General features: G+C 39.4%; 2 long non-coding RNA genes and 1 other non-coding gene across 3 annotated transcripts; 2 read left to right on the plus strand and 1 right to left on the minus strand.

The window, feature by feature from the left end:
* Positions 1 to 27,650: 27,650 nt before the first annotated feature.
* On the minus strand, positions 27,651 to 411,497 carry LOC145519091 (uncharacterized). Its single transcript, XR_014063529.1, has 15 exons — positions 411,367 to 411,497; positions 408,646 to 408,676; positions 225,044 to 225,275; positions 193,146 to 193,271; positions 80,525 to 80,608; positions 79,624 to 79,737; positions 78,084 to 78,755; positions 76,843 to 77,069; positions 76,488 to 76,609; positions 75,601 to 75,709; positions 45,760 to 45,935; positions 41,109 to 41,256; positions 40,336 to 41,026; positions 28,669 to 28,756; positions 27,651 to 27,709 (listed from the first exon to the last, which is right to left on the minus strand). It is a non-coding gene; the product is annotated as an uncharacterized LOC145519091 (long non-coding RNA).
* Positions 294,616 to 294,687, plus strand: TRNAW-CCA (transfer RNA tryptophan (anticodon CCA)). Its single transcript has one exon. It is a non-coding gene; the product is annotated as a tRNA-Trp (tRNA).
* A 104-nt stretch (positions 411,498 to 411,601) lies between the features above and the next one.
* Positions 411,602 to 418,845, plus strand: LOC145519092 (uncharacterized). The gene is made up of 3 exons (XR_014063530.1): positions 411,602 to 411,885; positions 416,878 to 416,998; positions 418,518 to 418,845. It is a non-coding gene; the product is annotated as an uncharacterized LOC145519092 (long non-coding RNA).
* Positions 418,846 to 532,577: the final 113,732 nt, after the last annotated feature.

Consider the following 532,577-nt stretch of genomic DNA (forward strand, 5'->3'; position numbering starts at 1 on the left):
GGAAAAAAGCCTTTCAATCTCTATTATCTCAGGCATACTATTTAGTAGTACTTGATTATAAGATATTTTCCATAAAAACTATTCACTGGGAACAGACACCATACATTTCAGGTGTAATAAATAGTTACTATGGATTGGTATTTATCTCAAAAGCAACAGCAAAAACAGAAGTCTCAAGGGACTTGCAGGGGGTGGGGGGGAATGTAAGGGAAAAAAAAACTGAGGAGAGGAAGGTAAGAAACATAAAAATCTGTGTCCCTGTATTTTCGGATCTGTCTGGTGAAAGGAAGAGTGATATAATTACATGCTGCTCACGTAGGCATAAATAAGACCACACATGGAGAAGTTATAGGAATGGAGACTTGGGTTCAGTATATACAGATACAAACTTTTCCTCCTATGGGAATCATACAGCTCTGGAATAGGATGCTAAATGATATTCAAAGAGAAATCATTGTCTTTCTTTCAAGGATCTCGAAGAAAGAAGTTCTGTGTTAGGTAAGGAATTCATCCTTGAGACTGCACGAGTACAAAAACATTTTCTGGCTATGATAAATAAGTTGAAAGCTACAAGGATATACTGCCCAGGGAAGGGAATATAGTCAATATTTATAAGAACTTTAAATGGGCTATAATCTATAAAGTAGCACTATGCTGTACACCTGAAACTAATATAATATTTAAACCAACTATATCTCAATTAAAAAAAAAAACTTATGATTTACAAAGTCTAAATTATAGGCACTGGGAAGTCAGGAGTTTTATGTTGTCTTCTTAATGACTTTATCTCCTGAATTTTTCTTCCTAATGTCTGAAACAAAACGAACTCACATGAATGTTTGCATTGAATGAGTGAAAGTACTGACACCTATTTTGGGAGAATAGTTTTATAAGTATTGGGTGGTTCAGCTGTCATTTTTTACAAATTGAAAATAATTTGCTATGTTAATTTGGTATTAACATATACACAGCAGTGTATATAAAACAGACAATTAACAAGGACCTTTCGTGTAGCATTTTCTAAAACCCTTTAAGGAAAAAGTATCTGCTAAAGAATAGATATATGTGTATAACTGAATCACACTGCTACATACTTGAAATTAACACAACATTGTAAACTAATACTATACCAATTTTCAAAAAATCATTAGATTTTCTGTGGAATTTGATTCTATTATTTCATAAGTTTCATCCTTTTAAGGATATCACAAAGTAGGAAAACAGCACATAAAATCTAAAATGATTCAAAATTCTTGGGCAATCAATAGAAGCTCAGACTGTATTATGTTTATTAAATGTAATAGTATATTGAGAAGCATGGACCCTTTTTGAAGATCCAATATCTTGTGGCATGTTTCATAATTTTGTAGTGTCTTTTTTTTTTTTTGAGTAATCTGATCACATTATTGAAGAAAGTCAACTTTACTGGAATGTACAATGCTTTAGAGCAAGGACTTCATTTCATTTACATTGGATCCATGGCAACTAGCACAGGATTTGTCTTGCAGGGGGTGCTCAATAAAGTTAGTTGAATAAATATTTGCAACAATGTCAATAACATAAGTGAAAGTTACTCGCACTGAAAATAAGATCTGCTTGTACTGAAGCACTACTTTTCCCAGTGTGGCCTCCAGAACTCCTTTAGCACTTAAATGATATATGTAACTTTACAAACCAACATAAAAACATAGAAACATTGTTGACTTTCACTGAAACCTGCAGAGTTTATTCCTGTTCAGTGTAGTGAGAAAACAAACAGTCTCTGTGATCAAATGTAAGACTGATACTTGCCAAGTGTTGTCTTTTTGGTAATATCTGTCCTGACAGATTTGAGGTGATACCTCACTGTAGTTTTGATTTCTGATGAGTAGCGATGTTGAGCATCTTTTCTGTGCCTACGGCCCATCTCGACGTTTTCTTTGGAAAAATGCATATTTATGTCTTCTGCTCATTTTTCTTTCTTTTTTTTAAATTAGTTTATTTATCTATTTTTTAACTTTACAATATCGTATTCGTTTTGCCATACATTGACATGAATCCACCATGGGTGTACATGTTTTCCCCTTCCAGAACCCTCCTCCCACCTCCCTCCCCGTCCCATCCCTCCAGGTCATCCAGGTGCACCAGCCCCGAGTACCCTGTATCATGCATTGAACCTGGACTGGCAATTCCTTTCACATATGATAATTTCCATGCTTCAATGCCATTCTGCCATATCCTCCTGCCCTCACACTCTCCCATAGAGTCCATAATACTGTCTTATTTATCTGTGTCTCTTTTGATGTCTCGCATACATGGTTATCTTTACCAATTAACTAAGTACAATATATATGTGTTAGTATGCTGTATTGGTGTTTTTCTTTCTGGCTTACTTCACTCTGTATAATAGGCTCCAGTTTCATCCACCTCATTAGAACTGATTTGAATGTATTTTTTTAATGGCTGAGTAATATTCCATTCTGTATATGTACCACAGCTTCCTTATCCATTCATCTGCTGATGGACATCTAGGTTGCTTCCATGTCCTGCCTATTATAAACAGTGCTGCAATGAACATTGGGGTACACATGTCTCTTTCAATTCTGGTTTCCTCGGTGTGTATGCCCAGCAGTGGGATTGCTGGTCAAATGGCAGTTCTATGTCCCGTTTTTTGAAGAATCTCCACACTGTTCTCCATAGAGGCTGTACTAGTTTGCATTCCCACCAACAGTGTAAGAGGGTTCCCTTTTCTCCACACCCTCTCCAGCATTTATTGCTTGTACTCTTTTGGATAGCCGCCATTCTGATGGGCGTGAAATGGTACCTCATTGTGGTTTTGATGTGCATCTCTCTGATAATGAGTGATGTTGAGCATCTTTTCATGTGTTTGTTAGCCATCTGTATATCTTCTTTGGAGAACTGTCTGTTTAGTTCTTTGGCCCACTTTTTGATTGGGTCATTTATTTTTCTGGAATTGAGCTGCAGGAGTTGCTTGTATATTTTTGAGATTAACTGTTTGTCCGTTGCTTCATTTGCTATTATTTTCTCCCATTCTGAAGGCTGTCTTTTCACCTTGCTTCTGCTCATTTTTCAATTGGGTCATTTGTGTTGTTTGTTTTTTTTAATATTGAGTTTTATGAGCTGTTTATATATTTTAAATATTAATCACTCATCTAGCATACCATTTGCAAATATTTTCTTCCATTCAGTAGATTATCTTTTTATTTTGCAGATGGTTCCCTATACTGTGCACAAGCTTTTAAATTTAATTATGTCCCCTTTGTTTATTTGTGCTTCTGTTTCTTTTTCCTTAGAGGAATTAATGCAAGCACTATTGAAAACAGTATGAGGGTTTCTCAAAAGTACTAAAAATAGAATTCCATACCATAAAATCCAGCAATTCCACTCCTGCATATATAGGAATAAATCTAAAACACTAATTTTAAAAATAAATATGGATTCCAATATTCACTTGTAAAAAATGCAGTATTATTTACAAGAGCCAAGATATGGAAGCAATACATATGTCCATCTGCCAATGAATGAATAAAGACAGTTTGGTACATGTATACAATGGAATATTACTCAGCTGTAAAAAAGTGAAAATTTTGCCATTTGCAACAATGTGGATGGACCTAGAGGATATTATGGTTAGTGAAACAAATCAGACAAAGACAAATACTGTATACTTTCACTTCTATGTGGAATCTACAGAATGAATGAATATAAGAATGAATATAACAAAATAGAAACAGACTCACAGGCACAGAGAACAAAGCAGTGGTACCAGTGGGGAGTGGGCAGTGTGGAGAGGTAGGGCAGGGGTAGAACATTGAGGGGCACAAACTACCAAGCATAAAATAATAAGCTCCAGGATATATTGTACATGGAGTAGAGTCAATATTTTATAATAACTTTTTTTTAAATAAATTTATTTATTTTAGTTGGGGGCTAATTACTTTACAATATTGTAATAGTTTTTGCCATACATTGACATGAATCAGCCATGGGTTTACATGTGTTCCCCTTCCTGGACCCCCCTCCCACCTCCCTCCCCATCCCATCCCTCTGGGTCATCCCATTGCCCCAGTCCTGAGCATTTGTCTCATGCATCGAACCTGGAATGGTGTTCTGTTTCACATATGATAATATACATGTTTCAATGCTATTCTCCCAGAACGTCCCACCCTCACCTTCTCCCTCAGAGTCCATAAGACTGTTCTATGCATCTGTGTCTCTTATTCTGTCTCACATATAGGGTTATCGTTACCATCTTTCAAATTCTATATATATGCATTAGTATACTTTAAATGGACTATCATCTATAAAAATATTGAACCTATGCTGTACATGTGAAACTAATATAGCATTGTAAATCAACTACACTTCAGTAAGAAAAAAACTTAAGGTTGATAAAGTCTAATTTTGTATCTCCACAGATCTTCAAAATCCATTAAGTCCACCCTACCCAAGAATAACATCACGGCCGTACCTGCCCCATAATTGCTCCTTTCATATAAGAAATCCAACACAATCCAGCCAGCTGAAAACCCTTTCCTCCAAAGTCCGCCTGTTTCCAAAAATAAAAGAAAAAGTAGATTCTCAAAAGGAAAGTGATTTAAAATAAAGTAATATGCTACCAGGAGAAATTTCAGATCGTCTTGTCTGGACAGTGGAGCCTCAGCGATCAGCAATTAACATGTGGCTGAGTACAAAAAGGGGTCCCTTGATTATTGCCAATCTGCATACTTGGATTCTGGACACATTTAAAATGTCTGACCGAACTTCAGCAGAATCTTACAAATACAGGGTCTTCACGATTAGGTGCTGAAGGAGAATGATGACCACACGAAAATGATTTCAAGGAAAATCAGTAGAGAGGCAATCTACTATGTATGATTCTTCAGGAAAACACCCTAGTCAATATTTTAGAGTTTCGTGGTGCCACAAACGGCAACACAGATTTTTCTTTCACTCTTTATATGGTAGCAGGATGGGGCTGTTGGAAGGTAAGGAGAAACAATTATCAGACTGAGAGACCTACAATTAGGACAAAGGTTGGAGGGAAAATGCCTGGGAGCAGGTGACATTTTAAGCCTCAGACGCCTCGTCAGGAAAATGGGAGGTGACCAAGGACAGTACTGTGTCTCCCACAGATGCTGTGAGCTATTAAGCATTATAAGAAGCTTGCAACTACAGAAGCATCCACATAAATAATAGCTGATCATTAATGCTGATACACGGGTTAGAAAAACAGAAAGTTATTAGACAGTATTAATAGATTCCACTCCGAAACTGACAAAGGGCAAACACTTTGGGAAAATGGATGTGCTTTCCTTCAGCTCTACTGGAAGGCATTCATATTTGGTGATAAATCTGGGAAAGGATGCTTCTACCCCAAAGCTGCAATAAACAGTTTCTTCCCAGAAGGGTGAGATCCACGTGATAAAGATAAGCAGCGGACCTAGTGCTCCCAGTGCATTAAAATGATACCAAGAATCCAGTGCTTTTAATACACCAAGGTGACTTCTGTTTTTCAAAGGGGTTCTGAATATACCAGGAGGAATAGGCTCAAAGAGTAATTAACTTCATCTTATACTAATTAAAGGAAATATCTGCTTTATGTCATTTGAGGAAACCACAGATGACCCAGGTCAATGCATTAGACATAAGAAAGGAAAAGGAAAAATTAGACACACACACAGACACACACCATGAATTCCTTCTACCTCCTGGCAGCAAGTGGTCTTACTGAATGTAGTAGGCTCTGCTCTTGCCCTCTAATTATGTATTGATTAGCTGATTATTACTATACTTGGAATAGAAGTCAAGCATGTCAGGGCACAAGGGAAAGGACCAGCCCATGTGTTTTTTGGAGGAAGAAACCGAAGCCCAGGAGGCCCCCAAGCTAGAATGAAGAGGACGTGGACTAGAGACCCCATTCTGCAGGTGCCAGCTACAGACACAGCCTCTGAAGACAAGTCAGAGGCTTCTCATCTGCCCACCATGAGCTCCTCGGGGCCTCCATGAAGTCCTGTGTACACAGACCACACCCAAGTGTTGGGAAAGCAAAGGCCACAACAACAAAGGACAGCTCCCAACAGTGTATACACTCTTGGCAATAATAATAAAGGAAGAAAAAGAATGGACACTGCTACCATAGCCCAGAAGGGTGTGTGATAAGCTGATCGGGAAGGATCAATACTGTTCCCTAGGTGGCTACCTCCAAATAAACCAATTTTATTTACTCTGAGACAATCTGATTGAAAAAAGAAGCCTTGTACAGTGGACAGGTAGCCCTTGCTGGATTGGAATGGAGCTTCTGTTCATCTGCAGGTAATGGCATTCTAGAAACAAAGGTCAACAATTGGTTTATAATTATTGTGGGGCTATTGCAAATCGTGTTTTTTCTCTAACAATCTGTATACAAGTATATGGGGTAACAACTTTGAAAGTTGGTTATTCTTTGTCTTATTAATACTTTCAAGTGTCTTAAAATAAGTATTCTTCTAGTTACCTACTGCACTACATTAGTGAAGGCATCTTAACAAAATGAAAACAGCAATTTGTTCTTGAAAGTAATTTTATTGAAAATACACAGACTGATTTTATGTTGCCCCTCTAGTATGGCATATTGTTTTTAGCTTTGCCTATATAAAGTTCAATATGTATAAACTTCTTTGAACAGATACTTTTACCTTGTCCAAAAGAATCCAATAATCTAAAAATAGCTTTACACAGAAAACTATTCATTATCCTATGATAAATCATAATGGAAAGGAATATTAAAATATATACATATATATACACACACACACACATATATAAAACTGAATCTGTGCCTTGTAAATTTCACAGCAGAAATTAACACAACATTGCAAGTCAACTGTACTTCAAACAAAAATGGCTTTAAAATAAATGCATCATGTGCTGACACTGCTCTACAACTGGCTGCCTCCATCCTACACAAGCTAAGACAGTATTTTGTCTCAGAACTATCTGTTGACTAGCCCCACCCCCAAGCCCAGCCCAGCACAGACTTGTTGGAAATGTGTGATTTTAGAGATAAACTGGATACGGTAGGTATATTACACATCTAATCCTTCCACGGGCCTCCTTCTTTATCAAATATTTATTAAAGTCAAGTGCCACTTGAGAGCAACGGTGTTAAAGAAATGCCGAAATGCAGCGCTTGTCAGCCATTAGCAAAGAAAACCCAGAGGGGAATGAAGTGTTTTCTGAAGCGGAGGAGTCGCGGCTTCCGCTGTTGCCTTTGCTCCAGGTACTGACACCTGTCAGGTGTGTCCCAAATGCACGAGAACTGGCCATGCTGAGCGCCTGCGAAGGGCTCGTTTTCACATGACCTTTACCAACAGCACTCAGGTCGGTGCTCTTCTCTAGATGGACTATGGGTTCATCACCACTGGGTCTTAATCTTTCTATATAATGGTGATCATTAGTTTTATACTTTTGCTAACTGCTTCTGTCTCTAAAAAAGCTAATTGATGACATAACCCCTTCATGCACGTGTGCTCAGTCGCGTCCTTTCTGGGACCTTATGGACTGGAGCCTGCCAGGGATTTTCCAGGCAAGAATCCTGGAGCAGGTTGCCACGCCCTCCCCTCCAGGGGATCTTCCTGACCCAGGAACCAAAGCCACGTTGCCTGCGTTGCTGGCGGATTCTTTACCCATGGAGCGCCTGGGAAGCTCCTTCAGGAATAGCCAAATGGAATATGAGTTATTCTGTAAAAGTCAAAATGAGTACTTAGACTTCCACTCTGAAACGAGGCAAGAAGCTTCACCACAGCATCACACAGCACAAACTAATCTGGCAGCTAATCCTGTGGCCGAGGCCAAAGGATTTCAAGCAAGAGGAGACTGGTGTGTGTGAGCAGTGAGTACATAACCTTGGTCTCCTACACACTGGGGAACAGTGACTTCCCTTTTCTGGGCCATTAAAGTGGCATAAAAGCTGAAATTCCCAGAGCTCCCGAGAAGACCCCCCAGACAGCGAGCACCTCAGTCAAGACCATGTCCAGTGGATCTCACTGAGCCCACTCTGCTGGCAGACATCCTCAAAAAGCTACCGTCCCGTGCGATGGCCAGACCTGGGTCTGGGGTCACACTCGATGAGAGTCTCTGAACCAGACCTGAGTGTAAACTACGTGACAGAACCACCGATTCTCTTGCTGCCGGGTCAGCTTTCACTGCGGAAGATGCAGGGGGCGTGGAAGCGGGGGCCCTGAGGCGAGAGCCTGGCTGAGGTCGCAGGGCTGGCCTACGGGCCGAGCTGAGCAGCACCCAGAAGCTAATCTTCCCAGCCGTTCCCACGTTCACCGGCTCCCCGGCTCCAAGGTCTCCCTCCTCGTCTGCAGGCCCTGCTGAGTGGCTGAGTTGGCAGTGCTGACCACACGTGGCCGCGATGGAGAGAGAGAGACTTTCCTTTGGAAGACCGACTAGGCTCACCGGACTTCGAAGAGTGTGTGTTTGGCTGATGGCCACGAGGGTCCTGGGCCCTCTGATCACGTGACCCTGGCCCAAGTCTGATCGCCCATGTCTGACCCTGGACAGACCGCCATTCAGGATGCGTCTGTGTCTCACCAACTGGGGCTTTCACACATGTGGCTTCACAAGGGAAGTGATCAGATGTTTGGGTCTGGGGAAATCATTCTGGCTTACAGATGGGCCACTTTGAATTTCATGCTAACTAGGACAGCCTGTTTGTGGCCTACTGGCTATACATTGTACACCTGCTTTAATTATGAAAGAAATGGCCACACTGACCAAAAGCAAAGAATGTCTATGTTAAAAATAAAGATTAAATGCCTCCCTTCCTGGGACACCAATGCTGAGACTCCCTTGATGATAAGACTCTCTTCCAGGCGCCAAGGCCACACTGACTTGGTGTGTTCATCCTTGTCTTTTTTTTTCTTTGAAACCTCGAAGGAATGTATCCTTGACTAATTTCATGGTCTTTGTTCTGTTTCACGAAATTGTGCTGAACACCCTGCTTCTCCAGGGCAGTTTCTCAGAGTCCTCTGGGAAGTTGACTTCTAAGCTATAGTTCTCAGTTTGGCTCCAATAAAACTCTTTTCTATTCTTGCTTCCCTGATGGCTCAGACAGTAAAGAATCTGCCTGCAATGCAGGAAACCTGGGTTCAAATCCTGTCTTGAGAAGATACCCTGGAGGAGGGCATGGCAATCCACTCCAGTATTCTGGCCTGGAGAATTCCATGGACAGAGGAGCCTGGCAGGCTACATACAGTCCATGAGGTCGCAAAGAGTTGGACACAACCGAGTGACTTTCACTTTTACTCCTATTATTGATTATTTTTGTCGACAGACTCTGCCCTTGAACATCCAGCACAAGTATTCAGACCTAGAGCTGAACTAGGAGGTCTGAGCAGCCTTTCAATCTGATGGTCAATTGTACTTGAGTGATGAGACCCTAAACTGGGAAGTCTTAACCACAAGGAAAGGGCTAGGGCATCCTGACCCTCCTGGCACTATCGATGGCCTGGCTCCATCTCTAGAGAGGGCTTCCAAGTCTAAGTCAGTGAATAGGGCCCTAGCTGTCTTACAGGCTCTAATCACCCAGAGGGTCCAATCTCACTGACAGCTTTTCACGTCCAGAAAGGTAAGGTTCATGACACTGCCTGGCAAAGACTTCGTGTGCCTGGCTCTGCACGAGGCTCACTTAGCAAGGCACACCATTTCAAATGTTCTCTGTAAAATGAGCCTCAGATTGTTTACCTGGGAATAAAAAGCTAAGCAGTTAGAAAAATGCAGAAACTCTTTCAGAACACAAAAGAATGGCGTGGTGTCAAGAATACTCACAGCCCATGGCCCTTCGGACAACCCTGTTTGGGAAGATTTTCTACTCTTCTCTTTCACTGGGTCTCTAATGGTCACTTCTTATGCTTCAGGCTTCCTGACCATAAATGACCATAAAACACATCTCATCAGAGTGAGTGTACTGAGCATTTAATGCTATTAAACACAAATATAACGCATGAGGTCAAACCAGGACAGGGATCCAGTTATCACCTGACCTCACTTAGAAATTTATATATTTTTTTCTTAAATCTGCCAGTGAATTAGGAAATGTAAAAGCATTTTGAACATCCCAAAGAACTAAAGAAACTAGTATCAGGACTGTTCTTATAAAATACAAGACATTCATTTGCATCCAAATACAATTATTAAATTATTCATCTCCACTTACAAATAATTTCTCTCCAGAAAAACAAGTCTTTCCCCAATGTTACTTCTGTGGCCATAACTAGAATCGACAGTCTAATATTTTAGTTGTCATAATAAAAGAGTTGTAACATTTACTTAACATAAGTAACTGCCAGGCACCTTTCTAAGCCTTTTTACCTGTGTTCATTTATGAAATTCATGGAATATTGAGTCCAGTTAATATTCTTTTGGGCTTCCTTGATAGTTCAGTTGGTAAAGAATCTGCCTGTAATGCAGGAGACCCTGGTCCAATCCCTGGGTCAGGAAGATCCACTGGAGGAGGGACAGGCTACCCACTCCAGTATTCTTGGGCTTCCCTTGTGGCTCAGCTGGTGAAGAATCCGCCCACAATGATGGAGACCTGGGTTGGGAAGATTCCTTGGAGAAGGGATAGGCTACCCACTCCAGTATTCTGGCCTGGAGAATGCCATGAACTGTATAGTCCATGGGGTCGCAAAGAGTCGGACACGACTGAGTGACTTTCACTTCAATATCCTTTTGGAAAAATGAGGAAACAATGTATGATAGAGCTTTATGTCCTTTAAGGCACACACTACTGGAGGCAGATATGGAAACCGGACCTGACTGTTTTGCAGCCTGGAGGATGGTGTCAGACACATAAAACACAGCATTTCCATGTGTCCTCTCCAAAATAGTCCCTGAGGACACTAAAACTCAAGGAAAGTATCTCCATTCTTTGACATTCATGGTCAGTTGAAAAAATAAACTGGTTTTCACTTTTATGGAGTGATTTCATAATTCAAGTGCTTTTGATCACTAAGAAATGCAAAAAGGCAACTGTCTCACTATACTAATTGGAGCAGTCCCAACAAGAAAAACATTTCACAGGGCAGAATTTCAAGTGTTGAGTTCTTCAGAATTAAATATCCTGCAATGACAAAGATGTCCTTCAAATGGTCATTGATAGAAAATACATTAGCTATTAACACAAAGGAGCACAAGCTAGGTAACATTGCAGCACTGTTTTTATTAACCTAAAAAAATCATCAGCAGTTAAGTGTTTAACAAAGTAGCAAAATCTTTTAACACATTTCCATCCCACTGAGGGTTCTACAGCGCCCCCAGTGGTTCTGAACCATCTCACAAGTATGAAACCAATGTGCTTCTCTAGCTGCCAGGATAATAGCAAGTTTTTAATTTAAGCCTAGAATATTCCTAGCCATACTGTCTTCCTAGATGATCATGTGAGGAGATTACACTCAGTGCTTCACCGTTCTCACCCCAGGGGACAGGGAGGTAAGTGGGTGCAGATGGTCAGTTAGACCTCCTCTGGGTTGAGATGGAAAGTGTGGTCAGCAAGGAGCATGTGGGCTCCCATGGGAAGAATGTGTACTTAGGCTGAATTCTGACTTAGTTTTCACTGTGAATTTTGCAAGATACAAGTCATCTGGACACAAGGAAAAGAGAGTGGACTTATGAACCCGAAGGTCATTTCAAGTTAAAAAATCATATAATCTATCTCTGCTCATCAGCATGATCTGATAAAAGCTACTTAATTTTTCCCAGGTATTTTTTTTTCAATTCAAGAACTCTTATTTTATTTAGAGAAGTTTGACACATTTACCAAAAAAGTCAAAGGACACTTAAATGTCAATGCTATAATGTGTGCATCTTTTCAAATATTTTTACATGTGTATAGAAGTAACTTGACTTTTCCTTTACATGAAAATGGGGATAGAATGCATATTATTTTGAATTTTCAACTGAATCTTTTATCATGGACACACTTTCATAAAGGCAACAGTGTGCTATACAACAATTTATTTAGGTATTTTAAGATGATGGACATTTAAGTTCTAATTTTTCACTATTAGAAGGCTAAAATGAATAAGCATCTATTGCTTCATGATGTATCACATTTCTGGGCTGAAATATCTGACAATTTAGCATTGTGACTGGTAGAGCCAAAGTATCTCCTCCCTGAATTTTTCTAGATATTCAACGAAAACGTAAGGAAATGATTTCTCTATGCATTTGCTAACACATGATATATCAGTTGTAGTGTTACAAATGCATTGGGGAAAAGAATTGATCAATAGTACGTGTAGGGATCTTCTTCCTACATTATTATTTGTGCTTGTTCTTTCTGTAAAATATTTGTAGCTGTTGCCGATTTTTAATCAAGTCCTGGGCCACTTACTTATTGACTGCACGTTGCTCTTTCTATGTTGGTGTATTTCTAGGACACCACGGTGGGCAGACTCTCAGGGTGGTCTCCACAACCCCTGCCTCCTGATGTTCATGTCCTTGTAAAGTTCTCTGCCCCTTGAGGTGGGCAGGGCCTGGGTCTCCCTTCTAACCCATGGAATAATGTAGAAGTGATGTGCTACATATGTTTGTGTGCCCATGATCATACAACAACATATAACACCATGACAACCTACTTGCTGGGACCTCTCTCTCCTTTCCTGGCTTTGAGCCATGTTGGGAAGCCCCAGGTGGCAAGGAGCCATGGATGGCCTCTCAAGGAACTGAGAGTATGGTCTGGCCAATGGCTAGCAGTAAAATTAAACTCTCAGTCCTACAATCCCAAGGAACAGAATTCTCCCAGCCGCCTGAGTTGTCTCAGGATGGGGTCCTTCCCCAGCCAAACTTCAGATGAGACTACAGCCCAGGTAACGCCTTGATTCAGTCTTGTCAGACCACGTGCAGAGGGCATGTGACCCAGCTAAATTGTGCACAGACCCTAAACCACAGAAACTGTAATCCTGTGTGCTGTTCAAGCTGCTGAGTTTATGGTAATGACGTTAAACAGCAATAGCTAGGTGATACAGGGTTGAGAAGGAAGACGTCCCTCCAGTTGACTGGAGACACAGTTTTCCGGCTCTTAACTGCTCCCTGTGGTGTGCAGAACTGCAGGGTGGATAAACGCGGGTATCTGAGGACAACATGACATGATCTTGCTATGAACATCTTCAACTTTGACTTCAATCTTTCCTAAATTGGGACAAAGAATGAACTCTCACTAAAAGGCATAAGAATGCAGCCCAAATATATTTTTCTGATTTTAAGGCTTCAATAAATGACACAAGACCTCTCATTTTTGAAACTTTTTCCCTTCTCACAGATTTTTGGTTTTACATACAAAAGTAAGAAAACCCACCATCACTTCACACAGTCGTAACACTTCATAGTTTTATATCCACTCTTTTTTAAAAGGTCGCTTATTCATGTCAGTGTATGGCAAAAACCACCACAATATTGTTAAGTAACTAGCCTCCAATTAAAATAAATCAATTTTTTTAAAAAAGGTCGCTTATTGTCCATCCATCATAAAACTGAAAGAAAAACATTTGCTAGGAGCTATAAATCATACCTCCCAGTTTGGCATGGCTACAGTTTTGGTACTTTTGGGTCAGAAGACCTCTTATTTTCTAAACACCCGGATGCCTTGTCGAGTCTACGTGTTTTGTTGCCACTAGAGAACAATGGGAAGGTAACTGTGTAATTGCAGTGGTTAAAGAAAGAGATTGATTACTTCCTTTTTGTTCTGTAATCCTCTTATAAAGTTCTTTTAAATTAAAAAGCAGAGAGAAAATAGCCTTGAAGATCAAAATGACAATTGTAGGTTGACATATCTAACCATGCTCTAAAATCATTAAATTATTATCACTAGAAGAGGAAAAAATTACAAACACCCCAGATACCTTACTTTGTATACAAAGAGAAACAATCATGAGGAAGAAACACGGACGAATCAAATAAGCTTAGCAAAGTAATAACCTGGGTATAGGATTTCAAAGCTAATTATTCTGACATGTTCTAGCTTAGATGTGTGAATAAATAAATCATGCATCAGTTCAGTCGCTTGGTCATGTCGGACTCTTTGCGACCCCATGGACTGCAGCACGCCAGGCCTCCCTGTCCATCGCCAACTCCTAGAGTTTACTCAAAGTCGCCTGAAAAAAATTGTGACTGATAGGTCATCTCTATTGATCGTGACCACAGGTCATCTCTCCCCTATGAGTCTTTTCATAAAACAGTTCCGACACATTAGGTGACTCATACGCACCCAAAACAGATCAGGTATAGGAGAACAGGGGTTATTTATGGATGAAATTGTGAATGTGCAAGGAAGCAGGACCGTTTGATGGGTGTAAGATTCCCAGCCCAAGTGGGCTAAGGTCTGACCCACTGGCCATGTGAGGAAAAGAAGAGGGAGGCCTGAAAAAGACATGCATCTTCGTATTTCAGGGAACAGTCTCAGAGCAGTAGTGTATATGCCCTGTTTAGCTTTCAGGACCCACAGAAGAACTTCTGAGGAGGTGTCCACTCAGCATCAGTACTTACGGGTTTATCTTCACCTCATCCTCGGCACCCTGCTGCCTGGCCTCAGGCCAGTCCTCATCACCGTTCTTGCTCATTCCGTCCCTGTTCCCTCCCCTCCATTCCTTGCGAGGCTGTATCAAGACCCCGGCTCTTACAGGAACCCCCCTCCCACATCTGCACGACCCTCAGTGTCTCTGACACAGTTTGTATAATCACTCATCAAAGTCAAGTTGCTTCAGTTTTCTTTTTGTTTTGAAGAGCGTAAGTTTCATGAGGGGCATCACTCATTCAAAGTCTTCTTTGTTAAAGAGTGTAGAGGTGCTTGTCAACTCCAGTGATACTGAACCGAGTGATTCGAGTGGGCACCTGCCCTAACACTTCAAATGAGCTGAAGGATGACCATGATCCTACTGACAGTCTAGACATCCCGAGTCTCTTCTCTAGCCCCCAGGGCTTTATTGCTAAGCATGGTAACTGACTAGAAACATACACTCACCTGGGCTTCCCAGGGGCTGCTAGTGGTAAAGAACCTACCTGCCAATGCAGGAGATGTAAGAGATGTGGGTTTGATCCCTGGGTCGGGAAGACCCCCTGGAGGAGGACATGACAACCCCCTCCAGTATTCTTGTCTGGAGCATCCCAAGCACAGAGGAGTCTGGCGGGCTCCGGGGAAGGAGTTCATAGGGTTGCAAAGAGACATGACTGAAGTGACTGAGCGCATGCATACATTTCCTTCCAATGATGGCAGCTCCTCCCAGATGCTTAAATATATAAATAAACATAATTATAATAAACATAACAAATAAACATAATTCCACCTAATACTGAGATGATTTTCTCTCTTGGCTTTCCCTTGATATTATCTACAATTTTTTTTTTAAGTATAAGGATTTACATTTTGAAAATGTCATACTGTTTCCATATAAAACAGTGCATGCATATTGAGCAGGTAGCCCGCAGATGCCCTGCAACCTCATTTCTAGAGCCATAAACAAAGGAAAAGGCTGATGGCTGGGTTTAAGTTGTTCACAATATTTTGTAAAGAAAGGAGAACAAGAATGAGACAGAACAAGGAAGGCAAGATTGATGCTGGAAAAATTTACATTTCCAGCGCAGGAAGGGAAGTATCTGCTCCATTTTGTTAATTTCTTGTAAAAATGTGACCCTTCTTATGTTGTCAGGGTTCCTCCTCTGTTATGTATGAAGTGTCAATCACGCCCTGCAAGTCTTAACTATCCACAGCTGTATTACACATCAAAGTACATCACTTTCCTAACCACACACAAAAAGTCTGAAATAGGAGACAGAAGCTATTGACAGCCTTTGAACACACTCTGTGGTTCATTCTTTGAAAGAAAAGTGAATGTTCCTAAGCCCAGGAGAACCCATGTTCCTAAGAAGGAGCTGTGTTTAACTTTCTGTATCTCTGAACATCATCCATCTGCATAAAAGTCAAAGGTCTCTAGTGTTGATTTTCTATTTACTGATAGAAAAAGGAAGTGAAAATTCACTCAGAGAGTTCTGGGGTTTTAAGAACCAGAAGCAGGTCAAGGGTGCAGAATTTTACAGGAACAGGAATAGCGAGAGTTCACCCCATATTTTGCATGATATAAACTCCATGTTGACAATTATTCACTTTTAAAAGATTAATAAAGGCATTTTCTCTTAACAACAAGAGGAAACATAAGTAAGTTTCTGTGAAGAAAGGCATAGAGATTCACCAGGCATCTGGAGAACTGCTTAAAATTCACAATTAATTTCAAAGGTTTTTAATTCATTAGAGATCGCTTCCTGAATAATTCCAATTTTAATCTAACACTTAGCTCCTTCTTCTACAACACTAATCTTATCAGAGTATACTAAACAGTAAAAGGAAAAAATGTAAAAAAATTCATTCTTACAGTATTTTTATATGAAAGACTATATGAAAGATCCCTTGAAGTCATCCCATAATATAAACACTACAGACAAGGAACTTGAATCTCAGCTAAGTTGTAAAATCATTAAAAAAAGGATTAAACAGCATAGAATGATGAACTCTGATAAGGAAGACACTAAAGATAAAGAAGAAATCTTCTGAAATAATTGCACAGTTTCATTATGTAGCATATTATGTAGTTTCATTATGATATCAGGGTGGGCTAATTAGCCTGTGAACACTCTGTGAAGAGGTTATTAGGTTTTGAGGCCTCTAACTGAAAGGAAAGTTGAGATAGATATGTAGATAGATAGATACACAGACAGATAGATATCTGACACCACTCAGAACTACTATTGGGAATCACTTGAGGGGAGAAGCCTTGAAAGTTGCATTTAAAGAAGACCTCAAGTGATCATTATGCACACACATTTTGCAAAAGATTATTCAAAAACTCAACATCAAGACCACAATGCCAACATCTTCAATAACAATGGGAACCCAAAACATACACTGGAGAAATGCTTGATGTCCTCAAAAGCTGCTCTGCTTCCTTTGAGATTCACATGGCTTAAAGTTATCTGGATAATTCCATAATTATCCATTATGATGATACATCCCAGATAATACATCCATTACCTTGGATTTGCATTTACAATATCAACATGTTATATGAGGTTTTCTTGGGTCTTACCAAGGTGCAGGGCCTCCAAAAACACACAGAACCCCAAAAATAACTGAATAAAGGTGCTTAGAATCAGGCTAATGTTTTATGCCATTTCAGTCTCAGGTTGTAACAATATCCTAAAAGTGACTCACTGTTGAAAAACTGGGAAGTAAGACCAGCTTGATTCTTTCATGCCTCTGTTTCCCTTGATCTCATGGTAGTAACAAGGATAACTTTTAAATCACAAAGCATTATTCATCACTTCTGGCTTTACAGACAATGGGGGCAAAATCACGTTAAGATTATAAGTATTAAGATGGAAGCATCTCTTTTATTCTACTTATATTTGGAGAGAATGACAACAGTGAAATATCCCTTTTATAGCTTTCCCAAAGCTAAAACTAGTGCAGGATAAAGCAGGAGGATTTCAACCAATAAATTGCAAAATGCATGAGAAGCATTAAAGATAAAGTAGTTATTTTTAATACTTGTCCATGCCTGCATGTTTTTTTCATTCATCAAAGAAGTTTTAGCAAGAGACACATGTGGTAAGAGATACATAAAGTGGGTAAAAGTCACAGTAATTCTAAATCAAGTTAATCTGTTGAAGTGTTATTCCTAAGTAGAATGTTTCCCACATATGCAGAAGGAGGTTTTGTTCAATGGGATGGGTGACATCTCCTCCGTCTGGAACAAAGGTGTCCAAGACTAAAGACAAGCCTGAAGCCTCCCTACAGCGCCGAGGGCCCTTTCTTTCTCCCAAACTAGGGCATGGTAGAAATGGTTTAAGGAAATTGCAGCTAAATTCAAAAATGTTTTAAAAAAAAGGAAAAGAAAAAATGTGTTTCAAAGAGGTTGATGTGGGGTGAGGGGGAGTGGAGAGTATACACTGTACATTATTTCCATAAAGCTGTCACGATCAGTTGTAACCAGTTCTCATATGAATTTTCTCATATTCTTTTTTTCTACAATGGGAATTTTAATTCTGGTATTTATCCACTGGAGTACTAGGGTCTAAATTCCACCCTACATACAGACAGATTAATCTTGTCAAAGAACATTTAAGGTCATCTTAACATCACCGTAGAAGAGACTTATTTCCTTGCACTTAGGCAAATACCTAAATACGATTATCTGATTTTCATACTCATAGGTTGTTCTCTAAACCCAGTGGCTGTGCAAGCTGAAGGCAACTCAAGCGGTTGATTTCTTTCAGGACCAATGATTTCAGGACCAAGAGGTTTTTTTTTTTTTTTTCTGTGCCCCAGATGGCAAATCCAAGCCAATTCTCTTGTTTCAAACATTAGCTTTTTCTGGTTTCCATAGTGGCCTGACTGCACAATGGGACTGGTTTGATTCTATCAGTTACCACCACTGGCCCAGAAACCCAGCTTCCTACTCCAGTGGCACAGGGGCCCAGGCAACCCATGGATGCAAACACTATAAGCTGCCGAGTCCCTATCCCTTTAACTCAGATGTCTTCTTCTGATGTGTTAGCTAAACAAATAAAACTAAAAGACAATATAGCTTTGTCATCTACTCTGTGCAAGAAGTACTGAAGCAACTTCTTAATTCTAGAGACAGATGAACCTCACCAGAGACATAGAAAAGGCTAAAGGGAATGTGCAGTTTAAATTACACATACGTAAGTTCTGGTGGCTTTTTTTCACTATGAGCTCAGCAGAAAACTTACCAGGGGCCCATTTAGAATCCAGTGGAGCACAGAGTATTTAATATGCCATTTGCATTTTGACAGCTTAGAAATGTCTACACTGGATTTGCTGTTTCGCCTGCAATGAGTGCTAACTGGACACCAGAGCCTTTGTTTATCTATTTCTTAAAGGAAGCAGAACCGTTTTCTTGACATTTTCAAAGCCCTATAGGTATTTGCTTCAGACAGTCAACCGGAGACTGAGGAAGCATTGCCCCCAGGAGGAGCTGTTTGTGCCTGTAGGAACTTCCACTGCATTCCTGGCTCTCTGCCCATCAAGCAGGACTGCCCAGCTGAAAGCCAGTATCAAAACAGTGACCCCTGTCCTCTCCAGGCCTGTGCTGGTGCAGATTCTGACACCTGAGGGAATTCTACCACCAGTTACTACCTGCTACTGCTCCTTGGAACTTGTTCAATGAGACCTCCCTGTTCTACCAGTTCAAGTTTATAAAATGTGTCATTTAGGAAGAACGCTTCCCCTCTGCTTACCTTTTTAAGGACTTAAAATCCCTAGAGAAGAATTACATAGGTGCTCCAGAAGCACTAGAGCTATGGGCTGAAGAGTTATAAATTGGAAAAAAAAAATCCCCTTGACAACTCAATAAAAAATAAATGTGATTTGCTAAGCAAATCATGGGTGTAGAAATACTAACTTCCTCTTAGATGGCCTGCCTTTTTAGTGTGTGATGGATCAGGGTTTGTCCCTGGAAGCCTCTTATTCACAGAATTTCCTGTGTTCCCCAGGAGACAGTGCATATAGACATCCCTGCAGTTGCCTAGCCATGAGGATCCCAGCCAGCAAACGAAAGGTCTTAGCTTCTATCCTAGCTTCAACTCATAGAAGTATGAAGGTCTGGGAAACCTTGTCTGTCTGTCTCTCTCTCTCTCCTACCCTCCCTCTCCTTGTAGAGGTTTTTGTGGAAATTTGGCAAGGATCGCTTAAATCTTTGCTGGGAGTGTTAGTGAATTTCAGAATCATAGATTTTGAGAAACATCACCTTTCTCTCCCAGGCTTCCTATGGTGAGACCCACAGAGCTACTACTGTATGTACCTCTTTTTAGGACCTTTCTGAATAATGCCTGCAAATAGCTGCATTCTCCTTGCTGCACAAACTGGCAAGACACAACTGAGAAGCAAACTTTCTCCAAACAGCCCGTAGATCAGCCCCGGATAAAGAGCGCAATCTGTGTTCACGGAATGAATTATTCTACCTACTTACTAGATGAAAATGGGAGAGGCTTTCAAGCTTTCTTCCCTTTCCTGGGGTCCCTGCAATTGCGGGGCTTTTAAGGAGGTATGCACACATGAGACCCAACCTTCACAATCGCGTTAATAATCCAAAGGGGTGGTGGGGGAAGCATCACAGGGGAATCCCGGTCCCTTCAGCCTCCACAATCAACTACAGCCGTTGACCGCGGTACAGAAGGCACCGCGTTCTGAAGACCGCAACTGCGGCCGCCTCCAGCCTCTCACGACTCGCAAACAGGTCACGAATCCCGCCCCACACATCAGAACTGCCCGCCCGCCTTCGCCACCGCGGGAGCAGCCCCTCTGGGCGCGCGCGGCGCGGCCCCCGCATCCCTGGCGACTCCTCGGGGAAGCCCTCCTGCGCGCCCGGGCCCGAGCGCCCCCTGCAGAGGTCCGACCTGGGCCCCCCGGGCGCCCTCTCCGAGGGGCCTGCGCCCCCGCCCCAGCTACCCGGGCACACAGGGCTGCGCCAGCGCTGGCGTCACAGCCTCCCGCCCGCATCGCGCTCCCACGCAACCTCTGGCGCTTCCACTCGACCCGGCGGCACAGAGGGGACGCGGCCCCGGCCCCCGCGGGGGCGATGGGGAGCCGCGCGCACCCACTGCTGCCTCCACCAGGAAGTAGCGCAGTGAGAGCGGCCGCCCGGCCCCCCCACGCGCAATCACACACACACACACACGCACACACACACTCGCACCGCGCACGCCAGGGGCCTGGGACCCTGTATTTCACTTCTTGGCTTCTACAGGCGGGACTTGGGACCCCCAGGACACAAGAGGCGCTGTGCTCCCTGCGGCGGCCCCTCCAGGGCGCCCAGGACTTCGCGCCCCGAGCCGGGTGGACCAGGACCCGCCGGAGCAGCCCGGGCTCCCGCCCGCGCCCGAGCCCAGCAGCTCGGCCCACCCGCGCGGGGGCGGCATCCGCCCGGCGCACACGTGTGCGGATTATTAAGCAGCCGGGGCAGGGCGGCCGGCGTCTCCGCGTAGCAACCCCTGCTAATTGCGGGGGAAGGGCGCCCGGAGCGCGCGGAACCGCGGGGAAGCGAGAGTGCGCTCGGAGGCTGAGCTGCCTGGCGAGGCCCCGTTGCGCTCGGAGCGCGGGGGTGAGGGGCGGGAAGTTGTGCAGAGTTGCGTAGCAGGTGTTTCCTCTTCGCGCAGGGGCTTAGTGGGCAAAGCCGGGTCCTGCCCCGACCCTGTACCCATAGGTGCACACCTTCCAGGGACAGCCCTGTTTGCCCTCGACTCTTCTTGCTTCACACTCGGTCCCCAGCCAGCCCAGCGCGCCCGGAGGCCGCAGCTCGCCCGGCTCGGCCCGGCGTCCTCCCTGGAGGCTCCACCTGCGGCTCCCTAGGTGGGTCGGCTGGACCCAGCCGGGCAGAGGGGCAGGTCGGTGTCTTTAGGAAGCTCCCCAATCCCCAACAAGCCTGACTCCAGCAACTCAACCAAGCGTTTGCGCTCCCTGGGACCCTGGGGCGCATTCCCACGGACACCCTTCTGAAGCACCCCGGTGCTTGCACCGAGGAACTGGTGCTGAGCGGTGGGCTCTCTCTAGCAGCCCGGGATGCGGGCGGAGGGGAGACACCGCGCGGGAACGCTAATCTGCCGTCTCTCCCCAGGCCGGGCCCATCTGGAGTTCCCTGCGGAACCAGAGACAGTCCTCCTTCGCCTTGTCAATCACCCCTGAATCTGGAACGCTGAAGGAATAGAAAATGGGCGGAAAAGAAGATGGAAGAATCCAGAGGAAAGGGGACTTTTATATGGGGAAAGAGCAAACAGCCAACAAAAAAAATACCCACATGATTTGACTTCATCCTTTTCAAAGGAAAAGAAAGAAAAATAGAGAGAGACGTTTTTCAGGAGTGGGACGATGCGTGTTGATTGATGTGGAGGGTATACAAGGAGGCTAAAATGAGGAAATGGGGGCAGATAGTTTGCAACGTGACAATCAACACCCCCCCCACCTCTGAATCAAGAGGGATCTTGTTTTCTTCCCCAGAGAATAGACAAGTGCAGGAGCTGGTGCCAGCCCCGAGGTGCCAGCCTGTAGGCTAGTTCGGGGAAAACATCCCCTAACTCGCTTCAAGGAGAACACCAAGTTCACGAGCTCCAAGCCGAGGAGCGAACCGGGGGCACTCCTTCCCCTGACCAGGGGGCGGCAGGGCTGGAGAGCCCTGTGACCTGGCGACCATCTCTGAGGCTGAACCCGGTCCCGGTCTCCCTGCTCTCTCCACGCACCTCGCCAGCTCCTTCCAACTTGCAGGGAACAAAGTCCGGGGAGAGGCAGGTGGGGGCGGCCTGGCCAAGTAGCTCCCCATCACTCCCCGAGGTCGAGGTGGGGAGGGGGGGTGCGCGGCCCAGCGGCAGGCAGGTTCGCCCGTGGCACCCAAACCCCGAGAGAACCAGAACTTGCCGGGCCACCTTGGCCCGGCCCACTTTCCCAGACGCTCTGGGTCCGGGGAGAAAGTCCCGGAACCACCCGGGCCACCAGGACCCGCTGCTCCGGCATCTCGGAGGAGGCATCGCCGCCCGGCACCACGCAGTTTCACCAACTCGGGGTGGCTCCTTTCTCCCCAACAGCCCCCGGCGGGCGCCGAGAAAAGAGAGGCATTTCATTTCAGCCCGAGTGAGGGGGAAGGAGGGCGGGGGTGGGACGCGGGAGATGAGGGTGGGCAGAGGGCGATGCAAGCTGCCTGCCGGCATCGCGATCGCGGGGCGTCCGCGGTGGAGAGCCACCGGCGGAGGCCGGCCCCTCGGTACGCTGCCCGCCTCCGAACCGACCCCGAGCTCGCAAGCCGGGCCTCGGAGGGTTCGCGCATCGCTCGGGCAGCGGGCGAGCCCTCCTTACCTTGGGCTGCAGTGAGGAGCCCCGCGCACAGCACCAGCAGCGCCAGAAGCAGCGACTCGAATTTCCCCCACGCAGTCATGTCTGCAGATATTCCACACGCGCACGACAGCGATGGCTCTTCTCGGACGCGCCCGGCTCCTCCGATGCACAGCAGGGCTACGGACGGAGCCAGAGAATCACCCGAGGGCGAGGCGAGCTGGGGAGAGATCCCGGTCCCCGAACCGGCCGCGCATCCGACGCCTCCCGCAGGTCTGGGCGCCCGGCTCGCTTCGCTCTCATAGCATCGGGTCCCGAACCCACTGCAGGCAGGGCTGAGCTGCTCCGAGCGCCCACACCGGGCTGCCGGGCCGGGGCCGGGGACGAGCGCCCGCCCAGCCGGGCAGGAAGGCACCGAGGCTGCGAGGCTGCGGGAGGGGGCGAGGCGGAGAGAAGAGCGCGCGCCGCCGGAGAGACCCGGAGCGGAGGCAGCTGGAAAGGCAGCCAGCGAGTGGGAGCCGCGGGAGGGGGGGCAGGAGGCAGGGAGGGGGCGCGAGGGGAGGGAGGAGAGGCAGGCTCGGGAGGGAAGGCGGGGAGCGCGGAAGACAGGCTGCTCGCGGCACAAGGAGCCGCCGCCGTGGTGGCTGGACTCAACCATCCCTTCCCACCGAGAGGGGATGGAGCTGGGACGGCGCCATCCCAGACCCGGCCCGGCCTCGGGCGCCCGGCTCCCCGCGCCGCGCCGCGCCGCGCTCTCCCGCGCTCTCCCCGCGCGCCGCCGCGCACTGGCTGGGGAAGGAGACTTGTTGGGCGTCGGGCGGGGGACGCCCGCGCCCCCTACCCGGGCGAGGCCAAGCTACCGGGCAACTCGGCGACCTGGAGGGGTCCTGCGCGGGCAGAGGCTGGCCGCCATCCGCCGGTCTCTCTTCGTGCCTGGCCGGGGAGAAGCCCCCCCCCCCCCCCGCCGGCGTAACTTGGGAAAGAAACGCAGTGGCAAAGAGAACCGCCGAGGCTCTAGCTCCAAGGGAGGAGATCAGCCTCGGTTTATTTGGTTTCGAGATGGTGTTTGGCGAGATGACGAAACGGCAAGGAGCTATTCTGATGTCCTGACTTAGGTCAACCACGCACAAACTGAGGTTGGGCATAAAGTCAAAATGAGGAAGGGTGTTTGTCGAGGACTGATAGGGGGGTCTGATGATGAGAGGCGGCGCCTTGGGCACACCTACAGGTGAAACCCTGTATGAAATGGAATGGGTTGGGTAAGGACTTGCGGAGAAAAGAGAGCTTCTCTTCTGAATCTGCAGAGGGATGAACGGAGCGGGCAGAGCGCAGAGCTCTGGGACCCGGTGGTTGACAGAATGAACCCGTTTTCACCCAGCTCCCCAGAGAGGAGGTGTGTCCATGCAATCTGGAAGGACAAGACAAGGCATTTTAGGGGAAGGTTCATGGAAAATAGAAGCCCTGGGTGAATGCTAGTACTCCTACAAAGGGGCATTTCAAGGATTCCCCATTCTCCACCAAAATGGGTTAAATAATTCCTTTATGGGATTGGAGAAACCAGAACATGGAAACCCCACACCTGGTAAGAGAGGATTATATCCTGTGCCCAGAAGGGTCTGAACACCAGCAGTGCTAAACGCTGTATTGCCCACATTTCTGGGTGATTTGAAGAGCCCACAGTTGGCAATAGGTCATGAGCTTCAGTCCACCTGCATTGTATCGGTTCTTCTTCAAGATTAAATAGGTTGACAAGTTCATAATGCTGTAGACCCCTGTCTGCTTTTCTTAGTGGTCCCTTGTTCCAGTGGTCACTGGGCTACATAAGAACACCATGGTGATTCTGGAAAGGAAGGGCTAAATCTTGACATTTCAGCCTCCAAGTATGGTAGGCTTGGTCTCCCCACAGCACCAGGAACAGCTGGACCCTCTCATACAGAGATGAGCATCTCAAGAGGACAAGCACGTTTGCTTCTCTGAAAGCTGCAGTCCCAGATATGACTTGGGGTTTGCTACTTCCTGAGTCCTATTCTGCCCGTCACCCATAGGTGGGGATGGGGGGAAACAGAAGACTGAATGCCTCAGTCTTTGGGGAATTCAGTGCAGTTCAAATTCTTCAGGCTGAAACGGGCATGTCACCCCTTCTGAGATCTTAAATCAGACCGCAGATGGTACCTATAACTCAGCAAGTGAACAAAAACACTTTTTAAAGACCCATTAGGTGCTCCAAATAGTTCATTTCAAGCTCCTCATCAGGAAAAGAAAAAAAAAGATCTCTTTGGGGAACTAAAGAGCTGACTTCTTGAGAAACGGTGTCTTGTCTTTGCGCTGTTCTTCCTAATGACTTGTGTCACCAAGAAGGATTTCTGCCCTTAAAAACCGTTTCCAAATTCTAACCATCCTGATCTAGGACTCGGGATGATTCTGACTTTATTAGTAACGTTCAATGTCACCTGTGTAACTGAACACCCTCACACTTACTGTGACCGGCTGCAGGCTGAACACCACCTCCCTTGGGCTCTGCCTGAAGGCTGTAATGCCATGCCCTTTCTCTGGAGTGGGAAACATCTATCCAATTCCCATTCTTTAAGAAACAGTGGTCCCCATAACCAGTAACTTTACCCACTTCTGCTGTAATTTGCCCCCCGGTATTTGGCCAGATCACATATCAGAAAGTCGCAATGATCCATGCTGAATTTCTGGTCTTACGTATGAAGAAAGATGTCAAATAAGATAGGCTGGTTTTGCAATATGGTTGTCTCTGAGTTAATGTGTATTTCCCCCCAAGATCTCCGGCTGGGTTGATCTGGAACGCAATCGTGGGGCGCTGCTGCCACCTAGTGTCGACCTTCTCCTGTTGGGTTTTTGCAGAGAAAGCCGCCGTCCCTTGGTCTCTTATCTCATCTGAGGTTCCCTGCCTGGGTTCTGAAAGCCCCTCCAGAACATTCTCGCATCCATCAAGTAATCAGGCTAGAGATGAAGCCTATTCTTAGGTTCCTAGAGGCTTTTTCCCCTTGTGATTTTTAAATGACTGTGAAAGCCTTGATTTATATCTAACTCAAATGCCAGGTATTTAGAGCAGTATTAACCAAATGGGATTAGAGGGAGGGAGTTACCCTAGGGAATTCACACCACGAAGCTTTGTGACCATGTGTCTGTGTTGGCCTGCGGTGCCAGGAGCACTTGGGCACTGAGGTTTTACAATTTTCTTATTTTCTTCCTTCATTTTCCGTCCTATGCATACTGCTCTCCATGGTCTTGGGATTCAGGCTGAGCAGCACGAGAAACATCAGTGGCACCAGGGATGAAAGCTGAGTAGTGGCATCAATAAAGGCAGAGAGGGTCTGACATACTGGGATCGATAAAGACACCCCTCATCTCGTGTAATGACTCAGGTGAAGAGTGGACAACACAGACATCGGAAAAGTGCTGTAACAGAACAGGGAGGGGGTTTTCTTTTCTTTTTTTCCCTTCAGGTGAACCATGCCTGAGAAGGGGACAGAATATATGAATAGGGTACTTGAGACAAAATTATAAATGAAAAACTTTGTTCACATGAGAATTCTAATTAGCCAGAAATGCATGCATTGCATGGATGGATGTCTCTGAGAATGCAGTGCATTGCCGTGATTGCTAAATGGGACATCTTTTAACTCTGTTAACGGCATGTACCAAAACCTGATGATGACCAGGAGACTGGGGAACTCTCTCCTTCATCAAGGGGTAGGGATGGCATCACACGATTCGGGCTTCCCTAAAGGCAATGCTGATCCAAGAAGGTTGGAAGGGAGACCAGCGAAGGGTCAGAACGGAGGAGAATGATCACTTACTGTTTGCACAACTCTTTACGCTGAATCTTATTTCTATCATGATATTATCCCTCCCCCCCCACACACACACGCAATGATGAGGAAACAAAGCTTTAAGAAATGAAATACTCTGTAGGAGGTCACGTCTCACTAAGGACCAGATGGTAATGCACACTCCGTTACTGTCAAGGCTATTGCTGTTTTGCTTTGCTGTATCAACATGTAAAACCCTCCTTGCTCCCCCTGCCCCACGAAGGAGCTTACGCTTCCCTACTCTGGTCTCCACACTCCTGATACCTCTGTATCGGTTTATAAAGAAAGTGAGCCAGGCATGTAGACAGCATTCCTCCCAGAAACACCAGAACAGTCTTGCTGGGAGCATCCTCCAGGACAGACCATTTGCCCTAAAAAAAGGTCCTGTGACCCTGTGAGACTATTTATTTGTGTAAATTTTAATTTTTAAAACTATTCTCATTGAGTGGCTTAAAATAAATAAGCTGAGTACTTTCCCCTGTTTTTCTAATAAAGTAAAACCTTCAACTGTGTGTGTGTGTGTGTGTGTGTGTGTGTGTACACCGACATACATATACACACATACACATACTCACATGGGGACTACTTCCCCTTTTGTTACTGACTTAGAGGAGGCGCATTAGGATGTAGGAAATTAAGAAGTGTCAAGTAAGTCTGAGTCTAGAGATGAACCATGCTATAAATGATCCATTGGGAAAGGAGAGAATTAAACACTGTCTCCTTTCACAAACGGGAAGCTGAGTAAAAGGGTGCAGACTGTGGGCTTTGTGCATGGGAATGAAGTGGAAGACTTCTTGGGGTGCAGACCCCCAGCCCAAGACTTTCTGATTCAGCCTGTGTAGGATGGGGCCCAAGAATTACCTTTCCACCAGGTCTCTATGTGACGCATGCATGCTAGGACTGTTCTCTGAGAACCACTGATATGGCGAGCAGGGTGGACTTTGGGTTAAAATATTGGCTTTGTATCCTGTATCTGACTTTCTGAGCAAGGGGTCTTTAAAAAAAGAAAAAAAAACACCTTAATTTGCATATGTTTGCTTCTCAGAAAATATGTAAAATGCTATTTACCCAATAGACTTGGAAAAAGCAACAATATAAGTACAGTGGCTAATGTATACAAAATTCTTAAAAATATCATTTCCTCTTCTCGAGGAGAGAAGGCAACCAGATGGAGAAAGGCTCTCCATCTGTTCAGATCCGTATTTTAGGAGTGGCAAACTGGATTCGGGTGGGAGAAAAGAAATACATTCGTCAAACTCCCCCACATTGTCGCAAGGTGAATACAGCAGGAACCCATGTGGGGGAGACCGCGGGTTGTATTGACTTTGATGTTTAAGATCCACTCCTCACTTAAAGGAAACGCTGCCTCACTTCTGGCTTGTACAACTCCAGAGGGCTGGAGATGCTTGGTCCAGCAGCGGGAGAAGGGACATTCTTTTTTTTTTTTTTTAAATATATATAAATTTATTTATTTTAGTTGGGGGCTAATTACTTTACAATATTGTAATAGTTTTTGCCATACATTGACATGAATCAGCCGGGACATTCTTAAAGGTCATTAACATTGCTTCCATCCTGCACTGAGGCAAACTTGGGGTAGAGGAACTTTCAATCACCATCAGCTCCGTCTAATACTGAGGCCACTAAATCCTTAAGGACAGACTCAAAGGTGCCTCCAAGGCTAAATATTATCATGAAAAGACAAATAAACGCTTATCTAGCTTCAGTGACCACAAGAACATAAGACTGATGGACAGCTTTTCTGCAGGACTTCTACTGATAACCATTCTCCAATGAAACTAAATTTCAGAAGGGCCAACTTAGATCAAATGTGTCTCGAGCTTTATGCTTTTGGAAAAGCCATGTCACTTCTGAGACCACTTTCTTATCTGTGAAACACAGAGTTGGGGCTAATGTGTATGCTATTTCTAAAGTTCTTTGGTTCTTTCTTACCTTCATTACGCTCAGTATTTCCTGTTCTTCAGCTGACTGTAAGATGACATGTGTTTATATGTTTCTATTTAGGCTCAGTGAGTTGTTTCTGGGGAAAGCATTCAAAATTGTAATATTAAAAAAAATGTCAACCAGAATGATCTGCAAAGAAGTGGACACAGTAAATGCCCCCACTATACACAGGCCTCTCACCCCCTGACACACAGGCATACACCATCTCGACAGCGGCTGTAGATACAAATCATTGCATTTGTCTTCATCCTGTTACAGAGTCCAGGCTCTCCTCATTGCTTTTAGCTTTGCCTCTAAGTTTAAAAACACTTTGATAGCCCTTTCCCTGAAGGACTGTCCTTTCTTTCATATTGATTGAAAGAAGATCCTGGAAAATACTTGCTGAAACTGTATATACAAAAATCTTTCCTGTTGGGAAAGTTCCTTTAGAAACCAATAATCATCATCCTTGGAATGACTGCAAAACCATCAATTCTTGGTTTGTTTCCTTTAAACCTGGATCCATGCTGCAGTCAGATCCCAAAGAGGAAGTGACTGCTCACAATATTAACAGAAATAGCAGTAACCAAAAAAAGCAAAGAAAAGAAATAGCAGTAACATAACTTGCGTGGAGCTTCTGACATGTGTAGGACTTTGCAGTTAGTGCCATGATACAAAGGTATGAGACATGGCTCCTTTCTGCACAGTTAGAAGAGAGAGACACCCTACTAACACGACTATTAAGTGCAAAGTGTGTGATCACACGCAAACACAGGTTCTGAAAGATGAATTAACATGCCCTGGGTCACATAAGTAATTATAAGAAATAGAGTGGAACTGAAGTCAAAGGTGTCGGCTTTCCTCATGACATCTCGTCTCTGGGGCTGCTGCTGAAGATTGTCTGCTATGTCAAGATCTTCAGTTGACCCTGAAGGACAGATGAGAATCACATACAGGCTGAAAGGATGAAAACCATCGTAGGTGAGGATGAGAAATACATGAACACGTTTGGACGGATATATACATAAAGAATTCTCAAACACATTTATGTTTTGTTGGAAGACTTGTTAATTTTTTTTTTTTTGATCATGGACCCAGGTTTGCTTATCCTAACATGAGTTTGTATTTGCTGAATATGCACCATATGATTATAGGGAGGGTCAGCTAGTTCGTGCTGGGTCAGATGGGGCAGTGTCTGTGCGTGCCCAGTCTCTCAGTTGTGTCCGACTCTTTGCAACCCCATGGACTGTAGCCCATGGATTCTCCAGGCAAGAATACTGGAGTGGGTTGCCATTTCCTTCTCCAGGAGATCTTCCCGACCCAGAGATTGAACCCGAATCTCCTGGAACGGCAGGTGGGTTCCTCACCACAGAGCCACGTGGGAAGCCCAAAATGTGACATGAGATATGGTCAATGACTTGGGGATCAGAGGGGCCTGCCCATGACATCTCCACCAGCACCCCTCCCCTGATGCCACCGTGACCCACCTTAATAGACCCCAGACCTTGTCGATGATACACTCAGTGAAAGCAGAACACTCCGACACTGGGGATGTAAACTGGTGCAGGCACTGTGGGAAACAGCACGGAGGTTTCTCAAAAGCCTACAAATAGAACCACCTCATGATCCAGCAACTCTGGATATATATGCAAAAACAATACCAAAAATACTAACCCGACAAAACATAGACACTGCAATGTTCATAGCTGCATTCTTTACAGTACCTAAGACACGGGAGCAACCTAAGACAATGTACATCAACAGACAAAGTAATGTTACACAGTCATAAAAAAGAACAAAAATGTGTCATTTCCAGCAACTGGGATGGCATTATACTGTTATATATAAGTCAGACAGAGAAAGATAAATACTGTATGATACCACTTAAATGTGGAATCTAAAAAATACAACAAGCTAGTGAATATAACATAAAAGCAGAAGACTCGCAGATTCAGAGAACAAACTAGTGGTTACTAGTGAGGAGAGGGAAGGGGGAAATACAAGGGTAATACGGGCAGTCTAAATTGTTAGATATAAGATGGATTCAAGAATGTACTGTACAGCATGAGAAATATAGTCAATATTTTGAAATAAGTCATCTTTAAAACTGCATAAAATTTTTTCGAAGGTAACAAAAACCTAAATTCACTCACTGTGCTCCCGTCACAAACGTTAAGCCCTTGCACACTCAGTGGAAAGATGACCAGTGAGGACTGTGGTTTTCTCTCTCTCTAGAGAAAATAAGGCCCTGGTTTGTGAGTGGGACTGATCATACCTCACCCATCCAAGGCAGCAGACGGCCACTGTACCGGCTGCAAGTATTAACATCTTCTACCTCTAAATGGGCGCTGTGTGTGTGCTCAGTCACTTCATTCATGCCCAACTCTGTGTGGACTTACGGACTGCAGCCCTCCAGGCTCCTCTGTCCATGGAATTCTCCAGGCAAGAATACTGAAGTGCGTTGCCATGCCCTCCTCAAGGGGATCTTCCCAACTCTGGAATCAAACATCTCTTACATCTCCTTCATTGGCAGGCAATTTCTTTACCACTAGAGCCACGTGTAAAGCCCAACTATCTAGATACCAGGGCCTAATTCTTATGGGGTAGATTCAGGGAGAAAATATAAATGGACCCACAAACACACACACAGGGACACATGTACAGTCACACACACACGTTCAGACACACACACGTACAGATACACACACACACATCCCCATTCAATCCCCCAGGATGCTGAGTTACAAATCCTCAACCGCTCCTTTTGTTAGTGGGGGAGAAAGTCCGTTGCAGACTGCATCTATTAGGAGAACGCTCTTTTGAATTTCGAGGTGTGGAGATTCACGTGGGAAGGAGGGTAGATTCTGGCTGAGGAAACACTGCAGCAGCTGCCTGGCCCTCCTCCCTCTGGGCAGAGACTCTGGGGGAAGAAACCTCTGGGCTCAGCCTGGTTGGGAAGAGCTGGTGTCGGAGGAGGGGAGGGTGAGAGCAAGCAGCGCAGAGCAAGAAGCCTGCGGCCAGGTCCCGGGTCCACACGGGCTGGCTGTGAGGACCCAGGACACTTGGCCTCATTCGGTCTGAATTCTTTTAGTCTGAAAATAACTACGCCACTCACCCTTGTCTGACCCATGTCATTTTGAGGCTGCCATAAACATTATACGGGAAAACCCTGTTGAAACTTAAAAGATCCGTATCAACATGTGTTATTATTATGAATTAGACCCAGTTGTATTGAGAAAGAGACTTGGCAGTTGTTCACGTTCCTTTGTCACTGGAAACACTGAGGTGTGAATGAACATGACCCTGATCCTGAGGGCCTGAGGAGGTAATAGGTCTAAAACTGTCCACAAACAGTCGAGTGCTACAAGCTGTCACTATCTTAAATGAGAAAAAGCCCAATTAGGAGGGATCACTAGACATCAAACGGTATAATCCCCTTCATTCTACAGAGGAGAAAATTCTGAGAGATACTCCCGAATTTATTCAATAAACCTCTTCTGAGGTCTTAGAACACAGCAAGCATTTTGCCCCGCGCTGTGCACGCAACAGCTCACAGCGCACAGCCCTGCCTCTGAGTTCTGCATTTGCACAGGCACCTCACTGCCCTCGCAGTAGCCCTGGTTACAGGGACGACAGCTGCCACATAAGGAAGTGGGGTTTGGAAGGTGGAATCACCCTGCCCAAAGCCACAGTCCAGGTCAGGCTGTTGGCGATTTTTCTTAAAGGCAGCTCTGAACTTTCACAGATGTCAAATGGTTCTGCAGAAATGCCTCACTGAAAGGAACACTGATAAATACCATCATCAAGTATGTTCCTTCAAAATACTAAAACTCTTAATAATTTAAGGGAATCTTCCAGATGAGCAAGCAAACTCTAGATTTTAAATATTGCACAGAAAAGGACGTCAGCCTGAGTCCATGCACTATGCTTTCAGGTGACTGAATGATCATTCAAAGGGCAAGTTTGTGTTATGTGCGTGTGTTCATTTTTCTGAAGAGACAGTCCATTCTCCCCAAAATATCCAACCCTGATATAAATAATTCCTTAGTTTAGAAATAAAGCTGTAATGAAGTATATTACATCATCCTAAAAAATGCTCAACTTGTGCTGAAAAAATGAAACAACCAGAACTTTCACAAATAACATAGGTTCTGTTGGTAAGGGAACAGTGTCAGAAAACATCAAGGAGAATTACTGCTTCTCTCTTGGACCGTTAGAGTGTGTTGATTTAATCCCTCGTGCCTGCCAGGACAAGAATTTTCTTTATCACAGTTCTAGAGCTTGGTACAGTCTAGCTTTAAGTGTCAGAGTGACTGAGTTTCCATCACTTTTATTAGGAAATGGTTTTCCCGCCTGGAATATCACATGGTCAAAGCACAGACCATGTAGCCTGAGGTCTGCTTTCCTGGGTTTTACCAGGGGCATGAAGACACCCTGGGTTAACTGTCACTCATTCCACTCTGGCCTTCTGCCCTTGATCTGTGTTGGATGTCTGCACCACTGGGACAGAGGTGTGTGTGTGTGTTGGGCGGTACCCCATGGCTGTTACACAGAAATAGCACCACTGTCTCAGTCTGCTTGGGCTGTGATAACAAAAATACCATATGCTGGCTGGCTTGGAAACAACAGAAAGGTACTCCTCACAGCCGTGGAGGCTGGAAGTCCAAGATCAAGGTGTTGGCAGATTCGGGGTCTGGTGAGGCCCCCCTCTGCTGACTGTGCCCTTCTCTGGTGGAGGGGGCAAGGCCCTACCCTCATGACACAATCACCTCCCAGAGACCACACCTTCTAATCCCCTCACATTAGGGGAATGTGCTTCAACATCAGAATTTGAGGAGGGGATACTCAAACATCCGGTCTATAGAAACCACGATAAAAACATCAGGCCCAGGGAAGAACAAGAGGCTCATCGTGGAGAAAGCAAAGCAGCAAAACCGTCAACAGCAGCATCTTTGGTCCCAAAGCTCACTTAAAAAAATCATATTCTTTTGCTCTTTCCATGTAATCCTTGCTCCGCTCCCCGCAACGTGTACCAGGCTTCGGTGTCCGTCCCAAGCTCAGTGTCTCTCAGTCATCAGTCCTTGCTGTCTCCACTCCCTCCATGAGACAAAGCCCATCGCTGAACGCAGGATGCTGTGTTTGGAGGCAGCCCCCGAGCAGAACCTGAGGACCAGGTGAGGAGACATGAGGCGGACCTTTCCTGAGCCCTGTGCCCCAGTGAAGAAGCCCCGGCCCTTTTGCCTTTCTGGACATGACTCACCGCAGAGAACTTCCTTCCCCAGGTGATGCAGATAGACACAGCCTATGACAAGGTCTGGTGTCTCTGCCCGCAATGAAGGAGACCCAGGTTTGATCCCTGGTTGAGGGAAATCCCCTGGAGAAGGAAATGGCAACCCACTCCAGTATTCTGGCCTGGAGAATCCCATGGATGGAGGAGCCTGGTGGGCTACAGTCCACGGGGTCACAATGAGTCAGACACGACTGAGCAACATCACTTTCACTTTCTTTCATGACAAGGCCAGGCAAGGACCTTCCAAACTCCCACTGTTGGTCTCATAAATGATTAGCAGAACTGTTTGTCCCCTGAACAACACAGACGAAATGCCTGCTAACTTGAATTGACAACCTGTAGCCAGGAGTCTTTCATTTACCCTTGGACATGGGCTCTAGCACTTTGGCCACCTGATGTGAAGAGCTGACTCATTGGAAAAGATCCCGATTTTGGAAAAGATTAAGGGCAGAAGGAGAAGGGGGCGACCAAGGATGAGATGGTTGGATGGCGTCACTGGCTCAATGGACATGAGTTTGAGCACACTCTGGGAGACAGAGAATGACAGGGAAGCCTGGCGGGCTGCAGTCTAGGGGGTTGCAAAGAATCGGACACAAGTGAGTGACTGAATAACGACAACATGGGCTCACCCCGAGCTTCAGAAGACGGAGCAGTGCCTCCCACACTGCACCAAAGGCACCTCTCCGGAAGTGCTGTCCTTGGGGGGAAAACATCCCCTGTGTACGAACCATCTCATATTCCACAAGCCCTGCCACCCTCCCCCTCCCAGAATGTCTAGCCTGTTCACTCCTCCATACGAAAGGGCAGCCCATCTCTACCTGATCCTCGAGACCTTGGCAGATTGCGTGGTCTGAGAGTTCTCCCTGCTGCAAACACTTCTTCAATGAGGCGTCTCTACACTAAGCCTGGATTTGCTTGTGGGTGGCAGGACTCACCTGGGGTTGATTCCTTGCTCACAAGCGCTGTGATGTCAAGTTCCATCTGAGGAAGATACTGAATAGCTCTCTTTGGAGAACTGCTGCTCTTTCCCCAGATTTACTTTATTTTTGGAAATGTGAGCTTCCATCACCTGTTCTCTGCAGGGTGCTCCTCTAACTCCTGTTCAGATTCCCTCTTCCCTGTCAATAGAGAAGTGGGCTGCGCCCTTCTACGCTTGCAGGAAGGTGTGCTTGCCCCTTGGCTTGTCCACCTCTTGCCCAGATAATAAGTATTGTGCCAGATGTTCTCCAATAGGCTGCTCCTTCACGGGAAACTCATGATGAGAGACAGTCAACAAATGATACAACTTCTAGACAGCTCCCTAAGCAAAATACTGCTAGACTTAACTGCCATCTCTGAATGTTTTTATGATTGTTTCAGGGAATTTTCAAGTCATGAAGCTACATTTGGACAAAATAATTTAAACAAGGCATACACTTTTAGGGGCTCCCCTGGTGGCTCAGTGGTAAAGAATCTGCCTACAATGTAGGAACCACAGGAGAGGTGAATTCGATCTCTGGGTCGGGAAGACCTCATGGAGAAGGGCAGGGCAACCCACTCCAGTATTCATGCCTGGAGAATCCCATGGACAGAGGAGTCTGCAGCGTTACACTCCATGGGGTCGCAGAGAGTAGGACTCGACTGAGTGACTAAGTAGAAGGGGTGTAGGATCTGGACTGATTGTTCTTCACATGAAGGGTGTGCACCAAGGGGTTTGCAACCTCTAGGAATTAGCAGCCCTGGAACGGGCAATCTCCCCAAGATGAGTAAGACCCCCAGATATCAAAACATCAGAAAGTAGAGGAAATACAAAAGGCATAGTTGACACACCTCCTTTCCTCATCTCCAACACTTGCAACCACTACGCTATCATGCTTTTCTAAAATTTTGTCTTTCAAAAATGTTACATAAATGGAACCACACAGTGTGTCATCTTTGGGACTGGTTTTTCTCATTCAGCATTTCTCTGTAGATTCATCCAGGTCGTTATGTGCATCAACAGTGCATTTATCGTTATTGCTAAGTAGCAGTCCACGTTACCACTACTTCTCAGTTTGCTGACCCATTCACCTGTTAAAGGACATGTGGGCTGATTCCAGGTTTTGGTTACCACAAAGAAAGTTGCTACGGATATTCATGCACAGGTGTGAACATAGCTCTCATTGGCCTGGTTCATGTATCCCAGGTGAATTCTCCCGAGATTTATCCATAGGTTTAATAAAATTCTCATCAAAATCTCAGCAAAGGTTGGTCTTGAGGATCAGATGGAGCAATAACTGTTTGAATGATCAAATATGTTTTATAAAAGCCATGAGAAGAATGTTCTTTTGCACACACCTGTATTTCTGCTCTATCTTCGCCCTTCCTGATGCTCCAAGGGGCCTACTCTCGTCCGTTTATTTCTGTCTAAAGGACTTCCTTTAGCCAAACTCTGTAAGGCTGCCTGCCAATGACAATTTCTTTTAGTTTTCCCTTATCTGAGTATAATTGCAGTCCCCTTTCCTTTCTGTGGGATAGTTTCACCAGATATTGAAGTTGCAAGAGACAGTTGTTTTCTTTCAGCACTTGAAAAACACTGTGCTACTTGCTTCTGGGTTCCGTGGTTCCAAATAAGAAATCTTTTGCCATTTCTTGCACTGTCTTCGGGAATTTTTCTAAATATTTGCTTTCAAAAGTTTTATTATGATGTATCTTTCTGCATTTTTGTGGGGGCGTGAATGCTGTCTGAAGTTTATTCAGCTTCTTGACTCTGCTGTAGGCTCATATCTTTTGCCAAATTTGGGAAGTTTCATCCATTACTTCTTCCAATAACTTATAGCCCTACTTGCTTTATCTCCTTCTGAGACTTTAAGAAGACAAATGTTGAATGTTTTGTCCCAAAAGCCCCCAAAGCTCTGCTTATTTTTTTCCCAGTCTAATTCCTTATTGTTCAGATTGGGTGATTTCTACTGATTTCATATTTATGGATTTCATTCTCTGCCCTTTCTTCTTTACTACTGGATCCATCTCTTAGGTGTATTTTGTTTGTTTAATATTATTGTGTTTCTTGTGTTTATATTTTTATTTGATTTTAAAAAATAAATCCTATGTTTTTGCTGATATCTTCTGTCTTTTTTTCCCATTCATTTCAGGAGCTGAAAATTGAAGGCAAATTAGCAAGAAAAGGAATTAATCCAGGGCTTGTAGAGTCTCTGAAAGGAGCAGCAGCAAAAGAAAAGTAATAATAAAGACATAAGTAAGTGAGGGGAACTGCCGGAGAAAAGTAGAATCCAATAAAGATGAGGAGACGGATGCAGAGAAAGCAGTGACCACAGATCAACTGCCTCAATGGAAATAGCAAGGTCTCCTTCTCACATGTTTCCAGAAATTTCTTATATAACAAATGCCATTTCCTAGAAACCAACATGCTTGAGCATCAGCCCCTCCTGAGATGTGGTGCTGGAGTTGTCCTCTACAGACAGCTCAGAAGTGACAGATAGTGCAGCTCATCACGGAGATGTGGTCCTGTCCTAGCAACGATGTGCTTAGCAACCCCTGGGCCCTGGGTTTCCCCTCTTGATAACTGAATAATACCTTGTCCACAGGTTTGCAATGAAAATCAAAAGATATGGTGAGTGTAACAAGTTGTCTTTTTCCTTTTAAGTATCAAGTTATTTTTAAAACTACTCAATGCATGTGAGACTTGGGAGCAGGTTTCTGCTTCTTTGACTTGGGTCAGTTGATCTCCCAGCCTGTGGCAGAGGGTTGGGCTGCCACTTCCAGCATCACCTCTATACATTCATGTGGGTACAGCTTCCTCTATCTGTCTCCTGATTTTCCTGGCAGAGTGAACATTTATTTGCCCCAATTCACCTTTCCCAAATAGAAGCTGGAGTTCTTTCTTTGACTCGCAATAGACTTAGCTACAGTTGTTCATGTCAAGTTGGTCCTTAGGTTTAGTAGGATGAGTAATTGCTTTCCTGATGCTAATTAGGGCTTTATTTTAGGTAGTTGCAATGCCAATCATTTCTCAAGTGCTTACTGAGTGCCAGGAGTTATCTACACTCATTGTTTCTCTTAATCCTCATAATAATCCTATGAAGTAAATATTTTTATTGTATGGAAATATGCTTGCTGTATCCTTAATCTTATATATAAATCTGAGAAAACTAAAGATTAAGCAGAAAAAGGTCTTACAGTCAGTATACAGTAAAGATGGGCTTTGAATTTCGTCATTCTAATTCCAAACCTTAAACTCTCACTTAGCTCTTTTTCTAATGGAAACATACGAAGTCTCTTTTAATTCAGAAGAATGAGTGGGAGGAAATACATCCAGAGAAAACATAACTGAGGTCTTTAAAGATTTGAAATTATAAAATGAAAACTTTCTCAGTGTGGTAAAAAAAAAAAAAAATCTAAATGATGCAACTATTTTGTTCTTTACGATGGTCTCATCAATTTGCAACTGAAATTGAGGTTTGTTTCAAAGGAGAAGTTGTCATTGTTTGTTATCTCAGGAGTTTCCCTGTCTCTCACAAAATGATAGGATGTACGGTACCCTTTGAGGAGACATCAACCAGTTCCATTAATCTTCCTACAGGTTTGGGCAAGAAAAGCCCAATGTCCAATATCCACTACATGAACTCAAATCCCCAAAAGCTTCAGGGTTGTTTCCAGGCATTAATATCATAACATCACATTTAAGGTTCAAAAGTCATTAGAAGATTGATTTAAATGGCCCTAAATCTCCTGTCCCTTCTTATCCTACTACTTACATTAAACCATATTTTATTTTCAACTGCCCTTATGCAGAGTGTTGGTTATATAAAAGCAGGGTTATCTACACAAAGGGATTTAGTTTCTGGGTTTTTCCAGTAATGAGTCAATGTTTAATGCTAATAATTCCACAACAAATTATTTATTTATATTGTGTGCTTCAACTATTCATTTGCTGATCTTTTATTTATGGGTTATTTACTATGTACATCCATTGGACTAAGTATTTTGTGAAATAAATATTTTAAAATGGAGGACTTAAACACCACACATGACCTTTCTGGAGTCCACGAGAGCCCACAATTAGGAAGGGTGGTGGTGAGGAAGGGTGGATGGAACATGCCCCGTACTGTGAAAATAAGGAAGGAAGAAAGGAAGGAAGGAAGATAATGTGGAATTTCCTTTCTGTTCTGCTCCTGTGGGGGTGAAAGTCTGCGAGTGGACTGAAGTGGCAGTGATGTTAAGGGGGTGCAGGCAAAGTGAAGAATAAAGAAAAGAATTAAGTGTGTTCAGGTTGAGGACTTAACAGATGAGGGCTCCTCCTCTCCCACTGTGAACAATCATAACAAGAAAACAATAACAAGAAATGGGGCCTACAGGAAGTGATCAGGGTCTTAAAACCTAACCTTGAAAGCAGGTCTGTCATCTAAAATAAGGACTCTATGATTCTTATTTACAAAGGAAAGCAGTAAATCCTACACATGAGGGAGGAGGAAGAATAAGGAACTAAAGATAAAGAGACTTATGCTAACTTAAGGTAAACTGGAGGACCAGGGAGGAACAATTGTGGGGAATATCACCACAAGACAGGTATTGAAAAGCTGGTCTGAAATGCAGGGAAATGGGAGTGTAAGCATAGCTTCATCTTCTGTGATGAGAACTAAATAAAAGTGAGGTCCTATGCCATTGCCCTTCATCTCAGGGTCCTCAGAGGGCAGACAGGGCAAGGATCCCCAGGGGTCTCTGCTATAGGGCACTAATCCCACCCATGAGGGCTCCACCCTCATGACCTAAGCCCCTCCTGGGAGACACAGACCTTCAGACCACAGCAGGCTCCCCTCAGCCTCCCCTCTTGATGTCCACCCTCTTCTGTTTGTGCGATTCTCCGGGCAGGAATACTGGATTGGGTTGCCATGCCCTCCTCCAGGGGATCTTCCCTACCCAGGGGTTGAACCCAAGTCTCTTGTGTCTCCTGCATTGCAGGCAGATTTTTTCACTGCTGAGCCATCAGAGAAGCCGCTCAGTTTTTTCTTACCCTCCTTCTATTGACAGAGACCCTCACGGACCCTTTCACATGTTTGCTTGCAGCCTGAATTAAAAGGAATTGTTCTTATTTCTGGAAATCCTTCCCTAAGCACTTCAAAAGGTTTAAGTATTTCTTGCCACTTCAACTGTTTGAAAGTGAAAATCGATCAGTCATGTCAGACTCTTTGCTACCCCATGGCCAATAAAATCCATGGAAATCTCCAGGCCAGAATACTGGAGTGGGTAGCTTTTCCCTTCTCCAGTGGACCATCCCAACCCAGGGATCGAACTGGGGTCTCCAGCATTGCAGGCAGATTCTTTACCAACTGAGCTATCAGGGAAGCCCCAACTGTATAAGAACTCCTTAATCGAGAACCCACTGCCTTCCTTCAGACTTGCACACCCACCTTCCAATCCCGTAAACTCCATGATCCAATCACAAACTCCTCCCCAGGAGAAGCTCTGTCCGGAGGTCTGAAGTCCATTCCTCGGGGAAGCTGGTGCAGAGCGGGAACACAGCGATGCCTGGTCTTTCCATGAGATGGTGCCTTTGGCCTTTGTTAACCCTTCTTTTTTTCTTTCTTATAACACGTCCAAACACAGTCTATTCTGATACACAATGTTCTTCTCTTTGACTCAAGTTAGCTCACACAAACAGGAAAATAAGGTATCTCTCTGGTGGCTCAAAGGTAAAGAAACCACCTGCATTGCAGGAGCAGCAGAGACCCGGGTTTCATCCCTGGGTGGGGAAGATCCCCTGGAGGAGGCCATGGCAACCCACTCCAGTATTCTTGCCTGGAGAATCTCCATGGACAGAGGAGCCTGGCGGGCTACAGCCATGTCTTACTTCGGGACAAGAGATTGGCGACTTGGTAGTTGTCTTGTAGTGTGTTAAGCTATCTGGGAAAGCCACGAGGGTAGACAGAGGAACCACAAAGGAGTTTCTTCCCGTATGAAAACACCAGCTGATGGAGAAGGTTGTCTCTGATTTGTGTTTCTCGTTTTGATGGAAGGGTCTCCATTAGAAGCAGAGGTCTTCAAAGCTGTGTGACTCTGAGCGGCTGCAGACACGCGGGTGGGGATTGGAGGTGGCAGAGCCTGTGGAGAGGGCCAGGGTTCACGTTACCATCGGTACTGTAATCACCGAGCTGCCCCGGCTTATGAAGAGCCTGCTGCTGACCTTAACTTCCTCAGAAGCCCTGTGAGTTTCAGTCTGTGGTTCCACAGAATAGGACATTTCTCGGAATGCCTGTGTGATGTTACAACAGGAAGACTTTGCATTATTTTATGTTACCGCAGATAGACATTTTTCCAACTCACAAGTGTCTCTGTTTACAAAAATACGTTTAAATAGTTTTAGCAATCTAGATTCCGAGTTAAGTGTTGACCCCCCTGGGATGCTGTGAGATTATGTTACGAGTGTCTGTTTTCTCACTTTTTTTTTGCCTCTAAAATATGGTCAGGCCTGGCGCCAGTTCACCTGATCTCCCAGACTGATGAAGGTGAGAGCAGGTGAGAAGGAGACAGCTGGGGAGAGGGGGGGCAGTCAAAGTGAGGCTGGAGTTCTGAGTCTGCAGACTACTTCATGGCCAGGTCCCAGGCACGTGACAGTTTGACACATGTAACACATAAAACATCCGCTTTCTTACCTTTGCTCCAGACATTACAGAGGAGGGCTTTTTGTTGTTGTTGATGATGATGTTTAAATTACAAGTTACTTTTTTTTAACCAACATTCATCTTCAGTTCATTACTACTCTGCTGAAGTTAAAAAGGGTCTTGATCCCACTAAATGATCTCGCTTGAGTCCAACTGCCCAGCGATCCAGACATCCCACCTGATCTCAGTGGGACTAATTCTCTCCTCTGTTAGAGTCGAAGTGCCAGGGCCCAGGGGAGATGAACACGAGGTCTGGGGCTGCGGATCGAATGCCTTTGCCCAACCTCGAACTCACACGCTGGAGTGTAACGCCCAGTGTGCCTGTACTTGGACACGAGGCCTCTAAGTAAACAATCAAGGTTACTTAAGTTCAAACGAGTTTCCAAGAGTGGGTCCCTGATCTCATAGGGTTAGTGTCCTTATCGAAGGGACCAGAGCATATGGGCTTACTCTCTCTCTCTGCATGCGCTGAAATGCTGAGTCTGCAAGCCGAGAAGAGAGTCCTCACCCACAACTGAAACCAGATCTTGACCCGGGACCTCCAGCCTTCAGAAATGTGAGAAAGTAAGTTGTTGCTTAAACCTCTCACCGTGTCAGTTGCTCAGTCATGTCTGACTCTTGTGACCCCATGGACTGTAGCCCACCAGGCTCCTCTGTCCATGGAATTCTCCAGGCAAGAATACTGGAGTGAGTTGCCATGCCCTCCTCCAGGGGATCTTCCCAACCCAGGAACCAAACCCTGGTCTCCCGCATTGCAGACAGATTCTTTACCATCTGAGCCACTGAGGAAGCCTCTTGTTCTATGTTATTTTGTTCTGGCAGCTCGAGCAGACCAACGCCCCTGGAGACAGGTAGCAATATGACCAGCAGGTGGTGGCTAGCTGTCAGAGCTAGATTTCTGTATTCTATTGCTACTAACTTCCTTGTAAATATTCTAACCATGAGGCATTTGAATGACAAATGCCCTCTTTCAAATTCAGAACTAGAAATGTATAATCATTAAAAATATGAATACCACTCTAATTTATAATCTTGCCCCTTGCAAAATTTTCAACCTAAGGATTTCTTTTGAAATTAGCCTTTTTTAACGTATGTAATTCAGGAGTCCATCTTTGACCACCTACAAATCAAAGTGCTGTGCTATTTCCAGATGCATCTGCTGCCATGGAAACGTGTGAGGTCACCAGGAGAGCTCCATTGCTATGCAGTGTATGGGGTGTGGGCTTGCACTTCTTGAATTATAGGTAATAATGTCAAGCTTTGGAGGGAAAGAGGTAATGCTGTATACATAAAATCCAAGTGGCAGGTATTCAGTGTTAATTATCTCATTTTTATTTACCAAGTCCTGACTTTCTGAATGGAGAAAATATCTGGGCATATGGCTATTGAGCTAATGACACTAAAACACTAATGTAATATTGATTTAATGCAGGTTTCCCAAAGGTTAAAGATCCTCTGGCTTCTGCATAAACAGCATGGAACAAAACAAAATGCAAAATGCCACTTGGTAAGAATCTTAATGTCTAATTACCTAAATTCAGAGACTTTGGAAGAAGTCTATGCAAATTTATTAACTATTTGGGTATGGTAAAAATGTCTATAAACCAGTTCCACAAATGCGGCAATTCCACATCTTGTATCTGTCAGCACACCCCCTGTACATCAGATTTCCATTTCTCAGTTGCAAATGTGGCAGGTTTTTCCTCCCTTTGTTCCAATGAATTCTGAACTTTGATAGTCTGCATCTTGACATTTGCCCCACTGAGAAATTGTACAAAACCTCAAGACATCCGCAGTCATTGCATCAGGAGCTATTTGTATGGGCAGATGCCTAAAAATGTTGTACTAGTCTCTGTCTTAATTATCACACAGAATAACCATGAGGTACAAAAGGGAACATTATACCCAGCTCCTGAGAGCCCTGGGTGGTACAGAGAAGGACTGAATCACCTTAAAAAGCTTTGAGTCACAGCCTGCCTCTGTTGCTCTGGGGCTTGGAGCAAGGATCTTTGCTCAAAAGGAGTTTATTTCCTGACACTAGCTGGATGAGAGTTTAGACACAAGACAAGCACATCACCACGATTTATCTCACCCAGGATCACTCAGGAGCCAACAGAAAGCTGAAGAACACTTATGTCATGCATCTGCCCTTTCAAGTCACATTTTTGAAATATTCTCAAGATAGTAATTTCATTTCCTTAAAAAGCAATCCCTTGCTTCTTTCTACCTTTTACTTGTGATTGCATCTGACAGATGGAAGCTCAGATATCAGATTATTATGTTGCAGCTTAGTTACTTGTCAAAGTATATTCTTTCTTACTCTCCCTATTATCTTTAAATTGTACTATACTTATACATCAACATTAAAATGCTGCATATGAGGGAAAGTTATAAAGACAAACATCCTTCATGACACAAAAGTCACTCCCATAGGTTACAAAAATAATTCAATAAACATTTGGGTATATGTATATGGGAGCATGTGTCCTCCATGTGTATCTGTAGATTTATTTATGAACATAATGATAACACACTCTCTTGTGGAAAGCTTGGGCAGAAGGACACAGTGAGACCATTTATTTTCCTTCCACGCTAAAGTGAAGCGAGTTAATATAAATGTTGACTAGACTTCCTGTGCTTATAATTTCATAATATATACAAATATTGAGTGCTTCCCAGGTGGCACTAGTGGTAAAGAACCCACTTGTCAAAGCAGGTAGACATAAGAGACGTGGGCAGGTTTGATCCTCCGGGGCCAAAGATCCCCTGGAGGAGGGCACAGCAACCCACTCCAGTACTCTTGCCTGGAGAATCCCAGGGACAGAGGAGTCTGGCAGGCTACAGTCCACCAGGCAGCACAGAGTTGAACACAACTGAAGCTACTTAGCACGGACAAATATCAAACCATTAGGTTGTGCATGTGACTAATATCATAAGAAATGATACCTCAATAAAAAAGCGAGCAAACAAGAATGAAAAAAAAATTCAGATTTTTCTACCCTGGAAACCATGTTAGATTTGTAAAGACACACTCAAATATGTATTTACAACTAAATAGCTGATCTATATTTCAATAATGCCTGAAGACTTCCACTAAATTTGAAGATGAATGATGCTTAGGTACGACAATTCAATGACTATTCTGTCATTTTGAAACAATGTTCACCATGTTAATTTGTGTTAGTGAGAGTATAAGATCAATCTGACAATATATAATTATGTACGTGGGACAGGAGACAAAATTCATTTCATTTAGTAGAAACCCTGTGATATTTGGGGTTTGACAGTAAAAGCAAAGGGAGTGACTTGATTAAAACAGTGAAGTGGGCAGCTCCAAACTCTCCCCGCCTCCAGGAAAACAAACAAGCAAGCAGAAACTCTAAGAATCAACTGTCATGAGTCCAGAAAACAAAGCTTTACAGCAACCATGCGAATGCTGAATCAAGAAGAGAGCAACTTGGAAATAGGAGGAAAGTTCTGTGCCATTTTTACTTGCCCTGCCCACCACCTCCCTGGCTCACAGAAAGTCTCCACGCATAGCCTGTATTCCTGGCATGGGGCCCTGGTCTCTGGTTTTGGAGGGAGCAGGGTAGAATGCCTCCACAGATGACTGTGTTTGCCTGTCCTGATCTGTCTGACGGCTACCTGAGGACTGATACAAGCCTTCCATTTGTTTTACCTCACCCACAGCCCACCTGGGGTAGTGGCTTGATGGCATTGCTTAAAATTATTGTGTGGAAGAGGAGAACTGACAGCCATCAGCTGAGACATCCAATAGATCACAGGTGCCTGGGGGAAAAGTCAGGAGAGAGTTCCCTTCAGAAAGGAGGGCATTCACAAGCATTTAGGTATCCTGGGGTAATTTAGAAAGCCACAGAACTCCCAGGACAGGATGCCTGCTCAGAAAAGGCCTGCGGAGACCCCAAGCTGCACTCCAGGTTCAGTACAAATAAGGTTGTAAATGGCCAGGCTAAGTGTCAAAGTGTTAGTGGCTCAGTCATATCTGATTCTTTGCGACCCCATGGACTGTAGCCCACCAGGCTCTTCTGTCCATGAAATTCTCCAGGCAAGAATACTGGAATGTGTTGCCATGCCTTCCTCCAGGGGATCTTCCCTACCCAGAGATTGAACCCAAGTCTCTTGTGTCTCCTGCATTGCAGGCAGATTCTTTACCATCTGAGCCACCAATTCCCAGGACAGTCAATCCATACAGCGTGAGTGGGGCAGTATTTCTGTTCATTTGCTTTGTTTTGCTTTGTTTTCTGCTCTTGGTATTGAAGGAAGTTTTTGTCTTAACACCATACCAGTTGAACAAAAGGTCAGCTTTCAGCCATCAAGGAGAGTAAAACCTAAGGCAGGGAGAGAATTTGATTGACAGAGATACCACAGTATAATATTCTAATGTCCAATTTTCAATAACAACACAAAACCACAAGCATAAAATGAAACAAGAAGATATGAAAAGTGCAAAAAAAAAAAAAAAGAAAAAATGACTGAAATGAAATAGCCCTTGAGGAAGCCCAGACATTAGAATACAATAAGTCCCCTACATATGAATGAGTTCCTTTCTGAAAGCTTGTTTGTAAGTCTAATTTGTTAGCAAGTCCAACAGTCAGCCGAGGTACCCAACCAACCAATGGACTATATAGTATTGTAATGTAATAGGTTTATAATGCTTTTCACACAAGCAATACAGAAAAAAAAAAAAACACAAAAATAAACATTTTAAATCCTATAGTACAGTTCAGTTCAGTCACTCAATTACTTCCGACTCTTTGCAACCCCATGCACTGCAGCATGCCAGGCCTCCCTGTCCATCACCAACTCCCAGAGCTTGCTCAAATTCATGTTCATCAAATCAGTGATGTCATCCAACTATCTCATCTTCTGTCATTCCCTTCTCCTCCCACCTTCAATCTTTCCCAGCATTAGGATCTTTTCCAATGAGTCAGTTCTTTACATCAGGTGGCCAAAGTATTGGAGTTTCAAAGTGTTGAAGTTTCAACTTCAACATCTGTCCTTCCAGTGAATATTCAGGACTGATCTCCTTTAGGATGGACTGGTTGGATCTCCTTGCTGTCCAAGGGACTCTCAAGAGTCTTCTCCAACACCACAGCTCAAAAGCATCAATTCTTCGGTGCTCAGCTTTCTTTATAGTCCAACTCTCACATCCATACATGACTACTGGAAAAACCATAGCTTTGACTAGATGGACCATTGTTGGCAAAGTAATGTCTCTGCTTTTTAATATGCTGTCTAGGTTGGTCATAGCTTTTCTTCCAAGGAGCAAGCGTCTTTTAATTTAATGCCTGCAGTCACCATCTGCAGTGATTTTGGAGCCCAAGAAAATAAAGGCTGTCACTGTTTCCACTGTTTCCTCATCGTATAGTACAGTACCTTGAAAAGCACAGTCGTGCACACAGTACAACAGCTGGTATACAGGAGCTGTGTCCAGTGAACAGGCAAGAACAGTTACTGACTGGAGAGGGAGGGGAGGTAGGAGAAGATAGAGTGAGGGACTGTCAGCAATAGGAGATGGAGGGCCTGACATTGATGGAATGCATGTCTGCATCTTTGAAAGTTGGCAACTTGAAATTTCACATATAGGGGACTTCCTGTGCTAGATGAAGACTTTAAATCAACTCTTTGAAATACTTTCAAAAAACTAAATCAAGCCATAAGCAAAGAAGTATAGGAAACAAGAAAAAAAGATGAGTGAGCAAAATGGAATATCAATAAAGAGGTAAAAGCTATAAAAACAGAAAACCAAGTAGAAATTCTAGAACTGCCAAGTAAGTGGAAAATTCATTAGAAAGTTTCAACAGCAGATTTGATTGGGCAGAAGAGAATCAGTGACCATGAAGATAAGGCAACTGAAATTATCACGTGTGAAGAGCAGAAGGAAGAAAGAATGAAGAAAGGCGAACACAGCCTAAGGGGCCTGTGGGTGGCTGTCAAGCAGACCAGCATATATGAGTCCCAGCAGGACAGTGATCTTCAATTATACAAAGAGATTATTTCTCATAATAAACCATGAGGCAAGAAGGCAGGGAATGATGTAATTAAAGTGCTAGAAAAACACAAACACACCTGTCAACCAAGAATTTCAAATAAAATCTACCTTTCCAAAATAGGAGGGAGAGATGCCCTGGTTGCCCAGTGGTTAGGGATCCGTGCTTCCACTATAGGGAGCAGGGGTTCAATCCCTGATCAAGGGACTGAGATCCTGTGTGCCACACACAGCCCCCCAAATATATATATATATATATATATATATATATATATATATATATATAGAGAGAGAGAGAGAGAGAGAGAGAGAGAGAGGAAACTATGACATTCACAAACAAGCAAAAGCTTGAGGGAGTTTAGAGCAACCCTCCAAAAAGTGCTGATGGGAGTCTCTCCGGTGGAAATGAAAGAACTCCAGATGGTGAACACAAGCAGTATGAGAAAACAACACCATTAAAGGTAACTAGAGTTAAATGTAAAAGGTAATATTATAGAACTCTTGGTTTATAATTCTTATTTTCCATATGATTTAAAAGGCAAATGTGGAAAACGGTATTTATATTGTTCATATCTATGTTAATGGGTCCACAATGCAGACAGATGCAATCCGTGAAAATAACAATATAAAAGGTGAGGGATAGAGATGTATAGAAACAATGTCTATATAATTTTGACCTTTGGCATTATTCACACTGGAATGCCAAAATGTGACATTAACTGCAATCCCCAACCACTAGTAAAATAACAACAACAAAAGACAGAAAAGGAAAGAAAAAGAGAATCAAAATGGTATAACACACACACACCAACTGTGGACAAGGAAATGCAATAATGGAAGATTGAAGAATAATAACAAGAACAGAATATATATATATATAGACATATAAGATATACAGAAAAAATGTTGTTAAATCACAGAAATAAACTTTCCCTATCAATTATTACTTTAAATGTAAATAGACTCCCCAACTAGTGAAAGTTGCTCAGTAGTGTCCAAGTCTTCGCCACCCCATGGATTAAACAGTCCATGGAATTCTCCAGGCCAGAATACTGGAGTGGGTAGCCTTTCCCTTCTTCAGAGGATCTTCCCAACCCAGGGATCAAACCCAGATCTCCTGCATTGCAAGCAGATTCTTTACCAGCTGAGCCACAAAGGAAGCCCAAGAATACTGTCCCTTCTCTGGGGATCTTCCCGACCCAGGAATCGAACCAGGGTCTCCTGCATTGCAGGCGGATTCTTTATCAACTGAGCTATCAGGGAAGGCCCAACTAAGGGAGAGATTGGCAGAATTAAAAAACAACAACAACAAAAAAAACACCATTTATCTATATGCTGTCTACAAGAGACTGCCTTTAGATACAAGGACATAACAAGGTTAAAAATTAAAGGATAGTGAAAGATATTTCAAATACTAACCCAGAGAGAGCTCTTGCTGCTGCTGCTAAGTCGCTTCAGTCATGTCCGACTCTGTGGGAGCCCGTAGATGGCAGCCCACCAGGCTCCCCCCGTCCATGGGATTCTCCAGGCAAGAACACTGGAGTGGGTTGCCATTTCCTTCTCCAGTGCATGAAAGTGAAAAGTGAAAGTGAAGCCGCTCAGTTGTGTCCGACTCGTAGCGACCCCATGGACTGCAGCCTACCAGGCTCCTCCGTCCATGGGATTTTCCAGGCAAGAGTACTGGAGTGGGGTGCCATTGCCTTCTCCTCAGAGAGAGCTCGAATGATCATATTATCAGAAAAAATAGGTTGCCTAAAAAGACAAGCAAACAGAGTTTCAAGCGATTAAGAAATACATTATATAAAAGTTTGTTACATCGTGAAGATGCAACGGTTATAAAACCACATGCCTAACAAGAGTCCCAGCATATATGAAGCAAAAGTCTGACAGAACTGAAGGGAGAAAAAGACAGTTCTACACTTTCAGTGTAGATGGAACCACCAAACAGAAAATCAGTGGGGAAACAGGACTGGAACCATGCACACTGCTAGCCAATCAGACTTGATAGTCAGAGCTATTCAATGAACACATTCTTCTTAGCTCAGCATTTGCCAGAAGAGGCCATGGGTTAGATCACAAAACATGACTTACTGAATTAAAAAAAAAAAGAAGAAGAAGAAAATTGAGATGATACAAAGTACCTTTTCCAATCACTTTGAGTGAAACTAGAAGTCAGTACATGCTAAGTCCCCGCAGTTGTGTCTGACTCTGCAACTCCATGGACTGTAGCCCGTCAGGCTCCTCTCTCCATGGGATTTCCCAGGCAAGAATACTGGAGTGGGTTGCCATTTTCTCCTCCAGGGGATCTTTCTGACCCAGGGATTGAACCTGCATCTCTTATGTCTCCTCTATCAGGCAGGTAGAAGAAACACTGGGAAATCCATAAATATTTGGAAATTCACACACAAACAAAAAATGGGTCAAACAAGAAAAAAAAAAGTGAAATCAGAAAATACAAGGGAAATTAGAAAATATCTTGAGGTGAAAAAAGCAAAAATACAAACGTTGTGATTCAGTGTAAACAGTGCTCAGATATGTAAATAGTTAATAAGCACATGAAAGACAGTCAGCATTATTCCTCCCCAGGGAAATAATCAAAGGGAGGATAAGATACCTCTTGATACTTATTAAGGTGGCAATAGCCAAAAACATTGAAAAATGACTAGCTGTTTATGAGGTTCTGGAGAAATTGGAATCTCATACACTGCTGGTGGGGATGTAAAATGTGCTGTAGCAGTGGGGACAGTTCAGTTGTTCCTCAAAAACTTAAGCAGACAAGAGGAGAAAAAACTTAAGCAGACAAGAGGGAGATAGAGGATGAGATGTTTTGATGGCCTCATCAACTCAATGGAGGAGTTTGAGCAAACTCCTGGAGATAGTGAAGGACAGAGGAGCCTGGCATGCTGCAATCCCTGGGATCGCAAAGAGTCAGACAAGACTGAGCGACTGAACGACAATGACATGAATGGGATTTCACTACTAGATATATTCTCAAAGGAATCGAAAGCAGGACTGATTTTTTTCAGATGCTGCTGCTGCTGCTGCTGCTAAGATGCTTCAGTCGTGTCCACCTCTGTGCGACCCCAGAGATGGCAGCCCACAAGGCTCCCCCATCCCTGGGATTTTCCAGGCAAGAATACTGGAGTGGGTTGCCATTGCCTTCTTCTTTTTTAGATGAAGAAAATTAATTTGAAACAGGTATCTTTGTTAGAAGACAGTGAATTTATATATATATATATATATATATACATATGTATAAACACACACACACACACACCCAACACAGAAAAGACAGAGGACTATATTCCTGAAACCTTGATTATATAAAAGTAGGTAAGATTATATAACGGATACATTTCCTTAGTAATGGCAAATAACTGACAAGACAAATCAATCTGATTTTAGATGAATGGAGATTAATTTTTCTGTAACAGCATTGCCAACTATTTACTGGGTCATAAACATCCACCAGGCTGTCCTTGCCAAAGAAAATATACAATAAACAAGATATATGCCCTTAAAACAAACAAAGCATCAGTGACAACAAATTGCTTCCCTTATCTCATGGTTCATTTGAGATGATCACTCCCTAATTATCAACCAATTCTTAGGTTTATAATTCTTTTTACTCACATGCAAAAAAAGAAGAAAAAAGAATTGAAAGCAGGGACCTGAAGAGATGTCTGTACAGCATGTTCACGGCACCATTATTCACGACAGCCAAGAGGTGGAAGCGAGCCAAGTGTCCACAGACGGATGAATAGGCAAGCAAAGGGTGCTCTACACGTAGAATGGGGTGTTAGTCAGCCATCAAAAGACGGAGGTCTGAAAAATGCTACCACATGGATGGATCTTTGAAACATTACACTAAGTGAAAGAAACTGGGCACAAAAAGACAAATAGTGTATGATTCCACATCAGTGCACTACCTAGACTAGGCAAATGCATAGAGACAGAAAGCAGAATGAAGGAAAGCCCACACTGACCTGGGGAATAACGGACAACATGCACAGCTGGAAAAGAAACGTCCTGAGCAGCCCCATGTGGCAGACATCACTCTCCACCCCATTTCTCATGTGCACACTTGACTAAAAGCAAAGAGGAGAAGGTCCTGCCCCATTCAGTCAGCAAAATTTCCAGACGCTCCGAAAGTACAGACCGCCAGAAAGTACAGCTGCTTTTAGCTTATTACTTACAGAGAGTCTAATCACATCAAATAATGTCCTGGGTTTACTCTACTGATCATAAAGTGCACAGTTTACCATTTAAACTTCTATATATAAATAAGATGCATTGCCACAGCATTTTGTTACACATACTTACACAAGTACTTACGACTTTTTGTGGTTTTAAATGAACTTATTCCTGCCCTGACTCCTTAAGCATGTGGCTGAACTTCCCAAATACCTACTGAGGAACTTGCTTTGAGCTTAATCCATAAATCCTAGGAAATTTGTCCAATACACATACACATATTCAGCTGTACCAATTATGCGGTAAAATGTAATCAAAACTGTGAACAGATAATTAGTCATCAAAAGTGACGATATTAGTAATGGATTTCAGATTGATATCGGAATATATTAAATCCTTTCTGAATATGACTCAGTCATATGTGATGTAAAAGAGTTTTACACCCATTTAATCAGTTTTCTGAGTAAGTTGACTGCTGAAAGCAAACTACACTCGTAGGAAGGGCAAGTCGACTGATTAAGTGCTGGATGTGTGCAGTGGTCACTGTGTGAGGGGCTTGGGGATCCCTGAAGGCACACATTCTGCTCCTGAAATCGCTCTTCCAGCATCACTGGCCCCCAGGTTACTGCCCTCTCAGCTTTCTTTCTTCTGTGCAACTTCAGTATTTATTGAGAGCAGTTAAACGTCCAACCTTCTCATTTGACCTGCCATGTGTTTCCAACCACTTCATAAGTCTGGTTGGGAATATGCAGCAGGAAACAGAGAAATGTTTGTGTTTAGCCACTTCCTAAAAGTACCCTCCTCCAGTAACGTTTCTGCTTAATCATGACACTGAACATCCTCCAGTCTCCCCGAAAATTCTTTTAGGCTAATCTCCCTGGTCCTGCTAACTCCACTTTGAATAATGATTTTCAGTTGCTTTCACTGAAAATAAAGTGTTGACAGTAAACAAACAAACAAACAAAACCCTACCTTGAGATTCTCTGCTAGACAGACCTGCAGAGCAAGTGGTTTGGAAAACCAGTGGAGACAACCAAAGTCTATGGCAAAAAAAAAGGCCATTAATCTTCAGAGACACACCCACACACAAAAGGTGAATCCTGTGTATTTAGGTTTCCTCCCAGTGCAAATGCGGGACAGCTGGTTCATCTTTGAATATATCATAAAGGAAATGTTCATGGCTCCAAATAAGGTGAAGGATGGAGTTTTAAAACGCATTCAAGTGTTTGTCAATTTTATAAAACAGTCTTCAGAGCCCAGGGCTAAATTCCTCTGAGGGATAGTTAATACCATGCAATCATCTGAGTGGTGCTCAATGCATATTAGTGTCCTGGATGCTTCAGGAGGCTGGTCAGTAAAGAGACCTTTGTTTAACCCAGCCTTGGACAAATTCACTAACCAGACATCCCTTTTCTGAATTAATAATTATTGATATGTTTTGTCCAATATCACAGAGAGGATGGAGGCATGCTTTTTATTGTATTGAGCAGAGAATAAGGTAAAAATGGAGTTCACTGCCAAAGTCTAGATGTTTTGACAAAGACAAACCTGAATGGAAAGTGGGTAAAAAGTGAAACTCAGCAGTCAAAGCAATTTGAAAACCTACTATTTCATTTTCATTAGCCTTTAGTATAATATGGGCTTCCTTAAAGTCCGTCTAGTCAAGGCTATGGTTTTTCCAGTGATCATGTATGGATATGAGAGTTGGATGGTGAAGAAAGCTGAGCACCGAAGAATTGATGCTTTTGAACTGTGGTGTTGGAGAAGATTCCTGAGAGTCCCTTGGACTGCAAGGAGATCCAGTCAATCCTTCCTAAAGGAGATCAATCCTGGGTTTCATTGGAAGGACTGATGTTGAAGCTAAAACTCCAATACTTTGGCCACTTCATGCAAAGAGTTGACTCATTGGAAAAGACCCTGATGCTGGGAAGGACTGGGGGCAGGAGAAGGGGACAACAGAGGATGATATGGCTGGATGGCATCACCAACTTGATGGACATGGGTTTGGGTGGACTCCAGGAGTTGGTGATGGACAGAGAGGCCTGGCGTGCTACAATTCATGGGGTCGCAAAGAGTCGGACATGACTGAGCGACTGAACTGAACTGAACTGAACTAATGGCTGAGACAGTAAAAGAATCCCTGCCTGCAACACAGGAGACGTGGGTTTGATCAAGCAGATCCCCTGGAGAAGGGAATGGCAACCCACCCCAGTATTCTTGCCTGGGAAATCCCATGGACAAAGGAACCTGATGGGCTAGAGTCCAAGGGGTCACAAAGAGTCAGACATGACTAAATAACACTTTCCTCCCCTTTCATATAATATAGAACAGCAAGGATATTTAGGTCAGATCTCACATCATGAGAACTCTGGGAGTCCTAATGTCCATTATGACTTATTTACAGAAGTCAGAAGGACTAGTATACTCTTGAAATAGTAGTTGATTAAATATTATAAAGAAATAAAGGGAAATAGAGTTCACAGCTGTGGTTTCGTTCACAGAGGAGGTGTGCGGTCTGGTGGGGCACAATTGCTAGATGACATGACCCTTGTTTCCTCAGACCATTCGCTCCTTAGTCTCTGCCCTCACAAGCACCTAAGGGGCACTCACCTCCCTACTGGGCACAGTCCATGCTGAGCGTTTCCACTGCCAGGCACTGCCTGATGGAGGGGGCAACTATGGTTTACATGGATGACAATTCAATCTCCTGGCTTTTTTAAAAACCTGCTCAGGCTCAGTTCCCAAACTGCCATGTGCTTCCCGCAAATTCCAACCAGTTGAAATCAATCTTATTATCACAGTAGTAATTGTTCACAGCTCTGTGTGTGTGTCTGTATGTGTGTGTGTGTGTGTGTATAACTGAATCAGTTTGCTGAACAGCAGAAATTAACACAATATTGTAAATCAGGTATACTTTAATAAAATAGGTTTTTAAAATATTGGTCCTTATTATAAAATAAGTATGTTTCACTTTCCCTAAGGTTTGAGGATTTAGCTATTTAGTCTCAGCACCTTCTTTTCTTTCAGTCCACAATTCATCAGTTCAGTTCAGTCACTCAGTTGTGATGGACTCGTTGCAACCCCACGGACTGCAGCATGCCAGGCCTCCCTGTCCATCACCAACTCCCAGAGTTACTCAAACTCATGTCCCTTGAGTTGGTGATGCCATCCTACCATCTCATCCTCTGTCATCCCCTTCTCCTCCCGCCTTCAATCTTTCCCAGCATCAGGGTCTTTTCAGATGAGTCAGTTCTTCGAATGAGGTGGTCAAAATATTGGAGTTTCAGCTTCAGCATCAGTCCTTCCAATGAATATTCAGGACTGATTTCCTTTAGGATTGGGATTCCCTGGTTGCTCAGATGGAAAGCGTCTGCCTGTAATGTGGGAGACCCAGGTTCTATCCCAGGGTTGGGAAGATCCCTTGGAGAAGGAAACGGCAACCCACTCCAGTACCCTTGCCTGGAAAATCCCATGGACAGAGGAGCCTGGTAGGCTACAGTCCATGGGGTCGCAGAGTGTTGGACATGACTGAAAACTTCACTAACTTCACTCCTTTAGGATTGACTGGTTTGATCTCCTTGCAGTCCAAGGGACTCGCAAGAGTCTTCTCCAACACCACAGTTTAAAAGTATCAGTTCTTTGGCACGCAGCTTTCTTTATAGTCAACTTTCACATCCATACATGACTACTGGAAAAACCATAGCTTTGACTAGATGAACCTTTGTTGGCAAAGTAATGAATCTGTTTTTAATATGCTGTCTAGGTTGGTCATAGCTTTTCTTCCAAGGAGCAAAGGTCTTTTAATTTTATGGCTGCAGTCACCATCTGCAGTAATTTTGGAGCTCCCCCAAAATAAAGTCTCTCACTGTTTCCATTGTTTCCCCATTTATTTGCCATGAAGTGATGGGACCAGATGCCATGATCTTAGTTTTCTGAATGTTGAGTTTTAAGCCAACTTTCTCACTCTCTTCTTTTACTTTCAGTCAAGAGGCTCTTTAGTTCTTCTTCACTTTCTGCCATAAGGGAGGTGTCATCTGTATATCTGAGATTATTGATATTTCTCCTGGCAATCTTGATTCCAGCTTGTGCTTCATCCAGCCTGGCATTTCACATGATGTAATCTTCGTATAAGTTAAATAAGCAGGGTGACAATATATACCCTTGATGTACTCCTTTTCCGATTTGGAACCAGTCTGTTGTTCCACGTCCAGTTCTAACTGTTGCTTCCTGACCTGCATACAGATTTCTCAAGAGGCAGGTCAGGTGGTCTGGTATTCCCATCTCTTTAAGAATTTTCCACAGTTTGTTGTGATCCACACAGTCAAAGGCTTTGGCATAGTCAATAAAACAGAAATAAATGCTTTTCTGGAACTCCCTTGCTTTTTCAATGATCCAACAGATATTGGCAATTTGATCTATGGTTCCTTTGCCTTTTCTAAACCCAGCTTGAACATCCAGAAGTTCATGGGTCATATACGGTTGAAGCCTGGCTTGGAGAATTTTGAGCATTACTTTGCTAGTGTGTGAGTTCAGTGCAATTATACAGTAGTTTGAGCATTCTTTCACATTGCCTTTCTTTGGGATTGGAATGAAAGCTGACCTTTTCCAGTCCTGTGGCCACTGCTGAGTTTTCCAAATTTGCTGGCATACTGAGTGCAGCACTTTCACAGCATCATCTTTTAGGATTTGAAATAGCTCAAATGGAATTCCATCACCTCCACTAGTTTTATTCGTAGTGATGCTTTCTAAGGCCCACTTGACTTCACATTCCAGGATGTCTGGCTCTAGGTGAGTGATCACACCATCATGATTATCTGGGTCATGAAGATCTTTTTTGTATTGTTCTTCTGTGTATTCTCACCACCTCTTCTTAATATCTTCTGCTTCTGTTAGGTCCATACCATTTCTGTCCTTTATTGTGCCCATCTTTGCATGAAATATTCCCTTGGTATCTCTAATTTTCTTGAAGTGATCTCTAGTCTTTCCCATTGTATTATTTTTCTCTATTTCTTTGTATTGATCACTGAGGAAGGCTTTCTTATCTCTCCTTGATATTCTTTGGAACTCTGCATTCAAATGGGAATGTCTTTCCTTTTCTCCTTTGCCTTTAGCTTCTTTTCTTTTCTCAGCTAATTGTAAGGTCTCCTCAGACAACCATTTCATAGTGAGTTTTATTGAAATATATTATAGTGTTTGGGAGTTGTGACTTACTCCAGTTTTCACTAAAGACAGAGGTTTTATTTTTATTTCTTTCCTTTTTTTTCAATATAGTTTTTCTTAGTTTGGAGAAATGAGAATGAAGAACAAAAGCTAAAACAAAACTAATAAAAATATTTGTTAACCATTTTTCTTTTTAATCCTGTCCCTCCTTTGACATTATTACATTCTTCTTTAACAATTACATTATTTTGGTTGAAATCAAGGTACTGGTAAGTTACTACAGTATTTAGGTACTGGTAAGTTACTACAGTATTTCTCTAACTGGACCATTTGTTTATATTCTCTACTCCCTTCTGTACTGTACACATTGCCAGTTTAATTTTTATGAATATAGCATAGTATAAAGGTCAGGGGCTATAATATTTATTTATCCACTGAACAAATATTTATTGAGAAGCTATTGAAATTACTTCAGAAAATAGCTGAGGATAAAAAGAAAAGACTTTATGGAACAATATAAAAATAGAGAGAGACAATAAAAAGTAAACAGATACGTAAGTTACAGGGGCAAAAAAATGCAATGAAGAAAAATTTTCTTGAAAAAATGACAGAAGTTTTTTTTCTAGGTAGGGTTATCAAAGATTTATCTAGGAAGCTGATATTTGAACAGAAAGAAGAAAGTACTGAAGAATGGAGTGATATTAATATCTAGGGAGGAGCATCCTGGGCAGAGGGCAGGGAGAGTCCAACAGGTCTGGTGGGAGCAGAACTGATACCTGGGAAGAACAGCAAGGAAGCCCTCATGGCTGGAAGGATGGGGCTGGGGTGAGAGTGACCAGGGCAAGGTCAGAGGGACTGTTGGGGCAGGGTCATGTAGGGCTCTGGGGTCTCAGCAAGGATAGGGTACACGTCCGTCAGCAAGAGTACAAGGGGTTCTACAACAGCGAGACCCGGAGTTGGCAAGAGGGCTTAGAAGGGCAGAGAGGACCCTCATGTGTCCATCCCACTCCCTCCTACTGTTGGGTACACTGAAGCCCAAAGAGGACAGCGTCTTTCCTGAGGTCACCGTGCCACTCTCCAGGGCTCACGGCTCCACCTAAGGGTTTCATCTGTTGAGGCAGTGAATCCTTATTACAAAGGATGAGAATTAGAAACTCTGGCTGCTGTGTGACAAGGTCAAGGGTCCTGGTGAGCTGACCTTCTGATCTAGGATCACAAAGTCTCTACAGTGTGATGCTCGGTCTTTCCAGAGAAGTACCTGGGCTGTGGAGAGGGGGGACCTGGGCCTGGGGGCATCAGATCTGAGGCCATGTCCTCCTCCCGCCCTCTCACTAATGGGTTGCTCGATGCAGACAGGCACGGGGAGTACTCTAGTTTCAGTCATCCTGTCGGCAGAATGGGAATGACCTTGCTTGGGAACAACAACAGCCTGGAGGGTTGTTGGGATGGTAACATTAAGCAATAATGAAGGAAACGTCACGAAAGAGGCAGGGTAGAGACGGGGAGACTGGGCAGAGAACAGTGGTCTTCTGGAGTGATGAAGAGTTGCCAAACCTCAGCATTTGGTTACTTCCTGGGCTTTGGTTCATGAAGGGCCCCCAAGCAGACCTTGGCCGATTCTGAATCCCATCAATACCACTGATGGTTCCCTGTATCTATCCCTTGCCCTGGGCTTTCCAGGTGGTGCGGTGGTAAAGAATCCATCTGCCAGGACAGGAGACGTGGGTTCAATGCCCAGGTCAGGAAGATCCCCTGGAAAAGGAAATGGCAACCTGCTCCAGTATTCTTGCCTGGAGAATCCCATGGAGAGAGGAGCCTGGTGGGCTACTTTCCGTGGGGTCGCAAAGAGTCAGACACGCCTGAGCACGTACACATCCCATGTCCTTGGCTTCTAACAAGTTGCCATTAAGATCCCTATTAGATATCCAAGTAGAAATGTCTGGGAGGCAATTGGAGTTCCTAGTATGGAATTTAGGAGAGAGGTCTGGTTGTGAAACGTCAAGCTTAAGAGTCATCATAATGTTTTTCTATTTTCTCAGTTAAATGAAAAGAAGGTCATTAGATGGAAAAGAAAAGAGGGGTGTTGTTAGTTAGGAGGCAATGTGTGAATAGTTATTTCAAAGAGAACTTGATGAGAAAAACACAGACCCACAGTAGGACTGACACACAGAAGGGGTCTGTGGAACTTGGTCATCATGAATGTAAAGTGACAGCAGTCAGCAGAGTCGGGGATTCTTTCCCACCAGTTTTCAGGTATCTGGATGCTGCCTGAATTTGAAAAAAAAATCAGATTTAATTGAGGGATTATGGAATAAAGATTAGAAAAGTTGAACTGCTGCTAAAAGGGAAAGGTTCATACTAGTGATAGATCATGGTATCCCAGCTGGATATGAAGGGAGACAGGAGCTGAGTGGCAAATAAAGAAAGCAAGATGCTTCAGTGGATGGACGTCTCCGTGGTATGAAGTGACAAGTCTGGATATTTGAAGAAAGGATGTGAGAGCTACGAGGTGATGGTCAGAGAAGGTCATCCTTTCAGGTGGGCTCCGGAAGGTTGCAGAGCTGCAATACAGTCACCGAGGCGTCCCTATGGGCAGTGGCGCCCGCGAGTGTAACGGGAGACAAAATCAATAGGAGTGAGAACGTCAAGGAACTAAAAGGCCTGGGGTGAGACAGGCTGTCTGCACCACTACTGACCTTGCCAAGAATGCTGAGAGTTGAAGTGACAGAAGACACTGAGCCAGATTTTAATTCATTCCATGAACAAGGGGGAGGGAAAGTGGGTGGTAAGTGACTCTGGAAAACATGGGTACCCATAGTATGTTCCCACTTGTACTTCGAAGGGAAGATCTGTTTACAGGGAGGAGTGGGGGCCAGTCTTCTGGAAGTGGGAGTGAAGTTTAAGGAGGAAACCTATCATGTTTCCAAGATCCAAGGTACAAGGGGAGGTGCTGGAGAGGATAAAATAGACGCCACTGGGTAGGATGAAGGGTCAGCGGTGTCCTCCTGGGAAATGAATTTTAGAGCAAAGCAAGAGAGGCGCATGGGGTGTGACAGATAATGGACTTGGACTCTCAGGAGGGGCCTCAACTACAGGACTTGTGTCATCTCGGAAGGTGAGATTGCATCCTGCACGCTCTGGTGAACCGTGGAAGATGGGGGCTAGTGGAATAGTAGATTTTGATATGAGCATCCCTGCGTAAGGATGGCAGAGAAGGCAATGGCACCCCACTCCAGTACTCTTGCCTGGAAAATCCCATGGACGGAGGAGCCTGGTAGGCTACAGTCCACGGGGTCACTAAGAGTTGGACGACTGAGCAACTTCACTTTCACTTTTCCCTTTAATGCACTGGAGAAGGAAACGGCAACCCACTCCAGTATTCTTGCCTGGAGAATCCCAGGGACGGCGGAGCCTAGTGGGCTGCCGTCTATGGGGTCGCACAGAGTTGGACACGACTGAAGTGACTTAGCAGCAGCAGCAGCAGCATAAGGATGGAGCCAGCAAGCTGGGGCTGGAGTGAGGAAAGACTTGAAACAGGGCTGGAGTATTAGTTCCAGAGACGATGAAGCCATGGGCCAGGACTGTGGAGACAGAGGCAGGGCAAAGGGCAGAAGAGAAGATAAGGGGGCAGAGAGGGAGGAAAGGGAAGATGAGAAGTGGATGGGATTTAAAGGAATGGGGTTCACTCTTAGGATTTAAAGAGATGGGATTAATTCTGGGCCCTGAGTAGGCAAGACCAGACCCAGAGGGCCCAAGAAGCTGCTACCTAGGGACAGCCTATAAAGTATTGGCCTACAGATCAGAGTTGAAAAGTGAGTGACTTGATAGATGCATTCATTTCCTCTACACCATCCATGAAAGCATGAGCCTGAGCACTGCACTTGCCGGCATCCACCAGGAAGGGCAGACAGAAAGACTTGTTCTAATATGAAGGCAAAGCGATGTTTAGACCACAGTTGCAAGTGTGTAACTGAAGGCCTTGCTTTGAATTGCAACTTTTAAATCCCCATTTTCTAATCCCCCAATTATTTTTTCATATGTAAGGGGAAGGGGACGAGTAAGGAAATGTGAAGTGAAAGGGAAGAGAAGTACAGGCAAATCGTTTTCATTTTTTAAGACATGTGGGTAGAGAGGAAAATACACTTTTCATGCTCAGTCAGATAGCTTTTTCTGTTCAAATGTCTGGAAATCAAGTGAATCAGGTAACTGTAAACCTCTCTTCAGGGACCCAAACAGGGAAGCAAAAACCCAAGCTCAGTCAGAACAATTGGAACTAAAATGAGCTAAAATATTTACATTCACAAATAAGGTTCCAAACTCCAAGTTTTAAGTGTTATCTTTCAAATGCATTTTGTGCACTTATGCAATGCTGAAAAGGACAAAGTTACTGTAAATTTAATCCAAACTCTTTTTCTTTGCAAATGCCTAGAAAAATGCAATGCTCTCCTATAAAGCCTACAAAAGAGAAAATATGAATTTATGCTCAAAAATGAAACAGCAATGTAATCAAGTGCAATTTATTTTAACAAGAATAACTCTTCTTGCAAAATGTTATATCAGTGGACTATTAGTTAACAACCCAGTTAAGAGTGAGGTCAGAGATAACAAAAATTATTCTTTGTTATTTGCATAACTTTAGATTTGTGGGTAGTTTTTCTGGCTCTTAACTTTTAACATAACTAAAATCAGAAACAACTTTACTGTCACCTCATCTTTCCTTAAGTAGCCATAATTCTCGTAATTTGGTCCTGTCAATAAAACAAATTTTATTCTCATAAAACCTCACGTATAACAACAGGGAAACACGGAAGACGTTGAAATTGAAGTGATTTTCTGAACGACAGAGCTATTTTTAATAACACCTTTGGCATCACGCATGCTGCTGAGTGAACAGTAGATATTGGGCAATGGATTCTTTCAATTAAGCACATCGCCTCAACAGAGCATTCAAGATAAGTGAAGTAAGCGATTCTGTGAAATAACAGAAATTATGTATGATTACAGCGGGTTCTGAAGGCTTCAGGCAAACGCTCCAGGAAGCATTCTACATCTGAAACGCCCAGTCCTTACTCTTGGGTGAGTCTCAAAACTGTGATACAGTTTTGATGCAAGGTTGATTCCAACTCAGCGTTAAATAATTAGGATCTGATCAATCAAGAGTAGAGAAATGGATGAAAGAAAGCAGCACTACCACTTAGGGCAAACTAAAACTTAGAGCAGATTATATCTGGGCCGAGCGAAGGTGTTATATCCTCCACTAGACTGTAAAATTCTCTATGGAGGATAATAACCCCTGCTCTCCATTTCTGCACGGTATTGGTGTGAATATAAAAAGCAGTGGTGCATGTGAATGTACTTGGTAAACTAGACGGGATTCCAGAAATGTAAGTTTTATTTTTCCTTTCTTCTTATTATTATGTTAATGGTTTGCACACAGCTGGGGTTCTTGTGTTTGGCTTTACTTATAGTAGAGGGGAAATCAAATTACAGTAGGCCTCCAGGACTGTGTGAGTAAGACTTCATAAGAAAAAGGAGCCTTCCTGGTGGAAATGTAAGTTGGTAGAGCTGCTATGGAAAACAGTATGAAGGCTCTTCAAAAAGCTAAAACTAGAGCTACCATATCATCTAGGAATCTCACTCCTGGGCATATATCCAGACAAAACGGTAATTCAAAAATATACATGCATCCCTGTGTTCAAAGCAGCACTATTCACAATAGCCAAGACATGGAAGCAACCTAAATGTCCATTGATAGATATAAAGAAGTTGTCTTACATAGATACAATAGAATACTACTCAGTCATCAAAAGAACAAAATAATGCCATTTGCAGCAACATGGATGGACTTAGAGATTATCAGACTAGGTGAAGTACATCAGAAAGAGAAAGACAAATGCCATATGATATCACATACATGTGAAATCTAAAATATGACCCAAAGGAACTTATTTTACAAAACAGAAACAGACTCACAGATGTAGAGAACAGATTTGTGGTTGCCAAGGGAGAAGGGCTGGAGGGCGGAGGGACTAGGAGTTTAGGATTAGCAGGTGCAAGCTATTATATATAGAATGGATCGCAAAAAGGTCCTACTATGGAGCACAGGGAATAATAATCAATATCCTGTGATAAAACATAATGGAAAAGAATGTGAAAAAAATAGTATATTTATATGCATAACTGAATCATTTTGCTGTACAATAAAAATTAACACAACATTGCAAATCAGCTATACTTCAAAATAAAATATAGCCAAAGAAAGAATAAAACTCCATACAAGGCCACACTCACAAGATTTTTGAAACCAGGGCTTTTTATAATTGACCCTCAAATCATACCCAAGGATCTTTGTTGACTATACACGGTGGCAGGAAGTGGGTATTGTGGAAACAGTGGGCATTTGATTAAAAAGAGGGACCTTGATTTCCAGCAGAATTTCTGTGGTTCCCCTTGGGCTAGGTCCTTAGGGGATTAGGGGACTAGGCTAGCCAAGCCTGGTTTCCTCAAGTAAAATAAAGACAATAATGTGACAACAACTTAGGCTGTGTGGGATCATCTCAGATAGAACAGAAATGAAACTGAATTGTGACTTGAAAAGTGCTAAATATAATTAATGTCCTAAACTCTCAGAAAGTTAATCCTAGTTGAAGTTTTATAAAATAACCACAGTATTCTAGAGTCCTACTAAATATACTTTAATAAAGTTATTAAAGGTCTTTTAATAATTATAATGGATTCTTAGCTGTCAAAATTTAGTGAACTAAAAAAAAAAAACCTGTGAATTGCTTTTCTTTTGTCTTACGTGTTTTATGTGAGAATTAAAGAAAATGCTCTAGGATTAAAATCGAGATCAAAACAAATTTACATGCTAATGTTGATCATCACATGCAAATCAGCTGCATGGCCAAGGACTCCTAGATTTCTAAGTCTTGCTGTAATTCAGTATCATTTATCATCACTTTTGAGATCAATCTCTCACTGAGCTTTCATCTCACAAGTTGATGAATCAGTATACGAAGTAATCTGAAATAAAGGGCTTCCCTGGTGGCTCAGACAGTAAGGAATCTGCCTGCAATGCAAGAGACTTAGGTTTGATCCCTGAGTGGGGAAGACTCTCTGGAGGAGGGCATGGCAACCCACTCCAGTATTCTTGTCTGGAGAATCCCTATGGACAGCGGAGCCTGGCGGTCTGCAGTCCATGGGGTTATAAAGAGTAGGACATGACTGAGTGACCAAGAATGCATGCACTGGTGACTCAGTGGTAAAGAATCTGGCAGCCAATGCAGGAGACACAGGTTTGATCCCTGGATCCAGAAAATCCCCTGGAGAAGGAAATGGCAACCCACTCCAGTATTGTTACCTGGACAGTTCCATGGACAGAGGAATCTGGCGGGCTACAGTCCCTGGGGTCGCCAAGAATTTGACACGACAGAACGCTGAGTACAGCCTATAATCTGAATCAATGTAGAAAAACATGAGAGGTGTCCATTTCTCAGGTCTGAGTGGTTTCCCAACTTAGCCACATCTGTTTCACGCCTTTTCCTCTGTAACCGCGTTAACTGGTAAAGCCTTCAGGGGCTTGGCACATTTGGTTTTTCTCCAGATGTTTGCAAATAATCACTGACGTATTTACAGCTGAATGTGTTGGCAGGATTCGCTGATTTCCCAGTTTGTGGGGACTTCTTTCCACCTTTCTGTCCTTTGATCCCATCTTTCCCATGACTAACTGTTTCCAGCAGTTCCACTATGGAGCAGGTCAGGATGGAGAGAATCAAATCGCTGTGTCACCTCTGATCTTCTTTGCAAACACCTGAAAATTTTGGCTAATGTGGCCTTTTGTATTGCTTATTGATTTGAACGATGACTGATTTCTCAGGCACAAATTGGAAAGATAAGTTAGATGGAGGTGGAAATACATGAACAAGAATTCAAGTAGAATTTCCATATTATGCATGGGAGAACACAGTGTTACACCCAATACCTTGCATGCTTGGCTAAGTGTGAGCTAAGAATAAAAGCACACTCCCAGTCTATATAGTCAGTCATAGACTTGAGGTTATGCACACTCATGGGGATGAATGGCAGACGTCTCCAGAATATTTGAAAATACAAATTTCTAGGTTAATGCAATTTTTCTGAAAACATATTTTTATATTCTTAATATGAGGATTTTTTTTTTAATTTTTAGAATCTTTTTAGGACATAAAGCTCTACTGACACCCTTGCTTACATGTCTTCCAATTCTTTACAACTGTGTTTATAATTTAAATGCCTAATCTTGGAATTGCTCATCAAAATTCAATGTGTATTTTAAATGTAGTATTTATTGGCAACTGCCCTATGAAATATTTGTGCCAATTTTCCTTCTTGCCTGAAGGGTGTGTGGATTTTGCCACAATTCACAAGGACTGTCAATCGATGGATAAGAGATTAGTATCAACTTATTGTCTAGAGATACATGTTTCCCCAAAGGTTAGCACCTTTTTATGTCGTTACTGGGTGTTTGGGTCTTCCTTGTGAAATTCCAGTCCATATAAATTTCTCCTTTTTCTGTTTGGGTGTTCAGTTCCACTTCTTGTTGTTTCTTTTAATTAATTAATTATTTTTTATAGATTTTCATGAATTTTTTGTCATTAATAGAAATTAACCATAAAATATATCACACAATTCAAATTGTTTATGAGTTTTTTTCCCCAGCACATGTCTTAGCAATATTATCAATCTGGAAAAAAAATGGGGTATTTTTAAATGATTAAGTCCTTAGAATAATGTATGAGTGACAATATGTACTAAATATAATTTAGGTATTGTTATTATTAATATTGATAAAAATAAATTTTATCCCAATAATATATATTTATACTTTCTTCTATATTTTACTTGCTTTCCTTTTTATATTTAGTTTTGACCAGTTAGGATCATAATGTTGGGGTTTTAATTGTGAGCAAATAATCACAATAGCATTTCTTGACAAATTCTCATGCCCTCATTGATGCAAACTTTTGAGTAATCTAAATCCTCATATATGTTTGGTTTTGTTTCTGATAATGATACTATTGATGTATGTGAAATAATAATATTAATTCTTTGAAGTTTCATGACACATTTTTAATTGTGAAAGGACTAGTTTCCACCGCAACCTATACTTTACACTTTAAATTCATTTTGTTTTCTTTTTTTGAACCTATTCATTTTTTTTAATGGGTTATGATGTTAATTTGTAAGATTACACAAAATTCTCTTCAGAGAATGTAAATCACATTCTTTGGGTAAATAAAATTTTATTACATTCAATTTAAAAGCTAACTTGGGAAAATTTCCAACTTTATAATATTATCTCTAGCAATATTCCCAGGTGGTGCTACTTGTAAAGAACTCTCCTCCAAAGCAGGAGACACAAAAGACATGGGTTAGATCCCTGGGTTGGGAAGATCCCCTGGAGGAGGGCATGGCAACCCACTCCAGTATTCTTGCCTGGAGAATCCCCATGGACAGAGGAGCTTGGTAGACTATGGTCTATCTATAGGGTGGAAGAGTCAGACACAATTGAAGTGACTTAGCAAGCACGAACATATATATATATGTATATATATATATATAAAGTTCAGTTCAGTCGCTCAGTCATGTCTGACTCTTTGTGACCCCATGGACTGCAGCACACCAGGCCTCCTTGTCTATCACCAACTCTTGGAGTTTACTCAAACTCATGTCCATTGAGTCACTGATGCCATCCAACCATCTCATCCTCTGTCATCCCCTTCTCCTTCCACTTTCAATCTTTCCCAGCATCAGGGTCTTTTCAAATGAGTCAGCTCTTTGCATCAGGTGGCCAAAGTATTGGAATTTCAGCTTCAACATCAGTCTTTCCAATAAATATTCAGGACTGATCTCCTTTAGGATGGACTGGTTGGATCTCCTTGCAGTCCAAGAGACTCTCAAGAGTCTTCTCCAACACCACAGTTCAAAAGGATCAGTTCTTCAGTGCTCAGCTTTCTTTATGATCCAACTCTCACACCCATACATGACTACTGGAAAAACCATAGCCTTGACTAGATGGACCTTTGTTGGTAAAGTAATGTCTCTGCTTTTTAACATGCTATCTAGGTTGGTCATAAGTTTTCTCCCAAGGAGTAAGTGTCTTTTAATTTCACGGCTGCAGTCACCATCTGCAGTGATTTTGGAGCCCAAAAAACAAAGTCTGCCACTGTTTCCACTGTTTCTCCATCTATTTGACATGAAGTAATGGGACCGGATGACATGATCTTAGTTTTCTGATTGTTGAACTTTAAGCCAGCTTTTTCACTGTCCTCTTCCACTCCAGTGTTCTTGCCTAGAGAATCTTGTGGACAGAGGAGCCTGGTGGGCTGTCATCTATGTGGTCGCACAGAGTCGGACATGACTGAAGCGACTTAGCAGCAGCAGCTTCCACTTTCATCAAGAGGCTCTTTATTTCTTCTTCACTTTCTGCCACAAAGGTGGTATCATCTGCATATCTGAGGTTATTGATTGTGTATATATATATATATATATATATACACACACACACACAAATAAATGTGCCATTTTGCCACTTTTCTCAATGCTTATCTGTTGTTGTTTGGTCACTAATTCATGCCTGACTCTTTGTAGTCTGACCAGCTCCTCTCTCCATGGCATTTTCTAGGCAAGTATACTGAAGCAGATTGCCATTTCTTTAACAGGGGATCTTTATGACCCAGGGATTAAACCTGCATCTCCTGTGTCTCCTGCATTGGCAGGCAAGTTCTTTACCACTGAGCCACTGGGGAAGCTCTTGGTGTTTATATCCCCCAGATATTAATTCATAATAGTGACAATGGGGACCACTTCCTACTCCCAATAGACACCTTAAAGTATTATTCTGATTTTTAAATGTATTTTTTCATTATGTTTACCAGACTTTGATGCATTCTTTCTTACTTTATTTTAATTTTGTTACTTTTATAATTTGAATATTTATTTTGTCAAGTTTCCTAGAAAGATATTTTCTGTTGTTTTAATTCATATTTTTAGGGGCACAAGGTTTCCTACTGGCAATTTGAAGAGTTTCTGGTCTAATTTTCACAATAAGGAGCTTTATAGATTTGTATATTTTACCCAGCATCTTAGAACTTCAGAAAATATGCATGATTTCACTCCATGGAGGAGGAGAGTTCTTGTTACTAATATATCTTTGCAAGACTCCTTTCCCTCCATATCTGATGTATTTTAAAATTATAATTATTTTCAGTTATTCAAAATGCTGTATGTATCTTATATTCCTTGATATTCAAACTTGGATGATATCATTTAATTCCCAGAAATATTAAGAATACAAATAGCCACATTTTCTCCTATCTTTTTTCTAACCAAAAATGGAATAAATGCAGAAACTAATAACAAAACTTTTTTGAAATGTACATCAATTTAAAAATTACAAAACTTACTGCTTATGCAGTAGTCAAATATAGGTTAAAGTAGAAACCATATAAGAAAATGGAAAAAAAAATTGAAGTGAATTAAAAAATACTAAAACTTACAAAATGTAGTTGAAACTATGCTTAGAGGGAGAATGATCTAAAATCAATAACTAAATATTCCACCTCAAGAAGTTAGCAGAAGAATGAAAATTAAAGCAAAGAAAAGGTAGAAGAATCTAAAATGAATAACTAAACACTCCACCTCAAGAAGTGAGAGAAATAAAGAAAATTAAAATTAAAAAAAAGAACAGAAAGGAAATAATAAATACTGGAATAAAAATAATGAAATAGGGAGTATAAAAAGAATAAGAAAAGTTTAAAAATCCAAAAGGTAATATTTTGAAATGATTAAGAAAACCAATACATCTTTACATATACTAAGAAACTAAACAAAAAAGATTTATATTACACAAATCACAAATGAAGGAGTGATATTACCAGTCTTTCAGAAAGAAAAAGAAAATAAACAATTGTATATGAACAAATATGACATTCCTGATCAAATGTACAGCTTCCTAGAAAGACACAAACTACTTTTTACTGTGATTGAATGTGTGTGTCCTCCTGACATTCACAGGTTAAAACCCTAACCTCCTGTGTGATGCCATTAAAAGCAGGGTGCTTTGGGAAGCAATTAGGTCATCAGGGTGGAGTCCTCATGAATGAGATTAGTGTCCCTATAAAGAGAACAGAAAGGCTTCTTCCTCTCTGCTCTGTCATGGGAATATACACTAGAAGACAGTCCACCCACAAGCCAGGAAACAGGCCCACAGCAGTGGATCTGCCAGTGACTTGATTTTGGACCTCCCATATTCCAGCAGTATGAGGAATAAGTGTTTCTTATTTAAGTCACACAATCTATGGTAATTTCTTATAGCAGTCTGAGCACACTAAACTTCTGAAACTGACTTAACGAAAAGGTAAAGTAGAAAATCTGAATGGACCTTCAATACAAAATAAGAGTTCATCATTCATCAAAAAATTTCCTAGAAAGAAAAGCTCAGGACTGGATAACTCTGCTGGTAAATTCCACAAATTGATTCAAATTCAAGAAGGATTCTCACAAATTCTTCAAAAATATTTCCATAAAATAGAAGATAGAAAATTACTAACTTACTCTATGAGCATACTAGTATCCTGATTAAAAAAAAAGAAAGAAAGAAAAAAAAGAAACAGACAAAGGCATCACAAGAAAACTACAGATCAACATCTCTTATGGATATAAGTTCAAAAGGATTCAACAAAATACCAGCAAACTGAATCTAACAGCGTATATAAGGAAATATACACCACAACCAGGGAGATTTTTGCAAGAATACAATGTTGATTAACAAGGGAATCAATCAATGTAATGCACCATATTAAGAGAACAATAGACCCAGAGTGAATTATCACCTCACTCATTTCAGTTCAGTCTCTCAGTTGTGTCCCACTCTTTGCGACCACGAGCTTCCCTGATAGCTCAGTTGGTAAAGATACCACCTGCAATTCAGGAGAGCCTGGTTCAATTCCTGGGTCAGGAAGATCCACTGGAGATGGGATAGGCTACCTACTCCAGGATCATTGGGCTTCCCTTGTGGCTCAGCTGGTAAAGAATCCTCCTGCAATGTGGGAGACCTGGGTAGGGAAGATCCCTTGGAGAAGGGAAAGGCTACCCACTCCAGTATTCTGGCCTGGAGAAGCCCATGGACTGTATAGTCCATAGGGTCTCAAAGAGTCCTACACAACTGAACGACTTTTGCTTTCACTTGACTCAGAAGAGGAGAAGGTGACGACAGAGGACGAGATGGTTGGATGGCATCACAGACTCAATGGACATGAGTTTGAGTAAACTCTGGGAGCTGGTGATAGACAGGGAGGTCTGGCGCGCTGCAGTCCATGGGGTCACAAAGAGTCGGACAAGACTGAGAGACTGAATTGAACTGAGACTCAGAAGAAAAGCATTGGAGGGACTTCCCTGGCAGTCCAGTGGTTAAGACTTCATGCTTCCAGTGCAAGGGGCACAGTTTTGATACCCTGGGCAGGAAACGAAGATCCTGCATGCTGCCCTGAGAGGCCAAAAAGTAAACATAAATAAATAAACTAAATTTTTAAAAAAGAAAAAAAGCATTTGTCAAAGTCTAACACCCTTCCATGATAAAATAACTTGACAGAGTAGGATTAGAAGGTAATCGCCGCAATGTGATAAAGGGCGTTTATAAAATATGTACAGATAACTCGACTTTAAGTAGAGAAGACTCTGTTTGCCCCTAAGATCAGAAAAAAAAAAAAAAAGCAAAGAATTCCATTCTTGCCCCTTCTGTTGCACATTTTATAAGGTTTCTAGTCAGGACAATCAGGCATAAAAAAGAAATAAAACACTCAGCTTGGGAAGGAAGGAGCAATATTACTGTCTCACATGGAAAGACATGATCTTGGGTTCAGAAAATCCTCAAGTTTAAAAAATCCTATTAGAAATACTAAACAAGTTCAGGAAGGTGTCTGGATAGAAGATAAATTTAAAAAGTTACATTTCTATTCCATAGCAATGAAATTAATCTGAAAATGAAATTAAGAAAAATTGAATTCAAAATGTCATAAAATAAGACTAAATATGCTTACCAATACATTTAACAAGAAAGGGAGAGACTTGTATATTAAATACTATAAAATGTGGTTGAAATAAAATAAAGAAGACTTAAATAAATGGAAAGATATCCCATGTTCATCGTATGGAGAACATAACATTGTTAAATGGCAAAACACCTCACATTTAACTGAAAGTTTAATGCACTCTCCATAAAAACCCCAGCATCTGTCTTTTGGCAGAACATGACTAGCTGATCCTAAAGTTCATGTGGAAACACAAAGACCCAGAAGAGCCAAACAGCCTTGTAAATAAATAACAAAGTTGGAGGAAAACTAATTCCTTATTATGAAAATTACTAAAAGACTATATATTAATAAAAATGGTGTGGTACTAACATAAAAGATACATCAATGGAATATAATTGAGAGTTCATAAGTAAAATATTTATGGTCATTTACTTTTGACAGGAATACCAGGACATTTCTATAGAATAACAGTTTTTTTTTCAGTAAATGATATTAACACAATTGTATACTCAAATACAAAAAATGAAGTTGGACCTCTACCTCACTCTTCATATAAAAATTAATTCAAAATAAATTAAATGCCTAAGTGCAAGAGAGGAAAATTTTTAAGTAAACTCAGAAAGGGGAATATAGGACATAATTTTCTTAAATTTGAGTTAGGCAATCTTTTCCTATTTATGAAAACACAGGGATGGCAAAAAGAAAATAAACTAGAGTTTGTTGTTATTATTATCATTTTTTTCTGTTTCAAAAGACGACCACAGATCTGGAGAATATAATTGTATGGCCTATATTTGATAAGGCACTTCTCTCCAGAATGGATCAGCATAGCTCGCAGCTCAACAATGAATAGACAAATAACTCAATTGAAAAATTAGCAAACTAGGTGTCTATCTATTTCCTCAAAGAAGACATATATATATATATATTTATATATATATACATGTATGTATGTGTATATATATGTATATGTATATATATATAGCCAGTATTCACACTCAAAGATGCTCAAAATTTTAAGTTGTTGGCCAAAATCAAATAGAAGCCCAATGATACCATTTATCACTCACTGGGATGACTATAATAATAAAAACAAATAAATAAAAGCTGTTGAAATGCACTGACACTCCAGGTAAGAAGGTAAAATGCAGCAGCCACCACATAACACATTTTAGCAACTCAGAAAATTACAAATACAGTCACCAACCCCAATTCTACACTCAGGTATATACATAAAAGCAATGCAAAAAAATTTTCCAGTGGTAGTGTATTGATGTGAGAGTCGGATCATAAAGAAAGCTGAACGCCAAAGAATTGATGCTTTTGAACTGTGGTGTTGGAGAAGACTCTTCAGAGTCCCTTGGACTGCAAGGAGATCCAACCAGTCCATCCTACAGGAGATCAGTCCTGGGTGCTCATTGGAAGGACTGATGCTGAAGCTGAAACTCCAATACTTTGGCCACCTGTTGCGAAGAGCTGACTCATTGGAAAAGACCCTGATACTGGGAAAGATTGAAGGTAGGAGGAGAAGGGGACAACAGAGGATGAGATGGTTCGATGTCATCACTGACTTGATGGACATGAGTTTGAGCAAACTCTGGGAGATAGTGAAAGACAGGGAAGCCTGGCGTGCTGCAGTCCATGGGGTCACAAAGAGTCAGACATAATTTGGTCCTGGAAAACAACAAGAATGATCATCTCAAAATTATTCATGGTAGTCAATATGAAGAAACAATTCAAATGTCCATCAAGTGACGAATGGATAAACGTATGTAGCATACCCATACAACAGTATAGTATTCAGACAATAGAAAAGGAATGAAGTGCTATATCAGTTACTATGTGGATGAAGGCTAAAAACATTATGCTAAATGAATGAAGCCAGGTAAAATGGCTATATTTAGATATCCGTATCTAAAATATAGTCTTGTATTTTATGTTTTAAAATGTACACAGACTCGGTAATGGGTTGCCCAGGTGGCTCAGTAGTAAAGCAACCACCTGCCAATGCAGTAGACTCAGAAGACACGGTTCGATTCCTGGGTCAGGAAGATACCCTGGAGGAGGAAATGGCAACCCACTCCAGTATTCTAGCCTGGAAAATCCCATGGACAGAGGAGTCTGGTGCGCTACAGTATAAAAGGTCACAAAGAGTAGGACACAACTTAGCGACTAAACAGCAACAATAAATGTTTATTGTAAGCTTCACATATCTATATTAACATACCAAACTTTATTAATTGCTGGGCTGATGGACATACAGTTGTGTTTCTTTTTTTCTTTTCTTTTATAAAAAAACGTTGCAATAAGCATGTTTGGATTTTCTGGGAACGTATGACCAAAACACTATGGGACTGACTCCTTAACTTGTAGGATTTGATGTGAACTCCAGTAATTAGTGTCCAAACTGAAGTAAACTGTAGGGCATCCAGTTGATGTCTGTGGGGTTGGAGAACTATTAGTCGGTGTGAGGAAAATCCCATGCATTTTATATCGGGAGTGTGCTGTGTAACAAACAAACAAAGCAGGTAAGGGTAAAGTGTTGTATAGAAATAGATCACAATAGTAAAGGGACAAGCAGGTCATGCTTCCGAGTGAGGGATCCTGGCTTCATTCATGAGATGTGTTGTGACTTAGATTCTGCTTTGCATGCGTGCTTCGTCTTGACTCTTTGCAACCCCAAGGACTGTAGCCCACCAGGCTCTTCTCTCCATGGGATTTCCCAGGAAAGAATACTGGAGGTGGTTGCCAGTCCCTTATCCAGAGGACCTTCCTGACCCAGGGATCGAATCAGAGTCTACTGCATTGGCAGGTGGATTCTTAAACGGCGAGTCACGTGGGAAGCCCAAGTTGATTTAGCTTGGGAGGTAAATTGCTTCTGTTGTAGCTATCTCTGATAGCTCCTTGGAGATCTTTGGTTTGCTCATACAATTCATGCTCCTACCAAAAGGCAGAGGGATGGATACATGAACTCAAGTTTTCCAGGGTCTTGAATCTTATTACTTTAAAATTTTAATCTACACATATGATTAACTGACAATTTAGAAAATAAAATTCTTTCTCTCCTCAGCAGGATTCAAACCTTCGTGTAGATGGATCTGCTTCTCTATTCTCAATGGGGGGAGGGGTGTGCATTTGCTCCATATGAAAAATCCTTACTTCTGAATGAATTTTCTAAACATATTTCTTCAAGTTTTCTGAATATATGTCCACAGCCAAAATAATTTTTATATTTCTTAAAGAATTTGTAAAATGCTAACAATTTCCCAAAACTTAACACTTGCAAATCTTTAGCTTATTGGGTCACTTTTAGATGTAATAAATTTATCTTGAGGTTGATTAAAATGTCATCTTCCTTATCAAATTCAACATATGTGCTCACTGAGGCTTCTGGGGGTTGGCCACAAAGAATATTTTTGCTTTTTTTCTTTTCTCCCCATGAACCCATCCTCAAGTAAAATAAACTTAGAGATACATTTGTTCTGTTTATGGGGGACAAATGGAGCACGAGCCAACTCCTTGCCCAGGGGAGCAATGTCAGCACGGTGTAGCCATTCATTTGGACAGGCTAATTTCATTGCTTTCAGGACTGGCCTTTGTGATAATCCCTGGCTAGGTGACAAAGAAGGTACTTGGGTGGGGAGTTTGGTATATTGTTGCCTGAATATAAGAAATAAAGGGAAGGTAGGAGAAAATGGGTAAGATGCTCTCAGATGATGCTTAAAAGTAACACCCTCTTTAGATTCATAACAAATTGTTCAAAACCTAACCAGCCCAAAGAATCATTCTTTCATACAACACCATCCATTTAACAAGGGTTTATTGAATGTCTGCCATGGTCCTGGTCATGCATAAGCAAAATGAACAAACATTTATGATGTTAAGTACCTTAACTTCAAATAAAATTTATTGAATATTAAATGACTAATATGGGGAGGGGGGAGACAAGAAAAGGTTCAACAGGTTTTCACTAGCATGTGGGACAGAGCTGAGAATCTCCTGATTTTCCACATAAGCCTTATGCCGAAAAGTAGAAAAAATACAGACTTTCTGTAAATGAACAGCCAGGGCAATAAGCAACTGAAAAATGCATTTAGGACAGAGAAGGTCTAAACTCTCAACATTTGCAAACCCTATCAGCAGATAACTTAGTACCAGTTGTTGGAAATGCATCATTAAAAAAGAAAATGTTACAATTACTGAGTACTTCTTATGCCGCAGACCATTTGCTAAGTATGTTCCAAATAGTAATTTGTTGAATGCTTACAAAACCCAGAAGTCTAGGCACTACCGCTGCCCTCTTTTTATAGTGGAGAACAGGGAAGAATGAAGAAGAGAAATGATTTGTCCAAGACAGCTGCAGAGGTGTAAAAATTCTCTTAATCAGGAAATCCACTCCCAAGCAAACTTATAACCAGCTTTTTGATTTTGATTTTTCTACGCATTTTCTCCTAGCATTCTTATAACTGAAAAGCTGTCCTTCTTAGCTGATCCACTGTCAAAAAAGAGGCCATTAAGTAAATTCATCAGCTGCTTCTTTAGTGTTTTAGTTATCACAAAATCATTCCAATTACTTACCTATGCAATATCTCCATCCTCAAAGGATTGTGAGTTTGTGATTTAACACTACAAGCTTCTCCATCCTCAAAGTCGCCTTCCTGTGTCGATTAGACAAATCTTGATCTTCCTGACATTAAAAGATTAAGTAAGTATAAGTATTTAATTAGGAAACATCAAAAGGAAAGTTTCTGAAGACTTTTATTGTTCTCTCAACACCAGACTGACTTGAGTTGGGTGAACTCGTTTTACTATTTTTTTCTTAAGGGAAAAAAACATATATATACCTCTTGGAATAAACAAAGTGTTTTCTTTTTGTTTGTTTTGTTAGTTTTTTTTTTTTTCAAGTACTTTTAAAATAGGGGCCAGGATTAAACTAGTCTGTACCTTAGAAATAGAAATAAAGCTGTTGTCAACAAGGACTTCTGATTTTATCTCCTTTCTGAGAAATTGCCTTGCATTCAGAATCTTTTCATTGAATATTCAGTCTGCTAGTCAGAAAGAGTTATTCTATCATTTGTTTCTCTGACCCAGACACAAAGCACATGTGTACACATACACCAAACATGCACAGAACTTTATCTGAAAACTGTTTCAGTTATCTGGAAGTAATGTCAGTTGCTTTCATCATGAATACTGTTGACTTCTAATGGGAGCTGGTTTAGGCATGCTACATTTTTTCAGTTACTTAAGCTTTTTATTTTAGTCATTTGTTTTATTTTTGTTATTTATTGTTTTATTTTTCAGCTATTTTTACAGTTAAGTAAAATTGAAATATTCACTGACTCAACCTGATCTGAATCTCTTTATCTCCACATTTATGATATTTTAAAATAGAAACTGATTTTAAATTTCAAAAAAAAAATTTGAATTCATTATAAACTCAGAGGAAATTTCAAAAATATTACCCTGAGGTTTGAGTTTTCTTCACCCAGCCTCTGTTAATGGTAACAAAGGAAGCAGAATTCAGCATTTCATAGGCTCCATCATTTTACTGTTCTAGAAATGTCCTCCTCCTTTTCTGAGTTTGCTGCAAATTATAAATACAGTACCTGAGGACTTATGTGTGAATACAACATTGCAATAAGAAACATTTTTAAAGCTATCTAATTAAAATATATCCTCCAGTTCTTCCAAATATAACCCTAATTAAGCTTTCTGGGTTGTAGACATCCAAGGCTTTTACATTGCACAGGACACTTTAAAAAGTAGAGCTTTATTTCCTCCCCCACTGGAAAGTAGTTTCCACATTAATGTACTTACTTTTTACTGAAGTGGAGAAGCTGTTTGTGTTTGGCTGTAGACTGAGAAAGGTCTTTTGTGAGGTTGATTCTATTCAATACAGAATAGTTGAGGGTGATGCCATGAGACAGATAAATAAGGTAGATCAAAATAAGATGGAGAGTAATTATGCACAGTTGCAACCAAAGAGATAACAAGCAGTTACCACAGAAAATGTAATTCAGCAATGTGGTTAATTGGGAGATTTGCTTTAAAAAAAAAAAAAAAAAAGGAAAAGAAAAGAAACAAGAACTGTAATTAGTGATGGCTAGTGAGATGGGCAAGTCAGTTCTCATCATTGGTCCAGGGATGTTCTCCTGGTTCAGAAGAGTTAAATCTGGACACTGACCGTGGGCAGGTGTGGCTTGACCTCACTTTCTCTGTTTATTAGTGATGAGAATTTGGGACAGTCATTTAACTTCTCTACATTTTCTTAATTTTCTACATTTTCTTAATTTTCTCATCTGGAAAATGGGAACTGGTATTTATTATCACTTGGTTTCATGGGTGTAAACTTATCTCCAAATTCAATCATATTATATAGACTAAATATGGACTAAATATGGACAACTTTTCATCAATCATCCTCCAGAAAACAATTCTTAAAAGATGTACACCCATGGTGGATTCATGTCAGTGTATGGCAAACAAAAAAAAAAAAGAACCTCTGTGGTAGGTCTTCTGTGACCACCAAGTGGCGCAGTGAAAAAAAGTCCTCAGTATAACTCCTGATGTAGAAGAAGCCTCTCATAACCAAGGCTGTTGTCATCGCAGCCTGAACATCTTTTAAAGCAAGTGCTACTTCTAACCTGGATTCTGGTCTCAAAATCCTCTTTTTTTTTTTTTTTTTCTTTTCTTTTTCTTTCTTTTTTTTTTTTTTCTTTTCTTTTTCTTTTTTTTTTTTCTTTTCTTTTTCTTTTTTTTTTTTCTTTTCTTTTTCTTTTTTTTTTTTTTAATAAATTTATTTATTTTAGTTGGGGGCTAATTACTTTACAATATTGTAATAGTTTTTGCCATAAATTGACATGAATCAGCCATGGGTTTACATGTGTTCCCCTTCCTGGACCCCCCACCCTCCTCCCTCCCCATCCCATCCCTCTGGGTCATCCCACTGCCCCGGCCCCGAGCCCTTGTCTCATGCATCGAACATGGAATGGTGTTCTGTTTCACATATGATAATATACATGTTTCAATGCTATTCTCCCAGAATGTCCCACCCTCACCTTCTCCCTCAGAGTCCATAAAATTGTTCTATGCATCTGTGTCTCTTATTCTGTCTCGCATATAGGGTTATCGTTGCCATCTTTCAAATTCCATATATATGCATTAGTATACTGTATTGTTGTTTTTCTTTCTGGCTTACTTCACTCTGTATAATGGGCTCCAGTTTCATCCATCTCAGTAGAACCGATTCAAATGTATTTTTTTTAATGGCTGAGTAATATTCCATTGTGTATATGTACCACAGCTTCCTTATCCATTCGTCTGCTGATGGACATCTAGGTTGCTTCCATGTCCTGGCTATTGTAAACAGTGCTGCGATGAACACTGGGGTACACGCGTCTCTTTCAATTCTGGTTTCCTCGGTGTATATGCCCAGCAGTGGGATTGCTGGGTCATATGGCAGTTCTATTCCCAGTTTTTTAAGGAATCTCCACACTGTTCTCCATAGTGGCTGTACTAGTTTGCATTCCCACCAACAGTGTAAGAGGGTTCCCTTTTCTCCACACCCTCTCCAGCATTTATTGCTTGTAGACTTTTGGGTAGCAGCCATTCTGACTGGTGTGAAATGATACCTCATTGTGGTTTTGATTTGCATTTCTCTAATAATGAGTGATGTTGAGCATCTTTTCATGTGTTTGTTAGCCATCTGTATGTCTTCTTTGGAGAAATGTCTGTATGGAAATATAAGAAACCTCGAATAGCCAAAGCAATCTTGAGGAAGAAGAATGGAACTGGAGGAATCAACCTGCCTGACTTCAGGCTCTACTACAAAGCCACAGTCATCAAGACAGTATGGTACTGGCACAAAGATAGAAATATAGATCAATGGAACAAAATAGAAATCCCAGAGATAAACCCATGCACATATGGACACCTTATCTTTGACAAAGGAGGCAAGAATATACAATGGAGAAAAGACAATCTCTTTAACAAGTGGTGCTGGGAAAACTGGTCAACCACTTGTAAAAGAATGAAACTAGAACACTTCCTAACACCATACACAAAAATAAACTCAAAATGGATTAAAGATCTAAACGTAAGACCAGAAACTATAAAACTCCTAGAGGAAAACATAGGCAAAACACTCTCCGACATAAATCACAGCAGGATCCTCCATGACCCACCTCCCAGAATATTGGAAATAAAAGCAAAAATAAACAAATGGGACCTAATTAAAATTAAAAGCTTTTGTACAACAAAGGAAACTATAAGCAAGGTGAAAGGACAGCCTTCAGAATGGGAGAAAATAATAGCAAACGAAGCAACAAACAATTAATCTCAAAAATATACAAGCAACTCCTGCAGCTGAATTCCAGAAAAATAAACGACCCAATCAAAAACTGGGTCAAAATCCTCTTGAAAGTTACTCTAAGAGGATTTTGGTTGCTGTGAGTTATTTAAATGAATGCTATGAAACAATGTATCTGTTTAAATTTCATCATGTCTAACAGGAAAATGAATTACGCATTCAAAGCCGGTGAGAGGAACAGGAAGCAGACACATTGGCTGAAAACCCTGGGTTTTGGTAGCATCGCTTACCCCAGGCTTCACATGCTCCCGTGTACCACGCGGCTCCTTTTCTCAGATATCCATTTCTTCTCTCACAAGCAAGGGTTGTTTCACTCTGATTGGGCTTTACAATGGAGCTGTGAACTGATATTAAGGAAATGCTTGGTTCCCTGGGTATTTAATATCTATCTGAATGGTTAAAATTACCCTCACATCTCAGACACAATTTCTGTAGTTTTTATTTTTTTACATTCCCACTTTTGGTACTAGTAAATTCCTTTCTCTAGTCCCAAATGTGCATGAATTTTATATCTACTTGGGGATAACTGTCAAAGTTTTCTAATGATCACACTTAAATACATGTTTTAAACTTCAATTTGAAAAAGAAATTAGGCCCCAAATTAGAGTGAACAGTATAATGAATCCCATATGCCTATTACTGTGAATCAATTTCTTTCAAAATTTGGTTACAGTTGATTCAAGTATCTAATTTTTCTTTTACTGATTTGTCAATAATGTAATTTTAAAGCAAATCGAAGATATCACGTTCTTCTACCCCTATACATGCCAACTTGCATTTCTAAAGACTAAACATTTTCTTGAAAAACCATAATGTAATCATTAAACTAATAAAGTTAAAAATAATTCTTTGGTGTCCATTCCATAATCAAATTTTTTGAGATTTATAATATTAGGCTATTTTAATGTGGGCTTATTTGAATTTGTATGCAAATGAATACACTATAATAATAGAGCATTTTTTTAAATAAAAGATGAACTTCAAGATGAACAAGGTACCAGTAGAAAGTTGAGGATACACATATGGACTGGAAACTTTCTGTAAATTATGTGCATTTACAATAGAAACTCCTCAGACTGTAACATGAAACTCAGCTGGGAGGGAGAGTAAGCACCAAGGAGCTTTACTCACCATTTCTACTTGGGTTCCATTGGGCTCAGTCCTGTCCAACTCTTTGTGGCCCCCTGCCAGGCTCCTCTGTCCATGTGGCATTCACTAAATTTGGGAGGGAGACAAAATATCCATTGGCGATAAGGCTTTTCAGGACTTTTAATGCCATAGTTCCTGTTGGTTAAAACTTAAAAAAAAAAAAAAAAATCAATGAACGAAAACAGAAAATAAGCAGAAATAAATACTGACCATCAAGAAAATTGTTCATATTTGGGCTTAGTAAATTCGTTAGGCATTATGCAAAGACTGTAGAAGTGAAGATAGAACAAAATTGAAAACAGAAAGTCCAAATGACCACAACCATGTTGTGATTTAGCAACTGTGTTTAAAATTATAAAGTAACATGCATGGCCCTCTTGTCATTCACGATGGTGTTCTATGAATTTAACAAAATAAAAGAAAGTCATGTGAAAGTGTAAATAATTCTCGGAAACAATTAATTTAGCCTGAGGTGTTTTCCTTTATTCAACAGACAATTATGAAGGTCTGAATACCTGTGAGGCCTTAGGTGAGGCATTCTAAGGAAACTAATGATAAATAAGATCACTTCCCAATAGTAAGAACACTAAGCATTTGAAATAAGGGGAGGAATTCTGGTTTCCTTTTTGATATTTAAATGCGAGGCTTTGGGGCTTTCCTCAGGGCTAAATGGTAAAGAATCCGCTTGCAATGCCAGAGATCACCTGAAATGCAGAAAAGGAGGGTTCAAGGCCTGTGTCATGGAGATGGAAATGGAACCCAGCCAGGATTCTTGCCTGGGAATCCCATGGACAGCGGAGTCTGGCGGGCTATATATAGTCCATGGGATCAAAAGAGTCAGACACGATTTAGGAACTAAATCACCACCACCACCACTATGCTAGGTCATGGGTTGCTGAATTTCTGCTACATTTTCTCTTTCATAAAACTGGGGAAGTTTCATTTTCATGGAAATTAATGTGGTCAGAATGTACACATTTTATAAAAATAGCAAGTCACCCTGAAACAATACCTTATAAAGTTTAACAATTTGGTCTATGCAAGCATTAACATATGAAGAACTTTTTTAAAATAAATATTCAAATAAAATGAAAAATAAATATTATCTGAAGAGCTTTAATGATCATATTCATGTGACTGTCCTGTATAATTTGGGAAATATAATCTTTATTAGGATCTTGCAAACATAATGTTATTTATTAATTAAAATTATACTCCAATAGAGATGTATAGTAAAACATTAAATTTTTGATAATTTATTTCAAAATTAACATTTACTCAGATTTTAAAATTTGCTTTGATCATCTATTAAGGATTAATTTATTTCTTGATCCATAATTTCCAGAACTAACCAAAGTAATTTAAAGATTAGTAGAAAAAAATTTAGAGAATATAATTTTAAATGCAAATATTGTTTTTTGCCTTATCACATTACTAGCTTCTGTGCTTCTTGTGAAAAAGGAAAACTGTCATGTTTATCAAAATCCTAATGGTTGTTAAATCCCACTGGTGCCTAATAAAAAAGAAACATTTCTGCTAAGATACTTGTCTAAGTTTCTTAGATTTTTTTTTTTACAAAAGTTGATCTAATTTTTTATTGTTCTTCTGATCTCAAACAGTGGAACTCAACGTGTTTTCTAGGTTGACTGACATTCAAAATCATAAATCTTTTTGTTAACAAGATATTTTGAGAATAAGCAACAATGCAAATAGTTTTGAAACAATCACGTTGCAACGAATAGAGGAAAGAGTGTTATAACAAGACAGTTCTCATAAATGACATATAATTTAAATAATCACGTGGATCAAGTGCTATTATTATTCATGGTTAAGTTCTATAAATCCTTAAAGAACAGTTTAAATGCTGTGAACATCTGTGTTTTGGGTTATGATTCACTTGGTAATAATTCATTACAACCTGTGTGAAACCTAGAAGTTCAATGACTGGACAGGACTTTGATTCTACCTTGTTATGTTCAAAGACATGGGAATAATCAGTAGTTGAATTTACACAGAGAACAAAGTACACTGTAATATACTCTTTCTCCCAAGAGAGTTACTGCTATGCATTATGCAAATAGAAGAGGTCAATAAGGGGCTTCCCTGGTGGCTCCATGGGTAAAGCGTCTGCGTGCAATGTGGGAGAGTTGGGTTCGATCCCTGTGTCAGGAAGATCCCCTGGAGAAGGAAATGGCAACCCACTCCAGTACTCTTGCCTGGAGAATCCCATGGACAGAGGAGCCTGGTGGGCTACAGTCCATGGCGTCACAAAGGGTCGAACATGACTGAGTGACTTCACTTTCACTTCCCTGGTGGCTCAGGGGTAAAGAATCCTCCTGTCAATGCAGGAAATAGAAGAGACTCGGGTTCAATCCCTGGGTCAGAAAGATACCCTGGGGAAGGAACTGGCAACCCATTCCAGTATTCTTGCTTGGGAGACCCCATGGACAGAGGAACCTGGTGGGCTACAGTCCATGGGGTAGAAAGGAGTCAGACACAACTTAGCAACTAAACAACAGTAACAATAAACGTTTATTGTAAACTCTGTGAGAGTCTAGGTTTGCTTTTGTTCAGTGCCCTTTGTGGGTAGAACGGTATCTGGTATCTACTGAGTATTAATAGCTGTTGTAGATATCTCTTGAAAAGAATGAATTTGGTCATCCATGAATAGGTGGCCAATCATTGAGATGGAGAGAATTCAAGTCTGTTGAGATATTTTTGGTGCAGAATTGCCAGGATTTTTGGTGGATATTTGGAGGAGAAAGCCAAGTGAAAAGGAATTAAAGAAGATTCCTAACACATGACTTTTCTGACCAGGTTGATAGTCACATCTGCTGAAAGGGAGTACAGTTTGGGGTAGAAGTTAATATGCTTGGTTAAAGGAAAAAAGTATTAATAGCATATCAAGCAAAAGATAATTATGAAGTAACATATGTGCATCTGGGGCCAAAGGCAAGGTTCTGATTGACATTATAAGTTTGAGAATGCGAGGCCTGGAAGTAGAAAGCTGAGTCCAAAAAGACTGATGGAATCTCCTAAGAGTGAGGGTCAATAAAGGGACAAAAGAGGGACCTCTCCCTACTCGGAGCTTGATGGATTTGAACAAAGAAAAGAAAACTAGAGGCACTGCCGGGAGAAATGCCAGACCTACCTTCAACATTCAGGGGCACCTCAACTGTTCACTACATATAGCTCATCTAGCAGACAAAACAGATTAACACGTCAGAAGAGGGAGTTGCCACCAAGACCTTCAGCTAAGTAAAAATAAATGTAAATGCATCATCAACAAAGGAGAACAGCTGTAGAGAACTCTTGATGTTTCATGTGAAAAGTGAAGTGAAATTCGCTCAGTCATGTCCAACTCTTTGTGACCCCATGGACTATACAGTCCATGGAATTCTCCAGGCCACAGTACTGGAGGGGGTAACCATTCCCTTCTCCAGGGGATCTTCCCAACCCAGGGACCGAACCCAGGTTTCCCACATTGCAGGCAGCTTCTTTACCAGCTAAGCCACCAGGGAAGCCCAAGAATACTGGAGTGTGTAGCCTATCCCTTCTCCAGCAGATCTTCCCAACCCAGGAATCGAACCAGGGTCTCCTGCATTGTAGGTGGATTCTTTACCAGCTGAGCTCACACTTGATATTAATTGTAGGGACCTGATATGGGTCTCCCCCAAGAGGTCTTTCTTTGTTACAAAATAACTCCAATAGAAGAAGGAGTTTTCGGTGTCCGGCCATATGCTATTGCCTTCTTAGTTCTTTTCTATAATAGCACTAACCCCAAGCCCTGAGATATGGCCTCCATTAAATGCTTTCACATTAAGAGTCAAAATCACCCCACTGGAGTCACAAAACCTTAGCCTCCACATCTATATGGAGAAAGAAATGGCAACCCACTCCAGTATTCTCACCTGGAGAATTCACGGAGAGAGGAGCCTGGTGGGCTACAGTCCACTGGGTTGCAAAGAGTTGGACACGACTGAGGGACTATCACTCACTCCACATCTGTAAAATCAGGCTCCTTCATTTGAACCTGCAGAATTCTGTGAGGTTTAAAATAGTTAGCATATTACACAGCACTCCATAAGATCTCAATAAACACTATTTGAAGAATGAATATCTTCAAGTTTTTAAGTTTGCATGTCCCACAGTTAAAAGAACAACTGTCTTTGAGATTAAGACATGATTTGCCTTAAAGAGGACTTTATGTTTTATACTGTTTTTTAAGTTTACGGTACTTTTTTCAATTGGTTGCACCTTCTTTGAAATAAAATATGATCTGGAAGTTTCTCCTACAATTTAATAACCCTGGAAACTAAGTTTCTAGAAATTGTCTAGGGAAATAAAGTGTCCTATGTAGGATTTTCAATGGCATGGAGTGTTGGAACTCTACAGTTGATACTGTTCATCTGAGTATAAAGATAAACATGAATAAAAGTACTAAGAATATGCCAGAGCTATGTATGTGATAACCATCTAGAGACTGAATCAGATTGTGGATGTTCTTTATTTGGGTAAGCTAAACCAAGAAAGGACCATTACATTCTCTCCATCAATATTACCTAACTCAGTTCTTCATGAATAGAATTCACTAGGTCAGTGAACTCAAAGCCGGGATATAATCACATATTTATTTTCACTAATCCTTAACTAAAATTTTGCATCTCTTTTAATTATGTAGACAGCAAACCACAAGAAGTATTAACAGTAACTTTGTGTATTACCCATAAACATCACAATGATTTTCATATCATTGCATAGATTTTTCTGAATGTTTGCATTCAACATTGCTCTGAAATTATGGTATTATTCTCAGGCTATTTAATTAAATTGAGATTTCATAACCTGAGTTTTTATGGGTAAGTTGGGTCATGATTTCTGTTTTGAAAATTAAAGAACAAAAATACAAACTGTAGTTACATATTTTATACACAGGCAAAGTTCAGCTACTTTGCTCTCAGGTCAAAGTTTGCAAACCAGGAAATACTTCTCAGATGGGATGCTGAAGCCAGGACCACACCAACAAGCACTTCCAGGTCAAGTTTGTCCTTTGCTCTCAGAGAAAAACAACTCCTTCTCCCATTGTATTTGTCTCAGCTTGAAACCGCAGGTCCATTACTGTGGCTGTCTATCCCTCACCCCTACAGAATTATCTAAGTTCTACTGGGTAGAACCAACATGGAACTGTGCTCTGAACTTTATGTCAGACTATAATGGAGCCCCAGAATAAACAACAGATATGCAATTTAAAATGTTTACTACAGTTGATAACTTCGGGAATAATTCATTAACTAGCATTCCCCTCACCCAAGGGATAAAAAGCAAATGAAAGGACAGCATTCACATTTTCAAAATGGACCAAAACATATTCAGGAGAATTTGTTAAGGAAAAAAAATACACACACACACACACAATACCACTAGTAGCAATGAAGAAAAAGTGTTGAGAGTGAGTGATCTTTTCACACCGAACATCATATTTAAGTGTCATTATCTTGGCTTCTGAGCACAGACCAGCCTAACCACTGTTTCTCCATCATCTATAACCCAGATCAGTTTTTACGAACATAAAGTTGAACCCTTTCCCCTCCCAGTTGAATGCCATCAACTCGCACAAGGACACCTACTAGCCAAGAAGATTTTAATACTGGTATTTTTGTATGTAAACAATTTAATTTCTCACCTTCCAAATCCACATTATAAAATCAAACAAGAGTAGGAACTTTTTTGTTACATTCCCTGCCCTCCACTAACTCCAACAATGCCCTCGTCAAGAAGCACTGCTCTGAAAAGACATAGACACAGTGCCAGCGATGGTGAGGCTGGAGGGACCCCAACAGCATATACAAGACAGGTTGTGATAAAGGACTGGCACATACAGACACATCTTCTCCAGGGAATTTTCTTCATAGCTATAAGTCAAGGACATAGACAAGGCATCTCAAAGCTATTGGTTACCAAATGGTATCATTAGGTGAAACTGTAGCTTGTCGTATTGTGGAGAAAGAAGGGACAAGACTGAAACTTACTACTGGTTTACAGGAGATAAAAGGGTATTGTTTATCTCCAAATAAAAGTTATTGTATATGTATATATCTATATGATTATGTACAATTAAATATATACAGTTATTTTGTGTCTATGTGTTAAGTCACTTCAGGCATGTCCCACTCTTTGCAACCCAGTGGACCATAGCCCACCAGTCTCCTCTGCCCGTGGGATTCTCCAGGCAAGAATACTGGAGTGGGTTGCCATGCCCTCCTCCAAGAGATTTTCTTAACCCAGGGATAGAACCTGTGTCTCTTATGTCTTCTGCATTAGCAGGCAGATTCTTTACCACTAGAGACACCTGGAAAGCCCCAATATATAGTTAGTAGCAATCTATAATTATTTATAATTAGAAATCACATAACACAAACATTTCACAATGCTGAAAAGAATTACCCAGACATTGTTTAGATCTTTCTATGCTTGGCTCTCCTGAAAAATAAAAAAACTATTTAGTCATTCTGACTAAAAACTGATATGTAGCATACTGTCTCAAAATCCATCAAGTGCTGTAGAATTTAAGAAGTATAGAGCTTTATATACAACATTTCTGGCTTGCTATAAAACTAAAAAAAATCAAAGGAAATAGAACTTTTCTTATTAATAAGAGTGAAGATAGATGTTAACATTGAACTAAAGAATTATGGGCTAGAAAGGAAATTAGTCCTCAAGTTTTCAATCCATGCACTTAGATTTTAAATCTTTGTCAAACCCCATCAGTGTTTACAATTTATTACTAGGAGAAGTTAATCTTAAATAGTAATTATGGAACACTTCTGTAGTTGAGAGGTGCCCACATTTCTCTTGTGACTTAAAAACAAACAAACAAAAAATATGTCCTTTGTCTTCCATTTTCCTTACAATTGTTTTTTTCAATAAAAATACTCCATCCAGTTGTTATCTTCCAATAGCTTTAGTCTTCCTTCAGGTCCAGCATTTGCTTTTGTGAGGAATTTAATCTAAAACTTTCAACATTTTAACTAATCAGTTCTGTTGATTCAGTTTTAGTAAGTGTTCCATTATGTTGAAAGTGTTGAAAATTATGCTAATATCATTTTAGGTTGTATTTTGGACTCAAGCTAAGAATTCTAGGAAAAGGTTTCTTTTATTCTATCTTCAGTATCAATTCTCTATCCTATGTATGTAAGTTACAAAAACATACTCCTTTGAATTCTCCATGGTTTGATCCAAGTACCAGTGTGATGTAATTATCTTAAATTTTAAGAGACTTATATTCAAGGGAGTCATTAAACACTATAAACAATTTGTTTTTCTACCTTCTTTTGGGAGGTGGTGTTTCTGAAAAACATGTTTTATTATTATTTAACAACTATAAAATAAAAATGAAACAAATGCTGTAAGAATTCTTCTAATCTTTAAGTATAAAATGGCTTTGACTCATATTTTTTCAGTTTTCTTGGATTCATTTTCTTATGTTAGAGGGCCCTTTTCCTGAGGAATGTTAGCTTCACAAGGCAGGACGCTATCTAATTCACTCAGCGTGGGTCTAAAGCACTCAGACCAGTGCCTGGAACATAGAAAACGCTCTGTTTATTGGTTGCCTGTCTGATGTTCTGAATGAACAGAATTGAACACAAAGTGAGACTGAAGGATGGAGCACATCCACTTCGTAACTGACTAATCTTACGTAGGCCTGCCAGTATTTAATATTTAGTAACGTCTCCACTAAGCTCTGAGCCACTCTGAGTCTTGCTAGCCAAGACCATTCTAGGAAAGGTGAGAGTATGTATCTTTTCATGAAATGAGACATGCTCACTTAAAATGGAATTGCAGTGATGTCTAGACTGGGAATCAATTCCATATTTCAAGCCAGGTAAAGAATGGCTCATTTAAAAGTGATCAAAGTATGTTTAGTCAGATGACTCTCTTCTGAGATCTGTTTTCCTCCAAATTTGCAGGAAACAATGAATAACTTAGTATGTCTTTACACTGATGGTTGAGACTGGCTATGGCTTTGACTGTATGCTCTTTAAAGAGAGAAGGTTTACCACGTTTAAAAGGATAACGGTTACATCATCACAACATGTTACCCTCCCGAATTAGCAAGCACACAAAGCTTTCTCCTATACTAAGGAACAAAACAAAATCAACACAACTTGAATTATTAAATATACATTCTATAAACATTTTCAAAAGCTCTCTCTTTTTTTTTTATTTCTAGCAAATCTACTTCACTTTCTGTGCATTTCACTTTGCCCCTTCGTGCTGAAGTCCTCAGCTGTGCTCATTCATTTCTAAGCAACAGTCACCTCACTGATGATGAAAATATTTCTTAACTCCATTTTAATTTCTTAAAACTTGCTTTTCCTACCAACAGACTGTGGCCACAATTTGTTTTGGTTATTTTACCAACCTGAATTTTACTTTTGAACTTAAACATCCCCTTGGTTCCTGTGCATTTTGCCTTTTCTTTTCCTTTCTTCCTATCTTTAAATTCACTTGCATTAATATTTAAATGCTTTGAATGGATATTTATTGATTAAAATGGCTACTCTTGCACAAAAAAAAGAGGAAAAAGCTTTATCCCAAACCATGACTGACTGTAAGCAATTTATCAAACGCTGCCAATTGACTTAATTTTCCTCTCTTTTTACAGAAGAAGTAGGGTGGTGGGCATCTATTCAGCTTCCCTGGAAATCCTCTGGGTGGATGCCATTTCAATACCTTTTTTCTTTATAAATCAAGCACCATGAATGATATTAGGCAATATCATAATATTGTCACTGAGGTGTTTAAATCTCTTTTCAAGTATTGGTAGGTTATCTATTTTTAAAAGTGTTTAAAATGTTTCAGTCAGAGAAAGGGAAAAAGGAATTTTAGAAACATTGACACAAGAAACTTTTGAATATATATAGCATACTATGTAAAATACTCTATATATATCATACACCATAGTTGATGTATGCCAGAGATATATAGTATATAATTCTTAAATCCACTATATATATATATGTGCATTATATGCTACATTATGTATATACTAGCATAATGTGTATGTGAAAGAAAGATGGATTCCAACAAAACTCAATATGTATCACTGCTTAAATCATTTCCAAGGCTCATGCAAATTAAAATAAAATTCTTAATATACATCTAAAATGCCTTTATATTACTCAACCATAAAAAAGAATGAAGTAATGCAATTTCTAGCAACATGAATGGACGTAGAGATTATCACCTTAAATGAAGTGTCAGGTGGTGACTTACTTACCCTTTGGTGACTCACATGGTAAAGAACCTGCCTGCAATGCAGGAGACCTAGGTTCAATCCCTGGGCCAGGAAGGTCCCCTGGAGAAGGGAATGGCAACTCACTCCAGTATTCTTGCCTGGATAATTCCATGGACAAAGGAGTCTGCCAGGTTATAGTTCATGGGCTTGCAAAGAGTTGAACACGACTGAGCTACTAACATTTTCACTTTTCACTTTTGCATCACTTAATATGGATGATACAAAATGATGCAAACGAATTCACTTAGAAAACAAACTTTTGGTTACCAAAGGACTTCCCTTTGGGGTTGAAAGATAAGTTAGATGTTTGGGATTAAGAAATACAGACTACTGGAATGAGACAGAGAACCCAGAGACAAACCCGTGCCCTTATGGGTATCTTATTTTTGACAAAGGAGACAAGAATATACAATGGGGCAAAGAAAGCCTCTTCAATAAGTGGCACTGGGAAAACTGGACAGATATGTGCAAAAGATTGAAATCAGATCACTACCTAATGCCATACACAAAGATAAACTCAAAATGGATTAAAGACCTAAATGTAAGACCAGAAACAATTAAACTCTTAGAGGAGAACATAGGCAAAACACTTGATGACATAAATCAAAGCAAGATCTTCTATGACCCACCTCCTAGAGTAATGGAAATAGAAACAAAAATAAACAAGTGGGACCTAATTAAACATAAAAGTTTTTGCACAGCAGAGGAAACTACGAGCAAGGTGAAAAGACAACACTCAGAATGGGAGAAAATAATAGCAAAGGAAACAACGGATAAAGGATTAATTTCCAAAATACACAAACAGTTCATACAACTCAATCGCAGAAAACTAAACAACCCAATCAAAAAGTGAGGAAGGGACCTGAAGAGACATTTCTCCAAAGAAGACATACAGATGGCTAACAAGCACATGAAAAGCACATCAACATCACTCATTACTAGAGAAATGCAAAACAAAACTACAATGAGATACCACCTCATATCAATCAGAATGGTCATCATCAAAAAGTCTACAAACAATAAATTGTAGAGAGGGTGTGGAGAAAAGGGAACCATCTTGCACTGTTGGTAGGAATGTAAACTGATACAGCCACTATGGGAGATGGTATGGAGAAACCTTAAAAAGCAAGGAATAAAACCACCATATGACCCAGCAATCCCATTCCTAGGCACATACCCTGAGGAAATCAAAACTGAAAAAGACATATGTACCCCAATGTTCATTGCAACACTGTTTACAATAGAACATGGAAGCCACCTAGATGCCCACCAACAGATGAATGGATAAAGAAGTTGTGGTATATATATACAATGGAATACTACTCAGCCATAAAAAGGAACACATTTGAATCTGTTCTAATGAGGTGGACAAAACTAGAGCCTATTATACAGAGTGAAGTAAGTCAGAAAGAGAAATACAAATATCGTATACTGACACATATATATGGAATCTTAAGAGATGGCACTGATGAATTTATTCTAACGGCAGCAATGGAGAAAAGACATAGCAAAGGAGGAGAGGAGGGAGAAGGGGAGATGCATGGAGAGATAACATAGAAATTTTCAATTCAGTTCAGTTCAGTTCAGTCGCTCAGTCGTGTCCGACTCTGCAACCCCATGAACTGTAGCACGCCAGGCTTCCCTGACCATCACCAACTCCGGCAGTTTACCCAAACTCATGTTCGGTGTCGGTGATGCCATCCAACCAACTCATCCTCTGTCGTCCCCTCCTCCTCCTGCCTTCAATCTTTCCCAACATCAGGGTCTTTTCAAATGAGTCAGCTCTTCACATCAGGTGGCCAAAGTATTGGAGTTTCAGCTTCAATATCAGTCCTTCCAATGAATACCCAGGATTGATCTCCTTAAGATGGACTGGTTGGATCTCCTTGCAGTCCAAGGGACTCTCAACAGTCTTCTCCAACATCACAGTTCAAAAGCATTAATTCTTCAGCGCTCAGCTTTATTTATTGCCCAACTCTCACATCCATACATGACTACTGGAAAAACCATAGCCTTGACTAGATGGACCTTTGTTGATAAAGTAATGTCTCTGCTTTTTAATATGCTGTCTAGGTTGGTCATAACTTTTCTTCCAAGGAGTAAGCGTCTTTTAATTGCATGGCTGCAATCACAATCAACAGTGATTTTGGAGCCCCCCCAAAATAAAGTCAGCCACTGTTTCCACTGATACCCCATCTATTTGTCATAAAGTGATGGGACCAGATGCCATGATCTTAGTTCTCTGAATGTTGAGCTTTAAGTCAACTTTTCACTCTCCTCTTTCACTTTTATCAAGAGGCTCTTCTTCACTTTCTTCACTTTCTGCCATAAGGGTGGTGTCATCTGCATATCTGAGGTTATTGATATTTCTCCTGGCAATCTTGATTCCAGCTTGTGCTTCTTCCAGCCCAGCGTTTCTCATGATGTACTCTGCATATAAGTTAAATAAGCAGGGTGACAATATACAGCTTTGATGTACTCCTTTTCCTATTTGGAACCAGTCTGCTGTTCTGTGTCCAGTTCTAACTGTTACCATATGTAAAATAGATATCCAATGGGAATTTGCTGTATGACTCAAGGAGCTCAAACAAGGTCTCTGAGACAGGTTGAAGGGTGGAATGGGGAGGGAGATGGGAGGGAGGTCTTGGAGGGAAGGAATATGGGTGTACCTATGGCTGATTATTGTTGATGTATGACAGACAAACCACAAAAATTCTGTAAAGCAATTATCTTTCAATTAAAAATTAACAGCAAAGAAAATGAAATACAGACTACAAAATAAATAACCAGGGCCCATTGCATAGCACAAGTAGTTATATTCAATATCTTGCAATAAGCTTTAAAGGAAAAGAATCTGGAATATAATATATATGTGTATTATATATATATATATATATAATACACATATATACATATATACATGCATATATATATATAAAATACACATATATACATATATACATGCATATATATATATATATATATATATATATATATAATATATATATATACCTGGATCATTTTGCTGTACACTTGAAAGTACCACAACAGTATGAATAGACTCTACTTCAATTAAAAGATAAAAAATAAATAAATGCCTTTATAACCAAGAACTTTTAGAGTAAGTTCTCAAGCTTGAAGAAACTGCATTATTTCTAGTTAGTTTCTGTTTACAAGTCTTTTCCATGTTTACATTCACAAAGGATGTAAGAATTCGATGAAGCTAAGACCAGAGGACAATATTATTTTTTTTCGCTTGAGATAGAATAAACATGTTATTTCCCTCAGTAAGAAGAAAGCACATACCTCCTTGTCATCCAATTCTGAATGTAAGTTCCCAGAAAATGAGAAAATTTCTCATTAAGACACTCAGAGCACTTTTCCAAGTACCAGCTGCCACCTGGGCTCTGGGTACACTGCATTACTGGTAGTGGCGATGAATACTGGGGATATAGGTTATTCTAAACACAAGTGAAAGTCCAGTTCTGGACAGGCCTGAAATGTAAATTGTAAACGTCCAGTGAGAGTAACTTAGGGAGCTCTGTGGTGAGTTTACTCTCAAACTGTCTGCTGTCAAAGTGAAACTTTAACCTCCACAATTAATTAATTCACATCTGTCAGGCGATACAATGATTGGATTTTCAAAACAGTTGTCTAAGGAATGCATATTCCTCTAGAATGTTTAAACTAAATCAAATTAAATGATCAGAAAACCATGTATTAAAGATTATAGCATCCTTTCATAGATACGCACCACATACACATCATACTTTGTTTCCTGTGTTCTTTTATCCATATAGTAAAATCTGCTGCTGCTAAGTCACTTCAGTCGGGTCCAACTCTGTGCAACCCCATAGACGGCAGCCCACCAGGCCCCGCCGTCCCCGGGATTCTCCAGGCAAGAATACTGGAGTGGGTTGCCATTTCCTTCTCCAGTGCATGAGAGGGAAAAGTGAAAGTGAAGTCACTCAGTTGTGTCCAACTCTTAGCGACCCCATGGACTGTAGCCTACCAGGCTCCTCCGTCCATGGGATTTTCCAGGCAAGAGTACTGGAGTGGGGTGCCATTGCCTTCTCCGATAGTAAAATCTACTGTGCCCCAAATTTCTGAGGTTAGGTCATTTTTAGATTACACATAATGGCAAAATATGTAACGCTTTAGGTAAGTAGTCCTTTTTCATCAAGATGGTTCAAAATCTAACTTAACATAAAGCTGACATTTAGAAATATTAAAGTATTTAAAATAATATCTTTGATAAATAGTGGTAAAGAATCTGCCTGCCAATGCAGGAGACACGAGTCATGGGTTCGATCTCTGGGTCAGGAAGATCCCCTGGAGGAGGAAATGGCTACCCACTCCAGTATTCCTGCCTGGAGAATTCCATGGACAGAGGAACCTAGCAGGTTACAGTCTATAGGATTGCAAAAACTGTGACATGACTGAGTCCATAAGCATTAGGCATGTACTAACCAGTAACGGGCTGACCTTCTCAATTTATACACATTCAGCAGTTTGGGATAATTGAGTTGTATACAATATGACCTGTCAAGTTCCCACTGGCAATAGTTTTTTTAATGTACATTATTCTTAAAATGTACTTAGATGAGTGCTAGGAACTGCCACCCTTGTTTCACAAGGTTAAACATGAAACAAAGGTATTACCTCCTGGGTGGGATGTGGGATCCGAGTGAAGGAGGAAAGCCTGGGGTGATTTCAGCTTCCTGGCCTGAGCCAAGTGTAGGCCACAGTTGCTACTACCTGAGGCTGGACGGTGAGGGGGCACCGACTGAGGCACGCATCTGAGGCAGAGCGACAGGAGTGGTTCGCTTAATGCACATTGAATCCGGATGCTTAGTATATATCCAAGCAGAAGTGTCAAGCAAGCAGTCTGGATACAGGCTTCTGGGGCTCATCAGAGACAGCCGGAGGGGAGGAGCTGCCGCTGTTTTTCAGTCGCTCAGTTGCGTCAGACTCTTTGCGATCCCATGGACTGTAGCATACCAGGCGTCCTGGTCCTTCACCATCTCCTGGAGTTTGCTCAAACTCACATCCATCGAGGGAGGAACAGACATGCAGGCATTTAAAGCCAAGAAACTGGACTGTGTCAGCCAGAGTGAGGATAAACAGAAAAGGGATAGGGCCAAACTGAGAGTTAACTGGCCCGTTGTTGGGGAAGGAGGCCGAGGAGTGGATCCGGTTAGACTTGAGCCTGCAGAGGAGAGCTTCTCTTGGAAGGTGAAAGACGCAAGAGGGCCAGTCAAGAGTGATGAAAAAGATGCACCAGGAAAGGATCTTCAGCACCCAGGGCTGTCTGTGGAAGGGGCTCAGCCCCACAACCTATACTCTTCCCACATGCTCTCCCGTCTGAGCTTAATTCCCCTCCGACGTATGTGAATTTGGTAATGCCCTTGCACCTTTTGTTACTGCTCCTTCTGCTCACCATGTGACAGGTCAATAATCGTAGCTGACTTGTTGGAACAAGGAATAATGACTGACTGGAACACTAGCGGACCCAGAGGGTGGCACTCGAGCCTCTCAAAAACCGTTCTTCGCTGGGTCCTAGTTGGGGCTCCTTTTTTATACAAGCTTCCCTAGTGGCTCAGATGATAGAGTCTGCCTCTAATCCTGGAGACCTGGGTTTCATCCCTTGAGTTGGGAAGATCCCCCCTGGAGAAGGGAATGCCAAGCCACTGCAGTGTTCTTGCCTGGAGAACCCGATGGACAGAGGAGTCTGGTAGCCTGGCGAGCCCCGGCCCATGGGGTCACAAAAAGTTGGAGAGGACTAAGCAACTCAGACTTTATATACAGGAGCGGAAGGGGCAGGGCCACTGTGGCGCTGACCAATGGCTGAACGGCGCTATAGCTCAGGCCGGCCTTGTGCTTCCCACAGAAAGACAGGGGCCCAAACCTGGCGCAGTCTGAAGAAGCAGCCAGCTGCTCCAGGAAGGCTGTCCTCCAGCCCTCAGTGAAGCAGGAGGGGCACGCAGGCGGCGGACACTACTGGTGGCCACGAAGAGGTTGTTGCTGCGACTCTGGGATCGCCATCTGCCGGGGCGGGCACCGTGGGCTCAGCCTGCCTCTCACCTCACTGGTCAGCTCCTGGAGGGAGGACTTGGTCCGGGAGCCGGTGTCCCCGGAGCTCTCGCAGGGTGGGCAGCGGGTGGGCCCTGCCTTAGCTGAGGAGAGCCGGGGCCTGAGTCAGGGTGCATCACGCTTCGGTTGGGGAGGCCACTACTACCCTTTCACCACACGCAATTTCTCTTCAAATTTCGAAACTTTTTTTTTTTTAATTTTTACAATGTTTTGCTGGTTCCTGCCATACAGCAACCAGGCATAATTATACATCTATCCCTTCCCTCCTCGGCCGCCCTCCCCTCCCCCGCCCCACCCCTCTAGGCCACCACACAGCTCCAGACTGGACTCCCTGTGTGATAGAGCAACTTCTCACCGGTTATCTATTTTACACATGATAGCGTATGTATGGTGAAGCTACTTTCTCCATTCATCCCATTCCCTCAAGTCTTTAGTGTTTCTCTTTCTTAGAAACATCCACCCTGTCCCTGTTAATATCCTTCAGCCAAGTGGTAGGTCACACCTACAAGCCACATCCTTTCCCTACAAGCCACATCCTTTCACTAGGACACAAGCATCAAGTCTTCCATTTCTTGAGGACTCTGAGCCATCACTGATTGTCAGTATAAAGTCTCACACACACACACTCCTTAGGTTTTGAGATGCACACATACAGAGCATACAGGCGTTTCACAGCAACCCTTTACTCCAACAACTTGTTTTTATATACAACCAACAATCAAGTCTTAGGAGCCATTTTAGAAACTACCTGTCCCTTTACAAAACTCTGAATTTTGAATAATTTCTCAGAGATATTTGAGTTTATAGTGCTACTTATTACCTACTTAAACACCACAAAAAATATTATTAGGAAGCAAATATATCACATAATGATTCCACATGGTACTGAGAAACTGGATAAATTATATCACATCATGAAAAACTTACAGTAAAACTCGAAATCTCAGAAATAGTAGTAGTGAAGTTGCTCAGTCGTGTCCGACTCTTTGCGACCCCATGGACTGTAGCCTACCAGGCTCTATTCATGGGATTTTCCAGGCAAGAACACTGGAGTGGGTTGCCATTTCCTTCTCCAGGGGATCGTCTCGACCCAGGGATCGAACCCAGGTCTCCCGCATTGTAGGCAGACGCTTTTACCATCTGAGCCACCAGAAAATTTAAAATCTCAGGAATAAAATAACACAACAAAATGAAGACATAGTCTCTAGGTTAGTATGTGTTATTCTTCATTAAAATTTCCTGTTCACATCTGTATCTCCTTCCTCCTGTCGAAATATTATTCAAAATCATTTTCCAATCATATTATTGCTTCAGAGGTTTTTATATAAAAACAAGCATGTGCACACACACACACACACATATGTATTCATGTACTTGTAATACACACAACTTTATTTTGCACAGCCATGTGTGTGCTCAGTTGCTTCAGTCATGTCCGATTCTTTTTGACACTTTCTACCACAGCCAGCCAGGCTCCTCTGTCCATGAGATTCTCCCTATGAGAATACTGGAGTGGACTGCTATTTTCTCCTCCAGAGGATCCCCCCCCCCCGCCCAGGGACTGAACCCACATCTCCTATATTTTCTGCATTGCAGGAAGATTCTATACTGCTGATCCACCAGGGAAGCCAAAATAGCAATGTATGGATTCTCAATTTTGTATTCTAGGCAATTGTACAACCACCAAAAGGATAACATAAGAGTGACCTTTTTTACAACTTACAAACTCAGAGAGAAAAACAAAATACAGTAATATGTTTTCCCAATTTCAACTCAGCCCATAAATTCCTGTGTGTAGAAATGGAATCATCAGTGATTTCTTCATTGGACTTCACTATATATGACCAATTAAACCTACCTGGGCTGTTGCACTTTTATATGAGGTTGACACATGAAAAAGCCAACTCAGAAATTCAACTTGCAGTTGAACAAAATAAATCAGTAAGGCTTATTAACCAGACCTTAGCATCCCTAACCCCAAATTATGTCTCTCTACTACTTTTTGCAAACTACAAGTCATTTTACTATTGACCACATCTAGAAAAGCACATCTTTGGTTAATGATTTTTCACAATAAAGATCCAATCTATAAAAGGAAATAAATCCTGGCAAAAACAATATTAACACTTTCACCCTTACTTTGGCCTCCAGAAATAACTCAGAGAACAACCAATGTTTAGGACACTTCTTGAAAATGATGACTTGCTACATGTTTTAACAACTTTCCTCCCCAAAAGTGCTGGACTGCTGTCTCCATCTTTATCTCCCTCACACCAAGTTAATCTAGTCTTTTTTCTGAAACTAGACAGTGAGAAGCATGGTCCTACCTTCACACAAAACACAGAGCTAGACCTAAAGGCATTTCAAGTAAGTTTTCTTAATGATGTCCTAAAGCTGGCTTTTCTATATTCAATCACACACTGTTCTAAACCACATTCTCATGTCCCACTCGCCTCAAACACTGTAAAAGTAGTTTCAAAGAATGTACAGTTGACTTAATTATTCTAACAAACATCTCATACATGATAATGAATTATCCAGCATTGACTAAAACTTTATGAATTATTCTCTGATATTTGAAATAATAAGAATTGTTTCTCACATTCAAGCAAATACTTTTTTCAGTCATGTGTTCAAACTTGCATGTATTCAAGTTATTACAGATAGGCAAAGCTTTTTTTTTTTTTCTTCCCCAAATGAGCCATATATTCCTTAATGAAGAATTCCCCATTAAATATGGCCAGTTTAAAAGCCTGTGAGATTCTGTTCTTTTGTTCCAATCGTATCCATTCCAGGGGGACACAGTTAGCTTTCTAGAAAACTCTGGAGCAGCAGTTCCTGCTTAATATAACAGAAATATTAGCTCATATCAACTCCAGTTTCCCTACTGTTGTTTTTTTTTTTTTTTCCTATGTACCATTTTTAAAGTTTTTATTGATTTGTTACAATATTGCTTCCATTTTATGTTTTGGGTTTTTGGCCACAAGGCATGTGGGATCTGATCTCCCTGACGAGGAATCAAACCCACACCCCCTGCATTGGAAGGTGAAATCTTAACTACTGGACTGCCAGGGAAGTCCTTTGTTTCCCAATTATCTTGAGTTCAGAGGCTGTCCCAACCTCATAAGCTCAGAGGGTTGCCTCTTCTTTTCTTGTAAAAAAATAATCCTGGCGGTAACACTAAGAACACGGACTTCCCAGGTGCTTCAGTGGTAAAGAACCTGCCTGAAATGCAAAAGACACAGGTCCTAGACGCAGTCCTAGAGTGGGGAAGATCCCCTGGAGAAGGAAAGGGCAATCCACTGCTGTATTCTTGCCTAGGAAATCCCATGGACAGAGGAGCCTGGCAGGCTGTAGTCCATGGGGTCACAAAGAGTTGAATAGTACTTATCATTGACTAAACGAGAGGGACAACAATACTAAGAACAGGAGACCCTGAGGCAAGGATTGGCCTTTGCAGCTATTCCAAAGTTGTTTAGCATTGAAATCAGCCTTCTGAGTGTTTATTATCACTCTCCCGATCTGATGATGTTTTCCGATATCTTTGACTATTTGAGAAATCTGCAAGGCAAAGTAAGGTTCTTGGAAAGCATTACAGGGCAGTGAGGAAGAATCCCACACACCTTGTAATAGGACCAGTTGTTTGTTTGCTTCTGCTGCTGCTAAGTCGCTAAATTCTTCCCAGATCTTCAGTGAGGACTTTCTACCTGTAAGTTTTGCTTTTCTAAAAATCTGAAGGTATCACTAGAGCACACATAGTTTATCATTATCCAGAAACCCCTGCTTCTGGCATTAAATATTAGACATTTTTAACCTTAATGACAGACATTTGATTTTTGAATTTGGGAAAAATAAAATTAAAATTTTATAGCTCTTAAAAAAATTGCCTAAATAAACCTTGGGTTTGAGGATTTTTCAATCTCTCTTTACTCTCAGGGTTAATTTCCAAACATGAAATTAAATGGATCAGCAGAGACATAGAAAAAGCTTCTAAGGAGATTGGTTATGAAACTCATGTAAGGTCTAATCATTCTTTCTGATACTCATTTCTTTCCACCCACTACATCATTACCTTCATTAACAGTGATTAAAACTAAACTCAAAGCTGGCAGAGTTGGATGGATGTTCATGTCCTTCTAATGACTATGGTCCAAAGCCCCCTGTTGGGAGAAGAGCTCCCCTCAGAGTCAGTAGACACAGCAGAAAGAGCTGAAGAGGAGTTACAGTGTCTGTGGATGTGAAGCAGAGAAAAGGCTCAATTTCAGAAAGGAAGGGGGCTTTCCAAATTTTTAAACATGCAAAACTTAAAGCATATTTACTTGTAGAACTGAATTTTGCAGGTGAAAATCAATTGATACATTCAGGATAATCAGGGAACACAACAAAGTAGATGAAAATGTCAATAATCACTCATTTCTTTGGACTGAAATCAGATCTTATAAGTAGCACAGAAATGAATCACTTTTTTTTTTTTTCCCAAAAGATCATTGACAAGTCTTAAGTGCAGGGGCAAAAGTGGCTGCTAATTTTTTAAATAAATTGAGATTTGTCTACCTGTCCTGTAATGTAATGTTAAATGTGATTCTTATAAAATGCAGAAGCTAATATGTACTCACTACAAGAAAGGTAAATGAGGGAGTGATTCTATTCAGAAACTCTATGACTAATGATAAAACACAGCTTTAGTAGAACCTGTCAACTGCTTGCTCACAACGTTTACTTTGGAATACTAATAATCATAAATTTGACTTTTCAACCTTTAAAATTGTGCATATACCCTAAAAGACATGATGGAGAATTGCTTCCTAAGAAGTATTTTCTGACAGAGATCTGAATTATTGAATTACCTTTTTTTCACAAAACAGCTGATCTAACAAAGCAGTCATTCAATAGTGACGAGAAAAAGGGGTCTAAAAAATAAGCACATCAAAGGGGCTGAAGACACAATATTAAGGAGTAGGAATAAAGTAACTATAAGGAGATTTCAGAGATGTTGCCTAATTGGATATATGCCTATTTTACCTTCAATGTCTGTTTGAGTACTTACAAAGAATTGAAAATAGCACTGCTATTGAAAAAAAGGTGACATGCCATTTACAACAGAACTCTTTTTTTTTTATTTTTAATCATTTGTATCTTGCACCTAAAACTAATTTCTAGATGTTACAGCTCAGAAATAGCAGTTTCCCTGATCTCTTCTCGTGTGATCGTCCCTCATCATAACCCCAGTATGCTGAGTGGATCAGACTGTGGAAGCAGATGTGAGAGAAAATCCTAGCATGTGTTTTCTCTTTTAAATGAAATGCTAATTTGGAAATATTACTGCTTGACCCGATTGATGCCATAGCTGTAGGGATTAAACAGAAATTTGTCAAGGGCTACAGAATTTACTACCCAGTCTGCTCACTTACCAATTCCATTATACTAATTTAAAGAAGGAAAACAATCTGTAACATCCTGAGATTTGTATTCAAAAGAATTGCAAACAAAATAGTTTCTTATGTTCACCAGTCAGAATGTTTGCTTAGTTTTTAAATTGATCAAATAACAAAATGAAATGCAGTGTTGCCTGGTTTCTGCTTCTTTAAAATGGTATAAGGAGATCAAACCTGTCAATACTAAAAGAAATCAACCCTGAATATTCATTGGAAGGACTGATGCTGAATCTGAAGCTCCAATACTTTGGTCACCTGATGTGAAGAGCCGACTCATTGGAAAAGACCCTGATCCTGGGAAAGACTGAGGGCAGGAGGAGAAGGGGGTGACAGAGGATGAGATGGTTTGATGGCATCATCAACTCAATGGACATGAGTTTGAGCAAATCCTAAGAGGTAGGGGAGGACAGAGCAGCTTGATATGCTGCAGTCCATGGAGTCGCAAAGGATAGGACACGACTTAGTAAATGAACCGCAACAGTAAACATCCAGCCAGATCCAGGTTAAAGGATGAGTGTTAGGGCCTGCGAATCTGAGCTGAACATCTGAGGAAGAGAATTATGAGTGGTGATGGTCAGAAGAGTGGGGACGTTTGTAACCAAATATTGAAAAGCAAATTGGACAAAAAAGGTGATGACAGCAAGGAAACCCCTGGAGGGGCTTGATTGTATCAAGTCAAGAATTTTTTCTCCAAGCTTTGGTTTTTGCTGGAAAATGGGAGTCTGGGAAAACAGAAAGAAATAGGGCAAACTGAAGAGACATGAAGACAGAAAAAGAGGATTGGAGCTAAGACGGCAACAATTAAAGAGAAGATACTGATGATAATCAGTCTTGCTCTTCAATCAAGCTAGAGAGTGAGGCTTCAGAGAAAAAGGAAAGCATGCAGATCTCAGACTGGGGGACAGATAACCGGAGAACTGCACCGAAGCAGTGGGTTTGGTGACCACCTGATGGCCAAGAGGCGGAGAAGCTGCACAGCAGGCACGGTGGAGGGAAGGAACAGTGGTGGGGAGCAGAGGGCGAGAGCGGGTGCCACGTGGTGGGGGCCACAGGGCACTCGGATGAGGCTCCAGGGCGGGAGAGCTTCCTTGGAGGACAGAGGAGGGGAAACCATGAGGTCATCTGAGAGAGCAGACAAGTGAGGACACAGAGCTGATGAAATTAACTGAATTTCAGGCAATATAATTCAATTTAGAGCAGAGGGTTTTATTTTAAGTATAAGCATGTTTTTGAAGAGACAATTGATATATACTTATAAAACAGTTTCAGGTCAAAGATTTGGCTTACGTGATAAATTCGCATCACGAAGAAAGAAAACACCTAAATCCTTATTGATGGTGCCTTTCTGACAGAGTAAGTGTTGACAGTTTTCTTTTCTTCAGAGGGGAAAATTTTTGGTTTAAGTGAGTGGGATGACGACAATAAAGCCTGTTCTTTGTAATGAGTCAAAAGTCATAGTTTTAGGGGATGTTATTTCATTTAAAAACAGACGGAGCAAGACAGACTTATGAAACATAGAAGGACAAACCATGCCACTATGTGACTGGAAAAGCAGTTCTCAACTAGTTCAGTTCAGTTGCTCAATGGTGTCCGACTCTTTGCGACCCCATGGACTACAACACGCCAGGCTTCTCTGTCCATCAGCAACTCACGGAGCTTGCTCAAACTCATGTCCATTGAGTCGGCAATGCCATCCAACCATCTCATCCTCTGTCATCCCCTTCTCCTTCCACCTTCAATCTTTCCCAGAATCAGGGTCTTTTCCAATGAGTCCGTTCTTCGAATTAGGTGGCCAAAGTATTGGAGCTTCAGCTTCAGCATCAGTCCTTCTAATGTATATTCAGGACTGATTTCCTTTAGGATGGACTGGTTGGATCTCCTTGCTGTCCAAGGGACTTACAAGAGTATTCGTCAACACCACAGTTCAAAAGCATCAATTCTTCAGTGCTCAGCTTTCTTTTTAGACCATCTCTCACATCCATACATGACTACTGGAAAAAACATATCTTTGACTAGATGGACCTTTGTTGGTAAAATAATGTCTCGGCTTTTTAATATGCTATCTAGGTTGGTCATAAATTTTCTTCCAAAGAGCAAGAGTCTTTTAATTTCATGGCTGCAGTCACCATCTGCAGTGATTTTGGAGCCCAGTCTGTCACTGTTTCCACTGTTTCTCCATCTATTTGCCATGAACTGATGGGATTGGATGCCATGATCTTAGTTTTCTGAATGTTGAACTTTAAGCCAACTTTTTCACTCTCCTCTTTCACTTTCATCTAGAGGCTCTTCTGTTCTTCTTTGCTTTCTGCCATAAGGGTAGTGTCATCTGTATCTCTGAGGTTATTGATATTTCTCCCGACAGTTTTGATTCCAGCTTGTGCTTCATCCAGCCCAACATTTAGGAGAATGGATTCTGCATATAATTTAAATAAGCAGGGTGACAATATATAGCCTTGACATACTCCTTTCCTGATTTGGAACCAGTCTGTTGTTCCATGTCCAGTTCTAACTGTTGCTTCTTGATCTTCAGCTAAGAGCTCTGTTAAAATGGGAAACATGGAAAACAGCTAAGAGCTGTTTCTCAGCTAAGAGCTCGGTTCTCAGCTAAGAGCACTGTTAAAATGGGAAACATGGAAAACATAATTTATTAGAAAATGTAGGGAAGCCATCAGAGTTTAAGGAAAATTAAAAATACAAGGGAGATGACTGGAGGAAAGATAGCTCTATCCACAAGATGTAAAAAGAAGCACACACAATATAATTTCAAAGCAACTTCCAAAAAGCCCAAGAATGCTAACTGGTTGGAATGACTTTGGAATGGAAAGTAAAGACTTTCATTCTATTATAAATGTTTTGATTGGGTGAAATACCTTGGTTTAATAATATGACTATGGGTCACATTCTGAAGTTGTGGAATAAATCCACTAATTCCAGAAAGCAAACTACCTGTTACCGATTACAGGATCAGATTATGAAGACCATAGAATAAATACAAGAGAATAAGGAGTGAAATAAGATTTCCTCTTCTTGTCTCTAAAATCACTGCAGATGGTGACTGCAGCCATGAAATCAGATGACGTTTGCTTCTTGGAAGAAAACTATGACAAACCTAGACAGTGTGTTAAAAAGCAGAGACATTACTCTGCCGACAATAGTCCATAGAGTCAAGGCAGCGGTCTTCTGTCACGTACGGCTGTGAGAGCTTGGCCATAAAGAAGGTGGAGCCCTGCAGAATTGATGCATTTGAATTGTGGTGCTGGAGAAGACTCCTGAGGGTCCCTTGGACAGCAAGGAGATCAAACCAGTCAATCTTAAGGGAAATCAACCCCTAATACTCCTTGGAAGGACAAATGCTGAAGCCGAAACTCCAGCATTTTGGTCATCTGATGCAAACAGCTGACTCATTGGAAAAGTCATTTTCCAATGTTGAAAAAACTGCTGAGAAAGATTGAGGGCAGAAAGAGAGGAGGGCATCAGAGGATGAGATGGCTGGATGGCATCATTGATGCAATGGACATGAACTTGGGCAAACTTCAGGAGATGGTGATGGACAGAAAGGTTGGCATGCTGCAGTCCATGGGGTTGAAAAGAGCTGGACATGACTGGGCAACTGAACAACAACAAAAGGAGAGTAAAACCAAACATTGAGAAAATCTCATTATGATCATGCAAGGAAAAAGAGAATGCCAAGGAAAAGTAAGGTTTAAGACCTCCATAAATTCACTGGAGAAGGAAGAAAGGTAGCACACGGAGCAGTGCACGTGGGGTCACCAGGCACTGCAAGGAGGTGCCTTTGATAACTTTCAGGACTGAGAGACAGAGGGAGTGAAAACAGGCGTTAATGATGAAAGACTAAGCAAAAGATAAAGAAGACTTGTTTAATGCCGGATGTCACAACTAAAGGAGTGTGAATAGCATGATAAACAGCTGAGAAAGGAAAGAACTCTTTGAACATAACAGTGAGGCTCTGGGGAGGGTCGGCTCCTAACACAATTCAAAGAGCATAGGTTTTCCAGGCAGATTTCGGCTTTGCTTCTAAACGTTAGCTTATCTCCTGCTTGAGATAGGGCAAGGGGCTTCCCATTAATCCACCTTAGTTTCATTATCGGTCAAATGGAGATTACTGTGTTTACACTAAAAGATTCTCCTTAATTCTCATCTTCTAGATGTTGTGCTAATTTAGTTCATGAGCATATCTGTAATAATCACTTGCTATGTAGCTGTTGCTATCCCATATGCTCTGAACATGACAAATTCAGTGCTTTCCCAGAACTTAAAACCTCAGGAGGGACAGACAGACAAATGTTTACTACAGAAGTTGTAGTAAGTGTTGTTAAGACAAAAGAATAAAAGCAAAAGAATGAGGGATGAAGGTGCTGTTTTAGTTAACGTGGTTAGGAATCTGCTATCAAAGTCTGGTAAAATATGTGCAGTTGTGTGAATGGCTGTGTCATATTACTAGATATACAGTAAAGGAGAGGGTTTTATTTGCAACATGTAATCTTACACCAGATGGTGCTAGAAAATGAGAGTCTAAACTAAGAAGTTTCAGAACAAGTTGAAGGGATTAGAGTGACATATTTTTAGAATAAGAAAAAAAATAATTTCATCAGATACATCATTATTATTATTTTAAAGGTAATTCCAGATGAATGGTTGGTGAAATACATCGATACACTCTTCAGGTCATGGCACAGGACTGAGACCAAGTAATTGAAGGAAACTGGACTCAGAGTTCTCCAGCGTGGGGACTGGGTGATAAGACTGGCACAGGAGAGAGGTCCTCTGGTTTATCTGAGCATCTCTGAGCTCACTCATAAAGACAAGCACGTTGTATTTAAGGGGAGGGCGGTAGTGGTGAAAGTGAGGATGAGATGGCTATGCTATTCCAAGCCAAATGGTGAAGTCACATGCAACAGATTGTAATAGAATATGATCAAATGAGGTACATACTTCAAATATTTGAACTTGAAGTTTAGGCTTCTGAGTCAGACCTAAGTTGCAGCTACGATTCTACCATCTCAAGACCCTACTGAGCAGGGAGTAGTTTGTCAGAACTATTCGAAGGAGTTGCAACAAAAATGTAGATTACTCAACACAAATTTTTACACAGGAAGCAAAAATATCAGCAAGCATCAGAGAAAGCCACACACACGGGAACATTTTTGATTAAGGATTCTGTCTGACTATCATTATCAGATACCGGTCACAGTGGCCTAAATACATATTTACTTGTCTTCTGGTACAGAATGGACAGTTCAGGACTCACATAATGTTCTTTGAAGTCCATAGAGATGCAGACTGTCACCTTTGTTCTGCCATTTTTACTGTCTAATTTTCATCCTTAAGCAGCCTTCACGTGTATTTTCTAGACAGCAAACTGGAGGAAGGATGGAACACAGGCTAGATCCATCTCGGTCTGGTGTCTCAAGGAACTTTCCCAGCCTCTCTGTTCATTACTTCAATTACACCTCGCTGGTCACCCCTCCTAACAAGGGAGCTTAGAAATGTGGTCTGTAAAGGGACCCGTGACGAGCAGGAGTGAAGCCAGGGCTCTGCTCCTGAGGAAGAATGGACGAAGGGCTGAGGTGGACCCAGAGGGCCTGGAACAGGGTTTAACTGGACTACTGACAATGGAATGACAGGGTAGCAAGGGAAGAGAATACCAAAATGTGGGACAGTAACAGAAAAATCAGTCAAATGCTTTGGGCTTGGAATGGTTTGCGTATCACAGGGCTGGACACGTACGTGCTGCTGACAGTTCCCTCAGACTCTCTCAAGAGAACTCTGACTCAGTGTCATGGGCTATTTCATCACAACTCAATGAGGAAGCCAGGAAGCCTTAGGGCCATCCAGTGATAGATGTCAGATACGGTCGACAAGGGCTTCCCAGGTGGCTCAGTGGCAAAACAGATGCCTGTAAAGCAGGACATGCAGTAGACACAGGCTCTATCTCTGGGTCGGGAAGATCCCTTGGAGGAAATGGCAACCTGTTCCAGTATTGTTACCAGGAAATCCCATGAACAGAGGAGCCGGGTGGGCAGAGGTAGGCTTCAGTCCATGGGGTCACGAAGAGTCAGACATAGCTGAGCGACTGAGCATGCGCACGCGCACACACACACACACACACACACACACACACACACACACAGAGTCAACAGAGTCCTTTCCATTGTGCCACTGTGTTTTATATTAGAAAACAGGGAATAGAAGCAATGGATCAGGAAGCTTCCAATATTTTTTCCTGAGTCTGGTAAAAAGAAAAGGTGAACTTCTGAGGAGATAATACGTTCAAAATAGACAGAAGGTAGCACACGAAAAAACAAGATCCTAAATAAAGAAACTAAATCACACATTATTCAAGGGAGGCTTATAAACATACAGTGAAACGGAACTGATAAGAAGATTTAAAGTATTTTTAGAGGCAGCAGGAAATAATGAGGATCAAGTAAATATCATAGAAAATGTTTTATACAAACTATCAGTTAAAGCCATTTTGGAGTTTCAAGAAAAGAAAGCATTTCAATATAAATCGTGTGGAAGAGAGAAAATGCATTAAACAGATAATATACACTCTTGGTGTGAACTATTCTGAAGACAATTAGTAATGAACCTGAAAGAAAATGACATTCTAAAATTATGAAGAACACTGTCAGCTTAAAAGAATAAAGGATCATGATTTCAGAGATAGGTGAGATTCCGAAATGCATGCCTTCAGATTAGTATGTGAAAGAAGGGAAGGCATTGATATCTTTATCTCACAGTTTTCAGGTACCATTGTGTTGCTATGTATACAGCAGTGAGCATATGTACAAGGGAAACAGCAGGGAGAAATAGAATATGTGTGATTTAAACTGCTAAACAGAAAATAATTTTGTATGGAAATCACAGACGTATGAGCAAACCTAAAAACTGTTGCCAAAGCGCTTAGGTCTTCATTGAGAAGTCTAACAACAATATGAAAGTTAGGCAAATGAAGTTGTTCCTATATGTTAAAATGACATTGACATAGAAGATTAAAGAATATGCAAATTATTTAAGGAGAACAAGGCTAATAGGACCTGAAGGCAACTGGAAAAATAATTGTTGTTGTTGTTCAGTCATTATGCCCTGTTGGACTGTTTGTGACCCCATGGACTGTAGCATGCCAGGCTCCTCTGTCCTCCACTATCTCCTGGAGGTTGCTCAAATTCATGTCCATTAAATCGGTGGTGCTGTCTAACCATCTCATCCTTTGCTGCCCCCTTATCCTTTTACCTTCAATCTTTCCCAGCATCAGGATCTTTTCCAGTGAGTCAGCCCTTTGAATCAAGTGGCCAAAGTTTTGGAGCTTCAGCTTCAGCATCAGTCCTTCCAATGAATATTTAGGCTTGATTTTCTTTAGGATTGCCTGGTTTGATCTTCTTGCTGTCAAAGGGACTCTCAAGAGTCTTCTCCAACACCACAGTTCGAAAGCATCAATTCTTTGGTGCTCAGCCCTCTTTATGGTCCAACTCTCACATCCATACATGACTACTGGAAGAACCATGAAATTGAAAGTATTAGTCCTTCAGTCACGTCCAACTCTTGCAACCCCATGGACTGTAGCCCACCAGGCTCCTCTGTCCATGGAATCCTCCAGGCAAGAATACTGGAGTGGATTGCCATTCCCTTTTCCAGAGGATCTTTCTGACTCAGGGATCGAAACCGGGTCTATGGCATTGTAGGCAGATTTTTTTACTCTCTGAGCCATAGCTGTGACTTATATAGACCTTTGTCAGCATAGTTTACACAAACAGCAAAACAGGAAACAACTGTATAACAAGTGTTTATCAGGGGTCTTTATTAGCCAAAGAGGCATATATAAAGGAGAGTCTCATAAAGGAATGTGATCAGTCTCCATCTAAACACTGCCCAGAGGCAAGCACACATGCTGGTTTTGACCCCTACGCCTGTTGATGGGTGGTGGATGCTCTCCATGGCAAGTAGGTGCATCAGTTTGTCCTCGGATAATAATACTAGCTAGTGGTTTTCAAACTGGTGTTTCTTCTGAATCTGTGATCAACAAACAGCCTTTTGAATTTTGCAATATTACTTAAATATAAGGAGATATTTGAGGGCATCTTTCTACTGTCAAAAGAAGCTTTTATCATGAATTAACATTATCTTCCTATTAATAGGTATGAGTTTAGTTAATTTTATTCTGCCCTGAGACATTTTTATAACCTCCCACCTATAAGAATGAAAAATGCAGACAAAGTATATGAAATGACAGTTTTTATAACACTGTTATGCAGGCAACAAAGGAGCATAGTCCGTGAGAGGACAAGAAATTAGCTATTTGAGCCTTAGATTTGCTCTGGTTTTTTGCCTTCAGAGTCTGCAGTCCACAAAGCAGAGAAAAGATACCCCAGTGGTGCCAGACTGACTCTGAGCTGAAATAGAAGCAGGCTAAGTCTCGGGACACAGGGCCAGTGAAGAAGGAGATGTATGGGAAGAGAACTTCAGACACAGGCCAGGGGTCCCCTTGAGTATGCGTCTGGCTCCTGAGGAACATTCTGGGGGCTTGGGAAAGAGCCACGCAAGAGGACTACAGGGAGCACTGCCTGGCACTGAGATGGTGCCAGGAACAGGGATTATTCCCACCAGTTAACCTGGAAAACCTCAGGGTTCTACATTGAGAAGAGTACTCCAAGGGTTTGGCCTCAGTAATAAAATATAATTATTTCTAGACTAATCACTGTCCAATAAATCTCAAAAGCAAGCCTCAGAAAGATTAAACTGTTTCCCAGCGACATAGCATCACACCACAGCAAAGCACAAGAATATTTATAGGAAAACAAAGGCATTTGACAACACATAATTTAAAATTCACATCATCCATCAGTCTCAAACTCTATTCCAGAAAAAAACAAACAAACAACACAGTACTTTCAAATGAAGGTAAAATAAAGACTTATTAGATAAAGAAGGGCTTCCCTGGTGGCTCTATGGTAAAGAATTTGCCTGCAATGCAAGAGAACTGGGTTGGATCCCTGGGTCAGGAAGATTCCCTGGAGAAGGTATGGTAACCCTTTCCGATATTCTTGCCTGTAGAATCCCAGGGACAAAGGAGCCTGGTCGGCTACAGTCCATGGGATTATAAGAAGTCAGACAGGATAGAGTGAGTAACACTTTCACTTTTTTTTTTATACAAAGAAATGATGAAAGAGTTCATCTGGAGTAGAATTCTATTAATGGACACATTGAAGAATACTATACAAACAGCAGAAAAGTGATACCAAATGGAGATATGGATCTATACACAGAAATAAACAGCCTGGAAGGATGATTCTGTGATTAAATATGTAATATATTGTGGTGCTATTTAAATCTCTTTAAAAAAATAATCAACTGTTTTAAGGGAAAAATGCAATGAAGGGTAGAGTTTATAATAATTGTAAACATGAAAAAATGGGCCAAAGAACTAAACAGACATTTCTCCAAAGAAGACATACAGATGGCTAACAAACACATGAAAAGATGCTCAACATCACTCATTATTAGAGAAATGCAAATCAAAACCACAATGAGGTATCATTTCACACCGGTCAGAATGGCTGCTATCCAAAAGTCTACAAGCAATAAATGCTGGAGAGGGTGTGGAGAAAAGGGAACCCTCTTACACTGTTGGTGGGAATGCAAACTAGTACAGCCACTATGGAGAACAGTGTGGAGATTCCTTAAAAAACTGGGAATAGAACTGCCATATGACCCAGCAATCCCACTGCTGGGCATATACACCGAGGAAACCAGAATTGAAAGAGACGCGTGTACCCCAATGTTCATCGCAGCACTGTTTACAATAGCCAGGACATGGAAGCAACCTAGATGTCCATCAGCAGATGAATGGATAAGGAAGCTGTGGTACATATACACAATGGAATATTACTCAGCCATTAAAAAAAATACATTTGAATCGGTTCTACTGAGATGGATGAAACTGGAGCCCATTATACAGAGTGAAGTAAGCCAGAAAGAAAAACACCAATACAGTATACTAATGCATATATATGGAATTTGAAAGATGGTAACGATAACCCTATATGCGAGACAGAATAAGAGACACAGATGCATGGAACAATTTTATGGACTCTGAGGGAGAAGGTGAGGGTGGGACGTTCTGGGAGAATAGCATTGAAACATGTATATTATCGTATGTGAAACAGAACACCATTCCATGTTCGATGCATGAGACAAGGGCTCGGGGCCGGGGCAGTGGGATGACCCAGAGGGATGGGATGGGGAGGGAGGTGGGTGGGGGGTCCAGGAAGGGGAACACATGTAAACCCATGGCTGATTCATGTCAATGTATGGCAAAATCTATTACAATATTGTAAAGTAATTAGCCCCCAACTAAAATAAATAAATTTATTAAAAAAAAAAAAATTGTAAACATGAATTGCATGGCAACAAGAACAAATATATCAGAAGTACAGAAATGGAATTATATTGTCATGAAGTCCTTATTCTAACTGGCATGGCATAATATAAGTTGAAATTAACCTGTGGTATTCTAGAGATGTACTCTTTAAACCCCCAAAACCCACAACAATATAAAATGAGAGCTTATGCCTAATAAGCTAACAAAGGTGGTAAAATATAAAAAAAAATTAAAAAAACACGTGAATGATCTCAAAGAAGGTAGACAAGGAGGAAAAGTGGAACAAGGAAAAAGGAATAAATATAGAACAAATAAAATGACGATTTCAAATTAAACCATATCAGCAATCTCATTAAATTTAAGTGGTCTGAATACTATATTTAAAAGCCAGAGATTGTCAGTTTGGATAAAAGTTACAAGGCCCAGCTATATATTTCCTACAATAAAATTTAACTTTGTAAAAAACACAAGTATGTTCAAAGTGAAAGAACTTAAAAATATATTTTGAAAATATGAGTTTATTCAAAGCTGGAGTAACTATATTAAAATATAGTTACAAACAAAAATATTTTTCAAAGCAAAAAATTTTGGCACGGACACACATGATAAAGAGGTCACATCATCAAGAAGAGAAACCAACCTTAAGTAACGCATGGCATGGCCTCAGTATTTGTGTCACCCAAGATTCATATACTGAAATCCTAATCTTCAAAGGTGATGGTTTGGGGGAGGGTCTTAAGTCAGTTGAGTTAATATTTCAATTCTCCCTTAATTGATCTATACATTAATTCAATCCTAATCTAAGATTTTGATTAAGTAGGAAAATTAAAAATTTTGTAAAACATAACAAAATTATTCCAAAATTATTACGAAAATTCAAAGGACTCCAAACACGAACTATCTTGAAAAAATAAATTTAGAGTCATAATTCTATCTGATTTCAATACTTATTTTAAAGTCTCAGTAATCATAACAGTGAGGTATCAGTTTAATAACAGTAGGTAAGCAAAATATAACATTGAATCCAGAGACTGACCCACACATATATAGACAACTAGTTTTTGACAAAGTTTAAAAGCGGTGGATTCATGTCAATGTATGGCAAAACAAATACAATATTGTAAAGTTAAAAAATAGATAAATAAACTAATTAAAAAAAAAGCAATTGAGTAGATGAAGGATAGTTTCTACCATAAACATTGCTGGCACGATTGAATATATATATGAATAAAGTATTATTTGATCCATACCATGCCTCACTTACAACTCTTAACACATCACAAACCTAAATATAGACCATAAAACTGTAAAAACTCTACAGAAAAAAAAAGCCACATGTTTTATGATCTTGAGTTAGATAAAGGTGTCTTAAGTTGTTGTTTTTTTCAGTCGCTCAGTCGTGTCCAACTCTGAGACCCCATGGACTGCAGCATGCCAGTCTTCCCTGTCCTCCACTATCTCCCAGGGTTTGCTTAAACTCATGTCCATGGAGTTGGTAATGATATAGTACACATAATAGCACTATTCATATGGCAACACATACATTAAAATACATTTCATTAAAAGTGCATAATTCTACACTTCAAAAGTAAGGGACTTGTACCCAATATATACAAAGTGCTCTTGCAAATTAATAACATAAAATCAAACCACCTGATAAAAGATGGCCAATTTTAAAAGATACCTCATCAAAGATATATAGATGGCAAACACATAGTAAGAAAAAATTCAGAATCATTAACCAGCTTAGAATGACTAAAACAAAAAAGGGAAAAATTAAAAAGCTGATCACGAAAATGTTTGCACTTGAGCAGGAACTGAAACTCGAATACAACGCTAGTGAAAATACAAAATGGTATGACCACTTTGAAAACTACTGTTCATTATTTTTCAGGAGATATTAAGAAGAGATGGCAAGAAAACACAGACGAGCTATACAAAATAAGATTTTAATGACACAGGTAACCACCATGGTATGATCACTCACCTAGAGCCAGACATCTTGGATTGTAAAGTCAAGTGGGCCTTAGGAGACATCATTATGAACAAAGCTAGTGGAGGTGATGGAATTCCAGTTGAGCTATTTCAAATCCTAAAAGATGATGCTGTAAAAGTATTGCACTCAACATGCCAGTAAATTTGGAAAACTCAGCAGTGGCCACAGGACTGGAAATGGTCAGTTTTCATTCCAATCCCAAAGAATGTTCAAACTACTGCACATTGCACTCATTTCACATGTGAGCACGGTCATGCTCAAAATCCTTCAAGCTAGGCTTCAACAGTATGTGAACCACGAACTTTCAGAAGTACAAGCTGGATCTAGAAAAGGCAGAGGAACCAGAGATCAAATTGCCAACATCCGTTGGATTACAGAAAAACCAAGAGAGTTCCAGAAAAACATCTATTTCTGCTTTATTGACTATGCCAAAGCCTTTGACTGTGTGGATCACAATAAACTGTGGAAAATTCTTCAAGAGATGGGAATACCAGACCACTTACCTGCCTTCTGAGAAACCTGTATGTGGGTCAAGACGCAACAGTGAGAACCAGACATGGAAAAAGGACTTGTTCAAATTTGGGAAAGGAGTACATCAAGGCTGTGTATTGTCATCCTGCTTATTTCATTTATATGCAGAGTACATCATGAGAAAAGCTGGGGTGGAAGAGGCACAGCTGGAATCAAGATTGCTGGGAAAAATATCAATAGCCTCAGATATGCAGATGATACCACCCTTATGGCAGAAAGAGAAGAACTAAAGAGCCTCTTAATGAAAGTGAAAGAGGAGAGTGAAAAAGTTGGCTTAAAGCTCAACATTCAGAAAACTAAGATCATGGCATCCAGTCCCATCACTTCATGGCAAATAGATGGGAAAACAGTGGAAACAGTGATAGACTTTATTTTGGAGGGCTCCAAAATCCTGCAGATGGTGACTGCAGCCATGAAATTAAAAGACGCTTACTCCTTGGAAAGAAAGTTATGCCAACCTAAACAACATATTAAAAAACAGAGACATTACTTTGCCAACAAAGGTCCATCTAGTCAAAGCTATGGTTTTTCCAATGGTCATGCATGGATGTGAGAGTTGAACTGTAAAGAAAGCTGAGTACCGAAGAATTGATGCTTTGCACTGTGGTGTTGGAGAAGACTCTTGAGAGTCCCTTGGACTGCAAGGAGATCCAACCAGTCCATTCTGAAGGAAATCAGTCCTGAATATTCATTGAAAGGACTGATGCTAAAGTTGAAGTTCCAATACTTTGGTCACCTGTTGTGAAGAGCCAATTCATTGGAAAAGACCCTGATGCTGGGAAAGATTAGGGCAGGAGGAGAAGAGAGTGGCAGAGGGTGAGATTATTGAAGGGCATCATCAAATCAATGGCCGTGAGTTTGAGCAAGCTCCTGCTGATGGTGTAGGACAGGAAGGCCTGGCATGCTGCAGTCCACGGGAGTCACAAAGAGTTGGACACAACTGAGCAACTGAACAACAATAACATTGAAAAATAGTTTTACACTATCATCTTAAAACTGTATCATCTGGCTATTCTATGCTTCTGTAATTATCCAGGGGAATTTAAATTATGTGTCCATGAAATAACGTCTACATTTATAGTCATATCAGCTTCTTTTGTAGTTGCCAAAAATTAGAAGGAACTCAGGCTTTCAACAAGAGCATGGATGCACAGGCTGGTATATGCATGGAATGAAGTAAAATTCAAACAATAAAACAAATGAATAATGAATACAGACATCAATAAATCTCAAAGGAGTTGTTTAGTGAGAGAAGGATCACAGATAAAGAGCACATACTGGGTGGTTTCATTTTTAAAACGTGTGGTAAAGCTGAAACTCACACAACACTGTAGATCAACTACACACCAATAAAAATTTGTCTTTAAATTCTAGAGAATGTAAACCAATTTTAAGTTACAGAAAACAGGTCTGTGGCTGGGGAGGAGGTGGGAGAAGGATTGGAGGCAGAGATTATAGAGGGTTTTGAGGAAAGCTTTTGAAGAAATGGATGGGCTCCTTGTCTTCATTGAGATAATGGTATCAAGAGTACATACATATCTCAAAACTTATGAAACTGGACAGGTTAAATATGTGCAGTTTATTGCATAGCAATTATACCTGAATAAATACGACAAATAATTTAAATATTCACCAACAAGTAGACCCACTCTTGGTAACCCGAAACAAAAATTTCCTTTCCTGAGCCTAGAAACTAAAGTTTGCACATTGGGTTATGATAAATTTTTCAGTCCATCAAGAGGCATGGATTTCATCAGACTCACTGTCATCTTACTTGTGCGACTCGCTCCAATTGAAATCCTGAGGTTTGTGTGTATGATCTATTTTGCCATTTAATTCAAACTTATATGAACTCTAGGAAGAAACTTTCAAGTGCTGCATAGTGTAGAGGTGGTGTTAATTAGACAAAACCTGGTGTTATTTATGGTTTGGAAGACTGTCACTTCTGATCAGGTTCTTAAAGGGAAGCTGTTAATTGACTCAAATGGGTCATATTTTTCCTCCATTATTGTTTTCTTATAAGCTTTACCTGCACTGTGTACAAACCATGATTAGAGTGATGTTTTAGTTAAACAATGGTTCCATCTTTCACCACTTCATATGATGCCAACCTGATATATTTAGAATACCCCAACAGAAGTCACTGGAATCTCATTTTATAGTTTATTCATAGAACTGCGTCAGGGAGTCTGAAAAAACCACAGCAACTACAACAAAAACAGAACACGGGCAAATCAAATGACACCTCACAGATTTCTACACAGCTTGACTTCTGATTCTCTGGGTACATAAGTTGAAAAATTTTGCTCTTAACAGAAACGTGAGACCTTCACACCCAGAATGAAGATACTAAACTGGATTTTGTCCACCAGGATAATTTTGATATTTTGATGTTGTTTCTGATACAAATTACAGGCTTCCATGATGATTCAGTGGGTAAAGTATGGCAATCTGCCTGCAATGCAGGAGAGCTGGGTTTGATCCCTGGGTCGGGAAGATCCCCTGGAGAAGGAAATGGCAACCTACTCCAGTATTCTTGCCTGGGGAATACCCATGGACTGAGGAGCCTTGTGGGCTACAGTCCATGGGGTTGCAAAGAGTCGGTCACAGCTGAAGCGATGTATCACACACTGATACAAATTCCTAACAGTTTGTAAGAATTTTAAAGTACAGACTCTTAGTTGAGTGACAAAGATTAGACAGAGGGTCACCCAAAATTTCCCATCTCCCTGGGTCCCCGAGAGATACATATTTCTCAGACTCTTTTGCAGTTAAATTGGGACAAAGTTTTGGGGAAACTGAGCAGAGGCAACCTACAGCATTTCCAGGAACCAATAACTGGCTCCTCTTCCCTAGAAATGCTGAAACAACAAAACAGAAGCCATCAAAAGACCTAAGTTACAGCTTAGAGGTGACCCATATCCTCTTCCTTGGACTGACTTGTGAGATGGAAATAAACTCTCACTGTCATAGACCATTACAAGTTGAGTTGTTACCAAAGAGGAGGCCAGCTTATCTTGAGAAATAACCTTTTTTTGCACAAATGTCAGCAGTGGAACTACTATTGAAATTGAAGATGAGATTCAAGAATCAAAACCAATAAGAAGTGAAGGGATATGTGGTCAACTTTCTAATATCTTTATATTCCTCTCAATTGCACCCTCACGCTCAAAATCCCCACACTCTATGGTCTTTGTCGCTTAGACACTTTTATGAAACATTAGGATTTCACAAAAAGTAGGTTAAAATTTATGAGGATGGATACCAGTTTTCTAGTCGTATGTGCTATGAATTTTGCCTTTCCCTCTTGAGTTTTGTTTTGTTTTATTAATAGACTTTATTTTTCAGGACAGTTTTAGGTCTGCAGTAAAAGCAGAAAGTACCAAGAATTCCCAAATATTTACTCAGTTCATCACCTCATCTGCTCTATTACTAATATATTGCCTTAGTATCATACATCTGTTATAATTAATAAGCCATATTGATAGGTTATCATTAACCAAATTCTATAGTTTACATTATGATTCACTTTGTGTTGTACATTTTATGGGTTCCAACAAATGTATAATGAAATGTACTCACCATTATAAATATTTCACTGTTCTAAGATTCTTCAGATTCTCCTGTGTTCCTCTTACACATCTCTACCTCCCCCAAGCTCCTGACAACCTTCAGTCTTTTTACTATTTCTATAGTTCTTCTTTTCCCACAGTTTGCACAGTTAGAATAATACAATGCATGTCAATTTGTAGTGTCCATTAACTGATTAAGGGGTGTTGGAGTGTCCAGCTGTAATAGTGGTGTCACCTATTTTCCTCCCAATTCTATTGGTTATTTATTTTTTACTGTGATAAAATATCCATATCATAAAATTCACCATATTACCTCTCCTTAAGGCACAATTCACTGCAGACTGTGACTGCAGCCACAAAATTAAAAGACACTTGCTCCTTGGAAGAAAAGCTATGACAAACCTAGGCAGCATATTAAAAAGCAGAGATATCATTTTGCTGACAAAGGTCGGTGTAGTCAAAGCTATGGTTTTTCCAGTAGTTCTGTATGCATGTGAGAGCTGAACCATAAAGAAGGCTGAGCGCCGAAGAATTGATACTTTTGAATTGTGGTACTGGAGAAGATGGACAGCAAGGAGATCAAACCAGTCAATCCTAAAGGAAATACTACCCCCTGAATACTCATCGCAAGGACTGAGACTAAAGCCAAAGCTCCAATACTGTGGCCACTTGATGTGAAGAGCCGATTCACTGGAAAAGACCCTGATGCTGGGAAAGATTGAGGGCAAGAGGAGAAGAGGGTGACAGAGGATGAGATGGTTGGATGGCATCACTGATTCAATGGACTGAGTTTGAGCAAACTCGGGGAGATGGTGAAGGACTGGGAAGCCTGGTGTCCTGTCGCTCATGGGGTCACAAAGAGTCAGATACAACTGAGTGACTGAACAACAACGGTTGTGTATTAATTATCTTGGGCTCCATGTCAAAATAGTGTATATCAGGATAGGAATTTATTTCTCAATGTTTTGAAGGTTGAAAGTTTCAGATCAAGGTGCCAGCTTATTAGATGTCCTGGTGAGGACTCTCTGTATGGGATTAACTTGAGTCAGGAGACTGAGTAAAGCTGATGACATTTTCCAGGGTGAGTGGGCCTCATCCAATCAGTTGAAGGCTTGAACAGAATAAGAATCTGACTGAGAAAGAATTCTTTCTCTTTGCCTGACTAACTTTGACCTGAGACATCAGGACACTTTGGACTCAGAGTGGACCTACATCATTGGCTCCCCTGAGTCTCCAGCTTGTTAACTATAGATCTTGGAATTCTCAGCCTCTACCTTCATGGGATAAAATTCCTAGTGTGTGTGTGTGTGTGTGTGTGTGTGCGCGCGTGTGTGTGTGTGTGCGTGTGTGTGTGTGTATGTTGTTAGTTTTGTTTTTCTGGATATACCAAACTAATATAGATTTTGGTAACAAAAATTGTGGTGCTGCTGTAACAAATATAACAAACACCTAATACGTGGAAGTGGCTTTGGAACTAGACAATGGGGAGAAGGTGGAAGATTCGTGAGGTACATGGTAGAAGAAGACCGTATTGTCATGAATGTACTCTCAGTGGTGATTCTAGTGAGGGCGTGGTGATTCTAGTGAGGGCTCAAAAGAGAGAGGAGGGCTGGGGAGAAACCCCCCATTTTTATCTTCTCAGGGGATACCTAAGTAATCATGAACGGAATGTTGGTAGAATCATGGATGGTCGAGGCCATTCTGATGAGTCTGATGGTCTCATCGGCCATTCTGATGGTCTCACGTGAACATGAGGAAGTCATCAGACAATGGAGAAGACATGATTAATAATATTACAACCTGGCAAAAAACTTGCTGAACTGTGCGTGTGTGTTCTAGGATTTTGTTAAGTTAGAAATAGTCATTGATGAAAATGGATATTTAGCTGAGGAGATTTCTAAGTAAACTGCTGAAGGACCAACTTCATTCCTTCTGATTGTTTAAAGTAAAATGTGAAGAGAGCAATGTGAAGAAGGAATTGTTAGGTAAAAAGAATCGGAATCATTAGGTAACTTAAAAAATGACAGGTAGAGAATGTACACATAATAAAATTAGAAGTAATAAAGACTAACAGAGGGCTTTCCAGGTGTCTCGTTGGTAAAGAATTCACTCGCCAATGCAGGAGAGGCAGGTTCGATCGGGAAGATCCCTTGGAGGAGGCAATGACAACCCACTTCAGTATTCTTGCCTGGGAAATCTCAAAAACAGAGGAGCCTGGTGGGCTACAGCCCACAGGGTTGCAGAAGAGCTGGACATGACTTAGCAACTGAGCATGCATGGCATCCAGTCCCAGCACTTCATGGCAAATAGATGGGGAAACAGTGGAAACAGTGGCTGACTTTATTTTTCTGGGCTCCAAACTCACTGCAGATGATGATTGCAGCCATGAAATTAAAAGACACTTACTCCTTGCAAGGAAAGTTATGACCAACCTAGACAGCATATTAAAAAGCAGAGACATTACTTTGTCAACAAATGTCTGTCTAGTCAAGGCTATGGTTTTTCCAGTGGTCATGTATGGATGTGAGAGTTGGACTATAAAGAAAGCTGAGCGCCAAAGAATTGATGCTTTTGAACTATGGTGTTGGAAAAGACTCTTGAAAGTCCCTTGGACTGCAAGGAGATCCAACCAGTCCATCCTAAAGGAAATCAGTCCTGAATATTCATTGGAAGGACTGATGCTGAAGCTGAAACTCCAATACTTTGGCCACCTGATGCGAAGAGCTGACTCATTTGAAAAGACCCTGATGCTGGGAAAGATTGAGGGCAGGAGGAGAAGGGGACAACAGAGGATGAGATGGTTGGATGGCATCACCAACTCGATGGACATGGGTTTGGGTAGACTCCGGGAGTTGGTTATGGACAGGGAGGCCTGGCGTGCTGCAATTCATGGGGTCGCAAAGAGTCGGACATGACTGAGCGACTGAACTGAACTGAACTGAACTGATGCATGAGTGCAGGCTAACAGGCTCAAATGTAAAAAAAGAAAAGCTTATGATTTTTTAAAATCCATATTTATAAATTTAAAAACCAAGATGAAATTGATTATTTTTCAAGATACATAAATTAATATTTTACATTATTGAGGAGTTCAGTTCAGTTCAGTCGCTCAGTTTTGTCTGACTCTTTGTGACTTCATGGTCTGCAGCACACCAGGCCTCCCTGTCCATCACCAACTCCTGGAGCTTGCTCAAAGATGCTGAAGCCTAAAGTAATATTACTGTAGAAAAAAATTGAGATAGTTTTTTAAAAATCTACATTCCCCCTCACAGTAAATAAATTCTAGAGAGTTTCATAGATGATTTTAGCAGACTTTTAAACAAGAGATAATCTGTCTTAGAGCACAGATTAAAAAAGGAAAACAATAAATTTTTTGTATGCAGTGCCATTACTTTGACACAAAATCAGACAGACCATACATATACCAAATTCTTAGACTGATAGCACCATGAATAATAATGCAAACATTTCAAATGAGATATGAATACTTACAGTAGAGTAAAATCAATATAAAAATACTTGAAATCCATTAAAATATTTCATAAGATATTAAAGGATAAAGATATCTATGCAAGAGCTAAAATGGATTTGATAAAATCCATCATTTGATAAAATACCTTCAAATGAATACTTGGCTGTTGTTGTGACATGAATGTGTGTGTGTGTGTGTGTGTGCGCGCGCGTGCGTGTGTTCCACACGACAGTTAATATGTTTGCTAGGTAGACATTAGAAGCACAACCGATGAAAGTCATGAGTAAGATAAGGATGGGCACAGTTACCTTAATTATTTATTATTATTCTTCCTGAGATACTATTACTAGAATAAGAAAAAACGGTTCACAAACTGTGGTTTCATAAAGACTCTAAAAAGACATTTTATAGTTAACTCTTATGTGCTGTTTGATTGTATAGCATGTGCTGAAACATTTATTTTAAAAAATTATGAAAATATCCTCTTTTTAAAATGTAAAATATATATACTTTTGGGAGTTAACTTTGGTTTTTTGCTTTTTTAACCTATGTTAAAAAAACACTAGGCTTGACAACTGAAAGAAAACTTAGTTTGAATCTTAATTTCTACATAAATGGACAATACATACTATTTAATGACAAAAAAGTAGAGTTTGCATTCCAAAGGATAAGATATTACTTAGAATTAAACTGCTTTGGGTAAAAAGAGCATCGGTCATTCCTACTCTAATCTTATTTTCCTGTCTACAGAGACATAACATGATATCATGTTTGTATAATATATAATCAGCTAAACCTTGCGTATCAAACCACAGTTACTGTGCCACTTTATTTTGAAGTTATAGATCGTCTAATGGCATTATTCCATTTTAGGAAAACAGTTTTACATGTTTTTGGAGTTAATCACCCAACAAACTGTTCCATATGCATGTCAAGGGATTACCCAAATGCTGGCATACTGATATTAGAAGCAACTTAAATTATTTATCACCCTCTTATTTGGTACAACATGTTGGCCCTTCAGCAGGACTTATACATATGTTCAGCTATAAAATGCAAAACTCTGGAATTAGCCAGGAAGTGGTGACAGTTAAGCTTGCTGTCACAGAAGACATCAGTTGGGGGGTTGGAGGGAGGCAAAAAACCTTCTGGAAATGAAGTTTTCAGCACCCAAGATGTTGCTATAAATACTTTACAATAAGCATTTTCTTCTCCACTTTATAGCTTTAGAAACTGGCAGTAGATGAGCCAATAAAATTTTTACACTTTCTGGAGGATCCCCAACCCTCAAAATCACCCATAAAGAGTTACAAATTCTGACACAGATATTTTGTGACAAAGGATCTTTACAAAGAAATTATAAAACCAGAGAAAAACAAAAACAAAAACTATTATTCTGGGCCAGAGACACCTGTGTTCTTCAATTATTTTCTTTGCTGTCCCAATTTTCCACATGTCCTTATAGGCAGGCACATGACTAGCCATGTGACATGTCCATAGTTCCAAAAGGACTTTGTTTCCTGTCCATCCTGAAGAATAAGGGAACTGGCATGATGCCCTGAGACTTATTTGTTATTTTCCCCCAGATATTCAGAAGCCACTTATATCAGAAAGTCACTCTGGAGTCTAGGCCACAGAGAGGGACAGAGCACATAAGGCATGAAGAGGAAAAAGATGTGAGTCGCCCACCATGTTCGCCCACTACGTGTGAAGCTGTCTCCGTGATGTACCCTCTTGAACTCCTGCACTCTTTCCTGTTCAGTGAAGCCTGTGCCATTGGAACTTCCTCTTTGTCTCCTCATGACACAGTAGTTTAAATGTAATTAGTATGATTTATTTTATAATAACACGATAGTTCTGCAATGCTATGTCCAACATTAAACACATAAAAAATAATTCAAAATGACAGATATAAGAGGGATACAGCACACGAATGGTTACTGTGACAGCCACACTCTACTCCCTGCTGTTCAGAATATCACACTGTGAAATCTTGTGTCATGTTCTAGGAACATCCTGATAACACAGATACAGAAAAATCACATCAGTGATTAGACAAGGGAATTATTTAGAGGGGAATGAGGCAAGAAGTCTCAATCTCTTAAATGAAAGAAACTGGAATAAGGGCTCGATAAAGAAGAAAAAAGTCTCGAATGTTCTCTAGACTAGTTTAGGTCTCCCTGGTTTACTCTCTCACAATTCTCTGTATCTCTTTATAATTTGTAACAAATTCAATGACTATTTGCATAGTTATCTGCTTAATATTTGCCCTTTTTAGTAGAAGATTAGTGAAGGAAGAGACATCATGTCTTCACCATTGTGTTGTCTATTTTACCTACACATTGCGGGACAGAGTAAGTGCCCAGTACAATTGTGACTTCAGAATTTATCAGGAATATAGGGAGACACTACAACCATAAATAGAAAGTTCAAAAGAAAATTGAGTTCTGGCAGCAAAGAAGTGAAAGCACCTCAGATGTAGGTCTTCACCCCAGCTTCACAGTGCAGAAAGGCTCAGGATTAGGACAACTAAGCAGATATCACAAAGAACCCTTTACATTCATAACAAAGGAGAACTTTGTAACTGAGTTATCTGCAGGTGGAACACAACACATCTTCATCATGGGATTTGATAAAGAAGAGACTGGCTCATGGAAAACTGGAAACAAGTAGGCTGAATTAAGGCAAATCATCAGAAACTAGCTAATGCTACCTAATCATGGGTTAGAAAACAAGACTTCCCTAGTGGCTCAGACGGTAAAGCATCTGCCTACAATGTGGGAGATCCGGGTTCGATCCCTGTCTGGGGAAGATCCTCTGGAGAAGGAAATGGCAACCCACTTCAGTACTCTTGCCTGGAAAATCCTATGGGAGAAGCCCGGTAGGCTACAGTCCATGGGGGTCACAAAGAGTCGGACACGACTGAGCGACTTCACTTCACTTCACAGATATTGAAGCCTGAGGAAATTTGTGAATAGGCATAGAAACAAAGAATTGAACATGGTGATGACTGAGCTCAGTGTAGCTTTTGAGAGTATCAGATTTCCACTTAATTATCAGAGAATGTTGTGAGGAAGAAAGTGAATACCTGGGGACTGATGCCATTAACGCATAGGAACATTCCAGAAAGTGTCTAAAGATGAGGACCCTTGGGTTCCATTCTTCCTCTGTCACCTATTTGGTACATGGCTTGAGGTCAGTGATTTTACCTTGCTGAGTCCATATTTCCTCACCTTTAAAATTAAGGAATAAATTGAGATGATCTGTCTCTTTATGATTTATTAATAACAGCTTATGAAAGACAGTATAGTCAACAGTAGAGACAGCATTTAATCCTATGCAACCAGAGCTGTACTAGTATTAGAGAGAATTATGGGAGGACGAGTTAGTGGCGAGAAGAGAAAGCTGGGAAGAAGAGATAAATGCTTCCTATAATCCCAGATACTGTAGCGTTATCAGGAAAATCGTTCATTTATTACCTGCTTTCATGTAGGAAATGTGCACTGTGGTAGCACTCCTTCAATGTTTAAGTGAAACTAATAAGCCAAAGTCTGATTTTTCACTTCATGACATTTCCTCAGATTGGAACCTGTAGCTTAGATGCCTCACTGTTGATCAGTACTTACAAAGTAGGAAGTAATCAAGGACACAGGAAAACACATACCATAAAGGTTTTCAGAGTTCTTCTGAAAATGTCCATATTCCTAATTAGTATAGCTATCTCCACTTGCCAATGTACTTATTTAACGTAGGAATAACGCAAGGACATCTACCCTCAGTGAACTTTCAAGTGCACAATATAGGACTGTGAACTAACTATAGGCACAGAGTTGTACAGCAGATCTCTACAAGTTATTTTTCTCTCAGAACTGAAACTTTGTAAACATTGAATTGTAACTCTCCCTCCTTCCTCTTCCCAACCCCTGTCAACCACCAGTATAGTCTCTGCATCTATGAGTTCGAATATTTTTCATGTAAGTGGAATCCTGTGTCTGGCTTATTTCACTTAGAATAATGTCCTTTAGGTTCTTTGATGTTGTTGCATATGACAGGATTTCCTGCTTTTTAAAAGATGAATAATAATCATATTTATAAGACATTTTTCTTACCTATTCTTAAGTTGATGGACATTTAGATTGTTTTCATTTGTTGCATATTGTGAATAATGTTGCAATGAACATGGGAGCTCAGGTATTCTCCTCCAAATCCTGATTTAAATTATTTTAGATACATACTCAGGATCGGACTTGCTGGGGAATTGTATATTCATATTCAGAATAATAAAAGCAGACCCTTGTCTTACATCATTAACAAACCTCAAATCAAAGGGCTTAAATGTAAGACCTGAAACTAAAACTCCTAGGAAAAAAATATAAGGGAAAAGTTTCATGGCATTGATCATGGTTATTATTTATTGGATATGATACCATAAGCACAAGCCATAAGGCAAAAATAGACAAGTGTACTGTACCAAACTGAATAACATCTCCCCAGCAAGGGAAAAAATCAAAAGAGTGAAAATACATCCGTAAGAGCAGGAGAAAATACATACAAAACATATATCTGATAAAGCATTAATTTCCAAAATACAGAAGGAATATTTTTCTTTACAAGAGTGAAAAATCAAAAACCTGATTATAATTTGGGCAAAGTTCTGAATAGATATTTCTCCAAAGACACACAAATGGCCAACAGATACATGAAAAAATATACTCAATGTCACTAATCATCAGGAGGATGTAAATCAGTATCACAATAAGATATCATCTCATGCCTGTCAGGATGGCTATTGTTAAAACACACACACACACACACACAAGATAAGAAGTGATGAGGAGGATGTGGAGAACTTAGAACATGTGTACACTTGGAAGGAATGTAAACTGAAACAGCAATTATGGAAAAGAGTATGGAGGTACTTCAAAAAATTAAAAATAGAACACCCTTATGATTGTCAATATATTTTCAGTTCAGTTCAGTTCAGTCGCTCATTCGTGTCCAACTCTTTGCAACCCCATGAACCATAGCACGTCAGGCCTCCCTGTCCATCACCAACTCCCAGAGTCCACCCAAACCCATGTCTATCGAGTCAGTGATGCCATCCAGCCATTTCATCTTCTGTCGACCCCTTCTCCTCCTGCCCTCAATCATTACCAGCATCAGGGTCTTTTCAAATGAGTCAGCTCTTTGCATCAGGTAGACAAAGTATTGGAGTTTCAGCTTCAACATCAGTCCTTTCAATGAACACCCAGGACTGATCTCCTTTAGGATGGGCTGATTGGATCTCCTTGCAGTCCAAGGGACTCTCAAGAGTCTTCTCCAACACCACAGTTCAAAAGCATCAATTCTTTAGCACTCAGCTTTCTTTATAGTCCTGCTCTCACATCTATACATGACCACTGGAAAAATCATAGCCTTGACTAGATGGACCTTTGTTGGCAAAGTAATGTCTCTGCTTTTTAATATGCTGTCTAGGTTGGTCATAACTTGCCTTGCAAGGAGTAAGTGTCTTTTAATTTCATGGCTGCAATCATCATCTGCAGTGAGTTTGGAGCCCAGAAAAATAAAGTCAGCCACTGTTTCCACTGTTTCTCCATCTGTTTGCCGTGAAGTGATGGGACCGGATGCCATGATCTTAGTTTTCTGAACGTTGAGCTTTAAGCCAACTTTTTCACTCTCCTCTTTCACTTTCATCAAGAGGCTCTTTAGTTCCTCTTCACTTTCTGCCTGAAGGGTGGTGTCATCTGCATATCTGAGGTTATTGATATTTCTCCCGGCAATCTTGATTCCAGCTTGTGCTTCCTCCAGCCCAGCATTTCTCATGATGTACTCTGCATAGGAGTTAAATAAGCAGGGTGACAATATACAGCCTTGACGTACTCCTTTTCCTATTTGGAACCAGTCTGTTGTTCCACGTCCAGTTCTAACGGTTGCTTCCTGACCTGCATACAGGTTTCTCAAGAGGCAGGTCAGGTGGTCTGGTATGCCCATCTCTTTCAGAATTTTCCACAGTTTATTGTGATCCACACAATATATTTTAGATCTTGCCAAAAGACTGACTCTTCTTCCCATACCAGGTACAGTCAGTGTATGCATCTGTGAGTGTGTTTATTCACCAATCTAGAACATATCACTGACACGTAAACATCACATGGAAGTCAGTTTGTCTCTTGCTGTCCCTGTTTCTCTCCAATACATATATGGCTTTCCCCCATATAAGATGTAGGGAGAAAAACAGAGCAATAAACTAAGAATTAGTTGAGCTGGTTTCTCACAGACTCATTACTAGTTGTCTCAAGGATGTATGCCAGGACCATCCCTGCTGAACTGCCTTTATTAACTTTCCCTTTGATATTACGTGGTTGGTTTATATTAAGAAATTTAATAAATATAACCCTGTGACACCCATTGTTGCATTCATTATTATAAGGATGTTCCTGAAGATAATATTTGCCATATTACACATGGTTTATTCTGTGAATACGCAGGGGATATATTTCTCTATTATAATTACAGAGAATAGTTGTGCTTATTTTGAACATTTCTTTTTTTTTATAAGAGCAATGTAATTTATTCTATTTCCTCTTTCTCTTTTATTCCATAAGATCCCTTTGTATCCAACCTGTAACAACAATGTAAGCTTCGTAATATAAAGACTGAATATGGCTTTAGTTAGTAATGTTTGCCAGACAACAAATTAGAGTCTTCAATCCAGCTTCAGAAGAATTTATTATAGGGAATCTAAGTACTTGAAGAAAATTAAGGGCAGAAATGTCTGGTTACAATTGGTCTTTGGGAGCCATTCGGAAACAAGTCAATCATTCTTGCCAATCATCTCTGGGACTGAAAGGTTTTTCATTTCTGTGTATGCATTTTATTATACTTTCTAGATTCTCTCGTGTTTTTTTTTTTTTAAGTAAGATAGAAATCAGTAAATCAAATATGTGAATTAGTTTAGGTCACCTCTTTAATGGCTTCTCAGGTGGCTCATTGGTAAAAACACACCTGCCAATGCACGAGACCTGGGTTCAATCCCTGGGTCAGGAAGATCCCCTGGAGAAGGGAATGGCAACCCACTCCAGTATTCATGCCTGGAGAATCCCATGGACAGAGGAGCCTGCTGGGCTACAGTCCATGGGGTTTCAAAGAGTCAGACATGACTGAGCATGCACTTCTTTTACACATGTACTTCTTTTACATCAGTTTTATAATGCCCTAAATACTTATATTTTGATAGTTTTTTGTTTAACAATCATGTAGCTCTTTTTTAAAAAGAAAATCTTACCTAAAATCCAATATACAAAAGAAATAAAAGATAACACTAAGTCCTCCCCCCCAAGTTATATCCATAGTCCCATAATCTTATAATCCCACTCCTGAAACTAAGTGGAATAAGTCTCAGTTCTCAGGAGGGAAAGCATGGACTGCCTCTGGTCCATTCCTCTGTGGTCTCGATCACATTTACATGGTGGGAGCTGTGGGGTCACACTCTGGAAAAGAGAGCCTGAGAACAGAGAATTCCTAGCTTCTAAAATATCTATTAAACACACCTTGGTTTTCTTACCCCATCACCGTTTCTATCCTACATTCCATTCTGTCTCACAGGTATTTCTGTGACCAGCCTTGAATCCTCTTTTTTGAACAGAGACATAATAAATCAATTGCATGACCTAGGTTAAGTTGCCTCTTTATACTTCAACTCTATAAAGCACAAAATGAAGTTGCTTAGATAAAGCACTTAAAAAATATCCTTATATCCCATACATAGAAACCCAATATAGAAAGAAAACAAAAGGTTTAATAAAGCAGATGAGTGGGAAGTCGAGAGACCCGTCTAACTCTTCCATATCTCTCTTGGTAGCTCATGCATCACTACTCCTCAAGATAATCAATAAAGCTAATTCTAGGCATAGGGATCTAGTTTTCAGACTTGAGAGAGACTGATAAAGATTAAAAGGAAAATATAAGAGGAATGCTATGGCATCATGGCTATATTTATAGGCATAGATTTGACAGTATGAACTCATTCATTTTCAAGAAACTCATTATCTGATATTATCTACATGACAAGCCTTGGATGAAACCAGAATCTTTCACTTATTTTAGTAACCCAACATCTTTTGCATTCACTGGTACTGAGTCTAAAATGTCTCTCAGGTTTTTTTTTTTTTTTTTCTGCAATGCAAAGACACATGATCTAGTGAAAATATCAATGATGTGAAAAACAGTCAACTAAATTCTCATGTCACCTCTAAAGGAACATTCTTTCAGGTGTCAGACACCTCACTGAACCTCCACAAAGAAGAAGGGACAGCTTTCAGTTACGGATCATGTCTTGCAATCTGCTTCAAAGTTGTTGACTAATCAACCCAATGCACACAAGAATGATACCAACCAGAATTAATGGTTTATGCTCTAAACTCTGGGCTATAGTTTCAAACAGGAAAGTATTATTCTCAGAATGAAAAAGCAAAAATCAAATTCAGAATCCAGAATGTTTCTGATAGGAAGTTGAAAGAATTTTAAATATGCACATTTTTATTATTCTCTGAGTTACAGCAGCTCTTGAGATGGGTGGGAAGGTATGGGGTTCAGAGTTTCCAGGGAGCAGAGTGTTTTCAATGGCCACCACAGAGAATCAAGGGAGAGTTGGCTAACAAAGCACAGTAACTCTTCAGTGCTTGGTGGAGGCTGAGGACTTTAAGGGTTAGATGGAGAAGAGGTGGAAAGTTAAATTCAACTGCAGTGTCCCTGGGAGGCGAGGACGGTGAGTAGAGAAGTTAGAGATGTTGGCAGGTGAGATGCCAGCAGAAGCACCACAGAACCTGACAGCTGAGTGTGGAGGGAACTGCAGGCAGGAGAAACTGGCATGGGGAATCTTGTTCCCCAACCTCGAAGTTCTCTGAACCCCCTCCTTTTATTGCTTTTTATGGAGACTTCATCACACAGACATGACTGATTAACTCATCACAATTGGCAGTTGAATGAACCTCTAGACACTCTCCCCTCCCTGGAAATCAGAGGTTGGGCTGGAAGTTCCAACTCTCTATTCAAGGTTGGTTCCCATTCAGAAAGTCACCTCATTAGCACAAACCCAGTTTTAGTGGAAAGTTATGACTAACAAGACATCCCCATTTATGGTAGGGCCATCTGAAATTTACATGACTCTTGGATACTGTAACATGGTTTTCATCTTAGTGAGCTCCAGGTTGGCAGATTGGTTCCAAGTTTTTCCTTTTTTATAGAGATGATGGGCATCTAGGCAGAAGCGGTAAATCTGGTTACCTACACCAGCTGAGAATTAACTGAGACTCCATTGGACACTGTCTCCCAGGATACCTGGGCTCCAGTTCTACACAAGCCAAGGAAAGAGTGTGTTCCCTGTGGTGAGTCCATCACTTACAGAAGTTTCGTAGACCAATCTCAGCCCTGCCCTTTGGACTAATTCCACATTTAACATTCATGATTTAAAGGCAGCTGCTAGGTCCCTTGTAAGACATCTATTTCCAAAAATCAACATTTATGGCTCATTTTCCCATCTGGACATACATCATCACCTCGGTGTGTGCAATCTTCAGCTTCTTTATGGTTCTCTATGCATTGATTTTAACATTTAGACCCAGTGACAATTAATACCATCTAAGATGGGGTGGCATTTAGTTCAAGCAGTTGACTCATGAACACAGTTAGTTAAAACCTCTGAGGCTTTTTTTTAATACCCTGTCCAGAAGCCAGATTTATCCCCTCACTAAATATCTCTACACAGTCACAGTGAGATGGGGCAGTGTGGAAAAAAATCAGACCTGGCAGTCAATGTGTCTCCATAAAAATGTTACCCAAACAAATAGAGATCCAACAAATCAGAGCTCAAAGCATTTATAATCAAATGAAACAAATTAAAAAAGAAAAGAAGCCATTAATCTATACACAAGAGAACTACAACACCTCAATGAACAGCCTGTGTATGTTTGCGGCTTCAAAAAAGCATTTCTTCTCTTACTATAGTACCTAAATGAATCAATCAACATTACTGTAATTATAAAACTGAGAAATATTAGAATATTTTTATACTAGGATAGAATGTAATAGGAATTCTATCTTTTGTAATTAAGTTTTGCAATGTATTGAATTTTGGAAATCCATGAAATTATTTAATATCCTTAACTAAGTAGTATATACACTATTTAGAAACTCAGGGAATAGATTTTAGTGAAATTTTGCATTACTAAGTTTAAATTTAAATAATCACACAAATGTTGCTTATACCACATATGTAATTTTTTTTAAAGAGAGCATTAATTCCTAATTACATTCTATCCTAGTCTCTGGTGGCTCAGATGGTAAAGAATCTGCTGGCAATGCAGGAGACCTGGATTCCATCTTGGGTTGGGAAGATCCCCTGGAGAAGGAAATGGCAACCCAGTCTAGTATTCTTGCCTGGAGAATCCCCATGGACAGAGGAACCTGGTAGGCTGCAGTCCATGGGTTTGCAAAGAGTCAGACATGACTAAGCAACTAACACACATAGGTTTTTTTTTCTTTCTTTTTTTTTTTTTTTTACTATTTTGTTGTCTCTTTATTTTTAAGGTTGAGGTATAATTGATGCATAACATTTTACTAGTTTGTATATTTCAGTTTAATATTTCAAAAAGAAACCCTCTGTCAATAACTTTGTATGCAAACACAGCTCCAAATAATGTAATATAATTTACTTACTGCTAGAAAACCTTTGGCAGAGATAATCCAAAATTCCAGCACATAAGACAGTGAAAACTAAAAAGATGATCCTGACTTCATAATAAAAGAGAGATACTATGCCTCCAACTCACATTACTGAGAAGTAGACATTTTCTCTTTATTAAAGTTCAGTTCAAAGAAAAGTCTCAAAGTCCTGCATCTTTCAGTTTTATAAAATAATTATGATATGTTTGAAAACCAGTGATTGCAAACTTTCTTATGTTTCTTCTTAGAAACAAAGTTTTGATTTCACTGTTGAAAAACAGTGCATATTTTATGGCTGCTAATTTGAGAACAGGGCTTCCCTGGTGGCACAGTCTTTATCTGTCCGTCAATGAAGGAGAGGCATAGTACACAGGTTTGATCCCTGGGTCGGGAAGATCCCCTAGAGTTGGGATTGGCAACTCACTCCAGTATTCTTGTCTGGAGAATCTCATGGGCAGAGGAGCCTGGTGGACTACAGTCCATGGGGTTGCAAAGAGTTGGGCACAACTGAGCATGTACGAATGTTATGTCATGTCAATTTGAGGAGCACAGGACAGAAAAAACAATAAAGGGAAGAAGTCATCCCTTATCCCCATCCCCAAATTATTGTTGGTTTTTTGGTCTATTCCGTGTTCTATGAGTGCAATCATGCTAGGCTCTGCACTGGGAATTTGTGTACATTCTTGGGAGTTAACAGAACATGTGCATCATTCCTCAACTCCTGTCACCTTCTGAAGTTCCTAGTACTGAGGAGAGGGCAGTGTGTATCATGCCCTGGGTATAGATATGCTGCTTTATTGGAACTGGCATGATGGTAACATTCTAGCTGACAACGAGAGAAGTAAAATGCCTTCACCTCCAAGTAAAGGGTAATAATGAGGAGAAACAATGTGGGAGTGCACAGATCAAAGGATATTTTGAGCCAGTGAGGCTGGCACTCATTTTTAAAGGAGGGTGTTGGTGGGGCAGTGGTAAAAGAATCCACCTGCCAATGCAGGAGACACAGGTTTGATCCCTGGGTCAATTAGATCACCTGGAGAAGGGAAAGGCAACGTACTCCAGTATTCTTGCCTGGAAAATTCCATGGACAGAGGAGCCTGGTGGCTACAGTCCATGGGGTCCCAAAGGGCTGAACATGACTGAGTGACTGAGTACACCAACTAGCCTCTTATTGGGTAGCGTGACCAGAGACCATTCTTAATCTGAAAAAGCATGCCCTGGTGTTTATGAGCCTCTGGCTTGTAATCTTGGATGAATCCTAAATGTATTATGTGCTCAAAAATAATGTACCTGTTTTTGTATTAAGGGTAGATTTATCTCAAATAAATGCCTTATTTGCAGATGTCAAGGCTGTTTATTCAGGATATCATAAGCAATCTACAGATATCTACTAGAACTAGCAAGTGAATTTAGTAAGGTTATAAGGTTAATACAAAAATGTGTGTTCTAGCAGCAAACAACTGAAAAATAATGAATAATACTCTTGAAACTGGAATCAAAAAACATACATTTTGGAATAAAGTTGACAAATGAAGTACAAGACCTCTGCATTGACATCAATGCAGGGTATTTATAAATAGAGATGTAGGCATAGTTGGGAAGCCTCAGTATTTGTTATTTGTCATTGGTCTATAAATTGATTGATATACAGGTTCAAGGCAATCACAATAAAAATTTAAACAGACATTTGTGGAAACTGTCAAACTTATTCTAATGTTTATATGTATCCAAATGACCTAGAATAGTGAAAGCAAATTTTAAAAAGAACAAATTTGGGGTATTTAAATGGGCTCATTTTAAGACTTGTGAAGATTCGATAAACCAGAAAGTGGTACACTGACCAAAGTAGAGACACGCAGACTCATAAAGCAGATCACTTAGAGGAGAAATAAATCCACAGACTTGGACAACTGACTGGTGAGGTGCCAAGAAAAGTCACTGGGGGAAGACAAGCATTTTCAACAAGAAAATGGTGGGAGAACAAATTCATGCAAAATGGATCCTGGGCTGAAATATAAAAATCTAAACCTACAAATTTTCTAGAAGGAAATGCAAGGAAAAACTTTGGAACTCTCTTTAGCAAGGATTTTGGAAGATGGGTAAAATATGCAGTAAGTATGGATGAACCTGATAAGCTGAACTATATCAATAAATTGATTCTATGAAGGCACTATAAAGAAAAAGTCAAACCACAGTATGGGATCCCTTTTCAACATATGCATATGTGATAAAGGATTTTTATATGGAACTCTTATAACTCAACATTTTGAAGACAGTAAAATAAATGGGCAAACATTTGAACAGATGCTCTTCAAAAGAAGATACAAGAATGGCTAATAAGCATATCAAGTGTATTTACTACGTTTGCTATCAGGAAAATACAAATTGAAACCTCAAATAAATGCCACTCTACATCCATTAGAATGTATCAAATTAAAAACACCAACAATGCCAAGTGTTAACACGGACATGGAGCAACTGGAACTCTCATACACACTGATGAGAATTTAAACAACTACAGCAACTGTGGAAAATACTTTGACACTTGCTTAAGAAGTTAAATATGCTCTTAGTATTCACCTCAGCAATTCACATTTTTGTATTTTCCCAAGAGAAATAAAAGCATATACCTAAAAAATACTGTGCACACATTTATTTATGACAACTCTTAACTGTAAACAAATGTGTATCAACCAGTGAATGCATATAAAAATGTAGCAGAACACTATATAATAGAACACTACCCAGTAATAAAGAGAATGAACCACTGATACATATAACCCGTCTGCTTATTAAGAGAAGCCAATGGAAACAGTGTACACCATATGATTTGTGCTGTGCTGTGCCCAGTCACTAAATCATGTTTGACTCTTTGTGACCTCATGGACTGTAGCCCACCAGGCTCCTCTGTCCATGGGATTTTTCAGGCAAGAATACTGGAGTGGCTTGCCGTTACCTCCTCCAGGAGATCTTCCTACCCCAGGGACTGAATTTGCTTCTCCTGTTTCCCTGCATTGACAGGCAGGTTCTTCACCACTGAGCCACCTGGGAAGCCCACACCATATGCTTCTTCTTATGTAAATTAGAAAATTTAAATTAATTGATGGTGACATCAAGCAGGTTGCTGGTGACCTGGGGCTAGGTGGAGAGAAGGCTGGACCACCTAAGTTCTTTTGAGGGAAACACTTCATACCTGGTCTATGATCCTAATACCCTGAGTATGCATGTATCTCAAAGTCATCCTTTTAAATGATGCAATTTACTGCACATAAATTATTTCAATAAAGCTGAATTTTTAAAAACAAAGCTAAAAGAAAATCAAGATACAAAATTGAATATAACCTAAAATAGCACCAATGTAAAAGCCAAGTGACCCTGGTGAGTGAGTGGGTAGGTGGAGAGTTATAATGAAGACAGTACTCTTGTAACATTACAAGGGTTGCTTTGTTTTCTGTGTTCCAACACTTAAAAAATCATTTTACAATTTTAATCACTATTAATAATGATGACTTTGAGAACACCACGGCAGAACACTAAGTCCTCTGTGCTCTCAAGGGAAGACTGCTCCTGCATTGAGAGAGAGGGAGCAATTTGACTGAGTGAAATATTTGGATTGATTCTTAGACTGGTATGAGAAGGTTCTGCCACTATTCCTTCGTGGATGATAAAGTGCTCACATTGGAAAACCAAACAGATAAACAAAAACCACTGTTGACAGGATGGGTTGCTGGGGAAAAGAAGGCTTGGAATATTGCTCCCTGAGAAAAAGAAAAGTGTCAGTTGCTCAGTCTTGTCCAACTTTTTGTGACCCCTTGGACTATAGCCAAGCAGGCTCCTCTGTCCATGGGTTCTCCAGGCAAGAATACTGGAGTGGGTAGCCATTCCCTTCTCCAAGGGATCTTCCTGACCCAAAGATTTAACTTCATTGCACATAGATTCTTTACCATCTGAGCTACCAGGGACCTGAGGTTGCACTAAACATCAAAGTGGGCTCTGGGAAAGAAGCAGTAAGGGAAGACCAGAGATTGCTGGAAACAGTGAGATGGGAAAGGTAGTGAAGCACTGAAGTGGTGAAGACAGCGCCCCTCTAAACGATTCTGCAAAATGCAGGGGTTTACGGTGTTTGAAGTGCCAGCGAGCCACTTTCAGAGGCAGAAGAGGCAAAGGCACCATAAGCTCCTTTGGTGGTGACAAAGTTAATATTGCGATAAATGATGTATCTCAGTGTTGGAGTAAAGTGACTCAATTGCTATATTAGAAGTATTAAGACACTGAAGAAAATGCCTTAAATAGTTAAATAAAAAAGTTGTAATGCCTGGGAATATTAATGAAAACTCTCTGGTGTTGGCTTTCGTGGACACTGGTTAGGGAGGAAGACGAGAGAGAAAATACAGCTGCTGTAATGATCTCATGTTGGTGTAGGCAACGGATGAACATGAAGTCTAGTTCTTATTAGAATGCACACATGTAATTCACTAATATTTATGACAGTTTTATTTACCAGTGGCAATGGAGTATTATTGTGTAAGCCATTGAGGAACAGTATTTTCTGTTTTAAAAATACCTGACTTTAGGAAAGCACAAGGAAAAATTTACAATCGCCTTTCTCCTTTTAAGAGACAACTTGAGGAAATTAACTCAACTGAAATGATTTCCTTTAGCAATCTTAAAATTTAAAAGGTCCTGTCAGGAAGTTTACAAACCAGGCAGATTTAGCAGACTAATCTGTCGGCTTTGAGGTAAAGCAGAGCATTATTTCGAAAACCGATTTTGCCAATTAGTGGCTCTGATACCCGGTGTATTGTTTAAGGTCTTGGAGGCGCAGCTTTCTCCTCATGAATATGTGGGCATTGCCTAGCATCATTTTAATAATTTAATGAGTAAACTGGGGTAAAACACCTGATGGAATGTGGCTTATTGAACAGCAGTCATTTCTGTTTGCTAAGTGAATTATATCAACATGATTTTCAGTCTCTTCCTAATGTATTAAATAATTCTATATTAGCTAAAATCTGATCGAATAGGCATCTCTTATAGTTTGTATGTATGTCTTTTTTAAAAATGTGGCTTTTAAATATGTATAAAATAAATATGTGAATGAGAAAGTCCTAACTCTTCTGTGGAGAAGGTAGAGATAAAACATGTGGACTGAGTCTCCAATGTTTAGACTATACTGCTTTTCACCCACTCCTACCGGATCCTACATGTACCAAGGGAACTTAAAAGTTAATAAAGAAATACAGGAAACACATGTTTGTTTCTAGTTACTACCCAAAATCTGATTATGGGACTATCCATTAACTTACATGCTTCCTCACTATATTTCCAAGTACTTTTCATGAGAGTGAATATGTAAACCACTGGTCAATCAGATATAAGTTATATAGGGAGCAAACTGTTGCTCACAGAAATACTCATCAAAAATCCCTCTTTCCCCCTGATTTTATACAGAAATAAAAATTATAAAAAATGTTGAATATACTGTAATAAACTCACTTAACATACTTTCTGAAATCTACTAAAGCTACTTACTTTGGAAGGAATGGACATTTTTGAGTCATTTACACAATATAATACAATCAAAATAAACATGTAACCTCATGTTTGCTATTTTTGGAATTTTATATCAGAATGTTAAGAGTATTTATCTTTAGGCATGTAGCTTTTCTTTCTTCACATCTAGGTTTTCCCATCAATAGATATTTTTCTTTAATTAAGGATCTATATTATGGTTAGTAAGAATAAAATGAAAGATATATTCATCTATTACACATATGAAGTTTCTCCTGTTTTCAACACATGGAGAGTAAAAAGTTTCTCTCTTAGGAAAATTTTTTCCCAGTAAAATATTTATAAGGTTTCTTCTCTTTGCAGAATCCCCAATGACTCTATATAAATTTGTTCATAAAGACAAAAACATTAAAGTAATCCTTAAAATGATTACCATCAATCAATGGCATTTTCCTCTGGCATGAGTGCTTTGAACTTGAGGGTATGATTGCAAACCAAACTTTAAAAAATTATAGTTGATTTACAATTTTGCGCTCGTTTATGCTGTACAGCAGAGATTCAGTTATACCATATATATTATTTTTCATAATCTTTCCCATTATGATTTATTACAGGATATTGAATACAGTTCCTTGTGCTATACAGTAGGATCCTGTTTTTATCCATTCTCTATATGCTAATTTGCATCTGTTAACCCCAAACGCCCAATTCATCTCTCTCCCACCCCTCCATCTTGACAACCACACAAGTCTGATTTCTTTGTCTGTGAGTCAGTTTCTGTTTCACAAATAAGTTTGTGTTATATTTTAGATTTCATATAAAGTGATATCATATACCATTTCTCTTTCTCTGTCTGACTTACTGCACTTAATATGGTAATCTCTAGATCCACCCATGTTGCTGCAAATGGCATAATTTCACTCTTTTTTACAGCTGAGTAATATTGCATTGTGTATATACACTACATCTTCTTTATCCATTTATCTTTCCATGGGTGCTTAGGTAGCTCCAATGTCTTGGCTATTGTGAACAGTGCTGCTGTGAACACAGAGGTGCATTTATCTTTCTGTGTCATAGTTGTGTTGCAAATATAACCCTAGTGGCTCAGTCAGTAAAGAATCTGCCTGCAACGCAGGAGACTTGAGTTCAATCCCTGGATCAGAAAGATGCCCTGAAGAAGGAAATGGCAACCCACTCCAACATCCTTGCCTGGGAAATCCCATGGACAGAAGAGCCTGGCAGGTTACAGTCCATGGGGTCACAAGAGTCGGATATGACTGAGCGACTAAACCAGCACCACCATCACATTTTTAAGGTTTTTCTCCTCCATAGGATCTTGGGTTGCTATCAAATTCTAATCTTTACATATGCTTTTCTCCTTATGAAGCACTTAGAGAACATGTTCCTCAAGATTCTTCTCGTTCCTTCAAGGATGGCACGTTCCCCTCTTTCCACTACGAGTTGTACTGCAGCCCCAGGATTCCCAGCGTCTCGGTCCTGTCGTGAACCTCAGCCGCCCATTACGAGGAATGTGCTAGCTGAGCTGGCAGGGTGAAGCCTTCCCTCCAAGTGACAGGAAACGGCTGATGTGAGACTGTTTCTGTGCCCTTCTTCTCTCAAATGTGTTCTAGTTAACAAAGCGGCATCTGGTTATTAAACTCCCCATGAGAAGTCATCATTCCCAGGGACTTATGAAGCATAAATACTCGAGCTTTTCAATTCTGTCAGTTCCTTCTGTGGAGACATATTCTCTTCCTCCAGTTTCTGGAAAGCTGAGGAGATAACTGTCTCACCCAGAGAGCCAGGACTGTCTCATGCTATTGCCTCTTGGCAGGTCCTTGGGGAATCGTTAAAATATGGCTCTTGGCTCTCCTCTGTCTTTGGCTGTAACATGCCTAGGTGGCCATTCTTAGGCAGTCTTAAACATAACACAGATCAACACACCCCAAAAAGCTAAATCTGAGTCCCAGAAGATTTGACTTCCAGTGGATTTCCCCTCAGTTTTGCAAAGACCGATTGTGGTCTTTGTCTTGCTTCCTGACGAAGTGACCTGCTCTCCCCACGTCCTGAGAATTCTAAATCTTTCCATTCCTCACCAGGAAAAGGCTGGCTGGCTCACACTGTAAATTTCACTGATATGTGAGTGAAAGCCACAGTTCACAAGAGTTTATACTCTTGTGGAGAAAAGAGCAAAAAAAAAAAAAAAAACAATAAGCATTCTTTTTTACAAAGCCCTCTGACAGCAGAGTCCCCAGAAATTGGAAATATTCAAAAGCTAAGGCAAAACAAAACAGTGTTCCTACTCTGATTTATTCTAAGGTGTATTCACTATATCCTACTGAAAATCTTTATAATTAGACTCCACAATGATAATGTAAGGTAAACTAAGTATCTGTTGGTATTTTTAGGACATGTTTTGCTGTTGCTGCTGCTAAGTCGCTTCAGGTGTGTCCGACTCTGTGCGACCCCATAGACGGCAGCCCACCAGGCTCCATCATCCCTGGGTATCTCCAGGCAAGAACAATGGAGTGGGTTGCCATTTCCTTCTCCAATGCATGAAAGTGAAAAGTGAAAGTGAAGTCGCTCATTCGTGTCCGACTCTTAGCGACCCCATGGACTGCAGCCTACCAGGCTCCTCCGTCCATGGGATTTTCCAGGCAAGAGTACTGGAGTGGGGTGCCATTGCCTTCTCCAAGGACATGTTTTATAGAGCTGTAAATAGAAATAAAAATGTGGCTCAAAAGTTCCACATAGCTTGCACCTAATCATAATGAAGTGTATTATACACAGTCCAAAAAATGTATTCTAAAGATATTTAGTTCTTAAGCCGTTTTAGACTATCATTTACAAGGAAATTCCAATAAAATTTCATAATGTGTCAATACGTCTTTCATAAGGGTAGTGTTAATTCACCTAAACGGAGAGGAAAGATGAGAAGAAACTCAGAGTGTACGTGTGAATAAACCTTGTATAACATTCTGGTATTTTCCAAATTTATGTTGTCATACTCAGTTAAGCAACATAGGATTGGTAAAGTTTTCAACTAGGTGATTTATAACATACTGACTTATATGATGTTGTTGTTCAGTCGCTAAGTCATGTTCAACTCTTTGTGACCCCATGGACTGCAGCACCCCAGGCTTCCCTGTCCTTTACTATCTCCCGAAGTTTGCTCAAACTCAAGTCTATTGCACCGGTGATGCTATCTAAGCACCTCATTGTCCTCTGCTGTCCTCTTCTCCTTTTGCCTTTAATCTTTCCCAGCATCAGAGTCTTTTCCAATGAGTCAGTTCTTCACATCAGGTGGCCAAAGTATTGGAGCTTCAGCTTCAGCATCAGTCCTTCCAATGAATATTGAAGATTGATTTCCTTTAGGATTTATTGGTTTCATCTCTTTGCAGTCCAGGGGACTCTAAAGTGTCTTCTCCAGCACCAAAGTAGCAATTCTTCAAAACTCAGCCTTCTTTACAGCCCAACTCACATCCATACACGACTACTGGAAAAACCATAATTTTGACTATATGGACATTTGTCAGCAATGTGATGTCTCTGCTTTTTAATACGCTGTCTAGGTTTGTCAAGGCTTTTATTCCAAGGAGAAAGCATTATTAATATTGATTTAGTATCTTTTTTTTTCATAGGTACATTTAAAGGTAAATTTCATCTCCATTTGAAAAAGGTCAGTCCAATCCCTATAAAGTTGGCTAGCACTTTCTTTCTGAAGAGTTGGTTGTAAGTTCAAGATGATATAAAGGGTTCCGATTTTATTGTGGATAAAGCATAATCGTGAGGCTAGTGTTCAAGCTCAGTTTTAGAAGTTCCTGAGATTTGACCCTGATTTACCTGGAGTCACTTACTAGGCACCTATCTTCTTCAGACATGATGAACCTCTTGGAAAGGGAAAGACAATGATCTAACATTTTTTGTGCCTATCGAATAAAATAATGCAACCTGTAGTCTAAAACACCAGAAGCTTCCACAGAGACCTTGATAACAAGAACTTTCTTGTGATCACTTCCTAATAATCTCTCTTTAAATGAAGAATATCTTGCTCCAGAATTAGCAAATGATGCTTGTTCACATTGTGATGTCTATCCTATTGTGTGAGGGTCTCCTCCCGGAATTCCAAACAGAAAGTCGAGAGCAACATTCTCCTGACTTTCAACCCCTAACACTTATCTGGGGTTCATAGTCCTCCTGAAACCCACTGGGGCCTTTCACCAAGAGTGACCGTGGGACCCTCTGGACCCCTAACCCACTGTTTTCCAGATGGTTTCATATCTCCTCATCCCAGCCCAAGATCAAGAGAGGGTTTTACACAAACCTCTTGATTCAGCATTGTTGAATTAATGCTGTTATTGAGAGAATCAACTGAGACTGCAAAGAGATCCAACCAGTCCATCCTAAAGGAAATCAGTCCTGAATATTCATTGGAAGGACTGATGCTGAAGCTGAAACTTTAATACTTTGGCCACCTGATGTAAAGAACTGACTCATTGGAAAAGACCCTGATTCTGGGAAAGATTGAAGGCAGGAGCAGAAGGGGATGACAGAGGATGAGATGGTTGGATGGCATCACCAACTCAATGGACATGAGTTTGAGTAAACTCTGGGAGTTGGTGATGGACAGGGAGGCCTGGCGTGCTGCAGTCCATGGGGTCACAAAGAGCTGGACATGACTGAGTGCCTGAACTGAATTGAACTGATTAAGAGAAGCAGATGAGAATTTGTGAAACAAAGATTTTCTGGAAAATGTATGATATATGGATAAAATTCACAAAGTATTACTGTTCTCCATTGGTTTGAGGGAAAGACAGAACCCCTTGCCAAGAGCAGAGAAGTCACTTTGCAGCTTTAACTTTTAAAATGGAATTTTAAAAGCTTGGTAGACAGACCATCACCATATTAAATGTCAGAGAAATGAACTCTCAAACCCAGAATCTAAATAACAAGAGAGAAATTTGGAGAACTGATCTTAGGTTTTACTACAAGCCAGAGCATTGATAAAATGGAAACTGCAGGGAAATGACCAGTTTTCTCACACTTATCACGAGGTTCGTGTAAAACCCTCTCTTGATCTTGGGTGGGATGAGGAGATACGAAACCATCTGGGAAACAGTGGGTTAGGGGTCCAGAGGGTCCCATGGTCACTCTTGGTGAAAGGCCCCAGTGGGTTTCAGGAGGACTATGAGCCCCAGATAAGTGTTAGGGGTTAAAAGTAAGGGGAATATTGCTCCCCACTTTCTGCTTGGAATTCTGGGAGGAGACCCTCACACAATAGGATAGAAATCACAATGTGAACAGGCATCATTTGCTAATTCTGGAGCAAGATATTCTTTATTTAAAGAGAGATTATTAGGAAGTGATCACGAGAAAGTTCTTGTTATCAAGGTCTCTGTGGAAGCTTCTGGTGTTTTAGACTACAGGTTGCATTATTTTATTCTATAGTCAGCAAATAATTACTGAGTAATGATTATGTGTTAGGCATTTCTAGATCCCAGGGTATGATAGAGAATAAAATATACGAAATATAAAACATTAAAAAAATTAACCAAGCAATAAAAACCTATGTAAAACCAAAAAGTCCTAAAGACTTTAAACATGTAAGGGTCCCCCTGTTAAAACAAATATTTGCCTTGTGGTCACCAACAATTAGAACTCTAGACTATTAAATCCCATGATTTCACAGTGTCATATTGCTAGAATCAAGAAGAGATTTCATATTTACATATTAGGCTAATTGTTGCCAAAATTACTCTGCTTTCTCCAGCCATTTGCATTCCCCAGGCTTTTATAGAAGGTTTGTGCATAATCCATGTTAACCAATACTTGCCTCATTTCCACCACCAAAATATATAACAGTAGAGTTTCCTTTTATATCTATGGTATTTCCTAGTTACACTGAATCCATATAAAAGCTTCATGGGACGACCAAAGAGGATCATTCTCTTCACATGTTTTGTGTATATTGCTAATATAATTTAGGAAATTCTATTTAGGAAATAGATATATTTAGGAAATTCATTTTGTTTGTAATCTCTTTACCAGCTGTGAAAAAGAACAATCACTTATTCATGAAGAATACTCATATTTGATCATTAAGTGCTCTCCCAAAATCTATTACTGTGAATTATTTCTTAACTTATAACAGGACTTCCATATTTTAAAGTTAACCAGTATACTCATAAAACATGGAAAAGAGCAATATAACACAGCCAAAGAACAGAAAATTATTTTCTGGACAAGGTAGATCATATGATCCCTGAATTTAATATTTCAGATCTAATTGAGGATAGTACATTCATTTTGAAAGTAGTGAAAATTAAGTGAATGTTTATGCATGCAATGTTGAGACTCCCAAACTTCTTCCTCTAATTTAATTCTACAAAGTAAGCCTCATATTTTCATATTGTTAGTTTAAAATTAGGGGAGGCTTTTATTCTCATTAAAGTGATGGCAAACTGATTCACAGCCCCATTCAGGGGCAGACAGCAAAGTGGAGGTCTGGACACTTATATTCTTATTTAATTCAAGATACAAGACAGTTATCATTTTGTACAACTAAATATACCAAATATATTCATATTCATGATTGCATGAAATGACTTCAGAACTCAGATACAATAACTTCTTTGCAGCTATTGGAATCTGGAAGTAGTTCTCAAAGATCCAAAGAAGCCCTTGGGTTTTGAATCTCTTAGTGATCTCTGTGAGTGCTTGTAAGTGACCTTGGTAGGCGTCCACGAAATACCTCATGTAATCAAGCATGAAGAAACCTTCAGCATTGTCTAGAATTCTTTTATGCTCACGGCAATTCCACAACCAAGCTTTTCTTATAAAGCTTCTCAACAGGGACAGCCAATGACATCCCATATCCCCTGTATTTTCAGATGCAGATGGAATAATGAAGATCATTATTTTATTATTATTCCTCATGTAATTGATGGTCAAGAGGAAACTCTGGTGGAGACCTTGTACACAATTGTCCTTCTGGGGAGAAAATGGCCTAACATTTAAGAAATACACAGAATGAATGGATCCTTTAGCTTTTAATGATCAATTCTAATACACAGCTTATTAATGATGGCAACCTTCTATCCAGTTTGGAAAGTTTGAGTTCAAAACAGTAGAGCAGCAGCCAAATGATCCAGTCCAATCCTACATTTTCAGTATAATTTTTTTTCAGAAAATTATCTTAAGACAAAAGAGAAAAGAATAAATATTGTGCATCATCAGACAGCAACACAATGGAAATCCATATTGATAAACCTTATCCTTCACTTGTGATTAATAACAGGAAAGCCCCACATTGACTCTTCCACTTCAGTTTCCTTCCTATTTCTTTTTTTTCACCTGCCAATGCAGGGGGCATGGGATTTGGGCTCAATCTCTTGGTCAAGAAGACCCCCTGGTGGAGGGCATGGCAGCTCACTCCAGTATTCTTGCCTGGAGACCCCCCCCCCACCATGGACAGAGGAGCCTGGAGGGTCTCAGTCCATAGGAAACATGGGTGCAGTAATTGCAGTTCCCTATCTCTAGAGCACAGGCTCGGTAGTTGTGGCACATGGACCTAGACACTCCATGGCATGTGGGATTCTCCTAGGACCAGGGATTGAGCCTGTGTCCCCTGAATTGGCAGGCAGACTTTTCACCACTAAGCCACCGGAGAAGCCCCTCTTTCTTATTTCTATCACAGTGAGCAACCTCAAATCTGGCTAGATGTGGGTAGATAATAAGTAGGTGGTAAAGATTATTAGCCTAGTATTTGAAGCAAACAATGGAACACATTTGATTGAATGCCAGGATGCATGTGTGTGTGTGTGTGTGTGTGTGTGTGTGTAAGATGGATGCTTATTTTTTGAGTTATTTGCAGAAATGCTTCCTCTGTTCCCTTTCAAGTCACATTCTGGCAGCCTGTATATTCCACACATGGTCACCACCACGAACCCTGATCTATAAGCTCTTCTGCTATTACTCTGCCTTTTGAACCTATGAAGTGGCCCTGCACCAAATACAGATGAGACAGGAGGGAAGGAGGCAGGGCACAGCCTTTAAAAGAATGACATTCTATGGTCAATCTTTAGGGCCAAAGTCTGGCTCAGATGTCCCCTTCTGGAATTGAAGAGAAAGGGTCAAACACAAGCCAGCTATGTAGACTGAGAGTGGGAGAAGGTGAGGTTCAAAGGAAAGCCTACGATTAACAGACAAGGAGGGAATGACTGATGAGGAGGGAGAAATGGCAGCTGTCCAGGGTGCTGTGAATTACAACTCCTGCCTGGACTGATAAATAAATAATGGCCAGCGCCATTATGAACGACAGCATTCTTGTTCTGCAGACACTATAAATCTGAATAGAATAAGCAATTCTTTGGTGCGATGATCGAAGAATCCATCTTCTGTCACTTTACCTACTCAAGGAAGACGGCAGCCTCTGAATTCTTGTTTTGTGTGGCTGTGATCTGAACAGTGTCCACTGCAGCCATCGGTGATGGTGTATGACAAAGTAAGAAAAAGGCACGATGTCAAAAGCAGCTTAAGTAATAGTCATGCCATTTTGGTTAACCTTTAGAATATGTTCTTTTTAATCTTATAGATAATTGATATTCATTTTTTTAACCCACACAAAAAGTAAGTGAATGCAATCTCTGGAGGAGAAAGAATTGGTCAAGTACTAAGATCTGGAGCTCATTTCTTTGAGACCTGATCATGAACGACACTTCAAATTATGATGAGATTAAACAACATAATTTAAATAGAAAGTAGAAGGAACTTGAACATTAGTCTCTTTGTGTCCTGGACTACTTTTGATGATAAAGTTATACAGGGAAGTGGAGAGTCCTTATGACTTCACCTTCATTTTCTATAGGGCTTCCTTTGTGGCTCAGACAGTAGAGAATCTGCCTGCAATGCAGGAGACCCAGGTTTGATCCCTGGGTCAGGAAGATCCTCTGGAGAAAGGAATGTCTACCCATTCCAGTGTTCTTGCTTGACAAATCCCAAGGACAGAGGAGCCTGGTGGGCTACAGTCCATGGAGTCACAAAGAGTTGGACACTACTGAGCAACTAACACTTTAGCTTCCTCCATGACTCAGCAGGTAAAGAAGCTCTCTGCAGTGCCAGAGATGCAGGTTCGATCCCTGGGCTGGGAAGATCCCTAGAGGAGTAAATGGCAATCCACTCCAGTATTCTTGCCAGAAAAATCCCATGGAAAGAGGGGCCTAGTGGGCTACAGTTCATGCGGTCGCAGAAGAGTCAGACATGACTGAACGACTGAACACACAGCCAGTGTTCATAAGATGGCATACAACAAAGAGCTATTTTTTGGTATTTGTTTTAATTTCCAGATTAACAGTAAACTATCCCTACCTGTTAATAATGTAAAAAATGAGTTAAACATCAGCTGATGGTCTTATCAGGAGCAGCAGAATTTCATTAGAACACCACACTTCAACTGTGCTCCAGTCAAGACGCTTCTTTAATCTCTCACACTGCATGATTCCTGAGCCCTCATCTCTCAAATCTCAGTGCCACTTAGATCCATGTCCCGCTGGCTGGCGGCAGAGTGGGGAGCAGACACTAGGAGAGTCTCTCCCCTGGATAATCAGGTGGCTCATTTTCGGCAGCGAAGAATGATGCATGTTTTATAGAAAGATCCTCTTCCCTACTTCTCCCCCAGTATGAGTAATGATTAACCTTGCTTTTTGTGTAAATGCTGCCTGCCATACACACCCACCTCCACTTACTTACTAATGGGTTAACATCTTCACCTGGCTTGCCCAAACTCGCCAAAACATCTATGAAAATATGATAGTCATTAACTGCATATGTTTGACTTCAAAGAAGTGCCTGGACAGGAAGCCAGGATGATATCAGAGCTAGAACCACCAGAGCCACCACCTTGTAGGAACTCAAATGTATGAAGAATGAGTTAGATTCGAGTTGGAATATTACTGTGTTCTGTCCTCTTAGACCAGTATAGAAAGACTACTCTTGGATTCCCTTCAGCTTGGGAAGTCTCTTGCCATTTAGGCAAGCAAATAGAAGTGGTAGTGATTGTGGAAGCAAAGAAAAGGTGAAATAACAATCCTCGTTGATCCTCTTTAGGCTTTGAAGGAGGAGAAGGAAGAGATGCCTGCTGAATTGGGCAGGTAGGCAGCAAAGTAGAGCTACGGGAAGGGATCTGAGGCAGAAATTTAAGTGAGATAACAAAAGAACTCACCAGACTTACATCACATACATCTTTACAGACAGCAATATGTGTTCTGTATAGGAAAGGAAGTCTCAGACCCTGGATTCAGAATGAGTTATTACAAATCACATAGTGCTTTACACTTCTGCAGAATCTTCACAAAAGTGTTTTAAGTTGTAACTAAGAAAAATAAATATGTTTCTCACTTTCATGGACATGTCTTGGAATGATCTACATGGCACATGAAGATATTTGGTAGGAGAAGGAGATGGGAAATATTTCTGAAATGGGAAGAGACCTTGTCAGTATTCCAAGATACCCATTTTTTCATGTGAAAATCAAGCATGTATTAGTAAACTTAATTGCTTACTAAAACTTTCACTTGTTATTTGTAGGAAATATGTAGGAAATGAGTTATTCTCAAAGGCTAATTAAGTCAATCTTCCTCTATATTTGCATCACAAAATGCAATTTTAAGTCATCTTATATATATGGTCTTATTTCAAAACATAATTTGTATAAAACATTTGTGACTGGGCAGAACACATGCAGTTATGTTAATTTTTAAAATACAGAAATACGTCATAATTAAATAAGTTTTTCATGGAAATTCAGATACTAAGTAGAAATGTTCTACATCCAAGACTTTCTGACTCCTAATCTAAATTGTAATCTTGGTAGAGATTTAAACACATTTTTAGAAGTATGTTTATAATATATAAAAATACTAAGAGAAGCACATATGAAGAATGACATAAAATCAGTGAAGGTAAACAGACACAGAGAACATCCTCATTTGCCCACACTCCCAAGTCAGTACCTGAGACAGGGAGCTGGATGCATTTAATTAGTTTTTGATGTGATTGCAAGATGCGAAAGTAAGAGAATGGGGTCAGGAGATATGAAAAAAGGTATATGTGTTAATAATCCAGTAGGATATTGTTGTAGAAATTAAACCATTACACACAGAGAGAGACTTAGAAAAACCAAAGCAGGCTTGGCAAATGAATGGGGAATTTTACACTGTCTGATTTCAAGATTTACTCTGGAGCCACAGAGGGGCCAGATTGGCCAAGTCAGTCATGTCTGACTCTTTGCAACCCCATGGACTATACAGTCCATGGAATTATCCAGGCCAGAATACTGGAGTGGGTACCCATTTCCTTCTCCAGGGGATCTTCCCAACCCAGGGATTGAACCACGGTCTCCCACATTGCAGGTGGATTCTTTACCAGCTGAGCCACAAGGGAAGCCTAAGAATACTAGAGTGGGTAGCCAAGCCCTTCTCCAGGGTATCTTCCTGACCCAGGAATCGAATCAGGGTCTCCTGCATTGCAGGCAGATTCTTTACCAACTGAGCTATCAGGGAAGCCAAGACAGACTGGAGCTGACATAAAAAATAACAACCAGATCAACTAAGCAGGACAGAGAGTTCAGAGATAGACCCACACATGGAATTTTTGAAAAAGGTGCTAAGATAACCCAACAGAGAAAGAAAAGTCTCTTTTCTATTTCTGATACCTGAAGATCCATTAAAATGATAAATAAATATAAAAGAAACCTAACCCCCAAGTCACACCTTACACACAGATTTAGTCAAGGTAGATAAAAGATCTAACATAAAGTATAAAATCATAAAGCTTTAGAGAAAAAGATAGAAGAAAATCCTCATGACTTGAGTGTAGGCTAAGTTTTCTTAGACAAATTACAGCAATTAATAACAATTAAAATGTTAAATTAGACTTGGTATCTGTGCTCAGTCCCTTCAGTCCTGTCTGACTCTTTGAGACCCCAAGGACTGTAGCCCATGAGGCTCCTCTGTTCACGGAATTCTCCAGGCAAGAAGACTGGAGTCTTTATAAGAAGCAACTTTTCACATGTTGCTCCCCAGCTTTAGAAATCCGAGAAATCCACTTTAAAACTGTTGTGGAATGTACATCATTAGAATATCCAAAAAGAAAAAAAGAATGTAACACAAAATCTTAGCAAGAATACAGGGCAAATGGAATGCTGTTGGTGTGAGTTTATAATGATACATATGCCACTTAGAAAAAGGCCTGGCAGCCTCTTGTAAGTCAAACTGACACCTGACCTACGGCCCACAGAATCAAGTCCCTGGGATTTACACAATAGAAAGGAAATATAGCAACACGGGCACACACAGACACACACAAACAACGTGTTCCTCAACATCTACAGTGAAACAAACCAGGTCTTCCTCAATGAAGAAATAAGCACCCTGATTATGTTCACCCAGCATAACAAAAATCAGCAAAAGAAAACAATAAACTGCTGACACCCATGACATCACAACATGAGTGGAGAGCAATGGATTGTGGATCCTTTCATTCTTTTTCATGGTAATGTTTTAACAGACTGGATTTCAAATTTACAGATCTATCGATCTTATCCTTAGAAGTCCTTCCTCATCCCTCTGGTCGATAAATATTCCCTTAATTGCTTCTAGTTCTTATGGCTTCATTTTGTACATTTCCAAACATGTTTGCAATAAGTGTGGTGGACAGTCTGTTCCAAAAACAGTTCCAATTTCCTGTTTTGGTAAATAATTAATTATGACTCAGCATCGTTAGAGTTTCTCTTTCTCTACTTATTTGTCTTAACATTTTTAGCATTTACAAAATTCTCATCGATACTAGGTCTATTGTTGGCCTGTCTTTTCTGTTCTAGCCATCAGCATTTTTGTGTGACAATAACAGGTTTTAGTTATGATGAGTTTATAGTTCACTTAGCTTCAAAATGATCTCATATTTCCTCAAACTCAATACTACTTTTTGTACTTTTAGATGAATCAATCAGTCTTTTCCTTCATACAGTTTCTTAAGTACCTGCGTTTTCTTGTCACAGCCATCTAAAAGATGCTTGTCTTGTTAAAACTGCTGATATAGAAAAGATGGCTAAACTATAGTAGTTTGATTCTAGGGAGATTTTAACCTTACTGAAATGCAGAATGTTATAGATTTGGTCTTAGAGCTAGCCAATTCTGCAGAAGTGTCATAGACTATAATTTAAAATTCTTCACAGGAGGGAAAGCTTTATAGTTGGGGTTGAGAATGCACAGATTCTAATTCTCTAATGACTTTGCTATAAAAAAAAAAAATAAGTGACTCTGATTTTAGAGCTAAATAGGATCTCAGAACCACCCAATTAAAAATCTTGATTTTGCTGATAGGAAATAAAGGATCAGATGCAAAGAAATTTGTATTATGCTAAGCCTCATCCAAGCGGCTGAATCAGAGGGAGAGCACAGATCTTCTTCCCTTACAGTCTCCTTCTTATCCATCGAGCTGCCTCCAAGAAATAATTCCATCTCAATACAGATTTTGTACTGGGATCTCACATGCCTGGCAAGTTTGCAATCTTGGTAGAAGAAAGGCAACAGGAGGAAGTCTCAGCCACCAAGGAGAGCAATTAAAATGCAAACAGGTTTGATCGATCCAAAGGCAGGCACTTTAAAGGAGGCATGTGCTCATTACCCACATCATCTGGTGACCACGCCGACAGAGCAGCTCTTCTGCACTGGGCCAGCCCCAAGTTCGCTGCCAACAGCAGCGACTCTGATGAAAGCAGCTGAGCCCCTGGTAACCCCTCGGCTGTCTCACTGTCTACTATCTGCAGATGGAAGGAAGAGACAGACATTCCATCTTCTTAAAATGCATTTTGAATATTTTTGGAGAAACAATCGTTCAGGAGTTGAACTGCTCAAACTCTGAGGCTGTGCCGCAGAGGGGAACTTTTCCATCAAAGAAAAGTGCACACGAAGGGGATGGGAAATGGCAAACTGGGAGAAAATTATAGCATTTGCCAAGATGAGTCTTCAAGAAAGTCATTTCCACGGAGAGGGCTTTGCCACACAGGAAGAGTTGTCATTTCACAATGCAAGATATAACCTGCAGTTTAAAAACTTCTGAATGTGTACTGGAAGTCTGTGATGCTACCTGCAGAATCCCTGTTACCTTTGGGGAAGAAAAATTTTTTCTTCCTGTTATTGTAAATGAAAATATATAGCTTAGCTATTAAAATCACAGATATTTTCAAATATATATACTTTTCATTTTATTATGTTATCTACAATTAGATTTGCATGCAGATGGATATATAAACCTCTTCCCTTGTTTTTCTTAAAAATGTTTTCACTGTTACAATCTAACTTAATCTACATTCTTTAGAGTAATTGTCACAGGTGTATTTTTACAGATGAGAGAGCTGAGGCCAGTCAGATTCTGTTTGTCTTAGAAAACTCAGTGCATGGTTTATCTTTGATCTGTTTAATGTACAGGAGAAAATTTGAGTTCTAAAGAATAAATGTCAAAATCTTCAGTACTGCAGGAGTAGATACATGGATGCATCTGTGTAATTTTAAATAATTATATACCTGAGTAAATCTGATGAGTCCTTTTATTAACATAAACTGTTTAGAACTGGCAGGCATTTTACAGGGGAAATGCCTTCTAATTTTATATTCTACTTTACTCTCTTGCCTTCAGGCTGATTGTAAGTAATTGTCTTTAGTAGTTTAAAAATAAAAAGAAATAGAAACTGAATTCAAAATTCCAGGATTGCCTTTACAACCTCAACAGAGATTTTCCTTCCCCCTAAAATATTCTAGAGTAATCCAGTATACATACATTATCTTTAGGATGGTATATATGCAAAGAAACAAAGCCAGGTCACCAGGTTTCATGATCACTTGACTATACGTTACGGGTGAAAGAAATGCATAGTAGAGCAGGGTATTAGTCAATTTAAAGTCCTATGTTTATGTATATGATGTATATATGTGTATGTATATATTGGGTTGGCCAAAAAGTGCCATCAAGTTTTTTTCCATTACATATTATTAAAAAATCCAAATGAATTTATTGGCCAACTTATATAAATATTCATAGTTTGAAAAATATATTGCTAATTCACTACAGCTGTGGTGAAATATAGTAGGAGATGAGGTGATGTTTTGGGAGCCTTTACTGCTAATAGAGTCATAGCTTCTAAGGACAAACTTTCTGAAGGCATGATTTTGATCCCCAGACCTTACAAGCATCAGTCAGCAGAAATGACCAAGTGTAGCTTGTGAATTGGGCTTGTCCGGTGGCTCAGTGGTAAAGAATCCGTCTGCAATGCAGGAGATCCAAGTTTGATTCCCGGGTCGGGAAGATCCCTTGGAGAATGGAATGGCAACCCATTTCAGTATTCTTGCCTGAAGACTTCCATGGGTAGAGGAGCCTGGCAAGCTATAGTTCATGTGATTGCAAAGTGTCAAACATGGCTGAGCAAATAACAGATACACATACAACTTGTGAAGCATCTTTGCCTATTCTAATTGATAGCATATGGCCATTTTGGGGACTAAACACCTCGCAAAACCATTTGGAGGCCATCACAAACAGAGTCTTAGTCTTATTGATGACTGATCCGTGATTAAAGAATCTGGAGAATAGCTGTCCAGAATGGAGAGTAAAAAAGCTGGCTTAAAATTCAATGTTCAAAAAACTAAGATAATGGCACGTGGTCCCATCACTTCATGGCAAATGGAAGAGGGCAAAGTGGAAGCGGTGACTGATTTTTTCTTCTTAGGCTCCAAGATCACTGCAAATGGTAACTGCAGCCACGAAATTAGAAGATGATAGCTCCTTGGAAGGAAAATTTTGATAAATCTAGATAGCATATTAAAAAGCAGAGACATCACTTTACCGACAAAGGACATATAGTCAAAGCTACGGTCTTTCCAATAATCAGTATGGATGTGCGAGTTGGACCATAAAGAAGGCTGAGCACCAAAGAATTGATGCTTTTGAACTGTGGCTGGAGAAGACTCTTGAGAGTCCCTTGGACAGCAAGGAGATCAAATCAGTCAATCCAGAAGAAAATTAAACCTGATTATTCATTGGAAGGACTTATGCTGAAGCTGAAGCTTCAATACTTTGGCCACCTGATGCAAAGAGCCAGCTCACTGGAAAAGACCTTGATGCTGGGAAAGATTGAGGGCAGGAGAAGAAGGGGGTGGCAGAGGATGAGATGGTTGGATGGTATCACTGACTCAATGGACATGAGTTTGAGCAAGCTCCAGGAGATAGTGAAGGACAGGGCAGCCCGGCGTGTGCAATACATGAGGTCGCAAAGAGTTGGACATGACTTAGTGACTGAACAATAACAATGTGGAGTAATCTATTGGTTCTGGTCATTAATTTTAACACTTGATGGTGGATATTAATCTGATATATGACCAAACCAGCTTTAAAAAAATGTTTACACTGTTTTATAATCACTTGCATAAATATAAGTTAATGATGACACCAAAGAAACAAACAAAATAAATAAATATATGAAAAATTCTCCTTATTTATAAAGAAATTCAGGGAGACTAATGAAGAATGAGGAGGTAGAAGATTCTTTATAAGCCTTACTAATACCAAACAACTATCTTAGAACCAAAATATTAGTACAATATAATGACAGGACATGCTTCACCAAGTTATTATAATTTGAGTTCACAGGTTCTGTAGTTTTTATAACAACACAATTTGTGTATGTTTTAAAAGTCTATTGAAGTAATGATCACATGACTATAAAACGGACCACAAAGTAATAATATTTTGGCACTATATATATGTGCATACACTCACACACACACACACACACACACACACACACACGCACACACACATACATATATAGTTAAAACTATGTGAGTTAGAGCATAGGCACTAATCTCTACATATCTTCACTACTGGTACATGACAAAGACATATATTCATTTCCAGTTTCTCATTAATACAAAAATAAGGTTGAAATGGGATGACAGTTTAAGACGCCATGGTTGGAAAGTTTCAAAGCCAAGGATGAATGCAGGTCTCTTTGCCCCTCTAGTGTGTGTGTGTGTGTGTGTGTGTGTGTGTGTGTGTGTGTACGTGTGTGTGTGTGTGAGAGAGAGAGAGACAGGGCTCTTTAGATATTTCCACTTTCAAGAAAACCTAACACAAATGGAGGTCTGTTGAGCTTCCAACTAATACAGTCTGTCAGAATAATATTACTGAGCTTCAGCTTCTATCTTCAGATGCCATCTAAAATAATCATGTACAATGTATAATCTTTTCCAAATCATAAGTCACCAAGAACTAGCAATTCACAAACAATGAAGCATCATCCCATATCACTGTATTGATCAACTTAAGATTCTTGGGGGAAATGGAACTTAGCTATACAAGAGAAACACTAGCAAATTTAAATTTGTTTTAATTTAAAAACAAAAACACAGGACTTCCTTGGTTGTCCAGTGATTAAGATTTTCCCTTCCAATGCAGGGGGAGTTGGTTTGATCCCTGGTGAGGGAGCTAAGATCCCATCTCTCTGGGCCAGAAAACCAAAACATAAAACAGAAGCAATGTTGTAACAAATTCTATAATGACTTAAAAACATCCACATAAAAATATTTAAAAAAATAAACTAAAAACCTAAAACCAAAATTTTCCTATTATTTTATCCAGTTTTACTGAGATATAATTGACATAAAGCATTGTGTCGGTTTAAAGTGTACAGCATACTGACTTGACTTTCACATACTTCAAAATGATTATTTCAATAAGATTAGTTAACATCTATCACTGCATACCGGGAGTAGGAAATGACAACCCACTCCAGTATTCTTGCCTGGAAAATGCCATGCACAGGGGAGCATGGCAGGCTACAGTCCATGGGGTCACAAAGAGTCACATGACTGAGTGACTGAGCAGTAGCATCTCGGATAGATACAGAAAAAGAAAAAAGAAATGATTTTGTTTCCAGTGATGAAAACTCTTAGGATCTAATCTCTTAGCAGCTTTCAAATTCACCACACAGCAGTGTCAATTACAGTTATTATGTTGTATATTACATCCCCAGGATTTATTTGTCTAATAACTGGAAGTTTGTTTCATCTCATAACTTGGAAGTTGGTTTGAAACTTATTTTTTAGTCAAGTAATGGTGCAACATCAATATCCTAAAGACTCCGTGTAGACATAAGTGTCTTTCATCCTAGCGTTTTGGGTCTTTCCGTTTTGACTCCCACCCGCATGTCCATGGTCCTTGCTGTCATCTATTTGCTGACTCTGGGAGAAGATGGGAAAGATCAGAAGAGAAGAAAAAGGCTTTCTTATAAGCTCTGACGCAGAGGAGAAACAGATTGTGGCCTCTCTCACCTTCTTATAGTGAGAATTAGTCACATAACTACAACTGGACACAAGGGGCCTGAGAAATAAATTCCCAAATATTTTCTGGCAATAATGCCAGAATAATGCTATGAAAGGGGGGCATATACTTGTTGGAACACCTGAGCTCATCTGCTGTGTTAATGTTTCATCACATTTGATCAGATAAACCAATCATCCCCAAATTCCCAAAATCCTATTTCATGGGGAGAAATAAAAACCATGTTCTTCTTGGCACAGGTAAGACTATTCTTTGCTTGTTGATGAGAAGGGTAGAACACAACAAAAGTTTCAGAGGATCAGGGTTCAAAATCTAGTCTAAGAGTTGTGTCACCATGGACACATCATTAATATTTGAACTTCCGTTTCCATCCAAGTAAAGAATTGTTTAGCATGGAAGTTAACAGGAGGCAGGGGATGGACACAGTGTTTGGTAATCAAGCACACAGCAGTCTCCATAACCATCTTACATGTTCCACTCAACATCAGCAGGAATGGTTAATGAGAAAGTGTTTTATAAAAAAACTAGTGATCAGCCCAAGCCTGCCTGAGATTTTGTTACTTAGAAAAATACTATGTAATACAGCCACTTTTGGATGGAAATTTGGGGGATTGTGAAAAGTGATGATTCTTATTAAAAACACTGTGCAACAATAGGCTTGTTGCTTGGCACTTGGTGTGTTATAACTTAATTATCCCAGTCGTTTGGTGGAATAGGAATACTAGGCCCATGTTACCAACAGAGAATTTAAAACTCCACAGAATCAGGTATAACCAAGATTCTAATTTAGGCTTCTCTGAATAAAAGCCTTATTGTCTCTCTAGTAGGCCACAGATCTCTGCTCCATAGGCTCCATGGGTAGATGGTGATGTATTGCTTGACCAGACTTTAAGAATTATGTCAGCTGCCACGGGTGGATATCAGGCTATTTGTCACCCTCTCGCCCACTCTACCTGCTTCTAAAGCTTACACGTCTACACTACAGACAGAAAAACTCAACTCTTGCTCAGTCTGTCCCATTGAAAGGATTTGTCCTATTCCAAGGGGTGGGTAGAATCTTCTTGAGTTATAATTCCTGTGATTCCTTGAGTCTCCTTGTCCACTACTTTGGGTGGGAGAAAGGGTAAACACAAGCAAGGATATATCAGTTCAGTCAGTTCAGTTCAGTCACTCAGTCGTGTCCGACTCTTTGAGACCCCATGAATCGCAGCACGCCAGGCCTCCCTGTCCATCACCAACTCCCCGAGTTTACCCAAACCCATGTGCATTGAGTCAGTGATGCCATCCAACCATCTCATCCTCTGTCGTCCCCTTCTCCTCCTGCCCTCAATCCTTCCCAGCATCAGGGTCTTTTCAAATGAGGCAGCTCTTTGCATCAGGTGGCCAAAGTATTGGAGTTTCAGCTTCAACATCAGTCCTTCCAATGAACACCCAGGACTGATCTCCTTTAGGATGGACTGGTTGGATCTCCTTGCAGTCCAAGGGACTCTCAAGAGTCTTCTCCAACACCACAGTTCAAAAGCATCAATTCTTCGGCGCTCGGATTTTTTTATAGTCCAAATCTCACATCCATACATGACCACTGGAAAAACCATATCCTTGACTAGACGGACCCTTGTTGACAAAGTATGGTATTTATTTAATCAGGAAATGAAAAGGATGTGTTTGGGCATAAAACACATTACAGTGACCTAAATTACTTATGCTATCTCCTGTTTTTATAAGATACCTAATTTGCCATTATAATTCAAAGTAACTTCATTTTCCCAGGTGGAGGATGGAACATTACTGTAACTTATAATTTGATAGTAATTAGAGTGAGAACTCACATAATTAGTGTAGCAGGATCCCTGTTCTATTTATTTCTCAAATGAATCACGTCCTTTGTAGGGGAAACTCTTGAAGGGTAGGTTTAAAGTTATAACTGTTATCAATAGATTAGATGGCATCTAAATAAATAGAACATGATCCACTCTCTATGGCCAGAGAATATTCTGAAATAGTCTCCCAGGTCAAACTGAGGGGAGATCTAAGTGCATGAATGAATTCTAGAAGTGGGGACGTGCCCAGGACACTTCATGATATAACTTTCATGAAGGATGAAAAGAAACCCATAGCACCTAAGACACTTACACACGCCTGATATCAAGACTTCCATGCATAACATTCATTTATTCTACAAACAACTTCCATACTGAGCACAGGACATCCCGCCACTATTCCTCTCCTCCATGCAAACTGGTGACCCCACACTCCTGGTCACATGATTTGATGACCACCCCTTATATCTTCACCCTTTAAACGTCACTACATTTTTATTCTTTCAGTTTTTAGCAGCAACTTGTGGTTCAGATGAATGCAAAGAAACAGAGGAAAACAAGAGAATGGGAAAGACTAGAGATCTCTTCAAGAAAATTAGAGATACCAAGGGAACATTTCATGGAAAGATGGGTACAAGAAAGGACAGAAATGGTATGGACCTAATAGAAGCAGAAGATATTAAGAAAAGGTGGCAAGACTATACAGAAGAACTATGCAAGAAAGATCTTCATGACCCAGATAATCACGATAGTGTGATCCTGGAGTGTGAGCCAGACATCCTGGAATGTGAAGGCAAGTGGTCCTTAGGAAGCATCACTATGAACAAAGCTAGTGGAAGTGATGTAATTCTAGTCAAGCTATTTCAAATCCTAAAAGATGATGCTGTGAAAGTGCTGCACTCAATATGCCAGCAATTTGGAAAACTCAGTAGTAGCCACAGAACTGGAAAAGGTCAGTTTTCATTCCAATCCCAAAGAAAGACAATGCCAAAGAATATTCAAACTACTGCACAATTGGACTCATCTCACACGCTAGCAAAGTAATGCTCAAAATTCTCCAAGCCAGGCTTCAACAGTACGTGAACTATGAACTTCCAGATGTTCAAGCTGGGTTGAGAACAGGCAGAGGAACCAGAAATCAAATTGCCAATATCCACTGGATCATAGAAAAAGTAAGACAGTTCCAGAAAAATATTTACTTCTGCCTTATTGACTAGGTCAAAGCCTTTGACTGTGTGGATCACAATAAACTGTAGAAAATTCTGAAAGAGATGGGAATGCCAGACCATCTGACCTGCCTCATGAGAAATCTGTATGCAGGTCAAAAAGCAACAGTTAGAACCAAATGTGGAACAACAGACTGGTTCCAAATCAGGAACTGAGTAGGACAAGGCTGTATACTGTCACCCTGCTTATTTAACTTCTATGCAGAGTACATCATGAGAAACGCTGGACTGGATGAAGCACAAGCTGGAATCAAGATTGTCAGGAGAAATATCAATAACCTCAGATATGCAGATGACACCACCCTTACGGCAGAAAGGGAAAAAGAGCCTCTTGATGAAAGTGAAAGAGGAGAGTGAAAAAGTTGGCTTAAAGCTCAACATTCAGAAAACTAAGATCATGGCATCTGGTCCCATCACTTCATGGCAAATAGATGGGGAAACAATGTAAACAGTGTCAGACTTTTTTGGGGGGGGGGAGCTCCAAAGATCACTGTATATGGTGACTGCAGTCACGAAATTAAAAGAACCTTGCTTCTTGGAAGAAAAGTTATGACCAACCTAGAGAGCATATTAAAAAGCAGAGGCATTATTTTGCCAACAAAGGTCTGGTTAATCAAAGCTATGTTTTTTTCCAGTAGTCATGTATGGATGCGAGAGTTGGACTATAAAGAAAGCTGAGCACTGATGAATCGATGCTTTTGAACTGTGGTGTTGGAGAAGACTCTTGAGAGTCCCTTGGACTGTAAGGAGATCCAACCAGTCCATCCTAAAGGAAATCAGTCCTGAATATTCATTAGAAGGACTGATGTTGAAGCTGAAACTCCAGTACTTTGGCCACCTGATGCGAAGAGCTGACTCATTGGAAAAGACCCTGATGCTGGAGAAATTGAAGGCAGGAGGAGAAGGGGGTGGCAGTGGATGAGATGGTTGGATGGCATCATTGACTCAATAGATATGAATTTGAGCAAGCTCCAGGAGTTGGTGAAGGGAAGCCTGGTGTGCTGTAGTCCACTTGGTTGCAAAGAGTCAGACAAAACTTAGCAACTGAACAACAACAACAAAAAATATCCTGAACACTGGCTGAGCATTATGTGCCCAGCTTGTTCTAAGCACTTTGCTCCTAGGAAAGTTAAGCATGGCATTTGTGAGACCGTCTCTCTGTGGTGAGGGGCTTGTGGTAGGTAGGATGGAAAATATGTGCAGGAAAGCTTCCTGGGCTTCATGTCTAACGCACAGTGTTTAATGTGCATTTCCTACAGCAGGAGGGGGATTTTCCAAACGTTGTCCTCTTTGCTACATTTTTCTCTTGTTGTTTTTTCAGCCTCACAAGTCATAATCATGCCGTTGTTTTCTGAGAAAACCTTTGTCGATTAATCTTCTCTTAGTTTAATTATGTTCTCTGTGTAAAGATGCTACTTGTAATAGGATGCTCAAATCTAAATAATCTTAAGCTTGTAGAACCAAGAATTGGGAATGAAGATGTGACACTATTATGCTTCTTTTTAATTCAATGGGCACCAAACTGCAAAAACACATAAAAATGCAGATAAATTATTGCCCATGAGTGACATTTTAGAACAACTTTAGTACATAAATAACACACGAAATGTCCAGTAATATCTTTACTTCCATTAAAAAAAAAAAATTTCTCTTGAGAAGTCAAGCCAGCATGGGAAAAAGTACTTGCCAAAGACATATCTGATAAAGGGCTGTTATCCAGAATATACAAAGAACTCTTAAAACTCAGCAATAAGGAAATACATTGATTAAAAATGGGCTGGTAGCCTTATAGACACCTCACCAAAGACAATATACAGATTGGAAATAAGCACAAGCGAAGATGTTCCACATCACATATCATTAGGAAATTAAAAATGGAAACAACAAAGAGACACCACTACACACCTACTACAACTGTCAAAATCCAGAGCACTGACCACACAAAATGCCAGGGAAGACATGGGGCAGCAGGAACTCTTGTTCACTGCTGGGGTGGGAGGTGGAATGCAAAATCTACAGCCACCTTGGATCACAGTTTGGCAGCTTCTTTCAAAACTAAATATACTCTTATCATATTGTATCATATAATATATCATATAGTACATTATGCTCCTTAGTATTCACTCAAAGGTGTTGAAAACTTATGACCACAGACGAAACCTGCACATAGCTGTTTATAGCAGCTTCATTCATACTTGCCAAAACTTGGAGGCAACTGAGACGTGCTTCAGTAAGTGAAAAGATAAATAAACTGTGAATGGATAAATAAACATACTCAGCACTAAAAATAAATGAACTATCAAACCAGGAAAAAAATGGAGAAAGCTTAAATTCATGTCACTAAACTGAAAGGCTGTGTACTGTATGATTCCAACTGTATGACATTCTGCAATAGGTAAAATTATGAACACAATAAAAAAATAAAAGAAGAAGTTACCAGGACATGGGGCCAGGAGGATGAACAGTTTGAGCACAGAGGATTTTCAGGGCAGTAAAACTATTATGTAAGACACTGTAATGGTGGACACATGTGTGTGTGCTAAGTCGCTTCAGCCATGTCCACTCTGCAACCCTATGGACTATAGCCCACCAGGCTCCTATGTCCATGGGATTCTCCAGGCAAGAATACTGGAGTGGGTTGCCATATCCATCTCCAGGGGATCTTCCCAACCCAGGGACCGAACCAACATTTCTTATGTCTTCTGCATTGGCAGGTGGGTTCTTTCCCATTGGAGCTACTTGGGAAGTCCCACATGTCATTTATACATTTGTTCAAACTCATAGAATGTACACCACCAAGATGTTGTAAACTAGTGTAAACTATGGACTTTGGGCGATGTTGTGTCAAAACAGGTTCATTGATTGTAAAAGTAAAATGTACCATCTGGTCGGGAGTTGCTGACAATGGTGAGACTATGCATGAGTAGAGTCAAAGGGTGGACGGGAAACCTCTGTACCTTCTACTCAGTTTTGCTGTGACCCTAAAACTACTCTAAAAAAATAAAGCCTACTGAAGTATATACATTTCTCAATTTTGTCAATTACTTTAAAAAATACAGTTTCTAAAAATGCCATCTAAACTCTAAGTAATTGCATGTTCAATTACATAACCATAACATCTAATTGGGGCTTACAATATATGTCAAGTCAAAGTATATAATCATAGCCTTCTCCTTTCATGAAAAATCATCGTGGTAGAAATTGCTACCTTAGAGTAACAACTAGTAAGGTACATAGGATACATTAAATTGATTTTTTCCCATAGTTTGGGCAAGAAAAAAGACAGGGTTCTGGTTCTTGAGAAAAAGGAAACTGATGAGGTAAGTGCTATGCCAGCCCCTTAAGGTTCTGAGGAAACTTCCAAGTCTGAGGACGTGAGGGAAACAAACAAACGATGAAACAGGGAGTTCCTTGCGATCCAGTGGTTAGGACTCCACACCTCCACTGCAGGCGACATGGGTTCGATCCCTGGTCAGGGAACTATGATCCTGCATACTGCAAAGTGTGGTCAAAAAGAAACCTAAACTAGTAGAGCCCAGAGTTCTCTGAGTTTAAGAGACTGAGATCAGAATTCAGGCTGAGATTATCAGATTTTAGGGTTGAGAACATCAGAGGGGAGTGAGGTGGACCAAAAGAGAACTTTAGAGATATGCAAAAAAAGCTTTTATTTTTTGTCTCGCTTCTTAACTCAGTATGTATTAGGTGAATATCAAAGATACCAGAGAAAAAACACAGAGAAAAAATAGGCTGGAAAACTCCCAGAGCTCATAAAAAGCTGGAAAAAACCTGTATCCAACTAGCAGAAGGTAGAGACCCTGAAATGCACGTAGCATCTGGTGGAATCCTTCCAAAGACAGTAGTGGGCAACATTAGCTCCAGGCTGAAGTGCACGCTGGCGTGGCCCTGAGGAAGCTTGAAATGCACATTGCGTGGGTAAAGCTGACTCTGAGTAAGTTACCGGGATTCCTAAACAAAGCTCAACACCATTGACGGAACAGAAGAAAACTCAGCATCCAACAATGCAAAAGCATAATGTCCATCATCCAATAAAATTTTACCAGGATATGAAGAGACAGAAATGTATGCTCCATCACCAGGAGATAAATCATCAGTAAAAATAGACACAAATATGACAGAGATGATATAATGAGAGACAAGGTACTTAGTATAGCTACTATAAATATAACCCATATGATCAAAAATGTAGAAAAAAACATAAGCATGTTGAGGAGAAATATTGGAAAATAAACTTTAAAACTCTAAGTAAAAGTTATTGAGATGAAAATTTTTTTTTTAATTTGCATTTTTAAAAATTTTTTTTTATTTTTTTTATAAATTTATTTATTTTAGTTGGGTGAGATGAAAATTTAACATTGAAAATAAAAACTGCACTGGGTATGATGAACAAAGGATTAGAAACCCTAAAATAAAACATTAGTGAACCTGAGGAAATAGCAGTAGGAAATCTCAAAAATAAAACACACACAGAGAAAGAAAAGAGTGGATTAAAATGAACAGAGCTAATTAAAACTAACACATGGGAAATATATATATATATATATATATATATATTGATACATTTTCTCTTCTAGTCATTCATCAGTGGACACTTAGGCTTTTTCCATGTCTCGACTGCTGTATTTAGATTGGTACAAAAGTAATAGCAATTTTGCATTGTTGAACTTCACTATTTGATATAGGAGTACATTTTTAAATGAATGAGGTTATGCTATACATCACTTTAAAGGACAGTTCTTGCTTCGTTTATTTTTTTTTTTGCTAATGACTTCTTACTTGCTGTATATTTTATATTTATTTAAATTAAGGAAATGACGTTAGACAAAGAAACAATTGGAGCGATTTTCTGATTTGAGTTCAAAATGGGTCATAAAGTAGCAGAGACAACTCACAACATCAACAGCGCATTTGGCCCATAGCTAACGAACGTACAGTGCAGTGGTGATTCAAGAAGCTTTGCAAAGGGGAAGAGAGCCTTGAAGACGACGAGCATAGTGGTGGCCGTCAGAAGCTGACAATGACCAACCGAGAGCCAGAATCAAAGCTGGCCCACTTACAACTGCATGAGAGGTTGCCCATGGACTCAACATCGACCATTCTCTGGTTAGGCAGCGTTTGGAGCAAACTGGAAGGGTGAAAAAGCTCAATAAGTAGGTGCCTCATGACACAAATCCGAGACCTACGCTCAGCAAACCGATGAGATGCACTGAAAATTGCACTGCCTGCAGCCGGCATAGGTCAACAGAAAGGGTCCAATTCTGCTTCATGACAATGCCCGGTGGCACAACACCAATGGTACAACCAATGCATCAAAAGTGGAATGAACTGGGCTACAAAGTTTTGCCTCATCTGCTATATTCACCTGACCTCTCTCCAACTGACTACCATTTCTTCAAGCATTTCAGCTTTTTGTAGGGAAAATACTTCTACAACCAGCAGGACGCAGAACACACTTTCCAAGAGTTTGCTGAATCCCAAAGCATGGATTTTTATGCTACAGGAATAAACAAATTATTTCTCATTGACAAAAATGTGTTGATTGCAATGGTTCCTATTTTGATTAATAAAGATGTGTTTGAGCCTAGTTATAATGATTTAAAATTCATGGTCCAAAACTGCAATTACTTGCTTTCCTGGTGGCTCAGACAGTAAAGAATCAGCCTGCAATGTAGGAGACTTGAGTTCGATCCCTAGGTCAGGAAGACACCCTGGAGAAGGGCACAGCAACCCACTCCAATATTCTTGCCTGGAGAATTCCGTGGACAGAGGAGTCAGGTGGGCTATAGTCCACGGGATCGCAAAGAGTTGGACACAACTGAGTGACTAACACTTCATTTCACTGGGTAACAATAATAATAAACTATGCTGCAATGAACATGGACATGCAGATATCATTTCAAAATAGTGATTTTATTTTCTTTGGATATATAACCAGAAATGGAATTTCTAGATCAGCTGATGGTTCAATTTTTAATTTTTGATGAACCTGCTTGGTTTTCCATAGTGGATGAACCAATTTACATTCCCACCAACAGTAAATCAAGATAAATTTCCATTTTTTCCACATATTTATCAGTAGTTTATATATATTTTTTAATGATAATCACTCTAATGGGTATGATTTTTAATCAGTAATTTAACCTTCAATGTAAAATAACAACAAAAACAAAAAGAGAAAATTAAACAAAGGGTGGGCAGGATGGTGGAAATATAAAGAGAAATAATTAATGAAATATAAAGCATAATATCAATGGAGTAACAATTGAAACAAAAAGTGACAGAGATCAGAATACTGGCTTATGGCAGTGAATACATTCTTAAGAAGAGCATAAATAAGCTTTCTTAACTGAGTTAGAATGTTCTAGGTCTTGATAAGGTGGTGATTACATGACTGTATAAATTAGTAAAACCTCATCCATGTTTAACAGCTGTGCATTTCACTGCATATAATTTTTTCCCAGAATAAAACCAATTAAACTCATGTAGAAAAATACTGTATGAATTGTTGCTGACTCCCATCCAAAACAATGGAAACAGCCTATTTAAACAGTTCAAAGAAAGAGAATGTCAACTCGGATTTATTTATGCAGCAAAAACAGCCTTAAAGAATTAAAATAATACATTGCCAAGCAATGGAAGACAGACAGAATCCATCGCAGTAGTATTGGCCAGTCCACTGCATTTTTGAATGTAAAAGAAGACTTTAAGCAGAAAGAAATGAAAACAGATGGCAAGTGGAACCTTCTAGAAGGAGGGAAGAGAACTAGAAATAAAATAATGAAGAAAAGAATATTTCTTAGTAAAGTAAAGATAGTATTAATTAATAACAGAAAGCTTGGCAACTTCTACTCTCCACATTTTATGTGATCTGGAGGATTTGTGTGTACATATATGTGTGCATACATCCCTTTGATTCTAATAAAGAATTTATCGTGATACCTACTTAAGTATTCCATTAGTTTGTCAGTGCTATCTGACACTGGAATTTTTCTGAGGATTTTTAAAAATATGTGGTTTTTTAATAAAATTGTCTTCACTCTTCTTTAAAAGTTGTATTTTATAGTTAACAAATTTGAAATTTTTAACATCTTCAATTGATCTTTTGGTATTTTAAATGAGAAAATACTGGTAGGTTCACGTTCAGCTTAAGCAAATTATTCTAAATGGAGTATTCCTAGCTCTGCTGTGGTAAGTAGAGAAATTTGTAAATATTTAAGAAACAATTAGTTTGCCAGTGTTTCCTCTTTTACATGTATTCATGACACCTCCCACTGACAGATAATTTTTTATGAGATAAAACATGTCTGGTAGGTTTTCTCTGTTTATAATTCTTTCAAATGTTGGACCAAATTTAGATACTTCATAATCATAGACTTTTGCATCTTCATTCTATTGCAGTACAGGATACAAATGTATACAACAAAATTAGAATCATTTTCAACAAATCAAGATATCCCATAGAGTAATTATATGATCTGAAAATCAAATATTTGAGGTAGCTTGGGGCCTCATGCTGTTTCCTAGCTTTGTTTTGAATACATGCAATTTTTTGAAAGTATGAAGCTGAAGTTTGAATGTTTCCCTTGTTTATATACTTTCAACTGATTTTTAATGAACTGCAACCAAAATTCAGAAGAACTTATTATAGAAATGCTTAATATTCTTCTAGGATACAGACTTGATTTATTTAAGGTATGTTTTAAAAGCTCAGTTATTTCTAAAATATAGCTGATCATGAACAGCAAAGAAGAAAATACATATAAATAAGCTGATTTTGTATCCAAAACGGAATCAAGCATATATGTTTTTCTTTAGCTACCCAGAAAAATATATATAAGCACTATTTATGATGTTTGAAAACTATGGTTTCTTTTAGTCACTTTTAGATGCTTTTTAGATGACATTATGAACTATTTTAACCATGATTTAGCTCAAAGATGTTCATGTTATATAACTTTCCTAATTTAATAAGACAACTCTTTTACTACAATGTCTTCCTCCCAAAAAAGCCTTGTACATTTGGTGTGTTTCAAAAACAACCAATGTTCTTTTTCAAGGTTAAACTGCAGAATTCATGGTAGTCTTCACAACAATCTTTGCTCTCTCACTTTTAACCAAATGAATTTTCAAAAGCTCTGCTTTACTTCCATAAATTTGTATTAAAAAATAAACTATTTGAATTAGCCTGAATTTTTTATTTGATGAACACTGCTGTTAAAGTGGCACCATTTTAAACATCTGAGAAGTTCTGCTACTGAAGCAAATCCATTAACATCTATTTCCTGACCTTTCATGTAGGCACCGCCCCAAACACTTTAAATTGGAAACGAGATGAATCAATTGACAAGAAGAGTCATTTGATCTAAATGAAAACTGATGATGCACAGAGAGGTCCTTACATATCTCTTCTGCTCAACAGGATAAAACATCACTTTGGACACAGACTTTTAAAAATAACCACACACTTTCGAAGTACATCCTGTGGCTTCTGACTTGTGTCTTCTGGATTTTAGGTGAACCATCAGTAGCAATCAAAAGCCTCACAGTTCAGTTCAGTTCAGTCGCTCAGTCATGTCTGACTCTTTGTGACCTCATGGACTGCAGCATACCAGGCCTCCCTGTCCATCACCAATTCCCAGAGTTTACTCAAACTCATGTCTATCGAGTCGGTGATGCCATCCAACCATCTCATCCTCTGTCGTCTCCTTCTCCTCCCACCTTCAATCCTTACCAGCATCAGAAGCCCCACAATAGATGATAAATGTTGACCAATCTTTTCTGCAAGTTTCACGCTTGTCAGGAATCTTCTTCAATAAAAAAATCATTACTTTATTTTTTCAGTTTAACCCTGGTTCAGTTTGTGGTTTTCTTATCGATGCTGAAAGGGTTCATTGGAAACAGGGGCAGCACATAAAGGTCAAGGAGTCATTGCAGAATGGATGGTGAGGACATGGTAAGAGGTGAGGATGTCTGCTGAGCCCCACCATACACGGTGAGGGCCAGGTGGTCACAACTAAGTAAAATAGGTTTTGAAAAAAGGAAAAAAAAAAAAGGTCAAAATTAGTGAATGAAAGTAAAAACCTTCAAAGGATCAGTTGCAGATAAAAATGTTAAACCAGAATTGAATCACAGCCCCACTCCATCAAAAGTTCCTCTCCTGCAAGGCTTTCCATGAGAATGCTGAAAAAACACCTCAGTTAGGGGAAACCCTTTGACTAGTACAAGGTTCATTTCCTCATAATAAACTGAAATCATTTATCCAACTGATTTTGTAGGTTTTATACAAACTTGATTATAAAGCCAGATAAAGAATGAAAGTTCAGAGCATAGTTCTGAAAATTCAAAGTATAATATTATCCAACCACATCCATCAGTGCATTCAGTTCAGTTCAATCACGCACTCGTGTCTGACTATTTGCGACCCCATGAATCGCAGCACGCCGGGCCTCCCTGTCCATCACCAACTCCCGGAGTTTACCCAAACTCATGTCCATCGAGTCAGTGATGGCATCCAACCATCTCCTTCTCTGTCATCCCCTTCTCCTCCAGCCCCCAATCCGTGCCAACATCAGGGTCTTTTCCAATGACTCAACTCTTTGCATGAGGTGGCATAAGTATTGGAGTTTCAGCTTCAACATCAGTCCTTCCAATGAACACCCAGGACTGATCTCCTTTAAGATGGCCTGGTTGGATCTCCTTGCATTCCAAGGGATTCTCAAGAGTCTTCTCCAACACCACAGTTCAAAAGCATCAATTCTGCGGCGCTCAGCTTTCTTCAGCGTCCAACTCTCACATCCATACATGACTACTGGAAAAACCATAGCCTTGACTAGACAGACCTTTGTTGGCAAAGCAATGTCTCTGCTTTTTAATATGCTATCTAGGTTGGTCATAACTTTCCTTCCAAGAAGTAAGCGTCTTTTAATCTCATGGCTGAAATCACCATCTGCAGTGATTTTGGAGCCCAGAAAAATAAAGCCTGCCACTGTTTCCACCGTTTCCCCATCTATTTGCCATGAAGTGATGGGACCAGATGCCATGATCTTAGTTTTCTGAATGTTGAGCTTTAAGCCAACTTTTTCACTCTCCTCTTTCACTTTCATCAAGAGGCTCTTTAGTTCTTCTTCACTTTCTGCCACAAGGGTGGTGTCATCTGCATATCTGAGATTATTGATATTTCTCCCGGCAATCTTTATTCCAGCTTGTGTTTCTTCCAGCCCAGAGTTTCTCATAATGTACCCTGCATATAAGCTAAATAAGCAAGGTGACAATATACAGCCTTGACATACTCCTTTTCCTATTTGGAACCAGTCTATTGTTCCATGTCCAGTTCTAACTGTTGTTTCTTGACCTGCATACAGGTTTCACAAGAGGCAGGTCACGTGGTCTGGTATTCCCATCTCTTGAAGAATTTTCCACAGTTTATTGTGATCCACATAGTCAAAGGCTTTGGCATAGTCAATAAAGCAGAAATAGATGTTTTTCTGGAACTCTCTTGCTTGTTCGATGATCCAGTGGATGTTGGCAGTTTGGTCTCTGGTTCCTCTGCCTTTTGTAAAATCAGTTTGAACATCTGGAAGTTCACAGTTCACGTATTGTTGAAGCCTGGCTTGGAGCATTTTGAGCATTACTTTAGTAGTGTGTGAGATGAGTGCAATTGTGAGGTAGTTTGAACATTCTTTTGCATTACCTTTCTTTGGGATTGAGATGAAAACTGACTTTTTTCAGTCCTGTGGCCACTGCTGAGTTTTCCAGATTTGCTGGCATATTTAGTGCAACACTTTCATAGCATCATCTTTTAGGATTTTAAATAGTTCAACTGGAATTCCATCACCTCCATTAGCTTTGTTCACAGTGATGCTTCCTAAGGCACACTTGACTTCACATTCCAGGATGTCTGGCTCTAGGTGAGTGATCACATCATTGTGATTATCTGGGTCGTGAATATCTTTTTTGTACAGTTCTTCTGTGTATTCTTGCCACCTCTTCTTAATATCTTCTGCTTCTGTTAGGTCCACACCATTTCTGTCCTTTATCGAGCCCATCTTTGCATGAAATATTCCTGTGGCATCTCTAATTTTCTTGAAGAGATCTCTAGTCTTTCCCATTCTGTTTTTTTCCTCTATTTTTTTGCATTGATCACTGAGGCAGGCTTTCTTATCTCTCCTTGCTATTCTTTGGAACTCTGCATTCAAATGGGAATATCTTTCCTTTTCTCCTTTGATTTTCACTTCTCTTCTTTTCCCAGCTATTTGTAATGCCTCCTCAGACAGCCATTTTGCTTTTTTGCATTTCTTTTCCATGTGGGTGTTCTTGATCCCTGTCTCCTGTACGGTGTCACAAACCTCCGTCCATAGTTCATCAGGCACTCTGTCTATCAGATCTAGTCCCTTAAATCTATTTCTCACTTCCACTGTATAATCATAAAGGATTTGATTTAGGTCATACCTAAATGGTCTAGTGGTTTTCCCTACTTTCTTCAATTTAAGTCTGAATTTGGCAATAAGGAGTTCATGATCTGAGCCACAGTCAGCTCCACATCCACAGTTACCCTACATCCAAGGTAGGTGTTGCGAGAGGGCATCAGAGGGCAGACACACTGAAACCATAATCACAGAAAACTAGCCAAACTGATCACATGGACCACAGCCTTGTGAAACTCAGTGAAACTCATCCATGCCATGTGGGGCCACCCAAGACGGACGGGTCCTGGTGGAGAGGTCTGAAAGAATGTGGTCCACTGGAGAAAGGAATGACAAACCACTTCAGTATTCTTGCCTTGAGAACCCCATGAACAGTATGAAAAGGCAAAATGACAGGATACTGAAGGAGGAACTCCCCAGGTCAGTAGGTGCCCAATATGCTACTGGAGATCAGTGGAGAAATAACTCCAGAAAGAATGAAGGGATGGAGCCAACGCAAAAACAATACCCAGTTGTGGTTGTGACTGGTGATAGAAGCAAGGTCCATTGCTGTAAACAGCAATATTGCATATCAACCTGAAATGTTAGGTCCATGAATCAAGGCAAATTGGAAGTGATCAAACAGGAGATGGCAAGAGTGAACATCGACATTCTAGGAATCAGCGAACTAAGATGGACTAGAATGGGTGAATTTAACTCAGGTGGCCATTGCATCTACTACTGTGGGCAAGAATCCCTTAGAAGAAATGGAGTAGCCATCATGGTCAACAAGAGTCTGAAATGCAGTACTTGGATGTAATCTCAAAAACGACAGAATGATCTCTTTTCGTTTCCAAGGCAAACCATTCAACATCACAGTAATCCAAGTCTATGCCCTGACCAGTAATGCTGAAGAAGCTGAAGTTGAATGATTCTATGAAGACTTACAAGACCTTCTAGAACTAACATCCAAAAAAGATGTCCTTTTCATTATAGGGGACTGGAAGGCAAAAGTAGGAAGTCAAGAAACACCTGGAGTAACAGGAAAATTTGGCCTTGAAGTACAGAAGGAAGCAGGGCAAAGGCTAATAGAGTTTTGCCTAGAGAATGCACTGGACATAGCAAACATCCTCTTCCAACAACACAAGAGAAGACTCTACACACGGACATCACCAGATGGTCAACACCAAAACCAGATTGATTATATTCTTTGCAGCCCAAGATGGAGAAGCTCTATACAGCAGTGCATTAAAAAGTAATAAACCATCACAATCAGCATGAGTATGTTCTAGAAATGCAAGACTTTTACAACTTCTGAGAAAAATCCAAAAATTGAACTCATCACTTCAATCAACTATATAAAATCATATAATTATCTGAATAGATGCATACAATTGTTGGTAAATTTTAAAATTGATATTAATATACAAAATATATGAAAACTGAAAAAACAAAACAAAACAGGAACTGCTTTCCTTGGGAAAAAAAGCATGTCCAAAAATCTGACTGTGATCCCACTCCTTGGCATATATCCAGAGAAAATAATAATTTAAAAAGACCCATGCACCTCAATATTCACTGCAGCACTATTAACAATAGCCACAACTTGGAAGCACCCTAAATGTCCACCAGCAGAGGAACAGATAAAGAGGCAGTATATATAAAATGGAATACTACTCAGCTATAAAAATAATAAATTAATGCCATTTGCAGCAACATGGGTGGACCTAGAGATCATCATACTAAGTGAAGTAACTCAGAAAGAGAAACATAAATATCATGTGATACTATTTATATGTGGAATCTAAAAGAATGATTAGAAAAGGTCAGTTTTCATTCCAATCCCAAAATAAGGCCAAAGAATGCTCTAACTACTGCACAACTGCACCTATCTCACACACTAGCAAAGTAATGCTCAAAAGTCTCCACTCCAGGCTTCAACAGTATGTGCACTGTAACTTCCAGATGCTCAAGCTGGATTCAGAAAAGGCAGAGGAAACAAAGATCAAATTGCCAACATTCTACATATGGTAATGTAAGTTTTCATGTTACTCTTTCCATACATCTCACCCTCTCCTCCCCTCTCCCCAAGTCCATAAGTCTATTCTCTATGTCTGTTTCTCCACTGTTGCCCTGTAAATAAATTCTTCAGTAGCATTTTTCTAGATTGTGTATATATGTGTTAGAATACAGTATTTATCTTTCTCTTTCTGACTCACTTCACTCTGTATACTACGTTCTAGGTTCATCCACCTCATTAGAACTGACTCAAATGTGTTCCTTTTTATGGAATATTATGAGTAATATTCCATTGTGTATATATATCACAACTTCTTTATCCATTCATCTGTTGACGAACATATAGGTTGCTTCCATGTTCTAGCTATTGCAAACAGTGCTGCAATGAACAACGGGATATATGCGTCTCTTTCAGTTTTGGTTTCCTCAGGGTATATGCCTAGGAGTGGGATTGCTGGGTCATAGGGTGGTTTTATTTCTAGTTTTTTAAAGAATCTTCATACCGTCTTCCATAGTGGCTGTATCAATTTACATTCCCACCAACAATGCAAGAGTGTTCCCTGTATGGCTCAGGAAACTCAAACAGGGGCTCTGTATCAACCTAGAGGGGTGGGATGGGGAGGGAGATGGGAGGGAGGTTCAAAAGGGAGGGGATATATGTATACCTATGGCTTATTCATGTTGAGGTTTGACAGAAAACAGCAAAATTCTGCAAAGCAATTATTCATCAATAAAAATAAATTAATTTTTAAAAATTGCCAATATTTGTTGGATCATTGAAAAAGCAAGAGAGTTCTAGAAAAACATCTACTTCTGCTTTATTGACTATACCAAAGCTTCTGACTATGTGGATCACAACAAACTGGAAAATTCAAGAGATTGGAATACCAGACAACCATATCTGCCTCCTGAGAAATCTGTATACAGGTCAAGAAGTAACAGAACCAGACATGGAACAAGACTGGTTCCATTTTGGTAAGGAGTATGCCAAGGCTGTTTATTGTCATCCTGCTTATTTAACTTTTATGCAGAGTACATCATGCAAAATGTCAGGCTGGATGAAGTAAATGCTGGAATCAAGATTGCTGGGAGAAATATCAATAACCTCAGATATGCAGATGATACCACCCTTATGGTAGAAAGTGAAGAGGGACTGAAAAGTCTCTTGATGAAACTGAAAGAGGAGAGTGAAAAAGCTGGCTTAAAGCTCAACAGTGAAAGAACTAAGATCATGGCATCTGGTCCCATCACTTCATGGCAAATATATGGGGAGACAATGGAAATAATGACAGACTTTATTTTGGGGAGCTCCAAAATCACTGCAGATGGTGACTGCAGCCATGTAATTAAAAGACATTTGCTTCTTGGAGGAAAAGCTATGATCAACCTAGACAGCATACTAAAAAGCAAAGACATTACTGACAAAGGTCCATCTATTCAAAGCTATGATTTTTCCAGTAGTTATGTATGGATGTGAGAGTTGGACTATAGAGAAGGCTGAGCACCAAAGAATTGATGCTTTTGAACTGTGGTGTTGGGGAAGACTCTTGAGAGTCCCTTGGACTGCAAGGAGATCCAACCAGTCAATCCTGAAGGAAATCAGTCCTGAATATCCATTGGAAAGACTGATGCTGAAGCTGAAACTCCAATACTTTGGCTGCCTGATGCGAAGTACTGATTCACTGGAAAAGACCCTGATGCTGGGCAAGACTGAAGGCAGCAGGAGAAGGGGATGACAGAGGATGAAATGGTTGGATGGCATCACTGACCCAATGGACATGAGTTTGAGCAAACTTCAGGAGTTGGTGGTGGACAGGGAACCCTGGCCTGGTCCATGGGGTCACAAAGAGTGTGACATGACTGAGTGATTGATCTGAACTGAACTGAAAAGAATGATACAAATAAACTTATTTAGAACACAGAAACAGACTCACAGACAGAGAAAATAACCTTATAGTTAGGGGTGGGGTGAGAGATAAACTAGGAGTGTGAGACTTACAGAGATACACACTACTGCATGTGAAATAAACAAGAAGGTCCTACTGTAGAGCACAGGGAACTATACTCGGTATGTTGTATAACGGAAAAGAATCTGAAAAAAAAACGAAAACAGCTATATATGTATATATATGCATGCATGATGGAATCGCTTTTCTCTACATGTAAAATTAACACAACATTGTAATTACAATATATATATATATATATATATATATATATATATATCTCAACTATACTTCAATTTAAAAAATCATAGAAACAAAATCCTACAGAAAACCTCACATACAATAGAAACAATTTGGTTTTACTTCCTCTAATACTCGGAAAAAGCACATATACTTACTATGATCATCCAATAGAATACTAAAGGCTAGACCAGAAAAGCAGTGCAAGAAAACAAATGAGTGTAAAACAGGTAGGTATAGCCAACACCCAGTGCACACTCTTTTTTTTTTTTTTTTTTTTAATAAATTTATTTATTTTAGTTGGGGGCTAATTACTTTACAATATTGTAATAGTTTTTGCCATACATTGACATGAATCAGCCATGGGTTTACATGTGTTCCCCTTCCTGGACCCCCCACCCACCTCCCTCCCCATCCCATCCCTCTGGGTCATCCCATTGCCCCGGCCCTGAGCCCTTGTCTCATGCATCGAACATGGAATGGTGTTCTGTTTCACATACGATAATATACATGTTTCAATGCTATTCTCCCAGAACGTCCCACCCTCACCTTCTCCCTCAGAGTCCATAAAATTGTACCATGCATCTGTGTCTCTTATTCTGACTCGCATATAGGGTTATCGTTACCATCTTTCAAATTCCATATATATGCATTAGTATACTGTATTGTTGTTTTTCTTTCTGGCTTACTTCACTCTGTATAATGGGCTCCAGTTTCATCCATCTCAGTAGAACTGATTCAAATGTATTTTTTTCCAGTGCACACTCTTAATATCTCCCCAGCCTCTTCTGTCTCAAGTTCCACCGCTGTCAGTGACCAATTTTGTGTGAACACCAATCCATTTCTCTCGGAGGCAACCTCATCCTTGCCCATTGGTATCCATTGGCCAGTTTCCTCAATTTCTTTGGCTGTGCAGCCATTTCCTCCCAAATCAGAAAGTACACGTCCACTCTCTGAACGAGTTGTGACCTGCCTCTGGACACAGAGGCCAGGAAGCAGTGAGAAGTCAGGGAGCAAGTCCTGAGGAGAGGCTGTGACTTTGGGGCACAACTCACTGCCTTCTCTTTGGGAGAGAAGGCCTCTACCAATCAGAAGTTTCAAGAGAATCTCAGGACTCAAGGCCCCCAGGCTCCTCCACCCAGATACCCATTCCACAGCATTCAGGACCCAGGCTTCAACTCAGGGCTCCATTTCTCATTTGGGGAGTGTAGGCATGATGTCTGAGTCCCCCTTGAAGCCTCAGCATCATATTTACAGTGAGATTCTGGGCATGAAGCTCATCATCACGGTCTGCCCTGCTTTACAGAGATCAATGTCCCTTTGAATCAGTTATGTAAAGTCCCTTGGGTGGATTTCAAGGTGTACCTTCAGTTAGAAGTCGACTGCCCTAAACTTACGATTTTCTTTTGTCTAAGATTCCAAATGGAGTTAATATAAATAAACCAACTTGCTCTATGAGCCCCACTCTTAATGTCTCTCCATGCTGTGTAAATGCTGTGGCTACCATTGTACACCAATGTTTCAGCTCCCACCTGGTTCTCACCATGCTAACCACAGATAAAAGCCTTCATAATTGCAACACCACTGCATCCAGTAGTCATCACTGCCACATTTGCAACAGGGTTTAGTTTGTGTGTAACACTGAGACTACCACACAACTCAGTTACAAAACCCTGACGTGCTAGACTGTGTTCTAGGATCAAACACTAACTTCTGTTTTAGCTTTAGTTTCTCAGAAAGACTCTCAGGAAAGGCTTCCATACTGGTCCTTCACTCAGGAATATAATCGCAAGGAGAAGGAGTAATCAACAAGGATAACGTCGAGGAAAAATACAGAGAAGCAATGAGTTAGCTCATGCTAATTGCAACTGTTTGCTTGATTTAATGCAACATTCTCCAAGAAGTGGAATAAACTGCAGCTCTGGAGAGACTGTCTGGAGGAGAAAAGGGGAGAATTTATCTTCCGGCTCTTACATCTCATTAGTCAAGTGTTAGTCCATGGGACATGAAATAACCCACAGTTCTGAGTTTTACAACCATGGTGCCAAGTAGGGTCTCATCACGCCCAAGGTTTGGCATCAACAGGGAACTGTGGGGCAAGACACACAGCAGAGAGACAGAGCGGCAGGAATTATAGTTTCTGCTCAGGGAGGAAGCAGGTACACGGCCAAAGAAATGGAAGCAACTGGCTAACTGATACCAGTGCCAATAGAAGACCGTATATGGATCATAAGGCCAAGTGTCAAGGGAATTGAACTAAAGGTAAAAGACATATAAATGAGGGCATTTCTTCATACGGGATACATGTTCAGGAGTCTGGCATTCTGGCAAATACACCAAAATGTGATCCTAATAGTTTATTGAGCTGGCTCCTTGAACCACTTCCATCATTCAAAGACCTGACCAGTCAGTAAGGTAAATATGCAGGGAATTTCTTGGCATGGTTTTCAAGGAATTGTCAGCTGTCTCAGACAGGTGAGAATGTTAAACCAGTTCTAACTATGTAGGAACTGAGAAACTACAACCAACCATGTTCCTCAAGATGGTCCAAGGACACTCCCTTTACTAAGGAAATAAGGAAAATAATTTTGAGAGAAGTAATACTATATTTGAGGAAATGGAGGCTATTTTCTGGAGGCCAAGGTGACTGTCTAAGATGTGCTGCCATAGACCGAGTTCCCTAATAGCAACAAAGGTGTCAGGATTCCAGAATGTTACCGCAGTGTACAACAGACTCTGAGACAAGGCAGGCGTAGTCACTGTAATAGGGAATAAGGCCAGTGGGGCTGGCAATGGATATTTGATCCTAGTGTTTTCATGGTTAAAAGAGATGGATAACCAGTCAGGGTAAGATGGAAAATACACAGATAGATAGGGAGACAGAGAGAGAGGGAGATGAAATAGATCGATAGATAGATACAACTTTTCTATGCTGATATGTCCTGCATAGGCCGGTAGAATGAAGACTAGTATCAGCTAATAAGTGGAAAATCCTGATTCTTCACCAAGTTTTCAGATCAAAAATCAGTCCACAGTTTAAACCCTGTCTGTAATGTCACAAGTGTATGCTCAAATACTTCTTTAGCTTTTCTCAAAGAGATCTATGGCTATTTTCCACGGTAATTGTGTTCTGGAGATGGAGATGAGGATCCACAGATATTCTCAGGATTAACAGAAATGAAGCCTGAGCTGGCACTGGAACCAGGAGATGCACAACCATCATCATCCTCTGGATAGAGTGGGGGCATCGGGAGGTTATGTGATCAATGAAACTTTAGCTAAGGGCTGCCTCATAGCAGGACTAAGGGATCTGAAGACCCACCATGAGGTTATTCTGTGTTCTTTTCCCAGTGTGTAATAGGAATGTGTGCTAAATCGCTTCACTTGTGTCTGACTCTTTGCAACCCTATGGATTAAAGCCTGCCAGGCTCCTCTGGCCATGGAATATATGTGCACAACTATCAGTTCAGTTTAGTCACTCAGTCATGTCCGACTCTTTGGGACCCCATGAATCGCAGCACGCCAGGCCTCCCTGTCCATCACCAACTCCCAGAGTCCACCCAAACCTATGCCCATCGAGTCGGTGATGCCATCCAGCCATCTCATCCTCTGTTGTCCCCTTCTCCTCCTGCCCCTAATCCTTCCCTGCATCAGGATATTTTCCAATGAGTCAGCTCTTCGCATGAGGTGGCCAAAGTATTGGAGTTTCAGCTTCAACATCAGTCCTTCCAACGAACACCCAGGACTGATCTCCTTTAGGATGGACTTGTTATAGCCACACACTCCGGGAAACAAGCTCACTCAGAAGGACGATGCAGATAGTGAAGTGCAGTTGATTACACCGGCGGGCCCAAGGCAGAGTCTCCTCTTAGCCAAGGACCCCCACCAGCATTTGTGAAAATCTTTTATACCCCATGTGTACGTGTCTGAACCCACCACCCCAATTTCCTTGTGACTTACATAAACAAAGGAAAGGTAAACACAATCACAATAACCCCATATTCAAACAATCAATTATCAATAAGCCCCAGGTGACAGAAAAAAATCTATGACCTGTCCAGAGGCAGGGGGATTAGTGTATGTTTTCCCTTAGGTGATGAGTAACCTGAATACAATCTTCGATTCCCCTGTCTGGAGGGGGTCTTGTCCTTCTATTGTCGTTTCCACAGGCACTAAGCACAGAGTTCATAGTCCATTAGAGAGGTGGCCGAACATGATCAGCACAAACAGGCCTAAGATGGAGTCCAGGCCCCATGAATTCCTTCTTCAGACTGGTTGGATCTCCTTGCAGTCCAAGGGACTCTCAAGAGTCTTCTCCAACACCACAGTTCAAAAGCATCAATTCTTCGGCGCTCAGCTTTCTTCACCGTCCAACTCTCACATCCATACATGACTACTGGAAAAACCATAGCCTTGACTAGATGGACCTTTGTCAGCAAAGTCCACTGTTTCCCCATCCATTTCCCATGAAGTGATGGGACCGGATGCCATGATCTTAGTTTTCTGAATGTTGAGCTTTAAGCCAACTTTTTCACTCTCCTCTCTCACTTTTATCAAGAGGGTTTTTAGTTCCTCTTCACTTTCTGCCATAAGGGTGGTGTCATCTGCATATCTGAGGTTATTGATATTTCTCCTGGCAATCTCGATTCCAGCTTGTCCTCCAGCCCAGCGTTTCTCATGATGTACACTGCATATTTGCCAAAAAAAAAAAAAGAGAAAGAAACAGAAAACAAAGAACCCAGTTCTCTTGGATGTGAAGGTTGAACTACTCTACCATGTAAGTAACTCAGATCTGAAAAAATACTGGCCAGTGGTGAGAGAAAACTGAACTGAATGTGAAAGAGTTAGAGGTCGAACGTCAGGCACAGCCTGTAGCTTGTTCCTCTCTCCACTGGGCCTGAAATCTCTGTAGAGTTCATGTCCAGCTGCCACTATAGAGGAGACTCCACGACACACTGGACTTCTCACTGTCTTCTCAGAGAACCAGTGACAGCGCCCATTCTCACCCCTGTGGAGATTCCATGCTGGAACAGGAGGCCAGCTCTGATGGAGAGCATGTGGATCTGAGTGGAGCCCGGAGGGGGCTCTCTCGTGCACATCCCATGAGCCGCATGGAATGTTCTTGGCCTTCCTTACGCTCCAGCCACTCCTAGAGACGGACTTGCCTGTAATCTAACCGATTTCCACTCAAACAAACTGGGACAGGCCCTCCTGAATGCCCCTGCAGTCCTTTCCTTCCCTTTACAGTTTGTGATGGTGTAGGAGGCTTGGTTGGCGCCCAAGGAGGTGAAATTTATAAGTCCAAGGGAGTGAAAGCACACTGCTGTAAGTCTTTGGCCATGCAAAGATGCGGGCCAATGGACTCCTTTTCCCCCTTCTTCCTTTGGATGCATTGCCCTAAAGTGCAATCAAATGCCTTCTTGGTAGACAAGATGAAGGTCAGCACGGGGTGCACTGGAGAGGCAGCTACTTGACTGTTCTCGGCTTCCCTCTCCCCAGTCCTCAGTGTTGTTCCTGGAATTGCCCTAACGTGTGATTAGCACCTAAGCTGCTGCATCGGCGGCTGCTTTCTGGGGATCCCAGGCCAGCATAGCAGTCAACAACTGGCATTATGTGTACACAATGTGCTCATTGTTAAAGAAAACACAATAGAAGCATCAGATTAACAGGTAAAACAAGGTAGATTTAGGCAAATTCGTAGGAGATGATAACCAAGAACAATTAAAAAAAGAACCTGAAAAGAATGTATCATTCATAGGAATAATATGAAAACAGTAACAAATTAGCACAGACAAAAGGAAAACTTAACTGATGATACACAGAGTTCTCAGTCATGATTACAAAGGAAGCTTAGATATGATAGCGACAGCCTCAAGACAGTGTGAAATGTTTAATAATAAAGTCTGAAAAATTATCTTTTAAATATTTCATATGTGGATTCCAAATGCATGCTTTCTGAACTAACATTTTTATTTGATCATGACCTATGAATAAATGTAAATTTCATTTCCCCGCAGCCGCAGATTTCAGGATTTTATTTTATTTTTTAAGGGGAATCTACCATAGCTTTATTTATTTATATTTTCCCCTGCAGGATGGGAGGCAAATGTGTTTCCTTGCAGTTTGGAGGAGCGCAAGTGAGGAAACCAGAGCTCTGAATCTGGGTCACTGTGTCAGCCTCAAGAAAATCCTGCTGGCCTGTCTGTAGCCACAAGAACAGTGGAGTGCGGACACGGGCTCGGGCATTTCAGGTGATGCCACTGTGCCTTGCAGTAGTCATCCGCAGTTTAAAAAAGAGTCTAGAAGTCTAAAAGGAGGAGACAAAATCAAATTCTCTGCGGTCTCAATTTTCAGAATGATGGCAGTCGGAGCAGTTTTCCCACCTTTTTTGTGTGCAGGTCTGCTAGGGGAGTGAAGTGCCATGGCACTTTCTGTGATGAGTTTCACACGCTTGTCATATTTGGTCTAACGCCTAATCATAGGCTCCCGGAAAGGGGACCGGCGCGAGTCTTTCCCTTGGCAGGCATTCCTGGGAAAGAACTTACAAGGCGTCTTCTGGAAATGACTTTGCAATACCTGTGTCTCCACGGTGAACCCCACAGTGGCCCATTGCTGGAATCAGCAGCTCAGCTGCTGTGTGTCCACCCTCCCTGGGAGGCTCCCCACTGGACGGGGACTCCTTCCCCCAGCCCACCAGTGCTTGTAGCCTTTACTGGTCACTAGCCAACCCCTTGGACCTTCCTGGTGGCTCAGTGGTAAAGAACCTGCCGGCAATGCAGGAGACGCGGTTCCATCCCTAAGTCAGAAAGATCCCCTGGAGGAGGAAATGGCAGCTCACTCTAGCATTCTAGCCTGGGAAATCCCATGGACAGAGGAGCCTCGTAGCTACAGTATATGGGGTGGCAAAGTGTTGGACTCGACTGAGCAACTAAACAGCAAGATGTGTACCATCTTCTCTCTGATGCTTGTCTGCCTTTTATCCATGTCATAAGACGTTTAACAGAATCCCAAGAACATCAGTAGGAGAACTACAGGAATTCACACTTAGGTGTTACACCGACTTATCTCCAAGAAAACTGCAAGTCTTTACCACTTTTTGGCAGTGTCCTAATACTAAGGGCAAACATAGGCATTTGAAAAAGAGCCCTGAATTAAGACCAATAAAGACCTTACAGTTGACTGAAAATGTTTTTCTTTTAAATGAAGATACACTGAGAAAATGTAAAAGCAAGACCTGAAGTTTCAAAACAGCTCTTGTGCTTAAAGGAACGCAAGTTGTTCGCTCAGCGAGTGGCTGTATTTGCATTTTCCTCTTCTTCCTCACTTTCATGGCTTATGGAGGGAAGCATCTCTTATAATTAGTGTCAACTTAGAGGCAGACTAACCTTCAGGTCTCCAAATATTTTCCCACAGTTTCTGTAAATGGTAAGATGTCATGCCAGTGTTTGAAGTTCATGGTTCAGAAAGTAGGATTTAGTTCTCCATTCACGGTTTCTGCTCATAAACTTAATTACTCGCAGGAACATTTTTTCCAGGAGTGACTGATAGGACTTTTCAGTTGTACAAGAGCAGCGCCTAACATCCAGCTAAAACGCCAGGGTGAAGATCGGACTGTCTAGGAAGCCCTATTCATCTCATTTTAGACAAAATTCCATGAAGTTTCGGGCTGTAAAGTTTGGACTCGGGGGCCGGCAGGGGGCAGGCCAGCTGGCGTGCTGACATGGAGGACTCAGGCCAGCTTTCTCTTTTGTCTCTGAAATGGGCTCAGAGGCAACTCTGCTGTTTGACAAAATTCCCGAGTTCCTCAAGGCTGTTGTGTTGGTGAATACTTTGACCAATTCTTTCACCAAAGAGTTGGTGAATACCGCTCTTTCCGTGTGACAGATTCGCAAGCCAAAGCCTTCAATGATTAAACTAGGAGAATGACGACAGTGCTTGTCCATTTATTTACAAAGTATGGTTGAACATAATGCGTTGTTATGTTCTGGAAAGGTGATCTGTCATTTGTGTATCTTCAAACTGTATGTCTCTCTATGAAGATATTTTTTTAGAAAAGTTTTTTTGCCTTTTTTCCAAGTTTGGACAGCCTGTTCCTGCTTCCAGTGTCAAATCAGACTGCTTAATTTGGCAAGCAACCCTCCATGAAGCTACAAATAAAAGAAAATCAACATGGTATGTTTCTTTTAGGGTAACTTGATGGAAAACAAACTGCATGGCCACTGAAAGACCATGAATGAGAGCCCCAGGCCCAGCTGGCCCTGCGGGCTGTATGCATCAGCCGAAAGGAACAGGGGCATTGCAGTCAGACAGATCTGGGTTCAAATCCTTCCAAAACTCCAACATTTACTAAATGGATGACTCCAGATATGTAACTGAACTTTTCCACACCTGTGTTCTCTCATTTGTTAAGTCCCACAAAATCATCATTCTCATATGCCAATGTGAGGATTAAATGAATATTCAAATTCTCTGGACGTATTATATGCTCAATAAATAACTTCTATCCTGCCACTAAGCCCTTATCATTTCCATACTATGTAAAAAATACTGTGATAACTGGATGGAAAGCAAAGGGAACTGGGACTGCTTGGATACCAGCTCTCACACAAGATTCCAGCTGATGCTGCACAGAATATTAGGGTCGCTGGAACAACACATTCTGGAAAGTAAATGGTTTGGGCTGAAGGACAGCAAGGGGGTTCATTCTTTCAAAAAACTTTTGAGTGCATACTATGGGCAGGCTCCTTTTTTTCAACAAACCCTTAAAAATCCTTTGAGCCAGGTACTGTCTTCAGAATGCTAAATATTTTACTTGAATTGGTGTAACAACCCAAGAGGTATACAGTATTTATTGTGTCCTTTCACAGGAAAAATGGCATAGAGGCCAGGTGGAAAATATATCAGATTCCCAAGCTACAGGGCAGAAGAACACGATTCATTTGTGCGGCATGTAGCATCTTAGTTCCCTGACCAGGGATTGAACCTGGGCCCTTGTCAGTGAGAGCACAGAGATCTAAACACCAGATGGCCAGGGAAGTCCCGATGACCGTGTTTTTCACGTCTACACTCTCTGCCCTTTCAGTTTCCAGGAGTGGCTTACTACACTCATGTTCTGTCTCTGGTGAGATCAGTTTGTAATTTTCTTCTCTGCTATGACTTTTTTTTTTTTTACCCTTCATATCTGTCTCAACTGTATCAGTTTGTCCTAATTCCTTGCTTCTTGCTAAATTTTTGTGAAGGTTGCCTAACTGTTGTATCTCTGACATTTTCGAATCTGGAGGTTTTCTTGTCACATCTTGTCAGAAGTCTCTCTTCTACCAGGTAAATTCAAGTTGAAATTCTGGCAAAATTCTGCATTGTTTTATCAGTACCCGGAGTATCAAATCCATACTGTTATACTGGTGCATGAGACCCCCTGTAGTCCTGCTCTGAAGCAATTTTACTTATTTTACTCCATAATCTCACCCTTCCAAAACTGTCTGATTCTTGAAGTCTGGACTCCTTTTCTCTCTTGAAAGACATGCTATGATCCCTTACCTCCACTCATAAAGAATTCTCTCCTCTCATCCCTCCCTCTTAAAATCATCTATTTATTCTTTCAGGTTCCACTTGAATCCATCTTCTCAAAATCACCTCCCAAATTTCCCAGGTAGAAGTATTTTATTCTTTTTAATGGTTTGGGATAGTTTGGCCTGGGCTGGATTCTAGGTCTGTCACCTGCACCCAGTATGACTTTGGGTGAGTTACCTGGTCTCCAGAATAGTTGTGTCTTTATGTAAAAATCAGGAAGTCCCTAGGAAACTCTGGACAAGATACCTGAAGACCCCTGGCCTCATCTTGCTACAACTCACTTTTCACTGTGAGCAGGTGAGACCAATGTATTATGACTGTAGAGTGTCCCTAAGTGACTTACACTGAGAACCCTCCGCCCTGTCTCTGTCTCCCTGGTTACAGACATGATAAGGAAGAAAGACAGGCAACATTTCCAGATCTTCTGCTCAAACAACTTTCTCAGCTATGACTTTTGCTTTATTAGTTTTGTAAAAATTAGATAAAAGTATGTCTTCCAGTGTACTAAGTTAAAACAGGACTGCAACCTCGAAACAGAAAAGTGAAATGAGTAGGAAGTGACCTCTTCTGTTTTTCTCTGAGCCCAAGGGTCACACCAAACCAGCTCTAGAGCAGATTATCACATGGTTGACAAAACCCACCCTCGGACTAATGACAGGGAACACCTGACATTTCATTCAATAGGGGATCATGTAACTGACACCTTTCTACTTGTAACCGACTCATTGTTGTAAAGCTTCTAATGATTGTGGAAGAGTTCATGTAGACTTTTTACTGACCTGCTGAATGAGCTCAACATGCATGTAGCTTAAACAGGCAAGATAGGAATTAACACAAAGACTGATTTGTTGCTAATCTAACCAGGCGTGAGTTTAAGAGGCTCTGATTTGCTCAGCCATTTCTAAAGACCTGAGATGAATGCATTACATTTCTCACACAATTATATATTTTTCTAAAATCCGCAAAATCATAGTTGATGAAAAAGACTTTCTACTTCCTCTCCAGTTTGCTCTTGCACTGGATGACACTGCAGTGGTTGCAGATACTTTCAATATCCAGTAAAAGGGAAATTGAGCCAAGACCACATTTAACCCAATTACGTGGTTTGCAGCCACTTCCATGAACAACGATTTCAGTACATACATAAATGGTTTTCAGTAACACTACTTTAGCCCATGGTGCCAACCTACACAGAATTCTGACAAATTTTCAGGACCAGGAGCTGAGTCACAGTATGGACATAACCTGGCATTGTAAATATGCGAGCAGTAGAGAAAAAAAAAAAGAAATTTGAAGCATGTGCTTCCAACAGTTAGACTGGCACATCATCAGATGCATAAAAGACACAGAAGATTCAGTTCTAGTCAAAAGAGAAGGTACCTCCTAGAAGGAGTATACTTAGTAATCCAGTACATAATTTCTCCCATAGTCTTGTACAGATGTGAGAGTTGGACCATAAAGAAGGCTGAGTGCTGAAGAATAGATGCTTTCAAACTTTGATGCTGTGGAAGACTCTTGAGAGTCCCTTGGAATGCAAGAAGATCAAACCAGTTCATCCTAAAGGAAATCAACCCTGAATACTCATTAGAAGGACTGATGTTGAAGCTGAAGCTCCAATACTTCGGCCACTTGTGCAAAGAGCTAACTCACTGGAAAAGACCCTGATGCTGGGAAAGATTGAGGGCAGGAGGAGAAGGCAGTGAGAGAGGATGAGATGCTATCACCAACTCAATGGATGTGAGTTTGAGCAAACTCTGGAAGACAGTGAGTTAAGGACAGGGAAGCCTGGAGTGCAGCAGTCCATGGGGTCACAAAGAGTTGGATACGACTGAGCAACTGAATGACAACAAAATATAAATTATTAACACAGATGGTGGATTGAACCACTAGCCCTATTTCTTCATGTCTCTATTCAACCACATTTTGCTAAGTTTTCATTAGGGGGAAATCACTCTTGCTTGGTCATCAACTCCTACATCTCCCATGCAACCCACTGCTGCTGCTGCTGCTAAGTCGCTTCAGTCGTGTCCGACTCTGTGCGACCCCATAGACGGCAGCCCACCAGGCACCCCTGTCCCTGGGATTCTCCAGGCAAGAACACTGGAGTGGGTTGCCATTTCCTTCTCCAATGCATGAAAGTGGAAAGTGAAAGTGAAGTCACTCAGTCGTGTCTGACTCGTAGCGACCCCATGGACTGCAGCCTACCAGGCTCCTCCATCCATGGGGTTTTCCAGGCAAGAGTACTGGAGTGGGGTGCCTTCTCCAATGCAACCCACTAGGGCCAAAGAAATGAAGTAGAAATAGCAATGTGCCAATTCTGGGCCTTCATGGACCAGACATAGTTCTGCTGGCCTGCCTTTTTTTCTGCAATTGCTGTGACCAAAATACACCCTGGCTAGACCCATTCTAGGAGAATAATAAAAAAGGTAGAGCCTCTTGGCTGACCAGCTACTGTCTACCTGTACCTGATATCTTTTACAACAACAGTTAAAATAAAACAAATATCATGAAAATGTAATAAATAAAATATAAAGAACAAGAGATCACTCAGTGAGACTCATAGGTCTTTTCTCATGATTTTCTGCTGTGCTAATATTTGAGCTTTTGTGCTTGGTCGCTCAGTCGTGTCCAACTCTTTGCAACCCCATGGACTGTAGCCCTCCAGGCTCCTCTGTCCACGGGGATTTTCCAGGCAAGAATATTTGCCTGGAGTGAGTTGCCATGCTGTCCTCTAGGGGATCTTCCCAACCCAAGGATCGAACCTTGGTCTCCCACATTGCAGGCGGATTCTTTGCCATCTGAGCCACCAGGAAAGCCCATTTGAGCTTTTGGCTCCTTTCTATTTCTTTCAAACTATATTACTGAACATTATTTATTTTATTTAAAAGGAATTGTAATGCTTTCCCAATTCCATGGATTCTCTATCCATACCATGCTCTTTGAACAATCTCTCCACCTGCTCACCCATACACGACAGAGGGGACCACTTTCTCCACTGATTCTCAGAGACAGATCATTCAAAATTGTCCATAACCATTTAATACAACCCCAAATGAATTTTGGGCACATTTTCACCCAATTAAACATCTAACCATGCGTGTCATACTGGCCAACTTGGTACATTACCATTTACTACTCCATATTCAAAAGTTCCTCTGTCTATAGAAATGAATACCTAACAGTCTTCTGGAATTCTTTCATTTCAAAATTTTCAGAGACATTAATAAAATGTGTTATCCATAACATTCCTTTTCAAATCTTTGTATGTGTCAAGTTTTATTGTACTTGCCCAAAAATTGATGACTATAAAAGGTACAGGATTTAATATGTCACACCAATTTCAGTGTCCTACAAGATTCCTTACATCCACATCACACCAGGGAGACCCTAAAACAGACCAGGTGAGGACTTTTCATAGAATAAATTAAGGAATCAATATTTTGAGAATGGCGCCAGCTCCCAAGTGACATGCATTCACAGTATCAGAGAAAATAAAATGACAGCATATCCAGGAGGAAAGGGAAGATAGAAAGTCAGCAAAAAGTGGAACCTTGTGATTGATATAAAAGTACCAAAATTATGAATGAGCATCCATTTCAGTTCAGGTACGCAGTTGTATCCAGCTTTTTGTGACCCCGTTGACTGAAGCACATCAGACCTCCCTGACCATCACCAACCCCCAGAGCTTACTCAAATTCACATCCATTGAGTCGGTGATGCCATCCAACCATCTCATCCTCTGTTGTCCCCTTCTCCTCCTGCCTTCAATCTTTCCCAGCATCAGGGTTTTTTCAAATGAGTCAGTTCTTTGCATCAGGTGGCCAAAGTATTGGAGTTTCAGTTGCAGCATGAGTCCTTCCAGTGAATATTCAGGACTGATTTCCTTTAGGATTGACTGGTTTGATCTCCTTACAGTCCAAGGGACTCTCAAGAGTCTTCTCCAACACCACAGTTCAAAAGCATCAACTCTTTGGCGCTCAGCTTTCTTTATGGTCCAACTCTCACATCCATACATGACTCCTAGAAAAACCATAGCTTTGACTAGATGGACCTTTGTCAGCAAAGTAATGTCTCTGCTTTTTAATATGCTGTCTAGGTTTGTCATAGCTTTTCTTTCAAGAAACAAGTGTCTTTTAATCTCATGGCTGCAGTCACCATCTTCAATGATTTTGGAGCCCAAGAAAATAAAATCTGTCACTGTTTCCATTGGATGAGCATAGGGGCGAGTAAGAAAGTTTGGGAGAAATGCTCAAGGACTGAGCTCACAGCAAGCTTTAGCTCCTCCACAGAAATGGATTATTGAGTACTGGAGTCACAAGGACTGATGTCATCATAACAGAACCTCAGGGGCATATTCAGTGTAGCTCAGTGGTTACCTGAAGACTCTTGTACCACACAGATTCAAACCAAAATGCTGATTACCTTTCTCCATGCCCTTGGGAGATATATTTTAATCTCTCTAAGTATAAGTCCCTCAATCTACATAATAATGGAACTTACCTAATAGTTTATTAAGTCATGAGAAATGCTGTACTGGATAAAGCACAAGCTGGAATCATAATTGCCAGGAGAAATATCAATAACCTCAGATATGCAGATAATACCACCCTTATGGCAGAAAGCAAAGAAGAACTAAAGAGCCTCTTGATGAAAGTGAAAGAGGAGAGTGAAAAAGCTGGCTTAAAACCCAACATTCAGAAAACTAATATCATGGTATCCGGTCCCATCACTTCATGGCAAATAGATGGGGAAACAATGGAAACAGTGACAGACTTTATTTGGGGGGGCTCTAAGTCACTGTAGATGGTGACTGCAGCCATGAAATTAAAAGACGCTTGCTCCTTGGAAGAAAGTTATGATTAACCTAGACAGCATATTAAAAAGCAGAGACATTACTTGGCCAACAAAGATCCATCTAGTCAAAGCTATGGTTTTTCCAGTGGTCACGTATGGATGTGAGAGTTGGACCATAAAGAAAGCTGAGCACCGAAGAATTGATGCTTTTGAACTGTGGTATTGGAGAAGACGCTTGAGAGTCCCTTGGACTGCAAGACAATCCAAACAGTCAATCCTGAAGGAAATCAGTTCTGAATATTCATTGGAAGGACTGATGCTGAAGCTGAAACTCCAATACTTTGGCCACCTGATGCAAAGAACTGACTCATTTGAAAAAACCTTGATGCTGGGAAAGATTGAGTGCAGGAGGAGAAGGGACGGCAGAGGATGAGATGGTTGGATGGCATCACCAATTCAATGGCCATGAGTTTGAGTAACTCCAGGAGTTGGTTATGGACAAGGAGGCCTGGTGTGCTGCAGTCCATGGGGTCACAAAGAGTCGGACATGACTGAGTGACTGAACTGAATTGAATATGCTTATGGATGTGAGAATTGGGCCATAAAGAAGCCTGAGCACTGAAGAACTGATGTATTTGAACTGTTGTGCCCAAAAAGATCCTCGAGAATCCCTAGGACTGCAAGGAGAAAAACCAATCCATCCAAAGGGAAATCAAGCCTGAATATTCATTGGAAGGACTGATGCTGAAGCTGAAACTCCAATACTTGGGCCACCTGATGGGAAGAACTGACTAATTTGAAAAGACCCTGATGCTGGGAAAGATTGAGGGCAGGAAGAGAAGGGGGTAACAGAAGATGAGATGGTTGGATGGATCACTGACTCAGTGGACATGCATTTGAGCAAACTCCGGGAGATAGTGAAGGACAGGGAAGGCTGGTGTGCTGCTGTTCATGGGGTCTCAAAGAGTCTCAAAACTAAACTCAAAACTAAACATGACTTAGTGACTGAACAACAACAACAAATATGCTTGCAGCAATAAATAAATAAGGAACCATGAAAAAAGTCAGAGGACAAAAATGTTAGTGCCAAAAACTGAATATCTGTGTCCTCCCAAAATTTATACCTTGAAACTTAATCCTTAATGTGATGTTCTGAGGAGGCAAGGTCTTTGAGAGGCGAATGGATCTTTGGAGCAGGAAAACTGTGAATGGGGTTAGTGCCCTGAGAAAAGGGATCCCACAGAACTTCAGTGTTCACTCTGCCATCTGCGGAGAGAGTGAGAAGATGACGCTCATGAAGGGGAAGCAGGTTCTCATCAGACACAGAAGCGGTGGCATGTGGATCCTGGACACCTCAGTCCCCAGAGCTATAAGCAGTGATTTCTGGTATTTATAAGCCAGAAAGTCTCTAGAACTCAGTGACAGCAGCCCAGATGGACTAATAGAGCTGGCCTGTATTATCTTAGCCTCTGTGAGAAACAGAGGCAATGAGAGTTCAGAACAGCCCGGCTTCAAGTCCACTCCAGGTAAATTCAAATCTGGTTCCATCATCCCAACACTGTGAGAAGGACCCTCATTCTGTTACTTTCTTACTCCATCTTCACTCTTGCTGACGCCTATCACTTGTGACTGCACTCTTGCCGTAGACATCCCAACATCAATACTTAAGTTACCTGCGTGAATGCATGGACCACAGAGATGACATGAACCTGCCTATGTCTGGAAGCCCACAGCATCGCTCCATCTCAGTGATGTTCAGCAGAACAATGAGAGATGTACAATCACATGAGAGAATGCAACGTTGTACAGACCACAGCAAACATAGACAAGGAGAGTGGAAGGACTCAACCCTTACAGACTGAGAGAGCTAAGGAGACAAGAGGAAAGACACTGAGTAAAGATGCTCACAAACATTCAAGAGGGAGTTGAATTCAATTCAATACAATTCAAGGTATTGTCCACCCGGAAACAGGAAATGTGACTGAATAAATAAAGATGGAATTGTGTGAAAAGTGGTACAGTGAGAGACTGTTGTTTTGATGATAATCAGTCCTACATATTAAGAGTTTTTACTGCTAAGGTATAGAATAAAAATTACAAGTGTACAGCTTGAGTTATTATCTCAAAATCGATACACCTAGGCTAAGAAATAGCCACAACCAGAGAAGAATTATATATGTGTGTGTATACACATTGTTACATGCATTTATCACTTGGATTGAAAAGGTTATATCCATTTAGTGATGATCAGCCTGATTATAGTTATAAGCATATTCATTTATTTTACTAATAGGATGTGCTTTCCTGGAAATATATTAAAAAAAAACAATTCAGGATTATGAACTAAGAAAATGATAACCCAAATTATTCCTGGATTCAAACTAAGAAAATTATAAACCAAAGGCATATTTCACAGAATAATATAGAAAGTCAATCTCACACTTATAGTAGATTCTAGCGAAAATAACCCTGCACTAAACAAAATGGACAGCAAAGAAAAGATCACATCTTTGCATCTTTTTAGACCAGAAGAGAAAACACAATTACAAACCACAAGGTGTTTTTTTTTTTTTTCATTTTTTCTTTTGCTTGCTTGTATTTTTTCCCTCAGGATTACCATTTGGACCTCAGGAAGAGCTACTTGGGAAGCTCTTGAGCCTAACCAATAAGAGCCATGAGGCCACACTATCTTCTAAAAGACACACACTCATGAGCAGATAGGTGCGTAGGCAGACTTGTGGCATTCAGCGTTAACACAGGAGGCACGGGAAACTGCACTGTAACACTAGATAGTAACACTTACTAGTCACACTCACTCCAGGCATGTTCTGCACCTGGAGACAGAGAAGCAAGGCTACTGACTTCTCTCTTGTGAGCTCCCACGCTGTGGCTGCTAGAAATTATATCTGTAAAATGTTCTGCCTCTACCTAGAAACTTTACCTCCCAGAGCTGACCACTGGTCCACCATACATATTTGTTAAAACACCGCAAAGGGCAGAAAATACCGCGTGATGTCAACTTAAGTAGACTAGCATTTCTGGGTATTTGGTCAGACGCCAGTCAAGATTTTGTGGTGAAGGCATTTCGTTAGATGTGATTAACATTTAAGTCCAGAGACACTGAGAATACACATCATCCTTTAAAATGCGGGTGAGCCTTAAGAGCGACTAAACTTCAAAAAACTGAACCCCTCCCGAGGAAAAGGAAATTCTGCCTCCAGATTTGGATTCAACATCCACCCCTCCCTCTGTCTCCAGCCTACTGGCCTGCCCTGCAGAATTTGGATGTGAATCCACTCCTCCAACCCCCACACCAACCACAGGAAACAATTCATTAAAAGAAAGATCTCTGTCTTAAGCATTTGCTCTAACTGCATTTCCATCTATGATCACCATGATTGCGTTAGGTACTCCTTGCATGTGATTTATACGTAACCTGAGTTTACTGATCATGACAGGCGAGGTCTTGCTGACCTTCACTCACCCTGCACAGCTAATGTAGGGTGATGGCAAACTGTCTTCCTCCTGGTTCTCAGGGCTCAGGTTGACAGGGGATCCATCTCATTCAGTGCATTCACTTATTAAGGTGAATTGTGCACTGCCTATTAAAGTTTCTGCCCAGGAAAGACCCAGTTACTTTTGTTCATATTTCACTAGCTTACATATGATATTACCTTGTTTAATTTCACAAAAGGTTGAGAGGTACAATTCTATCATCTACTCAGAAGAAAGAGAGATGGGCTTTGTGTGAGCAATAGTAATAAGGAGTGTGTGGCTTCTGAACCCAATGACAGTTCAGAACACTTCCTTTATGTAAGACACGCTCATCCTTGTCCCAGGGGCCATCACCACTCCCTTCAGGCTGGCGTGCCAAGGTCATCGTCTGGGACCTGAACCACGTACTCTGTTGTCATATGATATTCCACGGGTAGAGAGACATCAAGTCAAAATGAAAAGAAACCTCCCTTGCACTCACTCAAGCCATAGTAACAGAATATTATAAGATCACCCCAGTAAACACTTGCTTTCAGAAAAAGGAGAGATGTGAGGCACACAATTACTAACCATCCAGGGCAGTTCTAAACACCATGGGGGAGACATCGCATGGGTGGAGAATGATCCCCAGTTACCCCGGATGCTTACCTTCAGGGGATCAGGCCGCACCCTCGAGAGAGTCCTCATCCTTCCAGCTTCCTCCTTGGCTGCACCTGCAGAAGATGGCAGACAAAATGCCGTACTCGGTTGTGAGCCGGTGATCCAGGCTGCCTCCTGCCAATAGAAGAGGGCAAACCTCAGCTTTAATTTAAACATTGAAGAGTCACAACCATGTCCTAAGACTAACATTTTGGTTTCTTTAGTAAGAAAACTCTCTGAAGTCATGTCTTATTTATTTGATGACCATCGGTCTTTACTAAAGTTTTTTTTTTCTTTTTTCTTAAATCGAAGACTTTCTGCTTCCATTGTGTTTGTCTGTTCATGGAGATGTCTCAGGATGTAAATACCATTGTATATGGGCAGCTACCCTTAAATGGGAAGAAATTTACTTCCCTGCCTCTGTTTCAGAGAAAAGCTGATATAAATAAGAGATAAACCAGAGCAATTTTAGTAAAAGGAAATAAAGAAGCTAAATGCAGGCCAATTAACTCCTTGAACAATAAAACCAAATAACAAACCAACTTCAATCACAAGATTCAAAAGTAGCTGATTTCAGAGAAAGTACAGCTAAAAATGTTCAAGGGCCTAAACTTTTATGATTTGAAAAGTAATTTGCTCTCACATTATTTGAATTTTAACCGACGACAAACAAATGTGGCCATGTTGAAGTGACAAAAATGTGTTTGTTTGCAGAACTGCTCAGGAGGGAATATAATACTTTTCTGTGAAAATGGGTATGAAATTATAAATTTGTTGCCCTGGGAATGTAGATTATGCAACATCAATTCAATAGGGGCTAAGCTTTCAGAGTTCCATTTTCTGAAATTATACAATTAATGAAGTAAATATTACATTATAATATTAGGAGAATAAGAAACTAATGTTTTTCATACCAATATTTTTCTATTAGTAAAGAAGCTACTTTCTTGGAAAAGGGAGACCAAAGTGGCATAACTGCCCCCATTTTTATTATTTTTGAACACATTTTCCATTGAAATTTAAAGAATAAATACATATTTGTCCATTTGTTTTCAGTATTATTCAACTATTAAGTGTGAAATTAAAGACATTTATTAAATTTTATTTCAGAAACATGAGATTTTTAGTAGAAATTTAAATTGTTTATAGCTGTCAGGTGAAAAGCACGTACAGCAGTGTTTCTGAAACATAATTTTAAAGATGGAAACCTAGCCCCTGTCTAATTTAAAGCTAAAAAGATTAAAAAAAAAACAACACAGTGGAAAAATCTAAATGGTTGGCAATTAATCTTAATCAAATATTGACTCTAAAGATGAGTGATGCTAAAATACAAGCACATTAAAAAAGCCTTTATATTATTATATGTGAGAAGTTGCTCTAGAGGAACAGACTGGTGGTTGCCAGGGAGGGGAACTTGGGATTGAATGAAGTGGGAGTTTGGGGTTAGCAAATGCAAGCTATTGTATATAGGATGGATAAATAACAGGGTCCTACTCTATACCACAGAGCTATATTCAATATCCTGTGATAAACCATAATGGAAAAGAATATATAAATACAATGTATGGAAATATGTGTTTGTGTGTGTGTGTGTGTGTGTGTGTGTGTGTGTCTAACTGAATCACTTTGCTGTAGAGGAGAAATTAACACAACTTTGTAAACCAACTATTCTTCAATAAAAAGAAAAAAAAAATTCTCTAGTAAAGCAAGGTAAACTTTCATTAAACTTTTTATGTGAGCTAATTACACTTGGTGATCTAAGGTAGGAATTATATTTACATGTCTTTCTATCAGACAGTGTTTACCAAACCAGAGTCCTATATAATAATTTGAATATTTGTATTTTTTTTAAGTAAAACCCTTCAACCATAGTTACAGTTTACCTAGAGGATTATCCTTATGGACAGAATGTTGCATCCCCTCGCCAAATTCCTATATCAAATCCCTAATCCTCAGAGTGAGGATGTGTGGAGACAGGGCATTTGAGAGACCTTAGGTCAGAAGGGTGGAGCCTCATAATGGGATATGCATGTTCAGTTGCTCATTCGCATCTGACTCTTGGCCACCCCAGGAACTATAGCTCACAAGGCTCCTCTGTCCATCCAATTCTCCAGGCAAGAATACTGGAGTGGGTTGCCATTTCCTTCTCCAGGGGATCCTCCCATCCCAGGGACTGAACTCATGTCTCCTGTGTTGGTAGGCAGGTTCTTTACTGCTGAGCCACCTGAGAAGCCCCACAAAGGCATTAGTGCCCTTATAATGAGAGACAGGAGAGAACTTGCTTTTCTCTCTCTCTTTCTCTTCCATGCAAAGAAACCAGGAATGGGGCTCTTACCAGAACCTGATCATGCTGGTACCCTGATCTCTGACTTCCAGACTTCAGAAGTGTGAAACATAAATGTTTATTGTTTAAGCCCTGCAGTCTGTGGCATTTGCTTTGGCAGCCCAAATTGACAAAGCAATTACAGTGTAACTAAGCACTGTCACGTGATTTCCACCTCAGGTTTGCTCACAGGTGATGGTTTTATGGGGCCAAAGGATTACTTACAGATGGTTCAACTTGTAAAGTATTGGGCAGTGCATGAACTGCCAGTGAGGTGTCCCACTGGGATGTCAAGATGACAGCCATGTGGCATATTTATAAAATATTCTACGGAATGGAAGAGCATTAGGTGAGCTAAATTAAATGTAATTGATTAGATTAAGAGTCCCCAGTATTTGGAGATCCCCTTCCTGGACAGCGCAGACCCAACAGGCCAGCTGAGGTCTCTGAAGGCACATGGGTGACAAGTACCCCTGCGCAACCTTGTCTTCTACCTACTATCCCCCTGTTTGTTTGTTTCCAGGATGGAGTAAACTTGAAGCTCATTGGAAAGTGGATCTCTTTAAATTGCATTAAAGATCACTGAAGATATTCTGGGGTCCCGATAACTTTATTGTAATAAAATGCTACCTGTGTAATCTGTACGCTCTGCGATATTTGAGCCATTCTTTTCTCAGGCTTGAAATTTTAGCATTCAGCAACTATGAACTAAGAATAAACAGATTAGATAACTGACAGGTTTAAATATAAACACACATATGAGCCCAAGTGGAACAGAGAGCATGATTTCCGTACTATATAGTATCTAGATTTAATTTAATCGGCAAATGTCATATCTTCTTGAGTGTTTGCTTTGTAAACTGTACTGAAATTTCAAACCTGGAAAGGCCCTGGTTCATCACTGAGTGGGTATCTCCCACTTCATGCAAGTAAAATGTTAGGCTGAGTAAAGTTAAAGGAAGTGTTTAAAATTACCTAGGATTGCTTATGACAGAGTCAAGATCAGAATTTAAATCTCTTGGCTATCAATCTAAAGATGTTAAAAAACAAAGCCATTATGAAGTATTATGTTTAAGAGTATTAAACAACTTTTTTTATATTGTTCAATAACAATAACAGTTATATCAGCAGTACCAATCTGACATGCTTGCTGAGTGGACTAAATTCTGTTGAGCTCAGTACTCAGTACTATCGCAGTACTCAATGTAATGATAATGATGATGGTGATAGAAATAGCAATAATAGCACTGAAGGCATACTTGATAGTCCTTTGGACAGCAAGATCAAACCAGTCAGTCCTAAAGAAAATCAACTCTGAATATGCATTGGAAGGACCAATGTTAAAGTTGAAGCTTCAATACTCTGGCCACCTGATGCAATGAGCCAACTCACTGGAAAAAGAACTTGATGCTGGGCAAGATTAAGACCAGGAGGACAAAAGGGTGACGGAGCATGAGATGGTTGAGTGGCATCACCAACTCAGTGGACATGAGTTTGAGCATGCTCCGGGAGATACTGAAGAACAGAGAAGGACTGCATGTTGCAGTCCATGGGATCGCAGAGTCAGACATGACTGAGCAATAAGATTTTGATATATTCAATATTCACTATAACATCCTCAGTTTGGTACTATAGTATCATCAAGATAAGCATTCAATAAATGGTAAAGGTTAGTGACTGAATAAGGTGCCATATATAATCATACATATCTATATATGACTATATGTATTTTCTAGTCTTATTTAGTCTTACCTGGTCATAGCAAACACCCTCTCCCAACAACACAAGAGAAGACTCTACATATGGACATCACCAGATGGTCAACAACAAAATCAGATTGATTATATTCTTTGCAGCCAAGGATGGAGAAGCTCTATACAGTCAGCAAAAACAAGACTGGGAGCTGACTGTGGCTCAGATCATAAACACCTTATTGCCAAATTCAGACTTAAAATTAAGAAAGTAGGGAAAACCACTAGACCCTTCAGGTACAACCTAAATCAAATCCCTTATGATTATGCAGTGGAAGTGAGAAATAGATTTAAAGGACTAGATTTGATCGAGTGCCTGATGAACTATGGACAGAGCTTTGTGACACTATACAGGAGACAAGGATCAAGACCATTTCCAAGAAAAAGAAATGCAAAAAAGTTACATGGCTGTCTGAGGACTCCTTACAAATAGCTGTGAAAAGAAGAGAAGTGAAAGGCAAAGGAGAAAAGGAAAGGTATATCCATTTGAATGCAAAGTTCCAAAGAATAGCAAGGAGAGATAAGAAACCCTTCCTCAGTGATCAGTGCAAAGAATTAGAGGAAAACAATAAAATGGGAAAGATTAGAGATCTCTTCAAGAAAAATTAGAAATACCAAGGGAACATTTCATGCAAAGATGGGCTCGATAAGGGACAGAAATGGTACAGACCTAACCAAAGCAGAAGATATTAAGAAGAGGTGGCAAGAATACACAGAAGAACTATACAAAAAAGATCTTCATGACCCAGATAACTATGCTGATGTGATCACTCACCTAGTGCCTGAATCTTGGAATGTGACATCAACTGTTCCTTAGGAAGCACCACTATGAACAAAGCTAGTGGAGGTGATGGAATTCCAGTTGAGCTATTTCAAATCCTAAAAGATGATGCTGTGAAAGTGCTGCACACAATATGCCAGCAAATTTGGAAAACTCAGCAGTGGCCACAGAACTGGAAAATGTCAGATTTCATTCCAATCCCTGAGAAAGGTAATGCCAAAGAATGCTCAAACTACTGCACAATTGCACTCATCTCACACACTAGCAAAGTAACGCTCAAAATTCTCCAAGCCAGGCTTCAGCAATACGTGAACTGTGAACTTCAGATGCCCAAGCCGGTTTTAGAAAAGGCAGAGGAACCAGAGATCAAATTGCCAACATCTGATGGATCATCGAAAAAGTAAGAGAGTTCCAGAAAAACATCTATTTCTGCTTTATTGACTATGCCAAAGCCTTTGACTGTATGGATCACAATAAACTATGGAAAATTCTTCAAGAGATGGGAATACCAGACCGCCTGACCTGCCTCTTGAGAAATCTGTATGCAAGTCACGAAGCACCAGTTAGAACTGGACATGGAACAGCAGACTGGTTCCAACCAGGAAAAGGAGAACGTCAAGGCTGTATATTGTCACCCTGCTTATTTAACTTATATGCAGATTTTAGTTCAGTTCAGTTACTCAGTCGTGTCCGACTCTCTGCAACCCCATGAATTGCAGCACACCAAGCCTCCCTATCCATCACCAACTTGGTTAGTTTACCCAAACTCATGTACATTGAGTCAGTGATGCCATCCAACCATCTCATCCTCTGTCATCCCCTTCTCCTCCTGCCCCAAATCCTTCCCAGCATCAAGGTCTTTTCCAATGAGTCAATTCTTCGCATGAGGTGGCGAAAGTATTGGAGTTATATGCAGAGTACATCATGAGAAATGCTTGACTGGATGAAGCACAAACTGGAATCAAGATTGCTGGGAGAAATATCAATAACCTCAGATATGCAGATGACACCACCCTTATGGCAGAAAGTGAAGAGGAACTAAAGAGCCTCATGATGAAAGTGAAAAAGGAGAGTGAAAAAGTTGGCTTAACGGCCAACATTCAGAAAACTAAGATCATGGCATCCAGTCCCATCACTTCATGGCAAATAGATCGGAAAACAGTGGAAACAGTGGATGACTTTATTTTTGGGGGCTCCAAAATCACTGCTGATCGTGACTGCAGCCATGAAATTAAAAGATGCTTATTCCTTGGAAGGACGGTTATGACCAAACTAGATAGCATATTGAAAAGCAGAGACATTACTTTGCTAACAAAGGTCCATCTAGTCCAGGCTATGGTTTGTCCAGTAGTCATGGATGGATGTGAGAGTTGGGCTATAAGGAAAGCTGAGCACCAAAGAATTGATGCTTTTTAACTGTGGTGTTGGAGAAGACTCTTGAGAGTCCCTTGAACTGCAAGGAGATCCAACCAGTCAATCCTAAAGGAGATCAGTCCTGGGTGTTCATTGGAAGGACTGATGTTGAAGCTGAAACTCCAATAGTTTGGCCACCTGATGCAAAGAATGGACGCATTGGAAAAGACTCTGATGCTGGGAAACACTGAAGGCAGGAGGAGAAGGGGACGACAGGATGAGATGGTTATATGGCATCACCGATTCAATGGACATGAGTTTGAGTAAACTCTGGGAGTTGATGATGGACAGGGAGGCCTGACATGCTGCAATGGGGTTGCAAATAGTCAGACATGACTGAGCGACTGAACTAAACTGAACTGTGTCTTATCCAAAAAAAAAATACATTTGAATTGGTTCTACTGAGATGGATGAAACTGGAGCCCATTATACGGAGTGAAGTAAGCCAGAAAGAAAAACAACAATACAGTATACTAATGCATATATATGGAATTTTAAAGATGGCAACGATAACCCTATATGCGAGACAGAATAAGAGACACAGATGCATAGAACAATTTTATGGACTCTGAGGGAGAAGGTGAGGGTGGGACGTTCTGGGAGAATAGCATTTAAACATGTATATTATCATATGTGAAACAGAACACCATTCCACGTTCGATGCATGAGAGAAGGGCTCAGGGCCGGGGCAATGGGAAGACCCAGAGGGATGGGATGGGGAGGGAGGTGGGTGGGGGGTCCAGGAAGGGGAACACATGTAAACCCGTGGCTGATTCATGTCAATGTATGGCAAAAACTGTTACAATATTGTAAAGTAATTAGCCCCCAACTAAAATAAATAAATTTATTAAAAAAAAATACAAAAAAAAACAAAAACAAAAACAAAAATCATAAGGTAGTAATATGAAATGATGTAAACTTTAAAATCTATATTCTTGAAAGTAATTCAGGAAAGGGGATCTATGTAATTAATCTACTCTGAAGGACAATCTTAAAACTACAAAAGAGATCCAGAAGACAACATATTTGATAGAAAACAAGGGAATTTTCTGTAACATGTTGAATGGTATCCCTTGAAAAAGATATGTACATTTTGAAAATGGTGAATGCGACCTTACTTAGCAGAAAGCCCTTTGCAGATGTGACTGAGTTAGGGATCTTGAGATCATTCTGGACCACCCAGGTGGGCCTTAAGTCCAATGACAGATGTCCTTATAAGAGACAGAAGAGAAGGCCATGTATAGACAGAAGGAAGTTTGGGTAGACGCAGTCACAGAGAAGAAAGATAACCGCAGAATGTGGAAAAGGCACAGAAGAATTTCCCCCAATCGTCTTCTGAGAGGTGCAGTCCTGCTGACTCTATGATTGTGGACTTTTGTAAAGAACAAATGTCTGCTGTCTACAGCTATTCAGTTTACAATAATTTATTATGGCAGTCACAGGAAACTAACACAACCTCCAAGACTGAAAAACCAACACAACTGAAAATAATAGGAAGCTGTAAACATGTAGTAAAAAATTAGAGAGCCAATGTATGTGTGTGTTTGTGTGAGTCGCTCAGCCGTGTCCAACTCTTTGTGACCCCATGGACTGTAGCCTGCCAGGCTCCTCCACCCATGGGATTCTCCAGGCAAGAATACTGGAGTGGGCTGCCATTCCCTTCTCCAATCAGTTCAGTTCTGTCACTCAGTCGTGTCTGACTCTTTGCGACCCCATGAATCGCAGCACACCAGGCCTCCTTGTCCAGCACCAACTCCACAGTTTACACAAACCCATGTCCATCAAGTCAGTGATGCCATCCAACCATCTCACCCTTTGTCGTCCCCTTCTCCTCCTGCCTCTAATCCTTCCCAGCATTAGAGTCTTTTCCAATGAGTCAACTCTTTGCATGAGGTGGCCAAAGTATTGGAGTTTCAGCTTCAACATCAGTCCTTTCAATGAACACCCAGGACTGATCTCCTTTAGGATGGACTGGTTGGATCTCCTTGCAGTCCAAGGGACTCTCAAGAGTCTTCTCCAACACCACAGTTCAAAAGCATCAATTCTTTGTGCTCAGCTTTCTTCACCATCCAACTCTCACATTCATACATGACCACTGGAAAAACCATAGCCTTGACTAGACGGACCTTTGTTGGCAAAGTAATGTCTCTGCTTTTCAATATGCTATCTAGTTTGATCATAAACTTCCTTCCAAGGAGTAAGCATCTTTTAATTTCATGGCTGCAGTCACCATCAGCAGTGATTTTGGAGCCCCCAAAAATAAAGTCTGACACTGTTTCCCCATCTACTTCTCATGAAGTGATGGGACCAGATGCCATGATCTTAGTTTTCTGAATGTTGAGCTTTAAGCCAACATTTTCACTCTCCTCTTTCACTTTCATTAAGAGGCTCTTTAGTTCTTCTTCGCTTTCTGCCATAAGGGTAGTGTCATCTGCATATCTGAGGTTATTGATATTTCTCCTGGCAATTTTGATTCCAGCTTGTTTTTCTTCCAGCCCAGCGTTTCTCATGATATACTCTACATAGAAATGAAATAAGCAGGGTGACAATATACAGCCTTGACGTACTCCTTTTCCTATTTGGAACCAGTCTGTTTTTCCATGTCCAGTTCTAACTGTTGCTTCCTGACCTGTGTACAGGTTTCTCAAGAGGCAGGTCAGGTGGTCTGGTATGCCCATCTCTTTTAGAATTTTCCACAGTTTATTGTGATCCACACAGTCAAAGGCTTTGGCATAGTCAATAAAGCAGAAATAGATGTTTTTCTGGAACTTTCTTGCTTTTTCGATGATCCATTGGATGTTGGCCATTTGATCTCTGGTTCCTCTGCCTTTTCTAAAACCAGCTTGAACATCTGGAATTTCACGGTTCATGTATTGCTGAAGCCTGGCTTGGAGAATTTTGAGCATTACTTCTCCAATAAGTGGTCAGTAAAATGGTGGGGAGCCTGAGCAGACTGGGGGATGTCTGAGGATGAGGACCAAATCCAGTTGTTTGACTGACCAGAGATGGTATTCAGAGCCCATGACAGGTTTGCAGAACTGGACTTGAAATTACTGAGCTAAGATCTGACTTTTGAAAGGAACTAGGTCACCTGGATTCCTGAGGATAAAAATCGAGCAACTACAATTTCACAGTCCAAAATTACTAACACACAATGAAAAAGTCTCCATGAATTTGAGTCAGGACAACAAACTCCAAAGATATTATCTTAATGTATACTATTTACAGTAATAAAATAAAAATGAAGACAATGCTTAAAGAAATTAAAAAAGAACTAAAAATAACGAGCAACAGGGGTTGCTCAAGTGACCATAAAATATGAAAAGAAACAAATATTTATATGGTAATAGTGTACTATTTTTAATTTAAAACTCAATGGATGAGTTAAATAAATTAGATACAGCTGAATGGAAATAGCAAACTCAAAGGTGTATCTGGAAAAAATTACCCAGAAATTGGCATAAAGAAAAATCAAGAAAGAAACGTGAAATCTGAGAAACATGAGTGACAAAATTAGGATTACTGAATGGCTGATTAAGGTCCATACAGTGCTGAGTAAATGAAGGAAAAATATTTAAGATGTTATGGAACAATGGTTACAACTTAAGGCATGGATCCAAAGATACAGGAAAGGTAATTAATATATCAGGAGAAACAAAAGCAAATTCACTTATAGGCATGATTTAATGAATTTGTAAAACAACAACGAAGATGGAAGAGAGGAGGCACTATAGAAGCAGATCCACAGATATACGAAAAAATAAAAGTCCCAGCATAATGGATCAGTGGCAAAACAACTGAGTACTTAACAATGATCCTGGAATAACTGGTTTTGGAATATCAATATCTTGGAAAACAAATCAAACTAGATTTTTACATTAGACCATGGCTTAATATTGACTTAGGTATATTAACGACTTAAATATAAAAAGCAAAAATGTAAAGGTTTTTAAAGAAAATATAGGATTTTTTTTCCAGAACTTAGGGAAGTGAAAAATTTCGTATCACCTCATTTTAAACAAAATTCAATTACATTACAATGAAAACCTCTGCTCTTCAAAAGGCACCATTAGGTAATGAACAGCCAATTCTCCAAGTAGATGTTTGCAAAAAATTTTACTAAAATATCCTATTCACTTGTAAATGTGCCACAATTACATTAGTCCATGTTCAACAGAAAAGTGTACACACTGCTATATTTAAAATAGATAACCAACAAGGACCTATTGTATAGCACAGGGAACTCTACTGAAGATTATATCATAACATAAATGGGAAAAGAATTTGAAAAAGAATAGATGCATGTACATGTATAACTGAATCACTTTGCTGTATGCCTGAAAATAACATACTATTGTTAATCAACTATAATCAAGTATAAAATAAAAATTGAAAAAATAAATTGCATCATTCACAAATGAATAGTATTGTTGCCTGAGAAATACTGAATATCAAATACAGAATGTTGAATGAAAATATTGCAAAGTCTATACAGAATATATAGCTTATATTACAATTATAAAGTGAATTAAACAAAATCATATGTTGTTTACATGTCACAAAAATGAGAAACCCAAAGTCTGCTCTAAGTTGGGAGCAGGTTGGGCACTGGGTTTTCAGAAGAATGCATTGATTTATTTTTTATTAATGTTTACTGGAGTATAGTCACTTAATAATGTTGTAAGAGTTTCTGCTGTACAGCAAAGTGAATCTTTGTAAATGTTTACATATAACCTCTCTTTTTTGGATTTCCTTCCAATTTAGGTCACCACAGAACATGGAATACTTTTATTGAATCATGAAAAATTAAGTTAAGTGAATTCTCTTCTGAACCATACATTTCAAAATACATTGTCTTATTTAAAGGTAACTCAAAACATACTTCGGAGAAGGCAATGGCACCCCACTCCAGTACTCTTGCCTGGAAAATCCCATGGACGGAGGAGCCTGGTAGGCTGTAGTCCATGGCGTCACGAAGAGTCGGACACGACTGAAGTGACTTAGCAGCAGCAGCAGCAGCAGCAAAACATACTTCGGAGAAGGCAATGGCACCCCACTCCAGTACTCTTGCCTGGAAAATCCCATGGAAGGAGGAGCCTGGTAGGCTGCAGTCCATGGGGTCGCTAGGAGTGGGACATGACTGGGCGACTTCACTTTCACTTTTCACTTTCATGCATTGGAGAAGGAAATGGCAACCCACTCCAGTGTTCTTGCCTGGAGAATCCTACGGTCGGCGGAGCCTGGTGGGCTGCCCTCTGTGGGGTCGCACAGAGTCTGACACGACTGAAGGGACTTTAGCAGCAGCAGCAGCAGCAGCAGCAAAACATACTTTAATAAAGTTAATTCATTTGAACTCTTTTGACAGCCCTAAATCCCTGGATAAAGTTCACAACAAACTATGTTGTATCATCTGCCTTCAGAAAAGAATTCAGTATTCTCCATAGAAAGCAGAGTTTCAATAAACAGTTTTTGTAAAAATGTTTTTAATCTATTTAGTGAATTTAAGGCTAAAACCCCTAAATGCAGTACATTACCAGAATTTGGGGGCAAAAACAGTCACTACATTGATGAGATGAAAGTTTTCTAAATTTGAGCTAAATATTTTAAAGTTAATATTATAATTAATTGTAAATTAATATGATAAATAAAATTTCAATAGAAGGAAAATACTGGTGGAAAATACAGTTGAATCCTTGGGCCAGTGTCTAAGGGTGAAGGGCAGAAGTTAATTTAGAAAAGTTTCTCCAAGGTTACTGGAAGAAAAGACCCAGTTTCATCAAAAACTACTGTTTTGACTAGGCACTGATTCATTCACCAAATAAGAATTTATTTCCCACCTACTTAAAGGACACTGCTAGGTAATGTGAGAGACACAAAAATCATCTCTTTCCTCTAGTAGTTATAGACTGATGTGTTGTTATGAAACTGCACTGTTAGACCTTAACCAAGGTGGTGATATCCTGCCTACATACAAATTACTCACATTTGAATAGGTAATCTCTATCTTTCTTTACGACTATGGCAAAACCTATTAAATCATGCAAGCTCATGATTTTCTCGCCTAAAAATTGCTGTGTCACAAAGAAAATAATTAATTTGGTTTGATTGTGTGAAAAATTACATTCTCTAAATAAAAGCTTATGTAAATGGACAAAATTCAATTTTAGACCCATTTTGGAATTCTGAAGCACTCCACATGATTTTAAAGTATCATAATATAGAGATTAGAGGAGAAGGCAAATGTTCTTTTATTCTTGGCTGCCAGGAGAGTTCCAGGTCAGCAAAGAATACCCTACCAATAGCCTAAGGTCAACTTTTCAACATTCAATGAGAGAGGGAAAAAAAAAAAGCCAGTCTATCCATTTTAAAGTTTCCTTTAACTCTAAAAAGTCCTGAGTCTCTGTTCTAGATTCACTAGAACTCACACCCACTATTTCACACAGTCTTCAAATGCAACATCTTTGGTACTTGTTGTACCAAATTAAGTTTTTCTGATTATAATACAGAATTTCAAAGTGAAGGATTGAACCAAGATAGCCATACTATTTCGGTAGTTTAAAAACTATGTGAATAAGACAGTTTGATATCCCACAATAACTTCTGGGGAAACATTTTCTGAAATATACAGCTGTGTCCCTAAAATCTATTAAAGCATCAATAATGAAAATTAATCCTTGAGTGTGTCTAAAGTACGGTCCTGAGCATTATATACGTTGACTTATGTAATCATTAAGACAACTTAATAACTGTTATTAAGTTGTTATTATCTCTATTTTGTAGATTAAGAAACCAAGACGGAAAGAATTTAAGTTGCTTGTCCAAACTCACAGAGTTAATTAGGCAAATGGAGAGCTGAGCTTAAAATTCTGTCACTTAGATTTAAATTCCATGCTTAAAGCTGTGCGTGCATGCTCCGTTGTGTCTAACTCTTTGTGGCCCCACAGACTGTAGCCCACCAGGCTCCTCTGTCCATGGGATTTCCCAGGCAAGAACACTCCTTCCCCAGGTTTGAACCAGTCTGTTTTTCCATGTCCTGTTCTGTTGCTTCTTGACCTGCATACAGGTTTCTCAGGAGACAGGAAAGGTGATCTGGTATTCCCATTTCTTAAGGAATTTTCAACAGATTGTTGTGATACACACAATCAAAGGCTTTAGTGTAGTCCACGAAGGGGAAGCAGATGTTTCTCTGGAATGCCATTGTCTGTTCTATTGCTATCCACTGCCATTGCCAGTGGATAGCGGCAATTTGATCCCTGGTTCCTCTGCCTTTGCTAAATCCAGCTTTATACCTGGAGCATCTTGGTTCACATACTGTTGAAGCCTAGTTTGAAGGACTTTGACCATTACCTTGCTAGCACCCGAGAGGAGCACAACTGTACTCAACTCTAGCTTGAACAGTCTTTGAAATTTTCCTTCTTTTGCGTTGGATTGAAAACTGACCACTTCCAGTCCTATGGCCACTGCTGAGTTTTCCAAATCTGCTGGCAGGTTGAATGCAACATTTTAACAGCATCATATTTGAGGATTTTAAATAACTCAACGGGAATTTCATCACCCGCACTAGCTTTGTTTGTAGTAATGCTTCCTAAGGCCCACTTGACTATACACTCCAGGATGTCTGGCTCTAGGTGAGTGACCACACCATCGTGGTTATCCAGCTCATTAAGACCTTTTTTGTATAGTTCCTCTCTGTATTCTTGCCACCTCTTCTTAATCTCTTCTGCTTCTGTTAGGTCCATACTGTTTCTATCCTTTATTGTACCCATCTTTGTATGCAATGTTCTCTTGGTATCGCCAAGTGACCTTCTGGATATCCAAGAGAGATTTTCTTGAAGAGATCTCTAGTCTTTCCCATTCTCTTGTTTTCCTCTATTTCTTTGCCTTGTTCACTTAGGAAGCCTTTCTCATCTCTCCCAGGTATTCTCCGGAACTCTGCATTCAGTTGGGTGTATTTTTCCCTGTCTCCTTTGCTTTTCACTTCTCTTCTTTTCTAAGCTATTTGGAAGGCCTCCTTAGACAACAATTTGCTTTCTTGCATTTATTTTTTTCTTTCAGATGATTTTGGTCACCACCTCCTGTACAATGTTATGAACCTTCATTCATAGTTCTTCAGGCACTCTCTCTGCCAGATCTAATCCCTTGAGTCTATTTGTTGCCTCTACTATATAATCATAAGGGATTTGTTCTAGGTCATACCTGAATGGTATGTGGTTCTCACTACTTTCTTCAATTTAAGCTTGAATTTTGCAATAAGGAGTTCATGATCTGAGCCAGAGTCAGCTACAGATCTTCTTTTTGTTAACCGCATATAGCTTCTCCATCTTCACCTTCAAATCATATAATCAATCTGATTTTGGTATTGACCATCTGGTGATGTCCATGTGTAGAGTCATTTCATGTGTTGTTGGAAGAGGATGTTTGCTATGACCAGTGTGTTCTCTTGGCAAAACTCTGTTAACCTTTGCCCTGCTTCATTTTGTACTGCAAGGCTAAACTTACCTATTACTTCGGCCATCTCTCAACTTCCTACTTTTGCATTACAATCCCCTATGATGAAAGGACTTGTTTTTATTATTTTTTTGGTATTAGTTCTAGAAGGTCTTGTAATGTTGTCATAGGACCATTCAATTTCAGCTTCTTTAGCATTAGTAGTGATTCTTTCATAAAGGGTTCATTTCTCTACTTACTTAAATGCATCTGTTCTTTCAGGTAGTCTGCCTGTTTCCCTATTAAATCCCATAACATATGAATCGCAGTTATTTAAATATCCGGTCTTATATTCCCAACACGTGTGTAGTCTGAGTCTGCTTCTGATGCTGCTTTGCCTCTTTGTTTCTTTTTTCTGTTAACCTTATTATGCCTTGTGATGCACTCTGGAAACCTGGACACAATGTATCAGGCGATAGGAACTAAAGCGAGCAGGCCTACAGCATGTGGTTTTATGCCTTGATGGTATTTGTTCAACATTTGCTACCGCTGTGGATACCAGTGACATCAGCCAACTTCCTCCAACTCCCTTTCATCCACACTGTTGACCTTGGGGTCTCCTCTTTCTTGAAGAATCTCTGTTTTACATCTCTTTCATCTCTAACCCACCATCTTACACTGGGTCTTTATTGGAGGTCGGTGAAACGGGTGGAGGAGAAGGGCTCTAGAATCTTAGGATTAAACTTAAAGTCTTTTAATGGGTTCACAGCCTGTGAGCTGTGAACTCTGAGTGTTTCTCCACTTCACAAGTGTCCTCCCTTTTCCCTCAGCCTTCTACAGAGAATGAAGAAAGCTTGAGATAAGTGGGTCTGAATCAATGCCCTCCTTCCAGCTAGGATAATGCTCCGTTAGGTCTCTTTCCTTAGAGACAGAGTCTTTTATGGAGAACACACTTGGTGTGTTTCACAGTTGTAACCGTTTCTCTCCTCCTTCCAGAGCCAGTTGGAGATTTCTCATGGCTCTTAGTCTTGAAAACCCAGGATAGTGCCCAGAGGTAAAATCTACAGCAGTATGAACCACCTCCTGAGAACATGGCCCCAGGAGTTTCTCCCACACTCAGCCTCCAGCAACTCATCAGATGCCCTCTTTCTGGGTTCATACGGTTCCTGGATCCCAAAACTCTTGCTCCAGGGGGGCAGATGTCAGCACTAACTCTGTGGATTTCCCCTTTGACTCCAGAATGGTGGTTTACTTGCTCCTACGGTTCTCTGATATGTTCAGGAAGGTCATCTACTTTCAGTTTGCTTGGTATTCCTGTTCTAAGGATCGACTGTCGGTGTCCAAGCTTTTTACATGCTAGGAGCTGAAACCAGATGAATAAGGAAATTCTGCGGGTGGCACATACCTTAAAAAGATACCCAGAAAGCGAGCATTTCAATCTAGCAGTGGCTTCCAACACTGGAGTAGAAGAATAATTTCAGCCAAATTTCAGTGCCTGATTAGCATTAATTTACACATGATTTGAAGAAACAGCCATTCGCTTAGGAGTATCTTACTTTGGTGACAGCAGACCAAGTAGCACTTGTTGCCAACTAGGTCCACAGCCAAGATTTAGAAAGCCTGCCTGAAGGCTGTACTGCACGACGGCCGGCCATTGTTCTGGCCACTGTCATCTGTCTCACTTCCCATGTAAATTCTCTCCCTTGCTGACTGATATATACGACTCTGTAAAAGGCCAGTGTGAGAGTTTCTGAAAGGCATTCCCGAGCAAGGGCTTTCTCTGTCACTCACGTCTGCCTGGGCTTCTGACATGACTTGCTCATGCCCTCATTTGTAAGGCAAATCCCAGTGTAGCTCCTTGTGAAACATTTGGGGGACTGGATTATTTACCACTTCCTGCTGCAGCCAAGGCTCATTTACCCCTTGATTCCATGCAGTGTGATTCAAAAGTGGGTTCAATAGAGCATGCATGATATGTCGGTATCACTGCCCATGTGAAACTGTGGGAAAAGTAACCCCAGATATATCACATGCATAAGCACAATACCATGATTGTGTCTGTCAGTGTTGGTCTAATCTCCCCTCCTCTTTGGAAATTTGTGAGGAACTACAGTTTCAAAAATAGCAATATAGATGTATCAGCCTTTGGTGGAAGTAGGTTTCCTGGGAACAGAGGAGATGGGTGCTCATGGTGACCGGCCATTGTTGCCAAAGATTCAGTTGGAAATGAGCCCAGAACTTCCTATTTATTTATATTCTATTCAACACGGTGCTGCATCACAGTTAAATGAATAAAAAACTCTGTAACTAACTTTACCCATGATTCAGTTATCTTTTAGAGAATCAAAGATTCACTCTCCAGGTGTCAATAAAGGGCTGATAAATTAATTGAATGCTGGTTTTAATTCATGGACGAATGCAACATAAAATATCTTTGAGAAAGTGTGTCTCAGTGACACTTCCATCCTCCTTATGTTAGTGACAAAAATTCATTAAAATTCACCCTGAGAAGTCTGTGGAAGGAAGATCTTACTGGATTTCTAGGATATGAATTTATTTAGCTCTTAGTCATCCTATTCTTCTCATTAATTTAGACTCTTAGAATAGAGAAACAAAATGAAATGAAAAAGAAAAAGACAGAGGGAGTTATGATGTGTATTTAGTCTTAATGAAGGGTCTTGACAGTAATCTATCATGTTAAAAAATAAAACTTTATATCCACTCTAACCTGATCTTCTATTCTTTTCTCAAAATAATTTTCATTATGGTATTATCTACTTTAACTAGAAAAGATTAAAAAAAAAAAGGAAACATATTAGGGAGAACTGTGGGCTAGATCTGGTTCAAATCAAGTCTTAAAATTAACTTGATTTAAACAAATGATGCTTTTTTTTTTAATTTGGAAAACTATACAGCCCGAATTTAAAAACTAATTCAACCTTGAACAACACAGTGATAATGACTAAAAACTTGACTGCACATAAGTCATGAAAACGGGGATCCTGACATTAAAACAGCACCCTCATTTCATTCATTTACTTACAGACAATCTTTAAAATATCAGCGATTTGGAATATGGCCCTAAATTTTCAAGGATTTTTTTTTTTTTTGTCAACAATATGAGAAGAATTTTAAAACGGTAGTTATTCAGGAGGAAGGTAAGAGTTTTAGAACCTGACAGCCTGATTGCACATTTAGCCCTGTTTACTGCTTATCTGAGACCTCAGATAAACTGAGGCCTAGATTGTTCATCTGCAAAATGGAAATACTAAAAGTATATTCTTCTCACAGTCCTTGTAAGGATGTAGTCTTTGTCAGGATTTATTCCTTGTCAGGATTTAGTCCACCTGAGTCAGTGACTACATCTGACCAGCAAAAGATGCAGAGGAAATGCTTGTCAAGAGAAATCCAGGCGTATCCTCAGAGAGGTATGAAACGGGGCCTCACTGAAAAACCACCCCGTCTGTAGCTTTTCATGAGAAGAAAAGAGGCATTTTTGGAAAGTGAGTTTAGACTTCGGATGTGTTGAATCCAATGTGGACAATTAACTTTGAACTTTTGTGGTGTCATATTGGATCAGGACTCAGCCACATTTTGATTTAAAATCCTGACTTAATTATCCAGCCACAGTTAACTTCTCACAGTAAACAACTACAAAAACTCGACAACTTATATAAAGCAGCTGGCTTTAGAAAACCAACTGGATAGGATACATCCCAGGACACAAAAATGAGTATCATAGCCATTGCAGTTCACATTAGGGTGATTTCCAAGGGAAGGAAGAGAGTCGCAAAGAAGGAGCCCCTAAAATAGGTGAAAAGTGTACTCAGGTTTCTGGCTGACCCTTAAGCCAGACATGACCAGAGAGAGTCGAGCAGAGACTTCAGCAGCTGCACAGTGAATGGGAGATGCTGGCGTTCAGTTGTGAGCAGAATGGATTCCCATAGTGGAGACCACAGGTTTTCACTTAAGACCCCAGAAAGATCCTATCCTGGGCATAAGTGTCTTGCTCTGAACATCAGAATCATTTTTGAGAGATTCGTGTGTTACTACAGAAAAGAGAAAAGTTAAATGACAGTTCAGCACATCAAAAAAAATTCTAATATTGTGAACATATGTTCGACTGAAAAGATAATACTGGTGTAATAAAGTGTATGACTCTGTTTTTACTGTTTGATGATAACTTTCAAGTGTCACTACTCATGTTTCTGCTTCTTGCCACCCGCCCATATCTCAGAGAGCTAATAAGAAAACGCTAGCGGCTCTTCCTTTGGCATGGGCAGGACACTCAAGGATGCAAGCCCCAGCCCCCACGTGGAAACCCTCATCGCAGCCCCACCTTCTGACCACCATCAAAGCCCCAGCCAGTCCCTTGGCCCTGCTTTCTCAAGCCATTTCAGACCAGGTTAGGAGCTCACTGTGTTCTCACAAGAAAAGGTTGAATGTGCAAATAATAAATATCTTGGCATACAAGTGACATTATTGGTCCCGATATCCAAATCAAACTTGGGGAGTGGGGTTTATTCGGTTATGTGGAGCAACCACAACTGGACAAATGGATTTTATAATAATAATAACATTAGTAATAACAATCAATATTTCACTAATCAAAAATAAGGAGATGAAAGGAAAAATTAGCCAGTAAAGGTTGTTGTTAATCTGTTTTCCACTACTATTTTGTTCAGTCGCTCGGTCGTGTCTGATTCTTTGAGACCCCATGGACACCAGGGTGTCCATTCAGACACCATGAACACCAGGCTTCCCTGTCCTTCACCATCCCCTGGAGCTTGCTCAAACTCATGTCCATTGAGTCAGTGATGCCAACCAACCATTTCGTCCTCTGTCATCCCCTTCCTCTCCTGCCTTCAATCTTTCTCAGAATCAGGGTCTTTTCTAATGAGTCAGGTCTTCATATCAGGTGGCCAAAGTATTGGACCTTCAACATCAGTCCTTCCAATGAATATCCAGGACTGATTTCCTTTAGGATTGACTGGTTTGATCTCCTTGCAGTCCAGGAGACTCTCAAGAGTCTTCTCCAACACCACAGTTCAAAAGCATCAATTCTTCGCACTCAGCTCTCTTTATGGTTCAACTCTCACATCCTTACATGACTGATTAGAAAAACCACAGCTTTGACCAGACAGACCTTGTTGGCAAAGTAATGTCTCTGCTTTTTAGTACACTGTCTAGGTTTGTCATAGCTTTTCTTCCAAAGAGCAAGCATCTTTTAATTTCATGGCTGCAGTCACCATCTGCAGTAATTTGGAGCCCAAGAAAATAAAGTCTGTCACTGTTTCCATTGTTGCCCCATCTATCTGCCATGAAGTGATGGGACCAGATGCCATGATCTCAGTTTTTTGAATGCTGAATTTTAAGCCAGGTTTTTCATTCTCCTCTTTCACCTTCATCAAGAGGTTCTTGAGTTTCTCTTCACTTTCTGCCATAAGAGTGATGCCATCTGCATATCTGAGGTGGTATATCTGCATATCCACCACTATAAATTATGGTAAAACTTACCAACTGCAGAGCTTAAGTATGTGTAGCTTAATATATGTGAATTATACATCAGCAAAACTATTAAAAAGATTATCAGACTACATAATCAACAAAATCCAGTTGTATAATATTTATTAGGTATAATTTAAAAAAAAGATAAAAGCATTTTAAATAGGAAAGAGTGTGCTCTTGCGATGTCTAACCAGACAGAGATAATGATGTGGACCTATTAGTGCTGTGCTGTGCTTGGCTGGCCAGTCATGTCTGACTTCTTGTGACCCCATAGCCCGCCAGGCTCCTCTCTCCAGGGGGATTCTCCAGGCAAGAATACTGGACTGGGCTGCTGTACCTTCCTTCAGGGGATCTTACCGACCCAGGGGTAGGACCCAGGTCTCCTGCATTGCCAGTGGATTCTTAACCATCTGAGCCACCAGGAAAGCCCAAGAATACTGGAGTGAATAGTTTACCCCTTCTCCAGGGGATCTTCCCGATCCAGGAATCAAACCAGGGTCTCCTGCATTGCAGGCAGAGCTACCAGAGAAGCCCAAGCCTACTAGTATCAGACAGAAAAAATATATAATGTAGAAAGCATTAACATAGACAATAAAAACTTTTTATAATGATAAATGGCTCAAATAAACATATACATGTCTCAATTATAAATATAAACTACTAATAACATAACTTAAAAATATAGAAAACTGAAAGAAATTAAAGAGGAAATATACAATCCCAGGATCACATTTGGAATTTTTAACATGTATTTCTTAGTCACTGATAGAAGAGTAGACAAAGAGATCATTTATAATACAGAAGATTTAAACATAAAGATTAACTAACTTGAATTGTCATGTATGAAAGGCCATAACCAACAACTGCAGGATACAAATTCTTTTAATACTGTAAGTAAAATATTTACCAGAATAGACTAGGTATCTGACAACAGAGCTGAGGCCTATATAAATGATTTAAATTGATCAATATTTTTTTGAAACTCCAAAGAATTAAAATCAAGAATAAGAAGTTAAATAGAAAACCAGAGTTGATTATAATTCAGCCATGTGATAATGAGTAGATGACACAGCCAAGCAATAGCTTAGAAGAAAATGCATAGCTTAAAATACATATGTTAGTAAAGAAAATCTGTAAATGCTTATAATATGGAATCTTGTCTTCCAGCTAAGGGGTGAGAAAAATAACAGGAAATTGAATAAACAGAAACTATATAGATAAAAATAACCCAAATAAAGGAAGAAAAAAGAAAATAGAAAACAAACATAAATAGAAGCAAATCTCAATGCAGAAGCTTATTCTTCTAAATGAAAATATTAATGAATTTAATAAACTACTAGCATAAGTAATCAGAAAAAAGTGTATGTATGTCACTGTATGTTGTACACCTTAAATTTATGCAGTGCTGTCCATCCAATGATGCCTTAATAAAACTGGAAGAGACAAAAATCAAACATGTAGAAATAAATCAGCATGTGTAAAACTCCTGCTCTGTAATTTGCAAAGTGTACTTGAGAGAGACTAAGGAACGCCTAAACCAGTGGATAGAATCATGTTCTCTTCATAGATCAGAAAATCTAATATACATCAATTCTTCCAAACATACCAACAGACTCAGCGCAATGTCATTCAAATCACAAGTGTTTGAGTAAATTAACTTTCTTATGTAAACTTCATATAGGGTAGCCATGGAAATCCTGAAGTTGAAAGCTAGAGGTCTTACTCTACCAAACATGCTACCAAATATGATAAGATAGTGAGGTTTTCTGTAAAGACCCAGAGTGGGAGAGCATTTGCTATTGACAAACAGACCAGGGAAAAGAACAGAGTCTGAAAAGAGATTCACTCACGTAAGTCAACATGATTTCAAAAAGGTGTAACGTCACTTTAGTTAAGAAAGCACAGTCTTCTCAATTAATGGCATTGAATCACTTGCATAATTATTTAGCAAATTAACAAAATTTACCTTGAGATGGAATCATGTATGTAAAAGTGAGAGCTCGAATTTTAAAGCTTCTAGAAGAAAACCTAAGAGAATTGCTTTATGATTAAGATAGATTTATTAAATGGAATTCAGAAAGCACTTTGCCTAAAAGAAAAATTGGGTAATTTGACTTTAGTAATTTGACTTTAAAAATAAAAACTTTCACTCATAAAAATGTCATATAGTAAGGAAAAGTCAGACCTTAGATGGGATAATTTATCTGTAGTATATTTATTTAATAGATCCACATCTATCAAAATATAGAACGATTTCAAATCAATTATAAGAAGAGAAACTAATTAAAATTGGGCAAAATGCTTTACAAAGGAGAATATCAAAATATCCATTCACTGTTAAACATCATTATTCATCAAGCAAATGGAAATTTAAAATAGCAGTGAATCCTACCATAAGCGCTGCAGTTTAGAGACTGGAAAAATCAAAAATGTAGAGCAATTAGCAAGTAAAATATGAGGTTATCACACATATTTAGGATTAAATGAGTTAATGCACAATAATAATAATATGCAATCCAGTATGTAGGGAACATGGTTTGCACTCCCACAGGAAGCCAGCTTTCGATTTTTTTCCACTCCATTTAATTCATTTGCTGTCTGTCACACTGATATTTTAACTCTGTTGAAATGCTCATGGAACACAAATTTCAAAACATCATATGTAACACAGAGCATGTATTTCTTCATTCAAAAAAAATGAGACATTTCAATTTGAGGGTATGATTGCTTTCATATCAGAAAAGGAACACAAAAATTCCAAGTAATAGAAAACCATTTTCAAAAAAAGGAACAGCAGGAATTTTAAAATTAAGCATGATTTTCTGTCTTGTTTGCCACCAGGGGCAGTTTTTCCTCTTCTCCCCCCACAGGGGGAATGGCAGTGTCTGGAGGTATTCTCATTAGTCACAAGGCAGGTGTGCAACTGACATCTGGAGACAAGAGATGCCGCTAAGTATCTCATGATGCAAAGGACAGACCCCAACAACAAAGGCACATCAGGCCTAAAGGTCCACAGTTCCCAGTTGAGAACATATTGAACCCTAGCTTAGGACAATGTTCTGGCAGAAGTAAAAGTCATCTTTCTCCCAGACAGTGAAAATCCACATAAGTTCAGCCAAATTTCTTGTTCAAAATTATAAAATCCATAACATTCTGAAAACAGAAATCATTTCATTATCAATTGACTGGGCCTGGTTTACTCTGAGGATATTAATTGCCTTTGTTTATACAGTGTGATGTGAGCACGTTTGCCTTTCATTCTGGAAGTAACAATACATATGATACAAGAGTACTGCCTCAGACATTGAGGATTTGAGCATGCTCAGTCAAGTCTGACCTTTGTGACCCCATGGACTGTAGCCAACCAGGCTCCTCTGTCCACGGGATTTCCCAAACAAGAATACTGGAGTGGGCTGCCATTACCTTCTCCAGGGGGACATTCTTGACTCAGAGAGTGAATCCACGTCTCCTGCATTGCAGGTGGATTTTTTACCTCTGAGTCACTCAGACATTTTTGGGGAGTTATTAGAGTTTTATATGATGTATACACTGAAAGTGTTAGTTGCTCAGTCATGTCTGACTCTTTGTGACCCCATGGACTGTGTAGCCCGGCAGGCTCCTCTGTATATGGAATTCTCCAAGCAAGAATACCATAGTGGGTTGCCATTCCACTCTCCAGGGGATCTTCCTGACCCAGGGATTGAACCCAGGTCTCCTGCATTGCTGGTGGATCTTTTACTGTAGCCTGGCAGGCTACAGCCCAGTAAAGGATCCATAGGGTTTCAAGGAGTTGAACACAACTGAGCAACTAACACTAAAAGGTCAGAGTCAACTGCTAAAGGCATAGCAGCAGAAACTCAAATCTGAAACCAGGATCTGCAGAGGTGCCTTTAAACAACAGAAGCTGACTGTGTATGAGGCAATAATGCCTGCACTATGTCCACAGTACACACTGTACCCAACACTGATCACCTTCAATGCTTTTATGTAGCAATTAATACATATCTTCACATGTAAATAAATGGGGGATTGCAAATAAAGTCGTTGAAAAGTCAATCAGTCAACCTGGATAAGAATCCTGTACTCTCACCCCTGTAGCTGTGTGTTCTGGAAGGTATGTCTGGAATATCTCATTATTCTGTACTCCTTTGCTCCAATTCCCATGTGTTCTAGCAAAGAAGAATCATTTCTGCTTTGGAAACACTAGCACTCTTAAGTGAATAAGGGCAGCTATTTAGGATTAAAAAAACAGTATAGTCAAAGCTATGGTTTTTCCAGTAGTCATGTATGGATATGAGATTGGACCATGAAGAAGGCTGAGTGCCCAAGAATTGATGCTTTTGAACTGTGGTGTTGGAGAAGACTCTTGAGAGTCCCTTGGACTGCAAGATCAAACCAGTCCATCCTAAAGGAAATCAACCCTGAATATTCATTGAAAGGACTGATGCTGAAGCCGAAGCTCCAATACTTTGGTCACCTGATGTGAAGAGCCAACTCATGGGAAAAGACACTGATGCTGGGAAAGATTGAGGGCAGGAGGAGAAGGGGGTGACAGAGGATGAGATGGTTGGATGGCATCATTGACTCAATGGACATGAGTTTGAGCAGACTCTGTGAATGGTGAAGAACAGTGGAGCCTGGCATCCTGCAGTCCATGGATTGCAAAGAATTGGACTTGACTGAGTGACTGAACAACAACAAAAGAACAGATGTCATGGGTGTAGTTTGTTTTGTGTTTAGTAAAAAGCTCCCAAGCATGGAAGAAACCAAGTTAAATAAGAATGCATACTGTGCAAAATAGATTCACAGAAATAGAAAATGAACTTATGGTTACCAAAGTGGAGAGTGGGTCTGGAGTGTGGAGGTAAATTAGAAGTTTGGGATTAACAGATACACACATTATATATAAAATATATAAACAAAAAGGATCTACTGCATAGTACAGGGAGCTCTATTCAATATCTTGTAATAACTTTTAATGGAAAGGAATCTGAAAAAGAATATATCTATATATGTTTGGGCATAATTGAATCACTTTGCTGTACACTTGAAGCTAACACAACATTGGAAATTAGCTATAATTCAGTTAAAAAGTAGAGCTTGGTGATAAGAAGAAAGAACCCATGCTGTGGGACTGCTCCCAGATTCTCTGTCCAGGGATGGCTGGCTCACACTCGCAGACGCTGAGAGTACTAGCTGCTGATGGCTCGCAGCTCCCTCTCCCCGGAAACTGCTTCAGTAACTTCCCCCATGGCCAACCAGTGCTCTCCCCACACTCCTACCTTCCTCTCAACCTTCCAGGTGTTTCTTCAAAGAATATTCCCCAATAGGCCTTTCACTCACAGTTTGTTGCTGTTGTTCAGTCGTTAAGTCATGTCTGACTCTTCGCGACTCCGTGGACTGCAGCACACCAGGCTTCTCTGTCCTTCATTATCTCCTGGAGTTTACTCAAACTCATGTCCGTTAAGTCATTGATGCTATCTATTCACCTCATCCTCTATCATCTCCTTCTCCTTTGCCTTCAATCTTTCCCAACATCACGGTCTTTTCCAGTGAGTCAGCTCTTCACATCAGGTGGCCAAAGTATTGGAGCTTCCGCATCAGTCCTTCTAACTCAGAGTCTATTTCCAGGGAACTCGAGCTGATATAAACAATTATTTAATTTATTCAACAAATATTTAATAAGTATTTATTGCACAATGCAGTGTGTCAGATTCTAGAAATATAATGGCAAAAGATATTAAACAATTTTTCATGTGAGGAAAGTGTATTAATGGTTTCTACTTTTTTTTTTTGGAGTAGCCCAACTACACTTTATTTTTAAAATTTAGCATTTTTTCTTTTTTTAATTTTTTAATTAATTAATTTTTTATTGAAGGATAATTGATTTACAGAATTTTTCTATTTTCTGTCAAACCTCAACATGAATCAGCCATAGGTATACATATGTTCTTTTAACTAAGGGAAGGCTCAACCAATATTTGCACTTTATTCCAAATACAAAATCTATTTTCAAATGCCTTCTAAACTAAACATTAGGTATAAGTACTCAAATTTAGATATATCTTAAAGTTGGTGATGTTAGGGGAGCAGAGAGGAGTATGTCAGGATTTTAAGTTTGTTTGTTTGTTTGTTTTTCCCTGAATGGTAGAAAGATACAAAACAGTAGAATTCTAATATCTGTTCTCCTCTTAATTTTCTGCATGAATTAGTAAGTCACTTGCCTTCTTAAGGGTCACTTTTCTACCTCAGAATGAGACTATGAATTTATCTTTGAGATAAATATTATTATGCAATTTCTATTCAATCAGCCACTGAGGTTTTCAGGGAGCAATAATGTATGGGGAGACCAAAGGGATACCCTCTGAGTGATTGGTGTGGGGAAAGAACTAACACCAAGACCTGAGAGAGATACAGAAGAGTCAAAGAATTTAAGGAATAATGAGAAATATGAGCTAAGTTTTAGGCACTTCAGTAATTAGGCATAATGGTTCAGATTCTCTGTTTTTTTTCCTTTTATTTCCTAAGTGAGAATACATATTAAAATGAAAGACAAAAATAGAGAATTAAAAATGGGAATGAAGCTAGACTTATTAAACTGCACATGAATTTATATGCTAGAAATAGCACTTAAATGAGGAACAAAGACCATATAAGGCCCTGTAATGTAAGAAAATGTTAGATCCAATGTTTTAATTCTGGTTTATATGCGTCACACTTAGAGTAGGTGACAATGTTAGAATGTCAACTACCAACTTTCCTGAATTCCAGTTTGTTTGTTTGTTTCTTTGTTTTTCCTAACACATGCCATGGGAAATAAAGGAGTGAGCTCTAACTTGAATAAAAGAAAGAAATATTTTCTACACAGCTAATTATAATCTTGCAGCATCTCTCTTGTCAAAGGCATTAATTTGTTTACAATATCCTTCTTTCATTTCCTCTCTAGATGAGTGAACCACATTTCCTGCATTTTTACTTCATAAGTCAGTAAATCTTAGTATGAGGTTTGTGGTTTGTTCTTACCAAAGAGTATATGAATCTAAGACTTTGCCCAAACATCAAGGGTGTAACCTACCCATCCACTGTCAACTTTTAGAAGTGGGCCTTCTTCAGGTATTTGATTTGGTATTAAATGACCCTTAAGATAATGTAGGAGACTTGTACATCTGATGCAGAAGACTCCATAAATCTATTTTCCCTGTTGTCGTTCTTGTTGTTCAGTCACTAAATTGTGTCCAACTCTTTGTCACCCTGTGGACTGCAGCATGCCAGGCTCCTCTGTCCTTCACTATCTTCCAGAGTTTACTCAAATTCACGTCCACTGGTAGACTCCGGGAGGTGGTGATGGACAGGGAGGCCTGGCGTGCTGCGATTCATGGGGTCGCAAAGAGTCGGACACAACTGAGCGACTGAACTGAACTGAACTGAGTTGGTACTGACCAACCATCTCATCCTCTGTGCCCCCTCCTTTTCCTTTTGCCCTCAATCTTTCCCAGCATCAGGGCATTTCCAGTAAGTTGACTCTTTGCATCAGGTGGCCAAACTATTGGAGCTTCAGCTTCAGCATCAGTCTTTCCAATGAATATTCAAGGTTGATTTCCTTTAGCATTGATAGGTTTGATCTCCTTGCTATCCAAATGACTCTCAAAAGTCTTCTCCAGCATAATTCAAACGTATCAACTTTGTGACACTCAGTCTTCTTTATGGTCCAACTCTCATATCCATACAGGACTACTGGAAAACCACAGCTTTGACTCGATGGACCTTTGTTGGCAAAGTAATGTCTCTGCTTTTTAATATGCTGTCTAGGGTTGTCATAGCTCTCCTTCCAAGGAGCAATCATCTTTTAACTTCATGGCTGCAGTCACTGTCTGCAGTAATTTTGGAGCCCAAGAAAATAAAATTTGTCACTGCTTCTACTTCCCCCCTTCTATTTACCATGAAGGGATGGGACCAGACGCCAAGACCTTTGTTCTTTTTTAATGTTGAGTCTCATGCCAGCTTTTTCACTCGCCTGTTTTACCTACTTCCCCACTTTCTAGGAAACAGCTTTGGAATAGATGGCTTGCCTTTTCAATAGCTAGGCTTCCTGTGGAACAATGGAACCCAGAGCAGCTGATTCCTAGGAGAAAATCAATACAGCTGGTATATTTAGTAAATGAGTTAAAAATAGGGAAAAGTGAAGCAAAGCAGAAATTCAAAGTGGAAGGGGTACCCTGGGGATGAAGGCTTCCCAGATGGCACTAATGATAAAGAACCTGTTGGCCAATTCAGGACATGTAAGAGACACGAGGTCAATCCCGGGTTGGGGAGATCCCTGGAGGAGGAAATGGCAACCCACTCCAGTATTCTTGCCTGGAGAATCCCATGGACAGAGGAGCCTGGTGGGCTACAGTCCATAGTGTCACAAAGAGCCAGACATGAGTGAAGCAACTTAGCGCGCACGCACACACACACACACACACACACACACACACACACACACACACACACACACTCTCTCTCTCTCTCTGGGGATGCAGGGTCTCAGAGAGAAGTTCAGGAGCTGAGTGGCCGGGCCAGCATCGTGGTTTAGATGAAGAGGCCGCCAGGAGGGAGCTAGGACTCCGGAAGGAGAAGCTCTCTGACGGGAAAGAAAACCAGTGAGGAGAATCGTCAGCTCCAGAGATAGTATGAGAGAGAGAGACAGGGAGGGACAGAGGGAGACACAGAGTAAGGGGGTGGAGGGTGTGCAGATTCCAATTCATTCTAGAAAAAATTACCAGGCTTTGGCTCTCTTAACTGAATTATGTTGGGAGTCAGGAATGCTGGGAGCTGTCTTGCAGGCTTTCTCTCAGTTTTGAGCTCTCCCTGCTCTAGGCCGCCTACCTGTGACAGCAGGGCTTCCTGTGTTTTGGGGAGAATGGCCTCCATCTTTGTTTGCTTGGTCCTTATAGCTTAAGACCTCAGAAGCAAAGGCTGCAACCCCCTAGTGTCTCCAGGGACGATCCTGACCCTTGATCATGTGAGCATCCCAGGACAAATGATTGGGTTCAAGTGGATGGCGGCCCTCTGTCCAGTTTGGGTTATGTATTTACCATGACGGAGAAGGGGGACACCTCACGTATGAGTAGGGTAAACAAACATATACACAAACTGGAATCAAGAGAGGTGACAACACGGTGTTCATTGCACTTGGTACAATTGTATTTTCATCATGTTCTCTGCACTTATCAGCACATGGCTAGCCATGAGCTGGTTAAATTGGACAAGGCAATTCAGAAAGATTACCCATCAGGAAGTAAATTCCTTATTGAAAGTGCAAAGATAGGAGAATGGGTATATATGGCTTTAGACAATAGATATGATCCAGTTTGCAGAAATATAGGCAAATAAGGTCAGGAATAACTTAAGTACACAGCTAGAGACTGGACATCTGGTCTCAGATACACAATAGAGACTAATGATCAGACTAAGGTCTTTAGCAGAAAAGATGAGTTTCATACTTTTATACTAGACTTGCTTAAATCCCCCTTCCTAATTTGAAATAGTTCAAGACAGTGGGGGAAAGGTTCTCTCCTGTTATGTGCGGCAGAAAAGATCAGAGACTGACAAAATTAGGCAAGACTTGAGAATCTCTGTGCTTTTGAGAGGAACACCGACACTTCTGGTTTTCAGAAACAATTTTCTTTCTGATTTTCTCTCCTATATCATCGAGCTCCTAGCTATTGTAGAATTTTCAGCTGAGAAAATACTATTTAGTTCTCCTTAATTCATTTTCCTCTTCTCTTACTGATTGATTGAATAATGTAATTAAAGCAACACAGTCTGCTATATTGCCTGCAGTCATGATATTATCCACCAATATTTTTTGGAGTTCTATATAATTATATTAATCTGAAGCTTTTCAAACTAATTCAATCGCTCTTCAATAGAATATTGGATTAAGTTATTGATGTGAGGAAAGTTTTGCTGTTGTTGTTATATCTTATTCACTTTGAACTGAATGGCTCCATTTTTTTTTTTTATATTTGAATGAGTCCATTCTTAGTGACTACCTATTACATACAATTTAACTTTGATTCAAACCTCATTTATTTTCATTTATCCTTCTATATATTTCTGCAAACATTGCATGTAAGTTGCCAGGACCTTTAGAGTTGTTATAATCTTCTAAAAATGGACCAACGTTTCAATGTTCCATACTGTAATTTAAGGCATAGCATCTATTATAATCATTCATTCATGAAAACTTAATACTGAAGAAAACTAAATAGCAACACTCAAATTATCTTTTCATCATTAAAAAAAACAGTGGTGAATTATTCATAAATGTAACAGTATAAATTCTTAAGTGCATCTGACGACTGCTAAATATTGATGTCAAGAATAGGCCTCATTAATATCTGTCAAGTCTTACTGGAACACCTTGATATAAAAGCCATGATGATATTTACAGTGATAGAATTAATGTATTGACAGCAAGATCTACATTTTTCAGTGGGCAAAAATACTTTGGTGTCTACATAAACTTTAAGATAGGAGTTTTCAGTGAATAATAATTACGGTAAATCAAAGCTCTACAGAAACCTCTTATAAACATGCATACATGAGGTACTCTGTGAGTCCAGACTCCTTTAGAAACAGGTATAGTCTGATAGTGAAAACAAGAATAAAGAGCAATTTAAAAATAGAAATCTGAGTCAGCAGCAGAGTCTAGCTCCATGATCCTTAGAGCGATGCATTACTGTCCTTTTCCTTCAGAGCTAAAAGCATCAATATGTCTGAGGCAGGGGGGCCTACTCTACTGTTTAATTTACAGGAAGGACTTGACCATGGCACACAGGACTGCAGCTGTGGCGTGGAGAAAGGGGACAGGGGAGAGACGACACTATGAGTGGCTCTTTCTAGTACTGATTTCTACTGCCCGTTTTTATGATTCTTTCCTTCCAATATCAAAAACTTTTCGCCGTACAATCTTACAGCATCACACGGTTACATAATTTACATTAAAGGCAAGAAAAGTCCTCACAATCAAGATTATTAACTGAGGAGTCCCAGATCCATATGTGGGCTTCAGACAGCCTTTGAACACTGTTTTTTTTTGTGTGTGTATTGACATCTGCAATTTGTTTCTGGAAAGGGTATTCGTGGGATCACCAATGATTTTTTTACATGGGCCATAAAACAAAATTTAAGAAGTCCTGATGTAGAAACTAGATTCAAAGAAAGTTACTTTGGGGGGAGTGATTATGTTCTGGAGAGACAGTACCCGGTGGATCTTGTGTTTTTATATTATTTTTTTTAATTGAGGTCTGCAATGTTTATGTTAGTTTCTGCTGTACAATGGAGCAAATCAACCATAAGTCCCCTCCCCCACCCCTTCAGGTCATCACAGAGCACAGAACTGTGCTCCCTGTGCTATGCAGCAGCTTCCTGCTAGCTATCTATTTTATGCATGGAAGTGTGAATAAGCAGAAGTGCTGACTGTTTATTCAGGACTATCTTTACAAGGATGATCCTACAGCAAATTCTCTCAGACGAAAAAGCTCTCCCTTTGGCACAAAGGGAAGGTTTGCATATAGACTCTGAGGATAAAGAGTGGAGTGTCTCCCTCTGGAGCCAAGGGCCGATTTGCCTACTGCAATTACAGTAAATGCCTTGGGCTCCCGAACCTCAGGGTCCCTTTCTTGTAACGGAGGTCACTGTATGTTGCAAGTGTCACCTGAATCTCGAGTGTCATCCTGTGGGGATTAGGACACAGAGAAGCAGGACAAGGAAATGCTGATCCTCTGTCTTCTGTGTTGCTCTCGGCAATCAAATCCTTTGTCTTGACTCAGGAAATATGATGTCTTCAGCCCAGCCAGCATCATGAACTGACCGCAGGCTGACCACACAATATCATATCTTCACAGTTTTGGCCATAAGCGTGGACATGTTGACAAAGGCATGCCTTTCTGGAAGAGAAAGAAATGAAAGCCCTCTTGGATAGTTTGTAACTGAGCAAAAACCTACAAGGCCTTCCTAGAATAGACCCCTACTCATGTCCTCTGCCTGCCTTTAGTTTGTAGAAAATTTTAGTCAAAGAATAATCAGAGAAGAGAGAAAATGCAGAACGAAATCAAAACAGTCAAGCAAGACAAAGTAATAATACTTTAGCCATTAAACAGAGTCAAGGACCTTTAATTCTTCTTCAAGGACTCTATGTAACTTTCTGAGCCATGTCATTTGAACTGTTTTGAACATAATGAAACAAGCATGGAGACCCCAGTCGAAACCAGAAGGTCGATGATGCCAACTCCTAATTACCTCAGCACCAACCAATTACAAGCATGTCCACTAGCTGACCACACCTTGTTCCTACAAAACTCCTCACTACCCCCTGCAGAGGGGACACACAGTCTTGCGGGTATTAGTCCATTGTGACCCTGTTTCCTGGCAAAGCTATTCTTTTCTACTTCACCCAAAACTTTCTCTGCAATTTCTACTCAGCATCAGTGAACAGAGGCCAGGTTTCACTGAGGCAAGAAGATTAACAGGATTTGAGGGAAGTCCACAGTCACCCATAGCAACCATATTGACCACAATGCACAGTCAACTGGGCAATAAATGGTTCTTTCTGCCATGGCGATGGGTTGGTAGGAGCTGGGGAGGTGGCTGCAGCCTGAGGACCATCGGGTAAGTTCAAGGACTTGTGTCCACACAGTGCTCTAGTCATGGCTGTGTCTCCTAAGGAAGGGGCACTTCCTGGCCTGTCTGATGCCAGCCTTAGGTTTGCCCGATTATAAAAACTAGTACTAAGATTCCTCCTAGGGTGCAGAATGTTCCACCCCTTTTCAGACAAGAGTTGCAGAAACGCATGCTCACACTGTACATGAGAGGAGAGACATGGCAACCACTGTGGACAGGTACCAGGTGTAGTGCAAGAAAAAATTTGGGAGAGGAGAGCCTGGAGGCGAATGACATTTTGTCAAAGAATGATAACAACTGTCCCTATGTCTCAACCGCCTCTGACTTAGATCATTCACAAGCAAGAGTAAAAGTTGCTAGAGACTTCTGCAATGGGTCTTCTAAGCTATCAAGGAGGTTCAACTTCCTAGGGAAGATTTCCCTGACTCAAACTCCCGTGAGAACCCACAGAAGAGAGTGACACTTACATGCGGCTTTCACCATCTTGGGCTAGGTTTACAGTGAAGAACATGACCCAGTAGACAGTTTGACTGAACAAAGGAATTTTATTAAAGATATATTACCTTAGTCATTTGTGCAGCCCTAGAAGATTCTCCTAGCCATTTGTTGACAACGGGAAAGACCTTAAATAGATGTCGTGATAATGGAACACTGAGTTGGTGGACTCCTTTAAAAAGATGTCACTGTGTGAGTCCCTCCCAGGTCAGCCAAACGGTGCAAACCCCGTAGTAGGGCAGCAATACGGGGAGAACTGCTGAGTCAAGAGATGATGTCAATAATGACGACCTTGTATGTGTGTGTGCCTTTGTGTGCACATCCACACTCAGTGGTGTCTGACTCTTTTGTGACCCCATGGACTGTAACCAGGCTCCCTTGCCCATGGAACTTTCCAAGCAAGAATAACAGAATGGGTTTCCATTTCCTTCTCCAGGGGATCTTCCCAACCCAGGGATCAAACTTGCTTCTCTTGTGTCCCCTGTATTGGCAGGTGGATTCTTTACAACTAGCACAACCTGGGAAGTGGAAGAGCAAAACTTTCAATTTTTTTGGTTGAGTTGCAAGCACTCAGTGCCCCCCGACCCTGCAGCAGGCCACCACCAACCCATGCCTCTGCTAGAGACTCCTGGACACTCACAGACAAGTCTGGGTCAGTCTCTTGTGGGTTCACTGCTCCTTTCTCCTGGGTCCTTGTGAGCACAAGGTTTTGTTTATGCCCTCCGAGCATCTCTGGTGAGTATAGGGTTTGATTCTAAATGTGATTTCACACCTCCTACCATCTTGATGGGGCTTCTCCTTTGCCCTTGGAGGTGGGGTATTTTTTCTTTGGTGGGATTCAACAGTCTCCTGTTGATGGTTGTTCAGCAGTGAGTTGTAAACTTGGACTTCTCGCAGAAGAAGATGAGGGCATGTCCTTCTACTCCGCCATCGTGGCTCTTTGTTGCATCAGTGTACAAAATAGCAAACACCTTGGGTTTTCAGAAAAATCCACAGAAAAATATTTATGCATAAGTTTCACCTTAGGCAGACACCTGAGGGGCTCACATGCCACCGTGATGACGACCTTCGCTGACTGTCCCGTACCCTTCCCGGCAACTGCCAGCACCAGCACTGAGCAACTGACACTGACTAACAACAACTAACTACTCGCCACCGCTGAGTCCACAGGGTCCGGGGGCATGAGTGTAGTGGTGCCTGCATGGGGCCCTTTGAAGGAGGTTACCATTATCTTCATTACCTCCACCATAGTTTGGTCCCAGGTCAAACCACAGGGAAGGAACACAGCCCTGCCCATAACAGAAAACTGGGTTAAAGGTTTACTGAGCATGGTCCCACCCATCAGAACAAGACCCAGCTTACCCCTCAGTAAGTCCCTCCCATCAGGAAGCTTCCATAAGCGTCTTATACTTATCCATCAGAGGGAGACAGAATGAAAATCACAATCACAGAAAACTAACCCAACTGATCACATGGACCACAGATGAGTCTAACTCAATGAAACTATGAACCATGCCATGCAGGGCCACCCAAGATGGAAGGGGTCATAGTGGAGAGTTCTGACAAAACATGGCCCATTGGAGAAGGGAAGGGCAAATCACTTCAGTATTCTTGCCTTGAGAACCCCATGAACAGTATGAAAAGGCAAAAAGATATGATACTGAAAGATGAACTCCCCAGGTTGGTAGGTGCCCAATATGCTACTGGAGAAGAGTGGAGAAATAGCTCAAGAAAGAAAGAAGAGACAGAGTCAAAGCAAAAACAATGTCCAGTTGTAGATGTGACTGGTGATGGAAGTAAAGTCTTATGCAGTAAAGAACAATATGGCATAGGAATCTGGAATGTTAGGTCAACGAATCAAGGCAAATTGGAAGTAGTCCAACAGGAACCAAGAGTGAATGTCGACATTTTAGGAATCAGTTAACTAAAATGGACTGGAATTGGGTGAATTTAATTCAGATGACCATTGTATCTACTACTGTGGGCAAGAATCCCTTAGAATAAATAAAGTAGCCCTTATACTCAACAAAAGAGACTGAAATTCAGTACTTGGGTACAATCTCAAAAATGACAGAATGATCTCTGTTCATTTCCAAGGCAAACCATTCAATATCACAGTAATCCAAGTCTATGCCCCAACCAGTAATGCTGCAGAAGCTGCAGTTGAACAGTTCTATGAAGACATACAAGACATTCTAGAACTAACATCCAAACAAGATGTCCTTTTCATCATAGGGGACTGGTATGCAAAAGAAGGAAGTCAAGAGATACCTGGAGTATCTGCTGAGTCAAGAGATGATGTCAAGTTTGGCCTTAGAGTACAGAATGAAGCAGGGCAAAGGCTAACAGAGTTTTCCTAACAGAACACACTGGTCATAGCAAACACCCTCTTCCAACAACCCAGGAGACTCTACACGTGGACATCACCAGATGGTCAATACCAAAATAAGATTGATTATATTATTTGCAGCCAAAGATGGAGAAGCTCTATACAGTCAGCAAAAACAAGACTGGGAACTGACTGTGTCTCAGATCATGAACTCCGTATTGTCAAATACACATCTGAATTGAAGAAAGCAGGGAAAACCAATAGACCATTCAGGTATGACCTAAGTCAAATCTCTTATGATTATACAGTAGAAGTGACAAATAGATTCAAGGAATTAGATCTGATAGACAGAGTGCCTGAAGAGCTATGGAGGTTCATGACATTGTACAGGAGGCAGTGATCAAGACCATCCCCAAGAAAAAGAGACACAAAAAGGCAAAATGGTTGTCTGAGGAGCCTTAGAAATAGCTGGAAAAGAAGAGACGTGAAAGGCAAAGGAGGAAAGGAAAGATATACCCATTTGAATGCAGAGTTCCAAAGAATAGCAAGGAGAGATAAGAAAGCCTTCCTCAGAGATCAACGAAAAGAAAGAGGAAAACAATACAATGGGAAAGACTAAAGAACTCTTCAAGAAAATTAGAGCTACCAAGGGAACATTTTATGCAAAGCTAGGCACAATATTAAGGACAGAAATGGTGTGGACCTAACAGAAGCAGAAGATATTGAAAAGAGGTGCCAGGAAAACACAGAAGAACTATACAGAAAAGATCTTCATGACCGAGATAGCCACGGTGGTGTGATCACTCACATAGAGCCAGACATCCTGGAATACGAAGTCAAGTGGGCCTTAGAACGCATCACTATGAACAAAGCTAGTGGAGGTGATGGAATTCCAGCTGAGCCATTTCAAATCCTAAAAGTTGATGCTGTGAAAGTGCTGCACTCATTATGCCAGCAAATTTGGAAAACTCAGCAGTGACCACAGGACTGGAAAAGGTCAACTGTCATTCCAATCCCAAAGAAAGGCAATGCCAAAGAATGTTCAAACTCCTGCACAATTGCAGCCATCTCACACACTAGCAAATCAATGCTCAAAATTCTCCAAGTCAGGCTTCTATGGTACGTGAACAGGAACTTCCAGATGTTCATGCTGGATTTAGAAAAGGCAGAGGAACCAGAGATCAAATTGCCAACATCCATTGCATCATCAAAAAATCAAGAGAGTTCCAGAAAAAAACATCTACATGTGCTTTACTGACTGCCCCAATGCTTTTGACTGTGTGGATTACAACAAACTGTGGAAAATTCTTCAAGAGACAGGAATACCAGACCACCTTACCTGTCTCCTGAGAAATCTATATGCAGGTCAAGAAGCAACAGTTAGAAACAGACATGGAACAACAGACTGGTTCCAAATAGGAAGAGGAGTATGTCAAGGCTGTATATTGTCACCCTGCTTATTTAACTTATATGCAGAGTACAGCATGTGAAATGCTGGGCTGGAGGAAGCACAGGCTAGAATCAAGATTGCTGGGAGAAATATCAATAACCTCAGATATGCAGACGACACCACCCTTATGGCAGAAAGTGACAAACTAAAGAGTCTCTTCATGAAAGTGAAACAGGAGAGTGAAAAGTTGGCTTAAAACTCAACATTCAGAAAACTAAGATGCCATGATCTTAGTCCCATCACATCATAGCATATAGATGGGGAAACAATGGAAACAGTGAGAGACTTTATTTTCTTTGGCTCCAAAATCACTGCAGATGGTGACTGCAGCCATGAAATTAAAAGACACTTGCTCCTTGTAAGAAAAGACAAATGCTCAGGGCTGGGGCAATGGGATGACTCAGAGGGATGGGATGGGGAGGGAGGTGGGAGGGGAGTTCAGGATGGGGAACACATGCAAACCCATGGCTGATTCATGTCAATGTATGGCAAAAACCACTACAATATTGTAAAGTAATTAGCCCCCAACTAAAATAAATAAATTTAGTTTTAAAAAAGAAAAGCTATGATCAACCTAGACAGCATATTAAAAAGCAGAGATATTACTTTGCCGACAGAGGTCTGCCTAGTCAAAGCTACGTTTTTTTCAGTAGTCATGTATGGATGTGATAGTTGAACCATAAAGGAAGCTGAGTGCCAAAGAATTGATGCTTTTGAACTTTGGTGTTGGAGAAAACTCTTGAGAGTTCCTTGGACTGCAAGGAGATTAAACCAGTCAATCCTAAAGGGAATCAGTCCTGAATATTCATTGGAAGGACTGATGCTGACGCTGAAGTTCCAATACTTTGGCCACCTGATACAAAGAATGGACTCATTGGAAAAGACCCTGATGCTGCAAAAGATTGAAGGCAGGAGGAGAAGGGGACAACAGAGGATGAGATGGTTGGATGGCATCACCCTCTCGATGGACGTGAGTTTGAGCAACTCTGGGAGTTGGTGATGGACAGGGAAGCCTGGTGTGCTGCAGTCTGTGGGGTGTCAAAGAGTCGGACACCGCAGAGCAGTGGATCTGAACTGAACTGAACTGAGTTGCAAGCATGAGCCATGCCACTCAGATACAGAAGTCAGCGTGCCTTGTGTAGTGGTGTGCAGTCAGACTCTCCATTCCCGGCCCCAGTACCTCCCTCCTCAGTGCTCAGACCTCAGATGATGAAAGGAAAAGATGATTAGGGGTGTGGTCAGGATCTCAAACTTCAGGGAGAGGAGGAGCTCCAACCTGTCTGATATTTTTAGGGCAGTCACTGTGTGACCAACCTATCTGATACTGTCGGGAAAAGGGGCATCTCCATTCCCCTAAATGTGTTTTAGTGCTGTTCCCATTGGGACGGGACATGAAACTGACCTTGTCCTTGGGGGCAGGCAAGATGGACCAAATCAATGTGCTTTTCTTGTTTCTATGTAAGTAAGTATGTGAAGTCGTTCAGTCGTGTCCGACTCTTTGCAACCCCATGGACTGTAATCTGGCAGGCTCCTCCGTTCACGGGATTCTCCAGGTAAGAATACTGGAGTGTATATAGTAGGCACTGAGGTGCTTTGTACCTGTAAATCTCTGTCACATAAACTCTAGAAGGATTCTTTCAATTGGGGGTTCCTCATGCAGAGAAGCGCTAGTACCCTTAGGACCCTGGAACCCTGATGAGCACTTTGAGTTGAAAGTTTCTCTGCCTGACGCTGCTGCCAATGGAGCTAGTGGCACAGGGAGGCACTCTCGCGCACACACAGCCCTCCAGGGCTTCAGACTCGTCGCCCATTTGGCACCGCTACCAGACACACCCTCTTCAAGAACAACCAGTAGCTTCCTAATGCGGCGATGGGTGTTTGTTCAGACCAAACACCTGACCCACGAGCCCTATGACTGAAGAGATCATGATGGGTGTGTCAACTCAGACTCCAGGACTCACAATGTGATGATGACCCCAGGGCACTCACTTTTCAGATGGAAATGGTATAGGCAAGAAATTGCAAGGCTAGCAAACACCTCTGAGCCCTCTGCTTGACCTGGCCTTAGGCTTGACCTCCAAGAACCAGTCTCACATCACAGATTTCTTTCTTTTCCCTCCACACTAAGAGACTTGCACAAACACATCTTAGTCAGTTCAAGCTCCTATAACAAAATACCTCAGATCGGGTGGTTTGAACAACAGATAGTTATTTCTCTCAGCTCTGGAGGCTAGAAGTTCAAGATCAAGGTCCCAGCTAGTCGGGCTCCTGATGAGAGCTTTCTTCTTGGCTCAGAGAGAGTGGGTTTCTTCCTCTTCTTATAACAACACCAACCCCGTCACGGGGCTCCACACTTTTAACCCCATCTGAACCTGATTGCTGCTGTACGGCCCTAGCTCCTACTATCAGCACACTGGGGATTAGGATTTCAATGTGAGAATTTTAAAAGGACAAACGTTCAATCCATAACAAAGTCCTAGCGTAGCTTCTAACAGCTCAAGGTTTCGTTCTAGAATGACCCCAGCCTCCCTTGAAGTTCAGTTCAGTCTCTCAGTCATGTCCGACTCTTTGCGACCCCATGGACTGCAGCATGCCAGGCTTCCCTGTCCATCACTTACTCCCAGAGCTTGCTCAAACTCATATCCATCGAGTCTGTGATGCTATCCAACCATCTCATCTTCTGTCATCTCCTTCTCCTCCTGCCTTCAGTCTTTCCCAGCATCAGGGTCTTTTCCAAGGAGTTCGTTCTTCACATCAGGTGGCAAAAGTATTGAAGCTTCAGCTTCAGCATCACGTGGCCAACATATTGGAGTTTCAGCTTCAGCTGAAGCTGAAACTCCCTTGAAGTGCATACCTGCAAAACTCAGAGCTACCAGGAGAACTGACTGTTTCAGCCAAAACTCAATGATAGGCAGATAGACACCTTAAACCCTCTTGGAGCAGTTATTTTAGAAAGCTTGGGATGAGAAATCCTTTCTCTGGCCCTTTGAGGTATAAATCGTCTGAGACCCACAGCTGTCTTCTCTAGGACCTGAAAACATCTCTCTGAAATGCAAGCATCAAGTTGCTCTGGATTCCCAAATCTCAGGCATTCTTTCTTGTGATGATGGTGGTAACCTTAATGAGATGCTGTCTCAGACCAACTGAATGGATTTCATCCCAGCCTCTAGGTCATATGAATCAGGGAAGAGAACAGAGTGCCTTACTCTTAGGAAATTTTGCCGAAAATCGAGACAGCATAGAAATGAGTGATGTTTATTATCAGAAGACAATCCCTTATGGGTTTCTCACATTTCTGCTTATCTTGCAATAAAGCAGGGGTGTCAGCTGGCTTTATTCCACAACATCTTTGTTGGAAATGTCAAGGGTGTCTTCAGAGCGATCAGTCTTGGAAGACAGAGATAGCATCTCTGTCCAGAGTAAAGGGCGAGTTTATTTACTAGCTGTCATAGAAGAGCTATATTCCCAAAGCTCAGACTCCTTCCGATAACACAGCCCACTGCACATGCAGGTGTCACCAGGCAAGTACTGTTCTCTGAGGGAATTAGGGCTGGTGGAAGCAGTTGTAAGCAAATGCTGATATTTTGACTTATCACTACTTTGGAGAGTAACTGTGCCCTTTATTTCTGACTCAGGAATCTCATTTCCCAGCCAGCATTTATGAAAGTAGGCACCTAGAATTTTAATTGCAAGTAGGGTAAATTAGCAGACCCCTCACAATTCTTTTTTTTCTTTTTTGATTTAAATTAGTTTATTTTCTATTTTTTAACTTTACAATATTGTATTTGTTTTGCCATACATTGACACGAATCCACCATGGGTATACATGTTTTCGTCTTCCAGAACCCCCCTTCCACCTCCCTCCCCATCCCATCCCTCTGAGTCATCTTGGTGCACCAGCCCCGAGCACATTAACAAGAATACATTCGAATCAGTTCTAATGAGGTGGATGAAACTGGAGCCTATTATACAGAGTGAAGTAAGCCAGAAAGAAAAACACCAATACAGTATACTAATGCATATATATGGTATTTAGTCAATCGGTAAAGATAACCCTGTATGTGAGACATCAAAAGAGACACAGATAAATAGGACAGTATTATGGACTCTATGGGAGAGGGTGAGGGTGGGACGATATGGGAGAATGGCATGGAAGCATGTAAATTATCATATGTGAAATGAATTGCCAGTCCAGGATCAACACAATTCTTAACATATGTTTAATTTGTTTCCTGGAATTTTTTTCTATCAACTCATTTCTATAATTTTTATGTATTAGCTCAGTTAGCATAAAAGAGTAACGCACTGGGGCTTGCAGGGAGATATACATTATTTTCAAAAATTCTATTTATTAGCAACTAACCACATTTTATGAACATTTATGAATCTATTTATTAAACAAATACGGTTTGTCAACAATGCTCTAAAAGTTATAGGAATACATATAACAGATCCTAATGGACTTAGACACGCACTGTTATCACTTATGTCATTACATCAGAGCTAAACTGAGAAAAAATTAACATGCAGTGCTTTTCATGTTTATAATAGACAGAAGGGGGCTTACTTCTGCCTGGTTGGGCAGCCAAGAGGTTCAGGGCTGAGGAGACACCAACTGTCTCATAAGCCCACTTTAGGTCCTATTGGCCTTGGTTGCCTCTGTTTTATTCCAGCCACTACTCTGTAGGACATCTACCTGATTTTACCCAATTGAAACATGACTGCACCTTCCACATGCCTCTCACCTCCTGCCTTAGAGCTTTCCACTGGACACAGAGGCACACAAGGCCTTGGGAAGGTACCCGAGAGTCATGCATGAACAACTAGGGGTATAGATGAGATCATGCCCTGGGTGGGGCAAAGCTCTGACAAGCAGAACCAGGAAGCAGAGGGTATGTTTGTTTCCCTTTCTCATCAACCCAACCCAACCCATGGAACATCCTGAGACACTCTATGCCACGCTGGAGAATGGTTCCATCAGGTTGAACAATAGCATCGCTTGAGAGATGACAGGTGGTAGACAGCTGAGAAAGGTGCCTCCATTTTGACTCATGCTTTCCTCAGTCTCACTTCTTTTTCATCACTCCTGCTTCCCTGAGGTTACAAGCGAATAAAGTGCAGCATGTAAGGTTAAAAGACACATGGTTGGGGTTATGCTTTGCAGAGATATCGGACAAAGAGAAGTGGATCATGAAAGAGGTAGAAATTAAGTTGAATGCAAGAAAATGCTGAGGCTTGTAGAGAGGCAGGTAAGCCACAGAGAAATGGTCACCTAGCTGAAATCAAGAGTAAAAACAACTACAATGGGGGAATAATGAAGATGAGGAATGGCAAGTAAATTTGACAGCAGAGTTGGGAGATTTTGCCCAGAGAGCCTAACAATTCAGACTGAATGGACTGGTGGTCCCATGACAGAACCTACATGGCAGAGGTCCTTGTAAGCAGGGTGTTAAGAACATCAAGTCAAAATTCAAGCAAATGAAATACCTTAAAATGAAGACAGATGACCAGGCAAGGATTAGTGCTGATGAGAGTATGTCTCTGCAAAGTCCAACACGTTTTCTCTCATTTTAGGATCAGCCCTGGAATTTTCAAATAAATAAGATTCTAGGCATGATTCTGATGTAGTTCTCCGTAGCCTCACTGGCTTCTTCGCTTGTCTTCTGTGGAGGTTATGTTTGCTTTGACCAGTCCTAGTAACACAAGGGCATCCACCGAAATGGAGGTGGTGCAGGCAGACAGTGTGGGAGGGGGCAGTCTTCTCAGTGCTCTTAGTAAAAAGGGCTCTACACGAACTTGCTTGGATGGTGTTTACTCAGTCATGTGAGGATGAAGAGGTGAATGGAAGTTTAAAACACTCAAGAGAGATCATGAGCAGGAAAGATCAAAATCAGGCGTTTAAGAGACTGCAAGGAAGACAGGAGAGTCATCAGAGATACTTTCAGATTTAAAACCAAAATTAGTGACGTAGGACCACTGATAAGGAAGGGAAAGCACAGGGAAGCATATCGTAGCAGAGGAAGATCACTGTGCCACTGGAAAAATATGCTAAGAAAATATATTCAACCTCATTAGTGACCAAAGAAAAGGGAAGCAAATGTGACCTTAAAAACAGCAAAGTTTTAATGATAGTTTTGGTAAGGTCGGGCTATGACCAAAGGCTCTCTTGCACTGAGTTTTGGAACGTAATTTGCTAAAATGTACTTGGAAATCTTGCAAATATTTAACTCAACTTAGATTATTCAACTCTTTGGACTATATACCTAGAACACATTTGTTGCGTGCATAATATATTTTAAATGCTAATTTGAATGTTTTCTGAATCTTTCCATTCTCTTGTACCTTAGAAGGTAGGTATTTGCTGCCCTCCTAAAGTCTGACAATAAAGATCTACCAAAAAAATATTACTAAAGAGATAAATTGATCTTAGTACATACAACTACTCTTGTAGCTACTATTCTAGCATCCAGGTGAAAAAGTGAAAGTGTTAAGTCATTCAGCTGTGCTCGACTCTTTACTATTCCATGGGCTGTGGCCTGCCAGGCTCCTCTGTCCATGGAATTCTCCAGGCAAAATAATGCTGGACTAGGTAGCCATTGCCTTCTCCAGGGGCATTTCCTGACCCAGGGATCTAACCTGGGTCTCCCGTATTGGCAGGCAGATTCTTTATTGTCTGAGCCACCATGGAAGCCCAGCATCCAACTATACACTTTTATTCTGAACACACTGTGTGATACAGAACTCTCAGTGTTTGACTTTGAATAGGTTTAAAACTTCAGAGAGAAAACCTAAGAGAATGGAAGGTGAATGTGAGCATGGCTGAGCCACTGGCTGTGCTGAACACAAGCCCCTGTTGTGTTAATTACATGCAATGATCAATTTCCCACACCTATGATCCCCTTTATTGCACTAGAAAATCGAAATTTCAATACTTTACTCAGATCACATACAAATCAGGTTGATCTTAGAGTAATAACATCCTTGAATATGAAGGACAAAAAATAACCCTTTAATTACCATGTTTATGTCTCCCTTTTTAGTTACCCACAGAACATAAACATGCTCAAGAGCATCATGGCAATTACAATCTGCTTTTCAGACTGTTTAATTATGAGTGACTCAATCAATACAGTTCTATTCACTGACTCATTCTAATGCTTTAAACCAGTTTTAAAAGTGAACATTTCCTGTAGACTTGGGCTTTATTATTTCCCTCTTACGTAGTTATCCTAACCCTTAAAAAATGATTAAATATAAAAGCACGTCATTCTCTTGTATCTTGCAGGGTACTAGCTTTTCTCAAGCTGTTTAATGACTATCCTTTTGTTTATACCCATCATGCAGCCATCCTTGCATGAAGATGGCACCATTTCACCCTTCATCCCACAGGAAGTCTCTGCCACGTGCCTTAAAGTCCACAATTTCTCTTAAAAGAGGCACACACTTTCATTTGCTCCTTAAAGGTAGAATAAGAAAAAAAAGTAAATAATTCAGTGTATAATAAGATCTGCTGTGCCTCAGGGAAGCTGTTGATGACCTTGTACTCATCTTTTCTGGGATTTAACATATAGTATAGGCTTGCTTCAATTTTCCCACACAGCAATTAATTTCTCCATTATGTTTAGAGTCATCACTCTCCTCTCAAGAAATAAAACAGGGTTATATACCAAAAAAAAGAAAGAAAGAAAGAACAAGTGCTAGTGAGGATGTAGAGCAAAGGGAATCCTTGCACACTGTTGGTGTAAACAGGTACAGCCACTATGGAAAACAGTAATGAGGTTTCTTAAAGACAGAACTACCGTACAATCCAGCAATCTCACTTCTGATTATATATCCAAAGGAAACGAAATCACTATCTCGAAAAGATATCTGCACTTCCAAGGTCACTTGGAAGCATTAATTACAACAGCCGAGACATGGAAACAACACAGTATCTGATAACAGATGAATATATTTTTAAAATGTTCTATGTACATACAATTATTCGGTTATAAAAAGGAAAGAAATCCTGTCATTTACAACAGCAGCAGCAGATGAGCCTGGAGGACATTGTGCTAAGTAAGATAAGCCTGACACAGAAAGACAAGCACCACATGATTGCATTTATAAGTGGAATTTTAAGAAATCAAACTCATCGAACAGAAAGCAGAATGGTGGTTGCCAGGGGCTGGGGGAGGGGGGAATAGGGAGATACTGGTCAAAAGGTGCAAGCTTTCAGTTGTAAGATGTGGGGATCTAATGTAAGGCATGGTGACTACAGTTAATCATACTGCATTATATACTGGAAACTTGCTATTTCAAGTATTAATATGAAACTTGCTATTTCAAGTATATAATATGAAACATGCTATTAAACATTCTCCCCATAAATAAAAGGTTTACAATCATTGTGAGGTGATGTGTATGTTAATATACTTCATTTCAGAATGTGTCTGTGCACGAAATCATCACATTATACACCCTAAACAGAGATTTTAAAGCTACTACGCTATTACAAGGGATTCCCTGGTAGCTAAGTGGTAAAGAATTCTCCTGTCAATTCAGGAGGCGCGGGTTCAATCCCAGGGTCTGGAAGATTCCGTGGAGGAGGAAATGGCAACCCACTCCAATCTTCTTGCCTGAAGAATCCCATGGACAGAGGAGCCTGGTGGGCTACCGTCCACAGGGTTGCAAAGAATCGGACATGAGTGAGCAGCTAAACAACAACAAACAATGCTGTTACAAAACAAATAAGCCAGGGTTAACAATGTTTCCTTGGGCACCAAGTTTGTGCTGTTTTCTCACTGGAGGCAGATTCTCCTGATGAGTTAGTGTTTATAAGTCTTTGAATTCCAGTTTCATTCTTAAAATTTCCAGAGTGGTACTCCTGTCAGGCTCTGTCTATAATTACGGCCTCAAAGTGCAAAGGGTGGATATTAAGAAAATATAAATATTTGGTTAAATAAAGACATTTGCTTACTGAAACAATATAGCCAAGAAGTGCTTTTCCCACCGTATCCAGTGACTGTACAAATATTTTTAGGTGTATTTTTGAATTCCAATCAATAATAATAGTGCTTCCACAGTTCATGACAACTGACTGATACTTGACTAAATACTTTTGCTGTTGTTCATTTTTATGCCCTTTTGTTTTGTCAAGAATCTTCTTTATTAATTTTCTGCCAGATACTAGAAGAAACGCAAAGAGAAGTAACTATCTTGTCCCGTTCTCTTATTTTCAGTGGAGATGGGAAGCCTCAGATACAGTGAGTACGTTGCCAGAGACTCCTGGCTAGCAATTCTCTGAAACGGAGTATAACCCCAAGACAAGTGCTTTCTCCATTACTGTCTTGCTACTTTGAACTTTTTGCACCATATATGGGTGACAATGACCATTATTTTATTAAAATAATACTTTAGACATTGTTTTCTGCAATCATTCAATCATTCCAAACTCAAAAATACACAAATGTGCACACACACATTCTATTATCATCTTCTTTGTTTATGCGCCTTTTTACTTACCAAAGTTTAGGGTATTCTAGAAGTAAGAATCCTTAGTCTTAAAATTACAGAAGTTTGGACTACATTTTTCTTGGAAGAGTTAGTTGTAACAATGTAGACATGTATCATTAGAACAGGTTTTCTTTTTTTGAATGATGACTGAATGAGTATGTAAACGATAACCTATCCTGTATGTGCATACATGTCCACAAGGGGTCACAAAAAGATGTAATTAAATCTGCCTTTATCTTTGGCAAGTCTTATGGTATAATGAAGAAACAGAGAAAACAGATTCATTAATTATGAAAAAAAGTCACAAAATAAATGAAATGTGTCACTCTTTCAAAAATAAACAAATGAAAAAGAATAATACTGCTCTGAATTAATAAAAATGATAAACATACCTTTGAGAAAGAAAATGAGAAAGATAATATAGCATTTATGACTACATTTTTGTTATATAACTTTAAAAGGTAATGAAATTTTGTTTTTTTTAAAATCTAGAACCATTCTGAATTGACATTGTAGCAATTACACACACACACACACACACACACACACACACACACACACACACACATTGATAATGCTCAGATAAACAAATCCCTCAGGCCTGTGAAAAGAGAGAAAGTCTAATAGAAAATGTCAGAGAAAAATAAATACAAAAGAGAGAGTGAGAGAATGCAAAGTGTAGGAAACAAGAAGGCACTAAAATACAATAATCATATGGCTGTTGGCAGCCATTTTTCAAACACACAGTTTCAATTTTAACCGTGCAAAATTAAAAGCAAAAAAAACACACCAAACTATTGCAAAATGTAGTATAGAAATAATACATGTATCAAATCCTGGTTTCTTATTTGACTGGTTTCATCCATTTCAAAGAAGTAGCTCACAATCATGAGGAGAAATTGGGCAATAAGAAACTTGTAACTTTGCTCTAAAATTGCTTGTAGCTTTTTAAAACCACTACTTGGTGTCTATTGCTAATAAACATAATCATATTGCTACAGTTTTGAAAAGTGTAACATAAGATGATGCAATCCTTGGAGATGCTAAGAAATAATACTGATTTGAAACACTGCTGTGTTTTCTCTTCTTACACTTGCCTGTTGCCTGTTGGCTGCCAGGAAAACATAAGGATGAAGTCACCTGTGTGGTGAGGGTCATGTAACAGAGACATGGGTGCTGTGCGAGACCTTGAAGTTGTAATTCCAGTTCTCAGAGAAGAGGGATTAGTTGAGCAGAAACCAAAAAGCTTCCTACTCCACTGTATGGACAAATGTTTCTATCACATTGCCTCGATGAGCAGAAAATAATCTTCCCATCTCTGCCTCCACCTCTATCCCCTTAGAAAAGCATTTGCTGTTGTTCACCCACTCTGTCATGTCCGATTCTTTACAACCCCATGGATTGCAGCATGCAAGGCTTCCCTATCCTTCACCATCTACCAGAGTTTACTCAAACTCATGTGTATCGAGTTGGTGATGCCATCCAACGATCTCATCCTCTGTCGTCCCCTTCTCCTCCCGTCTTCACTCTTTCCAGGCATCAGGGTCTTTTCCAACGAGTGGACTCTTCACATCAGGGGGCCAAAGTACTGGAGTTTCAGCTACAGCGTCAGTGCTTCGAATGAATATTCAGGATTGATTTACTTTAGGATTGACTGGTTTGATCTCCTTGCAGTCCAGGGGACTCTCAAGAGTCTTCTCCAACAATACAGTTCAAAAGCATCAATTCTTTGGCATTCAGCTTTCTTCACAGTCCAACTCTCACATCTATACATGACTACTGGAAAAACCATAGCCTTGACTAGACGGACCTTTGTTGGCAAAGTAATGTCTCTGCTTTTTAGTATGCAATCTATGTTTGTCATAGCTTTTCTTCCAAGGACCAAGTGCCTTTTAATTTCATGGGTGCAGTCACCATCCATAGTGATTTTAAAGCCCAAGAAAATAAAGTCTCTCATTGTTTCCATTGTTTTCCCATTTATTTGCCATGAAGTGATGGGACCAGATGCCATGATCTTAGTTTTCTGAATGTTGAGTTTTAAGCCAGCTTTTTCACTCTCCTCTTTCACTTTCATCAAGAGGCTCTTTATTTCCTCTTCACTTTCTGCCATAAGGGAAAAGAAAACTACATTCTTTCTTTAATCAACCAATTTTCCTTTCTGATTTCAAAGAAATAATTGCTTGAAATAACAATTGTAGGATTGAATTACAGAGGCTCTGGATCAGAAATGTGTACCCCAGACCTAATGGCACAGCACACTGAAACTATTTTCTTGGGCTCTAAAATCACTGCAGATGGTGACTGCAGGCATGAAATTAAAAGGCACTTGCTCCTTGGAAGAAAAGCTGTGACCAAACTAGGCAGCATATTAAACTGCAGAGACATTACTTTGCCAACAAAGGTCCATCTCATCAAATGTATGGTTTTTCCAGTAGTCATATATGCATGTGAATGTTGGACCATAAAAAAACCAAGCACCAAAAAATTGATGCTTTTGAACTGTGGCGTTGGAGAAGACTCTTGAGAGTCCCTTGAACTGCAAGGAGGTCAAATCAGTCCCTTAAAGGAAATCAGTCCTGAATATTCATTGGAAGAACTGATGCTGAAGCTGAAATTCCAATATTTTGGCCACCTGATGTGAAGAACTGACTCCTTGGAAAAGACCCTGATGCTGGGAAAGATTGAAGGCAGGAGCAGAAGGGGATGACAGAGGATGAGATGGTTGGATGGCATCACGTACTCGATAGACATGAGTTTGAGCAAGCTCCGGAAGTTGGTGATGGACAGGGAAGCCTGGCATGCTGCAGTCCATGGTGTTCCAAAGAGTCAGACACGACTGAATGACTGAACTGAAATAATCTGAACTGATATATATTGAGTCCATAATTAGTTCTATCTCAAGGATTAATCAAAACATGATTTGCAGTCAGTCAAAATAACATAACTATTTTTAAATGCATTCACATACCTTAATAACAATATATCTCCCATGTTATCACCATAGAATAAAGTTTGTTTTTGACAGATTTTCCCATGTGAGCCCAAGTCTGTGTCAAATGTCTCATCAAACCAACTTACTCATAAATCATCAGTCACTGCTAAGAGGGAGGAATGGGTTTAGTTTAGCCTTTGTAAATCTTTCAGAGGAAATAAACATACTGCGCACATTTAAAAAGTGAACTTCAGTTTTGTATCTGCACTTTCTATTATGCCATTCTATTTTAAAAGATATTCAGAATTATTCTAATATGACAACAGCAAAAATATAATTCTGTAAGTATGAAAAATCTGAACTAACTAACTAGCATTATAGCTAACATTTTTAAGATTTATTTTAAAGGTAGTGCTCGCCTTCTAAGTTTACTTAAATGCACTCATGTTTTGGTTGGGGAGAAGCATACTAAAACTTTACGTCCCACACATTTTTCTCAAAGGGGTCTTAAAAGATTCCTCAACAGTCCTAGAAAATGAAGTACTCAAAAGATCCAGCAGAAAGAAAGAAGTCTGTTTAATTGGTGGAAACACCACTCTCACATAAAATCTATAGCATGTCATATTGTGTACTACTGGAAGGAGTCCAGGTTTGGTCTAGAAGTAATTTTAGAGAAAGAGTATGAAAAATGTGGATATTTTATCACCATTTCATGAGAAGTTCTGGTAACAATGGAGTATAGTCTCAGTTGATTGCCCTGAATGATCCAGTTTGTGAACTGGTCAGGAAGAACTTGAACACCAGGAAAATCAGGTCTGTGAGAAAGGATGTGCTGTTCAAAACACAGTGCTGTTCTCTGAACCATTCACTGCGTGCAAGAACACATGCAGTGTGTTCATTTTCAGCACACTATCTTACTGCAATATAAGGTCTTCAATTCAATCAAGAAATACCAACTGGACCAAGATGACATTTTTTGGGGGTCTACAGTTTATGTATTTTCCCCACTTTTCATAATTCTTGGAATAGTTCAACAAAGTCACTGCTCCCACAAAATGCCTGGGGTTGCCAAACCCATGGAGGCTTGCTGAGTGGGCATGGTTGCATTTCTTTGACTCTGATTTGTTTAATCTGTATGTAGTAATTGCTGCAAAGCCTGTCATTTCTATTAGTACTAACCTCTGATATTCATCATTTAAACAAATAGAGAAGAACCAGTTCATTGGAAAAGACCCTGATACTGGGAAAGATTGAAAGCAGGAGGAGAATGGGGACAACAGAGGATGAGATAGTTGGGTGGCATCATGACTCAATGGACATGAGTTTGAGCAAACTCTGGGAGACAGTGAAGGACTGGGAAGCCTGGTGTGCTGATGTTCATGGGGTCGCAAAAAGTCAGGCACAACTTAGTGACTGAACAAAAACAATAACAAAGAAGGTGGTTTAGTGAAAAGTCTTTCTCTAGATAGCAGAATACTTCACTGGCTTTACTTTTCTCCTAGTGGCTTCACAAGCTCAGGAAAAATCATTCTCATCTAGTTCCCCTCCCCTCTTTCTGATTCACAATATCCTTCAAGAGAAAATATTATGATATATGACCCAGAGTTCACCAGTGCCTCTATAATACAATTCTAAGAGTGTAAAACATTGCTTTACATAATTGTTACTGGTTTCAGATATCACAGAAAGAGACAACACAAAGAACCCTGCAGCCCATGGAGTAAAAAGGGGCAAGACTCATTCATTACACCAAGTAGCTTCTATAGCACCTTGATTTCACAGTAAAATGAGTAAAACTCAAACTTTTGAATTTGAATTTGAAAACTAGTTCTACAGAAGAGAAAGCATTTCTTTTCAAATAACCAATGTATAGTTTTCACAATGCACAAGGTTTCTTAGATGTTTATAGAAGAACTCAAGATTTTAGTCTTTGTGTGTGTGTGTGTGTGTGTGTGTGTGTGATAGTGCATCCTTTGCTTAATAATCAAGCTCTAACACATGATCTTCCTGCAATGCAGGAGACCTGGGTTTGATTTCTGGGTTGGGAAGATCCCCTGGAGAAGGAAATGACAACCCACTCCAGCATGCTTGCCTGGAGAATTCCATGGACAGAGGAGCCTGGCGGGCTACAATCCATGGGATCGCAAGAGTCGGACACTTTAGTGACTAAGCTTCTACTACAACACATGATCAGCACTCAAAGGTGTCATATGTTTTCAAGTACTGTACACAGTAAAAAATATTGGTGTGTTCCACCCAAGAAATATAGCTTGTAGAAATAACAAAGAAATGGTATATACATGTCCATTCACATGTCCAAAAATTCTTGATGGAAATGACATCTTGGACTTGGCGAAAACAATGCCTTAAAAACATCTGATGATAGAAAATAAACTAATTAAAATAAAGAATCTGATGAGCAGATCATGTGAACTGAAAGCTTCTTCTGGGCACAAATATTCTCAGCTTCCTCTTACCGTCACCTGGAAGACCTGTTTCCATACCTTTCCTTCTGTGCCTGATAAACTCCCAAGAGATCCTTAAAGTTTACTTAAAATAACTCCTTGAAAAGTTTCACCTCTCTGCTTCACTCCTCCAGGCAAAATTAAACCTACTCTTCTCTTTCACAGCCACTGCTATGCCTCTGGGCAGTCATGGGGAAGAGCTGAAACTATCTGCTTGTGTGTCTAAATCTTCTTCTTAGACCAGATGAGAATCTTTGAGGAGTAGGACCTGCTTCTAGCTTTCTTTAAATACGATCTTACTGAACATCCCAATAGCTATGGTTGTACAGGGCACAGCAGCAAGAAAAATAATAACATGTGGCAGAGAGCATGCCAAGAGTTTACCCACATGTAATTCTCAGAAATACAATCCTCTGTGAGGTCACCCCAGTGCAAAAAGGAAAAAGCCAAACATTAGGAATCACAGAGCTGGGAATCAATCCACATCTGTCTGAGCTCAAATTCTCAATCATAGCGCCATATCGTTGCACAGCTTTTTAGAATATGTATCAAATACATGCCGATAGAAAGAACTTGCTACATTGACATCTGACTCAAATGTTGAGGTCCCATTCCAATACCCTTTCCTCTGTCAAGTCCCCTTTCCACCAGCACTTTTCCCACAGCCGATCCTAACTGCACTTCCGACCTTGTTTACAGGATGGTATAACATCTAGCACACACCCTTATATTCACTGTCCTAGACTGTGAGATTCTTGAGGACTGGGGCAATGTTTTTCTTCTTCTCTGAGTCACCAGAGAATAAATAATTGCTGAAATAATTGGAAAAATTAAGTTACTTAGTCATTAAAGTGCTTGAAAATGAAACTTTAGTTGTCACGCTTGGTCTTATTTATCTTCTCAGCTGGTAGCTGTGCTTTAGGACTATCTAGAGAGATTTGTAAAGCACAAATCCTCAGACCCCATTTATGGGCATTCTGATCACATGGGCTGGGCCCTGAAATATGCAATTAAAAAAAAACCTCAGTGTGAAATCAGGTGCTATGTCTGCCTGAATTCCCTCCATTGGTCTCAGTTACTTTCTCTATCCCTGTATGTTTGCTTTAACCCTGAAAGCAGGGGTCGGGACTAAGTGTTTCCTTTTTCACAGTTTGCAATTATCTAGTTTTGTGTTGACTTCCAGTACCTGTGGCCTGTGAAGCACCAGGTGAATATGTGTACTTAATGAGTATCTAATGATTTGCTGAGGATAATTTAGTGTACTGGACAGGAGCTAAAATGAGTAATAGCTGAAAGTTTTGACTTCAGCACTTTCACTGAAGTTTAACTTCAGCACTGGCCAACTTCCACCTAGGTAACTTTAATTATCTGTCAGAATGTGTCATGGTATTTACAAAAATAAACTCGGTTGTGTTATTTCATTTCACTTTCTGACATGGTCCATTTTCTCAGTGTTATATATTGGTTTATTGCTGCTCCATAACAAATTAACACAAATTTATCAGCTTAAAACAGCACAACTTTATGATGTCAGAGTTTCCTGGGAACGGGGATTTGGGAATGACCTGGTCTCAGAGGTAGAAGTCAAGTTGTCAGGCTGTGCATCTAATCTGGGGGTCAGGAGCTTCTCCAAGTTCATTTATTAATAAGATGATGGAACAGTGAAATCCGCTGAGGTAGAGAGATGGAGGTCCCTGTCTACTCACTAGCTAGAGGTCACTCTCAGCTCTTCTAGGCCATGCAAAGATCCTTCCTGTGAGCCCCATCCCCACCTGCACCAGGAGTTCCTTATCCAAGTCAGGTGTGTGTCCATCAAGGTGACCTCCCATTCCCCTTCCAGTAGGCTCTCTATGCAACATAACTTAATCATGAGAGTGAGCATCCACCACCATTCACTGTAAGAAGTAACTGAGTCAAGGGACCTAACTTCCAGATAGTGCAAATTCAGAAACGGTGCCCACCCTCAAGAAGAGGGAATGAAAAGGCTCGCATGCTCTGGGTCAGGAATCACGGTGGCCATCGGAGAATTGTTCTAGAATTGTGCAATTCTGGAAGTTCAAATTCTATCTTTTAGAGCTATTCCCCACTGAAGGTCACAAGCTTGAGTTTTACATCACCAAATTTTCTTCACTTTATAATTTTACAAGTAAAACATAATTAAATATTCTAGTTCTTCCAGGCTTTGGTTGTTGTTTATATTTAGAGTCTAATAATAGGCTTTGTCGGCAGGCTTGGAAGTATTGCGTTCTAAATTAGAGATCCATGACCTTGAGGCAAACTTGGCTGTGATTTTATTTGAAATCAGAGAGAACAAAAAGGGGAGCAGCTGTTTCAAGGTTTCTGTGTAAGCCCATTTGCCAACATGAAAAGATATTAATCCTCACGGTTATAAAGTCCATAAACGATTTTGATTTCTTTTTCTTGCAGAGAGTATGCATACATTAAGAGTTTATATGATGATTCTCTATCATCATTATATTTTACTAACCTCAAGGGATGTTCTCACCTTCAGCATTTGGTTCTCAGCTTTTTTTTCTTTCCTTTACAAGTTGCCCTGTTATCATCCTTCCAATTTCAATGCTGAAGATGGTTCAGACTAAAGTTAGATCAGCTCTGTGGCCTCATAGTCAAGAGTATAGGATACTATGGACAGGTGCTTGAATTAGAATCCCAGTTCTGACACCTATAAATCTCTGCGCTCTCTGCATAAAAGTAATGGAAACTCTTTTTTGGTGATCATGAAAGATAAATGAGTATTTGCAAGACCTGTAAAGTATTCAGGACAGTTCCCAACCAACACGTTACAAGCATCATATAAGTGTTAACAGTTATTTTGAGCTTACGTTCACAGCCACTTCACTTTTATCTGAATTCCACCATGGCTGACTGCTAAACTGGCCAAGCATTATACCCTCTATTTCTGAGACCAGACTTTAGAATTCTTAAATTCAAGAAGACCAGTCTCATTTCAATATATACTTGTGCTCTTTTGCCCTCTTCCAACAACACAAGAGAAGACCCTACACATGGACATCACCAGACGGTCGACACCGAAATCAGATTGATTATATTCTTTGTAGCCAAAGATGAAGAAACTCTATAGTCAGCAAAAACAAGACTGGGAGCTGACTGTGGCTCAGATCATGAACTCCTTATTGCCAAATTCAGAGTGAAACTGAAGAAAGTGGAGAAAACGACTAGACAATTCAGGTATGACCTAAATCAACTTCCTTATGACAATACAGTGGAAATGAGAAATAGATTTAAGGGACTAGATCGGATAGACAGAGTGCCTGATGAACTATGGACAGAGGTTTGTGACATTGTACAGGAGACAGGAATCAAAACTATCCCCAAGAAAAAGATGTGCAAAAGGAAAATGGTTGTCTGAGGAGGCCTTACAAATAGCTGTGAAAAGAAGGGAAACAAAGGAGAAAAGGAAAGATATTACCATTTGAATGCAGAATTCCAAAGAATAGCAAGGAGAGATAAGAAAGCCTTCCTCAGTGAACAGTGCAAAGAAATAAAGGGAAACAATAGACTGAGAAAGACTAGAGATCTCTTCAAGAAAATTAGAGACACCAAGGGAACATTTCATGCAAAGATAGGCTCAATAAAGAACAGAAATTGTAGAGACCTAATAGAAGCAGAAGATATTAAGAAGAGATGGCGAGAGTATACAGAAAAAGTGCACAAAAAAGATCTCCATGACCCAGATAATCATGATGGTGTGATCACTCACCTAGAGCCAGACATCCTGGAATGTGAAGTCAAATGGGCCTTAGGAAGCATCACTATGAATAAAGCTAGTGGAGGTGAAGGAATTCCAGTTGAACTATTTCAAATCCTGAAAGATGATGCTGTGAAAATGCTGCACTCGATATGCCAGCAAATATGGAAAACTCACTAGTGTCCATAGGACTGGAAAAGGTCAGTTTTCATTCCAATCCCAAAGAAAGGCAATGCCAAAGAATGCTCAAACTACTGCACAATTACACTCATCTCACACACTAGTAAAGTAATGCTCAAAATTCTCCAAGCCAGGTTACAGCAACACATGAACTGTGAACTTCCAGATGTTCATGCTGGTTTTAGAAAAGGCAGAGGAACCAGAGATCAAATGGTCAATATCTGATGAGTCATCAAAAAAGCTAGAGAGTTCCAGAAAAACATCTGTTTCTGCTTTATTGACTATGCTAAAGCCTTTGACTGTGTGGATCACAATAAACTGTGGAAAATTCTGAAAGAGATGGGAATACCAGACCATCTGACCTGCCTCTTGAGAAATCTGTATGCAGGTCAGGAAGCAACAGTTAGAACTGGACATGGAACAACAGACTGGTTCCAAATAGGAAAAGGAGTACATCAAGGCTGTATGTTGTCACCCTGCTTATTTAACTTATATGCAGAGTACATCGTGAGAAACGCTGGGCTGGAGGAAGCAAAAGCTGGAATCAAGATTGCCGGGAGAAATATCAATAACCTCAGATATGCAGATGACACCACCTTTATGGCAGAAAGTGAAGAAGTAAAGAGCTTCTTGATGAAAATGAAAGAGGAGAATGAAAAAGTTGGCTTAAAGCTCAACATTCAGAAAACTAAGATCATGGCATCTGGTCCCATCACTTCATGGCAAATAGATGGGGAAACAGTGGAAACAGTGGCTTAGTTTATTTTGGGGGGGCTCCAAAATCACTGCAGATGGTGATTGCAGCCATGAAATTAAAAGATGCTTACTCCTTGAAAGGAAAGTTATGACCAACCTAGACAGCATATTAAAAAGCAGAGACATTACTTTGTCAACAAAGGTCCGTCTAGTCAAGGCTATGGTTTTTCCAGCAGTTATGTATGGATGTGAGAGTTGGATTGTGAAGAAAGTTGAGTGCCGAAAACTGATGCTTTTGAACTGTGGTGTTGGAAAAGACTCTTGAGAGTCCCTTGGGCTTCAAGGAGATCCAACCAGTCCATTCTAAAGCAGATCAGTCCTGAATATTCACTGGAAGGACTGATGATGAAACTGAAACTCCAATATTTTGGCTACCTGATGTGAAGAGCTGACTCAATTTGAAAAGACCCTGATGCTGGGAAAGATTGAGGGCAGGAGGAGAAGGGGACAACAGAGGATGAGATGGTTGGATGGCATCACTTACTCAATGGACATGGGTTTGGGTGGACTCTGGAGTTGGTGATGGACAGGGAGGCCTGGCGTGCTGTGGTCCATGGGGTCACAAAGAGTCAGACACGTCTGAGTGACTGCACTTAACTGTGCTCTTTTGAACACTGAATTGACTCTTCATCGTCTTCTATTATCAACTTTATATTGTGGTGTTTTCTTAGTTAATTCCTGGAAGTAGGTTTCATTTTATTCTCTTCTCAGCCCTCCATCTCCAAATTTAAGCCTTTCTCATCTCTATAGTACCAATTCTAAAAATCCAAATTTTGTGTTTGTCAAAGAATATTTTTCAATATCGAACTCATTATGATTAAAAAAATAAACAAGCTATAGGCAAAATGTAAGAGCAGAAAGAAGAAAAATCTTCTTCTTAGTGAAAACCACTGTTTGCTTTTAGTCTAGTGCCTCAACATGACTGTTATGTATTTATATTTATAAACAAGTCATCATATGATTTGTTTCTGTCAAGGCTGCTTTTTTCACTTAATTTGATGTCAGTATCCTTTTATGTGAAATATAAAACTATATCATTATTTTAATTGTGGAACGGTATTCGGTTGTTAAGCGAACTACAATTTATTTAATAATCATCTATCCTTTCAATTTTTTGTTTTGTATTGAAGTATAGCCAATTAACAATGATGTGATAGTTTCAGTGTTGCAAAGGGATTTAGCCATATAGACACATGTATCCATTCTCCGCAAAACTCCCCTCCCATCCAGGCTGCCACATGATATTTAGCAGAGATATTGTGCTACATAGTAAGGTCCTTGTTGGTTATCTGTTTTAAACATAGCTTTGTGCACATGTCCATTAAGTGGTTTACAACTTATAACACACACATACATGCACACACATTCACACACATTCACAAATCCAGATTGATCATTTATGGATTACATGTGCTATATTTTATATTTTTCTTCATCTTACATTATTTCCTGAAAATCAATACTTAGAAGTGAGTTTAAAACAACAAGGTCCTACGGTGTGGCACAGAGAACTATAATTAATATTGTGTGATAAACTATAATGGAAGAGAATATTAAAAAAGAATGTCTATATATGTATAACTGTATCACTTTTCTATATAGCAGAAATTAACACAACATTGTAAACCAACTATACTTCAATAAAATTCTTTTTCAAAAAAGAAGCCAGATTGCTGTAAAATATCTCACTAAGATTTTCTGTGTGCTACCCCATTTTACTAAAACGTGATACCAATTCACAATTTTATGGCAAGGTATGTGAGGGAGGCTGTGTCGTCTGGCCACTGCCAACACTGAAAACGGTCATTCAAATTAGGCTGTGCTGTTCTTCCTTCTCAACTAAACCCTGTACTTTATCACCTGCTTTATTTCCCACCCAACAATAGCAAAACACACATTCTTCTCAAATGCAGAGAGAATATTCTCCGTTGTCTTAATGTACCCACTACTGGCTATTGGACCAGACATAAGATCTGGTTCCTGAAATTCAACATCATCATTAAGACTTTGGAATAAGGTTTAAAGTGAGAATATGTTCTGTCTTGATTCTACCATGTCTTTGAAGTTCTACTCATCAAAGTGTACAGGAAATAATTAAGTGATTATAGGCTTAATTCTACTATCTTATACGATAAATTATTTGATATAAAACAGCAATGATAATGCTACTTATTTAATCAACTCCATCACATTTAGATCTACAAGTCTCCTAAAATGACATTTATTATAATATTTACTAGACATTTCCAAGTCTCCAGGCAGACTTAAAATTTAGAAATGATATACAGGTATCTCGATAACCAAATCCTACACTTACACATGCAATAAGAAATTTTCCCATGAGAAAAAATGCAGGCTAGTTGTCACCTATCACAAGTTGGCTCTATGCTAAAAGGAAGTAACATGTCACATTTTCTCATGAACAGAGTCCACCTGCCTTATATTGGTCAGAATTCAGCAGCAGAGGGCAGATTACACTTCAGGTTTAAACAGAAAGAGATTCATTACAAAATATTCAATGGCATCCAGAAGTCCTGGAAGTGCTCAAGGGGTGAATACTGGGCTGAGTTTCCAGGAACAACTGCATGAGAATCTGCTCTTCCACAGTCCAGGGCCACCCCACTCCACTGGGAAGCCACCTGCAGCATCCAGCTCCAGAACACACTACTTCCCTTCCAAATCATCGCATCACATAATCCACCTCTAAATTCAGAGCCCAAGTAACATATGCTGTCTGCAAAGGGGTCTAGGAACCATGAGGAAATAAGTGTTTCCTCTATAAGTCACCCATTCTCTGGCATTTTTGTTACAGCAACCTAAACTAAAACAATACACAAACATGCCATATGCAAATAAGCAAAGTAAGTAGTTATTTTTTTCTTCCTTTCCAATCTGTATGTCTTTAATTTCCCTTTCTTGCCTTATTGCACTGGCTAAAACTTCCAACACAACTCCAAAAGAGTGGCGAGAGCAGGCACCCTTGCCTTATTCCATCAGAGGGGAAAAAGATGCAGTTTTTCAAAACTTGTTTTTCTTCTCTAAATTCAGAATGAAATATGATATTTGCTGTATTTTTTGTGGTTGTTCCTTATCAAGTTGAGAAAGTTCCCTTCTATCCCCACTTTTCTTAGAATTTTTATCATGAATGAATGTTGAATTTTGTTAAATACAATTTCCACACTGAATATATAAAAATTTGATTTTTTTCTTCCTAAGTCTATAAATAGAGTTTATTATATGTATTGATTTCTGAATACTGAACCAGTCTTGAATCCCTAAAATGAAGTCTCCTTTATCATGGCACATAAATCATTTTATGTAATGCTGATTTCTAATTGTTAATATTATGTTAATGATTTGTACAAATACATTCATATAGGTTTTGGTCTACAGTTGTTTCTGTGTATGTCTGCCTTTGTACTTTTTGTCTGGTTTGAGTATTTGAATGAAATCAGCTTCATAAAACAATCTGTGAATGGTTCACTCTTCTAATTTCTGGAAGAGATTATGTTGAATTGGACTCAATTACTCTTTAAAGTTCTTGCAGAATTCTCCAGTGAAAACCATCCTAGTGAAGGATTTCTTTCTTGAGGTTTTCATTTGTTTATTGTTTGGTTTTAAGTTAGGAATTCTATCCTTAATACATGTAATAGGATCATTCAAATGATTTACTTTATATTGAGTAGGTCGTGGTCATTTGAGGGTTTTTGTTTGTTTGTTTGTTTGTTTTTTTAAGAATCAGTTCAATTTACCCATGTTTTCAGATCTGGATGTTCAGAACTGTAGTATCTTTTACTTTCCTATTAGTGTATACAAGTTTGTTTCACTCCTGATACAGGCAATCTTCTATTAAAGAAAACACTTTTGCTAAACCGTTTGCTAAACATTTGTTAATTTTATTGATTAAAAAAAAAAACAGCTCGTTGTTCATTCTTTTTCTAAAGGTTTTATTTTTTAATTTTATTCTTTTCTGATTGTCTTTATTTTTTCCCTTCCCTCATTTTTCTTTTTTAGTATAATTTTATTTATTTATTTTTGTCTGTGCTGGGCCTTCAGTGCTGTGTGCAGGCTCTCTCTAGGTGGGGCAAGCAAGGGCTACTCTCTACTTGTGTGCACGTGGTTCTCACTGGGTGGCTTCTCGTGTTGTGGAGGACAGGCTCAGTGGTCGTGGCACATGGACATTAGTTACTCCCACCCAGGTGGGATCTTGCAGCACCAGAGATTGAACCCAGGTCTCCTGCATAGGCAGGTGGATTCTTTACCAATGAGCCACCAGGAAGCCACCAGGAAAGTCCCCTGTTTGTTTTATTTTGCTCTTCTTCTTCAATCAGCTTAGATTGCTGATTTGAAACTTGTTCTTTTTTTCTAATGTATACATTTATTGCTATAAAATTTTCCCTTATACTGCCTTAGCATGATGATATTTTTTAATACATTTTAGTTTCATTTACATCTATCTATTCTATTTTCCTGCAGTTTTTCCATCTTTGGGTTATTTTGAAGCAGCCTGTTTAGTTTATAATTGCTTGGAAAATTTTCTGTCATCTCTCTGTTATTGATTCCTAGTTTTATTTCATTGTGGTAAGGGAACATACGCTATAAAATTTTAACTCTTTTAAATTCATTTAGCCATGTTATATAGTCTAGGATTTCTCAGAAGGCAAGTAAGGTGGTCTGGTACTCCCATCTGTTTAAGAATTTTCCAGTTTGTTGTGATCCACAGTGTCAAAGGCTTTGGCGTAGTCAATAAAGCAGAAGGAGATGTTTTTTCTGGAACTCTCTTGCTTTTTTGATGATGCAGTGGATGTTGGCAATTTGATCTATGGGTCCTCTACCTTTTCTAAATTCAGCATGAACATCTGGAAACTCATGGCTCATGTACTGTTAAAGCTGGCTTGCAGAATTTTGAGCATTACTTTACTAATGTGTGAGATGAGCGAAATTGTGCAGTAGTTTGAGCATTCTTTGACATTGCCCTTGTTTGGGACTGGAATGAAAACTGACCTTTTCTAGTCCTGTGGTCATTGCTGAGTTTTCCAAATTTGCTGGCATGTTGAGTGTAGCACTTTCACAGCATCATCTTTTAGGATTTGAAATAGCTCAACTGGAATTCGATCACCTCCACTAGCTTTGTTCATAGTGGTGCTTCCTAAGGAACACTTGACTTCACATTCCAAGATTCAGGCACTAGGTGAGTGATCACATCATCATAGTTATCTGGGTCATGAAGATCTTTTTTGTATAGTTCTGTGTATTCTTGCCACCTCTTCTTAATATCTTCTGCTTTTGTTAGGTCTGTGCCATTTCTGTCTTTTATCGAGCCCATCTTTGCATGAAATGTTCCCTTGGTATCTCTAATTTTCTTGAAGAGACCTATAGTCTTTCTCATTCCATTGTTTTCCTCTATTTCTTTGCATTGATCACTGAGGAAGTCTTTCTTACCTCTCCTTGCTATTCTTTGGAACTCTGCATTCAAATGGCATATTTCCTTTTCTCCTTTGCCTTTAGCTTCTCTTTGTTTCTCAGCTATTTGTAAGGCTTCCTCAGACAACCATTTTGCCTTTTGGAATTTCTTTCTCTTGGGAGTGCGCTTGATCAATGCTTCCTGTACAATGTCAGGAACCTCTGTCCATAATTCTTCAGGCACTCTGTCTAACAGGTCTAATTCCTTGAATCTATTTGTCACTTCCACTTTATACTGATAAGAGATTTGACTTAGGTCATACTTGAATGGCCTAGTGGTTTTCCCTACTTTCTTCAATTTAAGTCTGAATTTTGCAGTAAGGAGTTCATGATCTGAGCCACAGTCAGATCCCAGTATTGTTTTAGCTGACTGTATAGAGCTTCTCCATCTTTGGCTACAAAGAGTATAATCAATCTGATTTCAGTGTTGACTATCTGGTGATGTCCATGTGTAGAGTCATCTCTTGTGTTGTTGGAAGAGGGTGTTTGCTATGCCCAGTGCATTGTCTTGGAAATCTGTTAGCCTTTTCCCTGCCTCATTTTGTACTCCAAGGCCAAACTTGCCTGTTACTCCAGGTTCTCTTGACTTTCTACTTTTGCATTCCAGTCCCCTATGATGAAGAAGACATCTTTTTTTGGTGTTGGTTCTAGAAGGTCTTGTAGGTCTTCATAGAACCATTCATCTTCTGCTTATTCAGCATTACTGGTTGGGGCATAGACTTGGATTACTGTGATATTGAATGGTTTGCCTTGGAAATGAATAGAGATCATTCTATCATTTTTGAGATTGCACCTAAGTACTGCATTCAGAGTCTTTTGTTGACTATGAGGGCTACTCCATTTCTTCTAAGGGATTCTTGCCTATAGTAGTAGATATAATGGTAATCTGAGTTAAATTTGACATTCCAGTCCATTTTAGTTCACTGATTCCTATAATGTCACCAAACCACCTTACTTGCCTCCTGAGAATCTGTATGCAGGTCAAGAAACAACAGTTAGAACCGGACATGGAAAAACAGACTGGTAACAATTTGGGAAAGGAGTTCATCAAGGCTGTATATCATCACTCCGATTATTTAACTTATATGCAGAGTACATCATGCAAAATGTCAGGCTGGCTGAAGCACAAGCTGGAATCAAGATTGCCAGGAGAAATACCAATAACCTCAAATACACAGATGACACCACCCTTATGGCAGAAAGCAAAAAAAAAAAAAAAAAGAAAGGGCCTCTTGATGAAAGTGAAAAGGAGAGTGAAAAAACTGGATTAAAACTCAACATTCAAAAAACAAAGATCATGGCATCCAGTCCCATCACTTCATGGCAAATAGACAGGGAAACAGTGGCTGACTTTATTTTTGGGGGCTCCAAAATCACTGCAGATGGTGACTCCAGCCATGAAATTAGAAGGTGTTTGCTTCTTGAAAGAAAAGCTATGACCAACCTAGAAAGCATATTAAAAAGCAGAGACGTTACTTTGCCAACAAAGGCCAGTCTAGTCAAAGCTATGGTTTTTCCAATAGTCATGTATGAATGTAAGAGTTGGACTGTAAAGAAAGCTGAGAGCAGAAGAATTGATGCTTTTGAACTGTGGTGTTGGAGAACATGCTTGAGAGTCTCTTGGACAGCAAGGAGATCAAACCAGTCAATCTTAAAGGAGATCAGTCCTGAACATTCATTGGAAGGACTGATGTTGAAGTTGAAACTCCAATATTTTGGCCACCTGAAGGAACAACCGATTCATTGGAAAAGACCCTGATTCTCAGAAAGATTGAAGGCAGGAGGATAAGGGGATGACAGAGGATGAGATGGTTAGACGGCATCACCGACTTGATGGACGTGACTTTGAGCAAGCCCCAGGAGTTGGTGAAAGACAGGGAAGCCTGTATTTCTGCAATCCATGGGGTCACAGTGTCAGACATGACTGAGCAACCTAACTGATATATAGCCTAGGATATATTATATATCAGTATTTATTCAATGGGAATTTTAAAAGAACATGCTATTCATGCAGTCGTGGTATATTCTATTAATGCGCATTCAATCCTTTGATCAATGATGTTGAATTCTTATACACCCTTGCTTATTTTCTGTCTAGTTTCATCCACTGTTTATAGAGAATGTTTAATGATCATCAATAATAAATTTATGTATTTCTCCTTTCATTTTTATTAATTTTTGCTTTACATATTTTGAAGATTTATTGTTTGATGAATACTCATTTAGGATTGCCATATCTTCTTGGTGGACTTACTCTTTCATCATTATATAATATTTCTTTGTGTATCTGGTAGTTTTCTTTGCTCTGATGTCAGCTTTATTTGGTCTTAATATATCCATTTTGCTTTCTTTTCATTAATGTTTTTACAGCATATCTTTTTCAGTCCTTTTACTTTCAAACTGCCAGTATGACAACTGAGTTTCTTCTGGATAGTGTGATCGTGATTTTTGATCCACATTACCATCTTTATCTTTTAATTGATGCATTTAGACCACTTACAAATTTGGAAAATGACAGAAACCTACAGATTAAAGAAGCTGAGCAAACTCTAAGCAAGATGAGCTCAAAGAAATCCACATCATGACAAACCATGGACAAGTTTTAGAAACTAAAGAGAACTGCTATCTACTTTTTTTTCTCCCAAAAGTAATACATTTGTTTATTAGTTATCTATTTTAGGAGAAGGCAGTGGCAACCCACTCCAGTACTCTTGCCTGGAAAAGCCCATGGATGGAGGAGCCTGGTGGGCTGTAGTCCATGGGGTTGCTAAGAGTCGGACATGACTGAGAGACTTCACTTTCACTTTTCACTTTCATGCATTGGAGAAGAAAATGGCAACCCACTCAAGTGTTCTTGCCTGGAGAATCCCAGGGACGAGGGAGCCTGTTGGGCTGTCATCTATGGGGTCGCACCGAGTTGGACACAACTGAAGCGACTTAGCAGCAGCAGCAGCAGTATCTATTTTAAATATAGCAGTGTGTACATGTCAATACCAAACTTCCAGGCTATTCAGTCTGCTATTTACTTTTAAAATTATAGTTTTCATGTCATCTTCTCAAGGAGTAACACCAAGGCACTGTTCCCATACAGACTAAAATACTAGACATGGTTCCTGTAGGCTGCCTTCTAACCCTGACCATTCGTTAATATGACTCTTTCAACAATTAGAATGATTGAAGTCATAAAAACTAGAATATCTGACTGACATTTCCTTAAGTAATAATGACCTTTTTCTCATGAATAAAAATATAGAGTTTAGCAGATTCAGTGTTGATGCATATCTCAATTATGCCAGAGATCCTGGTCAGCATTTTGGCAATGATCTTGGCTGTTGTCCTAGCTACAAAAAGGATGCTGCAGTTGTGGTTTTTATATCTGTAGATTATCATTTCAAACTTATAGAAAGTAATGGTCAGGAAAAGAGGAATTCTGTTTTATCAGGGGGAAAATGTTTTATAAAACAGGCTTTCATTAAGTATTGACCAATAATTGGGAAAAGAAGAGATGTGAAAAGCAAAGGAGAAAAGGAAAGATATTCCCATCTGAAGGCAGAGTTCCAAAGAATAGCAAGCAGAGATAAGAAAGCCTTCCTCAGTGATCAATGAAAAGAAATAGAGGAAAACAACAGAATGGGAAAGACTAGAGATCTCTTCAAGCAAATTAGAGATACCAAGAGAACATTTCATGCAAAGATGGGCTCGATAAAGGACAGAAATGTTATGGACCTAACAGAAGCAGAAGATATTAAGAAGAGATGGCAAGAATACACAGAAGAACTGTACAAAAAAGATCTTCATGACCCTTATAATCATGATGGTGTGATCACGCACCTAGAGCCAGACATCCTGGAATGTGAAGTCAAGTGGGCCTTAGAAAGCATCACTATGAACAAAGCTAGGGGAGGTGATGGAATTCCAGTTGAGCTATTTCAAATCTTCAAAGATGATCCTGTGAAAGTGCTACACTCGATATGCCAGCAAATCTGGAAAACAGCAGTGGCCACAGGACTGGAAAAGCTAAGTTTTCATTCCAATCCCAAAGAAAGACAATGCCAAAGAATGCTCAAACTACTGCACAATTGCACTCACCTCACACGCTAGTAAAGTAATGCTCAAAATTCTCCAAGCCAGGCTTCAGCAATACGTGAACCATGAACTTCCAGATGTTCAAGCTGGTTTTAGAAAGGGCAGAGGAACCAGAGATCAAATTGCCAACATCTGCTGGATCATCGAAAAAGCAAGAGAGTTCCAGAAAAACATCTATTTCTGCTTTATTGACTATGCCAAAGCCTTTGACTGTGTGGATCACAATAAACTGTGGAAAATTCTGAAAGAGATGGGAATACCAGACCACCTGACCTGCCTCTTGAGAAACCTGTATGCAGGTCAGGAAGCAACAGTTAGAACTGGACATGGAACAACAGACTGGTTCCAAATAGGAAAAGGAGTACGTCAAGGCTGTATATTGTCACCCTGCTTATTTAACTTCTATGCAGAGTACATCATGAGAAATGCTGGGCTGGAAGAAACACAAGCTGGAATCAAGATTGCCAGGAGAAATATCAATAACCTCAGATATGCAGATGACAGCACCCTTATGGCAGAAAGTGAAGGGAACTAAAAACCTTCTTGTTGAAAGTGAAAGAGGAGAGTGAAAAAGTTGGCTTAAAGCTCAACATTCAGAAAACTAAGATCATGGCATCTGGTCCCATCACTTCATGGGAAGTAGATGGGGAAACAGTGGAAACAGTGTCAGACTTTATTTTTGGGGGTTCCAAAATCACTGCTGTTGATGATTACAGCCATGAAATTAATAGACACTTACTCCTTGGAAGGAAGGTTATGGCCAACCTAGACAGCATATTAAAAAGCAGAGACATCACTTTGCCAACAAAGGTCCATCTAGCCAAGGCTATCATTTTTCCAGTGGTCATGTATGGCTGTGAGAGTTGGACGCTGAAGAAAGCTGAGCGCCGAAGAATTGATGCTTTTGAACTGTGGTGTTGGAGAAGACTCTTGAGAGTCCCTTGGAATGCAAGGAGATCCAACAAGTCCATCCTAAAGGAGATCAGTCCTGGGTGTTCATTGGAAGGACTGATGTTGAAGCTGAAACTCCAATACTTTGGTCACCTCATGCGAAGATTTGACTCATTGGAAAAGACCCTAATGCTGCGTAGGATTCGGGACAGGAGAAGAAGGGGACGACAGAGGATAAAATGGTTGGATGGCATCACCGACTCGATGAACATGGGTTTGGGCAAACTCCGGGAGCTGGTGATGTACAGGGAGGCCTGGCGTGCTGCGATTCATGGGGTCGCAAAGAGTCGGACATGACTGAGTGACTGAACTGAACTGAATAATTCATCTAGCTTCCAGGGAGGTTGTCAAACAAGTATTTATTTTTTTCCTAGCCTTATTGTGGGAGGTGATAAAAGAGACAGGTTTAAGAATGGCTTTTGGAAAGCCAGGGAAGAGTCAGTCAGAGTGCTAATGATATGACCTTTATTTTACTTAGTTATTTTCTTGTACAACCAACTTTCTTGATGATGTGTATTAAATACTTGACATGTGTTTTTTGAATAAATTTATAACAAATATCTGAGAAATAAATTTCTATCATTTATGGAATGATTATAAGCTAGATAATGTTAAACCTAAAAAGTTAAATATATTATTTCACTTTGTCTTAAGAGGTATGAATTACCATTTTCATTTTTGTAACTGAGGCTGGATGAAGTTCAATAACTTCTCCAAGGATAAAGACACAGTAATGTAGAAGTCTTTGTTGAACACAGATACATGTGTTTTCAAAGGCATTTTTACTCTAGACCATTCATTTTGCCTCCAGAGCCCAGCACAGCACCTGCAGCATAGGAAACCTTGACATAATTAATGAATAAGTGAAAGTAGAGTAACAGTCAGGCATGGATTTGGATGAAAATCAAAGGACAGAATGAATATAGAACATTTGTTTTTGCCTGATTACACTCTGTCCTCCTGTTTACTATTTCATTTCCCATCATCAGAATCATATCTTATTTATTCTAAAATAATTTTATCATGCTTTCCAGTCAATTCAAAATGTTCCTTACTTTTTTTTTTTCTCCCTAGTCCATATAGTTAATAAGTGCAAGGATAATTTGAAGAGTATTCTTGTTGGGTGAACGTTTAGCTAGAGATAAAGGAGATTATATTTTTAGAATGTTTGCAGCCTCAGTCCAATTTTATCTTCTATCCCAACTGCTCTCCTAATAAACTGTATGGTTTTTAGTTTCAAATTTGGAAAATACAGTCAGTCAACTGATTTTCATTTTAAAACAGTCAGCCTAACAATATGTCCTCATAAGAGAAATGAGATCTCTCTCTCTCATTGATTGGTAGTTTTGAAATCATGCAGTATATTTATAAATAATCAAACTTCTAAGCTAATTAATATTTAATTTCAATTTGCTTACAATAGGGGATATGCATTTACAACATGACCATCCAAAGTAGGAAAATTACAAAACATCCTTTAATATCCATCCACAGTCAAAATTATTTAAGGGTTACCTTTCTTCAATGTATTCTGAAATAGTCTACTTTGTCTGAGAAACATAATGTACTCTCCCTTGTGATCAGTGATCCTCATTACAGTTCCATCTTACATGTGTTTAACACTTTCCAAGAAGAATTCAGAAGTGCTAAACAGGGTCACTATCTCCATGAATAACCTTTTAATAACATTTTTGTAAGCCCAAACTCCTTTAAATTGACAAAGGCAAAATTACAGTCTTCCCTCTCTAGAGCATCACTGAACTAGTGGCTCTATTTTCCATGTTCTCTCTACTTAAAAAAAAAAAAAGGATGTTAGCTGTATTGTTCTATATGTCAGCAATATTTACCAGGAAAACCTTTGCAAGGTCTCACTTCATGCCAAGTATAAATGTGTTAATATTTTACACGTTAGATGGCATCCAGGACACAGCCTCCCAGAGTGTCTTAGGCTGTGATTCATCACCCTCATTCCTCAGAGCATCCAAACTGTCTTGTTATGAGACATCATCTGATTGATGGGGGTGTCCTCCCCACCTGCTTTCGTTCAGAGAAGCACTGCTTCTTACAAACCCTACGACTCCATAAGTCCTGGTCAGTGTGCCACTGCCTTCCAGAGGCATGCATCCATTCTCCTGAAAATCTTTCTCTTCCCTCATCTTTTGACATTTTGCCATTTCCTTTTTTTGTTTCCTTTTTTTTTTTTTTTTTGGGTATAGGGTCCTTTTGTTTTTTTTTCTCTTTCATTTGTTCTGTTAGCAAGTGAAATCAAAACATCTCTAAACCTTGCTAATTGATAAAGATTTCCTTAATAAAAAGATCTCATCATGTAAAAAGTGAAGGTAAAATTAATGAAATACAATATCACACACTACAAAACTAACCATATCAACTTCTGACTTTATAAACCAAAATCTTCAAAAATAACTGCTTTTATTTATTAAGAGGAAGGTTCATAGCAATACGAGCTTACCTCAAGAAACAAGAGAAACATCAAATAAATAACTTACCTTTACACCTTAAACAACTAGAAAAAGAAGAAATGAAGAACCGCAGATTTATTAGAAGGAAAGAAATCATAAAAATCAAAGCAGAAATAAATGAAAGGAAACAAAGGAGACAATGGTGAAAACCAACAAAACTAAAATCTGGTTCTTTGAGAAGATAAATGAAGTAGACGAACCATCAGCCTGTCTCATCAAGGAAAAAGGGAGAAGAATCAAATCAATAAAATTAGAAATGAAAATGGAGAAATCTCAACAGACAACACAGAAATACAAAGGATAATAAGAGACTACTATCAGCAACTATAGGCCAATAAAATGGACAACTTGGAAGAAATGGGCGAATTCTTAGAAAAGTATAAACTTCAAAAACTGAACCAGGAGGAAATAGAAACTCTTAACAGACACATTGCAAGCACAGAAATTGAAACTGTAATAAAAAAACTTCCAACAAACAAAAGCCCAGGACCAGATGGATTCACAGGTGAATTCTACCAAAAATTTAGAGAAGAGCTAACACCTATCCTTCTCCAACTCTTCCAGAAAATTGCAGAGTAAGGTAAATTCCCAAACTCATTTTATTAGGCCACCATCACCCTAATACCAAAACCTGACAAAGATGCCACAAAAAAAGAAAACTACAGGTCACTATCACTGACGAACATAGATGCAAAAATCCTCAGCAATATTCTAGCAAACAGAATCCAACAACATTTTAATATGTTATTAAAAGGATCATACATCATGACCAAGTGGGCTTTATCTCAGGGATGCAAGATTCTTCAATATTCACAAATCAATCAATGTGATACACCATATTAACAAATTGAAAGATAAAGACCATATGATTATCTCAATAGATGCAGAGAAAACCTTTGACAAAATTCAACACCCATTTATAATAAAAACTCTCCAGAAAGCAGGCACAGAAGGAACATACCTCAGAATAATAAAAGTCATCTACGATAAACCCACAACAAACATTATCCTCAATGGCGAAAAATTGAAAGCATTTCCTCTAAAGTCAGGAACAAGTGTGCCCCCTCTCACCACTACTATGCAACATAGTTTTGGAAGTCTTAGCCACAGCAATCAGAGCAGAAAAAGAAATAAAAGGAATCCAGATTGGAAAAGAAGTAAAATTCTCACTGTTTGTAGACGACATGATCCTCTACATAGAAAACCCTAAAGACACCACAAGAAAATTACTAGAGAGCTAATCAATGAATATAGTAAAGTTGCAGGATATAAAGTTAATACACAGAAATCCCTTGCATTCTATACATTAACATTGATAAAGCAGAAAGAGAAATTAAGAAAAAAATCCCATTGCAGCAAAATAAATAAAATACTTAGGAATAAACTTACCTAAAGAAACAAAAGATCTATATATAGGAAAATATAAAACACTGATGAAAGAAATCAAAGATGACACAAATTGATGGAGAAATATACCATGTTCATGGATCGGAAGAATCAATATAGTGAAAATGAGTATACTACCCAAAGCAATCTATAGATTCAATGTAATACCTATCAAGCTACCAATGATTATTTTTCACGGAACTAGAACAAATAATTTCACAATTTGTATAGAAACACGAAAAACCTAGAGTAGCCAAAGCAATCTTGAGAAAGAAGAATGGAACTGGAGGAATCAATCTGCCTGATTTCAGACTATATTACAAAGCTACAGTTATCAAGGAAGTATGGTACTGGCACGAAAACAGAAATATTGACCAATGGAACAAAATAGAAAGCCCAGAGATTAATCCACACACCTATGAACAGCTTATCTTTGACAAAGGAGGCAAGAATATACAATGGAGAAAAGACAATCTCTTTAACAAGTGGTGCTGCGAAAACTGGTCAACCACCTGTAAAAGAATGAAACTAGAACAATTTCTAACACCATACACAAAAATAAACTCAAAATGGATTAAAGATCTAAATATAAGACCAGAAACTATAAAACTCCTAGGGGAAAACATAGGCAGAACTTTCTCTGACATCAATTATAGCAGGATCCTCTATGACCCACCTCCCAGAGTAATGGAAATAAAAGCAAAAATAAACAAATGGGACCTAATTAAACTTAAAAGCTTTTGCACAACGAAGGAAACTATAAGCAAGGTGAAAAGACAGCCTTCAGGATGGGAGAAAATAATAGCAAATGAAGCAATGGACAAAGAATTAATCTCAAAAATTTACAAGCAGCTCCTACAGCTCAATTCCAGAAAAATAAACGACCCAATCAAAAAATGGGCCAAAGAACTAAACAGACATTTCTCCAAAGAAGACATACAGATGGCTTACAAACACATGAAAAGATGCTCAACATCACTTATTATCAGATAAATGCAAATCAAAATCACAATGAGGTACCATTTCATGCCAGTCAGAATGGCTGCTATGAAAAAGTCTACAAAGAGTAAATGCTGGAGAGGGTGTGAAGAAAAGGGAACCCTCTTACACTGTTTTTGGGAATGCAAACTAGTATAACCACTCTGGAGAATAGTGTGGAGATTCCTTAAAATACTGGAAATAAAACTGCCCTTCAACCCAGCAATCCCACTGCTGGGCATACACACTGAGGAAACCAGAATTAGAAGAGACACGTGTACCCCAGTGTTCATTGCAGAACTGTTTACAATAGCTAGGACATGGAAACAACCTAGATGTCCATCAGCAGACGAATGGATAAGAAAACTGTGGTACATATTCACAATGGACATATTGGACACAATGGTACATATTCACAATTATTCAGTTATAAAAAAGAACACATTTGAGTCAGTTCTAATGAGGTGGATGAAACTGGAGCCTATTATACACAGTGAAGAAAATCAGAAAGAAAAACATTGATACTGTATATTAATGCATATATATGGAATTTAGAAAGATGGTAATGACAACAGTATATGCAAGATAGCAAAAGAGACACATATGTAAAGAATAGACTTATGGACTCTGTGGGAGAAGGTGAGGGTGGGATGATCTGAGAGAATAGCACTGAATCATGTATATTATCATATGTGAAACAGATGACCAGTCCAAGTTTGATGCATGAAAAAGGGCACTCAAAGCCAGTGCACTGGGACAACCCAGAGAGATGGGATAGGGGGGAAGGTGGGAGGGGTTTCAAGATGGGGACACATGTACACCTGTGGTTGATTCATGTCAATGTATGGCAAAAACCACCACAATATTGTACATTAATTAGCTTCCAATTAAAATAAATAAATGAAAATAAAGTAGTTTAATAAAATTTTAGTTTTAGGACTGTGGTAGCTTTGAAATAAGCTCTGGAATATCATTGGCTTTTCACCAGGAAATAAAGCATTTGTAACAACATTGGAATTTAGTCAGTGAAATTAGGCATTTGTTAAAGATGGTAAAACTTGGACAATTCATTTAACCTGAGAATCTTAACCTATAAAAAGACGAGGCTGTAAGATCTAATCTCCCTTGTCCTTTTAAATTACCAGAAATTAAATCTTTTGCAATTTTAAAATGATACTCCTAAACAACAAAACTATTTCATTGCAAAGATATATGTGTTCATGTGTATATATATGCAATAAATATACATATAGTTGCTTTAATAATTTGAGATTACTGTTCTGCCTACATTCAGAAATTATTTAAGCTTGCATCAACACAATTTAAAAGAAGACTGTTAAAATATGCATTCCAACAGAGTCCATTCCATTATATTCTTGGAATATGTAAACATTCACCTTGAGTCTAAAAGGTTGAAATAAATGGCAATGATTTTCCTCTTGGGATAGGGGCTACATTGTCCTCTTTAGTCTAAGTGGCTCTGACTGCTCACCAAAGGCATCTATGAAACTGCAAGTTTGCATCCACTCATTTTGACCACAGCAAATGACAGATTTCAGATTGAAATGAACAGTATAATGAGGAAAAATTAAGCAAATGGAAAGAAGAAAAAAATTATAAGCAAGCAGAATGTGGCTGATAGTAAGCTGATAATTTATTCACAAAATCTTGCCTCATATGTTTGCATATTAAACATGCTAAACACAGCTACTGGGAGAGACACCTTCTTATTTCCCTTAGACAACCTGTTTTTAATGAGATACCTAGGAAATGGTTGCTTATTGCTTTGCTTATTCACCACCACTTGCATCTGTATATGACTTTCTCTGCTTTCCAGTACCTCCTAGCTTATTGAGAAGATAGAGTTCACAGAGGGTAAGGATTTATCCTGATGAGGATATGTAGATGTCAAGCACAGAAAATGTCTGTTTAGTGTAAATTAGAGGGATCATGTCTAATCTATATGTTTCATCTCAAAGAGCAAGTAGGATTTATCTTTAAAAATGTTTTTAGTAATATTCCACCTTAAAATTTTAAAATAGTTCACATCTTATTTATTTTTAATATCCTGATTTTTTTTTAATTGAGAGAAATGGACCTTTCCATTGATAAATACAAATTCAACATAAATTAGATGACAAGTACGTCAGAATTCAATTTGGTTCAGAATAGAAAACATTGTGAGAAATATTTATTGCCTAAAGTTATGTGTCCATTACTGAAAAAATAAATGAATGCTCATTTTTATATCATGGTACGGAAACAGTCTATTAACAGGCATCTGCCTCCTTCAAAAATTTGTGTGGTTGCATTTAGAAGAGGCTCTGTGGTCGTAATTTGAAAATTGATCTTCAGTCATTATGACTTTGTCACCTACTGTGATTGGTAGGTTAATATGCTACCAAATATAGACTTTTTTCAGTGCAAATTCTGCTCCTGATTAATTTTCAATGGTGGAGTAAGGTAAAAATGACTCAAAGCTCATTTAAAGATGTCAAGGATATAAAAGTAAAGAAGAAAAACACTAACATAAATGCCAAATTTCAAAAGTTTCAGCCTTTAAAAAATCATTTCTTAGAGTTTTGTGTTATTCAATTAATCTTATAAAATCACAATTTCTTCATCTTTAAATAAAGGGCTTTTTATTATCTTAAAATTAAGTTAGCTGACTTATGTGGAAGAACCAGCCATGAGTAATACTACAGTACTGTCAGAAAGATCAACAGCTTCATCCATAAACAATTTACAACAGTATCAAGAGGTAATATTTAACCCAAATATGGTCATAATGGAGGCCTCCAGTGTATCTCCATTATTAAGCCACTCTGTGTAAGATTTGATACTGTCTAGATTGTGCTCATTCAGTCGTGGTTGACTCTTGAGACCCTGTGGACTGTATCCCAACAGGCTCCTTTGTCCACAGGATTTCCCAGGCAAGAATACTGGAGTGGGTTGCCATTTCCTCCTCCAGGGGATCTTTACGACCAAAGAGTTGAACCTGGGTCTCCTGCATTGCAGGCGGATTCTTTACTGCCTGTCACCACCTGGGAAGTCCATTGTCTAGGTTAGCAACTTGCAACTTGCGAGATCAGAAATTATAGATGGGCCAGAAACGGTTCAATAAGGATTCTCAGTATCATCAAGGACTCATTAGTTACATTATTTCATTCATTAGTTACAGATTACCTATTTTATACTTAGAGTCCACTTCAACTATGTATGAAGACATGGACAAGCAAAATAGCCAGATAAACATTAATTATCATACTAACAACACCTAAGAAATATGTCAATCTCATGAAAACCGATATAACACTTTTTAAAAAGATTTTTTCTCTTCTCCTTTTTCCTGTATCCAAATGGCATGTGATTATTTAAATCATTCAAAAAGTGTCCACGTATAAACATATAAACTTGCTCAGAGTCATAAGAAAAAGTATACAATTAGGAAGTCTGTTTATAATAGTAACTTTAAAAATTTTCCAAGTGTTTTCTCCAGGCTTTCTCACTATGTTCTCACAAAGCTCTGAGATGGGTGGGGTGAGATTTTACCAATCATGGTTTTGCCTGAGCAAAATAAACTTATGATCATGTAGTCAGAATAAAACCAGACTGTAACCCTGCTGACACCATGAGGGGTCTTCCCCAAACACGTGAAGAATGATGAGCTAGTCTACTTTTACTCTATCTTTGCCAATTCTTGCCTTTGCGTTTATAAATTATTCAGTACAAGGTGGTACAGGCCAAGTGGTTTTCTATTGATCTCCTCAGCAATGTTATTTCCTCTTACCAGGCTCTATTCCTTTATTTTGAGCATTTATCACAAGTTGTAATGCATGGGCCAAATAGCTACTCTTGGAAGGAGCACTTATCAATATTTCAGAATCATAATTACCTTACAGAGAAGAGAGCCCATGGAAGGGTTCTTCCACTAATTCTCTCTTTATATGACAATAGATTAATATTAAGTGTTGAAGTACCCATTCAGAATTCTTATTTGCAGTTAGATAACCATGTATTTAATATACAGGGAAGAGATGAAGTTTTTAGGGGTAGAGATGGGGCTGCGTATTGCTCATTATGGTTCTATTGCCATTATCCATTGATGTTTTCATCTGTTCACTCATCAGGCTCTATTTTAAATGTTTAGAAGCAATTGTTTACTTGGACCTTAAGATGATTTGGGAATCTTTGCCATTTGTGCTAGCTGTTCCTCTCTATTTACTAAGTATATTAGGTTACCTGTTCAGTTCAGTTCAGTTCATTTCAGTCACTCAGTCGTGTCTGACTCTTTGTGACCCCATGGACCACAGCACACCAGGCCTTCTTATCCATCACCAAATCCCGGAGTATACACAAACTTATGTCCATTGAGTCCGTGATGCCATCCAACGATCTCATCCCCTATCGTCCCCTTCTCCTCCTGCCCTCAATCTTTCCCAGCATCAGGGTCTTTTCAAATGAGTCAGCTCTTCACATCAGATGGCTAAAGTGTTGGAGTTTCAGCTTCAGTATCAGTCCTTCCAATGAATATTCAAGGCTCATTTCCTTTAGGATGGACTGGTTGGATCTCCTTGCAGTCCAAGGGACTCTCAAGAGTCTTCTCCAACACCACAGTTCAAAAGCACCAATTTTTTGACACTCAGCTTTCTTTATAGTCCAACTCTCACATCCATACATGACTACTGGAAAAACCATAGCCTTCACTAGACGGACCTTGTTGACAAAGTAACGTCTCTGCTTTTTAATATGCTGTCTAGGTTGGTCATAACTTTCCTTCCAAGTAGTAAGCATCTTTTAATTTCATGGCTGCAATCACCATCTGCAGTGATTTTGGAGCCCACTGTTTTCCCTTCTATTCGACATGAAGTGATGGGACCAGATGCCATGATCTTAGTTTTCTGAATGTTGAATTTTAAGTCAACTTTTTCACTCTCCTCTTTCACTTTCATCAAGAGGCTTTTTAGGTCTTCTTCGCTTTGTGCCATAAGGGTGGTGTCATCTGCATATCTGAGGTTATTGATATTTCTCCAGGTAATCGTGATTCCAGGTAGTGCTTCTTCCAGCCCAGCGTTTCTCATGATATACTCTGCACAGAAGCTTAAACAAGGAGGATGACAATACACAGCCTTGATGTACTCCTTTCCCAATTTGGAACGAGTCTGTTGTTTCATGTCCAATTCTGTTTCTTCTTGACCTGCATACAGATTTCTTAAGAGGCTGGTCCGGTGCTCTGGTATTCCCATCTCTTGAAGAATTTTCCACAGTTTGTTGTGATCCACACAGTGAAAGGCTTTGGCATAGTAAATAAAACAGAAATAAATGTTTTTCTGGAACTCTCTTGCTTTTTCAATGATCCAATGGATGTTGGCAATTTTATCTATGGTTCCTCTGCCTTTTCTAAATCCAGCTTGAACATCTTGAAGTTCATGGTTCATGTACTGTTAAAGCCTGACTTGGAGAATTTTGAACATCACTTTGCTAGCATGTGAGATGACTGCAGTTGTGCAATAGTTTGAGCATTCTTTGACATTGTCTTTCTTTGGGATTGGAATGAAAACTGACCTTTTCCAGTCCTATGGCCACTAGTGAGTTTTCCAAATTTGCTGGCATACTGAGTGCAGTGCTTTCACAGCATCATCTTTCAGGATTTGAAATACCTCAACTGGAATTCCATCACCTCCACTAGCTTTATCCTTAGTGATGCTTCCTAAGGCCCGCTTGACTTCACATTCCAGGATGTCTGGCTCTAGGTGAGTGATCACACCATCGTGGTTATCTGGGTCATGAAGATCTTTTTTGTATAGCTCTTCTGTGTATTCTTGCCACCTCTTCTTAATATCTTCTGCTTCTGTTAGGTATGTACAATTTCTTTCCTTTATTGAGCACATCTTTGAATGAAATGTTCTCTTGGTATCTCTGATTTTCTTGAGGAGATCTCTAGTCTTTCCCATTGTTTTCATCTGTTTCTCTGCATTGACCACTAAGGAAGGCTTTCTTATCTCTCTTTGCTATTCTTTGGAACTCTGCATTCAAATGGGTACATCTTTTCTTTTCTCCTTTGCCTTTCGCTTCTTTTCTAGCTATATGTAAGGTCTCCTCAGACAACCATTTTGCCTTTTTGCATTTTTTTTTCTTAGGGATATCCTTGATCCCTTCCTCCTGTATAATGTCATGAACCTCTGCCCATAGTTCTTCAGGCACTCTGTCTACCAGATCTAATCCCTTGAATCTATTTGTCACTTCTACTGTATAATTGAAAGGGATTTGATTTAGGTCATACCTGAATGGTCTAGTGGTTTTCCTGACTTTCTTCAATTTATATCTGAATTTGGCAACAAGGAGTTCATGATTTGAGCCACTGTCAGCTCCTAGTCTTGTTTTTGCTGACTGTACAGAGTTTCTGCATCTTTGGCTGCAAAGAATATAATCATTCTGATTTCGGTATTGACCATCTGGTGATGTCCATGTATAGAGTCTTAATTCAATATCACAGTAATCCAAGTCTACGCCCTAACCAGTAATGCTGAAGAAGCTGAAGTTGAACGGTTCTGTGAAGGCCTACAAGACCTTCTAGAATTAACATCCCCAAAAGATGTCCTTTTCATTATAGGGGACTGGAATGCAAAAGTAGGAAGTCAAGAAATACCTAGAGTAAAAGGCAAATTTGGCCTTGGAGTACAGAATGAATCATGGCAAAAGTTAATAGAGTTTTGCCACGAGAATGCACTGGTCATAGCAAACACATCCTTCCAACAAATCAAGAGAAGACTCTACACATAATACATGTCAACGTTAATTATATTCTTCATGTTGTATATTACATCTCTAGGACTTATTTATTACTGGACATTTGTACCTCTTCCCTTTCCCTGTTGTCTCTGACAAGCAAAAAGTCTAATTTATTTTTCTATGAGCTTGTTTTTTTTTTTAAATATAGTTGACCAACAACATTATGTTAGTTCCTTTTACTGAACTGAATCTACAGTGATTACATATGCCTACACATTTCACACTATATTACATACTATACTAGATTTTTCTATACTAGGACAAAATATCTAGTTTCAATATTACAGCCTTCAAAGATATTGCGTGGTCACTGACTATGTTTCCCACACTGTATATATCACACTCAAGACTCATTTACTCAGCAGCTGAAAGTTTGTACCTCTTTCTCTCCCGCACCTATTTCTTCCTTCCTCTCACTCCCCTCCCTACTGGTAACCTTCTGTTGTTCTCTGAATTTATAACTCTGTTTCTATTTCGTTAAGTTTGTTCATTTGTTTTTTTATTCCACATATAAGTGAAGTCATACAATATATGGCTGACATTTCACTTAGTGTAACACGGTCTAGGTCTATGCACGTTGTCACCAAAGATAAGTAACAGATTACTGAGGAGAGACAGATTCTAACACCAGAGGTGGAGTCTGGGATTCAACAAACTCACTGAACTATGATTTTAGAAGAGAAATTTGACTTCCTTGTTTTTCATACATAAGACAGTAGGGAAAAAAATCCTTGCTTTCTATTTTTGTTTGCTATTTTTTGGTTAATTAAATTAGATAATTATCATCATTAGTTTGAATTTATAAAATGTTATTTTTCATTACTTATACAAATAATATGCATAAAAGTTTTCTTGTTGTTGTTTACAGCTGGCAATAGAAGTATAAGACAAAGAATGTTCTTTCCCTCCCTTGGAACTAAAATAAAATAGTTATTTTAAAGATAGATGATCTTTTCAAGTACTTATTATATTCCAGACATTATACTGGATTTCTTCAAGTGAATTACATCAGTTTGGAGACGATTATTCTTTCACCTGGAAATAATTAGCTTTGCAATGTGTTTTCAATCTCTTACACATTCACTATTGTCTAAAATATCATTTGCCTTTATAAAATGAGGTCTCTATTTACAAAATAGATGTCTCTCAAACAGTGTTAGGATATTGATATGTTAAGTACAAGAATGTGATTCAGACGGACCAGTTTCTTCAATAGATAGAGATTTCTTTAGAGAGTCATGATGTTTTAGCTATTCTAAGAACCTAAGAATTTAAGAATGAAGTCTCGTAATACCAAGGATGTTGGATTTCACATAGTTGCTTTTTTTTTCCACAATAAATGAACCAAAAAAATATATGCTTTCCAGGGATATTTCAGTTCTCCTCGTGTCATTAAAGGTAATATTATGACAGAATATCATGATTGTTAATGAGAGGTCCCTTTAAACTCATTTAAATCAGCATGGGTAGGGATCTTCCCTTGTAGCTTAGTGGGTCAAGAATCTTCCCAAAAAGCAGGAGACCTGGGTTTGATTCCTGGATCAGTAAGATCCCTTGGAGAAGGAAATGGCAACCCACTCCAGTGTTCTTGCCTGGAGAATTCCACAGACAGAGGAACCTGGCAGGCTACAGTCCATGGGGTCACAAGAGTCAGACACTTAGTCGGACACAGGAACCTATCTATGAAACAGAATTATTAACATAGATAACAGACTAGGAGTTGCCAGTGGAAAGGGGACTGGGCTTTAGATTTAATGACTACACCACAAATCAACATGGGTACACATCTAACTCAATCAATTCTGTTTGCTTTACTAAATGCTTACATTTTTAGGCAGACAAAATCTGTTGGATTATAATTTCAGATTCTTCCAGTAGGTAAATAAGAGACTATTGATGTATAGAAAAATATTTGCTGATTATTTTTTGAAACAAATAAGCAAAAATTGAATAATCCTTGTTTGAGTTGCATTGCCTTTCAAAAATCAGCATTTAAAAGTTTCTTGATTAGAAAATGTGCTTAATCTTCAGAAGTTTTACCATTTTATGTATGAAAATCCTGCATATATTTGTAAGAGCATGAAATTCTTCTATATGATTTCATAAATCTCAGATGGAATATTTTAAAATATCAGGTACTTTACAAATTTATACATATATATGAGATTATTTTACAACGTGGAATGAAAGTAAATGAATCTTCAATCAAAGCAATAAAGCCTAAATTCTGCATTTTTGAAGTTTACAATCATTAGTGATTTGGGCTCATTTCAGCTACTCAATAAATGCAGCTAATTTTAGGAATAGTTGAATGAATTAAAGAAATCTGATGCAACTAGCGATTATCATACTAAGTGAAATAAGTCTAAAAGAGAAAACCAAATACTACATGATATCACTCATATGTGAAATCTCAAATATGGTAGACATGAACCTATCTACGAAACAGAACCAGAATTATGAACATAGAGAACAGACTGGTGGTTCCCAATGGGAAGGGGATTAGGGGATGGATGAAGTGGGAGTTAGGGATTAGCAGATGTAAGATTTACATATAGAATGCAGAGTGTATATATATAACTGAATCACTTTGCTGTACAGCAGTAATTAACACAGCATTGTAAATCAACTATACTTAAAAAAAATAAAGTTCTAGACCTTTAAAAAAAGAAATCTGGAGGTCTTTCCATCGTATGTGTTGGGATATGAGAAAGTCTGAAGCAAAATTTATTTCATCTGCTTGGAGATGACTGAGAGAGAGGATTTATTGAGTATTCCGACTCCAGAAATCATATTTATGGAAGACAAAGTGTCCTGGGGCTAAAGATTTTTATAAACACACAGTGGAAGTGTGTAAATTTGGTCTTGAAAATGTAAGGGTTCAGGCTTTTCCTTATTAAGCACTGGGGCTGAGGATTCCCCACTGTGCTATTTGCAATTCGAGAGGAAGTCCTGCACAGAAGCACAGTGCTATGTTCATTATTCATTTAACAAAATCACTGTGTGTCTCTTAAATCAGATTTTCCTATTACTCTCTTTCCTTCGGGGAGGTAATTCAGCCTGAATTTGATTAGACGAAAATGTGACCCACAGTAAGCTCTGCTAACCTGTGAGTTAATGGAAGCATGTTCAGAGCCAGGTAACACACACAGCCGTCATCTGACATTCAGTGTATCTACAGCGTAAACACCATGCTCTGTTTACCAGATGACAATGCAGCTAACGACAGTGACAGGGAAGAAATATTTTGATTCCTTACAAAATGTACTGTTATTTTTAGAAAAACAAACCCATTACAATAGAGGGTTAGGCCGATTGACACACTACATAAACACAGATTACAGGAGAAAATTTGATTTGCAAAACAAATGCTACATGGTTGTATATAGCATGTGGGGCATTTAAGCCCACCATTTATAAAATCCCAAAGAGCAGTGGCTCTTTTTTCACATGATTCTTGGCATATAACCTACATTTTTATTCTGTTTCTGCCAATATTATGGCATGGCCTCAGGTTGTGGTCCAAAGGGCATTCTAATGATCTTTAGACGACAAGATGAAAGATGAGAAAAATCAATTTCTATGCCCTGCAGACATAACTACTACCACTGAATTTCACCAGACCTCAGTTGCTTCATAGGAACTTAAATAAGAACCCAAAACTATTGAGACTGTAGGATTTAGTGTAGAGGTATCCAGTATTCTATATCTTGAAAATAGCAAAAATAAAATGAATCACAAAAATGTATATAAAGAAAGAATTGAAAAGAACTCAAAAAAGCAACAATACTTTGCTTATCTTATTGGGGACTATTTTCTAATCTCTTCCAGTCCAGGGCATAGAGAACATCTAGACAGATATTGTAAAGCAACATCTTGGATTTTAGACATCTATAATTACATGTTGTGTATTTTTCTGGATTGTGTGTCAGATACCTTCAACTTCTTAGGTAGTTGTTGAGAATCTGGGATCACTGCTTAATGTTAAAGGAGGAGGAGGCTAATATTTATTAAGGATTTATAACATGTCACCAATTTGGAAAACTTTGTTGTGATTAATGTTCCCAACACCCTTATGAGGAAGATATTATCTCTCAAGTTTGAGAAGACTGATCCTCGCCCAAGTTCCCAGAGCTGAAAATCATGGCCCCTGACTTCACTTTACATCTCTAGGACCAATCACACTGCTCCATTTTTAATATCTTCTCAGAAGCTATGTATGATGCAACATTTCCTCTTTGCATTCTCTTCTCAATCTTTCTTACGTATACACATGGATCATATCTGGACCTGCAGCAGCATCCAGCTCATGGTACATATATACTCAACCCTTACTTTTGGAATAGATTTGCACATATGAGCACACAAGCACACCATGAATACATATATCCACATAGAAACTACCAGTATCTACTCTCACTGCATAGCTTCTCAGAGATGAAGATATTGTTGATTGATGTGACTGCAAAACTATAATTTTAAAGAAAGAGGTGGATAAATTATAGAGCTGGAGCTTTTCACACTGGAAAAGTGCTAATGGATCATGTAAAATATGCAACATATCACCATCTTTTTAGAACTCAGAGGATTCACCGTAAGTAGATGTAAGCATATATATATATATACAGTTCTGACGAGCAACAAGCACTAACCGTAAAAGCACTTTATCCCTTTTAGCACTTTCCACTTTCAAAATCCTTCTTAATCACTTTATTATTTATATCATATTGGGCCACAGCATATTAAGAAATAGTGGTCTGGAGAATTTGTGTTTTTAATCCATTAATGCCTCTGCCCATAAAACAGAATGCTGTTAGACAGTGTTTACTGAAATGAAAAATTAACCCTCTCAGCAGCATACAGCTGATCCAAAGGCCCGTCTGACAGTAGACTATCTATCCGTCGATCCGTGTGGGGCACATGCACCCTCTCTGAGGCCCAGACGCCAATCTGTGATTCGGTGGATTCTGTTTTCTGTCCACCTAACAAGATACAGAATGAGCCCTGGGGCTGGGGGCAGGGAATCTGATGACTTGCGCACTCACATGGATGGAGCAAGCACTCTATTAAACTTTCCCCTTTGAAGTTGAATAGTTTGAAGTTAGAAAAACTATCATTGGAAAAATAAAAATCATTCAAAGTAGCACAACTTCATAGGTATGACCAACATTCAGTTCTGAGTGTAATAATTTCAACCTTGGGTAATTTTACAGGAAATTTTCTAGACTCTTTTCATTCCTGAAGATTAGAGATTCCTAAGAAGCTTTTATTCATTTTGAATTTTATTTAGAGACATTTGAAGGTTTTTTTTTTTAATGTCTCATTATTTCATGAGTTTTCTCTAGGCAACACTTAGGGCAAACAGTTTGAAACAAAAACTATTTCTACTCTACCTATCAACACAGGTGTGTTTCTCACTATTCATATTTCAACTAGCAGTTGAACAATACTTTTTAAAAGTATAAGAGAACATCTAAATCTGGAAAAGTACAGAACACATCAGGAAGATCAAAATTTTATTTAAAATTTACAGACAAAAACGTAAATATTTATGACATTGTTTCCATAATTTGGTGTTGATAGTTAATTTTATGTCAACTTAGCTATTGGCTGTTTTGGGCTCAAACACTACTTGAGATGTTGCTCTAGATGTTTTTAAGATATGATTAACATTTAAATCAGTAGACTTTGAGTAAGGCAGATAACCCTTTATAATGTGGATGCATCTTGTCCAACCAGTTGACGGCCTTAAGAGAAAAGACTAAACTCCTCCAAAGGGAGAAGGGATTCTCTCTTCGGTCTGCCTTTGGTCTCAAGACTAAAACATCAACTCTTGCTGGAATTCCCAGCTTGCCAGCCCACCACACAGATTTCTGACTTGCTAGCCCCCACAACAAGAGCCACTTTCTTGAAATCGGTATCTCTCTCTTGCACAGTGGCACTGTTTGTCTACAGATCTGTAAGACAAGTGAGATATAAACCTTGAAATAAAAATCACATTCTTAGATTAATGGACATGTCTTCACTCCTTAATATCCAAGCTACTTAAATTCATACAAGCCTCTCAGGTCTTTCAGTGAGTAAACAATTTATCATTTGGTTGCAAAATAATGACTTGAGATGATAACTTCTCAACTTTAAAGTGAAAGTGTTAGTTGCTCAGTCATGCCTGACTGTTTGCCAACTCATGGACTGTAGCCTGCCACACTCCTCTGTCTATGGGATTCTTCAGGAAAGAATACTGGAGTTGATTGCCATTTTCTTCTCCAGGAGATCTTCCCAACTCAGGGATCAAATCTGCAAGTAGATTCTTTACCATCTGAGCCACCAAGGAACTTTAATTCCAAATCAAAACAAAAGATGCGACAAGAAAATAGAGAATAAAGTGCACCCATGTCCATACTTCAATATGTTCAATATGTCTCAAATTGGGGGAAAAAATCTTTTAAATATAATACAAATTGATCACTTTGAATAAATACATATACCTAACCTACACCATACTAAATGTTTTCTTTCTAAGAACTCATCCCAGGCAATGGCAAACCAATAGTGTGTTTACTGGAAGATTCTTACTAGCATTCCCTACTTTGTAGGAAGACTAATCAACTACAGTAGAAGGAAATCATTTATTCTTGAAATGCATTTGCACTAGAGACCCAAAGCCTTCTTAAGTGAGTCTCTCTCAGGCTATGTGTACATACAACTGGAAAAGAACCAAAGTTCCAAAGTTATCTGAATTCTGCTAAATTCAGTAGGCATCAACTTTAGGACAAAGACCAAAGATTGACGACATACCCCACTGCAGTTAGACTAGACTGAAAAACAGGAAATAAGAGTGTAGGGAACAAAAATAATGATACATTTAAAAAAGCAGAGAAATACAAAAGCTCATCCAGGGATTTACCATATTCAGATTCCCTGAATGTTTTCTTTATACTGCTGTCTGGTGGCACGTCCAGTAAAGAGATACTCATTGAGCACTCACTATATGCTCACTCTGGAGCTGCTGGCAGGGACGAAAACCATGAGCAGAAGTAGCACTGGACACATTTGCTTTTCCCCACATAAACCATGTGTGTTAATTTGCAACTATGCCAAGTGCTGGGAGGGAGGAAGTTCAGTGCTATGTAGTGTGTGAGGAAGGGGTCTGACCTGAACAGGCAGTAATGTTCCTTTTAAGTTCTGTGTATGTGTTTGTGTGTGTGTGTGTGTGTTCAGTCATGTTCAACTCTTTGTGATCCCATGGACTAGCCCCAAAGGCTCCTCTGTCCATGGGAATTCCTAGGCAAGAATATTAGAGTGGATTGCTATTTCCTTCTCCAGGGGATCTTCCTGATCCAGGGGACGAACCTCCATCTCTTGCATCTCCTGCATTGGCAGGTAGATTCTTTAGCACTGTGCCACCTGTGAAGACTCCTTTTGATTTACGATGAAAAATCAATTGAGAACTGCAGATGACTAAACTTAGACTTGTTGGTGACTGAACTTAGACTAGCTAACTGCACTTAGACTTGTATCTAAGTGCACAGAAGGAAATGATGCTCCAGAACAGGACTGCAGTGCACACATGCTGTAGCAGAACAGGGCACCAATCAGAGACTTTCCAAAGTAAATAAGCTAATGTGTTGGGAGGTCGAGCAGGACTGTGAGGCGGGAGAGAAGGCCTGAGTGATGGGTGGGTCCATGATGTGTGGGACCTTATGGGTCGTGCCATAGAGTCTGATTCATTGCAGAAGTGCTCTGAAGATGCCCACACATTTTAAATAGGGGTTAAAAATGTTCGGCTTGTGTTTTAAGAAGATAATCTGAGCCGCATTGTGGGGATGACTTGGCAGAAAGGACAGAAGAAGCTGGAAGCTTGGAGAGTATTTCTGGGGATCACCCCAGAGAAGCTACTGTCTCAGAGCTCAGGGGGCAGAGGGGACGCAGGGAATTGTAGCTGGGGGGCTGCTGAGGGGGCCAGGTCACTGGACTTCACAGTGAGCGAGGCACAGGGCAAGGGGCTGTTCAAGGAGAAGGGGAAAAAGATGACAAGAATGACATTCTGGATTCCAGTTCGAACAACTGGATAGATCCTGCTGTCTTTCAATGACATCAATAAAAGATGAAGAGGGCAAGGAGGAAGGTGAGTTCATTTGTGTTTTGTCGAACCCTAGATGTACCAAAGAGAAGACATCAATTAAGCTGTTGGATATAATAGTGTAGAGCACTGAGAAAAACTGAGGGCTTGAATACACATTCTGGAGTCATTTACACCATGAAGCAAAGGATCTGGCTGGTGTTTCCTAGTATGAGTGTACAGCATGAGAACAGAAATGACCTTGGGTCGACCTCTGATAAAATACAGTGTCCAAAAATTCATACTGTAATGAAGGAATAATCCCAAAATGCAAAGAAGACAAGGGCCATGCTATATGATAGAAACCAAGAAAAAAAAAATAATAGCAATGTTGAAAAATGTGGGAAGAGTTCAAGTACAGCAGTAATGTTTATACATGCATTATATTTTGCACAGTGACAATTGCAAATGACCTTAGCCAAGGGTGTTTGGTTGAAATAGCACAGATGGGATCCACAATTGGAATGGGTAGAAGCAGCAGATGAGAAGTGTGTTGTTGTTACTTGTTAGTCACTAAATTGTGTCTGACTCTTTGCAATCCCATGGACTGTAGCCTGCCAAGCTCCTCTATCCTTGAGATTTTCCAGGCAAGAATACTGGGGTGGGTTGCCATTTCCTTCGCCAGGGGATCTTCCTGACCTAGGGATTGAACCTGCATCTCCTGCATTGGCAGGCAGATTCTTTACCACTCAGCCACCAGGGAAGCCCTGGGAAGTGTGTAGACAACCTTATTACGAGGTTTGTGAGGTTGAGGTAATAAAGAGTGTGTGTGTGTATGTTTGTAGACATGAACTGGATACACATTGTGGCAGAATTTAGGATGGTCAAATACTAAACTCAAAGTTCAAGGACTTCCCTGATAGTCCAGTGGTTAAGACTAGATGCTCCCAATGCAAAGGAAGCAATCCCTGGTCAGGAAACTGAGATTATACATACTGCGTGGCCAAAAAAAATAAGTTAAAAACAAAAAGAATAAAATCCATATTCAATTAGAGCCAACAATTACTATCACTAGAGGAACTGCTGAAATACACAAGTTAATATAAGTAATATAAATACATTAATTCATTTTACTATTTAAATTATTCATTCAAATGAGAATTATTTTACAACAAAGAGGTAAGGTATCTCTACACTATAAACTAGAATGTTGTAAGTAATCAGAGTGCACACTTTTGTTTTTAAATACACATTATATTAACATAATTTGAATTAAAATATTATACACGCTTGTATACATACAACTAGAGAAAGTGATAGAGAAAGGAAAATGCAACTATCGTAAATGAAAAACTTGATTATGTTTTACAATCTGAACATGACTGTGAAAGCAGCACATGACATGACTCTAAAACACTAGAAGCCCTTGAACAACCTTCAGTCAATATATGTAAGGAACATGCTAATATTGGGGGAATCTGATGCCTCAATCTGGTGTTTGAGGTCATACAAAAATTGTACTGTTTTTACAATGTTTTTGGTAATGGAATCTATTTCAAAATTTAAAAAGATAAGTAAATGAAAGCAGTCAAAGCATCTGACAACTGGTTGATTTCCTGACATTTTTGGACTTATCTGTTGTTGTTTACTCAGTCATGTCTGACTCTTTGTGACCCCAAGGACTGAAGCACGCCAGGCTTTCCTGTCCTTCACAATCTCCTGGAGTTTGCTCAAACTTAGTCCATTGAATCAGTGATGCCATCCAACCATCTCATCCTCTGTCATCCCCTTCTCCTCCTGCCTTCAATCTTTCCCAGCATCGGAGTCTTTTCAAATGAGTCACTTCTTCCCATCAGGTGGCCAAAATATTGGAGTTTCAACATCAGTCCTTCCAATGAATATTCAGAACTTATTTCCTTTAGGATTGACTGGTTTGATCTCCTTGCAGTCCTAGGGACTCTCAAGAGACTTCTCCAGCACCACAGTTCAAAAGCATCAAGTCTTTGGCATTCAGCCTTCTTTATAGTCCAGCTCTCACATCCATACATGACTAATGGAAAGCCATAGCTTTGACTATATGGACTTTTGTCGGCAAAACGATGTCTCTGCTTTTTAATATGCTATCTAGGTTTGTCCTAACTTTTCTTCCAAGGACTAAGCGTCTTAATTTCATGGCTGCAGTCACCATTTGCAGTGATTTTGGAGTCTACAAAAGTAAAGTCAGTCACCGTTTCCACTTTTTCCCCATCTATTCACCATGAAGTGATGAGGTGAGATGCCATGATCTTAGTTTTTTGAATGTTGAGTTTTAAGCCAGGTTTTTCACTCTCCTCTTTTACTTTCATCAAGAGGCTCTTTAGTCCCTGTTCACTTTCTGCCATAAGAGTGGTGTCATTTGCATATCTGAGCTTATTGATATTTCTCCAGGCAATCTCAATTCCAACTGTGTTTCATCCAGCTTGGCATTTCACATGATGTACTCTGCATATAAGTTAAGTAAGCAGGGTGACAATATACAGCCTTGATGTACTCCTTTCCCGATTTTGAACCAGTCCTTTCCATGGTCGGTTCTATATTTTTTTGTTTTGTTTTGTTAAATTAATTTATTTTAATTGGAGGATAATTTCTTTATAGTATTGTGGTGGGTTTTGTCATACATTGACTTGAGTCACCCATGGGTACACATGTGCCTCCCCATCCCAAATCCCTCTCCCACCTCCCTCCCCATCCCATCCCTCTGCGTCATCCCAGTGCACCAGCCCCGAGCACCCTGTCTCATGCATTGAACCTGGACTGGTGATTCGTTTCACATATGATAATTTACATGCTTCAGTGCCATTCTCCCATATCATCCCACCCTCGCCCTCTCCCATAAAGCCCAAAAGACTGTTCTATACATCTGTGTCTCTTTTGCTGTCTTGCATATAGGGTTATCGTTACCATCTTTCTAAATTCCATATATATGCGTTAGTATACTGTATTGGTGTTTTTCTTTCTGGCTTACCTCACTCTGTATAATGGGCTCCAGTTTCATCCACTTCATTAGAACTGATTCGAATGTATTCTTTTTAATGCCTGAGTAATATTCTATTGTGTATATGTACCACAGCTTTCTTATCCATTCATCTGCTGATGGACATTTAGGTTGCTTCCATGTCCTGGCTATTATAAACAGTGCTGCCATGAACATTGGGGTACACGTGTCTCTTTCAATTCTGGTTTCCTCAGCGTGTATGCCCAGCAGAGGGATTGCTGGGTTGGTTCTAACTGTTGTTTCTTGACCTGCATACAGGTTTCTCAGAGGCAGGCAAGGTACTCTGATATTCCCATATTTTTAAGAATTTAAAGAGATTTATCTGGTTGTCATGAACCCTTTAATATGCTGTCTAGGTAGGAAAGATAGAAGGCAGGAGGATAAAGGGATGACAGAGGATGAGATGGTTGGATAGCATCACTGACTCAATGCATACAAGCTTGAACAAACTCCAGGAGATGGTAAAGGACAGGGAAGTCCTGATGTGCTGCAGTCCTAGGGCTCACAGAGAGTTGGATATGGCTTAGCAACTGAACAACATAAACCCTTTGCGTCTGAAAGCATTTAACAAAAAACACTATCACCACATATAATACAGGAAAAATTTTCTTACAGGTATAAAAAGGTATTTCCAGATCTAAAGATTGTGCTGTGTAACTCTCTACATTTTTATGAAAATATACCAGAAGTTACCATTTTATGAATGAAGGTTTCCTGCTATGCACAGTTCATAAGTATGACCAGAAAACGCAATTTAATTAGGATTATATATGGAACAGAGAGAAATATTATGAGTTGCATCTTTCAAGATTTTATATGCATATTTTGACACTTTCATAAAATATCCTATATTGCATGTATTTAAAATCATCTTTAAAATTTAAATCACTCTAAATGGTAGTGAGAGGGAACTGCATCCTCCACAATAATTTGGGTATGATTGAGTGAAATATGATGTACTGAGGATGAAAATTAGGGCCAATGGCATGTGCAGAGGAATTTTTAATAAAACCATAGAGTCTTTTTTGATGTTAACATGTAAATTGTGTACAGCATGATGATTCTCTAGTTAATTCATGAAGAAAAGATGATTCAGTTCAGTTCAGTTCAGTTCAGTCGCTCAGTCGTGTCCGACTCTCTGCGACCCCATGAATTGCAGCACGCCAGGCCTCTCTGTCCATCACCAACTCCCGGAGTCTACCCAAACCCATGTTCATCGAGTCGGTGATGCCATCCAACCATCTCATCCTCTGCCGTCCCCTTCTCCTCCCGCCCCCAATCCTACCCAGCATTAGGGTCTTTTCCAATGAGTCAACCCTTCGCATGAGGTGGCCAAAGTATTGGAGCTTGAGCTTCAACATCAGACCTTCCAGTGAACACCCAGGATTGATCTCTTTTAGGATGGATTGATTGGATCTCCTTGCAGTCCAAGAAACTCTCAAGAGTCTTCTCCAACACCACAGTTCAAAAGCATCAATTCTGCGGCGCTCAGCTTTCTTCACCGTCCAACTCTCACATCCATACATGACCACTGGAAAAACCATAGTCTTGACTAGACGGACTTTTGTTGGCAAAGTAATGTCTCTGCTTTTAAACATGCTATCTAGGTTGGCCATAACCTTCCTTCCAAGGAGTAAGCGTCTTTTAATTTCATGGCTGCAGTCACCATCAGCAGTGATTCTGGAGCCCAAAAAAGTAAAGTCTGACCCTGTTTCCACTGTTTCCCCATCTATTTCCCATGGAGTGATGGGACCAGATGCCATGATCTTAGTTTTCTGAACATTGAGCTTTAAGCCAACTTTTTCACTCTCCTCCTTCACCTTCATCAAGAGGCTCTTTAGTTCTTCTTCACTTTCTGCCATAAGGGTGGTGTCATCCGCATATCTGAGGTTATTGATATTTCTCCCGGCAATCTTGATTCTAGCTTGTGTTTCTTCCAGCCCAGCATTTCTCATGATGTACTCTGCATATAAGTTAAATAAGCAGGGTGACAATATACAGCCTTGACGTACTCCTTTTCCTATTTGGAACCAGTCTGTTGTTCCATGTCCAGTTCTGACTGTTGCTTCCTGACCTGCATACAGGTTTCTCAAGAGACAGGTCAGATGGTCTGGTATTCCCATCTCTTTCAGAATTTTCCACAGTTTATTGTGATCCACACAGTCAAAGGCTTTGGCATAGTCAATAAAGCAGAAATAGATGTTTTTCTGGAACTCTCTTGCTTTTTCGATGATCCAGCGGATATTGGCAATTTGATCTCTGGTTCCTCTGCCTTTTCTAAAACCAGCTTGAACATCTGGAAGTTCACGGTTCATGTATTGCTGAAGCCTGGCTTGGAGAATTTTGAGCATTACTTTACTAGCATGTGAGATGAGTGCAATTGTGCGGTAGTTTGAGCATTCTTTGGCATTGCCTTTCTTTGGGATTGGAACGAAGACTGACCTCTTCCAGTCCTGTGGCCACTGCTGAGTTTTCCAAATTTGCTGGCATATCGAGTGCAGCACTTTCACAGCTTCACCTTTGAGGATTTGAAATAGCTCAACTGGAATTCCATCACCTCCACTAGCTTTGTTCGTACACATGGACCACAGCCTTGTCTATCTCAGTGAAACTAAGCCATGCCGTGTGGGGCCACCCAAGACGGATGGGTCATGGTGGAGAGGTCTGACAGATTGTGGTCCACTGGAGAAGGGCATGGCAAACCACTTCAGTATTCTTGCCTTGAGAACCCCATGAACAGTATGAAAAGGCAAAAGGATAGGACACTGAAAGATGAACTCCCCAGGTCAGTAGGTGCCCAATATGCTAATGGAGATCAGTGGAGAAATAACTGCAGAAAGAATGATGGGATGGAGCCAAAGCAAAAACGATACCCAACTGTGGATGTGATTGGTGATAGATGCAAAGTCCGATGCTGTAAAGAAAAGATGATTAAAGGACAAAAATATGTGTGTCTACCACTTGACAGTGCATTAACCTAATGTCCTCAAACATACAATTAATTTAGATTTCATCAAATAATAATTGTCAATTCTTAGTTTCAAACTCTTGCTCCTTGGCAAATGCATATCCATTAAAGAAAGTTAAAAATGCCTGAAGCAAAATAGCTCATGGATTAAAAAGCAATGTTAGAGGTTATAAGGTATTCATTTATTTTTCTAAATCAATAATAGCACTGCATTTGCATACCAGAGTTTTAAAGCTCATTCAAATATGTTATCTCATCTGAAACATCCATGAAAGTGCTTTGAAAGTTCAATAAAATCCTGTGATTTTGGCAGGAGAGATTGTTATCCCAGTATGATTGATGAGACAACAGATGAAGACTGAGAGAAAAGAGAAGGCTTTCTCAATTTAACACAATTGATAGAATGGCAAAGACAAATCTCAAAAGATGAGAAGCATCAATGTTGTTTGTGGTATTCATGTAATCTCAAGGTCTTTAAAATATCTAATATAAACTAATGGTCAGGTAGACAAAATAGACAGGTAGATAGATAAAGACAGAAGCATAGTTACTGACATAGATATAGATAGGGATTTTGACACAGACATAAATTAATGGCAACCTGTTTATCTAGAGAATCAGTCTCCTTGAGGTCTTAGCAACCCTGTCAAAAATCATCTGACCATATGTATACATGGGCTTATCTCTGGGCTGTCTATTCTGTTCCACTGGTCTATGAATCTGTCATTATTCTACTGGTATCGCAGTGTTTTAATTACAGCAGCTGTGCAGTATGTCTTGAAATAAGAACTGTGAGACCTTCAATTTTGTTCTTTTTTCCAGATTGTTTTGACAATGTGAAGCCCCTAGGGGCGTGTGAATTTTAAAAACATTTTCAATTTCTCAAAAAATACCATTGGGATTTTGATAAGGATTAACGTGAATTTGTAAATGGCTTTCAGTAGTATATACATTTTATATATATAAAGTATCCTTATCTATAAAAATGAGATAAATTTCAATTTTTTCAGGCTTAACTAATAAAGACATTGCATCAGTAATCAAAATCCTCCCATCAAACAAAGGCCCAAGACTTGATGACTTTACTAGAGAAATCTATGAAATATTCAAATAATAATTAACACTAATTCTTTTGCAATTCTGCCCCAAAAAAAGGAAGTGGAAGAACACTTTCAAATTTGTTTTATGATGCCAGCATTATCCTGATACCAAAGCCAGACAAAGATACTAATATGAAACAAAATTAAACAAAACAACAAAAGCTTTACAGAGCACTATCGCTGATGAATTCTGATACAAAGATCCTCACAAAATGCTAGAGAGCTGAATTCCACAGCACAGTACAGGACTTCTCACCACGGCCAAGTGAGATTTACGCATAAAGTTACGCTCAGACCTGTCCCATTCTTTGAGACCCAGGGACTGTAGCCTGCCAGGCTCCTCTGTCCATGGGACTGTCCTAACAAGAATACTGGGGTGGGTTGTGATTTTCTCTTCCAGGGGATCTTCCTGACCCTGAGATCGAACCCGTGTCTCCTGCATCTCTTGCACTGCAGGCAGATTCTTGCTGGTTAAATATATGCAAATAAACCCATGTAAACACCACAGTAACAGAATGAAGGACAAAACTCACATGATCATATCAATTGATACAGAAGAGACATCAGACAAAATCCAACATCTTTTCATAGTAAAACCACTCCACAAACTAGGAAAAGATAGACAGTATCTCAACATACTAAAGGTCACATATGAAAAGCCCACAGGTACCAGAATACTCAATAGTGAAAAGTGGAAATTTTTCATATAGGATCAGGAATGAGGTAAGAATGTGTCACTCTTCCCACTTCTATTCAACATGATACTTGAAGACCTAACCTGAGCAATGAGGCAAGAAAAATAAAAGAAATCCAAACTGGAAAAGAAGAAGTAACATTATCTCTTTTTGTGTACAACATGATCTTACATGCATATGTATAAAAAAACTAAAGATTCAAATTAAAGCAAAAGCAAAACTAATAAGTCTAGTGGGCATTATTAAATAATGCTTCTGATTGAACAATAGGAATCCTTGCCTCATATTTGATTACTATGGATTAATTTACACTAATTCCTTACTAATACAATATTTTTCTTTACATTTTTATTTTTCTTGTTCATTTTTTATATTTTATGGGGTCCTTTAACAAATAAGCATATTCTTTTCCATCCCTAGTATTTTTTAATGAGTCTGCATCACAAGTGGAAGTTATTATTGTATTGCATTATTATATTCAATTTGCCAATTGTTTTCAGTTTTCTAAAGATAGGTTCATGACAGACATTGATTTGTTATTTTCTTATGCTGTACTATCCTTGTGTTTTGGTTTCTAGCTACTGTAACTAGAATGGCAAACTTAGAAGTTTAAAATAGCACTCATTATTATATCAGTATTGACAGGTCATGAGTGCAGTTGCAGGTCAGCAAGATGCTCTGCTCAGGTCTCACAGGCTGAAACCAAAGCATCATCTACTGTTAATTGTTCATTTAAGGCTCAGGGTCTGTCGAAAACACATTGATTGTTGGTCAAGTTTGTTTCCTTGTGATTGGAGCCCTGATGTCTGTGTTGCTTTTTTTGTTTTCTGGTGGTTACACATGATGCACTTTCCCCTTTCTCCAACAGCAATTCAGAACATAGCTGTTTACTTCCTTCCCCAAGGCCAGTGAGAGCCCATCTCTCTGAGTTCTTCTGACACCAGCTGGAGAAAATTATCTCTTTAGAGGATCGGGTAGCTACTAAATCTAGACATGCCAATAATTTCCATATCTTACTGTCAACAGACTTCAGACTATAATTACTTCTGAAAAATTTCCTTTACAGGTGTACCTATATTAAAATTTTATTGGACAGCTTAAAGACAAGAATATTGGAGGGGGCATATTTTAGAAACCTGCCTGCCACAGTACATTCTATACCCCCAAAGAGTCGTTTCAATCTTAAGTAAAAAGTACATCCGGCTCCTTTCAAGGTTCTAAAAATCTCAGCTCATCATAGCATCAGTTCTATGTTCAAAATCCCACCACTAATATCAGACATAAATGAAGCTTTTGGATATTAAATTTCCTGAGATCTAATCTTCTTCCATCTGTGAACCTTTAATACTAAGCAATAAGGTATTTACTTCTAATACTCCTAACATACAATGATGAGACAGGCATGGGGTTATAATTACAGAAAGTGTGGCTCCAAAGGCATGGGAATTGAAGGTACAAAATAGTTTCTGGTCCAAAACAGTTTTGAAATCCAGCTAAGTGAACTCCATTAGATTTCAAGACCTGGAAATACTCCTCCTTGGCTCTGATCTCTTGATCTCTGGGGTCTCAGTTTTGCTTTTTGAGTCATTCTGCCTTTTCATAACTTATTTTAAACTACCAGATATATGTCTAACAATCATGAGTACAGATGTGTACCACAGACATGTACCAAAATGTTATTGGCAACACTATTTGAATAGATCCAAATTAACAGCCAATGTCCATTAGCAGAGGTCTGGATAAATTTTGGTATATTTTCATAGTGATCTATACATTGGTGGTAAGAATTAATGAGCTGCAACAATATATATGAATATCACAAATATTGGGTGCAAAATGACAAAAGAGACAAAACATAAGTAGAACTGTATTTACATAATCTACAAAACTGAGCGAAATTACCTGATGCAGACAGAATTCAGAAAGCAACAATTTGAAGTGCTACTGACTGGAATGAGGCAGAAGGGTTTTTGTGGATTCTGGTAAATCTATGTTTTAGATCTGATTCTTAATTACAAGGATAAGCTTGCATTTAATGAAAATCCACTATCGGCGTTGATTTGCACTATGCACCCCTTTTAATGTATATTATATTTTAATAACAATATCTTAAATACTGAAATATAGTTAAAACAGAAGATTAACATTGCATCTATGTCAAGAAAATTATGGTGGATGTTAAAGCATTCTAGGTTTTTGCATTATGTGAGAGGTATCTAAAGACAAGAGTTAAATTTAAATTTTAAATGTAGATTTCAGAATTTTAAGGATAATTGGGAAAATAATGACTATCTTTCATGCACCTGAACTCAAGTAACTTCTTTGTTTCTGTTAGGTAAGGCATCTCTACATAGGTATTTCACAGATTCATTTTCATTTCAACAAAGTGATCATTTTTGCTTTTATGTGTGCAGATCTCATTGTGTCATACTGCAACTAAAGATTAAATCTACAACCATCAACACAGCTTACAAATACCTATATTCTATACCCCTTAGTTACTTCCCAGCATCATTTCTGGCCCCTGTGAACTTGCTCTCTTTGTTCATGGATATAAATAGTCTTCTTTCAACTCTGAGAGGTCCCATCATCTCTGGAGCTGAAAACTTGATGTTCCCTTTCTGTAGGCTATTCTTTACCCAGACCCCTGGATAGATAGAAAGACTAACTGATTCTTCGAATTTGAAGTGTAATAGCGTGTCCTTTTGGATGCCTTTGCTGACACTTCAGACTTTATGAATCCCTTTCATTCATGCTTTGATGATACTCTGTATTTTTCCCTGATATAACACACATCACATTTATGTACAATATTTCCTCCCAGTTAGACCAAAGCTCCATGAGAAAACAGATTAAAACCTCATATTCATTACTGTATTTCAATCATATGAAGAAATATAATAAACTTCTGAAAGTGAGTCTAAAAGTTTTAAAATTATGAAAATACTTCTCCTTTTGTAAAGAAAAACAAGTGTTTGAATTCAAATAAGAAATTCTGAAGTTTTCAGGTATTAAAACTTGTGTGTATTAATAGAGAGGAAAGGTGTATTAACACATGGTAAGATGGGATAATATTAATATCAAAGTGAAACATGGTGACTACATTGAAATATTATTGCATAAAAAATACAAGTAATCAGAAAGGATGTGGATATATAGATATTTCCTACTTAGTGTATTTAAAATGTTTTAACTGCTGAGAGGTTAATTTTGAATCAATAACTTCTAAAGAATTTAACACTGGAACAAAAAAACTTTCTTAATATCTTTTGCACAATTTAACTGGAAAGCATTTTCTTTTTCTTGCATATTTTAATAGTTTTAGAGTAGCTTCATTGCTGCAAAATGCATATTCATTGATCTGTTCTCTCAAAAATTCCATCTGAAATACAAATTGCATCTGAAACTTTTCTTAAAATAACATTTATCTAATTATCTCCATTAGCCTTGCTTTGGTTGTTTTTCAATTGTGTCCCTTAGAAAAGTGAAAGTGAAAGAGTCGTGTCTGACTCTCTACAAACCCATAGCCCATATAGTCCGTGGAATTCTCCAGGCCAGAATACTGGAGTGGGTAGCCATTCCCTTCTCCAGGGGATCTTCCCAACCCAGGGATGGAACCCGGGTCTCCTACATTGCAGGTGGATTCTTTACTAGCTCAACTACAAAGTATACATTAAAAGCATTTTTTTTTTTTTTGGTTCAATTGCTTGCTTCCTTTTAATTGCTCAGTGTCTAAGTAGCTTTGTTAACTTGAACACATTCCACAGCATTTGTCTTTAAATATTTCATGTTACTTTATACTTGAGTAAGCATTATATAAAATTTTAGCAAAGAATTTCCCTGAAACTAAGAAAAAAATCATGGTTTTATTTTGAGATAGAAGATGATGTGTTTTATATTAGTAAAATATTTATTTCTATTGCAACACATATATACTACATATAGAATGTAGAGTATTTAAATATTATTCTAGTGGCATCAGTGTATTTGAAGTAGGAAAAAAATCTCATTATGTTTGTGAATTTAAACAAGTAAGTAATGTTTGGTTTGATGACATCAGTAGTGTGAATTAAGAAACATTTAAAGGCAAATATAAGCACATCATAATTTTAAAATGCCTCATCTAAATAAGCAATGGATATTATTTAAATATTATTTGACTGCTATTAAGATCTAACATTTATGAAAAATGCTTCTGAAATATACAGTTTCAGCTGAAATTAGAAATATAAATTCATTGGTAACTAATGCATGTTTTAAAATTTTTTATAAAGATAAAGACTTGCCATTAAAATATGTATATATATATTTTTAATATTGGTGAACTGGAATGTTATATTTCCATATTCAGTGTGTCATTTGATATTATTTTTATAACTTTTTACATAAAAAAATTCTGCACAATGCTGAAAGTAATAATTAGGGGGAAAAGGATCCTTATAAAAGGTGCTATATATCATTTCTAACACAATGAATTATCATGTGTGCATTAAGTTTCAAAGGATTTTGCACAGTCTATAGTATATTTGGACTTGAACATAGATCATATATTCTGAAAGAGACTTTCCCGATTTACTTCAGTAAGTTCCAATTAGGCTAAACAAGACGAAGCAAGAGTAAAATGATCACTGAGAACTATGTGAAGGAGGAGAAATAAAGTTTTTAAAAGTATCCATATTTCTGAATGTGAAGTGATGCTTCAAAGAATTCTATTATGTACCTAATTTATGTGTTGGATCATAGAAAAATCAATAGAATTCCAGAAAAACATCTACTTCTGCTTTATTGATTATGCCAAAGCCTTTGACTGTGTAGATCACAACAAACTGTGGAAAATTCTTCAAGAGATGGGAATTCCAGACCACCTGACCTGCCTCTTGAGAAACTCGTATGCAGGTCAAGAAGCAACAGTCAGAACCAGACACGGAACAACAGACTGGCTCCAAATCGGGAAAAGCTTCTATGCAGAGTACATCAAGCGAAATGCCGGGCTGGATGAAGCACAAGCTAGAATCAAGACTGCCAGGAGAAATATCAATAACCTCGGATATGCAGATGACACCATCCTTATGGCAGAAAGTGAAGAGGAACTAAACAGCCTTTTGGTGCAAGTGAAAGAGGAGAGGGAAAAAGCTGACTTAAAACTCAACATTCAAAAGACTAAGATCATGGCATCAGGTCCCATCACTTCATGACAAATAGACAGGGAAAAAATGGAAACAGTGACAGACTTTATTTTCTTGGGCTCCAAAATCACTGCAGATGGTGACTGCAGCCATGAAATTAAAAGACACTTGCTCCTTGGAAAAAGCTATGACCAACCTAGATAGCATATTAAAAAGCAGAGACATTACTTTGCTAACAAAAGTCTGTGTAGTCAAAGCTATGGTTTTTCCAGTGGTCATGTATGAATGTGAGAGTTGGACTATAAAGAAAGCGGAGTGCCAAAGAATTGATGGTTTTGAACTGTGGTGTTGGAGAAGACTCTTGAGAGTCCCTTGGACTTCAAGGAGATCAAACCAGTCAATCCTAAAGGAAATTAATCCTGAATATTCGTTGGAAGTACTGATGCTGAAGCTGAAACTCCAGCACTTTGGCCACCTGATGTGAAGAAATGACTCATTGCAAAAGACCCCAATTCTGGGAAAGATTGAAGGCAGTAGGAGAAGGGGACAACAGAGTTTGAGATGGTTGGATGGCAGCATCGATTTGATGGACATGAGTTTGAGCACGCTACAGGTGTTGGTGATGGACAGGGAAGCCTGGCATGCTGCAGTTCATCTGGTTGCAAAGAGTCAGACATGACTGAGCAACTGAACTGAACCGAATTTATGCCCATCAGAGGGTAGACAGAAGTGGTGAAACCTATAAGAAGACCCAGGATTTCGCTCACTCTTACACATAAAGGGTAAGATGGGGCTCCTGAAGCACACAGAATGGGGAAACACGCAGGAAATGTGTGCAAGACTTCAGAGCAGGAGCAATACTCCTCAGGCAGGACCTGCCATAGTGTCTAGAAGGACGGAGGACTGCTTCTCCTGCCCACACCTCTGCTATCTGCCCCAACACATAACAGTCTTGGACGTCATCCTTCTATCTCTGTTCCTCAAAAAAAGAAAAAAAAGAAAAAGGAGGGGGGCTAAAAAGCCAATACCATTCCTTAGATCCTTCAGGCAAGTGAGGTCACAGCGAAAACAGCCACAACAATCTACATGTATGTATGCTAAGTCCCTTCAGTTGTGTCCAACTCTGTGTGACCCTATGGACTGTAGCCCTCCAGGCTCCTCTGTCCATAGGATTGGAGAATGGACGAGAATACTGGAGTGGGTTGCCATGCTCTCCTTCAGGGGATCTTCTCCATCCAGGGATCGAACCAGCATCTCCTGAATCTCCTGCATTGCAGGCGGGTTCTTCTCCACTAAAGACAGATAAATCCAGAGTCACAGTTAGGATCTGCTTCCCTGGAACAGAAGCTCCTAGACCCTGGTGGGAGCTGGGGACCCTGAAGGGGCCATGTGATGAACCGTCGGCCATTTATCTGGACTGTACAGAGAAGAATTCTTGGGGAGGGGCTTAGTTTTAGGGTGACCGCATACTTGGTGAAGAATTTGCCTGCAATGCAGGAGACTCTGGTTCAGTTCCTAGGTTGGGAAGATCCCCTGGAGAAGGGAAAGGCTACCCACTCCAGTATTCTGGCGTGGAGAATTCCATGGACTGTATAGTCCATGGGGTTGCAAAAGAGTCAGACAGGATTAGTGCCTTTCACTTTCACTTTGGGCTTCCTAGGTGGCTCAGATGGTAAAGTGTCTGCCTCCAATGCAGGAGACCCAGGTTTGATCCCTGGGTTGGGAAAATTCCTTGGAGAAGGAAATGGCAACCCACTCCAGTACTCTTGCCTGGAAAATTCCATGGACGGAGGAGCCTGGTAGGTTCCAGTCCATGCAGTCGCAAAGAGTCGGACATGACTGAGCAGATTCATTTTCACTTTCACACTTCCAGGGCTTTTACCTGCAGGAACCCCACCAGGTTCCCAACCAGGAATCCCAGCCTAGAATGACCTCTGCTGGCATTGGCAGGGATCCCAAGAAAATCAACCACCTTCAAATACACTCAGAGCACTTCCATGACAAAGCCTCAGAATTCAGAGAAAGAGGACAAACAAGTGAAAATTATGAGACCATTAATGTAGTAGAAAGACACTAGAGAATGCACATAATTTTTTTCTTACAGTAAATTAGAAAACTCAATTTTTAAATGGTAAAATATATGAAAAAAGTAAATTTTTTGACATTATAAACAAGACCTAATCTCAAGAATCTCTCATACTTGCTTTGGTTCAGGTCCCATAAAATAATGCAATAGAAAACATCAATTAATTTGGATGAAAATAAACATTTGATTTGAACCAACAAGTGAAAGAAACAATGTATCTATAAAGGGAAAAGAAAACCAACTCTCACTCTACTCACCACCGGGAAAGCCTTTGCTCTCATTTCACCAACCACACTCAACACTAAATGAGCTTAAAAATTAACAAGTTTACTAGGTTTTGTTTGTAAGAAAGAATTTAGATCAAGTAATCCAGCAGGAGCATCAATGGCACAGCAGACACATCACAGCCCCCTGGAGAGGTCTCTGCATCCCCCAGTCCATCCACAGGGTGGGATGAGTTGCCCATCACAGGCATGACTAGGAGATGTAGACCACTGTTATTTAATGAAACTGGGATTCCCTCAGGTTTCACATTTTCTAGCCACAGAGCAGTCCCCTCTGTAAACAAAGAGTGTTCAGCTCTCAGTATGGATGTATGTCATCAATATTATTGATTCATCAACTGCAATTGCTTATTACTCAATAATCATTCCTTACAATGAGCTACAGGTATTTGATTCTGTACAGTGGAAGTTTCATTGGATTCTCATATTTTAAAACCTGAATGGATTTTTTTTTTTTTTAAGTAGGGAAGGGGGATTGAACCACTATTCAAATCCTCATGTGTCCCTGATTACAGAGAGGAAGCATTTACTTCTTACTTTAAAATTCTGAAAGAAAATAATTAGACAAAGAATTTCCAACCAAATGCCAACAAAACTAAAGCAAGGACTGCAATATTTTTTTAATTAGTTTATTTTCTATTTTTTAACTTTACAATATTGTATTTGTTTTGCCATAAATTGACATGAATCTGCCATGGGTGTACATGTTTTCCCCTTCCAGAACTCCCGTTCCACCTCCTTCCCCATCCCATCCCTCCAGCAATATTAACATGAGAAAAACAGACTTGAATTTAAAAAGTATTTGTGCAAAAAGGTCACATTTTAAAGAATGATTAAACATTCACTCTTCAGCAACTGAAGCGATGTCATGATTTAATATATGCCAAATAGAATAATGGGCTTCCTTGGTGGCTCTGTCATAAAAAATCCACCTTCCAATGCGGGAGGTGCAGATCCAAACCCTGGGTCAAGAAGATTCCCTGGGGAAGCAAATGGCAACCCACTCCAGTGTTCTTGCCTGGAGAATTCCATGGACAGAGACTACAGTCCATGGGGTTGCAAAAGAACTAGACAGCTTAGTGACTAAATAACAAAAGAGTAATACTAAAAGAGACATTGTTCATGATAAGAAATGAATGATATATTTTTGTTGATAGATATGATTAATGGGACACTTGAGTTTATGCTCATGCATGAATATGTCAAGCCAATAATATAGAGGTTTTGAATAATATAACTGCTAAAGTATGCATTACATACCCATATACCCACTCTCAAAATTTTTCTTACACATAAAAGTTCATCTTCCTCTCATGTACCTTGAAAAATTTACAAAATTTCTGGCTGTTAGATTTGCAAAGTGCAGAGCACAGAGATGACCATGAAAACAATTGTTCCCACTATCTCTCTGTTGTTTAGTCGCTAAGTCATGTCCGACTCTTTTAGGACCCCATAGACTGTAGCCCACCAGGCTCCTCTGTACTGGGATTTCCCAGGCAAGAATAGTGGAGTGGGTTGCCATTTCCTTCTTCACACTCTCTATGAGAGTATCTACAAATCAGATACTCAGAACTGAGCAGGTGATTAAAAATAACACGCAAAACAGAAGAGACTAGCACAGTAGGTTCGGAAGGCTAACATACAGGAATATGAGTTCTGGAAAGAAAAGAATGGGAAGGAAGAATTTCAATTATTAATACTATTATTCTAGAAACAGTAGAAGAGAACTTTCCCAAGTTGTACTAAAAATAATGTAGAATATTAGAAATCATTACTGGTATTAGAATAGTGCTACCAAAGATAACAACTTTCAAGTATGCTGAGTAATATGCAATAACAACAGTTTGACAGTATCAGGACTCAACACTTGAGGAGCCAAGTTCCCAGAGAAAAGAAATGTATAGCTAAATGTAGTCTTCAGTTTCAAAAATGTTGCTCCCCTCAGAAATGTGCTGATTTTCATGGGGCATGAACACAGGAAAGAAAGTGAGGGAGGCCTAGAACTTGCTTGTGGCAACCTCACTGGGCTAAAGAGATAATGCACTGGATTTCATGGATACCAACACAAAGCTTAGAGAACAAATATTCTGGGGGGAAAAAAGGTAAAATCTTATATTCTGTGTTCAATTTTCCCTCCCATCACTTGCCAACACATTATTTACATAAGAGGAGGACAGTCTATGAATAACCAAGAAATAGGCTAAGGCTCACACTCCAAAAGCAAGTTCTGCCAACCTTCATGGACTGGGGAAAGAAAGTGTGGATCTTTGACAGGGCTGTGTCAAAGGACTTGGTCATACTGGAGATGGGTAAGACTGGATCAAGGAAGCTAACGTGTACACCAACCACTTTTCTAAAAAAAAAATACTCTCTGGAGAAAGATAACCATTATCCAAATATTCTAATTTTTCATATGCAATATCTTATACTCAATTAAAAATTACTGGATATAAAAAGATATAGGACAACATACCTGAAAAACCAAACAATGAACAGAGAGTGGAAACAGACACACATACTATCCAGGTGTTGGAAATAATAGACAAATAACTAAAACAAATATGATTAATCCATTCAGTAAATAGGTGAAAAGATTAGAAAACTTTGCCAGATGATTTCGACATTTTTTTTAAAGGATATTCTAGAACCGAATATTTAGTCCACGTTTTAAAAAAAAAGGACTCCAAGTGCTTTTAACACTAACAATTACAGTTTTTGTTTTATGAACTTCTGATACCATAGCAACCATCAAGAGACAGCTGAAAGAGGACTCATGTGACCCTCCAACATTATTCAAAATTTCAGTCAAAATTCTAGAAGAATGATATTAAATAGAGTTCAGTATGTTTAATAGTAATTAACTGTCTCCATGAATTCAAGAAAGCTCAACATTTAACATGATGTTAGGCTAATTTCACGTTTATTTTTTTATCTTACTCTCTCCAGTGTTATTTCTAACTTTCTGGGGTCACACTTAATCCTCCCAAGCATTTGCTTTTACTATTTTGATGTGTAAAACCTTTGCAATTTTCTCTAAAATGTTTCAAAACTTCTCCAAATTGGAAAATCAAAGTCTCCCAATTGACAAATAGTTTAGATGGAAAAATGACTAGTCTCAAGACAGCAGAAAATAATACAAAAAGCATGTCAGCTGCATTTTAAGGGAGAGAAACCTCTTCAAAGTACTGCACCCAGGGCTCTTCATTCTCAGGATCACTAGAAATTTTCACTGTGTTAGAAACTGAAGAAACTATGAGATATCAGAAACACTGCCATTTTATCTCAGATCCCATAGCTTCACTTCAGTCTTGTAAAATAATTTTAATGAAAAAAAATCAGTAGAAAGTGCTGAGAAGGGAGAGACTGAGAACCCATCAAAAGTGTGAAATTTTCTATTTCCCCAAATATACTTTGGGGAACACAAGCCATCAGCCATCTGAAATGTGGCATCACCTTGTTTTGAGAACAAACCACTGTAAAGTAATCAAAGTTCAACTTCTTGATACTGATTACAGGAATTAAAGTTGATCTCCTTATTTGCAAATAAATTATCTATTAAGAGCTCTGGAACTCTATGCACATAACCTGGAAGCCTTAAAATCAAAAGAAATAAGTCTGCTGAACAGAATAAAGGCAGATGAAGTTGGTTTCCCAGGTGGCACTAGGATTCGCCCAGCAATGCAGGAGACATAAGAGACACGGGTTTCCTTCCTGGGTTGGGCAGATCCCCTGGAGGAGGGCATGGCACCTCACTCCAGTTTTCTTGTCCAGAGAATCTCATGGACAGAGGAGCCTGGAGGACTATGGTCCATTGGGTCACAAAGAGTTGGACATGACTAAGCGACTTAACATCCACACACACAGAGCAGTGCTCTCGTATGAAAAATAATTTGCTACTTCTTGGAGAGTAAACTACTTAAACTCCCAGGAGATGTATGACTTATTTTGATCTCTAGATCTGATTTTCCTAATTAATTAAGCAGCCCTCAAGGGATTTTGAAATAAGATATATATATATATATATGCATATATATAACAAATTGGACAAATTGGGTCCCTAATTCTTTGTGAAACTCTTCAACATGTTTACTAAAATTAAAAAAAAACAAAAACAATTCAACAGACAGTTATTAATGAGACTGAGAATTTCATTATTTTACCCTCAATTAGTGTCATTATTAAATAATAAATCTGGTAATCCAAGCTGTTTTTAAGATTAAAGTAAATGGGGGAAAAAATCATTATTTTATCTATTTGTAGACCATCAGTAAATACTTAAGACTAATCCAAGATTTTTGACTGTTTTTGTCAACTCTATTTTGAAGGGATTAACTGATTAATATTTCTAACATAATGTTTTATGTTAAGAATCCTCAACCTAGATGAAAATAAAATCCAGAAGTGGTTACTGTGAACTAATTTCCATAAGGGGAACCTTGCTAATAAACTGACATAAATTATCTGAGATTAACACAAATGATGTTTTTAAAAAATTATGTCAAATGATTTCTCACCTAACTGCTAAACAAATTTGTTTCTATATGAAAATTAAAAGATTCTGTGGATTTCTTGAAAAATATTGGGAAGCATGTATCTCAAGGAGAAGTAACATGGTAGGTACTGAAGATAAGATGGTAATTTTGGTTTTCAAAGATAAATCCATTAGACACAAAGAGAAGAGGTTCTCAGAAAGCATGCCTGACTTGGTATAGCCCCCCAAATCAAGCACGAAGCCAATACCTTTTGGCACATTTGGATTTTGGCAAAACCATATCACACATAAAAGACCATTTTGGGTCTTATTTATCAAATCACAATGTGACTTTGCTTAATTTCTCCGTGGTGACTGTGTTATTACCACTAAATACAGAAGTGAAGACACACATAGTACGTTTTGATCCATAATATTATGTATCATTGCTGTAAAATTTTTATGGCTAAACCTTGATGATTTCTCTTTCTTATTTTGGGGCTTCCCTGGTAGCTCAGCTGGTAAAGAATCCACCTGCAATGCAGGAGACCCCGGTTCGATTCCTGGGTCAGGAAAATCCCCTGGAGAAGGGATAGGCTACCCATTCCAGTATTCTTGGCGTTCTGGAAAAGAATCTGCCTGCAAGGTGGGAGACCTGTGTTCAATCCTTGGGTGGGAAAATCCCCTGGAGGAGAGCATGGAAACCCAGTCTAGAATTCTTGATTGGAACATCCCCATGGACAAAGGAGCCTGTTAGGCTACAGTCCATGGAGTCGCAATGGGAATAAACATCTTGTGAGGGTTGAGCTAACTGTAACTGGAATTTACTTGCAGATATGTCAAACAATACCTAAAGGAAATAAGAATAAAGAACAGCAAGTGCAATGTTTTAAATGAAACATGCTTCTGATTTTTATAAGTATAAAACTATAGAATTTTTTCACTTAAAACTTTTGAGAAAAGTTGCAAAATTTTTGGATCTGTCTTACTGACACAGAATTGTCTTCTGAAAATCTGAAGTAGAGCATGATAATTGGCATCCATATTTATTCTTTAAAACACACACACACACACTGAACTTTAGCAGTAAAGTTGCCTCTTGTGAAAGATAAAGACCAATCCCCAGTGGGTAGTGGCCTTGGGTCTTTAACTTAAGCAATCTGGCTTCAAACTTCTCATCTAAATTATTATACTTTTTAAATGGAATTGTTTTCTTTATTTCTTCTTTGGATTGCTCATTGGTGGGGTTCAGAAACACAACTGAGTTTTGTACATTGATCTTGTATCCTGAAACTTTGCAGAATTTATTAGCTCTTTAGCTTGTTTTGTGTTGTGGATTCCTGTGTACTGCAGATTTGGAGTTTTGCTTTATTTTTTTCCAAATAGGTTGCTATTGATTTAATTTGGAATACCCAAGGCCTTAAAATGTCTTCTGTATTTTTAAATGCTAACTACAATTTACTATTCTATTTCTTGGGTTGCCTGGCTTAGCGTATTTGTATATTAAAAAAGAAATGACCTAAAAACTAAAATCCTTAGTAACACTTTCCAGTATCAAAGAAATGTGTTAAAGGGAAAAATACTATCATCAAGACCAGAAATTAAAAAAATAAAAATGATGAGAATTACAGTGTATGTGAAAATGAGAAGCTAATGAGAAAATTTAGACAGAAACCTCACAGCGTTGTATTTATTCAGTGACTTTCTTTTCTTTGCAATTCTCTCTTAATTATATGCAACTTCAGTGAAATATTAGATGTATTATGGTCCTGTACAGGTCCTAGGAAGAAAACTGGCTTTTCCTTTTTTTTACCTTACTTGCAGCTGGTGTTGGGTGGTGATAAAAAAAAGAAAGAAATCTGCTGGAAGTACATGCTTGAAGGTAAACCCAGGATGTCAAGGGTTAAAAAGAAAAGAAAAAAGCAGGATGGGGCAGGGGAGGAAACAGATGACAAAATGTAAACAACAGAGTAACTGAACAGTATCAAAGGACACTATAGAAAATAGTGCAGTAAAATACATTTCACCCTGGAACAACACAGGTTTGAGCTGGCTGGTTCACTTACATGCAATTTTTTCAATAGTAAACACAACAATGCTATACAATCCATACTTGGTTGAATTCACTGATGCAGAGGAATTGTAAATGCAAACAAACTATGGGTAGGAAGAGCCAAGTAAAATTATATAGCGATTTTCAACTGCACAGAGGGTCAGCCTCTCTAACCCCCATGTTGCTCAAGGGTCAACTGTAGCCTAAAAATGGAACAGTTCAACAAATACGTTCTCATAGTAGATGAAATAAAATACTTGAAGTGGCAATGTCAGCATGAACATAGAAATTTTAAGTACTGATAATTTTCATCTTTATCTCCTTCCCTTTTCTTTATTATGTATTTTCTTCACTGGAATTTCCAGGCAAATATTAATAAATCACATATAGAAAAAAATGAGTCTGCCTCTGGAACAACAATAAGTTGATGTCATTATTATCTTGTTAACTTTATGTCCCTTGTACTGCTGTCCCAATTTCTTGTATGAAAATGATATCTCTTTAGTTTTATCAGCAGCACATAGAGATTTCACTTTAAACAAGAAAACTAAATATTCTTAACAGCAATGGTTTGTTGACTTTACTATTAGTATTAGTATTTTTATATCCCCAAAAGATGACGTGGAGAATATCACTTTTTCCAGACCAGCTTTTTCAATAGATCCGTGGTATCTATTCCTGCCTTAATGGAAAAGTTCTATATCTGTAAAGCTAAAAGTTGTAGTGATGATGTTCATCTGCTGACATTTATTTTTCTTGCATGAAGCATTCATTGTAAAATCTTTGAGGCCATCTCTTTTAAATACCCCTTTATCCTCAGCACCCAACACTAGCTTGGTATACAGTAGGTGCTCAACACAATACAGCAGGTGCTAACCAGGGGGCTTCCCTGGTGGCTCAGGTGGTGAAGAGTCTGCCTGCAGTGAGGGAGACCCAGGTTTGATCCCTGGGTCGGGAAGATCCCCTGGAAAAGGAAATGGAGACTCACTCCAGTATTCTTGCCTGAAAAAATCCCATGGATGGAGGAGCCCGGTAGGCTACAAAGAGTCAAACAAGACTGAGCCACTTCACTTTCTTTCTGTTCTTATCCTCAGCACCCAACATTAGCTTGGTATACAGTAGGTGTTCAAAACACAAGAATGGCGAAAAAAGTGAGAATTAGTGCTTCATCAAACTTGGCTATTTTAAATAGATAAAATAGGTGGATAGATGGACAGACAGACAGATGGATGGACAGATGGATGCATTGATAGATAAATTAGGTGGCTAGATAGACTGGCAGATAGATGGATGGATAGATAGAATCACAACATTATGTTCACTTTCTACTACTGTGGAAATCACAACTATTTCTCCCTCAAAAATAATTTTCATTATAATATTTAGTAGAACCTATGGAATATTATTGGAGAAGAAAATGGCAGCCCAATCCAGTATTCTTGCCTGGAAAATCCCATGGACTGTGGAGCCTGGTAGGCTATCGTCCATGGGGTCACAGAGTCGGACACGACTGAGCAACTTTACTTCATGTGGAATATTATTCCAGTCCAGAAATCTCTGTGATTTTTGTATCAAGAGATATGATATGTGGGAAAGTCACATCCTCCATAAGTATCCAGTGTAATGCTTTTCTAAAGTCCATATCAATATCTCAAACTCTGCATCTGGAGTTACGCCCTGGGACATGTTCCACGAGGTCCACCCTGTTGTCCAAAGTCACATCCTCTGAAGAGAGGAAGAGAGTCCCCGTAGCAGGAACAAGTTCTTATTGTCTGGTCATTTTTCATGCACTGAGAGTGGTTTGAACTGTGTTGTTGGAGAAGACGCTTTAGAGTCCCTTGGACTGCAAGGAGATCAAACCAGTCAATCCTAAAGGAAATTAATCCTGAATATTCACTGGAAAGACTGATGCTAGAGCTGAAGCTCCAATACTTTGGCCACCTGATGCAAAGAGCTGACTCATTAAGACCTTTAAGCTGGGAAAGATTGGAGGCAGGAGGAGAAGGGGATAACAGAGGATGAGATGGTTGGATGGCATCACCGACTAAATGGATATGAGTTGGAGCAGACTCCAGGCAATGGTGAAGGACAGGGCAGCCTGGCATGCTGCAGTCCATGGGGTTGCAAACAGTCAGACATAACTGAGCAACTGAATAACAATAACATAGTTTGGGCCATTTTGAAATAACAAAAGAAAGCAAGATAAATGGAACAGGTGGGGATAAGGAAGATATTGTGGTCTTGTTAGTCCAAATGCAGCACAGTTCAGTTCAGTTCAGTTGCTTAGTCATGTCCAGATCTTTGTGACATCATGGACTGCAGCACACCAGGCTTCCCTGTCCATCATCAACACATAGAGCCTGCTCAAACTCATGTCCATCGAGTCAGTGAGGCCATCCATCCATCTCATCCTCTGTTGTCCCCTTCTCCTACTGCCTTCAATCTTTCCTAGCATCAGGGTCTTTTCCAATGAGTCAGTTCTTTGCATCAGGTGGCCAAAGGATTAGAGTCAGCTTCAGCGTCAGTCCTTCCAATGAACATTCAGGACTGATTTCCTTTAGGATGGACTGGTTGGATCTCCTTGCAGTCCAAGGGACTCTCAAGAGCCTTCTCCAGCACCACAGTTCAAAAGCATCAATTCTTCAGCGCTCAGTTTTCTTTATGGTCCAACTCTCACATCCATACATGACTACTGGAAAACCCATAACTTGGACTAGATGGATCTTTGTCAGCAAAGTAATGTCTCTGCTTTTTAATACGTTGTCTTGGTTTGTCATAGCTTTTCTTCCAAGGAGCAAGTGTGTTTTAAGTTCATGGCATCAGTCTCCATCTGCAGTGATTTTGGAGCCCAAGAAAATAAAGTCTGCCACTGTTTCCAATGTCCCCCCATCTATTTGCCATGAGCTGATGGGACCAGATGCATGATTTTAGTTCTCTGAATGTTGAGTTTTAAGCCAGTTTTTTCACTCTCCTCTTTCACTTTCATCAAGAGGCTTCTCAGTTCCTCATCACTTTCTGCCACAAGTGTGGTGTCATCTGCATATCTGAGGTTATTGATATTTCTCCCAGCAATCTTGATTCCAGCTTGTGCTTCATCCAGCCTGGTATTTCATATGATGTACTCTGCAAAGTATATAACTTAAGTGTAAGTTATATAAACAGGGTGAAAATATACAGCCTTGGGAAAGGGGTACCCCTTTCCCAATTTGGAAACAGTGTGTTTTTCCATGTACATTTCTAACTGTTGCTTCTTGATCTGTATACAGATTTCTCAGGAGACAGGTAAGGTGGTCTGGTATCCCCATCTCTTGAAGAATTTTTCACAGTTTGTTTCAATCTGCACAGTAAAAGGCTTTGTCATAGTGAACTAAGCAGAAGCAGATGTTTTTCTGGAACTCTCTTGCTTTTTCAATGATCCAACAGATGTTGGCAATTTGATTTCTGGTTCCTCTGCCTTTTCTAAATCCAGTTTGGACATCTGGAAGTTCACGATTCACATACTGTTGAAGCCTGGTTTGGAAAATTTTGAGTATTACTTTGCTAGCGTGTGAGATGAGTGCTATTGTGTCGTAGTTTGAACATTCTTTAGCATTGCCTTTCTTTGAGATTGGAATGAAAACTGACCTTTTCCAGTCCTGCGGCCACTGCTGAGTTTTCCAGATTTTCTGGCATATTGAGTGCAGCACTTTGACAGCATCATCTTTTAGGATTTGAAATAGCTCAACTGGAATTCCATCACCTCCACTAGCTTTGTTCATACTGATGCTTTCTAAGGCCTACTTGACTTTGGACTCCAGGATATCTGGCCCTAGGTGAGTGTTCACCCCATCATGGTTATCCGGGTCATTAAGATCATTTTTGTATAGTTCTTCTGTGTATTTTTGCCACTTTTTCTTAATATCTTCTGCTTCTGTTAGCTTCTGTTCCATATCATTTCTGTCCTTTACTGCGCCCATATATACCAGGACCCAGAGGTCCCACAGAGACTAAGCCAGACTTGTCTTGAGTGTTTAAGTGTCTCCTGCAGAGAAATGGGTCAGCAGTGGCCTCCCGCGGGGACAGGGGCTCTGACTGCAGCATACCTGGGTTTCACAGCATGTGGCATAAGCCCTCTTGGAGGAGGTCACCAGCAGCCCCAGCATGGAGCTGCTGAGCAGATGAGAACTCCCAGGGAATTGGACTTTGGAGGCCAGTGGAACTTTAGATTAGAGAACTTCCACAGGACTGGGGAAACAGACTCTTGGAGGGCAGAAACAAAACCTTGGGCACACCAGGAGTTATGAGAAAGGAGCAGTGTCCCCACAAGAGACTGAGTCAGACTTGACTATGACTGTCCAGGAGTCTCAGGTGGAGGCATGGGTCGACAGTTTAACCTCAGGCCAAACAACAAGGAGGGAACACAGTCCCACCCATCAATAGAAAATGCAGCACAAGTCAGAGCAAATAGACAATCATTCCTACTTATTAGACGTTCTAAAGCTTGCCCAGGTCTTACTTTCTTCTCCACTGAGCACATGGGAGGGATAACAGTCTCCCATCTTGTTCCAAATGAGCAGTGTCAGGAGACCAGTTCTGTACGATGGGTTTGGGATAGAAATAATACAGTCACATTTGTGCTACAAACTCTCCTGTCCCCTTGAGTGAAAGACCTTGCATCCTAGTGTTGAAATAGGAGAGACCCTACAATTCTACATCCAACAAGAAAACCTTATCTCAATTTGTGCACCTCTGATATGAATTAGAAAGGAAAAAAGAAGTGAGAAATAAACCTTTGTTTTATAAGCCCCTCAGATTTCAGGGTTATTCTTTTATTTATTTATTTTTTTCTTTATTTATCTTATTGCACCGGGTCTTAGTTGCAGCATACAGGATCTTTAGTTGTGGCAAGCAGAATCTTCCATCTTAGTTGTGGCATGTGGGATCTAGTTCCCTGACCAGGGGTGGAATTTGCACCTCCTGCATTGGGAGTGCAGAGTATTAGCCACTGGACCACCAGGGAAGTCCTTGGGGTTATTATTTTTTCCATAGCAAAATTAAGGCTACATAAGCTCATCTTGAACCACTACAAAATTGTAAAGTAATTAGCCTCCAATTAAAATAAATTAATTAATTAAAAAAAATCCACTTACTTACTTTTGACAAGAGATAAACAAATTGATAATAATAATAATAATAAACAAAACATGAGAAAGGAAAGGACATTATGGTGAGTTTTAGAGAAATCACAGCTATCTAAATTCCAGTGAAAGCAGTGATGCTGTGACCTGGGGCAGCCCTGAGAAATCCTTAAGAGCTGACATAGCCATCGCTGTTGACAAGTTTCTTGGGTGGTGTTTTTCCCTCTTCTGATGTGGAGACAGGCAGGCTAGGGCAAATGTTTTCTATCCTGACTGTCACACATTGACTTTTGCTTCCTTCGGAGTCATTCAATCTGACATCTATAAACATGAACATAGTAGTTTCAGATTTACTCATTTTTGCCTCTTGGCTTTCACTGTGACAAAATATGGGCAACGGTGAGGGAAAATCAAGGACAAAGACCTGTGAGTATGCTTCTTTCAATCAACACCAACAAGACACAAGGAAGGGATTTAGAAAGGCAAAATGTGTACTAAAAATAGAAAAGAGCTGGACAATATTTATGTAAAGGCTTACAAAATGACTCTCTGCCAACTATGATGACTGCAGACATCAATATTTACATGTACAATTTAAGGAGACTGTAGAAAATTGTGTTTACTTCTAGAAATTGAACTCTTACATAATTTCATTTAAATTATTTTTCATGTGTATTTACATATTGAAATATTTAAAAATAATCCTATGGGATTTAATCAAAACTATTAACATACCAGAGATTATTTAGGGTTGATTTCTTACATATTATTTTAAATTTATTTTCTGTAACTATTTTAGAATTTGAAGAGCAAGTTGAATTGCATTTATTAAACTAATAAACAATTTAAGAACTCTCCACTTCTAGAAAATGCTATAACATTAATTAATTTATATGCAGACAGGTTTGTTAGAAATGAAAATATAAAATTGGGAAAAGTCTAAAAATAGCAAATATATTGTGACTCATTTCAGAGATGTCAGTTTTTATCAAGCAGAGATGGTCATAGAGAAAAAAAATTAAAAATGGAAACTCATGCCTGGCAAGAGAAGGAAAACATAAAATTCCACCAACACTAAAAATAGTAATAAACTTATTTATTTGAAAATGTCAGTTTTTATCTAGCTGAATTGTTCATGAAAAGAAAATTACAATTTCTTGAGTAGATTCTCCTTCAAAAACAACTCTGTGCTTGTTGAATCTATACCAAGTTAAATAATGCAAACAGAAGGCTTCCTCTTTAGCACAATTTCCCATCACTGTTTCTATTATATAACTAGATCTTTTGAAAATTAAAATTTGATCAAGTCGTCCTAAGTTGTGCAATATAAAATAAAATAGCAGGAAAAAAAAAAAAGCCCTCACATTTTCTGGTTACTATTAAACAGTAAAAACACTAATGAAACCAGACTGTGAACATATTTTTTAAACAGAGCGACAATAAAATAACTGTGTTTATGTCTAAAAGTTCTATGTTGGACTTGTGGCACCATCTTCTGATATTCAAGGTTGGTTCTGAAATTGTATTGAGTTCTATGTTGGACTTGTGGCACCATCTCCTGATATTCAAGGTTGGTTCTGAAACTGTATTGAAATAAACTTTTTTAAAAATCCTACTTTTCCCATATTTGCGGTCAAAACTGAAGAACTTCCTGGTATTGGAGTCAAGAGAAAGGCATTCTGTGCCTAACCTATCTGTCCTTTCCTGGAGACAGTTCAGAGTTCAAAAAGAAATTCTGACAGGAAAAATGGTAGGGTGCATACTACATTTTTCGGGGCTTCCCAACTGGCGCTAGTGGTAAAGAACCTGCCTGCCAATGAAGGAGACATAAGAGATGCAGTTTCGATCCCTGAGTTGGGAAGATCCCCAGAGGAGGGCATGGCAACCTACCGCAGGATTCTTGCCTGGAGAATCCCATGGACAGAGGAGCCTGGTGGGCTACAGTCCACGGGGCCACAAAGAGTCAGACATGGCTGAAGCTACTTAGCATACTATATTCTTTAAAGTCAAGGGTGAAAGCAAGCCTGGACTTACTATATTTGTGATATATTCAGATATTTGCCATATACATGTAACTAATGAAGTCAGAAAGCACAATAACTAGGAAGTGGTCATAATATTTCCAATTATTAACATAATATTTTCCAACACTGTTAATTTTCTACTTTAAAGAAATTATAAGGATATCTCTTTTTAGCAGTATAAAAGTATATAATGGTCAAAAAGTTTAACTCTTGAAACATGAGTTAAGTCAACAAATGTGCTTTTAAATAAATAATTAAGCTCAAAAGAAATTTTAAATAAACGGAAACAGAGATGGGATATCAGTGTGCTGGACCAAGCTGCTGTTAAAGGGGCCACGAGGAAGGGCTTTGCTGATGCTGCTGGCTGAGACTCAGGACAGAATGCTCAGGCCATGGATCAGGGGCAAGACCTGAGCCCATCCATGTTCCAGATCTTGAATTCCACAGAAATCCGGACCTGAAGGAACCCTACTCCAGGAGAAGACTTGGAAGACAGAGAAGGATACCCACTAACCAAAGGGTGTGAGAGATATGCCGTCTTGGTTGGGAAACATTAGAAAAAAAATTTTAAATATTTTTAAAAATCTTGCTCTCACATGGGTCTTTGGGTTTAGTGTGTACTGGAGTGTGGTCTGGAAACATCTTTTTCTGAGAAAATGACACAGAATATAACTGCTCATGCTGGGTAGCTTTTCATACCTGTGTGTGCTCAGTCACTCTTTGTGACCCCATGGACTGTAGCCCACCAGGCTCCTCTGTCCATGGGATTTCCCAGGCAAGAATACTGGAGTGGGTTGCCATTTCCTCCTTCAGAGGATCTTCCTGACCCAGGGATAGAACTCAAGTCTCCCACATCTCCTGCGTTGGCAGGCAGATCCTTTACCACTGTGCCACCTGGGAAGTCCCCTAGAAGTTTTTCATAGGGAATCTCATCCATAGGGAAAACTCCTCAGGATTCACAGATGAATGATACCAAATATTAGTTAACAACAAAAGCTGATAAAGCACAACAGGAAACAAATTACCATATGTGAGAATTAACAGAAATTGTTTACAAAAAAGTAAAATGAGATATTCATAAAAATCCATATATTAGCATTAGAGGGAATCAGAATCTAAGAAGAGAATGATGCCTCAGTTTTCTCAGTTCTAAAAGTTCTAATGAGCCTCTGTCTTCAACATATCTTTAGTCAGGTTTTGAAAGGACCTTGTTCCTTTCTCAAATATTATTTTTCTCAATTTTTTTTCTTATCTACCACTTAGTCATTAAAATTAAAAACCTAAGGAATGTGTGAAGGAAAGTTTAGGGAAATGCTAAACAGCAAAAGTAATTTACCAAAGATAATTTTGAAGAATGTATTCAGGATGCAGCACACAAAGTAGAGATGAAATTTTAAAAAAAAGTTATTGCAGGATGTGGATTAAAGAATAAAAGGATCTAAGACACAATTTATTAGAGTGGCAGTACAATGTGCTGAGAAAATCTTAGGAGTGATGGAAACATAAATTTAAAAGGATAATACAACATAAGCAGGGTAATTTTTTAAAGCATAGTTACAGTTATAATAAAATACATTAAACCGAGCAAGAGTTTAAAATCTACTAAAGGATTAAAAACATAATCTATGCAAGAATTGACAGGGTTTCCACTTCTGCATTTAAGGAGCTTAGAAGTCACTATTCCAACCTAATAAGTAAAAAGCTGAACAGACTGAAAAATCGACAGCTCTACTTGTATCTAAAAAAGGGAGGAAGGTACAGGACAAACCACTGCTCCCAAAATTGGAGAGACAGACAAGTAAACACAGTCATGACTTTAAATGTAAACAGTCTTAGTTGAATATACCTACAATCCTTGGTTCAGAGAACTGCCAATAAATAAAGTTCTTACAAACTTCACCTGCCAATGAAAACACACACACACAGAAACAAGTGATCAGGATTAGAAATCGAGTCAGTCTGGACTGGGCTGCCCTCAGATGGTAAAGAATCTGCCTGCAATGCAAGAGACCCAAGTTTCATCCCTGGGTCAGGAAGATCCCCTGAAGAAGGGAATGGCTACGCACTCCAGTATTCTTGCCTGGAGAATTCCAGGGACAGAGTGACATCCACATCCCTCAAATTCCAATCAAAGGATGATGTACATAAATTCTAAAGCAACTCTTCTGAGCATGTTTTATGTACATCATCCATTGTTTGGAATCTGGGACATCTGGATATAGTCTATGTACAGGTGGGAAGCTATCCAGTGGCAGTCAGGCAGACAGGTCAGCATTACCAAGTCGTCTCCAACACTTGACATGATCCAGCTTTGTGGTTTCTGCCAGGTCAGTGGATAGAGAGTGAGAGTACTTCTGTTGTTTAATTTTGCTCTAGAAAGTGAAAGTGAAGTTACTCAGTCGTGTCTGACCCTTTGCAACCCCATGGATTGTAGCCTACCAGGCTCCTCGGTCCACGGGATTTTCCAGGCAATAGTACTGGAGGGGGTTGCTATTTCCTTCTCCAGGAGATCTTCCCGACCCAGGGATCGAACTTGGGTCTCCCACATTATAGGCAGACGCTTTTACTGTCTGAACCAGCAGGGAATTTTGCTCTAACCTCATAACAAATAATTTTGAGTTTCATTACTATGCTTTTCTCTATTTGGGTAAATTACTTGTTGACATCCTTTTCTCACTCTTTTTTTCCTGTTGTGCTATTTTCTTCTTCATGTTCATTTGCAGATCATTTTAATGTGTATTACTTTTTACATATATTAGTCACTTGTCAGTTTTAGATATTAAAAGTATCATTCATGAATACATCTCCACTATGGAATATTGTAGGTACACAGTAAGTTTTGCTAATAGAATAACAAATGAATGATTTGTACATGCTAGGTACTCAATATGTTTGCTGAACTCAACGGAACCCAAAGGATGAATAGGCACAGATATTCTGGGCTGTTTTCCATCTGAATCTAATTTAAATGCAGAGTTGATGATCTACTCCTCTGTTCATAAGTCTGAGACAGATCTTTTTCTCATCCAGGTATATAACATTGAGAATTATGAATTTCAAAGATGAGATTAAAATATTTTCTTAGTTTTCATAAATAATGTCCAATTTATCACAGGAACATTTACAAAATGTCATAATATTCATGTCTAGCAGTCTAATATTAGACAGTTTGGTGATTTTCAGGTCTCTAATCTGCAAAGTGAAAATAACATTAATAGACACCTCAACAGATTTACAGATCATGAAATAAAACCATAATATGTGAACTGCCTATCAGTGTGCTTGACATAAAATAACTACCGAAAAATGTCACACCCGGTTTCCCCTTCCATGTAACAGGCAAACACTTCTGTCCTTAGCTAGTGTATAGGTCTCTGAATTTAACTGTGTAGTAACAGTCATGACTTCTTAACATTCCAACTCTGTAAATGGGAATTGAATGTGTTAATAGAGTTTTTTGGGGGAGGTATGATGCAAAAGGATCTGTACTCCAATCTATGGAGGTTCCTTTTTTCAATTACCAAAGCTGTGCTTGGTTTCTTGGAGTCTTGAAACCAAGAATCTTGGAAAAGTTCTTATCTCATCCAATTACCTCTTTTTTATCATCACATAAATCTCAGTGACAATGGAAATTCACGGCAAGCACAGCGCAGAAATTCATCCAAAATATTTTCCATGAAAGACATGGGCCTCAAATCCTCCATCAGGTTGACAGAGTACACAATAATGCACACATGCACACATAAATAAACACAGCCATCATTTTCGATTATTAGTAAGAGACTCTATGCAGAGCACAGCTCCATTTTTATTAGCTGACTTTTGTACTTTTTTGTTCCTGGTGATTAATTGCCCCTTCCTGTGGGACTCAGCTATAGAGAATAATTGAAGATTATATTTGGGTTCAGATCCCAACTCTGTTTTTGCTAAGTTTGTGACTTAGGTGAATTATTTTGCTCCTCTAATAATTCCTAGAGTCTGGTTAATTGGGTAAAATAATGCAACCTGCTTTGCTCAGAACAAACAATATTTGGCAATACAATTGTGTAGCTCTAGATTCAAGTTAACTGAAAAAATAAAATACCAGTACTCTTAAGAAACGCATGACATTATTAAAAATCTCTTAATGTATGATTCACAATGTGAAGAATATAAACAAAATTAAACCACATAGGAAGAGGAAAATCTAATCAATATTCATAGATGATACCAAAAGTTCAGGCTTCCCACGTGGTGCTAGTGGTAACGAACCTGCCTGCCAATCCAGGAGACACAAGAGACACGGGCTCAATCCCTGGGTCAGGAAGATCCTCTGGGGGAGGGTATGACAACCTCTGCAGTATTCTTGCCTGGAGAATCCCCATGGACAGAGGAGCCTGGAGGCCTGCAGTCCATAGGGTCACAAAGAGTCGGACACGACTGAAACAACTTACCCTGCATGCACGCGTGCTTTACATAAAGTACATTAGCCATTTTCCTCTAACTTGACTATAAATTCATTAAGAACAGAGGCTATAAATTTGAAACGGCTTATCTTCCATAAATGAAATAAACCTGGACTGTGATTAGAGGCTCACACAATTATTTCATGATGCAAAACGATTTGACTGCGTATTTTCATCAGATATCTATCTGGTCGTTCCATTTTCCATGCGTTGTGCCAGGCACTGTGTTGTATAAATGAGATGGAGATGGTATCTGCCTATTGGCCCCTAGGTTATGTATTTCTTCAAACCAGGATAAGACACCTTGGCTCGAAAACCTGCTTGCACCAAGCTTAAATTTTCTGCATACTTTGAAAAACTGTGCCAGCATCTGCTAGACATAGATAAGATAAACACTGCTGTCATTCAGAGCTCTGAACGGAGGGTTTGCCATGATGCTGGACACCTAAGGCCCTGCCCAGGCCCTCTTCTCCAGGAGTTCCCAATCCCTCCTCCTCTCTGGATGGTAGCCTCCGGACAGTCTCATGCAGTGAGGGACACCCGGCTCCGGTGAACCAAAGCAGCCTTCAGCAAAGCTCCTGTGTGCCACTGCCCCCTGCTGGGCTCACTGTCCTCCCTGACTGGCCCACAAATCCCTGAACCCCTTACACACCAGTGGCAGAAGGACAGATGTTATAGGACCTGTGCCTCAAGGATCACACAGTCTGGTGAGAGAGGCTGAGTGATGGGTGTTTCGGTGTTACTCACAAACAGTCAAGAAAAGGAAAACACATCACTTATATAACCTATTACATTTTTTTTTTTATAAACAGCTCTTTCTAATTCACTTATTTTCATGTGAGGAGAACATTAGAGCCTGTTTCGAATCATGGAAGTAGCGCACAGAAAACCATCATTTCATATAAGATCACATTAACTGTGGCTCCCAGGCAGACTGGATTAGTATTATCAGCATAATTCCAAAGAGGAGATTCAGAGGTTAAGATTGTAGACACTTAGTGAAGTGCAAGTCACTCAGTGTTGTCTGACTGTTGGTGACCCCTGGACTATACAGTCCGTGGAATTCTCCAGGCCAGAATATTGGAGTGGGTAGCCTTTTCCTTCTCCTGGGGATCTTCCCAACCCAGGGATCAAACCCAGGTCTCCCACATTGCAGGCTGATTCTTTACAAGCTGAACCACAAGCAAAGCCCAGTAATACTTAGAATAGTCTCTATTTTGCTTCTTTTTAACAAAATAGATCCCTAATTTCATGACAGGTTGAGAAAATTTAACGAACTGCATAGATTATATTTTTTTGGTACAGATTATTAGATTTAATTTCATTATCAAAGTCCCCTATTTAAAAATATGTTTGGATTTAACTTTTACCTGTTACTATCTTTAAACACTCACACATAAGATAGACAATAATCTTAATACTTCTGTTTACAAAGAATACATATTGATTTAATGTTCACTTTAACACTCATATATAAGATGGACTAAAAATAGTCTTAATACTTTTGTTTACAAGGAATATATATTGATTTAATGCTCACTTTATTGTATTCATTTGTAGTGAAAATAAAATTCTGACATATTTTTCTTCAGGGAGAAATGAGTGTAATTCTAAGTAGCTAGTTTAGCTAATGGCATATTATTTAATTGCATTTATGGCCTTTTTTCAACATATATATCCAAGAAGCACTTTCCTAATATATTAAAATAAAACATCCTTTACTACCATGTGAAATGTTATTATATTTGTACATTTGTTAAGAATCCCATAACTAACATCAACTTTCATAAATGCTAATTTCACTATTTGTTCAAGTAAGTGTATTAAATTACACTGACAGCCATATGCATACTCTTTCTGTCCCATATTTTTCACCTGAAGCTTTAAGTAGAGGCTCATTATGTCAAGGTCTTGCAGACAAATACCAGCTCTCCACCGTTTTCTGTAGCTTGGGTATAATAGCCCCAGGAATTATAGTAAGTAGTTCTTCTAAATCATTATGTACCCCAAAGACTCACAGCTTTTGTGTTTTCTATAGAATGCCATTGTGTACTGTTAACACTCAGGCAAATTTCACTAGATAGAATGTGCCCACACCACTCATTATTAATTAGAAGCTCACAATAAACCATGGAGAGTACTAAGATCTCCTTATTATCCAATAAGTACACCAAGATTCAGATATAGATTCACCAGAAGTAAGATATAAAGGAAAAAGAAAATACATATGACATAAATACTTGGGAGTTAATTGATGAAAGAGCTTTTTGATAAAGTAGGGCGTTTTCAAATGAAAAGTTTAATTTTTGAGTTCACTGTGTAAAAACCTGAACTATTTTGTTATCTTTGAATATAATGAAATACAGACAATTTAAGAAGGGAGAAACATAAATATACTATCACTTAAATAAAGACTATGCCACTAGCAAAGGAAAGTGAGCATCATCGTTAAAATTAGCACAGTGTTCAAAGAAAAATGACAGCTAATAATTCCACATCCATGTCTTAATTTGGATTTTGATCCAAACAAAATTACATTTCTCTAGTCAAAATCTAGGCATCTTGAAAATTTATGAGATGCCTACTAACAACTACAATTCAAAAGAGCACATCAGATCATAACCAAGGAAGAGCATAGACTTACGAAACACTAGAGATTGCAAGACACCTTCTAGGAAAGGACTAGGGGGAAAGGTGGTGGAATAGTAGGTATTACGGCTCCATCTGGACAAATAGATGAGATCTGGTTATTTGGATTTGAGAGAATAGATTAACAAAGGATGTGACTGAGTAAAAGGCAGATAACAAAGTGAGACCATCCTTGGATGAAATAGAAAGATGTAGAACCAGCCCTACAGGAGGACCTGAAAGGAACTAGTTAGGAACTTGGAACTTCCGGAATATAAAATGAAGGGTTTGTTTGTTTGTTTATAGATAGCATTGGTCACTCAGTTGTGTCCAACTCTTTGTGACCCCAGGGACTGTGGCCTGCCATGCTCCTCTGTCCATGGGCTTCTCCAGGCAAGAATACTGGAGTGGGTTGCCATTCCCTTCTCCAGGGGATCTTTTATTGTTTATATATTTTGTTGTTTATATTTCAGTTTTGAGACTGACGCATCTACCTAATGCTTTGAATGATTAAAGAAGCAGGGGTGGTGGTAACAGATTTTTAAATGGAAAGAAAATAGAGGCTGGGAACTTAGCCGGTAGTGTTCGGTCACAGTCCAGGTGACCAAAAATTTATCTGGAAATGGGGTGGAGACAGTGGAAGTGGACTAAAAGCAGGGAGTGTTTGTGTAAAAGCAGGCCAGGAGTAACTGTGCTATTTGGAACAGGAAGCAGGACTTCTCAGGGGACTGATGAGAACTTGGAGTGCACGCACCAAGGCGTGATTCAGAGGAGGCAGTTCTGCTTATGTGTTTGAAGATGGCTGTTCTATAACGGCTAAACAACCTTTTGGCTTTTTTTTTTTTTTAATGGGAAACTTTAAGACATTGAAAACCATAGTCAGCTGTAAAAAATGGACAGTCTAACCTTTGGAGAAAGAAAACAGAATGCAGAAGTGAAACATCCACTCCCCACCCTCCCTCCCTCACCTGACCTTTTTAATGCAAATCTGTACTTTCCATGTAGACAACCAGACTCTAAGTGGAACACATGAGATAGGGCTTCACATGTAACATGCTGCAGGTATATGTCCTGTCACCTGCGACTGGAAAAGCACCCTGTCTGGGGATAGTTTCCATTATTTGGGAGAAAAGACTTCAGGGATAGTTCAGAGATAAGAAAACTTGTCAGTAGGAGACTCTTTTCAAGTGAGTCAGCTCTTCGCATCACATGGCCAAAGTATTGGAGTTTCAGCTTCAACATCAGTCCTTCCAATGAACACCCAAGACTGATCTCCTTTAGGATGGACTGGATCTCCTTGCAGTCCAAGGGACTCTCAAGAGTCTTGTCCAACACCACAGTTCAAAAGCATCAATGAGCTGACTCATTTGAAAAGACCCTGATGCTGGGAAAGATTGAAGACAGGAGAAGGGGACAACAGAGGATGAGATGGTCAGATGGCATCACTGACTCATTGGACATGACTTTGAGTAAACCCCAGGTGATGGTGATGGACAGGGAGGCCTGGTGTGCTGTAGTCCATGGGGCTGCAAAGAGTCAGACATGACTGAGTGACTGAACTGAACTGAGGAGAAAGCAGAAGAAAGCTTCTTTCTCCAGAAGAAAGCAGCTGAGAGAACAAAGGGATTTGAAGATCAGATCAAGTACCTTCCCCTGGGAAGTTTTCTAGCTCAAAAGACCAAAGTTACTCATAAAGATGCCTCCAAACTTCAGGGAAAATAAGAGTTAGGAGCTAGATAATCATTTTAGACACAATATAATCTACTTCAGCATTTTTTCCATAGGACATTCAATTAAAGTAGAACCCCAGATTCTTTTTTTTCCTAAAAACTTGTGTTTATTTGTCCCATTCAACCTTTGGGACACCCTTGTACTAAAAATGTGTCTGTGAAACATATGGAAAACATGGTGACATTCTTACCAAATAAAAAAGAAAAGAACTTAGCCTTTGTCATCAACCGTGTCACGCAAAATAAACTCAAGCAAACAGTAGTAAAATACAATGGAAAGAAGTTCACCAAATTCAATTACTCCGACTCAATTCGATTATAAGGAGCTAGAAATTCCTTTTTCTTTTTAATATGTTTCTACATTTTAATATACTTCATTCTTAATAATAAGCATTTATTACTTTGATGGTGTAAAAGTTGTTCAATAAACAATTTTTTAAAATAGCTTTACTGAAATTATAGATGATGAACTAAAGATCACAGCCCTTTCTTAGTTGTGTTACCGAAAAATAAGCACTAAGACACAGTTTTTCTGCTTTATCTGGTATTCTAGTTCAGCCGGCGGCCCTCTGTCCCGTCTGGCTCCCTCCCAGGCTGACCCACAGTGGTCGCCCCCGGCGGAGACTCAGCCCCCGCACGGCCTTCCCTGCTGGGAAGACTGTCTCCATTTCCGCCCCTGGTTCTCTCCCTCCCCTTCGCCCTTTAGCAATGGCGTCTTCCGTGCCTGTTCCACCACTTGCCCTCTTCTATTTCCTACTTCAGGCTCCACAGAGAGCGCTTCCATTCTCAGGTTATACCGACACGGAGATGCAGAGAATCCTGAGTGCCAGACACCCAGTTCACCCTTCCCGGGTGAGGACTAAGTTCCTGTGCACGGTTAACGCGGCCCTGGTGGGTCTGCAGCTCTCCTGAGCCTCGTCCCCCAACACCGACCACGGAAACCCCAGATACGCTGTGTCCCTTCTCCGCTCGGCTTGGAGCAGGGGCTGTGACACAGGAATCACAGCATAAGAACATACGATAGACATTTTTGAATCTAAGAGGAGATACTTACTGAACAATTATCTATTCTATATTCAATTAACTGAAAAGCGACTAGAAGAAAATATAACTTTGCTTTCTTTGAGATGTCACAATTTTTTTTTCCATTCATATAATTGGTACATTTATAGATTTCTTTCTGAGCTAATTAAAGTATTGTTCTCATGTCAGTGAATCATATTTTAATCTAAATGACCTTGGATCTACCCTTAATTGCATCTCTATGTTCAGGAAATTCATTTGCTGAATATTTAACACGTCATGTTCATACACCCAAGATAATACCGTGAATAAGACAAAATTGGCCTCAGATTGTATAATTTGGGGGGTTTGTTTTTATGTGAAAAACCTCTGGGCTTAGTCTTAAAACTCAAGTTGACCAAGCTTCACATGTTTTGACAGTTTGTATTCTGGTCTATAATGAAATAACAAAGAATCTGACTCTTGAAAAGAGAAGACTGGTATGAATGTTACCATTACTTGAAGCTAGAAATTGTTTAGAGTTGAATGCATTTAAAATAAAAGCTAGTTTTATCCTAGTCCCAAATGTTAATGCATAGAGCCCTTTACAGGGCTTCCCAGATGGCGCTAGCAGTAAAGAACCCACCTACCAATGATGGAGATGTAAAAGATGAGGGTTTGATCCCTGGGTTGGGAAGATTCCCTGGAGGAGGGCATGGCAACCCACTCCAGTATTCTTGCCTGGAGAATCCCATGGCCAGAAGAGCCTGGCGGGCTACAGTCCATGGGGTCGCAAAGTTGGAAACAACTGAAGCGACTTAGCACGCAGGCAGAGTCCTTTATAAGCAGGTCTTAAGAAGACCTCCCTTCTACTATCTCATCAAACCTGCTCTAGAATACTCCTTGTGAGAGGCCAGATCACACAGCTTTATAGAGGGAGCAATTGAAGAGAGTCAAGGCTTCTATTCCTGGCCCTAAACCTGACTCAGGGTGTCCACAGAGACTTGACTTCTCCTGGAAGCGTCTCTCCCAGGAACAGCTGTTACCCATGAGAGGCCTGCTGTTCTCGGTTCCTTGAGACAGCAGTGCTATCTTTAGAAGTTGAGAGGGTCCTTCTGGGGCTAGTTCATCCAGAGGAAGCATTTGGAAAGTTGTTCAAACAGTTCAAATGACCTGTTTCATTACTACTCCTTATTATAATTAGACTCACAAAAGACAATTTCAAAAAAACAGAGAGCTGTTGATTTGAGTGAGGGATTAAAAATATACTTATTCTGTATAACAACATGAATCAGTCATAATTATTAGTCCCTCTTGGGGGACTTCCCTGGTGGCTCAGACAGTAAAGAATCTGCCTGCAATGCAGGAGACCCAGATTTAACCCCTGGGTTGGGAAGATCCCCTGGAGGAGGGCATGGCTGCTCAGTCCAGTATTCCAGCCTGGAGAATCACCATGGACAGAGGAGCCTGGCTGGCTATAGTCCACGGGGTCACACAGAGTCAGCCACCACTGAGCAATCAACACTTTCATTTTCTTTCCTCTTGAGTCTCCCTCCCTGGCCCCATCCCACCCTTCTGGGTCAGCACAGAGTGCCAGGCTGGGCTCCCTGTGTTATATAGCAACTTCTCACCAGCTATCCATTTTACACCAACACAACATTGCAAAGCAATTTTCCTCCAGTAAAAAAGAAAAAAAAATGTATTTATGGCAAAGTGGTCTAAATATAGACACAAATGTGAGAAAAGTGGAAAGGTGACTGTCTTATTTCACAGACCCAGCACTCAAAGCTTATAACAGCGAACTCTCTAAATCAAGGAAATTAAACCAATAACATAAAGAAGGGAAATCATATTAGAAGGAAGATAATATTTAGTAAGGAACTGTACAATTTGTTTTACATATTTTTACATGTTTTTCATTGGAAAACTTCCTTTAAAACATAATAGAAATCTTTTTTTTTTTTTTCCAATTTAAAAGCTAGTTAAACTGAGACTCAGGAAAACAACACACACACACATTAAATCACAAAACTGGAAAATGATGGAGCATGCTTTTCAACCAAATCTTTATGATATCAGAAAGAGTTCTTCTCACTATATCATATGCATCATTCTATAGACAAGGAATCATTAAAACTTAGGATTTTGAAAGTTTTAAAACTTCTTTGCAGCTTTAATGATATCCTTAATAATCCAAAAGCTGTGGAAACAGTAAATTATCAAGAAAACAAGAAATGGTGCATTTATTGAAATTTGCAGCACTTCACCCTTGGACTAGAGATGTCAGTTCATTCACCCCTACTGTGCCAAGCCTAGATTACTACACTTGATTTTCAAATCTCTCATTTACTGCTAATACATGTCTACATGGCAGCGCTGACTCAGTCCATGTCTTCAGAAATAAGATGATCGTGAGACTCATAGAGAAAAAGCATGAGAGGCTGATTTCTGAAACTTGTGTTTTCTAAGAAGAGCTATAAAGGCTTCCCTGGTGGCTCAGATGGTAAAGAATCTGCCTTGTAATGCAGAAGACCCAGGTTTGTTCCTTGGGTCAGGAAGATGTCCTGGAGTAAGAAATGGCAAACCACTCCAGTATTCTTGCCTGGAAAAGCCCGTGGACAGAGGAGCCTGGCAGGCTAACAGTCCATGGGGCCGCAAAGAGTTAAACATGACTGAGCGACTAATCCATCACCAGCAAGAGATATCAATGCCTGGTGGCCCGAAGAGTAGGTCTGTTCTGATGGAGAGATAAGAAGAGAAGAGATGAGGGGGCACATAAACAGCTACCTTAAATTTATACTTTTATCTTATCACTTTTCCTGTGATTGTAATCAAAATTCCATCACAGAAGGAAGTTCCATGCAGTGCAGCCTAATCTATGACCTATGACAGAATGAGACAATGCCTGAAAAGAATTGCAAAATAAAAACATTAGGGCAGTGAGGCTGGCTTTAGGCAAAAATCAATGTAAAGGATCTGTGCAAGAGTTTTCATTTCAGTGAGAAAAGATTGTTCAAATCAAGTATTTTGCAGACATTTTAGAGAAAATAGTGATTGAATTATCAAATCATACCACGTGCTACTGTGTATGGGGCATAGCCCCTAGAACCTAGGTCACTGCCTGGTTTTTTGACTTTGGTTAAGGTACTTCCAGGTGTTAATTTCTTCTTTGATAAGTGAGATTAATTTGGATGACTGGGAAAGCCTCTCGTAACATTGGACTTTCTTCATTTTTAATATGAAGGCCAAAGTGTCAGAAAATCAAGGTAGACTGTGCCATGGCCACACACACATTAGACTTTGAATGGCTGAAACATAATTTGTAAATGACAATTTATGTTGCCAACAGCTTGGAAATTTTAGTTGGAAAAATCAAGACCGAGGGAGGGGGTCAGGGAGAAGGAGATTACAATAAAGGCACAGTTTGCTTCACTCCATATGGAGATCAGAGAAGAGACAGGATGAATTTAGTGTGGCACCATGAAGGGACTGTAATTTAAATGATATTAACCAAAGAAATTCATTTGTCAGTGACAGAATATGATCAGAAGAGCCACTCATGTAATCTTACTAGAAGTGAGAGTAGAGACTTCTCAACTCTAAAACAACTAGATATATTTCAAGATCAAAAAGCCCTCACAACAATGTATAAACATCATGGAGCTCACTTGTTTCTTGTTTTTTTTAGATTCCGCAAATAAACAATGTCATATAATATTTGTCTTTCTCTGTCTGACTTACTTCACTTAGTATGATCATCCCCAGGTCCATCCATGTTGCTGCAAATGGCATTATTTCTTATTTACAAAACAGAAATAGACCCACATACATAGAAAATAAACTTACGGTTACCAGAGGGGAAGGAGAGGGTGAGTAAATTAGAAAGTGGGATTAACATATACATATTACTATAGGATCTACAGTATAGCACAAGGAACTATACTCAGTATTTTGCAATAACTTATAAGGGAAAAGAATCTGGAAAAGAAAAAAAAAATATATATATACATATATATGTATATATATGTATATATATATGTGTATATATATATTATGTATATGTATATATATATATATATATATATGATCACTGTGCTGTACACCTGAAACTAACACAACACTGTAAATCAACTGAACTTCAATTTAAAAAAAAGAAAGTTATGCAGCAACTAGACAAGGCTTGCATGCACCCATCTAGATCGGTGGATTTATTGCTCAATCTATTCAAATATCTGAGCAACTAAGACAAGAATTATACTAAGGTACACAGATCAAGCCAGTTAATCCTAAAGGAAATCAACCCTGAATATTCATTGATGCTAAAGCTGAAGCTCCAATACTTTGGCCACCTGACGTGAAGAACCAACTCATTGGAAAAGACCCTGATGCTGGGAAGGAGTTAAGCAAAAGGAGAAGGAGGTGGCACAGGATGAGATGGTTGGATGGCATCACTGACTCAGTGGACATGAATCTAAGCAAACTCTGGAAGACAGTGAAGGACAGAGGAGTCTGGTGTGCTGCAGTCCATGGGGTTGCTGAGTCAGACATGACTTAGTCACTGAACAATAACACCATGTATATGGTGCCAGAACACACTGAAATTTATACAGAATCACCAGCCATCAAGGGAGCCAGCTCTAATTGGAGAGGTAAGATATGCATGTTAATTAAAGTAATAAAAGCAACCAGTAGAATAATAAAGATGTCATGGGACCTATTGGTATTGAGGAGGTGGTCCAAGTCCCCCAGGGCATCGATGGAAGCCTCAGGAAGTGGATAATCAGCGCTCTGTCCTGATCCCTTCATTGACTCCAGTTGGGTTCCAGGCTCAATAGCCAGTAGTTCAGCCTGGCCCCTGAAGTCAGACTGCTGAAGCCCACCTTCCTGTACACAAGGAGGTTTGGAGATGCCTGAGAACCTCGACCCCCTTGTAGCGTTTCCCAACAACTTCCCATCAGGTGACCAGAGTATTGGAGTTTCAGTTTCAGCATCAGTCCTCCCAGTGAATACTCAAAGTTGATTTCCTTTAGGATCAACTGGTTGGATCTCCTTGCAGTCCAAGGGACTTTCAAGAGTCTTCAACACCACAGTTCGAAGGCATTGATTCTTTTGTGCTCAGCCTTCTTTATGGTCCAATTCTCATATCCGTACATCTTCTCTTAGGACTGAGTGTAATACTGAATCCTTGCTGGGTTGTCATACTTCCTGGCCCACTTCTTCATGCCCCTACTTGTTTTTCCTACGAATTCTAGTAATTTCCTTTCACAAGAAACTCTAAGTTTTTCTTTTGGGGACCCAAACCTATGATACCTTCCTAAGATCCATTTTTGGGGGGAAGGGTAGGAACATGCACCATTGAAAACCCCTATTTCATGGCTTTTATTAGCTGGACACGCCCACAAGACAGGATTCCAGCAAATGATACACAGGCAGAAGCCCATTGTGTGTTTGAGGGGAAGGTCTGCTTTCCTGATATGGTGGTTGGCCCTTTGCCCACAGAGCATCCCTCTCTTGCTTGAGGTACCCATAGGGAGGTAGAGGCAGAAAAGCCTAAAGGGAACCATGGAGACCAAAGGAACCCACTGAAGACCACAGAGCAGGACAAAAGGAACTCTGGCAAGTATTCGAGGACCTTGATGGCACCACAGAGCCACTGGCTGAGATCTAGACCGCACCCCCCCAGACACGTGATAAGGCTTCACAAGCAAAACTTTGCTACTGCTTTTTTTAAGTGTGAACAATTCTATTTTTCTGTAACTAAGTGCAATCTCTAATTAATACACTGCTGATATGGATATGGAGTATCTCCGAACATCATTTTTTAGGAATGAAAATTAAACTTTCATTTTTTTTCAAGGGAGTCTGAAAGGCTTCACTCCCAAGGCTTGCACTGAGATGGAGACACCACAATGTATCCTCAGTAGTTTGTCTGATGGTGTAGCCTCACCTGACTTCTTGCCCCTCTTTAATAACACCTCCTGAATTAGGAAACAGAGCTTTTTCATCACCTCCCAAAGCCCTCTAATCCAGTCAAAATTATAACGCCTGGAAATGAACCTCAGCCCATGCCCTCACTAGCTGATCCACTTGAAGCAACTGGACTTTGTTTGATCGACTGCAAAATGGGTATAAAATATCACTTATCACAGAAGTTGGCTATAGAGGTCAAATGTAAAGTGCTTAGAACCATCCCTGGGTAAAGAGTAAGTAATTTCACAAGAAATTAAGTTCATTAATTTGAACTTATTTCAATGCAGGCTTCTGGTTAGAACAGAAAGAGTAGTTCTGGGGATATTTAAAAAATACTATTTCAAGGGAAATTTTTGAACCTGTAAGATGTTAGAAAATTCAACGTGTGATAATGTTTATATATTGATCAATCGGGGTTTTCCAAATTCCTTAACCATATTTAACTATCCCAATGAGATGCATTGTTTTAGAAGACATGTGCTGACCGTCAGCTGACAGGGAGTATGCTGGCGTCCAGAGAGAAACCTCGTGAGGAGCACTAGGACACCGCCCTGCTGCCAGGAGGGTGGCACAGCCACAGAGCTCCATGGAGCCAGGCACCCTGGTCGTAAATCACTCACCTTTGCAGAGTGACACTTGGAGTATATTTAGAACCTTCACACATGCAACCCTTTGCTGTTTCTTATGGTAATCCTTTTGTTTATCTTGGTCCAAATATGGCATTTCTTGGCCAGTGCTTCTTTCCTATTACCCCATCACTACAGTGACATGGAATATGTCTGCCATAAACATACTACTGAGGACCCCATTTACTGATTTTTCCCTAAATGCAACTCTTTTGTTTGCTCTTCATTTTTTGGGTTTCTAACTATTCAATGGCTCATAAAGCAAATGGGCTGCATGGTCAGTATTTGAGTCTGAAATCTCACCCTGAAGGATTTACATAAATGTGTTAGCTCTACTATGAAAACAAGATGACTCTTTATTTACACTGTGCAGTGGCCAACCCCAAGGGGAGGGTGGAACTTTTAGAGGCACTTGAAATGGAAGCAGACTCACCTCCAGGGAGAAGGTTTAAACATTCTGATCTATGGAGCTATGAAAGAGGTTGCAAGGGATCACATATAAGGCATTTAAGAAGATCTAAGCTAATCTTGTCCCATTTACCCAGGGGTGAGGTTCTTAAAGGCACATCTTCATCCTGAAATAGGGACATAGTGATAAAAAAAAAAGTGGGGAGGGGCAGGTGGGAGCCTCTATTCCTTATGCGAGCCTCATTATCCAAACTTGCAGATTGGGAGTCATTATATAAACAGGTGATTTACAGAAATTGAATGGGTATGGCTAAAATGATACACAGTACAGAAAAAGACCAGTCAGAGTAAACAAATTTATGCTTACCAAAGGGGAAAGGGTGGGATAAATTTGGAGGTTGGGATTCACATGTACACAGTATATGTTATATATTTATATAAAATAGACAACCAACAGGGATCTACTGTATAACACAGGGAACTATACTCAGTATTTTCTAATAACCTGTAAGCATATGTTAAAGTACACACACACACACACACACACACACACAAGCAGGAGACAGCTACTAACAGCTCCAGAAAGAACAAAGCAGCCGGGCCAAAGCGGAAACGATGCTCACTTGTGGATGTTTCCAGTGGTGAAAGTCAAGTCTGATGCTGTAAAGAACAATACTGCACAGGAACCTGGAATATTAGACCCATGAATCAAGGTAAGTTGGAAGTGGTCAAACAGGAGATGGCAAGAGTGAACATCGACATCTTAGGAATCAGTGAACTAAAATGGACGGGAATGAAAATATTAGTTGCTCAGTTGTGTCCAACTCTTGCAACCCCATGGACTGTAGTCCACCAGACTCATCCATGGGATTTCCCAGGCAAGAATACTGGAGTGGGTTGCCACTTCCTTCTCTAGGGGATCTTCCTGACCCAAAGATCGAACCCGGGTATCTTGCATTGCAGACAGATTCTTTACCATCTGAGCCTGCAGGGAATGGGTGAAGTTAATTCAGATGACCATTATATCTATTACTGTGGGCAAGAATCCCTTAGAAGAAATGGAGTAGCCCTCATAATCAACAAAGAAGTCTAAACTGCCGTCCTTGGGTGCAATCTCAAAAACAACAGAATGATCTCAGTTCATGTCCAGGGCAAAACATTCAATATCACAGTAATCCAAGCCTATTCCCCAACCACTGATGTCAAAGAAGCTGAAATTGACCAGTTCTATGAAGACTTACGAGACCCTCTAGAACTAACACCAAAAAAAGACGTCCTTTTCATCATAGGAGATTAGAATGCAAAAGTAGGAAGTCAAGAGATACCTGGAGTAACAGGCAAGTTTGGCCTTGGAGTACAAAATGAAACAGGGCAAAAGTTAACAGAGCTTTGTCAAGAGGACACACTAGTCATAGCAAACACCCTTTTCCAAAAATACAAGAGATGTCTCTACACATGGACATCACCAAATGGTCAACACCAAAATCAGATTGATTATATTTTTGCAGTGAAAGATGGAGAAGCTCTATGCAGTCAGCAAAAACAAGACCAAGAGCTGACTGTGGCTCAGATCATGAGCTCCTGATTGCAAAATTCAGGCTTAAATTAAAGAAAGTAGGGCAAACCACTAGGCCATTCAGGTATGACCTAAATCAAATCCTTTGTGATTATACAGTGGAGGTGATGAATAGATTCAAGGGATTAGACTGGTAGACAGAGTGCCTAAAGAACTATGGGCAGAGGTTCATAACACTGTATAGGAGGTGGTGACCAAAACCATCCCAAAGCAAATGAAATGCAAGAAAGTAAAATAGTTTTCTGAGGAGGCTTTACAAATAGCTGAGGAAAGAAGAGAAGTGAAAGGCAAAGGAGAAAGGGAAAGATATATGTAACTGAATGCAGAGTTCCAGAAAATAGTAAGGAGAGATAAGAAAGCCTTCTTAGATGAACAATGCAAAGAACTAGAGGAAAACAAAAGAACTGCACAGACTAGAGATCTCTTCAAGAAAATTGGACACATCAAGGGAGAATTTCATGCAAGGATGGGCACAATAAATCACAGAAACAGTAAGGACCTGATAGAAGTAGAAGAATTAAGATGAGATTGCAAGACTATACATAAGAACTATGCAAAAAAGTTCTTCATGACCCATGATGGTGTGGTCACTCACCTAGAGCCAGATATTCCGGAGTGTGAAGTCAAGTGGGCCTTAGGAAGCGTTGCTATGAACCAGCTAGTGAAGGTGATGGAATTTCAGCTGAGCTATTTAAAATTCTAAAAGATGATGCTGTTAAAGCACTGCACTCAGTATGTCTGTAAATTTGGAAAACTCAGCAGTGACCACAGGACTGGAAAAGGTCAGTTTTCATTCCAATCCCAAAGAAGGGCAATGCCAAAGAACGTGACAGGTGGGTTGTTTACCATTAGTGTCACCTAGGAAGCCCAAATCAACTACACTTCAATTTCAAAAATGATAATGCAACTACACTTCAATTTCAAAAACAGTAATGCACATGAAGTTCCTATTTAGATAAGTGCCTTTATAACATGAGCTTGATAAAAGTTAAGCAAATAATCATTATTTTCAAAATCCTAATATAGTATTATTATTAAAGAGTCAAAGGAGTAAAACAGTGAAAAAAATGTAAGTTAAATGAAGGGGGATCTAGAAAAGATTTGACAAAGAAAAGTTGTGACTGCAAACTCCTAATATAGGAATGAGAGTTATGACGACAGAGGGTCTTAGGACAGTTTAATTTCCCATATAGACAGGCACTCCCACAAGTCTAAGCCTTCTTTCCTTCGTTTGAGAAGCTGGAGGAAGGGTCCTTGGAGATTTTGCATCCAAGAACTCTTTTTTTCTGGACACTTAGGCTTTCCAGCAACACCCCTGGCTCCAAAAGCTCCAGATGATGACTAAGTCCATCAGTATTACAGCATCTCTCTCAGCAACCATTACCTCGGTTTGGAGTCCAGGTAGCAGTTGGCAGGTCCTGGACTCAGTTCTGGGGAAACAAAGCTGAAGCAACTAGGAGACACACCACACTTAATATACAAGCTCTGGAGTCTACTGCTGCTTAGCTGAGAAATTAGTAAGATGCCTTACACAATTCAGATAAACTGATAAGGAAAAGGAAAAAGAGACACATCTTACACATGAGATAATCCGGTAATTGAACTGACAAATCCCAGCTGTTGACTGGACTCAAACTGCCTGTGACATCTGCTGGAAGTGGGGTCTCAACAGGCCATTTTACCCCTTACTCCCCATTTCTGCTTTCTTAGAGATGAAGGTAATCACAATGCCTCTCTCAGAGGGCACAATGAGTATTAAGTAAGTGTGAAATGGAGAATTTTCTGCCAAATCAGTAAACAAAGATGTGAGAGTCATTAGTGATTACAGCCCTCTGGGGTGAGCCCATGAGCCCTAATGGAATCCAGGGAGGAGAAGAATACCTGGTACCTAACAGCCATCGGACTGCAACCACTCCCTATGGTGAGGCCTGAGAAAAGGGAGCTCAGCATGTGAAAACAAGGCAGTGGCCCCAGATAGGTGAGTTCAGTTCAGTTCAGTTCAGTCGCTCAGGTGTGTCTGATACATTGTGAGCCCATGGACTGCAGCACGTCAGGCTTCCCTGTCCATCACCAACTCCCAGAGCTTCCTTAAACTCATGTCCATCAAGTTGGTGATGTCATCCAACCATCTCATCCACTGTTGTCCCCTTCTCCTCCTGCCTTCAATCTTTCCCAGCATCAGGGTCTTGTCCAATGAGTCAGTTCTTCATATATGGTAGCCAAAGTATTATAGCTTTAGCTTCAGCATCAGTCCTTTCAATGAGTATTCAAGATTGATTTTCTTTAGGATTAACTGGTTTGATCTCCTTGCAGTATAAGGGACTCTCAAGAGTCTTCTCCAACACCACAGTTCAAAAGCATCAACTCTTCTCAGATCCATACATGACTACTGGAAAAACCATAGCTTTGACTAGACAGACCTTTGTTGGCAAAGCAATATCTCTGCTTTTTAATATGCTGCCTATGTTGGTCATAGCTTTTCTTCCAAGGAGCAAGTGTCTTTTTATTTTATGACTGCAATCACCATCTGCAGTGATTTTGGAGCCCAAGAAAATAAAGTCTGTCACTGTTTCCATTGTTTCCCCATCTATTTGCCATGAAGTGATGGGACTGGATGTCATGATCTTCGCTTTTTGAATGTTGAGCATGAAGCCAGCTTTTTCACTCTCCTCTTTCACATTCATCAAGAGGCTCTTTAGTTCCTCTTCTCTTTCTGCCATAAGGGTGGTGTCATCTGCATTTCTGAGGTTATTGATATTTCTTCCTGCAATCTTGATTCCAGCTTGTGCTTCATTCAGCCCAGCATTTTGCATGATGTACTCTGCATATAAGTTAAATTATTTCAACTACAAATTGACACTTACCAAGAGCATTGCCAATGAGTGAACAACAAAGGCCTTTGACATCTGCCTCTATGGAGTTTGAACCCAGTGCTGCTATAGCTGTTGACCTTCAACAACCCCGAGGGAGCTCAGGGTGGAGGGAGGCACTCTGTGCTCCAGGGAATCTGGTGGGACAGGTCTTTAGATAGTTGGATATTTTTAGTAACAGATTTTATTATCTCAATCCTTGCATCTCCTCATATCTAGAGAAGCACAAAATATCTTCATAGTGACATCAGATCCTCATGACTAACAAAAAATAACCATTTGTAAAATGAGTGCCTAATAGTACTGAACTCCTCCTTCACCAAAACCTTATATATTGACCTCCCCCCACTGCTGCTTGAGAGCAGTGTCTCCGAGCTATCTGAGATGTTGCCTCCCAGGCTCCAGTCCTCATTTTGCCCCAAATAAAATTTAACTCACACCTCTCAAGTTGTGCATCTTGTTCAGTCAACAATAAGCAGGGTGAAAATATACAGCCTTGACATACTACATTCCCATGTTTGATCAAGTCTGTTTTTCCATGTACTGTTCTAAGAGGTGCTTCTTGACCTGCATACAGGTTTCTCAGGATGCAGGTTAGGTGGTCTGGTATTCCCATCAACTGAAGAATTTTCCACAGTTTGTTGTGATCCACACAGGTTTCCTTAGTAGCTCAGATGGTAAAGAATCCATCTGCAATGCAGGATATCCCAGTTCAATTCCTAGGTTGAGAAGATCTGCTGGAGAAGGGATAGGCTACCCACTCCTGTATTCTTGGGCTTCCCTGATGGCTCAGCTGGTAAAGAATCCGCCTGCAATGCAGGAGACCTGGGTTCGATCCCTGGGTTGGGAAGATCTGCTGGAGAAGGGAAAGGTTACCTACTGCAGTATTCTGGCCCAGAGAATTCCATGGACCATACAGTTCACAGGGTCCCAAAGAGTCGGACACAACTTAACAACTTTAGTTTTCACACAGTCAAAGAGTTTAGCGTAGTCAATGAAGCAGAAGTAGATGTTTTTTCTGGAATTCTCTTGCTTTTTCGATGATGCAATGGATATTGGTGACTTGATCCCTGGTTCTTCTGCTTTTTCTAAATGCGACTTGAACATCTGGAAGTTCTTGGTTCAGGTACTGTTGAAGCCTAGCTTGGAGAATTTTGTGCATTACTTTGCTTGTGTGTGAGATGAGTGCAATTATGCGGTAGTTTGAACATTCTTTGGCATTGCCTTTCCTTGGGATTGGAATGAAAACTGACCTTTTCCAGTCCTGTGGCCACTGCTGAGTTTTCCAAACTTGCTGCCATATTGAGTGCAGCACTTTCACAGCATCGTCTTTAAGGATCTGAAGTAGCTCAGCTGGAATTTCATCACCTCCACTAGCTTTGTTTGTAGTGATGCTTTCTAAGGCCCACTTGACCTTGTAATCCAGAACATCTGGCTTTAGGTGAGTGATCACACCATTGTGATTATCTGGGTCATGAAGATCTTTTTTGTACAGTTCTGTGTATTCTTGCCACCTGTCCTTAATATCTCATGTTTCTGTTAGGTCCATATCATTTCTGTCCGTTGTTGTGCCCATCCTTACATGAAATGTTCCTTTGGTATCTCGAATTTTCTTGAAGAGAACTCTAGTCTTGCCCATTCTATTGTTTTCCTCTATTCCTTTGGACTGATCACCTAGGATGGATTTCTAATCTCTCCTTGCTATTCTTTGGAACTCTGCATTCAGATGGATATAGCTTTCCCTTTCTCCCTTGCTTTCAATTCTTTTCTCAGCTGTTTGCAAGGCCTCATCACACAACCATTCTGCCTTTTTGCATTTCTTTTTCTTAGGGATGGTTTTAACCGCCACATTTTCTACAATGTCATGAACTATGGACGAATGTCCGTCCATAGTTCCACACGCACTCTGTCTATTACATCTAGTCCATTGAATCTATTTGTCTCTGCATAGGAACCTGGAATGTTAGGTCCATGAATCAAGGCAAATTGGAAGTGGTCAAACAGGAGATGGCAAGAGTGAACATCGACATTCTAGGAATCAGCGAATTAAGATGGACCGGAACGAGTAAATTTAACTCAGATTACCATTATATCTACTACTGTGGGCAGGAATCCCTTAGAAGAAATGGCATAGCCATCATGGTCAACAAGAGTCCAAAATGCAGTACTTGGATGCAATCTCAAAAACGACAGAATGATCTCTGTTCGTTTCCAAGGCAAACTATTCAATATTATGGTAATCCAAGCCTATGCCCCAACCAGTAATGCTGAAGAAGCTGAAATTGAACAGTTCTATGAAGACCTACAAGACCTTCTAGAACTAACACCCAAAAAAGATGTCCTTTTCACTACAGGGACTGGAATGCAAAAGTAGGAAGTCAAGAAACACCTGGCATAACAGGCAAATTTGGCCTTGGAGTACAGAATGAAGCAGGGCAAAGGCCAATAGAGTTTTCCCAAGAGAACACACTGGTCATAGCAAACACCCTCTTCCCACAACACAAGAGAAGACTCTACACATGGACATCACCAGATGGTCAACACCGAAATCAGATTGATTATATTCTTTGCAGCCAAAGATGGAGAAGCTCTATACACTCAGCAAAAACAAGACAGGGAGCTGACTGTGGCTCAGATTATGAACTCCTTATTGTCAAATTCAGACTTAAATTGAAGAAAGTAGGGAAAAATTACTAGGCCATTCAGGTATGCCCTAAATCAAGTCCCTTATGATTATACTGTGGATGTGAGAAATAGATTTAAGGGACTAGATCTGATAGACAGAGGGCTTGATGAACTATGGATGGAGGTTCATAACACTGTACAGGAGACAGGGATCAAGACCATCCCCATGGAAAAGAAATGCAAAAAAACAAAATGTCTGTCTGAGGAGGCCTTACAAATAGCTGTGAAAGAAGAGAAGTGAAAAGCAAAGGAGGAAAGGAAATATATTCCCATTTGAATGCAGAGTTCCAAAGAATAGCAAGGAGAGATAAGAAAGGCTTCCTCGGTGATCAATGCAAAGAAACAGAGGAAAACATCAGAATGGGAAAGACTAGTGATCTCTTCAAGAAAATTAGAGATACCAAGGGAACATTTCATGCAAAGAAAGGCTTGATAAAGGACAGAAATGGTATGGACCTAACAGAAGCAGAAGATATTAAGAAGAGGTGGCAAGAATACACAGAAGAACTGTACAAAATAGATCTTCATGACTCAGATAATCACAATGGTGTGATCACTCACCTAGATCCAGACATCCTGGAATGTGAAGTCAAGTGAGCCTTAGAAAGCATCACTACAAACAAAGCTAGTGGAGGTGATGGAATTCCAGTTGAGCTATTTCAAATCCTAAAAGATGATGCTGTGAAAGTGCTGCACTCAATATGCCAGCTGCTACTGCTGTTGCTAAGTTGCTTCAGTCATGTCCGACTCTGTGCGACCCCATAGACGGCAGCCACCAGGCTCCGCCTTCCCTGGGATTCTCCAGGCAAGAACACTGGAGTGGGTTGCCATTTCCTTCTCCAGTGCACGAAAGGGAAAAGTGAAAGTGAAGTCGTTCAGTCGTGTCTGACTCTTAGCGACCCCATGGGCTGCAGCCTACCAGGCTCCTCCATCCATGGGATTTTCCAGGCAAGAGTACAGCAAATTTGGAAAACTCAGCAGTGGCCACAGGATGGGAAAATGTCAGTTTTTATCCCAATCTCAAAGAAAGACATTGCCAAAGAATGCTCAAACTACCGCACAATTGCACTCTTTTCACACGCTAGTGAAGTAATGCTCAAAATTCTCCAAGCCTGGCTTCAGCAATACGTGAATCATGAACTTCCACATGTTCAAGCTGGTTTTAGAAAAGGCAGAAGAACCATAGATCAAGTTGCCAACATCTGCTGGATCATCGAAAAAGCAAGAGAGTTCCAGAAAAACATCTGTTTCTGCTTTATTGACTACACCAAAGCCTTTGACTGTGTGGATCACAATAAACTGTGGAAAATTCTGAAAGAGATGGGAATACCAGACCACCTGACCTGTCTCTTGAAAAACCTGTATGCAGGTCAGGAAGCAACAGTTAGAACTGGACATGGAACAACAGACTGGTTCCAAATAGGAAAAGGCGTAGGTCAAGGCTGTATATCGTCACCCTGCTTATTTAACTTATATGCAAAGTATATCATGAGAAACGCTGGGCTGGATGAAGCACAAGCTGGAATCAAGATTGCTGGGAGAAATATCAATAACCTCAGATATGCAGATGACACCACCCTTATGGCAGAAAGTGAAGAGGAACTAAAAAGCCACGTGATGAAAGTGAGAGAGTAGAGCGAAAAAGTTGGCTTAAAGCTCAACATTCAGGAACCTAAGAACATGGCATCTGGTCCCATCACTTCATGGGAAATAGATGGGGAAACAGTGGAAACAGTGTCAGACTTTATTTTTTGGGGGCTCCAAAATCACTGCAGATGGTGATTGCAGCCATGAAATTAAAAGATGCTTACTCCTTGGAAGGAAACTTATGATCAACATAGATAGCATATTTAAAAGCAGAGACATTACTTTGCCAACAAAGGTCCAACTAGTCAAGGCTATGTTTTTTCCAGTAGTCATGTATGGATGTGAGATTTGGATGGTGAAGAAAGCTGAGCACTGAAGAATTGATGCTTTTGAACTGTGGTGTTGGAGAAGACTCTTGAGAGTCCCTTGGACTACAAGGAGATCCAACCAGTCCATCCTAAAGGAGATCAGTCCTGGGTGTTCATTGGAAGGACTGATGTTGAAGCTGAAAATCCAATACTTTGGCCACCTCATGCGAAGAGTTGACTCATTAGAAAAGACCCTAATGCTGGGAAGGATTGCGGGCAGGAGAGAAGGTGATGACAGAGGATGAGATGGCTGGATGGCATCACCGACTCGATGGACATGAGTTTGGGTAAACTCCAGGAGCATGTGATGGACAGGGAGGCCTGGCATGCTGCGATTCATGGGGTCGCAAAAAGTCGGACATGACTGAGTGACTGAACTGAACTGCATCATCCTACAGGATTTGATTTAGGTTGTATCTGAATGTTCTAGTGGTATTCTCTACTTTCTTCAGTTTAAGTCTCAATTTGGCAGTAAGGTGTTCAGAATAGGTGAGGTGCATATGGAAACAATGATTTCAGGGATCCCTGACTCTTGCATCTTTCCTTACATAGAAAAGTGCTATATTCCTTAATTTGAGATATCTGGTTTTCCTTAATTAACAAAAATCTTTTGAAGTTCAGACTACCTGTCCCTTGCTGTGAATTTCTATATAACCTTCCTCCTCCCCTGCCTCATCGGAACAGTTCTCTCAGGGTCAGTTGAGATACTGTCTCCTGAGCTTGAAATCCTAAAAAGTCCCACCAAGTAAAACATAACTCTCAACTTCTAGGTTGTGATGTTTTTGTTTTAAGTTGACATTAGGAAACTCAGTTAAAGTACCTGAAACAGTGATTGTCCCAGGGAAGCATTCAACTCATATTAGGCAGATTCAATCCACTTTTGAGAGAAAGGGTATGCAGGTGAGGAAAACGTGACAAAACAGAGAATGTAGAGTCTAAGATGTTGAATTGTAGAAGGAAGAGGCATTGCACTCAGTTATGTTCCATTTTCAAGGAAACTACCAAGTCAGGGAAAGAAAACTGAAGTAAACTATGATGTATGTATAAAAGGTGCATGGAAGGGAGTTCAAGGTGCTGAAATTTACGGGTAGAATCTTATCCACTGAGACTGTGATTAGCATTGTTGCAAACTTAGGAAATCTGGAAAGCTTAAAATTGCAAACATTCACTTCAGATTTTAAGAACATCCATCCCCTTTCAGGACACAGTGCGGATGTAACATGTCTGTACGTGTCTTTTTCAGGTATGTAATCATTTCCACTTGTAACTTGCTTTTAAACACTCAAGTTAAAATGGATTCAAGGACACTACATAGTGCCAATAACAGTCCTGTTGAACTGTTTTATGGGACAATAATCTGGCATCCTGCTGGTGAAAACCAGCCATCAACCTCACAGTTAATTCACTGGGGAGGCACATTATTGCCTCATAAAATACCACTGCTATATTATTATGAGTAAGAGCTAGGTAAAGATTTTTGGTATTTCAATTGTGATTTACCAAATACATTTAGTTAAAGGGTATCTGGCACCATACCAAACACATATATTTTATTTTCTCTAGTAGGTTTAAAATAATGAAACCCCAAAAGGAGCTGAGGTTTATGCCTCCAGTAAAGGTAGTTAAGTTGTAAATGCTGATCTTGCTAATGCTAACGAGTGGTTTACTAGAAATAAATTGCACTTAACTGCATTTCGAATGCAATCCACGTAATCAGAAATGACTGGTTAATTAGTACCAGTCAAAGTCAGCAGTGTACAGTAAGGATGGCAAGTGAAAAGCAAATGTTCTTGTGTGCACATATGAAAAAATGAAATCTTAAAATCTCAATTGCTACAATGAGTCTAAGAAATGATTTACTCTGTGACCTTGTGTTCACAGGAACATGCAATTTTATTAGCTCTCTTGACAATGCATTATGGTGGGCTTAGGGCCTCCACAGGAGAATGTTCTAATTTAAATTCCCTCTGCTCTAATTTAGGCTTTGCAGACTCTTAGCAGAAATGCTTCAGCTCTTCACACCCTCTCTGAAAACCACTCCCACTATCTCTAACCACAACCAACCCTTCCCAGCTTCACTTGGTACCACATTTAAATGACACAGATGATGGGGCCATAGTGTGTATATTCCACTCTATATAAACGATAAATTATACAAATGCCAATAAACAGCTATTTTATTTCACTATCCAATCCCTTTGAATTTCAAAAAAATACATTACTTAATTTTAAAAATAATTTGCTTCCATTGTGATGTATGAAATGTCACAGAAATGGTTTTACTTTATGTTGTTGCTTATTAAAAGCTAAATTTTTCTTAGTTTTTGCTTTTTTTTTTAATTCTGCAGATCCTACACATAAAGTGCATGGCTGAAAAATGTGCAAATACAAAAGTAAATAGAAAGCAAATAAGAGATAAAGCAAAAAAAAAGAAAAAAGAGCAATAAAAATTTCCATTCTTCCCAGGAAATAGTGGGTGATATTTTCAGATTTTCAATTTTTTCAGTTAATTAATTACAGTGGATTGATATACTTTTGCAAGACTTTCCTGGTGTTTCAGTGGTAAAGAATCTGCCTGCTAATGCAGCAGACATAAGAGACACAAGTTTGATTCCTGGGTCAGGAAGATCCCCTGGAGGAGGAAATAGCAACTCACTCCAATATTCTTGGCTGAGAAATTCTATGGACAGAAGAGCCTAATGGGCTACAGTCCATGGGGTCACAAATAGTCAGACGTGACTGAGCACGCACATAGCATACACTTCCACAGCATTGACTCTCATATTTACGACTCAAAAATTTAAATCACCTTTGTTTCTTATTAAAGTTGAGATAATGGTGAAGTTAAACTTACCAACAATCAATTTGTCTCTCAAGATTCACACGCAGTAAAGTACAGAATGTCTCTTACACACCACGTGATTCTCAACAGCTTTTGTTTCAATAGAATCACCCTCCCATTCTCAGGATTAAATGAATTCCAAAGTTTTGCTATTTCTTGTATACAAGTTAAGTGTCTATGTATAACAGTTTTTTTTTATGGTGTAATTCATGTGCCATAAAATTTACCTGCTTTCAGTGTACAATCCAATTATTTTAGTACATAAGATATTTTCATCTCTCCAAAGATATCTGCTGTATAAAAGTCTAGAGTCTATTTTGTATTCCCTGTTTTGTACAACTAGTTCTTTTAAACTCTTATCTTTCAGGGGAAATTCTGGAGCTATCCAACATATTAATTCAGCATGTGTGATACTGAATGAATTTTCTTATAAAAACAAAACAAATTTCACATCTATTAACATGTTATGTAGGTATAAGTGTCTTTGCTCATCCAGGCTGCTGTAACAAATTTCTACAGACTGGGAGGCTGATAACCAGCAGAAATGTACATCTTGGAGGCTCAAAACCTGAGCTCAGTGTGTCAGCATGATAGCACTCTCTCCAGGGTCTACGTCTGTGTCCTGACACAGCACAGGGGGCTGGGACCTCTGTGTGTTTCTTTCCTAAGGGCACTAACCCCAGTTACCAGGGCTCCACCCTCATGGCCTCATCAGTCCTCCAACATGTTACCTTGGTAGTTAAGGTTTCAACCTAGGAACTGGGGGGTGGGGCACAGTGTTCAACCATAGCAATTTACTGCAATCACAAAAACAAAAACCAAATGATCATTATTTCTAACACAGCACACTTCATATAAAAAGACTGGATATATATTCTGACCAAGGACAGACCAATGACTTGGATGGATTCACTTAGACTTTTGTTCTCAAACTTTAGGCTAAAAAATGGGATGCAGTCTACCTGGCTCTCAGGCCCCCAACTCCACTTTCTCATCGACACAAAGGCCAAACTCACATACCCGCTTCATGTTGAAGTTTCCAATGTTAACATCCATGTGAAAGTGAAACTGAACGTGTTAGCTGCTCAGTCCTGTGAGCCCACGGACTGTAGCCCATGGAATTTTCCAGGCAAGAGTACTGGAGTGGGTAACTATTTCCTTCTCCAGGGGATCTTTCTGACCCAGGGATCGAACTCAGGTCTTCGGCATTGCAGGAAGATTCTTTACTGTCTGAGCCTCCAAGGATGCCCACTAAACTCCATGGCGACAGACAAAAGGTAACATGACTAAGGCACTTGAGGATATCACACAGTTTTCGGCATTTACTATATTCTTAGATTCATGCTACATACTTTTTAGCCCAGGACTCTCTCTTGTTCACGTAAAACCTTGTACTTAAAACTAAAGAAAGCAATATTACTATAGTGAAAATGAAATTGTCTCTCTGAATGACATTAGAAAAAGTCAAATATAAAAGATTAGATTAGGAATCTGAAAATTACCGCAGGTGTTTTTTTTTTGTATATATATGAGTGTGTGTATATATATATATATATATACACACACACATACATACATATACTTAAATCCAATCTAAGAAACTGGATTGTGATTTCTACCAGAAAAGCTCATATATATTTGCAGTAATGCTCAAACTACCACACAATTGCACTCATCTCACATGCTAGTAAAGTAATGCTCAAAATTCTCTAAGCCAGGCTTCAGCAATACTTGAACCATGAAATTCCAGATGTTCAAGCTGGTTTTAGAAAAGGCAGAGGAACCAGAGATCAAATGGCCAACATCCGCTGGATCATCAAAAAAGCAAGAGAGTTCCAGAAAAATATCTATTTCTGCTTTATTGACTATGCCAAAGCCTTTGACTATGTGGATCACAATAAACTGTGGAAAATTCTGAAAGAGATGGGAATACCAGACCACCTGACCTGTCTCTTGAGAAACATGTATGCAGGTCAGGAAGCAACAGTTAGAACTGGACAAGGGACAACAAACTGGTTCCAAATAGGAAAAGGAGTACATCAAGGCTGTATATTGTCACCCTGCTTGTTTAACTTCTATGCAAAGTACATTACGCAAAACACTGGGCTGGAAGAAGCACAAGCTAGAATCAAGATTGCTGGGAGAAATATCAATAACCTCAGATATGCAGATGACACCACCCTTATGGCAGAAAGTGAAGAAGAACTAAAGAGCCTCTTGATGAAAGTGAAAGAAGAGAGTGAAAGACTTGGCTTAAAGCTCAACATTCAGAATACTAAGATGATGGCATGTGGTCCCATCACTTCATGGCAAATAGATGGGGAAACAGTGGAAACAGTGTCAGACTTTATTTTTTTGGGCTCCAAAATCACTGCAGATGGTGATTGCAGCCATGAAATTAAAAGACGCTTGCTCCTTGGAAGGAAAGTTATGACCAACCTAGACAGCATATTAAAAAGCAGAGACATTACTTTGTCAACAAAGGTCCATCTAGTCAAGTCTATGGTTTTTCCAATAGTCATGTATGGATCTGAGAGTTGGACAGTGAAGAAAGCTGAGCAATGAAGAATTGATGCTTTTGAACTGTGGTGTTGGAGAAGACTCTTGCAAGTCCCTTGGACTGCAAGGAGATCCAACCAGTCCATCCTAAAGGAAATCAGTCCTGAATATTCATTGGAAGGACTAAGGTTGAAGCTGAAACTCCAATGCTTTGGCCACCTGATTTGAAGAGCTGACTCATTGGCAAAGACCCTGATATTGGGAAAGATTGAAGGCGGGAAAAGAAGGGGACAACAGAGGATGAGATGGTTGGATGGCATCACCAACTCAATGGACGTGAGTTCGAGTAAACTCCATGAGTTGGTGATGAACAGGGCAGCCTGGCGTGCCACAGTCCATGGGATCGCAAAGGCTCGGACACGACTGAGCCTCTGAGCTGAACTGCATTAGGAAATAATGCATTAGTGAGAGAGTCAGTCTCAGTCCAGTTCAGGTGCTCAGTCGTGTCCGACTGTTTGAGATCCCATGGACTGCAGCCCGCCAGGCCTCCCTGTCCATCACCAACTCCAAGAGTTTATTCAAATTCACGTCCATTGAGTTGGTGATGCCATCCAACCATCTCATCCTCTGTTGTCCCCTTCTCAAGGAATCTACAAAAAGGAAGTGAGAGATGCAAGTGTGGTACATCTGAACTATTCAGAGGTGAAAGTGCCAGCAATTCTGTGTACCAGGTACACAGATACTGTATTAAAGACGGCTGTGTTCACATCTATGGTTTCATGATATCAGCCAATGAAATCATCTCACTAGCACTCTGATACCCTGTGTGGTCACCCACCAATCCCTTTTATAATTTGCATTATTTAGTAGGCTTCTACAGACAGAATATGTCCACTAGTGAATGGAAGTTCACATTTGATGGTTATTATTGTCAGTATCAATTAAGGAACAACTTTCACATATTAGCACCCAGGTTTTTAATTTGGTTATGTCCAATCGAGCTCTAGAACTAGACAATTTGAATTATCTCAAATAATTCAATTCCCAAACCTAAAAGCTAACAAGCAATCCTTAGAAAAATCCCTAAATGGTGAAGACAATTCCTGGGAATACAGTTTACTACATTAAGATAACGCTACCTGAGGGGCTGGTTGGGGTTACATTGCTCTGCCCCCACCAATTTCAATGTGGTTTCATTCCAGAACTCAATCATGGAAGGGGCACTCGTCCACACAGAGGAGACGCATTCTCCTGCGTGAGCCTGGGCATGCAGAGCTTGAGGCGACCAGTCCCCAAGCCTGCCCTTTGCAGGCTCTCTCCCCTAGCTCTGTCTGTCTGAGACTCTGCCTTCAGTCTGCAGTTCTTCCTTGCAACCTCCCCTGTCACACTTCCACTTTCAAAAGGAAGACAGACCTCTCACCCACTGGAAAATCTTATGATGGTTCATCGCCTGGAGCAGAAAAATTGCACAGGGAAACCAAAAAAGCACACCTTACTGAAATCATTGTTCCTGAGGGACAGCCATTGAAAGGAAGACAAAGAGAGCTTCAGGTAAAAAGTACAAAACTGGGAGTGGTTTATTTTATGTAAGGCCCAGGGCCCACACAGCCAATCATACATTCATTCAATATCCTGTATTGACTATTAGCCCGTCTACTCTTAAAAGGATGTTTTACGTGTAAACCCATGGCTGATTCATGTCAATGTATGGCAAAAACCACTACAATATTGTAAAGTAATTAGCCCCCAACTAAAATAAATTAAAAAAAAAAAAGGATGTTTTGGGGTATGTTTAGCCCCAAGGTTTTCCATCTCTCAGTAAATATACTTCAAGTATTTGGAGGCAAGTATGAAATGTACATGCCTCACAATCAATTCAAACACATTTCTTTTTCATAAGCATCTTATTTTAGAAAGAACAGAGTTTCTACCACGAGGTTATGTTCCATTAAAATGTATATTTTTATTATCAATGAGCAAACAAATACTCTCATTTTCATTGCTAAACTTTTTAACTTGATTTATCACAGCACATAGGATGTTTTTACATTCAACAGAATGAACTTCAGAAACATTATTTTTCTCAGTAAATTGAATAAAAAAAGAGGAAAATGATAGGAATTAACTGATACAAAGAGGGAAGGTTTAACTGTTTGTCAAGTTCTGCTGGTGTCAACCTATTGGTAGCTGTGACTTTACTTTTCTGTGTACACACTGGCTAATGCCAATTCCAAGATAAATAACATTAATTTAGGACAATCTTTTGATCTAAATGAAATAAATGGTTTCCAAAGTTCTGGGTAAACACATTTGATGCAGTTGAATGGGCCATATAGCCTCGGGCCCAGCTTTAAACAGCGACCAACCTCTGAGAGTAGAAATAGAAAATGGAAACTTATTATAGTCACCCAAAATTATTCTTATGCAATTATGAATAACACACTTCATTAAAAATTAAGAAGTCCTGATAAAACTCTAAGCTTGGTTGGGTACTAGGACAATGGTTGTAAACCAGGCCATATAGTCACTCTGTCTTTTTGTTTGTTTCAGTAGCTCAGTCATGTTAGACTCTTGAGACCCTATGGACTGTAGCCCACCAGGATCCTCTGTCCATGGAATTCTTCAGACAAGAATACTGGAGTGGGTTGCCTTTCCTTTCTCCAGGGGATCTTCCCGACCCAGGGATCGAATCCATGTCTCCTGTATTGCAGGCAGATTCTTGACCCCTGAGCCACTGGGGAAGCCCCCTAGTCAATCTAGGTAAAGACTGTATAATATTGTCTTTGTAAGGACCATTTAAGTCTTTGATGATTCTTTTTTTAAGTCAGATTGTATTAATGTCAGAAAATAAGTCTGATTTTTCTGGCAATTTTTACAATTAGACTGGATTTGTCGATTCCGTTACCAAATTAACTTGTGCAAGACGTGATTTTTATCCAGTTTTCTTTATCAGTTTCTCTGAATTGTGTAAGGCATGTTAGTAGAGACACAGCTGTCAGTGTCTGTACATGCTTGAAACTGCTTGCTATTCCCATATTATGACCAGAAAACTATGTGCTGTGATCCAGGATTTAATACCAGTTTAGGGAGGGATATCAAACTGGATGCTTAGACATGTTCCACTGACATTGTATGGGAAAAAAGCAAATCAAAGCAGATATCAACTACTAACAAGGAATCTTAGTGTTAATAATAGAGCATTCTAGGAAATGCTACAGCTTCCCTGGTATGTTCAGTTGGTAAAGAATCTGCCTGCAATGCATAGGACCTGAGTTCGACCCTTAAGTACAGAATATCCACTGGAAAAGAAATGGGAATCCACTCCAGTATTCTTGCCTGGAAAATCCCATGGACAGAGGAACCTGGCAGGCTACACAGTCCATCGGATCACAAAGAGTTGGAAACGTCTTAGTGACTAAACAACAATAGGAAATGCTACATCATCACAGATGCTCTGAATATAGCAAAGGATGGCAGAGTGTGGAAAAAAAAATGAGTTAAATCCTCAGTTGAAGATTCTCAGCTCAAGGATAACTGGAGTCTGACTATGAATATAAAAAAAAAAAATGTGTTAAACATGTTTATGCCACGTTTCGTTTTTGATAAAACACATTAGATATAATATTTTATACAATAAATATGTGATAATCCTGTAAGATATCTTTCAAAAGGCAGAACATATAAGTTGAGATAGATAGAAGTTCTTGCACAATCACCTAATTAGCATCATCAGTTTTCTTTCTTATTGGTATAAAGACTTTTTCATTTTTCTCTACTTTAGTTCAGAGTTAAATGCCATTTTAAATTTTAAATCCTTTCTAACAAGTGTAAACTCAATGCAGTATTTGTAATGATAGGAACTTACAGAATTTTTTATGGGATTTGCTGGTGACTCAGACGGTAAGGAGTCTGCCTGCAATGTAGGAGACCCAAGTTTGATCCCTGGCTCGGGAAGATCCCCTGGAGAAGGAAATAGCTACCCACTCCAGTATTCTTGCCTGGAAACTCCCATGCATGGAGGAGCCTGGTCAGCTATAGTCCATAGGGTCTCGAAGAGTTGGACATGACTGAGCAACTTCACTTCACTTTACAGAATTTATATTAACTGCACTTAGCACTGTCCTAGAAAAATAGCTGTCATTTAATAAAATGTTTCTTGAGCCAAAATGAAGATGCAATTGGAATTCAGCAAGAAATGTATTAATAAGCTAGAGTTTGCTTGAATCCTCATTTCTTTTTATAGCACCAATTTTTTTCATGTATTTGTATTTTTCTTCTACATTTATCCTCCCATCTTGCTTCCCTTCCTCTTCCTTACTTCATCTGTAATTTTCCATAAGCTTTCAGTTTACAGGAAGTTTGTAAGAAGCTGGCAATTGAAAATTCTGGAGAATCTACTGAACTGATGACCCTACAGTGTGCCCTACCTCGCACCAGCCTCTCAGACCTTTCTGCCTCAGGCTTTCCTTGAAGTGACACCGGAAACTTCCATGTATATCTACATCAGCCGATGAAGTAGCAACAGCAGCTCACACTCCCTTGCCCACTATTTTACATTGGAAGCAGCGATCAGAGTTAACTACTGAATGGAAGACAACTTAAAATCATACAACTTTATACACGTGCAAGCAAAACAGCTGCACTAATTTATATTAGAATGTCACATCACAAATGATACATTTTCAGCATTAATTAATTTTAGCCTCATAAGTCTACCAATCTGGATAGACTTGAAATTAAAAATAAAGAAGACTCTTTCCTCCCCTCCTCCTTCTAATAAAATATGAAATAATTATGGACATGTTAAATACAGGTGGATACTCTAAACCCAGAAGGCTGAGCACTGAAGAACTGATGCCTTAGAATTGTTGTGCTGGACAAGACTCTTTAGAACCCTTTGGACTGCAAGGAGATCAAACCAGTCAATCCTAAAGGAAATCAACCCTGGATATTCATTGGAAGGACTGATGCTGAAGCTGAAGCTACAATACTTTGGCCACCTGATGTGAAGAGCCCACTCACTGGAAAAGACCCTGATGCCAGGTCAAAGATTGAGGGCAGGAGGAGAAGGGGATGACAGAGGATGAGATGGTTGGATGGCATCACCGACTCAATGGACATGAGTTTGAGCTAGCTCCTGGAGAAGGTGAAGGACAGAGAAGTCTGGGGTGCTGCAGTCCATGGGGTCGCAGAGAGTCGGACACAACTGAACAACAGCAGTCTAAACCTGGAAGTATTGTCAAGGAATCCAACTTCAGGACCTGCTGGTGTGTTAAGAGGGTAAACCTGGAATACATCCAAGACGTCTATAAAACTGGCTCTTCAGCTGTTCAGAGTAAAATTATCATGGGCTGCTGCTATGAAAAAATAGAACACTAACCTCATTTCTGATATCATTCATGGAGCAAGAAGATATAAAAGGATTGGTATGTCAACATCCACATGGTATATTTCTAGGAGGAATTAATCTGTTCAGAGAAAATTGTTTGACAGGAAAATTACCACAAGAGAAAGAGAGTTCTTAAAAAGCAAGAGCCCTTAATGGAAAGGACGAAGGGAAAGCAGAGCTGACCTGTTGTATCAAGACACCCTCTGTGTTCATCGTCGTCTTTGGTGACCTGACCCCTGTTCTCCGCATTTCTCCTGGCTCTCTATTCTCTGGGTCCAACTTCTTAATATTCAAATGCTCGCCCAGCCCTTCACCCTCCTTCTCTTCACAGCGGAGTGAAGTACCTTTAGAAAATCCGAATGTGTTCTAAATACAGACAAATGGACGCTGACCGCTGTGTCCACCGCTCTCACTGGCCCGGCGTGTGTTCCTGTCCCCTCGCTCCACTTTCTGCCCCAGGAAACGGCTCTGGTGGAATCGGTGGGCAGGTCCCCTGCCCTCCTGGCTTCTCTCTGTGACCCACCAAGTGGAAGCCCGCTGAAGGGATCAGAGAGAGGACATTCGGGGCAGGTCGTTCAGGCTGCCGGCTCCTCCCGACAGAAAGCAAGCCACCTCTCAGGGCGGCCTCCTTTCTGCGCCCCTCCATCCAGACTCTAGCGGCTGCGCTGTGCCTTCTCCTTCTTCCTGTCCACCCCAGGATTAGTCACTCCGTCCTGTCCCACTCTTAGCGAACCCATGGGCTGGAGCCCGCCAGGCTCCTCTATCCATGGGATTCTCCAGGCAAGAACACTGGAGTGGGTTGCCATTTTCTCCTCCAGGGGATCATCCCAACCCCAGGATCGAACCTGGGTCTCCTATATTGCAGGCAGATTCTTTACTATCTGAGCCCCCAGGGAAGCCCAAGGATGGTCACAGCTTATCTATTCATGGACCCGCCATCTGCACCATCTCATGGCTTCTTTATGCCCATGATACTCCAAACATCATTCAGGCATAAACGCTCTGAGTTTTCCCAGCTGCCAAGACATGTGTGGGCTTCCCAGGTGGCACTAGTGGTAAAGAACTCACCTTCCAATGCAGGAGACATAAGAGAAGAGGGCTCAATCCCTGGGTTGGGAAGATCCTCTGGAGGAAGAAATGGCAACCCACTCCAGTATCCTTGCCCGGGAAATCCCATGGACAGCAGAGCTTGGTTGGCTACAGTCAATGGGGTCACAAAGCATGGGACACGACTAAAGTGACTAAGCACAGGAAACAGGTTCATATAGTCAATCTTCTCCTAAGGACACAGAACACACTTTTAAAACAAATAATCCTAGTCCATCTTCCTTTCTTGCCCACCAGAGAAAAATCTCTATTTTCAGTTCCTCATTTCCTCATTTCTTACTTTTTAGTCTAATGTTCATATTATGATATTTCTATGTTTATTTTGTCATGTGTTTTAAACTTTTCATAAAGACATTCATACTACATGTATTCTTCTCTCAATCTTGCCTTTTCTTCACTCAGTTTTATATTCCAGACTTTTCTCCATGTTGTTACCTATAGGACATTTTTGCTACTGCATTCTTTTCAGTTACATCATATATACTATACTTTATGAATCCTTGATTTTTCAGAAGAACATTTGTACCATTTGCACAATTTCACTGTTACACCATCTACAGCCACAGATTCACTTCACAGGTCTTCTGGATCATGTCTTTTAAAGGTACACTGCTAGGACAATGAGTTATTATAACATCTTCAATTTTGTTACACAATGACAGATCATTTTCCATAGGAACTATACCATCTTTTTAAAACATCAAAAGTACTTAACAATTCCACAAACCCTACCTCTTTGTCAAGAAAGAAATACCCTACTTGATATTGTCCAACTTTTAAATTTTTACAGGTTAGTGTGTGTGAAACTAATTTTATTGCAGCTTTAATTTGCAGTTACCTAGAGAAAAATTTGGGCTTCCCTGGTGACTCAGATGGTAAAGAATCTGTCTGCAATGTAGGAGAGCCAGGTTTGATCCCTGGGTCAGGAAGATCCCCTGGTGAAGGGAATGGCAACCCACTCCAGTATTCTTGTCTGAGAATCCCATGGACAGAGGAGCCTGGTGGACTACAGCCCAAAAAGAGTCGGACATCACTTAGTGACTATACAGCAACATGCTTTCCTCACATATGCGGGTCAGACACACGTCACTCGTCCCAGGTCAGACACACAAGTGAGCAGAGCGGGGATTAAGATCCAGACATGAATCAAAGCCAGTTCACTTCCTGAAGCCCCATGAACCCCAAGTAGCTGGCAGAGCCGGGCCTGTGCCTGAGGTCACTTGCATTGCCCAAGATGGAAAAGCCAGAATAGTGTAGTCACAGGGAGGCATCTCAGATAAGGAGGGCCATCGAGCAGAACTAGCTTTTCTCACACACACACACACACACACACACACACACAACTTACTGCTGTTCTGTCACGAGTTTGACTCCCTGAGTAGACTTCATAGCTAGTGAGTGCTTGTGCTACAACTTTCAAGAAGAGAGTAGAATCATGAATGGCAAATCATAGAATATCATGCACTTTATAAGTCCCTAGTATTTGTTGAAGCAAAGGAACAATTTAGCAATCATGCACTCTTTCAAATTGGAAATCAATATTTCATTTTGGATAGTATTATTTATTGTAATATCCATCTCAGGTACTTAATAGGTTAATTTAGCAAAATACACTAAAAATGTGCAAGCATATGATCTGAAGGCAATTTAACAGATGAAAAAAGTTTAAAAAATATAAAGAGATCCTCAAGACATTCATATCTTCCACAAGCTCCAATTTCCTCACCTGTTGATTAGTTTCCTGCTTTAACTGTCATGTAACTCAAAGAGCCGGTTGCTATTTGCACCAAGTGTGACAGTTACTACCAATAGAAAGAAAAAAAAAAAATATCTCTCCTAAACAACATGAGCACTATTCCAGCCTCCTCACATAAAGAAAAGGGGCATTCAGCCTTCAAAAGCTGCCACTTTCCTATCGACACTGACATCCAAGTGCATTCCACAAAATCCCAAACAATTCTTAACTAGATTCTCTGATTAAGATAAGACCTTTTGAGCATGGTAATATTAGAAGTTACACCATAATTTTCAAATGTGATTAAATTATTCTAGACTTTTATAATCTACTAGTCAAAATATGACTTTTAACATAAAAATATATTTACAATAGATAAACCTGACCATATTAATTATCAGCCAGAAGTTAACCAAAGCCACCCTGCAAAAAAATGGGACTGACACAAGAGAGAAGAAAATGCTACTAAGTTTTACGTCACCAAATGCTATTCTTTAAAATTTTTTTTTGTTATGTTATTTAAACTTCATATCAATCTCAGCAACTCTGTTGTGCTATTTTGGTTTTGTTCTCATGCTGTAGAAGAGAAGGTTGAATGTAAAAGAATTATAATAAAATCTTGGGTATAATAAAATGCCTCCCCAATAATCAGAGATATAAATAGTAGAAAGGAGCTTGGGAATCTTCTTGAGTCTATTACTCATGTTCTTTCCAGCACTCGCCTATTAATACATGTCATAATACAATGTAAACATAGTATCATGCACGCATTTTCAAAAGCAGGAAAATATTAATTAGCCTACATTTCATAATGATTCATACTTAAGAAAACTTGAAACGTTCACAGTGACCTACTTGTTTTTGTAATGCTGAAGGAAGCTAACATAAATCCCTGGGATTCAAATCTGTTTTCCATTGTAACATGCTGAATTCTGCCTGGACAGACTACTGCTACTTTTTAAAAAAATGTATTAATTTGCATTCCCACCAACAGTTGTAAGAGGGTTCCCTTTTCTCCACACCCTCTCCAGCATTTCTTGCTTGTAGTCTTTTGGATAGCAGCCATTCCGATGGGTGTGAATGGCACCTCATTGTGGTTTTGATTTGCATTTCTCTGATAATGAGTGATGTTGAGCATCTTTTCATGTGTTTGTTAGCCATTTGTATGTCTGGCATGGAAACATGTAAATTATCATATGTGAAACGAATCGCCAGTCCAGGTTCAATGCATGATACAGGGTGCTCGGGGCTGGTGCACCGGGATGACCTGGAGGGATGGGATGGGGAGGGAGGTGGGAGGGGGGTTCTGGAGGGGAAAACATGTACACCCATGGTGGATTCATGTCAATGTATGGCAAAACAAATACAATATTGTAAAGTTAAAAAATAGAAAATAAACTAATAAAAAAAAGAAAAAAGTATTAATTTATTTAAAAGGACCACAAAGAGCCACTGGCACAGTAAGCAAGGTATGTAACATCCTTGGCTAATCATGGAGTTTGGAGAGATGAGATCTTGGTCTCAGTGCTTCCCACAACTCTGTGGAAGCTTCAGAATAGAAAATCAGTACTAAGAGTGAAGTGGAACTATCTGACCCCTGCACCCCAACACACACACACACACACACACACACACACACACACACACACACACACACACGCTGGTCCTGTTCCCTTTCCACTGGGGCTGTTACTCTCAGCACCTCGGACAGCTCCTCCCCTTCCCTTCTCCCCCCTCCTCTCTGAGGCCGGCTGCCTGAACGCCTCTGACTCCCTCCCCAACTTGCCAGCATCGCCACTGCTGCTCAGGCTATTCTGTGTCTCCCTACTTGCTGTCCCCGCGTCCCCACCACTGTGACATGGCCCCCAGCTGGTGCGCCTCCGTGGGTCAATTCATGCTTCACTCCATCTAGGAAACTGTTGGCAAGTCCATGACTTACAATATCTACTATGACAGTTATCATCTTCTATTTTATTTTATGTGATGTATTATAGAGACTTAAGAATGTGCTCATATTTTCCAAGATAAATTTCAGGATTTAAGTATCTTAACCACATTTTTTCCTCAAGCTGTATTTTCAATTGTATGAGTTTATAAAGGTATTAAACTCAAACCACATTCTCCTATATGCACAATATATCCCCTACATTGAAGCATTTATATTGCTGTATTTTCAGCTTATATAACCTTATCTAGCTTAGAATATAAAGAGACCAGAATTAGGTATGATAAAACAACCGTTGGGGAATGAGTCATTAAATTTGCTTTTATTTACTTAATAATGTTTTAATATTTTCAAATATGTATTCTTTCTAAGCCTCAGTACTCTTGGTGGTATAATAATAAGCCCACAATATACAATTATTTTAAAATTAAATTGAGATCACACATGTGAAATTATAAGCATATTATAAGAACTCAAGAAATGCTAGGTTTTATCAATATCACATGACTCCTTAGTAAATACAGTTTTAAATCTCATATGAGAGCATGCGTTATGACAGTGAAGCATATAGATACACCATGAGCCATATATAGAAATTTCAAAGTGTACTTTAATAAAGCTGTATGTCAAATATATGTACTTCAAACTCATTCAAATGCTCTGAAATGTACTTAGTTTAAAAAAAAAAAAGTCTCTTTATCAGTGAGCTACACAATAATGGAACAGGCTGGTCCACTCTTATTTCAAAGATCTGTTAATTTAGGTTCCTTAGAAGTGAAATATTTTGTTCAAGGTCACTCGGCTGGTTAATAATAGCATTTTGATTATAGTCTAATTTTCCCAGTTCTAAAATCCATGGTATATTTTGGTCCCAACATTTATATTTATTTTAATATATGTAGGCTATATCAAGTATAACTGAGTTTTGGTCATAGAAAGTTCTTTAAAGATCAAGTACTTCAGGAGTACTTATAAAGTCCTTTAAAAAGGTCTCCTAAATACTGGATAACCAACAACTCACAGCATACTCTGCTGTCCTATTCATCTTGGGTTTCTTTGTAATCCATCATAATATTTAAAACCTGATAAATTATGCTTCAGAGTGATTCATTTTACTTTTGTGTATTATTTTCTGTATAGAGAAGGAAAATCTGTGTCAACCAAGCTTCAAAGAAAAATAAGCACTCAATTCACAAAAGTCCAAAATGCTGGAAAGGTTTTCCAAAATATTCAGCTAATATTCTCCATCCTTGAAAAGACTGGGCTAATTATCTTTTCTTTTCCTACTTTTTTAATTTAATTACTGGCATACATAATTTATACACTCAAACCATTCACAACTACTTCTTCGTACAGTTTTATACACTCAAACCGTTCACAACTACTTCTTCGTACAGTTTTATACACTCAAACCGTTCACAACTACTTCTTCGTACAGTTTTATACACTCAAACCGTTCACAACTACTTCTTCGTACAGTTTTATACACTCAAACCGTTCACAACTACTTCTTCGTACAGTTTTATACACTCAAACCGTTCACAACTACTTCTTCGTACAGTTTTATAGCCTCTAACAGAATGCTTTCCTCCCAGTCTGACAGTCACACTACCTTGTGGGAGGATTAAAAGGACAGCTTGATAAAATATGCCCAGGTGCTAGGGAATCCAGAGAATTGCAGTGTGCCAACAGCGCGTCTCCTGGGACGGCTGCCCCAGGGTTCTCGCGGCGCGCTCTGAGCAGCAGGGCCGCGTGTTCTCAGTGCACTGGCTGACCTCCCGCACAGTGGCGGCAAATCTTGCTCTGAAGCCGCTGAAAGGCTGCAAAACTTGTTCTGAGAGTTAGGTCTTGGAAACACAGTCCCTGAAGTATTGTCTTGGGAGTCCAAGAAAGACCGCGTCTACTAGCAGATCGGCCAGAGGCGGCTCTGTGGTTTCCCCCACCCCTTCATATTAACGTCCCGGTCTGGCCCGGGCTTCAGACAGGTGGAGTGAGATGCTCACACAAGACACGTCCGGAGTGTTAAAGAAGAAATGGACTCCAGTCTCTTAGGCTGGAAAAGCCAAGGATCTTCTAGCTCGTGCTTGGTGAGCAAAACATTCTAGAATCAGTATCTTATAAAAACAGGCTTCGATTTTTCCAAGGAGATTACCATTTATATTTACTGTGAAACAATAAATACTCCCCCCATTGGCAGAGAACATGCCATTAGATTCAATGTCTCTCCATCGTTTTGTGAAGAAGTATCTGATTAAATACTGTCCTTCTCCAATGCATGAAAGTGAAAAGGGAAAGTGAACTCGCTCAGTCGTGTCCGACTCTACGCGACCCCATGGACTGCAGCCTACCAGGCTCTTCCGTCCATGGGATTTTCCACGCAAGAGTACTGGAGTGGGGTGCCATTGTCTTCTCCAGAAATTACAGGCATTATACCGCATTAGCCTTCAATGACTCGTAGATTTGTTGTTCAGTTCAGTTCTGTCGCTCAGTGGTGTCCAACTCCCTGCGACCCCATGAGCTGCAGCACATCAGGCCTCCCTGTCCATCACCAACTCCCGGAGTTTACTCAAACTCATGTCCATTGAGTCGGTGATGCCATCCAAACATCTCATTCTCTGTCGTCCCCTTCTCCTCCTGCCCTCGATCTTTCCCAGCATCAGGATCTTTTCAAATGAATCAGCTCTTCACATCAGATGGCCAAAGTATTGGAGTTTCAGCTTCAACATCAGTCCTTCCAATGAACACCCAGGACTGATCTCCTTTAGGATGGACTGGTTGGAGCTCCTTGCAGTCCAAAAACCTCCAAACAGGTTACATTCTTTACATTTGATAGTTAACCCCTGAAGGGAGGAGAAAGGGCAATCATATCTTCCCAATAAAGCTCTAAATTAAATATGATTAATTAATTCAATGTTGTTGTTGTTATGGTTTAGTTGCTAAGTTGCATCCGACTTTTGTGACCCCATAGACTGTAGCCTGCCAGACTCCTCTTTCTGTGGGATTTTCCAGGCAAGAATATTGGAACAAGTTGCCATTTCTTCCTCCAGGGGATCTTCCCGACCCAGGGATTAAACCCCAGTCTCTTGCATTGCAGGCAGATTATCGCTGAGCCATCAACCATCAGGGAAGCCCCATACTTATGATAATTAAATAAGTGTAAAACAGAATGAAAGGAAGGAAGAGAAAGCAGCAAGGAAAAATAGTCAGCCATAGGCTAAAAGATAATATGAATATTAAGAATAAAAAAACAGAGAGGGCAAACCTGTAAAAGTAATATACATCTTACTTAGATGGGTAAGCCTTTAACTCCATTTACTGCCTTGTTCTTGTACCTGTAAAGTTCATCTTGTCTGTACCTGTGCACACAGCACATTTTCATATTTTGGCTTCAGGTGCTCCTGGTATGTGACAACACTGATAGTCTACAGCAGTACAGGCTTGCCAATGGTCCTCACATCTCACAAGAAAGGCTGTGTCCTCTGTGAGGTTCTGTCCACTACACACACCCCGACTGTCGGCAGGCATCAACTGGAGTCTTGCAAGTGGGGTTCCTGTGATCTCTGTCCAATGTGTGCACGTCCAATGAAGAGCTTCTTCAGAGCTGCAGTGAAATTAAAATGTCTCGGATTTGATGAATTGAGGTGAATTGCTTTGAGGTGCCAGGTCTCCCTCGTTTAAATGCAAATCCTGAAGTTAATTTTAGAAATAAAAAGGATCACAGAGATCATATAATCAAATGCTCTTATTTTCCAGGAGAAGATACTCAAGGTCAGAGAAGGTAAGCATCTTGCCTAAAATAACACCAGTAAAATATTAACTGTAAGTACATATAATGAGCCTCCAACAGGCATCTGACTGTGTGTCAGGTTAGCTGTGTTTTCTGATCGATTTCTTCTTCCATTTTCCACAACTCTTACCAACTATGTATTTCTCTGGTCAAAAAGATATAATGTTTCTCTGCTCATTTATCACTGATGATCTTATCCACTACTACAGTGAAAAAATGAAAGCCAACTTTTTTTCTCAACTTATCAATAATGTCCATTTGTCTACATATCTATCAATCTTCTATCTGTTCAACTTTGGCAGCATTCATTCTTTTTTTTCTCCCGACACCAAAAGCAGGTTTTATCTGTTATTTAGAGCTCTCTATTCACTCTTTACTATTACTTACTATTTCCTTCTGCTTTCTGGAAAAAAAAAATCTTACATTAGTAATTATGCCTTCTATAGTTACATGTATACTTACAGGTCATCATAAAGCCATGATCCATGTCTTTTCAAACGCACATCCATACACACAAAAGTTCTTTTGGGCCAAAGTCCCCTTCTAGGTACCATAATATATATATCACCTTCTTTTTATATCCAAATTTCTTTAAAGTTTTATTTTGCTTTATATTCCTAATAACCTACTCTTCAACCCACTCCCATAGTCCTCTGATCCCATGGCTGCAAGAGTTTCTGAGAAACAATGTGAACTCCACAATTCTGATCCCACTGAATGGTCCAAGTCCTCATCCTTCTTGAGTCCGCAGCAGCATGCTGAACATCGTCAATGCACAAAACATCCTCCAAAATTCCCGAAGCCTCATCTGACTCAAACCCATCTCCCTGTGTGTCTACCATCTAATTTCAGTACTCCCTTTCTGAGCTAATAAGTTCTAGAAATGCTGCCTATGCTCACTGACCATTTTTTACCTCCAGTACCTTGCCTGCACTCAGTATAACCTACAATCTGCCTCCACCATCCCATGAAACAGGGCTGTCTGTACTGCAGCCCTTACTATACACAGAGATGGGCACAGACACTAGAGTGGACTTTTCAGATTTGTGTTTTCCAAAAAAAAAAATTACTTTGGATAAGGTGTGTCATGAGACTGCTTGATGATAGGGCTTTACATCAGCTTGACCGTGATTATTTAGCTGGTTATTATAGTTGGTCAGTAGAGAAGTGATGGCATCTTCCACTACAGCGCTGATGGGAATGACCATGAGGGTGTAGATGCGAGAGACATATGGGAGAGACAATGAACAGGACATGATGAGATGCAGCCAGAGAGAGGATTGGGTCAAGTTTTTCTACCAGAGTTCTACACTGAACATCAGGGCAGAAGGCAGTGGTGTGTACTAAGATAAAGCACAGAGGAAGAGAAGTAGGTTGTATAGGCTTGGAACACAGACATGCAGTGTTTCATCACTAGAATAGTAATAGCCAGTAGGCAGTTGGGTATGTAGGACTAGATATCAGAAGAAAAGGCTGAGATGGAACTGTAAGTCCTTTGGTATCCATCTACTCATTCAAATTTATTTATTAAGTACTTACCTATTGTATGTGAAACCTAGACAGCATATTAAAAAACAGAGACCTCACTTTGCCCACAAAGGTTCGTCTAGTTAAAGCTAGAGTTTTACCAGTAGTCATGTACAGAGTTGGGCCATAAAGAAGGCTGAGCACTGAAGAACTGATGCTTTCAAATTGTAGTGTTGGAGAAGACTCTTAAGAGTCCCTTGGATAGCAAGGAGATTAAACTGGTACATCCTAAAGGAAATCAACCCTGAATATTCATTGGACGGACTGATGCTGAAGCTGAAGCTCCAATACTTTGGCCACCTAATGTGAAGAACTGACTCATTGGAAAAGACCCTGATGCTAAGAAAGATTGAGGGCAGGAGGAGAAGGGGATGACAGAGGATGAGATGGTTGGATGGAATCATCAACTCAATGGACATGAGTTTGAGCAGACTCCAGGAGATAGAGAAGGACAGGGAAACTTGGCGTGCTGCAGTCCATGAGGTCACAAAGAATCAGACATGACTTAGTGACTAAACAACAGCCACTGTACACAGGCATGGTTGAATCCTCTGGAAGTATACAGTAATGGAGGGGGACACAATTATCTGTCTTTATGGAGTTTACATTTGATTTGCTGAAGTAAAAAGAAGACATATTAAACAATACACTGTGCCAGAAGATGCTATGTATCATAAAACAGAAGTAGGCTGGTATAAGGAAAACAGATTGTACTGGACTTGGGTGATGCCTTTCAACACAGAGGCATGTAGATGGAAAGTGCAGCCATGAAAATTCACGAGTTGAAATATTTCCAGTGCGCTGTGGGGAGGAGGAACTCAAGGGACACTCATGAAATTTCTTATAGAGGAGGGAGTGGCCCTGAGGGTATGACAGCCACGATAAAAGTGCAGCAAAAGAGGAAGAAAGTTTCCACTCTATGAAGTCTGGAGATGATGCAGTTAAACTAAAGATTCAAGAAGAGTAGCAGGCTTCCCAATATTATCTTATAATGCAGTCCTATTCTGTTAGTGCACAAGTTCTTAATTGGCAACATTGAGCCATGGACCCTCTCCAGCCTCACTCCAGGCTGCCCTCTCCATCACTCTATCTGGCTACACTATATTTCCCTCAATATTTTAAGTGTGCTCTTTACTGTGCTCCAGCCTCAGAGCCCTTGCACTTTTATTTCTTATGTTATTCAACCACTGTCTGACCGTCACATCTTTACCTATTAGCCTAAAACCCACTTCTGCAGAGAAGCCTTCCAGCCTCTCCCAGGCTGAGTTAAGTTGCTTTAGATACACCTCCATAACAACATGAGTGGGCTTCCCTGGTGGCTCATTGGTAAAGAATTCACCTGTAATGTAGGACACTCAGGAGACTAGGGTTCGATCCCTGGGTCAGGAAGATCCCCTGGAGGAGGGCATGGAAACCCACTCCAGTGTTCTTGCCTGGAGAATCCCATGGACAGAGGAGCCTGGTGGGCTACAGTCCATGGGGTCGCAAAAAGTCGAACACGGCTGAAATGACTTAGCACACACCCACGCATAGCAATGTGAGTATGCCCACCATGACACTCATCGTTTGTATGAATTTAGTTTCTACATTTTCCTTAATATTAAGGCTCTTTTTATGTTCAGAGGATTCAGCCACTTCTTTTCGTTTGAGCTACATACTCATATACTTATTTTCCTTATTGAAGTTGCAGACTCGGCTCCATCAGCCCCTAAGGTCTCAATGTTACTCTCCTTTCGGATGGACACTTGCCTCGCTCTGTCCCACCTAATGGTTTCTGACTGAACTGTTTAGAAGAGAATAGAGAAAGAGAGGGTAAAAAAGGAGAGGAAAGGAAAGAAGAGATAAGAAGAAGGAAGGGAGGGAAAAGTAGAGGGAGAGGAAGAAGAAGACAAAGATGGAATAAGAGTAAAAGGTTATTCTTTACAGTTAATTAAAGTGTCTCTACTTTCTAAAGTATAGATTAAATATGAATTGTACAAGCCCACTTTTCATTATTTTCTCTTTTCTTTGAGTGTAAGAATCAAGCATATTCATAGAAGAAAATTGAATGAAGCCTGAGAGCATCACATATGTCCAATTCACAACAAGACAAAGGAGAACTACTGCCCAGTACCTCCTACAACTCTCGTAGAACTCAGAGAAGAGGGCCTATTTCTAAAGTGGAGTGAATTTCCTTCCTACTTCTACTGGGTCTTCTAACAGCCTGTAGCCTTTGCAGACATGACCTGTACCTGCTGGGTACCTTGTCCACTGGATACAAGTGGTTGGGAAAGGCAGGCTTGTCAAAGATATGTGGTCCTCAGATGCAGAATTCACTCTAAACTATAAACAGGCTACATGGAGGCTTCCAAAAGGCGATATTTTATAATTGAGCCATGATTCCTATTTTTAATCCCTCAGCATGGAGTCCAAGCCCAGGGATCACCTCTAACATTAGGGAAAACAGCAGTGTTAGCATTGCCCAGAGCGACACTTGACTCACACAGCAAAAGAGGTGGTGTACACACTTTCACTGAAATGTACAGTGGAAATTTGGAAAACAATGTACCTCCTGGGAAATTGCAGGGCTGTTCTTTTCTAGGAGGTCAACATTTCTGGAGAAGCAGGATTCTTCCTTCTTAGGTGGAGGTGGGAGGAAGGTGAGGTTGCGGATCAGCCCAGGGTCCAGAATTTAGCCTCAGCGCACAGGTGCCCTGAGGCTCAGGGGGCAGACCTTTCTCTGGTTGTTATGCAACTTTCCCGAAGCTGTGGACACAAATGTGCATGTCCCTACCATTTGCATAGAAACGCTTGAATGGCCCCACTAGGAGTCTATAATTTCTTCCACTGTACTGAAATTCTGGCTCAAAGGCAAACATCATAGCATAATAGGGATTCGTTTATGTCACAAAGGGCTAACAACTGCAAAAAAAAACACCTGAAAAATCACAAATTAACCCTGTGTGTGCTCCATTAGGGTGTTTCACGCCTTTCGGACTGAACATAAACGTTCTGCAAGACTGATAAAGGGTAGAGCGGCAGGCAGGAGACCTGCTGGCTCTCTTTCTTTACTCCAGAACGTGCAGACCTGGGATTCCACTTAAATGAGGACACGCTGATGAGACAGAAAATGCCAAGTACCAAGAGTCCAGGGCAGGATGACTTGACAAGACAGTGAAAGCCTCAGTGGCCAGAACGGATTCTCCTGCATCCTGAGCTGAGTCTCCTAGACGCCCTTCACGTCTCAGAATTTCAGATGAGCCTGGAGAAGGCTACTTCTTTTTCCCTAGATCTGCAGGATATAACAGGTGCCAGAGGAAACTCCGTGTCTCTACGGTCGGATATTTACACTCTCCATCTCCAATTGCAGTGCCTCATCCCTTCAGGCTCAATGCTTGCTGTCACTTAAATGAAACTCCTTTTAATTAGAGGAAATATTTGGGGTTATTGCCAATTGCAAGTGAATGCCGATGATATAGTTGCTGTTTGTATAGCACTTTCACATTGTCTATTTCAATTAATCCTTACAGGAATTAAGGAGAGGAAAGGGTTAGTTGCTCAATCATGTTTGACTCTTTACAACCCCATGGACTGTAGCCCACCAGGCTCCCCTGTCCATGGGATTCTCTGGACAAGAATACTGGAGCAGGTAGCCATTCCCTCCTCCAGGAGATCTTCCCAACCCAGGGATCAAACCTGACTATCTCATGTTGCAGGTAGATTCTTTACTGTCCGAAACACAGGGAAGGTGAGGATGGTTTACTTATTTACAGGAACCATTCGGAACAATGGTAATTCTCCAAAGTGGCTAAAAGCCTACAATTGGCAGAGACGGTGTGAGAATACGTGTGCTCAGGCAACTCAGCCCTCCGTCACGTTTCCAGGAGACAGTATGCCTTCCTCTTTGGTCCGAAAACGGTCCCAGAAAAGTCTTGACAAGAAGAAGGGTTGCCTTTGGGAGTTAATGAAGGAAGAGAAGTAGAAGGAGAAGTTGGAAATTATTCAATATTATCTCCAGAACTAACTCTGTGTCTTTAATTACAGTAAAGAATGGATGTTGATGCCTCTGAAAAGTATAAGCAAAAAGAAAAAGCCTCAGTGGACTCAGAGCATTTAAAAAATCGCATTTGGAAATAAGTTGAAGGGTTAGTTGCCACCGCAGGATGTCTTTGTATTTTAAAATTAACCCTTCCCTTGTGGCCGATGGGTGATGGAATTATGAAAACCTGAACCAGACAGCAACAGCCAGATTAGCCAAGGGTCAGGCAGCTTTCTAGGCTGTCCGTCAGATGTCTTCTTCCAGAAAGTATGCACAGCCATGAACACACCGAAGCTGTCAGTGATGGCCACCTGCTGGGCTTACTGGAACATGCAAACGTTGACACATTAAAGACTTTGCTTGCCTGCATTTTGCTCCTGTAACAGCACAAAAGGTGTGTCAACTGTGGCTAAGAAACGGGGCTTTCCATTTGCTTTGCACCCAAGAAAATGAACACAGGAGGGACAATCATTATATCAGCTGTTGACAATTCTCACTGCTCAGAATGCAAAACTGACTCTTCCATAAGCAGAAAATTCTGTTGCTAACGTGATTCATTTAATGGTATTGGAAAACTGTTTTAAACAGGACTATGTCAAACACATAGTAAGCCAGAAAATGTCAATATGAAAACGAAATCTATGGGACTGAGAGCCTTGCTAACTCTCTTATTAAAATGCCAAGGTACATGATAGTTTACACGAAGTTCTGAAGATTCTGAGTAGATTAGTTTAAAATCAACATGTATGACATCTACACTGATCTTAAAGTGCTACTCATACTATAGCTGATGGTCACACTGTCCACACTCACTGGTGTGAGTAGGCACCATTTTGACCACTTGTTATCCATCAGCTCACATAGCTCCCATAACAAGCTTCTTTTGAGAGGAATTCAGAATGAGAGTTTATGTGTCCCATCCAATGCTGCACTCGAAGCAAATGGCTCTGAGTGGATGGATACAATGTCACCTGAACAATTTTATCCTCATTACATCTCTGTATAACAGACTCTGACCCAATCTTTTTTTAAGGTGAAGAACTGGGATGCTGAGATGGTTGATAAACAGCAGAACTACAGTTCAGACACAGATACTACAATTTCAACCTCAGGTTCTCCTACCACATTACTGTGGCATCTCTTAGATTTCATGATTCCATTATGAACAAGCAAAAGCAATAAGAACTAAGAACTGCCAGCAAAGCCAAAGGACTTCAACTGAAATCATAACTTGTAACACATAAAAATTCAAAGGCATGTCTGCTCTCAGCCCTTATTTTCATTCTGCTCAATAGCAATTTTCATTTTTATATGATTTTTCCAAACATTGATTTCTTTGAAACTCTTCCCAACATAGATTCTTGAAATCTAGATATAATTAAAATTAAATGCATTTACCTTCCAAGGGAATAATAAAATTGGTGAACATTCAAAGAATTGCTGGGTAGGTGAAAGTCACAGCTCTTTTGGATTTGAGTTTCTCTAGGCATGAACAAAGGGGTGTCCTGGTGGGGACTAGGGGTAAAGAACTCACCTGACAATGCAGGGATATGAGAGATGTGAGTTTAGTCCCTGGGTTGGGAAGATCCCCTGGAGGAGGACACAGAAACCCAGTCCAATATTCTTGCCTGGAGAATTCCATGGACAGAGGAGCCTGGAGGGCTACAGCTCATAGGGTCGCAAAGACTTGGAAATGACTGAAGCAACTTAGCACACACACGCAGATATGAGTAAAACAAGGATGTGAGGAGAGGTACAGTGAAGGGAGAGGATAGTTAGGAATTAAGCTGCAAGTCTTCTCTTAATCTCATCCTTTCACTCCATTTGAAACATGCATCTCACAATTATAGTTATTTTCTAATTAGAATTAGAGCTCTTGAATACACATTCACATTTCTATTACATGGGGCATGTTAACAGAGTATTGCTTTGTTACATTCCTTCATGTGATTTGGCAACACTTTGATTTAGTGATGCTGGCTAAAAATGATCATCCCCACTTTGTAGGTGATGAAACTGAGCTAGCGGATGTTCGATAACTTATCCCTTGTAAAGTACAGTGGTGAGGCTGAGAACTGGGTTACAGCACAAGTCTCTGGTCCTTGTGCCAGTGGCCTTTCTGCTTCCCCAGTCCACCTGCCTCTTTGATCAATGAGAAGAAGGTAAACTCTTATTTACTTATTTAATTTCGGAAATCCTTTTATTAACAGAATATCTTTTTGTTTGTTAGATCAGCCCATGACATGAAGCCACCAATGTGTACTGAGCACCTCAGCATGGGCAAAGATGATAAAGAGCTTGGAAAATGATCATTTGTTTAATTCAATGTATTTAAGTAGCACCCATCTCCCTTCAGGGTAAAAATAAGTTCACTGACCCATTCAACAATGTGCAAGAGATATACAAATAAATAAAAGAGACCAGGATTCAGTTCTCATGGTGCTAACGTTCTAACGGGAGAGGTAGACTGCAAGCAAAAACCTACATAAAAAGTACTGCTGAGTTAGATAAAAACAAAGCAGAGAGGCTGCAATTGAAAATCAGAAGGGTCAGGGAAGGTCCCACTGAAACTGTGAGGTCTGAGCAAAGACAGACAGAGTGGAACAACCTTGGCAGCTACCTTGGTGGAAGGATTCCAGGCAGAGAAGCAAGCAGGGAAGACCCTGCCGTGGGGATTCAGGGACACATCCGGGACAGCAAGGTGCCTGGCATGGCTGGAGAAGAGCCCTCAGAGATGTGGTGCAGGGCCTCAGGCCACTGCAAAGAATGTCCCCTTATGCTGATTGGGGAAGAGGCCATCAAGGGGATTTCAGCGTAGGAGTGGTGTCATCAGACATGTCACGGAGACAACATCGTGGTGGCTCTTTGGGTCACAGTCTGATGGGACTAAGAATGGAGGAAAGGGTTCTGTTGGGAAATTGGGGGGTGGAAGGCAAGCGCTGACTGTGGCTTAGACTAGGGTTGCAGCAGGGTATGTAGTAAGAACATAAGAAAGGAAATAAGCCCACTGGATTCCCCAACAGACTTCAAGCTGGTATGAGAGAAACAGAAGTCCAAGATGACCCTAATGCCTTTCCCCTGCATTACCAGTTGATTCATGAGAATGGACACAAGAAGGGTCAGTTAGGGGTGGGGGTAAGCAGCACAATTCTGAAAGTGAGAAGTTTGAGACTTTTTTATTGGACTTCAAAGTAGAGATATCACTTACGCAAATCTGGAAAATTATGGCTGATGTTCAACAAGATGGTGGTGACAGAAAGTGCTCAGATGATGTTTCAAATCCTCAGAGGGAGGCCTAGGAGTGAAGAGAGGAGAGGAGATGCCAGGGACCGCCCTGGGGCCCTGGAACTGCTTGATGTGCCAGCCACCATGCAGGCGTCTCCTTAATACATCACACAAAATTGGATAAAATTAGAAACTCAATTCCTCAGTCACTTGGCAAAATCTCAGTTGCTCACTTAGTTGATCATATGCGGTTAGGAGCTAAAATCCAGGGGAGCACAGAGTATAAACTCTTTTATCACTGAAGAAATTTTTTGTGGTCAGTGTCATTTTAGAATTGGGCTTCCCTGGTGACTCAGTGGTAAAAAAAAAAAAAAAAAAAAAAATCTCCTGCAATGCAGGAGACACAGGTCCAATCCCTGAGTCTGGAAGATTCCTTGGAGAAGGAAATGGCAACCCACTCCAGTATTCTTGCCTGGGATAAGGAGAAATAGCAAAGGAGACCCAGGAAGATAGATCTCTCTACAGAAGAAGGATTGAGTCCCAGACAAAAATTGAACAGAAACCTGTTTCAAGAAAAATTGAAAAAAAAAAAAAAAGGGTTGAACTCTATTAGGTCAATCAGGTGGGAATGATTTTTAGGGTCACCATATATACAAATTTGATGAAATAGATCTGGTTTTTAGAAAGCATATTTTATGAATATTAAAATTTCAATAGAATCTTTTGGGGTTACCAGTGGAGAAAATTAATCAGAGTTGAAAATTTTTAAGAATACAGGAAAATGGTTGTTCAAGTTTTGAATAAACATAGGTTATTTTAAGGGATACAAGTAAACATATTAAAGCAGCCTCCTCCCTGTTATCACTTGATTTTTTTGCAAAGATTCAGAAAATCGACCACCATCACACTCACTGTTGCTTGTTTCAACCCAGTTCCCAAGGAAAACCAAGGCAATAGGAAATAACCGCTGGGACTGTATTCTGGAGACACCATCCCAGGGCCGTGTTAACTAGGAGAAGAGAAATGAGGTAGGAAAGTTAGGACACAACTTGAGGTGCAGTGACCTGCCGGCTGCATCCATAGTGATCCAGAGGGAGCTGCAGTTAATCCCATCACAGGGGCTTTCTGCTGGGGCACCTCATGTCCCTGGGTAGCTGCACAGAGAGTCTGCCTGGGGGTATCTCATGAGAGGGCTTCCAGGTGGCGCCAGTGGTAAAGAATCAACCTGCCAATGCAGGAAGATGCAAGAGATATGGGTTCAATCCCTGAGTCAGGAAGATCCCCTGGAGGAGGGCATGGCAACCCGTGCCAGTATCTTTCCCTGGAGAATCCTGTGGACAGAGGAACCTGGCAGGCTAGAGTCCATGGGGTCACAAAGAGTTGGACACAACTGAAGCGACTTAGCATGCATAGCCCTGAGGGTAAAACTGTGTGACTATCCCTGGGAGTGACTTGTAAACAGTAAAATGGTATGTAAATGCAGTACTAATTTTGTAAATTTCCTCTGATAACATTTATTATCTTTCCTTTAGACTCTAACCTAGAATCTTTAGGAAGCATCTTCAAAGAAATGCATCTACATACATATCCTCGTAAAACAAAATAAGAAAGTGCCAACAGAGAGAAGTAAAAAAAAAAAAAAAAAAAAGATAAAAACAGTATTTTAGAAATAAACTCAGAGGTCTGGTTTCAGGTCTGCTATGTTAAGAAGTTGAAAGTCATTACTCTCATTCTCCCAACAAGAAAAATGTATACAAACTGTGAATAGGGACTGCTTTCGGATGCATCATTGAACTGAATGGCCACCTCCAAATCTAGGGCTAGTGAATGCAGAGGGTGGCAGAAGGTATGTATTTAACTGAAGCAGATGCTTCTTGCACCATAAACTGGTAAGAAGCACCATATGGTAATTTTGATGCATGTCTCCTGGCTGAGTTTGTACTGGCAGGGGAGAGAAACTTCTAGGACTACAGTCTTAAAATTCACACTTTTTGAGGGAATTACCTTCAGGGAACACACCACATCCTCTCTGTGAAGATCAGAGATCCTGGTTCAGGCAAGGCAGGGAGAAGAGTGATCCTTATGAGATTCACCCAGAACATTCTTCAAAAGTAAAACCTACTCTGTAGGTAAAATAACTTTACAAGAGCTTAATACTAGCTGGGATAAGGGCATTTCTCCCATTCCAGTTCCCTCAAGACTTTCTGTCTCACCAATTTTCACTAATATTAAACAAACTTTAAAAGCCAGGGAAAGTACTGATCAAATCTCTCATGAACACAGTCACAAAACACATAATAAAATATTAGCAAAAAAAATTCAATAATATATAAAAATAATCATACACTATGACCAGGTATTTTCTGCTGGTTCATCAGTCAAAAATCTCTCTCTATGTTATACCACATCAAGAGGCTACAGAAGAAAAAAATATGATCAAATAAATTCAGAAAACATATTTCACAAAATTCAGCAGTCATTCATGATAAAAGCTCTCAACAGATTAGGAATACAGGGAAACTTCTCCAGCCTGAAAGACCGTCCATTATACACCTACAGCCAACTTCATAACAGAGAAAGGAAAATTGGATACCACCGTGGTCTGAAGCCCAACAAGGATGTCCCCTCTCACTCTCTGACTAGACATCAACTGGAAGACCCACCAAGCATTGTAGAAAAGGATATAGGTTTATACATATCGGGAAGGAGTAGATAAAAACCTTTATTTGCAGATGACAAGACTGCATATATAGAACACACCAAACAACTGATAAAATAACTCCTGGAGCTGATAAGCAAGAACAGTAAGATGATAGGCTACAAAGCAAACATACAAAAGTCAATTTCATTCCTATAGACCAGAAATTAACTCTTGGAATTTGAAATTTAAAAAATAATAATAAATCATTGCTATTTACAATCACACCAAATAAAACAAAATACTTAAGTACAAAAATAATGAAGCACATGTAGGAGCTATCTGCAGAAAACAACAAATACCACAGGAGAGAATCAAAGAAAATATAAACAAATGGAGAGAGATTCCATGTTCATGTACTAGAAGAGTCAATATCATTAAGATGTCAATTATTCCTCCTCTAGATCAATGGATTCAAAGCACTCTCACTTAAAACCACAGTAAGCTGTACTGCAGATACTGGCAAACTTATTCTAATGTTTAGATGGGAAGGTAAAAGCCCTATAATAGCCTAACTATTACTGAAGAAAAACAGTTCAAAGACTCACTACAAAGCTACATTATTCAATTCAGCTTTATGCAAGACAGTATGGTTCTGGTGAAAGAACAGATACATAGGCTCACAGAAGCAACAGTCAGTGTGTGTATGCTATCGCTTCAGTCACGTCTGACTGAGTGGCCTCATGGACTGTAGCCCACCAGGCTCCTCTGTCCATGGAATTTTCCATGCAAGAACACTGGAGTGGGTCGCCATGCCCCACTCCAGGGGATATTTCCAACTCGGGGACTAAACTCACATCTCCTGCAGCTCCATTGGCAGGCAGATTCTTTACCCTGGAGCCACTGGGGAACCCCAGAAGCAACAATCACCTCCAGCAGCGAGGTCCTCCAGTGCTCTGACATTGGTTTATAATGTCATGACCTCTGAAAAGAATCAAGGTTCCTTGGAGGAATGGCTGATTCTACGACTGGAGCCTGGGGCAACTCACAGTGTCGAAAGTAAGAAAGTGTTCCCCCAAAAGTCTAAACTGATGGGACCATGTCAAATGATACAGGAGTCAACTGAAAGATCCTATTGGCCAAATATGGAATACATTTGGCAAAACATTAACTAACTGAGTTAAAATCTAATTAGAGAAGGTAGTACTGGATGATACCTCAAAATATAAAACAAATATCCATGAGTCCACACTGATGCAAAAAGATGACTGAATAATTAAATAAAGAGGAGAGAGAACAGAACAAGTCTCTCATGCAGAAAAATTCCAAATAATACAGAAGAAAAAAAAAAAAAAGAGGTTCTATCCTCACGGCAGTATAACAGAACATAACTCCCATCCATTAAACATGGTCTGTGGAGACAGACTCCCTTCTGAAGTGCATGGTAGGAGAACTGGGGGAGAAAAACAGAATGACTTTATAGTATAGAAACACGGCAAACGTGCCTCAGCCCAGTAATACAGACAACGAGTCACATGGACACTATGCACTTTTGACAAGAGATAATGAAAACAGCACTTTACCTTATGAAGCCTTCTTCCCCCAAACCCAGAACTCTTGTGCAATCATGAGAAAAAACATCAGGCAAACTCAGCTGGGGAACAAGCTACAGAATCCCTGATCAGTTGGCCTCCAATCTGTCAAGGTCATCAAGAACAAGGAAAGTCAGAAACCGTCAGAGAAAATACCCTAAGGAGACATGAAAACCAACTGCAGTGCGGTTTCATGGAATCCCAGCACAAAAACAGTTAAAACGTAAATAGGTAAGAGTGAAACATGGACTTTAGTTACTAATAATTCACTCATACTGTATTATTAATTGTAAAAAATGTACCATGCTAATACAAGACGTCGATAATAGGAACATGGAGTGTGGGGTATACAGAACTCTGTGTTCCTTCCTCTCAAATTTCTATAAATATAAATATTCTAACAAAAATTAAAAATAAATGATTTAAACTTGTTCTTTAGCTTCATTCATATTTAAATTGCAACTGCCTCAACTTTATTTATACGTTTGCATATCAGGAAATTTCAGGGAATAATAGAAAAAGCCCTACAAATCACCAGGTTTAAATGTCCTCTCTATCATTCTTCACCTGTGTCATTATATGCAAATCTATCTCTTCATTTCCACCTCATGAGAATAAGTGATGAAGTGTTTAGATCCTGTCTAACTTTCCTTCTACCACTGGAATTCATAACTTCTTTCTCTGAAATCAGTGTAAGAGTACTCACTTGCATTTATAACCAGTAAATATTCATCAACTGAATCCTGTATCATCTTTTATTTCTTTTATTTTTCGTGACGCCTGATGAAGTGACATTATTAATAAACATTCTTCATACAACTAACTCAAGATAATCAACAGGGTAGGTAGCAAGTGATTTTTGAAAAATCGGAGTCAAACTATCAGGGTGGGAATGAACTATTTTATAGATGAGCTGACGGACTTCTAGAAAGAGAGGAAATTGTGTATTTATTTAATTAGTGATAGAAATCTACAGGCATCCAGTGCCTTCTTAAACTTTTAAATGGAAAATTAGGCATGCATTTTTTCTTTAAAAATAGTTTCCTCATACATTTATTAAACTCTTTTCACTAAAATAGCAAAAATGATACTAAATGAGCCAGTCTTCTTTGACAGTTATACAAACTACACACACACACATGCATATACACATGTATATATAGGCTATAAATAAACTATGCACATATACAAACATAATTTTGAACAGTTTTTGAACAATTTTTTTGTAAAAACACTTGTATAATTTACTTATTTCACCTCTGATTATAGCATTCAAGTGCATGAAATAATCACCAGCCTTGATTTTAGAATACACTTTCTTCATGGCTATGCAGAGCCGAAGCATGAACACGATTTCAGCTCCAGTCCTGGAAGGGACCTACTTCTAAAGGAGGTGATCTGTTCCATGCCACACTGGAAGGGCTATGGGTTTCAAACTCACTGGGTCTGAATACGGAGCCACACAGGTGGGCTGCGTGGGACAGCATACAGCAAATGGGTTTTCCAACAAGAAGGGGAGCTCGAGTCCTGAGGGAATAAAGACAACAGAAGACCCGTGTCTTCTCTCTAAAGAAAGCCACCTACTCCCCTCCAGTCTAGAGAACCCCCACAATCATATACACATGATGTGATTTTCAGTTGTTCATATACTCTACTCCTATGAAAGTGCAGTACAACAGTATTTTAAACAACCCACATTGATCATCATTAGTCCTAGGTATCCTGCAATGTACTGTTATCAAAAACAAAACTCCAAAGACAGTATTATTCCCAGCTTTAGGGGCAGAGGAGTGGTAGAACACAGCAAACATGAATAATGAATAGAACCATGAGAAAGATCTCACTGTTCACTCTTTTTATTTTTGGACCAGTTCAGGAAATCACTTGCTGTTATTATCAAATATGTAATCCCTAGAGATACAGCATTTAATCTGGCTCTGAGTCTGGCATTGTCCACTAGAACTCTCACTTTAAATTCCCACAATTAAATTGGCTAATGAGAATCATGTTAGTGCAAAGTTGCTCATGCTTTCCTGTTGAGAAAGGTTCTGCATGTCCCTCATTATTGGAGGTTTAAAAAATAAAAATAAAAAAAGAGGGGAAAGGACAAATTAATCCAATTACCTTGTTTCTTCTTTCCTTATTCCAAGGAAAAAGTGTGTTTCTTCACGATTAACATTCAGCACATTTCCCTAATTAATGCAATTGGATAAAATGAAACAAATTCATGACGTCATTAGCTGAGTTCTGCCTAATGAAGTTGGGTTATATGAAACATTAACTGCAGAGTAAAACCCATTTCTGTGGCCAAGGAAACACACATTTATCATTTCAGCACATTTACTTTGGAAGTACCAATCATGAAGGCTTATCACTACAATCATCATGTCTTGATAAATCAACATAAATTAGCATTTTGATCAATGCCATCATTGAGCCCAGGCTGTGAAGAAAGGAACCCACAGCTTGCTAAAGTGGCAAAAGCTAACTGTGCATCTTGACAGAATGACAAGGGGCTGCCTGGTGGTCAACTGTTGTTTCTTCATTGGAAACCATATTTATCTTAGGAAGTTTCATATCCTCCAGATCATGGAGAGGAACTCGAATTCCACAGACACACTGTGAATACCTTAGGGGAAAAGAGCTTTGATCCACTTCCTTCAAGCAGAAGGTGAAACAGTTGAAAGTTTCTAAAATGTACATGAAACACAAATGACCATGTCTCTTCAGTCTCTTTCATGTAGCCTTTTTCCTTTCCAATTAACATATGCATTTCACATCAAAGATTTATCTACTCGCTGGGATTATTAAGTGGTTGTGGTGGTTTAGTTGCTAAGTTGAGTACAACTCTTATGACCTCGTGGACTGTAGTCCACCAGGCTCCTCTGTCCATGGGATTCTCCAGGCAAGAATACTGGAGTGGGTTGCCATTCCCTTCTCCAGGGGATCTTCCCAACCCAGGGATCAAACCCAGGTCTGCAGCATTGCAGGCAGATCCGTTACCCTCTGAGCCACCAGAGAAGCCCTAGGGATTATGAGAGTGCTACTTAACTATTTTAAAATTCTTTACCTTCCAAAAGGAAGACAGATATTCTTGTAAATTCACTTCATCCCTTGTCAGAAAATTATAAACACAATACACTCAAATATTCCTTTCCCTTCCTTTTAATTATCTTTCTATTGTTTAGCAACTGTGGTGTTGGAGAAGACTCCTGAAAATCTCTTGGATTGCGAGGAGATCTAACCAATCAATCCTAAAAGAAATCAGTCCTGAATACTCATTGAAAGGACTGATGCTGATGCTGAAGCTACAATACTTTGGCCACCTGATGCAAAGAACTGACTCCTTGGAAAAGACCCTGATGCTGGGAAAGATTGAAGGCAGGAGAAGAAGGGGATGACAGAGGATGAGATGGTTGGATGGCATCACCAACTCGATTGACATGAGTTTGAGCAAGCTCTGGGAGTTGGTGATGGACAGGGAAGCCTGGTGTGCTGCAGTCCATGGAGTCGCAAAGGATCAGACACGACTGAGCAACTGAACTGGACTGATTGTTTAGTACGTAGTTTCCCCAATGGCTCAGCAGTAAAGAATCCATCTGCAATGCAGGAGATGCAGGAGAGGTGGATTTGATCCCTGGGTTGGGAAAACTCTTGGAGCAGGGCATGGTAACCCACTCCAGTATTCTTGCTGGGAAAATCCCACAGACAGAGGAGCCTGGCGAGCTATGGCCCATGGGTCACAAAGTCAGACACGACTGAAGCCACCTAGCACACACACAGTGTTTAGTGCACAGGATGTTTCTAGCCAGTTGTTTATTATCATGTTTATTATTGGCAAAAGGTAATATCCTATTCCGTTTTTCTTTGTTTTTAATGAATGTTCTTGTCCTGTTGTAGAGTCTCATTCAAAACACTAAATCACAATTTGTGGGCACTGTCACAGCCTCATTTTCACTGTTGACACAATTTACTGGATCTTGGGAGTTTTGTAGAAAGCTGGTTGAGTGATTTGAAGAATGTTGAGATTTGTGTGGTCTTTCATCTGATTGGGATTTAGTGATGATTTTCCCATTATTAGAGGGAATTACAGGTTTTCAAGAGGAAGACCATAGAAGTAAAGTGCTCTTTTCATCACACCATATCAAGATACTGATAACCAGTACAACTCTCACTTAAAACAACTATACTTGAACTGGTTAATGACAATCATGTTGATGCAAAATAGCTCATGCTTTCATGCTGGAAAAAGACCAGTGTGATTTGTCACTATCAATGTGATTTACTGTGATTGATGTTAACGTAGACTGGTGGCTGAATTTACTCTGAAGCAGTTTTCAAAGTTCCCTGCATATTAGAATCACTAGGGGATTTATAAAATATACTCATTCCTGTATTCTACCCTGAGAGCTTCTGATTTAATTGGTCAAAGGCATGGTCTGGATATCAGTATTTTTAAATGTTCCCCAAGCGATTCTAATGTGTAGTCAGTGTTGAAGACCACTGCTTGAGATGCTGAGACAAGCCACATGAATGGAGGATTAATCCTCTTAACTGCCTATTAGCCTCAAACATAGAATGACATTTGAGGCAGTTGACCTAACACTGACTCTCTTGAGGACCACATGAACCCTTATTAGAGCCTGAACTTCAGAGAACTAGTTCTTCTGTGGTTCTGCTTATATTAAAATTTTGGTGTCATCTATGCCTGCTTTTGACCAGATAAGAGGATAAGATGTAACAGCAATAGTCTGCAACTTGAAGCAGCCCTGTCTCAACTCAGGGGCCTGTGCACATCCAGTAGCGACAGCTGAATCCTGGCCTCAGCTCTGTGGACACAAGGACGAGGGCTGACCCCTTCACCCTCTGCCCAGGCATTCATTGACCCCTCTGCTTCCTCCCCTAAAGTCCCTTCCTAAAGATTAAACATATCCAGAAGGAGAATATCAAAATTGTTATAAAGCTGTGATAATTAAAAACACCATTGTTTAGGGTTGGATTCACTGACCACTACAGTACACTAGACCAACTCTAATGTTTCCTTCCATAAATGGGAACTTGTACAAACAGATGTAGCATCACTACTCAGCACAAAGGGACTCAGTTGCTTAGTGAGGTTTAGTAGATCAGGTAAGTGTCTCTGTCCAGTCTCTCAGTCTCATCCTACTCTTTTCAACCCCATGGACTGCAGCACGCCAGGCCTCCCTGCCCTTCACCATTTTCCGGAGTTTGCTCAAGCTCATGTCCATGGAGTCAGTGATGCCATCCAACCGTCTCATCCTCTGGCGTCCCCTTCTCCTCCTGCCCTCAATCTTTCCCAGCATCAGGGTCTGTTCTAATGACTCGGCTCTTAACATCAGGTGGCCAAAGTATCGGAGCTTCAGCTTCAGCATCAGTTCTTCCAATGAATACTCAGGACTGATCTCTTTTAGGACTGACTAGTTTGATCTCCTTGCTGTCCAGGGACTCTCAAGAGTCTTCTTCAACACCACAGTTCAAAATCATCAATTATTTGGCACTTAGCCTTCTCTGTGGTCCAACACCCACTCATCACTTCTTTATGGACCAGTATAGGACTCCTGGAAAAACCATACCTTTGACTATATGGACCTTTGTCAGCAAAGTAACGTCTCTGCTTTTTAATACACTGTCTTGGCTTGTCATAGCTTTTCTTCCCAGAAGCAGGCTTCTTTTAATTTCATGGCGTCAGTCACCATCTGCAGTGATTTTGGAGCCCAAGAAAGTAAAATCTGTCACTGTTTCTATTGACCAGGTGAGTAGAAAATAATTAAATTAAGTTTCTACATCACATGGGGTTTCCCTGGTGGCTCAGCGGTAAAGAATCTGCCTGCAATGCAGGAGCTGCAGGAGATGCGGGTTTGATCCCAGGAGCCAGGAAGATCTCCTGGAGGAGGGAGAGGCAACCCATTCCAGTTCTTGCCTGGAGAATCTCATGGACAGAAGAGCCTGGCGGTCCACAGTCCACAGGGTCAATAAGAATTGAACACGACTGAAGCAACTTAGTACACACATCACATGACTCAGGATGTACATTCCTGTTGTATTAAGGATCTAAATGATAAATGTAAAATTTTAAAAAAATAATAGAAGCCAATGGAAAATACTCTATGAATATTCTCAGGACATAGAAGAACCTCTTGAGCAAAATAGAAAAAGCACAAAAAAAATGAGCAACATAAGTTAACATTCATTAAAACAAATATTTTGAACAAAATAAACACACTAGAAGCTATCTGAAATGCATAAGCCAACAACATATCACTAAGATAACTGAACAAAAATTAGGCAGTTAAACTTGATCAAACAGATCTACCTTAAGCTTTGTTTATGCTAATGAAACAAAAAGCAAAATATCACAAAAGTTCAGTTCAATGAGTTGCCATTTATCTTCTGTGTCAAAAACACACAAAGGAATAATAAATATACTGTTTAAAAAGTAAATGTACAGTAAAAGTACAAAGGCATGGCAGGGAAGGCTTTACACTTTTTTCAGACAGTGAAGCTATGATGGAATTAAGGAAGGTTACAAAGGATATTTTAATAATATATTTGAAGTTTTACTTTGTAAGTCATTATTTGAAGCAAATAAAAAAGTAGTAAATTGTGTGAACTGCACAGGAGAATAAATGGTTCTATTATTCCGTATTTTTGTCAGAATATTTGAAATTATTAAATAAATTTAAAAACAGATTAGAAAGGAAACAAGGTGAAATATATAAAAGCTAAGGTGCCTACCCGGAGAAGGCAATGGCAACCCACTCCAGTACTCTTGCCTGGAAACTCGCATGGACAGAGGAGCCTGGTAGGCTGCAGTCCATGGGGTCGCTAAGAGTCGGACACGACTGAGCGACTTCACTTTCACTTTTCCCTCTCATGCACTGGAGAAGGAAACTGCAACCCACTCCAGTGTTCTTGCCTGGAGAATCCCAGGGATGGGGGAGCCTGGTGGGCTGCCGTCTATGGGGTCGCACAGAGTCGGACACGACTGAAGTGACTTAGCATAGCATAGCATAGCATAGCATAGCATAAGGTGCATACCTCAGTGTGCTCAGACTGGGGGTATTTATATATTTTTCCCATTTAACTTATATGCTTTCTATTTTGCAATAAAGATAACCATGATAACAAGAAAAACTTTGTTTGAACATGGATGTCTTTTTTTTTCAATTTTTCAAATACACTAGAAAAATAAATTACAAAAACTCTATCTCTTCATATCTATCATCTTTCTATCACCTTTCCATCATCTATCCAACATCTACCATCTACATCTAAAGAACAGATGCTCAAAAAGGCTTACCATTTAAAGCACACAAATATATTTCCTAAGCATTAGTGCTTTTATCAGAACAAATTTATCTTTCATTGCCCTGTTTGGCATTTTGTTGTTGTTAGTCAGTAAGTAGTGTCTGACCCTTTTGAGACCCCATGGACTGCAGCCCTCCAGGCTCCTCCGTCAATGGGATCGCCCCAGCAAGAATGTGGGAGTCGGTTGCCATTGCTTCCTCTAGGGATCTTCCCGACCCAAGGATCGAACTCGCATCTCTTATGTCTCCTGCATTGGCAGGCGGATTCTTTACCACTGAGCCACCTGGGAAGCCATTTTGCCATATGTCATTCTGACTTTCCGTGTTATGTAGAGAAGACTGTCTTATCTCTGAAGTACAGATTAATTAATCATATACTAAGAAAACTATTTATTCCCCAAGAATTCATTAGTAAGGCTGAAAGAACGGCACAAAACTAGTTTTTGGCTAGTAAGTGAAAAGAGTCGCTCTAAATTAAAGAGGTATTGAGGTTTTTATTCAGTTTGACACAAATTTGAAGAATTATCTTCTCCTGTTCTCATAAGTTCATTTTTCCCCCAGGAATTATAACACATATGGACAGTGATCAAGCATCCACAGAGTGAGCCGTATGAATATACACAAGTCAGAATGCTCATCACAGGGCTAGCTCACACAGGCTGCAGATGAAACCCACACCCTCCTCAGAGGTCTGGTTTGGTACAGCAGCTACATAGGAGAGAAATCTCATTTATGTCCACTCTGGGCAGCTCAGTCTTAGAGGGTTTCTCCTTCTGATAAGTCTCTCTACAAACTAATAATGCTTGGTTCAGGCCAAGCAGTGGTGGTAGCTTCTGGTTTGGGGAAAAACACAATGGAAACAAAAGATTCTGGGACAGTGTCTGACCTCTTACTCTGAAAGGGACCACTGTTCAGGGGATTACACCGCTCTCCTTACTAATTACACAGTAACCATCACCATCTTTCCACAGAGCCCCAATGATAAGTTAGCTTCTCTTCAGTGGACTCTGCTAGAATGCTAAGCTGTTTTGTTTTGTTTTTCTTTTCTGAGCTGTGAAATGATTCTTGGTATTGCACACTTCAGATTTTTCTTCACCATGGCAAATTCAGTTGATCATTTTCTGAGTGTTTACATTCTACTTCCTATTGCCAATTTCAGGTTGGATCCTTAATTTATTGAGGTCTTTAATTATATTTTCACTCAGTCTTCACTGACGTTTTTTTTTTTTAACTAATAAAGATCTTTGAAAGTTTCTGCCAACAGTATTCTTAAATGGGGTTGTTCAGTAGGGATCATTCACTTCAAATAATGTCTTCAATTCAGGCAGCAAAATCACACCTGCTATTTGCTTTTCACAAGCGTTGCCTATAGTTCAAATCATGTGGCCCTGAGATTCTGCTTTGTTTTGAGAGTTCTTCATATGTATTGTATGTCTGGGGCCTTTGTTTTACACTTAGCATGCACTAAAATATCAGACACTCATAGATATTAGTTCTAGAAACTCTTCCATAGAAATAAAATCTTGGGTAAAGTGACTTACCCTTTTAGATTCTAACAGCCCTTTAATTCACTCATTGACTGAGCATTTATTGAGTATGTAGTTTTGGCCAGACACTGATCATGATTCATTTTTACACTGCAAGGTCTAATATCCATATTCTTATTGTTTATTAAAATAAAACAACTACTTTTGGTATCAAGTATATTCCTTAGGGCTTCCAAGGTGGCACAGTGGTAAAGAATCCACCTGCCAATGCAGGAGATCTTGGCTTCAATCCCTGGGTTGGGAAGATCCCGTGGAGAAGGAAGTGGCAACCCACTCCAGTATTCTTGCCTGGAGAATCCCATGGACAGAGGAACCTGGCAGGCTACAGTCCATGGGGTCTCAAAGAGCTAGACACAACCTACTGACTAAACAACAACAAATGTAACCTTAAGATTGGTGGACAGCAGTATTTAAGAGATGCTTAGACTGTCTTGAACTAAAGCCATGGTTTAGACCAAGACCATATTCTTCATCTCGAACTCAATATTCTACCCCATATTAACTCATCAGTTTTCATCTGGGGACTCAATGGCAAGTTTTTGAGAAAAAAAAAAAAAACTGTGATAAGGACAGATAGGCTTGGATGAGGGTAGAATCAGCATGATATAATGAGGAGGTATATCAGGCTGGGACTCCACAGCAAAAAAATAAAAATAAAATAGTAATGGAAGAAGGATTAGCCAATCATACTAAACTGCTTCTGGCTCCTATGGCGTGGGAATGAACACTGGGTAGTAGTAATGTCCTCGGGCGGTGGTATTTAACCTTTCATTTTCCGCACTCCTTTCTACTCTTTAAACGTTATTATCCCACCTAGCTCCTTTAGTGCTTTGGCAAATGTTAATTCCCTTTTATCCCCCCTTAATGGTGTTTCATACAATTTTGACATACTTATTTGACTTCAAGATTAATGTTAATACTATATACCTCTTAAGCAAGACAAGGGATTTAGAAAGATTTGACTCTGTTCCTCCACATTTCTGGCGCCTAGTATTTCAGTACAGATGTGTGTTCATCATTGTCACTACCAAGGTCTTTGTTAAAGGCAGTGTGTGTTAGGTTGTAGCCAGGATTGTCATTTTTTCGTTGATCCTGAGTGTTGGATGACCTGACCATCTTTCTTTTTTCAGAACCACATCATTTATTAGTCTTTTAAAATTGTTACTAAGAAACTCTAGAAAACACTCTGTGATTTTTTATGTTTTTTCTTTGTATTGCCTTACTCTTAAGACCTATTTCAGTTAGACCTGAAGTTCTATACTGAGATCCATCCCTAGGGTCCTTATACTTTGTGGGTTCCTGTTATTTCTGATGAGAAGCATGTTGTCTATTTTCACTTCCCTGTGACAATCTGCTGAATGTGGTCACGGTTTTGGCAGGAAAGATAGAGCCACCTGGGGTTTTGAGAGGGTTTGATGAAGGGTGACATGTGGTGGGTAGGACTGGGGAACAGACAAGGAATCTTGGAACTCAAAAAAAAAAAAAAATACTCCATAGATGTCCTTCTAGTTTGCTTCTGCTAAAGCAGTGAGGATGTTACCAGTTCTAGGGACAATTTTTTTTTAAAGGGTGATTGCACCATGCAGATGCTCCGCCTTTTAGCTCTTTGTGAACTCAGAGCATGCTGGGATTTTTCACTTCTTCCCACTTATTCCCTTTCTGGCTGTGGCTCCCGTATCCCTACAGCCATCCTTCCTCTTCCAAGGACAGTGAGAGACGAGGCAGATCTCAGCAGCCTTAAGCTTTACTCCAGGCACCGGTTCCAACTCCCGCCTCACACTGAGGTCTCATTCCTTGTCCAGTTTCATATTAATACCACCTGTCCTATTACTCCTGCATTGAGTTTCCCCAAGTGCCTCAGATGGCAAAGAATCTGCCTGCAGTGCAGAAGACACAGGTTCAATCCCTAGGTCAGAGAGTTCCCCTGTAGAAGGCAATGGCAACCCACTTCAGTATTCTTGCCTGGAGAATCCCATGGACAGATGAGCCTGGTGGGCCAAAGTTGACGGTGCCTCAAAGAGTTGGACACAACTGAGCGACTAACAGGTTCACTCATTCCTACTGGTGGGACTAAAATGTCCTTCTGCAGATACATATTTTTTTAGCTTTGAAGACACACTTGAAAAATTACTATTCCTTATTCTGAACTCACCTATTTTATATCTGATAAGGTATTTCTATTTACTTGAGACAAAGGATGAACCATTCATGTCCATTTAGTCCACTTCATAACCCGTATCACTGAGAACTGGCCTCTCTCTTCCAAATACAGGGCCAAGATACTGAGAGCATTTTAAATGTCTCTGTTTAATACTTTTTCTCTTATAAAATGACCTGTAAAATACATGGGTTTGCGTTTGTAATAGGCAGAAAAAAAGGGAATGGAATAGTTATGCTGGTGAAGCTCTCCCAAAATGCCAGAAAACTGCTCATTCTCTTCTCCACACACGGCTGAACTACCGTCAACAGCGCGACTGCCTTCTCCGGTCTGCCCTGGGAGGCAGCGTGCTTGGATAGAGCTCAAGCTCACCTTGCTGGCTGATAATTAAACCCAGCAGAATGTGTCTCCTTGTGGACAGGTAAGCCACCGCGTTCTGTTCTCTGGTAAGTATCTGCCAGGCGGCAACAGGCTTCTTCTGTCAAACTGTCCATGCCATTTTTAAACTTACTCCTTTCATTTCTTATCAACTGATATGTTGTTATATGTATTATTTCACCTTATGTTCGTGACCATGGATATGGACATGCCGTCTCCTGCATTTTTCAAGTGTAGGGCTAAGTGCCTCGTGTGTATTAATTACAATCTGTAGGAGAACTCTGGAAGTTAGGCATTATTCAGATCTACACTGAAGGAAACTGCTGCTCACAGAGGCTGCAGAGCTTGCCCAATTCACTGGTGGCAGAGATGGGATTTGAATCAAGTTTTATATTTTAAAAACACACATAACTTTCACTGCCTTTGACTCTAGAGATAAATAAATTACTACAGAGAAGTTGTTTTACACTTTCTTGGACAAAGAGGCAGCTAATGGAATTTTAGGCTTTCAAATCAGCATATTTTCTACTTTAAAAAATAAATGCATTTCCGAGAATTAAGGGAAACGGTCTCCTCATTTTGCCTTTGTTATTGCGAGTCTGGGCCCAGGATATATATGAGCCTGAGACAGAAATGATCATGGATCTCCTGCAGCACTGTGAAGATCAAGAGCGTGAAGGACACACACTCAGGAATTTTACATCAATAATTAGTGCATTTCAGTCACCAGAAATCTGTCCTTGCCTTCATTCAACTGATACATGATCTTCCTCTGTGCACTGAGTAACTGGAAATACAGCAGAAGATGGGAAACTGGGAGGAAGCTAAAACTCAGTGCCTGGACTTTGTAAGTTCAATGTCAAGGCAAAAAAGAGAGATAGTAGATTAAAACAGGATCCTACACACACAGTAGAAGCATGTACAGGGTGAAAATATGATGAAGATATATTCTAGGAAAAAAAATAACTTGATGAGGGCATTGTCAAATTTCATCTTTAACAGAATGGTTTCTTCGTGTTAAATATTACAATATAGTACAAATTTCACTCCCCAAACCAGAGGACATATGGAGTCATGTTGCTTTTCGAATAGCCTTCAAATGCTTCATTCATTCACTTCTTCAAATGTATTATTGAGGGTCTATTTTATTCCAGGAAGCGTTAAGTTCTAGATCTGTCAAGAAAGGGCACAGCCTTTGCCCGCATTAAGCTAACAGTCTAGGAAGGAAGACATATTAGTCAAGCTAACTAAACTGTACATACATCAAACTGTTCTAGAAACACAATTGTGATGATGACTGTAAAACAAAGGACAGGGCTTAAAGAGTCAATAATGGTTTTGGAAGGAAATAATGCCATTTCCTGGAGAATGAAATGGCAACCAACTCCAGTACTCTAGCCTGGAAAGTTCCATGGACGGAGGAGCCTGGTAGGCTACAGTCCATGGGGTCGCAAAGAGTCGTACACGACTGAGCGACTTCACTATATAATGCCATTTCCAGCTACATAGATGGGTCTAGAGATTATCAAACTAAACAAAGTAAGTCAGATGGAGAAAAACATATACTATATGGTATCACATATGTGGAATCTAAAATATGCCACAAATAAACCTACCTAAGAAATAGACTGACAGACAACAAATTCATTGTTACCAAGGGGGAAAGGAGGTGGGGGAAGAATAAATTAGGACTTTGTGATTAGCAGATACAAACTATTATTTAGAGAATGAATAAGCAACAAGGTCCTACTGTATAGCATAGGGAACTATATTTAATATAATAAATCATATTGGAAAAGAAAGACAATGACGGTTTTGTTTCCTGTCTCACCAGATCATGGGTGTGGTGAGGAAATTCTTCTCTGAGGAAGTGATGTTAGATCCATAAAATGAGTAGGGATTACCTATGAGAACTAGAAAGGAAAGAATGTTCCGAGCGAAGGGAGCAACGCATGCGGACGAATGAAGTGACTCTGGCAGACACGTGACACTGGACGACAGCCTCTGTCTGGGTCACTCCGCAGAGGCAGGAAAGTCAGCACGAAGTCAGAGACGCAGACAGCGACCCCGCCAGCCAGCCTCCAGCGGCCACGCTCAGGAGAGTGTGGTCTCCTAGGGGCATGGGAGTGACTCAGGACCAAAGCAGCAACCATATGGCAAGGGGGTTAGAACACCGGCCAGAAGACAGTGTGGTTATAAACCAGTCAACAGTCTGCTACCTCAGGGAAGTGACAGGAGATGCACATGAAATGGTTCACCTGGAAACTCTCAGCCACCAACAGGGAGTTTACACCTGCATTCTTTCATGCCTCACTAAGAAATCGGAAACCTCTGAAAGTCCAAAACGGTCCTGAAACCAGATTTATGATGCTTGGATGAATTATTCCACATTCAAAAGGCAGGAATATACCAATGGAGATACACTCAGTTAATTTAGGGTTTTATGCTTATTTCTGAAATGACAGTTTCTGAAAGGTGCTGATATTTCCCTTAGAAAAGCTATTGTGAGCCTGAACAGACTAAGAGACAGCTGATTTGTACATCAGTTTGTCAAAGAAACAAGGCCAGTCATGGACGTGAACTAAAGAGAAAACAGAATACAGAGCAACATGCACTGCGGGGAACAGAATAAAACCAAAATAAGACAATAACAGAAGCCTAGATCCAGCCTGCAGGAAGATTTTTTTTAAATTAATGCATTAAATTTTTGGCTGTGCTGGGTCTTCGCTGTAGCGTGCAGCCTTCTGTAGTTTCAGCCTGCTGGCTTAGTTGTCCCGTGCCATGTGGGATCTCAGTTCCCCGACCAGGGATGGAAACTGTGTCCCCTGTAATGGAAGGTAGGTTCTTAACCACTAGACCACCAAGAAAGTCCCCAGCCTGTAGTCATATTAATTTAGTTACTTTACTCCTTAGTAACTCACTTCCTTATTTTAAGAAATACTTCATGGAGCAAAATTCCCCACCAGTATAGTGAATTTCACGCAGCCTCAGTGTGTGAGTATGTATGCATGCATGTGCGCACGTGTATTCCCGAACATCATTTGACCACATAGGGATCTTCCAAATGTCTTGGTCCTACTGTGAGAGCAGGAGGCAATATAAGAGCAGTCATCAGTACATTTGAAGAACTGGGCTACTGGCCACACAGTTGGTAGAAGCACTGACTTGAGAAATAGTTTAATGGTAATGGCAGATAAATTGGATGAGAAGGAAGCAATAGGACACTCATTGAAAAAGAATTGATGTTTTGTATCTATTTATCTAGAGATAAGATTAGGGCTGGATTTAATATTTCTCTGCTTTACTTCCTATATCTTTTTTTTTTTCCTATATCTGTTTTATAAATTCTTTCCAATTGAAAAAAAAAAAAACTTGTTTCCCTGCATCCCTTTAAAATAGAACTTCAAGTAAACAAATAAATATTAATCACACATAACACATTTAAATATATGAAGTTTAGATGGTAGGAAACTTTCAAGTCAGATTTGAGTCCAGAAAAAATAAAATCACTGATGTATTTCTCTATAATGGAAATTAGTTTAAAACTTCCATCACTGTTTCTGTTTGGTTGTTCTTTTCAGTCACTTAGTCGTGTCCGACTCTTTGCAACTTCATGGACTGCAACATGCCAGGCCTCCCTGTACTTCACCATTTCCTGGAGTTTGCTCAAACTCATGTCCATTGAGTCAGTGATGCCATCCAACCATCATCCTTTGTCGCCCCCTTCTCCCCCTGCCCTCAATCTTTCCTAGCGTCAGGCAGGGTCTTTTCCAATGAGTTGGCTCTTCACATCTGGTGGCCAAAGTATTGGAGCTTCAGCTTTAGTGTCAGTCCTTCCAATGAATACTCAGGACTGATTTCCTTTAGGATTGATTGGTTTGATCTCCTAGCTGTCCAAGAGATTCTCAAGAGTCTTCTGTTTGGTAGTGGAAAACAATCTTACCCAAGTTAAGGTAAATTCAGTCATTTTTAGATTTGCTTCATTTATTTTCTGTGTAAATATTCAGTCTCTTCAGGAATCTGCCCTTCCAATTTCCTTCCTATTTCCCTGGTGCCAGGCGATAGAAGATTCTGTTGTATTACATCAGTCACACTGGTCATTTTTGTTAGACCAGAGCAAAGTATATGAGATTCTACTAAAAATTCGTCATTTCAAATAAGATGAATTCGTAGTAGGTACATGTTAACTCATGTAACAACCTGTTACTGTCTACAGAAAAACTGTGTGCGTAAACTTAAATCAAGCACAATGAGAAACCTTAAGACTGCAAACAGTACTTTCATGGCACCTACTATAAAGCTTGTCCTAGCATTTTATTCCTGAGAAGATGACCTTGATGGAAACATAGTGAACTCTAGATAGGATGAAACTGCACTCCACGTGTCTCCACATAGCTGTGTTCATCTACGCGCTACATGTCTCCAGTTCAATGTACAATAAGTTGACAACAATGTACTCACTCACGGCCAAGCGTCACCCTCCTGTCCTTTTTAGCAGTTTGAGGCATGAAAAGAAAACAGTGACACTGTTCTGCTGCCTTCTGGTGATGAGATCCTGGGATAATATCTCTGCATTTCAGTTTCTTTGTTTCTTAGTTCAACTTTCTCACCTCTCAGAATTTGGGGTCAGCTTCCTGAGGTCATGTTTTCAGGTCTGCCTCAAAAATGGTTAAGGCGATTCCTACCAACAGGCACAATTTTTTTGTTGTTGTTGTTTTACTTGAAAAACAAATGTATGGCAAAAACTATTACAATATTGTAAAGTAATTAGCCCCCAACTAAAAATAAATAAATAAATAAATAAATAAATAAATAAATAAATAAATAAATTTATAAAAATAAAAAATAAAAAAATAAAATAAAATTAAGAAAAAAAGGAAAAACAACCTTATTCCAAATTGACACCCTTTCTTGAAAAATGAATAAAGAGAAAATGTGTACTGGTTATTATATAACAAAAGTAACTGTGTCAATAAGTTTATTTGCTACTTGTAGAACTTCTTTAATTTGTTACAATAAATTAGTGCTACTATTACAAATACCTGACAGTCCTGGAATGTTCGTTGTGTGAGAAGTGTTCATCTAAATGTTTTAAATGTGCCACATAATAAATCTTCACAATAGACTCTAATTTAGATGGTTAACATTATCCCTTTTTCACCCATGTTGAAATGTAGGGCTGCCTAGAGAGGACACTTTCACAGGAGTTTCTAATGAGCTGAAAAAAAATCTTATTAGAAGCAAAGAGAGGGAAGTAAATGACTCACCAAACTGCCTACAACTAAGAGCCAGAGCATCTCATTTTAAATTACTTCAGAAATTAATTGCATGAAATTCTGCAGATAGCATTTTTACCCTAGATGTCTCAGTTTCCTACTTTAAAAAATATGGTGAAATTTTCTCCATTACTTTATGAGGCAGTTGGAAGCATCAAATGAGATTTAAAAAACTATAAATGGGTTCCATATATCTAAAAATCTCCTATTAATGCAAACTTTACTACCCTCAGTCTTTTATATTATCCACTCAAATTGAAGTACATGAATTTCATTTATTATCCACATTAATGTTCACATTTGGAAGTAAAGTTGTTCTTTCATATTTTATATTGTTTTACCATAATGATACTTAACCTATTTATCATGTGGCCTCAATTCCTTGTCATTAATGACACAAAAGGATTATAATTTACAGACATAATAGGAGAGAATAACTAACTTGTACACTGATTTACTTAAAGAAAAGGGCTACTAAAGGTCAACTTTTTAAAAATTGTTTTTCATAGGATATAATGAAGGAAATGAAATAAGTATTGAATCTAAAATCTGATAAATATAAAATTATACCCATAGCAAAATCCATAGCAGTTAAAGAACACATGAAAGCCAACTAAATAGTAAAGGAAAATATAAGTGGGAGACATGTAACATTCCAACTATTATTTTGATTTTGGTTAAATTGTGACTGGATTTTGGTAGTAAGTAAAACTGATAATAACTTAGTTGTATTAATGAAAACTATCCTTTGAAATTGATATATTTGACATGAATAAATTCTTAGTAACAGACATAGCAAACTGTGCCATGATTAAAATAACATTTCATACTCTTTATGTTAAGAGAATACAACCATGGTGAGGATAATTTATGACTCTCACATTTCTTCAAGGTTCTGTGAATGGTTATTACTATTGTTATATTTTAAGTCTAATTTCCTTTCCTTGAGCTCTTTTTAACTGTGCTCCAAAAGATATCATTATGTTTAAGAATATGTTTTTCTCCACTGGTTCTTCTAGAAAGATTAATCTTTTTCTTTCATTCATAAAATGAGAGAGAAGGAGATGTAAGACATGCAATCTTTGAAATGAGATTTTTACCTTCTTTTCCTAGAAGGATTTGCAATTTAGAAATCTATTGATCCCTGATAGCTCAGTTGGTAAAGAATCCACCTGCAATGCAGGAGACCCCAGCTCAATTCCTGGGTCATGAAGATCTGCTGGAGAAGGGATAGGCTACCCACTCCAGTATTCTTGGGCTTCCCTTGTGGCTCAGCTGGTAGAGAATCAGCCCGCAATGAGGGAGACCTGGGTTTGATCCCTGGGTTGGGAAGATCCCCTGGAGAAAGGAAAGGCTACCCACTCCAGTATTCTGGCCTGGAGAATTCCATGGATTGTATAGTCCACGGGGTCGCAAAGAGTCGGACACGACTGAGTGATGACTTTCACTTTCAATCTATTGATAATTGAATATAAACAAAACATGAATATACAAGGTCCAAAGTTAATAATGATTATGAATATGGTTATTACATAGCCACTGCAAGTATGGTAATAAAGATTCAATACAGACATTTATTAAGGAAGATACAGTTGGAAAAATACACACTAAGTCCCCGGGTATATGATGTAATACCTGTGGGATTTTTTTCAGAATAGAGAGGCTTTCTAATCCTCCCCACTTCATTCTGGCATTTTACAGATTTGAATGTCAACTATGGAATATTCCCCTTGCCCCACAGGCATAAGAGAACATAAGAATTATGAAAAGTTTCTGGGTTTCCATTGAAGAATAAGTCAAATATGAAATAATCATAATGTTTTTATATGACTGCATTTATTACTGTAATTCATGAATTACTGATGTGTTATTTCCAAGGCATAAGCATAAGACAAACTAGACAACCCCAGACAGCATATTAAAAAGCAGAGACATCACTTTGCCAACAAAGGTCTGTATAGTCAAAGCTACTTTAATTATAAAAGATGGACTCTTTTTCTCTTAATCTTGCTGTTGCTTTGTCTACAGGTGCTAATATACCATGTTTATTTATTGTTATACTCAGGATAGACAATCATTTGCCAGTTTAATTTTCTATTTGCCCCAGGTGCTATCTAAGGAAATGATTTTGAATTCCCAAGTACTACCAACATTTTGTTTTCTAATTGTTATTATTTTTAGCTTATTAAATTGTAATCAGAAAATATGCCTTTTTCCAGCTTTGTATCCTTATAGATAGTTTGCTGTTGTTGTTTCCCAAAAAGATGATTGGCACTCTGAAAGATGGTTTACTTTCTGAATTTAGAGGGTTCATGTATAAATAGATAAGTAATGTAACAGTAATCATTTACAGCATTAATTATTATTTAGCTTTTCTTTTTTTTCCTCCCTATAATGACCATCACGAGCTAAATGTTCTTGACCAAAGATGGCAAACTGTTTCTATAAAGGGCAAATAGATAGTAAATACTGTAGGTTTTGTGGGCCACCAGGGCTCTGCTGCCACTAATCAATTCTTCACTTTTGTAGCTTGAAGGAAGCCACTGACAAATAAGTGAAAGGACACAGTTGTCTTCTAACAAGACATTCTTTACAAGATCACATGGCAGAAGCGCTGGCCTGTGGACAACTGCCTGTCCATTTCTATTTTACAGTGCTGACTTCCCATATATTTATCCTTATATTTCCTCTTATTTTGCTTTGTGATGATTAACATCATGTTCTTTTGGACTTAACAATCCAAAATGTTTAATTTTTACTCTAAACATGGATTCTACAGTATTTCATGAAGTGCCCCTTCTTGATCTCTTATTTGCTTTTTCTCTGGAATTCAACCTTTTATGGAATTAAGATTGTGTTTCTCTGTTTTCTTTGTGTTTATATTTCCTGGGTTTGAAGTTTTCTTGTTTATTTTCAACACTCATAAATCACTTTTCAGAGTGATGGATAAATTTTACTTAGAGATATAACTTGGGAATTTTTAAGTCTAATGGATAAATCTCAGCAGTTTATTTTTATAGATTGGACACATATACTTGATGTTAGTTTTATAAAATTTTCTTATATTTTATTCCTACTTTTTTCTTTTAAGAATTTTCCCTGTATATGTGTTTTGGTTAGTTTTGCATTCATAATAGCTTTGCTTTCTGTTCTGTTGTTTATAGAGAGTTTATATTCATTATAATAATTGTTTCTATAACATTACTTGTGAATTGCTATAATTCTTTATTTTCTCACATAGTATCTACTAATTTACTTTTGTGGTTAATGAGGACATTCACTATTTCTATGTCTTTTACTCCCTCCCTTCTTTCCACTCTGTCAACAGATTTTTTTTCCCTAATGCTTCCTTTATAAAGATAAATGCATTTATATTATTCTGTCTCACAACTTCTTTTCCTTTTTATCTCTCAACTTTTGCTAGATGTTTTGTTACTTATACATTATTGTTATTTTATGTATTCAGTTTTTGCAACATCTGTATTCTACACGTAACATGAATGGCCATTTCTATCAGACTTAGCCCTATAGTTAAATATCTTAATAGCTTCAAAACCATCTCCAGTTATCTGTTAGCAAGGGTTCTCACTCTGTACTTTGTATAAGAAGAGTTTCTTGCAACTGTATTCCACAATCCTTTCAATATTTTTGGGTCAGTCTTTATAGATGAATGACAATTTGGTTAGCTATAAAATTACTGAGGGACATTTAGTTGATGTTATTGTAAGCATCATTACTCTTCAAGTATTGAAGGTTACTGTCAAGCAATGTGAAGCAAGCCTAGCAATTTTGCACCTTATAAGCTGATTATTCTTTTTGACTTGAGGACCAAAAAACTGTTTTCTTTAACTTCAACATGCATCAATTTTATTAGAATATCTTTGCATTATTCTATTTTTAATATATGATGTGAAGAATGTCTGTATTTCTTCACAATAACCTTTAACTTACAACTGTAGATATTTTTGCTATGGCTTTCGTCCTCTAAATACGTATCTGACGAATACCCTTGACCTGTCTTCTCTATGTATAATTTATTTACAATATATATTAACTCTGTTTTTTTTAAACAAATGTGTTTCCTTATTTATTTTTGGCTGCTCTGTGTCCTCTTTGCTGTGCAGTCTGTCCTCTAGCTGTAGGAGCAGGGGTTACTCTGTTGCGGTGTGCGGGCTTCTCTTTGCAGTGGCTTCTCTTGTTGTGGAGCACGGGCTCTAGGGTGCGTGGGCTTCAGCAGTTGTGGCACATGGTTCAGGAATTTCGGCTACCAGGCTCTACAGCACAGCCTCAGTAGGTGTGGCACATGAGCTTAGTTGTTCCTTGGCACCTAGGATCTTTCCGGATCAGGGATCGAACCCGTGTCTTCTGCACTGGCAGGGAGATTCTTTATTGCTGAGCCACCTGGGAAGCTTTTCTATGTTTATTTTTAATTTTTTATATTTATATTTATGAGTTCTTTCCTCTTTACCACATGTTGTGTTCTCAGCGGTGCTGTTTTGTTTCCTTAGCTTTTGATGTGACTCCCATCTCAATCATAATTCAATTTTTTCCCCTCTTGCTGAGGTCTGCTCATTCATGTCTCAGCTTTAGCTTTTGTAACTTGTCTTCCTTAAGCTTTTGCACTGGGGATCTTTCTATTATTTTACAAAAGTGATTGCTTCATTAAACTTTTATTCCCTTAATTCATACCAATGTTTTTTGGGACCAGCTGTCATCTGCTTTCTGGCAAGAACTGCCAACTGTGTGCTCTCTGTTGCCATGCATTTTTCCTATTTCTTTTCCCCTTGGTGTGGTTCTTTCAAAGTAGTGATTGAAGGTTAGCTCTTTGTTTTGGTTCTTTCCTAGCATTTCTTGAATGAACTATTTACAAAAGAAGTTATGGGTCAGGGAACAGGGCTGGGCTGTGCTCTTGCCTAGAGGAATCTAGTTTCACCTTGAACTTGCATTCCTGTGAGATATTTTAACCTTTACTTATCCCATGGCTGAAATACAGCCCTCCTGGCAGGGTCAAGATGTAGGAAGTGTCTCCTCCCTCCACCAGCCTTCCTTGAAAACCTGGTGATGTCCCGGGTGTTCAAAAATGAATGGCCCACAAAGTCTAAGGGAGACCTCCCCCCCAATAGCCCATTTGCTCCACTGCAATGCTATGATACCACTTTAATGGCTGAAAGTAAAGAGGAGCTAAAGAGCCTCTTGATGGAGGTGAAAGAGGAGAGTAAGCTGGCTTAAAACTCAACATTCAAAAAAACTAAGATCATGGCATCTGCTCCCATCACTTCATGGCAAACAGTTGGGGAAAAAGTGGAAGCAGTGACAGATTTTATTTTCTTGGTCTCCAAAATCACTGTGGACAGTGACTACAGCCACGAAATTAAAAGACGCTTGCTCCTTGGAAGAAAAGCTATGACAAAGCTAGGCAGTGTATTAAAATATTAAAAAACAGAGACATCATTTTCCCAACAAAGGTCCCTATAGTCAAAGTTAAGGTTTTTCCAACCGTCATGTACAGATTTTAGAGTTGAACCATAAAGAAGGCTGAGTGCTGAAGAACTGATGCTTTCAAATTGTGGTGCTGGAGAAAACTCTTGAACCTCCCTCAGACAGCAAGAATATGAATCCAGTTAATCCTAAAGGAAATCAACCCTGAACATTCATTGGAAGGGCTGATACTAAAACTGAAGCTCCAATACTTTGGCCACCTGATGGAAAAAAACAACTCATTGGAAAAGACCCTGATGCTGGGAAAGAGTGAAGGCAAAAGGAGAAGAGAGTGATAGAGGATGAGATGGTAGGATGGTATCATCAACTCAATGGACATGAGTTTGAGCAAACTCTGGGAGGTAGTAAAGGGTAGGGAAACCTGGTGTGCCACAGTTCATGGGGTCACAAAGAGTCAGAGACAACTGAGCGACTGAACAACAACAATGCTATGCAGAGAGGCTGCTTCATTGTGGGCACCACCTGCTTTGGCAAAACATCTTTTGCTGGATTTCTCTGGTCCATACCAGATACCATGGCTACCTACCTTCCCATGTGCTTATTCATCTTGCACTCTGGCATGCCTTCCTGTGTTGTACCTGAGAAACCCAAACCCAGCTGTCCTGACTGCAATGGTTTCTCACTCTTCTCACTGCTTCTGGTTAATTTTTGAGAAGAAAAGAAAGCATATTTACTTGTTTACCCTATTTTTTAAGTGTGAAGCTTTTTCTTGTATTTTTTGCATATTTCATTATTAGAAAGTTTCCTAGAAAACAGCCACTGCTTTGTTTGAAGAAAAGTAAAATAAATAGCCTGAGATTGAAAGGTAGGTATGAGTAGAAGTCTTTCTCAATGGTACATTTATCATATCCTTAATATGTTAGTAGCTTCCCTGGTGGCTCAGATGGTAAAGCATCTGCCTGAAATATGGGAGATCTGGGTCGATCCCTGGGTCAGGAAGATCCCCTGGAGAAGGAAATGGCAACCCACTCCAGTACTCTTGCCTGGAAAATTGCATGAACGGAGGAGCCTGGTAGGCTACAACCCATGGGGTCCCAAAGAGTCAGACATGACTGAGCGACTTCACTTTAAAATGTTAGTATATTAAAGATATTTCCCTTATGCCTAATATTTTTAAATTTGTTAATAGTTTTTGATTAATGAAGACCACTAAAAATGATATATCTAAACCACTTTGGGAAATACTAATTTTAGGTAGTAAGAAAATATTCATAATAAAATTATAATTTAATTATAGAATAGTATATAAGCTATCATACAGTTACAAGTTTAAAATTATAAAATAAAAATTATTATAACACTAACATATAATCCTTACCAGAAATGAGACTTAAAAATATCACTTAAGCTATCTAGAAAGCAGCTATTAAAAAGACTCAAAAGTCCATAATGGAAGTAATTACAATACCATTTTTAGCCACTGGATGAATATTTAAAATATTTTAATTTTTATTTCAGTTTAGGAGAAATATCACATTATTGTTAATAATCCTATGTTCTAGCTATATACCATAAAAACTTCAATTGTCATTAAAGTTGACAGAATTTAAAAATGAATTATAACAGATGAGTCATGTGAGGAAAATGATGGGAAAAGTAACCTCAAGCATGGGTCCCCCCATAAGAACACTGAAAACCAAGAAGAAACTGTCAGTACACACAAGAACTCTGAAAAACCATCAAAAGTTACAGCAACCAAGAAAGCCCTGAAGCATGACTGATGTAAAGAAACAAAAATAAAGTGACAGATACCATCCCTGAGAAAGTTCAGATACTGGCTTTACTAGACAAAGAACTAAAACAACTGTGTTAAATATACTACTCAAAAGTTAAAGGAAAACATGGAAAAACAAGCAAAGAAAATCACGAAAACAATGAGTGAACAAAATAGTTCTATCAATTGTGATATAGAGTGTGTAAGAAAGAGATTCACAGACGTATAACATGAACTTACAGTTGCCAGGGGGAAGGGATAGTTAGGGAGTTTGAGATGGTCATATACACACTGCTATATTTAAAATGGGTAATCAACAAGGACATGTTGTACAGCACAGGGAACTCTGCTCAATGTTATGTGGCAGCCTGGGTGGGAGGGGAGTTTGGGGGAGAATGGATACATACATATGCATGGCTGAGTCCCTTCACTGTTCGCCTGAAACTGTCATGACATTGTTAATTGGATATACCCCAATACAAACCAAAAAGCTCAAAATTAAAGAAAGAAAAGAAGGTGTAAGAAGGAACCAAGATGAAAAGTACAACCATCGAAATGAAAAATTCACTAGAGTGACTCAGCAGATGTGACTAGGCAAAAATCACAGACAATGAACTTGAAAATGGAACAATAGGAATTATACGATGTGAGCAGTAGAAAGAAGAAAAATGAAAGTAATGGAACAGCAGACCCTGTGCCACACCGCCAAGGTGACCAATATTGGCATCAGAGAGATCCAAATGAAGAAGAGATAGTGAAAAACTCAGAAAAAATATTTAACAAAATAGCCAAAATCTCCCCAAGTTTGATGAACATGAATCTGTACATACAAGAACCTCCCCAAGCACAAAGTGTGATAAACACAAAGATTTACTATGGGACATATGACAATCCAACTGTCTGAGGCCAAATGCTGTCTTGAAATCAACAAGATAAAGACACATCATGCACAAAGAATTCTCAATATAATTAGCAGTCTTTTTCTCATCAGAGATCTTGGAGACCAGAGAACGTTGGGACAGTATATTTAGAATGTTAAAAAGGAAAATGGTTGTCAGTCGAAAATCCTGTATCTGGCAAAGCTACCGTTCAAATTTAAGGGAGAAAATAAAACATTCTCAAACACACAAAAGCCTAAAGGGTTCATGATCACTAGACCAAACCTACAAAAAATAATATAATGAGTCCTTCAGGTTTTAATTGAAGGCCATTATCTCAAATATATGAGATATCTTATATTTATTTCTCACATGAAGAAATAAAGATCTTTGTTAAAGGTAAAATCCGTGTTATTATATGTTTGCTTTGTAACTCCAATTTTTATTTCTTGAAAATTTAAAAGACAAATACATAATAACATTATAAAAACTTACAAACCCTTATCAGCATTATAAACTCATTATAAAACATTATAAATTGTTACAAATCATTGTAAAACATATTTACAATGTAAAGGATGTTACTTGCAACAACATAGTGGGAAAGAAAGGGTTGTATGGAAGCAGAAATTTTATATGCTGTTGGAGTTAACCTGTAACAAATTATAACTAGACTCACACTTCCTGATTTCAGAACCTCACACAAACTTACAATAATCAAAGCAGTGTGGTACTGACATAGGAGAGACATGTGGCACAATGGAGGAATTCAGAGTCCACCCCAAACCCCATATGTCAACGGCCATCTGATTCTTTTTTTTTTTTTGATTTTTAACTTTAATTTTATTTTTTTTTAAACTAAAATGTTGGGGGCTAATTACTTCACAATATTGTAGTGGTTTTTGCCATACATTGGCATGAATCAGCCATGGGTTTACATGTGTTCCCCATCCTGAACCCCCTCCCACCTCCCTCCCCATCCCATCCCTCTGGGTCATCCCATTGCCCCAGCCCTGAGCATTTGTCTCATGCATCGAACCTGGAATGGTGTTCCATTTTGCATATGATAATATACATGTTTCAATGCTGTTCTCTCAGAATGTCCCACCCTCACCTTCTCCCTCAGAGTCCATAAGACTGTTCTATGCATCTGTGTCTCTTATTCTGTCTCGCATATAGGGTTATTGTTACCATCTTTCAAATTACATATATATGCATTAGTATACTGTATTGGTGTTTTTCTTTCTGGCTTACTTCACTCTGTATAATGGGATCCAGTTTCATCCATCTCAATAGAACTGATTCAAATGTATTCTTTTTAATGGCTGAATGATATTCCATTGTGTATATGTATCACAGCTTCCTTATCCATTCGTCTGCTGATGGACATCTAGGTTGCTTCCATGTCCTGGCTATTATAAACAGTGCTGCGATGAACATTGGGGTACACGTGTCTCTTTCAATTCTGGTTTCCTGGGTGTGTATGCCCTGCAGTGGGACTGCTGGGTCGTATGGCAGTTCTATTCCCAGTTTTTTAAGGAATCTCCACACTGTTCTCCATAGTGGCTGTACTAATTTGCATTCCCACCAACACTGCAAGAGGGTTCCCTTTTCTCCACACCCTCTCCAGCATTTATTGCTTGTAGGCTTTTGGATGGCAGCCATTCTGACTGGCATGAAATGGTACCTCATTGTGGTTTTGATTTGCATTTCTCTAATAATGAGTGATGTTGAGCATCTTTTCATGTGTTTGTTAGACATCTGTATGTTTTCTTTGGAGAAATGTCTGTTTAGTTCTTTGGCCCATTTTTTGACTGGCTCGTTTATTTTTCTGGAATTCAGCTGCAGGAGTTGCTTGTATATTTTTGAGATTAATTCTTTATCCGTTGCTTCATTTGCTATTATTTTCTCCCATTCTGAAGGCTGTCTTTACACCTTGCTTATAGTTTCCTTTGCTGTGCAAAAGCTTTTAATTTTAATTAGGTCCCATTTGGTTATTTTTGCTTTTATTTCCAATATTCTCGGAGGTGGGTCATGGAGGATCCTGCTGTGATTTACGTCGGAGAGTGTTTTGCCTATGTTTTCCTCTAGGAGTTTTATAGTTTCTGGTCTTACGGTAAGATCTTTAATCCATTTGGAGTTTATTTTTGTGTATGGTGTTAGAAAGTGTTCTAGTTTCATTCTTTTAGAAGTGGTTGACCAGTTTTTCCTTGATAAGAGTTCCCAGGCCATTCAGTGAGGAGGAATCTGTCTCTTAAATAAATGTTTCTGGGGCAACTGGATTTCCATGTGCAAAAGAATAAAGCTGGAATTCTCAATTCAATTCAGTTCAGTTCAGAAGCTCAATCGTGTCCAATTCTGTGACCCCATGAACCGCAGCATGCCAGGCCTCCCTATCCATTACCAACTGCTGGAGTTTACCCAAACTCATGTTCATTGAGTCGGTGATGCCATCTAACCATCTCATTCTCTGTCGTCCCCTTCTTCTCCTGCCTTCAATCTTTCCTAGCATCAGGGTCTTTTCAAATGAGTCACCTCTTCACATCAGGAGGCCAAAGTATTGGAGTTTCATCTTCAACATCAGTCCTTGCAATGAACACCCAGAACTGATTTCCTTTAGGATAGACTGGTTGGATCTCCTTGCAATCCAAGGGACTCTCAAGAGTCTTCTCCAACACCACAGCTCAAAAACATCAATTCTTTGACACTCAGCTTTCTTTATAGTCCAACTCTCACATCCATACCTGACTACTGGAAAAACCCCAGCCTTGACTGTATAGACCTTTGTTGGCAAAGTAATGTCTCTACTTTCTAATATGCTGTCTAGGTTGGTCATAACTTTTCTTCCAAGGAGCAAGTGTCTTTTAATTTCATGGCTGCAATCACCATCTGCAGTGATTTTGGAGCCCCCAAAAATAAAGTCAGCACTGTTTCCACTGTTTCCCCATCTATTTGCCATGAAGTGATGGGACCAGATGCCATGATCTTAGTTTTCTGAATGTTGAGCTTTAAGCCAACTTCTTCACTCTCCACTTTGACTTTCATCAAGAGGCTCTTTAGTTCTTCTTCACTTTCTGCCATAAGGGTGGTGTCATCTGCATATCTGAGGTTATTGATAGTTCTCCCAGCAATCTTGATTCCAGCTTGTGCTTTGCCCAGCCCAGAGTTTCTCATGATGTACTCTGCATAGCAGTTTAATAAGCAGGGTGACAATATACAGCCTTGACGTACTCCTTTTCCTATTTGGAACCAGTCTGTTGTTCCATGTCCACTTCTAACTGTGGCTTCCTGACCTGCATACAGCTTCCTCAAGAGGCAGGTCAGGTAGTCTGGTATTCCCATCTCTTTCAGAATTTTCCAAGAGAATGCACTGGTCATAGCAAACACCCTCTTCCAACAACACAAGAGAAGATTCTACACATGGACATCACCAGATGGTCAACACCGAAATCAGATTGATTATATTCTTTGTAGCCAAAGATGGAGAAGCTATATAAAGTCAGCAAAAAAAAGACTAGGAGCTAACTGTGGCTCAGATCATGAACTCCTCATTGCCAAATACAGACTTAAATTGAAAAATGTGGGGAAAACCACTAGACCGTTCAGGTATGACCTAAATCAAATCCTTTATGATTATATAGTGGAAATCAGAAATAGATTTAAAGGACTAGACCTGATAGACAGAGTGCCTGAATGACTATGGATGGAGGTTTGTGACACTGTACAGGAGACAGGGATCAAGACCATCCCCAGGAAAAACAGTTGGACTTCTACTTCACACCATATACATTAATAAAACTCTTACAAAAAATATAGGGGTAAATCTTCATGCCTTCAAGTTTAGCAACAGATTCTTGATATTATACAAAAGCACTAGCAAAACCTTTTTTAAAATGGTTAAATTGGATGCCATTAAAAATCTAAAACATCTGAAAAGACACTGTTTTAAGGGTGGAGGAGCAACCCACAGATAAGGAAAATAAATAACAATCATCTATCTGATAACGGTTTCATATCCAGAGTATATAAACAACTGCTTCAGGAACATCAACAAGCAACCAGATTTTTTAAAAGGGCGAAGGGCATGAATTGACATTTTTCAAAAGATGATAGACAAAAGGCCAATACACACATGAAAAGATGCTCAATGTCATCAGCCATCAGGGAAATGCAAGTCAAAATCATGATGAGATACTACTTCACATCTAAATGAATAAATAGTATTAAAAAAAAAAAACAGCTTTGACAAGAATGTGAAGAAACTGGAAGTATCATTTGTGGCTGGTGAGAATGAAAAAGATGATGCAGCCACTGTAGAAAACAGGTTGTTTTTCAAAGTTAAACACAGAACTGTCATAGGATCTCTTATGAATATATCCAAAAGAAGTGAAAACAAGGACTCCAACAGACATCTGCACACCCATATTTACTTCAGCATTATCCACAACAGCTGAAAGGTAGAGACAAGGCAACCTAAATATCTATCATCAAATGAATGGACAAGCAAAATGTAGTATATATGGAATACTATTAAGCTATACTATTCAGCAAAAAGCAAAGGAGAAAAGGAAAGATCTTCCCATCTGAGTGTAGAGCTCCAAAGAATAGCAAGGAGAGATAAGAAACTCTTCCTCAGCAATCAATGCAAAGAAATAGAGGAAAACAACAGAATGGGAAAGACTAGAGATCTCTTCAAGAAAATTAGAGATACCAAGGGAACATTTCATGCAAAGATGGGCACAATAAATGACAGAAATGGTATGGACATAACAGAAGCAGAAGATATTAAGAAGAGGTGGCAAGAATACGCGGAAAAACTGTACAAAAAAGATCGTCACAACCCAGATAATCACGATGGTGTGATCACTCACCTAAATCCAGACATCCTGGAATGTGAAGTCAAGTGGGCCTTAGAAAGCATCACTATGAACAAAGCTAGTGGAGGTGATGGAATTCCAGTTGAGCTATTTCAAATCTTAAAAGATGATGATGTGAAAGTGCTGCACTCAATCTGCCAGCAAATTTGGAAAACTCAGCAGGCCACAGGACTGGAAAAGATCAGTTTTCATCCCAATCCCAAAGAAAGGCATTGCCAAAGAATGCTCAGACTACCGCACAATTGCACTCATCTCACACGCTAGTGAAGTAATGCTCAAAATTCTCCAAGCCAGGCTTCAGCAATACATGAACCGTGAACTTCCAGATGTTCAAGCTGGTTTTAGAAAAAGCAGAGGAAGCAGAGATCAGATTGCCAACATCTGCTCAGTCATCGAAAAGGCAAGAGAATTCCAGAAAAACATCTACTTCTGCTTTATTGACTATGCCAAAGCCTTTGACTGTGTGGATCACAAGAAACTGTGGAAAATTCTGAAAGAGATGGGAATACCAGACCACCTGACCTGCCTCTTGAGAAACCTGTATGCAGGTCAGGAAGCAACAGTTAGGACTGGTCATGGAACAAAAGACTGGTTCCAAATAGGAAAAGGAGTACGTCAAGGCTGTATATTGTCACCCTGCTTATTTAACTTCTATGCAAAGTACATCATGAGAAACACTGGGCTGGAAGAAGCATAAGCTGGAATCAAGATTGCCGGGAGAAATATCAAGCCTAACCTCAGATATGCAGATGACACCACCCTTCTGGCAGAAAGTGAAGAAGAACTAAAGAGCCTCTTGATGAAAGTGAAAGAGGAGAGGGAAAAAGTTGGCTTAAAGCTCAACGTTCAGAAAACTAAGATCATGGCATCTGGTCCCATCACTTCATGGCAAATAGATGGGGAAACAGTGGAAACTGTGGCAGACTTTATTTTTAGGGGGTTCCAAAATCACTGCAGATAGTGATGGCAGCCATGAAATTAGAAGACACTTACTCCTTGGAAGGAAGGTTATGACCAACCTAGATAGCATATTTAAAAGCAGAGACATTACTTTGCCAACAAAGGTCCATCTAGTCAAGGCTATGGTTTATCCAGTGGTCATGTATGGATGTGAGAGTTCAACGGTGAAGAAAGCTGAGCACTAACAATTGATGCTTTTGAACTGTGGTGTTGGAGAAGACTCTTGAGAGTGCCTTGGACTGCAAGAAGATTCAACCAGTCCATCCTAAAGGAGATCAGTCCTGGATGTTCATTGGAAGGACTGATGTTGAAGCTGAAACTCCAATACTTTGGCTACCTCATGTGAAGAGTTGACTCATTGGAAAAGACCCTAATGCTGGGAAGGATTGGGGGCAGGAGGAGAAGGGGATGACAGAGGATGAGATGGCTGGATGTCATCACTGACTCGATGGACATGGGTTTGGGTAAACTCCAGGAGTTGGTGATGGACAGGGAGGCCTGGCGTGCTGCGATTCATGGGGTCGCAAAGAGTCAGACACAACTGAGAGACTGAACTGAACTGATTCAGCTAGAAAGTGAATGAAATTCCCATTCTTGCTAAAATAGTGATACACCTTGAAACGTTATCCTAAATGAAATAAGCCATATACAAGAGGGTAACTATTGTATTATATGAATGACCGAGGTAAATGCATATACTTAGAAAGTAATTTAAAGGTTACCAGGGACTTTGGGCAAGGCAAACGGGGAGTGATAACTTAATGAGTATACTTTCTATTTGGAGTGATGAAAAATTTTGGAAACAGGCAGTGGTGACAATTGTACAAAATTCTAAATTTAATTAGTACCATAGAATTGTATCCTTAAAATGATTAAAATGGTATATTTTGTTTTATGTATTATATCACAATAAAATATTATAAAATGAAATTATAGTAAATTTAAGAAATAATGGAATAAATATAAAGGCGATAATTTAGAGGCAATAATGCTACTGTTATAGAGAACTAAAAAATGGAACATTACATAAAGTTTTGGAATAGGTATCTTATGACCAGTATCATAGTTTCACTACTACTGTTAATCAGGCATTTTCTCAGTGTCTTTAAATATGAGTTTCTTCATTTAGAAAATCAAATTATATTATTTCTCTACTAAATTCATATAACTGGGAAGGGTTAATTTTGACTCCATGCTGTGAGATTTTAACCCTTGTTTTTGCCGTTTTTGTTATTATAATCATATAGATAATGGCTTGCCTCAGAGAACCCTGCCCCCTCTGGCTCACCCTTAAAGTGCCTTTCTTTAACTCCTTGTTGTATTTGTTCAGTCAGTAAGTCATGCCTCACTCTTTGTGACCCCATGAACTGCAGCCCGCCAGGCTTCCCTGTTCTTCACCATCTCCCAGAGTTTGCTCAAACTCAGGTCCATTGAGTTGATGATGTCGTTTAATCATCTCATCCTCTGCCACTCCTTTCTCCTTTTACCTTCAATCTTTCCCAGCATCAGGGTCGTTTTCAGTGAGTCAGCTCTTCACATCAGGTGGCCAAACTATTAGAGCTTCAGCATCAGTCCTTTCAATGAACACCCAGGACTGATATCCTTTAAGATTGACTGGTTTGATCTCCTTGCAGTCCAGGGGTCTCTCAAGAGTCTTCAACACCACAGTTTGAAAGCATCAATTCTTTGGCCCTCAGCCTTCTTTATGGTCCAATTCTCACATCTGTACATGATTACTGAACCGTTTGACTATATGGACCTTTTTTGGCAAAGTGATATCTCTTTAATATGCTGTCTAGGTTTGTTATAGCTTTTCTTCCAAGGAGAAAGTGTGTTTTATTTTCATGGGTACAGTCACCATCCACAGTGATTTTGGAGCCCAAGAAAATAGAGTCTGTCACTGTTTCCATTTTTTCTGAGTCTATTTGCCAGGAAGTGATGGGACTGGATACCATGATCTTAGTTTTCTGAATGTAGAGTTTTAAGTCAACATTTTCACTCTCCTCTTTCATCTTCATCAAGATGCTCTTTAGTTCCTCTTAGCCTTTTTAAATTTAGATCACAGGGAGACAATCTGACCTTGCCCTCCTGTGAAACACTCTAAGAAAAAGGAGCTAATACATTTCCCCTACCTGAGGCTTGCCATTCTAGGAGATATTTACAAGAATTAAATGGTCTTTTTACTTTGTTTCCTCACTTGCCCCCATCTATGATCTATAAAAGAACCTGGCATTCAGGTCTAGACAGGATGTTTATTTTGAGATACTAATCTGCCATCTTCTTGGTCAGTATTTCTCAGAGTTCTTAGACTTTACTCCACACAAAGTGATTCATATGTTTCCAGGTTTAACAAAATTAAAGATCCAGAACATTAAAAAAAAAAAAAAAAAAAAAGCTGCCCCATCAGTTACTCTACATATCACTGCAACATTAGCCATGGTTCCTTTCTACCCCCGGTCTCACTTCACTGACACTTATCTTCTTTTTTAAGTTCATAACCTTACTTCTCCCCACCCCTTGACACAGTTTTACTTACATAATTAATAGGAAGTAGTGCCAAAATACCTTAGGAGACCGGGGGTCGGGGGTGGGGGTGGGGGGGCGGTGGAAATCCGTTTATATTTCTTCCAAAATAATTTACCTACTTTTGAAACGAAACTGCTGTGACAATTACAAATTATATTTTTAACTATTAACCTTTTAAAAAGAACCAAATCCCTTCTTATTTTTTTTTTAACTAGAACTCATTTTTAAAAGTCTTATTATCTAGGAGAAAAAAGTAAAAAAAAAAAAAAATCTACATTTATTTGAAAAGGAAAACAATGCAAGGCAACACTTTCAGTGGTCACAGAGGCAGGACATTAGAGGGCCACCAGGACAGACAGCGTCCGTGGGTCTAACGGGCGATGGGAAACAAGGTTAAAGAAACTGGACCCTTCCGGCTGGTGGGTGAAGACGCTGGTGAATGGGAAAGGCTATTTTCCAGGACTTCAACAGAGTTATCTTCGATCTCTGAAGTATGCTTTGAGTTCACTTGGGTCTAAAGTGATGTACTGGATTCTACCCCCTGTGGGCTGGCTCAGGCTCTCCTATCTTCCTCTTCCTGTTGGTCAGAGCCTAATACGGCAGTGCAGCTCCTCCATGTAGGAAGCCTGGGAAAAGACTTTAATTGGGGGAGTAGAATTCACCTAGCTAGGTAGCTGCTGAGAGACAGTGCCAGAAGCTTGATGTGGGGAGGAGCTTGCTTCCTATTGTGGGAACCTTGCTAATGGGAAACAAGAAATGGGAAAACCTTAGGCGGATAAAGTGACTTTTCCCTCTTTTCTGAGCCACTCAAAGTTGAGACCCTTTGAGCTAAAGTCCCGAGTCAAGGCTTGCGGTGACTCTTCGAGGCTTACTGTGGAACAAGCCTAGCCTGGAGGGAGATAACATTCATCTGCATATTTCTTTGTTTTTGCTGGTTTGTTTTCTTTCTTTTTCTTTTTGTCAACCTCTAGAGTAACTGCCCTGGGTTTGCCCTGGATTTTATTTCCCAAATAAAGTGTTAGCATTTAAATCTCTGCCTTGGGCTCTGCTTTCTACGGGAGGTTGGCTAATGCATTACAATATTTAAATGCTATTTAAAGACTTCAAAGTCTCCAACAGTCACAAGATTGGGGTGTTTATTTCATGGTTGCTTCATCTATTTCAGGAAACCATATGAAATGCCATTTAAAGTTTGATTTATTAAGGGATGTAATTTCTGAAAGTAAATGATGCCAAACAAATAGAAATCAAAGTAGATCTAAATAAATGGACAGATGCTCCATGCTCATGGATTGGGAGATACGATATTGTTAAAATGTCGGTTTTTTTTCTAAATTAATCTATAGATTCAACGTAATCTCAATCAAAATGCTAGAAAGCTATTTTGTAGATATTGACAAACTGACACTAAGGTTTACATGGAAAGCAGAACTCTAGAATTATAGACACAATACTAAAGAAGAATAACAAAGCTGGAGGACTGACACAACTAGATTCAAGACTTACTGTAAAGCTACGTCAATCAAGACAGTGTGGTACTGGCGAAAGAACAGACACATAAATCGATGGAATGAAAAAGTCAGTCCAAAAATAAAGGCAACTGATCTTTGAAAGAAAGCACAAAAGCAATTCAATGAAGGACATCTTTTCAACAAACAATGCTGGAAAACTGGATATCTATATTACCAAAATTTGAGCCTACGCAGAGACCTGATACCTTTTACAAAAATTAACCCCAAATATGCTCCAAAAAGGAAACAAAGAAAGCACGTTGAAAGAGAATCAAGGAAACAGTGAGAAAGAGCTCCAGTGGCCAAAACTGGAGCCATTTTGAGCAACATATTAAACAATAAAAATATTGGATTGTAATACACAGAAAACAATAGTCATGCAACTATCCTGAAATGAATCATAATTTCCAAGAGCAAATTCTTCAAGATTTAGGAAAAGATAGAATGCCATTGACACTGTAATAACTGTTGTAAGAGTCACTAGAGGATGCCAACAATATGAGTGAAAGTTAGAATATAAACAATATATTCACAAAATATCGAGATCTCTGTCCCTGATATTAGTCTAGGTTCGATGCATGAGACAGGGTGCTCAGGGCCAGTGCACTGGGATGACCCTGAGGGATGGGGTGGGGAGGGAGGTGGGAGGGGGTTCAGGATGGGGAACACATGTATACCCATGGCTGATTCATGTGAATGTATGGCAAAAACCACCACAATATTGTAAAGTAATTAGCCTCCAATTAAAATTAATAAATTAATTTTTAGAAATTAAAAAAAAAAAACAAAAAACAGCATTTTAGGTGTCAGAAACGCAAATCAAATAAGGCCCTAGCCATCATCTAGAAGTACAGCCTCTTCCCTGAGCTCCTGATCCACACAGTTATCTGCCTCCTTCATACCCCCACTTAAATGTCTCAAGGGGTCTCACATTATACCTAGTAAAGCCCCTCAAAATTTACATGTTCAATTCATCTCTGCTACAAATACATTAGCAGAAAACAACAAAATCTCTTTCTTGTATTGTCCAATCATACAACACAGCACTGTCACATGATTCATATCCCTAAATCAATTTGTGCCACAACAAATAATGCCCTTTACGTTCCGGTCAGTACTGTTGAGTCCATCTTCCCTTTCATCACCTTCTCACAACATCTGCTCAACCCAGAGAACAGTTCCACTGCCTTTGACTTGGCATCTGAATGACTCATTCTCTCTCCCTGGATACAGATTAACTCAGTCATAGTATCTTTAAGTTTTATTTAACTCCTATATTAGGTCGAATCTACTATTACCTATATTAGACACTCTTCAATTAAGATATTGTCTCTTCATATCAATTAGCACAGTTGTAGTTTTGCATCTTTAATGTTGCAATTTTCCAATTAATGGCTACCTCTGCTTATGACACCTTAATTTCATGATGGCAAAGATGATGTCATTCTTCTTCACTATATAAATACATTTCAATACTTAATAGAAGCTGAATAAATTGTATTGCTTGAAAAAACTAAATATGTGAGTGGATAAGGTGACCATTATTTTGAGTTCAAAATTATACAAATACCTAGATTTCACCTCTTTCTTGCAAAATATCTCTGACTTTTGTCTCAGACAATACTCAACTCTTAGACAAAAAAAAAAAAAAAAAGGCTACTGTGACTCTAAGAGCCAAAAACGTGGACTCAGTGAGATTGACCACCATGTGTCTTCAGGTAAGAACACTGAACAGTTCTCCAAAGAATTCCTAGGCTAATCAGAATGTCACATATGGAAGATCTGAACCGAGACTGCAATGCTGGGATCAGGACAGACACAAAGGTACCACAGATTTTATAGATTTTAGAATACAAGTGAAATAATACATACTTGGGGGTTTATAGAAAATAATCATTATAATAATATATAATAATCAATAACAGCATTTGAAAGATGCTGTCATGCTGTTATTGACTGTACATTTACCTAAATGTGATGTATGTAGGAAGGAAATAGGTGGTCTTATTTATGTCCCACTTTACTATTATCTATCCTCTTAAGTCATTTTAGCTCAGTTTACACAGAGGTTAATCTCAGGACCTTTCACATAAATGCAACCTTAACTTAATTGTGATCTTTATGTAATTTTTTAAAATTTTAAATTACATTTTAAAAATGAAACAAATGGATACAAATGATGAACGAAATAACTTAAATTTTTGATAATTTTATTTAAATTAAGATCTTAATTTAAAACAAAGAAACTCAAGTAAACAGAGGTCTTTAGCCAAGATATTACAGGTAGTAGCTGATACTTTAGTTCAGAAATTCTGCTGCAGATGTTTAGTTTAATTTCTTAATTGTGAAATGTCTGGGGCTTAATAAAGAGGGCTGGTGATGTCTCAGTGCTGTCTAACAATATTTTGATTCTTTTCACAATAGGATTTGCCTTAGAAGTTAGAGGGAAAGGTAAATAGGTATAATTAAATAAAATTTGGAAAGGGATATTTGAAAAAAGGGATTCCTTACCTTTGAAAGATCTGTATTTTTACATATAAAACAAAGTCAATGACATTTCTAGGTATTGATAGTTTTAAGTCCCACAAATTGTCACTTGAAAGATGACCTCAATTGACCAATGTGAATATCGGTTTATACACTGAGGCCATGGGAACTGAGGTGGACATTTGGGTGTGCCTTTTCTTTACCTCATCCCAGTAGGTAATTTTATAAAAGACAAAAATCTTGAGGTATAGATGGCCTATTTCTCTGAGAGCTCTATAACATTCAGATTTTCTCAAAAGAAACACTGAAAGTGAAGGAAAGCAAGGCGGATGTAATAATGAGCTCTACTGAAAACATGTTCATTGTTACCAGATGAATCTAGATTTTTTTTTTTTATACTTTGAAATAAGTTACTTCATAATGTCACTTGAGTGTTACTTATCCATACCATTTGTAACTATACACAGCCCTCCTTTGGGATTGGAGTGGCTTCTAAAGCTAATGTTATTTTTATAATCACTTCAGAATTACTTTGATAGCATTAGTTAAATAATACCATCAGTACCTTTCTTAAATCAACAAACCACCTACAGCACATCCTATGTTCCACACAAGATATACTCTTGGTCAGATTTAACATACGATATGTCTAAGTGAGGAACATGGTCTGTAATAAACAAAGCAAAATTATTTCAATCTGGTAATACCATTTTATATACCCCATTTTATACTCTGGAATTTTCCATGGAATCATGCCCCATAGACCCATGAATTTCAGGTTTGTTTCCCACAGTCAGCCCTAGAAAGGTCATATAAAGTCTTGCTAAAAGGTGTCCTATTTACACTCTTCTGCTTGTAACTGCTGTTAGCATGCTTGCTATGCAGTGTGCTCTTAGCATGAGTTTGTTGTTGCTCTGTCAGTCACGTCCAACTCTTTTGCAACTCTAGCCCTCCTCTGGAAAGGACAGGCTCCTCTGTCCATTGGATTCTCCAGGCAAGAATATTGGAGTAGGCTGCCATTTCCTTCTCCCGGGGATCTTTCAACCCAGGGATTGAAATCGTGTCTCCTGCAAGAGCACGTGGGTTCTTTCCCTCTGAGCCACCAGGGAAGCCTATGATTACAGAGTGATTCAATGAGGTTGTTTTTCCTTCTTTCCTGTAACTTATCCAAGTAGAGCGAGACACAAGGTTTCAGTCAGCTGGCTCTTTCTTTCCTCACCTATTAGGATGTAATACTAGCAGATTAGAGTAGCCTTTACTTAGTGTCCAAGTTTCATTAAAAAGCATTACCTAAGAAACTTAGTCTGAGCCACCAGGGACTTCTCTGGTGGATCAGAGGGTAGAGAATCTTCCTGCAACTCAGGATACATGGCTTCCATCCCTGAGATGGAAAGATCGCATGGAGGGGGAAATGGCAACCCAATCCAGTATTCTTGCATGCAGAATCCCATGGATAGAGGAGCCTGGCTGGCTATAGCCCATGGGGTCCCTACGAGTCAGACACGACTAAGTGACTAACCCACAATATGCAAGAAGATTAGTAAAGAAATACTGGTATGTTCCATAACAACGGCAGTGTCTCAGGAAGATTATCCAAAGGTTACAGTCAAATGTACTAAGCAGATGTTTGACTACTGTACATTTATAATAGAAGATGGTCTGACATGGAACATACCAGATTATGTAACTGTGTGTATGGTCTCTTTATCATGAGAATGATTTATCTGTGTGGACTAGATAACACATATGTCATACATTCTCTTCTTGAAGAGGGGGTTTATATTATTTCTTTACACATGGAAGTTGGTTAAATTTGGTGAATTCACATGCAATGAAAATATTATGGAAAAATTCCTTTCTTAGAGAAGTTTCCTAAGATGCTACAGTTATTAAAACTTCCTTTCATGAATAATTCAACGCTGCATCATATGGTAGGCTGAGATTTAAAGTGTCTGATTCTATCTGTAAAATATTATCCTTTTGCCATGCCTCATTGCTTTAAAAATATGGTAAAATTTTTCTAAAATTATTTATTTAACCATAAAATGTTCAAGATCAGTCCAATAATCTATAATCCACACCAAGGATATTTAAAAAGGTTCAATAACAATACGTAAAATCAAAATCAATAGTGTGGCCACACGAGTTGTCAGGTGACTGATGGCCTCTCAGCTCCAAGTCCCCGCTATGGGGTTCCCCTGGTCACAGTGGAGCTGGATGAGACAAACACGCCTACTTTGCCAGCAGGTCAGCCCACGGGGTGGAGGGACATCCCTGTGCCTGCCAGGCGACTTCTGCTGCCCAAGGCACACACAGGACACTCACCTCCCAGCTCTCCACTCTGGGCTGGAGTTTTGGATTTCTTATGATGATGTAAGTGCTCCTGTCTCTGGATATCTGCCTGCAGACCCCAGCCCGCCTGCACGCTGGGAATCCTGGCAGAGGGTCTCCCCCCTGCAAGACCTGCCCCATAGCTTCCATCCCTCCAGATGCGGCCTGCTGGTCCCCTGGTAGAGTTCCCTGCCCCTCAGCCCTCTGGCAGCTCTACCAGTGTAAGCCCACCTGGGCTCCAGCAGAAGGCTTGCCATCTGCTGGCTCGGACCATGTGTGTGCACAAGCCAAAGGCCACCCAGTAACCTTCCCCCCTACCCTGTCCAGCGGACTGCAAAACCCATCTTTCCCACATAGATCTGCATTCTAGCATTGGAGGGGGAACCCTCTGAGTTATTCGATCCTCGGGTGTGGTATTCTCTCTCAGTCCCAGGGCATTTATAAAGTGCTATGCCCAGACCTTCTTACTATCTAACCCTCTGTAAGTACTTAATAATTCTATTAAAACTTTCTTGTTCAAGTCACTGTGTAGTTCCTACTCCTGACTTCCCTGAACCACATCCTACAATGAGAAAATCTCCTGTACCTGTGAGGATAAAATAATGGCTAAGATTCTTACAAAGAGGACTTGAAAAGAAAAATACTCCATCAGTCAACTCTCTGCATGATGTGTGGAATATTCAATTCACGTTAAGGATCCCAAATCATTTAAGAAGAAAAATAAATTCAGTAGTAGGGTATGTAATCATTTTTAGAGGATTTATCTACCCAATCCTATAAATAATCGCTATAAATAACAGAGGTGGATTTTATTTCTTAGGGATATTTACTGATTCACAGCATCATAATCCTCTAACATCAGGGATATCGGTCTATAAGTTGTATCTAATATCAGTAGTTCCATTTATGTACTAGATCAGATTCCTCCTCAAAGACTCAAGTAATTCAGGTTGGCAATTTTCTCATCTTCTCTCTCGCATCAGCATTCCTTTCTTCAGTGGATCACTGCCCTCAGCAAACCAACATGCAGCCTCATCCTCTGTCTTAAACACACATTTTAATAGGAAAAGTTGTCTTTTAAACTCTACCTCTTGCTCCCCCCACCACTCCATGTCTCTGCTCTCATGATCAATATCCACAGTCTCAATTTCCATGCACCTCCCCCACCCCTCTCCTCTCTTGAATTTACACTTACTAGGCTTTCATCCATCACCTGCTGCTGCCCAGGTCTCAGACAATCTCCACTTTGCCAAAGCTAATAAACAATCTCCAGACCCTTCTTGGGAACTTCTCAGTATCCTTCACACAGTTGATTACTCCCTGCTTTTTGAAACACTTCCTTTTTGGCTATAGGACACGATACTCTGTTCAGTACAGTACATGGTTCTCTCTCTTCTTCACTGTCCTTCTCTTCTTGGTCTATTATGGAGACTCTCCACCCAAATCTCATGCCCGAGACTTTCTTCCCTTTTGCTCACTTACAGGGTGAACACAGTTAGCCCTGTGTAACCCAGACAGCCATGTTTATGTCTTCAGTCTTGAACTTGCTCTGAATTCCAGTCTCATGTGACTGTCCTTCAAAACACACACACTTAGAGGTCTAAAAGCATGCATTTATACACCTGGAAGAATCCGTTTCCTATATCAACATAATGGATATTAATAATAAACAGAAATATAAAGTTTTTACAACCACATAGGCCATAATCCTGCTCTGCACACACCTGGCATCTGAGCCTACAACTGAAGATTCAAACAAAATATTAGGGATTCTGGCTCTGATTTAGCTGGACAGTTACGAACTCCACACACTTCCATCCCGTATGAGGCACTATCATTAGTCTCTCTGAGCTCCTGTGTCCACTGAGGGTCGGTGCGTGGAGAGACCCCTGGTATCAAGAGAGAGCCTGTGGCATCAGTGAGAAAGGCTGCCGGGCGGGGACACCCGAGACAGAGTAGAAGATAAAACTGCTTACTCACGTGTGCGAGAAGCCCATGGACTTCGGTGTCTCTGCAAAAGAAAAGAACGAGAGATAGATCAGAAGAGATTAAGTATAAAATTCAGTCCTCGGTGACGTCTCCCACCCCCGTCTGACATCTTCCACCTATCAGCTATCTACTAGGTCAGGTATTGTGGTACACGGCTGGACAGGAGAACCTAGGGAATAGCGTCTTATCAGAAGCACCAGAATACTGCATTCCGGCATGTCTTTAAAAGATGAAAAATGTAACGCTGCAAAATCTTTGAGTAATTACCGTGAACACAGTTTTGCAAACGGCTGACTAAAAAAGATACTCCTATAACAGTCTTGTCCTCATTTCTTCCAATTACATGTTGTTAAAAATCAAGGATATATCTAGTATGTATCCGTTCACCATGATTTTGTTGATCATCTACTATATGGAAAGCATTATGCTTCTGGCTGTGTTAAAGACGGCTTTTTTTTTTTTTTTTTAAGTTTTTAAAGCCTATATTATAGCATAGTAAAACTCTGATTCCCATCAATATAACCCTTTGGAAATACAAATGATTTGGATAAATAAAAAATAAGATACAAAAATATTCGTGATATTTTCTGATTTTAATTTATCTAGTATAGTCAATGTACCATGGGGAAGATGATTTTTGAATGAATAGAAAATGACTCACTGTTCTCTTGACATTGCATATAAAACCAGACTACCTCTTTACCGTATTAGTGCTCTGCATATGATATGGGTAATAAAATATGATCTTAACTCTACATTCCCGATCTGGTAAACACACAATGTAAAGAAAGAGTTTAATACAGCTGAGAAGCAGGCACATGGTTAACATGTAACTCAACTTCACCATTATGGTTCATATTCCCTCCTTTTAGCAAATAAGGAAAAATAGAAATATGCCAGTTGTGTGCATGCTAAGTTGCTTCAGTAGTGTCCAACTCTTTGCAACTATAGCCCGCCAAGCTCCTCTGTTCATGGGATTCTCCAGGCAAGAATACTGGAGTGGATTCCCATGCCCTCCTCCAGGGGATCTTCCTGACCCAGGGATCAAACCCACATCTCCTGCAGCTCCTGACTTGCAGACAGATTCCTTACTGCTGAGCCACCATGGAAATCCAGCAATATGCCTAAGAGAGTCAATTATGTAAACTCTATGGTGTGATTGAGGCAGAGAAAAACAGGGAGAACAAACCCCCTTCTTCCATCACACACAATTCTCACCAGAAGTGAACCGTAAACCAAGGCAGCCGGTTAGATTCTAGTGAAAAACTAATGAGATGGTAAAACACAAAGCATGTGCATATCGTCAGGTCTCACTGACACTTCATGTGCGTTTCACCAGGCTGCCCTAATCTAGCTCTCCCTGTCTACTCCACTGATGCTTCCTTTCAAAGCTGCCTTATTGAAAACTGTATAAAGCTATTGAATATCTGTGCTATTCTAACCTGACCAGAATCATCCTTAAATGTAAAGATTAATTACTGGAATCCACTCTCTCCTCCCTCCAATGCTACCTGTATGGCTGTGTCTTGCCCAAGTCCACGTGCTAAGGACATCTACCCAGAGATGCCTTCAGGGGCCCACATGGCTTTGTCTTCACACCCCTTTCAAATCTGAGTATACGCTCTTTATTTCTTCAATGTAGTGAATTCAACGGAGGGACGAAGAGACCTGAGGCCACATATTTATTTAGGAGAAAAATTGAAAGACCTGAAGGACCTGGACCTTAACTTTTATTTCTAACTAATTAGTATAGACCCAAAGATATGGGCTATTGTTGCATTATTAGAAGAGAAATACACAAATCAAAAATAAAGTCTGCTTAAATTATTGAGCTAGACCAAGGCTGTTGAGTATGTTTTAAGCACTAAAAGTGTACTTATCTTGGATGACTGACTTAAATTATTCTTTCTCATACATAAAACAATTTTAATGCATTTCTCCATTTCTTTGTTGTTGTTGTTTTTTTTTTTTCTTTCTCTCTCTCAGATGTTTTTTTCCTACTTAACTACATGACAGGACATTTTGAGACAGTCATAAAAGTCTAATGGATTGATTTATTTTATTCCATTTTATTCTTCCTAGAGGAAAACAAAGAGAATCAATCAAACTTCTAATCCTAAATTCCATATTTGCATGGAGAACTCTGGGGACTTCAACTCACTTTCAAAAGCAGGAAGATAAATCTATTTTCACAATAGTCATATAACAGGTTATACTCTCAGTATTTCCAGGGCACTCAAAGATAGTTTTTAAAAGTCCATCTTTGAAATCCAGTGATTAGCAAATAAAATTTAAGGTTCATGAATATCAATTAAGCCATGAGTATCATAACATAAATCAGAGTAGGATTCATATGGCTGGAAACTATAATCTTACAAAACAAAGAAAATTCAGGAGAGTCTGATGCATTGTTATTCGCAAAACAAATAAATCAACAAGTCTGGTGCTAGCTCGCCCCTCTTATTCCTCAATCCCCTTCAATCTAGAATGCCATGGTAGGAACATGCATTTGTGACTGAAAGAGTGGCCTGAACCTTTTTGAATTTAGGTGATTCATCTTATATCTCAGATGCTCAATTTCAGTATTTATGGACACTTCACAAGAATTGCTAAAGTAGACTTGAGTTGCTTGCAAAATCACATTGCGATTGTTAAGGTAAAAATATCCATATATTAGCATGTATATGTATACACACGCATATTTTTACATACATATATATGGGCTTCCCTGGTAGCTCAGATGGTAAAGAATCTGCCTGCAATGCAGGAGACCTAGGTTCGATTCCTGGTCTGGAAAGATCCCCTGGAGAAGGGAGTGGCAGTCCACTCCAGTATTCTTGCCTGGAGAATTCCATGGACAAAGGACCCTGTCAGTCTACAGTCCATGAGGTCACAAAGAGTTGGACACAACTGAGCGACTTTCACTTCACATGTATGTGTATATATTGGTAGTCTGAGATTTTCAAAGGAGAGACCCCATACTTTTCTCACTGTGTCTCTACAAGACACACCATGTCCCCCAAGGCTTTTTGTTTTCAGCACCTGATGGTTCATCAAATCTGTCCTTTCTTAAGAACTTGGGTATATAAGGAGGCAGAGGAAGATAATAGCTAAGGATGTGGATTCTGGAGTTAGACACAGTATGTCATTTTACATCTGAGTTTTGAAAGAAATTAGCCAATACACAGATGACAGTACATGGAAGACAGCCTAGCACATAATCAGCAGTTGGTAAGTGTTAGCTCCTGTTACCTTTATTGTCAAGGTCTCAGTTCAGCGTCCTGTTTTCTCTCACTGCTGGGACCACCTTAACTGTCTCCTAGCTGGAGTCACCACTGCCCACCTTGGTTCACAAGACCCTCTGTGTGGAAGGTGCAAAGTCTGATGCGGGTTCTCTCTCTGCTGTTACAGTAACTATTTAGGTGGTAGTTACACTTACTCTCCCATGCAGAGTTGCACTCCCCTTACATAGATGCACATTAGGAACATACAGCTCTTCTTTGCAGAAATGACAACCACTGCTTTCTCCATTCCTTTTCTACCTGAGTTCTGGAGAGTTTCCTCTAATAAGAATCTGATACTTAGCTGAACTAAGACTGCTTTAAGTTGACTTCCTATCACTAATGTCAAATAGCACGACTACAAATGTAATAAAGAAAGCAAGCCGAGCTGATATACCCAGTAGAGTAAAATTTACGCTTTTCACTTTATTTCAATCTGACTTTCGCATTTAGGCTGATATTTTCCACTTTACTTGCTCTAACTTCCATCAAGTTAGAATAAATTTTTTCATAAAATAAATTTTTCTTGCACTTGGTTCTAGAGTAGAACTTTGATGACATGGGTAGGTAGCTGTTCATTCTCCTTAGCTGAATAACTTTGTAATCAGTGAATATTAAATAGAATCTCAGAAATACAGGGACTTCCCAAGTGGCTCAGCAGTGAAAGAATCTTCCTGCAATGCAGGAGACACAGGTTTGATCCCTGGGTTGGGAAGAGCCCTGGAGAAGGAAATGGCAACCCATTCCAGTATTCTTGCCTAGGAAATCCCAAGGACAGAGGGGCCTAGTGGACTACAGTCCATGGGGTCACAAAGAGTCAGACGCGACTTCATGACTGAGCATGCACACGTGCAGAAATGCAGAGTGAGTAGGAACAGGAACCTCAGAAGCCCTCAATTCACCTCCCTGATTTTACAGGGAAGAAATCAAGCCCCAGAATGATGATCTCAAAAAGCCGTTTGGAGATGTGTCTCCTTGAAGGATGTAGCTCCTGATTACTCATCAGTGACACTTCCACTCTTCATTTCATTTTCCACTGCCACTTGTAGGAGACATTTGTCAGGAACTTTAGCTAAGCCATTTATCCACAAGAGATTGCTAATGCTTACTGGATATAACGTACTACCAGGGCCTTCCGTGGAAGCAGGAGACTAGCTCCTTTTGATATATTTGTCATTTTTTTCATATTTTAGAAGCATGATATCCATTCATAATGTGGTTATATATCAAATTTTTAAAAATCTGTGCTAAAAGACACATGCATACCTAACTACATGTCTTATTTTACAACCGAGAGACAGGAAACACAAAGTAGACTCAGACGATGAAATCAGAAATCATGGTACAGATCATCAGCTCAAATTTCCTCTTGATCTCACCATAGCCTTATTCATAAAATAAAGGTGATGTGATTTGTTACGATTTTATACAGGAACTAAAATGATGGGTAGGAACATAAAAATTGCTTAAGAGAAATAGTAATAGCAAAAGGACAGGCAATACTAAATTGGCTAAAAGACACTCTCAATGCCCTGGCAGAAATATATGTGAATCGGTTACTTTAAATGCATGCACACATAAAACGATCTTAATTCCTATGCATTCTGGTAGCCAGGAGATACAGTTCATATTTTCAATCTAATTACAGTCTTGCCAATGCCATTTTTTTAAAAGTGAAATAGCCATAAATAATATAACAATATTAAGATTTCTCTAGCAGCAGCTGAAATAAAAAACATGTTTAAAAAGCGACAAAACCCTATTCCTCTTATTTCTTTTCTTGTGACACACTATGAGACCCCCAAAACCTGGGGCAATATTCATCCACTTATTATCAGTGTCCTGGAGCTACTGTAATAATAATAATAATAAACACTGTTCATCCTGGTTCAAAAAGTTAAATATTTGTCAAAAGTTAATCTCAGCTGAGATTCTGATTTTAAATACAACTTTTGTGAAATATGACCTAAGGAAAAGATAGGAAGGAGATTTGAAATGGATTCTTATTTAAAAACTGACTAAAGATATGGGCATGTGCTTTCCCAGATAGTAAAATGACAAACATCATCCTGAATCCTACCTCACTCTAACCTCAACTTGGTTTTTATCCTAAACATTTTGGATGTGTAGCAGTGACACTTGAAACAGCATAAATTCAGATCCATGAGGTTCCTATGGGGTTTCCTAAAGGAGTTTCAGCCTGTTTGCAGTTGTCTGGACCTGGGTTTTTAATACATTTACTAAAATCGACTCTGGAATCAGATGTGTTCTTTCTCCCAGAGTGTGGATGTCCCTTCTTATAGGCTGAAACAAAGAGTCCTGTTTCCCTGCAAGAATTTCTTTAAATTACAACCTGGATATTTTTGTGCAGTCATGGAATCTGCTGAGAGAGAATAAATATCTAGCAGCAATGAAGTAAAAATGTATCCTCTTCCTTCTGGTTAAAAGAAATTAGTAATAGACTGTGGTGATTAGATCAAAATTGCTATTTCATGCAAAGAAAAACTGACCCTTGTGCTGAGATTTCTGGCCTTTATTTATGTCCCAGTCTGAGTTTTCTAACAACATGTCTTCAATATCTCATCTTATATTCAGAACATAGCATCATTTGGAGAACACCAAACCAGCGACCTGAGAGGTTGCCCAGAGAGGACGGGAGGGGTGAGATAAAAAGTTTCAAGGGTGCTGCTGTGTCTCATGGCCTTCAGGAGGAGTTGGAGCAGCCAGGACAGCTAGGGATTTGCCATTACTTGTTGACAAGACATCTTGCAGAGGAGGGTTGCCTCCATAAGGTCTACTGACTCCTCATTTGGAACAAATTGATTCCGTTTCCTACACGCCCCCAGCTTTTGTGTCATTAAGGCCACTCTCTAATTTTCTCTGGCACAGACATGTTCTACCTTTAAAAACACTGAGATCCAAGAATGCGGCTAGACTTCACACCCTCCGGTTGCTTCTAGAAACACTGTTCTGCATCTTAGTCACTCAGTTGTGTCCGACTCTCTGCAATGTCATGGACTGTAGCCTGCCAGGCTCCTCTATCCATAGGGTTCCTCAGGCAAGAATACTCAAGTGGGTGGCCATTCATTCTCCAAGGGATCTTCCTGACTCAGGGGTTGAACCTGGGTCTCCTGAATTGAAAGCAGATTCTTTACTCTCTGAGCCACCAGGGAAGCCCACTGTTCTGTGTAAATTTATCCAAAAACACCCGCTTGCAAGAGAAAGATGTGAGATTGGGTATGATTTTCACCCAAGTGGTGCATACAATTTTATGATTTAAATTAATACTCTTCTAGTGGATGTGAGAGCTGGACTATAAAGAAAGCTGAGTGCCGAAGAATTGATGCTTTTGAACTGTGGTGTTGGAGAAGACTCTTGAGAGTCCCTTGGACTGCAAGGAGATCCAACCAGTCCATCCTGAAGCAGATCAGTCTCGGGCGTTCATTGGAAGGACTGATGTTGAAGCTGAAACTCCAATACTTTGGCTAACTCATGCGAAGAGCTGACTCATTTGAAAAGACCCTGATGCTGGGAAGGATTGGGGGCAGGAGGAGAAGGGGACGACAGCGGATGAGATGGCTGGATGGCATCACCGACTCAATGGACATGGGTTTGGGTAGACTCCAGCAGTTGGTGATGGACAGGGAGGCCTGGCGTGTTGCGGTTCATGGGGTCGCAAAGAGTCGGACACAACTGAGCTACTGAACAGAACTGAACTGATCTCAGGGTCAAAAATCCTAGTGCTTTCCCATTATCCATGGAAATTCACATTTAATTCAAAATAGAACAGAAAAGGGATGAATACAAATATGGGCAAACTATTGCAAGGATATGCAAGGAATATTTTCCCTTCAAGTGACAGCAATAGGCAGGAAGGAATGAATCTGTGGCTATAACTCATGAATGAGAAGTCATGCTCAATAAAACAAGATAAAACATTCCATCTCCTCACTTTGAGGGCATGCATTCCCACCCATAAACACCCAGAAGCTACACTAAAGGGATAGTTTAGTGCTCACCTTCCCTTGCACATTTCCTTGGTTTTGAATTGTGTGAAGCATCTCCATGGCTGTTTCTCCCACGTGTGTAAATGCACAGCAATGTCGGAAGCTTCAACATACAAGGGCAGATGACAGAAGCAAGAGGAAAGGATGCACAACAGCAGAAATTCTCAGAGCAAACAGATAAAGCCCCACACCGGGGCTGCTGACACCCACGCCAGGAGGGGAGGCTTGGTCTTAGGATCCACACACATCAAGTCACCAGTTAGTTTTGCACAATCCAGGAAAACTCAAGGAATAGCACAGTCTGCCATCAAGGTCAGGGACACACCACAGTGTTAAAATTGGGAAGAAAAAATAACAAATCCTACAATATTTTCATATCATTTAAGGGCTATATAGAAAGTAAGAAAGGGGGAAGAAAACAGATACCTGAATTGAATTTGACCGAGAAGTGACCCTAAAATGCAAAGTCAAAAGCCAAAATGCTACCTGCCAAAGACACAAAGGCAGATGGTTTCAGATTTCTCTGTAATGACTCATAACAGTAAATAACAAAAATGGGTCTTATAGAAGTTCTTCTTTGCTATGATGGAAGAAAAACAAGAAGAGGTTGTAAATAACTCACTGTGTGTGTAAGAGCTGACTTTGCTTTGAGGGAGTGTAAACATATTGTTAGACAAGCAAGGACTCAGAAAACCTATTCACATGATGTTTACCCTAAAGTAGCACTTAAAGAGGCCTTTTCATCCAGCAGAAATAAAACCAGAAGATCCAAACAGGAGAGTTGTTTATAAAATGCTTGGCAGTGATGTTGAACGTAGGAAAGCATAAGAAGCATGATTTTTTTTTACAAAATGTAGTTCAGAAACTTGACTTTTGTTTCCCAACAAGGAGATGAGAAGCAGAACGAGCTGGCCTCTCCCTTCTCATCTCTGCAGGGACCACAGAGCTCACTGTGGAGACGCCGACTCCACCAGACGAGCCAGGAGCTGGAAGGGAGCCCTGGGCTGGAGGGGCCTTTGGTTTCCAGGACAGACATGTCGTCAGGATTAGCTGTCAGTAAGTCAAAGGCTTTTAAAATATTCTCTAGGAAACTGACAAATCAATCCGATTTTAAAAAGAAAAAAAAAAACCTCACACAGAATCTGAATAAAATTGAAACTGCATATTTTACACACATATTGCACATAATACACACAAGCATGTATTTATGAATGCATGTATATATGGTGGTAGGAGTGGTGGTTTAGTTGCTCAGTTGTGTCCAACTCTAGAGACGCCATAGACTGCAGCCCGCCGGGCTCCTCTGTCCATGGGATTTCCCAAGCAAGAACACTGGAGTGGGTTGCCATTTCCTTCTCTAGGGGATCTTCCAGACCCAGGGATTGAGCCAGGGTTTCCTGCACTGCAGGCGGATTCTTTGTCATCTGAGCCACCAGGGAAACCCCTCCATACAAGGACACATTTAGGAATATATGTATACATATATGAGTGATACATCCACAAACACAGAATTTAATAAATCATGAATGGGCTTCCCAGGTGGCACTAGTGGTAAAGTATCTGCCTGACAATGCAGGAGGCACACGAGATGCAGGTTCGATCCCTGAGTTGGGAAGAGCTCCTGGAGTGGGAGATGGCCACCCACTCCAGTATTCCGGCCTTGGAAATCTCATGGACAGAGAAGCCTTCAGGGCTACAGTTCAAGGAGTCACAAAGAGTTGGATACAATTGAGCAACTGAGCACACAAATGCTGAATAACACTATTTTTTACTAAACACAAAACACTGAAAACTATAATGATGTAGGGGATGAAATAAAGTCTAATTCTAAAGAGTCATCATTCTAAATACTTTCTTTCACTATTGAAATCAGTAATAAAGCAGAGCTTTAAAAGCATATGTATAGAAAGTAAGTAACATACTACTATATAATCCTTGGATTAAAACAAAGTAACCATTAAAAATTCATAAAACTGGGATAAAGTAAAATGGAAAAAAACAACCTGATACTAAAACAGCCTTTAAAAGGAAATTTATAACTTTAAATACATTTGTAAAAAAATTAAAGAAAAATGAATGTGCAAACCATGAACACAAAAACCAGAATAGAGACTAAATAGCTCAAAGAAGGAAGCAAACATATAATAAACATGGAGGAAGAAAGGCAATGAAATAGGGGACATGGTTATGATCAAAAATAATGAAACCATAGATAAGGTTATAAGATTTATAAAAGTGTGTTAATTGAAATTAAAACATATCTGGAGAGACTATTCAAGAAAAAAACAGGGAATGCAGAAATATACAAAATATAAAATTTTAAAAGTTAAAAGAATTACGGAAAAATAGACACACCAAAAATAATGCAATAAATACACATCTATAACTTATTTATATATATTTTAATAGATAATATCCCAAAGCAAAATATTAAAAATCTTTATTTCTACAGACTCACACAAACATGTCTTAAGGGTTATCACTTTTAAATATACTCTGAAAATTTAACCTCTGAGAGATACAATCTATTACCAAAAAAATCACAATTAACTGTGTATTTATCTTATTTCTTTAGGAGTATCACACTGATTTTTAAATTGAAGATCAGAAATCATAGCTCCATTTCAATTCTACAACTTAAATTGAAAATACCATACCTGGAATATTTTCATCTGACAGAGAATGATGAAATAGATGTTTGAGCAAATATGCTCAAGAAACACAAGTAATTTAATATCGGGAAATCTGTCAATGAAACTGAAGATATTAATGACTTAATAAATTACATGATTATTTCAATAGAGAACATCTGATGAAATTAACATTTTTATGGTTAAACTCTCAAAAATAGCTTGCTTGATAAATTTTACATACCAAATTATAATAAAGCAACCTCATATATACACTTGAGAGTAACTCATGTCTTTTGAAAATAAGATCAAAGTGCGTTTACTCTCATTCATTTTTTAACATAAATTGAAGGATAACTGTCCTTTGGCTTTAAGTCTTCCCCATTTCTCCGTGAGCTTCTGGCCACTCTGCCTTTATTGTCGCACCGAACCGTTACCTCCCAATAAGTGCTAGTTGATTCAACCCGTATCAGTTGTTCAGCAGCCAAAAGTCAAATCATGCAATACTCTATATCAATGGATAAAAGACAAAAATCACATGGTCATCTCAGTAGACAAAATGAAAAATCATTATTTGACAAACTCCAATACACTTTGTGACAAAACAAAACAAAAAAATAGGAATAAAAGGTAACTTCCTCAACTTTATAAGTAGCATCTACAAAACAAACAAAGGAAAAAACAGCTAACATCACACACAATGGGGAAAAACTAGACTCTTTCCCTTGAGATGAGGAAAAGAAAATGGATGTCTAGTCTCACCACATATATTCAATATTATACTAGATGTTCTAGCCAGGGCAGTTTGACAAGAAAAGTAAATGAAAGTCATTTAGGTTGGAAAAAAAGAAGGAAAATGATCTGTATTTGCAGAACACATGAAGATGTATGTAGAAAAACTTAAGAAACTAAAAAGGATTATAACTAACAAGTGAATTCAGGGAGATACAGGATATAAGATCGATACATAAAAAGCAATTAAATTTCTATACTTGAGCAATGAACAATTCAAAAATGAAATTAAAGAAAAAATTCCATTTATAATAGCCTGAAAATGGCAACATACTTTGAAATTAAGTTAATGAAAAATTGTGAAATTCATACTCCTAAAGTTATAATATATTGTTGAAAAAAGCTAAGGAATTAAATAAATGAGAAGAATTTCATTTTCATTGGTTACAGTTCTTTATTTTGTTGGGAGAGTGATGGTCTCAAACTGACTCAGGTATTAATGTTCAACAAGGATGCTGAAACATTTTGTTGGGTAATAATTAGTCATTTTAACAAAAACTGCTGCGACAGCTGGAGAGTCATATCCTCAAGTATGAAAACATAGACCTCTTCCTCAAATCATATACAAGTATTAAGTCCAAGTATATCTGAGAATGAAATATAAAAGCTAAAATTCCAAAACTTTTATAAGAAAATATAGAAGTTTACATAGAATAGTAAACATATTCTATTTTCAGAACAGACAAGGCTTTTTTAGATATAACATCAAAAGCAGAAGCGTTTCCTGAACTAAAATATTTTCGTGTCTTTCTTCATGTAGTAAAACATATTCATGATATATTTATCATTTAAACTTCAGCCCAAAATAGCACTCAGAAAATCCTTCCCCTAATCACTCCACCTAGGCTAAATGCCAGGCCATTAATGCATATCAGTCTTGGTTTGTAACCGTGTTTTATGGTGTTCTGACATCTTCAGGGGCCTGGCTGTCTGAGAACAGACTGCCCACCTAGGTTTCAATAATTCCTCAATATAATAAACAGCTTCTGAGAACAGGAGAACACCTTCCACATGCACACCAGTCATTCCCGAATCCACGCACCAACCACAGTTTTGTATGCAACTCTCAAACTTCAAGTCAATATTTTGCCTGCCCTAAATCAATGCAGGGCCAGGTCCCAGACAGGAAGGGGTCATCCCTATAGCCCAAAGCCTGCTGGCATTATTCAAGTTAGACAATGCTGGACTCTTTCTTCTCTTCCCAGGAGGACATAGCAAAGACTCTGATCTGTATGCCCCCAGGGGTCCTCCTCCCCCTGGCTGAACCTGGCCTCCCCTGCTGCAGCCCCCCCTGTGCCTACATGGTAGGGCATTTCTGCCTCCCTTTAAGAAACATGAGTCATAACAAAGCTAGTGGAGTGATGAAATTCCAGTTGAGCTATTTTAAATCCTAAAAGATGATGCTGTGAAAGTGCTGCACTCAATATGCCAGCAAATTGGGAAAACAGGAATGGAAAAGGTCAGTTTTCATTCCAATCCCAAAGAAAGGCAATGCCAAAGAATGCTCAAACTACTGCACAATTGTACTCATCTCACACGCTAGCAAAGTAATGCTCAAAATTCTCCAAGCGAGGCTTCAACAGTATGTGAACCGTGACCTTCCAGATGTTCAAGCTGCATTTAGAAAAGGCAAAGGAACCAGAGATCAAATTGCCAACATCCGGTGGATTACTGAAAAAGTGAGAGAGTTTCAGAAAAACATGAACTCCTGCTTTATTGATTATGCCAAAACCTTTGACTGTGTGGATCACAAAAAAAATGTGGAAAATTCTTAAATAGATGGGAATACAGACTACCAGACCATCTGACCTGCCTCCTGAGAAATCTGTATGCAGGTCAAGAAGCAACAGTTAGAACTGGACATGGAACAACAGACTGGTTCCAAGTCGGGCAAGGAGTACATCAAGGCTGTATATTGTCACCCTGCTTATTTAACTTCTATGCAGAGTAAATCATGAGAAATGCTGGACTGGAAGAAGCAGAAGATGGAATCAAGATTGCCGGGAGAAATATCAATAACCTCAGATGACACCACAGTTATGGAAGAAAGTGAAGAAGAACTAAAGAGCCTCTTGATGAAAGTGAAAGAGGAGAGTGAAAAAGTTGGCTTAAAACTCAACATTCAAAAAAATAAGATCATGGCATCTGGTCCCATCACTTCATGGCAAATAGATGGGGAAACAATGGAAACAATGAGAGACTTTATTTTGGGGGGCTCCAAAATCACTGCAGATGGGACTGCAGATATAATTAAAAGATGCTTGCTCCTTTGAAGAAAAGTTATGACCAGCCTAGACAGCATATTAAAAAGCAGAGACATTACTTTGCCAACAAAGGTCCGTATAATCAAAGCTTTGGTTTTTCCAGTAGTCATGTATGGATGTGAGAGTTGGGCTATAAAGAAAGCTGAGTAACAAAGAACTGATGCTTTTGAACTGTGGTGCTGGAGAACACTCTTGAGAGTCCCTTGGACTGCAAGGAGATCCAACCAGTCAATCCTAAAGGAAATCAGTCCTGAATATTCATTTGAAGGACTGACGATGAAGCTGAAACACCAATACTTTGGCCACCTGATGAGAAGAGCTGACTCGTTTGAAAAGACTTGATACTGGAAATGACTGAAGGCAGGAGGAGAAGGGGATAACAGAGGATGAGATGGTTGGATGGCATCGTGCACTCAATGGACATGAGTTTGAATAAACTCTGGGAGTTGGTGATGGACAGGAGGGCTGGTGTTCTGAAGTCCATGGGGTTGCAAAGAGTTGGACACAACTGAGTGACTGAACAGAACTGAACTTAAATTATTTTCCAATGGCCTAAGCTTCCCCTGTCAACCCTCAGTCACTCTTCAGACTAAAATCGTGTGGGTTCATTAGAATAATAATATTTCTACTTGCCACATTTCAATTTTACACTTTTGTATAACTGTTTAATAGCTATATACCCTACTAGAACATCAGTGCCAAATTTTATTTTTGCTCCTCATTTTAATCCAAGGACCCTGTTAATACCTCCCATGTAGAATATGGAGGTTATTTTTTAAATCAATGTATGAATGAATTAATCTGAAATAACAATAAGGATACTTTAGGAACATAACTTTTGAAATCTAAGAAACATTTTACTCAGAAACGAGCATTTATCCTTAGCTTATTTCATGATTCAATAAAAATCAGTGCAATTTTATTTGCTAAAGAGTTAACATAAAAGATGTCAAAAACAAAGCAAGCCAAGGAAAACTTAAAAAAGTAAAATAACATCTTTAAAATAATTTGAAAAATAAAACAAATACAATTGAAAAATATCACAATAATTTATTTTAAAATTGGATATCAGTAAAAATTGGGCCTCCCAGCTGGCACTAATGGTAAGGAATCCACCTCTCAATGCAGGAGACAAAAAAAACGCGGGTTCAATCCCTAGATGGGGAAGATCTCTTGGAGGAAGGCATGGCAACCCACTCGAGTATTCTTGCCTGGAGAATCCCATGGACAGAGGAACCTGGCGGAGTACAGCCCATAGGATTGCAGAGAGTTGGACATGAGTGAAGCAACAGCATGTACTTCAGTAAAATATGCAATCTTCTAGCATAATAACTCTACATTCTAAATTCTATGAAGTGTCTTTCTCAATAAAAGATTTCTTTTTCAAAAATCTAGACACATCATGCAGTTGATATGAATATTTAAGTGATCATATTTTATATTCCCCTGCACAATTTACTATTTAAATGATAGTATTTCTTAAAATTGATGATGTCTTTAAATTAAAACAATTAAGAAAAATACACAAAATTAAATATGAGAAAAACAGAAGCAATTACAAAGTTTTGGTTAGTAGATTAATTTCAAGAAAGAAGTTCCCTCAGGCTACATATGGAATTATGATTTGATAAGAGGAAATTGATTGTTACATGTAAAACAGAAAAAAGAGAGAGGGAGTTAATGCTCACTGAAAAGCTGTCCTTGCTGAAAACTCAAGACAATCAACAAGGGCTCAAATTCTCAGTGGAGAGCTACTTCACGATGTCACTAAGCTATTCCTGTACACCTTCCTCTCTGTGCATCTATTTTCTATTCACGCTACTAATGAGAGTTTAAACTTGAGAATTTTTGGAAAATGGATTCTGCATGATGTAGCAACACTGAAAATAATAAGAATCCTTAAAGAGGAAACTACAGCTTCAATTTTATGTACTACTGAAAACAAAATCTTTTGTTCAGTATGTATTTCAGAATCTCGTATAATAATCAGATCTCCATAAGAGAAATGTTCTGAATGTTCCTCCTAGTGGTGTTGATATTTTGCCAATATATATTCTGGCCTACTTATAAATTTCCTAAGGGAAACATGATTGGCTAAGATGAGTGTATGACAAGCAAAAAGAGGAGACTAATTTAACTCATAAATAATGACTCCTCACAAAGCTATCAGTGAAGTAAATGAATTATTTTACATAGTCATTTAAAACCAGTCATTTATTTGCAAAACAACTCTGGGAACTTAACTTGCATTGCACCATGGAGGCCCCATGAAATTCTCTGACAAACTGGTTTAGGGCTGGTAGCTTGGGGTTATGATTCCTTATTCATGGCTGTCTCAATACAATGAAAATATGTATCATCCTTAGAGATACTAGAATAACCAACTGCCTCAAAACCATGACTGCCTTTCCTGTGACCCTGTGGTTGAACTCTGACATAATCCAGACATACCAGGGGAAGTGTACAGTTGTGTTTTAACTTATTAACATCATCTTATATATAGAAGTCATGACTCAAGAGCATGGAACATGCTCTTATTATGCAGATTTGAAGACTGCAAGGTAAGACAGAAAATGTTTACTAACCTTCCCACTCCAATGTAGGATAAATAGAAAGGAGATACATGGCATACACACACACACACACACACACACACACACACACACACACACATCCTTGACAAAATGGTAAATGGAAAAGTAAAATTGAGAGAGAGGGATGGAGAGTTGTTCTCAGCTTCCCTGCAATAAAAGTATTAAGTAGATTAAAGATTGTGACCTCTGCCTGGGGAGAAGGTACACGACTTCCACGGAAAAGAGTTCATATCACACCAGTTCATGTTTTGAAGTCAGCTGGTGCACATGGAGTCTGGCCCAAGCTCATTATGAATAATTCATATCTCATCTATCTTTTGCAGAGGTGTTAAATTGCCCTTTTGGCGTGTCTGTGGTTTCTGAGGAATGTGTTCACACCCCATTATCACTCAGTGATGGACTCCTGAGAGAGGATGTAATTGTCTTCAACCGAGGCCTTTGTCAGTCCAGGAAGGCATGAGTTCAGGACAATTCTAGTTCCCTTACAACCACAAAGGGAAAAACTCCAGGGGGAAACAGGACAATCATGTTTTTACCCCTTAACTTTTGCAGAAATTTCACTTTTCTCTAATAGTTGTTTCACTTAGAAGTTACTTCTACCTTTCACTTTCTCTGAAAACTCTTTGAAAAGGAGATTCATTTTGAAAGAAACTGAAAGATAGAAGTAATTTCCCTGGTGGTTTAGATGGTAAAGAACCTACCTGCCGTGCAGGAGACCTGGGATCCATCCCTGGATTGAGAAGATCACCTGGAGAAGGGAATGGCAACTCACTCCAATATTCCTGGCTGGAAAAATCCCATGGACAGAGGACCCTGACAAGCTACAGTCTGTGGGGTCGCATAGAGGTGGACACGACTGAGTGACACTTTCACACTTGCTTCTACCTTCCAGTTTCTTTCAAAATTAAACTATTTGTAAAGGAGATGGAAGGAAATCTATTCTTTGTTTCTTTAACATGGTCAAAAAATAGTCTAAGACCTATCTTTCGGAATGTGGAAAGATATCTATCACCTTTGATACTTTCAATTCCTACTCAGGCATTCCTTCTATATTTATTTTTTTGTTTGTGTTTTGCATTTGTTTGTTTGTTTTATTTTATTTTTAATGTATTAATTTATTAGTAAATAATAAGCACTTATCACATAATATAGCATTATAATAAATCAGAACTACTAAAAAGTAATAACTAGGCAGCTGGTGTGTGCAGCTCTTTGTCAGGGCTTGGCGGAGAGAAAAATGAGATCAGGTCAGAGCCAGAGAAGAGATTCAGAGAGCATCATGGAAAAGACAAGTGGCTTTTTGGTAGAAAAGAAGAAAAACCATAATGAAGACAAAAAGAGAGGGATTAACTACAAAAGAACATTTCCTAAGTAGGCAGGAGTTCATTCTAGCTGAGGGACCTCTAAGGCTGAAAAGAGAATGCCAAGTGTGGCTAGTAACTTCAAAAATACATTTCTAAGCCCTGTGGGGCAAGATCCCAAACTAATTATTAGTTAAGATAGTAACAATTATTAACCATCGTTAATTCTGTCATGAAAATCAATATCGGATATCTTCTCTCTCTCTCTTTTCAGTGTCTTCTTCTCCTACACCCTTAATTTAACACATGAAGGCCTGAAATAACAAGAATAATGTGGTTCAGCTAGTTCCCATCTGCAGATCTGTCTACTTTTCTCTGCACATCAGCTCCTTAATTTCGGAGCTTCCTTTCTAACTCATATTAGAGCAACTTGACTTGCCCATTAACTATGTTCTAGTCAATATACTAACCTCCATTTTCCTGTTCTTACATAGAAAAGGTAAAAAACAAAACAAAACAAAACAAAAACTGAAAAAATAAAACACTGTGACTTCTCCAGGTCTACAGCCAGGATCTGATTTTACTTGAAAAAAAACAAAAACAAAAGTAAAATTTGTAATGAATGAGTCCATTGTGTAAACACTGTCTCCTTCTCTTTCCCAAATCAATGTTTTCCCTGAGCAGAGTTATTTCAGATGCACACCATTCTCCATGCACCTAAACCTCCCAGACATTTCCACATTCAGCAAAGGACTTTCCTTTCCAAATACCCAAAAAAAAAGTCACCAGATAGGCAAGCCCTCAGTATTTTCCACATTGAACAATCCCTTTATTTGCATTACAATGAAGATAGCGTCTCTCCTCCAAACCAAGCATCATGCTGTCTAAAACCAAGCATCATGCTGGCATTGAACCTTTCCTCTTGTGCCGCAACAGAGACTCCACACTTTTGACCATCCCCATCTTTCCACTATATTATCAAGCTCCATTATATCACATTCAAATGTGTTCACATTTCTCTCAAGTAGAAAAATCATCCTTTGACCCCCATTCCCTATGGAAATAGCTCTAAAGAGATGCTTAAAGAGATCTGAGCCTTTAATATTATAGCTGCATTGAAGACACTCTACACCATGTTCTCTGACTCACCCATCATTCTCTCTTCTGCCTGCAACTCATGTATTGATAAAGTATAACAGCTTCCTTGTTGCCAAGGCAAATGGATACTTTCCAGTTCTCATCCTAGTGGGATTTTTGTCAATACTAATCTCCTTGTGGGAAATTCTTCTCCTTTGAGCATTTCCAAGGAACTCATGTTATTTTCATTCTCTTCTGTATCTATTCCTTTTCAATCACATTTACGTATCCTTCTTCCTTTTATTTTCACTCAAAAATATTGCCTGGTCTATCTCTATGCCCCTCTCCATCAGTATACTCTGAATATCCTTTTTCACTCATACAACTTCAGCAGCCATCTGCGTGCAGACAGCATCCACGTGTATTTCCCCAGTCCAGATTGCATTACCGAAGCTCACACTGAGACAGAGGAGCCCATCCTGTCCTCACGCTACACGGACCATCCCCAGAAATGTATGCTCCTGAAGAAAATTTACCAAGCAAGGCTACATCAGTTTCCTTGGTTGCAGGGAGTTGATGTTTTATTGTTTCAACAAGATAAACAGAAACGACATGTGAGTATGTTTGTATAATTTTTCATGTGTACCATAAGAAATAAGTCTATGCCTCTTATAGTTGTCCAGTGAACAGTTGAATTTATGACAATTATGCTTTGGTCTAGTTTAAAAAGAGAATAAAAAGATTCAATGACTGTAAGATTTTTCCTAAGACATATGAAATGCATAGTTTTTTTTTAGATGATTCTACTAAATAAGGGCTTCCCGGGTGGCTCAGTGGTAAATAATATGCCTGCCAATGCAGGAGATGTGGGTTTGATTCCTGGGTCGGGAAGATGCCCTGGAGAGGGAAGTGGCAACCCACCCCAGTATTCTTGCCTGGGAAATCCCATGGACAGAGGAGCCTGGTGGGCTATCGTCCATATGGTTACAAAGAGTGGACATGACTTAGGGACTAAATGACAAGAACTTACTATAAAGCCATGAGCATTTCACAAGACAGCACATATACAATTCACATAAAAAGAGTAGACATTTCATGGAATCTAAAAGTTTAAATAGCACACTATATTCTACATCACATTCAAAAATGCCTTTACAAATAAGAAATTATTATTTCAAATATTAGCTTTGTGGTTAAGCCAGCTATTGAATGGGTACCTATTTTCAGGTAAAGAACCAAAGGAATATTTTGTGAAGTGCCTTCCCTGTAATTTCTCTGAATCATTAACTTCTGGTTACTCAAAGCTGGATACACGGGGAAAGAGGCCACAGCTGGGAACACTGAGAAATTAACAGCATTTGGAATTCTGTTTGTTTTTGTATGCAGACTTACACGGGTGTGTTTATAAATGTACAGACAACTCAAAGGACCGCGATGTAAACTGATCAATGTATTAGATAAACAGTATAGCACTTGTGCCTTAGAGTGTACTGTTGTGATTTAGAGCAGTGTCCACCCACTTGACTCTCCTTCCATTACCTGATTCTCCTTCCACAACTATAAATACTATGAGATATTCAATTAGCAGATTTATTAATAAATAGGAAATTTAAGAATAATATTAACTTATCGTATAACTTCTCCCCAAATATTTCAAGAATTTTCAAAATCTTTAAAGAAACCCACAATATGATTTCATTATTTTAAAACAGGCAGCACCTCCAGATAATCTACCCAAATATCAGATGCCAGAGAAAAATTATTATAATCCTGCTACATTAGGACTGTAAAGTACTATCTAGCGCCATTTTGTGCTATGATTTTCACTTTTAAAAAGTCAAGAAACTCAGTTATACTCCCTCAACTACTCCTGAAAGATTGAGTGGTTATTATCTAACATATTAAAATTTAGTCCCAGATAGAAATATCACCCACCATTTCTATTTATTAGGATTATTTATAGTTACTATGGGATTCATAAAACTGAAGACTCATAAAACTTTACATTAATGCTAAATATTGATACTATAACTTACCTGTTGTTACATGACAATTCTAATTCGAATCATTTTTCAGAAAATTTTAAATGGAAATTGTTTTAGAATTGATTATAAACAGCTAGTTTGAAAAAATCAAATCCAGTTTACAAGACATGATACTTTCCTTAAATTTACGAGTTCGGTCGTATCATTGTAAGTTACCATTCCCAGTTGAAAAAGAGTATATTCTTGAAATAATCTGCATCTAATTTTGTCAAAAGTTACTACAAGTTTAGAGGCAGCAAAACTTTCACTGTAACAAATTTCACATTAAAGAATTCAGTAAAGCAGCTGCCTCACCCCTGAATGTTTACAAAGGCATAATTGGTCCCACTGTGACTCCAGTCTTTTTCCACTGAACAACTGTTGAAGTCATAAAGCTTTTGTCAAGAAAAGTGTAATAAGTAATGTGCAAGTAGGTGTGAGTAATATGCAGTTTTGGTAAGCCAGGAGATATGATGTGTCTTGCCTCAGGTGTCCTGTGGCTCGAAGAAAGGCATATTCTGCTGATCACAGCAGACACTAATATAATGCTAATCATGGCACATAATTCAGAGGTTCCACATGTTGGTTTTGTCCTAAAAGCTAAGAATTGACAAGAAAACAAAAAGCAATAAATTACAAAGTTATGTGCTCACTTGCTAAGTCATATCTGACTCTTTGCAACCCCAAGGACTGTAGCCTACCAGGCTCCCCTGTCCATGGGATTTTCCAGGCAAAAATACTGGACTCGGTTGCCATTTCCTTCTCCATGCAAAGCGTTTTTTTGGAAAGGTTCTTAGTGACAGTATCTACGTATAATTCATTCATTTATCCAGTCACAAAGTCTGCATTAAGCTTCTTCTCTTTGCAGAACAAGGCATCAAGTACTGGAAATAGAGCAGTAATAAGACAGAGATGGTCCTGCCTCTGCAAAACAGGTTTTAATTAGGAAGTTGGAGAGACTCATAATAAAATCATCATAAGTTGCTGAACCATTTGGATGGCTTCTGTTATTCATTAAAGTAAAAGTAAACATACATACTGTTGCCACATATAATCTTATAGTGGATAAGGTCACCTTAGCTACCATATGACACATAGATTTGAAAGGACCAGGTTTAGTGTAGTGAGATTGGAGAGGGAATGGTAGTCCTGTGGAGTAAGGTACCATCATTCTCTTGAGACTTGGGTAGATTGAGATACGTTGAGAAGTAAAAGCAGAATGGGTTGGAATATACGACAGGGTGTTAGTAGACAGTGACTGTGGAGTCCGACTGCTCTGGTCTTCAAACCGGCAACAATCCCTCATTTTTCCTATGGGGCTGCCCACAGTGTTAACCTCATGGGGTTACTGTGAGGTTTAGCAGAGTTAGTTCACATAATGAGAAATTATCTGTGATAGCATTCAGAGCAGTGCTGTGTACTGGAAAACATGACATGAGAGACATAGGACACGTCACATTTTCCAAACGTTCTTTCTTATCTTACTTGGTCCTGCAAATGTTCTTGAATCTGTCTTTCCTCAGTTTGGAAAACTCCTGGATAACTCTCCCCAGACTGCTTCTTCTCTCTCTCTCTAATCATTTTGTGGCTCAAATCATACACATGTTAAAATTCTGTGACAGGACTTCCCTGGCAATCCAGTGGCTGGAAGTCTGCCTTGCCATGAGGAGGAAGGAAGGCAGCACACCGGTTCAATCTGTGGTCTGGGAAGATCCTGCATGCCGTGGAGCGGCTAAGCCTATGCCTCAAAAAGGCTGAGCCTGTGCTCTGGAACCTGTACACAGCAACTGCCGAAGCCTGTGCTCTGCAAAGAGAGAAGCCTCCACAATGACAAGCCTGTTCCCCACGACAAAGAGTAGCCCCCACTCGCTGTAACTACAGGAAGCCTGTGGATAGCAGTGAAGACCGAGAGCAGCCAATACATAAATAAATACTAAATATAATATATACAAATAAATAACATTCTGTGACATAAGTTTCTTCTTCATATTCTAAAGATGCTTTAGAAGAAGTTAGATGGAAAGCGGACATTTGAATGGAAATGATGGAAGCCAAGAGACAATGGATAGAAAACTAAGCGCTGAAGGAAAATGAACACTGACGTCTCAGAATTCCATCACAGGAAATAGCCTGTGAAAATGAAGGCTCAATAAAGATGGTTTCAGAAACAAACACAGAATTTACCACAAGCAGGACAAACCTAGATGGAACATGAAAAATAAAATGTCCCTAGTTAGAAGCATGGGGATTAAAGAAGAAATGATGAATGCTGGGATGGTTAAGTCAGGGAATAAATGTAAGTAAATATTGAAAAGAGAACACAACAATGGAAGTGTCTGGGGTACTTAAGACCTCTGTTAAATTAAAATAGTAGTTCAAGTAGTACATATATAGATAGTTTAAGATAGGGTAAATATAGTTGAAAGAGTTTAAGTTCTTTGCACTTCCTGGAAAGTTATAATTTAGGCTATACTAAATCTAAGTACTCAGTCTAGAGTCACCATTAAAGAGCTCACAGAACAGGATATTATCAAGCTAATCTAACGTGCACATTAATAATAAGACATTTGCTTGACAGGAAAGAAAAAACAAACACAGGTGACAAAAAGAACACGTGTGAGAAGAGCCATGTATCGTACGGCTGGAAAACCTACGTAAGTATTAGACAATCTCACTACATATATATAAACCCAGTAGCCAAGTTAAAAACAAAACCAAGCAGATCAGATTTTAAAAGAATAGTGGTCACAGAAGTATGCATGGAATACAAGCACATAAGATCTTGAAGATATTAATAAAATGAAAATGAAAACCTAGATGAACTTCAGGCAAGAAGTTTATCAGACACAAGGAGGAATATTTTAAGCCAATCCAGGGAACAATTCAATATGACCAATACAGTTTCAATTTGGTTTACATTTATAGACTAAAACCATTTAAAGTAAGAAACAATAAGGTCCTACTGTACAGCACAGGGAACTAAATTAATATCCTGTGATAAGTTGCAATGGAAAAGAATATTTAAAAAGAACATATGTATGTATACACACACACATTTTTAAAGCAGGAAGATCTGAAAAGTCACCATTCTGCCCATCTTAACCTCATGATCAAAGGAGCCTCTCAAACCATGGAACACTCTGACATTAGGAGGTATACACACTATCAAGGATGCACTGAACTTACTAGAATGTTTCCCCCAAACCTATTCGTCAAGTAAAGTCCACATGTGGGATACTCAATATAATGAGTACCCTGGACCATTTATTTTTTAATGTATGAATGTCATCCAAAGCTGAAAGAAGACTCAGAGCCTTGAAAAGATTAATATTCTTGGGAGACATAAGGCAACTGCTGTCTGCTGGGAGTATTTCTGGCAATTGTGGGAATAAATCTTTTCATCTTAAAGGGGGTTTAAGCTGCAAATCATAGCACGACAACAATGCACAGACTCTGACTGGATCATGAATCATATAATTTTATTAAAAAACATCATTGGAACACTGCAAAATTTCAATATGGGCTGTATATAGTTATGAAGATATTATTGATTTAATATTACCTTAGATGTAATAATAGTGATTACATATGTTCTTAATTATAGGAGATTGAACATATAGTCATTTGAAATGTGAAAAAAATGCTAGAACAACAAGAAACTGACATTTCAGGTTCTGTCAAGGACATTGATTCTGACTGGCTGGGGGCAGCTCTGATTCTGAACTCTTTCTGCTCTAGTAGGTATGGGGCTCTCCTGACAATTTCTGTTCCAATGTTCTTCATGCACCAAGTGTGACTGATTTGATTTTGTAGCTGAAAGCACAACGACACACTAGTGATCAATATGTAATACAGGTAATATGTGAATGTAAACATAAACTCATGATGCGGTTTTTGCTTTGGAAGCATATCGCCCAGGTGAATAGTCATCAAGATCAAATAACTAAGGGCAGAGAAAAAAAAAAAAAAAAAAAAAAAACTCCAACAAAAGTTTCTTGATAACCTTACAGCCAATCACAATCACAGATTTAAAGGTGGGGTTAGGGTGAAGGTTGCATTTCCTGCATTCCATAGTATAAAAGATCCACCTTCCAGGACTGCTGGGCTTGCTCAATAAAACAGGAGTAATTTCCAACAAAAATGTACACGGATTGCCTGGTTGGTCTCTTAGTATTGCCTAAGATAGAAATAATTGTGTGTGGGTGCTCAGTCGTGTCTGACTCTACAACTCTGTGGACTGTGGTCCGCCAGGCTCCTCTGTCTATGGGATTCTCCAGGCAAGAATACTGGAATGCGTTGCTATTTCTTCCTCCAGGGGATCTTCCCAACCCAGGGACTGTACCTGTGTCTCCTGTGGTTCCTACATTGCAGACAGATTCTTTACCACTGAGCCATCAGTGAAGCCCATAAGATAGCAGTAATTAATCTAGCTAGTTAACTTTTGAACAGTATCATAAATAAATATTTCAGCAAATAATTTTTGTTTCTACATAACTAACTTTCTCTCTTTTCCATATAGGAGGAGAGTGTGAATGATTTAAATACTAGAATCTCCCTGTAGAAGAGTAATGGTGTAAATACATAACAATATTATGATGTCTCGGGGAATGATAAATTGCATTAAAAAAAAATCTGTACTTTGTTATTCTTGGGAAAATCACTGTATGATTGTTGTTTGGAAAAAAAAATTCAGAAATGAATCAAAAACACATTTGATGGTAGTAACAGAATGTGAATGATACAAATATTGTATTTCCCCATGACTTCTGTATATTTATCAAAAAAAAATTAATGGGGGACTACTGAACCAAAGGCAATTTTCGAAGGTTCTATTCATGTATAAAAATATGAAACATTTCTTGCACCCTCACTTGAAGCATATAGCTCTCATTGTTCTTAAAAGAGGCCTCTTAGGTAGAGCCCTGGCACCACTGAATTTAAGGTTGGCATGTTGGGTACTGACACAGCAGAGCTCAGCTTGAAAGCAAGTCTGATTTCATTTTCAACATAGTGTTTTAACCTGTTCCAGATTGGCAATGCATACAAAATGGTGCAAGTCAATAAGCTCAGATAAATGCTTTTTTTTTTTCCTCACTTGCCTGCAATAGTCTTTCCTAAACTAGTCTATGTACGATCACAATGTACAAAAGAAAAAAAACACATTATGACATTACAACCATCTTAACAGATGCACTCATGAGCTTTTCTTCTATTTGAGTTATTATGTATACATGTGATTAAACTTTGGATTATCTCCTGTTAAACTGTCTCATGTCAATTTAATTCTTCGACTAGCCAGACATCATAGAAGAGGAGAGGAAAATGTCTTCCTCCCTGACAATATGGAGATACTCAAATAAAAAAACAATGATAAAAATAATAATAATGTTGTTTGCTAAGTATTTATTGGAAAATCAATGCTTTTGTAGTTGTAATATATCTGAACAGTTTTGGGGGCAATTATCAGCCCTAGAATAAGGGCACAGCACATAAGACTTTGAAATCAAATTCAGTTATATGACTGACGTTTTACAAATTACCATTTCTTTGCAAATATAGGAAATACACAAAAAAATATAGTATTTATTTTATTAATAATATAGGGAAATAGTCATGTGAAATTTTCCATTTACAGTTTCACAACTCAATAGATAAATATGCATTCTAATTCCTTTTAAAAAATTAATGTAAATTTGCCATTATTTGTAAATAATAAATGGCAGTTTCCTTCCATATCTTTAAATCTAAAGCAGACACAACTACCCTAGAGCAGCTATGGCATTGAAAATATACATATATATTTGGTGTTATATTCAGATAATTAAACAATTTGAAAACTTTAACCCGGTATTATTTACTGTCAGCTTTCTGATAAGATGCCTTGTTTCTCACAAGTGTTATGTTTACTAATAGAACTTCTCCTTATTTTAAATTAAGTGCAAACACTGGACTTGCACTGACAGTTTACTGTTTTGAAGTTGATGGTCACATTTTTAACAGGAAAAGGAGGCTAAGAATTGAAAAACAATAAATTGGCAAAGAGCTACAAAATCATGTAATCCACTATATGGTATTCATTAAAGTAAGAAACACTAATCACTAGATATTGTTCAGGAAAATATTCACATCCACACCAAGACTTGCATTCAAATGTTCATGGCAACACGATTCAAAATAATCGCTCGAATGCAAAAGCAATCCAAATGTTCATCAGCAGGTAGATGGATAAATAGCAATGGATAAATAAATTGGGGTACATTCATGCCACAGAATATTGTTCAGAAATGAAAAAGGACACAACATTTATCCATGCAACAAGATGCAGGAACCAAAAAGACATTATACTAAGTAAAAGAAGACAGACAGAAAAGACCGTGTAGCATGTGACTGATGTATATGAAACGCCTGACAGCACCATGCTCCTGAGACAAAAAATAGGTGATTCATCATCTCAGACTAAGGTAAGACCTTCAAGTGGCCGTGAGAAGCTCACTGCAGTGATAAAAACATTTTAAAATTAGGTTATGGAAACAGTTGCACAACTCATTAAATTACAAAAATCGCTGAATGGCATATATACATATATAAAATGGGTAAATTTTATAGTATGTAAATCATACTTCAAGCTTTTTTAATGGCAATATTTCTATGATTGTTTACAAAAGCTATTGTAGGGATTATGTTTGTTTGAGTAGGTGTTTTTCAACAAAATATGATCTTTTCCAAAGTATGCTCAAAAAAGTTTTGAGGGTTTATAAATAGAAACTTGAATTTGTAATAATATGCATTATTTATCAATAATGATTTCTTTCACAATCTTGACATTTCTAAAAGAAATCTAAAAATTCAACTTTTTACTTCAATAGCAACATTTTTGAAGCTAACATTAAATATAATAAGCATTAAATAAAGACAAGGCCTAACAACATATGTGAAAACTTTTCTTAAACTAAATGTATAAGAACCTCTAAGCTACTGAATTTCAACAAGTGAAAAGAATGCTAAAGAAGTCAAGGCAAACGACAAATGTGGAAAACAAACACGCTTACAATAGAGCAATATTTCTGAAATTTTTTAAAAATCAGATTATACTGAGTGATTTCTGATCCTAAGTATGATGTAACAATACATTTAAAACTGACAGACAAGCTATTAATTAGGCAAATATGTTACTTTTTAACAGCCTTTACTTCGTTTCTCCTAATACTAACATATCACACAACCACAGTACAGTTATCCATACTAAGAAATTAAAATTCTTTACTTATTTCACATGAGTGATTATAATTTCTGGCTCTTCCGTTCATAATAGACCTCATACCTGATGGGAAGAATAAAGTCCAGATTTTCATATAAAAATAGAAGACAATGTAGTATTTATGTTGGATCAGAGAACAGCAGCTTTAAGTGTACTTTTACAGAGAATAATTTAACGTGTAGCTCTGATTTATCAGTAATTATAGCTCCTGTAGTTCTTTAGTCAGTCTACTGACTACAAACAAATAGCCCAATGAAGATTCAGAGTCTGTACCAAGCATTGACTCAGCCTGCTTTCTAAGTTATCTTTCCTGTAAAGAAGGTTGCTAAAAAGCCCAAAAAACATCTTCCATAATTTCAATATTTTGTTCCATTTTTAGGTTTGCCATCTGAGAGTTATTGCTGCCACATCCAACTGTAATGTTGGACTTACTGAAACATTATTGGCTGTGTGATGGACACCTCTGGACACTGGGTTTGCAATTTACTAATTGTAATGAAATAACTTTATTAAGCCCTTGCCTAAAAGGCTGGTGACTGGGGTGTTATCATCTGGTTCAATCTCTAAAGAATCTTGTGAAAAAAGGTATTTTCTTCATGTTCTCACAGCTGAGGAAACCAAGTCTCAGACAGCAGTGTAATTACCCATGTGATGGCATGTGATAGACTAAACAGACCCAGTACTGAATGCTGGCGAATACAATCATTTAACGACATCACAGAATCTGTGTGATCTTGGAACACTACAAGGCATAAATCAATTTTCCAGGTCACTATTATCCCCTCCTGAAATTATGAATTGCATTTTTCATCAGGATCTATTCTTCAGTGTGTTTCTCAACTGTACATAAGAAAGCATTGCACCATAACACCGAAAAAAAATGCAATCAACATAGATGTCTTGCTTTTTGCATAATTCTTTTACCCCCACTAATGGCTGAAAATCACACTAATGTTTCTCCCCTCTCTTCCTCTTCCTTGCCTGTGTCTTGTTATTCTCTTATCGGGACTGATTGTCTTTTATCAGCATCTTCCTTTTCCTCTGCTTCCATGATCTCCCTAAATCTGAGTGCAGGCCCTATATCATCTTTCAGCATTACATGTTTTTCCTTTTAAAGCCACCAAAGACACGGTTTCACCTGCATATTTTCTGTATGTGTCTACATCACTGGTTCTTACCAACTTTTGCTTTTCTGGTGTTCATTTCACATCTTGTCATGTCTCTAAATGGCACAGACATTATTTATTGCAACAAGACTGAACAGTATTTCTCAGGAAAAATCCAGTAATGTTAACATAGAATGAACATGGGTAATCAAGATAAAGATCATTTCATAGATACTAAGCAAACACAGGTGGTCATGTTTATACTCCAGGAAAATGGAAGTAGGGGGAAATATTCTTCAAATAGAATATAAAGTATAAGCTTTTATATAATTCAATATTTATTAAGCATAGGAAGAAGAATTTTTTTAAGTGGGAAAATACAGGTTCATTGCACAACTTTTGTTCCATATGAAAAACAAAATGAGAAACAATTCACTATTATTATACACTGAGTAGGACTGCCTAAATAGCACATGTGCAAATATGAAACTGGTCTGTAAATTATGCTTTACAGACAATTTTTCTGTATAAAAAATTTTATGCCAACTTGAGCAAGTCTTCAAAATCAATGCTGAGGACAGGGTTTCTTCATGTCAACACTTGCTGTTGTTGTTCAGTCACTCAGTCATGTCTGACTCTTTGCGACCCCATGGACTGCAGTACGCCAGGCTTCCCTGTCCTTCACTATCTCCCGAAACTTGCTCAGACTTGTGTCCATTGAGTCCGGAAAGCCATCCAACCATCGTATCCTCTGTCATCCCCTTCTCCTCCTGGCTTCGATCTTTCTCAGCATCAGGGTCTTTTCCAGTGAGTCATTTCTTCACATCAGATGGCCAAAGTATTGGAGTTTCAGCTTCAGCATCAGTCCTTCCAATGAATATTCAGGACTGATTTCCTTTAGGATGGACTAGTTTGATATCCTTGCAGTCCAAGGATATCCTTGCAGTCCAAGGGACTCTCAAGAGTCTTCTCCAACACCACAGTTCAAAAGCATCAATTCTTCAGCACTCAGCTTTTTTTATGGTCCAACTCTCACATCCACACATGACTACTGGAAAAAACATAGTTTTGACTATGTGGACCTTTGTTGGCAATGTAATGCCTCTGCTTCTTAATACACTGTCTATGTTTGTCATAGCTTTTCTTCCAAGGATCAAGTGTCTTTTAATTTCATGGCTGTGGTCACCATCTGCAGTGATTTTGGAGCCAAGAAAATAGTCTGTCACTGTGTCCATTGTTTCCCCATCTATTTGCCATGAAGTGATGGTAACTTATATGCAGAGTACATCATGAGAAACGCTGGGCTGGAAGAAACACAAGCTAGAATCAAGATTGCTGGGAGAAATATCAATAACCTCAGATATGCAGATGACACCACCCTTATGGCAGAAAGTGTAGAAGAACTAAAGAGCCTCTTGATGAAAGTGAGAGAGGAGAGTGAAAAAGTTGGCTTAAAGTTCAACATTCAGAAAACTAAGATCATGGTATCCGGTCCCATCACTTCATGGGAAACAGATGGGGAAACAGTGGAAACAGTGTCAGACTTTATTATTATTATTATTATTATTATTTTTTGGCTCCAAATTCACTGCAGATGGTGATTGCAGCCATGAAATTAAGAGACACTTACTCCTTGAAAGAAGAGTTATGACCAACCTAGATAGCATATTAAAAAGCAGAGACATTACTTTGTCAACAAAGGTCTGTCTAGTCAAGACTATGTTTTTTCCAGTAGTCATGTATGGATGTGAGAATTGGACTATAAAGAAAGCTGAACGCTGAAGAATTGATGCTTTTGAACTGTGGTGTTGGAGAAGACTCTTGAGAGTCCCTTGGACTTCAAGGAGATCCAACCAGTCCATCCTAAAGGAGATCAGTCCTGGGTGTTCATTGGAAGGACTGATGTTGAAGCTGAAACTTTAATACTTTGGCCACCTGATGTGAAGAGTTGACTCATTGGAAAAAACCCTGATGCTGGGAAGGATTGGGGGCAGGAGGACAAGGGGACGACAGAGGATGAGATGGCTGGATGGCATCACCGACTAAATGGAAATGAGTTTGGGTAAACTCTGGGAGTTGGTGAGGGACAGGGAGGCCTGGCGTGCTGCGATTCATGGGGTGGCAAAGAATCAGACACAACTGAGCGACTGAACTGAACTGACTGATGGGACCAGATGCCATGATCTTAGTTTTCTGAATGTTGAGTTTTAAGTCAACTTTTTCACTCTCCTCTTTCACTTTCATCCAGAGGCTCTTTAGTTCCTCTTTGCTTTCTGCCATAAGGGTGGTGTCATCTGCATTTCTGAGGTTATTGATATTTCTCCTGGCTATCTTGATTCCAGCTTGTGCTTCATTCAGCCCAGCATTTCACATGATGTCCTCTGCATAGAAGTTAAACAAGCAGGGTGACAACATACAGCCTTGACTTACTCGTTTCCCAATTTGGAACCAGTCTTTTGTTCCATGCCTATTTCTAACTGTTGCTTCTTGACCTGTATACATGTCAACACTAACATATCCAATTATTATTATCATTACTTTATAAAGGAAAGTGAAACTGAGATATAAAAATTGACTCTTTAAAGTGAATACTGTATGTGTTAAATAACTTAGGTGACTTCATGGAAATAATTCTCTATATTAAAAACCACAGATTATTTCATATGATACCAGTAGCTGAAGCATGAAAGAAAAATACATTGAATTTCATCAAAATTTTTAAAAATCTTTAATGCTTCAAAGGACTTGTTAAGAAAGTGAATACAACCTGCATAATGAAAGAAAATATTTGTAATTCATGACATATATCTAAAAGGGAATTATATCTGGAATATATAAAGAACATTCACAACTCAATAATAAAAAGACAGCCAAATTTAAAAACAGGCAAAGGATTTGACTGATATTTCTCCAAAAAGGTAAGGAAACTGCCACGAGGCACACATGTCAATGTGGCCTGAATCAAAAAGTTAGGTAATAATAAGCCAAAGATGCAAAGACTTTAGTGCTCTCACACCCTGCTGATGAGAAAGGAAAATGGTGCAGCCCTTAGGAACAAAATCTGACAGTTCCTCAAATAGCTAAACACTGCACGCACATAAGACCCAGAAATTCCAATCCTATCCATACCCAAGATATCTAAAACCAAGATAAATAAAAACATGAATTTACACAAAAACTTGTCATATATGTTGATAGCATTATTCAAAATAACCAAAAAGTGAAAACAACCCAAACGCCTATCGGCTGATTAAAGGACAAATGGAAAATGTGGTACATCCATGTAATGAAATAATACTGGACCACAGCAAGGAATTAAACAGGGATAAATATATTTCAAGGTTGAACCTTGAAAACACTATGCTACGTAAAAGAAGCCAGCAATAAAAATCACATATTATGTAATTTCATTTGCATGAAATGTCCAGAATAGACAAACCCATGGAGACAAAAAATGGATATGAAGTTGCTTACAGCTGGGATGATGAGAGGTATGAGGTCAATGATATCTAGAGTGAGGGGTTTCTTGCTGAAGTGATAAAATGTTCTAAAATTTAATTCAGTGATGGTTGTACCTACAAGTGACTGTACTAAAAAAAAAAAATTCAAATTGTACATTTTAAATGAGTAAATTGTATAACATGTGAATTCTATCTCAATAAAGCTGTTTTAAAAACCTCAATTCAGAAGTTTTAAATTGTCCCATATCAAATTTCAATATATGCTATAATGTAAAGTGGCTCTCTCACTAATAACATTGTTTTAGTTTTGTTAACTTGCTTAAAATTATTTCCCTTTATCTATCTAATGAAAGTAACAATAATAACTAACACCTTTGATCACTTAGATGGCAGTCACTATCCTAAGAATTATGAACATAATAGCTAGTTTAATCTGAACAATCACCTCATAAAATAGGCTCTGTCAATTAGCTCTATTTAAAACATGAGCCCACTAAGGCTCAGAGAGGTTAAGAAACACAAATTTCACATATTTCAACTGGTACAGTCTTGATTATAAAAAAGATACAATTTGCTTTTTTCTGCATTTATATCCAGAAGTTTGGCTTCAGTGAGTTTTTTCAACATTGCATAATGTCTGTTTTTTAGTCACTAAGTCATGTTTGACTCTTTGCAACTCCATGGACTGTAGCCTGCCAGGCTCCTCTGTCCATGGGATTTCCCAGGCAAGAATACTGGAGTGGGTTGCCATTTCTTTCTCCGGGGGATCTTCCTTACCCACAGTTCAAACCTGTATCTCCTGCATTGCAGGCACATTCTTTACCACTGAGTCACCTGGGAAGCCCTATTTAATGTCTATGGTATATTAAGTCATACGCAAGTTAAGTCTATATTTGTCAAAATTTACATATTATATGGATAAACTAGGGCTTTCCTGGTGGCTTAGACGGTAAAGAATCTGCCTGCAGTGAGGCAGATCCAGGTTCCATCCCTAGGCTGGGAAGAAAGATCCCCTGGAGGAGGGCATGGCAACCCACTTCAGTATTCTTGCCTGGAGAATTCCATGGACAGAGGAGTCTGGTAGGCTGCAATCCATGGGGTTACAAAGAGTTGGACATGACCAAGTGACTAACGCTTTCACTTTCTGGATAAACTGGCTTTAAGGAAGTTATATTAGATAAATATCTAGTATTGACACAGCTACATATATCAATAAAATAGCACAGGGCTTTCAAAACAATAGATATTTTAAAAGGCATCAATATTATAAAGGAATAAAAAAACAAACAAAATCAAAATCTGAGAAAAAAAATGAATTATAACCCAGAGTTTTACATCAGGATAAATAATCAATCAAATGACAGAAAGAATACACACTCAGTTCTGCAACATTCACACTCATATATCCACTTTAGGGAAATTACTGGAGGCAGTACCTCTCCAAAATATAAGAGAAAGCCAGGAAAGATATAGGATGTAAACCCTAAAAGATCCCTGGCATGCAGCTAAAAGAATCTACAGGATGTGAGCGAAAGGAAATGTAAGGATGGCAAAAATTCAGCAGACTTGGAGAACAGCTGATCCAATCCAAGAGTGAAATGGAATTGTCCAAGAATCCAGACATTGGGTTTCTCTGTGAAATTCAAACTGAGAGAAAACCTAAGCATTTGAAATAAATGAAGGAGGGATACTTTTCAAATAGATTTGTTAGGAAGGATAAAAATAGTGATATGAACATAGAAATCACATGATTGTACATATACACACACACAAAATAAGAGAATTATATACTACACAAACAACAAAATTCATAAGATTAAATGAATCATAGTACATTACATAGCTCACCTGTGAATAATATTTACAAAGTCATAATAGTAAAAAATATTGTATTATTGTTAGCAAAAGTTAATGAAAAATGTTAAAACCATGAGATGAAGGAAAATGTATATTTTTATTGGCATGTGTTGATGGGATCCATGGGGTCGCTAAGAGTCAGACACGACTGAGCGACTTCACTTTCACTTTTCCCTTTCACGCACTGGAGAAGGAAATGGTAACCCACTCCAGTATTCTTGCCTGGAGAATCCCAGGGACGGTGGAGCCTGGTGGGCTGCCGTCTATGGGGTCGCACAGAGTCGGACACGACTGAAGCGACTTAGCAGCAGCAGCAGTTGATGGGGGAAGGGTAGAAGAAAGCTAAATCCATACTTTCCACTGCAGGAAGTCAAACAATAATGTACTAAGCTGAAAAATCAGTAAATCACACTGAAATCCTGTTTGAGATATAGGATGTGTATGTGTGTTTATACATACACGTGTGCGTGTATATATATATATATATATATATGTATGGTGATGTGGGTGTGTGTGAATCATTATTATAGTTGAAAGGGAAGATCTTTGAAATTGGGGGTGAGGAGAAGGAGTAAAAGAAATAGTTTTATTTTTTTCATTGCATTTTTATTTTTTAGTATTTTCCTCTTCCCTCTAAGCATATTTATATGTTCAATAAGAGTAAATTTTTATAAAATAAAAACTGAAGTTGGATGAATTCTCAAAGAAATATTTATTCTCCCTCACAATTGCATAGTTTTTACATTTCTGTTTAGAGACTTTTAGGTTATTTTATTGTTTTGACTTTAAGAAATAAAATCTTAACAGATAAACCTGAGGATCCATCTCCTTGCTCACTTTGGAGATGGTTATTATCAGGAGGAGGATGCTCTTCCTAGTCATAATTTTGTATTTTCATATATGTTTTATCGATGTAGAAAAATAGATTGTCATATAATTTTTAAGTTTTTACAAGAATGTTAAATGGTTTCAGTAATGAATCAAAGATTTTCTCAAGGAACTAACAGATTGCATTATGGATTTTGAAAGCCTATTTAAAATATTTAGCACCAAATTTCAACTATGATTTCATTTTATTACACTATATAATAATTCCGTGTACTTTACTTACAGTGAAAGCCACAATCTCTCACATTGTGCTTACTAACTCTTATTTTATGCAATGGAAATATCTTGCTGACTTCATTTCTGAGTTCAGAGGAGATTAGCCCCTAGGAAGGCTATGAAACAGCAAGAAATAACAAGCCAAGGGTAAGAAATGAGACGGGTAAATTACCCAACAAAGACATGAGAAATCTGTTGTCTGGAATCATTAAATGCACAGGCAAACTGCACTAAGTCAACAGGGACTGAGTTTCTGCCAAAAGTTATTTGATGTCCATAATGACAATGGAATCACCCGTGTTAAAACAAATGTAGTTCCACACACTCAGGGGATAGGAAACGGTGTAACCATGTTTAAAATGAAGGACTGACATTTTTTTAAGTTCATATCCCCAATATAAAACGTCAAGGTAATATTTCCACGAATGTCAGAAAAACAAAATGTCTCTGTAATTAGCGGGAATTTTAGGATAGAAAGTGCCAATTGAAAACTTGAGTGCATATGAATAAAATCCAAGACATGAAGTGGAACATTTAGAATGACCTTGTGAAAGTAGGAAATATGAATCTTTGAACATTGTTCAAGTATTATAAAGCAAGCCATGCCTGTGAAGTAACTGGATCCATAAGAGCAGATACATGCGGGAGAAAAAGCAATTAGCTTTGTGAAAAGATACTTGTTTTAATCTTTATTGCAAACAAAACACAATCCACAGGTGGAAACAGATAATTTTTACTCCAAATTAGCGTTTACACTTCTTATTTCCGTTTTATCAGTGCTAACTTCTATCTCTTATTTCCATCAGAAAGGACATCAAGAGATTTGTTCCACAAGCCAGACAAGATTCCTTTCGTGGTTGTGGTCTCTAACCCCTTTCAGGCCTTGGAATTGATAGAGAGCCTGAAGATGTGAAATGCTGACCCAGACACAATACTATCACTAAACTGAACAAAATACTGTTGCTGTTGCTCTTCTTTGGTCATGCAGTCCTGGGCTTCCCTGGGGGCTCAGATGGTAAAGAATCTGCCTGCAATGCAGGAGATGCTGGTTCCATCCCTGGGTCGGGGAGATCCCCTGGAGAAGGAAATGGCAACCCACTCCAGTACTCTTGCCCGGAGAATCCCATGGACAGAGGTGCCTGGCAGGCTACAGTCCATGACTCTTTGCGACCCCATGGACAGTAGCCCGTCAGGCTCCCCTGTCCATGGGATTCTCCGGGCAAGAGTACTGGAGTGGGTTGCCATTTCCTTCTCCAGGGGATCTTCCCAGCCCAGGGAATGGAACTGCAACTCCTGCATTGGTAGGCGGATTCTTTACCACTGAGCCACCAGGGAAACCCTTAAACAAAATAATTTTTTTCATATAAGTTCAGGCAGAGCTAGAACTCACCAAATACCCTCTGCATCTCCTAGGGTATTTTTTTAAATGTCTAATGTTTAAAGAAAAGTATATTCTTGATTTAAAACAGCATGGTTTATTAGAAAAACTTTTATTTTACTTAATATTCATTTTTCATCTGAACAATGAGAAAGGAGGATGATGCTGAACCATGGGACTGGCTACAGAATCCTTTAGTCCTAAACCCTTCTGCTTTCCATCTTCACAGATGCTGAAGTTTTATATTCCCTGTTGAATATTGCTTTAAATTGCTAGTATACTTCCCTCATTGAAGAGATGAATCATTCGAATAAATAATATAGATCCATCTTAAAAGGAAAAAAGGTCAGCCTATGTAACTGTCAAATTCTTCCATCATGTGGAAGAGTCTTACAAAAAAAATGGAATTAACTTAAAAATTTCTAATTACTTTCTGCAATTGAGTCTCTTCTGTTTGTCAGGAAATGGCTGAGATGCGGAGAGAGACTGACAGAAGAGGAAGAGGAAGAGATATACCCCCGGTCTTCTACGGGTATAACACCACTTTACACAGAAGGAAGCAAGAAAATGTATAATGAACAATATTGACCCTTTTAGAATTACTGAGAGTGATACACAGATAGGTAAATACATGGTTACAGAGATTTACTTCCAAACAACAAAATGGCAGTGTGTCTACACAGTGAGATTGTATTAGATTTTTTCTACTTTTGCTTGTCTATATTCCCTACATTTTTTTATTCTAGTTGTTCCTTTCATTTAACATGGGATGTTAACAAGATATTATTAACTTATTAACAATACACAAAAAGCCAAATAGCTCAATAATCATAACCAAATAATTAGTTTTTCTAATGACCTTTCATGTAAAAAAAGCTTTAAATACGTGAAATAAAATACTTTTATGAATATTTTTTTAAAGAAAAAGAAAATGTTCCTATTTAGGCACCCTGAACTGTATGTACTTCAAAACTCATCAAGTGATGTGGAAAACAAAAGTGTTTCAAAACAATTCCTAAGAAAAGCACACAGTATACAAAAATATTAAGGCATATCACCTAGCTACATCATTCTATGGAATATCATATCTCTTTTTAAAGTTGTATACATTGATGAGTATAGCTCTGAGGAAAATATGATTTCTGCAATACATAATTAAATGTGAATGATATCCTCCTAGGATTTGAAAATTGAAACTTTCCATTGGCTTTGAATTATGCAAGTCATACGTATCTTAAATTGCTTTTAAAGAAGAATATATTGATGCCAAATACAGATTTCCTTGCTTTGAAATGTGTAATATTTCAGAAAGTTTTAAGGTAATAAAAAGAAACTGTAATAATGGAAATCAATATTCAATATTACATGCTAGTGTAACCTACATATCTCATAAACACCATGCATCTGAAAATGTATATTTATGATATTTATGGCAATTCTTCCTTTCTCAAGTGAACAGGAAAAAAAGACATTAGATATAAAAGGCACAAAGTTAGAACATAAAAAGTAAAACTAGGATTTTACTTTTAAATAATATTCAGAAAATGGCTTATAGATCATGGTTGTAGCTTCAGAACTAAAGGCATCCATCATTCTCCACATCCACATCTCTCACAGATGTTTTTCTGCTAACTTAGTATCAAATTCCATCAGAATGTTAACAAATCTAAAGTATTAATGCTAATAAAAACAACGTAAGAAATAAGGTGAGAAACTTTTGCCTCCTTCTGCTATAATACAGTGCTTGCTGCACTGATTAGTTCCTTCAGTTGTGTCCAACTCTGTGCAACCCCATGGACTGCAGCCCCTCAGGCTCCTCTGTCCATGGGATTCTCCAGGCAACAATACTGGAGTGGGTTGTCATGTCCTTCTCCAGGGGAGCTTCCCCACTCAGGGATCGAACCTGGGTCTCCTACATTGCAGGCAGATTCTTTACCACTGAGCCACCAGGGAAGCCCTATAATATCATGCTTAATACAGATCTTATTTACTTATAGTTTTATGGATTAAATTAGGTCAGATACTCTGGTTTGTTCAGAGATGAAAGAAATTACTTTTAACTGCATAATTGGCATAATTGTTCTTACTTGTCAGCAACAAATTGATGGTGTTTCGTTATTCTGATAGAGAAAGTTAGTTTAGCACTGTATGTCTTTAATATGGTATTTTCCAGTATCCAGTGTACAATATAAAGCCAACGCAATATAAAAACTTGCAAAAAGAAAACAATTCTTTTTAAAGGCAAAAAATGGTTATACCAAATAAATAAAAGAAGTCAACTAATGTAAACAGGTCTCAGAACATCAACATGTCAAGAACCAGGAACTTATAAAAGGAGTCTGTTGTATTCACATTCCCATAACACCCATGACTACAGTCATCCTTATGCCAGTACGATTTAGCCAGACTCTCTTCATGTTTAAGGTTAAATGTTTAATAAAGCAGCTGCTTCTTACCCATCTCTTAATCCTCATAGTCCAACTCCTTAATATCTAGTACGCCCCTACTAAATTTTGATGAATAAGTGAATGTACTATGCATCAATATTGGACCATAAGGTAGAATAATTACAGGTTTTATACTTTGATTCTCTGATCACAGCAAACACCCTCTTCCAACAACATGAGATGACTCTACACATGGCATCATCAGATGTCAAAACCGAAAGCAGATTGATTACATTCTTTGCAGCCAAAGATGGAGAAGCTCTATATAGTCAGCAAAAACAAGACCAGGAGCTGACTGTGGTTCAGATCATGAACCCGTTACTGCAAAATTCAGACTTAAATTGAAGAAAGTAGGAAAATCACTGGGCCATTCAGGTATGATCTAAATTAAATCCCTTACGATTATACAGTGGAAGTGACAAATAGATTCAAGGGATTAGATTTGATAGGCAGAGTGCCTGAAGAATTATGGACATGACAGGAGGCAGTAATCAAGATCATCCTTAAGAAAAAGAAATACAAAAAGGCAAAATGTTCATCTGAGGAGACCTTACAAATAGCTGAGGAAATAAGAGAAGTGAAAGGCAAAGGAGAAAAGGAAAGATATACCCATCTGAAAGTAAAGTTCCAAAGAATAGCAAGGAGAGATAAGAAAGCCTTCCTCAGTGATCAATGCAAAGAAATAGAGGAAAACAGTAGTATGGGAAAGACTAGAGATCTCTTCAAGAAAATCAGTGATACCAAGGGAACATTTCATGCAAAGATGGGCTCAATAAAGGACAAAAATGGTAGGGACCTAACAGAAGGAGAAGATAGTAAGAAGTGGTGGCAAGAATACACAGAAAACTATACAAAAACGATCTTCATGACCGAGAAAACCACGATGGTGTGATCACTCACCTAGAGCCAGACATCCTGGAATGTGAAGTCAAGTGGGCCTAGGAAGCATCACTATAAACAAAGTGAGTGGATATGATGGAATTCCAACTGAGCTATTTTAAATCTTAAAAGATGATACTGTTGAAAGTGCAGCACTCAATATGCCAGCAAATTTGGAAAATTCAACCAAAGCCACAGGACTGGAAAAGGTCAGCTTTCATTCCAATCCCAAAGCAAGGCAATGTCAAAGAATGTTCAGACACCACACAATTGCATTCATCTCACACGCTAGCAAAGTAATGCTCAAAATTCTCCAAGCCAGGATTCAACAGTAAGTGAACTGTGAACTTCCAGATGTTCAAGCTAGACTTAGAAAAGGCAGAAGAAAAAGAGATAAAATTGCCAACATCCATCGGATCGTTGAAAAAGCAAGAGAGTTCCAGAAAAAACATCTGCTTCTGCTTATTGACTGTGCCAAAGCCTTTGACTGTGTGGATCACAGCAAACTGTGGAAAATTCTAAAAGAGATGGGAATACCAGACCACCTGACCTGACTCCTGAGAAATCTGTATGCAAATCAAGAAGCAACAGTTAGAACTGGACATGGAACAACAGACTGGTTCCAAACTGGGAAAGGAGTACATCAAGGCTGTATATTGTCACCCTGCTTATTTAACTTCTATGCAGAGTACATAATGAGAAATGCCAGGCTGGATGAAGCAGAAACTGGAATCAAGATTGCCGAGAGACATATCAATAACCTCAGATATGCAGATGACACCACCCTTATGACAGACTGCGAAGAAAAACTAAAGAGCCTCTTGATGAAAGTGAAAGAGGAGAGTGAAAAAGCTGGCTTAAAACTCAACATTCAGAAAACAAAGATCATGGCATCTGGTCCCATCACTTCATGGCAAATAGAAGGGGAAACAGTAGAAACAGTGTCAGACTCTATTTTATGGGACTCCAAAGTTATTGCAGATGGTGACTGCAGCCATGAGGTTAAAAGAGGCTTTTTCCTTGGAAGAGAAGGTGTGCCTAATCTAGACAGCATATTAAAAAGCAGAGACATTACTTTGCCAACAAAGGTCCGTCTAGTCAAAGCTACGTTTTCTCCAGTTGTAAGGTATGGATGTGAGAGTTATACCATAAAGAAAGCTGAGCGCCAAAGAATTGATGCTTTTGAACTGTGGTGTTGGAGATGACTCTTGAGAGTCCCTTGGACTGTGAGGAGATCCAACCAGTCCATCCTAAAGGAAATCAGCCCTGAATATTCATTGGAAGGACTGATGCCGAAGCTGAAGCTCCAATACTTTGACTATCTGATGCGAGGAACTGACATCTTGGAAAAGACCCTGATGCTGGGAAAGAGGGAAGCCAGGAGGAGAAGGGGACAGCAGAGGATGAGATGGCTGGATGGCATCACTGACTCGATGGACATGAGCTTGCGCAAGCTCTGGAAGATAGTGAAGGACAGGGAAGCCTGGCATGTTGCAGTCCATGGGGTCAAAAGAGTCAGACATGTCTAATTGACTGAACTGTACTTAATTAAGGGACTTCAGGTACCTGATGGCAAAGACCATAAATTTGAGGACACAGTGCTTCTCTTCTAAAGAAAAATCAACATATATTTTCATGATTTTGGGGGGTACACAGAGGCCATGAATTAAATAAGAAGCTGGATTTCAGAAGTGTTTATTCCACAGTTACGTGTGAATGGACAGATTTATAAAGCAGCAAAGCCCTTAGTTAAACTCATACACCTTTTTAAATCCATGACCAGAAAATACTTAGACATATTTTGCTATTATGGTAAATGTATTAGCACTAATTTTATCCAATACCACATGATAATAAAATTTACATACTGTTACAGAATTACCTATGATAATCTATTTATACAGTCAATTCTTATTAAACATGAATTAGGTAAAGTTTATCAGTTGGTTGATGGCTTTTTTAGTTTTCCCCAAATAGGTGCTAATTAAGACTTCCAAGAAGGAATCAGATATGTTTGAACAATGCTAATAAAAGCCATTCATTTGTTTATATATTATATCCTTTCCTAAAAGCTGATATTTATCACATACTATCCTTTATGCAGGGGTGATGCAGATGAATGAGATGAAGTATCTACCACAGTTAAGCTCAAAGGTGTCAAATCAGGCTGGAAAAATAGGGGTCAAGATCTCAAAGCACCTGATTTGCCAAAATAAAACTGTGGAAAGAGATAATAAAAGATTTTGACTAGTGGAGTTTGGATTGAAAGGTATGATATATATAAAGTTGATAAAGGCCTGAATTAAAACCTTGGTAAAGAAAATAAAGGTGAAATGCACTTATGAGAATATTTAGGAAAAAGAAAAGATTTAATAAGATTAAAATTGTATACATCTAAGAATAACAAGTTGAAGATACTAGGGTTATTTTTGAATTTCCAGCGTGAGACACTAGATTAGATAATGGTGCCATAGATGAAGTCCGATCACAGGTAGCTATGACACACGTGACTGTAAATTTGTAACGGCATCTTATGACCAGAGGATATGAGCCCTAGGCATTTGGAATTGGGGGGCCTCCCTGGTGGCAAAGATGGTAAAGAATTGCCTGCATTGCCGGAGACCCGGGTTCCACACCTGGGTCAGGAAGATCCCTTGGAGGAGAGAATGGCAGTGTTCTTGCCAGGAGAATCCCCATGGGCAGAGCCGCAGGCTACAGTCCACGGGGTTGCAAAGAGTCAGACACGACTGAGCAGCTAACACTTTCCCTTTCACTTTTCTAGATGGGAGAGAAACAGGTGTGTACAGGTAATAGTCACCAAAAATTAAAAAATTAGATTATACCTAAAAGATGAGCAATAAGTAACAGGAACTTGTGGAGCACTACCGTTTAAAAACAGATCAAGTCAGAATGTAGTAATTTTAGAAATTCAATATGGAATTTACTCTAGGTGGTAGTCAAAGTTTAGCATAAGATGTAAAGCAGAAAGAGAGTCACATATGTAGAGAAAAACTTAGGGCTACCAAGGGGGGAAGGAGTGGTGGGATGCGATGGGAGATTAGGATGACACATACACATTGCTGGTCAATCACCCAGTCATGTCCGATGTCCAACTCTTTGAGACCCCATGGGCTGCAGCACACCAGGCCTCCCTGCCCCTCACCATCTCCCGGAGTTCACCCAAGTTCATGTCCATTGCATTGGTGATGCTGTCCAGCCATCTCATCCTCTGATGCCCTCTTTTCCTTCTGCCCTCAGTCTTTTCCAGCATCAGGGACTTTTCCAGTGAGTCATCTGTTTGCATTAGATGACCAAAATACTGGAGCTTCAGCTTCAGCATCAGTCCTTCCAGTGTTCAGGGTTGATCTCCCTTAACATTCACTGGTTTGATCTTCTTGCTGTTCAAGGGACTTTCAGGAGTCTTCTCCAGCACCACAGTTCAAAGGCATCATTTCTTAGGCATTTTGCCTTCTTTACGGGCCACCTCTCTCAACTGCATGTGACCACTGGGAAGACCATAGCCTTGACTATACAGACATATATACATTACTATGTATAAAATAGAAAACCAATGAGAATCTATTGTATAGTACAGGCAACTCTAATCAATGACCTAAATGGGAAGGAAATCCAAAAAAGTGTGGATATATGTATGCATATAACTGAATCACTTTATTATACAGCAGAAGCTAACATAACATTGTAAAGCAATTATACTCCAATAAAAAATTCATAAAAAATATGCAGTACTAATGATTTTCACAATATAGGTTTCCTCGATGATGTAGAAATAACTTCTCATTGAATTTGGGTCTTATCACCATAAACGTTAATTTTCAACTTCTTCTATCTATAGAAATTCCTCCTTAGCAAGGATTAATAATTAGAAGAGTTTTAGAAAAGGCAAAGAATGTAACGTCTAAAGTGTTTATAAAGGTAGATATTCATGATATTAATTTGGAAAATACATTTTCTTCAACTACATTTTAGATTTCAGGCATTGACAAAATAAAATTAATTACTCAAGAACAATAGCGTTTTTAGGACCAATGTAAATGGGAAGAAGAGATCCAGGTAGTCCATTTTTTAAGAAGCCTGCTGTGCCTAGCCACTCCTGTTCTTGACTCCTTTCTGCAAGCATCTGCTTACTGCTCTTCATTAACTCATTCTTCTCTGTAAGTTGGTTTGGTAGGCATCAGCTTGTGGTGATTAAACACACAGACTTCTGCCCTCCTTAAGTCTGCAGCTGTGGGTGATTCGCTTGACCCTTCTAAGCTGCATTTTCACCCTCTTTAAAAGGAGACAGATCATTAATCTCCACAAAACTGTTTTAAAGATGAAATATGCACTTACCATTGGACTTGACCCGGAGTTAGCACCATTCACACTGCATTCCTCAGAACTCTAGATTTTACACAATCGTCTCCTGTTTCTCTACATTTAGATGTTATCCTCTGAGACCAGGTTTATCCCTTTCAGAATAGCTTTAACCTTAAAACTTGATCCGTGTATGCAGCTCCACAGAGTTCCAGCTTCTCAACCAGAGATAAAGGGCCTTTTTCACATTGTTTTGTAAATCCCAAGAATAGGCTGACTCAGCCTAAAGTAAAGAGGAGTTACTTTAACTGATAGATACAACAGGAAACATTATTGTATTTGTGAGAGAATCATTTTTTCAGAGAAGGACGAGGATGCCAGGCTGAAAGAACTGAAAGAAGGTCTTGCCTGTCATGCAGCTCTAAGATCATTTTGACAAAGCTGTCAGAAAATCTTTGAGCCAAATCACCCATGAGAGATGGTCTATCTCTCTCGAGAGTCCTCAGAGCCCCAGGAACGAGCCTGCCTTAATAGCTCTATCACACTCGTGCAAAGAACAGCACACTGCGATGCGGTGCCCACACACACCCAGAGCTTGGTTTCTAAGCAGAGCAGCTGGGGCCATGGACCAACTACGTTCTTCACTGTAGATCTCAAAGCAATTTTCACAGCCACCACCATCCCTCAACGTTAACTGCGGAATCCTAGAGTAACTATGTATTTTTATAAGAAACTTCTTAACAAAGTGCTTACACCATTATAGAAATTCACCAACAATCTATAAAATTTTCTACTTGCTCACATCTTCACAATACTTGGTGTTGCCAGTATGTTAAATTTGGGACCATTCTAACAGGTGTTCAATGGTGTTTCATTATAGTTGTAATTAACATTAATAAATGATATAAAAGGAGAAAAGGGTGGCAGAGGACTAGATGGTTAGATAGCATCAATGGACATGAATTTGAGCAAACCCCAGGAGATAGTGGAAGACAGAGGAGGCTGGCATGCTACAGTCTATGGGGTCACAAAGGGTCAGACATGGCTTAGAGACTGAACAACAACAACAAAAATCTAATATACTTCAAATGCAAAATATTATGAACTTTCACACATGAATATACACAGAAAGCCATTCTCTCAATTAAAACAACATTTTCTTATCTCCCAAATTTCATTGTGCCCCTTGTAATCAATTCATCCACATTTTTGTGCCCATCTGCAGGAAATCATAGACCTATTACTGTCACTAGTTTGTGTTTTTTAGACTATTGTATCAGTAGATTCTTCTAGAATGCACATTTCTTTTGCCTAGTTTCTATCACTCACAATAATTATTTTTCTTCCTTTAGGGGTATTTGTTTAGAGGTGCTATGCCTTTCTGATGAATTCCCTCTATATCATTATGAAACAGACTACAAAACTAGAAAATATCTAGAATTTATAATGTTTGTCATTAACCTAGCATAGCTACATTTAAAGATGCTGCTTTATATACAACATAAGATGCTCACAACAGTATATGTACAGTGTACATACATTTTCCATTCTCAGTTTTTGTGTTAACAGTTGGCATAATTTTGCCTCTGTGTACGCTAGGAACCACATAGTAATCATTATTACTGTTATAATAATATTATTATTGCTTCAGCAACTTATTTAAATAAAAATTTTAAATTTGCAAAATATCACATATTTACTATACCCCAGACTTTTCATTCTTTGGCTTAGATTCAAGTTTCCATAAGGTATAATTTTTATTTTGCTTGAAGAAATTTTAAAATATTTAATAGAGTGCAAGTTCACTAATGACAAATTATCCCAAGTTTTATAGGTCTAAATTGTTTATTTCACCTAATTATTTCACGAATGTTTTCCCTATGCATAGAATATAGAATTCCAGAATGAGAGCTTGCGTGTATTTCAATGTATGTGTCTTTTTCCTATTCAGATTTCATTGAGAATCTTGAATCTGTGATCTTACTGTTTTAATCAACTTTGAAAATTTGGCAATTATTTCTTCCCTTCTTTCTTTTTGCTTCCCTACTCTGACTCCACTTATACATGTTACAATGCTTGATATTTCCCACAGTTCCCTGAAATTTTGTCTTTTTTCTTTTCCTTCCTTTTTCTTTTTTTCTGGGCTCTTTTCTTAATGTGCTTCATTTTAAGAAATTTCTATTTTAATGATTTCTAGATCACAGATTTTTATTCTTTGGTGTCAAATCTATTCTTAATATCAACCAATGATACATTTATTTCATTTATTGTAGTTTTCAACTCTTAAAATATCATGTTTCTTTTTTAAATCTCTGACTTAAGTCTTTTTTATGTTCATATTTTCCTGTATTTCCTTGAACAAATGGAACATAATTATACATATATATATTGTTTTTTTAATTCTTCTACTAGATCCATCTTCTCTTTTTCTTCAGGTTTTAATGACTAATATTTCTTCAGTTTATGTATCTCATTTGCTTTACTTTTCATTAATTTTTATTAGATACTGGGCAGGCTTTGTTTTTGCAAGGTTTTTGTTGTATTTTTCAAGAGTATTGTACTTTGTTATGTGAGGCATCTGAGTTATTTGCAGATTAGTTTTATCCTATCAAATCTTGTTTTAATGCTCTTTTAGTAGGGCAACAGTGGCCTATTTTGGCCCTACTTTTATGGTATCTCCCTACTAAGGGCTCTAATGAATGTCTCTTGTATCAAAATGGTCTCTCTACTGAACAGAAAGAGAAAAATAAACATCGTAGATTAACATATATGTATATATATATATATGTTCTATATGTTTCACTCAGACAGACTGAAAACCACCATCACAGAAAACTAACCAATCTAATCACATGGACCACAGCCTTGTCTAACTCAAGGAAACTATTAGCCATGCTGTGTAGGGCCACCCAAGACGGATGGGTCATGGTGGAGAGTTCTGACAAAATGTGGTCCACTAGAGAAGAGAATAGCAAACCACTTCAGTATCTCTGCCTTGAAAACTCAATGAACAGAATGAAAAGCAAAAAAAGATAGGAACTGAAAGATGAACTCCCCAGGTCGGTAGGTGCCCAATATACTACTGGAGATCAGTGGAGAAATAATTCCAGAAAGAATGAAGAGATGGAGCCAAAGCAAAAACAACACCCATTTGTGGATGTGACTGGTGATGGAAGCAGGTCCAATACTGTAAAGAGCAATATTGCATAGGAACTTGGAATGTTAGGTCCACGAATCAAGGCAAATTGGAAGTGATCAAACAGGAGATGGCAAGAGCGAACATTGACATTTTAGGAATCAGCGAACTAAGATGGACTGGAATGGGTGAATTTAATTCAGATGACCATTATATCTACTACTGTGGGCAAGAATCCCTTAGAAGAAATGGAGTAGCCATCAGGGTCAACAAAAGAGTACAAAATGCAGTACTTGGATGCAATCTCAAAAACAATAGAATGATCTCTGTTCGGCTCCAAGGCAAACCATTCAGTATCACGGTAATTCAAGTCTATGCCCGACCAGAAATGCTGAAGAAGCTGAAGTTGAACAGTTTTTTGAAGACCTACAAGACCTTCTAGAACTAACACCCAAAAAAGATGTCCTTTTCATCATAGGGGACTGGAATGCAAGAGTAGGAAGTCAAAAAAAACCTGGAGTAACAGGCAAATTTGGCCTTGGAGTACAGAATGAAGCAGGGCGAAGGCTAATACAGTTCTGCCAAGAGAATGCACTGGTCATAGCAAACACCCTCTTCCAACAACACAAGAGAAGACTCTACACGTGGATATCACCAGATGGTCAACACTGAAATCAGATTGATTACATTCTTTGCAGCCAAAGATGCAGAAGCAATATACAGTCAGCAAAAACAAGACCGGGAGCTCACTGTGGCTCAGGTCATGAACTCCTTATTGCCAAATTCAGACTGAAATTGAAGAAAGTGGGGAAAACCACTAGACAATTCAGGTATGACCTAAATCAAATCCCTTATGATTATATACAGTGGAACTGAGGAATAGTTTTAAGGGACTAGATCTGATAGACAGAGTGCCTGATGAACTATGGATGGAGGTTCATGACATTGTACAGGAGACAGGGATCAAGACCATTCCCAAGAAAAAGAAATGCAAAAAAGCAAAATGGCTGTCTGAGGAAGTCTTACAAATAGCTTTGAAAAGAAGAGAAGCTAAAGGCAAAGAAGAAAAGGAAAGATATAGCCATTTGAATGCAGAGTTCCAAAGAATAGCAAGGAGAGATAAGAAAGCCTTCCTCGGTGATCAATGCAAAGAAATAGAGGAAAACAATAGAATGGGAAAGACTAGAGATTTCTTCAAGAAAATTAGCGATACCAAGGGAAATTTTCATGCAAAGATGGGCTCAGTAAAGGACAGAAATTGTATGGACCTAACAGAAGCAGAAGATATTAGAAGAGGTGGCAAGAATACACAGAAGAACTGTACAAAAAAAGATCTTCACGACCCAGATAATCACGATGGTGTTATCACTCACCTAGAGCCAGACATCCTGGAATGTGAAGTCAAGTGGGCCTTAGAAAGCATCACTATGAACAAAGCTAGGGGAGATGACAGAATCCCAGTTGAGCTATTTCAAAGCCTAAAAGATGATGCTGTGAAAGTGCTGCACTCAATATGCCAGTAAATTTGGAAAACTCAGAGGTGGCCACAGGACTGGAAAATATCAGTTTTCATTCCAATCCCTAAGAAAGGCAATGCCAAAGAATGCCCGAACTACCGCACAATTGCCCTCATCTCACACGCTAGCAAAGTAATACTCAAAAATCTCCAAGCTAGGCTTCAACAGTACATGAATCATTAACTCCCAGATGTTCAATCTGGTTTTAGAAAAGGCAGAGGAACCAGAGATCAAATTGCCAACATTCTCTGGATCATTGAAAAAGCAAGAGAGTTCCAGAAAAACACCTATTTCTGCTTTAATGACTATGCCAAAGCCTTTGATTGTGTGGATCACAAGAAACTCTGGGAAATTCTGAAAGAGATGGGAATACCAGACCACCTGACCTGCCTCTTGAGAAATCTGTATGCAAGTCAGGAAGCCACAGTTAGAACTGGACATGGAACAACAGACTGCTTCCAAATAGGAAAAGGAGTACGTCAAGGCTGTATATTGTCACCCTGCTTATTTAACTTCTATGCAGAATACATCATGAGAAACGCTGGGCTGGATGAAGCACAAGCTGGAATCAAGATTGCTGGGAGAAATATCAATAACCTCAGATATGCAGATGACAACACCCTTATGGCAGAAAGTGAAGAAGAACTATAGAGCCTCTTGATGAAAGTCAAAGAGGAGAGTGAAGAAGTTGGCTTAAAGCTCAACATTCAGAAAACTAAGATCATGGCATCTGGTCCCATCACTTCATGGCAAATAGATGGAGAAAGAGTGGAAACAGTGGCAGACTTTATTTTTTAGGGCTCCAAAATCACTCAGATGGTGACCATGAAATTAAGATGCTTACTCCTTGGAAGAAAAGTTATGACTAACCTAGGCAGCATATTAAAAAGCAGAGACATTAGTTTACCAGCAAGGTCTGTCTAGTAAGGCTATGGTTTTTCCAGTAGTCATGTATGGATGTGAGAGTTTCACTATAAAGGAAGCTGAGCACTGAAGAATTTATGCTTTTGAACTGTGGTGTTGGAGAAGACTCTTGAGAGTCCCTTGGACTGCAAGGAGATCCAACCAGTCCATCCTAAAGGAAATCAGTCCTGAATGTTCATTGGAAGGACTGATGTTGAAGCTGAAACTCCAATACTTTGGCCACCTGATGCGAAGAACTGACTCATTTGAAAAGACCCTGATTTGGGGAAAGATGAAGGCAGGAGGAGAAGAGGACGACAGAGGATGAGATGGTTGGATGGCATCACCGACTCAATGGACTTGAATTTGAATAAACTCTGGAGTTGGTGATGGACACGGAGGCTTGGTGTGTTGTAGTCCATGCAGTCGCAAAGAGTTGGACACGACTGAGCGACTGAACTGAACTGATCTGATCAGTTCAGTTCATTCGCTCAGTTGTGTGCAACTGTTTTATGTGTGCATATATATATAAACATATATATATGGAATCTAGAAAAATGGTACTGAAGAATTTATTTTCAGGGCAGTAATAGATGTGGACACAGGGAATTGACTCTTGGACACAGTAGGAGAAGGGTGAAAATGAAAGTGAAAGTCGCTCAGTCGTGTCCAACCATTTGCAACCCCATGGACTGTGTATCCTGCCAGGCTCCTCGGTCCATAGAATTCTCCAGGCCAGAATACTGGAGTGGGTAGCAGTTCCCTTCTCCACGGGATCTTCCCAACTCAGGGTTCAAACCCAGGTCTTCCGAATTGTAGGCAGATTCTTTACCCTCTGAGCCACCAGGGGAGCCAAGGGGGAAGGAGTGGGGGGACAAATCGAGAGAGTAACATTGATATAAACACACAACCACGGGTAAAACAGGTAGCCAGTGGGAAGCTGCTGTATAGCCCAAGGAGCTCAGCTCAGTGGCCTGTAATGACCTAGAGGGGTGGGACGGAGGGCGGGTGAGAGGAAGCCTCAAAAGGGAAGGGATACATGTATACTTCTGGCTGATTCATGTTGTGAGGCAGAGACTAACACAATACTGTGAAGCAATTTTCAATTAAAAAAAATTTTAAAGGTCCTTATTAGCATATTAATAATGCTGTAAGCTTCCCTGTGAGCTTGAGAAATTTTTCATCTCACAGTTCCTTTGTAATTTTTCCATTCCCCAAATTCTTCTGCCTACCCAGTTTGAATTTCAGTGTAAGATTCTAAGTTGGCTAAACACTTAGTGGTGTCACCTGTAGAGAATTCTGGACCCAACTTTTCTTGAAAGGCAAAGGTCCTCCAGGCTTCAATTTAGCCAATGCTGACTTGCTGAAGTCTAATCTTTCCTGAAGCAGAGTGAAATTTCTGTTGTCTACTTGGGTTCCTGTTCCCTGAAGGACAGCACAGGACTTGTCTGCAGGTAAAAAGTATATATGGAGGCCATATACACCTTGTTTACTTCCTGTCTCCCAGCACCTTCTGTGCCTCTCTGCAGTTTTCTAAATGTTTATGGTGAGAGATTAATTTCTGGCCTATTTCTCCCATGTGGATGAAGCAGAGGCTTTCTGATATAGTTTTTCTTTCTTTTTTTTTTTTTTTTTTACAAAATGACATAATCTCTACATTTGAGCATATAAACATTGCATAGGAGAATTTGAAACATTTCAAAGTTAAATCTAAAATATTCAAGCATGATAGCATAAAAATACTCAAAATAACTTGATTTGGGTTACTATACAATTCCATAAAATTACATTTAGGTATAAACCTTCAGTAAATACGGCTATTCCCATACCTCTGTATAAGATAGGATTCCAAAGAAGCATGCTCAGATAGCAAAATTACCCATTTTTTCTAACACAGCATTTATTAAAATGTAGACAAATTGGGGCATTTTGGCTCACCTACAGATAAGTCTTAAATCTATGTTTTAAAACTTTATTTCTTGGTTTCTACTCATCTTTCTTAAGAAAGAAAATACCCTCTTATGATAATTTGTACTTCACCCAACAAAAGTGGGCATAAAGTGATAGTGGTGACAAAAGTCTGATATAGCTTTAATGTTAAATGAAATCCTCTCAAGCACTATTTTAAAAATTATGTCTGATGCTCCACATGATTATAACATACTGACTTTAAAAATTCTGAGAGTCTAATATCAACTGGTGCGTTACAGTTAAATTATTGTGTTCAAAGATCATTATACAAGCCCTGCTTAGCTTGATCTAGCAAAAGCAGAGAACATGTTAAGGGAGAAATTTCAAAGTCATTGTAAAGACAAATCATTCTGTATAAGCCTTTCATGTTGTGAAGATCTATAGTCTACCTAAAAGAACATGGAAAGTATAATTATATTTTAAAAGAAACATTACATCTGGAATAAAAGAAGAAGAGAAAAAAATGCCTCCCCTAGTGTTCTTCGCATTAGATCAAAGTACCTAAAATTTTACTTCTTACATTTAATACCTTTTTAGTTTAAAATGGGCATCCCTGGTGGCTCAGCTGGGAAAGAATCTGCTTGCAATGTGGGGGACACAGGTTCGATCCCTGGGTAGGGAAGAACCCCTGGAGAAGGGAATGGCTACCCTCTTCAGTATTCTTGCATGGAAAATCCCATGGACAGAGGAGCCTGGCAGGCTATATAGTCAATGGTGTCGCAGACAGTTGGACATAATTGAGCGAATAACATTGTCACTAGAATAAATGTCTTCACTTTTAAGTACTTAAAGATTTAATCTACTTCTTCTTCATTGACTATGCTAAAGCCTTTGACTGTGTGCTCACAACAAACTGTGGAAAATTCTTCAAGAGATGGGAATGCCAGAGCCCCTGACCTGCCTCCTGAGAAACCTATATGTAGGTCAAAAATAACAGTTAGAATTGGACATGAAACAATGGACTGGTTCCAAATTGGGAAAGGAGTATGTCAAGGCTATATATTGTCACCCTGTTTATTTAACTTATATGCAGAGTACATCATGAGAAATGCTGGGCTGGATGAAGCAGAAGCTGGAATCAAGATTGCTGGGAGAAATATCAATAACTTCAGATATGCAGATGACACCACCCTTATGGCAGAAAGTGAAGAGGAACTAAAGAGGCTATTGATGAAAGTGAAAGAGGAGAGTGAAAAAGTTGGCTTAAAACTCAACATTCAGAAAACAAAGATCATGGCATCTGGTCCCCTCACTTCACAGCAAATAGGTGGGGGAACAATGGAAACAGAGACAGACTTTATTTTGGGGGGCTCCAAAATCACTGCAAATGGTGACTGCAGCCATGAAATTAAAAGAGGCTTGCTCCTTGGAAGAAAAACTATGACCAACCTAGACAGCTTATTAAAAAGCAGAGACTTTTTTCCTTTTTTTTTTTTTGCCAACAAAGGTTCATATAGTCAAAGCTATGGTTTTTCCAGTGGTCATGTATGGATGTGAGTTGGAACATAAAGAGAGCTGAGCACTGAGGAATTGATGCTTTTGAACTTGGTGTTGGAGAAGACTCTTGAGAATCCCTTGAACTGCAAGGAGTTCCAACCAGTTCATCCTAAAGGAAATTAGTCCTGAATATTCATTGGAAGGACTGATGCTGAAGCTGAAACTCCAATACTTTGGCCATCTGATGTGCAGACCTGACTCATTAGAAAAGACCCTGATGGTAGGAAAGATTGAAGGCAAGAGGAGAAATGGACAACAGAGTATGAGATGGCTGGATGGCATCACTGACTCAATGAACATGAGTCTGAGCAAGCTCAGGGAGATGGTGAAGGACAGGGAAGCCTGGCTTGTTGCAGTCTATGGGGTAGCAAAGGGTCAGTCATGACTGAGCGACTAAACAACAACAAAAGATTTAATAATAATAAATAAAGTACTGGCAGGATAATAAATGTTCAAAAAGGAGCTCTATGAAAGAAATTGAACTGTAACTATGAACAACTATAGAAAACCCAATGGGCTTGTGCTTACAAATGTGCTCACTAGAGCTGTTGGTCTCATCAAAGCAGAATGGGAAAGAAAAGATTACTGAATGACACTTGTTAAAAGACTGTAAGGAGGATTTTATTCAAGGAAAGACTACCTTGATAGGTACAGTGACCACTGTGATGGAATTCTGCAGCAGGGAGAGAGACCAGGCTCCACCATGAGTACACATGAACGAGTGGGGTTAGAGCCCAGGAAAAGGGTGGATCTCAGTAGATGTAAAGTTACCAAGTGGAATATCAAGAGTAAGGCAGAGACTCTGACTAACCTGACCTAACAGGATTCTTAGTGAGGGCAGATCAGGGTGATCACACATGATCTGGGGTTCATGGGGGATGAGAAATCGATCAGAATTCAAGGCTGAGCAGAAGGGAGGAAGTGCCCAGGTGAACAGAGAAACCAGGTCTACTTGTAAATGAGCTCAAAAGCCTGAGCAGTGTCTGGTCAATGACAGGATGTTTGTCAGGATGGTAGGTGCTCTTCTCTCTCTCTCTTTCTCACACACACACGTGCACACATGTCAGAAGACATTTGAAAATGTCCAGCACTCAGAGGCATTTTCAGTTGTCACAAATGAGGTTAAGTACTGCTGTGGTGCTAGAGGTAAAGAACGTGCCTGCCAATGCAGGAGAGGAAAGAGACACAGGTTTGATCCCTGGGTTGGGAAGATCCTCTAGAGAAGGACATGGCAACCCACTCCAGTATTCTTGCCTGGAGAATTCCATGGACAGAGGAGCCTGGCGGGCTACAGTCCAGGGGGTCACAAAGAGTCAGGCACGACTGAAGTGACATAACACACACACACTGCTATAATCTAGTGTTAAGTAAATGTGTGAATAAACAAATAGCAAATAGAGAAAGCCCATTAAATCATTGTTCTATGCTCTTTTTCATATATCAGAGATGCCTCTGTCATTACAACTCATTCAACTTAAAAAATTAAGTTAACAATGATAGCTTCCTCAAGCCTTCCAATTCCTATCTTCTTAAACAATCACAACTGCTTATACAAGGACTTAATATCAATAAAAATAAAATATATGCAAGTATATTTATTTTAATTTAAACTTACTTTAAAGATAGAGAACACACTTTCCAAAAACTTAATAATGTTTCAAAGTAGGAGGAAGTCATGGATCAGTTATAAAGCATTCTGTTTACGGGTGTTAGGTGATCTTAGATCTCAGCAGTATGAAAATTCTCCAACCCAAACAAAGACTCAAGAGAAGTTCATGGGGAATTATATGTTCCTCAGTCATGAGAAAATGTTCTATAACTTGAAATGCAAAAATGAATAAAGATGCAGAAATGCTCCAAAAATTGGTAGTGTCTGAAAGTTCTCAAAAGTATTCTTCTTACTATGAATTCACCTTAACCATGGCCTTTCTCATATTTTATGTTCTGCATCATTTAATTTTTCTGTGATCATATATTTTCATTATGTTATAAAAATGCACACAAAATAGAATTTTCTCTTATCAATTAATATTCTTTATTTTCATTAATAATGATTTCTTTGATATGCATAAAAATTCTCAGGCTTGAATTTTTTAGAAATGGAATACAAGTGTATTTTAAGAAAACATTTCATTCTTGTTTAACAATATTTGAAAACAAAATTTTCAAATTTTTCCCCTCCTGGCATTTCCAAATTTGCCTTTTAATTCTGAAATGAGTCTCTTAATAAATTTGGTAGTTTGTTTACTGACTAATTACTTGAAAAAACATAGAGCAATTGTATTGACTTCAGGCTTCAAGGGGAAAAAAAAAAATCAATCATTCTTCATTTAATATTTACTTACTCAGCAATTATTAATCAGAAGTTTAATGTTGTCTGGACTCACAGGAAACTGACTTTGAGTTAATTGAATATTTTTAATTAAAGTAACTGAACTATATCAATCCAACTGCAGATGGAGCCCCAAAGGCAGTACTTGCTCAAACAGTTAACCTAAATTAACATTTGAAGCAATGCACATACTCAATAGTTTTGCTAGGAAAATTAGTTCAGCTGTTAATAACAGTGACTTACATACAGTACAATGGCTTAAGTTTAATATTGTTTTCTTGCTAAGCTTATTATTCAAATTAATTGACTCTAGTAAGCAAGCATAGAAAAATTAGCATTTAATTATAAGTGAAAACATTTTACATTGTGACTACTAATATTTTCAGGGAACAGAAAAATTTAGAGATAGAAACTTTGGGTCTCTTGAGTTTTAAGGTGTGTTTTATTGCTTCAGAAGACGGCCAGATGGATTCTGTATACAAATCAAAATGGTTTTTTATATGCTCTGAAACTTTCTAATTTCAAATTTCTCTTGACTTACAATCTAAGCTTGCAAAAGCTGAAATGTAATTAAGAAATAAAATATGGCAGGCCATGTGGTCATTGCTGATGAATGATGTGTCTTTGCTACATGCAGTAAGTAGCAAAGCCCAGGACATGGGTTCCACCAGGGTCGTTAATCAACATATTCACCCTGTCTGGAGTGCCTGACTATAATAATAAATGGCATATAACACATTCCAAGTTTCAAAGAGAAGATTAATTTTATTGAAATCTACCACTAGACCAAAAATAGACAGGCCATCTAAAAATAATTCCAAATTGTAAAGGGATTCCTAGTGACCTTCCTTGGTCACTGGCTGGGGCAACACAGCTGTTTGAGTGATGAGTATTGAATGCTAACGTGAGGTGAGAAGCAAAATAGATTCTTTACCATTCAACCCAGGGACGGCTACAATGTCTATCATTTACTAATCAAAACTGTTGGGTAGAGGTGTTCTGGGATTCCAGCAGGGGAAAAGATACCAATATTAGAACAGTACAGTTCAGTTCAGTCGCTCAGTCGTGTCCAACTCTTTGCAATCCCATGAACCGCAGCATGCCAGGACGCCTTGTCCATCACCAATTCCCTGGGTCCACCCAAACCCATGTCCATTGAGTTGGTGATGCCATCCAGCCATCTCATCCTCTGTAGTCCCCTTCTCCTCCTGCCCTCAACCTTTCCCAGCATCAGGGTCTTTTCCAATGAGTCAGGTCTTCGCATCAGGTGGCCAAAGTGTTGGAGTTTCAGCTTCAACATCAGTCCTTCCAATGAACACCCAGGACTGATCTCCTTTAGGATGGACCGGTTGGGTCTCCTTGCAGTCCAAGGGACTCTCAAGAGTCTTCTCCAACAACACAGTTCGAAAGCATCAACTCTTCGGTGCTCAGCTTTCTTTATAGTCCAACTCTCACATCCATACATGACCACTGGAAAAACCATAGCCTTGACTAGACGGACCTTTGTTGGCAAAGTAATGTCTCCGTTTTTTAATATGCTGTCTAGGTTGGTCATCACTTTCCTTCCAAGGAGTACGTGTCTTTTAATTTCATGGTGCAGTCACCATCTGCAGTGATTTTGGAGCACAGAAAAATAAAGTCAGCCACTGTTTCCAGTTTCCCCATCTATCTGAAATGAAGTGATGGGACCGGATGTCATGATCTTAGTTTTCTGAATGTTGAGCTTTAAGCCAACTTCTTCACTCTTCTCTGTCACTTTCATCAATAGGATCTTTAGTTCTTCTTCACTTTCTGCCATAAGGGTGGTGTCATCTGCATATCTGAGGTTATTGATATTAATCCCGGCAATCTTGATTCCAGCTTGTGCTTCATCCAGCCCAGCATTTCTCATGATGTACTCTGCATATAAGTTAAATAAGCAGGGTGACAATATACAGCCTTGACGTACTCCTTTTCCTATTTGGAAGCAGTCTGTTGTTCCATGTCCAGTTCTAACTGTTTCTTCCTGACCTACACACAGGTTTCCCAAGAGGCAGGTCAGATGGTCTGGTATTCCCATCTCTTTCAGAATTTTCCACAGTTTATTTTGATCCACACAGTCAAAGGCTTTGGCATAGTCAATAAAGGAAAAATAGATGTTTTTCTGGTACTCTCTTGCTTTTTCGATGACTGAGCAGATGACAGTAATTTGATCTCTGGCTCCTTTGCCTTTTCTAAAACTGGCTTGAACATCTGGAAGTTCACAGTTCACATATTGCTGAAGCCTGGCTTGGAGAATTTTGAGCATTGCTTTACTAGCGTGTCAGGTGAGTGCAATTGTGTGGTAGTTTGAGCATTCTTTGGCATTGCCTTTCTTTGGGGTTGGAATGAAAACTGACCTTTTCCAGTCCTGTGGCCACTGCTGAGGTTTCCATATTTGCTGGCATATTGAGTGCAGCACTTTCACAGCGTCATCTTTCAGGATTTGAAATAGCTCAACTGGAATTCCATCACCACCACTAGCTTTGTTCGTAGTGATGCTTCCTAAGGCCCACTTGACTTCACATTCCAGGATGTCTGGCTCTAGGTGAGTGATCACACCATCGTGATCATCTGGGTTGTGAAGATCTTTTTTGTACAATTCTTCTGTGTATTCTTTCCACCTCTTCTTAATATCTTTTGCTTTTGTTAGGTCGATACCACTTCTGTACTTTATTGAGCCCATCTTTGCATGAAATGTTCCCTTGGTATCTCTAATTTTCTTGAAAAGATCTTTAGTCTTTCCCATTCTATTGTTTTCCTGTATTTCTTTGCACTGATCACTGAAAAAGTCTTTCTTATCTCTCCTTGCTATTCTTTGGAACTCTGCATTCAAATGGCTATATCTTTCCTTTTCTCCTTTGCTTTTCACTTCCCGTCTTTTCACAGCTATTTGTAAGACTTCCTCAGACAGCCATTTTGCTTTTTTGCATCTTTTTCTTGGGGATGATCTTTGATTCCTGTTTCCTGTACAATGTTACGAACCTCCATCCATAGTTCATCAGCCATTCTGTCTATCAGATCTAGTCTTTTAAATCTATTTCTCAGTTCTACTGTATAGTCACAAGGGGTTTGAGTTAGGTCTTATCTGGATGGTCTAGTGGTTTTCTCCACTTTCTTCAATTTCAGTCTGAATTTGGCAATAAGGAATTCATGATCTGATCCACAGTGAGCTCCTCGTCTTGTTTTTGTTGACTGTAGAGAGCTTCTCCATCTTTGGCTGCAAAGAATATAATCAATCTGATTTTGATGTCGACCATCTGGTGATGTCCATGTGTAGAGTCTTTTCCTGTGTTGTTGGAAGAGGGTGTTTGCTATGACCAGTGCATTCTCTTGGCAGAACTCTATTAGCCTTTGTCCTGCTTCATTCTGTATTCCAAGGTCAAATTTGCCTGTTACTCCAGGTGTTTCCTGACTTCCTACTTTTGCATTCCAGTCCCCTATAATGAAAAGGACATCTTTTTGGGGTGTTAGTTCTAGAAGATCTTGTAGGTCTTCATAGAACTGTTCAACTTCAGCTTCTTTGGCATTACTGGTCAGGGCATAGACTTGAATTACCGTGATATTGAATGGTTTGCCTTGGAGCCAAACAGAGGTCATTCTGTCATTTTTGAGATTGCATCCAAGTACTGCATTTCGGACTCTTTTGTTGACTATGATGGTTGCTTTATTTCTCCTAAGGGATTCCTGCCCACAGTAGTAGATATAATGGTCATCTGAGTTAAATTCACCCATTCCAGTCCATCTTAGTTCACTGATTCCTAGAATGTCGATGTTCACCCTTGTCATCTCCTGTTTGATCACTTCCAATTTGCTCTGATTCATGGACCTAACATTCCAGGTTCCTATGCAATATTGCTGTTTACAGCATTAAATCTTGCTTCTATCACCAGTCCCATTCACAACTGGTGTTGTTTTTGCTTTGGCTTCATCCCTTCACTTTTTCTGTAGTTATTTCTCCACTGATCTCCAGTAGCATATTAGGCACCTCCTGACCTGGGGAGTTCATCTTTCAGGGTCCTATCTTTTTACTTTTTCATACTGTCCATGGGGTTCCCAAGGCAAGAATACTGAAGTGGTTTGCCATTTCCTTCTCCAGTGGACCACATTCTGTCAGACCTCGCCACCATGACCTGTCCATCCTGGGTGGCTCCACATGGCATGGCTTAGTTTAATTGAATTAGACAAGCCTGCGGTCCATGTGATCAGATTGGCTAGTTATGAATGTATTAAACTAAGTAAGTGCAGTAATGGCAAAGCATATAATAAGCAGAGAAGACAAGTAGAGAAGACACCTAGCAGGATGAGATTTGTTGTTGTTATTGTTCAGTTGCTCAGTCGTGTCTGCGACCCCATGGACTGTAGCATGCCAGGCTTCTCTCAAGCTCATATGCATTGAGTCGGTGATGCCGTCCAACCATCTCAACATCTGTTGCCCCCTTTTCTCCCTGCCCTCAATCTTTCCCAGCATCAGGCTCTTTTCCAATGAGTTGGCTCTTTGCATCAAGTGGCCAAAATATTGGAGCTTCAGCATCAGTCCTTCCAATGGAATATTCAGGGTTTATTTCCTTTAGGATTAACTGGTTTGATATCCTTGCTGTCCAAGAGACTCTAAAGAGTCATTGTAGATTCCTATTTTTCCAGCAGAAAAGGACACAAAGGGTCCAAGAAACCATTATGAATACCTGACTAGGTCCACCTTGACAACTCACTCCCTATAATCCACGGGTCCTTTCCATGTTCCAACTTGGAGATTATGTCTAGTTTTAAATCTGAGCACCCCACAGAGACCAGGTGGCTATAGATCTCCAGCATTACATCCCTGTGTAGGGTCTTCTGAGCAGGAGCCAGCTGCTGCCACTCCTCCTGGGTGAAGTCAACAGCCACATCCTCAAATGTCACTGGTTCCCTGGTTCTGCAATCAGGACCCAAAATTTCTCAAGCCAGGTTTGGCTCCCCACTTGCACCAATGGGCAGTACAAAATATGTCATTAAAATACATCATTAAAGATTTTCATGTCACATAATTAAATTCATTTTAAGATTAGTTTCCAGAGCACTGTCTTATTAGGATAAGAAAGAAGATTGGTAAATTTTGAGGATTAAAAAAAAGAAAAGCAAACATGAAAATTCTGGAATATGGCAGATATCATAAAACAAGTTGGGTATGGACTGTTGACATCCAGAGCAAGATTGAGAGCATCCAGTTTGGGCTATGCTGGAGGGGAAGGAGTGTATGTTTTTATTAAGTTTTTCTTAAGAAAGGAGAGATGATCTTCATTGTTTTGACAAAAGTCAACCTATGATTAAACAACAGCAGCACTGATACTTCTATGTATGAGATTTATGTTCAATGCAGGGGAGTATGATTAGGCTCTCAGATGATAATCATGGAACCAGAAGAAACTTAAAAACATGTTAATCTTTCAGAAACTATTCAAGGTCACAGTTGCTTCTCAGTCCCCATCTCCTACGATAACCCTCAAGCATACTCTGCCACATGACGCAGCCACGTGAACAAACTGACATTTCCAAACATGGATTGCCATGGTTCTGTGAGATTGTGACGCAAAGTGGGGGGGGGGGCGGGGCAGGCAGAGGGCGCCTGCCCAGGAACACGAGGAACAAACTTTTCTCCAGGTCAGTGCTGCTTCTTTCATGAAGCTTTCACAGACTACCCCAGATGTAATGATTGTGCTCCCTTTGCTATGCCAACGTTTGCACTGTATTCAGTTCAATATTTGGGGCTTCCTTCTGTGTCTCTCACTTCACTGAACTCAAAATGCACTCTGTAGTCAGCAGGGGCTGAATACTTGTCTGCTGAAATACCCCTTGGGGCAATTTGAGGTGAGGGATTGGAAGGTAGACTGAGCACATTTTTATTTTTCTGCCTCAGCTAATCTATGTTTCTCCAGATTGGTCTCTTTCACCTGGATCTGGTATAGAGTGGGCTGTACAGAACAACTTAACTTCCACTGTTTTATTTTTTGTTTTTTGATTTTTTTTACTGAAAGAAAGATACCTGTGAGCCAACATGTAACTTCAGAAGCTTAATGAGGAGACAGCAATGTGTATTCCAAGCTGGCAGGGTCCCTTATGATTGCCTCCAACATGCATTGAGCAGTAATTGGCTACCTATCATTACTGGCTACCATTTATAGCTATAAAGATTGTATTAGTTTTTATCAGTGGGAAGAAGAGCTAACATTCATTAGGCAATGCACTTGGTTCAATACACTAGTGGCTGCTTGGTGTGCAGGGGAAAGGAAGATCGCAAAGTAGTGTTTGTAGCTGAGAACTGAAATGTTGCAGTTTTTAATAATGCAAAGTTTTGTTTCATTTCCATCATTTCCCTGTGTGCATTTACACAGGAACACCTGTCATGAGGTACTGATTTCCAAGAGTTAGCTTGGAAAAATTCAGATGGAAAGCACTATTGAGAAAGGTAATACATGGTCTAAATTGAAAATGAAAATACATAGAGACTTCATTTCTATAAAATTGACAACAGCTTCGATTTCAGTGCTTGTAATTGGGTTGTTCATAATTTCTTTTTCTTCCTGGTTCAGTCTTGGAAGATCGAGCTTTTCTAAGAATCTGTCCATTTCTTCCAGATTATCTATTTTATTAGCATATAGTTGTTCATAATGGTCTCTTTTAATCCTCTGTATTTCTGAATTGTCTGTTGAAACCTCTCCTTTTTCATTTCTAATTTTGTTGATTTGATTCTTCTCTCTTTTTCTCTTGATGAGTCTGGCTAAAGGTTTGTCACTTTTGTTTACCTTCTCAAAGACTCAACTTTTAGTTTTATTAATCTTTACTGTTGTTTCTTTCATTTATTTCTGCTCAGATCTTTATGATTTCTTTCCTTCTGCGAATTTTGGGGGCTTTTGTTCTTCTTTTTCCAGCTGTTTTAGGTGTAAAGGTAGGTTGTCTATTCAATGTTTTTCCAGTTTCTTGAGGTAGGACTGTATCGCTATAAACTTCTTAGAACTGCTGGATCCCATAGCTTTTGAGTTGTCATATTTTCATTGTCATTTGTTTCTAGAAGTTTTTTGATTTCTGTTTTGATTTCTTCAGTAACCTGTTGGTTATTTAGAAACGTATTGTTTAGTCTCCATCTGTTTGTGTTTTCTACAGTTTTTTTTTTTTACAGTTGAATCATGAATTTATTATTTTTTATTAATTTATTTATTTTAGTTGGGGGCTAATTACTTTACAATATTGTAGTGGTTTTTGCCATACATTGATATGAATCAGCCATGGGCTTACATGTGTTCCCCATCCTGAACCTTCCTCCCACCTCCCTCCCCATCCCATCCCTCCGGGTCATCCCATTGCACCAGCCCTGAGCACCCTGTCTCATGCATTGAACCTGGACTGGCGTTCTGCTTCACATATGATAATATACATGTTTCAATGCTATTCTCTCAGATCATCCCACCCTCACCTTCTCCCACAGAGTCCAAAAGACTGTTTTATGCATCTGTGTCTCTTTTTCTGTCTCACATATAGGGTTATCATTACCATCTTTCAAGTTCCATATATATATGCATTAGTGTACTGTATTGGTGTTTTTCTTTCTGGCTTACTTCACTCTGTATAATGGGCTCCAGTTTCATCCACCTCAGTAGAACTGATTCAAATGTATTCTTTTTAATGGCTGGGTAATATTCCATTGTGTATATGTACCACAGCTTTCTTATTCATTCGTCTGATGATGGACATCTAAGCTACTTCCATGTCCTGGCTATTATAAACAGTGCTGCGATGAACATTGGGGTACATGTGCCTCTTTCAATTCTGGTTTTCTCGGTGTATATGCCCAGCAGTGGGATTGCTGGGTCATATGGCAGTTCTATTCCCAGTTTTTTAAGGAATCTCCACACTGTTCTCCATAGTGGCTGTACTAGTTTGCATTCCCACCAACAGTGTAAGAGGGTTCCCTTTTCTCCACACCCTCTCCAGCATTTATTGCTTGTAGTCTTTTGGATAGCTGCCATTCTGACTGGCGTGAAATGGTACCTCATTGTGGTTTTGATTTGCATTTCTCTAATAATGAGTGATGTTGAGCATCTTTTCATGTGTTTGTTAGCCATCTGTATGTCTTCTTTGGAGAAATGTCTGTTTAGTTCTTTGGCCCATTTTTTGACTGGCTCGTTTATTTTTCTAAAATTCAGCTGCAGGAGTTGCTTGTATATTTTTGAGATTAATTCTTTGTCCATTGCTTCGTTTGCTATTATTTTCTCCCATTCTGAAGGCTGTCTTTTCACCTTGCTTATAGTTTCCTTTGTTGTGCAAAAGCTTTTAATTTTAATTAGGTCCCATTTGTTTATTTTTGCTTTAATTTCCAATATTCTGGGAGGTGGGTCATGGAGGATCCTGCTGTGATTTATGTCGGAGAGTGTTTTGCCTGTGTTTTCCTCTAGGAGTTTTATAGTTTCTGGTCTTACGTTTAGATCTTTAATCCATTTTGAGTTTATTTTTGTGTATGGTGTTAGAAAGTGTTCTAGTTTCATTCTTTTACAAGTGGTTGACCAGTTTTCCCAGCACCACTTGTTAAAGAGATTGTCTTTTCTCCATTGTATATTCTTGCCTCCTTTGTCAAAGATAAGGTGTCCATAGGTGCATGGATTTATCGCTGGGCTTTCTATTTTGTTCCATTGATCTATATTTCTGTCTTTGTGCCAGTACCATACTGTCTTGATGACTGTGGCTTTGTAGTAGAGCCTGAAGTCAGGCAGGTTGATTCCTCCAGTTCCATTCTTCTTTCTCAAGATTGCTTTGGCTATTTGAGGTTTTTTATATTTCCATACAAATTGTGAAATTATTTGTTCTAGTTCTGTTTAGTCTCATAGAATTGTGGTCAGAAAAGATGCCTGATACAATCTTCTTAAATTTACTGAGGTTTGATCTGCGACCCAAGATGTGGTCTATCCTGGAGAATGTTTCATGTGCACTTGAGAAAGTGTGTTCTTCTGCATTTAGATGGAATGTCCTGAAGATATCAATGAGCTCCATCTCATCTAATGTATCATTTAAGACTTGTGTTAGGCTATGAGTTTTGACATTGTGAAAAATAAGACAGCAGTTCAAAATGGAGTCTCTTGCACTAAGTCCAACACGCTAAACTGAGATTTAATCACAGCTTTGGCTCTCCCACCCACAGAATGGTAAACCAGTCAGTCAGGAATCATCTGATAAGCACCTGTGAGGTCACCTGCCTGACAGAGCCTGTGCACGTGTGCTCAATGGCGGCCGAGTCTTAGCGACCTCGTGGACTACAGCCCGCCAGGCTCCACTGTCTATGGGATTTGTCAGGCAAGAGTATTGGAGTGGGCTGCCGTTTCCTCTTCCCGGGGATCTTCCCAACCCGGGGATCGAACCCGTATCTCTCGCGTCTCCTTCATTAGTAGACGGATTCATTACCGCTGCGCCACCTGGGAACCCTTGTCATGGCCTGAAGGAAGGTAACTCTGCAATAACAAACTGCTAGTATAAATCCCTCATTCTTACTCCTTTCTGCCTGTAAAGGTCTTTCATTTTGCACAGGTCCTCGGAGCTCCCTTCTCTCTGCTAGTTGAGACACTGCCCAATTCCATTGATATTTGCTCAAATAAACTCTTAAAATCTATAACATGCCTCAGTTTAACAACATACATATTTACCCATGTGACTGGAACACAAGTCAAGTCACAGGACATTTCTGTCACTCCGAGCACGCCAAGTCTCTCAGTATCACCAATCCGGAAGCAACTCTCATTTCTCTCAATACAGATTAATTTTATCTATAATTGAACTTCCTTCATGAAACATATTAGTGAATTTTTCCACTTTCCTCCTGTTATTCATTTCTAGGTTCCTACTGTGTGGTCAGAAAGACACCTGATATGATTTCAATCTTCTTAAATTTGTTAAGTCTTTTGTTGTAGTCCAAAATATGTTCTATCCTGAGGAATGTTTCATGTGCCCTTTAGAATAATGTATATGCAGGCACTATGGAGTAGAATATCTGCATATGTCTTTTATGTCAATTTGCTCCATACAGTTACTCAAGTCTGTGGTTTCCTGACTGACTTTATGTCTGGGTGATCTATCTGGTGTTGAGAGTGAGCTGTTGAAGTTCCCTACTGTTGTACTTCTGTCTGTTTCTCCCTTCATTTCTACTAATACTTTCTTGAAATATTAAAATTGTCCAATGCTGGCTACATACATAAATATATTTACACTTGGTGAATTGACCAATATTCTATATTCAATATCTCTATATTATGGACTGAATTGTCCCTGGTGACTGATTTTGACTGAAAGTTTACTTTTTCTGATATAAGTATAGCACCTCCTGTTCTCTTTGGATTTCAATAAAGGAGTATCTTTTTCCATCTCTGCAATTCTCAGCCTATGTGTGTCCTTAAAGCTAAAGTGAGGCTCTTGTGGGAAGCATATTATTGGACCTTGTTGTTTTTTATAATCCACTTAGCTACTCTGCATTTTTGATTGCAGATAGCAGTCCATTAACGATTAAAGTAATTATTGATATGTAAAGATTTACTATTATCATCTTGTTGTTTCTGAGTGATTTCTTTGGGGAGGGTTTCTTTTATTTCTTCCTTCCTCTGATTGCCTTCCTTTGTCATTTATTTTTTGTAGTAGTATTATTTAATTACTTTCTCTTTACCTTTTGTGTATCTAGTATAGAGTTTTTCTTTGTGGTTGCAATGAGGCTTACAGTAAATATCCTATAGATAAAATAGTCTATTTTAAGCTGATAACAACTTGCCTTCACTCACATAGAAAAACCTGATGCTTTTCTCTTCTACCTACATTTTGTGCTATTGATGTCTTTACATCTTTTAAACATATGTATTCATTAACAAATTATTCCAGCATGGCTTTTAAATATTATTTTATAACAGTTATACTGTATATAAAAGTGATTTATACACTGCCATTACAGTATTAGTGTATTGTGAATTTGACTATGTATTTACTTTTACCATTGAATTTTATACTTTTATATATTTCCATATTTTACTTAGTGTCTTTTCATTTCAATTTGAAGAATTCCCTTTAGCATTTCTTGAAAAGAAGGTCTAGCAATGATGAAAGCCATTTTTTTTTTTTCCTCTGTGGATGTCTTTATCTCTCCTTCATCTGTGAAGGACAGTTTTGCCAGGTCTGGTAGCCCTGATTGAAAGACTTTTTCTTTTTTCTTTCAGTATTTTGAATACATCATCTCATTGTCTCCTGGCTTTCAGGGTTTCTGCAAAGAAATCTGCTATTTGGCTCATAGATATTTCCTTTTATGTGAGGAGTTGTTTTTCTCTTCATGCTTTCAAAATTCTCTTTCATTTTTAACATTTTGATTATAACATATTTCATGGTAATCTCCTTTGGGGAGATTGACCTTGTTTGGGGTCCTTTGAGCTTCCTGTAAACAGGTTGCCCATCCCTTGCCCCGAAACTTGGAAAGTTTCCAGGAATTATGTCTTTTAATGAGCTTTCCACCCCTTTCTGTCTCTCTTCTCATTCTAGAACTCCCTTTATGCTTATGTTCATTTGTGTGTCCAATATTTTTGGAGCCTTTCTTCATTTTTTTTTCTTTTTGTTCTTCTCACTGGTTAATTTCAAATTATCTGTCCGTGAGTTCACTGGTTCTTCTGCATGATCAAGGATTTTTGTTGAAATTCTCTATTGAATTTTTCAGTTCTGTCATTGTATTCTTCAGCTGCAGTATTTCTACATGGCTCTTTTTTATGGTTTCTACTTCTTTATTAAAGTTCACACATTGTTCATGCATTGCTTTCCTGATTTTGTTTAGTTGTCTACCTGTGTTCTCTTGCCTTTCATTGAGCTTCTTCAAGAGATTTTTTTTGAGTTTTTTTTCACACAAATTATAGATCTCCATTTCTTTGAGGTCAGTTACTGGAGTTCTATAAGTTTCCCTTGGTGATGTCATGTTTAATTTAATTCCATGATCCAGGTAGACTAGTGTTGCTATCTGTGCATTTGAAGATGTAAATACTGTTTCCAGTCTTTCCAGATTGGTTATGACAGGTAAGGGATTCCCCAGTGGCTCAGCAGTGAAGAATCACCTGCTATACAGAAGATGCAGGAGGCATGGGTTCTGGGTTGGGAAGATCCCCTGGAGAAGGAAATGGCAACCCACTCCAAGAATCTTGCCTGGAGAATCCCATGGAGAGAGGAGTCTGGTGAGCTACAGCCCATGGTATCACAAAGAGTTGGACATGACTGAACACAAGACAAAAACATGGCAGGTAAACACCTTCCCATCTGATGAAATTAATTTGGAAACAGTCATGCAGTATTTGAACCAGTTTTGAGGATGTCCCTAGATGGCTGTGGGGTCTGAGGTTGGTATACTTGTTGCCAAGGGCCTCAGGAAGACATGGATTGTCTGGTCTCTTGGTGGACAAAACTCCTCTAGGACCTTATTCATGGGCATGAGCTTGGCTAAATTCCGGGAGTTGGTGATGGATATGGAGGCCTGGAGTGCTGTGGTTCATGGGGTCTCAAAGAGTCAGACATGACTGACCGATTGAACTGAACTGAGGACCTTATTCAGAGCTATATGCTTTGTTATGTACATACTACCAATAATATTCTCATTTTTATCAGACTTTCAAAACATTATTAAGTAAATAATTATTTTAGTTTTTTTAACATATTTTCTTCAAAACATCTAGCTTTGTCATAATGTTATTTCTGATTAGAAAAGAAATACTTCTTTAAAAACATAAAGAAAAACTGGGAATCATCATTGGTTTAATTTGAGAGACATGGAATGCATGCATGTATGCTAAGTTGTTTTGGTCTTGTACACCTCTTTGCGACCCTATGGACTGTAGCCCGCCAAGCTTCTCTGTCCACGGTATTCTCCAAGCAAGAACATTGGAGTGGGCTGCCATTTCCATCTCAAGGGGATCTTCCCAACCCAGGGATCAAACCCAAGCCCCTTATATCTCTTGCACTGGCAGGAGGGTTCTTTCCCATTAGTGCCACTGGGGAAGCCCAAGAGACATGGAAACTTTCTATTAATTTCTTGGATTGTGATTCTCTACTATGGTGATAATTCACCTGGAAACTGAAGGCATTATAATATTTATACCTAGAAAGATCCATAGAAGTGAGCTAATTTTATGTTTAACTTTGCTCTTTTAAAAAATAAAAATAAAAAAAAAAAAATAAAAAAAAAAAAATAAAAAAAATAAAATGTTAGCTTTTTAAATGTTTTTCCACTGCCTCCTTTCTTATAAAATATATGTCAACTGAAATAGCATAATAATAAATTTTAAGGTTTGAAATGTATATTCATCAGATACCTACAGCTATTAATCAGATACTATGTTTAATGCATGTAGCATGTTTAATATGTTACATGATTATGTTTGACACGATAAGCAGAAATCAAAATCTATATATTTATTACATTGTGGACCAATTATTTTGTAATGGATATGTAATACCAGTTTGGTATTTGAAAGACTTAAATTGTTTTTCTGAATTCAGCTCTTAGAGTTATTTAAAAATTGATTAAAATTATTTAATCAATGTAATTATGCAAGAAAGTATTCCTAATACTGATTCAGACTTTTCAACAAAATATTTTGTATAAAATAAATACATACTTATATTTACACTTAGAATGGATGTTCTTGCCATACTTAAAAGGGCCTATTAAAGGAGATTATTACTGTAGTCATGAAGACTAGAGAGTTGTAATAACCTACATGAGGAAACAAAAATTAGTGTAAGGAGCAGAATAAGAGAATTAATGAAAACCAGGAGAGTGTGATATAATGAGAAAGACCAGAAGAGATTTAATAAGAAAAGAAGGACTTTTCTGGCGGTCCAGGGGCTAAGACTCCTTGCTCCCAATGCAGGGGGCCTGGGCTTGATCCCTTGTCAGGGATCTAGATCCCACATGCTGCAGCTACGCATTTGCATGTCCCAACTAAAAAGATCCTGTGTGCCACAACTAAGACCTTGCACAGCCAGAAAAATACAGAAAAAAAATTTTTTTTAAATAAGAAAATACTATTGAATAAGGATGTGTGCAGGAGAGAGGTCAAGAAATAGGATTGCTGCAGTATTTCTGAGGACACTCTGGCTGATGACAAAAGTCGTTACATTTTCCCTCAGGATACATGGTGGATTGGTTCCAGGACTCCCCACAGATACCAAAATTTGAGGACGCTCCAGTCCTTATATAAAATGACATAGTATTTGCATATAACCTACACACATCCTCCTGCACACTTTAAATCATCTCTAGATTGCAGGCATACTGTAGAGACACTGCAGGTTCACTTACAGACCACTATAATCAAGCAAATATCACAATAAAAAGAGTCACTGAAATTTTGGGGTTTTTCAGTGCATATAAAAGTTGTGTTTACACCACAGAGTACAGAGCTGGGTTCTGGGCCAACCAGCTCAGCGGGTTCAGCTCGGGGCTCTGTGATTGACCTAGAGGAGTGGAACGGGGTGAGAGAGAAGGCTACACGGGTACAGGTATATGTATATGTATACATATAGCTGATGCACTTCGTTGTACAGCAGAAACTAACACAGCATTGTGAAGCAACTATACCCCAATAAAAAATTATATTTACACAACACTGCAGTCTATTAAGCGCACAACAGTATTTTGTCCAAAAAAAAACAAACAAACAAACTAGGTGCAACCTTAGTTAAAAATACTTTATTGCTAAAAAATGTTAGTCATCATCAGTCTCCAGTGAGGTATAATCTTTTTGCAACAGTAATATCAAAGATCACTGATCACAGATCACCAGAACAAATATGATACTGATGAAAAGTTTGAAATAGTGTAAGAATTACCAAAATGTGACTTAACATGAGGTGAACAAGTGCTGATGGAAAAATGACACTGACTTATTTGAGACAGGGATGCTTAAATCCTCAATGTGTGAAAAACATAGTATCTATGGAACGAAATAAAGTGAATCGCGATAAAATGAGATATGCCTGCATTTATAACACCTAACACGATGGGAATGTTATGTAAACTGTAAATATAATGTCAATGCTATGTAAATTTTGCCACCCTGTGGCAAATTCAAAGTTTGTGTTTTGGAACTCTGTAAATTTGTTCCATATGTATTTCAGCCATGGTTGGTTGAATTTGTAGATATGGAACCCACGGATACAGAGGGCCAACTGTCTGTGTTACAATGAGAAAAGACACAAATGGGAGGTTGGAGAAATAATTACGAAATGAGTGTAAGTAAAACATTTTCAAAAATTTTGCTGTAAATGGGTTTAGGGAGCTAGGATAGACGTCAGGGGCAATTGCAAGGAAAAAAACTCTGATAACTATTGTTGATTTTAGGAGGGAAATGACATGACATTATTTAGATGCTGGTATAAAGTACTCTCGGAGAAGGCAATGGCATCCCACTCCAGTACTCTTGCCTGGAGAATCCCAGGGACGGCAGAGCCTGGTGGGCTGCAGTCCATGGGGTCACGAAGAGTTGGACACGACTGAGCGACTTCACTTTCACTCTTCACTTTCATGCATTGGAGAAGGAAATGGCAACCCACTCCAGTGTTCTTCCCTGGAGAATCCCAGGGACGGGGGAGCCTAGTGGGCTGCTGTCTATGGGGTTGCACAGAGTCGGACACGACTGAAGTGACTTAGCAGCAGTAGCATAAAGAATCCCCAGGGCTTCCCAGGTGGCACTAGTGAAAAAGAACCTGCTTGCCAACGCAAGAGACATAAGAGATGTGTGTTCGATACCTGGTTCAGGAAGATCCCCTGGAGAAGGGCATGGTAATTCACTCCAGTATTCTTGCCTGGAGAATCCCATGGACAGAAGAGCCTGGCAAGTTATGGTCCAACGGGTCACAAAGAGTCAGACACGACTGAAATGACTTGGCATGCATGCATCAAGGAGTCAGGAAGCGGGGACTTAAAAATAAAAACTAGGAACAGCTAATGATGCAAGGTATCTAACAGCAGATAGGATAGGATAGGATAGGAAACTGGGAAATAAATACCATTATGCATTATGCATAATGTGTTAAATACACATTATGTGTTACCCTTGTGCTAACACACTGTACAACTTCAAAAGAATCTGTCCAAGTCCTCCATCCAACTCTGCTACAAATATTGTATAAACAAGTCTATAAAACGTATTGTCATTTCCCTCCCCCCATTCTTTGCTGTTGGAACTCACAATAAAACATTGCTATGAATTTTTAACCATGAAATATTAAAGTTCATATCGATTAAATTATATATGCTAGTCATAGAGCATAGAAGGCTTGTAAAACTGTGTGTTTAAGGCTCCGAGGGAATGCCAGGGCATCAGAACGAGGAGCAGGTGCACCCTGGGTACCCATCTACACACGCAGGTCACCACTGACGTGCAGGAAGCACTTCCATCACTGATGGAGCTCACCAGCTCCCTTTCAAGCCCCTCTCCATGTCGCTTCTAGTCCTAGCTCTTCTCCACTAAACGGCTCTGACAGTTGTGGCTTCATCCTCACAATTTCAGCTTATACAGTGTTTCAGCTTACACGGTCTCTCTTTTTAAACAACATACCGCTGACAGTTTTTCAGATAACCAGTTTCTAGTTTGTGAGGAAGATAAAATTAAGGCTCATACCACTCAAATGAGGGTGGTTGATAGCAAAATAAGCAAACAAACTTCTGGAATTGGGCCAAGGAAATGTTTTTAATGAGGATGTGGTAGGGGCAAAATAATGCAGGAATTAAAAGTTTGCTTCATGAAATCAGAACGTTCTGGGTCTCTTTGCACTTACCAATTCTCTGATGTTGAACAAATTATCTATTTTCTGGGCCTCAGTTCCTGCATCTGAGAATTTGAATAAGAGCAGTGTCTCATCTATAGAGTTCTTTTTGAAAATTAAAAGTGATCATGAAATAAAGAAATAGACATTGCCCTTGGGACATAAATATTGATTAAAGATTATGTATGATGATGACATGATTAAAATGAAAATAATGATTATACTATCAAATTAAAATTAGATCATAGAAAAGTTATATATATATATATGAATTATAAACATATTTGCAAAAGCCATTCAACTTGAAGAAGAGTCTCTTTACTAAATGCTTTAAAAAATTGTTCTTAAGACATTCTCTTTAAAATAACTAACTAGATATTTGAGGTAATTTCAGTAGAACACAAAGTACAGATCATAAGGTCAAACTATTTAATAAGAATAATTATAATTGGGAAATTGCAAGGTTTGAAAAATATTCCCTAGACTTTACTGTATGTCACCTTCAGCATTAAGTGGGACTAAAAATTACATTTATTAAAATTTATAAATAAATAATAGTTGAAATATATAAATGGGTCTCTATTTCATGCAACAAACACCATTTAAGCTTATATTTTGATAGGCATTATAATAATAAGCCATTAAATATTATTTCTATAAAGTTCTCACATTTTTTAAAAGAAAGGCCAAAATGAAGTATAATATATTTTAATCAAGTAATAATTACAGCAATATCAACAATTAAAAAATGTATAGTATGAAGTGATTTTCATTTTAATTGTGTATCTAACTTGAAGATAAGGTATAGCTATTTATGCTTCACTCAGCTGAATGCCACTACATTCAGTGCTGGCTAGAAATCATTTTGTTTTATTCTAGGCACACCCCTTTAACTTTATGCAAGTTTACATGAAAAATAATGCCAATGATCAAAGAAAAAAAGAGTGCAAATTAGACCATCTTGAATGTTTATCATGTCATCTATTATCTGTGTAGAATCCTACATAGAAAGTTACAACTTAAAAACACTGGTGCCTTTTCCAAACTAAAACCCATGTATTTAATATTCCAAAGGTGATATTGAAACAAAACACAACTTAAGGAAGGAAACATTTGAGAGCTCTAAAACCTAAAATAACTTAGGAATATGACAACAAATTAATTCTTAATGAAAAAAGACTTCAAGCATTTCTTTTTAAAATCAGGAAAAAAGTCCAGAAAGCTGGAGTAATCTCTACTTTCTATAAAAAGTATATAAAGGATGATATATTTTCAATTTACATAATATAATGCAGATTTTGCAACAGACTTGTTATCATTTCATTCATTTCCACGTATACATATATATATGCATATATATGCTTACACACACACACACACACACACAGAGCGGCTGGAGAGTCTGAAATCTGCAGGGCAAGTGGGCAGACTGAACATCTGGGAAGAGGTAATGCTACAGTCTTGAGTCTAAAGGCTGGAAACTCAGGCATGGTTTCTATATTGCTGTTTGGAGACAGAATTCTGTTTTTAGGAAACTTCAGTCTTGTTCATAAGGCCTTCAACTAAAGGCCCATCTATATTACTGCGGGTAATCTCCTTTACTTTACAGTCAACTGATTGTAAACAGCAATTGCATCTAAAAAGTATCTTCACAGCAACATCTAGACTGCTGCTGCCGCTGCTAAGTTGCTTCAGTTGTGTCTGACTCTGTGCGATCCCATAGATAGCAGCCCACCAGGCTCTCCTGTCCCTGGGATTCTCCAGGCAAGAACACTGGAGTGGGTTGCCATTTCCTTCTCCAATGCATGAAAGTGAAAAGTGAAAGTGAAGTCTGACTCTTCGCGACCCCATGGACTGCAGCCTACCAGGCTCCTCCGTCTATGGGATTTTCCAGGCAAGAGGACTGGAGTGGGATGCCATTGCCTTCTCTGAAACATCTAGACTAGTGTTTGATCAAACAACTGGATACCTTAATCTGGCTAAGCTGATATATAAATTTAATCACAGAAGAAAGAATACATTATTACATAGAAAATCCAAAATATTTCACAAGTAATTAAACTAATAAGATGACTGATCAAGATGCTTAAATTATTTAAAAATCAATTGCATTTCTATCCTGAAGACATGAAAACTATTAGTTTAGAAGATTTAAACCCATGTCTCTCAGTTCTCAATATATAAGGCTGACATAAAATCAGTGAAATTACAAAAACTGAAATGACACATTAAAAAGCTTAATATAAAGTATGTTTTATATCTACATTGGATAAATATTTCTTTGTATGAATTATAAATTTATCATAACTCGTACTGTTCTCAATTCTTTATTTTTGGAGAAATGCTGCAAAAACTGAACCGGTTCATTTGTCACTTTTGTATTTGTAAAGGTATATCTGCAGAATAATATCCTACAAGAAAGACCATTGTGCCCAAGGGTAAATGCATTCTTTATTTTCATTAGTGTTGATGATGTCCTCTGTATATGGGATGCACAGGTTTTCACTCCCACAAAGATGTATGAGAGTGCTGACTTCTCTATTCCCAGTGACAAAATAGTCAAACTTTGGATTTGTATTAATCTCATAGTGGGAGAATAGGAACTCAGGGTTCCTTATTTTATAAGTAAAAGGACTAAAATTTTGTTTACAATTAATAAATAATATTATATTCAGGACAAAAATACAATAGAAACACTGTATTTATTTGAGTCTATTTTGTAGGTTAGGATGTATTTTTTTTTTTTCATTGCTCTGTTCCCGTATTCATGGAAATACCAACTTGTTTTAATTCTTGAGACTCTATAGCAGGGCTTACTATTTTAGAAATTAGTGCTCCCATACCGCTCTACTTTTCCACTGCAAGTTTCTTATTTCTTGGCTTTCTCCATATGACTTTTTAGTTTTAATTTTTCACTTAATCTGAATGTTTACAAATGCTCACCCTGTGCACCTAAGTTGAGATAACTTCCCACTCTGGCATATACAGATTATTAAAGAGTTGTGGTCCCATATGTCTCATATTCACAAATACAGGAGGTCATCTCTATGTAAGCTACAAAGTATTGCTTCTTACAAAAATTTCTAAAAAAATGAATGGGTCCATGATGATAATGGAGTGCACAAATCTTTATTTTTTTAATACAACTTATGTTGAGCTCTATATGAAACAGAACACAGCTAAAGAAATAGTCAAAACCTGGTAACTGTCTGTTAAAAATGAGTTCCCATAGTTCTCCTGGCACTAAAACTAATAAACATTTATCAACAAAAACAAATCAAAACAAAGCAAAAGAAACAAAGACACAAAACGAGTTTTAAAAAGCCTTACAAAACATAACATCACAAAACTTGAGTGCATTTAAGACCAATAATCAAAGAAGTTGTTGTTGGAGGAGTCCTTGTCTCTAAGTTTTACATTTAGAAGACCTCCTAAGACACTCCAGATTAAAAATAAAAAGGTTTCAACAAAAGATAAATACCTTTTCTTCTTACTCGTCAACATCCATCTGTGTTTCTATAACCTCTTTTGTTGAAGCTAAACATAATCAACTATGTCTTTAAGTATGTCTCCTTGAAGTAAAATTAAGCACTAGATAAAAAGTGGATGGAACCAGACACAGAGCAAAGCCTGCTTGGAATTAATCACTGCTAGAAGGACAAGCAGGAGAAGCACTTACAGAGGGAGAAGCCCCTGAGAAATGCAAGCTGATAAAGGTCAAAAGATGAGAAGTGGGAGATGGCATCAAAGGATTCTCCAAGTGATTAACTGTGAGAATGAACTTGGAACAGTCAGTGTGGCCACCATCTCTCCCTTGTTCCAGCTGGGTAGGATTGGGGGCGGGAGAGAAGGGGACAACAGAGGATGAGATGGCTGGATGGCATCACCGACTCGATGGGACGTGGGTTTGGGTGGACTCCGGGAGTTGGTGATGGACAGGGAGGCCTGGCGTGCTGCGGTTCATGGGGTCGCAAAGAGTCAGACATGACTGAGCGACTGAACTGAGCTGAACTTGTTCCAGCTGCAGTAGGTGTCAGGGCCATTTCCACTAATTTTAGAGCATGGCCATTCACACTTTAAAAGGAGTATTAAGAGGTAGGGAAGTGTCCCAATTAGCAACTTCCAGAAGGTAGTTCATCTCAAACACGTAGAAAGCAGAAGAGGGCACACGTTGCTCGGAAGGGCAGGTTGTCCCTTCGCCACTAATTCCTAGAGTGAAACCCCAGTAAACAGAGCATTCAAAACCACGCAAAGTCATAGAATCCTTGAGGGGTACTCAACACACAAGAGAAAAATCCCCAAAGCTATAAATAGTTAGATTGAAAATATCTACTGGATTGTAAGCAGCTACAAAATACAATCCTCAATACAGTCCATATGTTTGAAATCATGCTACAAATGTTTCCTTCCCACCATGGAGTCAATCTAGCATTCAGTAGCAGAAATTGATCAACAGATCGAATACAACCCTGGTCATAAACAGCAGTAGGCTTTTTGTGAATATTAGCAACTGATTCTTAAATTTACATGAAAATTCAAGAATCTAGTATAGCCAAAAACATAAGGAAAAAAAACTGGAATTCTTTTCAACATAATCTTAACACTTACTATAAAGCTCTATAAGCAAAACAGTGTTGCTACCCCACTTGTGAGTATAAATCAAAAGGAGGTGGAATCACTATCTCAAAGACATAAATGTACTTGCTATTTTCACTGATACATTATTCACAATAGCCAAAGCATGGAAGAGACCTAAGTGTCCATTGATGGATGAGGGATAAAGAAGATGCAGTATATGCATATGATTAAATATGATTCAGCCTGAAAAAGAAGGAAATCCCGCCACTTGAAACATGCATGAACCTGGAGGACATTGTGGTAAGTGAAATAAGCCAAATGAAAAGGACAAATGACTACATAATATCACTTATCTGAAGTCTCTAACATCAGACTCACAGAAGCAGAGAGTGAATAGTGATTGACAGGAGCTGGGAGAAACAGAAATAGTGAGTTATTAGTAAAAGAATAAAAGTCTTAGTTATATAGTTATATATACAAGATGAATGATTCCTGGAGATCTACTGTCTGTCATGGCACCAGTAGTTAACACTATTATACTATGTACTTTAAAAAGTCTAAGGTAAATCATATCTTAAGTGATCTTTCCATTCACTAATGATAACAATAAAAATAATGAATAAAGACGGTAGAAGGAGGCTTTGGGAGGTGATAGATGTTTATGGCATAGATTATGGTTTCACAGGTATACTCATTTCCAAACACATGAAGCTATATGCATTCAAATGTACAGCTCTGTGAATGTCAGTGATTCCTCAATAAATTATACACGGATATAGGTACATACACACACACACATACATAAAGACAACATGCTGACATAAGGATTTGCCATAAATAAATAGAACAGAACAGAATTTAGAAAGATACATACTTTTATGTTTATTTGCTTTTTACTAAAAGTACCAGAATAATTCAATAAGTAAACAAAGTCTTTTCAACAAATATTGATAGATAAACTACAAATATTAATAGAAAAATAAATGAATCTTACAACAAAAAGGGCCTACTCCACGCCCAGTGAAATTGCTACAATAGAAAAAAAAATGAATAAAAAATGAATGGTGAAGTGAAGAGGTGGAGAAATTGAAAACCTAGACATCACTTGCAAGAATGTAAGATGGCTCAGTCATTGTGAAAAAGAGTTTGGTGTCTCCTCAAAGAGTCAAACCTAAAGTTACCATCTAAACAGTGGAAACAGTGGCTGACTTTATTTTGGGGGGCTCCAAAATCACTGCAGGTGGTGACTGCAGCCATGAAATTAAAGGACGCTAACTCCTTGGAAGAAAAGTTATGACCAATGTAGACAGCATACTAAAAAGCAGAGACATTACTTTGTCAGCAAAGTTCCATCTAGTCAAGGCTATGGTTTTTATAGTAGTCAAGTATGGATGTGAGAGTTGGACTATAAAGAAAGCTGAGTGCAGAATTGATGCTTTTGAACTGGGGTTTTGGAGAAGACTCTGGAGAGTCCCTTGGACTGCAAGGAGATCCAACCAGTCCATCCTAAAGGAGATCAGTCCTGGGTGTTCATTGGAAGGACTGATGCTGAAGCTGAAACTCCAATACTTTGGCCACCTCATGCGAAGAGCTGACTCATTGGAAAAGACCCTAATGCTGGGTAGGATTGAGGGCAGGAGGAGAAGGGGACAACAGAGGATGAGATGGTTGGATGGCATCGTGGACTCAATGGACATGAGTTTGGGTGGGCTCCAGGAGTTGGTAATGTACAGGGAGGCCTGGTGTGTTGCAGTTCATGGGGTTGCAAAGAGTCAGACATGACTGAGCAACTGAACTGAACTGAACTGAACTGATCCACCAATTCCACTTCTAGGTATATCTACCTAACAGAACTGAAAATGGGTATTCAAATAAATACAAAAATGTTCACAGTAGTGCTTGTCACAATTGCCAAATGATTGAAATAGCCCAAGAGTCCATCAACAGATCAATGGATAAACAAATTGCAGGTTCATCTAAACAATGGAGTATTACACAGTCATGAAAATTAATGATGTCTGACACATGTTACAACTGAGATGAACCTTAAAAACTTTATGCTAAGTGAATGAAGTCAGACACAAAAGGTCCTATATTTTATGATTCCACCTACATGAAATTTCCAGAATAGGCAAATTCATTGAAAAAATGTAGATTGGTGATTGCCATGGGCTGAGGAGTAGTAAGAACAGGGAGCAATTGATTATGAATAGGAGTTTCCTTTTGGGGTGATGAAAGTGTTTTGAAACTGAGTAGAGTTGGTGGTTGTAAAACATTATGAGTGTACTTTTATGTTATGTGAATTTCACCTCCATTAAAAAAATCAATTTTCTTTTCACTTCTTTTCACTGTATATAAAGATGCACATGGTGGATCATAGATCTCAGTATAGAAACTAAATCTATCAAGGCATCAGAAGAAAACTTAGAAGAATATGACAGGGGGAGGAGCAAAGCTTCTTAGATGGGTCATGAAAGAAAGAAAGTGAAAGTCACTCAGTCGTGTCCGAGTCTTTGCGATCCCATGGACTATATAAGTCCACGAAATTCTCCAGGCCAGAATACTGGAGTGGGTAGCCTTTCCCTTCTCCAGGGGATCTTCCCAACCCAGCAATCGAATCCAGGTGTCCTGCATTGCAGGCAGATTCTTTACCAACTGAGCTATCAGGGAAGCTCAAGAAAATTGGGAGGAAAAAAGAAAAAATTAATTTGACTTACATGAAATTAAAAATTCTGCTCATTACATAAAAAAAAGATAATGCAAACCTCAGACTTAAAAACACTCACAAATCACATACCTAACAAAAGACAGGTATCTAGGATACACAAAGAACACTAGAGCACAACATTCAAAAGAGACAACTCAACTAAAATTGGGAAAGGAGTTATTAAAATGAGCAATGAACACGTGAAAAAGCACACATTACATTACCATTCATTATAAAAGTGGAAATTGAAACCACCGTGAAATATCACTGTATAACACCAAATGTTGTTGATGATTCCAACAAGCAGAATTCATATATCACTCGTGGGCATGTAAAATGGTACAACCACTTGGAAAAAGATGTGGCCATTTTTTATTAACTCAGATGTATCCTGAGGACTTACCTGGGGAAATGAAAACACATGTTCACAAAAAGACTTACACAACAATATGCAGAGTAGCTTGGTTCATAACAGAAAAAGAAAACCTGGAAGCAACCCAGACTTCCACCAATACAAGAATGAATAAAAACACTGGTTATTCATAGGATAAAAACTATTCAAAACAACAACCACAAAATTGGCATGAGTTACTGATACACACGATACCATGAATGAATTTCAGAAACATTAGACTGAGTGAAAGGAGCTTCATGCAAAAGGGAGTTTATTGTATCATTGCATTTACATGCATTTCTAAAGAGCAGAAATAACCTGTGGCAGAAAAATAATCAGGAAACTAACTGGCTTACCTGAAAGAGCCATGTGGAATATTTCTAAAGTGGTGATGATCTTCTATACCTCGACAGAAGTTTAGATTATAGGTGTATGTGTTTGTTCATACTCAGACAAAGTACACTTACATATGTGCTTTTGTTTGTATATATAGTTTGCATTAAAAAAGATGAACTTTAAAGATATGCATGCTGGAACATTTACACCAGACTCAACTGATACTTGTAATTAACTTAGAAATTATTGAAAAGCTGATGACTGATGGGTAACTAGAAAGACAGACAGCTACCTAAATGGACACATCATAAAATGAGTACAACAAACTGCTGGTAAAATCTAATTAGAAGGTGGGTTCTTCCAAGCATTTAAGGAAGAATTAACTCCGATTTTATGACCATAATTCCAGAAATAATAAAAGTGGGCTGATTATCTGAGAATATCATAAACTTGATGGCAGAATTCACAGAAATCATATACATATAATATATATATGATATATATGTCACTAATAAAATATTTTAAAAGTATTACATCTTTGGTGAAAACTTCATATGCAAATATTAGGTTTTTAGTTGATGCAAGTTTTGGAGAGTGATTGGGCAATATTTAGCCAAAAATGACTTTAAAATTTGTATATTAACCTGATATGCTCAGCACTTAAAATTTACATGAGGAAAACTGTATAATTTTTACAAATAAAGCTTCTTAAGTTGTCTTTGCTTACTAAATGTCGATGGAATATCAAAGTTTTGAAAACATTTTATAGATTTTAATTTTAAATGATAACAAAGTAAAGGACTACATTTCATCTTCCATTGAGTTTTAGGATTAAATTGGTTTCCTTGTACTAACCAAAAAAGAAGGCTATGGACTTAAAGAATTTCAGGACATATACATATATATGCACACATACATATATATATATACATATCTTTCAAAATTGATATTTATTGAAAAATGCTTCTAAGAATCTTAGTAAGTCTGACTAGTGCCTAGGAAATATAATTAAAAACAAAATTTCCTTCCACCCTATAAACACTTCCCAGAAAGGTATAAGAGAAAGAAAACAAGTGCATTATTGAATAAGCATTTAAGCACAATGTCCTGTGCATCACAGATTGTTTGCTAGAGTTGAAGAAGCAAAGAAATCTCAGCTTCTTACCAATCAGATACAGGCCATTACATGCATGCTCTCAAGATAAACAATAAATAGTTTCCAGTTTCAACAGCACTCATCTGTCACGCACAGTTTGTCCTCAATTCCCCTGGTAATTAGGATGACCATCTGTTGGCTAATTGGTTTCAGAAAAAATAAACTTTTCGTATCTTTAGGAGGAGAGGCAGTGCTGTAGCTTGGAGCCAGGTGCCTTCAAAAGCTCTCCTCTTCTCCCAACAGAGACTGCGAAATGGGGAACATTTCAAAGAGACACAAACTATTTTCTTGAGAAAAACGGTCCTGGACAGTAAAACTGGGAAGAGGCTTTGAGATTTGCATCTCAAAGGGGCAGAGAAAGAACCAAGTTACAAATTCTCAAAGAAAATCTCTAAGGAAAAAGAGGAGAGCCATCTCTTTCTCTTTGCATTAAAGATTTTTTTTTTCTTGATTTGTATTTATTTTTATACTCAGGCCATCCCTGGTGGCTCACATGGTAAAGAATCTGCCTGCAATGCAGAAGACTCAGTTTTGATCCCCAGGCTGGGAAGATCCTCTGGAGAAGGCAATGACTACCCACACCAGTAATTCTTGCCTGGAGAATCCCATGGATAAAGGAGTCTGGTGGGTCATGACTGAGCAACTACACCATACTAGCTGGTTTTCAGTATGTTTCAGGATATAATTTTTTTCTCTCAGATGATATTAAGGAGGGTCTGAAAAATATAGGCTCTTACTAGTCATCTTTTCAAATTACTTTTTCCCTGCACATTTTCTCTTCACACGAATACTCACTTTATGCCATCTCAATCAAATAAAACTGAAAAACGGAAAGTGGCAATTTAATGAATTCTTTAAAGTCTATGGTCCGGTGAGGGTCAAAAACAGTTTCTTTAGTGCATTTTTGGTTTAAAAAAATTCTGTTTAGTATTTCCCATTTTAACTACCTGTACATCTCAGAATGTATTTATTTTGGGGGGCTCCAAAATCACTGCTGATGGTGATTGTGGCCATGAAATTAAAAGACACTTACTCCTTGGAAGGAAGGTTATGACCAACCTAGATAGCATGTTTAAAAGCAGAGACATTACTTTGCCATCAAAGGTCCGTCTAGTCAAGGCTATGGTTTTTCCGGTGGTCATGTATGAATGTGAGAGTTGGACGGTGAAGAAAGCTGAGCGCCGAAGAACTGATGCTTTTGAACTGTGGTGTTGGAGAAGACTCTTGAGAGTCCCTTGGACTGCAAGGAGATCCAACTAGTCCATCCTAAAGGAGATCAGTCCTGGGTGTTCATTGGAAGGACTGATGTTGAAGCTGAAACTCCAATACTTTGGCCACCTCATGCGAAGAGTTGACTCATTGGAAAAGACCCTAACGCTGGGAAGGATTGGGGGCAGGAGGGGAAGGGGTTGACAGAGGATGAGATGGTTGGATGGCATCACTGACTCGATGGACATGGGTTTGAGTAAACTCCGGGAGTTGGTGATGGACAGGGAGGCCTGGCGTGCTGCGATTCATGAGGTCGCAAATAGTTGGACACGACTGAGCGACTGAACTGAAATGAACATCTCAGAAAAGTGAGGGCCAAATTCAGAAACTACTTATCTAAATATTTAGCATCAAACATGAAATAGATAAATCCTTAATTCACTCAAAAACAGGAAAAAAAAACAAAAAATCTCCAGATTCATATTCCTTGAGAGTGAATGCCACCATATAAAGACATAAGTAAGGTGGTCTCTCTAACCCAAAAGATCACAAATTAAACAGTAATCTGGAAAATACTTTGGGTAGAACTCAATACATATGTGAGACTAGAATAAACTCAAGCTCTAAAAATTTCTCAAATTCTGCTTTAAATTAATTCTTCTAACACATTTTCAGGTTTGTGCTACTGTCAAGAAAAGTAAACATACTTGCTAAATAATTCTCCATCAGGCATATTAATTATGATGACTAATACTATTTATTAAGTACTTCATAGTTATGAACTTTTATAAGAACACCATGCTGTTTCAGCTTCACCATCAACATGCAAAGTGGGTACTGATTTTTACCAACCAGCAAAGAGAAAGACAAGAATGTAAACACTGCCCAGTGGTACAAGTGTGATTACAAATGTGTGGAGAAAAGATACACACACACACACACACACACACACACACACACAGTGTGTGTATACAGAGATAGAGTGGGCTAGTCACTGTACCACTGTTTGCAGTAGCAGAAAATTGGAAACCAAAAATGTGTATCAATAGAGGACAATCATACCAAGAGATTTATGCTCTTCTAGAAAGACTGAGAGCAGTTCACGTGAAAAAAGCACATTCTCCAAGAATAACTCATTGAGTGATCTCCCTGGTGGTCCACTGGCTAACACTCTGTGCTCCCAATGCCGGTGGCTTGCATTTGAACACCGGTCAGGGGGCTCGATCCTACATGCCACAAGGAAGAATTTGCAAGCCATAGCTAAGAGCTCACAGTTAAAGATCCCATGTGCCGCAATTAGAACCTGCCACAACCAAATAAATCAATAAATATTTTCAAAAAGAATAACTAATTGAAATGCTATGATTCAAAAGAGTATGATACTATTTTTTCTAATTTTTAAATAGGTAAAAATTATATATACATCTATATAATTTTACTATTTATGAGAATATGTTTATATGTAAACATATTAATTATATGAGAACACACCAAATTTTCATTAATGCTAGTAGCCTTTAGGAAAAGAATTTGGTGGATAGCAGTTGCTAGTGAGACGGACGGTTTCACTCAATATTCAACTACACCTTTCAGGTTTGCAGCCATGTGAATAAGTTACTAATTCAGAAAGCAAACAAAATTTAAGAATAAATGAGGCAGGCAATATGTATAATAAAACTAAAAATCAAATTTTCATGTTTTTCCCTCATGAGTCACTGTATGCTCTTCACCTGGCATCTTGTACATATACTATTTCAGAAATAAGTTCAAGGACATTATGAAAAATCACACAATCTAAATTTTAGGCATTCTTTCAAGTTCCCTCCATACCCATCCATCGTGTCCGACTCTGCGACCCCATGGACTGTGGCCCGCCAGGCTCCTCTGTCCTCAGCACTAAACACGCTCATGGGCTGATATACCAGGATTACCCGGAACACTTTCTGTTGTTCAGGTAGCTTACTGCAGTGACTTAGGCAATCAATCAATCTTTAGTCAGTGCCTAATTAGTATTAATTCTCCAGAGAAAACCCTCTCTTTGGGTAGCACAGTTTCTTTCTAAAAACAAAAAATAGTTAGCTCTGTCTCTGAGCTAACATCTGTTAGCATGGATGTTCTTATCTGAAGACAATTCACAATCATATCAGGAAGATGACATATTTAAATGCATGTCATTCCCAAAAGATATGTGTTCTTTGCTTTTCTTCATACCTAAGAAACTAAATGAAATCACAGACAAGTTTTTCTTAGCTGAGAGCATTCTGTTTCCCCTGGAGTCAATTCAGATGATGGCTAAATTGGCTACTAACAAAAACTGTATATCTGTATCTGAGAGAAACTCCTGGCACTTCATGTTAATTGCTAGGAATCCATGATATTGCATATTCAGTGGAATATTCTGCATCAGAATCAGGTGAGTTGGAAAAGCTCCCTCTATCCCATAATCCAGGGTTATCTGGATGCAGAAATCAGATAGATTCTACAGGTGTTAACAATTAATTATAGCTATACTTGGGGAATGGGCTTCCCTGATGGCCCAGATGGTAAAGAATCTGCCTGCAATGTGGGAGACCTGGGTTTGATCCCTGGGTTGGGATGATATCCTGGAGGAGGGCATGGCAACCCACTCCAGTATTCTTGCCTGGAGTATCCCCGTGGACAGAGGAGCCTGGTAGTCCATGGGGTCACAAAGAGTCAGACACAACTGAGTGACTAAGCACAGCACAGCACATACTTGGGGAATATTTAAAGACAGATTATAAAAATAGAGTTCTTATCTACATCAGATGGATGTAACATGCAGTGATTAAAACATTTACCTACCGCTAAAAAATACAAAGACAAATTTCTTACCATTTTGAGAGAGATGTGTTTAACCACCCGACCCCCACTGTTACCCTGTGTGTGTTCATGCTTTAGAAGCAAGAATTTGTAACCATCTATGATGCTTTTGACAACGTACATAATGTAGAAAAGGAAACAAAATATGTAATGGAAAGGAAATATTAGAAATTTTGCTTGTGAGGGCGATATTTCTGTGGTTTTGCCATTTGCTAGTTAAGTGTCCTCTGAAAAGCTAACATGATATGACCGTTTGATGCTATTAAGCTAATTTTTTTTTTGAATTTCATTTAAAATCAAGAACACCGTGGCTTCCCACCAAGTGAGTCAATACCATACACTGACTCTGTTGTACAATACAGAAATATTCCTAAGCTTAACTTTCAGTTACCCTGAAGAGAAATCTAAAGTCAGAGTTTGTTAAGAGGGAAAATGATCTTCTGGGTTCCACATAATTATCTTTGTGTCATTGAAAATCTCAGACATTTGAGAGTGGTTTTCAAACACACAGTAACACAGGAGGACAAAGAGAAGCTGACCAGTCCATAGGCAGAGATGGGAGTCCGGAGCCCTCCTGGCCAGAGGCAGAGAGGGGAAGGGAAGGGAAGGCATGGGAACAGCAACCAAATGCAGAGGTCTTGGGAGCGAATCCAAGAAAGTACAGACCCAGAGTAAATTTCTCCAACACGCCCAATATGGGAGTCAGAGGAGTAGAGGCATTGACCGTGCAAGTCATTAGGACCCAGGAGCCCTGCCCCACCACTCCTAGCAGCTCATGACTTACCTTCATCCCATCTGACCCTTACCTGCACTCAGAGGTCTGTTTAGGCAGAAGATGAAGAGGGAGCATTTGTCAAAAGATACTGAGTTAACATGATAGGTGGCTTCCCAGGTGGCTCAGTGGTAAAGAACCCGCCTGCCAATGCAGGAGACTTAGGTTCAATCCCTGGGTCAGGAAAATTCCCTGGAGAAAGAAACGGCTACCCACTCCAGCGGTCCATGAGGTCACAAGAGTCGGACACAGCTTAGCGAAGGAACAACAGCAAAAGCATTTAAAACAAAACAAAAATACATTAAGATAATATCAGTTTTATAAGAGCAAAATGTGAGTCACTCTCTCATGCCTGACTCTTTGCAACCCCATGGACTATAGCGCACCAAGCTGCTCCATCCATGGGGTTGGAGGCAGGGATACTGGAGTGGGTTGCCATTTCCTTCTCCAGACAAGATGAAAAGAATCACGTTCACTTTTTGCACAGTTGAACTGTAACTACAAACCATGTCACGCATGCCGCTGCACTGCATTGAACCTTATTTTCCTGCACAATTAGAATATTAAATATGTGCCCTGCTGTCCTTAGGAGAAGGGCTTGACTAGAGGATAAGATGCTATCATTGAAATACAGTACTTTGCAAATGATGTGTTCTACCAATGTAAGTGCTTATTATCATCAGGAACCCAGAAAAAGACAACAAATTTCAATTGTCTGAATCCAATATTATTTTTACAAATCTCAATAAAGCAAATGAAAATGTGATTTTGTTTATTTCTAGCTCAGATTTTTTAAAACAATATAAATTAACTTTCTAAATCTCCAAGATTTAGAGAGTTTTTTTTTTTTTTTCTGTTTTTAATGGGAGAATCCCCTGGATGGAGGAGCCTGGAGGGCTACAGTCCATAGAGTCGCACAGAGTCAGACACGACTGAAGTGAATTTGCAAGCAGGCATGCATGCTATTAAATTAAAGGTATGAAAAAAAGACTTCATTTGAAATTCATATTACTCTATACTATTGGCTTTGCTTTACATACATGTTATTACTTAAACAACATAGCTGGTAGCAACAGCAATAATTAATAGGAGGACTAATCTAATAATATGTGAGAAGGCAAAGTAACATTCTATAATATTTCTGTCTTCTGAGGCAGAAATTTGTTTTAACTCTTTAAACTCCTTAAGAAGAGCAGAGGCATTGGAAAACACCCTGATGCTGGGAAAGTGGGCAACTGGGTGGTAGTTTAGTTGTGTCAGACTCCTGAGACCCCAAGGACTGTAGCCTCCTAGGCTCCTCTGTCCCTGGGATTTCCCAGGCAAGCATACGGGAGCTGGGGAAGATGGAAGGAAGGAGGAGAAGGGGCCGGCAGAGAATGAGGTGGTTAGATCGCATCACCAACTCAACAGACATGAATTTGAGCAAACTCCGGGAGATGGTGGAGGACAGAGGAACCTGGTGGGCCACAGTCCACGGGGTCACAAAGGATCAGATGGGACATAGTGACTGAACAACAGCACATTCTGTTACTGTATATTCTTACACACAAAAGTATATCTTTTAAAAAGGAGAATGTAAATATGACAGGGCCTTTTTGTGTTTAATTACAAAGTACTTATGACTTATTTCCTTATGTCCCATGATACAGGTGAAAGTTTATTTTCCTTAACACGCACACTGAGGCTCTTTCCCACGATAAATGCCAGGGTACTGGAATAGATGTTTTGGTATAACAGATCAGAGACCCTTCAGTTAGCTTAGAGGAAAGGAAGTCCAAATGAAACACGTGTATTTGTAATGTTTCACCCCTGAAACATGTTGTATATAATTCAATTATCACATTACAATGGCCATGTCACTGAACTCTTTCATGTAACAGAATTTTAAAGAGACACTGTCAAAGGCTTTCTAACATCAATAGACTAGAAACTTGCAAACCGACAGAAGAAACATACTAGGTGTGGCTTGTTAATTAATAAACTACTGAGTTTTTAATTTAATTTTTATCTAACCCTTTAGGGTATTCATGTATTAACCATTTACCCCACACATACTCCATACTAGGTGCTATAGAACCCACTATGCTTAAACAAACTGAATATAATGTAGAACATATGATGCTAAGCAATGTATAGGGTTTAACAGGAGCGAAGAGAATTTGAACAGTAAATTGATAACATGTTCGTAAAGAAATATTTATAATGTTTCTACCGTTAATTTGTTTGCACATATCACCAACCCATCCCCTGGATTAGGAAATGGCAACCCACTGCAGTATTCTTGCCTGGAAAATTCCATGGACAGAGGAGCCTGGTGGGCTACAGTCCATGGAATTGCAAAGAGTGGGACACGACTGAGTACACACACACACACACACACACACACACACACACACACACACACACACACACACACACACACACACACACACACACATTGCTGACTCATACAAATATGTTATACCATCAAAGTATTTAATATTCTTTTAATTCCTTAAGAACAAAGTATTCTATGTCATTTTTCTTCAAATTTTAATTTACTGTGTATCTAATTTTCAACTGATCCATGTTTTACAATACCAAGCTGTAAAATAAGGACAACACTGAGTGGTTTTGAGGCAACATGTTCCTTGATCTGGGTTTTGTGGTGAAACATGATACCTGTTCACTTATACATGGCTATATGGACTTACACATAGATAAGTATCACGTGCATATGTGATCAAGCCAACCGTGGGTACAGTCAGATCTGCACAACAAATCAAGAGGGTTGTGGGATGACTGTGTCTGTCTCCATGGTTTCTGTTTGGATACAGGAAAAAAAAAAGCTGCCAAAAAATTACATTGAGCCAATGTTAAAGTGTTTTAGTTTGAAAATCAAGAATACAGAGAACTAAAATAGAATAAAATGGTGCCGTTTGAAGCAACAAGGATGGACCTAGAGATTTTCATACTGAAAAAGTCAGACAGAGAAGAAGAAATATGATATGACATCTATCATATGTGTAATCTAAAAAGAAATTATATTAATACAAATGAACATATTTACAAAACAGAAACAGACTCAAAGACTTAGAGAATGAACTTATAGTTGCCAGGGTGCTGGGGGTGGGGGAAAAACGTGGGGAAGGGACACTTAGGAAGTTTGAGATTTACATATACACACTGCTGTATTTAAAATGGGTAACCAGCAAGGATCTACTCTACAACACAGGGAATTCTGCTCAATGTTAAGTGGCAGCCTGGATGCGAGGGGAGTTTGGGGGAGAATGGATACAGGCATATGAATGGCCAAGTCCCTTTGCTGCCCACCTGAAACTATCACAACGCTGTTAATTGGCTGTACTTCAATACAAAAATAAAACAAAAAAAATTTGAAAATCACAGTTGAAAAGGTGGTTATTTTCCTAAACTTGAAATCTTCACACCATGGTGTGAGAGCAGGATAAGCATTACAACACCGCATTTGCTCTCTCCTGATCCCACACATAATCATAGTTTTCTGAATGTTGAGCTTTAAGCCAACTTTTTCACTCTCCTCCTTCACTTTCATCAAGAGGCTCTTTAGTTCCTCTTCACTTTCTGCCATAAGGGTGGTGTCATCTGCATATCTGAGGTTATTGATATTTCTCCCAGCAATCTTGATTCCAGCTTGTGCTTCCTCCAGCCCAGTGTTTCTCATGATGTCCTCTGCATATAAGTTAAATAAGCATAGTGACAATATACAGCCTTGATGTACTACTTTTCCTATTTGGAACCAGTCTGTTGTTCCATGTCCAGTTCTAACTGTTGCTTCCTGACCTGCATACAGTTTTCTCAAGAGACAGGTCAGGTGGTCTAGTATGCCCATCTCTTTCAGAATTTTCCACAGTTTATTGTGATCCACACAGTCAAAGGCTTTGACATAGTCAATAGAGCAGAAATAGATGATTTTCTGGAACTCTCTTGCTTTTTCGATGATCCAGGGGATGTTGGCAATTTGGTATCTGGTTCCTTTGCCTTTTCTAAAGCCAGCTTGAACATCTGGAAGTTCACGGTTCACGTATTGCTGAAGCCTCGCTTGGAGAATTTTGAGCATTACTTTGCTAGTGTGTGAGATGAGTGCAATTGTGCGGTAGTCTGAGCATTCTTTGGCATTGCCTTTCCTTGGGATTGGAATGAAAACTGACATTTTCCAGTCCTGTGGCCACTGCTGAGTTTTCCAAATTTGCTGGCAGATTGAGTACAGCACTTTCACAGCATCATCTTTCAGGATTTGAAATAGCTCAACTGGAAGTCCATCACCTCCACTAGCTTTGTTCGTAGTGATGCTTTCTAAGGCCCACTTGACTTCACATTCCAGGATGTCTGGCTCTAGGTGAGTGATCACATCATCGTGATTACCTGGGTCGTGAAGATCCTGTCCCATCACTTCATGGGAAATAGATGGGGAAACAGTGGAAACAGTGTCAGACTTTATTTTGGGGGGCTCCAAAATCACTGCAGATGGTGATTGCAGCCATGAAATTAAGACACTTACTCCTTGGAAGGAAAGTTATGACCAACATAGATAGCATATTAAAAAGCAGAGACATTACTTTGTCAACAAAGGTCTGTCTAGTCAAAGTTATGGTTTTTCCAGTAGTCATGTATGGATGTGAGAGTTGGACTATAAAGAAAGCTGAGCGCTGAAGAATTGATGTTCAAAACCATCACTGTGGTCAACTGTGGTGTTGGAGAAGACTCTTGAGAGTCCCTTGGACTGCAAGGAGATCCAACCAGTCCATTCTAAAGGAGATCACTCCTGGGTGTTCATTGGAGGGACTGATGTTGAAACTGAAACTCCAATACTTCAGCCACTTCATGCAAAGAATTGACTCATTGGAAAAGACCCTGATGCTGGGAAGGATTGGGGGCAAGAGGAGAAGGGGATGACAGAGGATGAGATGGTTGGATGGCATCACCGACTCGATGGATATGAGTTTGGGTAAACTCTGGGAGTTGGTGATGAACAGGGAGGTCTGGAGTGCTGCGATTCATGGGGTCACAAAGAGTCGGACACAACTGAGTAACTGAACTGAACTGAACTGTCCCCGCACATGGCCTGGACACTGGTTTTCCTGGCTCCCGTCACGATGCAAACCTTCCAGCAGCTTCAGCCCTGCTCTGTGGGATTCACCCACCTCAGACGGTCAGGGCACCATGCCCTTTACTGCTGAGTGGGGTCCTTATCAAAAAAATTTCCTTTTAAAGAAGTTTTCTCTGCTGGATACATCTTCATAGCTGCTCGGATAATTTTAATGTGTTTTTTGATGCATGCGACATTTATGTTGTCAGAACAAGAGTTTTGCATGATTTGTGAGAGAGCTTTTATGGCTTTTAAAAATGACTCTAAAAGCCAAAAGAATTTTTGTAGGAGTGATGGGTAAATGGGCCCAGTGTGAGAAATTGAACAGCAGGGGAAAGTGTTTTCATTTGTGAATGTAATTATTTTAACTTTGGTAAGGCCTAACCTGCTAGTTTTTAAGCAGAAAGCTAGAACTGGACGTCAGATTACAGCTTATATGTAAGTAATATATTCCAAATGTAAAAATATACACTGGGGCCTCATAATACATTTGTACCCAACTGATGGATTTCAAAGTACTGTTATCTGCATCACTTAATTTGATCCTCACAATTACCTTAAGATTTATGCAGAAAAGACATCTTTATTCTCATACTATCCATGAGAGGCTGAGGCTCAGCTAAGAGAGAGATTTGAGCAGAATCCTTCCACGCTTTTCTTGAGATGTTTAAGGCCGCTTTTGCACGGAAGAAACTTCAATCAAACACCCACAATTCTGCGGTTGGAAGAAGTAGGAGCTTAGTCCATCCAGCAAGGTGATTCTTAGAGAAATCACTCAACACTCCACAATTAATAGAGACTTATATGGAGGACGCAGGGACACCAGCAATCATGAGATGAGATGAGCAAAACCAGGGTGTAGAAGCATCCTATTCTGATAGAAATCAAGGAGGTTCATAAACTGTAAGAGTGGGCAATTGCCACAGTGTTTGCTATGGTCTAAATGCTTGGGTCCTGCCAAAATCCATAGGCTGAAATATTAACCCCAAGATGATGGTGTTGGAGGTGCGGCCCTTGGAAGACAACGGGTCAGGAAGGCAGAGACCTCATGCATGAGGTTAGTGCCCTGATAAGAGGTCTGAGAGAGCTGCTTCATACATAATATGAACATCATGATACCATGATGATGTTGTAATAAAGACTCTATGTCTCATTTATAATATATTGTTCTACGAAATTGACGTGGTACTGTCACTATATACACAGGACAAGTACAAGCTGGAGTGTATTTCTGGAACCTTGGTTTTGCTCCACTGAATTATTTATTGTTCTGCTCTGTTTAATTTCAGTAGATTCTCATGTTCAGGCTTTGATGTTTAAAGCAAATTCCCCTTCTTGACTCCTTTATATCTGTCTCAGATTATTTGGGTCATGATTTTTTTCTTATAGATATTGGAAGGAGTTCTTTTCTGGTAGTTTTCCAAAATATTTCTTGTAACCCTTTTTCTTGAAACTGCATTGAAGTTAAATATTTGGTGGGGATAAAGTTCTTCATGACAAAGTCTGTGGTAAGTATTAGATCATCCCCTTCATCACCTTACATCAGTTTTTCTCCATGCGGATTTATATAGCTTTCTTAGAATTAATGCTGTGACTACTATATTTTTTTATCAATACATTACACTGGAAGTATTAATTTCTTTTTTAAAATAAATTTGGTCATTTATGGTTTATAAAAAAGTTACCAAATTTCTCTTTCCTGATATTTGTCTAAATGCCAAATAAATGTATATGCTTTATTTTAAATTTCAAACTTTAAAATACAGAATATCAAATTAAGAATAAAGAGGTTTTATTTTTTTAATCTGTCATCCCAAACATCTCACAAACATGTGTGTGTGTGTGTGTGTGTGTGTGTGTGTGTGTGTGATTGCTTTGGCTAAGTTCTCTTGTACATTCTTGAGTGGGTCTTTATACTGATATCGAGCACCATTGTCTTATTTTTATCTTTAATGGAAATATTTTTAAAAATTCACTACTGTTTTCTGTAATTTTTGGTGGATAAATAAATAATTTAATAAGTTAAAGTAACCATTTTATCTACATATATATGGATAAATTCCTGATTGAAGTGAAGTGAAGTGAAAGTTGCTCAATCATGTCCAACTCTTTGCGACAGCATGGGCTGTAGCCCACCAGGCTCCTCTGTCCGTGGAATTCTCCAGGCCAGAACACTGGAGTGGGTAGCCATACCCTTCTCCAGGGAATCTTCCCAACCCAGGGATCAAACCAGGATCTACTGCATTTTACCAAATACATTTTCTACATCTATTTCAAGAAATAATATGGTAACTATTTAACTTCAAAATGTTTACTTTTGGATTATATTTTTAATATAAATAATTTTAAAAATACACTTTCCATGGTGCATTATTTCATGATCATTATTAATACACTGTTTCTGTAAAGTGTACTAGTTTGGGAATCACCTGATTATTTAGAATACACAAAGTTTGTTTTCTAAAGTTTTAGTGAAATTTTTAAATAAAACCATCTGAACCTGATGACTTTTGCTATATCTGAAAGTGGAGGAGTGAAAAGTTAATTTTAATACCATTTATATTTTATTAGCTATTAGTTTAATCAAATTATATTTGAGTCTATTATAATTTTATTAAAAATTATCCACTTTTATTAAAAATTATACTGAATAAGCTGTGGAAATCAGGTTTCATATATACATTTTTTTATGTCTCTACTGTCTTAGCTCATGTGTCACCCTTGCATTCATATATATTTTTCTCTCTTTTTAAAGTTTTCCTAGATAGCAATGTTTACCTACTTTATTATTTTTTGAACAAAGGAACTTGTAGTATTATTGATCTTCACTATAATTTCGTTTCCTATTTAATCACTTTATCTTAATTGTTTATTTCCTTCTTCAACTTTTCTTCACTCAGGTGTTCTTTTTCTAACTTTTTAACTCTTTGGTTATTAACAATCATATATTCTTTCATTCTTTTTATTTCAATATTTTAATTAACTCTTTTGTACAATTTTAAATCCTACTTGGTTTGATACCTTTTGATAGAACTTCTGGCTTTTTAAAATTGTGGCTATTGTGAGTGAAGCTGCTACAAATATCCCCCCACACACTGGCTTTATAATGGCAGTCATCCCTCTAAGTGTGTGGTACTACTTCGTTGGGTTTTCAATAATTTCTGATGCTTTATGATGGTGAGCATCTTATATGCACGCAACCATGATGCAAGAATCTCTCTTTGTGGATTATTTCTTCCATCAAACATTTGACCTGGGTCCTTCTGATTCCTCCAGAAGGCTGCCAGTTCCCTTCCCAGATCACGCTCTGAGTGTGGGTACCCTCAGAGAAAAGGTCACAAACAACAGAAAACTCACCCCAGGTAGGCTGATTGCTCCAGGTTTGGACTAGCCCTCCCTTCATCCTGTCAAAAGAAAAGAAAGGCACCTGTTCTCAGACCCGCCTTCTTGTTTGTGTTCGGAGTTGCTCATAGATTTTACAGGTGAGCTGCTGTTCTAGGGCCCACTGCTCCACACCACAGGTGGAGCTCAGGCTACCACTTAATTGAACTTTCTGTCTTGAGGTGTCTACAGGGGCTGAGACCACTGTACATTTTTAGATCACATACACTATTATCACTGGTCTGTGAATGCTTTCCCTGCAGATGACTGAATGGGTTAACTGCTACCCTTTTCTATTGCAATCCCTTATTCCTATCTTTCTCCACAGAGAGTTGAATGTGTTACACATGTATGTGATACACACGAAATACATGGTGTTGGCAAGCGTAGTGGTGTTTATGCATTGTAAACTAATGTAAATAGCATGATTTTGTAGCTCTCATTGTATTTTAAAAATTCAGCTTTATGTTTTAGCATCTAATTATACTGCAGTGTGTACCCATAATCTGTATCTTCTAAGGACCGCCTAGCATTTTATACATCCATCCATCACTGTCAATGTATCCACCTGCTCAGTGATGGACAAAATGATCAACTCCCCCTGACATGAACAACACGTTGATAAATATCCTTGTAAGTCTTGCCTTCTGAATGCATTTGAAACTATTTGCTGAGCTCTACACTCAAGAGTGGAATTTGTATGTCACAGAACACGCACATACTTGATTTGATTAAATCCGGTCAGATTGCCCTCTACAGTATATGTGGCTACAGTTTCAAGTTACTACATGACTTTGGCATATTTGTCTCTCAACTGAATTTTCCTTCACACTCCACCTTTTGAGTTCAATTTTTATGTGTGTGAATCTCTTTATCCGAATTTATAATTTCCACTGGGCGCCCATGGTTCTGCTCCGTTTCCCCCTCCCAATGACCACACTCACTGCTTTGAAAAGTGAAAGTAAAAGCCGCTCAGTAGTGTCCAACTCTTTGCGACCCCATGGACTATGCAGTCCATGGAATTCTCCAGGCCAGAATACTGGAGTGGGTAGCCCTTCCCTTCTCCAGCAGATCTTCCCAACCTAGGAATTGAACTCAAGTCTTACTCACTGCTTTATCCTTCCTCAAACATTCACTCAAAACCACACAGCCACACACACACACACACAAAAAAGCTGATTTGACTGAAGAAACCCAACTAATTTCTTCTTCACTTTATAAGAATTAAGAAGTCTTCAAGCTATTAAAAAAAAGGCATAGTCAGATTCTTGGAATGGCCAGTCTTGGATCAGCAGTTCTAAATCACTATTTTTTCTTCATTCAATTATTCAACCTGTAGTTTTAGTTTTGTGCGATACTGTGGAAAAAACTATATCACTGAGGACCCAATATTGAAAATATAAACAAATAAACACATTTTAAAACTGCTTGCTAGGAAAAGCAAAACTATTATAGAGAATTTATTTGAAAAAAAAACTACTTCTCAGTTCTTAGACTGATTTTTAAAAGATTATGAGGGTCAAGTGGGTATCTGATCTAAATCTCAAAAACATACTTAAGATCTTCTTAATAAAGATAAATGATGGTTGAGTTTATTAATGTCTAAGGGGCCAACAGACTAACACCGATATCAGTTTTTCCACACAGAGACTTTAAAATAGTCATGCATTCATTAATCTAGTGCACATGCTCACTTGTGCAAATATTTCTTTTTTTGCAAATATTTCTAATAACAACTCCACATTTAGTACTATAGCTTTCACAAGTTGGATTAATTAACATATTAATTCTCAATGTAGTATTCCAGGAATGGACATTCATTCAATGATTTAAGTAAATTCACAGAACTAAATGGTAAGAGATTAATAGCTGTTAATTGACAACTGAGCTGTTTCTAAGTCTCTGTTCAGATAAGTACATTCGGATTAGACAAGACAAAGAAAAACCATTGCAGAATGAGACACCCCTGGCTGTGCAGAAAAAGGGGACAGCAGCAAAAAGTGTAAAACTCTACAATCTTAGGCAACAAGTTTCAACTTGCAGCTTCCCCGACTGGACTGAAATGTGACCTGGGCATCTCAGAGATCTGTCCCAACGTCTCCCAGAGCCAACTCTATCCATTTCTCAGGGCTAACTCACATGGCTGGCCCTGGGCACGTAGGCTCTGACAATGCTATATGTTTTCTCTGCCACACTAGTCCATTTACCTCCTAATAAGAGTTCTTAGATTTACGTTGTTCCAACAATTACAGAAGCAGCATACTGGACACACATCCATTTTTTAAATGAACATAAAGAGATTGAAAGGAATGATATTTTGGTTTTGCCATGTTTGTTAAAAGAAATAGCATAAATCTTAGTGCTCTGGGCTGTAAGAATACTATACAACATCATTCATTCTTATTTAATGCCTAGAATGAGAACCAACCTTTACAATTTCTCTTAATCTAACTGACTAAGGTCAGAAATTCGCCCTTGGAAATTTAGCTTTAAAGGTTTTCAGCTCACATCACTGTCCAGGGCAACTACTCAATGGTGTTTTGATTTACAGTGCCTGTAAGCAATAACAAAATTCCACTTATACGTGAAATACCATCATCCTATCTCCTGCAGATTAAGTACACACACCCACCCACACAGACTCCAGAGTCTCGTGAGACTGAGATACAGTGTTAGCTGGGGCTGGAGTCTTATCCGAGGGCTCACCTGGGGAAGGATCTGCTCACTCGTGGTTTCTCAAGGAATCCATCTCCTTTTGGGTTTTGGACTGAGCACCTAAGCTTCCGGCTGGTGTTGGCTGGAGGCTACCCTGAGTTCACTGCCATGTGGTTCATGCCTCCCTGTCTTTCCAGGAAGCAACTTGCTTTATCAAAGCCAACAAAGGAGACGGTCAGCTAGCAAGATGGAGGTTACAGCCTATGTAATGCAACCACAAAACCCATTGTCTCAGATACAGTCTACTGGTTACAGACAAGCACAGATCCAGTTCCTTCTCAAGGACAGGGGGTTACACGAGGCATAAATACAAGGAAAGAAGGAACATGGCGGGTGGGGTCACTGAGCAGCCTGTTCACCACAAAAAGAAAAGCTTCATGACAAAAAAGAGCAATTTAGAAGAACCAAGATGATACATCATAAAACAGTTATACATTTCAGATACAGTTTCAGATTAAATGTAAAGTTTAACTAAAACAAGTTTGTAATAAAATTCCCCACTTTAAAAAAAATAACTTTCGGGCTTCCTTGGTGGCTGAGAACACCTGCCAGTGCAGGGGACACAGGTGTGAGCCCTGATCCAGGCGAGTCCCACGTGCCCCAAAGCAGCTGGACCTGTGCGCCACAATGTCAAGCCTGCTGGGCTCCAGAGCCCAGGAAATGCAACTAACAAGCCCACGAGGAGTCTGTGAGCTGCCACTGATGAAGCCTGGGTCCCCTAGCGCCCACACTCCGCGATGGCAGAGGCCACCACAGTGAGGAGCGCATGCACCACAACGAGAGAGGGCCCCCACTCACCATAACTGGGGAAGAACCGAGACAGCAAGTGCAGACCCCACACAGCCAAAAATAAACACATAAATAAAACTATTTTTTAAACTTTCACTTAAGTTTTACATTAAGTAGTAGTCATACACTTACATTTCTGTAAATAAATAATACTCACCATTAACTTGAACTAACACATATGTACTGCATTGATAATAATAGGTTATAACTTTATCTCAGGTTCCAAAGTGATTCTTGAACTATTAAGAGAAAAATATTGATCAGTACAGTTTTAGAACTGACTCTTTATTATTGAACAGTTATTTGAAGTTGTTCATCCATGTACAATAGCCAATAGAGAATTAAATTGTTAAACACACAGTGGGAGTTTTTCAGTATAAGCCTTGCACTTTAATGTAGAAAAAAAAATATATATATATATATACATATACCAAAAAAAAAAAGAAAAGAAAAGCTTGAAGTTAGGGTAAAAACTTTTATTTTTCTAATTCCTCTTTCCCAGACAACCAGCATATTTTAGCACAAAACCATGGGATAAATAGTTGTTCACTACACTAAGTCCAAATTGAATGATCTTGTTGTGTGTGTGTGTGTGTGTGTGTGTGTGTGTATTCCAATAGCATTTCAAAAAACAAAACTCATCTGATCATCTTAATAGATTCAGAAAAGGCTTTCGACAAAATTCAATGCCCATTCTTAATTAAAAACTTTCATGAAACTCAGAACTTTTTCAACCTGAAAAAGAGCATCTACAAATAAATTATCAAATAATAGGACGATACTATAACTGATGGAGAAAAGACTGAATGCATGAGTCCCAGGATCGGGAAATGGCATGACCCTGACAAGGTTACAGGAAAAATAAGGTAATAAGCTAGATGAAAGACATAGAGATTGGAGAGAAAAAAAATTATTTGCAGCCGACAGGACTGCCTACATAGGGAAAAAAAGAAGGCTGCAAAACAGAACTATAGCTAAGATGTGAGCTAAGAAATGGCATGAGATTCAAGGTCAATATATACAAATTCAACCATATCTCTTGATAATACTAACAGTTGGAAATGGAAATCTAAACAAGAGTGCACCATCATTTATATCAAATATATGAAATTTTTAGGGGCAAATTTAACAAAATATCTGTAAGATTAACTTGCTGAAAATTATATAAACTTAATGAGTAAATAGAAAAACATAAGTATAAAACAAATACTAAACTTAGGAATTAGAAGACTCAATGTAAGAATATCTCTTCTCCCCAAATTTATTTACAGATTAAATGTAATAATGATCAAAATTCCTATAATTTTTCAGTAGATTTCAGTAAGCTGATTCTAAAATACACATTGAAAAATACAAGGACCTAGACTAGCCAGATAATTTCGAACAAGAAAAACCACATTGGAGGATTTACACATCTGACGTTCAAGTTGCCACAACACTACAATAATCCAGACAATGTGATATTGGGCACATGATATATATCAATGAAACAGAATCTAAATGGAAATATATAAATATATGGTGAAATGTTTGGATAAAGGTGATAAGACATTCAATAGAGGAAGGATAGTTTTAAAACAAATGGTAGTGAAAGAAAAAGAAAGGAAGGAAGAGTAATTAACTTTGGTCCATAAATCAAAGCAAATACATAAACTAAATTGAAATAGATCATAGATCTAATATAAATTTGTAAAACTTCTAGGCAAAATCAGAGGAGAATGTGTGATTTATGTATGACAAATTGGTATAACTATCAAAATTAAAACTTTTAGCTTTTCAAAAGATACTATTAAGAAAATGAAAAGACAAGCAACAGACAGGGATGAAATGCTTGTAAACATACAGGTAATAAAGGGCTTTGATTTGATTGTATAAAGCTCTTCCACAACCCAGATTGAGAAAGCCAGTGTTTCATTTAAAAATTGGCAAAACATTTACATAAACACGTCATTGAAGAAGAGATACAAATAGGAAATAAGCATATGAAACGATACTTGCCCTCAACAGGGAAATGCAACTCAAAATCAAGATGACCAATTGTCAACACCAATTAAAACAAGGGGGGAGTCCTAAAAACATAGCTCATTGGAAAGATATGGAGTAATGCAAACTCTCAAATATTAATGATAGGAGTTAAAATGGTTACAAAATAGAAAAATAACTTGGTAATTTCTTATAAAGTTAAAAATACATTTACCGTAAGACCCAGCAACCCTACTCCTGGGTATCATCTAAGATAAATGAATAAACATGTCCAGGAAAGACACATGAGTGGCTACCGCAGCTTTCTCTGTAATTGCCAAAGACTGGATACTACCTACTGGCCATCCTGTGGTGAGCGGTTAAACAGATATGGTACTTTCGGCAGTTCAGGAATAATAAGGAATCAATAACTGACATGTAACAATATGGATGAATCCCCAAAGCTTTAAGCTAAGTGAAAGAAGCCAGATTCATAAGGACACTTACTTTATAAATTCAATTATATGAGATTCTGAACTCTGCCAACTCACAGGGACAGAGCTCAGATCAATGGTTGTCAGGAGCTGCTGGTGGCAGGAGGTGATTTATTTCAGAGAAGGAGAATCATTTTTGGTGTGATTGAAACATTCTAAATCTTAATCAGCATGATGGTTACAGAACTGTCTACATTGGTCAAAATTCATAGCACTATGCATCTAAAAATGGAAAATGTTATTGAATTCAAATTTTACTGCAATAAAATTGACCTTTAAAAGTTCTCAGATAAATCAGATCTTGATGTGCCTTTGAATCATCACAGAAGCAAACTTATTTTGTACTACTAAGTTTCATCAGATTTATGTAACTTCATTAGAATGCTTTTAATACTTCATGTGTGTTTGTTGGTCAGTCATGTCCAAATCTTTGCAACCCTGTGGACTGTAGACCGACAGGCTCTCCGTCCACGGAATTCTCCAGGCAAGAATACTGGAGTGGGTGGCTATTCCCTTCTCCAGGGGATCTTCCTAACCCAGGGACTGAACCCACATCTCCTGCACTGCAGGCAGATTCTTTACCATCTGAGCCACCCGGGAAGCCCCAATATTTCAAAAACTTAAGCAGAAATTTCAGGTCCTCATTAACTAGAAAATACTATGCCACAACCAAGTTGGTGTTACAAGGTAAACTGGGGCACATTAAAATTTATAAGAGTTCATCTCAGCAAACATCCATTCAAAGCTGGCAGCATGGAGCCGCATGAGGTTAGGAGCATTCCAGGGACAAGCTACAGATAAGGTTTTTACAGAGAAGACAGAAGCAAAAGCGAAGTAGAGCAACCGTTTGATGGGATGGAGTTTTGGCTGCATTTGGGAAGCACAGCTGGCCACTGGTTCTTAAGCTTCACAGTCTCCTTAGGCCCACCCTGATTCTGGCTTCAAGTGGGCAGAGACCCTAGAGCTGCCCCAGTTTGATGGCCTCGTGTCAATTACTATAACACTAGTTGCCAGAGAAAGACCTCCTTTCCTAGCCTGGCAACTGGGCATTCGATTAGGAATCTGAATTCCTTCCATGGAGGTGGAACTTTCACTAAATGATAAATGTGGCCACACTGTGGCTTCTTTGTACAAACGAATGGTCTATAACAAGTGTCCGCTTTCCTTCTGGGGGTCTGGAGTTTTGGTCCCTGCTGAGCAAAGGTGCCCATGTGTGTCCCCAGAATTAACCGTGAAATGCACAGGACATGCGATGCTGCAGGCAACATAAGGAGACCTGGAAACATGCTCACAGGAGACGTCAACATACTATTTTTAGCTCAAGATTTCAACCTGACAAAACATAAGTAAGGATATAAAGGATTTACACAACCCTATCATTAGAGTAGGTCTTATAAATACATATTGAATTCTACATTCAGATAGTACAACAAGCACATTTAAAATTGAATGTAGGCAATTTTCAGTAATTAGAAATATTACAAACAGCCCTCTCTGGTCACAAATGCAGTAATAGAGAGGTACTAACAAAAATAATGCAAAGCTGCTCTATTTATTTTTATTGCATTATTAAATATCTTCTGGATTAAGGAGGAATAACAGGAAAATTTATAGAATTTTTAAAATTTTGTCCAGGATACAGTATTTATCAGAATCTACAAGATGCATTTTAAAAAATAATCAGAGGGAAATGTACTGCTTAAATACTCTGTCAATAAAATTAAAGGCTAAAAGTAAATTCTCAAGTCAAAATAATATTAAAAAAAGAAAAAGACAAACCAAAGACAGCATAAGGAAAGATAATAAAAATAAATATACAAATTAATGGGGAAGATAATATAAAATGGCATATTTTATTAATAAATTAATTACTAAAACAGCAAAATATACATACCACTAGCTAACTTAGTCAAGGGGAATAAAGTAGAAAGCACAAATATAAAAAATAAGAAATGACAAGGTAGAAATAACCATTGAAAATGAAAATATTTTAAAAAATCGTAAGACTATTTTGATTGTTTCTATGTAAATTAATTTGATGTATTCCAGAGGGAATGGAGAGTTTCCTGAGAAATTACAATATTTGGAAGGTTAAACAGACTGATTTCCACAGAAGAGATAAGGAAAACTATGAAGGAACTTCTCTACAATAAACACCAGTTTAGAGAGTTTATCAGAGGACTTCTACCAAAACCTAGAGCAAATTTGTTCCCAGTATCCTATAAATTATTCTAGAATATTAAAGAGGAAGACAATGCTTGTGGTTCTTTTTACAAGGCAAATATGATGGGGATGCCTAACCCAGACAAAGCCAGTACAGAGAAATAAAGCTACAGACCAGTGTCCTTCATGAATGCCAACGTAAAAATTCTAAGCAAAATCCTAGCAAACCCCTTGTCACTGCAAAAATAATGTTCCATGATCAACTTTCATTCCAGGATTAATGTTTAGGTCAATATGAGAAATCCAGTAATATGATACACAATATTAACAAATCTAAGCAAAAAAAATATGATCATCTCCATAGATATAGACTCTTTACCAAAACTCAATACTTATTTAAGATAAAAATACAATGAAAATAAGAATTGTGGCATACTTTCTAACATGATAACATATATTATTACATAGATGTGTTTATAGATAGATATACATATGGATATATATGTATACATATATTAATATGTATGTGTATGCATATTTATATCTTAATCCTAAAGCAAGTGTCTTATTTGATATTTTGGAAGAAAAAACACTACTGGTATTATAAGTGATATTAGACATAAGATAAGGATGCCCACTATAACCACGAGGATTTAGCCTTATGAGGTATTAGCTGATATCATTGGACAAAAAACGGTAGTCAGAGACAAGAATATGTAAGGGAACAGTGATGCTGTCTCAACTGCTGACGACATGAGTGTACCTATGAAATCCCAGGGTGTCCACGACAAAATGCACAAAGCATTAAAATAATTTAGTGCAGCAGCAGATGATAAAATTGACAGGAAAAAATTCACAGCCTTTATATAAAGAGTTTTAAAACATGATGGTAGGGAAAAGTACATTTAAAATAACAACCAAGAAGACAAAAATTTTGGAAACACTAACAAGAATGGTACAAAATCTATATAGTAAAAAACTAAAAGAATTCTTGGAAGACAAGAATAGATCTGAACAAATGGAAAGATATTCCCTGTTCTAGAAGAGGATAATTCAAACTTATAAGGTTGCCAGCTCTCTCTCAATTAAACTCAATGCAGGCCCAATAAAAATATCTACAAGCTATTTTATGGAGTTAGATCACTGGATATAAAGTTCATAAGGGATCACAAACATGAAAGGATGGCCAAATAAGCACTGAAGAAAAAAACTCTGTGGGAGAACCAGCCCCGACAGACAGTCAGACAAGAAGTTCCCATTTCTAAAATGTTATGGTGCTGGGGCATGAACAGGAAAAAAGACAGGTGTAGTTGAAGAGAAAGTCCAGAATTAGACCAAATCCATAAGGAAGTATAGAATATAACCAGAGTGGCATCTCAAGTCACAGAGATAAATATGGACTATCTTATTCATGGTGTTGGGGCAAATGGGTAGTCATCTGTAAAGATATAAAATTAGGTCCTTATTTCAAATTCTCTACAAGACTAAGTCCCAAGTGGATCCACATGTGAAAATTGCAGCCATGCAAGCACTAGAAAATAACAGGAATAAATTCTTCTTTAACATTGATATAGGAAATCACTTTCTAACAATAAATGAAAATATACAGTCCACAAAAGAAAAAATGGATAAACTTAGCTACGCTGAAGAGCATTAAAACAAATGACAAAAACACCAATCAAAATCAGAAGATAAGTTACACTGTGGGAGGAGATATTCTCAACATATATTGCAGGCAAAATGCTAAGATCGCTAATATACAAAGAACTCTTACACTGTGGACAAAGAACTAAAAACCCAAAAGAAAATGTAATGGGAAGCTAGGTCACAAAAACAGATAATAACGGCCTTCAAACAAAGGAACAAATTCATTCATTTTCAAAGAAATTAAAATAACAGTAAGATAGCATTTCTCACCTATCAGACTGATTCAAATCCTTAAAAATTATATGACAACACATTCTGCCCAGGAGGCTGCAAGAAAATAGCTCTTCCACACATTACTGATGAGAAAGCCAACTGTCTGAACTCATCTCAATAACTAAAGAAACCTACCAACCAAGCAATAAATCAACATAAGCACTTAACTTCTGACCCAGCGATCCTACTTCTAGGAATCAACCCTGAAGATACACCATCAACAAGACAAAAATACAAATGCAGAAGGCTGTTCATGGCAACAATGTTTGCAATCGCAAAACATGGGAAACAACCTGAATTCCCTTATATGGGAGGGTGTTTGAATAGCTGATGAGCCATGTTGTATTTCCATAATGAAACACTATTCAGAAGTTAAGAAAAGATCTTCATAAACTAATACGAAGTTTAGTTTGATCAGAGCCAAATTTTCAGTGAAACAAAACACACAAAAAAGCATTGATTGCATACTATCTATTGCTACAAAAAAGTATTAATAGATAGAATAAGCATACATACATCTGCTCATGTCATTGAGAGAAATGTAGGAAGGATAAATCATAAAGTATAGCAATTGGTTATATCTATCAGAAGTGTGCAGGAAACAAGTGAAAAGTAGAAATACTTCTCTGAGTGTACTTTTTTTGCATAGTTCTGACTCCTACAACCATAGGAACATGCCAAGTTATAGTATCTTTTACGTACTTGACTTAAATGAGTAATTAAAGACAAGCAGCCTATGAGGTGAACCAAAAGTGGAACGTAAAAATTAACAAACGTGAGCACCTAACTCTCACACAAGAGAAGTAACATCATTACAGGGAAGTTGGTGGATGACAGTAGAAACAGTATCTTGACTAGACACTGGCCAGCTAAAAGGAGAAACAGCTTCACTTGGATGACGTTGCTGAATTAACACTGTATTTCTCAAGAGATGTGAACCAACAGTCCTGAAACGTTACACGTATATTGAAATTCAACAAAGCAGAGAGCACGTGGTAGATAAGAACTGGGTTTGTTGCTGCTGGAGAATGAATTTACAAATAAGAACAAGGTGGGAGGCCTGAAGGAAGCTCGTGACCTTGAATTGGGATCTTCAGCAACTCTGTTCTCATTGGACATGCACACGTACACAACTTATATCACAGACAAATTGTACAGATGCACAGCTGTGTCTGTAGAAAAGGCTTGGTATGTACACACATATGGCATATGGCCAAGAGGGAATGAAGCAATGGCATACTGCATTTTCTGATCTTAAAGAGTAAATAAAAAGTCAAGCTTCAGTCTAACATCTCTAAGTTTGCCTGCTCCCTTCTGCAGTAACGCCCCTTAGCAGAGTTGTCTGTACTTGTCCATTTTCAATTTCTCTCTTCCCATGCTCTATTAAAGCCCCCCAATCTAGCATTCACCTTTGCCCACTTGAAATAGAAAAAACAAAAATGCTCTTGTCAAGGCTATCATTAGCACTGTGTTCTGAAGGCCTTAGGAAGCATTACTACGAACAAAGCTAGTGGAGGTGATAGAATTCCAGTTGAGCTACTTCAAATCCTAAAAGATGATGCTGTGAAAGTGCTGTACTCAAAATGTCAGCAAATTTGGAAAACTCAGCAGTGGCCACAGGACTGGAAAAGCTCAGTTTTCATTCCAATCCCAAAGAAAGGCAATGCCAAAGAATGTTCAAACTACTGCACAATTGCACTCATCTCACACGCTAGCAAAGTAATGCTCAAAATTCTCCAAGCTAGGCTTCAGCAGTATGTGAACCGTGAACTTTCAGAAGTTCAAGCTGGTTCTAGAAAAGGCAGAGGAACCAGAAATCAAATTACCAACATTGGTGGATCATCAAAAAAGCAAGAGAGTTCCAGAAAAACATCTATTTCTGCTTTATTGACTATGCCAAAGCCTTTGACTGTGTGGATCACAGTAAACTGTGGAAAATTCTGAAAGAGGTGGGAATACCAGACCACCTGATCTGCCTACTGAGAAATGCAGGTCAGGCAGCAAAAGCTACAACTGGACATGGAACAACAGACTGGTTCCAAATAGGAAAAGGAGTACGTCAAGGCTGTATATTGTCACCCTGCTTATTTAACTTCTATGCAGAGTACAACATGAGAAACGCTGGGCTGGATGAAGCACAAGCTGGAATCAAGATTGCCGGGAGAAATATCAATAACCTCACATATGCAGATGACACCACCTTTATGGCAGAAAGTGAAGAGGAACTAAAGAGCCTCTTGATGAAAGTGAAGGAGGAGAGTGAAAAAGTTGGCTTAAAGTTCAACATTCAGAAAACTAAGGTCATGGCATCTGGTCCCATCACTTCATGGAAAACAGATGGGGAAACAGTGGAAACAGTGACTGACTTTATTTTTGGGGGCTCCAAAATCACTGCAGATGGTGACTGAAGCCATGAAATTAAAAGATGCATGCTCCTTGGAAGAAAAGTTATGACCAACTTAGACAGCATATTAGAAAGCAGAGACATTACTTTGTCTACAAACAGCTGTCTAATCAAAGCTTTGGTTTTTCCAGTAGTCATGTATGGATGTGAGAGTTGGACTGTAAAGAAAGCTGAGCACCGAAGAACTGATACTTTTGAACTGTGTTGTTGGAGAAGACTCTTGAGAGTCCCTTGGACTGCAAGGAGATCCAACCAGTCCATCGTAAAGGAGATCAGCCCTGAATGTTCATTGGAAGGACTGATGCTGAAGCTGAAACTCCAATACTTTCGCCACCTGATGCAAAGAACTGATTCATTTGATAAGACCATGATGCTGGGAAAGATTGAAGGCAGGAGGAGAAGGGGATGACAGAGGATGATATGGTTGGATGGCATCACCGACTCAATGGACATGAGTTCAGAGTATCCCCAAATTGGAAATAAATAAAAGCTTCAAATAAATGTTGGGTATCCATACAATGGGATATATTCATCAATGAGAAGAGATTAGCATCTGCTATAATAGCATTGCATGAGTAAATCTTGGGAACAATTTTGCTCTGAGAAAGCCACATATCAGAGTAGACATTTATGATTTCATTTATACAGAATGTACACTTGAAAAACCTTACCACTAGGGGCAAGTTAGCTTACTCACTACTTGCGTGGAAGGGGTACAGCAACCCATGTTTATAGGGCTTCATCTGGATTATGGTAACAGGAGCTTGTTCACTTTGAAAAATTCATTTAGTCAAAATATGTGATATTCAACATAAAGTCTGCTTTACAAAAGATTATGTGGCTTCTGAGCTGACAGGGGAGGATAAAAATGTGAGATGGGAGTTACTGCAATAGGTGGATGAGTGAAGACAACCTGGATTACTGTTTTTATGTTGGTTGTTGTTGAGTTGCTAAGTCCTGTCTGGCTCTTTGTAACCCCCATGGACTGCAGCATGCCAGAATTCCCTGTCCTTCACTATCTCCCAGAGTTTGCTCAAACTCATGTCCATTAAGCCAATAATGCTATCCAACCATCTCATCTTCTGTTGTCTCCTTCTCCTCCTGCCTTCAATCTTTCCTTGCATCAAGGTCTTTTCCAGTGAGTCAGCTGTTCACATCAGGTGGCCAAAGTATTGGAGTTTCAGCTTCAGCATCAATGAATATTCAGGGTTGATTTTCAGTATTGAAATTTAAGGCATTTTGATGGGACTTAATCTGCCTTACTCTAACAATTAGAGAAGTCAGCATTTGGACACATCTATTGGCCATAGGTAAATCTTCTGTTGCCTGTACTGGTAATAAGTGATCTACTGTTTACAGGAGTTCTTTATATATGCTTTTCCTGTGTCTTTTGTTAAATATAAGTATTACTATTATCACATCCCACTCTCTAGATATAATTTTCACTCCTTTACTGGAATCTCTTTTGCTGATAAAAAGCATCAGTTTAGTATAATTCATTGGTATTTTCCTTTATGGTTAGTGTTTTTTTAAAATATTGTTTTTTAAAAACTTATTGAAGTTACTGGAAGAGATATCTATGTACAATTTCACTTGTCAAAATTCTTTACAAAGGAATATCCAATTGGTATCATTTATATCCAATAAATGGATATATCCAAAAGAAATGAAGCGTCATTTCTTGTAAAAATATCTTTTCTGTGCTTCAGTGCAGAGACGTGATTGTCATCCATCAAATGCCAATATTTAGAGGCTTTCTATTCTGTTCCACCTATTTATGTACCCCTGTGCCAATACTACATGGTCTTCATGATTCTACCTACATAATAAGTCACACATGTTTCAACTTGGTTCATCTTATTTAAGGTTATCTTGGTTATTCTTGACCCTTAAATTCTGGTAAAAAATTTTAAAATGAGTATGCCAATGTTGGCAAATAAATAAATAAATAGAAACATACAAACTCACTTCTAGAATTTACACTGGAATTGCCCCAAATGTTTAGACCAATGTATCATGGAGACCTGAGTCTTTACATATCAAATTTCCCAAGAACTGCTGTGTCTCTTTCCATTTATTCAGTTTTGCTTTAATTCATCTCATCTGTGTCTTGTAGTTTTCTGTGTATAGGAGTGCACACCTTTGTTAGATGTATGCATAGTTATTTCATGCTTTATAATATCTTATAAGTAGTGTCAGTTTAACATTTCATTTTCTATTTATTTGCTGTTAGTGCATAGAAGCAAACTTTTATGCTGGATTTATATTGACATTTGTACTAAAGTTATGCATTCAATTCCTATAGATTCACATTATATTGGATTTTCTAAAAATCACATTTCATTTCTTACTTTAAAATCTGAATGCCTTTCATTCCCATTCCATGCTTTTATGTCTCTCTCCGTGACCTCCTATACAATTCTGAACAGAAGAGGTGAGAGAAAGCATCCTTGTTTCATTTCAGATGATAGAAGAAGCATTTTTAGTAATTTGCCATTAACTATGATGTATAATGGGCTTCCCAGGTGGCACAGTGGTAAAGAATCTGCCTGCCAACACAGGAGCTTCAGGAGATGCATTTTCCATCCTTGAGTGGGGAAGGTCCCCTAGAGAAGGCAATGGCACCCCACTCCAGTACTCGTGCCTGGAAAATCCCATGGATGGAGGAGCCTGGTAGGCTACAGTCCATGGAGTTGCTAAGAGTCGGACACGACTGAGCGACTTCACTTTCACTTTTCCCTTTCATGCACTGGAGAAGGAAATGGCAACCCACTCCAGTATTCTTGCCTGGAGAATCCTAGGGACAGCAGAGTCTGGTGGGCTGCTGTCTGTGGGGTCGCACAGAGTCGGACACGACTGAAGCGGCTTAGCAGCAGCAGCAGCAGTCCATGGAATCCTCTAGGCCAGAATACTGGAGTGGGTAGCCTTTCCCTTCTCCAGGGGATCTTCCCAACCCAGGGATTGAACCCAGGTCTCCCGCATTGCGAGCAGATTCTTTACCAGCTGAGCCACAAGGGAAGCCCAAGGATACTGGAGTGGGTAGCCTCTCCCTTCTCCAGCGGATCTTCCCCACCCAGGAATCGAACCTGGGTGTCCTGCATTGCAGGCAGATTCTTTACCAGCTGAGCTATAAAATATATTTATTTTATATTTATGTAACATAAATTAATATTTTATATTTATTTTATATTCATTATGTAATATATGTGTGGATATATATTGATGTATATATATATTAGTTTTAGGCTAACAAAATTGAGTGGGAAATACAGAGTTCTCATATACTCTCTGCCCCCTCATACAAGCATGGTCCCTTCCACCATGAACATCCCACGTTAAAGTGGTACATTTTAGTTATAACTGAAGAACCTACACTGACACATCATTATCAATCAAGTCCACAGATGACATTAGGGTTCACCCTTAGTGTTGTACATTCTGTGGGTTTGGACACATGAATAATGACATGTACCCACCATTACAGTATCATACATCACTGTCCTAACCACTCCCTATGCTCTGATTATTCATCTACCCACAACCATACCACTCATAACCCCTGGCGTTCATTCATATTTTTACTGTCTCCATAGTTTTGCCTTTTCCAAATGTCATATTCCAGAACATCATATAGTTAGACCCATACAGTATTAGCCTTTTCAGATTGTTAACATTCACATAACAATGCGTATTTAAGATTGGTCCCCTTCTTTTCATGACTTGATAGCTCATTTGTTCTTAGCACTGAATAATATTCCATTGTCTGGATGTACCACTTTCATGATATTTTTAAACACTCATTATTTCTCTCATTTTTTTACTTAATTAAAATTTTCAATTTATTTTTCTTTCAACTAAGAATCACCAGCATGATAGAAATGGTATGAAGGAGCAGTGTGAGATCAGATGCTCAGCTGTGTCCAACTCTTTGTGACCCCAGGGACTGTAGCCCTCCAGGCTCCTCTGTCCATAGGACTCTCCAGGCAAGAATATTGAAGTGAGTTGCCATTTCCTCCTCCAGTAGCTGTTCCTGACCCAGAGACTGAACACGTGTCTCTTATGTCTCCTGCATTGGCAAGTGGATTCTTTACCACTAGTGCCACCTGGGCAGCCCACGAAGAGGTAGTATTAATAGATTCTTCCAAATGCTTTGATGGCTTTGCGCTCAGAAGTTATATTACGGCAATCAAAGTCAGATGTCTCAGGCAGCTGTAACACCTCATATCAACTCAACCGTTTTCTAAACACTTCCTTTTTCCCTCCAGACACTGCCCGTGTATGAAGATACCCTCTGAGGTCACTGCACTAGAAAGTTTGTTCACTAAAGTGGTGATGGATCAGTTGGGTCCTTGTTTTTTGTTTTCTGAAGTGAGTTGTATATTCTCTCTTAGGTAAACCAGAGTAATAACCCCAGCAGATGCCATGCTTCCTTCATCAGTTCTAATCCATGTTTAACTTTCTCTGCCTTTACTTTGCCATCTCTCTGCACTGGGTGAGCTTCTTGTAAATGAAACCAGCTTCTCTCTTTCTATCAAATTAAACTCATTTTAGTTCATGAGAAGTAAGCTAGACATCTATCACATATATGTGCAAACTATAAATGAACATAATATTAAACACCTAAAAATACAGATTATACAATCACCTGTTTCTCTTTCCTTTTCCTTTTTCTCTTTCCTCCTCTGAAAGCAGCAAATATATTTTTATTAAAGGCCTAATTTCATCCGAGCCTCTTTCACATCTTTAATTCCTTCAAAACACTGATCAGATAGTAATTACTGACAAATTAAATGCTGTTATTCCTTCAAGGGGGTTTCCTGGGGGGCTCAGTGGTAAAGAATTCACCTGCCAATGCAGGAGACAGGACTTCGATTCCTGGCTCAGGAAGATCCCCTGGAGGAGGAAATGGCAACGCACTCCAGTATTCTTGCCTGGGAAATTCCATGGACAGTGGAGCCTGGGGCGGCTACAGTCCTCAGGGTCACAAAGAGTTGGGCACGACTGAACATGCATGCCAGAGTTCCTTCAGAGCCTCATTTAGGGCACATATACCACAGTTGTCATGTGCCAAATAGGTCAAATGAAGACATTTAAAGATGATGGAGTATTAGCCCATATCTAAATCATCTAACTTGCCAAATAACATGAAAACTCATTAACAGAGGTGAATACATTTTGTTGTTACCTTTAAGAAAAGATTATAGATATCTAAAATCTTGGTCTTATTTTTTTAAACTGTACTTATAATGCAGACTTATTGTTTCCTAATAGAAAGTAGTAAAAATCTATGTAGGTACAGATTTAGCACAGTTATTATTATTCTTGACCTTGCTTAATAAACACTTTATGTACTGAATTTGCTTTTCTTCATCAAAATGAATGAAAGCAATTTGTAGAAAACAAAGTGGATTTAAGAGACAACATTTTTAAAAACCTGTCACAATGATATTCTTTATAGCCCTTTGTTCCTCTGATAGCACTCTGCTGTAACATCAAAGTAAAAGAAGCTTTGTAAGAGGTCCAGGTCTGGGTCTCCCTATTTGTCCTCTCGGGTGTTTCCAGCCGCCAGTCTGGGCCCAGATTAGTCATTTTTGTTCTGTGTGTTGGTTCTGATTTCCATTTTAAGTCTGAACCTCGAGAGAAATGTGTCACAGGGGCATTACATTTTTCCATGGGCAGGGAATAGCAAGGCTATTTCACTGGGACATCTTAAGAATAAATCCTTGCAAAGAAGGTGAAGGTATAAACTAAGAACAGTGTTGGTGAAGTTTGCCAAGGTAATCTATGTGCTGGCAGAAACATAAACGAAAGTCACAGGACACCAATCACGCCCTCTCCTCATTTGTAATTAACAAGTCAGTGGGGGTTTTGAGCTCTTTCTTAAAATAACAAATGTGGAGAACCACCTAACTTAAATACAAATTCCAGCAACACTTCAACTTTGACACTAATTGTTCTACTTATAAGTTATATTAGTTCCACATCCAGAAATTTAAAAACAAAAGGGGATAAAAGAACTTTTCTTTAGAAAAAAGCTGATGGCAAAATTCTTTTTCCCTGTTACTTTAAAAAAAATAATTCTTAAACCAAGAATTTCTAAAATCTCAAATTTAAAATGGCTCAAGTGTTTTGCCAATAAAGGTCTGTACAGTCAAAGCTATGATTTTTCCAGTAGTCATGTATGGATGTGAGTTGAACCATAAAGAAAGCTGAGCACCGAAGAATTGATGTTTCTGAACCGTGGTGTTGAAAAAGACTCTTGAGAGTCCCTTGGACTGCAAGGAGACCCAACTAGTCCATCCTAAAGGAAATCAGTCCTGAATATTCATTGGAAGGACTGATGCTGAAGCTGAAGTTCCAATCCTTTGGCCACCTGATGCAAAGAACTGACTCATTTGAAAAGACCCTGATGCTGGGAAAGAGGGAAGCCAGGAGGAGAAGGGGATGACAGAGGATGAGATGGTTGGATGGCATCACCGACTCGATGGACATGAGTTTGAGCAAACTCTGGGAGTTGGTTATGGACAGGGAAGCCTGGCGTGCTACAGTCCATGGGGTCACAAAGAAGTCCAACATGACTTAGCAGCTGGACAACATTTTTTTTTTTTTGAAGTTGTAGTTAGTAACCTATTCTGGCAAACTAAAATGGTTGTTAAAATTACCAGCACCTTATAATTTTAGAGAAGGAATGAAATCAGAGATTATTTATTCCTACATCTTAATTTTAACTCTAAAGAAACCAAGAGCCAGAAAATGTGATGACCTAAGATCACACAGTTAAAGGGGTGAAAAGGACTCTTTGGATCTATTCAGGAGATCACACATTCTTCAAGTGGGAAGAGAAGAGGCTTTCACTTTTAAAACATTAAAAGCAAATTATTATCGAGAATAGAATAAATTCATCTACACAAGGAAAAGGAGTAGGACTCTTCCTGTAAGCCATAGAAGAGAAACATTCAGGATCCATTTAGTGCTTATTTTATTTTACCTCTGCCAGTAGCCAGAGACAGCTGAGAACTGTAGCCCTCTGAGATTTAAAGACTGTCTATAAGGATGGCTAATAAAACCTTTGAAGTTGTACAGAACTTTCCAGCTTTTAAAGATTTAATGCTGCCATGATTTACCAGATCCTCCAAGGACGCATGTGAGGTGGGCTGGCAGTAACTGGGTCCCCTTGATTTGCCTGTGAGTACAGCACTTGCCCAGATCCACAAAGCAGTATCTCACAGGAGACATCCATAGAACCCAGTGCTAGCCCGGGGCCCCAGCAGCACACCCCACCCACAAATAACACCGGGGTGGGCAGAAGGGAAGAGAATGAATGTCCGGGAGCTGAAATCAGGGCAGAAAATGTGCTGATCAGCAGCAAATGGCGCAGGATGTTTGGGATGAAGTGTTCTGATCTCTGGGCCTCCCAGGTGACTCAGCAGTATTCGTCTGCCAAGGCAGGAGACGCAGGAGACACGGGTTCAATCCCTGGGTCAGGAAGATCCCCTCAAGGAGGGCATGGCAACCTACTTCAGTATTCTTGCCTGGAGAATTCCATGAACACAGGAGCCTCATGGGTTGCAGTCCATGAGGTTGCAACGAGTTAGACATGGCTGAGTGACTGAACAACAAAAAATATTGGTCTCTATACACATACATAAAATAAAAGAAATTGCCACCATTAACATACACAAACTACTATATGTAAAATATTAGATAACAAAAAAGATCCACTATAAAGCACAGGGATCTCTACTCAATATTCTGTAATAATCTAAAGGGAAATCATTTGAGAAAGAATAGATATATATGTATATAAAGAAAGCTAAGCTCTGAAGAATTGATGCTTTTGAACTGTGGTGTTGGAGAAGACTCTTGAGAGTCCCTTGTACTGCAAGGAAATCCAACCAGTCCATCCTAAAGGAGATCAGTCCTGGGTGTTCATTGGAAGGACTGATGTTGAAGCTGAAACTCCAATACTTTGGCCACCTCATGCAAAGAGTTGACTCATTGGAAAGGACCCTGATGCTGGGAAGGATTGGGGGCAAGAGGAGAAGGGACGACAGAGGATGAGATGGCTGGATGGCATCACTGACTCAACGGACATGAGTTTTGAGTAAGCTCCAGGAGTTGGTGATGGACAGGGAGGCCTGGCGTGCTGCGATTCATGGGGTCGCGAGGAGTCGGACACGACTGAGCGACTGAACTGAACTGAAATATATATAACCGAGTCACTGCTGTACACCTGAAACTAACACAACACTATCAACCATTCTTCAATGTGAAATAAAAATCAAGTACAAATACAAGACCGGTGGAGGGTGAGACGTCTGTGTGTGCTTCCTCCTCGCGGGCGCGCTCACATCTGTGCTGCTTGCACACGTGCGCACACATCCTGAGTGCATACATGGATATCAGACACGGGCTTGCTTTGATGCATTGCCCCCTGAGCTTTACCACATGTCTGTTTTAAGAAAGCCGCTTTCCAACATCCACAGTAATGATGCCCTTGTCCCTCTCTCTTACCCTTTGTCACACCAGGATGTGTGTCCCATTTTTATTACAGACAGCAGACCTGGGAGCAGAGGAATGTGAGAGAAGCACACTGGCCTCTGTCTTGCATCCTTCCCCACAGTCATCACACACGGGCCTCTGCAGGGCAATGGAGGTCACGGAAGAAGTGCTTTACTCCATCCCCTTCCTTCCACCACCTGCTTCCCAGGCCAGATCCAGCCATGGAAACTGATTACTCTACCAAACTTCCTAGATAACTGTTGGATCACAAGTCTTTAGTTTCTCTTTTTCTTGTCCTCCTTCTCTCCATTGCTCCTTCCCTCCCTCTTTCTTTTTTTTTTTAAATTTATTTCCTCCCTCCCTTCCTTTATCCCTTCCTTCTGAAGGGAAGGAAAATGTTTTTCTCAACCCTCTGAGGGGCCCTGTCTGGGTATGAAAATTGAACTGACAAAGACAGATCAATAAGAGAAAAGCTTTCAGATTGTACTGAATTTTTACAGGTATGTGAGAGCCTTCACAAGAGAGTGAAGACCGAGGTGACCAGAGCTGGAAGCTTTTCTACCTTTTAGGTGAAAAAATAAATTTGTGAAGAATTTACAAGACAAAGAGATTTGAGCTGGTAGAGTCAACGGTGGAGAAGAAACTGGCAAGGGAAGGTTTCTTTGCACAGATTTCCCCCAACCCTGAATCCTCTTATCTGTCTGGTGACTGTCTTCTCTCCTCCTGGTACACGGAGGACCCTTTCACAGGCAAGGTCTAAGGCACGCTTTGGTGAAGAACTGGGGCGTGGTTATAGTGACTGTCTGGCTTCTGCCATTTTCTCATAATATTTTTAAGACATTCAAAGTGCCAAAGGGCCATTTTGGGGGTAGCATATTCTGAATCCCATCCCTTCCTTCCCTCCTTCTTTTGTAATAATTATGCAACAATTATTTCTCTTAATTTATAACACAGATAAGCTGATCCTTGATTCTTGAACACTCACTAATAATTAGAAATGTCCTGAAGTTTTCTTAAAAATGTACATCCATTATTTACATTTACTTGTCCTAGAATCCCTCTGGGATCCAGGCAGGGCATACAACACAGCCATCAAATATATTGTAAAATCAAGTTTCAGGAAGTTTTATTTGCAAATAGCCACCCATTCTTAGTAATGAGGGGTAGCAGAGCACATGACCCCAGAATATGCCTCTTTGGCATAAGGGTATGTTTTTTCAGTTGATATTTTGAGAAACTGCAGACACAGGGGAAGCTCTGAAAACAACAGAAGTTACCCATTTGCAAGGGACCTTGACATTTATAGATGTAATTTATAAAGGGAATCTCCACTTCAAAAGTTATCTGTCTCCTTATCCCAGGAAGGGAAGGACGGCTGACTCAGAAGAGGATCTGGCCTTGGCAAAGGCACTGACTTAAATCTGCATGAGAAACCTGTCCTGGTTGACTGAGATTTTCCTGGTCACCTCCCATAACTGGCCGCCTACTCACACACATTTCTTTCTTTTCCTTTAGCTGAAGACAGTGTTCAAGGTGGTGGCTTGGGTCATCTCAGGGAATTGCTCAGCCCCCTACCCAATGAACCCTGATTTCATTATTCCTCAAAATGCTACAATCATTCATCCAAATATTTTTAAAAGTATGGATTGTTCTGTGGGCTCTCCTTTGGTAATCCACAGTTAAGTCTTGTTCTAAAGTGGTTCTAACATGCTCATGGCAGAATATTAACACCTTGCTTATTTCAACAGAACAAGATGGTCTGGTATTTCTTTCTTTACATTTATGTCTTAAAAGAAGAGGGTACAGTTCTTTACCTCATTGTCTACTTTACAAATTGAGAGATTATTCCTTCCCTACTTTTAAGAAAATATGAATCAGTTCTTGCTTATTTGTTCTAAGCTTGCCAGTGTTATTAACTCAGTTGTGTCTGACTCTTTGTGACCCCATGGACTATAGTCCATGGAATTCTCCAGGCCAGAATACTGGAGCGGGTAGCCTTTCCCTTCCCCAGGGGATCTTCCCAACCCAGGGGTCGAACCCAGGTCTCCAGTATTGCAGGTGCATTCTTTACCAACTGAGCTATGAGGGAGCTTAGTAGATCATAAACAGGATGACCAGGACCACTTTGTTTAAGCTTTGTATCTAGTATGATTATTAATAGTGCGCTCTTTCATTTTTCAAAACTGTGTTGGCAGAGTCTTGTGTGCTTACCCTGCCCATAAGGCCTTTTTTAAAGGAGAGAGAGGAGAAGGTTTATTGGTCGGGTGTGATGAGAGAGGAACAAGAACCCGAAACATGTCCTTATGTGGGTTCCATGTGGCTTATGGGCTACATCAGCCTCTATGCTATTTCTCAGTCTGATTTTCTGAGAAGCTTTGCACTTGGCGTTCCCTTAAACGGAAATGTTCTTTCTTCTTAAACCGATGTGCATTTTAGTTCAGTTCTTGCTCACAACTGAGCTTGTTAGAGCCTATGGGGACAGCCTCTGTCAGGTACACCCTCATTTCCACCAATCTCCGTTCATGCTACTTAATGTTCCTCATAAAAGGTATTCCTACAAGGCATGTTATGTGCTTATACCTTAATGTCTGTATATCTGCCCTATCTCTGCATTACGATTGAGACTTATGAGAGAAGGGACGTTTTGCCTGTTACACTAACTCTTATGGAGTCTGGCACTTTTCATCTTTCTCCATAAACAACTTTTGAAAGAAGAAACTCATTCATCTTGCATAACACACATCAGGTACCTCTCCCAACTGTACACATTGGGCATCAAACATCTTCTGCTCGAAGTTTTTTTTTTTTTTTTTTTTTTAATCAGTTCTCCACTCATGCTGAATTAAGTCAAAAGAATCTCAGCCTGACATTTCAAATATTACAGGTTAAATGGTAGGGGAAGGAAATTAAAAGTACTTGCAAACACCATGCTATGTATTTTACACATAAAGATCTACTTTATGTGTGAAGATGATCAAGAGGGGTTATACAACTTGAAAATATAATGAATAGAGGCACCTGGGACCAAACCCAGAAAAACTTCATGCAATAATGATAACTGTTGCAACAGAAAACAATGGAAATCTATCTGTTTCGTATCAAGAGAAGGTCTTGACAGACCAATGCCATTGGAGAGCTGGCACCCTGCTTGATCTGAGGCATCTTATGAATACTATTTACAAAAATGGAGACAATTTCAACAGAACATTGGGAATCAATTACAGCAGGAGCAGTGGCTAAACTAGATCTATTTCTCTTCCCTGGAGAAGAGTTGGGAATAGAAAAGGAATATGTGATGAATCAGCATATATTAGATGAACAGACATAGTCTGTACAACCCCAGAGAACATAATAGTATCAAACAACAAAGAGATGTTTCAATTAAAATGAGAAAAATCTGAGTACCAGAGTTGTAAATACGAGATGGAGGTTTTTCATGCATTTGCACATTTCAAAACATCCTTCACAGGAATATCAGGACAGAATTAAGAATGTGATGAGACAATTTAACTGTATTACAAATGTATGAAATAATCCAACTGAAAGAGGTGGGACCTGACCTAAGTTACCTTGTAAATGAGGCAAGTTTGTAAGACTAACAGCAACTCTGATTTCACAACTCTTATTGTACTCATCCCATTACATTTTGCATTATAGCTGTACATATATTTTATTTCAACTGCTAGATGACAGACAGTAAGACAGAATATCCCCATGTTTCACCTGCATTATTTTCATAGCACTCGGCAAACTTTGGTTCCGTGATAGACACTCAGTAGATAGTTCCGCGTTCACGAAAGCAGTTACGCTCCACCGTACTTTGGTTTCCTATGGTCAACATTCCAGCAAAAACCATTTGGATATTTGCAAATTCTTGAGCTGACAGACACTTAAAATGCAATCACTGTCAAGCTGGCTTTAAACTTCATTGCTGCAAGATCAAGATTCACCAGCAGCATATGCTTACCAATGATTAGCTGTCAAGTTCAAGCAAAAATTACAGCCGAGAGACAGCAAGACAAGCCAGTTGGAAAACATAATTTTGGCTTCGTAGCTTTTTTGTTTATTGTGTCTTGTTGGGTCATTGTCATTCGGTGCCAAGTTGGAGGCAGCCCCTACAGGAATCTACTAAGCAGAAAATCTATATATTTTAATATGTTCCTCCTGCTCCTGATGTGGAAGTCATTTAGCTGCAACAAGACTGATGTAAAAACCAAGTGTCAGTAATTTCACTTGCCTTTTCTCAGTGCTTTTTGGAGTCACATTCCATTGTAAATTGAGTCGGAGTGGATGACCAACCTCATTGAAAGTTTTTAGATTTTTTTTATTACAGCAGATATGGCATAATGACACTAGTTTCTGACCCCTCACATTTTGGAAAATAAAATCCTTAAAAGCATTCTCACCATCACTTGAACTCATGGAATGTCTTCTCTGTATAAAAGTTTATAATTACTGAAACATTATCACTAAGGGTACAGCTAAAAGTGTGCTGTCATAAATAAAGCAGAAAAACTGCTTAATAGACATAATTTTACTGTCATTAACAGATGACCTGAACTGTCTTTAATTTGTGACATTGACCAACCAAACTTGCTAAAAGTTTGAACTTGATAAAAAGAGGAACTGTCTCAATGAAAAAATCCATAGAATCTAACATACATCAAATGGATTAAAATATCTTAAATGCCCCACTAGAAATATTCTAGAAAAAATCTCTGAGACATACTAGTCAACATTTAGCTAATGTATGTGACACTACTTTTCAAACTAAATAAAGTTACATATATTTATACTTTATACATAGTTATATACATACAAAATCTATATATTTGCTTGAAAACACAATAAATTATATAGTATATTAAGAATTTTTCTATAGGGTCATATTTATTCTAAATGCAATTAATGTGATTCAGCATATTTACAATAGAGACAAGATATCATATGATATACAGCTCCATGAATACTGTTCTTGTTTTCATACTCATGTCTTTAATTCATTTTTAACTTCACATTTAAGTTTTTATTGTGATAGTTCCTAAAATTATCTTTAAACTCATGTTCATATGCAGAGCCACAATTTAGCTACAGTTACAGGCATTCCACATATGTTGGAATTTGGGGGATCATTCCATCAAATCTATTCATCTTAGTGAGGAGCAAACAGACCCTTAAAAATACACTGAACTGTCCAAGCTCAATGCATGCTATTGATTCATGGTATGACCGCTCTGACCCCTTTAGCAAGAAGATGGCAAAAGTAGAAAAAGAGTGTGTCAAAACAAACATGAGTGTTAAAATAGTCCCATACTGAAGTCTATGCCTTTGTCCTGTGTCACTTTTGAGCTAACTTCAGAATCTACTTTAGTGGAATTTCAAGCATTTGGATCCTTAAGTTTCTGAGTCTGTAGGAGAGTGCAGCAATTTATAATTTTGGAACATGGGATGTATGCAAGGCAGAGACAATGGAGGGAAATATGAAATGAAGCATGACAGCACAGGAATCATAGAGCACAAAAAACACAAAGATATTTTTAAAATCCACTATTCTGGACTCATTCAGTGAAGAAGCAAATCATCCCAGGCACACTAATAGCTCCCGAAGAGACCTGCACCAGGATACTAACCGTGGGCTTAAGGATCATGGATGCAGACAGAAAGGGAGCACTGTGTACACAGGTGTCCACAGGGTGAAAGGCAGTCCATGATGATGTCAGCAAGGGTTCTGTCCACAACGGGTGACGTAAGATAAACCTCCTCATAAAGGATAACCTTCAACTTTCCAGAAAATGCACTTAGATGGACCTCCTCATTTCCTGAAAATGCTGGTCAAATAAGACAATCATCTACTACATGACAGGTTTAGAAGGTTTAAAAAATGAGTAACAAGAAAGAAAAAGCAAAGCCTGATACTGCCATGTGATCACACATGATTACACGTGATTGTACGAGGAAACATTGGCTATCTTTATTCAGAACATGTGTGTGTGTAAGAGAGACAGAGAGAAGAACTGGGAAGGCGTAAGGATTGTAACTGATGGTTTGTCTCACTCCCAGGATGTATGGACTAGTTTAGTCATAGAAAAAGATCACCTTAACCTGACTCAAGGGTGCAAATGCGACAGGGGTGGTTTAGCTAGACAAACATAGTCCATCACTTTATTAATCCACCCGCATCTATTTCCCTTATCTAACTTTCACTTGCCTTGAAAAGTTTGCAGGATCCTGTCAGATAGTCCAGGAAGTTATCCCTTTATCTCTAGTTCACGTCAAATTCATCAATAGATGGATGGCATCAATAGATGGCAGAACAAACCAAGATCTCCTTTGCTCACCATCCAAAAACGTGAGAGAACTGCCTCATAAGGGGAGAGAGGAGGAGGAGGAGAAATAGAAAAGTGGACAAATTCCGCTCTGTTGTGAGATCAGTTGAAAAGCCCTAACAAAGAGCAATTTGGAAGGCGGGGTGGGGTGGACATCAGAGAAACATGTTGTTCAGTTGCCCAAACGGGTCTGACCCTTTGTGACCCCATGGGCTGAAGCACGCCAGGCCTCCCTGTCCCTCACTATCTCCTGACGTTTGCCCAAGTTCGTGTCCATTGCATCACTGATGCCGTGGGCTTCCCAGGTGACGCCAGTGGTAAAGGCCCTGACTGCCAATGCTGGAGACATAAGACTCAGGGTTCCATCCCTGGGTTGGGAAGATCCCCTGGAGGAGGAAATGGCAACCCACTCCAGTACTCTTGCTGGGAGAGTCCCATGGACAGAGGAGCCTGGCGGACTACTGTCCAATGGGTCACAAAGGGTTAGACATGACTGAAGCAACTTAGCACACATGCAGAGAAGCTGAGCATGTTTTCATGTACCTGCTGGTCGTGTGTAGGGCTTGTTTGGAGAAAAGCATCTTAAGTCTTTTGCCCATTTATCAATAGGGAAACACAGGGAGGCGTCACAAAAATCAGGATTTGGGGGGACTCACAGAAGCTCACTTTAAAAAGCAAGATGCAGCAATTTATGTCAGACACGTAAATGCAGCCACCTATTTCTGAAATAGTCTTTGCATTTTATCTTTTGCTATTGGTTTTAGTCACTAAGTTCGGTCTGACTCTTTTGGGACCCCATGGACTGTAGCCCGCCAGGCTCTTCTGTCCATTGGATTCTCCAGGCAAGGATACTGGAGTGGGTTGCCATTCCCTTCTCCAGGGCATCTTCCTGACGCAAAGACTGAACCTGCATCTTCTGCATTGGCAGGTGGATTCTTTACCACTGAGCCACAAGGGAAGCTTGCATTTTATCTACTTATTTATTTTCATCCATATAATGATAAATCATAAAATTTAAGGTAATGTCTTTAAAAATTGATAGAGAAAAATTTGTACTTCTTTGAAACTTTCAAGAACCTGGCATTTGCTTCCATCCTGGCTGAATTATATTGCAAGACTTTATCCAAATTACTAAAGTATATTGAAATACCTGAGTCATAAAGATAAATCATTATGAAGGCTGAAGTTGTACATGTAAATGACATCATTGATAATTTCATTGACTTGTATTTTAACTGTGTTAAACTTTACTTTTACTGGGTAATTTAATTGGGTATAGATTTTGTTTGTCCTTTCCTTATTCAAGAAAAATTAAATTAAATATCAAACATTTAAAGCTGTTTAATACTAGAGATATTCATTTATCTCTGTAGACTCCTTGTTGCTATTGGAATAATCTCCTATTCTCCCTTAACTTCATATATGGTTTTGGGTGTGTCCCCAGTCTGGCTGGGGCCAGAGGAAATTAACAAAAATCTATGTAACTAGATTATATATATTCTGGTGTACTTTACCAGCAGTGTCTGAAGACAGATAAAAACCCAGAAATGGAGCCCTGGAAACTTTGACTTCGGGAGTCTGCAAACTCTAGAGGCAGGCAGACTCTCAAAAGTAACTGGGATGAATTTGCTTGACAATCCTCACCTTCTAGAAATGCCTCATTTCTCTATTTTTCCTACCTCAGTTTTCCCTGTCTTAAGCTCCAATTATTCAGGACACCTGTGCAGTTCAATCTCAGCCATCATTTGGATTTTTTCATCATCCCTCAGTTAGATCCTAAGAGAAGCCCAGTGCGCAGGCAGTCCAGCATAAACAAGAAAGATGCCAGTATCTTGATGTCATTCTGCTCTGCCCTTTAGGTCAAGATCAAGTCTTGGTGCCTCATTTTATATCAGGGTCACTGTTTCAGGCATAGTATGGGATGCCTCTCACATGGAGGATTGTTCACAGCTGACCCCAGCGATGTCCTCTAACACGTGGAGCTGGGCAGACCATCTTTGAGGACCTACTACTTCCTGTCCCACCAGAAGTCCTAACACACCCAGACCCATGGCCCACTTTGAGGGGTGCAGCCTGAGCAATCTAGAGGGTCCTATGCTCTAAAGGACCCTACATTTAGAGTTTAATGCTCTGTGATGACGTCCTAAAAGTCTGAATATTGTTATCTTTGCATTTGTGTTTTGTTAAGTGAAATCAAATGACACTGGAGCATG

Source organism: Giraffa tippelskirchi, chromosome 8 (assembly GCF_054371585.1).
Source record: "Giraffa tippelskirchi isolate mGirTip1 chromosome 8, T2T-mGirTip1v1.2.pri, whole genome shotgun sequence".
Lineage (NCBI taxonomy): Eukaryota > Metazoa > Chordata > Mammalia > Artiodactyla > Giraffidae > Giraffa > Giraffa tippelskirchi.